Source organism: Streptopelia decaocto, assembly GCF_964273445.1.
Source record: "Streptopelia decaocto genome assembly, chromosome: 1".
NCBI classification, from domain to species: domain Eukaryota; kingdom Metazoa; phylum Chordata; class Aves; order Columbiformes; family Columbidae; genus Streptopelia; species Streptopelia decaocto.
In genome coordinates, this window is record NC_138663.1 from 14,157,783 (window position 1) to 14,604,110 (window position 446,328).

Consider the following 446,328-nt stretch of genomic DNA (forward strand, 5'->3'; position numbering starts at 1 on the left):
TGGAGAACCGAAGGGTGAGGGGAGACCTTATCGCTGTTTACAACTACCTGAAAGGAGGTTGTAGCATGGAGCGTGTTGGTCTCTTTTCCCAAGTAGCAAGTGGTAGTACAAGAGGAAATGGCCTCAAGTTGTGCCAGGGAAGGTTCAGTTTGGACATTAGGAAACATTTTTTCATGGAAAGGGTTGTCAGGCATTGGAACAGGCTGTCCGGGGAAGTGGTTGAGTCATCTTTCCCAGAGGTGTTTAAAAAACGTGTAAATGAGGTTCTTAGGTACATGGTTTAGTGCTAGATTTAGGTTATGGTTGGACTCAATGATCTCAAGGGTCTCTTCCAACCAAAATGATTCTATGTCATTAGGAAAAAATCTCTTCACGGAAGGGTTGTGAAGCACTGGAACAGGGTGCCCAGGGAAGTGGTTGAATCATCACCAGGTTCCTGCACTGTAGTCCTCAGAGCCTGGGAACACAGATTTACGCAACACATAGTGTGTTTGCGGATAAATACAAATGAGAGTGTGTATTGGTCTGTGGTCCCATTTCCTTCCTTGCAACAGGACCTCTTCCAACAACCGTGTTATGCTTACAGGCGGGACTGGTTTGTGTTATTTGCAAAGTGCTGCTAAGTGTGATCTACTAAATATTAAAAAATACTATTGATGTTTGCATTGGAATCTAGGTATTTAGTAAAATAATTTCGTCTATGATTTCCGGTAAAGCCCACATGGCTTGAAAAGTCTAACTTCAGAATTCTTTGTTGATTATTTTTATTGAAGCATGGATCTTTGCCTTAGTTCACCATAAAGTGAAGCATTTTATTTATGATAATAGACAGTTTGGGGCTATAGGGGCATTATAACGTTGCTGGTGTAGATACAACTTTATCGGAAGATACAAACATGACCCGCAATAGAAACAAACACCAAAGAGAACACAATGAAACGTTCACTGTTTACAAATCACTTCATTACTACAGACACCAAATGGCAGTTACTGTAAGTAAATCAGTTGCAGAGAACTGACTACATTTAGACAGGGAATTGGGAACTTCTGTTTGGGGCTTCATCCACAACTCCTTAGTAGTAAAAAGTTTAATGTCAAGCATTCTTTTTTTTATCCACAAAACAATGCTAACCAACAGACATCAAAGAATAAAACCGAAGGATATCAACGCCTTTACAACTACTTTTGCAATTATCTTCTTGATTAGGTACTTTGATTTTTTTATACATTTCGTCAGAAGGTAAATAGCCCAAAAATCAGCAGCAAAAATATTACAACAACAAAACAAGTAAATACAGTGCCAATGTGTCATGTTGAATACAAAGAGGACAAACAATGATAACTTAATCATATAAAATGACACAGAGCTGAAATACAGTGCACTTAAATACCTACGTGACAAAGAATGTTAAATCCTGTACTTAGTATGTAGGTTTTTGAAACATAAAATCTGAAAAGTCTTTGTGCTTAAACTTTTTTTCCTGTTAAACAGAATTAGTTGCTTACTTCCAATACTGCCACTGTAACTGATATTACAACAGATCACGATTTCACAGACACGTCAACATTAAAACATTTACCTATGAGAAAATAAGTCACTTCTCATTAGTTCACAGTGCGAAAAAGTGGTGTACACTCTGTCTTGAGAAAGGCTTTCAGTTATTCATCCAGCCAGTCGCAGAATAGTCCTGATACCAGATGCAGTGCTAGTTTTAAAGAATGGAAAGCAACACATCACATGTTGGGAGGAAAAAAATAAATGTCTCGTTTCTTCATGGATATCGTCTAAGTGACCTTCGTCTTCTGTTGTAGAAATGCCTGAGCCCATGTTGCCGTGAAAAATTCATCATGTAATTTTGTTTGCGAGTGCTGTTAAAATCAAAGGGTGGAGGGAAAGAAGAGTGTCAGTTTCTTTTATATGTACTTAAATTCTTTCAGAGCAGTGAGCTAGTGGGAGAGATTCTTCTTTGTCCTTGCATGACCTTTTAAGCCTGTGTAAAGTGATATGAAGTGCACCCTTTGTAGAACAGCAAGGTACAAGGCAATTGAGAATCTGTCCCACTCTGCTTTTATTTACAATTTATTATCTTAGGGAAAGGTTAAGAACTTTCAGCTAATGAAAACTGGTGCTGCCTAGGGCCAGATTCACTAAAGCTGTATGCACTTCATACCCTCTTAATACAGGGCATTTCTCTTCAGTGGTTTTATACTCCAGTTATCCTGTTTTCAAGCATTAGCTGGTTTATCTTGAGAACAGAAAAAAAGCTTTACTTCATTATCTTCCATTTTTACCCATATAGGAAGTGTAGTACAACACTTTTATTCAGACTTAATGTTTCTCTCCCCTATACACCTCCATCCAAAATTAAAGGAAGACCTGGGAAATAAGCATCATCACATTGGGAGGAGACCAGGCAAGAGATACCCTGACTGCAGCCTAATTGAAGAAGGGACACTTGCTTGGAAGACCTACCTGGAGGACAAGACCTATCCTACCTGACATAGGTTTCTACTTCTCCCACTAAGGGAAGATGGAGCCATGAGAGGGCAGCGGTGGATGAGACTTTGGTACCTGAAACCAGTCTAACTCCCACGGGCTGGATCCCACCTTCAGTTTCCAAATTTCAGCAGCTTTGGAAATGAAGCTGTAATGTCTGTGGTGCATCCTCGTGAGTCCACTTATGGCCCATGCAGACTTGCATACACCTTGGAGAGAACTGCCTGTGCAGCACCACAGACCTTCTACATCCTCCTGCCTCTGCTGTGGCAGAGGTCTGCAGAACAGCCACAGAGCTTTGTCTGGCTGTGCCTTTTCTTGGTCCACTTATATACATATTAATACATATCCAAACCCCTAGCACATGCACACAAATACAGGTCTACATAGATCTGCAGCCAAACTTCATTCAGAATTACGTGAGAATGAAGAGGTTTGTGAATTCTGGAGTTCTGATAAAGGCTGTGTGATATCACTCCTCTGAGATCTGCAACTTGCAGTGCACTTGGCCAGACATGTCAAGCAGCTGAGATGTTTCTATAAGAGACAGTGACTCTTGCACTCTGCACTGTGGAGTCACAAGGTGTGGAAAAGACCTCTTGATTGGAAGAACTACTTTTAAAGATAAAAATAGTGCTGTCAAACTCTAGGCTTTAGAGCCACTTGACCCCTTTTCTCCACAGTGAAAAATGGGATACAAGAGGCTGTCATAGATCCAGTCAGAGGATGCAGTTTCCGTAAGAGATCAGATCACAGCATTAACTGCAGACCCTGAGGACAACTCCAAGGGGTGTGAGGAGCTTCTCCCAGGAGGAACTGCTGGTGACTGCGTGGCCAAGTTTTCTTTTGGTTTCCAGGGGAAAGGGACTGCAAAGTTGTAGTGAATCTGTGCAGTCTCAGGCTAATTTCTGACTCCCTCACATAATCCTCTCTGCCTGCTTAGGACTTTGTGCTTCCTAGCTTTTCTTGCAGTAAGAAGGATGCCTAGCCTGAGTGTCTCTACTCCAAGGGACTGGATGTCACCAGGACCCTCCAAAACAAGAAGTCCATCAGAATTTAAAGGTTATCTCTGAAGTAAAGGCCTGCAGTGGACATTACAGTCAACAATTCTCCTGTTTTTGGGTGCAAGGCAGGTTTTCATTTGTGAGTTTTCTCTGTAAGAAGTAAATACTCATATTGTAATCAGTCATACTTTCCTCTCTAGTGCATAAGCTTATTTTTAGTGAATATGGCCCTTAGGAAAAAAGAATAATTGCATGCTTTACAGAATACGTCTGATTCTCCAGAGGCAAAGATAGATTTTGCTGTAGTATGCTAATTTATTCTAAAAAAATATGTAAACCAAAATTATGCCCTTTTCAACAGCTGATCTAGAACATGATTGACTAAACTGAATAAAAGCAGTTGTGTCAAAATGTGGGTTATAAACCCCTAAGCAAATACAAGTCGCTTGGCTTCGCCCAGCTCCTGGTGGCAATGAAAGCAAACAGATCTACACTCAGCACAACTTTTGGCACTCCCACAGTACGGTAGAGCTCTAGAGCATTTGGCAATTGAGAGAGTGGTTAATGTTTGAGATTGACTTCCCCTGACTCCTTCAAGTGGAAAGGAAAGGTCTGTGCTGATTTGTGAGAGTTTTGTGTGAGAGAGTGGCAGCGCTGAGTTTATATAGTTTTAATGCCACTTGGTAGCTCAAGTGCAAAGAAGCACTGAAGATCAGTCTTTATTCTGGTCCTGTAGTCATCTCAGTAGAACATCAGGCCCCACTCCAATGCCAAGTGCCTCACTGAGGAAGGCAGGAGGGAAATCATGACCCCAAACCCGCTCCTGAAAGTTGGTAATGAATACTGAAAGAGGCCTGCATCCTGTCTTCCCTTTAATTCCCATTGCCTGGAAAGTGGGTGGTTCCTTAGACACGGGGCCTTTAGGGCGACACCCCACATCTCAGGAGAGCATCCTAACCATGAAGTGGGGACTGAACACCTCTCTGCTGGGAGGAGGCTGCTCTGCAGCCAAAACACAGGGGACAGGGGTCTGGGAGAAAGCACTGCCCAACTTTGAGTGGCCTTGCTCTAGGTACATGGGACCAAACAGAACCTGTCAATGTGTTTGGCTGAAAAAAAAACCATTTCTATACTTGGTTAAATTTAGGACAGAGTTTGGCTGTGAGAGCCTCAGCCTAGGCAAGACTTGGACAGCCAGGGCACATGCTGATCTACAGTCCTTGGCGTAGGGGCCTTCATGTCCCCCTGTGTCCCGCTTGCCTTTGGTCAGTTCACGTTCAGCAACAGCTCAGCAGAGATGCTCAGGACTCATTTTGGACACTGCTAGGTGCATCTGGGCTCTATTTCACTTCAAATGCCTGACCATTTTGTATCTGCCTTAAAGTTTGATGAAGATGTTGAAAACAATGAACAAAGAAAAAAGAACAACAAAAAGACAGGAAAATAAAGAACTGAGAAAAGGAACAAAGAATGAGTTACATAATAACTTAATAGAGATTTACCTTTTTCATGTTTATCATTCTGTTTTGTTGTTTTATAAGATGATCAAGAAGTTACAAAGAAACATATATATATATATGTCTTAAACACCAGAGTAGTGCAGTGTGTGAAAAACAGGAGAAATCTTAATTCTCAAGCATTAAATGCTTCTTTTTTTACTTGCACGGACATGGTTCAAACTTGTCCTTGCCAGCATCTGAGATACACTTCCAGCTACTGGTTGGATGCCTCATAAAAACTGCACTCCTGCTATAGAAAATGCCATGATTTTCACTCTTGCTGTAGGTAAATATGTATAATCTATATATTAATGTATTGTATCATATTGTATAGTATGTGTAGTCTGGCATCCACAAAATCAGGGTAGGTCTATATTTATTTTTTTTAAATTAATTTTATATATTGGTAGGAGGCAAACACTGTATAAGAGAGATCAATAGTGCTTTAAAACATCATGATAAGAATTCTATAATATAGTTTGCAGGAGTACTTATGTATTTATTGCATTTAGTGGATTTAAGAATGCTTTCAGTGCTATGAAAAATTTAATTTGTATTTTCTCAGACTGAGAAAAGGCTTTACCATACGTTTGCTGATATTTTCTTGTTCAGAGCACCCAAAATGTGCTGGACTATATTAGGAATAGACCCCTCCTTCCACAGTGTAGGGTGCAGAAGGAACTTTTGTTTGGGTATCAGCGGCAACTTGGAGGCTGCTTTGTAAGTGCGTAGTGGACTGGTCAGCATCTGCTGAGCCTTCTGCCTGTTCTGTGCATTCACTGAACCATCCGTGGATCAGAAAAGTACAGATCCAAAATAGTTATTTGTGTATTGCTGATGGAGCAAAAAGCAAAAAAGGCAATTAATAGGAGCAACCGCTGCATAATCTGTACACTGCATAATTGGCGTAATCTGATTTTAGTGCATTATTAAATAGAAGATAATAGTGCTCCAATTTATGTAGGAAACCCTAAATAACTTTCCACTGAAGTCCCTGGAGTTATACTAGTTACATGAAAACAATATGCAGCCAATACAGAAGAACAAAATTATGTCTATGGCATGTTCAATAAATACCTACAATAAAGCAGTTTATGAGAAAGAGTCTCTCTGGGTATTTAGTCTTTGATAGTACATTCTGCCTATTGCATGCTTCCTACAGCGCAGTTTGAACAGCAAGTCTGCAATTTAAAATTTATGAAAATAAAACGTAGCCAAATGGAATGAAAAATATGCAGAAAAAAAAAAATCCCAGTATATAAAAGGCATCGTTCATTATTTCTATATTTTTATTTTAATTGACAGGGCGTAATAGGAACTGAATAGAAACAAAAAGATTTCGATAACAAAATGAAGCATGAACAAATCCTCAGAAAACAGCAAAGGCATGCCTCACAGGACTAGGCTTGGGGTAAATTTTGAGACTGAATTACAAACGCTGTGTTAGGAGGGTACTGTGAAAAAGCGATGTGCTCTGACTGAAGTCCTGATGGCTTCTATCCATGACGAGCGTTCTTTGGCTCTAGTGGGGTCAAGATTTGAACCCAGAGCTCGGTAACTCTGCTGGTTAGTGATGTCTATTAACTGCAGCAGCACAAAGCAGCAGAGTCACAAGAAACAAAAGAACTACCTGTGTGTCTAAGGGGCACGCGTGGCTGTGCCACTGTGCAGATTCACTGACGTAGGCTGCCTGGCTGTGGCTTCAGCTCTGCGGTCATTAATTATGGAAAAAAGTGGGAATTCCCTCTTGGAAATGAGCGGCACCACAGGAGGAGAAGAAAAGGAGAAGGAGAAAGGAGAAGGAGAAGGAGATGTCCTTCTCACCACAGGCTCAGTGAAATCCCCACTGTGGTGTGGGGTGAGCTGCCCAACACTTTCTGCTGGGTTTAGCTTCCCCCAACACTCCCTGGGGAACTGCTGCAGGATCAGAGCCCTCAAGAGCTGTGTGGCACATCTCAGAGGGTACACATGATTTTCCACCAACCCATCATTGACAAAACTTTGTGAAAGAGCTGTAGCTGTAACAGAAACATACATTTGATATTGATTCAGGGAAAGCACTTACCTTATTCTAGTGTAAAACCAATGACAGCAAACAATGAAATACAACACAAGTTAGAAAATGCCTTTCAATGCATGCAGCACTGTGATTAGTCATAAAACCCTGATGAGGTTTAGAGGCAATATAGGATTTTTCATCTCTTTTGAAAATAAAAATTGAACAAATTATTTCCTGATATTTTCAAATCAATGTTTATATTTTTATTTTCTATAAAATTCAGCATGCACTTTTTAGAAACATAATAAAAATAGCATAAAAGCACAGACTACATCATAAAATTTGGCATAAATGTTGTGAATATTCAGGTAATTACCTAATGTTTTAAATATTTCTGTTCTTTATTATAAATATGTTGATACTTTAATTTAAATACATTTTTCAAATCATTGCTTTTTACTAAAAAACTGAAGCAGATTAAAATGGTTTTCTACATGAAGATTCACTGTTTGAGCTGGAATCTATAATTTGTATTTTAATGTTGCAAAATAAGGATAAACATTCTTTGCACCAAATGCAACATAAGTTCTCAATAAATCATTTGTGCCAAAAATGATAAAGTATCTTGACAATGAAGAGCATGGGGTGATGGCTATGGAGGGATCTGTTCTGTTATCCAACAGTTAACCATAAAACAGTGGGTGGGGATGATATTTCTCGCATTCTTTACAAAAGTCAAATTCGCTTGGATCTCATAACAAGTTTTGGGGTGCAAAGAAAGCAACATCAGACCCTTAGTGTTCACATTGTTACACTTTAGTTCTCAATACCTTTAACCAGAGTTGAATTTATGAGAGGTCAATAAGGGCCCACCCCGTACCACAGAAATGGCAGTTCCAAATGCACATGCAAAGAAGTGTGTGGTGTCTGTGCGGCAGACAGGCTGAGAGCTGTGCTTCCAGAGAAAAACAAGGTGCAAATGAAATGCAAGTTGAACACGGGCTCTTCTGAGGGCAGAAGTACTGAGGCACTGAAAAGTGCTCCTTAAGTCTGGGCTGAAATACTTTTTCATCCTAAGAAGAGCCACATGGAACACGTGAGAGTTGTGCCCGAAGCTTTCTTTACGAATGGAGAGGAAAAATGCTGCACTAATGAGGAATAATTTGCACTAGCTTTAAAAGGAACTGGACAACTTGATATAATGACTAAAATCCTCTCCCCACCACAGGATAGGAGGAAATCATTTAAATAAGTTGATAAGTGGTTAGTTGGCAAGACCAATTTAATGTATAACATATTCAAAGCAGGTATTGCATTTCACCTGTTTGAAAGAGGTGCTCACTTTGAGCACCATTTGCAGCTGCATCATATCCTTAATGATACTGCTTTTTAATGAGTGATTCAGGTAATTTATTTAGAAGTGGAATGATCCTGAGGGACATACAAAAGCACCAGCCTTTGGTCTTCCTTATCACCATCAGGTATTTTGCATGCATGTATAATCTGGAGGTTAATTTTTTTCCCCAGCAAACTACCTTGGGAGCAAAAAGGAAACAAAGAAATTATATCCTGAAAATGTGTTTGCTGGTAAGAGGATAATGGCCTTGGCCTCAGAAATCAATTAGACTGAACAGAGTGTCGTGACCCTGGCTGTGCATCAGCTGTAAGTGGTACCTGTGCTATGACTTGGCAGCTGGGCCTGTGACAGAATTAATTTCAAATCGTTGGATTGCTGAGAAGTATTGAGCCATGAAAGCAGGTGTTCACTGATTTGTCCCTGGGGTGAACACTGTAAAGAGGAGCAGGGACATCCCCCATATTGGATGGGAAATAAAATCAGGGCAATATTTGTAGCACCTAGGGCATCTCTTTGCCAGCCCACAGGGTAGTGGAGGAAACGAGACATGTAGAAAGCCAGGAATTTCTCTACATCTCAAACCACATCTCCTAGCATAGGTTGGCTTCTTGGTGTAACTCCACATGGGCTAGAGGCTCACCTGCTGTGGCAACGTGGGTGCATGGGTCACAAACAAGCACTTAAACCAGTGCGGATAATTTTGATGGTGCCCAGAGAGGTGTGGGGACTCTCATTCATGTGGGCAATGGAGTGCAAGGAGACCAAGCACAGACTGCATTATACATGGACCATCAGCTGGTCCTGTAGCCAGGGATGCTCATGGCTTTCTGAGAGAAGGTCAGAGTGCCAGCAGGAATTACTTTCAGTTCAGGAGGCACAGATATTTCCTATGGTATCTTTGCTTTGGGAAGAACAAGCAGAAACCTACTGACGCTGCAATGACTTCCCAGAGATTTAATGGAAAGAGGTAATGCCAGCACCTTGGTGAATGGTTTCAGTTCAGGCCTGACATTTCTGCAGCCATGGCAGAGGGCCCTGTGTTGCTGTCAATCGTGGAGTTCTCCTCTGACAGCCTCAGTGGAGGGACAGAGCACCCAAGGGACACTGCCTCCTCACCCCTCGCTGGAGAGCTGCCCAATGGCTTGTTCTCCCCAGGGGCAGGCAGGGTTTCTATGCCTTTCTTTGGAAAATGAAGGCATATCAGGAATGAAAGCTACATCCTATCCCTAGTATTCATGGTATGAATCCTGGTAGTCCTGGCGTGTGCAGGATCATCCAGGGTTAGTGCTACCAGACAGGGATCCAGGCTCCTTTCTGTATGTCTGGAAGTGCTCTGTGGAGGTGTCTTCACCAAGTGCCTTCATTATTCTGCAGGTGAAGAAGCTGAAGTGCTGGGGGGCAAAGGGACCGGTGCAAGGTGGCAGAGTGAAACAGCAGAGCTACAGGAAAACCCAGATGGGAGTATCTATTGACAAAGAAAAGCATGCTTCCCTTCAGAAAGCCTTCATTAAACCCTTTGTGTGTTAACGGCATATAAAATTTAAGAGGCCTACAGAATATCTTAAAGAATTAGAAGGCGCAGATAGAACTTAAGCAAAACAGAGGGGTCAAAGCCACCTGTCAGGTTTGGGCACATGCTGGCCTATGAACCAGATGCACCACAGCACATAATTCTTCCTCTTCTGAGAGCAGCATGTCTCAAGAGTTGTAGCTAGCAGGGCTGGACCTCCACGTCTGGCCCTTGGGAAATACACTGCCATGGCGCTGCATTGTACGTGCCAAGGAAGAAACCTGTCTGGCTTGGTCTGTCTTCCCCTGTGGGTTGTACCAGGTGTCACTTGAACAAATGGAAACTCTCTGTCTGTACTGTGATATTTTAGCCTATGCTCAAAAGAGTCTTAAAGCTCTTTAACAGGAGAAAAAGAAGAGAAGGGAGAAGACACTGTCTGCCCACCTGGTTCCTTCTCTAGGCAAGGTGTGATTACTTGGTATAGCATTTCTATTGTTGTCTCCATTCTATCATAACGTATCTCATATGACTGACTTCTCACCACTCAACTTGTGTGTCTAGTCTATAGCCTGGCAGATCTCATTGTCAAGGAAGTTCTCCAGAATTCAGCCCAAGATTCCCTTTTAAAAGATCTGTCCTGTTCCTACTCATACTCCCTCATTCAATGCTTGGATTGATGGATAATATTATAGTCTTTTATTTTTCAACATTCATTCATTCATTATTTATTTATTTATTGGCAGAAAGGCATGGGTATATTTCAGAACTATCAGTTCCCTCTTCCACAATTTCCTAATCATCGTGAACCTCCTGCAGGTTCATACTCTTTCATATCTTTCCTGATGCAGCATTGTACAGCCATTGGTTAACTAAACCAGGAATCACATCCGTCCCTCTGTTCCTTCAAGCTTTAAGCTTAATGTTATGGAAGCAGAGCCCAGCAAGGTGTGTAAAAGCAGCAGAGCGTGTACAGTTATTTGGTGTTGGGACTAATTTGGGGTTGATAGATATGAGTGCCATGCAAGCTGGTGCTTCTTGGTGGAAAGAACAGGGCTAACTAGCAATCAGATAATTTTGCTACTCTTACAAAACATTACTTGCAGTGTCTCTGCTAATTCAGAAACCTCATGGTTATAATTAAACAGTCTGGAGGTTATCCAAGCCTAATTTCTTCATTGTTGGTTTTTAAATTGTTCAATAAAAGGAATGCTTGAACCTATCTATGGAGCAGGCACGCCTCTCTCTGCCAACCACTGTCAGCGATGAGCTCCCGCCCGTGAAGCCACTAGCATTTCACTTCTACTGGAACTAAATTGTTAGAGAAAAAGCAGGTCATCTCTTCGTGATGTGACACCGGAAAAACGGGTTAGCTGCCCATCTCAAGAATGGGAGAATCAGGAGGGTGCAGACACTTGGTAAAATCTTGACAAGGGGATGAATATAGAGCTCGGACCATAGGAACCTGATATAGTGAACCCTGTTTTTGAACAGTATCCTTCTTACTAAAAAAAGGAAATGAATAAGGCGTTAGTTGCTAACGTAAATTTTTCAGAGGCACAACAACATTACTTTGTGCAAAGATCAATACAGCAGACTCTTTAGTACCTTCAAAAGGAAATAAATCAGCCTTAATGGCAGCACAGCGTTGAACAGGAATAACCTTTCTTATGTCTCAGCACAGTATTTTTTTCACAGTCATTGCTGCATTACAGGACAGCACCAATACTTGGTGGTGATAATGCCCCGCTTTCCCTCCTGCATTTCTGCACGATGCACAACATGCACCCCTGCTGCACCACTTATTTCGTGGCCTTCTTAACCACTGACGGTTGCCGTCAGGGCAGAGCATTAGCAAAGACTGGTTCTCAAAGGTTTCCCTGGGCCACAGTGCTTCTTACTGAGCTTAACACTTGTGCCATGCTGAGGGAATTTCAGTGCTTTCTGACATGGGGTGGGGTGAGGTGAAGCTGATACTCACAGGACGACTTCTACGTGGTCCAAAGCCCACTGATCATGACCTGTTCCGTTGTGACGGGGCTGCCACCAGCGCAGTAAGACTCCTTTCATTCGTGCCTCCCTGTTGTCACAAACACAAGAGCCTGTGAGAGCTCCAGACCACTGGTGGTTTGCACATCCCTATCTACCCCCAACAGGAGCTGAGAGCAACGTTGAAGTGTTATTTCTGCATCCCTGAACATCAACACACCATCCATACGCAACATTTGATGGTGAAAAATGCACACAGATTAGAAGGATTTTTTCCCCTCTCGTATCTTTAAAACAAGTATTCTGTTTTTCTTTCAAGTATATTGATAAACACTCTGCTGGAATTTCTTAATCAGCCTTCTCCTTAAATTTTATTCTTTGTTTACCCTCTCCTCAGCCTTTTTTCTTGCACAGTAATGCAAGTGTAGATTCTTTCTTAGCAGAAATATATCTTGTGAACTTAGAGGTAATGGAATGTGACTGGGTACTCACAGGGGAACGTTATAAGACACTCTTTGGGCTTGTATAAAGTCCTTTGGCTGATGCTGTGCAATTACTTGCCATGTAATTCCATTATTTACACTGTATTGGAGGAGCACTGCCTTGTCTACAGTGTTAGGATCACTCAGATTGGTATTGCAACTGTCTGTTTGTGAAATACTTCCAATTTGCAAAACAAACATGATTTTGCTGTAAAACAAAGAGAGAAAAGCTATTTTCAATATGCAAAAAGTATTCAAACAGGAACAATAGCATTTCCCGTTTTATTGCAGTCACCTTATTAAAACTTTGAGCATCTTCAAGAATCTTTACTTTTAGCATGCAAAATAAACTGTTCTCACATCTCTAAAACTCAGCTTCCCTTTCAAAGTAATAGTTTACACTGTATTACATATTGCCATATAGTTGGAGGTAATAGATCCAGTTTTACAATGTATCTGCACAGAATTGAGATACGTAAACAGTATAAACGTGAAAATGAGTTTATGAAAAGCTAAAAAAGGACAAGTGAAGGTTGAATATAATAAAGTGCCTAAAAGATTTCTGTATTCTACCTAGGTGTTCAAATAAGAAATGAAGAGCCTGATTTATATCTGGCCCATTTGACAATTCATCCTGTTTCTAATTTTGCTTTAGACAACTACATGTAAACCAGTCCAGAAAGCTGTCACTCTGTTAAGAGCCAGCACAGGCTGGTTGCATTTGTTTTACCATGGCCAAAGAAGCTCAATAGATGAAAAAGATACTCCTGCTCTTTGCCAGGTGAATATAATTCTATCTGACAACTGAAATGGGAAAATGAGTCTGTAATTACTAATAGCATCTTTAGCCATGACCATCGTGGGAGCACAAACAAACATGGGATTTGTCCCATCAGACCAGGCACTGGTCCACACAGTCTGGCATCCAGCCTTTGCCAAAGGCTTCATTGTCAGTGCTGGCTTACCAGATAGAGCTCAGCTGGGCATGACAAAAACATCTGACCTTTTCATCTGACATCGCTTCCTTCTCACTCTCCATCTCCCAAATGGAAGCCACAAAGTATTTTGCCAACCCTAATGTTTATTTGCTGGCCACATCCGACTGCACGGCAGAGCCAGGTCAGTCCATCCTCATCAATACTGGCCCCCATGACTGTGTGTGGTATAAAGAGTTTCCTTTCTCATGAGCTGCGAAAAGAGCGTTTTTTGGCTCAAAGTATTACCTTGCTCGGGTGAGATCCAGAGGCTTAGTCACAGCTTGTCTTACTTGACATCCATTAAAATAGAGCGAATCTCCATGGGCATAGGGTGCCAGCTGTCCACATCCATTCCCTATCACTCCTCCCTGAATAGTCTCCCAGTTTATTTCAGTGACTCTTTCAGATTCAAAATTATCTTTAATATAACTGGGGAGGTCATGGCTAAAAATAGAGCAGTCATCACCTAAAAATGACACAGTGAAGTTATAAACCACACAAAAATCAAAAGAATTGAGAAAATTGAGTTACAGTTCATTGTAATTCCATTCAAGGTCATGGCCCAATATACAGTGTGACTACAGCTGAATATATATTACTATATACTACTGCTGAATATATTTCAGCAGATCTATCAGTAATATGCACATTGCTGTAGAACATTGATTTTTAGAAAACTGAGGCTGTGAGTTTTATTTTTTTGCAGCAGTATAACTCCAAGAACTGCAATAGGGTTTCTCCTATTTTGCATTGATGCCAATACAAGAAACCTCAAATTGCTGGTTGAAGGGAAATATATCTAAAACAGGCAAGGGTTCCGATCTTATGAAGTTATGTCCTGGAAGACACTGGCTCCACTCCCAGAAAGAACTTATAATTTAGTGAGGACACTCAGGTACCATTAGACATGTGCTTAGCTGCACTGTGAGATAAGGGCAGAGCACTCTGTCCTGGTGGGGCACAGAACTGAGTCCCTTACAGGGGCCAGTCACCAACATCTGGATCCCACGCACACATCCCCTGGGAGTGGGTGCACCCTTGGATGGAGTACAGGGGTGGAAGCCATTTCTGGGTAAGCCAATAGCCACATTTTGCCTTGGGTGAAGGCTGAATGGGATTTACATACAGCACCAGAGAGCAGAGACTACTGATCCAATCCAGAAAGAGTAAAGGGAGGGAAGGGCTGTTATTTGCAGCTCTGTCAAATTGTTAATTTAGAATTTGTTACTCAAGCATTCCAGTGATGAATTTAGACATAATACATCACTTCGCCTTTTTGTTTAATTTTGAGCTAGGTTAGACTGTAGCAGATGCATAAGAAATAAATTGAAGAAACGAAACCTTGGTATCCTTCATCACAAATGCAAATGGCTCCAGTCGTGCAATATCCGTGGCCACTGCAGAGCTTAGGACATGCTTCCCCGATGTACACGTGGTCGATTGCCCAGCTTTGCTTCTCTAGTTCTTCTCCCTTTTGAATCCACCTGAACTGAGTTGCACTGCAAATACCAAAATCCAAACACTGTATTATGATATCTAGCAATTAAGCAGATCAGTAAAGTGATATTCAAATACACCAGCAGCAGATGTAACAAAAAATGTTGTGTGAAGCAGTTATCACTTCAATAACTGGGAAGACCTACCCTGAATGAGTGGCTGCTACATCGTTGGCAGTAGACACTTTGGTAACAAAAAGCTTCCTCAAAAACATTATATGTAAGATCTAAATCCAGCGATAAAGAAGCATTTTTAATTCACCATTTGTTCCAAGTGAACAGTGCCAGCAAGACAGCTGACATTTTATAGGCCCACAGTGAACTGACCTTGCAGTAACCTACCTGGATGAGACATGATCAGGCAGCTGGATCGTTATTCTTCTCCACATGGAGCTGTTAACAGAGTTATAGATGGTAGCTTCATGGAATTGGAAAGGAGAACAGCCAATGCTATTAGATGAGGAAGGAAGACAGTGTGTCTGCACGAGCTGCCATGAGTCTGTCCTGTAGGGAACAACAAAAAAAATGTTTTAGAACAACTGAAAGAATGACAGAAGGGAAACAGGTAATTTCTGAGGATCATGGCATTGCCTATCTTGCTAAACAAACCTAAGAGATTGTCAGCAATAGTTTCCATGCTCTGTAGCCACAAATAGACACGAGGTGAGAGGCTGAAGTGTTGGTGCAGCCAGGGAGGACTTTCCAGCACCAGGTTTGAGGCTGTGGATCCCTTGGGAGGGTACACACAGCAGAGAGCTCCTCTGGGTGAGCATGACAGAAGGATTTATTTAGGACTCTGCTCCTTAGTCTTTCTCTTACAGTGTTGAGAAGAGTCCCAACCAAATTTGCTCCATGTTCACCCACAGTCATTTGAGCACAGGAATATACCTTTGCTTCTACAAATTATGATCCATTACTACACTACAGCACAGGAGAGTGTTATTAATTGTTTGCTTAGTTAAAGACCAAATTGGAGTTAAGTAACTCGCACTTCATTACAGCTTGGTCCTAAATATGTGGTCCTGTATCATACTAAAATAACAGTTTCCTACAAATGCGGTTTTCTGCGACCACATTTTTAACAAGAACATGCTCATGACTGTAACCGCAAGCTCAGTGCCATGAATCTATCAACATCTGGGCTAAATTATAAAGAGAATTTATGGGAGTTATATAGACAAATCCCAGTGCTTGTACACAGGCTTTGTTCAGATCCTGTTACAGGATGAATAGCCAAGTAATTAAGTAATTGCTTTAATAAATAAAAGCTCTCTAGGTATTTAACATCATACTTTTTTTTTTTTTTAATGTCTGTGTATTCTGAGGTCATTTACCTGGCATCCTTTGTATACTCCAGCATCACAGAGTGGAGGTCCCCACATGAATTTGCCTCACAGCCAACCACGATCTACAGCACAAATAAAATTGGCTGCTATAACAAGTCAGGTAGACATTTAATATGATATATAATGAAGTCTTGCTCTCCTTTTTTTTTCTTTATGAGTTATATAAAAGAAATTTCCAACTTAGGTTTTAAACAAAATCCATCGAAAGTGGAAGGAAAACAAAAGACTCAGTACTTCAGATACTGCTTATACTTAATGAATTTTACTTCATTGCTACTTTTATTTTCAAACAGAATCTTAACACTGTGCTCCTAAAGTTCATATTAAATATCTGAACAAACATTGATCCTGAAACACAAATATATGGTAGCTCCTTGGCATTTCAGAAAGTGAAGTACCAATCTATGTATTAATTACCTATGAAATTTATTTATCATAATGATAAGCATGTGGGTATAAACCTCAAGTCAATCTAATTTAAGAACGGGATTATGCTGAATATTTAAAACAATAAACATATTTTTGTCAGAGTGGAAATATTACAGTACCTGATGTACAGTACTGAACAGATAACAAAAAGATAAATTTTAAGACCTTCAAAACCAAATGGCAGCCATGCATTAGAGCTGAATACTTAGAAACAAAATCTTTGCAGTGGCTGGTGAAGGAAAAGGAGGAGAGATTCAGCAGACAAAACTTTGCAATGCGAGTTTAGTAGAACGAACTGTTAAATGCTGATGAGTTATTACTATTGAGGAGGAGCGGCAGGCGCTGATCTCTTCTCTTTAGTGACCAATGACAGAACCCGATGGAACAGCAGGAGGATGTGCCAGGCGAGGTTTAGGTTGGACATGAGGAAAAGGTTCTTCCCCCAGAGGGTGCTGGAGCACTGGAACAGGCTCCCCAGGGAGGTGTCACGGCCCCAAGCCTGACAGTGTTCAAGAAGAGACTGGACAACACCCTCAGACACATGGTGTGAATTGTGGAGTTGTCACATGCAGGGACAGGACTCAGTGATCCTTGTGGGTCCCTTCCAACTCAGAACATTCTATGATGCTATCCTAATTTTGGCCTTAAAATAGAGAAAAAGATGATAGCCTGGTAAAATAAGCAGCTGGGGCGTGTATTTTCATTCTGTAATAAAAAGCCTATCAGGGTCCTTTTTTATATAATTTCTTCGAAGGTGACATGCTGTGTGAGTGAGGGAAGCGGTGCTTTAGGGATTATATTAGACAGTCAATATAAAATAGGCAATGATGTTGAGAAAAGGTGAAAATATTGATTAGTGGAAGATGGAGAATTCTGGAACTGTTTTGTCAAACAGAAGAGCAAGAAAAAAAACATAACAAGGAAATGGATGACTATTTTGATAACCCTGCTTTCACATTAGTTCCTGTCTTATTTAAGATACGGTGCTGGGAAGGGCCTAGAACATTTCTGGACAACAACTACATGTTGCCTTTCATCCTGTGCAGAGTGCTACCTTGAAACAAAGTAAAATATTCAGAAAAGTTTCTCTGATTATTTAGGTAATTTGCTATGACACAAGTAGGAAGGGTACTTGTGCTTGAGCCCTTTTGCATTTTCCACGTGCAACTCTTCTCCAGTCTGCCCTGACCTTGCCTTTTCTACTTATTCAGGAGTTGGGGGAAAATGACATATTCTGCATGCTGTGTATTCTCAACTTAGAAAATAAGCCCTACTGTATCTGATGATCGAGTAATGGATTAGACTTCAGTCACTCTCAGTAACCCCCAAAACATACAGACAGTCAGAATAATCTGACATATAACATTGATGCAACCTTTCCCATTCCCATTACCTATATGTCAGAATTTCCTTTAAATTATAATAAAAAGTAGTTTCTTAGTTATTTATCCAACTGGGCATCCTAATTGGAAGAAGAATAATTTCTGGAGACACATTAGATGATTTTTAATTGCATATTTTAGAGAGAGAGAACATTTCTTACTTTAAACTGCATCATGTATCCTGGCTGTATAATGAGCTCCCTGGAGGACAGGATGTTGTGTGTTTTGTCCTTTTTCTTATTTGGCCAGTAGAGATGGAATGATGGATTTCCACAGAACCCTGCAGTCCTGACTGCATTAGGATAGAAACTCCAGTTTTCTTCATGAGAGGTGCCTTCTGTTAAGATGAGTTAAATAAAATTACTGCATTGTCTCAGTAAACATCAACGCTTAGTAATGAATCCACAGTATCACTAGATACAGTACTTCAGTGATATAAACACTAAATCTATGCTGTCATGGTGCACAGTCAGCAAGCTACTAACAGACGTAATGTTAGATATTCCATCCCTGGAGACATCCAAGGCCAGGCTGGACAGGGCTCTGAACAACCTGATCTGGTTGAAGATGTCCCTGCTTATTCGCTGGGGGCTTGGACTAGATGAGCTTCGAAGGTCCCTTCCAACCCAAACTGTTCTATGATTCTATTATAACAAATACAACAGCTCCAGAGAGGTAAATGTTTAAATAATAGTACTTTCAAAAAAATATGATTACATAAAACTTTACTAATGGGAATTTAAATGAAATTAGTTGGACTGAAATAAAAGTTTTTGCTTTTCTAATGGGTGTACACATTTATCTACATGCGTATCTGAATATACCTGTGTATATATATATATATATATATTTACACACCCCTACTAGTAGCAGGAAGAATAGCACACAAACAGCATTAGTCTACAAAACAAAAAATTTGCAGAGTTAAAAAAAAGGTGTGCTTGCAAGCTCACAGGGTTTATCTTAGATAAGATAGTGCCAGACAACAGATCAGCCATCACAGCCTGTCTTACCATCATCAAACGTATCCACCAGCTGGCTGGGGTTGATCTCTGCTCCCCCGATCAGGATGTTGTCCAGCGCCCACTGCGCCCGGTCGGGGCCCGGAACCACGATGCCGTTGCTGATGGTGAAAGGCTGCCACCAGCGCAAGCGGGTTGTGTTGGTCAGAGCGTGTTCAGGGAGGAGGATGTAGTCGTGCCTGACTGAGATGTATTTTTGGTAATCCATCTCATGAAGCAAAGTCCAGGATATCCCTAGAATGAAAAGATGCAGGTTTAGTAATAAAAACAACTGTATGTGAGAATATTCTAAAAGACTAAAGGAAGGTAATAGGAAATAAAAAATAATACCTATGGACTTCTGATAGACAAATCTTAACTTCTAAGGGTAAGTTGGTAATTGTTACTCACTGCAAGAGTAAACTTGTAGTTGTGTAAAGGAATCAAATTGGCTGGCAGCCACTGACTACTGAAATCAGGCAGGAGGATTACAGAGAACTGAGCACCAGATGGAAATTTTAGATGGGAAAAAAAAACCAAAACTTTACAAGGACAAAAATAACTTTACAATTAAAAATTGTTGTATTATTTTGGATCTCTCTGACAACTTCTTAGATATTCACAGTACTCGAATACAGAAAAAAGGCTGTAGCTTAGATGAAACTACAAGATGTACTTGCCTCCATCAATGGAATAATCTAGCAGCACTCCCTCCTTTCTGCAAGTTGGTCTGTGGCATGTTGTCATGTTGTTTTCACTCCCAATTCTCCCCCAGTACTGTAGAAATCTAAGAGGAAGTGTATAAGTTTACATCTGTTAAACGTCTGCACAAATTGCGAGGTTTGCTTTCTGTTAGCAGATGTACTGAAAATGTTCAAAATGCCAGCATTTTTAAGCAAGTAACATTGATATACAAGTAGAGCAAAGTTTTCCAAAAATATCGCATAGTAATTCCCATGGGAACCTCATTAAATTAATCAGTCCTGCCCCTGGGGGTGACTAACCACTTGCAATGGTGTGGGCTGGGGAGGGACGGTCCTGGAGCAGCTTTGCTAACAATTCCCTGGGAAAAAAACCCAAAACGTAACTCAACACTGGAACAAGAAACAAGGTGTCCAGAGAGACCGTGGGATCTCTGTCCATGGAGGTTTTCAAGACCCAATGAGTAAAAGCCTGAGCAACCTGGTCTGAATTCAGTGTTGACCTGGCTTTGAGCATCAGGTTGGACTAGACACCCGCTAAGGTCCCTTCCTTCCTGAAACATTATGTGATTCAGTGAATTCTTGCTGAATTACAGAAGAGTGTATGACTTCATTGAAGCCATACAGCCAAGGGATAGTGATGCTGAAGTTGTCTTCTATGTGATGTTCTTAGCTTGTCTAAACTGACATAATTTCTCTGCTTTCCAGCTCAGTCATCCTTTTCTATGGCATATGAGTGCAGTGGGTCTCGTGCAGACACCCAAGAGAGGACAACCAGCAGACATGATGTTCTGAACTCAGTGGGAGACCCAGCTGATGCCTCCAGAAGGGGTGACAGCGGTATCTTGCCTCTTTGCAGAACAGGTGTTGCTGACTTCAGGACATTCCTGGGGAAGGGGACCTGCTGCCTCACTGGGGCATGGCAGACCCTTTCCACTGTGCTTTGAGAGCCTTGCTCTCTGTCACTCATCTGAAAGCATCAGTGCCCTGAGAATCATAATCTAAGTAGAGTCTACCCGAGATAACACTTTGCTTGTAGTGGCCAAGGAATCCCCAGAGCTACAAGCTGTACTGCCTGCTGCTTTTGTCAGCGTTTAACAGAGTTCCCCATTAAAATGACAAGGAAACATGACCTACTTTGCCCCCCGCAGGTCCAGATCTTGAGTGACAGCCTGCCTCACAGTTGCACCTCCAAAATACAGAGTTGTGTCTTCTGCGAGAATCCCACACTCGGTACAGGTATTTCCACCTTCTAAGGACATCCATACATCTGGTTTAATTTCTTCATTGTCAAAGCGCTCTTTCAGGAAAGTCTGTAAGTAAGGTGTTTAACATAAACCACAGGTAATTATGATCTTAAGCCTTTCTGATAAGCACAGCTGGAACTGACCAAAACATGTTTGAAGGGCTCATGTTTTCAGGGTGACTACACATAATCACTTTTGCCTGCACATTTTGCCACTTGAACTGAATTGGCTAATTGTGAAAATATGTTAGGGCTAGATTTTAACATATTTGGGAGGTAATGCAGCACACTAGAATTTGCATGTGCAAATGAACGGGAATAATTCATAATTGTGGTTATTTAAGATTGTGTAACACCACATAGTACCTATCTAGTATGTACGGGAGAAATTGCTGCTCTGTACTTTTTCCCCAGCAAAACCAGTACTGCAATGAAGTGTTAGGGTTATTGTAGTGAATAAGCATTTATGCAACTGTCTGCACAAATATTTGCAGTAAAAACCATCTAGAATATATCTCTGATCTCCAATTACCTCCAGGTGCTCAGTAAAAGCAATGCCATGAGTGAAATCCTGGCCTTAAGGACATAGTAGTAAAACTCCCCTAAAATTGCTAGGATTTTATCCCAAATGTCTTTAATGTGAAGAATACATTACTAATTAAAATTTGCATAGAGATAGTGATATTTTTTCACGTAATTAGTATCTCAGTTGAAAACCAGAAGATGATAATAATTCAAATTACATGAATAATTGTATTAGGTAAAAAGCTGTATTCTGTTAAAACAGAATGCTGTTGTTTCTGCAGAGCATGTACCTATTCTGTTCTTATCTGATGTTGAAAAAAATGAGATGGTAAACATTGCATTTTAAACTGATTTGGGGTTCCTTACATATTCTTTTCTAAACATGTTAAGTTTTTTAAAAATGTTAACTTTTAATTTAGCGATATCTAACTAGATTTTATTTGCTTGTTATAGAGTAACACTAATAACAGCTAGGTGAATTAATTTTATGTAATCTTACGTCATTTTCTTGAATTGCCTGCTTCAGTGAAGTCTTTCATGATAGAGACATTTCTTCGGGTCTTGATCAAATATAAGCATATGTGCAAGAGTGATTTAGATCATATAATGATGACCTAAGGATGAACAGTGAACTTTATCACAGCTTTATCAGGTGTGTGTTATTTGCAAAGGAATAAACCTGTTATGGGATACTGCAGTAATCAAAGCTAAATTTCCAGTGGGATCGACTGTCTTTGCTCTCTCAGCGCCAAACGCATTGCAAAATTCACACTTTAAATCATGCAGTAAAATTACCTTCAGGGATTGTGTCAGGTAGCAGTTTGGTCCGGAATATCCAGGGTCACAGATGCATTGCTCGTTCAGGCAGTCTCCATGACCTCTGCAGTTTTCCAAACAACCAGGACCCAGATAGAAATTATCAATGGCCCACTGCATATCTGAGTATTTCTGGTAGAACCGAAACCTCACGGGACTAGATATAAAGGGATGAAGAAAACCAGACATATGTATGAAACAGCTTTGCTCAACTGAAAAAAGGTGAGTGAAACACAATATACTTATGACTGTACTACCATCTAAGCTTCCACAAGTAATATCTGGCAGTGTCTGTTGAAATTGATTTTATACGTATCCATATCTTCTTCTTCACACATGTGCTACCTATGATATATGGATGGATTCCAGATGCTGCTGAAGCTGGGAAAAGCTATTCTTGCAAGAGAATTTCAATTTTGGTTATACTTTCTGAGCAGATTACTCAAAGAACAGAAGAGATTTTAATTATGCAGAAACAGACAAATGATTTGCACATGTGCGGATGACTGCAGACAATAAGGGTAAGTTTTCCACTCAGTAAGGTCATAAATCTTCTCTCTAACTGGCTGTGGCTGTCTGAACAGAACAAAACATGCTGTATTGGAGCAGACTCCAAAGAAGCAAGGATAACTTTGGCTGTTGTTCAGACCAAGAGTCATGGTCAATCTTGATTGATAGGAAATAAAATTATGCAGCATACGTAATGATTGTCAACACCACTAGTCTGCAATTTCCTTAAAGGAAAATGAATAGGCAGATGTATCCCCTGTTGTGTTTTTCGGAAGGTACTGAATCCAAAATGAGTAGCTAAGTCATACTTACTTGCCCACAAGGTTTTCAGGCAGTGAGTAAGTTACTCTTTTCCATCCTTTTGTGGGAAAGAAGACAGATGGCTGCGAAACACTCCCAGAACATTTTGGATCAGCTGGTAAACACTGAGGTACCAAGTAACTCCAGCTGACGCCAAAGTCAGTGGAATACTGCACATGGACCTGATTTTGCGCAAGTTTTTCTGAGGTTTTACATCCAACAGAAACCTAATAAAGAGGAGAGCATAAGTAAATGAGAATTAATTCTGATGGTGGCTAGAGTTTAGAAAAATGTTTGAACCTGAAAACTGTCTCCAGAATTTTGCTTGAATTGATGGCAGTAACAGCCCTTGTATGGTACTCGTCATCTGCAGATCTCAAGATTCCCAAGACTGAGAACAGGCACCATATTCAGAGTTTCATTTTCTTCTAGTTAGCTCACGTTTCTGGATTTCCAGGTTATGACATTTGAGCATTACATCCCAGTACCTCATAACTAATAAAGTTTATCTCCCTGCCCACACAACCTAAGTTTTGAATATCTCAGAGGAGGCCACACATCTCAATTATGTCAGGCGGACCTTCTTTATGGGAGAGATGTGCAAGGGGCTCTTCCAACATCCACTTAATACTGGGTTATTTCTTCAATTTAGTGTATATGAAGGATGGTTTGGTTGCAGGTTTGATGTGAATTTGTGCCAACATAGGAGCAGTGCGGACACTTTGGAGCTGCTTTTCCCTCACTAAGCAGCTGTAACAAAATAGGCACTTTCTATATGTGTAATAATCTTATTACACGATGTCTATAAAACTGCTATGCTGAAGAGAAGACTGTGTCACCTCTGAGAACAGCTTGTGGTATTTAACTGACCAAGACGGAGTAGGTGAGAAAAATGAGAACAGCCTACTAATAACACTTTTTCCTTAGGGAATGGCTCATGCGTAGGCCTATACATCATCCTACCTCCTGAAAAATCTACTTAGACTTGGAGCAAAATGTGGTTTTACATAATTATCTTTCAGACAAAGATTTTACCTTGAACTGCATAATCCAGCCTTCTGTAGGAGTCAGGTCATGGGTGACTGCGTAGACCTCTCTGCCATCATGGCTACCGCAGATCATGACACCGTCAGGAGAATCACAAAACCTCTCAATTGAGCAATCATCATGGAATAACCAGTGTTCATTCACTTAAAAATAAATGGGAATGTTAGTAATATACAATGACAACATAACTAAAGGAAACAGGGAGCAGTGTTAACCACTAAAGGTGATTCATGGCTTTATTTTTCAGCCTGCATGAGAATTATTTAGTATTGCTCCTGAGAGTGTCAGTACCCAATCTTTCCCATGTATGTATTTATTACGTTTGTTACATTTATTGCTCAAAGCACCTCTTACAACTTTCTTACATTATCATTACAGCATTGTTTTTTAATGTTCAAGAAGTAAGGATCTGAGATTTACTCAAAACATAAACTTCTATGGCATTGGAAATTATGGGACAACTTTTTACTGGGTGTTGCCTGTATGTCTGCACAAATGGTACCCCAGCACTGTTAGCTATTAAGCCTTGTAAACATCCAGAAATACTCCCTCTACAAAATGTAGTTGCAACATGTAAATTCACTAAAAAAAGTTTAAAATGTTTAACAAATAGAAAACAAATTCTCAGGCTAAGAAAGCTACTTAAAATAACCTGGTATTTTTTAATCCTTTCTTCTTTCTTTGCAGCGAAATAAATCTTCTAAGCAAATTCATGCAGTTAAAAAATTACACTACATATTTTAATTTTGCATTTTGTGAACTAAAACCAAAATAAAAGACCCCTATAATGATGGGATTGTCTGTGGCATCTGTCACAGTGAGACGAAATTTGGAGGCTCAGCAAGATTTGGAAATCACTGCAGTGACTTCTTGCTCTTTAATTCAGATCCACATAAAAGTTTACCTGTAGTTTTGTCTTCCATGAAGATGTCGAAGGCAATCCTGCCAGTGGGCCCAGCGTCAGCAGGGGAGCGCTCGTGCTGCGGCAGGGGAGCGCTGCTGAAGGTGTCGAGCATCACTGTCCTCTGGTCCGCTGAGCCCGAGATCAACACGTTATCGATGGCCCAGTCGTTCTGGTCCAGGCCGTCGTGTTTAGGCTGCCACCAGCGGAAACGGGTCCCAATGGTCTTGGCATCGTAGGGAAGGAGAATGTTCACAAAGCTGAAAAAATAGCAGAAATTAGTTGTAGGAAAGCCACAGGAGGAGGACACTTCTCAGTGCTCTGGGTGCTTTGACCAGGTCCACTCCTGTTGTTTGCTAGAGTATGTGGAAGTTGGGAAAGAAGGAAAAGAGTGGGTGATGAAGCCTGTGTTCCTCTATGGGAGACTGCTGAAACAAAAAACTTCCCGATGACTCCTGATGTCAGCCCCAAGACAGGCTCAGAGTGTGGTGGGAAGGGCCAGCAGCCAGACTGTGGCATGGTTTGAGCAACCTCATGTGCTCCTACTGTGCTTAGGGGAACAAATGCATCCTTGCTAGACTAGCAAGGAGTGACCAGAAGGTCTTAATTAAAGGAAATGTTAAGAAGAATAATGTTGAAGTAAAATTAAGATTACTATTTTCAACCTGGAACCATTCAGCAGACAGCAATGTTCCAATACAATTTCCTTGTTTCCATTCCAGCAGTAGATGATAGTACACATAAATCTCTTTTCCAGCTTAAGTGCTAGTGATTTCTTGGTGTGTTCAAATGAAACAACAAATAATGGCTCCCTCCCAGCCCCATTTTCTATGAGTCTTCTAAATTAGTGAGGAAAAGGTCCACCCATATCTAAGCATGATTTGAATCTCACAAATAGGGCTTGAAGGTATCCATCCTTTTGATAGATGTCTGCAGATATTCAGTTTCTCCTTCACACAACATTTTCTAGCTAGTTCAAGCAATGACTTTCTGTTCTTGTCAGAAAAAAAAACTAGATTGCAAATGAAAATGTCTTAAAGAACAGGATGGACATTATTACAGTAGCTCTTAACTTATCTTCCCGCAACCCTTTATAAATCTACCAGACTGCTACAGACTCCTTCCTACTCTTGTATTTGTGGCCTAGCAGCTGCACAAATGCTGATGCTCAAGAACATGTGCTGAGGCCATTCATAAATGCTTGGAGGACTGGGCAGACTGAACTCTTAAAGATCTGACATCCAAACTACAGTAGTAATATGTCCCACAGGTTCTTATGAAACATGAACCGGTTCTTATGAAAGACCACCTTACTTTAGTACAGGAAATTATATGGGCAGAAGAAGGTATCTACAAACCCGGGTTTGCTGAACTGATCGTAGAAAATTTCCATTAGGAGGCTCCAGGTGATTCCACCATTCACGGAATACTCCAGCAGCACTCCTTGGTTGCGGTTATTCGGAGTTATCAGACATCCATACATGAAATAAAACTGGATGAATTCTGCACTGGTGAGGTTCAAATCCACTGTTACTAACATACGGCTGCAGCCCTTAAAAGCAATAAAAAATATGTTGGCTGGTGTTGGCTGGCAAAACTTATGAACATAAAAGGTGTCAGACTATGCAGTCATTATTAACATAACTTCATGTTGTAAAGCCTTCAAAATTGTACAAAATTATACTAATTATAACAAAGGTAAAGCTACAGCAGAACAACAAATGTTCTTCACTGAGGACATAATTTCAGTTATGTTCTATCTTCAAAATTCCTGTTGAGTATTCATATGTGTTTCTACCTGTATCTCCAGCTTTTCATTCAGTAACAAGAATTGTATTCACCTTTCTTCTGAATGTGAGAGTTATACAAATCCATGCATTCCATGTAAAACACAGGGTTTTTCAGGCAGAATTAGTGAATGACCGATTACGTGCTAATGGCTCAATTTAGGCAAACCATCAAATGGCACAGCAATTTCAATATGTGTGTTTTCCTATAGTCCTTTATATATTTCACATTGCTTAGTCTATTAGTGGTGCCTACTTAGTCCTACTGGAAAGAGTAGAAATGTAGTCCTTCTGTTAGTTTATTTTAGAAAGCTTGCATCAGTTTGAACCTAGTTATTAATTTGCATGGAAGAGATCTACAAGTATAATTTTTTACATGTTTCTAAAATACTATTTTGTCAATTTTATAATCCTGATGTTATCCGTAAACAAACAGCACCAGTCTGGGTTATATGCCAATGTACATAGCTAAACCAGGAAATTTTATGCTGAGCTTACTCTGAAAAAAACCAACAATGAAATATCCAAAGAATAAGGCTACACACAGATAAATTTTCAAGGATCAAGTGCAAGTTATACACATGCAAACACCTCATTATTAATTTACCTCTGTGGTCTGATTAGAAGCCGCACCAAACCGTGGTCTCTGGAAGCTGTAAGTGCTAAGAGGCGGCTGTTACGAGTGAGTGGAATTGAATGTCTACATACCTGGACTGTGCTTTAATCTACCATCTCCACCTCCAAAGGCCCCTTCATGGCTCCTTTCAGGAGACACACACACACACTATATCTTATTTTCCTGGCTGCATCATAGCCAGGAGCATGGTATCTGCTTTCCTGGAGTGTTTCTCTTTGGCCCTAGTCTATAGGACCTGTCTGAATTGACCTTCAGCTAGGCAAAGGATATAAACATTTTTAATATGTTATATGTTGAATATGTTACGCTGGTATTTTTTAACACCTTGCTATTTATTTAACTTTATAAATCAGTCCCACTTTTAACAGTGTCAAGTGGAGTGACTTTCCCCCTGCACTGAGCACACACCCCGCTGAAGTGAAGAGCCATCCCGGAGGCCACGGCCCCGCAGACCGTGCTCAGTTTGCCGCCGTTCACCGTCAGCCAGTTCTGGTTCGAGGGCGAGCGGTTGAAGTTGTCTTTCAGTTGTGTTGGAAGCGGGGTCTCTGGCTCGTCGCAGTACAGCCCACCCCAGTGCTCATCGCAGCTGCGGAGGAAAACAAATGCAAAATTCAGCTGGCAAAGGCTCTGCGCTGAGATTTAGTCAGTGCCATATTGTTCCTCATTAAGGTTACATCTTACTCCGCATAGAGGCTGCCTGCATCATTTACTAATGCACAACTGCTGTATGGGGGTTTCAAACATCTGCCACTTTTTGTAGTTAATATGAAGCAAAATGACTTTAGGAAGGCTAGTATTATGTATACAGAGTACACTCCAGCACAGACTAAAATCAGTAAAATACATTGTGCTTGGACAGATAAGCCTAAGATGACGTGCCAAGCCTAAGAATGTCCTGCTAATGTTAAATTTTAAGTAAATTTCAGTAAAATTTTAGTGCGTGTGTACTATCCTTTTGTTACTTTATATAGTCCTTTTTTTTTTTCCTTCGCTGAAAAATTTTCTTACAGTGTGTCAAAGATCGGATAACAGCATGGAAATGTGTTCTGCTACTATGCAGATATCACCAGGGAGATCATGACTTGGTACTTCGGTACTGTCAGGATAGAGGACAACACAATAATTTGTCTGTTCTGCAGCAGAGTATATTTCTAACAAACATAGTCACAGCACAATTACACAACCATTCTCCCATTTCTGTTGCCATTTGTGGCTGGAAAAAAGCAATGCATCCATCTGGAAGGTATTTCTCTGTTGCCAGACAGACAAATCTGGGGAGATCTGGTTGCAGTTTGTTAGCATTGCAGGGCTCTATGTGGGCTGCTACACAGACAGTTTGAGGATCAAACCAGTCTGCCTGCACCGGCAAACCCTGCCATGGAGCAGAGACATCAAGCCATCAAGCTAACACCAGTCCCAAGGCAAAATCTGGCCTTGTGAAGAACTGGCATGCAGCCTTCTGCTTAATGGACACGTCCCACCCCCAGCCCAGGTACTCTGCACCCAGTGCCAGGAAAAGGCCACAGGGACACGGCATGAAACCCCTCAGGAATAAGGATAACATCTGGGGAGGTCCAAGACTGTATGTCCCTAGAGGGTGTGCAAACTCCAGGGGTCCCTTCTCCCTGCCTGGCAGGAGGGAGCCAAGATGCAGAGCAGGCAGTAGCAGAGGCGATGCATCGCCGCTGAGGAAAGGGTGGGCAGCATCGCCCACCATGTGTGAACAGGAAGAGGTCTGGCAGAGCCAACCCCCACACTGACCCTCTGCTTGTTACTTCTGTTCTCAAGTGGTCCTAGTACCCTGCTCAGTTTTAAAAGCAAAATCCACCTTCCTTTTAAAAACGGAATTAAAGTTTTTCCTGCAAGTTCATTAAAATGACAGAGGAGGGATGAAATGCCACAGCGCTGGGTGGGACAGGGAACAAATGGCACTTACACGCAGTTGTCTTGTGTGCACCTCCCGTGGCCGCTGCACATGTCTATGCAGCCATCCCCAATGTAGACATTATCAATTGCCCACGTTTGCTGCTTATCGAAAGGAGCAGGCTGGTGCCAGCGGAACCGAGTTGCTTGAGACCTTTGAGAGAAAAAGAAACCACAAAGGTAATATTTCTAACTAAGGTAGTCTTTATTTTGACAGAGAGGAAATGTCAGTCTTGAGGCTAGACTGCTCCTGGAAGATTTGTTTGATATCAGCACAACCCAGGGCTCATTCCTGGCAATGACAAGGTCCTTGAAAAGCCAAGAACGGGGTGCGCACATTTTGAGAGCAGGACAAAGCATGGGTGCTCAGTAACGTGCTGAGAGTGGGAACAGTGCTGATGAGAGCAAAGCAAGTGGTTTTGATTGGCACAGTGGGTAGGAAGAAAGTGGTCTGCCCAAAGGGAAAATCAAACCAGTCATAGCCACTTCCCAGCACAAATCCAACCTTGAGGGATAGCTGGGAGCTGGATGCAGCCAGAGTCACCCAGATCCTCCATGTTTCAACCTAAGCCTGAGTTCTGTTGCTTCAGTCCAAGTCAGTGAACTAACCTGACCTGTTCTCTACGAATCGTCCCAACTGCACCAATCTAGCACGGCTCTAGAGAGCAAACTGGCTCCGAGGAGAGATGCTGCTGTTTAAAAATCTACAGGAGACAGGTGAGAGGGCTTGTGTGGGGCTTGTGGTGTGACCCTGGTTTTGCAGCTTCCTCCCTCCCGTCCATCCAAGACTTGGCTGGAAATGTTAAGAAATTATCATCTATGGTGTGATCCTGGTTCCTTTCAGTAAATAATTTTCATTTTGTTGATTACCAGGGTTAGGCTCACTATTCAAACACCTTGCTTTGATGCACCTATATGTGAATTAAGTGTTTCAGGTCCCAGGACAGATGCTGAAAACCTAGCTGAATCAGTCAGGGAACACCAAATAGCTACTCAGTTCATGCAGTAGTAGCCGAATTTCTGTAACTTTTCAAGAATACCATTTAAAAGCCAAGCTAGTCCATGGTTTGCTATACAGCACTAGATGGCAGCATTGAACTTTGTGTAGTCTGTTTTCTTTTGACACTCAAAGAGAAATCACAGTTATTGTAAACCCCAAAACAATCAAACAGAAACATCCTCAAAAGTTATTCAGCATAAAAATAGACCTTTTATAGTAAGGTCATTGTGATCCTATGAATTATTTCTTTATAAACATGGTACATGACGTGAGTGAATAATAGGTTTATCCAAAGAGAAATCTACTGCCGTGCTGTCTAGCTGCTCATCAAAGAGCATTTTTAAAAGAAATGCTTAAATTCTGAGGAAGCCCTTTAGTAATAGAGATAAGCACCTATATCTTACACTGCCTGCTTTAGGTTTGGTGCTTCACTAGCAATTTATGGAGCTGTTGCTCATGGGAGAAACTTTGTATTTGCTTTGCATTTTGAAATCAGCCGTGAATCAAAGTGTTCATTGCCTTCTAGAGGCCAGAGGTTAGATAACACTCTGGGGTACATGAGCCCTGAAAGGCTGCAGAAATGTGGGTGCTGTGCACCAGGCCCAGCTACTGACTGTGTAGGCTGCGTGTCCCTGAAATGTACAGATAAAAACAATTAGAAACACACACCTTCTATTATACAGCTTGAAATAATAAAGGGGCATAAAAAGTATACCACATTTAGACCTAAGGGCCTCTTAGCTGCACTATTCCTTATTCTAAATCTTAACGTTTCTGATGCTTGCGAGCTAAGCTTGAAATAACTTCTCTCATGCGATCCTTATTTTAGTGTCTTCGGGAAATGGCATTACTTGAGCCGACAAATGTTACTATTGGACTGGACTGAAGAGCAATTTTTGCATCAGTAGGGCGTCAGACTTCTTCCTTTCACATATACCACTAAAAAATCAGTCTTAAAATCACAGTTATTTATAAACCTAGTTAATCTTGGGTGGTGGGATCCTTTCAGGTCCCAATTCAATGGATTTGGAACATCAACCTCAGTCCTGATTTAGCCTATTCAGCCCCAGAAAATGCCTCCCGAACATGAATTTACAGACTTCATACAAGAATTGTTGAGGCAATAGATTTTGCAGACAATATGTAGTGAAGCAGTACAAAAGAGGAAGCAGAGGAAATCAATGCTGGGAACAAGTCCTAAAAAAGTACTATCACTTGACATGAAGCACTGCAGTGAAGACAGGGGAGAGTCTAGATGCCCCCAAATGATTAGTGATAGACAACGGACTTTTCCACTACTAGCTTCAAAACACGTGGCAACTGTATAGGTGCTCTTAGTACAATTGCTAAAAAATAAAGGTCTCAGTTTCCAAACTCGTATGTGCATTAGTTGGCATCTTGCCTGCGCTGTGGTCCCTCTGTGCCTGCAGTTAGCTCAGCCTGTGCCTACGTGGGGAGATTTGGCTCAGCAATAAGAGCAAAGATGTAGTAACATTGTGCTAAGAGCCCGAGTCCACACGACCGGTGTTTGCAGGGCTTTACTCCAGGCTGGCTCTATGCTGGCTCTATCAGGTATGACTGTGCAGGGGACAGTCACATCTATCACTGCAAAACAGCACGTCAAGAAGGACGCAGACTTGGAGGCTGAACTACGCAGTTGACACGAGGTGCATCTTTTTGACAGACAAAACAAAAATCCGGCAGTCTTTGGGACAGCATAGGGAATCGTATGCCAGTGCTCCCAATAGCACTGTCAGTCCCAAGCTGTTCCTCTTGGTGCAGTCTCCCAACAAATCCCACAATTTTTCTACCCTCAAGGACAAAAGAATGTGCAAAAAGGAAGAGGATGTGAAAATGTGGCATGTGTAAAACAATGATGAGAGCATGAAAGCAGACAGAGACACAATATAACTAATGCACAGAAAAACAAGAAGCCCAAAAAGTACTACATTTAGAACACCGGCTCGTAGCCAAAACCAGCAAGCAAAAGGTCCAGTGGGGATTCAGCCAGTCCAATTAGCCACCGAAACAAGAAGAATTTACTGAGGCTGATGATAACGTGATTCTTTAAAAAGTTAACCCTGACCTTCCCCAGGACAAGATGGTCAAGAAGTTCCTATCTCTAACTAAGAAAAGTAAACACACATAGTAGCTTCGAAATTTTTATGCAAAGCAAGATGTAGTTTAATTTACTTATACTTATCTTTTGCTATATACACAGACCAAACAAAAATGGCAAGGTACAATTATTTTAATGCTATAGTGTATCATGCCTCAATACATAGTTATGCATTTTGATTTATTCTGCAGAAAACCAGAGGGAAATACCTCGTATAGGGAGGCAGAGGCAAAGTAATCCGGGTCCACTTGTTGAAAGTGTCCGAAATGAGAATCCTCTGGAGATGGTATTTGTTACATTCCACGTTAGTAGGAAGACAGTCTCTCAAAATTGGGTGCCACGTCAGCCCAAGGTCCACTGAATATTCCAGTTCAATAGCTAAGGGTGGAAAGATGGTTAGTTAATTTAGAGACTTACATCCATAGATCTGCAATAAACTGGTAACCCCAGAGAGTGGCTAACCACAAGTCTACACTGACAAAATAACCACTCAAAACTCTTCAAACCCTTGTGTCAGAAGCACAAAGCTGCCTCCTGTGGTGGCAGTGCTGGAGGATACGTTATGTGACGCTGAGCAGGTACGTAAGTCAGGAGAAGGCTGCAGCACACCTCCGCATCTGCCACCTCACTCAAGGGACCACAGGTTCAAAGACAAAGTCACCTGTTGAGTCACCAGGATTAAGTCAAGCGAATTTCTGTAGCTGCAGTGTGCAAGAAAGTGATGTGACAGCATCATGACCAGCAACTTTCTTTTTGGTTTTTCAGGCTGAATGATGAGATTCAGATGGATATAATAGTTGCGTGAGGCAGAGAAATGCTCGAATTCAGATTTTTGGCTCAGTTCCACCCCACTCCAGACCAGCTCATTTCATTATCCAGCATAAACGATTTTAAATTGAGTTTGTTAGTCAGTGAGCTTGTTTTCATTCAAACACAGTCTAGCCACATTAAACTAATGTATTCATTTCTCAGCAAAAATCAGCAATTTCATTGTTTTGATGTTTATGGCTTATAAACTTTTATTATGAAAAATAAAGCTTAGTCAAGCTCACTAAATACTTCAAGTTAAACTTTTATGCAGCCATTAAAAAGTAAATAATAATAGGCACAGAACTGTAACTTGAAGTAAATGTTCCAGCTGCCAGGCGTTCTGGCTGTGTAAAACATGGAGAGAGTTTGCAGTGATGGGGGTGGTAAATCTGTGATGTTTTTGATTACTACAGACCCATTTCTTCTACCCTCATGCACAGAGAATGATCCTTAATCACTCAACCAGTCCCACCTGATGTCTAAGCACAGAACATCATCCCACAGAAATACAAAGACAAGTGGACAGAAACAAGGGTGAGTTTTTCCTGTTAAATCTCCATCACCAAAATGAAATGCTTTGCTCATCATGACTGGAACTGTGATTAGGTAGTGTCCTGCCTATTTTAAGACTAAGTTAAGACAATGGTAACTGTAGTAAGGACTGTATACTTGCCAGTATATACCTAAGCTGCCAAAAAACCTTTAAACTTAGCAGAGGTGACCTTAGGATGCCACAGTCTTTTTAATACCAAAAGAAAAAAAAATATTGTTAAACATGCGAGGAGGATATCTCAGTTACCTCCATTGGCTTCAGAACAGTAAAATCAGAGAAGCAGTTTCTGGGACTTCATGTAAAAGCTTTTTCCATTTTTATGTAGAATTCTAGAGGAATAGTCAGCAACCCAGTGATTCAACTAATGCTACATGCTGCAACATATTGTATTCTGGAAACACCACAGCATCACCCCAAGCAGTGGATACCATATACTGGTAAATGGGCTTGAGAAAGACAGCTGCTAGTCTTTTTCTTAAATGTATGGAACTGCAACTTAAGTGCCCGGAGGGAATAATATACTTCAGTTTATCTTAAGCTTCAGACACCTAGAATAAAAATGCTGATATTAAAATTCCTAACAGAAACATGCAGCTTTCTTTTGTTTCTCAGTTCTTGTTACAATGTATAATGGAACCAGAAAACAAGTGAAGTTCCCTGTACAGGAGAGGAAGAAGAAGGGCAGGATTTTCTAAGAAGTCATTACCATAACAGGAGTCTGTGACAGAGCAGGATGCTGCAAAATCTATTTGCAAAAAAGAGTCTTCATTGACAACAATGTCGGTGGTGACAACATAGCGGGTACTGGCTTTCTCAATGAACACGAGAGCATCCCCAGTAGAGCCACAGACTGGCATCTTCGTTCCACCAGGATGGAGCAGCCACTTTCTACTATCCAGTGTGCTGAAATCATCTTCTAATACTGTATTGCCAGAGATGTTTCCTCCAATAAGAATCTGAAACGTTAGGAAAGGAATTGTTATTGAAAATAAAAGATGTCTAGAAGTCTTCACAAACTTACACATGACAGCATCATGGAAGAAGAGATTTCCCATCTATGGATATATATTCTGTTGGTCCCAAATGGACAAATTTACTTTACAAAGGGTTTAGGTTATGAGGAGGGGGAATATCTTTTTCCTATAAAGGGAACTCAAGGAGATTGGCTCAGCTATACAAATCTAAAGTTCAGGGAGGTGAACTCCATCCTGGTTGAAGTAAAACTGCTCACGAAAATAAATGTTAGTGGAAGCAAAGTCATTTTTTTTACTGACTCTTCAGCTCCTCTATAACATGATGAACTACTACCAGATTGCATCTGATGACAGAACTGTGTGTTTTTTCATTGACTGTAAGACATCAGCATCTTACTATTAAACAGTAAGCAAGGTGGAATTAATTTCCATTTGCTATTCTGAACCGAATATCTATTTTTTCTAAACTAATATAACTACATTCAATGAAGATCTAGGAGTGAAAGAGTAAGGATTTTTTTCATTTTTAAAATGGGATGGGAAGTAAAATTTCCTAACCACAACATTAAACCTGGCTGTGAGTTTAGTTTCTGGAGTTTTCCTAAGGAGCTGAACTAACGGCTTAAAAAGACATAAATAAATATTTACGAAAATTGAACTTGAACAGCCCAATAACACTACTTAGAGTGAAATCACTTTGTGAGCTTTCTTGAGATCTGTACCAAATAATAGAAAGCAATATAATCATCTTTATAGAAGCAAATCACAAATATGAAACAAAATTTTGTTTTTGAGATTAGGAGGTGGTCATAGATTGAAGTTTTTCTATAGTTTTTCCTGTTCCAATTCTACCAAGGTAGTTACATTTTTGGATAGATTTAAATGAGGGTTTTTGAAGTTTGAACTCAGACCTGCATGTTGGATAGTAAAACCTTCTGCAACGTGAACCTGAGGCTCTAACTATGTATAAAAGACTTTCTTAGCTCCAAAATGGGTGTTCAGTACCCCATATGGAAATCGTGTATTAAAAACACAAGATCAGCAAACAGTAATTGTGCTCAATTATTTTGCTCGATTATTATAATTCTGGAAATTCTGTATACAAAGCATTTTTGCTTAACACAGTGAAATGACATATGCCAACAAAAGCAAAACAGTAAGACTAAAAACAGTCTAAAGTTGCATCAAAACAAAAGGAAACGCAGAAGATTCCTTACCTGGTCGATTACCCAGGGACTGTAGAAATGCCCATTCTCGGATGGCTGCCACCAGCGAAGCCGAGTGGAGCTGGAACGGGCCTTCAAGGGAATTTCCAGGGCGATGTATCGTCCCACGTTGCTGGAGTTGCTGAAGAGGAACTCGTGGAGAAGGCTCCACGTGAGGCCCCCGTTGAGCGAATACTGCAGAAGCACAGGCTGGCTCCGCGGGTCTGGCACCCCCTTGCCGCACCCCAGTCTCATGAAGAACTGCACAAATCTGACAGGGGGAGCAGTTACTGGAAAGATTTCTTTTCTGCAACATTCTAGGTAACCAACTGGAAAGGCTTGGAGTTTGTCTATTGACTACTTCCCTGATTTCTTATTCTAAGAGTCTTATGATTTCCTTTTCAAAGCCTCCAGAATACGAGTAGACAGACAGGTGGGATGACAAAAAATTCATTCTGCCCGAGTGGTGTTTTGCCAGGCAGAAGAGGCTGAGCAAAGCTGGTCATTTATGGTTTGAGCTTTTGTCTGCATAGCAGATGGTGCTGCAAATATCAGAACCATAATCCTGAGTGAAATTTTTATCCCTGTGGCCCATGAGTACAGATTTTAGTGGCAGAAAAGCCATGGTGCCCTACATAGATCCTAATTTGCTATGAATTTGCTGAAATGCTTAAATTCAGAATAAGCATCCCTGTTTTCCATTGGCATAAACTAGAGAAAATCTGGACAGAAGAACAAAGCGCGTTTTACTTTCAGGAATCATTTTGTCCATTTAGTCAGCCTGGGAAATTTGTCTAAATCACATCACTTAAATATGCCGGCTTCCCTGAAGCCAGTCCAAGCCACCCAGGGACACCAGTGCTTTCATCCCCTATTTAATTGGCTTCTCCAAAGCAGCACAATGGACTTGTATCAAACTGCGAAATTCTTCCTGTTATCTGATGTTCATAAATAGCTTCACTATGCTCTTGGAGTGGAGGGAAATGCTGCTGTAATGATATTTACCTATCAGACTTGCAGGGATATTACAACTATTAATTCCTGTTTGCACAGCTTTTGCATAGATTTAAGTGTCATATCTGTTCTAATTATAATTGCATTAGTGATGCCTGGCTCATGGTTAAATGAAAGGGCGCAAAAGAAGTTTTGTATCAAAAGTCTTGCTTTGGTTTGATCTGCAGGTAGATCCTCTGGGAGTGGAGGCTGCAGAGGTGCTGGGCAGACAAAGCTTCAATAAAACACCAGCACTGCAAGTCAATTAATTCTAGTCCTTGCTGCGAGTCACCGTTTCTTTTGCTGCTATATATAACTTCTTTTGCTATAGATTATATCCACCTCCATGTCCCAGACATAACATATTGCTTGTGCTTTAAAGGAGCACTGGGGACCCTCATGGATCAACATATCAACTGTAATGGATGGGATTCTCTGCTGGCAAGTCTTTGTGCCTCTTCAAATTTACTCCAACATCCACCACATAATTCAAAAGAAATAAGCCCAGGTGCCCTTGTCTCTGCTGAATCTGCTCTCTGTGAATTGCTGTTCTTTTGCCTGAATTTTTACTAATGTACTAATAACCCACTCAAATATGGGTAACTTAACATCTAGCAGATTAAAAAGGCAAGTAATTTTAAATACCTCTCTTCTCATCCCATGCATATTTTGCAAGGGCTCTTCCTATTTTCAAATGGAAAAGCAAAGTTTTCTTGTACATCTAGTAACACTAAAATGTGTGAATATTCTTCTAGTAATTCCAAATGGAAAGGATTTGATCAGATGTGACACCTAAAATATGCTGTCCCTACTGGTATTTCATGCTGTGCAGTTTCAGCTAATGGCATCAGCATGACGGCAACATACTGTCCCCTGTGTTAAATTCTTTAAAATATAGATGTGATGGGAGTGGATAGTGGATTGTGGAGTCCACTCGCAATCCCCAGGTGCTGAGCTGGGCTTGCAGCACCAAAACCACTGCTCACCTGGGTACTTCAGGGAACCTGCTTGCAAGAAAATGAGAGGTTTTACTGTGACTATTGAGTCTGGTACCCTTTAAAGGACCTATTAGAAACACTGCTTTTCATAATTCCTGGCATAACTTGAAACCTCTCCTCAGATCTGTTGTGCTTTGCAGGTGGCCGATAAAGTCAGCCTGGAAATTAAGAAAACCCTAGTGCAATTATTTTAGGTTGCTAAAGAGGACTCACCAGCAATGCCATTGCAGGCTGCCTTGCTGTTCAGAAGAGAACATACGTATTTTTTTTTGTTGATACTGTTATTTTTCATAAGCATATACAAGAAATTAAATGTACTGCTTTGTTTTCCTTTTACTAAGACAGAAGTCATTTATCTCCATGTAACACCTTGAGGTCAATATATGCAAATCCAGCTACAGACTATCATGAAGAAGAGATAAATGATGGTTCTTTGAACACAAGCAATAAGGAAAACCTGTCATCTAGTCCAAAGGAGGAACTTACAAAATCTCTTGTATCTTTTGTTAAACAATCTTTTAATTTCAAAACAGTCTAGGAAATCAAATTAATGCAGAGAATTGATGTTTGTGTTTACCAAGTTCAAAAAAAGTTTGATGCGAGGAATCTTATAAATTCAGTACAGGGATCTTTAATATTACACCTGACTGGGGGATACCTAACTGCTGATCTAAAAAATACAATTGTTAGGAATTAGGCATCTTTATTGATCATGAGGTTCTGCAATTAAACGATTATTTAAAACTTCAATGCTAATAAAGACAAGTCAAAAGGAGATAAAGTGCCTGTTGAAGTGTTTCACATGGAACATTAGAGAGGAGTAGGGTGTTTACCAGAGCTCAGTGGAAAAAAGTCTTGGAGAAAATGCAATCTCTCCAAAATAATGAGGATATAAGCTAAGATACTGAATAAATTAGAAAACAATGCCTATTTCTTAGCATACATGCAATTAGGATATGGTTTAATTTATATTAGTTTAAAACTAACGTGTCTTGCTTAGCATGTCTCATGCCTGAAATATCTCCTCTGCAGGCCATAATGATACAACATAATCTCTAAATACACTACAAATATTTGTTTTTCAATTACTGTGCTCAGTGTATCTGGTGACAGCTTGATGGGCATTTCTCAGTGAATTATTGGAAACAAATGCACACAATAAGAAGAAAGTAAGCTTCAGAAATGAAAGAATTATGAGATGATGAATTTAAGATTTATACTCGCAGCAGATTCTCCTGTTCCAGCAATGGCTCATAATGCACCAAATGGTAAGACAAGTAGAGCATGTGACATGCAGTCAATTTCTCATGTTATGCATTTAAGAAAGAAAAACCTGCATAAACTACTGAAGGTGTGACATCAGATTCTAGAGTTCCTATTCAAGGAAAAAAAGTAACATTTAAATGCTTAATCCCATTAAAGTTCAAGGTAAATTTAATTTGAAATGCTGACAATGGTTAAGATGGAATATTTGTTAGAGCAAGGACCACAGAATGTATCAGCTTGCCTTTACCACAGAAGTATCATATATGTATTATTATGCAGTATATTATTTCTTCAGTGAAATCCTGAAAGAGCTTTGAAATTGTGTTACCTGGCTTGTGACAAATCTAGGTCTCGAGTCATCAGCATACGTAAACCTTCTTCATTAAAGAAAAGGTTGTTTCCTCCAGACATGATACCACATTTCCTCGACGGCTTTCCACCACTCACTAGCAAGAATCTATCCGATTCCAGCTGACCTGAATACACAGTAAATACATATTTATGATTTACTCCAAAGCACTCCTACAGCAAAAGAACTGTTTCCAGAGGAAGAGAGATAAATTAAACATCACATGCAAAGCGAAGAAACGTTCAGTGTTTCCAATACAATGTATTCTAGAAAACTGCCATGAATCAAAATAACAAAATAAATTCCTAAGTATGGAATTGGGGATCTTACTTTCCAGTTATTCACAAGAATTTCCACTTCATTTTTCTTAAGACAACAAGTGCTCAGGTCTGTAAAGAAATTTTAGGTACTATGTTGTAGCGTGCAAGCAAGGGCTGGCAAAATATAGAATGAACAGCAGCACCCGTGAAGGGATGAGTTTGGTTCACAGGTGCTGCTTTATTCAAAATGTGCCTGTCTTGCCATGCTTGCCGGCAGGGGAAACCTCGGGGTGGTCTGAGAGTTGTGTGTGTGGATGCTGTGTGTGCCCAGGCACACGTGAGGATTTGAGTTCCCTCCTGCCGTTGCTCATGTGGGGTCTGCTGTGCCTGCTGAGTGGTGGCCCTCACCGCTGAGACACACAGTCCCCTCTGAAACCATGTTTGCCATATTAAGGCCGTTTAGATTTCCCTTGCAGTGAGAAATGACACAATCTTAAAGCCCTCTGTTGTTTGCTTCACTTGCACATGTTTTGTCTGTGCTAAAGTTAAACTACTGTCAAATAGTTATTTTCTTCTGAAATTATTTTCTGGATGTATAGTTTCAGGAAATTCTGTTTCGGTGAATATTTTGTATTCCAGCGTTAACAACTTCACAAAGAGTCAGACACTCCAAATCAGACAACTGATAGCCATCAGACATTCACAAACATTGCTTGAGAACGATGTCTAAACTATTTGGTTCATGGGGATACCCCCACAGCATAAATTATATTCAGAAGCACACAGGGATGAGGAAGGCTTTGCTGTTTTATCCCTTGAGCCCTGGGTTCCATTAAGACAGATAGACAAAATTCAGGCCTGCTCTCCCCCAAAATAGAGATGATACCTTCAAAATCATCCTTAAGGAAGTCAGAGTTCTTGGTACTTATTTTGCAGGTTGGCCCAGAGTACCCGGGGTCACAGATGCACTTTGTGCCGTTGATGCAGCTGCCGTGCCCGTTGCACATCTCCTCGCACTGCGGGCCGATGTACACATTGTCAATGGCCCAGGTCACTGGCTGAGATCCAGCAGGGTAAAATCCTTGGTACCACCTGAACCTTGCCAACCTGAAAAAGGCATGAAGCATACTTACTTTAAATAATAGTTCCATCTTTTTTTTTTGTATTGCGTATATATACTATACCATGCATATATAAAGTATTCTTTCTGCTGGAACTGGCTTGATAAATAGCTTAATTCTAGAAAGTGACTGCTATATCTAATTCCTTCAGTATCTCATGCATCTTTATGTCGATGTTCAACCCGTATACTGGCAGAAATAAAAATAACATTATTCATTAGTTGTAATACCAAAATGGAATGACAGAATTGAAAATGGGATTTGAAATCTAACCACTCTTTTCTCCATCATTTATGGGGAGGATGAACGGCTGTGGTCTGGTGAATTTCCTTCTGCTTTGGCATACAGTGTCTGGGTCAGATCAGGCCACTCTCAGCCTGTCCTGGAGAGGAAAATCCTGCTTCATGCTGCCACCCTGCCTCCAGGGAGATCACCTGTGGAGCTGGGGTGACAGAATCTCACCCACAATTACGTGGAAAGAAAACATGATCTGTCATGTCACTGGGTATCCAGTTTGATTTGGGGCAGCTTAATCTTAAACCAGACTGATATTGCAAGCTGTTAATTTAAACTATATCCTCCTTTGGGTGATGTCCTGTCATTTTTAATTCGCCTTGTAAGTGCTACTTGCATCAATGTTGCATAGAAAGAGGAACTGACTGGGGAAGGAGGGAAAGCAAATTGAGATGGGGAAAAACACTTGATAGACTAATTTTATTCCCAATTGAGGAAATGTTTTAAAGGAGGGAGGAAACCAGAAGAGTGAGAAGGGAAAATCGCTTAATTGCCTTACATGTTGAATGTGTCTTGTTAGAGATATCTGAACGCAGCAGGTGAATCAATATCACAGGTAGCTGCTGAGTTTTTTGTCTTGATTTGCTAAAAAGGAATTATTATGAGGGGATTCCCATTCAGCTGATGGCTGGGGACACTACTAAGAGTTTCAAGAAAGATACCCGAGAACCAGAGTCCTGGTGGAAGTCAAAAGCATGGATTTCAGTGTGCCCTGAGGTGAAGGACACCAGTGTGAGGCTGGAGGTGTTGTAGGCTCCTCTTTGGAGAAGACCTCCGCCCCACAGGCTGGATTCGTTCCACCCTGGAGCACATCAGCTCCTCTCAGGCTCCCTCCTGGTGAGGGTGAAGCGTGACTCGTGTCTGAAGCAGAGTGTGAAATACCAGTCTTGCTGAAGTCTGTAGGGGTTTCTTCACTGGCTCAACAGGCCCTGGGCTTTTCCTTCAGGACACAACTGGAATATAATTCTTAGTTACACAGCTGTCTGCTGAGAACATATATTAATCCCCAAAATAACATATGTAGAGGAAATAACTTAAAAAATCTTCATCTTCATTTAATTATGATCACTTAACACTTTGAGGGTGAAAAGGCTGCGTTCTGTTTGGGTGTTTTTGTTTCTTCTTCTTTTTTTTTTTTTTTCTTTTTTTTTCTTCTTAGTATTACACAAGGAGTCAGGTTTGGAGTTTTTTTCTTGTTATTCTAGTAAATTCTGGTGCAGAAAATCCCCCTTTAGCCCTCTGGCCCAAGAGTTTCATGGCACTGAAAGCTCAATGGAAGCTGCTCTGCGCTGCTGGGTTTGGCTGACTATCAGCAATTGGCTTCTAGTCTGGCGTGTTGGGGAAGGAATAGGAGGGAAGACAGGCAAACAGGACAGAAACATTCAGGAATAGAGAACTGAATGAAAATACCTGGAAGGTTTAAATGAGTTACGAGTTTGCATAGTCAAAATTTTCATTTGAAAGGATGCAGTGGGAGTTTGGTAAAGGGTCAGATAATTCTTTTGGGCAAAAACAGAAGGACAAATGAGCTGCTGCAAGAGACGGTTACCTATTCCATGCTTGAAATGTTAACTGTCATAAACCAGAAAATTCAAGTTTAAAATTTAAACATTCTCTTACATTATTAAACATCCAGGCTTTCCAGACTTGGTTCTCATCTCTTACATAGGTCTTTTCATACTTAGAGAGACACTTATGGGGCCACTTATTTATTGGAGGGCCCATTGCATGCAGTAGTTTTATATTCAGTCTTATAGTTGCATAGATTCACAAAGTCCCATAGTTGCATAGCTCATTTTCATTCATATGTGCTACAGTTTAATCCTTAATGATAAGATATTTTACATAAACTGAGTTGATGCTAGATGACAGTTTTCCCTGAAAAAGTAAACAGTACTGTTTTATACTTTGAAGTTACATATTATTAGCCTGCTAGCACATATTGTTTTTCTATGCTATGCATCTCTTATCATCCAACCTGGTTTGTTCCACAAACTTAAGTTTCTGAGCAACTGCAGCAGTTGTTTTCTTAGAATCAGAGAACTTTACAGCTACAAGAGAACTAGAGTATTTAGATCAGTCCATTTCCTTACACTGGAGTAGAATCAAATTTATACTAGCTCACATTTTACTGCATTTTCTAATGAACCTTGAAGTTAATGCAAGAATATCCTTAATTAATTTGAATGGCTAGTGCATTGCAGAAAACAGCATTTGAACTGCTTTAAGGACAGTAAGTTTTGCATTAATTTTACCATGCAACACACTTCCTTAAAGATGTCACCAATTAGATATACGGATATATAGGAAATTATCTGTAATTATTCTATATTAGCATTAGGCACAACATATTTTTGGTTGTCACCTGAACAATAACATTCAGGACAAAAAGCAGAGACAAATTGGTCATCTGCTCTGCTCTAGTGCCACAGTTCTTAGGCACCGCTCTTGTGCTGGGAGAATGTTTTGGATGCAAAACAGAAATAAAACCAAACCAACAAGCAGCTGGGCAAGAATAGGAGCTGGATACTTACCCGCAGAGGTGCAGTTTTCCGAAGTGAATGACCTCCCTTCTCCAGCCCTGGGTGGTGCCTGCGTAGTAAGTGCTACTGGGGTGATGCTCGGTGGAGCAGAGGGAGCTGAGGTGGCTGCTGCTGCTGTAGCACAAGGGGAGCAGCAGGTGCCAGGTCGCCCCCAGATCTCGTGAGAACTCCAGCTTTACCGGGTCGGCAGAGGAGCTGTCAGTGGTGCAGCCGATATTGATCTGGGGGACAAGACATGAAATGCAGAAGATGACACAGGGCAGGCTGTGGGACATCTAATCACTCTTCATCTTAGCTTCCTCCATTTGGTGTGGTATTTATTTAGCCCAGGAAAATGGTGATTTGGGAACTCATTTAACAACTGGGATGACGCATTCAGGACATGCACGTGAACCTCAGCTCTTGTACATTGCCCTGCCTGTTCATGGGCATATCACAGTCTGGCTTATCATAAGATGAATGTGATATGAAATCCCCAAGTACTTCTACTAAGAGAAAACCACGAAGTTAGTTAAACAAAATCCCGAAGGAGCACTGCTAACGTGGATGAAGCAAATGCATTAGCTCTTGCTGTCCTCTGGCAGGGACTGAAGTAATCCTAATACCAAAAGTCTGTCCATGTTTAAAACCAGAAATATGAAAACAAAATGTTCAAACAAACTTCTTCTTTTTTTATTTCTAATTGCTGAGCTGCACTATGGTCATCTTATATGTTACACTTTCAAAAGAAGAAAAGCTTATGCCACAGGACCATTCAGGGTGTGTGCTGTATCACTTCAGTATCTTCTTCAGCTTTCATACTCACTACCCTTTTGCTAACGCATAGTGGCAAAGCTCTCGGGGACAGAATTGATAATGTCAGAGCTGGCTTGGATTTAGACTCAATGTCACACCAAAACATAGTTTGGCAGTGTAGCAAACAGTAGAAAAGGCAGAAAACATACATGAACAACAGTTTTACTACTGAAAAAAATAGAAAAGTATATTTTGTATAGAACCTGAGAGCTCTTAAGGCATATTTTTTGCATGGCTCCAGTGCAAATTAGTCTGCTTTTCTTTCTCACTGATATTAAGATGTTATTTTAGTTTCAAATTTCTTATATAAAAGAAGAATTAGTCCCCTTACAGGATGACTCTGTCATATAAAATAAGATGTACTAGACTTGCAATGCAATAAATAAAAACTCAGTGCTGATGAAATACAAAGCCTGTACTAAAGCTATAAAACACTTTGGATTTTTTACATATCTTCAGAGTGGAATAAGTGTCTTTCCTATGTACTACTCTGTAATGAAAACCTATTTATTTCTAAAAAGCAGTAATGTTCATAACTGTACATGAATGTTGAAAATGTATCATATGTCAAATTTCCTTCATCACTCTTCAGTGCACATGAGTCCCATCAACCTACATTTGACTAGAAGGGCTGTCTGTTCATCTGGAAGCTTAGAGAGATGCTTGACCCAATATAGGTTTTGACTCTTGAGACACACAGAGAAACGCTACTACATTATGCATAACTTCTTCATTTATACTAATGTCCTCAAAAACGTGAGCTGAAAACAATGTTCTTACCACATATGGAAGTAAGCATGGAGATTTTATGAAGTTAATACTCTGAAGACCTATGAATACCTTAAAATGACCTCAAACATTTTTGTTATACAGGCTGTAATCTATATTTTAAAACAGAAAATGGTTTGCATTAAATAATTTATGAATTAGTTGCATGACAAACTGAAGTGTGCTTGAGTACACAGCTAAACCTAGTTTTCTTGGAAAACCCTTAGTATTATTCGAGTAATTGTTTAAAGGCTGGTATAATTTGCTGTTTAATGCTACAGCATGTTAGGTTTTTGTTAAAAGCAGCCTGGTTATTGTGGCATGGCAATTTACATGAAAGATTCTCTTACAATGTCTTAATGACAATAGAGTGGCCCCTCTAAACTAATACTAGACTAAATTGTTACTCCCATCAGTAGCTGCTCTAGGTGATGCACAGTGTAGATTTTTGGATAAACACAGTTTAGTTTTGACTATGTGTTGTCATTATAGGTACCTGTTTCCACTGACTATATGAAAAACACAAAAAATGTACTCCACATTCATGAGCTCTAGATAACTCCCTAAAATGAGATTAATTCAGGCCACCATGGGCAAAGAAAACTAGAGCCTCTATGAAAGTGTGGGCAGAAACAAAAGGAAAGCAGAGTCTTGGCTCTCTGAGAAAGTACAAACAGGACAGTTAAGCCAGTGTGCAGGGAAAAATGAATTTCTGGCATCATAGATGAAGTCATAGCTCTCCACTGTAGCTCATGGAAATGCTGCACACTGCTCCAGTTCCACACTTTTCCTGAGCAGACTGTGAAGGGACAATCTAGACTTTCACTATATTTCGCTCCTCATGTCATCTGCCAGTGGTGATTCTCCAACTGGTAGAACATGGACTTTAATGCTATCAGTGCAAGTATATATGCATGGACAAAGTATTAATTTAGGCAAGAAAACAGACGATTTTGAGGCAGAAATCTCCCTTCTCTGTGTGCCAAAAGCTTCATGGTACACCCACGTTAGGGAAAGTAATATTGAAGGAATTACATGGGAAATTAGACGGGCTTCTCTACTTGGCAATCATAACAGCTGGGAGAATACACCAAAGAGCAGGCCCTGAAAGAACAGAACGCTCCAATCAAAAGACAAAAAAACTTCCTGAGGACAAGTACCTCAAATTGGATTATAGTGTTTTCATTGACACTCAGGTCCCTTGTTGTAATGGAGTGTTCTCCAACTTCATTTGAAACAAATACCATAGCTGAATCTTCTTCCCTGTAAAAAAAATAAAAGGTACTTTAGACTCAGTTTATTCCACAGTCACTTTTTTCCTAATTTATTGCTGATATGCTTACGGAGCTCCTTTAGATGAATATGGGCAATAAAGCCCAATGTTTCCACCAGGATAGAAAAACCAGTTGTCCTCTTTGGGACCAAAGTCAAATGTATCCAAAAGGATCATGGGATTCTTTAGGTTATTCCCATCAATAATGAAGTCATCAATAATCCAGATTTCTTCTTTTTTGCCTACAAAGAAAAGGGGAATATTCCTATTAAGACCTGATACTCCTGTTATTAGAAAGCAGAATAGTAGCCAGTATTTATGGATTACATTGAGAAGAGGGTGCTAAAGGTGCAACTTCACTGTTTTCATTTTCCATGTAAATGGTCCCTGTACTGCTCTGCAATCTGATCCTACAGAATTAACTTCTATTCCTCTAAAATTTACAGAAGTTACAGCGAACTGAAGAGTGAAAAACCTGTGCTGATCAAGTATCTTCTGTTTAAATTACATTTGCTTAGGGACTCTAACATCAATGTATTCTTTAATTACGAATCATCTAAATGAGCAGTTGCTGTAGAGCCCAAACAGCCTAAAAGGATGATTTAATTCTACACCTTTTTCCTTGCACTTAGCAGCCTGTGTTTGCCTGCCAGGAGCATTTTGAGTGACAAGGAAACTCTGAGTGACCTTCTCTTCAATGGATTATGAATTCAAATGTGTTGCAAAATTGATGCTTTCAAACTGGAGAGGAAGGAGCACATTGCCAGATCTCTTGTGTAATGTTTTTTCATCTATCTAAAAACCTTGATCAGAGAAAGTTAAGTGGCTTCTTTTAGAAGAAATTCCTGCTTAAGAATAATGTCTGGATGAAAAGTTAAGTGTTTTAGGCAGGACCCATCAGAAGAGTGAACTGGAACTGGATTCTTAAGACCAGATTTGAATTTGTTTTTTATTAGAGGTGTGCTAGGCATTTGCCAGCATGGAATAAATCTTTGCTGTATCACTGTGCCTAAATGATCACTGGAATTCTTTAGAGCCCTTAATGTCAGGCCCTGGTAAGAGATGTGCTCAGAGTAAGTGAGAGCAGAGGAGAGCTTTCTTCAGCTGGCACATCTGTGATGAGGAGTGACCTGAGTTCCTCTTGGGGTTTTGTACAGTCCCTTACAATTTAATCAAAAGATTAACTGCTCACTACATACTCTTTCTAAATGGGTTTTTAATGCCCAGTTAATTCTGAGCAAGGTAGGCCCAGTTCCCATTTACACTTGTGACACTTTTGTATAATTGCAGCATTGTAATGGGGCCTCAGTGTAAACTGGAATCAGATGCATTAAAAATAATGAGAAGAACCCGAGTGAAGTGAACTTTATCCATGTTGCTTGATCTCCCAGCCACCCCAGGACCAAAGCTGATATTCTTCTGCACACAGCCAAGGGGTATTAGGTTAAGGTCCTTTCACTTAAAAGAATACAGCAGCTTTGTAAGAACAGTAAACATAATGCTGTGATAATTTTAATTGAAAAATTTGAAATATTAGGAAACAAGATTTATTGTTGAGTTATTCTCCTTGAGTTCAAAAATCTAGCCTCTTACAGGTGATGAGCCGTGCAAGCGTGGACCTGGAGTCCCGCGGATGTCTGTTCCTTACCGTTGTTGTAGGGTTGCCAGAGCCTGAACCGCGTTGCATTGCTTTGGGCTGTGTAGGGCAGAGGAACGTTAATAAAGAGGACATCCGTAGTCTGTGTGAAGTAAAACTCATCTATCAGGTGCCAAGTGATGCCACCGTTGACAGAATATTGCAGGAGGATGGAATGAGACCTCTCGGGGGTGCCTGGAGCAGAGAGGACATGCATTTATGTTCATTATAATATGGTTTTAAAAAGCACTAGCTCAAGAATGCTTCTTCGAGTGTAAATAAAATTAGGTTACTTTGACATGTATTACAGAGTATGGGCTTGCTTTAACAACGTAAACTCTTGAGAGGTTATATGTGTATTATACATGTACATCTTCCTGTGCTTTCACTTGCTTGTCTATCTGCAAAATGCTAATGAATTAGGGGCTATATTTACATTGCTGTTCATTGTATGTACTGTCACAATTAATTTACTTGGATGAGGAACTATCTCAATGTTAGAATTTTTTAGATTAGAACAAACCAGCTCTTTCTAACACAGACATGTTTCAGTAATTCAGTATTTATCTGCTTGTTCCCAGGTACCAGACATTATCATCACCATCTGTACCACCTGCAGATAAAGACACAGTCCTTACCCTCACAAATTTATAGTCCATGGCTCCAACTGCAGACACTGATATGAGCATATTCATCCCCAGAAATCATATAACTGATGTAAAGTGCTGAGGGTCTTTATTAGCATGTTTTAACAACACGCTACAACAACAACAACAATGAAATATTCTGTGCTTTAACCTGGGACTAAAAATCAGCGTTGGAATTGAGAGTAAAATTTACATTTTCTGACTACCAGTTCCTCCTTTTTTTTCACTTAAAGCTTTAAAGATTCAATAAAGGCTCTATACAGATCTCTGTATTAACATATGCTGATTAGAGCCCAGCACTTGCACTTGATGCTGGTTACCCTGCACAAGCTCAGTCCCAGGTGGATTTTCAGCCTGTACCTGACTTGCTGACGAGGAAAATCAGTGTCTGAGCGACAGTATTTCTGAGCTGAGTTCTCACTTGAATTTGCTGTCTCTGCTCCCTTCATAGTGTGGCACAGTGATGGCATGTTCCTGCCCTTGGAGTGAGTTTTTGGGCACACGCCATCACTGTACATATTATGTACCATCATGTACACTGAATTTGAAACTATAAACCCGTATTCTTTTCTGTGATGCTACTCTGTATGAATAAAGCTAGAGGAAGTGATAGGAAATAAACAGTGATCTTACCTTTGGTAATAAATTTAAATGAAAACTGGATGTAGACGGTATTAGTGCAATCTAGATCTCTTGAAACAAGCATTCTCAGTCCTTCCTGTGAACACAGAATATATGGTGTGAATCTTAATTCCCATTATCAAAGATGTCATGCAGCTTACTATTGTCTGGATGTTGTCTGTTACTGACTGCCAGTGGCTGCAAGAGAGGCAGTTCTCTGTCCTACGCCTTCTCCCAGGCAGAAAATGGGGACAGTGATGGCCCTGGCAAAGTGAGCCATAGTAGTGGAATGGGCTAGGTATGGGTGTGTGTCACCGCCAGAGGTACAGCTACATGATCAGGTACAAACAAAGGTTCGGCTCATTCAGTTCATGCTCTGAACCACTGGAATATGATCCGATCTGCAAGCACTGACTTACTCAGACTTGAGTCCAAGCTAGTATACTCATTTTTTGGGAAAATTGTATAGTAGCTAAGCACCCTAATTTCCAGGCAGGCAGACTCCTCTCTAGGACCTCTTTTCTGTGCCTCAAGAAATATTTTGTACAAATATTCTCTTCTGGGGAAACCTCTTGCCTTAGAGCAGTAAGGGAAGGGAGCAGACAGGAAACCTCATAGTGACTCCTAAGGTCCTGTTCATCTCTATAGATGAGCTCAATGTTGTGTGAATCCTGGGGCCAGAGCTGGTCCCGGTTCTGCAGAGATCTGGCAAACCATCTCTCAGAGCTTCCCTTTTTCTCAGACCCATTCCCCCAGGGGAACAACCTGCAGGAACAATCAATCCAAGTTTTAGACAATTTGCATCCTGTGACTTGTGATTTAAATGGTCTAAAGAGGTTGAACTGGAGTCAAGGTTTTGCAAAGACATATTTCTAAAGAGATTTCTGCAACAAACATTATTAAACTTTGCTTTTTTGAGGCACCTGAATTCACAGTGTCAAACGAAGACTCATGTGTGAGCTTAAAATTTGTGTGCTTATGTGAACAAAAGTCTTTATGTGTTTTGTTGAAGAACTGAGATGTTCAGAAAATATGCTTCCTGGCATTTTTTTAATCTGTAATTAACAAAAAAAAAATCTGTAAAGAGCTAGAAAGCTTCAAAATGTCAGAATTAAGTAAAACACAGGCTAACTACATTAAACATTGACTACACAGACAACACTGCTGACTAATTTGTGTTATTCAAATTACTCAAAAGTCAATCAGGGGATTTCAAGACACAAACCCAATTGATTGTAATGTGTACCATATTTCCAAATCACTCACTTGGCCTCAAGAGTCTCAGCCATAGATTTCATTATTTTCCTTTGGTCGTTAAGGAAGAATTTAAACCACAAATGAAAACAATAGTCAATGAACAGATGAAACCCATTTGTTCATAAAAAACAACTGCAACAAACATGGTGCATATTTAGGGCAGGAAAAGCCAAAAAAAAATAAAATGTCAAATTCTAGCCTAAAGACTTTGACATAAATGTATGGCGGGAAATAACAAACATTTACTTTCTGATTTTAACTTTACTGGTTTTAATTCAATTTTTTCAATGAAAGTAATCTCTGACCCCTTTAAAAATGAGAGCTGTTCCAGACTTGATGGTGTCACCATTCAGGTTTCCCCTCTCAGCACCGTAAACCTCAGGCCAAAGGTCTGGATGCAAGTTACCATTGAAATCATCCTTCAGGACAGATGGCAGAGGAATGACAGGGACACAGTATGGACCACCAAAGCCTCTGTCACACCTAGCAACAAATTGGAAGGAAAAGGTGTTATCCATCTGGCCTAGATGAAAACACAACTTCATTTCTCTGAAGCAGGTTTAGCAGGTTGCTACTTACATACAACGACCTGCATCACAGATGCCGTGGCCTGAGCACATCCAGGGGCACCCTGTAGCCAGGACCACGTTATCAATAGCCCAAGAATCAACACCAGAAGCATAGTTGTACTGAATCCATCTGAACCGTGTTCTGGGAGAGCTGGAAAAAACAGAATAAATGTATTTCAGGCTTCAAAATGTCTGCTCCACAAAGTGCTAAATATTAAAGAAGCTTCCATAGACTTCAGGAGAAGAAAAGCAAAATAATAACCATGACTGTCTGTATTTGGAAAAGATTAGTATTCCAGTTGAACCTGGAAGTTTTAATTTCTCAGGTTAGTTTTGAGACTCTAAAGGGTGGTGCTCAAAGTGAAAACCAAGAAAGTCAACATTGCTGTGACTCTTGCTGGTCAGCAATAGTAGTTGAGCAGAAACTATTAGCTACATCAACATTCAACAGCTCCATGTGTTGGTAGCAGAGTTAAGACAATACAATTGCTTCAGTTCATTTATACTGTCGTGTAAAGAAAAAATGATTACATATGTTTGTACATAAATGTATAACAGTGTATGACTATATGTACACACAGGCACATGCATGCACACTCCTGTAACTGCTGACTGCCTTGTCATCCTCAGATGAGGAAAGTATTTTGGAAAAAATCTGTCAAGATGCCACAGTTTAGTTCATCTTGGCTTTGTTCAAGTAGGAAATGTGCTGTGGAGCTGATACTGGAACAATACACAGCGAATGCACTCAGACTGGCAGGATCAGGGTATCATTATATGTGTGAAGAGTATTTTTTGGAAGAAGATGCGTGTTCCTTTGAAGAGAACTATGGAATTAGAAACCAAGATGTGAACCCCAATGCCAGCTTATTTACTGTATGTTCATCTTTATCACTGTATTTTCTGGATGGTAAAATTTACAGAGGTAATGCATAGGTTGCTTTGAAGAATTACAGAACTATTCAGAATAATGGTAAGCAATATTATTATAATCATCTGTTATTTCTAAACTAGAGCGTGGTTTTATTCAGAGAGACGGGTGCCAGCATATCTGCCACATCCATTTACAACAATGTGATATCACGAGGAGGCTGGCAGAACTCTCCTCCTGGTCAAAAGGGTGGAGGTGGCACATCTAGTAACATGTGTTTTGACTTGCTGAATGCCATGACTAACATGCCTAATGGCTGGATGACAACTTACATGCAATGACAGAAAATACTTTTATATGAAAGGGTGGGTCAAGGCATCAATTCTTGCTTCTTATTGGGTAAATGTTAGAAAAGCTTGCTTTAGCATTCTGGTTCTTACTGTCACAGATTATAGGCAAGACTTAAGAATTCACTCATCCAAAGTTGTTACTTCCTTAAGTTCACATTATATCTGATGAAATATTTCAAAGTGATATTTAAAATTCTGATGGCGTGACCACACACATTTAATAATTTAAAAGACATGCAGAAAATTCCCAAGCTGGGGGATGTTTACTCAAATTAGATCAGCAAAATCTATAGCATGCTAAACAGCCAGAAGAGCAGTGCTCACTTGGTGGCGGGTGGGAGGTAGACCGTAATTCTCTTCCAGTTTTGGAACCTTTCTGAAGTGTAGATGGAGCTCTCAGTGTAGTGCTGACAGCCAATGGTCGGAGGGACACACTCCTCTGTCACCAGGTGCCAGTCTCTCCCGTTGTTCAAAGAATACTGCAGGTGAATGCTATGGGAATTGCTGTATGGCTTGCTGCAACCCATGCTCAGTTCAAATTGCAAGAAAGTGGAGGCTGATACATGGAAGTCCCAAGTCTCAGCATAGCGAGGTTTTCCTAAGAGAAGAGAACAAAAGAAAAAAAATATACCTTGTGCATATGCTTTCAGTACTGTAGTTCAAATTTGTTATCTGTATTTTCACCTTTTTTCAGTATTCTCTTCCCTGCAGATTATGACATACTTGAATTTGTGCATACCTCCTATCTTGTAAGAACTTGACCCATACATCATTTTTAAAATAGGCACATACACATGCAGCAATGTTTGGTGACACATACCAATGTTTTCACTGAACATCAGAGCTGTATCCATAGACAGGCAGTCGATGTCTACTTGACCTCCTTGTATTCTGTACCAGCTTGCTTGTAAATCCACGGTTCCATCAAATTTATCCTGGAAGCCAGTCTGAGAGCTGTCATTCATCCCTATAAGGACATCATCCAAAGCCCACTGAGCTGAATGCTTCCCTATAAAAAGCAAAACGGGCAGGTTAGTGGAGTCCTTGGTAGTTATTTTTTATGCTCACATCCTGTGTTCATCCAGTGAGCAGTGTTCAGTCACGTAGACTGAGCACTGTTAAACAAGACTAAAACATGGCTCAAGGATGAGTCTGGACTCTAGAGTATGTATCTATTTCAGATAAACACAGGTATTTCCTGCTTCATTCCTCAAGCTTCAGTGCTTTTGTCATCAGATGCTCTCCCTGTGTCTGAAGGAGACACACCCTAAGCTTCTAGATTGGGGATTTTCATTTTATGGCTCACAACTTCCCTGCCAGTCTCCACAGATAACCTGGAATGTCTTCTGTCTAGTTCCCAAAGTATCTATTGTATGGAAGAGAATAGTACACAGAGAAAAATGCTGAAGGCTCTTGATATAGATGATATTCATAGAGTGCTCTTCACCTTCTCCTTCCTGGAAACCTCTCTTCTCTTGCTCTCCAGCCTACAGGCATGTCAGTTCAACATCATCTCCAGCCTTCATTTCAATTCGCCTTTCTACTGGCATGCTGAAAACGCCATCTTGCTGTACAGTCACTGCCTTCACAGAAGAAGGAAAGTCTTCACAATAAATTATGAACTCACAGCAATGTGCCAGGACTTTTGTCTTGCCACTGTGAGGAACGTAGGTCAGAGCTGATATGGCCACTCTGCACTGAATTATAGCAGACTGAGGACAATCTATGAAGGAGATAATATCTGTAATGAGGAGTCGCTGTCGCCTATGGGCACTGGTATGGAAGATGGTATTTCCAGCTCCAGTCATAAATTCTCACTCTTACTGGGAGCCACAGGACTGCCCTCAGGTGGTGTTAGAGTGACTGCTCTCAGCAAGGACAGATGTCACCCAGGTGTGCCCAGAGCAAGCAACCATGGGCAGGACACAGGTAGGGAGCAACAGGTCTGACATTGCACCACTCGCCAGTGCAAGCAATCGTGGCAGAACAATGATCTGGGGTGTACCAGTTGCTGCCCAGCATTTTTCCCAAATGAACTGGCTTCTTAACTAAATCACATCCCTCTTGCCTTGTCTACTCTCTTGCCTAGTGAGGACAATTAACTCCAGCACATACATTGTAAGAAAATGGGTGAATAAAAATCAGCCATCAAAATGATAAATGATATCCAAGAAGCTGCATGCCATAATTGCCTGAGTGTAGGCTGTGTGCTTTTCTCCCCGGGGAATTGCTGTTAAAATGCACTTCGCCATATTTCTGAACATCACCTTATATTTCCTGCAGGGATTCAAGAGCTGCTGCCTTGCACAGAGGCGAGACACTTCATCAAGACACTTTTAATAGTGGTAACATGCTCCTGTGCAAGGTGGGAGCTCTTATAGTGCCTGTAGGTATCAGCACCAGGGTTTTACTTTCAGCTGAGGATGTGGGATGTGGCTGAGCAGGCTTTGGAGGTGAAGCAGAAGGCAGGGGAGCAGGGTGCTGGGACACCAGAAATAGCAGGGGATGTGGGTCCTGTTTTGAAGTTTGGAGATATTAAAATAGTGAGATGGGATCCACCAGGTAGGCAGATTCTGAGCCAAGTTATGCCTCCTCTTCCAAAACAGAGAAGAAGTGAGATAAAATGTGTAAGCCATTTTGCATCCCAGGTCACTCTATACTCAGGTAAATCCGCTGATCTTATTTAGACTTTTCTGTGTAATATTCTTTTCTCATCCCCTTTGTTATCTCTCAGCATCTTTGTTTCAAATTTAGCTCTTAAACAATTTTACTCCTAAGCCCACTATTTTGCTTGGTGCTATAAAAGAAAATCATGACTGCAGCATGACTGGGGAAACCTACAGCACCCACACTCTTCACCATGCTGTATTTTTGGTAAGCTGAGGTTTCTGCAGAACATCTCCATACTGAGAAGCATTGCCATGCAGGTTGTGTAAATCTGCTTAATGAATTTTTAGGATGGCGTTCCTTACCGTGTTGTGGCTGCCACCAGCGGAAAGCGGTGGCGGGCGTTTTGGCCTCCCGAGGTAAGTCTATGGAAACAACCTGTGGTTCCAGGTATGACATGAAGTCCAGTTCTCTCAGCAAATGCCAGGTGATCCCATTATCATTTGTGTATTGAACGACAAGCCCTGTGTTTAGAATTAAGGAAGGCAGTTAGTCTGACTGTACAGAGCAAAGAAGGGCAACTCTTCAGCCTGTACTCGGGAGCTGCCAACCCTGTCCAGTGCACGGCACTTTTGGTGTCTCCCTTACCCTATTAGCATCTCCTGCTCCAGGAACATTTTGTGGATAAAGTCTTTCTGCAAAGGTGACATGAACTCACCAGATACCACATGTTATCTTGCTTCTCTTCACCAAACTCAAAGGATCAAATCTTTTATCAATACAACCTCAGTGAAACTAGTGATTGTACCATTGAAACTTTAGGAAAAATGTGATTTTCTTAATATAGTCAGTGTTTATTTCATATTGGGTATCCTTGCAGTTTATGTGGGATACTAAGTTGTAATTCTGATAGTTGTGCTCCCAATATGGATAGTTCACACTGCTCATGCTGCTTGCACAAGCTCACAGAATCGTAACATTTAGATGATCTTAAATAGTCTTCAGATCTTACACAAAGTGTAGCAAATACTAGGACATAGCAGAGTTATGAAGTAACTTAAGAGCTCATCACAGGGAATAATACAAGAAAGAAACACTAATGTATATTTCTTCTCTTAAAACTCTTTTATACTGGAGTAAATTAAAAGAAAATGGATTTTCTTGTGTCTTACTGGTCCAAATGAGAATCAAGCCCTGAGGTTTCAGCCTATGCTGAAAGGTGACAGTTCTGAGTCAGTGTCAATGTAAGTGCCATGCATCAGGAAACAGTCCACTGATGGTAAATGATTTATGCTGAGAGAAAAACGAGGTTTGCTCATCTACCAGATGTCAGTGATCTGTCTTCATACAACTAGGCAACTTTACATGGGAAATCTGCTTCCGAAACTCTGACGGTCCTTCTCAAATGCAAATACCAGCCCCCTACCCCCAAAACTCTAAAGCATGCGAGTAAAATAAGAGGGAACACAGCTGGGAGAGATGAATTTCTTTAGTCTAAATATATTTACAGCTGTGGCTTTTTGATTTTGCATTCCAAGTAAATCATGCATGAGATTGGTTGGAAGGCAAACTTCTATTAGATCCACTGGTGCAGTTGAGAAGCTGAACAAGTTTTCAGGAACACAACTCTTCTTCACATCAGAAATGGAAATTGCCCACTTTAGCCTGAACATGAATTTTATTTCTTTTGTTTCAGATCTGGAGAAAGTCCTGTGTACTTATAAATTTACCTTTTTTCCACAAGAAAAGATATTACACCTCTTGTAAATAGTCTTAAACCATCACAGCTGCAACAAAGTTACTCTTGCTGATGGATCACTATTAGGTTCGGTGGAGATAAGTTTGAATACAAAGGCAGAACAAAAGTAAATAGTTTTCTGCAATGTTTACAGAAACTGAAGAGATAATCTATTTATATTAAAAATAAAACAATCTTTTTGATTTTGTTAAGGCAGTAAAAGGCAAAAACATTGTGGAAGACCCAAAATACAAAAAGCTTATTATAAGGAAAAGAGGCTTTACCTTCATTCCTGGCTCTTGGTCTGTTGCAGGAGTTACCAATTGTCTTGCTTCCAATTTGTACATAAAATTGAACTAGCCTGTTCAAAAAAATCAGGGTAGAAGAGAAGTGTAATTATCATCTGATAGCACAAGATCAGTCAGGATAATTCACCTTTCTTAACTGATGTGGCATTTTTAGTTAGGTCATTATTCCAGGCTTATTGATCAGGTAATGTTCCCAGTGAAATCAAGCATTGCCATAAGAAACCATGGAGGACCCAAGACAGAAGAAAGTGATGTGGTTTATTGATCTTGTGTCTCATAAATGTTTGCTGGACTGAGTAGCAGATTTTAGCAGTTCTTTATTTTACACAAATACGCAAAAACTCCAAAGCAGGCAAATATGTTCCTTATGTCAGATCCTACCTTGACCTCTTTTACCTGAAAATTGGTTTAAGCTTTAAAATACAATATTATAGTTTTAATAAAATTATTCTATCCTCCCTAAACCACCAATCCATTTTTGGTCCTTAAATTCTTGATGTAAACAATTTTCAGTGAAAAGATTTCATGAGACATTTTGTGAATTAGACCCTTTGATTTTGAACCTATACATTTTGATTTCATCGAACATCCCCTTGTTCTCATGTAATGAGATGGGGAAAAAAATGTTCTTGATCTACCTTTCTGCAACCTTCAGTGTAGTCAGTGCTTTTATCACTTCCCTATCTTCTCCTCCTCCTTTCTGTGGTAAACCATGGCAGTCTTTTCATCTGTTGCTCCGCACGAAAGTTTTCCCATGTCCTTGTTTTTTCCCATAAGCTTTTTCTGCAAACATTCTAAAGCTGCAACATCCCTTTGAGACAATGCCACTGGTTTTATTGACAGAACTTTGGCTAAGCCTGGAACATGCCTATCTAGCTATATTTGAATTAATAGTCATCCCATCCTTTTGTTCCAAAATATGGTAAATGTTTTTCCCAATCTACAGTGATGTTCTAATGCCCTTGCTGAACTTATATTTTAAATTGTGACTTTGTGATATCAGAGTAGTTTACATTTCCTCTTAGATATGTACTATTGTGATATATAACAGCAATTTGTTTTAATTAATGTCCTGCAGCTCACTTACCAAATTCGAATGCATGTCTCTGACATTTATCTGACCCTTACCTGGTTACAACCAATGTAAAGAGCATTGAGATAATGATAATGCCACTGCCCCCTCACCTACGCCTTCTTCACAGGTTGTCTGCATTGCATACCCAAAACAGCTCCTGAACCAAGCAGGGAACCTGGACTTGTCCCCACACTGAGCTTTTGCGTGCTGAATGCTGGTGATGCCGTTCTCCTCCTTGTTTCCTAGCCAGTTTTTGATGCCTGCCTGTTACGTTATGACTATTGGAGTACGTGCTTACGTGATGTTTTTGGGAAGCAACTCCTTGTCCCTTGTGCTGGAAGTGTCCTTATGAAGCACATAGGGAAGGATGAGGTCATTGACAAGCAGAGGTTTTTGGGGAAAAAAAGAGAATACAAATTTAAAGGAAACCAGGCTTCATTAATTCTACTGCTTGTAGATAACCTCTTTATTTTAAATACTAAGTTTCAAGGTGAATTTGTGTCTCTGTGTGAAGAGAAAAGGCTTGATTTGTCACCCAAATAATTCCCCACCAGGATAACTCTTTTCACTTTAGGGGATTTGGTCCTAATTTGTAGTGACATCAGTAAGATCACAAACAAGCCAGAGCCAGTATGATGCAGATAGGACTCCAGTTTCCCCTCACACACTGCATCATACACAATATCATGATCCTCTTCCAATTCAAAAACCAGCTGTACTCTGATTCTGTTAAAGAAATTGGTATCTCCTACTTGAGATGTTTTATATACCTATAGGGACTAGGACAAGCCAGAACATACTCATCAGTCTTATTCATAATACAACCCCATAGATAGCTCAAGAACAGACAGGCTGACAGTATTATGTTATTTAGCCAGGTAGGTCTTATTGTTTGCTGCAGCTCTGTTGTCAGTATTCAGGCAATAAAACACTAGACAGTGGTCTCAAAGGTGAAAAGATTTACAGTTCTATGATGCGACACTCTTTTATGTCTGCCAAATGTAAAGATCAGTAAAAAGCAGAAACAAAAGACAAAAAAACACCCTTTCTGCAGAAGGGTGAATCAGCCCATCTGATCTGCAAACTCTTGACCCAGCACAGCTCTCTGGGATGGTTGCACAGTCATTAGCAACAGAGTCTGTAACGCAGACAGGAGCCAAGTCAGCTAACAAGCCAGATGTCACCGCTTGGAAAAAATAAATATATTCTGTGATTTTTATCTGGCTGCCAGGTAGGCACTGTGTGCAAATGCTCTCACTGAACAGATAGTGAAGAGTGTCATAAGGGATAGACCATCAAAACGGGAGGCAGTAGCTCATCACTAACCAAAATGCATCCAAGTATCGTGTTGTCAGTCAGGAGGATGGAAATATTGCTGGTGAAATTGTGCCTTTGGAGCACTGGGCCATGCAAAAGGGAAGGGATGGAGAGACTCCAGGGGGTTTCTGAAGCGTAGGGCAAAAAATGGTCTGGGTGAAATGAATTTTGACAGTTACAACTCTCTCAGTGCTACAGGACATTCTGCTAATGTGTGTGAAAAAAAGTGCAGTCCATCATATAAAGGAATAGGGAGACAATAGGGCAAACAAAGCTAAAATTATGATAGAACTTAATATACATGCTAAACATAGAGTGCTGGTTTGCAATCATGGTCTTCAGGGAACAAGCTTTAGTTTTAAATGCTCTTAGCATGAAACCTGAGCTCAGCAGTGCCCTGTTGGGCTGTTTCCCTGAGGAACACTGTGCACCTCAGGCTGGCAAATCTCAACCCCTCTGGAGCAGAGCGAGCCAGGAGCACCGAGCCCCCATGGACCCCACTCCTCTGGGAAAAGAAGGGTGAGGGGGAAAAGGGTCTCTGTCCTTCTTACAAAAAAGAACAAAAATCCTTCACATCCCTTACATAAAATTTACACTTCACATTCAAAAAGCTATAACTGAAGCGAGATGATAGGGAATAAGCTTGGGTAGATCTGTGGGAATTCAGAATGAAAATAAAACTTTAATGTCTTGCAATAGTTTTCAATTTTTTGCTCTTCCATGCCTGATTTAATGAAACAAGATCTTAAAAGGTCTGGGAAAACACTATTAACCTGAAAAATAAGAAGCTTAAAAATCTACTGCAGGAGTGTCAGCCTTCCTATTCACACTCTCAATCCACATATCTAATGGTATGTCTTTCAAGGCATATTTTCCTGCTGTTTACTTGGTAACCAAAACACTCCAACCAAAAAACCCCCCACACAAATAAAAGATAACTGTGCAGGGGCTAAGATGACCCCTAATAAGATAACTAAATCCTATGGAAAGCACGACTGAATGCAAAAAGTAATATCAAAATGGGAAAAAGTGCTTCCTTCTAATCGCCTCTTTCAAGTGACATTAATTTTAGCTCCAATAACAGAAAAAAATTATAGTTGAAGGAATTATCTTTTTATGGCATGGGTCTTTTAGTTAAGCCTTCACATTCTCACAAACTTCATCTGCATTTGCTTCTAGGAAAAAATGACCCAGTTAGTGTTACCAATGGTCTCAAACATCTAAGTGTGATGCACCTGTTCTAAGCAAGATGTTGAAAAAGTGAATGCTTAAATCTTACATGATCAACCCAGATTCCCTTATAATTAGTGACAAAAATACCTGCTTCCAGAAAACATACCACTGGCTTTAACTATCTCTATTTTAGGATGAGTTGCATTGTCCTTTTGAAGTAGCAATTTCTTTCATTTGAGCATAAAAGCAGCCTGGGGTATCTGCTGTCATCCAATGAGTCCATGTTCTAGTCAGGCTACATGACATGGATCCTACCCCTGAGCACAGGTGTGGCTGAAGGAACTGAAAAATCGATACAAGTCCCATTTGTGTTTGAGATGACCGCTGCTTTTGTTCTGTCTAGCAAACAGCCCAAGGATGTGGTGTCAAACTTGTCTTGTTCAAGGAAGTTAAGCTTCTCACTGTGATGCTTATAAAAAAATTCGATGCCTGTTTATTTTGACAGAATGATCAGTCTCAGCAGAAGAGCAGCTCAATTAGCAAACGTGTTCAGAAGAGGGATCTTAGTTGCTCTTATCAGGTGTCCCTCTGGCCATTTACATTCTTGGGGCAGTTTTTGAGTCATCAGACAACCATGTTCTCAGGCAAAACAGAAATAGTGGTAGATTTAGAAAATCAAGAAAGAACATTGCTCAGTATTTTCAAACTTCTTTTGGCTTTTGAAGTGGTTCAAACTCTGTAAAAATGGAAAGCTATAAATATGAATATCTGGCATTAAAAATGGTTTCAAAGTAATCTTAAAGCTAAAGAAAATTCTTTTCTTTTATAAAAAAAGATTTCTCAGGGAAAGAAGGAGTAACTCAAAAAATCCATTTGAACATAGACTTCTTGATGATGCGGCTACTCCCAATATTATGCTTCACAGGATTAAAGACATGAAATTTAAAAAGACGGTGGAACAGAAGAGAAGTGCTAAGATCTTCTCAGAGTTCCAATGCGAACATGTACTTGTCCAAAGTGTATTTGTCAAACAATTAATTAATTATTAAGCAATATACATAATTATGTAAATAATTCCCGTGTTTGTCAGACACGCAGGGGACGGAGGAAAGGCAGCTGGTGCTATGCTGGGGAGCAGCTAAGGATGTCCCCAAAACCACAGCACCTGTACTGCCCCAAGGAGCACCACGTGTCTGAGCTGGAGGGTGGCAGCAGTAACTGGTGGCCAATCTTTGCCAATTGATCACACAAATTAAATAAGCCAGCAAATCACAGCATTACTTACTTCTGGATGAAAAATTGTCATGAGAAATACTTTTTATGAAGCTAATTGATATAACTGTAGGGTGGGCAAGTTTTCAGGTGCATTATCCCTCATGAGACTGGACAAAGCAGCAGCAAACTCCAGGCTAAATAATGGTTAGAATTAACAGCCCTTTGTTTATCCTAATTGCATTAATCAATTAGACAATTTGAGAGAGAAAGGGTAATTGCTACCAGCAGAGCAGGATTTGGTGGTAACAAGGAGAGAGGTGAAGGCTTGTTAACCTTTGACTATTCAGAAACAATTCACATTCCATTTTTTTTGCACTTCTGGCAAACGGACTAATTCAGAACATCTGGCAAGTAAACAAGAGCTCATTGCTACACCACTGGTGTGCCTGCAGTTCAATGCAGACAGCGGAAAGGGAGTTTTTCTGTCCAGCTACAGGCAGACTCCTAGGTTTTGTGCAGTCTCAAGACCACATCTTCTGCCTGTCCATTTAGAATACAATGCAAACCATCTCCTCAGAAAGATAAACAGTTAGCATTAACTATGCTGTTATTCCATTTCATTTCTAACCCAAGTTTTCCATCTCAAGAAAATGATGTAGTACACCAGAATGAACAAAAGAGTAATTTCTCTGGCTTTAAGATTTCTTATACAAATTTTGATTACCAGAAGAACATTTCACACCTACTCACATCTACACTTGTAATAGCAGAGACAACATGAATACACAGACAATTGTGAGAAGCAGAACTGAGGATCGACCTGATATTTGTGGTATCCAGGGGAACAGTCCTCGCCTCCCTTTTGCCAGGTCCATTGAAGTACAGAGATTTTCCATCGCTGAGCACACCACAGCCTGTCCCAACCTGACCTCCTGTTATCTTGTACCAGAGAGGGCTTAGCTTCCTCTCAAACCTGTCGAACATCTCACTGTGATTAGGCACATTAGACACACAGGTTCCATGTGATGCTTCAAGAAAGAAAAAAATATAGGAGATATTTTGATGAAACTGCTGAAGCAATAAAGGTCAGATACAGTACACTGGCAGACAGTTCTGTTGCATCCACATGTGAGAAAGTACCAAGCTTTTCTAAAAAAATGCCCTGATGACAGGATGTACCTTTTCGTGTCCTCTTTATAAATTTTTGTAGGCAGAATAATCCTTCTTTCTCTAAACTCCAAGATGGCTTATTTCACTAGATGAAAAACAGCCACACTTTGTGTTGATAAGGCATTTTATGTAAACAGAAAAATAGTATCCTTTTATTTTGTTTTAAACAAATAGTACAAATGATGTTAGCTTATTGCTTTGTCGGTACAGAGGGTTGAAAAGAGTGCAGTGTGCAACTGGTTGTGTCAATCACTGTTATTCTTTTTGTGTGTGCGTGTATGTGTATGTGTGTGTGTGTGTGTGTGTTTCAGCATAAAAGCCCCTGAAACCACAAGTGAGCAGAATTTTCCACAGAACGGCTTGTCAGAACATATGTTCCCTCCTGGTCCCATGCCATCTGATGGCCAGGGGACTCAAAACCAGCAGCAATTCTTTAGAAGATGATCCAAAGGCTTTTAAACAGACTTTTTAGTTTATAATATTTTGTTTTGTTTTCTCTTTTATCACTCGTCCCTTCCCCATTCCTACAGATGGTGGTGTTCAAAGATTGTGGTTGCCAGAAATATCACTGTTGTCCACTGCCTTCAGCTACTCTATTTGGCCTGTGCTGAATTTTATTTAACAAAATGAAAAGATTCTTGCTGGCGGCCCATAAAATTTATGTCATCATATATTTTTCCAGAATACTGGAGAGGAAAATCAAGATGCTAGATTTACAGCTTTAACTCGGCCAGTGCTTGCTGTAATCCCACCTAAAAAGGTCTTACCTGTGTAGCCCAGGTCACAGAAGCAGACCCCCGAGACGCAGTCCCCATGACCGCTGCAGTAATTGGGGCAAGGCTCAGAAATGTAAACGCCGTCTAAGCCGAAGGGAGGCACGCTCTTGTGGGAGCTGCTCTCCTGGATCCAGCGGAATCGAGTCTTACTGTAGAGAAAAAACAGCAAAAGGCACAATATTACTATTCCCAGCTTCAATACCCACTGCGTATTTTATGTGCTCTTTGTTTGTAAGGAGGTTTTGCTAAATTAGTCTTTTGTGAATAAGATGCAAATAGATGCCTAGAAAGTATTTCTGACATCCTACATTTTGTGCATATTCACCTACGGATATTTTTTTTTTTTTAATGTATTTTGGCTTCTTTGGGCCATATCCACCAGTGTGATGCAAAGAACAGATAGATGGTCTTGTGAACAAGAGTGAATGATTAGATGTGACTCTGAAGATGTCTTTCACTCCTCAGTTCAACTCGAACTACTGATTACATTTTGAAATCCCAGAACTCCATTTCTTATGGTACTTATGAAAATAACTCAGTAATGGCAGTGATGCAGACTTTATTACAGGATCATCTAATTCTGAGCAGAAAGCTTTCAAGTAATTTGGATACAAGAAAAATCATCCACTTTACAAAAATAATGACAAATAATGAGTCCGACAGGACACGTAAACAGAAATACAAAATTTTTGTTCTTGGATGATAACATGAAATTCCTGGAAAACAGTGATCTAATCCTCAGCTTGTATAACTGAAACTGCTCTGGGGACGTCGGTGAGTCTACACTAAGTTACTCCAGCTGACTCATGGCACAGGAAATTTGTTCAAGAAAAAATACTTTGGCTTTTAACTTTCAGTCTTTAACTTTTAGTCAAATCATTTTATAGGAGCACTAGGTGAGGGAATCAATTTAACATCTCATTGCTAATCCAACGGATTAAATAAAATCCTCCTTGTAATAAACGTATTGCTTTTTTTTCTGCTATGCACTGAGATTTGGCAGGTAGGCGATCATTGTGCTAGTGCTTTGTACCAACTGATCACACCGGATGCTCTCCACAGAACCCATGAACCATGATTTCCAAAGTGACCCACAATGCTGAGACCCTCATTGTATTTGCAATACTTACATTTTTGATGTTTAGCATGAGCTTCTTATTCCTGATCACATTACTGAACATAATGCCAAACAGATTGCTGCTATTGATTCTGCACTGCTTGTTTTGGGTAAATCAAATTAGCTGGTGTCAGATCTGTGCAATTTGGCACCTGTTTTTATTGGCTAATTAATGAAGAAAAGACAAACTTGTTACGGTACATGTTGCTATTTCAGCTCCTTGCAGCAAAGGCTCCCCTCCCACACAATTTGCCACATACTCAATATCAGTGCTGGGGCTGGATGATGAGAAGCCCGTGGCAGGAGGATGGAGCCAAAATCCAGGGGCAGCACTGGAGTGGCTGCCAGGGGCAGAGAGGCAGGAGGCACCAGGGGAACAGCCAGGGGACAGCCAGGGGCTGGGGGCGCTTGGTGCAGGTAGCAAATCAGACCAGGGCAGTTTGTGGATGGTGTAAGAAAGTGAGCAAGGGGAGGGAGAAACTTCTGCCAATCCATGTAAGACTGAGAAAAGCCTCTGGATTTTATGGCTTATTTGTGACTTCGACCATCTGATGTTTTCTTGCTTGTGTTAACCCAATGCTGAGGTTGCATTCACAGATGAGGACACCCATCATCTCTCCCTCCTTTGACTTCGGATGTCCCGGCCCCCTTCAGTGACACAGCACATTACACAGCAGCTCAAATACCCTGGCAGGGTTTCTTTGCTCAGTGATGACTGTTTGTAAAATTAATCCTGTTGAAATGGCTTCTTTGATTCAAGAGACTTATCACTCTCATGCTGGTGCCTCTGACCTAACTCATATGCATAAAGACAGACAGCACCATGATGAAGAAATGGACATAAAATTAAAATGTTCTGGGTTCCTTTTTTGTTAGTTTGTAATTTAATTTTATGGACTTTTCTGGCACTTTTAAAATTGAAAGCTTCTTCCAGTATATTTTTCCTAGATCTACCAAATTTTAATATTGTTTTTATTTACATCTTGGAACTTTTTTTCCTCCTGTAACTTCAAAGAAGAGGTAGCTAACTCAAGGGTACCAGTGGCATCGGTGGCTTACAATGGACAGTACCTGGCTGCAAGCGACCTGGGGATAACAATAGTAATTCTTGTCCAATCCTCAAAGTCTCCTGTGTGATATATGGTTGGCTCGCTCAGCTCCCGGGAGCTTCCCTCACATCCCTTTGTGCCCGGAGATGCAGGGTAGCAGCCCTCCTTCACGAGCGACCAGAAGAGCCCAGCATCGTGCGAGTACTGAAGCAGAACGGGAGCAGAGCTGCTGTACTGGTTGGTGCAACCGATGTTCAGCTGCAAAAAAGCAGAGCAATAGATATGATCTGAAGAAACCTGCACTGTTATTGATATTTATTGGCTGCAAGCTACCTGCGACTTCGGTTTGGGAGGCTTGGGACTCTGAACGCTTGCTCTGAACCCTGCTGGCAAACAGTGACTGATGCTTAGGGTCTGTTTTGTACATAAATAAGACATTTCTCATTAAAAATTCCCACTATCCCTTCATTAAAATTACTGGGTTGAGCACACTGAAACGTGAAAAGAACTTTTTGAAGGTCCCGGTGCATTACAGGCCACAAACAGCAAACTGTACCCTGGCACCTTCGTGCCTGGGAGGAGCAGGAAGAGCTGTGTCCTCTGAGATCGACCCCATCTGCAGTTCACCCAATGTGCCCAGGGGATCAGCCTGATTTGCAGGTGTCCCCTGTTTTGGGCCATGAGCCCTGACCACAGCCTCATCATTGACATGGCAGGAATGATGTCTGGGAGCTGCTGGTGCTGTTTGGGTCCCCAGAATAAAACAGAATTGGATGAAGTAGAAAAATGCATATTAAAATGTGAAATGAGAATTTAACAAAGACAAAAATCAACTGCTTGATTTGAAGTTTTCAGCTTCATTTTTCAAGCTATCAGAGAAATATTAGTTTTCATTATTTTATTGCAGAAATTCTACTTGAGCTGTAGAATGTAAAATGTAAAACAAAATCATTCATGTAAAATGAAATAATTTTGACAAATTACTGTCTTTGAGTTTATCAATGCAAAATTATTCCAGGCAGCTATTTAAAATGGAAATTTGATGAACTCAGGAAAGCATTTCACCATATGTTTAACATTAAAGCATGCAAATAGAACTTACACACTTATGTGCTGGCCAGTTTAAAAGCTCTCCGAAAAAGACAGGATTATAAATTCAGGTCTTAAATAACAGACTTTATAAAAAACTCCCTGTTCTCTGATACATATTGTTAATGCTTTGTATATTTATGCTACGTTGCCAAGGCTTTCAGAAATGGAAGGTGTAGTTAATATTTTTAAGTATTGCTTTTTTAGACTAAGCCATTTTTCAATTGCTGTTCGTCAACCAACCAACAGAAAGGATACTTAACCACTGAAGTGGTCAAGAGGTAAACAGCATCTTTTACAGGATAAAAAAGGTATTTATATATTGAAGTATTTTTGGTTTTTAGACACTTTAAGATATAAAACTAGGAGGACTACTCAGAAATTGTACTGCAACCTCTCAATTTCTATAGCATTTCATTAGCATAACTTTTAGATGAAATGAGATTATTTTACAAATCCCATTATTTCTAACTACCTTTTCTATTTATAGAACTGTGGGAAATATATTTGAAAAGCTGCCTGTAAACATCTGATCTCTTTAATAATTCCACTTGTAAATTATTCAGTGTCTGTATCCACCAATTATGTAAGGACCATGTATTTGTGGTGAGCTCATTAAAATTGCATTGCAACCAACCTCCAGAATTCACCAATGGGATTTCATTATAAACTCAATAAAATTTTGATTAGGGTTCAGAAACAAGAGCTTGTCAAAGCAAATACACTTTCTTTGGAGCCTATATTCTGGTGTATTGTCAGATCACTGAAATTTTTGTAAGCCCTTTAGAGAAGAGAATGCTAATTGGAGCCTATATTCATTGACACAATGAAAGTAAATTATAAGAAAAAAACCACACTGGAGTACAGAGCAGCTTATAAGTCCTTAAATAGTATTAAATACAAAAAATGTACACAAATTGCATCAGAGCTTTTGTAGTCATAGAGCCCCAGACGGGATAAATCCTTTTTCCCTTGACAGTGCACTAGCATTTCCTAGTACTGACTTGAATATAATGACAGTCACTTCAATCCACTTCTGAAACATGTTGATGAACAACAAGCTTTAAAACTTCTCCGGAAGGGTAAAACAGCAATCCTGCACCAAGGTTTTGGCTATGCTTTTAGAAAGCAGTGTGATATTTTATGCTGTATGAATTCATACTTGTGCTTTTCACATCTGTTTATGCAATTATATAATTTATCACCTTGTTCTGAACTGTGGCCCAGTGACATCTTGAAAGTATTGACTAAGGGCAGTTTTACTGATATTCTGCAGGGATTTATGTTTAAGGAATACCTTGAACTGTAAGACATATCCAGGCTTCAGAGTTAAGTCTCGAGTCACTGCAAACCGGTCACCATCTGATTTACCAAAGAGCATGGCGGAGGGGGTGGCAGAGCAGAAACTTTCATTTTTGGCCATCCCTTCATTGGCCAGCATTAACCATACACTCAGCTGGTTCATGGGGTAATCGAATGCTGGCTTTTCATAAAAGTTCTGTGAGAAATGAAAAGAAAAGCAACAATAAGTACTATCACCTTGCAGTGTGACTTCAGATTAATTTCCAAAACTATAAATTTTCAAATGTTGCAATTCGCATTTTCTGTAATTTTCCAAAAATTGTAATTTCCAAGATTTCTGTCTTGACTTTTTGAGGAGAAACATAATTACATACTCTATTGTTAGAGTGAGATAAGGACTCAGCAAAACCAGTCGATTCAATGTGAATCACGCTAAGCCATTTATTACAGAAACAAGTCTCCTTATATACGTAACTATATTATAATCACGCGTCCACGCTCCAAGCATGGATTCATTAAATGAGTATCGTGGGCTGTCCGTGCTCTGGAGTCTCACTGATGATACGTCCGATGATTCACGCCACGCCAGGACCCCGGTGATTATGGAACACCCCTCTTTCTCAAGGCAGATTCTGTTCTCAGCTTCCCGAAGTGGCCTTGAGACTCCTTTGAGCCAGACTAATTCATCAACAAAGTCCTTATCTACCAAAACCCCCTCCACACTCTATCATGAAGATTAGGAGAGTGGTGTTTTATAAAAGCCAGGTTAGTACCACACAAAGAGAGCTACAGCTGCAAACACTACAGCTGCATCTTTAAACACACCCAGTATTTTCAGAGAAAACTATATTCAAAGGAAAGTCTACTAACAGATATGATGGTTCCTGTTTCATGGGGATGCCCACAGCGTGCTCTTACCTGTGGTAAAGTGGGATTAACAACGGGAATGATGTGCTTCTGCTTCTCTGACAAAATGATGATGTCGTCAATGGCCCACTGGTCATACCCTTCCCCAGAAAAGACGGGCTGCCACCAGCGAAACCTGGTGCAAGGTGTCTTGGCTGCAGCCGGCAGCTCCAGATAGACAAACCTGAAGAACATAAATTCAGAAGAGCCTTAGGGAGCACAGTCTGTAGAGAAACAGGAGAAATGTCCCTGAACAGGGAAAAGAGGCAGGAAACCCAGGATCTGTCTTACATGTAGAAGTCCTCAGAAATCCTCTGTATATCTGGATACCTATTTATACACTGTATATCAAGAAGCCTTCTTTGTCCTTCTTGTCTGGGAAGAATGTAAACTCCTTAATACAATGGCTATTTTTTGCTCTCCATTACTAAATTGCCTCGCAGAATAAGGAACTGATTTGAACTCTTCAGCTTTGAATTAAACTGTTCAGCAAATTCATGTTCAGGAAGTTTTAACATTCTTCTGGTGCCAACAAGTAACAGTGAAATATGCTGCCAAAAGTAATTTCTCATTCTGTTCTGCTGGTTGGTCTTATTTGTAGACAATACCATCCTTTTATTAAAATGCAGTAGATTATGTAGCAGAGTTTTCATATGTAGCAGAGTTTTCACTGTGGATAAAAATATTTCAGGCCTCCTATACGGATATTCATACAAGAACTTGGGGTCTCCTCAGATAGTTTCCTTTATGTTCAATTTAGGAAACACCTTACAAAAATGATGTTCAATAAAAGTTAAAGTTTCAAATATAATTATGTTTATGTTGAAAAGTACAATAATCAGTTACTTGTTCAGTCCTGTTTCAGACACCTTACATATCTGCATTTATACATATATTTATTTCAGTACTCTTTTTATCATGTTATTTGGAACCACGGACACTGCTTCATTTGCTGGTTAGGCAGAAAGAGGTGGAAGAATTGGTCAGGGCTATAGGAAACCCTCTTTTTCCAGAGAATACCTAGATTTATGTTTTGGAAAATAACAAAGTGGAAAATAAAAACTGCACCACATTTGAAGCAGCAGAAAAATAAATACGCATAGCTATGTTCAGTAAGGACCATCACCGTTGCTTTCTCAGAGGGGCAAATGTTTTGTCTAAAAACAATGCATTGGAGGGTCCAGTGATGAAGGTTTCAGTATGTAACTCCTTTGTTGGATGTGTCTTGTAATTTTGACGAAGTAGAGTCTAAACAAAGCTCAGTGGTTTTATACTTCCAAGTCCCTACATCACCTTTTGACTTTTTGTGGTATGTGACGTTAATACATGTGCATTACATCTGAAACCAGTCAGAGGAAATGGTAGATTTCTGCACCCCTTTTGGGCAAGTTCTGTATTTCCTTGCTAATGTTTTGCACATATTAACGTTTTAGTCATGTTTCACATGGTAGGTGAGTGATTGCAAACTTTATATTTTACTTCAGTTTTTTTAAGGCCCGTTTTCATTAGATTTTTCCTTCCTAGTGACAGGAGTTTACTGTGGTAGCCTGGACAAGTTTCCATATAATGATGGCTTTTAAGTATTATAACTTGAAATTATTATTCAGGTTTTCATAAACTGAGAAATATTTTTTTTTTACAAAAGAACTGATGCAGTATGGATTTAATTTAGACCAAAATTATACCTGGGTTTGCTAAAATCAGAGAAATACATTTCTGCGAGTAGCTGCCAGTTGATGCCACCGTTATTGCTGTACTGCAACAGCACACCTTCTTCTCTGCTGTCTGGTTTATTGCACGAAGAACTCTCTCCTCCTATCTGGATGTAAAACTGGACAAAATCCACCCAGGTTGTGTCCAAATCCCAGCTTACCAACTGTCTTTTTCCAGCCTAAAATAAAAAGACCAGATGGGGGAAAATAGCATTAAATATGACACCTTCACTATGAATAGACATATTTAAACTCCAACACAGATGAATATTGCACAGAAAATTGCACAACATAGAAGACGATGAATTTTATGTTAACATGACTTTTTTTTTTGGTATTCAGATAATGATTGTGCTTGTATCTTAATCACTGTGGTGTGATTGCACAAACATTTTTATTATTACATTTCAAAGCACAATGCAACCTCACAATGCAATTTCAACACAATTATTTTGTCTCATTCCTTCAAGATGCCAAGTACCTTTGGAAGGCAAAGAACAGATCCTGGGTATCCTGAACCAGCTGGGACTAAGTGTTTAAGTATTCAGCATTTTAATGACAAGGCATAAAGCAGTAAAAGGACATTTCTGAAGTCTCATTTCCCCAGTCAAATCTTGCACTGTGTAGGGTTGCCTGATCATCTGAAATTACTGCCCCTACAATAGCTGTTGCCTGAAGCCCATCTCCTGCACACCAACCAGGGAGGGGTATTTTCTCTTCTTGTCTCACCTGAGTAGGATTTGCTACTATGCAAAACTATAAGTGTTGTGAACCAGGAGTCTCCCACCTAAAACATGTGGATTTGGTTTCAGGTTTACTCGAGCACAGCTCAGAGAAAAAATCACCTCATAACATTTAGTCAACAACTTTTCCGTGGATGTTTTCTTGTTCTAGCAGGAATCAGCTCTTGGATGTCTATGCTGTGGTCACCACGGTCACTCTGTGCATGTTGGTAAAGGAAGACAGAGCATATTCAGCTAAAAAAAGCTTTAAGGTTTAAGAGACTTTAATTGTAACTGGAGTTATCCTGTTCCCCTCTTCCCTGGGTCCTCTGCTGCTTGAGGCTGAGCTTGTGGGCTTGCACATCGCACGCCTTAGAAGATGCTGATACATGGTGAGGCAGGACATGGGGCAAGAGCAGCGTTCCCATAGAGGTGACCCGCATGCCCCGTGCCTGGCACAGCCCTGTCCCAGCACAGCACCATGTCACCACAAGCTGTAATAGGTAGGGCAAAGCCAAATACATGTGGCTGGAGAGGGGATGCAATGATCTTACGACTGCATTTATTAGAAAAAGATGCAACCTGGTATCGCCCCCCCCAAATGGAGCGGAAGTGGCAACATGCCTACTGGTTTTTATTCCCTTAAAAATTATGAGTTCCTGACCATCTCCAAAACCAAAAATGTATAAAAAAGGGAAACCTGTGTTAAGTTATAAACTGATGCTTATGTTTCAAGTAAAATTTATGTTTTTCCCTGTCTCTCACTTGTATATGCATGATCCTCCTGACAAATTTCCTGACAAATCTGAGAAAAGTGACATGATCTAGCTGAACATAAGTAACAAGATTTATGAGCTGAGATTTAAAAGATCATCTATGTTTTTTAATATCATGATAGATGAATATAATACCTCTTCCATTCATTACCTTTTCCTTCTTCCTATCCAGCTCAGGATAAACTCAGCACAGATAAATATCTATTGCTTCCCTTCTCAGAACATTCTGCTTTACTGGCATTCCAGCCTGGGTCCACAGCTCATTTGTGGACTCTACCAAATAGGCCACATCACACTGCTAGGCTAATTTTTGGAAACTGAATGCTTGTGTTTTTGCAACTCAGCTTGCATTGCCTGTGACAACTAAACCCAACACACTGACCTGCAGTGGATCAAGCTCTGGCTGTAAAACTCTTCCAGGGGGGTTTTCCATATCCACACCCACAGCGGCTCTACCTGCTGCAGGTTTAACTACAGATCCAGGTTAATTGAGAAAGGGCATGAGTGACATAAAGCCTCAGAGGAATTGCAGGGGCTAATTGAAAGAGCTCTGTATTGCAAACACACCTACAATTGATTAAAATGAGTTGTAAACCAAAAGATTGAGGGTTGGCAGAACAAAGCCAACATTAATTCTGGTAGCAGTAACTGATGATGGTAGTAAACATTAAACATTCACATAAAAAATGTCTATTTGAGCAAATGCAAAGAAATTGAGCCTGTGAATATGAGCTCGCAAAACAATACAGAACTGTTTGGCAACCATAAAAATAATCTTGATTATCTACCAGCATGGCCACTAGAAGCCTTGGAAAAGATCTAAACAGAAATTAAACAAACCACCTTCTGTTGATGACACACAGACTGCTACTACTCAAGAAATGAATGATAACCTAACCCTTAGAGATCAATAGAAAGAAGCCAAGAATTTCTAAATTAGTTTTTCACTCCTCCTTAGCAGAAATCAGAAGAAAGATCATAGCAGGTTAATTCTAATTTAGCAAACTACTTTGAGAAACTTGGCATAAGGAACTGAGCCAGAAGGAAAAGCATCTAACAGAAAAGACAATTATATAAAAAAATCCAATTATCACAATTAGCTCGTTATACTGATTGGTCTATTATAAAATTTTCAATGCAGAGCTGCATTTCCAGGGGAGTTGGATGTGAGACTATGTAGGAGTGCTGAAAATAATTTGATGGGTTAGATTTTTGTAATGATGTAAACAACACACAATTACACAGCGTTGCGTATTGGGTTAATCTTCTGGGACTAATCTGGCTCTTATGACAGCAGTGGCAGTTTGATCAAACCTTAAAAAGAGAAGCATATAGATGCGTTTATACTCTTCCTCTCAATTAAGAACAAGACAAAACTCAGCAGTAGAGCTGAGGAGCAACAGTAAAAAATAAATCTGTGATTACAACCCATAATCTTACATCTGGTCATAAAGACCTCTTTTTATTTTAGTTATAATTGCTATTAATTAGCAGAATTCCCTACATCTCTTTCCTGCTCTCTTATTTTCATCTGCAAAGCTAAACAAGAGTATCCTTCTACAGGCTAACCACTTTCAAAAAGTCTGGAGGGGAGTTTGTTTTTTTTTTTCATGAGTATTGGTCCTGTAATCTCAAATAATCCTACTTGGCCCCTGGAAAGTCAAACTTTCTCCATCTCTTGCCCAGAATAGTACAGAACAAACAAATGGGAGTTGCTGGATGCTGAGAAAGAACCAAATCTTAAAACAGAAAATTAAGACAGTATGAATGTACACATTCCCAGCACACGAGAGATTTACTTCCTTCCATTATATGTCTCTCCTTCTCTCTTTTGATTGGTTTGTTCTTTACCTGCAAAGCACAGCTGCATTGCTTAATGCACTTCTCATACCGTGTGCTGCTTTCTGCCACCTTCCTTTTCTTTGCCACACAACCACATCATGCTCTGTGCAAACCTACAGTACGTGCCTTTCTCAGTCTCCCATCCCTTGTTAGTACCTTGTTGAAGTAGAGCGAGGAGCCAGATGAGATGACCCCACAACCTTCTTCAGGCTTGACGATCTCTCCCCCAATAATTTCCTGCCACTCTGTCTTCAAGCTATCTGAATTCTCAAAATCAGACATGATGGTCGAAGGAAGGGGATTTTCAGGCTGACATTCAGTACCCTGAAACCCTGAGTCACACCTAGAAGGAAGTGTAAAAGTATAAAGCTTTTAAAGACTTTATTTGTCACTGACAATTACATAATGTAGTGCACTGACCTTTTAAAATTAGATGTTATTGGAATTTTGGATCCTGGAAGCAAACTAGAATAACTGGATAATGGAAAAAAGCTACATCTTATTTCTAAAACACCCTTGTTTTGTCCACACAGTTTGAAGCTGGCAGGCAGTGATCTGTACCCTTCGTATGGTACCTGGTCTGACAGCAGCTGCCAAGTGCTGCTGAGCTGGTCCCTGGAGCCCTCGTGACCCAGTGAAACAGCCCCAGCACTGAGTTGGTCCTTGGGGTCCTTCTGCAAAAGGCTGGAGGAACCACCAGGACACCTGCAGCGGGGCAGCCCCCTGCCACTGAAAGCTCTTCCAATGCCTGCATCTGCCAAGTGCGTGGGTTCTTGGACAGAAAGGTGTAGAGCAACTCACTGTTAATGTTGGTTGAATGGTCTAACCCCCCCAGTGCTTTTATATTTAATGTTTAATGTGAAAATAAAACAGCCTCCCCCGCCCCCCAGGAAAAAAAATTAAAAAAGCATACAAACCAACAGGATACCTGACAAATCAGGACATCATATTTAAGAACTGGCAAATGCTTTATACCTGCAAACGCCGTGGTCACACCAGCCATGTCCGCTGCACATGTTGGGACACTGCTGTCCGATGTAGATGTTGTCCAAGGCCCATTCGTCTTGGGCTGTATAGTAGCACTGACTCCAGCGGAAACGCGTGGCACTGGACCTTAAAACCAATAACAACGCTTTAATTTGTGATTCTTTACAGAACTGTTGGGAAAAAGATAAAATGCAACTATAAAAAAAAAAAAGTACATTGATATCACAATCACAGCCCAGTCTGCAAAGGCTGGCACAAGCAAATACAGATTTTTGTAAATGAATTTTTTAGATTATGCCACTTGCTGCACAGGGCTATATAATGGACTTTTCAGTCATTAATGACATTTTGGAGGAAGGCTGCAGAAGTTTTACAGAGGCTTTATGCACAAAGTTAAGATAAACCTATCAATGTATATTATTGGATTTTTATTCAGTGCCATCGTGTGAGGGTGACAGAATGCAAAATTAGAAAGGTGGATCTAGGGTATGACTTTGATTTTTATATTTTTGGTCACAGTCAACAGGCTATAAGTTGTGTAAAAGGTTTCTTCTGATACTATTATAAAAAATTCTGTGAAGATTAAGTTCTTGAGTGTTAAATTTTTTCCCTTTGAATACTGGCTATTTCCATTTGACAATATTCGACTTGTTTTTATTTGATACAAAAATTTCCTTTTTTCAGGATTATTCTAAACTAGATTTTGCTCACATAACACTGGTGGCATTGTGATCACAAGTTTTTGACAAAGATCCTGTTTCATAGCATGTATTTTTTTTCCATAATGCAAAATGCTTGCTCTTGGCCGACTACTCAGACAAAACCTATTCCACTGAAGGTTTGTGGTGGGGAATCATTGGATCAAATTACTTGCCTATACATAACTAAACTCTAGATATCTAATATTCTTCAAGGAGAAAACCTTCCTGTAGCTTCTCCTTTCTAGTTAAATAGTTTCTCTTCAACAACTTCGTTTTCCTTTATTATAGTGGAGTCAGGTAAAATTGTTAAAAAGTGCTTGGTGCTGGCCCTCTAGGAGATTATCCAATGTGATATTGGCATTTTCCATGCTGAGTGACTCCTGCTCGCCAAATCTAGCATGACATCCATCAACCCCAAAAACCAAGGCTGGAGAAGAAACAGAGTCACGAGAAGAGTAAATGTTGTTGTCGAATCCTTTCCAAGCTGCCCTGACAACCTGCTGACAGATTACAGGTGTTGCCTAGTGGCAGCTCCAAGCTCCATGCTTGTGCCAGAATGAGATTGAGGAAAATAAATTGTGGGTGAAGTGAAACAAAGATGGGAAATTGTTCACCATGATGGAGCAAAAGGGGCTGTGCTCGCTATGTGATGGGTCTCGGAAAAAAGGGGTGGTGGGGCCAACATGGGTGCTGAGGCTGAGTCTCAGAGCTGTGGAAGGGATGGACAGGGAAAGCAAGGCTGACTGCAAAGAATTAAAAATCAGACGTTAAACTGGGATAGACCTGTGCCTGGCCAAGGGCTGACTGCGTGGGCTGAGGATGAGGAGCGAAATGTTACTACAAGAAGTGGGAGTTTCTTTCCTTGCTTGTTTCTGAGCCATGTGGCTACAGTGTGATGGCATGGGATGCGATGCTGTTACTTTAATTAAAAAAAAAAAAACAAAAAAACAACTATGTAAAATGATCTGTTAAAATGAATGTTGTAAAGGTGGCTGAGCCACCTGCTTGCCTTTATGGAAGTGGAAAAATGTATAGAGGCAGCCTGTGCAGCTAAAATGGACAGTACAGCAGAACAGTTAACCATCCAGTTGCATACTACAAACATACAAATATTATTTTAGTACATGCTTGGGGAAATTTTTAGAATTGCAATTTTTATTTTTTTAAAAAACAAGTCAAGCTGCATAAGGGCTTGATTTTTAATTGAAATGACCTTTATTGTCTGTTTTAAGTATCTGCTTGGTATGAAAATACTGTAAGCATTTTTACAGCAGGCAGAGCTAATCTGTGGGGGCAGATCTGCCCATTAAATACTCCCTCAGGATATAATGTATTGATGGGTTACATTACAAGAGCTATGAATTATCCATTAAAAGTGCACAATGCAGTAACCTGCACACGAAGGACTTCCTAAGCTTGCATGGGCACAATGGACAGTCAATATTCACCACAATTATTTACTGTGTATTTTCTGAGTGCTCTGAAGCCAGCACATCACCTCGGTGGTAGTTTTCATGTTTGCTACAGAGCATCAACGGCACCGCAGAGAGCCCTGACAGAGACTATGTGCTTCAGAAAAATGGTAATGACTGGTGTTAACTCTCTTGTGCACTGAGGAAAATAACAGTAGGGAAAACAAAGAAAGGTTTTATAGCCGGCAAAACCCCTCCGTGACCTTCCAGTACAATAAAACTGTGTTGTGTTTTTTGCCCAGATGATGGAGAGCGTCACAGCCAGGCCTGTCCAGTTTTAATGAAGGTGTGTGGGTAGAGGTGAGGAGTGCGAATCTGCAGCCCCAGGGGTATTTAAACCAAATTGGGGGGGATTTACAGTGATACAGGGGCAATGTGGACATCTCATGGAAGTCTCTTGCTACCAAACAAATTGTGGTGCCCCCTGAGCACAGCTCCCGGTGCTGTTTGGTGTGGCATCAATGGCATTTCCCCAGCCACTTGCTGGCCACTGCTGGGTACAAATGTACCTGCAGGGCACCTGCATGGGTGATTTTTGGGATACTCCACTCACACTCACCCTGCACAAAGAGTGGGGAGAGCCAACTCACAGGTAATAACAATGTGCATCTCAGTGCCCAGGGGAGCACCACACCTGAAACCCCACTGAGAAGACCCCCAGCAGCAGTGCTGTGAGGCTGTTCCCAGGGCTGGGCCTGTACCACAGGGCACAAAGTTGACACGAGGGCCAACAGCCCTTGCTGGGGCTTGTGTGAGTTTCACCTGAGCAAAACATTTCCCTGAACAAGCTCATTGCCTTGTTCCTGCCGCTGGGGACTGCCACCATGCAAGGCACAGAGCTGCACAGCGCTGGGGAGGCTCCATCTTCCTCCTTGGGTCCCAGGTGGTGGTTGCACGTCAATCACAGAATCACAGAATAGTTTGGTTTGGAAGGGACCTTCAAAGGTCATCTAATCCAAGCCCCCGGCAATGAGCAGGAACATCTTCAACTAGATCAGGTTGCTCAGAGCCCCATCCAGCCTGGCCTTGAATGTTTCCAGGGATGGGGCATCTACCACCTCTCTGGGCAACCTGGGCCAGTGTTTCACCACCCTCACTGTAAAAAATTTCTCCAAGTTCACGTTAAGAGTGATCTCCAATCTCCTCTAAGTAACAAGTGGAGCTTGTTACTTAGAGGCCTCCCCAGGCAGATGCTGCCGTGGCAGGAGATTTCTCTCATTTAAGGGTAGGGGAGGAAGGGAGAAGTCGCTTTGCTGCCTGGAGATGAACACGCAGCTGAAACAGAGGTGTTTGCATCGGCTGGACGGCTGGGGACTGTCCCCAGGGAGCCACGTCCTAGCGGGCAGGGATATATCTGGCTGCAGACAAAGAGCTCTACCCTGGGGACCGCTTCATTGCTGTGGGAGTCCCGCAGTCCCCAGCCACGGCCATGGCAGAGCAAGGGGCTGCCCTTGGCTTCCCACCCAGCAGGGAGGTCATGGGGACACATGGATAGTGGGGACACTGGCACACGGCTGCAGCCAACAAAAGCTCTCAGGGATCCAGGTTCCTTTTCGAGTGAGAGAAACGTGTGTTAGGCTGAATTCACAGTTGCAAAAGCAAAGCCACTGACAAGCCAGTCCTGCTCACTGTTTCTGAAAGCTTTCCAAGGCTGCTCTGCACCTCAAGGTAACAACAGCTTAAGAGGATTATGCTGTTAAAAATGGCAATCAACAATTTAAAAAAGCTGTTTTAATTAAGAAAAGAGAATAAGGAGCTGTCAGCTGCGTTCTCAGTGATAAAATACTGGTTTTCTGGACAGTCAACATTTGGACACATATTCAAATGGGAAGTGTCCTATCAAGGAGTTACAAATGCTTTTTATTATAAGCAAAATAAACCTCCACAGTTTCTCATATTCCTTCTCAGTTTTTGTGATGCTACTGGAAGGCAATCTAGCTTTCTGATGACATTGTCTCTGAGTCAGGTTGATGTCAAATAAAAGTCACTGTTGTTAAGTGACATTTTACATAAGCACAAGGAAATCATGGTGACTCCCAGATGAACTGTGAGTGAAATGATGTTCTTTCTGTTATAAATTTTTTTTGAGATATGATTTCAAATAAAATCATTGTCTTACCTCCAGATATTAAAAACCTTAACAATCTAATGCAAATTTGTAGCTGATAGAATTATATTTGCTACCTTCTGAGCTACCATAATTACATTTACTGAATTATCCTGAAACTCTCATTCAGTCATTAGGTGTTGATTTGTTTATGAAGTCAGCAACTGACAGCTGCTTGTATCTCATTAAGGCCTGTTCATATGTAAATGCCTCCCATAAAACTGAAATTAATTTTCATCAGCGTTAGAAATGTCCAGTGTAAGTACAATACAATTTCAGTGAGCAGGTGGATACATTTCATTTCTCCAACACAACTCTCACTGTTGCAGCAGATTTCCTAACATCCCAAATCTTGGATTACACAGGAACCTTGTAAACTCCTGCTTGCCACGTGCAGAACATCTACAGATGTGCAGAAATACCAGAAAGTTTTAAAAGAGAATTATGGACAATTTTCTGGCTGTACGAGTGCAGTAATGCAGCCTGATGCTACCTGTGCACCCAGCGTGCAAACCCTCAGCAGGATCCGTGCATGCCAGGATGAAAGCTCCAGCAATCCGGCAGGGTTGCACAGGGGTGTGAGGGCAGGTCAAGGCTACTGAGGGCCAGAGCAAGGCTAACGAGACCTCAAGCTCCCGTCCAGAGTCCTCATTTAGGTGGTTTGTCTCCCTGAGCAGCAAGCACAGGGCAGGCTGTGTCTTCAGCAGCTCTTGTCTTCTGGGACTGAGCCAGAAGGATGGTCCCCCGAGTCCCCTTCCCCTTGCCCTGGTTTTGGGAAGGCAGATCTGCCTCTCACCCTCTACACTGTTTTTTCTGGCCATTACTAACTTTTTGCCCATGGGTGTTTTTTGCAGCAGTGTGGGTGGGGAAGAGAGAGAAGGGGGAGGGAGAGCACCCCAAAAAAGAGCCCTGTGGAGCATATTCACTAGCAGGCCCCTGGGGTGATGCCCTCTGTGGCCAGGGTGATGGAGGAGTTCTGCACATCACATGTTCACCAGCAACCCCTAATGTAAAGGCAGAAACTTGCCCTCTATTATTAAGTGTGCTTTAAAAATGAAAAAAACCCTCTCTTTCAATCTCAGCCCAAAGTAACGACTGAGCCTTCGGTCTGTTCCTTGTCAGTGAAAAGGAGGGTAAGAGGGAAGCGGTGAGATGTGTCTGGTGTGCCGAATTGATTTTGGTGGGAAACATGCAGCCATTCTTCCTCTTCACCCTGATCACACCATAGCACAACACAATCATACTGAAAATGTGTTTTATGAAGAACAATGTAATGTTGAGTGGTAATTTGTACCTTAATTACAAACAAAACTCTTCTAAGAGATGGGAATCCCTTCAGATACAAGATAGAGTGTGAAATATTTATGATTTGTGTGCAACGTAAAGCAGGAACCTGGCTATTAGTTCATCAAAATTTCTCCCCACAGTCTCCTAAATTAAAATGGAATTATTTGCTCCTGTCGCCTCATATGCTGAGGAAAATTATTAGATCCTAAAGAAAACAAGGCCCACAACACTGATATTAACATCAGCTATACAGTGTATAATAATAACTTTGAGTAGAGCATATATCTTATAAATAAATTTTAAAATAACAGCCTATTTTAGAACATATCCTGCAAAATTGTAGACACTTCTTAAACTCCTGGGTGCCTATGTGAGCCACAGATTTTACAGCTTGTGGCACATAACACCATGTAAGATTTCGTACATTATTAAACTAACTACAAAGCGGTTATTTCTAGACTTACTTGTGCCATTTGGTGTTATCTGACCTGATACTATTTAATGATTTAATATTTGCCCCTGACATCTTGCCTGGAAATACAAAATTCTGAATCATGTCTGTACAGTAAAAATGGCCAGTATGTTGAAAGAAGGTATCATTGTGGGGTGGTTGGTAAAAACAGGTTGTGTTGAGGCAGCAGAAAGTGAATAAAAATGGTGAAGGGCAGGGAAATACAATGACAACTCAATCTGAGCAAGCTCTCCTTGCAATTGCTGTGGTGCATTCAGGTCACATATAAGCAAGGTGTAACTCTAATTGGAATAATTTAGTTCTCAAATGAAGGAAGCCCTGAAGATTATTGACATTTATGTCAAGTTTTTACTTGTATGTTATAATAAAGTGTTTTAAATAAATAATGGAAGAAATTATCCAGTTAAATTAAAAAAAAAATGTTAGGGCAGGCAAACCAAGTTTGATTACAATAAGATGAATAGGGTAGTGCTTTTGATAATTTTTGTTGCTGTTTTTTGCAGAAGTGAATGTTATTTCTGAAGACATGCTATAAAAAGAAGTAAGAGGTAAAAAATTCCCAGAAATGAATCATTAGTTATTGTTTATACAAAGCTTAGGTCTGACGATGTAAACAATGAGGAACGTGCAAAATAAAAATTAACAATCCAAATAAAGCCTTCCTCCAGTGGGCCGCTGGCAGACAAGTACCACTATTTTTGGAAAGGTCTGAACTTTATTAGAAGAGTCACAGCATATACTACAAACACTCCTAAACAATGGTTTCTGGTGACTTCACCAACATTTCACTCTCTAATTATGTAAGGAAGGCATTTTACGTTAAATACCTGCAACTGAGTCAGCCCCAGTACCTTGGCACCCCACTCACTGGCTTGAGTATGATCTACAGAGGTCTTGAACTTTGTCATAGTAATATAAAAGTAGATGAACTGTCTGCACTCAGCAACAACAAAACCAAAATAAATTCTCACCAAGTCTTCTGTGGTAAAAGAACAGTTATTCTCCTCCACTGAGTAAATTCGCTGGAGTGGTAAATACTTGCTGATGTAAACTCCTGACAGCTCGGCATACTTGGAAGACATTCCTTGAAATAAAATATATCAGAACCAGATTTAATGTTGAGGCAGAATTGGGAACACAAGCAAGGGTTAAACATTTGCAGAACCAGGAGCTTCCCTGGGTCGAGATCTTGTGGCAAAAGACCCAGAGGCAGAAAAATCCTGGCACGATCCAAAAAATTTCTCAGAAAACCAACAGTAGTACAATTTAGGATAGGAGAAAGAAATATGACTCATTTAAAGGGATATATTTAGCATTAGCGACTGGTAATTTTTTTATTTTCCTCCATGAGGATTTCTAGCTCATTGTTTTTATTGTTCTCACCCCAGCATCTTGCACTGACTATATAGTAAGTCTACAAGTCCACTATGGAATTAAACCTATGAAAGTGACCTCCAGACCATTGTACCAGTCATTTTGGAGACCTGCTTGTGAGCCCTTGCCTGGGGATGCTGGCTCCCTCCAGTCCCTCCATCTGGGGGAACAGCAGTAGGAACCCCCAGAGCCATGCTAGAGCACCCAGCTGTGCTCTCTGGAGTTGCTTCCAGAAGCCTTTCCCATGCTCTGCAGCTGCGCTGCCTCTAACAACTATGGCAAGCGGTGTAAATTCCTCCTTCCTGCTTCTATGGTCTTTCCTCAGTTTAACTCAGTTTCCTAGAGAGGTATGTTCCCCAAATTCATTATTATGCCTGGTTCATACTAAACATAAAGGCAGTCTGTTATCCCAGCCTCTTACAGTTTTCTAGACCTGCCCTTCCCATGTTACTCCATTTTTCTGCAATATTATGTTTATTTATATGCTACCTGAACAGCACTGAAAACTTTTGTGCTAAGGTTTTGATGAGGTATTAATGCTATTACCAGCCTGTGTGTTCCTTTTCTAGCTGCCCATCCAGAGAGTCCATTCTGCCACTAGTCCCACAGCACAGCTTCTCCTACCTGTCCCTACATCTCCGAGAGCCTTTTGCTGTTCATTGCTGTGCTGAGCCTTTGGAACAGACACTTACTGGTGCAAATACCATACCTTGACTGCTATGAAACTAATAATAAAGCAGTGATTCTCTATGGTAGTTAAAACAATTAAGATTATTTATGTAGTTAAAATATAAAGTAATAGTTATATATTAAATATGAAGAAGGGCAGAATGTATTCTTTTACATAGAAATTTATTGCTCTAATATCTTAGAGAGTTAAATGAAGTTATAATAGCTTATTCTGCTTTTTTTTTTTTTTTTCCAGTTGGTTTTCTAAAGGCGTAGTTTCCTTTCCAGCAATTTTCAAATATTTTTCATCGATTCATCTCCCTTAAAAGATCTTATAAACCAGGATATGATCAGTGTGTGTGAAGCAAATAAAACTTTCAAACATTTCAATTAATTAGTGTTTTGTGTTTCCACCAGATTACATCCTTGAAATATACTACAAATAGCCCTCTATTACTCTTTCATCGCAGCAACACGGGCAGTGTGAGAAAAGTGATTTAGCTGCAATTTCTTCTCTCTGAACTCAGATCTGCTGAGAGAGGAAAGGAGCACTAAGATCTGAAGGCAACTGATCTTCCACTGATGGCAAGGACAAACCCCAAACACCCACTTCTAGGAACTATTCTTGGACACCATAATGATGCCCGCTAAGTATAAAAGACATGAACATTGTTTGAAATACAGTATTTATAGCTTCCCTCTGAATTCTGTTTAAGGTAAGAAAGAGTTACTTGGATTTGCAAAGTTTAGAAACTTGGATATTGACGTTTCTCTACTCTGCCCACCAAAGAAAAGGTAGCGAAACACAATGTGGCAAAAGCTAACAGGATAATGCTTTCATTGCTCACAGAAGATGTGGGTCTGGATGGTCAAATTCCTCTGAGAACACACAGAACAGGCAGCGAAAAGGCCCCAGGACAAGTTCCCTGACACCCTCTGAACCTGCTTGGAGGCAGCTGAAGGACTTTGTTAGTTCACCCTGAGGTCAGGGAAAGTCCGGTTTGCCATCTCAGAGGGAAAACAAAAGCACAAATTATGGCCAAATGTACTATCGCATTTGTGCTGAGACAGGGCTGACCCACACGGGGAAACAGCAGCCGACGCCGCTATTTGCACTTCGAGCAGAGACGGGGAAACAGCCGGTCATTACAGCCCTGGACTGTGTTTGAACCAGGGCTGGGAGATGAAAGGCTCCACATTACAATCCCCTGAAGGAATGCGCTTTCCATTTACGAAATGGCTGCGCACAAGGGCAGAAAGAATTTCTATCCATTTAAATTCCAGGAAACAGTAGATGCATTTTGCTTTGAAAAACAAAGCAATAGCACAGGAAAGATCTCGGCCATTACTCTGTAGCTCTGTCTAACTCTGCCCCAGTTATTTTCTCAGCGTTGGTCCATTCCTGTCACAATTTTGTGTTTCAGGGTCTCAGATATCTTTCTTCCTAACAGCATGAAAAACAGCTGAAATACTTTTACCAGTCATTATGACTGATTCTGACTGAGGATTTCTTTATAGAAAGGGGAATGAGGAAAACATCCTTTGTTTCATCCCACAAATGTATTTCAGATGATCTTTGTATAAGCAGAGTTTAAGGAAGACAAAGGTCCTCACTGCCAGCCTCACCTCCTGAACAAGATGCCACGTGAGGCCGTGGTTGGTGGAGTATTCCAGTTTCACCTGGTTGTCCATATGAGGAGTAAACTCTTGACCACAGCCCATCACCAAGTTGAACTGTATCATATACGAAGCTCCGATCTGCATAGACTGGGTCTCCACGTAGCGCATGCTAGAAGCTAACTTCGAATCTCCTGTAAAACTGAGAAATGTAAGGAAAGAATCAGGATCCATCCCCAAAATAATTCCGAATGGAACATTATGGATGGTTCTGGGTTAAATACAGAGATGCTTCTTTCTTTGTTCTGCAGATTGGCACATGGGATGAGACCACGCACAGAAGCATCTTTCCATTGGTACTTCTGCAAATTACAGGGAAGGCACTGATGCATCCCAGAGTGTGAAACACTGAATTATTCTGTTAGTTCTTACTAAAGGTTCTTTGTATTAAGGATCAAGTTAGGATCAAGAGAAGGACAACACAGAAAAAAAGACAACAAAAAGAAAGTTTGTTGTGTCCATTGCCTAAGGTCATGTCACAGTAACAGCTGTAATTTCATTCAAACATTGGACAGTAAAGATATACTGCATTTAGTTTAAAATATTCTTATTACACAGACTTTTCATTCAATTGATTTTCAAGTGATTCTGTATGCAATGCATTCATTGACTTTTGATCATTTCAGAGTTAATATTGTCTATCTTCAGATTCTTTTCTGCAGGATGTACTGATATAAAAATTAAATTATTCAGTGGATTGGAGAAGATAAATTTTTCAGTAGTATCACTTGCATGGTAACACTATACATAGTTTGAACTACAGGTTATTTCAATTTAAATGCAGGTTTTTCTTCTATGCACTATTCAAAAGGAAAAAAAAATCAAATTCAAGAGAGGTATAAGGAGGAAGTAATAACAACTTAAACTTTGAATCCTGCACACTAGCCTTCAAAGCAGAACATTTTTGAGAAAGTTCATATAGAATGAACATTGCCTCCCTCTCCTTAGTTTGAGATGTTTAGTTAGTGTCTTCAGAAGTAATGTAGTCCTTTCAGCTTCAACATTTTCTAAGATTGCTCTTAAATGCAAACAATTTAGGATAGGGACTGCATCTTTTTAAAGAAAATTGCTGCAAATCATCATATAAAAATAAAAAGCTATATTCAGTACAGTGGTGATGAAGGAAATTATCTAGTTCAAGGCTACCCTTATGGTTGAGTAAGTTACAGTTTATCATCTTAAATAAGCAATCCTAATCTTTCAGTATCATACAATAGAACATATTATCTTCTACCCCTGTAAAATTCAAGGTCAGAACAAAGTCAGTGTAAGGACTAGGAATACAAGTCAGTGTTACTTAGCTTTCTTTTAAATTAATTCACTGACCCACTCTGTTTTCTGTAACATCGTTTCCAGAGACAGCAGTTAAGCCATAAATGTCAGCATCCTACCCTAAAGCTTTAGAAGAAATTAGTGAAAGCTGAATTTAGTTTTTTCATTATCAAATTGCTGTTTACTTGGTACAGGTTCTATTTTACTCTCTGACCTTGCTGTCTGTGGTTTCATTTCCTAAAGGAGGATCCAAGTCATGGCACCATATGAAACTACCCCATCTATGATGACACCAGGCTGAACTGACAAGCCTGAGGGATGGGACGCCAAGCAGAGGGACCTGGACAAGCTTGAGAAGTGGGCCCATGCAAACCTCATGAGGTTCAACAAGGCCAAGTGCAAGGTCCTGGACCTGTTTTGGGGCAGCCCCTGGTATCAATACAGGCTGGGGGTGAAAGGATGAAGAGCAGCCCTGCGGAGAAGGACTTTAGGGTACTGGGGAATGAAAGACTGGACAATGTGCACTCACAGCCCAGAAGGCAAACTGGATCTTGGTCTGCATCAAAAGGAGCAAGGTCAGCTGGAGGGCCTCTTGCTCTAGGACAAAGGGTAATGGTTTATAACTAAAGGAGGGGAGATTCAGGCTGGACATGAGGAAGAAATGTTTTACAATGAGGGAGGTAATATACTGGCACAGGTCACCCAGAGAAGTGGTAGATGCCCCATCCCTGGAGACATCCAAGGCCAGGCTGGACTGGGCTCTGAGCAACCTGATCTAGTTGAAGATGTGCCTGCTCATTGTGGGAGGGTTGGACTAGATGACCTTTGAATGTCCCTTCCAACCCAAACTGTTTGGAATGTCCCTTCCAACCCAAACTATGATACTATGGTTCTATGATTCTATGGCAAATAGCACTATAAACCAACTGTGGATGGATGTTCCCTTTGCTGCTGGGGCACTATCATAGACAACTGGACCAGAAGGCAGTAAGTTGCCTTGGAAAAATGTATCTCATCTCTTTGCTGTTTCAGTCAATGTTGTCAGTGTTTTCCTTTTCAACAGGAAGGATAATTTGAAGTTGAGCAGAAGACAAAATGTACATTCATCAGCAGTTCAGCTGGTAATCTGTGGTTTGTGGCTTCGTTGTTAGAACTGAATCCATCTCAGAAGAATTTGTATGGACAATGCCTGAATTTATTTGTCTTCTAAACTTGTACTCTTCAAAATGACAAATACTGGAGATTTAAAAGTTAAAGCTCACTTGGCCTGATACAGTTTTAATTTCTACAATGCAGCTTGAAATTTCATGGCTAATATGGGACATCAAAGTTTTACTGAAGCTGTCTCAGGAAATCTGTGCTAGTGCAACCAGGCTCTTCAGGTATCAGTCATCCATGTGCATTGTAATCAGCTGAAAGTTATATGTAGCAATGATTTGGAAAATGATTTGGCATTGCACACATAAACCTGGGCACAGCCCATCACAGTTACCTAAAGCTCATCTGAACAGAATAAAGGAATTGAAACTAACAGTTTGATGAAACATCTGCCCAGAAGCTATCTTCCCCAAAGTGACAGAAGAAAAGTGAAGGACTGGTGCTCAGTGTAGGTGCAAGAATTAAATGTTTCATTTTGTCTTTGTCTGCACAAAAATTCCCTCTATTCAATACTACTGGTGTAAAATAGAAAAAAATCTTAAACTCTGATCTTTTTTACTGCTGACACTCAAGTCATGATTAAACAACTTTAGGTTTAGTATTAATTTTCATGTAACAACTTAACCACTGGATATTGTACACAGTGAATTAACTAAGCATTGTTTTAAAGTCAAAACAACTGTTTAAAATGGTTATTAAGGAAATGGTAAAAAATAAGCTAGTGAGGAGATTAAGACAATCTGTGATTCTCCATAAGAAGCTCTTTTACGGGGGGGAAATTGCATTATAGGTTCACAAAGTCCTTTATCATCCACAAATTGCCGCCAGCTGAACAAGGGTAGCATTAAAGGTGGGGGCTCCACCTTACTTGCCATTTCTGTGCTCTCCAGCTCTCCCACATATGTGGGTAGGGGTATGCTCTTCTGCTGGAATACCAAATGTTTTCTTTCTTTGTCCTGGGAGTCTTGCAGCTGGAATACTTTTCCACATTTTGTAAAAGACAGACTAATATCTGTGCCGTAACAATAATTAACTAAAAAATTCTTCAGAAACAAGAATGCAAAGGCTACATTTTTTGTATAAATATGTATCTGTGAGTTGGTTTCAAGCATGTATATAATTAGACCTGTGGAGGCACAGGAACACAATACCCATAGGTGCCCTCAGAACAATCGCTTTCCCTCCAAGCACTGCCAACTAATTGGTACTTCTGGGAACGGTATCACAGCCAATGTCAGCCAACCTGCGCTGCTCCAAACTGCTCTGGGATCCCCAGAGTTACCACATTTTCAAGGCCGGTACTTTCAGGAATACTGAAAAGCCACAAGGATGCAGTTGGTTTTGTAAAGCTGCATTGGCCAAGAATATTGACACGATGGCCAAACGCTCACACCAGCCTCAGCTGGAGATGTTTATGCCTTTTCACATCACATCATACCTTCTTTGTTATATAATTCCTAAATGTATTAATATATCTTAACTAAGTCATTTACCCCAAAATAAACTTTCTGCATGTTAGGGAGTAAAAACTGATGTAAAACACAAAACATTTTGTAAACACAGGTATACTATCAAGCTGATGCAGGGCAACTGCATTGCATCGCTCCATAAGGACAGTTCAAACTGTCCCCAGGCTGCTCCAGGGACAGTGGGACACTCTATTGTCCATTACATTGAGTTAAATCATAATGTTGTAATCTGACTGAAAACAGCTTATTTATATAATGCTATTTTATTTGTGTCCAGAAGAATATTAAAAAAAAACCCAAACAAACAAACAAAACAAAAAAAACCCCACACAACAAAAAAAACCATGCGGTAGCATCTTTATCAATACTTAAAAGCATTCAGCAAGTGGCTGTAAATATTCTGTAACACTCCAGAGGCATTTGGGTAAAACCTTGCCTGTGTATGAGCATTTTGGAGAAGTGATGAATTAACATACATCATCAAACATTTCATTTTAAAAGCATTCTCGAGTCCTTTCAGTAAACTCAATACATTTGCTGTAATAAAGTCTAAGAACCAATCTGAAACAAAATGTTAATGATCGCAATCAAATAAAGTGACTGTTCCAGATATGGACCATTATAAAACACTTATAAATCACATTTGTTCAAAATATATGTATATCAACTAACCCTTCTTTTCTTAAAGAAGCCAGATATTGAAAAGAAAAACCTCCCTCCTCAACAAAAATTAAAATCCCCGCCTCAGTTTCCTGCAATTTTAAGGATAAATATTTCAGGTTTATAGATTCTGAAGCAGGAATGGAGGCCTAATAGACAATTAAAGGCAACTCAGTGAAAATCGGCCTGAGAATGACACCCTGTAAAATGATTTATAGCGTATTAACCATAGTTCCACAAATGAAAAGCAGTTGTCAGACTTTTCTCAAGAGAATGATGTCAATGCTACTGCAAACTCTGCTCATAGAAAGTCATGAGTTAGAAAATGAGAACCAAATGGACTCACAGCTGGGAAAAGCCAACAATAATTAATTTAACTAGCAGCCATTTGTACAGACTTCATGTAAGTTTAAAAATTTCCCTTGAGAGAAACAAGGTCAGTGAAGGATAGAGTTCATGTCTTCCAGTGATAATGAAAAATACTTATACATAAATAGTAAGGAAATATTGCAAAGGCTTTGATTCTTTATTGATGCGTGGAATGTTCAATATTTCCACTATGACTGAGCACTACAAATCCTAGGCAATATGTGGGATGGAGAGTTTAGCTTAGCATTTTATTATTTTGATTCTGATTTAGAGACATAGGAGGGAAACAGAGGAACCTCTGCTATCTTGAATAACCTACCCCCCTACCCATGATAAATTGGTCTTACAAGAACAGAGGGAAAACAACGTCATTAAAGCGCTTTCATTCCAGCTCTTTGATGAAAAAGATGCAAACAATTTGAGCCCTAACATGTTGTTTCATTTTAATGAGCAGCGAGTACCTTCCTTGTCCTTATTAAAGTGGTTAATGGTGCTTCTACTGCCTCATTATCACCGGTAGAACACATTGGGTTTTGTTCCTACTGTTAAGCCAACTCCTTTTAGTTTGACAGATGATCAGAAAGTCAAATCATCTTGCTCAGAGATACTTGTTAATAAAATTCCAACAGTGTTTCTCTGAGTGTCCACGGGGACACTAAAATTATTTATATTTTCTTGAGGTTTTCTATAATTGCTGTGATTGTACTTTCTCCAAATAAATATATCTGTGCCAATTAAAGCCATACAGGGTTCATATATTGATCAGAGTAGCACAAAACTGGTGTTCATTTTTAATCAAAACACAGATTAAATTGAGCTTCATTTGTATTAATTACAAATTTTACACTTATGTACTCCAGAACTTGATTTTTGTGAAGCAGATTAATATTTTACTAAAAAAAGCTTATTTTTACACAATCTGAAGAGAGTTTTCCTCTTCTTTGCTATTCACTTTTTTTTTCTTTTCTCACTTTTTATTTTTTCCTTTGGGCAGGTGATGTTTTCTCACTTTTGTTTCTAAATACACAGCACATTTTAGGCATAATTTCAATATGTCATAATGATACACAGTATTAATGACAAAATAGATATAATATCAGACAAAATATCTACAGATACCTAACATCATTCTACCAACATTCTGCTGCCTTTCCTTTTAGGAGTGTAACCTAAATGTAACCTACATAAACAGATATGTACACCACTTACAAAATATTTGGAGTCTGTACTTAACAGATGTTTTCCATAACCTGCATACTCATATTAACCTGGTTGGATCTTAAGTGAAGATTATAAAAATTTTCTAAATAGTTTCTATTAGGATATTTTTAAAATATTTTGTGGGGAAAGAATGCTACATTTAAGGTTCCCATCAAAAATAAATCTCTGTGCTGTGGGGTGTAAAAACTTATTGCTAATTGTAATTTGATTAGTGACAGTGTTTTTGTCTATAATGTGAGGATGAGACAAAATTACTCTGAATAGCTGCCAGGAAGACTCAGCTGCAGAAGTCACTTGGTTCTTAGCAGGATGAACAGACAAGGAAAACAACAGTATAACAGAAATGAGTATGTGTTTCTCACCAAAGGGTCCAGTCATGTCCACAGTAGGGCTGAACATTTCCCAGGTAGAATCCCAGAGACTGTGTGACTTCAACTAGGTTGGTGAAGTCCAGACTGATGCTATTGAAGAGCACAGAGGTCATGATGATTTCATCGATTGCCCACACGTCTTCTCCTTGAGAAGAGTGATATGGTTGCCACCATCTGAACTGAATACCAATCTGTCTTGCATCTTCAGGCAGCTCCACTGAAATTATTCTGGAAAGCAAAACAAAATTATTACTGAAAATTTTGCTGTTTGTACATGGGGATGTATTTTATGGTTATTTTTTCTTACTGACTCCAAAAATCATGGGTTAAATTCAGCCCACAAATTCCTTGGCATGTACTGGTGTAGCTTGTACCAGTGACATGGACAGGGGAATCATTAATTCTCTTGGTAGTCAATGTATTTAGTGAAATACACATGTAAAAGCCACCAATTTTGTAAATTTTGCTGCTGCTGTCGAGCTCTCTGCAATTTTTACAGCTGCTCTTGCTTGCCAGAAGAAAACTAAATGCCCTCCATCTGAAACCCAGGAGTTTAGATTGCCAAAAGGGATCATCAGCTGACAAAGATTTACGAATTCCAGCTCCACTTCCTCAGACTCAGTGGATTTTATCCTGATCTGAAGAGATGCATCTTCTTAACATCTGGGCTTGTTTCTGCACAGCACTAACGTCGTGCCTGTGTTGCTCTTGTCCTAGAAGAACGCGTCTTTTCAAATTGCCACATTCAAGTGGAAAAGGTTCATCTTGTCAGACACTGTGATTATGTGCAGTCTTATGGCACACACTTTTCCTCTGTAGTTGCCTAGAGAAGGAATTGGAAGCGAGTCCCAGACTTTTCTCCTGGTATGCAAGGTCACCTGATTTGTCATGGCAGCTATGTCAACAAACCTATAATTGACAAACTGCAAAGAAAATTAAGAGTAATATCTAATTTCCAGCAACAATTATCATACACAGCAGCAGGGAGCATGTATTAATTGCCACAGCAATGACACCTTCTTGAAAGCTCCATAAATCACCAGGACCATGGTGTCCCACACAACACACATGAGCTGTGAAACAGACTGGCAACAGCGACATTTGTCTCCATTGGTGTAAAATTACCTGCTGGCAAAAGAGTTTTCAGCGAGCTCATAATGAATCAGATGTTTTTCTTTCTCTCTTAGGGGAAATGTGGATAAAATGACAAATCAGGTAAATTGGAAACATCATTTTGTACTTTAGCATCAAGTTTTTCCAGCTTTAAGGCTTTCTAAGCTGCCTGTTGTAATGTTTTGTTCTGTGCCTATGAAAGTCTTGTGCCTGCAGCACTCTTACTGCAAAACCACACTCTTAAAACTGACTTGCTAAACTGTCCTTGTAAAGAGTAAATTTATAATGCTGCTGTTCGATGTCACACTGATTTTAAAGAAGAATTCATTAATCGGTTAGCAAGGAAAAATTGAACGTCTTGGCTAAACAGGTGCGAAGGACTCAAAAAGTCCTGGCTGTCATTTCTAGGAGCCACTTTCTGCCTGTCGTAGTGTGGAAAGAGCAGCATCAAGGGACAGCCAGAGGTGACGGCTGCTGTGTCCCCGTGGCAAGGGACCAGCAGTGCACACACTTTATATGTGGCGGATACATTTCTTTTGCGGCTCAAATAAACATGCTTGAATGGCTTCATACCCATCTAAGAGAAACACCAAGCCCCATTACTCTCTGGCATGTGAATAAACTATTCATACAAGGAATTTCTTTCTACCAAGGGTTCCCTAATAAGCAGAAACTCTATGACTTTTCGGGTCAATTTCTAAATTGCTGCTGATGCTAAAAGGAACCAATGTTTTTGTCTTTCATAGGCCAGCAAGGTGAACCTGAGGACCGCTGGTACCCTGGCTAGGAGGAGCACTGCATCCAGTGTACACCACGAAGCCATTGGCACTTGTGTGAGCTAATGCTCTGTTATTTCTCTGCTGGTGGCTGTCTCTGATGCCTGCAACTTACCTTTTACTCTTAACTCTCATAAGCTCACTCACATGGACACTAATTCACACTGACAGTAATTTACAGAAAATCCTAAATCTTGACATACATCACTGATACACCTATGGGATGTTAAAATATTTAACAGGTTAAAATAAATTTCTTACCCCAGGGGATTAAGCAAAGACAATTTAAAAACTTTGGTGTAATCCACTGTATGTGGCACATAGGTTAGTACTCAGAACCTGACTACATCACCAGTCATAACAGCTTCTCCTGTCTGGCTTTGATTTGCTGTAGATAGATGGAGAGGGAGGGGTATTCTTGCTAATGACTTTTCTGCTGCAGGAAAGAAAAGTGTTCCTATTACCATTACCAGCTACCATTAGATTTCTTAAAAACCAGCTGAGAGACCTTTGCTCTAATCTCATTCTTTCAAGCTATGCGCATACCTAATATTGAAAAGCCACCGCTGTTCTGCTCAGAAGAAAAATGCAGCTGTCAAATGTTAGCAGATTAAATGCACCTTTTCAGCAAAACATTAAATGTGTAATTATTTTTTGTGTGACTGAAGATTAATTAAATTTCTGGATACAGATTGATTGCCAAACTTTTCAGCAGTTCATCTGTGTTACCAAAAATGCTGATATTTTCAGACAACATAATATGAAAAGGTGAAGCTTTCTTCATGTTCTTCATCATAATTATTGCCAGCATTATCTTCAGGTTTGTGCATCTATCATTTTTCTTTCTACTCAGAGTGGAGCATACATATCCCATGGCAAAGCCTTTCTAACCCATGTATGCTGTGCTTAGCTCTTTGCCCTGTCAGAACAACAGAAATTAAGTGCTTCATACTTAATCTCAAAAAGGAAAAAAGGTCTCTAGCATCAATATAATTTACTACATTTATATCTTAAACTTCATTAAAATCAGTCACCTGAATGTACATTTTCCTTTTTGTTATAAAAATTTCATAGTGCTATATATTAAAAACCTTTAGGGAAATGTAATCTCTACAGCTGTAATCTTGAATCTAAGAATTAGAAACAGGGCCATATAAAATATATATGTGACTATAATAAAGGACAGGAAAGGAAATTTTGAAGAAGGCTTATGAGTGTTCCAGTTCGTAGTATTTTTCTTTTGCAAATATTTAAAACCAGAAATTAAAGTTGACATGCAGTATACTTCTACCAAATACAGCCATTCCTCTCAGATTTTTGGGTATTTGTTATAGCTCCCATGAAATATACTTAATGTTACAAGTTTTTTCCATTAGAATATTCTTAAATATCTTTTGTATGTTGTAATTTTTGTATTGAGTTATTAACAAGATGAGTAAATATACATATATATATACATATATATAATATCCCCATGAAGGTGGATGCTTCCAGGTCTGAGTGGATTTGCACAGAGCTAGCCCAGATTGTTCTGGGCTTGCAGTACAGGTGTGGTCATGGATACCCCTAATTTTGCATGTACTTTATTAAAATAGGTGGATGGTCTCACAAATGTATAATAACAGTAAGTAATACCTTATCTAAATAAATCAGACACATTCCTCTCTAATCTGACACCAAATACAGGCATGGCTAAATAAAACAAGCTCTTCGTTCAGCTTCTGCATGTTGGTGCTCAACAACAGGATGAGGGGCAATGGGCACAGACTGAAAAGTAGGAGGTTTCATCTGAATATGAGGAAAAACTTCTCCCCTGAGTCTGGCCCATGGGCACAAGCACAAAGTCCTGTAATCCCCTTTATAACAGGAGCAGACACAATTTCCCTGCTGACCTGGAGAAACCCTGGTGTTTAGATGTTGTCTCAGCTGTCCTGAGCTGCCTACAAACTCCTAATCCCAGAGGATGGTGCAGTGAAGGTATCTATGGCTTCAAAGCTGCAAATAATTTATGTTAATTTATCTTTACAAGTGGCTGTTTCCATGGGAAGAAACATGCTCTTATTTCCCACAAGTACATTTCTTCCCATTCATCCTGCCCTGCCTCGGCTTGTTCTGTCACATCATCTGAGACTTGGATGCCGTTAAATCCGTGAGTTCATTCTTACAGAAGTGGGCAAAAATGGGAAGTGCCCAGAACAGCTGAAAACTTATAAGGAAAAGAGGTAACTTTCGGCATGCAGTGAAAGATCTTCACTCCGCTTACTCCTGCATCATGTGGGTCATTGTACTGACCCTCAGCACTGCATTAATCACTACCAGCATTAGTGGCATGTAGAAAACACTCATAATATTTATGCATATACCTTGGTTCGTGGTAGTTGAGGTAAGAATAGTGTTCCAGTAGTTTCCAGGTAATTCCATTGTCGTAGGAGTAGTGCAGCAGCACTCCTTCCCCGGGCTGGTCGGGTGCTTTGCAGGTGCTCAGCACTGACTTGCTGCCCAGGCGTAGTGTAAACTGCAGGAACCTGGATCAGAATTACACAAATATTTACGGAGTAACATTTTCATTCTCATCGTTCTTTTTTTTTTTTTTTTTTTTTTTTTTTTTTACCCTAACCAGGTTGTTTTCAGATCTTCTCAATCCAGACAAATTTTGATAAATATCAGTTACGGGCTTTTGTACATGCGATTTGTTTTTACTGTCAAATAATGCAATGTGGCACACATAGCTAAAAAATGCCAATCATTACAGCATTTAATTATTTATTAGGCACTGAAGGGGAGGGAGAGTTAGTGAATGGATCTAATCAGCTGCCACAAGCTGTCAAATAAACACAACCTTATAAATAATTAATTAGCACTTGGCTTTGACACTCAGGTTTGATATTAACATTTCATATTTTCCACCAGAGCTGTACAATAACTTCCCTCCTGTCTGTTTTGGGCCCTGTTGTTTACAAAGCAGGGGGAAAAACGGCAAGGATATGAAATCACCATTAAAATATGGAACTGGGAGTTTTCGAAAAACTTTTCTTCCTGCTAAAACAATCAGCTTAATAATACACAAGGTTGTAACTGGAAGGGGAGGGGTTCCCCAGTTTTTTTGCCTCACATTTCTGCTCTTCCCCTCTCACCTGGACTGGGAGCTGTCAAGGAAGGAGGTGATGAGCTGGCGTCTTCCGTCCTTGTTGAAGACCAGGGCCTTGCCGCTGGCCAGGACCCCGCAGCCGAAGCTGACCTCGGCCCCCCGGATGGAGTAAAAGTTGTGGTAGGAGGAGAGGCGGGAGCTGGCGAAGCTCTCGGAGATGAACATGGGGAAGGTCTGCGAGGCCGTCTCACATGCCGGCCCCGAAAATCCGGGGTCGCACCTGTGGGCGACGGAGACAAAACAGTGTAATTAGTGACCCGTCTTCTGCTGTTGGCTAGCAAACCAACATGGTGACTGCAGTTGTTCATGGATGGAAGACGCCTACACAGTCCCTCTCACATCCAAGACCCAAGAAGCTCTTTAAACTTTATTTAGGTTTTGCACAGCCAATGCCATTCTTTCAGCTAATAATTACTTTTCCAATTAAAGAAAAATCATGGTTATGAACACTCCCCTCCACTCCCAATCTACATACAATGCACAATACAAAAATACTATTATTAATTTTTGGAGTAAAAATACTGCTGACATAATTTGTTTTTCTTCACATGTAAAATTATTAATTTGCTTTTATCTGTAGCTTGTCACATGTGATAAGAAGAAATTATGTAACAGAAGAGAAAACCCCATGGCTCATGCTCTTGTTAATACCCCAAAACAGTTATACCAATATTTTGCACTTGCTTACTAATTTTGAGTAAAGTGCCTTTACTTTTTAGGCTGGAACAGTTTTAACAAACCGGATTCAGAAGAAAAGTGGAGTGCTGACTTTCTGTCCTTGAGGTCCGTTAGATTATGGGATATCACAACTATGAAAATTGTGATTCTTTCCCAAAATGTAATGTAAACGTAAAACAGTCCTAAATCACCTCCAAAACCAGAATAAAGCACACATCACTGTCATTTCAGTGTACTCTGGGGCACATTTTAAGGTGAACCAGAAATTCGACTCTGTCCCAAAAGAAAACTATTATTTACAAAAAGTAAATATGCTGCTGTTCAGAAAGATCGATCTTGATCTCTCCAGTAAGATTTATGCATTTTGAGGTCTATGCTAGTTTTATATTTAGTCATCTCAAAAAGCAAGGGTTGAAATGAATATCACTTCAACTTTCAGATCATCAAGTGAAGTATGTGACAGAAATTGAATACAGGTACTGAATTTTAACTCTTACTTGCAGCCATTTCTAGTACACTGTCCTCGCCCTGAGCAGAATTTGAGGCAAGATGGACCAATATAAACTGCAGAGAAAAGAAATCAGTTAAATGAAAGGCTTTGTTATGTGATAAGCAGCATAGAACATGTACAAGAAAGAATACAGACCTGAACATACAGTTACTGTATTTATCTTAATCCCACTAGCTGGAAGAGGTCTACAAAAGATAAAATGCATTTGATTGCATCCTGCTGTAGAACAGAGTAATGGAATTTTGTACAAGGATAGCCAGGGGTAATTTATTATTTAGTGGGTAATGTTTATGTGTGGCTTGAGGTACTAGTGATGTTTTAATTAATGCACCCGATTTTTCTAAGGTCATGAATGAGATCAGATGGGTTGCTACATATTGTCTATTTTCTTGTATTTGCTTTTCTTCATCTTATTTCAGAGATATAATAAAATATATGTATTAGTATATTCCAGCAGTACTCTTCTAGATTTTTTAAAATGTGCCACTGCTCCTCTGACTGAAATCCATGTACTTCATAGGATTTATTGGAATGAGAACTTGCCCTGATAAGTCTTAAGTAACTATTAACTATCATACACTTTCACTGATTCTTTCAAATTGAATAAAACTTCAAATTGTATGCAATCAAATATATTCCAGATTTGTTTTACTCTTTTATTTCTTCTTCCTCCATTGACTCCTAGTGAACAGTGTTGATATTTTGTGAAAAATAAGTAGGAAGGAAAAAATGAGCAAATGTCAGTATAATCTGCACCTCATTGCATTACTCTGGGTACAGCCCAAAGCGTTAACCTGTGGGCAATGTTATTTCAATATAATATGACAAACAAGCCTTAACCATGAATATTGTAACCTTTTCTGTTGAAGAATGCCTATTACTTGGAGTTATCCACTTGCACTGTGCTTTTTGGAATGTCATCCAAATAGCCACCAATTCTGTATAATCTATAACAACCAGTATTTATTCCCTCTCTTAGTTTTATAATGCCCATCATAGCAGTGTGTCAGTACTCCCTGGCATACACACTCTAAATCCCTGTTAGCTACTCGCTGTAACTAACTCCCCATCAGACTTCATGTGATTTCTAGATTTTCTCACTTTTCAGGGTGCAAAAATGCTGCTCGGTCTGTTTGATTCATTTGTCTCTTTCAAGGTCTTTTTGAGGGGGTGGTAAAAGTCGAAGGGTTAAAGACGTTATGATGTCATTCAAAATGAAAAAAAGCTTTATGAAAATTGGCAGGTTTCCAGTGTTTCTAAAAGATGGCCATCTTCCAGATTTCATTTAAAACTTAACTCACATAAGAAACAGTTGTGAAGCTAGAAGTCAGAGTGCTGAATCCTTGAAAATCTTCCCCTCCTTGAAAATTCGGGTGGTTTGCCAATGTTTATAAGTCTTTCCCTACAGTACTGAAGTGCAAAGCTTCAGTTCCACTAGTATCTAACAAAGGAGGCATGCAAAACCTCATAAAAAAGTTTGTCTTTAAAACTTGATTCCCATGTCATGGTTCTACACCTCAAACAAATGTCAGAGCAGGCACTTTTTAGGCAGATGGTTGGTAAAACTGCTTTTGAGGTGGTACACACTGGAGCATGCAGCATCCTTTGACGGAATTGTGTTTAGTTCTACAAGCAAAGGAGGTGCGTATACATGAATTGTCCATTAATTTTCAAAATTTTGCTGTTTTGTTCTCTTGCAAAGCATTTGGATCCTTGAATTGATTTAATCTCGCTGATGTTTCTGTGAACTTCTGGGAGTGTCTCCAGCATTTCCAGTCTGCATTTTCTTAGGTAGCAGCTCGTCTTTGCAAATGCTGACAGACATCTTCTTTTGTACATATACCTAAATTTTCCTGTCATTTTACTTTCTTTTTGATGTATATCATCATCTCTAAAGAAAAGCATTAATTCTCTATGCAGAATGTCAAGATGATGCTACTTCCCATTAATGCAATTAAGATAATAATTTTCATTACTTTTTGTGAAAAACTTTCATTTGTGGCATTATATTATCAAGGCAGTTTCAAGGATAATCTTTTCAAAACTAGGCATTAATCTATTTTAAGAATTTTCCAAGATGTAACTATTTACCATTCCCAAGCTCCATATCTAACCTTACCAGGAATCACTTCAAAATTTCACAGGGTATTGTACATCACCTTAAATTTTTAAAACACATACTTCACATATCTAATTAAACAAATTCTGGATGTACTTTACTTAGTCCCAAATAATTTAAGGCTAACAAGCAAGCTAAAAAGATTGCACCTTGTCATAGTTAGTCCTTTCAATCATACTTATTTCTGCACTTCATACCATGTATCTATTTTATCCTGTGTTCCTAAATATTTTTTTCTGTGCTTTAAAGTATTTCCTTTCAAATCTGGCTGTGGTTACCCTATGAACTACATTTTATAATTATATGAGTCAATATAAGCTCATCCCAGTTGTCCACATCCATTTAAAGAACAGGTAGGTCAAAAATAATTTCCTAAAACAATAGCTCCATGAGACAGATGGTCCTTTCCTCCTGAAGATATTGTAAACAATATTAAAGTGTTGTCAGTGTTTCAGTAGCAGCATTGCTTTCTGAAGGTCTTCTATGTCCAGAAGGAAAAATATGTCCCAGTTACTGTAACTGCCACTTAGGCTGGCACAGAACGTGTCCTTAATAGCGTAGAGTAGTACCTATTTATGTAATTAGGACCAAGCAGTCAGAGGAAATGCTATATTAAGCCCTGGCCACCAATATATTTTCCTGGAAAGCATTCAATTAAAAGAAAAAGCAGGGTAATCTACCAGGCTATTGTATTTTCAGATGACAGAATTCCCCTCTAGCTTCAAAATGCACCTGTAACCAAGTACAGAGAAGAAGAAAAGGAATTTTGACCTGTGATTCTGGAAAATACGTTTACTTGGAGCAGCATATAAAAATTTACTCTTCTGATGCATCATGATTGTGGATAAGAATACTAACTATTATCGATTGCCCACATATTTCCAAGGATCGGTCCTGTTTGTCTCCATCGAATCCTGGTGTCACTTGTTAATGCCGCATTGGGAAGGGGAATAGTTATTCGGTTCCACCTGAAATACATATAAAACAAATGCTAGCATTTTACGCTGATAGTTGGTAAGCAACTGCATGTTTTATGGATGTGTTTACTTATACTGGAAGCTTTGTGAAGTTTTTTCACTCTAAAATCTGGTCAAATGAAGCAGTGAAGTTACTGCAGCTTTAGAAAATATACATGGAAATAAAGAGCAGGGCCCACGATATTTTCATACAATATACGAATGTCAATTATTCCATTATAAACCTTAGCTATTTTTTCCCTGTATGAATGTATGAAGTCATTAAAGATCTTAACCTGCTTCACTGCAGCAACTTCTCCATCACAATGAGTATGACCTAAACTGCATACTGCATTAAACCTTTCGGTACAACTGAGCTCTGGTGGAAACCCATGTGGGTGAGAAGAGGGACACGGATGATTTGGCCTGCTGTGGTCTGGGCCATCATTCTCATATCATCCACAGGGGTTACACCTGCTACACACACCAGGGGTAATGGTTCCTGTGAAAATCGTATGGAAATGGTGATCACCAGATAACAGCAATGCTTCAACTACGCTCACTTCTCATGGTCATACCCGCTGCTCTGACGTGTTTGTGGAACACGGGATACAGAGGGATACAGAACCACGGGATTTGCACTATGCAACAAGATGTCACTGTTACTTTTATGGTCAGAACAGTACTGAAGAGACTTAATAAAGACAAGGGTTGATATGAGAAAGTGACACTATCAACCATCCCCATCTGCAGAACTACAGAGGATGTGCTTCATTGTAACCCAGTACTAGGATTCCAAGTGAGTAAAGGTGGATGTAAATACGGATTTGACTGATGGTTCCTCTGACTAACAGGAAAACTTTTGTGTCTTTGAGATGGTATAACTTTTATTTTATACACCAGCATGCTGCCCACAGGATTTTTTTTTTTTTTTGTTATTTATCTTTAGCATCAGAAAAATAATGTTATACTGCAGAAGTAGCCCCATATATTTCAAATTTCATTACTGGGCAGCCAGGGGGACCAGAACACTCCTTCCTTGCTGTCCTCAGCTAGTAAAAAATGAAAGATGACATGGGGTTGTATGCTTTGCTGCTTTCTTCTGACACCTATAATTCACTTCTCTAGTATTGCATCTCCGTTAGCTTTGCAGAGAACACTCTCACCCGCTGTAATTTTCAGAGGCGTAGACCGTGCTGTGGGGAAGGTGAGGCCCAGCACATATCTCAGGCAAACACTCGGTGTGGACCAGGGACCAAGAGCGACCATGGTTGGTTGAAAACTCCAAGCTGACACTAATACCACAGTGAAAGAAAGAAAGAAAGGAGAAAGACACCATGAGCCTACCTGGCATAGATATGAACATAGAAGTATCAACACTGAGAAACCACCAACTCTGCTGTTCCTAATTACTGATGCTGAAGTGTGAAATAATTTTAAGCAGACTTTGAATACAAAAAATCCTGAAAACACAAACATGAAAAAAATCTCAGTGTTAAAAAAACAAAAAGGTAGCCTACAGACTAAGGACTGTCTAAACACGTAGTCCTTGTTTGGCCAACATCTAGCTAGTGTTTTTATGCTGCCACTGTTAAATAAGCTGATGTTACTCTCATATTTAGCTAGAAATGGTTTCAAAAGTAATGAGGAGAAAACTTGGATTAATCGGAGCTAGAAAGCATTATGGGAGCACAGGACACTTTTAACTGCCAGCTGCTAACATTACATCTTCACAAGGTGGCAAAAGACCACTAGTTATTTATGCACTGGCTGGCTCTTCCCTTCCATTGGTGACAAATATTAACTTAATTGAACTTGTCGGTCACCTTCCTCTTCCACCCCTCGTGCCAGAATGGAGATCAGAAAGCACTATGTAACCGTGAAGATCACCAGCCCCCACCGAGGACTGCAGAGGGTGGATGGGACCTGGAGAAGGACACCCTTCAGAGAGCCCCTGGAGCAGGACAAGGCCCTGGGAGCCCAGGGACCCTCTGTGCTGCTGGTCTTTGGAAGCTTCCTCCTACCCCACAGAGCCTGGAGGGCTCAGCGGTGAATTTTTGTGAATTTTGTGACATAACTGTAAGCAAGACCTCCAGATTTGCTTGGAATAAGTCTGCTGTTCTCTATTTTCATAGATGAGTACTAAACCAAACCATTGATGCTCAGGTAGTGATATTAGAGAACAGGAAACTGAGTCTATGATATCTATCCACTGAGTCTATGGCACAGAGTTATTAAACCCATACTACCAAAAGCTCATTGACAAGTTCAGATTTCAAAAAGTTATTACTATAACTTTTTCCTTCCCTGTTTGACTGCATATTTTTTTTAAAAAAATGTTGTTTACAATCTAGGGATATAAGGAAATCCTTAGAACTTTCACATTCTGAAGGTCTTGCAAAAGTGCTTGATTTATTAAGGATTTAGTATTTTACTGAAAGATTCTTCTAATTTCCTCCATATAATTAGCTTGTAATATTCGTTTTATTTTAAGTAATGGCAATGGAACATTATAAAAGTCATAATTCATCACCTCAGTACTAAATTATTGGATTATAACTTTTCCTTTTCATTATGATTTGCTGACAATATTACTTTATTTAAATGTACCATCACTGTGATATTGTAAGTGTGTATTAAAATGGTTTATGGAGGTTTTGACTAATTTAGTTCAGATTTAACTATACTGATACCTTGGAGGCTCACATTTGCTGCACATATTCAGTGCAAGTCTCTCACATTTGCAGTAATGAAAGCATTATGAAATGTGTTGTAGACCAGGAGATGGGAAATGCTGCTGTATTTGGGAAACACAAATAGGGATAATGGGAACCTAGTGCTTCTTTTGTCATGAAGAGTCTCGCTTCTGCTTCAGAAATAGTTTACACAAAGGAAGAATATTAATATTTCAAAAGATATACTAATCCCGACCAGGTAACAGACTGAGACAGAGACTTTATATAACACGTTTACAGGCCAGGAGTGTTTACAGGCAAAGTTTTCATTTTCCATGTAGAAAAATATTGTTGCCTTCCCTTCCTATCAATTATAAGTGCCTTGATTTTTGCTGCCTCTTGAATTCTCCTGCCCTGCATGGCTTCTGAGACTGCCAGTGCTAATGCAGTTCTTTCCAGTTGGAAGTAGGTGCCATGGGACATGGATGTGAAAGCACTTACAGTCTCCTAATTTAAACTCTTGCCTCTGGAAGAGTTAAGTTAGTACTCACAAAAGATCAGGATAAACAGTCTCACATGTACATAAGGAAAAAGAGTCAGTGAACAGTTTGGTTTTGGGTCCCCTGTTTGAAGAAGGATGTTAAGCAACTGGGGAGGTAGAGCAGAGTATGACCAAGATGCCCTAGAGCACCGAGCTAGAAGGGGCTGAGGAGCCGGCTTGCTCAGCCTGGTGAGCCTGTGATGGTGTAGAGGGCACTCACATGGGAGGCAGAACCAAATTCTCCTTATTACTGGCAGGCACAGTAGAATGGCCATAAAGACCTGGCTTCAGAGGTTTGGACTGAACATTAGGAAACACTTTTTCACTTGAGGAGGTCACCTAGAGAGGCAACACAACGTCCATCCATGGAGGTTTTCAAGTCGCGGATAGGCAAAGCCATGGCTGACCTGACCTATGCCGGTAACAATCCCGGCTGCAGCAGCAGGTTTCACTTATGAAAGGCCCTTACAACCAACGTGTCTAATACTCTACACAATATGAATCAGCAAATGACTCTCTTCTTTCCCTTTTCCTTCAATTAACTCCATGGAAAAAATAATGTTGAATGTCCAAACAAAGCGAAACCAGTAAAAGTGAAGTTCAGTGGTCAATATACAGGCAGTGAGGTCCCTATACTGATGATCAACAAGATGAGGGCCTTTTATCACCAGTCTTGTACGAATTAGATCTGCTTGTGGCACCAGTAATCTCTGGGAGGACAACAGGGCAGGTTTCTGCTGCTGCCTTTAATACTTTCGTCCTTACACAGTATTAAAAGGTAAATCTCATACCCATTAGAAACTGGAGCAAAAAATCGCTCTAGATCATGAGCATATTTCAGAATAACGAACTAAGAAAACCAAGTTTTGATCTGGAAAGCTGTTTAATAGACATTGCATATGGAGTATATAAACCTGGGCCTGTGGAGATAAGGAGAAACCTTAGCTTTTGAGCAGTTTATATTTGTCATTATTAATTGGCCTCATTGTTTCTGACAAAAAAAAAATATTCATATAGATACTATAAACCAAAATATGCTATGAAGACAATAATCAAAAGACAAATCTCATCTGTTGTACCTGTTACCAGGTTGATAAGTTCCACAACCCAAATTGATGGAAAACTGGATCATGTGAGTAACTGTGGAAGGGAGCACTGGAAGGACGTGAAAGTAGTCCACAGCCCAGACATTCCTGTTGTGGCCTTGGTGACTCTTTTGTTTCAGGCAAAACTTGGTTACTGGAGTCTGCAGGTCTGGACTAATGACGACAGAAACCAGAGATGGAACCTTTAAAAGAAATTAAATCAGGTTTAAATAAAACAAATAATATTTTAAAAGGTACTATTTAAAATAGAAAAGAGACTTCAAATGTCTTGAACCAAATGTGCTTTTCTCTGTCATTACTTCACCTGCATAAGCTTTTTAGCCACCTTCTTCCACAGAAGATCCCAAATAAAAATATTTTATAATATATCTACAGCTATTAAGACGATTGATACTGGTGCTAAATATCAACTTAGTGGGATCAGTTTGTTTGGTTGTAAAGACCTTGTAGAGAATACTACCTTCTATGTTCTGAAAAGTACCTGTTTATTTGGTCAGTGCTCAGTTGACAATGGAAGATGATATTTGTCCTGCAGCGTTTCAGCCCACAAGAGCAAATGCAGGGTAACGACATGTCTAGGCTGAATACGTGAGAATGGAGTAACAGCCTGAGTTCACAGGCGCTTGTAGGGAGGATGTTATGTCGTGGAAATAAATGAAAGCACTGCCTTACAGAGCTTAGGCTTTGTCCTAAAGCAACGTAATTAGAACTTTATTATGTCAAAAGAGGATGTCAGCTTTAAAACTGCTTGTTTAAAAAAAACCCCTCCACAATGAATTCAGCATAATTTCAGATCCTATCTCTCCCCAAGTTCCCCAATTATTTTTTTATTATTTTACAATTACAGTTTCCTTCGTTTTAAAAAAGTTCTACCCCATCTTTCACATGGAAGCAGGCGAGGAGGGAAGCCACGCACAATGAAACAATGCAAGTGACTCAACCAAACTCTGGCCAAACCCTGCCGTAAACTTTGCTTGCTGAATGCGAGAGTTACAGTGAAAATGCACATAGACCTGTGCTTGTAATCAGCTGCACCTTTACTGCCAAATTTTCCACAGACTGTATAAGCATATGGGATTTCAATCTCTGGTGCACCCACGTGTCAACATATTACATATAAATTTTTGCTGTCTTTTTTACAGCAGCAGGGTAAGGACACTTCAGGGCTTGGTTACTCGGGCTGGTCTAAGTGTTTCCTTGCCCTAGACAGGAAGGATCCTGACAGCAAGCTCAAGGTCATTGCTGTGCTGCCTGGCTGGTGGACATGGTTGTAAGGAGGCTGTAGGACCAGCAGAAGAGAAGCTGCCAGTGCACACTGCCAGCAACTGCGTCCTATGGCTGAGGTGACTAGGCCCACATCTCCACGGATTGTCTAAGAGGGCACACAATTGTATTTAAACTGGAAATAAAGAGTGTAAAACGTGAAAATTCCTGCACCAGGCATGGGAAAGACACCCAGGCATTTCCAAGTCACTCTCCTCCCAGCCACTGATCCTGCCATGACTGACGCTCTCAGAATGTAGCTCCTGAGTATCAGGCCATGGCCACCAGGAGCTTGGGTGGAGACAGGAGTGTTTATTTGCAGGAAGATGTTATCACCAAAGTTTTCAGCTGATGGCTGAAAAGTTTTACTTGTTGCTCATTTTCCCATTATCCTAGCACTAGCCAGCGCTGCGGTACTGCTCTGGACACCAATAACTGCAGAGCCGTGTTGCAAAGGCATCCTGTCACTGTGACATCTGCCCGTGATTTATGTCCACGAGAAGGACATGTTTGACAGCCCCTGTAGAATGTAACATACAACATTGTTGTGATGGCTTAAAAATGGATTGATCTATCCATCCCACCTTCCAACTTTGTTTAAGATGATTTACCTTGTAAGCAGCATAGGTCAGGGTATCAAGAGGAATGTGTTCCCTTCTGCCTTCAATCTTGGCGTAAAGTATGACATCATTTTCATGGGATTCTCCAGAATCACAAGTTCCTCCTGTACAACACATATTTGGGGGAGAAAAGAATTAATTGAAGCCCTTGTTATTGGAAAGTGGAATCATATTATGCAGCCATAATTATGAAAATAATTACAGCCAGATGCTATTTAGTTTAGGATATGAAACAAAAGTACTCCAGTCCTAAGGACACAGTGTATAAGAACTATTTGATCAGATACACCATGCCAGAAATCAAGGGGGTTGGCAATTATGAAAGCCTCAAGTAGGTCTCTTAATCACCTTATCAAAATATTTTTAATAGAAAATGCTGTGCCCAAAGCAATACTTTTCTCCCTATGCTTTAAATCCTATTTACCTAGAAATGCTCTGATTTTTGAGTTCTCATCAGTAAACTGTTATTTAGTGCTCACACTCTGTGCAGCCGCATACATCATATGTGGGGTCCTCTTAAATACTTCTCAGCTGATAGTTTGGCAGCTGAGAATTTGCTGTTGGTAGGAAACGAGGAAGACTCCTGTGTACCTTATTTCTTGTGTTGCTGCTTCTACTGTTTACACCATATCCTAAAAGTGATGGAGTCTACTGTATCAGACAAAACCTGTGTAACATGGTTGTTTCACTGGAATGGGACAGCATTTGAAATATCTTCATATCAGTAAAACCAAAACCACTTTTAACCTCCTCCAAAAGAGCAGATGTATTGGCATCTATGGACACTGAGTTCTACAGTGTAGTTATGAAATGGACATCATCACACCAGTTTGGTGTTCTGGAAAAAAGTTTTAGAAATGAAGTATCTGTAACTGAAACATAGTTTGCCTGTACACTGTGGGTACTGCAGGTACTAAAACAAAAACAACAACAAAAAAACCCAAACAAACCCAGATGAGGAAGCTCCTTTGAAAAGTCTGTAAATTAAAAAGGCTGCACCTGCATAACTGAAGCACTTCCTCTGCTTTTTTTCACTACGGATGGCCAGTTTTTGGAATGGACTAGGGAAAGCAGTCCAGAGAACTAGATAATATGTGCACCTTTGATGTGTATTATACTGTAATAAGGAACATATATGTGTCCTTTCAAATATTCTGCTTGCCTAAATGCTTAAACTATTATTTATTTAATTTACAAGTACAAACAGAACACATTTTTCAAGCAATATCTCCCTGCCCTCTGTGCCTACACGTGTTGACAACTTCTCCCCTAAGTTCAGAAGGTTGAGCAATTTTCTTTCCTGTTTCGCTTGCAGGTGTTGTAATGCTTGGAAGAACTGGGAAAAAGCATCCTCTTTTTCCTGTTCTTTACTGGTAATTCATGTAACACAGAGGAGATGTGCGACAATTTAGGACAACAACATGAGGTCTTCCAGTCATTAAATGAAGGGTGTTTTTTCTTGTTGTTACAGAAGGTTGCTTGTGGAGGTCACAAGTTTTGTCTCTGCTTCCTCCTTTATTTTTCTATTATTCTCTACTTTTAAGCAAAAATCCTCACCTCCTCTAAACATGGTGTTGAGAGAATAATCTCATGCAATTTCCTTTATGTGCAAAATAAAAGTTCTGGAAAAACACCGTGAGGTACTGAATGATAATCACCATGTGCATAGGGATTTTGGACTGTTACAACAACGAACTAATGAAGTTGCATTGACAACAACAGTGGGCAGGGGAAGTACCAGGACAGGTTTGTTCCTGGTCTCTTTCTTAGCCCTAGTAAATCCATGAGGTTGTACTTTGACATAGCAGGGAATGTCCACAGATGATACTAACACCAAAGCAGTGCTTTTCACTAGGGATGCCACGTGTAGGACATTCCTCCTCCAAGACTGTAGCACCATTAGCACACTCTGTGTGAATCTCAACCGGGGCCAATAGATTACCAGAGGAAAATATTTATGAATATAGTAAGAGCTTTTGAGCAGAAACTATGCTATGGGTTCAACCAGGTAAGGCTGTTCCACCTCCGTGCTACTTCTATGTCATCCTTATGTACAACTGTGTTGACTCTGATGGATTAACACCAGACCCTACATGGATATGACTGCAGGTGCCTATAAATACCCTACGGTGTGGTAAGGATGACAAAGACATGACTAACACTTCTAATATTGGGGTAAGAGGCACTGAGTCAAATCAGAAGATAAAAGACAAGAAGATGCTTCTTCACATGAAGAATTATTAAACTATGGAGCTGTTACAGGATCTTGTGGACATGACAGGCAGGTTCAGTTGATTAAGCGCTAATACCAAGGATCATTTAAAATACTCTGGAGGGGTCTGCCTCACCTACCTGCCACTCCAGCAGGCTGTGACTCTCCCCCAAGTCCTGGGTTATATGTGCCAGCCTTGTGCTGATGTCTCAGATACACTTGGACACCTCCAGTGGCAACAAAAATCTGTGCTTATGTATTAAAACCTGTCTGAGGATCGAACAAGAGTGAACCCACACCTATGTGTGCACTGGGTGCTTAAGCTTCCATCACATCAAGGGAGCTCCAAGCCATGCAGTCAGTGGATTCCAGGGAGCTGCACAGCTGGTATCACAGTATCACAGTATGTTTGGGATTGGAAGGGACCTCAAAGATCATCTAGTCCAATCCCCCTGCTGGAGCAGGAACACCTAGGTGAGGTCTCACAGGAACATGTCCAGGCGGGTTTTGAATGTCTCCAGAGAAGGAGACTCCACAACTTCCCTGGGCAGCCTGTTCCAGTGCTCTGTCACCCTCACTGAGAAGAAGTTTCTTCTCAAATTTAAGTGGAACCTCTTGTGTTCCAGCTTGATCCCATTACCCCTTGTCCTATCATTGTTTGCCACCGAGAAGAGCCTGGCTCCATCCCCATGGCACTCACCCATAGCAAAGCTATGTCATGGTAGGCTGATGGGTTTCCAATAATTGTACTGACCGTATCTCCTCTAACTATAAAGGAAGTTTTACACCTTTGTGTAGCTTCTACATTAAACTGTTTTAACCTGGAAATGGCTGGATAAATCCATGGGAGTAATGCTACTAAACTCAGAATGCCCCATCTCGTTCATAAAGATTTGCATCTGCAGGACTGTGCCATCTGGAACAAGATCTTTGGAAGGCCTATTTACTTGCCTATCATATTTGTACACTTGTGTGGGCATCCAGAAGGATGAATTCTTGGTCTGACTGAGGTCAGTCTTACATCCTCATTGGCATCAGAGTAATGGATCAAAGCTATCATCTTCTGAAAGAGTATTTAAAATTGTTCTATACACACTACACAATTTGAACCTCACATGCCCCACGTGTTGTACTACATTAGGAATATATACTCACCCATACTGAAATAAAATCTTAAGTTCCCGTAACCTGTAGTGTCCATGTATGGAGTGCATATTTTTCTTTCTCCATCTCTGAGAAATACCATAGCTGAGCCAGATTCAAGTGTCCCACATTCAGTACCAATGACGGCTCCAGAGATGTCCCACCTGGAGAGGTCAACAGTGGGTGGAGAATGTGCAGCAGCACGTTACTGATAAACTCATACAGAACATTTTCTAGAAGTTCTTTTGTAAGTACAAAAGTATTTGCTTCTACTCTTACACAGAGGACAATAAAATGCAGTTTTTCAAATATGATTTCTATGACATTACTTTCATATTCCATGCCAGTTTTTAAACCTAGTTGAGTCAAATAAAGCCAAGTAAATGTAAATATTTTAAACAAATTGGCAGAAAACCATGAATTACTAAAAAAAAATGAAGCTTTTAATGGATGCTGTTACCGAATATTTAGTGTTGTGTTGTTCTATCATTTTCATTGTTTTTCTGGCATAAAAATGTTTAAAATATGATTGCATTCTTTCATTTCATATAATCTAATGTTTATAGATCAATGCAACCTGAAAAGGCGCATACACGCCGTATTTACTATACAGTCATTAAATATGTAGGTAATAGCTGAAAATGCTTTCTTTTCATCTTTTTGAGCATTTAGGGTAACAGTTTTTGACTAACACATGAACAGAATATGAAAAAAGACTGCTGTGTTTTTAATATGTGATGATACGATCTTTCTCAGTTTTTCTGTGCAGCATTTTCTCTTATTTTTATTCAGTGATAATTAAAAGAGCTGTTGCAGAATTTCCAATTAAATATTTTTTAATTGAAAATATGTTTTCATCATGAAAGCATGGGTTTCTTCAAAACTTGATTAAAATATTTTGAAAGATTAGGAACTATTGAAAATTTGTATATAATTTTCATCTGATACATTATTATTCATGTTGAAGGCTTAATTAATTAATAATAAAGTATTTTAAAATGATAAGTCTGATAAAGCAACGAAATTATTTAGAATCACTGAATACTGATAATCTAAACATTTAACGAGCAAGTGGGATTCAGGATGAATGAGAAAACATTGAAGTTCAGAAACCTTTGTAGGAAGGCAAAGCCTTTTCCTGTCTGATTCCAACAGAAACAATCTCTAGTAGCAATATGCCATATGATAATTTCAGAAACTGTCATTTCAAGAATTAACAGTCTATTTATCAGTTTAAGTGTTCCAACTATTTAAAAATGTATTTCTAGGATCTTCTTAAAATCTGTCAGTTTCCTGAATGACCTGAGTTGTGACATATCAGCAACGTGCCTGTTTGGAAATCCTGCTTTAAAACTGTCAGCCAGTTACACAGAAACTAGTGAGCTTAGCATCACTGAAAAGCGTTTTTGGTATAAAAATAAATATGTTAATGAAAGCACAGTTTAACCTAACCCTAATTCTGAGAGAAGTATTTTAGTCATGCAGACTTTTTAAGGGTAATGTGCAATATAATCAAAATACAATTTTGAAAATGGGTCTCTGGGGTTGAAGACAAGTACAGAATTAAACAGTTGTGCCTACTTTCACTTACACGACAAAATCTCACAATGCTCCATTGATCTTTTGTATGCTCTATTTAGCTCAATTAAAACACTCTCTGTGGTGACCCACAAAACAACTCAGGGTCATGAATGATGCAGATCATGGATGTTTCCAGGGATCCTCTCCTTTTAGGTAGCATTGGAAGTGAAAATCAGAAAGTTCTAAAATGTTAAAAAACTGGCACTTTAATACAAATATATCAAAATACTGCCTGCAAGGATAATGGAGAAGGAACCTGGACAATGATGTGACAGAGATGTAGACACTCTTGATTAAACATTACATTTCTATTCCTTTATCCCTCACATGACTCTTGAAATTCTTCTTTACAAAGAGATGATAGAGTGATATACAGATCTAAATTAGATCTACCGGACATGGAGGTCCAAAGCTGCAATGTCTCTGCTCAAGGAGCCAGAAGCAACCTGATGTGTGGATCTGTGCACTTTTAAGATCAGGCCCTAATTTACACAATTGGGGCGTAAATTGACAGTGGGAAGACACATGGTACTAACAACAGCAACCCCTGTCCATGTAACCTACTGCTTTAGGTAGGACATGCCAAAAATACCAATCAAATGCTTATTAAAAATAATGATAGGCTCCTCTGCCCTCACTGCGGAGCTCTTTCAGATGTCTCACCTCCATGTGGATTTGTTGCAGAGGAAGGTGGTGGTGACCCCTATACGTGAGGTTCCTCTTGCTCTCCTGTACGAGGGACACTTTCGCCTTTCCCTTGAGAGCTAACAGAGCTGACAGGCTCCCCTGCTGTTAAAAAGAGGAGCCTGAGAACTGCCTGTGAGCTCTGTCTCAAGTATAAAGTGTTTCTGTGACTACTTGAATACAGTAAAACTATATTTCAAATATAGCTCAAATAACATCCAAAAATATTCCTCTAAGAAGGAATTAAAGAAGCTCATCTGTTTGCAGTTGTGTACAATTCCCAAAACAAAGCCAAAATGTTGCAAAGACAATGGTGGTGACAATTTTATATGATGGGGATGTATTCTGATTTCAGTGTGTATTCATGGCTACATGCAATTTTAACCCCCTTTCTTATCACACCAACTGAAAGAAGTTTCTAATATGGAATAAAATGTGCAAAGAAAAAAAATGTTATGAAGCCTTGTGCTGGCTGCTTTGTGCTTTGGAAAATAAAGATTCCCCTCTGCTAGGGCAAGCTGCCATGCCACCAAGATTTTACATGGAGGGGGCCAGATCAGGACCTGGCTCCTGGGACTGGATGCAGGGTGACACCGTGTGGGGGTGCAAAATGCATCTGCTGGCAGCACCTTGACCCGCTCCGAGCTGGGAGTGATGAGACCTGCAGGTTGCAGTGAGACACTGTGTGACAGTGAAAATGTAACACTCCTAATTCAAAAGAAATTGTGCATTTGCCAACCAGGGTAAGGTATAAGCATTTTATCAATATTTCCATGTTTCTACTACTGCATTTAATTTTTAAAAGTTTACTCATTGTCTATGAAGGAGGTATTCTGATTAGAGCAGCTGATGATGAGGGGTCTGGCCCAATTAAACACCTGGTCCAGCAAAGGCAGGGTCTGCAGACAGGGCAGATGTCCTGGGTAACACTCCCCTCCCATTTTTTCAAGATGGAAGAGAGACCAAGAGAACATCTCAAATGTATCCCACACGTTCACCTAACACACAACACACAACACACGTGGATTCGTTTTCTTTCCTTTGACTGCAACAGTGCCCGCTGTGCCATGGGTTGATTATTCAAACTGGGACAGAGTTCACAGTGAATATTTTTTCTGTAAGCACCAAATAAACCACGTGTCCATGGGACACATTATCATGTATTTCTTAAAAGGTGCTCTTTACCTTCAGCACAGCATAGGCAGCATTTGAATCAGCTGCTAATGATCTGAAGTACTTCATAGGTTCAAATCAACACTCAGTAGGGACCCATAAATTAACAGCATAGGTTTCTCATTGCCCTGGGGTTTATACAACTAATGATTTTTTTTTAATAAAAAAGAATCAAGACCACATTGTCAAATTTGTATACTGTAGTATATAAAATGATACGTCTTTACCAAGACCCTTTCCCCTCCCACCCCCTAAAACTCACTCATGTTTTGGTAAGAGTAATAATTTTGCTGTCCTAGATGATTTCTTCACTTTCTGTGCCCTTGCAGCGGTCCCTGCTGTATTTGGTTTTACAGGTACTCTTTGAATGCCAATTTTTCATTAAAAACTTTGGTCACAGGATGGTCTGGAGACAGACTGTTCCTCCTGGGCTTTCCAGACTTGTTCCTTCCTAAATTCCACAATCACCTGTTATCTACTGTATTGCTATTTATTCCAGTCTTATGGCCCTACACAGGTGAGGGTCACTCACCCTTTAGGCTGGCTCTCAAACTCTTCTGCCCACTGTTCCTGGGCATCCTCTGTGGAAAGGTCCACATCCCGGGTTGTGGCGAAATTGAACTCGCTGCCTTCTGTCCCATGGAAGTAGATGGAGTTTCCCTCCGACTGGCAGCTGTGCTGTGGACAAAAGGAGCATATGGGAGGTGATGTTACATCAGGTAGGTAAGGTGTCCTGCTCAAGCACTGTCAGAGCTCAGAGAGAGCTGTACATTATCTAATGATTCATCAATGACTGAAACAAAATGAAAACAACAAAAAAATACAGTAATATTTTATCTTTCTTGGCCTGCTCCCAATGATGATTGCATCCCAATCTTGTACCTGCTTCCCTACAAACGCACTACAGACCTTTGTAAAATTGTGTTTGCATAGAAAAGGCATGCATCATATCTTTGGATGTTTATTTCTGTCTGAAAGGAATGTCATTATGTCTGGCACATACACAACTGTGTGTACAAATAACTTTAGTAGTCTATCAAATAATTGCTATGGGTATTTTGTCAGCATAAGAATTTCTTGCTGTGAAACACATCAGATCTCCATGCCTGAATTTTAGGCAGAAGAGGTGTTTGTATGTAAAATTGCTATGCATTGCCATACAATAAACTTTGGGCCTGAAGAGTATTAGTGAAAAGGCTCTATTTGCTGTATTTAATTTGAATAGCATAACAAATAGCTCTCTAGGCAACTAACTCTGGTGATACAGCAGTCTCAGGGGTCCTGAGGCTGCCCCAAGCCCAACACATCTACTTTTCCTATTGCATTTTTGTATATATGGCCTCAGCAACACCAAATGAAGCCACGTGTCTGCCCCAACATGTCCTGACTACTGCAGCTCTCCAGGAGCATCAGCCTGGAAGAAGCTGTTCTATGAGGAGCACAGCTGGGTTCCAGCACAGATTTTCTTCTTTCTCTCATCTTACTTTTGTGTGTCTGATAAACTGGTAAGTCTGCAAAATCCGTGTGGCTGAAACAGATATTGGAAGCTTCTAAAGAAGATCCACCCGCCCTTAATGCAAACTGAGAACTTGATTTTTTATCAAATTGTTTGCACTAAAACAAATACTCATAAAAGTAATAATTAGCTCAAACGCTTTTTTCGGAGGGGAAATCTTGGTCACATCAAAAGTGAAAGATGAAATAAGAAATTATTAATTAGAAAAATTCTGCATCCTCCAGTTCAACATCTGAAAAAGAAGTACAATAATGCCAAATTGCATTGACCTTTTCAGTATTGTCTATGCAGTGCCCTCTTGTCTCTGAGTCCCTTCATAATACGCCAATGGAAAGTATGATGATCATGTCTTCTGTGTTTAAAAAGGTCATGGTGGTGCCACATAAGTAGATATAATTACATTTTTAACAAAGAGAAAGAAGTGAGAAGAAATTAAAACTGCCCAATACATCTTTGTCTATGGGATTTTATGAACAAAATATATAACACATTTTGTCATATTCTATAATTCTTTTGTCATATATCAATGGCAAAAAAGGACAAGTGAAATTTTTATGTTGATGATTTTCACATGTGGTTGCCTGTAACTTAGCAATTAATTTATGTTTGGAAATGTAATTTTTGACTGCCTTTGTAGAGGTGCCTACATATTGTTAGAAAAAAGTCTGAGTACATGAAGTATGATTTTCGTATAGAGACTTTCTGGTTTATAGTTGAATGACAACATCTCTATGTTTATTAACACGGACTAAATATCACTTAAAGAAATAAACACACTATAAAAACTTAAAGACTGTTTCAACTCCTAAGATAAACAAATTGGTGCTAAAGTGTCTTTCTTCCAAAGAAAGGTCAAAGCAATAGAAAGATTCTGAAGTGTTGATGATTTATCACAGAAAATAGATTTTGTCACAAGTCTCCTTACTCTGCTAATGCACCATATGCACAGTGCATCATATATGCAGCTGTTGCCACTGAAAAGGCAGAATAATTTACACATAAAATATTTTATAACTAGTAGAAATTAATGAAACTATTTTATATTTACTTCTCTTTGAGAAGCACTGTTTGTACTATGCAGTTATTTATAACTGACTGAGAAATGGCTTTTGTTCTGTGCTCACAGATATTGTTAACATCAGAATTTTAAGAATAATTTGTTTATTTTGCTTCTTGCCTTTCAGAATTTCCTTCATTTGCTGAACAGAAACAAAGTGTCCTTTATCTGTCAAGCAATCTGCCATAAATTCCTATTATCTGTGGGCAGTCAAGTAAATACATTAAAAATAAATATTCAGGTTAAAACTTAATTCAAATTTATACATAACCCTTTGTCTCTTAGGAAACAGATAAACAGATCCTTCTGAGCTAGCTATTACAATTGCATGCAAGCTTTGGAAAATCTTTTATAAACCTTACATATTTTTCAGGTGCTAAGTTACATGTGAGTATATACTTGATAGTGGGGCATGTAATTACTAATCTCTTGCTTGATGAAAGCCACCTATTAAAGTAAACACAAAACACATACAACCCCATTATCATTTAATGTTTGTATGTCCTTCTGCCCTCTAACAGAATATTTACTGAAGTACATCTGATGGAGTTTCCATTTAGGTTGTTAAGATAAATAAATGGGCAGTTTGGCAAAAGGTTGAATACATAATTATTTATACAGTGTTGTATGATCAACCCTTTATGAAAGCATCATTTATTTCATTAGTTCTATACAACTATCTCTATGCTTTTATTGACAGCTACACAGTAGCTACAAATATGTATTTTATTTGTATTTCGAGTGTTGATAACACACACAATATATGGCTCAAATCAACCTCTGTTCACAGTAGCTTTGAATTTCATGTGAAACAGCTACACAGAAGAAAAGTTCAGACAGGGGTTTAACTCCACATACCTATGGAACCAGTAATAAAAGCTCATTATCTTTAAAGAGAATAAGAAAGATGCTCAAAACACATCTATGTGGGGGTTTTTTTCCATTCAATGGGCTGCTGAGGGGTGAATAACCTCAAAGAGCCCTCAGCCAAATTTTCCAGGAGCAAAAGAAGCTCCACAGGAGCTGGTCCATCACTGGCATTACCTCCAACTACCTTGTCAGCCTTGTTCAACATCCAGGAGGCTGCTGACTGTGTTGGATTATTTTGTGGTTTTGTAATAAGGCTTGAACAGATTAGAGACTGAATTGAAACCATCAGACTCATTTTCTCTTGGGTTGAACCCAGGATTTTAATCCAAGCCTCTAGAATTAAAGTACAATTTACATACTGTGTTGCCTCTTTCCCAAATTAAAGGCTTTACACTTGCAATGGTAGTCTATATTTTTCCAGTACATAAGGACTGAATTTTACAAGTATTTTTTTTCTCTTTTTCTTCTTTTTTATTTTAATAATTCTAAAGTGATAACAAATGTGGAACGAACATGTACGGTATTTTGAAACTAACTGTATTAAGTTGTCCCTAAACTGGAGATGCTGCATATCTCCCTATGTAGATGTAGAGTTCTCTTTTACAAATTTAAGATTAAAATTTCTTCTCTGTTTCATCTGTGTTTACACTTAAATGATTTATAAGGACAAATTAGCTTGCTGTGCAAATTTTGTAACTAAAAAGGCCAAATGACAGCAACTTGTTGGATATTCATCTTTGTTACCATGGAAGCATCAGTTGTGGGTCTAGAACTAAAGCAGAGTTTAATTTTGTATTCAAAAGAAGATTAAAAGGATATGAAACATTTAGTGTGTCCTTGCACAAAGTAGAACACTGAAAAGTTAACTAATTTGGGAGAAAAAATTAATTTAGAAAATAAATCCTTTCACAAATCTGATAACCCTCATTAGACAAAGTTTTCTCTCGAATCACCCACATAATAGAACATGGGACACTTGCAAGCACTTGAATGGAGCCACTTCATAACAGTAGCTGTTTCCCATTGTTTGCAACTGGAGTGGGACTATCAGCCTACCATAAATAAACTGTTGTATTCCTAAATAAACACCCTCTGCCTGTTGCCAGATGGAAAGAAGCCAAGTTCTGTTCCGGGGCTGTGGTCATCCCAAGGAGAACAAAAAACCAGTTTATTTTAATCTGGCACTACCAATACCATTATTCACTAGCTGCAATTGTTAAGCTATTGCTTTGCATGAATAGGGCAAAATGAAAATTGGCTGGATTTATTCCCATATCTCAGCATGCTTTGATTTGCTTTCAATCTAATCTTTACTCTGAATTTTCTGTGTTTCTGAAGTTAGTCTACTGGATAGTTATGGTATCACTGCTTTTTCCCTGCTTCCAAGGCCCTGCAAGGCTCATCCTCACCTGCCTCCACCGTCTCCCACATGCACCATCTTAAGGCTGACTTTTTCTTGACTGCTGATGCTTACTACAATGTGTGCTGGTGAGACAACCCAACTTGCATGCCCGTGTCCATGCTGTCCACCACACTTGTCAAATTCCCCACAAGATGATGTCCTTCAGACACTTCCTTGGTGCTTTCCTTAACCAGCCCTATCACTGATTACTGATGCAGAAGTGTTTCACTGCTCAAAACCATTGGTCAGCAAAAGCAGGAAAATCAGATTTGATGAAGAAGGTACTTTCTAACTGGACCTATTTATGTTTTCATAAAGAAGCACTGGCCAACTTGCAGCTAAATGGCCTAAGGGCCCCAAGATCTGTGACCCTGCATCATGTCCCATGCCAGAACAGTCTCCATATTTTGAAAGACTTACATGAGGAGGCACCACATAAGGAGGCATCTGCCACCCCCAGTGTGGCCTGTTGGCTGGGAGGGACCTCTGGAGGTCTCCTGTTCATCCTGACATGTGAAGTAGCACGAGTGTCCACCAGATCAGCCTATGCCACAGTTGCAGATAAGGACACGTCCCTGAAGATATTTAGAAGCTCGAAAGACAAAGATTGGAAATGTAAACAGCAGCACTGAAGTTCACCAAAACCAGCTGCTGTCCCAGTTGTTCCAGTCAAACTTGTGAATCAATAAATAGCACTTGGCTTTACACTAAGGGATTTCTTTACTTGGAGAGCAGAACAGAGGACAACTGATATAACCGTGCCGTTCAGAGAAACATCAACAGGAAACACTAGTGTGAAATTCCTCAGTGTAACAGATTTTTGGCTGAGGTGCTGCATATCAGCTTCCTGAGGCTCATCTCCACGCTCACACGAAAATGTCATTCACCTCTGTGCCTTTAAAGTATCCACAGTCATCTTTACCATCATTTAATTAGGTTTTTATCAGAGATGAACACCGATGCACCTCTCCATATCTCTCCTGGGCCTAATGGCCCCAATGATTCTTTCAGACAGCTGTAGCCTCACAATTTATTTTTTGGCGACATTTCTTGCATTGGAATGAATGTGTTGGGCATTTGGGCAGTGCCAGCTTGTAAAGGGCTGACGGCAGATGGAAAGAAATCTGCCCAGTGTGCCTTCACCTCTACATGAGCAGAGGGCCATCAATTTCCCCCATTAAGGAGTTGTCACGCAGCCCACCCAGCTGGAGGAGCATCTCTGATAGCCAGGCTGGCTGGCGTATGCTGTTCAAATACAAAATGCACTTTAAAAGGAAACTAAAATATTGTTTGTCAGCAAATTGAAAATGCATGGCTTTGACTGCAGCCAATTTTTTAATGACTGTAATATTTTAAGTGATTATTTTTGCCACTTCAGATTGCTCCTTCGAGAAGAGAGGGTTTTTTTTAATTAAAATCTAGGCAATGCAAACAGATGAGATATGAGAAGCAGAGGAACAAAAAAAAAAAATGAAGAAAATTAATTAAAGCATCATTGTCAATGGAGCCATAAATTAGATACTGTGTCTTTTTGGGAATGAGTCACACAAGTTTTTAAAATTTTTAGATGTTGACATGATAGCAGGTAGAAGGATAGATTCTGTCTTGATAAAATCATATTCTGTATGCAATGTCTTAGCCAGCAAAGGTATGGTGATTGCATTTAGGGCAGATTCTAAGTTCTGTGGATTTGGTTTTTAACACTCCTGTCCTCCAGTCCCTTCTTTAACCAAAGGAAAAAACACAATGTGATTAGAAAACTTTCCCATGAGGTAAACAGGGCTCTAATCTTTCCCACATGCTACATTAGAATATCATTTAATATAGGTTACAGAACAAAATCCTTGGCTTCACAAGCAGGCCAGGTGCATGGAGGGTTAGAGTTCACCTTCCCTTTCCAAAATAATGGGATGAAACTTGTTCTATGACGTAGTAAAAACAGTTTATCAAGTGTGTTTTCACTCATTTCCAACTACAGACTGTTATTTCAAGGGTAGTGATCAAAACACTTCGCTTGTTTATGGATGATCTATATGATGTGGATGGTTCTTAACTTTCTGAGACATTTCATGATGTTTGTACAATATTGGTCATTCTGACAATGACCGATTTCCTTAGTGAGTTATTTAAGTGGCATGAATTCGTCTATGTTATTGGGAACTATCGATGTTTCTAACACTCAGCAGTGAGCATGATTAGACTTCATCTGTTCTTCTGAAAGTAATCATCATCTTTACACCACTGTAGAATTAGAGTGAGAAAGAGTCACCTGAAGTAGTTTCTACTTTTTGGCCACTGATGGGTCAATTCATGTTGTTTTTATTAATGTGCATCTCATGGTGACCTGCAAAGACTAAATTCTTTCCTTCTAGGAGTCAGGAAAGCCCCCTGGTGCTTTGACGGCAGCTCAGAGCTGGTGCTGGCTCCCTGCCACCCCCTACCACACTTCCGAGCCACGGGGAACTGGCACGGAGAGAGGTGCACGTTCAGCATCGCTGCCTCACAGCGATTCTTAGCTGCTCAGACAGCTCACAGCACCACAGTCAACCACCTATCAGCTCCAGTGACTCCCTAGGCATTGTGTCTAAGTATTATTATTTTAAATAAAAGTATGATTATTAACTACAAAAAAAAAGCAAGAGCAATTCCATGCATGAGCTAGATCCAGTCCAGTGGATATAAGATGACTCCTCACGGGCCCCGCTCAGAGTGCCCACACCCTCACCAAAGGGAGCCAGTCGACAGGTTTTGTGCACCCTGCTCTGCTTTCCTCACCTCTCCTCCGCTCTCACACTCCTCCTTCCACCCACAGAGAAGCAGGAATGTCTCTCAGATGAGGGGCAGCAGGAAGCCTGCTCACCTCTTCCCAGGAAGATGTGGTGGATAAGGGCTCCTGCGAGGCAAAGCAGCTGGCAGAAGGCTGGGTTTGGCCCATAGACTAGATACTGCCTTGCTATATCTTATTCAAAAAACAAGAGTGTTGTCAGAAGCATCTATATCTGTGTAGTTTTGTCCAATGAAAGGTCGTAGAAATTTCCATCTGCCATTTTCACACTGGCATGGCTAGAGCATCACCTTCCCTTCTGCAAACAAAAAAAAATTATCTGATCCAATGGGTACCTCAACCCTTTTTAAAAACAATAATTTAAAACCAACAAATGGAAAAAAAAACTTAGTTCATTTCAGCACAAGCAATTAAAACTGACAAAGATACATATGGAATGTCAGAACGTTTGTTTTGAAAGAAGACTATCCAATGTCATTCCTGTTAATTAACAGAGTATTCAGAGATTTAGAAATCTGCTCTGGAGCTGAGGGTGTGGAATAGCTTAATCAGCCTTTCTTTTTGCCAAACTCCTGGGCCTGTGTGCATGTCTTCCCTGCTCAGTGACACACAACAACACCGGTTCAGGAAGGGTTCACAGATCTAGGATGTGCATAGCCCTGATGTGCTCAGGGTGTGGCAAAAGGTCATGGGGTTTTACAGGCACATTTTCAGCATATTTTGCTGAGTGTGACTGTTCAGTTCTCCTACTCTCTTCTCATGCAGTTTTCTTTTCTGCTAAACTGGCATGAATTTCTGGGAAATTAAAATGAACTGAGTGGTGATGACCTGTCAATTAAGGGGCTTACTCTACCAGGATATTGGGACTGGGACATTTTCAGGATGTATTGGTCATGTCCATGGTAGTGAATAACGTGCATCAGGTATCATTCCCTGGCACTAAAACCAACTTGCTCAGTGAGGCTGGTACAGACCTTCCCCCGTTGCCCCATCCCATGCTATGCCAGGTTGCATACGTGCAGCTCAGCAGCACAGCCAGCCTCAGGTGTAGTCCCCAAGTCCTGCAGACCAAGCAAACCCAGCTGACTGGCTGGATTGCAGCCTCCAGCTACCAAGTGAAGAGCGTCTGCAGTTACTGTGAGACAGCAATTCTATAACTTGACTCTTCTCAAAGGTGGGAAGTGTCACTGGGTTAACACATCATGACCAAATACATTGCCACTCTAATGTCTCTAATGATCTACACTGCTTTTTCCCAGATGTGGAAAAGTTCCAGAGACAGGTGTTTTGGTCTCAATGCTGTTTTTGTGTAATCAAAGCACTGCAGAGACATGAACTATAAGACTGGTGAGGTAGTTTCCCTTCTCAACCTCAGTTTTTGAGCTTGCACATCTAATCAAAGAAAACTGAAAAACTTGGCAAATGTTGTACCTGAAAATACAACAATTTCTGGTCAAATATATGAAATATATGAAGTGCCCACTGAAAGATGAGATCACTTTTCTGTTCTGTGGGAGTAGAGATCCAAGAAGCACTACTGAAGGAAGATTTTGACTTTTCCCTCAGTTAGGTATGAAGTGTAAAGGTTCACAGACCTTTAACGATTCTCAGAGCATAGCACTGCTTCATGTGTTTCAGCGATCTCAACCAGCAGTGCAACATCCCGACCATGCGCAGTTGCAAGGCTGTGCTCATGCCCAGAGCTGTCATTGGAAATACTGAAACGCAGTCAGGGATTTATCCCATTCAACACCCTTCCACATGGTCCAACACCGATAAATACGTTCCAGTGGATCCAATTAATCTCCTAAGGGTTGCTTGGCCTTGCTAACAGCATCTTTCTTGTCTTTTGCTGTCTTATTTGGAACTGAAACACACAAATTCAGTGGCTTATTTCTCAGCTTGCTTCCTATCTCAGTAGCCAGTTCCAGCTGCGTCTGCAACCAGCCATGTGCTTTCAAACGAGCAGCAACTGCTCCTGAGAGCAGCAAGAGACGTAATGAAATTGCTGGTCCAAGCTCAAGCAGCCTGGGAAAGGAGGAGAAACTGCTTCCCAAGCTGGGCACAGGCGAGTTCCTTCAAGTACTCATTGAGAACACACTGTGCAGATCCACCAAACTGGAGTGAATGCATTGGTGTGTAATTACCATTAATGCTTGCACTGGCCACTCCAGTGACTGAATCCATCAGAAAACCTAACCCAGGGCCCAGACAGCAGTTTTCATGGTAGTACTTTTCTTCATCTCAGCTGCTTTATAATTTACTAATTTAAGCAGCTATTAACCAGAGCAGTTTTACCAGCAAAACTCCTGAATTTGTAATGTTTGCTATTTATTTTAGTAGACCTCAAGTACTACCAAAGCAAAGTTTCTACAGAAAAAAACAAAACAAAACAAAACAACAACCTTTCTTTGCAACTTAATAAGCATCCAGCAAGATGCCAAGTATAACAAACAATTCTAAAAGCCCCCTGAGCAACTACTGGCAAAGAACTTGAGGAACCACATCTAATTATGCGAACAAAAATAACACTGATTCTAAACTACCAGCAAACTATATCTTAATGCTATTTTGTTTAACATAGTAACCCACTAGGGCAACAAAATGGTATTTTATAAGAATTCCCTTAAAAGTTTTGGGATGGCTGAAGGCATGGCTGGGGTGGGCAGGATGCTAGGATTAGGCGGGGATCATTCTCTGCCCTTGACAGCAAATGACACAGCAAAGTTTGCACCCACCTGGGCAAACTGTCTCCTCCCAGAAGACTGGTGTCATCCTTGCTGCCTACTGGAAATGTTCCCTGGCCCACCTGTGAAGGTACATCCCTTGAAGGCAATGCCTGGGAGAATGCACAAGCCAAAGCCAAGCACAGGAGTGTTGTAACAACTAAAGCGTGCAAAATTATGGGCTTTGTTTCCTTCATTCGCTACCCTTGATGTGCTACAGACCCTCCAAGGAGAAGGTTCCACCACCTGAGCAGCTCCTAGTGGGACACTCCAGAGTAAACAGAGAAAAAGTTAACACTTGGAGGAATACTGTTTCTACTATTTTTTATACCAGAAATAAGTATGTGTTTTTTTCCTCTTCTCCCAATTCTGATTACCACCTGGATGAGCTATCTCAGACTGGCACTGCCTTTCCACCTGAGAAATAAGCAATATCAGTCATTCTAGGTGGTGAAAGTTGGTCCCTTGTTCCAAAGAAATTGCTTATCTTTGTGGCACAATTTAGGAAAAGAATTGATCCACAGTTTTGTATATACTAACCAAAACTGAATTAGACAACAAATGACATCCAGAAATGTGACTGTTTGTTTGTATTGTCAGGGAAACTCATAAGGAAACAGTACTGAAGGAAGCCAGTGAATAACTTAACACAAACTTCAAGAAAGATTTTTAAGGCCAGTTTATCTAACATACCAGTTGACAGAGGACAGGAGGATATGAATTGAAACTCATATGGCACAAACAGGCTTGGATGGCAGAGAAAAGGTCTCATCAACTTGAAATGGAGTTTGGCATACTGAGTACAGGAACTTCATTAAAAAGCAGGTAGGTGAGAGTTATAAAAGGTAGCATAGTGAATGAAATTAAATTTGCTCATCCCTTAGTAAAAATGCAAGTAAAAATTAAAATTGCTATACAGACTGACTGAACAAACAAGACTAGTTCTAAATGTCTGGAAGTAAAAGGACTTGTAAGAAAAAGAGAACTAGAATTAGCTTTGATGCAAGCTCTCCCTGTAGCATTGCCAGGGTTCCTCCAACATTACTTTGCAGGCCAATACCTTTGGCTATGACGGAGAAATCTCCTAAAAGCTTCCCCAGGTTTCTATTAACTCTTGCAGCCTGAACGCATTAACGATACTAGCAATAACAATATTGGGAATCTTGTGAAAATGTGCCACCCATTGCTGTCATCATTCTGCCATTATGCCAAACAAGTTACCTGTTTGCTGTGAAATGCTGCTTGAAATAGAGGTGACTGGTGTGGTTCCATTTAAAATGTGATGTAAATATGATTAGGACAAGGTACAAAGTTTTTTACTTTTCTATTTATACAAAACAGCGTGTTTGTGATGAACTGAAATTAAAGCTATGCTAAATGTTTTAGAGAAAATATTAGAAGTTTTTGTAACGTTTTGTATAATGTTCCAAACCTGAAAAGCACAAAAACTTTGTCAAAATGATTGTTCTTGGTGCTATAATGCTACAATAGGGTCTATGCTGAATATGATGTAAATCTTCACCCAATTTATAGTTTCACTTTTGATGTAACATGAAATTCACATTGCAAAATATCTTCAAATTATATTTGGCAAGACAGTTCCTGAAAAATTGAGGAAAACTGGAGAAAAAGCCCTTAAAAATGAAATTTGAGTACAGGAGTGCTCTACTGATGATCAAGATACACTAAAAATATTTGAAAGAACTACGGGCTCCTGTGGAGAATAAAAGGCCTACATCTCACATAGCCTTACCGCCACAGTCTTACACATTGCCTTAACCTGGTGTAAGTGGCTACGCATAGCCGCATGTCAGCTGGGAACAGGCAGGTGCACATTTCACTTGTCCCTAAGCCAGATGATGACCCTGGAGGAATGGCAAGTTGGTGAATCCTCACTCCTGTCTTGTACAAGGTTTGAGCTTGAATGGGATTTCTGTCTAGAAGGACTAAGGGATCTCCAAGTTTAGGTCCCTTGTCTTTCACATAACCATAGCTATGTATTAAAACAAACTGGCTGAGTTTTACTAAACAAAATCCCAAAACAACAGCAACAATTTTGAAATTCAGAGATAAGACTGGCAACACAACAAATGCGAACTGATCACAGAAAATTATGTCATTACATACACAGGACATTATTTGATTCTAAAATTTCATATAAAAACTTTGTCATTGTATTTTAAATAATCTTACTAAAGTAATCAAAACAAAACAAAACAACAGCAAAAAACCAACCAAACAAACCAAAACAAAAAAATTCCCAGAGAATATGCAGGTACCATGAGTAGATTAATGGGAGTATTTATTTCTAAAAAGATTAATCTGAGGCCATTCATATCAGGTTCTGTGGGAAAAGGATAAGGCCATAACCCAACTCTTACACCCCCAGTATTCGACATCTGTTTCCTGTGCAATTGCCAAAATCATTACCAGTGTCGTAAATGAACCTCGACATAAAAACTGCCTTTTTTTGTGAATGAAAAGTGGGATGAAAACAGTCATCTGCTGTTCAACTTCTGGCTGCTTGGAAACACAGAAAGCAAGAATCCAGCTGATTATCAAATGTTGAACAACCCTACATTGGAAGGAACTTTATGCACAGAGATCTTGTGGGGCTCCTTGGAGTTTGTCCTAAGGTAGTATGGTCTTGCTGGATCTCATATATCTTATGTAGAGACCATATATCAAAACAGGATCTTACCGAGAAAGAGACTTTAAAGGAGCAGCCACTAACTGAATGCATGCCGCAACAGAGATGTGATATTCACAGTCAGAAAAAGTGGGAAACCATATTTTTTTTTGTCTTGGTTTGTGACAAAGTGAGTAGCAGTAGCCAAACAGCACCAAGATAAACAAACAGGTAAATTTCAAATTATGCAACAGAGAGATTTGAATTTGTTTCAAAAATATTGGACTGTTTTTCTAAAAGGAAGCTGTTTCCCATTTTCTGTTACATGATCTTTGACATGACAGTATAAACTGTCATTTGGTTGTCGTCATGGGAGAGAAGTTGCATTGTTCTAGAAATCCCTGGTGGGACAGAGAAGAGGTAAAAACAAAGTAAAAAGCCCAATTCTAGAAGCAGATGGAATGGCCTAAACACCCTTTTGTGTTCAGAGTTTGGTTAGATGTTACTGTCGTCTTCTCCATACAAGAGTAGCAATAAGCCATAAAATATCAGACTAACCTTAACTGTGGCCCCAGGAAAGAAAAGCCAGTTGCCAGTATCCACAGGATCAAGGTTATCTTCTAACACAACTTTTTTGTGAGCAGCATTTATGATTAGGATGTTGTCCAATGCCCAACAGGCTTCATACACATCACCAGCATGAACATAATCCTGTTTCCACTGAAAATGGATGTTCTCCCCTTTAGCATCTTCAGGAAGGTACAAGATGTGGATGATGGTGCTGACATTGGAAGGAGCGCTGAAAGACAATGATATGGAATTAGACCAAGTTTAAGCCACAGACAGGAATGCTTTTTCCTCATTTAACACATTTACCAGGTATGACATGGTTGTGCTGATGTCCCTTGTATGCTGATAAATCTTCAGTGGAAATCAGAAAATATTAATACCTGCCCTGAGGCAGAGTCCCACCAGAGTCCACATACAGCCTGAGCAGATGGCCTTGCTTCAAAGAAAGTGCAAGCTAAGGCAATAAATAACAGATCAATGCAAATGTTTGGAGGGCAGGAAGGAAGAGCAGGGCAACATTCATACTCTATGGTGGTCACAGCTCCTAGGTGACTGGGTATTTTGCAGATATGGCCAATAGGAAATGTGAAGGAAGTGTTTTACAAAAATAAGCTTTTTCCAAAAGAAACACATGTATTCTATGAACTCACAGATCCAGATAAAGCAGAATGGCCAGAGGGAAATTTCAGGGTGAATTTTCTCTGACAAACCTGTTCTTCCAATCCCACACCTTTCTTTTCACTTTCTGCTTCAAAAACAATACAGAGGAAACAATCCACTTGTTCTCTCTCTCGCTGCTGAAAATGGAAAATGTGGGGAGGAGAGGCAGACTTGGAGTGTTATGATCAGGCACTGATCAGGGCTTTGAGCTCTGTTTCCCAAAGCCACCCTCAGAGCTGTGAAAGGACTGAGGTTCACCCCAAGCTCTGGGTAAACGTCTTAACATTGCTGCTAGCAATGGATAGGACTGAGGTCTATGTGCAAGGAAAGGATGATGAGAATTATTATTTTTGTTTTGTTAATCATCCAGCAAGGGCACTAGCTACATTTGAACCTCAGGCTGCAAGGAGATACAAAATTAGGGTTTGCAAGATGTCAGCTACTCAACCTAGTTTCGGCCCTGGTAGTGATGCTTTGCTGGGTTAATAGTTTGTCAGGGCTTTTTAGGGAAAAAAGGCGCCAATTACTTGTCTAAATAAGACAAAACAGAGGAACTTCTCTTTGTAAAGCAAAACACTGGAGTCTAGTGAAATATCAAAAAGCAACTGTATTGAGCCTGTATTGGGAACCTAGAACGTTCCCCCACAAACCACCCTGCACTTGCTAAACATTTTGTCTGTCATGCTCCACTGCACCACAGCTCTGAGACATTGTCCTTGCTTCTCCGTGAGCCCATGCACAGCTCCCACCTTCCCTGAGAGATCCTTCCCCTCCCTCCTGGGAGTCCAGAGCTGAAATCCTACCGACACAGCACATGCCGATACAGCACACACTGACACACTGCCCACCAACACACCCATGCAACACCCACAGGCAAACCAACACAACACCCACTGACACAAGACCTTCCCTTCAGAGCCACTCTCCTATCCCACCTCTCCCCAGTTCCCCCACCATTCCTCGGAGCTGCATACAGTGCAGTGAAAGCCACTGCAGCACATTCAAATAAATTCTGTAATTCATATGAACCACAGGAGAAACGAGCATCCTTTCGTAATTCATCCTCTCCACTTTGCATGACATTGCTCTGCTGACCAATTTTCTACTGCCAGCTCCAGCAAAGTTAAAGGAACACAGATCAAACCATATGTGCATTATCTTCAAAAAAATTTGGTTTCAAGGGCGTCTATTTGCACCATCACAAGTGTTGAGTTTCCTGGCTTGCAGAGCTATGAGCGTAACTGAACTGATGGTATGGACTAGGTGCATAATTTTGCATCTACATGAGAAAAAAGAAGTATTGTGTGGTTACTCTGAGGCAACTCCAGTGGCTGCAGTAAAGTTACTCTTGCTTTATATTTTTCTGAGATAAGAATTAGCACCATTAGTTTTACTGAAATTGTTCATAATTTGTGCCTTCATCAATGAAATCGTAATCCAACTCCCACAAGGAGTGGGAGGATGAGATACTGAACTCCACAGCCCTGCAGCTAGAGTTTTGCTCACTCATCAAAAGTTAAGTAGTCTTTCACTCTGCAAATTGTCTCAGTAGACTGAAAATAGGCTCAAGCAAATGACCTGTGCGGCAAAGATACTAAGGTAATGCAAGAGGGCAGACTGAGGTGCTATGAGGACATTACATATGAATGGCATTTTTTCTTCCCCAGATGTTTAACCATGTTTACATGCCAATGCACAAAATACCTTTCCTAATATTATTTAATAAAATGCTGGTTCTGCTCTCTTGGAACAAAACACCTCTGACACTGACTCTCTATTTAAAGGTGTGCATATTGCAATAAAAGATTTTTAAATCCCCATTCATAATCCTTTGTGCTTTCATGTAAACGAGTTTGTTTAAAAACAAGGCATAATTCACCATAATCTTGGTGTTAAGAGTGTTAGGAGCCTACAGTTTATATATAAACTCTTTTTATTGAACATTTATCTTACCAAAGTAGAAACTTGTGACACTATAAATTATGGCTCTTGCTGAAATTAAAAGTGGTGCTAAAATACAAAAGTCATCAAAGTTTTGGGTTTTATTGGAGTCGCATTTCAACTCTGAAGTCATTCCCTTCCTTACCTCCCACATCATCAATGGATGAAATTGTGATTTACTAGACCCAGTAGCAGTTCTGAAATTAGGTTTAGTGACAACAGTTTCACCCCTCATCTTTTAATGTGCATGAACAAGCAGGCACAGAAAAGTTAACAATTAAAACAAGTTTTAAAAGAGCCAGGTTTAAACATCACCTGCTCAGCCGGAAAGCAAGAAAATGATTAAAAAGCTGTAACAAACCTAATTTTCTCCAGCTGAGTCCAATCTGCAGAACTGTTCTTACTGTAGGACACGGTGATGCTGGGATCTGAGTAACTAAAGCGACATGAACCTGATCCTGGGAAAAGCAATAAAATGAGAAGCGTTACGACACAATGAAGCAATAAATGATCCTCCAATAACCACAGTTGCCAACTGCGCCTTTGTCACATCATCGCTTCTCCCGATTTTAAAGCGCTTTGATTGATGATGAAATTTCCTGTGATCTGTTGCTGAAGGTAAACACAAAATAATGCATGCTTTATGAGTCAGAAATAAAGTAGAAATGATAAATCACAGTAGTGCCATGTAATCTCTGCAAATTTCCCAGGGGAAGCCAAGTAAATTACTTAACACCCCCCGCTGCAGGAAAAAAACACCATATAATGTTTAAACAAAACCTTCTTATTAGAGAATAATCCACATAGCTTAATTCATAAGGAAAACAGCAAAAGACTGTTTTTCATATTATTATATAGAAAAAAAGATCCAGAACTAAAAATACAGAAAGTGATAGGAAAATGTATACAGAACTACATGTGCCAAGAGCAAATGTTCCTTAGGAATTTAAAGGAATAAAGATGTTGTAAAATTAGTTATTTTAAGGATGCCTGAAGAGAATTAAATTAAGAAATCATCCAATATACTCACTAGAGCTTATAATTAATAATAAACATTTGATGCTGATCTGGGAATCTCAGAACACTTTACAAAAATGAACTAATTAAGCCTTATGGCACCCCTGCAAGGTAGGGTAATATATTTACTTTTGATTTATAAAAGGGTGCCTTCTGGGTGTTGTCACAAAAGATGAGCTTAACAATTAATAAAGGGGGCAGTCAACTCAACAAAAGCAGGGATTGAAAAATACAACCTAGAAAACATGATAAACAACCTGAGTGGTAAGTAAATACATTAAAAAAAATACTATTTTTCCTCAGACACCAGATAATTCATCCATCTTGGAAAATTCAGCACCCAGTGAAACAGGCAAATCCTAACCTGTGCTCCAAAGACTGAAATTTCTACTTCATAAGCATGTTGAAAAGTGAGGTTTGAAGCAGCAGACATCAGCCACCTTCTGCATTTAAGAGAAGCAGCTCTCAAATAGCACCTCTGATGGCATCAGGATACTAGTGAGTACCTCAGCTTTGCTCACAGTAGGAGTATGTATTATGTGTGCTATGAGTAGTATGCTATGTTTATGTGTGCTTCAAATATGTTCAGTCACATTGAAAGTTATGTATATACATATTTTTATATACGTACAGTTGTATATATATACCCGGATGTGGAAACTGCTGACCATAAAATAGTAGTTTTCCAACTCAGAGTGCTTATTTTTGTAATGAAATAAATGGCCTGATTAAAAAGGTGTTAACCACTTGTACAAGAGAACAGCTTACACGTTTTAATGGGAACATATGTCATTAAGCACAGCGCTTGCAGCCCCAGCTCCCCCGAGGCCGTTCACATTCCCAGCTCCTCAGAACTGCTCTTCTGCTCTGGGGTACACATCACATTTGCTGCAGGGGGAAAAACACCCCAAAACGTGGGATGAAACCCCATCTCTATAATTTTGCCTGATACATCAACTAGCATCCTGGAAATGACCCACAAAGTTGCTTTCTTGTATCTTTCACTGATGTTAAACTGTGAATAGAGGAACAGATACTTCCGAGCCACTCCAGCTGCATGTAGTACATTCAGCTGGTCTGACACGTATTCTCGCTGTAACGAGGCACAGAATAATTAATATTGCAAAGGCAGCAGGACTTTGAATTACCAGCCATGTACCCAAAATGACTACAAAGCAACTGTCTGGTTATATTTTACTGACAAGGCATTTTATTTCCATCATATTAAAACCAAATGATGTCAAGAAAAGCCTTTGCATTTCATATTTGCCCATCTGCTGAGATGGTCTACTTTACTGAGTGACATCTGCTGTCGGTTCCTACTTATGTGGCATTTAGGAGTTCCAACCCTTAATCACACTCGTTCATTATATTTCGGGGGAATTCTGTTCAAAAATCAGTGAACTTCAGCCAGTTTAACCACTTTGCCTGGCCAGAGGCTGTGAGGAAAAACAGCAACATACTGAGTTTTCTGTTAGACAGAAATTAAAGGAACATAAACAGTAAAAATAACCAGCAATATAGACTTTACAACATGTGCCATTTCAGCTAGTCTTACAATCAACTTTTGGTACAGCACTCTTCAAAAAAGCTGAGTCCAAGTTGCTGCTAGAAAAGCGGAGAAGACCTTATTTGCTGCCCATACTGCAAATATTATAGGAAATGAGTGTTCTCTGTCAGTACAACAAACATGAAAACGCTGTCTGTTAAATCTGAGTGCTCTTGAACTGTGTGATGAAGATCAAAATTATTGCTTAAGAGAAATGGAGCCACTAAAAAAGGGCTTTGCAAGGTAGATGTGGTAATGAACTTGAGTTACTGTAATGGGAGCAATGGAGACAGAATGAAAAAAGAGGACACAAGAACAGTGTTTTATTATTATGTTAATAAGCAGAACAGGTTGTATTGAGATTAAAATTAGTTTGGGAAAGTCATAAAGGTAAATATAAGCAACAGTTACTGGTTGTGATGACAAATATGTTTTGATATTCTTGATTCAAAAACATAGGATAGCAAGATGATTTACCTTTTAAGTGTCTAATTCTGTAAAAATTGAACTGATAAAAGAAATAAATTCACCCATTTGAAAAAAATCATCAACAAGGTTCAGGAGTTATTCTTTGCCATTGAAACATTTTTTTTATTATTTATTTATTTATTTATTTATTTATTTATTTATTTATTTATTTATTTATTTATTTATTTTTAAATATAGAAGCAGCATGTGGATCTGGAGTTTGGGTCTTTTGTAAAAGCAATATTCATCTTTGCTTACATTAAGAGTTTCTTCCCGAGAAAATGGAGGAAGGTGAACACACAGCTGCACTCCAGGACAGGGTTGACTGAGATGGTATTGAAAATCAGCGGCTTTCAATATAATTTTCAATATTACTTAATGCTATTAATATTACTTCATATTACTATTATTTCAGTAAACCTAAACTAGGATTTTTGAAATAATTTTACAGAAATCTATACTCTGACTCTGTGAACAAACAGATAATCAAAGTTCAAGTGGTAACATGGAACTGAGGGCAAATTCCCCCAGGGATGGGCTGTGTCCTGCACGCTGCTTCCAGCCATCATCATAAACCACTTGTCATAAACCTGAACAGAGCAGCAGGGGCAGCATGTCCAGCTGTAAATCCTCATACCCGCCCTGTCCTCCAAAGAAAAAGTTGTACAAGATGACATAAAACCTTTTGAATGACATTAGAGTAGTCTTGTTTTAAATCAAGAATGCCCACGTTTTGAATTAGCCATGAAAATGGGTGATAAAACACGCACAATGATTACCATAAAGAAGTCTGCATTGGTGAGTTATTACATTAGAGAAAAATGCATGTTTTTTTCTTAATCCAAGTATGTCGCAGCAAAACTGATACCTTGGTGAGATTATGGCTCCAACCAAGAACAGTTTACTTTTTTAATCTACATATGTATAGGCAAGCTTGTCCTTGGGTTTTAGGAACAAAGTAATTTTCTCCTTTGAAGTTATTTTACTCCTTCTGATAGGCTTCTAGATGAAGTTCAGAGACTTCTAAAACTTTTGGAAAAAAGCTAAAATAGACGCAATCTTCATGGATTTAATTTTAAATGATGCATTCGAAGATCAGACAGCAATTTTGCCTGTTATCAAAAACAACGCACAGCTCCTGTTATAAAACTCAGCTATTTTCGTATACTGAATATTCTGAAACACTAGTATATTTGGCTTACGCTTTACAAGCTTGGATTTTGCCCCAAAGCAGATTTTAATAGAATAAAGTTTGCTTAAAGTTGAATCCAGACACTGATGCTAATAGGGGAGGGCTTCGACTGGCAAAACATGCGAATGCTAAACAGCTCCTGACCGCTGCTTTGTTTATTCTACCTAAACCAAATAGGAAAAAATACAATAGGGAAATAGAAGTACGTTTCTCAGTTGCTTTGCTACTTGTTTCGGAGGATTAGTAACCCATAGCCAGGACCTGACTAGCACTGACCACCTGCAACATGTCCAATGGAGATGGTCATGACTTCTGCCTTTTTCTCTAAGCCTTGTTAGGCTGATTTTGGTTTCCTTCCATGCAGTCTAAAGTAACAGCAAATAATTTACATACTTTATTTTAAAAAATTTCATGTAGGTGGAAGTACTAAGAGCATAGAGTTAATATTTCAGGAGAGATGTTATGAAGGCACTTCATCCCAGGTATTTGTAGCCAGGTATTCAGTTATTTGTATCCAGGCTGACAATGGCAGGCAAAATTAATTCTCACTACGGCTTTGCCTCCAACTGTGTCAGATTTACAGAAACCCGAGTCATACGGCTGCTGGTCTCTAAGATTTCTTGACAACGCTGATTAGAAGCTGGTGTTTTGCTGAGATAAAACCGGGTGCCATCTGCAAGGGAAGCAATATTTTGCTCCTTACAGCCTGTGACGTCCTCTGCCTCTTGACAACCTCTTGATAGTTCCTGCGAGTGCTTCTGTGGATAAGCAGATGAGATATCTAATGCTGGCTGTAAGAAGAATGAGTCTAATGTGGAACTGTGCAACAAAAATTCACAAAAAAAAAAAAAAAACCTGTAGAAGGGTTTGAATTGTGTCCTGTGGCCTGAAAAACAAAAGGGAGCTGAAAAGAATCGTGTTTATCTAATGCTAGAGGATTGCTTCGATTCATTTTGCTAATGTGATGAATAATGATTAGTGTTTGCTAAGGATTATGATTTGCTGATATCACTTGAATTAAGCCAAACTGGGTAGTGTAAATTGCTAGTGGTCAAATTTGGCCAGCTTTCTAATACTTTTTTTCCAAATTAATGAACCATACAGTCTGGTATAATGAACACTCCATGGATCATTTTTTTTTTAGATGTTCAGACCACAGATAAATATTTTAAGTGTAAAAAATCTTCAAATGAAAAAATGCACGAACTGTTTTCTACTTTGTAATTTTAGTCTATCGTTTCATGGATTATTTCCATTATTTTCTATTATTAAGTATTTTTATTGCCGACTACTTTTTTCTCCCTTGTGAGTAGAGCATTTTGACTCTCTGTGCCCCTTTATGTGTTCTCATAAACAATTGGAGACAAATACCTGCCAGTAGAAAAAAAAAAAGTCAATGGTGCTTGCCTTTGGTAAAAATCAGTTATATTCTATCTTTGCTGAGAATTAAGAATTTTGAAATGCAGTCTCAACTATTTATTTTCAGCAGGTTTCAGAGAGCAACTAGCTTTTTGTCTACTGGCAGCTTTATGTTGTTTCATTTTAGAAATGCTAGGTAGTTATATCTAAATAAAAATAAAGGGTTGGAAGTCTTGCTAAAAGCCTCCACTATAGAACTGTAGAAGATGAGAAGAATAATTAGTAAATATATTTGACAAAAATTAATGAGAAGGACTTCAGAAATGAAGTCCTAAAATGTAATCAGAGGCCAAACCCCAAATGGGCCAGCTGTCCTTGCCCAGAAGGTGGTCCTGGTTGGAGCGTGAGGGCAGCACTGGAGCAGATGACATTCCATGGTCCCTTCCCACATGCCTCCTTCCAGGATTCCCAATAACAGCAAATGTACTTTTAAAGAATTAATGCAGCTAATTTCCTTTAGATGAGAAGTACAGTCTGAGGAAATACTTATCTGGCAAAACATCCTCTTAGTCTATTTATATTCAGAGATATGATGTGCTTCCTGTGCTCACATAAATTTGCTGTCTTCTAATGGAGAAGATCAGATCACAATTCGTACTTCTTTTTTTGCTGAGCACATTAAGGACAGAAAAATAAGCCAGGCAGAAAGCTGTATTTCCCTTATGCCAGTTTCCAATGCATTCTGATGTAAAGATGCTCAGCTGTTTATAGCATCTCTTTCTGAGATACAGCCAGCAGGTATGTACTTGGGTAATGTGTCTGTTGCCAAACAAATAATTAAATGATGCTTCTAAATTTAACCACATTCTTAAGTGCATTAACATTGTATAGAGTGCCTTGCTGAAGGCAAAGTCAGTGAACTTGTTAAGACCAAGATGTAATGAACACCCAGTAATTACAGCTACTGAAACAATAATATCATTAACTCCCCAGAAATACTCTGACAGTGGTTCTTGAATGTCTGACCAAGCAGCAAGCCCAGTGCTCAGTAAGAATTTTCTACTTGTATACCTATATTGCCTGCTTCAACATTATTGCCATTAAGTACTTAATATCAGATTATGTGGAGATCCTCTATATGAGAGGTGGTCTTCCATTGAAGCTGGGCAAAATTTAAGTTACACCAACTTGAAGTAGTTCAACAGAACAGTAATATGTATTGATAAGTAGAAAAGTACATTTTGTTTAAACCTGTTTAGCAGCCTGGGTCAGCTGTGAAGGTCAATAATCAAGAACATAAGGTGCTCATAATGCTGCAGGAAGGTACATGACATTTTATTTAGATCCCTACAGCCAGTCCAGAGCCAGTAGAAAACATACATTGGTCCTAAGAACTGTTGTGTAAAAGGAGATATCTTGAATATAAAAATGTGAAAGTACTTTCCTTGCCTGCTTTAGTGGCATTCCCAGGCACCAAGATAATCTGGGAAATATATTTTCTCAAGCCAAGTCCTGAGCTAAGGGCTCTTTTCTGAAACCTATAAAACTGATTATCTGCTTCTATCTTTGTATGTGAGTAAATAATAACTGGTTTGGCAAAAACCTTTTTCTGTAGCTCCTAATAGGCTGTTTTCTATTTTTATCTGTTTTTGCTTTCATGGAAACCCCCTTCCTCCCCCACTGGAGAGAGACCCAGGAGCGTTTTGCTGAGCTGGGGGCTTCTCTGTTTCCCCCTGCCTTCCCTGGGAACTACAGGTGCTTTGTTGTTTGAGTTAATACAAAAAAGGACAATTTCAATCATGCAAAAGTGTTATCCCCATACAATGACATGAGCAGGATTAAGATGAAAGTCAGTCTGTAATCCAGCGTTTATTATTTGCAGCAAGCAATTCTGTAATGGCCCGTGTTTGGCTGCAAGGCCATGGCTCAGCCACCTGCCCTGGCTCTGAATCCTGAGGCTCTCTCTATCTTCTCTGCTTTTCTCCGTATTGTAAATCTGCAATGCTCACATTTTAATTCCTAACAGAGGCACAGGAGCCCTGGTATGGAAGTAATAAAGACAGTATTTCATTGTAACCTTGAGCTAGCCAAAACAACACAAATCATTTTGCCCCAAGGCTCTTAAAATGCCTTTCAAATAGGGCATTAACTTTAAACCCTGGTTTCAATCTAGGTATTATCTAGGCAGCCCCTCCTGTATAACTCAGCAAAATCAATAAACACCACCTAACATTTCCACGTGCTATGTGAAGTGTGCTAGATGATGTTACTTACATGTCTTATTCTTTCACATTAGATGTAATTTATAACCTATATATCTACACAAAGGACTTTTCCGCCAGGAAGGTGAAACTAGCGGTTTTCATGTCAGGTGACAGCAAATGGCAATTTGTGTGGCAAGTCAAAAACCTTAATATTGTTTTATCAGGGGGAAACTGGAAAATGAAGCAAGCAGAAGAAATACAGAATGGTGAATGACACCAATTTTGGCATTGAATTACATCAAATTCTCAAGCTTTTCCCAAGTATACAGGAAAGAAATTAAGATAAAACAAGCTGGGGGGTTCAAGATACATTCGGTGCTCTGTTCTTGCTGCTTAGAAGGGACTGGATCTAAATATAGCAACAATCAAGCTTAATTTCATAATCTCATTTCTTAAGGACACTAGTGCTTTAAATTACCTATTGTAAAAACTGGTTTTATGCATTATTTAAGCTCAGTTCATACAGGGTTCTAACACAACTGTTTTGTTGTTGTTTTATTGTTGTTTGTTGTTTGGTTTCTTTGCTGTTTTTCAGCAAAGAAATCCTTTAGAACCTCATGCTAGCCCAGAAGTGCTCCACATTTGCCTAATGCAAGATAATCTGTCTGTCCTGTGGCCACCAGAACTGGCCAGCCTCTTCGCTGCTGGTACCGCTATCAGCACGACTGTATGGACATGCCATGCCTGCACACCTAACCTGCTGCTTCCTGGAAGATACTGGAGCAGGAGAAGTTTGGGTGACTGAAGGAAATCGTCTGTGCGGGTGACTAAAGTGACAAGGTGCCTCAACACGCCCACAACATTTGGCGCCACAGTTTTTCCATGGGGTTTTTTTTTGTGTGTTCAGCTAACAAAATAGTGAGGGATTTAAAAGATCAAATATTCTTCCATGCTGAATTCAGAACGGACTTATTTTCACTTTGCTATTTCTCTAGAGACATGGGAGTGAATTTTCTTAGCAATTCTGAAGGAAATTGCTCATGTCTGTCCAGTTCAGCTGAGGGCAAGTCCAGTGCTACTTCAGAAAATGGTTATTACAGCATTTGTTAGTCATCTCATAGCTTCTGCTAATTGTAAAACTAACTGAACAAAACTGGAAATTGAGAGAAAACCATAAGCAATGGTTCCTCTCAGCCAAAGCTAAGGCCAATTTAACAAAACATATTTGGATGTGTGAATTTCTATCGAGTGGTCTGAATCCAAGCAGAGGATAAACAGATGTCATAAAAGCAGTACTGTCACTATAGCAGCTGCCACCAGAACTGTATTAAAACATGATCAAATATAAATGATAAGTGTCTTCAGATTGTTCCATGGGGCCACATGCAGTCATCACTGTTCACGTGGTTGAGCCAAAGTGGAGTAGAGATGTTTCTGGCAGGAAGGAGAAGGAATTACCATCCTGCGCAGATGCTCTGCAGGGCCCTCCAGATGCTGCTCTCGGGGACAGCCTGGAGAGAGGACGTTTCTTCCCCAGAAATACATGGTGGTCAGTGAAGCAGCTGCACTCTTTAAGTAATTAGATAACTTTTGTAAGACTGGTTTTTGTCCATTGTGGTCCTCTATTTGCTGAGGTTAATAAGGAAGTAAATGTGTTTTCTGAAGAACAGAAGCTTGGCAGCTGTGGACTAATCCAAAAGGCACATTCAACAATACTGGTTATTATTATTAATAAATAATAATTATAATAATCTGTATTTTGAATATGCATCAGGATAAAAAAGTAGTACTTCCTTTATCTACTCGATCAATTACATTTTATAATTTAATTCTACAAGACATACACTGGTAATGAAAGCAAATTGCCACCACAAAAGATGAAGGAAAATAACTAAGCTAGGAAAAAAAACCCACAATCTTTTTATTGAATGGGATAAACACTGTCTGTGCTTTGTCTTCAACAAACATCACTGACACCCTTAGCCCACGATTTGCTGAGTAAAACAGCTCTCACGCAGATCATAGCAATCTTGGTTGTTCAGGAAAAGTAATGGAGGTTGCTGGCTAACAATTCACTATCCTGATGTCTTAGGGTGAGGCAGGACATGACATAAAAACCCTTTTGGAACCGTTATGTCAAAGATCTGCATCCAAATCAATGACCCTTACTCATATGGTAAACTAAAAGCAATCAACAGTATGTTTTAAACAGTTTCTGCCTGACAGAGGACTGTGAAATCAGCCAGCATTAAGAACAGACTGTAAATAAACTAAGACAATAGGAAGTTCTTGGCATATACATTGCACATGCACCTCACCTCTTAAAAATTGTCAGTATAAAGTCATTGCAGGTAATACAATTACTCTTCAGTTAAGTACAGCTGATGGTCTGATGGATTTAAAAAGCTCAAGAAATTTGAAGACAGGGGTGATTACTCAACCAGAAAACAAAGTTGCAAGAGTGGAAAGTGTGTTGAACAAGATTGGAGGAATTATTAGATTTGTCACTGGTTTTAACGATTATACAATAATGTTGTAAATGAGATATTTATGCATACAAAAGCAGAAAGTTTAGCTTTTTTTTTTTCCTTTTGGGGAAGATAGAAAATATGGACAAAGGGGTTACCACTGAAAGAAGACCACCTGAGTAATGTCTCTGCACCCAGAATTAGCGGGGATTTGTCCTTACCAAAAAGTCCTGAATAGCTGAATACCAATAATAATTTTTCTTCAATAATATTTCAACTGTACTAAAAACAATAATTAATAATTAAAAACATATTTGTCCTTGCTATAGGGTTCCACTAGAAAGGTATTAGGGGAGGTTGATGAGCTGCAAGTAGGTATTGCTAGTGATTGTAATAAATTTGTTTTATTCATATGGAACCCTACAGATTTTATCTTTGTTAAATATCCTTGTAATCAACAATAAACTTGGTCATCTGATGGATGTTTAGACAAAATACGTTGGAACAATGGAAGGGACAATAGCAACAGATGGCAGAGAAGTGACTGGGTGATGTGAAAGACGCTAATATGCTTTAACATTTGGTCAGCCTTGAAATGGTCAGGCAATTGAACTAGATGATCATTGTAGGTCCCTTCCAACTGAAATATTCATTCCATTCTATTCTATTCTATTCTATTCTATTCTATTCTATTCTATTCTATTCTATTCTATTCTATTCTATTCTATTCTATTCTATTCTATTCTATTCTATTCTATTCTATTCCATTCCATTCCATTCCATTCCATTCCATTCCATTCCATTCCATTCCATTCCATCCTCTTCTCTTCCGTTCCATTCTATTCCATTCTATTCCATTCTATCCCAGAAGCTACAAGAAAAAAGGGCCATTCTTACTCTATGAGTAAGGTCCAAATGCTTCTGATTCCAGAACCATGTCCTTATAATAACATGAGTGACCCATCTTTTGGGTAATACACACTGGAATTTTCCTGTGAGGACAAACAGAGTCCATCTGGTAAAATCACGAAGGACTCTCCCAGATTAAAGCCTACTACTAAAACCCCAAACTGGAAACTGTGTTTTTAATGAAGACCAATGTGCTAGATGCATGTTTTTCTTCATATCAAGTCTTTTCTCTACCAATAGCAGGGAATAAACATATGATCCTTGCAGCAAAGATACCTAAGGAATTTCCAGTGTCAAGCCTGTTGGTTGTCCAGGCACTGAAGATCACCTTTGCTCATGCATCCTGCCTCTTTGAGTCTATGTTAACAGTGAATAATGCTCGTAGAGAGCAGCACCTTCTTTGCCTGCTCAGTAGTACTCTCAGTGCCCTCCAGAACTTTAGGGACCATTAGTTTTATGATTTTATTTATTGCAAAAAGAGTTATTCTGCATCATGTTTAGTTTCTTATAAGATATTTCATTTGTCACGGTGAATATAAATTTCAACATTTTAAGGTATGCCATGGTCTTGCCACTTAAATCTGAAGTGTAAAAACTGTGGTGTCAAGGCAAATGGGTAGCTGTCACAGACTTTCTGTACATCCTTTTCTGGATGCCAGGAATTCTGGCGTGATCACCACTAAGCTAACAGAAAGGTGTTTCAGAAGACTGAATTAAGCATAAAATGAAAGAAAGATTACAGTTAACTTTTCTTGATATAGCTTGGGCATGGACACAGATGGATTTCAAGATCTACCTCACATTTCTTGATTTCTGAATAAGATTTTACATACTTTTAAAATTTCCTTTTTACATCAGCTCTCTGTTAAGTTCACTGCAGTCCTTCATAGGATAATTAAATGATGCTTATATAAACATAGTATATAAATGTAGTATCTCCACTACAAGATCTCAATGACTAAGAAAGCAAATAATCTCTGTCAAAATGTGTTATTTCTGTGTATCAGACAGCAGTGTGCAGAACTGTTAACAATGAGTTGCTGGGAGGTTTCATTCTTAGGAGTTCACACAAATTATTTTTTTTCTTTAGTAACATGCTACATGGCACCTTTTGTATTTAATGTCAAATTCCCTTTTTGCATTAAACCAAAGCAAATGCTGCACACATGAAATGATAATAACTCCGGTAAAATCAATTAGGGAAAGACTGGTTATGATTAGAAACAAATTGAAAATATTGCAAGTCACCCATGTGCCATGAAAGTTTTGGGAGTGACTGAAAGTAAAGATTGATGGTTCACCCAAAGAAAAATCTATTAGATTTGGGAACCCAACTTTTGCAGAACTTATCATGATTTTTTGGAAAGGTGAGTCCAAGTCTTGAGCTTCGTGTTTGACTCAGAAGCACTGTGGAGGAAGGAAGGATGGAAAGAGCCTGCCAACACTGAATGCCCCACACAGAGCACGCACAGCCCACGTACACCACAGCCACGGGAGCATATGCTTGAATAGGACACCCAAGGAACAACACATGAGCAGAATCTCTTGCACACCTCACACCTTGGCATCATTTCCTTAAAGCCTTTCCTCTTCTCCTTTTGGGATCTCATGGGTCTCTATTCCTGTGCTTAGTTCAGTTGCTAACCTCTCAGTACGATGAGTCACCTTCCATCTTAGTGGCCTCTGCTAGTGACAGATCATGCTTTTCCCTGGAGAAGTTCAGGGATGTAGCTCAGGGGAAAAGTCAGAGCTTTGGGATGAGAAATAGAGAATATTTCAGCTAATGAATCAGACTAACACTGTGTGGTAGCTGAGTCCAGAGGCTTTTGTGCAATATCTAGCAATCCCACACTGTCAAATTAGATGTTCTGGCCTAAGAGCCCAAAGGCATTGCTTTAAATACCTGAATTAACAATCCCAATGAACATTAAGGAAACTGCTAGACTTTTTGTCTTTCATGTCAGGGTTTGGTCTTGGAGAACTGTAGCCATGGATGATTAAGATATGCAAAGTAACTGAAATTTTCTGCACACTTGGGCAGAGAGTGCGTGAATGTAAACCTCACCCCAGCCCTGGGCCAAAAGGCAATGCTACCAGCTCCGGTGGATCCAAGTGGGTGGTGTGTGGCAGACAGGTTGCTCTCACTTGGAAAGGAGACTGCATATTAAAGTTGTCCTGTGTGCTGAATAGGCCTTACTAATTACCTTTTCACCCTAATTAAGCCTTGATCTTAAGTGTGCTTTTTCAACCCCATTGCCCTTTAAAGGGCAAGACTACCAAAGAGGTGACACACGAGGGAAACGACACAGAATGTCAACTAATGAAAAATTCACTAGGGTGTTGCCCTTCCTGACCACACAGTTTAAAAGGATCTGGGATTTATGGTGAAATCAGGACCATTTTTTGCTTCATTTCCCAGTACTCATCTGGTTATATACCTGCAAATACAAAATTCCATCTGATAATTAGTGCTGAGAGAAATCAAAGGGTATGCACTTTGATGTGGCCAAAGCTAGGTGACAAATTTAATATAAAGATATCCCCCAAAGATTACAGCTTAAGCTATTCCACGGTCGATAGAAAGTGTTAAACATTCTTTTAAAAAAGGCAATTCCCTTGGCTGAATCCCTAAATAGGGGTATGATTAAATCGGACATTTGCGAATAAGGCGGAAACTGACAAATGCCTAGTTTAGATTTATGATTTTAAAGCCAAGTACTGCTGAGCTCAGCAGCAATCCCCTGGCTCATGCCGGTTTTTATCAGTTACAAAACCAATCTGTATTTCAAGGCTAACATAGGCACATGGGGAAATGTAATACATTTTGAAGTTCAGGCTGAAATTTGATTTACTGAGATGTGCATCTACCCCCCTCCTGCTTCATCATAACAGGGGTTTTAGTGGTTCCTACTGGTACATGTTAAGTTATTCTCACCATGTATTCATGACAATCATGTCATATAGGGTATTTCCTACTCAGCCTGTCCTTACTGTTTTTTATTTGACCTTCCCCAGCTGATAGCAACAAAGGCTATTAGTGAAATATAAAGTCTAGTTCTGAAACTTCTGGGAGGCTGCATCCCTCTGCAGTTCACCCGCAGTGGGCACCAGCCACCGAGCCGTGACATCAAACGTTTCCACACCGACCTGCTCAGCTCACACAGCTGTTAACCACTCTGGCTCACTTTAAGAATAATCCATACACAATTTTTAAAAATTTTCCTGAAAAGCAAAATTCCTCCACCATCACAAAGCTGTAGCATTACAAAAGCCACCTCCTCTCGGGCACGGCCGAGGGTGTGAGGGCTTCGGTGGATGAGCAGCATGTTCCAGCAGATCGAGTGAGCTGCTCCCTTTGCACTGGCTGGATGAAACTGTAGGGTGGCTCCAGGCTGGTTTTCACTGGAGGTGCCCAATATTTATGCAATAGTTCCATTTAGAAATGAAGACATTTTTTCCAGCTTTTTAAAAATGGTAATTCAAAATAAAAAGATTGATGCCACTCCTTATAACTATTAACGTTGCAGTCAGTTACAGGATGACAGGTAATTATGATCTCAAATAGTCAAATGAACAACTTCAGGTAAAAACAAATTTAAATGATGTATTTCTGAGCCTTCTAGGATTTTGATTTCCAATCCATTAAAAAAAACCAAGTTGCTTGCCAAGCTACCTGATAGCTCTTATTTCCAGCTGAGACTTCCAGAGTTTAATCACATGTCTGCTGAGATACTTTCGGAAAATTACTTTTTTAAAAATAGCAATATGATTTGGAAGCACATATCCAGAAGTCCACAGAGGAAGCAGACTAAGTTTTCTTCTTGCTTTTTTACTGAAATATTTATATCATAAAAATATTTTTTCCTTCACATCTTGAACACTGAGATATGATGTAAAAAATGAAGTGTGTTCCCAATTTGCCCTCAGCACAAGTTACAACTTCTGCCATAATTCATTGCCACAACCACACAGTGAAAATGTGCAATAACTTACAGCAGGTATTGTAAGTAATAAAGCATACAATCACACTGTTGATAATATTAACCAAATACTGTTTAGTTTTGCTCTGCCCATCCTGTTTGTACAGATGTGTTAAAAACAGCACTACTTAGCCATAACTTGGACTATATCAAGGGATTAAAATGTTAAAACAGTTCATTCTTTAGAAACAGTAATCACGCCTCAGAGAAAGAGCAAGAAATTACGTTATCCATCGGGTTATAAGGTAAGTGGAAAACAAAACAAAAAAACCCAAACAAAACCCCCAAAAAAACCCAAAATCAAACACCACCACCAAAAAATCCTTCCAAAAAGCCACAAATAACCAAAACCAAAACCAAACCCAAACATGACTACGCCACCCATCATCAGAGTACCAACTGAAGTATCTCCTTTCCAAAGTTCAGGTAGGTAACTCTAGATTCAGAGATGATTAAATGTGCTACAGTTTTTAATAGATTTTTTTAATCCCACATGTTGAGTGAAACATTGACCAGAAATGTGCACCTGAACTTGAGGGCCATTTTCCTTTACAGCAACGACTTTTTACACTTTCTCAGGTGAAAGAGTGAGGTAAACTTACCAAGGGAAAATTGAAGGACGGATGCAGTAGTTGTGTTAAGGCCAGTGGTGGTCTACAGGAGGAAAAGCAAACAGCAGAGATGTTGTGTTAGATCAGCAAAACGATACATTCATCATTTGTTTTTCTTCAAAAGCATGGAAACTCTCTGGATACCTAGATCTCCAGTGCATAAAATTATTAATGACCAACCCTTTCAGGTTGAATGATCATGGACATTTCTGTTATGTCATTTCGATTGTTGATATCTCATCATATGTCAAAGACTTTTGGTTTGTTTTTCCTTTTTTCACTGTAGTAATGTCTGCAAACTGAGCACATTTACGTAAAACACTGACACTTGACCAGTGTTTAGAAGATTGAAAAACTGAATCCTGTGATGCATGGTCAGCTTAGTATAAATCTGTATATACCGAATGGTTTTCACTTATCTGTCCCGGCACAAATAAGAACTAAAAATGATCATAAATAAATAATAAAAATAACATTAAGTTAACCTAAAATAATAACATGAAATATTAAGAGGGAATAACAAAATCTAAGTCTTCAACAGCAAATGAAACAAAAACTTGGTAATGCTACATAATATATACAATGAAATTTTATGGTAGCATCTATGCACTGTTCATAACGAAACAAGACCTAGAAATATGCAGAAAACACTGAGCAGCTTGCTCTGTATTGAGCACACCACCCTCCTTTGAGGACTTCCTTTCTCCCTTCTTTCAATGCCCCTGTATTTCAATAGTTCAAACTAGGATTGTTTTCCTGAAAATACTATAAGATAAAAAGCCCTGGAGTGTTGTGAAGGACACGTGTTTATTTTCAATTCATTTTGAAAACTGGACTTTGTGTTGCTGCTACAGAACAAGCAATGCAGAAGTACTGCCTAAAACCACTGCCTGATCTAGTTATTTTGTCAAAGAGCTGAAAAATCATTGCAACTGTTAAGCAAGTAGAAACACCAACTGGAGATTTTGCCCTAACAAGAGGAGGTTCGAAGTTTGGTTTATTCACTTCAGCAAAAGACCCAACAAAAAGATAATTTATCATTATGAGTAGATTTTAAGGGCTACATTGAAGAAGAGAAAATGTACAAGCTGAAAGACACTAGCAACATTACATTAAAAGAGAAAAGGAAAAAAGACATGACCTGGGCAGACAGTATGTTTACACAATCGTAAAAGAAGTCATCTAATTGAAAAACCAGGGACAACAAACACTTTAAAAAAATTCATCTGATACTGTTGCCAGTGATGCCTGCATGCTAGATTTCAAGACCTTGGAGTTGTCCTCCCACATCAGAACCTACATGCCAACCATTCATGTCATTTCCCATGAAAGCAGCAGCAGAGTCTTCCATCGGATGTACTCTTTGTGATCTTCATCCGTGCACCATGTCATAACGTGGATATGCCACAGACAAGCCAAACTTCTGAGCAAATGCAGCCCCAGAAGCAAGTTCCTGAGGTTAACAAGCTTTGCCTACCAGATCTCAGCTGGGAATCTGCATGGAGGCAGCTCCAAGTGGAGCACCCAGAGGACTTGAATGATCCTCCTGCTTTGCTTGTATAAGTGATGTAGAGGAAACCAGATATTAGGTAAGAATGAAAAAAAGTGGTAATCAGCAAAATATAGCTAAATATTTGAGCTCATGGACACTAAACTGTCATTGTCTAAAAATCCCAGCCCCCAGGTAAAGATTAGACTCAATGATTTGGAAGATGCTACATTCTTTCAAGCACCCATTAACTATGACAGTATTACAAAGGCAGTTTTATCAGTATTTGGTAATGATGAACAGTATAATTTCTGCATAATTTCCCTGAGCCACACTGTGAAAGCAGAGGTTCTTCCATTATCAGGTATTCCAGTGTTCTTTAATTATCTAGTATGCAGACAAACATGAAAATTGCTGAGAGAAATGTCTCTCATGTCTGAAGTCCCTTATTACTCTGTACATCACTGCATGACACCGAACAAAATCTAGTCGTAAATGCAGATGTTTTCTGGCTGTTATTTAGGACCCCATTGACACAGAACAAATGTTACCTCTCAGTCAGCTGTATAGGTTTTTCTGTCTTTGGAGACTTTCAAAAGAACTGCCATATCTTTGCAAGTGTATACACAGAATATATATTCAAATATGTATGATTAAGACATTCTAGGTGATCATGCCTTCGGTTCCCTTCCATGTACTAGCAACAGTTTTTGGGTAGCTACATCTTAAATCAGTTTGAATAGCTGGCTTCTGTTAAACTAAAAGTGTTTTCCATTTCTGGTGTGACAGGCAATGGGGCAGTAGAGCAAAAGGGACTGGAATTCTTCCAGTGCCAGTGTGCACCTAGTTGAGGTATTCATGAAATGATGCCTTTGAAAATAAAGGATGGAGACCTGCATGAGTCGACAGGAGGATTTGGTGCGTTTTGTTTCTTTTCTACATACATATTACATACAGAGAGGAACTTGTTATAAATATTAAAGAATGGGATCTTCACTAAGATGCATTGAAGGTTAGCTGATAACAAGACACAATCATCTCAGATACCAGCATTGAGAAATACTTGAAAATTTGGCACTATCTGTACATAATGTTTACTTAAAACACAGTTTTCCTCTCTTTGGAATATTCCTAACAGGTAATTTTAGTCTCTCAACAAAACCAGGAAAGCTGCATTTACATAACTCCTTAAAAACACAGTCACATCCCCATTTATGTGCATTCTGTCAAGATTGATGCAGTATTAGGTATCACATTTATCATGACAAATAATAAGGTGCTTTCTGACTTGAGTTATGAGTACCTATTATATTAGTTTACATTCAATTAATTCTGTTGTGTAAGTTCTAATTTGAAAACAAAACCCTTTATCAATGTTGAGTAGCCCAAATCACCAAGAAATTAAATGTACCAGTTATCACAGAAGAGGTGTTCACAGAGACTTAAGCTAGACTATGTTGTTAGTCACTTCAGTAATGCTTTAGAAAAAAGCATTAGACACACTAAAAACTTTTTGCAAAGTTCTGCAAAGGACAACTAAGTTCAGATGCTGCAGAGAGGCTGGGATCTCTGACACTGTACATCTTTCCAGAATTTTGCTGCTGGTAAATTCTTACCAACAGCCATAGAAGTTGGCATTAAGAAACCCTCTGCCTGCAGAAATAGGCAGCTGCTGGGAATCAGGAGAAGAGAGGGAGCTCAAGGAAGCAAATCAGCAGCTGTCACAGCTGTTGATATAATACATTCTGCAAATTCAACTCTTCTTGACTAAGTTTTTTGAAGCAATAATGTGGCACTAGGAGCCACAAACAGGAACTGAGATTTCAAGAGCCATTTCAAGCAGGGACAGACTAGGATTCAAATGGTAAAGGTGGTCGAATAAAAATGCACGATGATTGAAGAAATGAAACAAGTTTTTAAATTAGTGATAGGAAGAGATATGTTGTGAAATTGTTGAAACAGGACTACAAATCAGAAGTAGTTTGGTTCTCAGAAAACAAGAATTTAAACCTATGTAGATATTAAAAAATAAAACTAGGTCAGAACTCTGGCACAAAGACTGTCCTGTGCTCATCCAAAACCTCCAGTCATTAGTATGTTCCTTCAGAAGGTTTTCATTTTTCTGCAACACTGCCATAATATTTATAAACACTTCCATTATTAGGCCGCTAACTGTTTATATGCATGAAGATTTTTTCAGCTGATTATTTAATCACACCATTTTGGTGTAATCATTCTTTTTTCCAGGCTTCTGATGCCATGGTAGGGCTATCTTACCACATGGTAATACAACAGATACAGTCCAACACCACAATTTGAAGCCAATTTGTGATTACTAAGGATACTCTAAATTACATATCAGCAGGGACAAGACATCTAATTAATGATGTTTCAAAACCCTTATAGCTGGGACCCTGGTTTTACTAAATGTCATAAATAGATCATTTTTCAACGAGTGTTACCTATGCTCAATACTGCAACTAAAAGTGAGTTTAAAATTGGGAAAAATAGCCCAGTGGTGTGACTTCATTTTTGCACAGGACATAAAACAATGCATCTCTAGTTAATGAAGCATAGTACATTCAAATAGGATGCAAAGTAGCAGAGAGGTAATTTAGCATCTCTGTCAGTATTCCCTTGCTGGAACTGGCTGTGAGGGAAATGACTGAAAATCTCCTTTATCTGTAAAACCTCTGAATTAGTTTTATATGTGTTTATGACTTTCAGTCACCACACCAGCAATATCTACATTGCATTTGTAGCGTTCTGGTCTCTGTTAAGCGTGTAAAATTAACCCCATTAAAAGAATTTAGCATCTGAAATGATGAGAAGATGCCTGGCCAAAACCACATCTATTTTATGGCCCTCTTCCATGTGTGCTCTTCAAATAGCTCTAATCAGGCTCTCCCTCCACCCAGAAGACTGTTGAAAACATGAAAATTAATTTGAATTACACAGGTTTTGAGCTTATCCTTTAATTTTTCAGTTCTTTCCAAAACTCCCATTTTACGTACATTGTTGTAGTTAGCTACCCAGCATCAGTATGTGGGCATTGGTTATTTATCTTTCAATTCATTTTCCACACCCAGATGATCCCAAGTTAATGCAAATTGCACCGTGTTGTTTCTCACAGCAATTTTATGACCAAAATAACCTGCAATGAAATTAATTCTGTCACCTTCATCATGACTCAATTTGCTACATACACTTTCCTGAGACTGGCAGGTGCTTGCCCCAGGCTGCATTTAAGCCTGTAGGATGCATTGTTCACAAGTGATGTTTTACAGTCAAATTAACATTTGTCAACAGCAACAAGGAAAAAACAGGACACGGCTAATAAAATAGGAGAAGAAAAATGAACCTTTTCTCGATTTTATTGTCATAAATAAAAAGAGAATCATGCCAGTTTGACAACACAGCTCTATTAATATTTCTTTGCTTTTCCAGTCATTTATAGATACTTTAAATAATTTCGATGCACAAGAGACTTTCCCTTGCAAACTACTACAATAACCTTCGGTTAGCATCTATAGTTTAGAACACTGGGTGTTCTCGAGGTGCTCTTCTATGGCCCTATCACCTTGCTTAAGAGTCTCTCCACTGAACATCAAACTTTCAAAGCACCCCAACATTTCTGAAGCCTCGGCAGCCTCAGTTCATAGCTTGCATTCCCAGCCCCAGTAGATGATCCAGCCTTCACTCACCAGTTCTCTGGGACCATACGGCTCGCAGAACGTGACCGCGTTGCCGTGCATGATCACCCCACACTTCTCTCCAACCTCGCAGTTGCTGCACTCCAACCTGCAGGAAGAAACACCATGTTCAACATGGAAAGCAGAAACTGTATGTTTGAGACTGCATCGGGTTTGTGAACTGTAAAATAGGACTATTATATCTTAGCACTCAGACAAATTGGACTGCCTTGTTAGCATGGTGCTGAACGTAATGGTTGAGCAACTGTATGTGTGATATACCAGAGCTGCCTCTCGAGAAAGGCCCTTGTGAACAATTACTTGCTCTCTGCCTGCTGTCACACCTCAAAAAGAAGTGTCCCTGCTTGCTGATTGCAAAACTTCATGCCATGGGAAACCAAGTTGAACTCTCAGATTTACAGATTACCCTGAAGTTACTCTTCTTCCAAAATCCTTGCCACACCTTTGATACACCATGTGTAAACTCACTACTTCAGAGTTACTGTGCGGGACAGCTCAGGAGAAGGGGTAGAATGGGCCCCCCCTTCAGCCCTCGGGGTTCTTTACCCCAAAGGGCAGACTCGAGACTGCAGAATCTACCCAAAATGTGGCACCAAGAGGCTCCTACAGCCCAGTTGCTGTAACACAGCTCTTGCGGCTGCTTTTTATTCATATTTGTGATATCCCATATTCCTTGTAACAGGGGAGGTTGGTAGTGCTGCTGAGCCAACTAATTGTGTCTCTCCTGATATTTCTTAATTTAATATGAGGGGCTTTGCAGACAGCCTGGCTGTGGAGCAGAGGGAAAGGGCTTTCTCCCTCACCTTCAAGGATCAGGGTATCAGCTCTTAGCATGAGCAGAAGGTTTTAAAAAAACCTCGGAGATGCTGCCAAGCCCTGACAAACCATCTCCAACAGTGCTGACCAACATTGCCTTCAGGCATCCAAAGCTCAGCTTTAACTGAGCCTCCAGGCTCACATTTGCTCCTGGAGCAACTCCATTGTAAGCAAGGGTGAACTGACTCCAAATCATCTTATTTCTTGTTGACTTTTGTCTGTACTTTGATTTTTAGAGTTCTAAGTGTGATGGACTCATGTAAGGGGTATTTAGGCAGTTTTTTCTTTGGCTTCTCTCACACAGAGTGCCTCAGGCTTGGATACCCTTTCTATTGTGTAATGTTGCCAAAATACACATTCCCATATATACAGCCCAGCTGTAGTTTAGTCGTCTGCAAAGGTTTGTTTTTCTTCTGGCTTTTCATTCTCTGGCTAATTTGTGGATGGTAGACCTTACAGAAAATTGGATGGAAACGAAAAAATCCCAGGGAAATAGGGACTTGCTGTCAACATATATGACAGAGTTTTGAATTATTGTAGTTGATTCCTACACAAGTCTCCTTGTTTTTCGTTTCACCTCTTTCCCTAATTTATATTTCTTGTCTTTTCATTAAAAAGCGTTCTGTTAAACCTCTATAAGTCTTTCTGTAAACTGCTTGGAGCAGGATTTTTCTATTCCTGAGTATCTGAAAACCATCAGCCCACCGTGGTCCTGGATGGGGCAAAGGAAATCTCCAGTCACATTGTTAGGAAGTGGCTGGCAGCATTGTCAGCCAGCCCATGGGGCTGGGCAGCCTTTCCCTGCTGGGGCCAAACATCCGAGAAGTCTGAGCAAGAGAAGATGGGCTCTTGTGAACCCAGATAGTAATTCTAAATAAAGTTTAAATGGATTTTTAAAGTATGTGTTTAATTAAGTGGAGCTCCCTCCTGGACTGCTCCCACAGCAGACTGGGGGTCCTCATTCCCCCCCTGGCTCCCAGGAGACCTTCCCAGGGCAGCAAAGTGTGGGGAACTTTTGGCAGAATGGGTTAACTCTGCACAGCATAAAATACCCTGCAGGTCTGTGAGTGCTAAGCTGTGCTGACTGATAGATGTTAGGTTTTCAGATGCATAGGATGTGGTGAATAATTGATTGTATTTGTTATTTTAGGTCTCTTCAGTTGGTCCTGGGTGAATTCAGCACAGGAATGTCTTTCTTTTGCCCAAGTCCATCACAGAAGTCAAAGATAAATGCCTCTTTCCCACTTCCCAAACCGCTCCTGTATTCTGAAGATTTTATTAAACGTCAGTTTCAGCTGCAAAACAAAGTCAGATGTAAAAAATACTTGAGGTTTTTTTCGTGTATAAGCATGTAAAGAAAGTCATTTAGCAATTCACGTCGGTAACATTTAGCATTTTGGATTTAAATAGCAAATTTAAATTCTCTAATACAGTAATGTAGTTCCTATATACTTCAATGAGTTAATATTTACTTATAGAAGCCACAGATGGCCAATAATTTTATTTCTCAATATAGGGCAAGAAGAGAGCATGTGAGTGAACCAAATTATATTTTAAAAGAAAGTACAGAAACAGAGTTCACAAAGTATGTCTTTTGTCACTATCTAAATTTCACTTGATCCCTAAACTTTGATGCCTAAACTGAAAGAATACATGGAATTCTGTAGGTTCTGGCTGCTTATCAGCATTATTTTCATTAACTGCCCCTATATTTGGGGGTTTTATAAACTCCTGATATGTACAGGGAGGGGGCAGATATGGCAGGAAAACTTTGCCTATGAATGCAATGTTGGGACCACGTACACCCTCATAAATGAACAGGATACATAATCCAAGGGATATTTTAATTTTGTAATTCTCATATTTCAATGAATACAAAATAATTCAGTTACTCTACTTCTGTAATATGGTCTGTGAAATACTGCCTGGAAATCCAAGGATAATGGGTTCAAATTGGAACACAAGAGGTTCCACTTAAATATGAGAAGAAGCTTCTTCTCAGTGAGGGTGACAGAGCCTGGAACAGGCTGCCCAGGGGGGTTGTGGAGTCTCCTGGAGACATTCAAACCTGCCTGGACACATTCCTGTGTAACCTCATCTGGGTGTTCCTGCTCCAGCAGGGGAATTGGACTGGATGATCTTTTGAGGTCCATTCCAATCCCTGACATTCTGTGATTCTGTGAAACACTGCCCTTCTAATACAGCTGTTTCATCATCACTCATCTTTTCTAGGATGACTCCTCTCATAAGAAATCGGATTGCTGTTGGTAATCCTGATCCAAACCTTTGTGCTCTCTTTGAAATGCATTACCTCTGGCAATAAATTGCTCAGTAGCTTGACAGTAATGCATGAAGAGTAAGATAATTGATCTGCTATTCCTCAGATCATCATCGTCATATAACATGCTCAGAAACGATCCAATTTGCTCCTCTCCTGGTGTAGACAGGAAGGTTAATTTCTTTTCCATTTATACAAACAGGAGACAGTATTAATTGCCCTGGCTGGGTGCAGCTTTTCACATTATTTTTCTCACCTGCCTAGTCTAAATTTTAGCACATTAAAATCACTTCAGCTTTCTCTTCACAGCTGGTGCTCACTGCCACTGTTGACACACGTCATACTCATCTAGATGTCTTCTCTGCAGACCTGCCACCACTCTCATCTCTGGCTTAGAGAGTCCCACCTCTCTCTGCTATTGTTCTTCACTTTGCTGAAGGGGAAACATCTGCTGTTTCCTCATCCCTATTTGTCATCTTGTTTCCCTATACAATACCTGAGTTTGTGGACATTATATTGACTGATGTCTTTTGTGATGTCTGGAATATAAAGACGATAAACATCTCAAGCTGCCAAAAGATTTTTAAACATAAATCTTTCTGAAGTTTAATCCCACAGTTTTAGTGCAATTTGGAAACCACTTTAGGACTTCGCTCTCCTGTCACAAAGCTTTCCTCCACCTCTTTGCCACTAGAAATATCACTGTACCTCTTCATTTCTAATATGCCACGAAGAAGTGATGGAACCTGTTTCTCATTGATGGATTTTACAGGCTCAGCTTTTCTTCACATCATCTTTGAAGAGTATGTCATCTATAAATGATTGATGTCTGGAGTGCTGATAGGCTTTGAGATGAAACATGGCATTAAGTTGGAAAGGAGATTTTAGCCAGCAACTAGCTTCTGTACAGAGTCTTTATTTTTTAAATGGACTGGATCCCCTGTCTACAGCCCCACTGTTAAAAATGTTTTACACAACAACATACATTAATGCCAGCATCTCTTCTTTACTCATTTATGTATCTTCTTTTTCCTCTCTTTTTGTCTCAACATTAAATAATTTATCGTAAGATTAAATGGGTATTTTTTTCTAGATTTGTTCTTGTTTGGCCTATTTAAGTTCCTATATAGCACATTTTTATACCCTCTTCTGCATTTTTCTGAGGTTATATGGAGACTAGATGGTTATAGATACAGGTGTTCAATGACCTAGGCAGTCTTCCAGATACCACCCGTATTGGGCCACTTTTCATCTAGGCATTCCTTGGCCTTTCCCTGGCAGGTACTACATGGTGCAGAGTTCCTTTCCCTTCAGGGGAAACCAATTGCTTCCACAGTTCGTGAGATTCCTGGGCCAACGCACTTCTGCCAGTTTTCAGCAAGTGTCATGGACCACTAGTTACCTGGACTATTAGACTTCTTGTTGAAAAATGCACTTAACATTACTAATTATTTCCACCAGTCAGCTGTGAATTGTTTAGTATGGCCATTGATGATATGTTTACCGTGGAGTGAAAGTCACCAACCTTAACTTCCACAGATAGTATGTGTTAGACATAAAATACATTGGACATTTATGAATGTGTGAAGCGTAGGCAAAGCTGGTAAAGCTGGTGGCAAATAAGACCAAGAAAATTGCTTAAGTAACCAGGCTTGTGCCTATGGGTTGGAGACTTTGGAAATAATCATATTCTAATATGACTGCACACTGGAAGAATATAAAAATCAGTTGGACACATCACACAAGAAAATCTCCATGGTGTGGGTTGAGTCCCAAGGAAATAAAAGAGATGAGACATGCTCCCATTCCTACATTTCTGGCACAGAAATCCTCCCTGCTTCCTTCTCATTACACGTCCTCTCCTGTTGCCTCCTCTCCTCATCCTTTAGCAGTTTCTCCTGTTTTCTTTCAATCACCAAACTGTGATTTAGATCAGAAACCCATTCCCAAATGCTGTGATTTTTCTGTTTACAAAGAGTCCCATCCCCACCATTCCTTTCTGCTCCCCTTGCAGCTCAAGAAATACTTGTAGCCACTCCTTCCTCACTCCTGAGCCTCTGAAAAAACTGATGATTGTTGTGTAGGATGCGTCTTTTAATGATTTGAAAGAGCAGAAGTCCATAAAAACCAGGCAGTCACTCTCAAAATCATACAGTGCCCTTGTGCAAAATAGTTATTTGATAAGAGGCCTCTTCCAGCAATGAAGTGACACACCAGCTCTGCTGGGACCCATAAAATTAGACACAGACAGAAGCTATAAAATGTTTTGCTTGTGCACTTGGACTGTACATCTCTGCCAGAGTTGCACATGCCAGGAAGGGGATCAGGGGGATCGTGACAATATTAATCACATCCAAGCCAGTGTTATGTAGGATTTGGGAAGAAAAGACCATAGGAAAATACAAACACTTCTCTTTTCATCTTTACACAAATAATGGTTTCAGAAATTATTTAGAGTGGCTTAGTCTAACTGGCCCCTCATGACATGGCACTGCTGGAGTGTCGCTGCACACATGGCAGCTGCTGCCACACGCTCTGAGCACAGCAGAGCAGGGACAGAGGGCTGGAAATACTGCTGGAGCAGTTTCCACAAATGTTTGTGGTAAAGACAGGATTTTAGCAGCTGTCAGGGGAAAAAAATGCAATTTTAGGGTGGATGGCATAAACTGTTATTAATCCCTCTTTTAACTCCCACTGGACAATCAAATGAGAATGAGCTTTCTGCCGCTAAGTGGGTCTTCGCTGGAGGCAGAGCTACTGTAGAAATCCTTTGTGCAGGAAACCTCATGATACCCCATTGCAGTTTTTTTATTTGTACTACACATCTATTTAGCATTGCTGAAGATATTGTCTTTCTGGTATTATTACAGGAAAATCTGTCTCCGGATTGCAATGAGATTGGGGACTCTCCCTGCCAGCACACACCTCTCTGCAGTGACCTGCCAACTAAGGTGGGTCAAGGTTATTCCAGGGGGACCAAATCCAAATCTCAGGGACAAGAGACGGAGGAGACAGGGGGCTCTGTTAGCCTGAAATTTCTCTGTTGAGACTTCTATAAAGCAAGGATGAATTTAAAGATAAGAGAGCAACGGATAAATAAATCATGGAGGCTCCCAACAGACAGGCCCTCTGTGAGTTATGAGACATCTGCAGGGAAATAATGCCTCCTCTCATTTCTTTCCACTCAAGTCCATTTAACACACTGCTGCTAAAGCTATCTACCTTGGCAGCTATTCTGTAACCCATTAAGAGTCCTTGATCTATTCATTCCCACAAAGAAAGAGGTTGTTGTTTTTTTTCATATTGTAGTATTCCAGGTCCTTAATGCATCTGTCCAGAAAAACATTTAAAGAGATCATACAAAAGGAACAAAAGGAAGGAAAATAGAAGGCACATATTGAAAAGTATTACAATAAGTATGTGCAAAAGAAAAATATCCATGAAATTCCATAAACCACAATCTTTTTACATAAGGTGGTGAAACTGTGAAAGACCTGCACAGATGGAAAACTGTGACAGGTCTTAATAAGAAGGAAAATGAAGATTTTACAGAACAAAAAATGTATTCCTAATTAACAAATGCAGGTAATTGCTAAAATGAACACCAAGAATTTATCTGAACAAGATAAACAAAGCCATTAAAATATTTCTGTGTCTTGTATGAATTAAATTAATAAAGTTATATATCTGTAACAGGATTGGAAACAGTAGAGAAGTCAGTAACCATGTCATACAAAAAAGGGGACTCCAACCTTGAAAATTTCATGTTAAGACTGATAGATGGGTTCATCTGGGTATATTATGACCAGTAGGAATATTCAATATATAGAGGAGAATTGTTTTTGTACTATAAAAGACCTGTTACTTCCTCTTTTGTGATGTACATATGTATATCGTATGAAATGGTACTCTATCACTATGATTATTGTGGTGGTAAAATTATTAATGTTTAAGTTTGAGAGTTCTGGCTATGAGTTATCTTTGCTAAAATAACACTTGACTAAAAGCTAACAGTCTGCCATTGTTTCTAACTCCTCACTTCTGAGCAAAGATAATACTGGGTGTGCTACTCCCAGAGGCTCCACCAACAGCCATCTCTCCATAGTGTCACGTTATTTATTGTTGGAGTCCTTAGAACTGCGGCAATGACTTAAAAAGCCCATCCCTGCCAGGGGTGGATACTTGGCTTTATTAACATTGAAATTATTGTTTTTCCTCACCTCTTTCCTTGTTTTTTGAAACAGCATATGGGTCGGGTCTCTGCAGTCACTGGGCAGAAAATGGGGTAGCAGAAGGGAGGTTGCTGTCTGAGTGCTCTCTCTCACTATGATCAGAGTTCATAAAGCTTCTGCCTGACCTGTCGTAAATTGTACTTGCCTTATTACACACGTGGGGTGCCGAGATTCTCCAACAGCATCTACTGGTTAAAGAATTACAACAACCCGTGCTTGCAGTTGCAGATGTAGACTGTCATAATATGAATAATCATACTCAGGAATCCCATTGAATGAAAAAGACCTAGGAAATGGAAGTTGCTGTATGGAGCTGGGAAGGGAAGGGGGTTCCTTCCTACACAAAACAAAAGTTTTGAAAAAATTTTCCTTCCACAAAAAAAAAAAAAAAAAAAAAAAAAAAAAAATCAACCTAAACTTTTTCAGCAGCTAAAAATTAAATGGAGGTATTTAATTCCAGCTATTTTTTTCTTTTGAGTGATTTGGAAGGACTGTATTTCAGTTTAGGAGGAGTTTTTACTTGTTAGCTTCACCAGAAATATGTACATGAACATGAAAGCAAAAAAAAGTTCAATTATTGAAATTCATCACCTTTTCCCTGAAATGATTGTGATTTCAAAAAAATCAAAATCTTCATAGAAAACCATTCACTGAACTCAACTCTACTTCTATTTTTAGATTAATTAAAAATCTGAAGTCAACGAGAATTTGTCACGCCCCTCAATGAGATTAGAACTTCTCAGTCATTAATCAGTTAATTAATAAACTAATATATTTAGGTGCCTGTGCTGGTTTGATTGAAAATGGGTTAATTTTCTTTATACAGTTAGAAACCTTTGTTTTCCATAGCTAGCATGCTCATTATTTGGACTTAGTTCGAGAACAAGCAGACAACACCCCAGCACAGAGTTAATGTTTTTAATTGCTCTGGTCTGAGAGCCAAGGACATTCTGAGCTCTCTGCCCACAGGTGTGAGGCAGCAAGGAAGGGAGGCAAGGATGGGGCAGAGCTTGAATGATATCCAGATTGATCAATAAGAGTATTCCATCCCATTAGCGTCATGTTAATTATTTAAGGAGAGTTGGGATCTTCTGGTTTTGCTCTTCCACTTCTTCTCTACTTGTTATCGAGCCGGGGGAAGTTTTGTCAGGACGTTTAGTCCTTTTGCTGTTTTGCAGAGGCCTTTGGGCTTTTCTGCCTTTTCCTCTCTTCTTTCTTTTTGGGATCAGCTGCTGGGATCAGGCTGTTTCCTAGGACTGGCTGTCCAGTGTGTTTGTGAGGAATTGCCTTGAGTATCTTTTATTTCTATTTTATATATATATATATATATATATTTACTAGTAGTGTATTACTATTTTGTTATTCTATTAAACTGTGTTTATCTCAATCCAAGTTTCTCCCTTCTCTTTTGATTCTCTCCCCTGTTGGGGGGGTACAGGGAGGGGCTGAGCGAGCAGCTATGGTGGTTGTATTGCTACCTTGGGTTAAATGACGACAGTCCCAATGGAGCAAAGACACACATAAGCTTACACCAATGTGAGCTGAGGTATCTAGGAATTAATTCAATACAAATACTTCACCATAATAACTGAAATGTTTTAGTTTGCTCAAATGCATATAAAGAAAAACAGACATCTGAAACTCACCACATGGTAGGATTCAATTCTTGCTGCTGGTAAGAGTCAAAGTCATCTCGTAGGATAATGCTGTCACTGTGCATTTCAGCTACAAAGGAAAAAAAGCACAATATGAAAAAAATCCAGTGTGATAATCCAGTGCTTTCTATGTTTTGTTTTACCTATAGCTAAAGTAATGCATTGTAAAATGAGGAAATCATGCTAGTTACTAAAGCAGGATTTTTTCAGTTACAGTTTGTTTTTCTTACTCTGGATCGTAGTACCACATAAAATTAATTAGTCTCCCAATCTATCACCAAAATGCAATGGCTATGAAAAGATGCAGCCATCAAGTACATACAAAATGTTTTAAGAACTTTTGTTTGAAAATGTTGGTTGTTCTCAATGTTCAGAAAAAAATCCAAATCCAGATTTTGGAAACACTGGCACAAAGAGGGATGAGATGTCCTGGTGATTGTACTACACTTCTAATAGTCAGGGGGTTCGTTCTGATAAGTCATAAGCAAAAATTCATGAGCTCATTGGAATCTCTGCTGCTATCAGTGGAGCTGACAGTAAAGGTCAGCTCATGTATGGAATATAAACCGTGAGTTATGTTACTCAAACATTTCTAGCCATTGCTCTGCAAACTTTGGACTCCATCTTTCCCCCTAGATTTGCGCTATCATTTATGTATGATGACCAGAAAAACCCACACATGCCAAAACTTTGGCAGCTATGTTTGTATCAAGCAGAACTTTCTCTACAAATACCTGCATTAAATGAATGAAGTAACTGCCACCTGCTATTCAAAATGAGCCAGGATGCCAGAATCTGTCCCAGACTAGTCAAATTGCAACACATGGACTGGTGGGTGCAGGGTTGGGAGCTGCTGCGTGCTCCATGCCCGGCTCAGAGAGCAAGAGAAGCAGTTTCCTGCTTCTGGGTGCACCTTGAAGGTGCACTGGGCCAAAACCTGGTGTGACGGTGCTGAGCCACACTGGGGGTTACAGGTCCTCACGTAAACAGATGCTCTAACACATAGCTAGGATGCAAAGCTCTGCAGCGTGATATACGCACACTGCAAGGGTTCCAAATAAACAGCAATAAAAATCACAATGGAAAAAACAACTAATCAGAATTAGACATAATTCAATTCATTTTATGTGTCTCATTTTTATTTGAATTCCCCAGAGCTAGTTTCATACAACCTTACGGATTGTTTATTATAATAAAGTTAGTGATTCTGAGTTTTAGAAATAAGAATGACAAATCACCTACCTAGGTGAGGGTGCAAGGGAGCTTCTGTCGGGGCTGTGGAGAACAAAGACACACAAGGCATGAATGTCTTCTACAATCAGGGCTTAATTGCAGCATTAAAAATCGATTCAGCATAAAACAAATTGTACGGTACATGTTCTATTAAGTCAACTATCCAGACATTTTAATTATGAAATATGTGATACACAGTAAAAGTCATAAAAATATAAAAGGAAAGAAAAACAATTTCTAATTAAAATAAACATCAGTAATAAATGAATGATATTTACAGGTTATACAGCAAGGTAAGAAAGATCACTTCTAGTCTAGGGTTATGAGATATAATTTGAAATAATTTGGATTAAGATTCAGTAATGAAATGATGGATGAAGAGACTGGGAATTAGGCTGAACAAAAGAAATAGTGTAGGTGAGGCGAAAATGCCACACTTTGACCCTTTATACTGCACTGGACAACATTTTACTGGGTATTGTTGGGAGAAAAATCCTAGTATTTCCAGGGCAACAAATAACAGATTGACTCCACAAATCACTGAATCAAACACTTTTTTAAAAGCACATTTTACATCCATTGCTGAAACAATTCCCTAGTAGGTCTTTGTCTTCCAAGTAACAGCAGAATACCATAATGACATGCTGCATGGGGGGCATGTGTGTGAACTGACAAACCATTATTAAGTAGTCTTTTCCTAACACTTTACAACAGGTGTCTTGGTGCAACGTTACATAAATGAAAACAGAATGTATCTGGAAAGGCACAGCTACATAAAAAATATGAGGAAGTCTAGAAGATGACCACACAGTACTAGATACTCCTTGGTAGCTACTACACCCATAGCCTTGCCCAATCTTAAATCCAAAGTAAGTTACACCTCTTTCATGGAGGCTAAGAGGATACGTATGAGCAAGCTCCAGGGGAGCAGCTACCTCTTTTGCCTCTCAGTACCTCACTCGTGCAGCTATGTGTGTAGCTGCTTTTTGAACTTCGGCAAGTAGAACACCACAAAAAGACAATTTTTGAAGCCAGGATTCTTTTGATGAGTTTGTGTTTCTTGTTGGGCACTGACCTAAATTGTGTCAGTACTCCTGATTTCTTCAGCATATTTGCAAAAAAAACTACTGAAGTACTGCAATTTCTGTCATAACATCTGACAATTTAAAAATAGATTAAAAATAAACATAAGAATGAATGCAGCAATCTGTGTAGAGCCCTCGCACATAGATATTTGAATAGAAAGTCCAACAAAAATCTCAAGAATTTTGTTTATCTCTTCCTGCTTTCTCCTTACACAGTGGGTTTGCACGGAGGTGTGACATTCTGTAATGAAATTGCAACATTTCATGGGGAAATTGGTGATTAAGAAGACTGAGCAAGAAACAACTAAGGTACATGCAGACCAGAAAAGGATGACAAGCAGTCTGCATCTAGCTTGAACAGAAATCTTTGATTTAACTGACTTACAGCTTGGAAGACCAACTCCATTCACTAACATAGTATGTATATAGACAATGCTGAAAACAACCACGGAACCACTGAAAACTTGACTGCAGTGAAGAGCAAAGGCATTCTTAATAGTCTGATACTGAACAGAAATTGCAGATGCAGAAATATGAATTCTTTTTTCTTTAGGGAACTACCTTGCTCCATTTTTTATAAAGCAAACTTATCCATGACATCTTGTCTTCCCCAGCAGAAATGCCGATAATGTCTGTAGCAATGGCCCAGACCTCTCATCATGATGGTACAAAACCTGGAGCAATACAACTCCAATTGCATAGTAAGTTTGGCACTGCCTCCACGATGACACTGGGCTGCACTGGTGGGTATGGCACAAGAAAACACCGTGTTTGTTCCTTATTGTCCCAGATATTGTCCCACATATAAATTTCTCTAGAAAACTTCAAAAAACTCTTTGCACAGAAGAAATGGGTTAAGCTTGATTAGCTGAATTATTTCCCAGATTGAGCAATGCAAGCTGCTCTAGATTTTGCCTGTAGGAAAAGAAGTACATTAAAGCATGGGATATGAAATACTTCTGATGTTGTAAGATGTCAAGCTTAAAATAAGACCTCTGTTGCTGATGTTCTGTATTACCCCTTTTCACTAGTTCCAGACCATCACTAAGTTATGATCCATTGTGTATGCAGGTGTGGCTGAGAGCCACTCTGCTAAGTGTGCATCTACGAGGAGGATGGTCATGTCAGGCCACATCATAGGCAGACTCAATACTTGACCAAGCAAATATATTTAGCCATTGAGCATAACTTAACTGAAAGAGACCTTCCTCTCCAACAAGAACAGTCCAGACCTCAAAATGAAAATGAAAGACTAGATTCTCATTCATTCCAGGTCATCTGGAATTGCTCTTTGGAAGGCAGTCAAGCCCAGGATACACAAAATCACTAATGATACTTTGTGAAGTTATTATGCAAAATTTCAGCATTCAGTCAAAAGGCACAGGTATAGCACAAACTTGGAGTCTTTATGTTTGCAAACTCCTTTGACTTAAGCATTTTAAAATATATAACTAGCTGTTTATGTGACTGAAGAATACACAATTGCTATCTGAGAATTTTCCAAAAACAGGTCTTCGATTATGTGCATAGTAGATTGAAAAAAAAAACCTGCTTACCAATAGACAGAAGCAAAAGAATTGTGCAGATACACACAAGTGCGACTGACCACTCATTTAAAAAAACAAAGGTGGACTTAAGCAAATACTTAATGTTGAACAAAATGTTGCTCTTACAGATAAAGACTTTATGTTGAGGAGGTGTTATTTTTCCCAAATCTTTACAGGATCTAAGAAGCCAAAGCATTTTTGCCTCAGGTGTTCCTTTATCTAATTTGTAATTTGAATTCCAGAGCTGAATATGACAAAAGACTGTGAAGGTACCATTTAATTAGTGATAAACCCAGACTTTAACCTCTTTATGAATAATTTCTGTGTTACATTTTGTACTTCATTACAAGAGACCACTGTGTTAATCTTCAAATATTGTAGTTGAGGTCCCCAAAATAATAAAGATGTAGAGCATCACACAAAAACAATTGCAGTAGTTCTAACATATTTTCACATCTGCCTTTTTTATCAATTTCATAGAATCATAGAATGGTTTGGGTTGGAAGGGGCCTTCAAAGCTCATCTAGTCCAACCCTCTGCAGTGAGCAGGGACATCTTCAACTAGATCAGGTTGCTCAGAGCCCTGTCCAGGCTGGCCTTGAATGTCTCCAGGGATGGGGCATCTACCACCTCTCTGGGCAACCTGGGCCAGTGTTTCACCACCCTCATTGTAAAAAATTTCTTCTTCATGTCTAGCCTGAATCAGACTCTTTTATTTTAAAACCATTACCCCTTATGCTATTGCAACAGGCCCCGCTAAAAAGTCTGTCCCCATCTTTCTGATGGGCCACTTTTAAGTACTGAAAGGCCACAATAAGGTCTCCCAGGAGCCTTCTCTTCTCCAGGCTGAACAACCCCAACTCTCTCAGACTCTAAAATAAATTAATTTATTATTTGATTTTTAACTTGTACCCTGAGTACATACAGAGCTTTATAAAAGATGAATTGTACTAAGCAGAGAATGGAAATGGAGCTCAAAAGAGTTCACAATCTAAGAGGCGCAAGCAAATACAACATAAAAAAAATGTAAGGAAATGTAGGATCCTTGCCTTGTAACACAAGGCAATCCCTTGGTAAGGAAAACCACAGAAGAAAGTGCACAATGCAAAGTGATTCAGAGAGAGAAAGGCCACAGTCAAACTGGAAGCGTGAGAAACTTGAGGGAAGTAATGGGGAATTCAGAAGTCATTGAGGTCATTGTGAGACTCTGTGTCAATGGGATGCGGGAGAATTAAGGCATCTTTTGGAGTAAAAGGTTAAAATTTTCTGTAGATGAAGTAAGGCTACTGAAAGGTTAAACCAATAGAAAAACATACCCTGTTTTGTTTAAACTGAAAGGGAGGGAAATACAAGAGAACTAGGAAGGGAATGTCATCTTCAGATTGAGAAGCAGGAGTACGAGGAGGGAAACAAGATTTTGTGATGGTCTTGATGCCGGTGGAAAAAATAATAAATAATGTCGTTAAACATGGTAATGATTAACTGCTAAGCAAAATTAGTCTCCATTAAGATAAAAAGAGGTAGCATAATGCAAATTAAACATGTTCCAGAAACTTCAGTTTGTCCTGCTGATACCAGTATTCCACAGATCTTTGGGGTCAAACCTATGTACAAGAATATGTAGAGAATACAGCATAAGAAAATATTCTTAAAACTCACTGGAAAATTAATAGACTTTTTTTTTTTCCCTCACAACCCTGAACTTTTTTATTTTTAAATATAAAAGAAAAATTAATTACAGAAGCACAGACGCTCAAATGTTCCCAGAGAGACACTGTGCTCAGAGGTCAACAGCCAGCAGCCATTAGCTGGTCATCACAAACAATGCGGAAATGTGGAGATGTGGAAAGAGGTATATTCTATTTTGCAGATTATGAAAAAGTCTAATTTCCTTGTCATTAGCAGCCGGATGAAGATAAAAAAGAAAATGAATGCTTTTATTTAGACTCCTGCCAATACTTTCTCTCTACCGGTAAACAAAGTTGTTATTGAGTGATAGAGGCTGAACATCCCCCTAGAGAGAGTCAGTGTGTTGCCCGAGGGCTGCATTATTCTCGCTGACACATAAGCCAAGGAACAATATGTCAGCTCTGAACTCCAGTCTTCTGTTCTGTAAAATACTGCTCTGGTCAAGCCTGAGAGCCTGCAATCTGTTTTGCATTTGTTTTTCAGAGTGTTCTTAAATCCATATTTACGAGGTACATAATGTGCCTAAAAGGTCTTCCACAAACACCCAGGCAGAAGTTATCAAATAAAAGAGAATCTGGGCCAGTTCTCAGGATTTATTTTCATATGGAAGCATCTGTCAGACTGCAGAGTGGTTTCTTAAGAAAGGAATCCCAATCCTATAATTAGTGGTACTGAGTATGACATTGTATAAAATTCTGGGAACTACGTTGAAAGGGATGATTTTGCACTAGGAGAGAACAACTTTCTTCATCTTTTCCATCTCTTAGTTTTCACTCTTCAGAGATCCTTCTATAGTCAGTCAGAACTAAATTACATGCTCACAAATCTCCCAGTGTGGTCCTTATTCCAAAGAACTGTAGTACTGGTCCAAAGTTACGTAGTGCACCAGGAGCACCGTCTCCTGAGCCCTTTGAATCTACCTGGTGCAGCAGAGGCAGGCAGGGTTGTGTGATGCAAGTGCCAGCTGCATCCATCCCTGTACCACGAGCTACTCCTCCCAGCAGCATCGCTGTTTTCACACAGACCTAAATTCTTTTGAGCTGTACAGTACCATGCAGCTGGGTCTGATGTTTGGTCAACTCCATTTTAATTATACTACTGTTTATTAATGTATGATTTTTGTTCTACTCAAGTCAGAAAAAAAACCCCATGAATCAATCTGCACAAGAATAAGTTTACTTTATTTTCCATTTATTCTGCTATTAGATCATCAAGTTAAAGATATTGTTAATTAAATATATTATTAATGGCAAGGATATCATCAGTCATTAACATACTTGTCTTTAAAAGTATTTATAAGACATCTATCTTTTCTATCTTGGCTTATGCAGTTTTTCTGTTCTTACCTATTTGTGTTGAATTGAGTCTTTTGACTCTTTTGACTCTTTTGACTTTATGTTTCCTTTCTTCAATATCCAATAAAATTCTGGTAAACTTTAAAGCTTACATCAGTTCTCAAAGATCTCTTTAGCTTCCTAAAATATTCATTACATGCCAATCACACAGCTTTTCAAGAAATTATTTCACTTTCCATGGTGTCTTTCCCTATAGCATCATTCCTTATTCCATTTACATTTTATATAGGGTTGCTTCTTTGGCATTGCCATCCATTAGCGCTGCCCGTTATCACCCTCTAATTCTCTTCAAAATAAGACCTACATTTTCCTTTCACTGCACAAATCCTACTAACTCTGTTAGGATTTACTATTGCACATCTGAGGGTGGACAGCCACAGTCAACGTGATTTCTGAAATTCCTTGCTTCATCTATATCTTTGTACTAGCTACGAAGTCTGATATAATCTCCAGTGAACATACTTATTTAAAAGATATTCTGTAATAAATCCATGAAATTACCCTGTGGTTTTGTTTACTTTATATGTTATACCATTCACTACAACACTTCAGCATAGTAATGTTTGAGCCAGAAACAGACCATACAAACTCATTTATGTCAATCTACCTTGCTATTTTGCATATATCTTAATATTATATTTGCATCTAAATAAATTCACTAATTCTTTCTGAAAGAAACCTTTGTTTAAATTAATAGTGTTGATGAAACTGTGATTGTCTTCATGGGATAAAAGAAGCGAGGTTTTCTTCAAAGAAAGCATCTCTTTTTGAGCAGGGATTTTAATCTTAGTGGTGTAAGAGCTATGATAGTATACACTGGTTAGGGTGACTAATGCAGTGCACATTTTCTGCTGAAGAAATAAGAACAAAAGGGCTGGGGAGAGCCTGGTGCTGGAATGGATGGGAGGAAGAGCAATGGGCAAATGGGATGGTTGACTAGCTGGGTCAGGAAAACAGTGGCCAAGGTAGGAAACTAAGGGGAGAGAGGCCTTGGTGAGGATAAAAATCTGGGACAATCACAGAATTGTTTAGGTTTGAAAAGACCCTTCAGGTCATCAAGTCCAAATGTTAACGTAGCACTACTAAGTCCACCACTAGACCCTGTCTTTAAGCACCCCATCTACCCATCTTTTAAATACTCCCAGGGATGGTAACTCAAGCACTTCCCTGGGCAGCCTGTTCCAATGCCTGACAACCCTTTCGGTGAAGAGATTTTTCCTGATGTCCAATCTAAACATCCCCTCGTGCAACCTGAGGCCATTTCCTCTTGTCCTATCACTTGTTACTTGGGACCTCACTATCCACCTCACTACAACCTCCTTTCACTGTAGACAGTGATAAGGTCTCCCCTCAGCCTCCTGTTCTCCAGGCTGAACAGCCCCAGTTCCCTCAGCCGCTTCTCATCAGACTTGAGCTCCAGACCCTTCACTAGTTTCCTTACTCTTTGAACGCAGTACAGCACCTCAATTGCTTTCTTGTAGTGCAGGACCCAAAACTGAGCACAGTAAAGGACCGAGAAGGACCAAGAGAACTTCTAAGAAGGCTGCACATCAATACTAAAGGGAAATATGATGACTAATTACATAGCCATGGCTGTTATACACTGTGTACTGCTCATAAAACAATGATCCTTGCCTGGGTCAAACCTGATGTTTGCAGAGTTACCACAATGACATCAAATATTTTGGAGAAAACAATTCCACAAAGTCTGAGAAGTGACTGTGTAAAGAAAAGAGAATTGATAGGAAACTCACAGATAACACAAAAGTAAGAGACTAAGACAAGGTGGGGAAGCTGGAGGCCCTTTCAGGGAAGCGGTGCAGGACATAGCTACCACTGTTCGGGTGTGAGGAGAAGGCAAAGGGATTGTCATGGCTGAGCAGTCAGTGAAGGCACATCTCAGCATCTTTTATTCTCTACACACAACTGCTACACAAACGCCATTTTCTGCTAGTCACACAGAGTCCCTGTGAACTTGGGGACAATACACAGTACCGTAATGACTTACTGCTCTAAGTAACAAAGTATTGGTAAAAGTTAGGTTATGCTCCAAAACTAGAGAAATCTAAAACAGAGAAGGATGAAAGAATTACAATTTCTGCTGTCAGTTTTTGGACTAAAAATTCCTGGTACACCATGCCTGAAGAAAAGGTTAACAAAGCCTGTATGGATGGATTTCTACTCCCTAGTCTCTGCTTATCAAGGTATTTTCTTCTAGCAGGGAGAAGTCTATTCTCCTATATTCTCCTATATTCTCCTATATTCTCCTTTACCATGCTACCAGTTCCGACACTGATAGTCATATATTTCCTCCCAGCTTGCTTGCATGTAGCTTTCTTCGTGCTGGTCACTGCCAGTTCTCTGGCTCTCTGTCACTTTGCTGTCAATATGTCTTTTACTTCTTTCTCCTTTCCTTACTTGTTTTGGCCGCCTCAGACTGTCTTTGGCCACGGTGCTCTCACTACACAGCCATGCTTCGGAGAATTTAATCTGAGTTAAAGTTTTTCACCATTTTATGCTGATGAATCCGCATATTGATTTTTCCACTCTTGACTTGTGCCAATCCCGAGAGTAGCCTGTGTGAGATACCTTCACCATCCTCCTTAGCACACCCCAAATGGTGATCCTGCCAGCACTTCTGTTCCCAGCCCCCCTGTACTAGGCACTGAAATGCTACTCTTCCACATCCACGTTATGGGAAACAACTTATCTTCTGTTCTGAATACCAAATGCATTTTGGTAATTTCTCCAGATGTTTTCCCTGCCATATAGTAAAAATACTGATACATGCCTAGCTGAATCACCCTCCACCTAGATCATTATAACACTCCCTTCTGATTGCCAGTACCTGCGTTAGATTTTTCTAATTCATTCAAAATATAAATAATTCTGTCTTCCCAACTTGTTAGCTGACAGCTTCAGTCACCTCTCTGAATCCCCCTTCCTACTTTGCATTGAAATATTAAAATTATGAAAACTCAAATACTGAAATTGAAAACAGAAGTATTTTCCCCCCTTTACCATGGAGATACTATTCATACCTTATATGAATAATGCAATATATGCTCCTGACATCATGTTCAACAGCTTCTTATTGCAAAAAGAATTGCACAGATATTCCAAAGATCATAGGAAACAAACAAACAGACAAACACACACTAGAGTTCTAATGCCCCCAAAAGATCTATTCTGGAGGATTTTCTCTTGTTTGTTAATATGAAAATACACTTCTAATTTTTGAAATAATTATTTCAGACTGGTTGGACCATGTTATGTTGTCTCTTTTCACATGGAAATGTCACTGGAATTTTGTGGAGAAAATGAGATCAGCACAGAAATTCCTTTCTCTCTTGTACCAAAAATGATAGTTACCTTCTCTACTTCCCACTGTTTTAATGAAGCAGGTTCAAAGCAGTGTACTGTTTGTAGACAACAACTCACAACAGTGCATTTATTTTTAGGTTATTCATCAAAAGGATATATATGATAAGCTATGCAAACAATTAGATTTTTAAAGTTTGCTTAAGTCAAACATTTTGTTTAGCTATAAAAATGATCAAATGCTGTAGGTGACGGGCAAAAATTTGATGGCCTACTTTCATAAATGGGAAAGCAGGTTCTTCACAAAGATACATGTGAGCTGTATGGTAAATGAAGCTTTTGCTGCAGGCATATTGCTTTTTTTGCTTATTTTTAATACAGTGAGAGTTAAAACTCAGCTTGTGGTGTTGACAAAAAACAAATGTTGGTTCTTACAGGCTGATTTCAAGTGAGTGACATAAGATTTACTATAATGTTTTTACATTCCCCCATGTTCAGCAGAGAGGACAGAGGGTTTCCCAGAGAGCTGATGGGAAGTATGCAACCAAATAAAGTATCAATTCTAAGAATATAAAGATCTTGACACTATGTTTTTTAAGAAATAGCTTTAATGATGAGCTACACTAACATGCAAGTAAAATGAAAAACCACATATACCAGATATTTTTTAAAGAGTGGTGGCTCTTACCTCCCTGTTCACACAGTTGTTGTGCTAAGGCATCCTTGAATATAACTTGGCCCCTATGAGTAGCTGTAGCCCTGTGAACATAAAAAGACAACAATAAATAATGTAGCAAACTTACTTATATAGGCATATGTATATCTACACGCATGACTAATCAAATCAGAAGTCTAATTCTGCTTTCTTACTGTGCTCTTCTTTCTGCACTCTTTTACATTTGTAGAATAATTTGTAGAGATTGTTTCTGGGCTTAAGAAAAGAAAGTTCTTAAACCAAAACTGCTAGGCTGGTAGCACAGGCATTCAATGAAATAGATCAGTAAGCACATCACAAAGCTAAGCACATCACTTTGCCTGAGAAAATCTACCTGTCTCAGGGCAGAACAGAAGAAATGGTCCCAAAGCTGCTGCCCTGTGAAATTAATGTCCACACAATCCAATAGGCAATAGCAATGACAGTACTGTTTAATGCTACTGATAGAAATGTAGAGGCTGAGCAGGTGTTCAGAAATCCTCTCTGGAAACAAAGGGAGGGATGAGTAAGCTGACTGCCCCAGGTCTCTTTCAAACAAAAAAGGAGACCCTTTGTTTGTTGTTGTTGTTGGGAAATCACTTTTTTGTTTTGTTTTGTTTTTCTCCTCAAATTAACAAGCCCAGTACCTTCCCACGCCATGTCCTCCAGCCATTTACTTTCTGAACAACGTGCCCTTTTCTTGGTCTCCTCTGGTATCTCTCAGCCTGTCTCCATCTTTGAGGAACTGATATGCCTACAGCTGCACAAAGAGTTTCTTTAAGTCTCACCAGTTTTTTCTGAAGAATAATTATTTTCCATTAATGACCTACAACTAACAGATCAGCTAATGTACCATGGAGAAAGATATGTCATTTTGTTTTCACATACTCAGCTAGATATACAATGCAGTCTGATATGTTTTTCTCCTACAGAGATGTCATGCTAGCAGTGTTAGTTATTCTTGATTTCTAATTGTTCATTTAATCCCTCTTTTCGAAGTGTAGTACTTCACAACTTCAGTTTCATCTTAGAGATTTCAAAACCTTCTGCTATTTGCCAGTGAAGCCTTTGAAGTCTGATTTCTTGAGTCAAAGTTCTTCCAACATCTGTCTAGACTCATACACACTCTTCATACATGTTCTTTATCCTTCCTCCAAGTCAGTAATGGAAACAATTAACATTAATGGGCTCATGGTAGATCCATATGAACTCCTTGAAAGAGCCTCTCTGTTCTGCTTGTGGGATGAGAACTCTATCACTTTTTTTCTGGCTGCTTGGACCTTCCAAGGCACATGTAAAGCTGGAGCTGAGCTTTAAATGTAGCAACAGTATTTTAGCCACAGTCCTGGAATGGCATTATCAATGTGAGGTTTTGGTTGTAGTCCCTACCGTGTGCACCAGGGAAACTGTTTTAGGATTTCAAACACTTGTGTAAAATACAGCAAAACATCATGCCATAGCTTTCTTAGCATTTCATCACCTGCTATCATGACCAGAGACCATACTGAGTAATAACTAAAATAAAACCAAATATGTCACCCCAGCACACAAAGAAAGGCAAGAAAGCTGAGACTTTAAATCTTATTTAAAAGCATGGACTAAAACATTATAAATATGTAAGAAACCATGATCACTGCATATATTTCTACAAATTACCTCACAGGTGCATGAGGACACACAAGTCAAAATGGGACCATACAATCTAAAAAATCAAACATGTGCCCAGGCTTCTTTAAAATGATCAGATACAGCAACTTCCTCTAGCAAATGAAATTGGCACAGCATCCCACAGCCAGCTCGGGCTCCAACCCAGCACAAACAGATATGTTTTGCAAATATGTTTCATCGTGGGAATTTCATGTTTTGAGCAAAAAAACCTGACCCACTGTGCTCCTGGGCACACAGAAGAAAATGCCACACCTAAGGCACAGAAGGCACATTTCTCTCCCTTCCCCAGGCTGACAGGCTGTCTTTGCAGACAGTGGGAAAGAAAACTTACATTAGCAGTGGACTGAGACTTCAGAGCTGCTGTTTATGCAACAGCCCAGGATACAATTCAGGATGTACGCAACAACGACGGCTACCACAAAATTCCTTTATGAGGCAGATAGGAGCAAACTCTCAAAACATGGACCACATGCAGAGGGGAGCTTGAGTGTGTGTCTGAATGCAAACAAACACCAATAATACCAAACTGTGTACTGTTTACTGGATCTCTGCATGCGTGTGAGAAAAAGGGAATTTGGGGAGAGAGCCAGCAGCCAGTTGAATTATCTGCATCTTTCTGTGTCTATCATCCCTCGCTTGATAATGCCGACTAGGAGCCAATTATTGCTGCTCCACAGCAGGAGCGATCTGCACCCTGGGGACAGCAGGGCCGTGCAGGAAGGGCACCGCTTCCTACAGCATATGCTCACATTAGCATTACTTTTGCAATGGGCATATGCATGAGCTCTGCATCGGCCAACGCAGCTTCAGAGAATTACTAAGGGTATTGCTTCTGTCAGTTTTCCAGTATTATCTGCTTGTTTTTCTCTGTATTTATGCTTTATTCATGGAGCAAATGACAATAATGCAGTGAAATTATGCATGAACTAAGCTACTTCTAGAAAGAAGTGCAAAATGTACCTTTTCTCTGTATTGAACTTTGTTGGTGGTGTTCCTGACAGGTGAGATTAATTGAACTAAATCATGAATGTGGATTTCTCTATTTTAAAAATATGTAACATCCAAAAACATATCCAGACCTATATTGATACTCAAGTCTAAAAAGTACGTAAGATTTACAGTAATTACGAGAAAAATAATAATGGCAATGCCTGAACAAGACTCTACTAGAGAAAGAAAAGTATTCAATAATTAATGATGGGGGTTTGCTTTCTTGGCATATATAGATACAAAAAAGAAATTCTTCCCTATGAGGGTGGTGGGGCACTGGAACAGGCTGCCCAGGGAAGCTGTGGGTGCCCCATCCCTGGCAGTGTTCAAGGCCAGGTTGGACGGGCTGTGAGCAACTTGTTCCAGTGGAAGGTGTCCCTGCCCATGGCAGGGCGGTTGGACTAGACGATCTTTAGTGTCCCTTCCATTCCAAACCATTCTGTGATTCTATGATATCCATTAACTGATATCTGTGCTGTTTTTCAAAAGTTCTGAACAGTCTTTAATGCTGTTAAATATTGCCTAGATGAAGGGTTTTTACTATCAATTGGTGTTACTCCATACTGTCTCCAGTCCCACTCTGTCACTGCATGCCATTTATTTCCAGCTAAAGGGCAAGTGACTAATCAAATCTAACCTGTCAGTCAACCAAAAGGCAAGACGTATGCTCTGTGTGTCCCCAGAGGTAATTCCTCACTAGGAACGAATCTTTCCAATGGGGTGAGAAATAAAAGAAAAATGGGAGGGAATGGGAACATCCTGACATGGTGAGAGCTTAGAAAGAAAAATGACTTAGAGGTAATAAGGTTCCTCTTTATATTAACTTCACACTTCCATTAGACTAGATGTATTTGTCTGCTTGGGGCTATGCAAGAGACAGAGGAAAATGTGTTTTTAAAGGTACAAAGAGGAGATAAACTGCTGACAGAAGAAGAGGTTTGAGTACAAGAAGACTATATCAGGTGTCAAGGCTCACTGGCAATTCAAGACATTACTAACCCCACACTTCCATTACATCAATTCTGTAAAGAGTTTTGCTTCCTAAACCGCAAGTATTCAAGTTGAAATCAGGTGCCAATAAAGACTTTTAGATTATCACTGAAAGGCAAAAAAGAAATATGACTTGCAGATTCTCTACTTGAACTATATATAATCCATGTCACCTGTGAAATAAGACGAAGTGCCACCCTGCTCAAGTGCTAACAAGCTTAAAAGCCCTCTATTCGAGTGCAGTGTTGCCAGCTCCTCTGAACACAGCCTGGGTAATATCAATTTGTTTCCTGTGTGGTGACAGAAATCATGCCGGGTAATTCGAGAGAAAGCAATCCAGAGACGCTTGCATACATTCATGAACCTGTAGCTAGAGAGATGTCCCTCCAGCCTCCTGCTGATTCAATGCAGCATGCTGAGCTGAGCTCACAGGAGCAGAATGCCTGTCCCAGGCCTTCGCCTGATGTCATCACCATTTGATTGTGCCCTGAGGTTCACACATGTGGTGCTCTCTGCCCTTGCAGAGGTGCTTGGGACAAATTCGTTTGGGCAGGGGCTGGGAAAAGACTCAGGTTTCCTACAGTCAAATACTCGACTTGTGACGGCCAAAAAGGTTTTCACCAGGACCAAGGAAAACAAGGTTATTTTTTTACCTGCACTAACAGAGTTCAATTCTGTGTCTACTGCTTACAGCTGCATTGCATAGCTCCATGCAATGGGTCATGACTGCTGGAGGAAATATAGGGTGACATCCACTACACCAGCTCCAGGGAAATTAGTAACTGACCATACAAAGCTGAGATTGGTCTTCCCAAACCCCACAGTACTGTCCCTCCAAATCAGGTCTGGCCCACTGACTGAGGGGAGACCTTATCACTGCCTACAACTACCTGAAAAGAGGTTGTAGCATGGAGGGGGTTGGTCTCTTCTCCCAAGTAGCAAGTGATGGAACAAGAGGAAAAGGCCTCAAGTTGCGCCAGGGGAGGCTTAGATTGGATATCAGGAACAAATTCTTTACGGAAAGGGTTGTCAGGCACTGAAACAGGCTGCCCAGGGAAGTGGTTGAGTCACCATCCCTGGAGGTGTTTTAAAGGCATTTAAACAAGATTCTTAGGGACATGGTTTAGTGCTAGAGTTAGGTTAGGTTATGGTTGGACTCCTGAGGGTGTCTTCCAACCGAAATGATTTTATCATTCTATTCTATGACAGCACAGACCATGCTCCCTCCCTGTCACGGCGGGGGACGGCTTGTGCTGGGCATCTGATGAGCTGGGGCTGGAACGGAAAACAAAGAAATGCATACCCACTAATTGCTGTTGTGATTTTATGCTGAAGTATCTGATATCTCACATTGGATTCACACACACTGCTAACACGCTTTTGTAGGTGGGTTGCATTTTAAAGAGAGTGTTTCAGCTGAGGAGCACAGGCAGGACGGTACATGGGACTGAGCCGTGCATGGACACTGACTGCATGGACACCAACCGAATGGACACTGATCGAATGGACACTGACTGCACAGACACTGACTGAATGGACACCGACCGAATGGACACCGACCAAATGGACACTGACTGCATGGACACTGACTGAATGGACACTGACCGAATGGACACTGCTGCCTGGCTCTGCTGGCTCCCTGTACAGAAAGGCTGCACGGCAGCACTGCCCCGAGGCCAGGGTAGATATTTGCCCTCTTTATGCAAGTAAACTGTTTGATTTTTAATGCAATTTTAAATTTGCATGACCATCTCTGCTTGAAGGGTTGTCCTGTTGTAGCTGTTATCTTTTTTTTTTTTAAACATATGCTCCTCCAATACCACCTAATTAAGAGATATTCAAATAAAATAACTTCAAAAGCAAGATGAGGAATAGGCCTTCTGGAAATTAAATACACAGGGTAGTTTTGTCCAGCCTTTCTTGGCAGGAGTGTGAAACATTTTCTTGCAGTACCCTGCAAAGGTGATTTAATGTGGGCTACAGTTTAGCCTGTGCATCCTAGCACAGCTAAAACATCCAGTGACAATTTCTTCCAACTGCAGCCAAAACCAACATATTAAACCTGACTGGGAGATTGTGCTGGTGTTGGGGACAGCAGGAAAAATGCACAGAGCACTCATGGCTGCTGATCCAAAAGGTGCTTGGGCAGGAGGCTTTCAGCTTACTGGTTAAATGACTAGAACTTGTTTTTTCATGCGAGCACAGCCTAATTAAAGTAGCAGGTATTAGAGTGTTTCAAAAGGCCTATTTTTGAGCCTGCCTTTTCCTGCCTGTCTCCCAATGGTTTCTTCCCTGAGATACTACAAAAAAAAAGTCATCTGTCTTGACCATATTCAACAGAAACTGGCAGGGAAATTTGGAAAGATGTAATTACTTATGTAGACACTTGTTCAGGAGACTGGAATTAGCACACTTGCTCTACAGGCCTTGATCAGCAGTGAAAAGCCTTCATTTTCATTTAAGATTCCTTTGCATTCATACGGAGTAAATGCAAGAAGAACAAGAAACATATCACTTTCTCTCCTCTCTGAATTTTCCTCTGGGGACTGCCCATGTGGGGAAAGGGACTTGAAAGGGTACTTTGCTAAGGGCGCTGTGAACACTGTTTAAATTTTGAAAATAATAGTAAAGTCTAAGAGACAGAAAATGCAGAACAAATGTCAAAACCTTTCTCAGCAAGAATCAATAAACACCCAGGAAATAAATCAAAGTGTCCTTTTGCAAATGTTTTTGGTATTAGAACAATATTTAAAGCCACATGAGTGCATTTCTGCATATGGAAGCAAGAGCATGTGTACCCACATGGATTAGCTTTACCTGAGACCACGTTGCCACTGATGAAGTACACACCAACACATTGATAATTCTGGCAGAAACTCAGAAACTGTCACTGGCTTGGGATAAAACACACTACGTGCAGAGATGGGCTGCTTCTCCCTCCCACACACTTTCTGTGCACCCTGGAAAGCTCATTGTAACCCTATCAGTGTTGCATTCAGTGTTTCAACCTGTGCCCAGGTGCCCTTGCAGAACTTTCATCTCATTCAGTGCATCCCAAGCAAAACACGCACTTTTAAAACCTGCAACTTCAACCACACTTCAGCTGAGGCACTTTTAAAGTGTGCAGTGGTCTGTGCATCCTTCTGGGTGTTGGCACAATGTGTACGTTTTTACTGTAGGCAAGGTCCAGCACACACCTACAAGACAAGTAGAGAATGGGGCTCTGAGCTCTTTTTCTAAACACCTTCTACACCTTTTTTTCTAATGTGGCTATACTACCCCAAAAACATGTGCAAAAACCACCTCTTGCTTCAGTCAAAAGTAGTAGTTGAATTATTGACAAAAGTGATTTGTTCATTTTTTTGCCAGCTTTTTACTTCCTCAAAAGAAAAAATAGTGTTACAATTTTTCATGTTTAGTCTCTTTTAGTGTTGTCAGAAGAGCTGGCTTGTGAGTAGGCTGAGAAAGCCACCCTCCACCTTGACAGATGAGTTTTGAGTCAACTTCAAAAAATTTCCATTTCATTAATTAAGGTGAGGTGGGTTTCTTGCTCTTTGGCATTAAAAAAAATACGCTTGAGAATTCAATGATTTTCCATAAACTAGAGTAAATAAAGAGAGGAATATGGCAGTTAAATGGTAACATCAGCCCAAGATGAAGCAGATTTAAGTTTTTACAGTTTAACATAGAAACCTATGCTAGGCTGCTTACCCTTAGGAAATGCTGCTCTGATTAGGGATTGATTTAAGCATCTGTATAAGTGCTTTCTTTAGCCAAGATCTGAATAAAACAAACATTATCAAGTAGAAAAATGAATGAGATGAACATGTGATTATAGCTTGTATTACAGAGAATGGATCTAAGGTTACTGGAAGCACGAAGGGTACACAGGCAGCTCCAGACTCTACGCTTTATGACTTATAAGAACTTTCTTTTGCAGTCCTAAAAAACACCAAACTTTTGTTTGGTTGCAAGGTGTGAGTAGAAAAGGAGGATACAAAAGAACAGTAAATAGCCACTATGAAAGAGGAAAAAAGTAAGAACTACCTTTTTCAACTTAAATTTCATCTTCCTTTCCCTTCTATCAGAGAACAAAAAGATGTTTTTTTAAATTCAATCTAGTTTTATGTGACTGGAATGATTAGAGCTTCTTGCTGACTGAAAGCAGATGAGGACAATACTTTCTTCTCAGCTAAAGGAAATCCAAGATTTTCATTACTATTTTGCATTGTGTGATCATAAAAGAAAGCAAGTTCTATTTTTTCTACATTTTAAATAAAGGGTTATTGCAGTGGCATCTGCCAAGCAGTCATCTCAGAGAAATAACAGAACAAGCATCCATTGTCTCTCTGCTGACACAGTGCCAAAAACGGGGTCTCTGTTTTCCACCTTTTCCAGTGTTTGGGAGAGACTGTTGGCCTCGTCTGCTGTTTTACAATCTATTGCACTCTATCATCTAGTGAAACACTAATTGTAGGGATTTTAGGTTTTGAATGCACTGAGTATTCATAACTATTTGAAATCTATATTTAAACCTAAGCTAATGAATATATTACATCTTTTTGGTATAAAACCTACTGTTTTTTCTAAATTTTGCTTGTGTAGTCTTCTAAAGCCTATATTCAATCAAGACACCATTCAATCACCTAAATTATCCTTCAAAACAAAACAAAACAAACTATGTCTTTTCCTGTATTACAAGAAGAAATGTTACAGTTACTGTGGATTTTAAAGTAGTTTAACATCTCTAAAGTAACACAGAGGTATTAAGTAAATGGACTTGCAACACATATTTATTTCCTATATGCTTCTACAATGAGTATGATTCTTTCTTAACAATGTGTACTGATGAAGCTTGGCAGTGCTGATCTGCTGGGGTCAGTTCAGCAGAGGCCACCAAGATGGTCAGGGCTGGAGCACCTGCCCTGCGAGGAGAGGCTGAGGACCAGGGCCCATTCAGCCCAGAGAAGAGATGACCATGAATCATGCAATGTCCTGAGCTCAGGGGACCTGACAGCAGTCAGCCAAGGGAGGCAGTGCAGCTCCTCTCCATTGCTGCCAATTTTTAAAGCCCTTGAGAAACCTGGTCAGACCCTGCTTTGAGCAGGATGTTGGATGAGAGACCTCCTGACGTCCCTTCCAGTCTGCATTTTCCTGCAGTCCCATGATTCTAAGGTTTTGCATGGCAGGAAAATGCAAAGAAACAAAAGCAAGGTTTGCATCAGATCAGTCAATACTTATTTTAAGAATTGCTTTTCATAGCACAGAAGAATTAATCAGTTCCTTACGTCCAAACTTTGCCTACATACTGTGATCTTGATTCTCCATATCCGTGAGTTTATGGCTATGTATTTCAGAATATCTACAGAAAGTGCAAAGGGGTTTGCATGATTCCAGAAAAATGAGAGTTTGCAGGTAGTTGATGCTCTGGGGTTTTCTGATGTGATACATTTTTACATAAAATTCAGCTATTTTATTAACACAATGAAAACTTAAAATCACTTAAAATCTAAAACAGTAAAATCTGATACAGATCTGAGATCCTATGATGAAAACAATGTTGGTCTTAAAAGATCCTAACTAATGGAAAATTATGGTTTTAGGGCCACATTTCAGTTCACTGCTTTCATGCCATCTGTATCGCTATCCATTTCCCAGTTAAGATTTGAGCAGCCTGCTCTAACCTGCTTTAGCTGCCCGCTGTTCCCAAAGGATGTTGTCAACAGCTGTGGATGAGCTGGACCAAATGAGAACCTGGAACCTTATCGCCTGTTTTTGTTTTACAACCCACACAGAGAAATCCTCAAATAGCCAAATTAACCCCATTTCTTAACAAACACTCATTTCAATATTAATTACAGAGATGGAACTGGTGCATCCACAATGCGCAAAGCAGCTTACAAGGGAAGGATAAAACCTGCTTCTATAGTCTAAAGCTAGAAAATGTTCCATCAAAAATCAAAACGTCCACAGACTGCACCCCAGAGCACACGGGACAGGTTTCCCTTCCTAAGGCTTCACCAAACACTGAAATTAATATTACATTCCTTGTCTAATGTTTCTTCACACTCTTCCCACTGTCACAAATGTTTTCAGAGGACTGGAAAAGCTTTCACAGACTGATAACAATCAAACTATGGAAGAACTTGCTACAGTTGTTATTGAATAACTGTTATTCTCTCCTTATTCTCACTTGCCCCCTGCTTGCTGGGAATATGGTGAACCTCTTGAAAAAAAATGCAGGGTCAGTAATCACACAAAGGGCAGTTATTCCCCCTTCATGGTTTTTAATTTTCAGCCACATTTATGCGTTAGAAGAAAGTATATATCCCTGAAGACCCTAGCAGCTCACAAATAGAAACAGATAGGTGAAATACTGCCCTAGGAGAATAATTAATTTCACCAGCCACTGAAAAAAAATGACAAATTTTTTAAGTATCGCAGAGATCCAGCCAAGAAAAAATCTGTGTGATCAGATACACAGCATAAACTGGAGAGACTATGGTGAGGGGGTCTGGCAGGTGAGGCCTAGACATGGTGTGAGGGCATCTGGGAGTACGACGGTGTGGGTGCTATGGGGATTTGCTACCCAAAGATATAGGTAACTAGAGTTCATGGATCCTGCTGCTCATGGCATAGACAGGTGTTTCTCCAACAAAGATGTTTGTTTCAGAGAGTCCCATTTGAGTCATGTCTTCAGGTTCAGATTAAGAGACACTCAGAGACCCAAATTATCTAAATCGTACCCAACCTGTCACCCACCTTAGCCAGAGAGATCAAATAAGAACAGATTTAAAAGAGAGCATTCTGTTCTCTGCATCCTCACACAACAGGTCCTGTCCTGTGGCCCTGCTTTCCAAACCAGCAGCTTTCAGTGGCTGTTAGGGCTGAGCAAAGCCCTTTTGCTCTCCTCTCAGGGTGTCAGAAATGCCTTGGTGCTGGTCCCCACTTCTGCTGTGTCTGGGAGCTCTGATCCCACAAACTGGCACTTTCCCCTTGCTGCCAGCTCCAAAATGGGTGAATTCAGCTGCTTCTGGTCCATGGGCAGACTTTTTTCTTTCTCCATGCAGAAGACCATGGCTTGCTCACACAGAGTCCTCTTCACACCCCAGAGAGGATCATAGGATCATAACAAAATCCAGTTTGGAAGGGACCTCAGAAATCTCCAGAACAATCTCCGGCTCAAAGCAGGATCAGTTACACTCATACAGCCCTGTGATGCCTTTTCCCACATTGCCCAACAGCATGTCCAGGCTCACAGTTCTGGTATCCATGAATGTTTTTGCCTAATAAAATACTGATAGGGTTATTGAGATTATTTTAAACAAAAACTGATGTGTGAACTTCAGCTTGAATTGGTCAGTCATTTGACACGGGCATAAATACTCTCAATTTACAACTCATTTGGACAGGAACCTCCCATACAAAATACTTCTCCAACAATAATGAGTTTGAATGTGTTTTTTCTAGCAAACAATCCATTATTTATCTCATTCAAAAATAAATCACCCACTAAGCTACATTGCCATAATATCTCCTCTTGATACTGTGTTGATAATAATTCTTGAAGCCTGTTATTATAAAGAACATCAAACTCTAAAAACCCTTCTCTTAAAGTAAAGTATTAATAAAGAGATTTATAACATCAGCCTTGAAAGAAACAAAGAACCTAAGCAGTAACATAAGTACTTTCAAGATAGATGGTTGGTTTCAGTTCTTTATTACTGACTCATTTTTTCCTCTGAATACAGATTTGCTTTCAAAAATCTTTGGCAGAATGAGCACAACAACACTAGAATGAGTTTTTGTAGGAAAAGATCTTGTTAATGTTCTGAGACTCTTTAGCACAGTCCCAACGCTGGATTCCCTGTATCCCAAATGAACAAATCCGATAACATTGGGTAAAATGCAACCAGACTTTGACTCTTCATTTTTTGCTAATGACAGTTTCTAATCTAAAGGAATAAATTGGGAATTCAATTCAGTAATGTTGCCAGGAAGGTGAACTTTTCAAATACACACAAATAATTATTTCTCTGTTACATGAAATATTGCCTGGGAGCTCAAATTCCCATGTCTGGAATCCCAAACATCAAGTATTCCAGATGAAGGCATTCATCGGAGACTTGCACATCTGGTGCTGTACACAACAGAGTGGTGCTGGAAGTTAGGGAAATTTGTTGTAATTTGTGTAGCTAAGAAGTTTATGGTTGATTAATAAAACAGCAAACTTGAGCTAACAAAATAAAAGGGAATATCTTCTCAAAACTGATATTCTAATGAGCTTTTCAGGCTGTCACGTTTTTTAAAGATAAACAACAACAATTTGTTCTTGCAAAGCTCTCATCCTCGGCTAAGGAACTTGGGGTAGTAGGTCCACCACTGCACTTAGTACAAGCCCTGTACCATTAGGGTAGAGACACTTCCCATACCTGCTCAGGATGAGTTCAGGGTAAATCAGACAGGTTTTCTAAAACCTTGGTCCTTCTCAGCACTCCCTTTGACAAAAATATCCGAAGTATTGGCTCCAGGCAGAGTCCCCTGGCAGTCGGAAGCAGTGACATCCCATCCCTGAAATAAATCTTCCTGTGCCGTCCAAGTAAATATGACCAGATACAGGAGCATCACCATATGATAACAGATGCTAGATTTGAAGGGAAGTCATGTAAAGGTACCACAGATATTTCCCATTTTACATGAAAATTTTCCATTTTGACTGGTCACCAAACATCCCATGATCTCTGGAAAGGAAATCACATGTTTGCACAGAGAATGGCTGATCTCTTGAAAAATTGCAATTAAAACCAAATATACAATAAGCTAGGAGGTACCTTGCCCCTGTGCATGGGATGGATGTGGCTGTGAGTCAAAAGACTTGAAACAAGACTGAACAGGTAGATGGAAGGAATAACGATAAACTGTTAACTAGTAAAGGCTTGCAGATGAGAGAGATACAATCATCAGTTAAGAAGAAAATAAGACATATCTGAGAACAGCATCTAAAAAAATCCTCTAAAAATAGCAGCACCAACTATGCAGTACCACTTGCTTGGCACATGCCAAGGAAACAGGCAGACTTCATTCACTGGCAAAGATTAACTCTGCTATGTTATTCTAGTAGGAAGACTGTGAAAAACAATATATTTCAAACAATAAATAAAATGTTTTAAAATACACCTGGTGATCTATACCTTTTAGCTTCCAGGTACATCCATTTCTGGGGATCTCTCATAGTAACAGCTCATAGTAAGTCTGAATTCCTTGGCTGCCTGTCTCCTTTTTATTTTATTGACCTGAGGCCAATTCTTTGCACTTAAACTGAAGATCTGGATTTATATATCAGTACTACTTAGTGGACACACACTCAGATTTACCTTTTAGCTTCAGAATTTAAAATTATGTATTTATATATACTTCTCAATATATATTGCATCTCTATTCCAGTTGTATTATTCACTCTGTATAAAATGATATGAAAAATTATCAGAATTCTTAACCTAAGTGAAACAGAAAGCATCACAAACATTTTTAGATATATTTATTTAGTTAACCAGAACATGAATTGTATCGAAGTTTCAATTCACAAATCTTTTAATCTGCAATTATTTTCATGTTGGCTCGATGTAGGGAAATACCTTACTTTCTGCACCTGTCAGTAGTCTTGTGGAAAGTTGCTCTTCAATGTTTTCCACACCAATATTTTATCTTTCAAAGAGTTTACCAATAATAACACTGTAAAGACTTTTGATCTGTTGGTTTTAGGAAGCATGATGATGCACAGCAAAATATGTTACATTTCAGCAAGTATTTGGTTTTCAAATGCTAAGGTGTATTCTTAACATAAATATTAGTTCCATTTAATTGTATTTTAAAGAAACCACACATATACTCCTTAATAGTTGACTTTAAACACTATCCATGGTTTGAAAAAATGTTTATATGAATTGACACTTCTGAAACTAGTATCAAAACAAATCATAAAATCAAATTTTAATTTCTGGGAATGCACTTTAACAAAAAGATCCTATTTAAAGCATTGTACTCCTGAAGTCAGAAACCCACGGCTGCATTCCTGATGCCCAGTATGCTGAACTGTGCTGCTTTGTGATTTTGAGTTTACTGAGTAGTGGTTTAACTGGATGTGTTTTCCTACGCACTGCCTCACAGTGGGAGTGGGCATACAGTCATTTCCAACCCAAAGTAAGGAGCGTTGTGTTCCAAGCCACAGAAAGCCCATCACTTGCAGTCACCTTGGTATCATCATTCTCTTGGTCTCTCAACTCAACTCAACTCAACTCAACTCAACTCAACTCAACTCAGCTCAGCTCAGCTCAGCTCAGCTCAGCTCAGCTCAGCTCAGCTCAACTCAACTCAACTCAAACTCCTGTCTGAGGAGGAAGTTGATAAAACACATAACCAGCTGGAGCTCCTTTCCAAGGCTGACCTGCCCCAAATTTTTCTCCCCGTGATCCTCTTGTATACAATAATCCTCACCACTGTTTCCTTCAGCACAGTCCCCTCTGTTCAAATGCCCAAGATAATATATTTAAGACACTTAAGCTGCTGGCAGCTTTCATTGGAATGGACCTACAAGTTCAAAAATAATTAGTGTAGGGAGAAGGAGGGATGGACAGACAGCGTTATCATTCCAGGAATATATCTTAGGCTGGATGAAATGGAATTTACTCTCATATTTTTCTCTTCCTGTTTTTAATTGGCACAGGTACTTTTTAATGCTGATGACAGAAAATTATAATATGATAAGTCTGAAAATTATAATATTAATAATATTAATATTACTTATTAATTAAGTATTAATAATATTATAATAATTATAATAAGTCTGAAAACTGGCCAGTTGCCCAGCAAATGGATCTGTACTGTGTCACCACGCACAGCAGTTACCCATTTTAAAACATAACCTTCCTAATCAAAGGACACACAACATAATGAAGAAAAATTACCCTAGTCACTGTTTTTTCAGAAGTACCAGAAGATGAAAAGAGCTTGCAGTTAGTCACTGCACTGCTAACCTCTGATCTTAAAGGAGTTCTGTGGTCTTGAACACATTAATGTCATTAAGTAGGTACATGATAGCTCTTCACCAAGCACCCTTATGGTCCCAAACTCAGGGTTTCTAAGAATAATTTTTTTACAAAAGCTAAAGGGGACAGAAATATTTACATAAAATTAATAAAAATTAAACAGATATTAGATAAATACTCTTATAGGCTAGTTGATGCTCTGGATTTCAATGCACGAATTGAAGAAAAATTTAAAGTGGTAAGTAAAGAAAGACTAAAAGAAAGAGAGGGTTTATTTGCATTTGTGCAGGGACATAAGTGAAAATAAGAGTAAGATTTTTGAAGTGTAATTTAAATAATCAACAATAGTATTTATTGCACAGTATAATCAAGACTTCTCTTTAAATTTATAGATTTCCTTAAGAATAATTTAAAGTATATTCATGTAAATATATTCACTTTTGGCTTGTGGTAAAAATAATGATACAATTTGCACCCAAATAAATAAAAACACGAATGTTATTCACTTGACAAGCTGCACTGTACTGCTATATATTATTCTCACACAGAACATAGGGGCATATAGAGAGAGTCTAAAATGTAATCAGAAGAAGTATTGTAAAGCATATTTTTGACACCTTCTAGCCCAGCCTACACCTAAATGAGAGATAGGTGCCTCTTATGAATTAAACATAATTCTTGATTTATGGTCCGTTACTCTTGTATCAAAAACCATAGTTCCAGAGCAATGTCACTGTGAATTCATTTAATGATATTGATGATACATCGAACACAGAGAATACAAAGTAACAAGCAGTGCAGAGCATGGCCTTATAAGTCACTCCTATACAGCACTAGGGAATAAATAACAAGCAATTAATTCACTTTAAATTATTCTAAAATACTTAAACTGCTTGTGCAGCAAGTCACAAATACCTGCCATTTCTGTTAAAAAGGGAAACTTCTGACTAAGAAATTTTATCAAATCACATCACATATGTTGGTTTTCAGATTAACTGGGTTGGGATTAGACATTATTTCTTTAAAACTCAAAGCAAATTGCAAAGAAAATACCGCAGCTGTGTTGTCCTCAACATTATATACTGTCCAAAAACCCAGCATGCCAAACCGCTCCCAGTACCTGCATTTCTGGATTATCCATCTGCTTCTACAAGTCACTGACTTGACCGTATAGGCATCTATCAAAACAACTGGCATTTCAGTAGAGAGCAGATGAATTATCCATCTGCTCCTATGAGTTACTGGCTTGACCACATCAGCAACTGTCCCAACAACCAGTAGTGCTGCTGCAGCTCTTCAACTAACTATGAAGACCCAAGTCCTGAGAACTCGCTCACTTTGAGTTATCAGCCCCTTGTCTCATGACAAGATCTCACATCAGGTGTGTACACCCGTACTCACAGTACCCTTAGTGAAGCTCACTACTCGTGCAGTATTGTCCTATGCAGTGTTATTTGAAATAGCAGAATCTGGTCTAACAGATTGGGAAATACTTTCCTTAAGAAAATTAAAATTAGGGAGCAATGAATGATTAATTTACAAACCATCTGACATTAAAGATAGTAAAGAGTTGTTAAGGTTGAGAGTCTTTGGCAGGGAAACCAGATAATTTGTTTCTTATGGTCTACTCTATTTTGGAGAATTTACTTCCAAGTGTTGGCTTTTCTGCAATTACTCAGCACGAGTTATGAATCTTTTTGTCTGTGTCTGAGACATAATAAAACTACCTCCAATTATACTTACTGGTTATAAGTTTTTGAATCTTTTAGAGTTCCCTTTTCAGATGCTGTACAATTTGTCAGGTACCAACTGTAAATCTGGATTATGACCCTATTGTGTAGGTAATGAGTGGTGTTGTGGATGTAACAGCCACAAAAGAAGTTTTATTCCCCAGAAGCAGCAGTGTAGTCCTGACACACAACCCAAACACTGAACCCCTCATATAAAGTTGTGCACAAACATTTCTCCTTCCTTATTGGATCTGCTAATGGCTACAAAGGATACGATCAGAAAAAAAGTAATTGTGCTCAAAAGACCAAGATTGTAAGCCTAAGAAATCTGGTTAATGGACCATGCACCCCAGCATGCTGGCCCAAATATAGCTCTTTCAGGATACGTAGCCTGGCTAGGGAAAAAAAAAGGAAAAAATAGTCTGACAGTTTGTACGCTATTGCACTCAGGGTGGCTGGTTTATTCTTTCATAAGTCTATTCACACAAAGGACAAATTCCACTGTTAAAATCACAGTGAAAAAGCTGAGGGCCAAGGCTGACTGCAGGAGATGGACACTGTCCCCATTTCATACACATTATGATAAAACCTTTTCATGAAAACTTTTTACCTTAGTTACCAAACAGTGCTTAAAAAAGAGAAATAAAATTGCTTGAATTATTAGAACAGGATCTGTATTAAGCCTTGGTTTGGGCTTCCCCAAACTGTTTGGGCTCCTTCACCTCTGCTCCTCTCCCCAGTAAACCAGTGCTGAGTCACCTCATAATCTGATTTTTGACAGTGGAGATTTGTGGACTCTGTCAGGAATAGACATGCCAGTAAAACTAAAAAACAAAATAAAACAACAGCAACAACAACAACAAAACTCAAAACTTTCTGCAAGAATAAAGAATTAGACACTCAATGATTTCTATGTCTTCCAAAATTTCTGTAGGCAGGGTGCTCACTTTCTGCACAGACTCTTCCAAGGATGGGGTTAACCTGCACCCCCACAAGCTTCACTGTCTCACCACAAGCTGTTTTTTTCTGTTCCCATCCATTTTTGTATTTCCCAAAATAATCCTAACAATTTGCCAATAGGAAACACAGTAAACAGTTCTTTCTAACTATCCCATCTGGAATTACATCTCTCATTTTAACTTCTCCTTTGAAAAGAAACCACTTAGTCTATCATTGTTTTAACTATTATTTTTTTTAGAAAAAAAATGTAGTTATACTCTATGTATATGAACTTCAACGCTAAAATTTAGCTTCATTTATCCATAGCTGTATATCACTCATGGGGAGACCAAGGATTATGCTACTCACTGTAGGTCCAACCCTTGCTTTTTATTTCAACAGCCTCCAACAAGCCTTTTATATACTAACAGCTGCATAGCACTTTTGCTCTTTAATTTGGTTCAGTGGTTGCGTGAGCAGATTGAGGTCAGTATAATGCCCTCGAAATTCCTAGTGGCAAACCACTGGTGTTATGTACATTAAATCTGAGATGGCCGTAGCCCAGACTTTTCCACATAAAAAATCCTGAGCCTGACCCAGTTACCCAGCTTCGGCACAGGTTATTCTGTACAAAAAGAAATGTTCCCCAAGAAACATAGCGGCAGAATCTAATTTCATATATTGCAAACATTAGATACATCAAGAGTTCAGTCTGTAGAGACCTGGATCAATGGTGAAATTCATCAAAATAAAGCTTTAAAATATAAATACAGACTCTTGTATGAACAATGACAGCCCAAGTCATTACTGTTTTTCTAGCTACTACCTCAGCTATTTTTCCTATTTCTAACAAGAGCCTGAAATTAAGCACTGCCGGAAGCAAAAGTTTTCATGTTTTGCCTTAGTAGACCGGCAATCACTCTGTAGCTGAAGACAGCTATTCTTAGTTTGATGCTATTTTGGTTACACTACTGCTGATTTAACTTCACCCATACAGCCTCTGCGAACGCAGAACTCCACATGGTGCAGCAGGCAGGCAGGTTTCTGTCCAGCGCTGCTGGAAGGGCTCGCAGCCTTTGGCAAGTGCTTCCTGAGAGTAAATCTGCAGGAATGCACAGTCGTGAAAGGTATTATTACATTACTATTTGTTATGGTAATTTTGTAAAGGGTCTGTCTGAATTTCATTATAAACCATATTTTCAAGGGGTTCATAAATCAGCCATGAAATGTATTCTGCATTCACACTTTCACACAGAGAATAAGCCCTAATAACATCATTATTTTGCCAATTCAAACAAAATAAGAAACAGGGTTTATTAAAAGCCGATGTATTAATTTTTCAAATATATCTGAAAGTTTACAGGTATTATTAAAGCACTGGTCAACAGAGCAACGCAAAGTTTCCAGCACTGACAAACGATGTGTTTCACTTGCCCTATGATTTTGTTATTTTCTGGAAATCTAATGAAACTCATGAAGACTTCATACACTTGGCTTAATGTTCATGGTTCGGCTGAGGTTTGTATCCTTCCCTGGAAAGGGTTGTGAAGCATTGGAACAGGCTGCCCAGGGAAGTGGTGGAGTCACCATCCCTGGAGTTGTTTACAAGATGTATAGACAAAGTTCTTAGGGACATGGTTTAGTGCCAGAGTTAGGTTAATGGTTGGACTCAATGACCTTGAGGGTCTCTTCCAACCAAAATGATTCTATGATTCCATGATCACTGAGAAGGGTTAACTGCTCTGCCCAGGCTTTGTCATTCCCTGGTAGATCCAGCTGGGAATTCCTGTTAAAAGTTACACTGCAGACCAGAGAAGTCCTGCTGCCGAAAACTGGACAAAAACTCAGCTCTGAAATCCAGCCTAACTACCTATGAGACAGAGATAGATCAAGGGTCATAAGCTGCTGATGCAAATAAATTACCTTTACCAAACTAAACTACTGCAACTAAACTATCTTTATTGACAAATGTAATAGTCATCCAATAGTTATCTACATACCATTACACAATATCTGTCAACCTCAGAAATACTTGTTTCTGACTTCTAAATTATTTTTTATTTCTTCTAGTCCATGGGGACTTGTAGCCAAAAGTATTCCAGAACTAGGAATATAGTCACAAGCAGTAATCTTAGCTACTAGTTAAGTCCCTGGTGAATTACAAATCAAACACAGAAATATCCTTACAAATACAAGTACATTTTCCTGACATATCCCAAATACTAGAAAGAGTAAGATCTTTTTGTTATTTTATTTAATTCAGTTAAAACATACTAACCATTTGTAACCATGAAATGTCTGCCTGAGATGCTTTCTTTTTCCATCACAACAAAGCATTAAAAGATCAACCCTGAAAAGCTTAACAACAAAAAAGGCCAAGTGCAATCTATATGCGCTGAAACTAATGACTTTTATGACAATCTACTTATCCACCACATCAGTCTGGCAATTTAATTCATAAACTCCCAGAGTCTTAGTGTCTGCAGGTTGTGCCATATGGCACTGCAAAGTTGGATTTAAATTTGGCTTCAGAGTCATAGTGATCATCTATTTAAAAGCACAAAGAGATATACTAATAGACACATGAGGAAAGTATTCATTTTCAGGAAGTTAACACTAAGCAATTTGCACTTTTCTGAAGCCCGACTTAGAGTGATCACAGTGCCCTACTAGCACTGTGAATTTTTTCACTATTACCAGATATAATGCTATCATAGATCTACAAATGAGCTTTGTAAGAAGGAGAAAAGGCTGACGAGGATGTTCTGCTGCTGGAGGAGGCAGGAGCCACCACAGCACAGTTACTGCCTCCTGTCCAGGTGGGCAGAGACCTCCTGCCAGTGACCATCACAGCCAGGCTAAGGTAGCAGGAGAAGGACTTGAGCTACAACCAGCAACATTAGGTGATAGTGCAAAAAGCAACTCAGAAGCAGAGCTATCTTTTTGATCCCTTTACTCACTTAACTCTTGTTTGCTGAGAACAATGAGAAGAAAAAAGTCATCTAACAATTTAAAGGCTACATGGAGTAAGAAACCCATTGCTCAAAAACACTGGAGGAAACACCACCATTCTCTGAAGCAATGGTATTTTCATTGTGTTAAGTAACAACAGAGGTCTGGCCTCTTGGAACCTTTTTTTTTTTTTTTGTGAAGGTGATTCTAAAATAGACTCCTTGAAACATAAAAGACAACAATTTGCACACAGATAATTGGAACAGTGACCCAGGTGCCCATAGTATCTAAAACACAAGGATCTGACTAAAAAACATTGGTGACCCACTAAACAGTGCCAGCTCTGGGAGAAAAGGGACAGTAGCTCAAAAGCAGAGCACTTCACCCAAAGGAAAGGTCAGTACTCCCTGGCAAGAAGGAAAATACCCAAACAGATTGCATGGCTGCCGGCAAGGACGAGTCTCATAGCTGAAATGTTTGCCCTTGCAGACATCACAGTTGAAATTTCACATGACTTTCAGCATGACTTGAGTGCCATAGGGGGATCTAGTGGTATGCAGGGCACACAAACCTGGGAGAGCAGCCTGGGGAGCCCAGCTCCAGGTGCACCAAAGTGCCTCACCAAAAGTTTCCAAGGCACATGGACTCAGGCATGTGCAAATTCCACAGCCTGACAAAGGCAGAAGTTCTCTCCCAAACTTCCAGCAGGAACACCGGTTTCTTACAGCCAGAGAAAGGAGTCACCAAAAAATCAATGGGGAAAAGTCTAGCAGACAGAAAAGGGACTTGAGTTTTAATCTGTAATTCTTCCACAGTGCTGGGCTCCATGTGTCTCTGCACAGGTACCTGTTCCAGCCCACAGACTTCAGGACACCATGCCATGTGGTACGCAGCAGAGAGATGAGCTCCAGCTCCTCCTAGCCCAGAATGGCTCCACGCAAAGCCACCTTCACTATCTCATCTTTCTCCATCCACTACGTCAAGCCTTTGTCATGTGAGTTAATGAGCAGTCCTACAGCCCAGACAGAATGGGTGCTACCACCTCCAAACCCAATGCAGTCCTGCAGGTGCAAATCAGGTATCCCCGGGCCACACATCATGCTGACTGGGTTTACAAGCTTAAGCTACGCAACAGCAGGTATTCCCCAGGAACTGGTGTTGGAAACCATGAAGAGGAGACACATGTGACCCCTACCCAACACTCTCAGTTCCCCCAGAAGAAAGCTCCTCCTGGGGCTGGAAGCTGCATGGTTATATAAGTACTACCATTTCCTAAGCTATGAAATCTCCGTACTAACTTCACTCAGACAGAGAAGCACTGACTACATAACACCCTTTTCAGACTTGGTTTCACTTCAGTAAAGACCGTTACTGTAAAATCAGCAAACCAAAAAATCCCTAATGTTAGTTGATATTATTTGTAGAGGATGAGCATTTACTCTACTGTTTTAAGAGAATAAACCATTCTAATAATTGTACAAGACCAAAAAGGCAAAAAAAAAATCTCCACTTTCAAATGTTATTGGATTTGGCCCTCTGATTTAAATGCACTTCAAATAGGTTTTTTGTTTGTTTGTTTGTTTTTAAACTTTTGGATCTTCTGGAGGTGTCATTTTCCCTTTTAATTTTGGCAATCTAACAAATTTTAGGGAAGTTTCCCAATACCTCACATGCTGTTAGAGCATCTTCAAGCCACCCCTACAGCTCTTCTATCATATTTTGTGTAAAGAAAAAAATGTAGCTCATCATTGCAACAGCTGCTAATGACGATCTCCAGGCTTTCTTCTGTTATAATTGATAAAGAGAGAATAACAAATATTTTAAGTAGCTATTAAACTGTGCTAAATCAATGGTGATTTACACAGAATTTCTATAGGCACATACAGCACATCCACTTTAATATCAAGTGCGTTAATTGTGATCAACAATACTACAGTGGAAAGTAAATGAATTCTTAATGAGAAACTTCGCATGTTACAAAAATAGAAGCTAATAAGAAAACTCTTTGCTGAATTTTTCACATTACATCATTAGTAACTACTACTATGTTGAAAACGTCAAAAGGAAAACATGAGTATTTTAAAGACTTTTATAGATTAATCCATTTACAACATAATAGGGTTGGGAAAAAATTAACATTCATTGTTTCTCTATATTATTGGGAATTTATCTTAACAGGTGTTAGACTAATTAAAAAGTTATCATCATAGAATTCAGGGTTATTTTTTTAGCCCCTGAATGCAAGACTGGAGACTTTACAGTTGTCCTTGTCGCACTTTTACAACCTCTTTTGTTTGACTTGCAGGTTTTAATGTGCATCATAACACCTCTCATCCAGCAGTAAGAAATTCTCTGGGGAACACTTGCAGAAAACAGGACATTGAGTCCATAATTAAAGTAATCTCTTCCCGGGCAGATGCTTCAGTTGGCTCTGTTATCACATATTACAAAAGGCATCTTGAGGCCTATAAAATGTGTGGCAAATGGCTTTGGAGATGAGAAACAGCAATTTTTCATCTAATTTTGATCCATAGACATGTAAGTACTGTATTGCTCCTTTTTGGTATGGAGCCAAATAACTATTGTGGTTGTTGAAATAAGCTTGGCAGTAACCAAAATTAAAGAGTACTCCAGCTTTTATCCTCAGTCAGGAAAGCCTTTTTCTAACCATCTTTGCTCTTAGCAAATAAGCGTGCCATCTCAAATATGCGAGTTAATGCCTACATCTGGATTTATTAGAAGAAAGGCTTTATGCAGCTTAACTCACCATACATATTCTCCCTCTGTTTGCTTGTTAAAACGATCGTTCAAATTATGGCCCTAACATCTTCACTGCTTTGCAGAACAGTCTGTGATACTGCTTGGAAGTGTTTCTACTGTTTATCTTTTGTATTTTAGGATGTTTAGGACGTTGCTCTTTGAATGCATAAGTAGGTTCTGCAAAGTAATTTGTTCATGTCGGTTATAATCCTTTGCATAAACACTAAAACTGATAGGAGCTGAGTTTATGAAGCATGCCTTTGGGTCCTGACTGCAACTGATGTGTCATATGTAGGCAAAATTTGACCTCAAATTAGTGAAATACTGGAAAAAAAAAAAAAGAAAAAAAAAAAAAAAAAGAGATTGACTTCCATTATTCATTTCTTCAAACTTGCTATTTTAATTTCTTCCCTACTTGGGTGGGAAATCATAGAAATTGCTGAAGAGCTGTTTACTGTTTAAGACTTTAAAAATGAATTTTTCACTGAAAATGTTTCAAGTAAATGTACATTATCACTTGGGCTAAACAGCTTATGTTGAGCTAAGAGGGATATTTAGAAGGCTGTAAGAGCAAATGCTATATTTGCTACATTTCTAATAAGAACTGAAAGATCCAAGCCACTCAAGAGTGATAAGAAAAATAATGCCATGTTAGCAAAACCCTATTTCATAATGTTACAGTGGTATTGTATCTGTAGAATATATGACAACAGCCATTAAGCAGCAACAAGAGCCAGAAAACGGTATTTGAAATACTTCAATAATTTGCTCTTAAAATAAAATTTATTTCTATTTGAATTAGGGTAGGACCTCCAAGTCTTGTCCTAGGTGATAACTCTTCCATATCACAACAGAGTGGAACAGAACTCTCACTGAGAGCTGCTATGATGATGACCCTGTCATTACAATGTCATTATGGCATCCACAATTACACCACCACTGTGTCATCATTATCAGAGCAGGTGCCATCAGAGGAGATGCAAGTAATGTAACACTTTAATACAGCCATCCTGGCCTTTTAACAGGGCTGGTAAGGCAGATATGATGACTTGGGAAATGAATGAACTGGTTTTTAATTCTGAAAGTTAATTCCGTGCATTTCTCTTTATTCTTCACTTCCATACTGGGCAGAGGTTTCCAGGGCCCTGTTGTATGGGCCAGCAATAGACACCTGTTAAAATCTGCTGGCTCTCATCACACAGATGGACCCACGTGGGCTCCTGCCTGAAAGGACCAGGCTGCCGCGGTAGGGGAGGGAGGGTGCTCACCCGAGGAGGCTGTGTGCATCTGATGGTCGTGCCACTTACCATGGGGATTTTCAAAAAGGGTGTATTCCAGGCCGTAAGAGAAAAGGAGACAAGGCAGACATGCCACACTGGATTCAGGAATGAGTCTCTCATTCAGGAGTCATTCAGGAATGGCTTTCATTTTTTCCAGAGCACAAACAGTGCAAGATAGTGGAGAAAAAGGGAGAGAGCTATTAAAAGGTTCTGGTTTAAACCTCTCTAATGTAAATAGAAGAAAAACAAAGCAAGTGAATTACTACTATTTCGTTTACCTCTATATGTTTTCTCTTTTACCTGCCACATAGTAATTGTGTCAGAAACCTCTGCAGGCTTCAGAGCTCTTTTGACTGCCGGGGTCTTTGGCTCGGAGGACAGAGTTCATTAACTTATACAGAGCACAATATGATCATATACAGACCACTGCATTTAGGCAATGTTTGTATTCTGGATGACATCAAAATAATTAACTGTCATTCATAAATACTGCAAGAAAATCAGAGAAAGATAGACACTATCAAATATTTTCCTAGCACAATTCCATTCTGATGACATTTGTATAATGTATATACCAAGGTTACAGAAGGATCATTATATTTTATTATTTACTCTGTACTGTTTTGTGTATAATACTATTATAATATTTTATAATTAATAATTATAAACTGGTTGAATTATATCTCATTCTATATTCAAAGATAAGAATTATCTAAATATTAATAATAAATCTGAGTTTCTCAAGCTGTGAAGGGAGGGATATACCTCATTGTTAAGTATAGTTTAAATTATAATTATAAGAGAGATTTTTGAGTTCATTCTTTCAGCTAGTTTGAGGTCATGGTCATTCTGAATACTCAAGTCCAAATTTTCCCAGGATATGGGCAACAAAAGCTGAACTAATGGGTTTTATATCTTCAAGGAAAAGATTTCTTTCTTTCTTGTTTTTAAACTTCTGCTAGAACTAGATGTGAGGAGACCATCCCAGTGTGGAAAAAGGGAAACATTTTTTTGTATTATTGGATATTCACGTTCATCATAACCAAGTTTTTACATTTTATACACATACATGGCGTCTTGCTGAATATTACTGAATGTCTACATAATATTTTGTAGATCACTCTATTAAAGTTCATCCAAACAAACAAGGGAAGAAAAGTAAGTTAACTTGTGTGAACTCAGAATATGGACAGAGCAGCCTTGTATGTCCTTGGTTGTGTACACAGACAAAGCAAAATTTCAAACAAGTAACTCAAAGGCAGGAGTTTTTAAAAATACAAAAAGAATTTTCTGTGCCTTTGATGACAGCATGGACACACATGATTGCTCTGCTGGATCAAGGCCAGTGCTCAGCATCCTTTAGTACTGAGCTCTTCACATGTTTATTCAGCAATAGCCCCTGCAAGATGTCAAGTGCTTCCCAAAGAAGTATACAGACAATACACTTATCTCAAACTCATTAGTGCACTGGACACGTTTTATTATCCACTTGAGAGATGGCACTGAAATTATCAGACCCTCTCAGTCAACCAGGTGGATATTTCAGAACTCCCTGGTGACCGATGATAGGACCTGAGGGAATGGCAGGAAGATTTGCCAGGGGAATGTTTAGGTTGGACATGAGGAAAAGGTTCTTCCCCCAGAGGGTGCTGGAGCTCTGGAACAGGCTCCCCGGGGAGGTGTCACGGCCCCAAGCCTGACAGTGTTCAAGAAGAGACTGGACAACACCCTCAGACACATGGTGTGAACTGTGTGGTTGTTATATGCAGGGACAGGAGTTGGACTCGATCCTTATGGGTCCCTTCCAACTCAAGGCATTCTGTGATTCTATGAACTACAAAGGGCTTCCATGCAGACAGTGTCAGGTTTTACAGGCTTGTCTGCAGTACTGAAATTTAGCTTTGTAAAAATTTGTACTCTGCCTTTGCCCCTACTTGTGTTTTTATGCAGAATGGTTCCATGTATGTTTATTGCTCACTCTTTGTATAACCAACATTTCCAAAAGGATTCACAAAAACTGTTTCATACCTGTTTTATTAAGCATACTTCTTCTACCATGTCATTTTGAAAGGTTTGTTATTGATCAGTTACTAGCAGCCAAAAGATGTTCCATTCAATTCCTCTGTTACACAGGAAAACTTCCTAGTGGAAGCAAACTGAGTGCGTAAAATGTATTTTATAGCCTAGTCATGTTTTCAAAATTAAGCCATCTTGAGAAAAGAGGAAGACGAAGCACCTCTTTGTATGCAACAAAGATTTATGTGTTGATGGTCTAAAATACACTCTGAAAAATAACCCTGAGGTTAAATTTCAGAGAGAGAAAAACAAAGTTCAAGAGGGAATTTTAAACATGACTACTGATAACTGTACTGCAGATTGTGAACTGATGGTCTCATGCACAAAAATAATGTGCATGTTGCTCAGAAGTGAAGAACATAAAATCTAATCTCTGCTTCTAGAATTGCTAAATGAACATTTGTAAGAAGGGAAGTAATTCTCACCACAATTCCGTTCAGTCAGTTGTTTTATTATTTAGATAATACCAGTAGAAAATGATTGAATTTCATTTTATTTCATGCAGGAGGTGCCAGAGTCTTATACGGAACCATGTCAAAATCTTAACAGAGTAGCCAAAGGCTATATTGAGCCTTCTCCTATCGTACATTACAAGTATGTGATATATTAAATTTGTATCATTCAAAGAAAACCATCCTAACATTGTACTATCTTGCAGTTCCTATTCTGGCATTACACAATGTTGATGGAAGTAGCATTTTATGCTTTTTTACTCATCTTCTGAATTAAGTCCAACTAACTTATCACTTGAATTTTCATGTGCTTTTATTTTTAATAAATGTTCACATACCCATTCTTCCTGGCTTTGTTGGTTCTGCTTTTATTGTGCCTACACAGCATGAGGACCCTAAAATAACAAATGGTCAGTGTCTGCACACTTGGAGAAAATGTTAAAAACTGAACATTCCTTTCATTAAAGTGGACTTCCAGTAGAAGTATCAGACATCTAAGAGAATACCTGACAACAGGCTTTACCTCCAAGGAAAAAGGAAAAAAATGCAAGATTTTATTAACCTTGCAAAGTTGCCTTTTTTATTCATATTCTTCAGCAGATTTCAACTGTTCAGCATCCTGCTCATTGGAAATTTTTGACACAGACAAAGCTACTGACTGTTGAGGGTGGTAGGGATGAAAAATTCCTTTTCATGATTTGTACAAGGTGCTTATGTTTAGGCAGCTGAGTCTGTTTGGGTGGGATTCAGATCCTGATTTTCAAAAGCTTAAAATAGACTCCTGTATAAAGATCTACATGGGAGCTAGGTACCTAGTGATCTATTTTGGTCAGTGGAGACCTAGGACTTGATTCAGCTGTGTAAATATATCTAAAATAATTTTGAATGTCCTAAAGAAACTAGTAGAGCTACAGAGGCCTTCTAGACCTGCAGGTACCGCTCACTAGATGTAAAACTGAGTACCAGGCCCTAGATGTCTATTGAAACCAGATTACACCCTCATTAAGTCTCGAGGGAGTTACAGATGAACAGCTTACACATTAATACCTTCACGGAGATATCTACATATCCTATCTTCAGCCAAAAACAACTGAAAATCCCTCTGAGGGTCAGAAAATCAGATGCAACCAGCTTCCATCGCCCTCATGGTTTTCTTCCTTTACTCTGAACATTTTAAAAATTTACCATCAAGGTACACTTTGTGCTACGTTTTTCTGCTAACAAAGTGTCTGAAAACACACAGATTTTCTCACTGGTCATCTCTGTTTGCTTTATCACCACACAAAATAGATGAAGTTCAGACAAAACTAATAGACAAGCTAAATTTAATTCTGTACAGTCAGTTGAGTCTATGCTGCTTGGGGTCATACTTAGAGAAGCTACAATGATTCCATGCACCGTGTTTGCATTTCACTGGAAAATTAACAAACACAGTAGATGAAGGAGGTAATCTGGGCATCACATCAAAATGGGACATGAGAGCAGAGCCAAGATCTGAATCAAATGTTGGCTCGTGATTTTCAGAATGTTATATATAATACTGATTGACGGTACAACAATGCCTATACCCATGGAAGTGGAAAACCAAGCAAAGGAGTAATTTTTCTTCATAGTGCCAGTAAACTGACACACCAACAAGGAACAATTACTGATGATTTCTTTTTTTTTTCCATAAGGCATAAGTTATAAGCAATATGGAAAATGACTGCAACACTGGGCTAATGTTAGAACTACCCTGACTATAAACCGGGACTATATCTTATTTGGTGCCTCCGTGACCCTTGTCTCAAACGGAGTCCACCCCGACATCAGAGTGATAAGAAATACCCTGCTTCACCCTTACCTTGCAATAAAGAGTAGGAAGAGAAGGGCAACACTCAACTGAAGCAGGGAGCTGGTGCTTCACAGAACCCCAAAACCAAGGCTCTCTATACATTCAGGTTTCCATGTGCATTATAACACACTTTTCAACCAGCTGCAAAGATTGCAAATCATGGCAACAACTAGGATGCTACAAACAACAATGTATTTCATTGTCCAATTCTGTTTCATCATAAGAACATGAAGGACAAAAACTTATATGACCACATAATTAAGAGTTGAGTGATTATATATAAATACAAGGGACCTAAGGGACCTTAGTATTGACATTTGTATTTTCTGTTTACTTTCCACTTTTAATATTTGTGTGTATTATCACTGTGTATAGAGTAAACATGATTGTGTACCTAATCTTGAAGATTATCCTCTGTATTTCTTTCAAACAAATGAAAAAAAAAAAACCAGCAAACAGTGTCTTAAATGACAGTTTAGCTAAGTGGTTTACCAGGGGAATGTGGTTCCTTCAGACAATATAGCTCTTTCCCACCCTGGTTAGAGGATTAGTATAGCAAACCATGTAATCTTCTTGGATGTTTATTCAATATTTCCATAATTATTATCATAGGTTTTCTATAAATGCTTTAAATAGGTAACCAAGCCTCTCAATCACAGTCTTTATGTTCTGCAGTGTTTGCACAGCATGATATTTCAAGTTCATATATTAACACAGTTGACAGTTTCTAGAAACAGGCTTAAACATATGGGCATGAAAAGACCAGTTCTGGAACAGCATACTTTGAATTTCCCAGAAAGGAGTTGTATCTTTAGATGATTATGGGAAAAGGCATATTCTTAGTGAAAAACACATCTCCTTTCCTGAAAGTTTCTTCCAAGTTTCTTTCAATTGTTCAGCTGTCTGCCTCAGCATCCAGTCTCAAACTTGTTTCCAGGGGTTGTGCTGAGAACCGGTTGCTCCTGCTTCAGGAGAACAGATGTGCCAGTGCCCTGGCTCAGCAACCACAGCTCCCTGACCTCTGTTTTCCCAGGGGGACACTGCCACAGCTATTCCTGTTCCCTTTTAGCAATTTGCACCATAACTATGCTAAACAGGTGTCAAATAACATATTATTGGGCCTTTTAGTACTTCCAAAGCCTTCCTAATGTACAGAATTTTAAGAGCAGTGCTGATGGGTCACATCTCTTACACGGGCTATTAGATTCAGGAAGACAGCATTACAGAAGTCCAGTCCACTATTAATAGAGGTTATAGTGAATACATGTATAGACCCAATCATAATTATAAGACACCTGTTCAATGACCAGCAAAAATGGCTATATAAGAAAAAAACGTTTATTTTCTAAAGTAATTTCTATAGCAAGCTATTCTATTCTGTGATAAACCATGTTGATGGTCAAAACACAATTTGCTTTTGCAATTTAGATCAGCTTTATCACTTTTACAAACTAGTAAGTTAAGCCATCTGTAAAAAACCAGGCTTAACAACCTAAGATGTAAGCCGACATGCCACCCTGCTCAACAGCCATTATTATCCCCCCTGACAGGCTGAGTTTTAACTAGGTTAGTGTGAGCTTAGAGCAGAAATTACAAAGAGTGAAACCTAGCTGAAGGACTATGAACATAAGGTTTTACAAATTTGTACACGATCAGAGAAATGACTTGTTAGTGTAAAGGAGGACCTACTATTTTTTGGTGGTAAAGAGCATTTACAGACCCCATTAATTTGCTTAGGAGCCCCTGGTGCTCAACATCTGTTTAAAACAGTCCTAAATTCCTGCTAAGAAAACTGTTCTGCAATAAATGATGCATTTTAGCTTTGATTTCCCCATCTCATCTGGAGGTATCTATGGTGAAAAAATACTAAAGGATTATACCAACATGTAGTATGGGGACACCAGCGGCTTTCTGTGTTTTCCTTAGAAGTGTATTTTATAAAAGAGCACTTCTAAATATTTACTTATTAGCCATAACAAGATACTTCAACAGGACAATTAAGAACAAGTTTGCACATCATCAGTGGGAAACAATAATTGGAGTACATCAAATTGTAGAGATGAGGGATCTTGCAGGGAGGAAGGAAGGAAACTGAGTGATATGCTGGTGAGCTTCTGTACAAGGTGTGAATCCCAGTTTACTGCATACCTGCATCTCCCATCCCCAGGAATAAGCCCACCTTCCTTACAGGAGCCCCCTGTGGAGCTGAGCACCACATCCCTCTCCACAGTGGTCCCAGTTCCCCTCATCCCAGAGGATGAAAGCTTTGCTAGCCCTCCTTTTCTGCAACAGCAGCAATACCTTTGGTGTCCATCACTTGGCTGTTTTAGTAAACTAACCGTGGCCAGGAGCCATCTTCTTTGGCCATGCCTGGGAATGCATCGTGGCTGGGAGCTGGAAACTGCCAAATTTGTGCCTGGAAAATTTCTGGTACCAGGCAGGACTGTTGCTGGGAATATCCAAATTTACTGGCTGCTGGTTTTTGTGAAACTTAGTATCTTGATATCTCAGCACCTCTGTTATGTTTGTTTTATTACCAGTGGGTATAAGAGCTACGGGGGGAGGACATACTGACAGCATCACCACACAAATCTTATTTCTTAGGGGTTCAGTCCTTTTCAGGACTGAGCTCTAGAAGAGTAAATCAAAAAGGATGAATGAAGTAAAAGGGAATTTTGCCCATGACATCTACAGGGTCATAACTTCTCTGTGTCATATCCAGGTTGCTTGTGGAAGCCAGAGGAGGTTAATAGCATAGGCAGCTAATAAAAGCTAGCTGTGCGCTGGTCTGTGGGAGATTTGCCTAGTGACCTTTGTCCAGCTCTTCCCAAGAATTGTACAGGGAGAGGCATCAACACTGCAAAAAAAAAACACACACCAAAGCTAGTGCTAATTAATAACCTTATTATTCATCCCCAGAGAGGTCAAAGACTAATGAGCTGATTTGAATCACAGATGTATTGGCAACAAACAGTGTAGGAAGCTCTTACCTATATTGCACTGTTATTGGAATCTATCAACCCAAGCACCTTTTGTAACTACTTTTAATATATATTAAATTAAACTTAAATTAAAAATATTTTCATTTATATTAAATTAGACTGGTAGTTAGTCTCAAGTGTTAAAAAGTCTTTTAAAAGTTAATTATTTGCTATAGAGGAGCAAATGGAGTTGAATAAGCTAGAGCCAACTGGAAATACTGAAGTCAAGAGAACTGGGTAAGGCAGGCAGACTAACACCATGCCACAAATAAAGCTTTGTTTACTGCAACTTGTGATTTAGTAGGCAGGAGAAACAACAGCTAAAGCAAGAAAGAGTGGGCAGCTGAATAAAAAATGAGAAGGAGGATAAGAGGCAAAACATATTTCTACGTCCTTCATTTTCATCAACTGATGATCACATTTCCCCAGGAATCCTGCAGCCAAGTGTGATCCTGGAATAAACACCAACTTCAGAGAAGCTGAGGCTTTCCCCTCTTGTCTGAATGTGTCCTATGGGACACCAAACTGCATCACTTTGCTCATCCTCAAAGCCAAACGAGTATCACCCATGGAGCATCCTTATACCACAGGGTGAGGCAACATGTAAAGCCACCAAGACTGATGGACACCTGGGTCAGGGATCTTGGGAGCAGCTACACTGCTGAGCTCGTCAGTGCAGGATCAGACCCTTCAGCCCTGCCAGTCCCACGGACAGTGAGGAAGGACAGTTTTGCTGTCCCTGCACTTTGACTGCTGACATTTCTAGGTGTACATCCATGCTGCAAATTACACAGTCAAGAAGAAATCCAGATTTCTGTTATGTATGTTCTGCACACTGCAGCGTGGCTGAAGACTTTACTAACACAGTGCAAAGACCTCAATTTCTCAAGAGCAGCCCATGCTGAGGAGGTGCATTATAGGTTATACAAACACAAAAATGTAGGCTGGATTTCCAAAACTGTTCAATGCTGACTTTACACTGTTTCCACTGAAGACAGTGATGAACTTTGCATTGATTTCAAGATAGGCAAGCACTCATTGTCTCAGAAAAAGTCCCTTTAATTCCATTTAAATCGGAATCAGCAGTCATAGTATTTGTACTTCTGTAGAGCTCTTTGTCAACTCTTCCTCAATAATGAACAAAATGAACAAAAAAACCCAATACAAAATCATGAAAAAAAAAATCAGTCACAGGAAAATAAATAACTGTTTATAACTGACCTCAAAAATTGCAATGGAGGGTCACATCTCATATAAATAAAAACATACACAGTTGCTGTGCAAGCTAGCACCAGCAATTATTTCTTGAATACCAGGAAAAACAAAAATCTGACAAAGAGAAGGTGTAAGCATGAGTATGCAGAGAATATGTAAATCTCATTCCTTACTTTTCTCAGGCAGCTCAAAGAACAAAATTTAGCTACTACAAGTTGATCAACAAAGGAGACTATTTTTAGAGAGAAATTAAAGGAAGTATAAAATTCATAGATTTTCCACAGGAAAAAACACAATTGACAGATTTCCTCAAGGTATATACAACTATTTTATGAGGCTCACTTTTCTGACACAGAATTTAAGTCAAAAAATTACAGTATTTCCTGCCTAATAGTGAATAGGAATCTTAAATGTTGTAAACAGCTTCTCTGGTACATTGTAGGAATTAATGAGAAACAACTACATTCACTCATCCAAACTAATTTTTTCCCAATATACTGTTAGATGTTTAGAAGAAAAAGAAGGCTAGAAATAAAAATGTCTTGACATTGTCATTGCAGTTAATAAATAATGTGCTGTAACAGTGCAGGCAAAATATGTGCATTATGTAGGAATATGGAAATATCAAAGACACAAATCAATAAATCAACAGGTACTGTGTTCACCATCAACAACTTGTGTTCTCAAAGAAGTATGTCACTCACTTCTTGCTTTTTACAACATGTTAAACAGTAAAATGACTTGATTATGTGGGGCACTTACCTGCAGCTTCTCAATACAGATAGAAAGGGAATAATACTCAGAGGAAGATTTGTTTTATCGAACAGAACAGTCACAGGAACGCTCAAAAGGTCTTGCACACTGAAATTTTGCAGCTGTTCATTTATCTGGTTAGTGAGCAGTCTGACTTTTTTTCTATGGATGGGTCTAACTTGAAATATGTTCTACTATCAATTCCACTCCAAGTGTATTTTTTCTCTTGAATGTGATCTACCAAAATTTTGGGACAAATAATTAGAAATTACTTTAAGGTAAAATATAGCAATATACATTATTAAAATCCATGTTAAGCTGTGTGTTTTGCTGGTGCTAAATTGTCAAATGATGATTTAGATCTTCAAAATAAATTATCAAAAAACCCTGTAAAATGACCTCTTGATTTTTTCCAGGTTGTAAAATAGATGAATTAAGCAGAAGTTAAAAATTATTATTATTAGAAACAGTAAATACTTGAGTATGACTGCTCTCAAATACTTGCATTTTATGTTGCTGCTTACAAACTGAATAATACATCTGTGTGATGTCCTAACTCTTATTAAATGCAACAGATAAAAACTTAGGTCAATGCAAATGTGTTGTATACTTAAAGGATCAACGATATGATTAATAACTAAGAGGAATCAATTTCTATTGAAATGCTAGGCTAGGTGCACTTGCATGTTATTGCTCTGATGGCACGCTACGTTACAAAACAGTCTCCTTCCTACATACTGTGAAATGTAAAGTCCAAATATGCACAGAAACTCTTCAGCCAGGAAGAACTCAATATTTTTACTTCTTATTAAAGTCCACACTTTGCAGGACTGACTCCCTGACCCAGACATAAGGTCCTAGTGCAAGTAGATAAGAGCATTTCATTATCTCCAAAGTGATCATATTCTCATAGGTGCTGCAAATATACCTACATGAAGTTGACACAGCCCGTCCCCGCAGGTGGAGCAATCCAAACAAAACTGAGGTTTGTAGTCGGGAGGTGGCTCACGTGTGATGCAACCACGCTGCACATAAACTGGTTTCCAAACTGGTGGTCAGACATAATTCCTGTGAGAAAGACACAGGGGAGATAAACAATGACATGTTAATGGCTCATTGCGAGGTGCTAACAGACTGAGAAATAGATCTGCCATGTGTTTCATCATGGCAACATGGAGTAAAAAAACCAAAACCAAATCAAGCGTATGCCACTGAGTAATTAGAATTAATGCCAATGAAAACATTGGAACTGGCCTTTGCTTAAGCCAAGGTTGACTTTGTATTTACTACAAGGCTCCATGTATTTCCTACTGTTATCCTTCAGGAGACCAATACCAGAGGAACTATTTCCATTTTTAAAGGAGGAGCTGGATGACAGCTGATGTACATCAGTGGGATTCCATTACCTGATTTACACACAGTACAGATCTAAAAGAAAATAAAACCTGAAGGAAATAATGCTGTTTTAATAAGCAAAACAAAGCTTTTAGAGAAAGGTGCTCTCTTAAAATAGACAGGCACAGCTATTTTGAAAAGAAAAAACAAAACAAAAACAAACAAACAAACAAAACCCCAACAAATTATATTTGGATTCATGAACTTGTCTTCTGATGTGAAATAAATGTGTCAACCTTCAGCAGCTTTACCAGTATACATTCTTTCGACTTTTTTTGAATCAGCCTCTAATACATGGATGAATGTAAATGTCATCTATTAATCCCTCCCTTTGGAATTCACTACAGCGCATCATCAGACAAAAGAATTGTATTTTTGAACAAAAACCCAACATCAGACAGCAAACTTCTCTCCCTCAGAGCCCTTATGTAGTTTCCTACAAATTAATGAAAACTTACTTGTTTGTTTAACAACCTTTGGCTTAAAGTAAGGCAATCTCACCCAAGTGGATTACTATACCTTTAATTCTAGTACATTAAACATTAAATGTTGAAACTATTCTTCTGAATGCACTTATCAGAAGGAAATGCCTTGTTCTGAGTTACTTCAAATATTGAACCTTCAATTCAGAAAATACTGACATGGCCTGAAACCTTGTTAATGGGATCAGAAAGAAAAGTGAATGGTAGCAGGTACCTCAGTGCTCAACGCTGTTAGGTGACTGTATCTCAGAAAGTTTATAGTGGCTGGTATTTCTCATGTTTATTTGTTGCAATTCAATCAACAGCAAAGAAAGAAAACCCGTATCTGACTCTCCGAATCTCAGCCTGGTGCCTCTCCAGGGGCTGCCAGGCCAGCAGCACGGCACAGGGAGGGGGCTGCCTCACAGGCAAACCATCTGCCGTTTTATGGGTCATAATCAACATCTGAAATCCCATCCAGGTACTGGTGAGGGTCATAGGCTGCAGCTCAGGGTTGTATACGTTATTTATCCCGAGGGACATTACATTCTAAACCAGCTTCAATGTTGAGGGAGGAAAAATGAAACCACAGTGAATTTAAGTAGTCTGTTTCAGGAATGACAGGAGACAGTGGGCGATGGCAGCAATGCCTGTACCTTTTAAAAACCACCACAACCTTCTCACTAGGGCTTTTTCAATAAGTTCCCCAATGAAGCATACACATGAGGTCTTCCATCATTCCATCATTCACACTCCCTTCAGACCTGTTGGAGCAGGCCCAGAGGAGGCCACCGAGATGATCCAAGGTCTGGAGCACCTCTCCTGTGAGGACAGGCTGAGAGAATTGGGCTTGTTCAGCCAGAAGAAGAGAAGGCTATGGGGAGTCCTTATTGCAGCCTTTCAGTACTTAAAAGAAGCCTATAAGAAGGATGGGGACAGACTTTTTAGAAGCGGATGTTGAGACAGGACAAGGGGTGATGGTTTATAACTAAAGGAGGGGAAATTCAGGCTAGACATGAGTAAGAAATTTTTTATGACAAGGGTGGCAAAATACTGGAACAGGTTGCCCAGAGCAGCGGTAAATGCCCCATCCCTGGAGACATTCAAGGCCAGGCTCTGAGCAACCTGATCTAGTTGAAGATGTCCCTGCTCATTGCAGGGGGTTGGACTAGATGAGCTTTGACAGTCAGTTCCAACCCAAACTATTCTATGATTCTATGAAATCCCCAGGAGATGCTAAAACCTGTTGGGTCAGGATGGCCACGGAGAAGGCTCAGGCTCCCCTGGGTGGAGCCTCTTTTGTGGAGAGCAGTAGTAGGGAAATCCAGGGAGATGGTATTTTACTGGCTCTTGCTTATTGCAAGACACTAGATGCAGATTAGGTTTGGCCATATCTTGCCATGCTGTACTGCCATTTTAAGTCTTTATTTGCCTTCCTTGCCTAATTGGCATGAGTGGTATTAACATCCTAAAAGAAACCTGCTTGACTGGTGCCCAGGGTCACTGCTGAAGTCTATCCAGTAGTGCCCTGCTGAGGCAGATGTGTCCAAAAATACATATACCCAGAGAGGTCCCTTGCAGGGCAAGTGGTATGTGGGCAACTGCTTTGCTTTGCTGAGGGTAAAAGGTGGTAACTCATCTTCTTTCCCAAAGTTGTGGGTCTTGTCCTTTCTCTTTGAAATATGTGCTATGCCAGTGACTTCAGTGATGTGGGATGGGGTCTCTGCGACTGGTGTGGAGCACCAGCTCTCATCTGCCACCACCTCTGTCTGCACAATGGGAAACAGAGCCAGCTATAGTATTTAGCAGGTTAATTAAATAACAGACGCTGTCAGGGGGGAAGCAGGAACAGCCCTTCAGTTTGAATAAATCCCCCTTTCTGCAGAGCCAGCCAAATACAAGGGAGGACAAAGACTGCCCTACCACATCCCCCAGCCAGGGGACAGGCACACCAGCTTGGGAAATGCGATAGCTTCCCTTCTTGGCAGCAACTTGTGAGTTAATGAATTCCCTAGGTTTCAGGCAGTGGACTGCAAAAATGTGTCTAATACATCAAACACATACAACATCTGTGGAGAATTTCTTTTTCCTTTGATTTACAGTTTAAAAAAAGAACAACTTCACAGTGACTAGAATAAATTCTAAACAATGAAAAACAACTCATTCATTTTTTTTAGAAAAATGTCTATGAATTGCACAGAGAATACACAAAATTCTGATTTTATCGCCACTTAAGCTTCATATTTTATTAAAAATTTATTGTGGTAATTTTTACAATAAAAACAACACTCCTACTCTGCTGGATGTTCACTGGGTACCTCAACTCCAGCTAGGAGCTCAGAGTCTTCAGAAAATTTCACAAAAATTAAGTGCTAAAACTTCAGCAACTGACAGAGTAATATTAAAAGAACCTTTATGATGCTTAAACCCAAAGTTTCCTACTGAAAATGTGAACATAAAAAAATCATTAAAGTGTGAAAAAATTGAACAATACAATTGATACTAAGAATTCACTAAAATAAGGGTAAGGACTTGCTTCCAGCCTTTTTGCAGCCTCCTGCTGTGGAAGGCAATTCCTCCCTTCTCCATCCCCACTCTGACCTGGCAAGCTGCTTCCCAGACTGAACATTTGCCCCGCAACAAATCAAAGGACAAATACGTGACAGCATTCTGCTGGGAAAAATAAAATTAAAACAAGACAAGCCCTATTATATAGCAGCTCTCAGAATAAAACTGTATCCTGTCTGTACCTCAGACAGCTTTGAAGACAGCGTGTCTTCACTGAAGGTGTTTGGTCAACATTGTTCTACAGGCATCCCCTGGCCTGTCCTGTTGACCAGTGCAACTATATATGTTCAAGTCTAATGTTTACAAAAGTAATAATCTTAAGGTGAAATTTTAAGATCAGTTTGTATAAGATTCTATAAAAGCTTTTGCAAATAATCAGCTGTTTCTATGTGACTTATTGAATACTGAAATGTTCAAAGGTTTGTGACAGCTGCACATCCACAGTTCTAAAACGTGCTACATGCAAAGACACTATTACTATCTCTTTGAACTCCTTTTCACTTGTTTCTTACAGTGTGCACTCATCATACTAATGTGTTTCAGACATCTGCACCTTTTAGATTTTCCATCCCCTAAAATTTCTGAGGCTTTAGGCGTGTCAGTATAATCAGTCAAATCCCAGACACGCTTTGTACCTGCCAACAGCCTTGCTAGCAGAGGAACTAGACATGCTCAGTCCCTCTCAAGATTTTACTCGGCAGCTGTTTTTATTGTGTAAACTTTAAAAAATGTGCTTAGCCCTATTCAATGCACCATCTATAGTCACTGAATCAAAGAACTTCTACATGAAGAGGTAGATTTCAAGAGACAGATTAAATACAAGAAATCCAGGGCTAAAGAAAAAATATTGAATAGAAAGTCTTAGGTGAAGTCAGATGACAAATACCTAGCTTTAATCTTTACACATGGAAAATTATTTTCTTGATAATCAGAATCACTGGTAAGGATGTAGCAGCTAATGGAGGGAAATAGTTTCTCTCTTTTATAAGATGGCATACAGGAAGGTGAACAAGATGTGAAGATGCTGGTTTGGGTGGTCTATAAACGGCCAGGTGGATCCTGATAGTCCTGATTTACACATGCTAACTATGTAACATTCTTTACTAGAATATTACATGTCCTCCTTACATATCTTCCTTAGAGAAGAGTTTCCTAAACCAGAACTTTATACAAGTAACTCTGCATCAGCATGTCAAGGTCCTTGGCAAATCCTTCATTGAAGCTAAGTCTCCGTAGACTTACCGGCAGTGAACCAGATGGTAAGTAGTTAACCATTCCTAGCTATTATATTAATTATGACAGTAAAGGAGAGGGTTAATGTTAAATACAGGTGTAAAATGAATTATTACATTTTGGGTTTGCTGCCTCTAAACTGATCATCTGCTACATGCTTCCATTTTCAAAGTTGTGCACAAGAGTGATAGCAAAGTGCCAACCATGAAATATTGATGAAATAGCAAGAAAATAAAGCTGTAAGTGTCAAATCACTCCAGGATCCTTGGGATCCTGATTAGTAGATAATGAACATAAGTCAGAAACAGACATCTTCAAATTAGATTTTGCATTATGTAAAAATGAAGTAGCTAGTCCTAGGAACAGCCTTTTCTCTTAGGAAACAGAGATGGGGACCTGTGTTCTTCACGCAGGCTCTGGTGTCTCAAAGGGTGATCCATAGACCCACAAGCTGAGCACGTCTTTGCCTAGTGTTACGCAGCAGGGAGTGGTGCAGACGGGACTGTGCCAGAATACACCTCCCATGCTCCATCCCATCCTAAAGCATCTGAACCAGAGCCTGCAGATTGCTTGTTCCATGCAGCACCAGGGATGTGTTCTGAGAGAGGATACAGGACAATTGCTTTTTTTTTTTTGAAAATTGAGATGCTGCTAGCCACATCTGTTATAACAATCCATCATTTAAAGCAATCACTTTGGCAGAGAGCTCATGCTTGTAGTCTCTTCTCAGAAGCACATCCTCCTTATGAAGTTGAAGATTAATAGCATATAGAGGTCACCCCACTCTCCTATTGCATATTAGACCACATTATTCAGATGCAACAGTGTAGGGACAAGCTTGGTGGCTACAGACAAGGAGCCTGGCTTTTCAGTAAAGTCCTCTGGAAGGAAGGACCCAGCCCTGTAGACAGGTCCCCAGGACCACCACAGAAGCAGGGTCCCTCTGGAAGTTAAGGGACAGCCACGTGCCTCTACACATCATTTGAGCACTAACAGAGGTTGTGTTGTGGTCGGGCAGGTAGCTGGCAAGACCTGAATTCACAGAAAATCAAGTGCAGGCCCTAAGGAAGATTTTAGTTTAAAATCTGTTCACTGAATGTAAAACAGACACTAAGTGCATTTTACAGCTGTCGGAGCTGCAGCTTTCAGACCACGTTTTCAGAGATGGGCACCTCCTTTTGTCCTAGGTCTCTTTGGATATTTGAAGAACTTTTGTGATCCTTACCTGTAAACAAATGTAAAAATGAAATACGTGTTTTCCCTGAATGCTATAGCAAGTGAAATAATGGTTTATTTTTAGTTACTGGAATAATATTTGAGCATCATCCTTAAACTGTTATGAACCCCTTTCAGGACTCTAAAATGTCTCAAAATTCTGTGGAGAACTACTGGTAGGAAGAAAAACAAGTTTATTTCTGTTTGTGGGGTTTTTAAAAAAATAAACATATGATTAAGAGAAACATCAGTAGTCTGTGTTAAAAAGGACCGTTGGGAGTAAAGAAATACCTGGAGCTGATAACTGTAATTTCTATAACATGAACAAAAATGTACAATTATGAGCTTATGCAGTTTCTACTCAAGCAAGTAGCCAGTTAAAGGCAACAGATTGTCCATGCAAGTTCCTTTCAAAGCAAGTAAAGGTGCAGAATCTGGCCCTAAGTGAACTGCACCCACCCAGATAAAATATGCTGTTGCTGATTGATTTTGGGGGGACAATTTCATTCTTCTTCACAGGAAAAACACATCATGTTTGATAGAATGGAACAGATTGAAAAAGCACTTGGTGGCCCTTGTGATCAATTAAGGGTCAGGATGGTTTGATAAATTATTAAATAGTATGAAGAAAGAAAAGACCAGCAACCATCAGACACATTCTTCTACCCAGCAATATATTACCTTCATCTTTCTTGAAGGTGTGTTTGTTTTACTATTATTATTATTATTACTTCATTATTAAATAATAGATCCTTTCCATGTATACAACGTTGGGGAAAATACCATCAACAGGCTAATAAGAGCAGTAGAAAAGGGATGGATACGTGTATAACAGATTAATAAAGTCTGTCACTAAAATCCATAACTCCTTTTGTGGTCAGGAGCCGACTGGAGCCTGAATACAGCAATTTGATTCCTGGTGGGGGGGGTTACTGCTGTGCTGAAGTGACTCAGAGTCTGGACAAGAAGTATGTGTTTTATAACCTTTTGCTACATATATAAAATTTAAATGTGTTTTCTTTATAGTTCTGAAAACAACTATTTATTGCAAGTTCACATATGAATTACATTCACAATTTGGGATCTAGGTATGAAGCAGATCAGGTGTAGGCATTTAGATGCTAACAAGAGCAATGCTTTATGTTCAGATTTCTTTGAATACTTACTGAAGTGAGCATTTCACTAGCAATGCAGGTTTGCAGGAATGAACTCCTAATGTACAGATTCACGAAAATTTGTTCTGAAAGGGAGAATAATTTTTTGCCTAATCTCTCTTTTAATGTTCTACTTTTAAGGGATTGTTAATCAAAACTTTAGAGCAGCCTTTTGTTAGAACCCACTTAGGGGTATAATTTCATCTCAGGGATTTATGAGTGCCAGTCTCATTAAACCTAACGGGAGTTACACATATGGAAATTGTGGTGCATGAGGAAGAGAATATCCCCTTTCATTTGCATAATTCCCCAAGACAGTGAATGAGCCCCTTGTGTAATGTGCAATATGGGGGGTGGGTTGGTGAGACCCTGGTCTGCAGCATGTTGGTGGTTTTAGGGTGGCCATTGTCAGAAAAGATGAGAGGAAAATTTACAGCTGAATTTTAAGTGCTCCACAGAGAGCAACACAGTACTAGATGCTCCAAGGCAAGTAGATTTAGCAACAGTAAACAGGGACCAGCAGTCATATAAATAGAAAATGCTAATAAGCTAATTTGTTGCTGAAATATAGTAGAAGAAAAAAACATATTTTCAAAGGCTTGAGCCAAAATCTATTTTAAATGTTTTCCTAACAGCCTCAGCATATTTTATAGTAGCAACTTTTTATATTTTTCTTTATAGAAACCTGTTAGTCTGATACCTTCATTCTGTACTAGCTTTTCACAGGTCTATTTTAGCAATGTATTCCAGTTTACTCTCTTGCAGAAGAGCAGCTGTCCCTGGTTTGTGTTCATTTTTTTTTAACTATTATTGTATTTGGCTTGTGAGTGTTTCATCCATATGAGCAAATCTTGTACAATTTTCCCAAAAATATCACATTGTTCTGAATCTTTCTACTTCACAAACCTTAGTATGTGTCCCAGGAGCTGAACATCAGACACACCGCTTGATAGGTTTTGTACCAGTGACAAATGTGACAAAGGACAAACTTGTTATCACACCAGATATGTGCTCCCACCAGAGTCATTGTCAGGGCCAGCAGTAGGCCCATCCTTCTCCTTACAGCAGTGATAACTCACCAAGGCGGCACTAGAGCCCCTGGAATTGCCCTGAATTTTCTTCAGTAGGGGTGAAACTGCAAACTGCCATTCTTAACTGATAAAACCACGCTGACTTGCCCACTTAAATGGAGCTGTGAACCAATCACACCTCCCTGCTTACTGATGCCAGTAACACCATATGAAACATTGCTGTGCAACAACTAGAAAACAACTACACAGCCAAATGAAAAGGTAGCTGCTCAACATTCATCTATAACACACATACACACTGTCTGAATCTATAAAGCACCCTTTCCGAGGCAGTAGCTTACACCTTTTGCTTTTGTTTTTTTTTCCATTAAGAAATCTTCACCCCAGACTCTAATTGTGCCGGGCTGAGCAGTTTGCACACTGACAGCACCCCATCTTTGGCTACACTGGCATTGGTGACTCGTCCCAGCAGCCTGTTTGCTCTTCTCTAGCCTAGTATGACTAATTGGGATAATGGCTTCGAGATTTTACCTACAAAACACTAAGGCTCTTTTTAATTTATTTTAAATGAACTTAACAGTCTCTGGCAGCAGTTTGCCTTGTAACACATTTCCTCTATTTTGATCTTTTGCCCACAGACATATTTTGCATTTGCCCAGATTGCTGTCACTGCCTCAGCCACTGGAGGAAGCCCTCAGTGCCCGCCATCTTCTTTGCACTTTTGCACTTGCACTGTCCTTCTGTTACCAATATTATCAGTGAACTCTGATGTTTTGAACTTAATAATTTCCTCCAAAGCAAATTAAGTCAGTCAAACTAATCAATAAGGATAACTATATAATGAAAGCAGAGTGACTTCCATGGAAATATTTTTCCAGATGGAGTATTTATCATTTACAGACATCGTTTCTTGTTTTGGAGTGATGTTGCTATGCAAATTCCTTATTTCAGATGATCTGAAAGACAACTCAAAAACATGTATTGTGTACAGAAACCATGCTGTGTCCTCTCATGGCTGCAACACCCTCACAGAACTGCAGACAGGAGGCGGTTTCTACCCCAAGGAGCAGTCCTGGAGGTTCTCCAGGTCTCCTGATCCCCACCCTCCCAATGGTTGGGCTTACAGCAGCTCCAGCAATTGTCATGTTTGGGTGAGCCGTGTAAGGTCTCCTACAACCCCATGTCACCTTTTTGGGACACCAAAGTTACCTGTGGTGTGGCCAGTCCCAGAGCCTCTGGGAGATTTTGGTGGTACGGGTGTCTCATAAAAACCATTTGTATGTGCTCAGGAAAGACTGTGTGCAGGAGGACACCAGTGACACAGGAGCACTGGTTTACCTTTTTGAAAGCTGAGGAAAGAGATACAAATTCCTCAGGATTCATAAATAAAAAAAACTAGAACTGTAAGTAAAGCTGCTTAATGGGCATCATGGTCATTCTCAGCCTCTGCAAAAGGGATCAAGGGAGCTGGGAAACCACCAAAGAAAGTGGGTGGTAGGAGAGGTGAGGAAGAAGTAGGGGAGGAAAAATGGTTTTGTAGGTTGAATGGAGGAATTTCAGTTAAAATTGCCAGTCTCTGGGAGTTCTTTTTCTTGAAACTATGCTGAGATTCAACACTGCTGGCCAAAACCCACCAGCATCTCTGCCCAGATCACATTAGCCAGTGGAAGGAAGCACAGTCCTGCATGTGGCTTGCAAGCTCCACAGGTGTTCTTCTGTATCAAGATAAAAACTGATGGATATGTCTCCTCTTTGACCACAAATCTATTACATTTACAGTGTTTGCAGCACAGAAGAACCAAAGTGAGGATGCTTTGGCTAGTGGGCTGGCAGTGATGACAAGGTTTTGGGCCTGGGCTAAAGCAGCCCCATGGGGATGAGCATCTGCTCAGCTGGGTGCTGTGTGACCAATGGCGAGATGGAGGATGAGGGAGCCCTGAGGTGATGGCCAGCACTTTCTTTCAAACTTTCTTCTGTCACTAAAGCAGCAATATCACCTGTGATTTGAAGACTTCTGTAGTATTTTCAGCAATAAAGAAAAAATCTCTATCTACAAACACCCAAACAGTTGCTTTAATTCTTCATACATCTTTAATATTTTTTTCTATTATTATTGCAGGAATAAAACAGAAACATAGTCACTGCAAAGTCTGACAGTTGTTCCCTTCCCTTGTGAAATGGGCAATAGTTTACTTTGCCTTCTGTTCTATCTTAAAAACTGAAATGATTCCACTTTTTGCAACTTTATGTTGCATTTCCCCCACTAATCATCAATGGACTGTAATACTGAGAGTATTTCACTAAGCAGTTACTCAAGAGAAGAGCAGCATGTCCAGCAGTCTAGATTTCTGCCCGCTGAATGCAGAATAATGCCCATGAAGACGACAGCTCCTCAGAAAACACATTACAGGCCAAGAAACATGAACAGCAGTAAGTATTTCAGGGAAAAAAAAAACCAAACACCTAAACACAAAACTTTACAGATCAAAATAAACAAGAATAATCACAGTCAGCAAGCCCAGAGGGAGAGCAAATTATTTTACTCATTCATTTTCATATTACTACTTTTAACCCTAGTGAGAAAAAAAAACAGTCATGAGGGAAAATCTGGTGCGGTGCCTCCCAGCCATATGGTATACATTAAGACATCCATACCACAGACAGAAAAGTGTAATACCATACTTTTGTTTCTATCTGAGAACACATACTGCCCATTGAGAGTTGCAAGAAAGCAGATAAGAAAGTAATTCTGCATTTCATTCCTTTGCCTGAAACGTACATCTAGACAAAACATATCAATCCCAAATATGCAAGAGCATTTCCAAATCAGATATAAGAAAGGCAAATAAAAGCAAGCTACCAAGAGCAGTAACCCACTTGTAAATGATCAGTCAATGTAAACCATAACCTGAGGGAAAAAGACTGCTGTTATCGGAATCTTTGTCTTTGAAAGAACGTTTTATGACTAAATCTTAAAGGCTAATCTTCTGCAGTCATTTCATATTCAATATATGATCTTAAAATATCATCCTGGCAGCGCTGTAATGAAGCTGCTGCTGGGTGGGTGCAGTGGCGGGGCTGAGCCGTGTCCCCCAGCCCAGCACACACTGTCCCCATCCCAGCCGCCTGCCCTGGGTGAGCTGCAGCCCCCTACAGGGGGGTGTCCCATGCACTTGTGGGGAAAAAAATTAAAGCAGTAAACTATATTCACATCAGAAGCTTGGCCAATATTCGTGTGATAGCAGCTAATGCCACAATGTGGGCAAAAATTAAGCGTCCTAAAGAAATAGGGTGCAAGAGACCTCCACTACATGACCTCCAAACTGCCCCATGGCTTTGCTGGAAAGAAGCTTTATCCAGATCTAGGGCAATACAAGGACAAAACCAAACAAATGATCGCCTGTAAGAGGTTTGAGTTGTTTTCCAGAATCTGGGACAGAAGTGGGAAAAAAACATCTGGGGTCCACGCTGTGACATGCAGGGACTGAGTGGGAACGAAGCATCCTGGGTGCTCCTGCTGCTGCTGTGGGTCTTTGAACCAAATGCTTGAATTCAAACTTAAAACTTGCTTGATTCAGTTCCATGAATGAACAGTTAGCTTAAGCCTGCCTGTCCAAGTACACAAACCCCACTGTGACTGTAGTAGGATAAGCTTTCGAAGATTTTACTGCAGTTTTAAAAAGTGTTAAAAAAATACAGCAAGTCAAAATAACACCCAAGGGACTTACAGTAGGGAGCAGTAGTCCCATTAATATATAAAGAGAAGGCCAAAAATATGAAGATCAAAACATGGCTTTTCTTTTTGGCCTGCTAATCTGCCTTTAACAAGAAAACATCTCGAAGAGTTGCAGCCCTATCATGAAATTCTCGCCTTCATTATTATTTTGCAATATGATGAAATCAACAGGAAAGTGTTTGCGACACAAAGGGACAAATTTGACTTTTCATCTCTAGGTCTCAACTACATTTTTTCTTGTTCAAAGCAGATTAACAGTTCAGAAAATGAGTAGATTTTCTAATTTACATTAATCTCAGCCCTGCCATGTATACTAATTGAGGTGTTTTCTTGCTAGGACTTCCATACACTTTGCAATTGCAGCTTTGTTGTCTCACACATCAGGTCTCACAAATATAAGCCTTTTCCACACATCCATATTTTCTATTCCAATACACATATTTTTGTTTGGCACGTGAGGCCTGTGGAAAACATCTACGAACTTATGAAGAGAATTAGTGCTTCTGGACCTTGTTCTCCATTGACAGAGAAACTAGTGTATAAGAAGATACTTCTGGTAAACAATATGCTTGCCAAATCTGAGTAGATTAGCGAGTTTCCAACTGATCTACAAAGGTGGGCCAAACATGCAAGATAGTTTGGTCTAGAAAAACGAGGGAGCCTAAAGCAGGCTAACAGAGTATTAAATGCAGTGGTTAAAACATCATTGAAGAAGGAGATCATATTGAATAAACAGCTTCTTGGGTAGATTGAAACCCACTTTCATAGGAGTGAATCTGAATGGTGACAGAAATGTTCTGGAGTGAGGCTGGAAAAGCACCATGGTGGCCTCCTGAGGAATCTACTCAGTGTCAACAAGTGAGCAAAGATTTACAGGAACACAGAACACCCATTTCCCAAAAAAATGTTGATGGTAAAACATCTGTGATCACTAATTTGGGCTGTAGTTTATTTTATATAGTCCATGCTTTTAACAATACCTGGTCTTTATTTTGCAGTTTATCTCAATGAATCACCATATTTCACTTTGAAATAGTTTGCATAATTAGTCTTCCATCTATTTTTCATGTAAATATTTTGAAATACCAACAGTGCATAACTAGAGCTGCAGGTTGTCCTGGCAATATGTCAAAAGCTCAAGGGCTGCCAGTGTTCTGCATATAGGTGTATATGGGATTTTTTTTTTTATACACATGCCGCTTATTAATTACACAGCTCTGTGCAGTACGGAGTACAGGTAGATCTTTGGAAATGACATCTAAGCTTAAAATGGGGAGTCATATTTTGATAGCCACAGAGAAATAATAATAATGGAAAGATCAAAAAGATGTAATAGTATCTTCCAACTTTTGAATGCTTCTTTTTTTTCTGTTGCTTCTTAAATGATACATCTAAGAGATTTTTGGTTTTTTTAATAGTAAACAAAAGAAATAAAGTATTTTATCACATGCAAATACACAGACCCTCACACTGTGTGACCTAAGCCCAGATATGTCCAACCCATATCAGTAACTTTTACCACTTGTACCAATTATCTTACCTTAAAGTTTGGCTATGCTGAAATTGCTCCTCTGAATAATTAGGCTCATGTGCACATCTCCAAACTAGCTTTCAGCTGCCTAAGTCAGCTACTGATAAGAATATATAAAGTTGCAAAACTTTTACAAAAACTGAGTAAACACTTGAGCAGTGAGTCCCTGATAACTCCCACAAGCATGGTCCAGACGACTTGAACCTACACTTCAGATGCTTAATGAGCCAGCCCTCACACGGTAAATGATTATGCTCCTTTTATAAACAGTATGGAGAGATAGGTGTCTGTGATGGGCCCCCAGAAGGCTACCTACAACTTACGTCACATTCAGTTGCACAAAAATTTCAAGCATTTCTTGATAATAAGGATTATGAAGTACAAAAAAATAATATGTCAACAACAAGAGATTGCCATTTCCCTTAGCTAGCCCTACAACACAATTATTTCCAAGGAAATGAAGGAAATAAATAATTTTCTTGCTAGCAGGCACCTTTTTTATTTTCCATTGATTAGAAAAGCCCCCTTGTGTTAGGGATCACAGTCTATAAGCCAAACCAAATTCCCAGTATTCACTGCAGATGTGGCATTCAGAGATTTTAAGTATTTTTATAACTAATTTCACTCACTGTGCAAATGGCAATTTTCAGACACGTGCTGCTGGATTGTCTGGGGAGAATCATACCATTAGGGATAGCTCAGTAAATTTAATTTACTTTTGAAGGGGGAAAAAAAAGTTACTGAAAGATTGATTAAAGAAGAACATTAAGGACAGCAAAGAGAGGCTGAAGTGAAGAGACAACAAGATAAATCTCTGAGTAGTCATAGGTAAGACAGGTTGGTTTTGGTGCTCTCTCTGGCTTGCTTTGAAATCATGAGGGTGACAAGAGTTGCTATGTTAGTATAGGAAAGTTGAAAATCTTCAAGACAAATACTCTATGAAAAACAAATCTTTGCTCTTGAAAGGTGTATTATTCCTAAAAATGACTGCATGTCTATATTCAAAGCTGAGCTTGAACTGCCTCAGAGCATCTGGACAAGAAAGTAATAGTTAAATAGCTACATCTCTACAAGTATAGCTGTAGATATAAGTGTGCTTCATATCAGTACAGGTCTTCTTACAGGGAAAATGAAGAAACTAGTACAGTGTAAGATATCTTTATCCTGTTAGAATTGGATCTCTGCTAGAAAATATACCAGTTTGATCACAGCTTCCTTCCTAGAGCTCCTGTTGTTACAATAGTACAATATTTTGGGCATAAAATATGTCTTGAAATACACTATATCACAGAAAACCTTATTTTAGAGTTCCTGAGACTTCTTTCCAGAGGACATTTCTCAAAGAAAAGCCTTTCTTTGCCATGATTACCTAAGCAGGAATAGCAGTACTTCTGCTTTGAGGCTTGTGTTTTTCCCATGGAGCTTTACTGAACTAGGATGTGGTCACACAGTTCTTCCCTATAACTACTCAAAAAAAGAACATCCCATTCTCCACTCCTTCCTGAAGCACCACCAACTGATCATGGTACATCAAATTAAAAAATGCAGCTATGCCACATATTGCAGGAATGCTGACTGTGAATTGGAGGCTGACTTACAAACTTTCAAGCATTTTGTACAAACCATTAGTTCTATCTCCCTCAAACACAACATCTGAGTGCTTGGATTAATTTTTCACAAGAAAAAGGCAGGTACACTTTGAACAGCTTAATCTCTGTCAGTTCCTCTGTTCTCATGTCTACTTCTCCCTCACATTGCTTCAGCAAACCTCCTTCCCCTCAACCTCTCCACCATCCCTTTCTTCCTAATCTACCTCCTTCCACACTTTCTGTAGACCCTCAAATGTTCCTGTTCAGATTTGCTCTACAACCCACTTCTTCAACCTGTTTCCTCAAGTAGCTCTCAAATGACAGTCCTCGCTGAAGAACCACAGAAGGAAGCTGCCTTCACCTTCCTCCTTGAGAATAAGCAGACCCGAGAAGATATTAAATAACCAATTCCATAGCAAACCACCAGCGCTCAGGAAATGTACTGTACATTGGCCAGGGGTTTCTCAGTCATCAACCTCCTCAAAATGGTGTGCTCACAAAATCTGAGAGCTCCTGCTGCTAGACATTCATACCTGGCAAGTATCCGAGCAATCTCTGGAAATGCAAGGTTTTACAAATGATTAAAAACATCCTTTCATGGCAAAGTGCCATCATGAAGAGAGCACTCTTCTATATTTTGTGCAGCCATTTGGCTGAAAATTAAATCTGCAGACTTCCAATTCGGTTCATGACAATTGTCAATTCCCTTTGTTTCATTCCCATTATTTGAAGGGCCTTGATGTTTTCAGTGTCATCTAAACATAACTGGCCTATGTTGTAATTAAACTTTGATCAAATTTTTAATGGGATCTCAGAGGAAAACAGTATTTGACTAACATGTATTATTCTGCATGTATTAATCAAGTGAATTCTTGTTGAACTGCCTGAATTTCACATAATAACTACTCTTCCCTGTTGTTAATTAGCAGAGAAGAAAAGGATAGAATGTTTTCACTGAAATAATATTTTGTATCCAGAATATTCTGAAACTTTTTATTTTAATTGTCAACTCCTACTCAGATTCAGAATATCATTTTTAGCCCTTCCTGAGGCACTTCACTTAAAACCACAATATCCCTATATTGAAAAATAGTCCAAACAATATCAAACCATACATTTATGGCATTAAGTGCTTGAATCACTTACGCCAGTTGTCCCTTATAAATCACCATTGAATAACATTTTTATGAGTATTGCTGTTAGTCAACATTTTCTTCAGTAATCTGGAAGCAGATCTGAAATCACCACCACTTTCTGAATACTACAAACATTGGCCAAGTGGTAACAAATCCTGAGCCAGGTTGTTTACATGGAATATGGTAAACAGAGTCTTTGGTAAACTGAGTCTACCTTAAAAACAGTGCAAAACAAAACAGAATGCCCATAGACCTGTAGGGGCAATCAGTTGAGTCTACAAGAATACCTGTTGCTGGGGTTCACATTTTTAGAAGGAAGCTGAAAATTTCTACAGTCTGGAGAAAAGTTAATATGTCTTATACCTTCTGCTCAGATGTAAAAAAGATTTCTTACTTGGGAAAACTTGGCATTCAGTCTTGATAATTTATAATTTATTTCTTCAAATTGAGAAGTGATTTGATTTCAGTAGATAAGTATCCTAATGTAAAGAAAATATCACCTAATGAAGGACTTTCAGACACACCATAGAAGCCAGAACAAGAACCAGCTCCTGGAAGCTCAAATGACACACATTGAAATTATAAATTAGGCACTTTTTTAAACAGAGTATGATTAACAACTGAAAAAAGTATACAAAAATATTTCTTTGCCCCTTGCAGAAAGTGTAAGGTCATGCACTTCAGATAATAACAAGAATACTTTCAGCTGTAAGCTAGAAATGATGGAGGAGGAGAAAACTCAATCCTTATTAGTCAAGCACAGTCTGGCAAAGAGCTACCAATGTGAAAAAAGGCAAACGCTGCCCTAGAATGTACCAGCTCACTTATATCTAGTAACAATGCAGGAGTATTAGTATGGTACTGGTAAAGCATTGCTAAGACATCGCTTCAATTATTGTGTGTAATTACAAATGCTTGTGTTGAAAAAAGATTAACTTAGGCTGGAGCAGCTGCAGGGAAGGACTACAAGGATGATGAGAAGAATGTAAAATATGTCATAAAAGGAGACAGAAAAATCTTGTTTAGAGAGAGGATGACTGCTATCACTAAATATAACGGAGTTGTAAAGGAGCTGTTTGAGCCAAAGGACAATCATAGTGTAAGAACAAAGCATGGAAACTGGACTTGAATAAATTTATTGTAATTTGGATCCTTTTTAATCACTAAGCAAATGAAGCATTGAAACAATTTTGCAACAGGAATTTGGGAGATAAACGACTCTAACCAGCTTTAAGACAGAGCTTAAATCCACCGACATTCAAGCTACCACATCATTGTCACAGCTCCTGCAGCCCCGGGGACCAGAGCCAAACTGAAAGGGCCCCTCCTGGGGATGGTTCAGTGGCACCACAGTGGACAGTCAAGATGGGCAGATCATCCCCAAACTGCAGGGACTGCTGAAACAAGCATTGAGCTTAAAATATGATCAAGCCCAGAAGTTAATATCTAACTAACTTGTCTTCTCTCTCAAAAAAAGACAATTATATCTTCTTAGAAGCAGCATGGTTTCCAGGCTCTCTGTCAACATCAGAAATTCACTTTTAGAAACTTGCAGTAATCATTCTTTTTTTTTTTTTAAAGCAAAGCTCAAATTACACTGAAAATGTCACAGTTAAATGGACTTGCACCAAGGTGCATATACAAATAGGTAGTATTTAGATTAGGTTGCCAGAAATAAAAATCACCTGACTATCAAACAAAATTCGTTATTTCTCTTGTACTTCACTGGAGTAGGAAGCACCACTTCAGCCACAAAATGACAGGTTAGCATTCATTAACAGGAATTCAACTCAGTGTTGTCTGACTCAAATACATCTTGCTGCAGGTACCTTTCTTGTTGCATATGAAGTGATGAAACAGTGCTTTAATAGATACCTAGCTGTAGTATGATCATATATTTTCCTCTCAAAAAACTCTGTTTATTCAAAAAAGGTCATTTAATTAAATTGGCTTCCTGAAACATTTCAGATTTGTTCTCTGTCCTCAGGGCACAAAATATACAAAATCTGTTTATAAAGACTCTAAGCTATTTTCCCTTGATTAGAATAATTTTTGATCTACTTATAGCTTCCTACTATGCTATCAGCTTTGGCTTTCTTGAATGCCATGGCTGGTCTAATTAGATTGATAGTTTCTCACTTTGTTATTCTGAAAACTGTATACTTTAAAAAAAAAAAAAAAAAAACGAAGAAACAAACTTTAAATAAAATGAATGACAATTTAACCTTAAAGTGCAAGTTCCTCTGTGTTTGGCATTTTTACTAAATATTTGTGATACAAGGTATTTTGTTCATGTGGTTTGTGGAACCCATAAAATCATGCCTATGATTATCTCCCCTGAAAATATCCACTTGACAGTATCCCACTTTTATCAGTTCTAGAGTTCATGCTTTTTCTCTGGTACAACTACTTGCCTTCAAGTTGTTTTGGTTTGTGACAAATAAAGTTGAATAATGTACACTTTCTTTCACTAGTAAAACAAACAAGGAGGAAAACATTTGTCAATTAAAAAATACAATGAAAATGAGAACAAATCAGGATCTTTTGTTATTTATGTTAGACTGTGATTCATGAAAGTGAGCACTAGTTGAATGAGTTTTTAATATATTTTCAGATATGGGTGGGATTTTTTAAATAACTAGCACTGATTTTAAAACTATTTACATTTTATTTCATTTGCTTATAAAGAAATAACTAGGACATACACTCAAAATAAAGCATGCCACAAGATTACAATATGTAGGACTCAAGAACCTGGACCCTCTCATAACCTGTCAGCAGACGTCTCTGTTGGAATTCACAAGTTAATTTAGTTCAAAATTCCATGCTTTCTGAGTAATTCACTAGAGACTGGAATTCAGCTTTTAAATACACAGGGGAAACCATAAAATGTGAGTCAATAAAACAGCTCATGAAAAGCCACTTGTCCTGGCGAGACTCTTCTACACCAGCTTTTGAGAAAGCACTTCAGAGGGTTTGCAATAGCATGAATTCCATAGCCAGTGTAAAACCAGACTCTATTAACAGTAACTTTTCCTCCTTTTTTTTACCCTTTGCCAGCAAAGCGACATTTAACTTAATTAACTTATTAAATAAAAAAAGAAGCTTCCTGTAATTTTTAAGCTATGCTTAAAGGAACCCATAGCTGCACTTCAGCTATTCCCAAGACAACTATGAAGCAGTTTGTTATCACAACCAGACAATAGCTGGAGTCCCTGAAGCAGAGAAGCCAGGGTGGGACTCCACTCCAGACAGAGCCAATGTAGACGTGCCTGTGTGTGAGCAAGGGCTCCTGGTTCCTTGCAGTCAGTGGAGGTCTGGTTAGCCCAGGACGGGGGACACCCGCCTGCCTTCGGACACGAATTCCCTACCACCAGCTGTATGCATGGTGGCATCTAACAACACCTGAGATATCGAGAAGATATAAGACCTAATAGGAACCCATGACCTCCTCTGACAGGTGCTGGAAGCTGAGAGGTGGCTGTGGGAACCTTGACTTGCTCCAGGTGTGGGCATCTGAATCTGGCCCTAGACTGAGCACAAGGGGGCTGCAGCGGATATTCCTACTCTGAGATGTGTGAATGTACATCCTGGCCCAGGTGACACTTTTAAAACTCTTTAGAGTGACATTTTCACCTGGGACTGTAATTAGGCAGTATCCACCTCCGTAAAGACAATGAGGGAAGGGAAGAGATCAGAAATTCATACAGGCCCAAACATTTTATTTTGCAAAGAGCTTAATCTCAGAAGACAAAATTCCGTATTTCTTTCTTTAGTGTAAAAATCTGTATTTCAGTGATTGCTTTACACTCAAATCTAAGTTGGAACTATACCAAAACACCCTAACTACTTTTTCATAAATACACAATTTAAATCTCCATAGTTTACTAACAAATGTTGACATTATAAAGTTCAGTCACAGAAAAGCCAAAGAAAAATAACCACTTGTAAGGTGATCTTGACTTGTCTTTGGCAAAGGAATAGGAAAGACTCTTACTGGAGAGTCAGAGTTTTGTCAGCATTTTACTTAAAGGACAAACTCCATAGTCTGTTTCTTCTGGCTGGTTTGTAAATTTATGCTTTAGATATTAATTAAAGTAAATTTACCAGATGAAAGTCCTCTGCTACAGGCCTGATACACTATGCCACTGACTTCTCTGTATTAAACTTTTGATATTCTCATAACCTACTTGAAGTTGACAGCTTTTCCCCCCCCCTCCCCCCCCCCGTGGATTATCACACAATTCTAACGAATTTTATGTGTCTCTTATTATGGCAGTTAAAATCTTAAAAGCTAGTTTTCTAAGGAACATCCCAATCAAGTAAGCTTAAAATGCTGTATATGCTATTAAATCAAAATCCTGTGTAACAAACTGTTCTACTTTACAACATCTCTCAGTCTCTATAAGCCAACCTGTCCCACCTTTGCAGGTTCACTGAATGCAGCTTTTTGCCATGTCAAGTGACTGCAGCTTCTTCCTTGAGCATATACATGTAACTGCAAACTTACAAAGCTTCAAGAACAGCCCAGTTTAACCCTATTGCTTCAGTATTTAACCAGCTCAGGGACACACTGCTCCATTTGTCCTTAGCATACCTTGTACATCTTCTGTACTCCCTACCAAGGGTAGGTACAGCTCCCTTCACATTTGCTTTTTCCCACAAAATTCCACCCCCCCCAGCTTGTCTAACAATTAATAATACGACTGATACCATATTGTAACAGCGTATAGTTGTCCTTGCAGCATTTGCATTCCCCGCACTTTATGTGTTTTATAGTCCTGTATTTTTCCATCAAATAAAGAAGTAAATGTGCTCCATAACTTTTTGCGTTGAGGTCCAGAGCTGAGCTACTCACCTAGGTTCCTACTAAAATCAGCATGGAGAAATCAGGAGTTTTGGAGATAAATCACCTGACTAGTTCAGATGGGAACTGCAGGGTAGGAGGACGCACGTCCCCACGGCACCGGTCTCTCTCCCCATAGCAAAGGAAGCCCAGGGTGACCAGCTCAGCTCCTCTCACACCCCCCTGCCATAACAGAATATGACAGATGTCTTTCAAAATTCCTCTGCATGAACAGCAGCCAGTGTCAGAAAATTGTGTCTGCTGAAATACTTTGCATTTTAGTGTCAGCCCTTGGAAAACAGGGCACCTGAAGGCACTTCTGTGTGTGAAAGACTCAGCCAGCCAAGTTCCCCATGTTATACACAGCAAAAATGAAGTACCCAAGGAAAGAATCCTAAGAAATAGACTGAGGAGATCCATCTTAGAGTAAAACACAGAATAAAACCCTAAATGTTCCTGGGTTTATGAATACGAAAAACTCAGTAACTAATTCCTCAGGATAGAAAGCATTCTTGAATTTTGCATATCCTGCTCAGCATATTTCAGTGGAGAAAAAATAAACATTTATTTGTTCCATGCTAAGCAAAAAGTCATTTAGATTATGACATAAATTTGATAAATTCTTCAGAGCAAATCTGACTTCTGTGTTCATGCTAAATCTTTAGCCAAACTTCAATTAGAAGCCAGAATACACTTCTCTGATAGTGTCAGGGAAAATTGCAGCTAAATCACATCCCAATTAATTTTGGTTGAACTCTTGACAGATTATGACCGAAGATTTTTTTAGAGAGTCCATTACATCTTTGCCCTCCTTAAGCAAAGGTTATCATAAAACTGCCTCTTTGAGTGAATTATGACTATGGGCTGGTCACTAGTGCCTGTGATGTTACTTATTACATGTTCAGTGATAAATTTAAGTAGCTGGTCAACAGAGAGAAATCTCTACTGAGACCTTTATTACGATATCTAAAAATAGAAAAGTTTCATTTACAGGGAGAAAATAATGAGCTTAGCATATGTATGTGCTGAGCAAGCAGATGAAATATTTCAACAAATTCACTATTCACACCAAAATCAAAAATTTAAACTTAATCTTTCTAAAAATTAGGACTTGCAGGATAAAACAGCTCTGAAAGATTTTTTTTTCTTTAATCTAGACTTCATTAATGCTCATATTCCTCATCTTAACAGCTAATGCTGTCAGCATTTATTGATTCAGTCTTCTAATAATTACATCATCTTTCCAGCATGTCAGAGAACATCAAGGTGACTGTGATGCCATATGACTGGAGTATGACTCCAGTGTCACAAAATATTTGTGTTAGCTGTTTATCCAGAAACAGACATATAGCAAATCTCAGAGTGTTAGAGGCAAAAAATACTGACTTTATTAATAATCTGTTATGTAAAAATATTTCATCATGTCCTGTAATGCTGCCAAAATAGCATTGTCAAGTAATTACTTAAATAGTTTTATTTAAATAAACTAGAACTCAACTGGGGTGCTTTGACCAATGTCACATCTTCCCAAAACACCACAAGGTCTTTGAACATTCAGCCATTTAATTTTATGTTATATGAAAAAAAACACATTCTTGCACAGCTGCAGAGGATCTTTACTTTCCTGCAGTGAGGCTGGATATTGTACTTGTGTACCACCTGGATATCTCCTGAAGGGTTGTTACCTTCAAACATTCACCTAAAGCTTAGGCTTATGAAAAGACAATTACTTTGGCTACAAACTGCACCAATTTTAATAATTGCATTATGTTGCCTAAGGGTTGAAATGAGGCAAGAATTGCAGTACACTGATTTATTTGATAAGTGTAAAAAAAATCCTGGTTTAAGGGTTTTAATATCTTGAATTTATAGTTTTGAACTAAGGTGCATTTTTTTTTTCCTTTTCTGTAGCAAAACTCAGTGTTCATATGACAGTAGGTCCAGTAGGTCTTTAAAATATTTAAACTCAAGTAGCAGATAAACTAATAAAATATGAACACATTTTCTGAAAGGAATTAAAAATCATAATTCTTTTCCCTTCTCTTTTAAAAACTTTTTAAAATAAGGTGCCAAGTCATGCCTAGATTGACATGATCACCCTGGAATAATGGATTTCATTCAGTAACAAGATGCAGCAGAGCAGAACTGAGGAACAACCCTTTTCCAAGGAGTAAGTACTTCATGTGAAGGACTGCACTTTTTCTTCCTAAGGATTTTATAGTGAGGATGACCGGACTGAAATCACCTTAAGACTGACTCGGGCTCTTGAGAGGTGATGCTCACATATGAACAAGTGCTTTTTAGTGATTTCACAATTTTCACCTCCACCCACCTTGCCCCACAGCAGCATGGGCTTGGTAGCCACCTCCACTAGTTCTTATGTTTCAGCATCTGATAAGGATTGTAACCATATCAACCATTCCCCTGCAAACAGTGATTCACTCTCATTGGAATATGCTTAAGAGTGGATTATTCATTTTTCAAGACCTGGAGCAGATTTTTCTTGTGAACCATCACTGAAAACACACAAATAGCTATCAGTCACAACACTGATAACAGACAAGCAGACAGTGAAATCAACTGGTAGGACAGGTGATCATCAGGATCTTTATAAACGGCTCTTGAGTCCCATTTTCCTGTAAGCCTGAATTTTCATGACATATAATCAACACCGCTTTGAAATACAACAAATTGGCAGATACGGAGAAGCAGTATGATCACATTTGTTTGTCATAATATGTCAGAAATTAGTTTACAAACTTGTCTTCAAAATTATGATAATAACCATTTCCCAATATCCTTTCACATTTGCAAGAGCCTTCAATGCATCTTAATTGATGAAGTCCAAGAGCCCAGTAATTTCAACTTCAGTATACGCTCGCATCCTGATAAACACAAAATGCAGGAAAATAAGGCCTGGCACAAGGGGAAAGTTGGGGAGCGAGGTCTCCGGCTTACTGTAACAGCATAACACATGACAGCCAGGCATGGCAGAAAAGATGTGGTGCAGGCAGGCACATCGGCAACATGCAGTTCATGCAGCCAAGGGGACATTTGCTTAGTGTATTCGTGAGACATACACACACAGAACGCAGAACGTTCAGGGCCTCAGACTCTATGAATATTTTAATTGCTAATATACAATGCAAAAAAAATGGCCAGACCATCTCCATGTACCTGGTTGCCCCCCATGTCCTTCTCTTCCAACTGTCTTTTGTTTGGTTGGTTTTTATTGAATTCAGTGCCACATCAGAGAACTCAAGTTTATCTGGTATATCAGGTTCTAGCAGTTACATTGAGGCTACTTGGCTGTCTCTTGGTCACAGCAGAGTTCCGGTAAAAATTTCAAGGTCTCCACACCAGGTCACCTATAAGCTTATAAAGTGGCCCAGGAAAATGTGTTTCTGGGGTTACTCTTGAGAATAGGCAAGTCAATTTTATCTCCAAGATTCAGAGGCTTGAAGTATACCTATCCTGGGGAATATGCTGGTTAACAGCATTCAAAGTGCACCAGTTAAACATAGTATTTGAAATCAGGATGAAAAAAGGAGAGTCAGGAACAAATATATATTTTTATATAGATATAGATATAGATATAGATATAGATATAGATATAGATATAGATATAGATATAGATATAGATATAGATATAGATATAGATATAGATATAGATATAGATATAGATATAGATATAGATATAGATATAGATATAGATATAGATATAGATATAGATATAGATATAGATATAGATATAGATATAGATATATGGGGTTGTGTGTATATATTTATATAAACATTGTTTTACATTATTAAAAGGACCTACAATTTGTACACTGCAAAAAGCATTCCTTACTACTTTCAATAAGTATTAGTATAGATAAAAATCCCCAACCTGTCACAATTAATATTTTAATCTCTTAAAATATTTTTAATGAAATCCATACCTTATATTTGCTTCAGAATCCTCTCAGAGGTATGAGGTAGCAAAAAAACTGATCTCATAGCTTCACGAAGTTTTACATCAGGTTTTTACTACACATATTTTATTAAAAATTAAAATGCAATAAAAAAAAAATCACATTAAGATTCAATGATGCTCTAACTTTTCCCCATACCATTTTTCTGGTTACCCGGGGGACAAAAACAGATGTATATAAGACCTGAAAAAACATCACTGCTGAATAAATGTACTTGCTAAATTAGACCAAAATTGGCCCCAACACATCAATTAACACTTTGGTTTTGGGTATGTAAAACTGTCTCTAAAGGCATTTTCTTGTTTAAAAACTCCAGGGGCCCCTTTACAAGTACTGCTGCATTGGAAAATGTTCCTCTGCATCCCAGTGCAGCAACCACCTCTCATCTCATCTGCAAAGCATTAAGTTTTGCTTATAGAATTACACATGTACTATTCAAAGCTAACAAATACCAGTGATGTTATGTGTGCCACACTTCTACAGAGGTTCATTCTCCTTTTCAACCTTGACCACACAGACACTAGCCAGAGCTCCAGGTACATTTGAAAGGTGAAAAGCTTGAGTTATTTTACAGTCATCGTCATAATACTCCAAAGACATTTGAAATATATTATGAAGCAGACACCATCACTCACATTTATGTGTGTTAAAGTGCAGAGTAACTCAGGGCTTCTCAGTAGATTAGGTAAAATAGGATTTTGATGTCCAAGAGCTGCTGCCGCTATGGCAGAGGGTTAGGGCAATGTCCTGGTTTTGTTAAAAACAAGTTTCTCTTTTAGTGAATTTGCCTGTCAGCTAAAACCTTCATATTAGCTGCATTTTCCTGAAAAGCCAGATACATGATCTGGTAGACATGGCAATAGTATGCAAGGTCATTTACAAGAACTGATACATATCTCGTGAGAGGGGCAATAAGAAACAGGTGACAAAAAACTGACCAACTGAAGTATTCCATCCCATTCATGTCATACTTCACATAAAAGTGGGAGATCATGAGGATCTTGTCCCTTTTTCCTCATGGTCAACATTAGGAGAGGACCTTGCTAGTCATCCCTGCAAACTGAGGCCTAGTGACAGACTGAATCCAGCTCTGGTTGGCTGCAGAGCCCAGTCCAGGACTTCAGGTGCTGGCTCTGCAGTTACTGAGACTTTTCGTGATTGGTTTTGTATATTTTGTATTATTTTCTCTATTTTCATTGGTAGCATTAGTAAAACATTTTTAATTATTCCAACTCTCTTCTCTCTGTCCTTCTTTCCCTCTCAATCACCTGTCCTTAGTGGGAAGTGGGGAGAGAGAGGGGCTGAAGGGGGAAAGGGAGGGAAGAGGGGGTTAACAATACATCTGCCATGGTTTTATTGTCACCCCACAATCAAACCCCGACAGGCAAACTCAACAAGTACAAGAGTTCTTGCAGAAATGAGCAAAAAGTGTTCAGGGTGATGAGACAGGGTCAAACTAGACCCAAACTAGGCTAGTTTATGTATTTTCTTAGTAGACTCCTTCTCCAGATAGCTTGCTCTTCCATTGGGGCATTGCTGTCTGCCTTACCCAGTTACACGTGGGGAATATTCCTCAGCAGGTAAAACAGTTGGGGACACAGTTCCTTGTTGGATAAGTATGGGCAATTACAGCCTATGCCATGGTAATGAAAAGATGCTCTGTTAATAAAGCTGAAACCCCTTCCATAAGGCACGTATGATAGTCAACCACTTGTAGAAATGGTCACCTTTTGGCCATAAAAACGTTTAAGTAGCAATTAAACATCACGACACATGAACTTTGAAAATTTTATCATCATTATGGTTTTGTTACATACCATTTGCAGGAGGGAGTCTCTTAAAACTAAACTCAAATGTAAACTTTCTTGACCAATGTCAGTTTGGCACCAACTCACTATTTAATTGACTGTTAACAAATTCTCCAAGATATGACTGCTACACAGATACTTTATCTTCCTGTTAATTGGTAATTATGCATTGGCAGGAAAAACAGTGTTTCTTTCCAATTATTCCAGAACTCAGTGATTATTTAAACTTTGCTAATTAGCAGCGGAGTGTTGGTACATCTTCTGGGCAAATTGTATTTGATAATCCCTATTAAAATATACATGGCAGTAGTTGACTTATAACAAACAGAAAAAAAAGAAAAGTAGCAGTTCAAAGGGTATTAGATACCGCATGAAGCAAATGGGGGCCTATTAAAATTTCCCCAACTGTTCTAATGAGAATGCCGAGGGTCATTTCTTCCTAGTTTACCATCTGTTTGGTTTCTGGCAAATATCTCCAGTGTGAAAGAAAGGTCCTGGAGCCCATTTGGCTTGTCATAAAGTGAACCAGGGATCTACAGCAATTTCAGTGAGTTACAAAACTGCACTTCAAGAGTGGTAGCATGTACACAGCTGAAAACTTTTCTTTTTTTTATGGGCTGGCATTTGCTGATTATTCCTTACATTTTAAAGCTGTGAACAAGCACAGAGAGGCAAAGTCTGAGCAGGAGGGATCAATCACCTAACAAGAAAAATCCAACAGTTGGCCTTTTCCCATCTCACAATTTTAGTGGGGGATATTTTCCTTTATCTGTCAAAATCTGAAAGGAAAACATTGCCCCAGAATCATCAGTGTTAGAACATAAACTGATGCCAAAACCAAGCCTCTGAAGGCTGAAAAGCATACGTCCCATCCAGAAACAGTGGAAGCCTCTGATGCCTCCAGCACACAGTCCAGACTGATGCACTGGCAGAGCTGGGGAGCACAACCAGAGCATCTTCTGTGGTACCCTCTCTTGGAGATGACATTGTGGTACCCTCTTGGAGATGACACTGTGGGTGCCCTCCAGCCACCCAGGCGCTCTCTCTGCCCTTATTCTTCTGGAGATGAAACCAGCATCATCATCAATGACATCCACCTACAGTCACTCTGCCTGAAGACTGCTCAGGCCCAAGGAACTACTTTTATCCTTTTCCCCAATCACCAACTCACACAGAGCCAGATCAAAACAACCCTTCATATGTAAACTGAAAGGGGTTTTTGGTCTTGGTCTGCTATGCAAAGATGTATGCAATCAAAATACCAAGCAGAGGATTATGTAAAGGCTGCCTTAATCCTGTCAAAAGGCAATAGAATAATTTAAAAAGAAAAGAGCATAAGATATAATGTAATGCCAAGTAAATTATTTCTGGTGATTGCTTTTCCTAAAATTTCCTCTAGGAAATTTATTATTCACCAATTTAAATATTTATAATAATATTTAAATTTTTATAATAATATTTAAAGACTATTTGTAACTATTCAGTTGGGATTTTTTGTCTTGTTTTGTTTGTTCATGGGTTTTTGTGTTAGTGGGGTTTGTTTGTTTATTGAATCCCAGAGACTCAACATATTACTTGCAGCGGGTGTGATCATCTTCATGGTATAGAAACAAAGAATTACAAACAAGGAAAGACTACAAGATGATCTTTCATATTCTATTTTTTGCTTTCTAGCAGATGCGATAACCCTGTTCAGCCACTAAAATATCACTCTTATAATGTAGCCCACAGAGTTAAACTAAACCTAGAATTCACCAGCAATTTATGACCTCACAGTAGAAAGGAGACATATTTTTTAAAATGTAATAAATTACAAGTTGTACAAACTTGCACAGAAAATAAAGCAAAAATCTTCTGTCACCCAATTAGGCCTGTGGCAACACTTCCCAGTGTAATGAGAGCTTTGAGTTTAGTGTCTCTACTTAATAGAGTCTATGGACTTTTAAAAGGACCTTTTCCATTGAGGTTGAAAGATTAATGTATATACAAATATTACCATTAAGTCACTTGTTTATTTCACATTTATTAAAAGGTAAACATCAATGTAGTAATTATGATTTTGCATAAAAATAGGTGGGTGGGGAGCTTAACTATAAAGTCTTACATTTTCCACTGTAGTTTGTAAGAAACTAATTATACCAAACTTAAATTTTAAATAATTTGTCATTTGTGCATGATGTGAAAATCTACCGGGGAGCTGGAAAGCTTTGGGGAGAACCCAAATGTGGAGATGCAGAGTGAGTGGCAGGTCAAAGGCAAGCTTTGATATGCAGAGCCCAGCATGTCTCTCTGCAAAACCAGCCTGTCAGCCGGGACGATCCCATGTAATGAGACAGATTCAGGTCCTCAACACACAGCACTCCTTACCAGTGCTGAGGGATTACGCTGTAATCTTCTCCTTTAATTGCAGAAATGATACTGCGTTCCTTGCTCTCCAGTGCTTGTGGCTTTGGAGGAGCTGAGCTGTATTTTCCTACTTATCCCACATTACAGACCAGTACCCCTACAAGCCACCAAACCCATTTAACTTTAATCTCATTTGCAAGCCATCATTCCTATCAAAACCACCACTGCATTTGTAGCTTTCTAACATGGTTTTTAACACTCCTGTCTCCCACTTTCCTCTTATATATTTGAAAGAAGCGAAGCAGCGAGAACCCTCAGTGACTGTATGGACATCCTGGCTGTATGGGAGGGCAGTCTTGGTGGGCCAATCAACCCCAGAGCATGGCCAGCAGGTCCCTTAAGCTGTCGAAAAGATGTCAGATGACAACAAGGACCCTCACAGTCAAAAGTAGAAAAAGGGAAGGACACAGAGGGACAGAGAGCTCCCACAGGAGTCCAAAATGCATCTCCAGAGAGAGAGATGGGGTGTGATGACACCAAGGGGTATCAGTGATGATGTGGCTTGAGAGGAGGGGAGATGAAGAGCGGGGTTGCTCTTCAGCCCTCAGCAGGCAACACTGAAGGACGCAGAAATGGGTCCCATGTATGCACTGCACTGATCAGGAAAGAAGAGTGGAAACGATACTGGAGAGATGGCAGCTTAGGGTATTCTGATGTATCAAGGGATCAAGCAAAGAAAGAAATGCTGTTCTTAAAGGGTAGATTTACGGATCATTTTTTTGCAAAGAATCCTCGCAGCTTAGTTAGTGAAATTTCAAGTACACATTTACGTTTTATCCTGGTTCTAATTTTAGCTTTATGGTTTTAGTTTTACCTTTATCTGAACCCGTACAATGGTTCATCTTAGGACAAAAGACAAATATTTATGACCACTATTAAGCTTTATCCCCAAAAGCTCACCCATTTCTCCCTAAAAGAGTTGTTAGAAGGCTTCTGAAATAAAAATTTCAGCAAGTTTTCATGTCAGTATAATCCCAGAGAGGAAAGCGGGAGCTATTTCTTTGGCTACGCAATATATACTGTAAAAGGAAACATAACCCTCTGTAGCAGTAACGTATTTTATCTCTTTTTTTCTTCAAAGCTTCTTGACATGGTTAACTGTGATAACTGACAATGATTGTGTCCCCATCAAGTGACTTCCTAAATGGGGTAATTAAAAGATAATTGTAGCCACAATACAATAACTTACAGCACAAAAGACAGATACATGTATGTTGGGAAGACTTCATATTGTCAGGGCAGACTGGAAGATTATGATAATCTAGCATGACCTCCTGTGTAACACAGACAAGAGCATTTCAATTGTAATATTGCAAGGGAGAAAAAACATTCTTCCCTGATCCATATGCAACCACTATCAATGCAATTTCAGAATATTAAAATCTGAAGATAGCAAAGGCCCAGCTTTGGCCCCCCATCTAATCTATGATAAACCACTCAAATCTTTGAATTGAGGTCTCTGAACCTGGCGTAGTCCTTGATATTTTTAATAAAATAATTTCCAGCAAGCTAAATATAAACTGAACATCACCATCACCTGCTGAAAAGGAGAAGCAGCTTTCTTGCTAATTGGAGATGATGACATAGACGGATCCAAGGTTTCAGGAGAAAGCGCTTTACTTTTTCTTCAGAAAATGGAACAATGCCATTCCCATCTACTGTTTCATTAAACAGTATATTAATAATTGTGGACACTACTCTCTCTTTCAACTGCAGATGATAGATTTCAAAATAGTTAATTTTTAAAGCTACCACATTGTTTTAAAAAGCAGATGATTTGCATGCTATATGCTTTTTGGAAGAGACCAGCCTTCTCATCTCTCACTGCAGAATAGAAAGGAAAAGTTTATACAGTTCTCAGTTCTGAGAGGCATCAGTACATCATGGACTGAACATCCCAAAAAAATTAAGTTTAAAAGCCATTGATATTTTTCCTTCACTGTTTACTTTTTACTGTGACTGCAAAGACACTGTGCAAGAGCATTAACTCTTTGAAACATTCAGATTGGGCTTTTTTTTCCCCCATATATATGCAAGCTTGGGCATTAGCAATGAAAAACAGCAAAATGCGATTTTTATTTAAAATGTTGCAGAACAACCATGACACAACTGACCATACTGCTTGCCTACAGAAAGTTCAAAAGAAAGGTCATGGATGGCAGGCTGCTTTTCTCTGACATGGATGGAGGCATGCTCGAGATGGAGCAGCAGACCTCCCTTGGGCATGATGTTTCAGAATCTTCATTTATGAGCAAAATGAGGTACCTCTAACCACACATGGCTGCTTTTGCATCTCTTTGGCTTTTGTATTTTCCCAGCCTATAGGTTTCGGTCTTCTTTTGGTCTACAGAATGCACGTGTCACCAGTTTAATTGTTGGCTATCTTACCAGTGACTAGTCAAAGTAACACATCAAGAGCCAGAAAATTACCTTTGGCAAGTTAAAAAAGGCCACATATTTTTTCCTGTCACACATCACATGTTACTTTAACATCTGCCTCAGTGAGACACCCATTTTAACAGCCCTGTTCTACTGATGAAGATACAAATTTAGGAAAAAACACAGATGTACTTTGTAAATGCACAAAGCTATTTAGGTACTTAAAATGTTGCTTAATTTCCATTCTTAAACATTTAGATGTGATTAAACATGACCCGTATACCTTGCCCAGTGAGTTTGCTGCACAGGGCAATGATTTCCCCAAATGCAAGTACAGCGCAATAGGTGTCTCATACAACTGGTATCTATTTCTGTACTTTCAGCCCAGAGTGCTTGTTAGTGGTCACTGAGATTCTCCAACCAGAGGAACACAATTCTTACAATTATTTGTAAGAACATAAAAAATACTATTATACCAAATAACAAACTGCAGACGGTGTAGCTGTAAATTACTTGTACAAATGTATTTTTAAAAAGTGCTTGTCCTTAGCACAGCTGACCTGGATGCTACTGCTGAATGCTACAGCAGAGCTTGAAATATATAATAATTCTGCAAAACCTGTCCTACCCTTTCTACTACAATTCTGGTTTTCGTACATTGAAAATAATTGGTTATATAGAATACCTTGACCAGCGTTTTGGATTTGAGGAAGACTCTATTGTTAAGTGAATGGAGAAAGTAGGTTGGTAAGCTCAAAGGAATTAGTTTTTCAGCCCAAGAACAGCTAAACACTTTGGGGTAAATGCTTTAGTTTACACCAAATGTCACACCACTTAGAAATGGCTATTTTAACCAGTTTAGCTGCTGAGGCCTTTCTCTCTTAGAATTCATATGATTCAGTACACCAGTACCAGGGCTGACCAAAGATGAAGGAAGTGGAGGAAGAAATAAAAGCTGTCTAAAAGCCATCACTGCCCTATTTCATTGACTCCTGCTGAGTTCCATATATTGCTGATTATTCAGTCTAAATTAACCCATTTGAGTAACTGTGTTGTTATTCATGTCCTCTGAATGATCAAGTATTCATCACCCTGGCTTGCAGAATATAAATTACAGTGGACTTACCAAATCCAAAAGCACTAGAACCACCAACACTCTGGGAAGCCTGAACACTGGTAGAGGTGTAGAGCCCAGTTACCAGCAAGCCATCAAAGAAGGTACTTGTCGAAATAGTCACTGAAATGAGAGAAATAAAATATGTGTAATTATTTATAACAAGTACTTAAGATGTTATACACATTCTGTAAGCAGACTCTTGCCCTTGAATGAGAAGTCATCATTCAGTACAGTGAAATCATCTGAATTCCTCCAATATTTGTGGCACTTCAGTGACTTTAAATTGGCTTTCCATGTAATTTGCCCAAACAACTTGTTCTTTGTTCAAGCTGTGCATGCCAAGTTTCAGTATGCTCCTGTACAATTTCCTCAGGGCTTACTTAAATAAAATTGACTGGTTTAGAGGTAAACAACTGGCATTTATTGGTGTTTGACTCAGCTTTTATTCCTAAACAAACCATAAGTCATGTACCAGTAATCATATGCAGCAGGAACCAGACACAGATTGAGCATTACAACAGGATCCAAAATGAACATCAAAGGGTGGTCACGGCTATCACTGCTTGGGAAGTCGCCTGGGCTAGAAACACAAAACTATACACTAATCACACAATGAGTGAGTAAAGTGTAGGATTGGAATATATGGTTTGTAACTAATTGTCAAGATATTAGACTATAGTAAAAACAATGAAATAAGCAGGATTATGGTATTGTCTTGCTGGACTTAAATAGAGTGGTTATCATACATATTATGCTATTATACACTTAAGCTGTATGGGCATATGAGTTGTTACAGAGCAAGTGTTTTTCAAAAACTCAGGAGTATATTTGTAGGAGATTCTTAGATATTAGCAGTAAATTAATCATCCAAATAGCATCTATAAGTAACACTGGGATCTATATATTCTTTGTCAGAACTGACAAATACTGCAATATTTATTTACTTCTTGCAAACACTATTTCTCACATTTTTACTTTGGTATCTTTCATAATGTATCAGGGTACGCCTAACATCAGCTTCAGTGGTTCTATCTTGGAAAGACCTAAATTATTAAGTGATAGGTTAAGGTTTTTCCTATTATATAAATGCAATATCCTCTATGGCCAGAATGACTCCTCTAATCCTACAGCAGCACGCAACCTTCTTGGCTTCATAATAATCTCCTGTCCATTTATTTTTTTTTTTTTTTAATATTCTAACACTAGGTTGCATACCTCTGAACTGAAAATTTGAACTAGGAAATTTTACATCAATTAATTAGATAGCATCATAATGGGGTAAATTTTCTTCTCTGTCTCACCTTCATCTGTTTAACATCATCCTTTTCTACGTCATTTGTTGTAAATCTTTACCCATACCTATTTAAATGTGGGTAAACTGCATCGCAAATTGCATTGCTACTGAATAACACTTAAACCCCAAACAAACAAACAAAAGAACCCCAACAAAAAAAAATGCAAACAAACAATACAACCCTTTGTATTGCCAGGGGAAAGGACCTGCCAGGAGATCCACACAAAAAGATCTCCCTGCTGAAAAAGAGTCTTGTGACTTGTAGCCTTGTACACTGAAGATATATCAAGATCTTAGTTATCACCTTAGTTCTGCTTTCATACTTTAATCCTTTCCCCTCCCCCTTAACACACAGAGATCAGTGATTGACAGGGGACGTTGATAAACTCTGATCCCTCCCTACATCGCTTTCAACCTCCCCATATTGCTCTCCCTTGCCGGAAACACTATGAGCCAGTCACTGGCTGTGTAAGCAAAGCAGGGTACCGCAAGGTGACTGATAACACATCCACTGGTGGCACACACACCCCAGCTGGGCTTTTTAAATCCCAGACATTTGTTTTTCCATCTGGGCTACATATCAACTTAAACTTACTATTAAAAATCTAAAGAACATGCTAATATTAGCAGGGGCTTTAGTTGTTCTGAGCAGAGGAGCAATATTTACCATGTTTAACTTATTTTTCAACTCTTTCTCTTCCTTTCTCTGATTATTCAATAGCAAATGGAATAATTCCCGAATCCAACTTTTCTGCTCCTGTGACTCCATATTTCAGTCTTTTGCGTTAGAAACTTCCCTGAACGCAGATGCAGGTTCAGCGCCATATGCTCAGTTTTTAAGCAGAGGCCACTTCTGGGATATATGTTAAAAGAACAGCAAAAGAGTCTAGATTTTTAGAAAATAAGTATAATGGAGAGAAAAAAAAAAAATCAAACAAACGATTAATTCTTCCTGCATTTGATGATGAAGTGATAAATAAAGCAGAACCTTTTCTTCCCTTTGTGCTTTTAGGCCAACAAAGAGGCAAAACATATGTTGAAAAAATATGCCTATGTGTTATTTTTTAAGACTTGGCAAAACAGCCAGTGAAAAGCATTGATAGAAGGGCACGGGGCCAGTGCTTTGCTGCCATTTTGTTTCCCTGTGGGGAAGCATCTTATTCTTTACTGGATAGGATATAATGCAAAATCCTACTGTGAACAGGTGACCAGTTTCTCTCTGGGAAAGAAGTGATATTTTACAATGCCTGTATTTGATTTTGGACATATTTGTGTGATTGTCAACCCTCATTTTACATGAGCATGTAATAGGTCAATTTTTATTGTTGAAAAATTTCCAACACAGTATGGCTCCCTCATTAAGCCTCTGGGAAACTGCACAATGCCTCTAGCACATTTTTTAAAAACAGAGCACTAGGCTGTTATTATACACGTGTCATACATTTCAGAATAATTTCATAGTTCTCTAAGAGGAAAAAAATTAATCATGACATTCTTGGTGATGATTTTTTTTTTCTCTACCCAGTGGTGAAATACATCAGATTCCCATAAAATGAAAGAAAACACAATCCAAGCCAAGTTAATGAGCAATAACAGGAACGCTGTGCTAATGCACAGCCCGGCAACAGGACTGTGATTCTATGTTGGGACTAGGGCTTGTTCCTGAGGGCTCTCAGCTTCCCCTTCCAAACACAACCCAAAGATCCCTCTGAGATCCCCTCTGCCAGGCTTTTTTTCTGCCTGTACACTGGTTCACGCCATATGTAGTTGATGTCCAACATCTGGCACTTCAGGAGCAAGGACCAATGCCAAGACCCACCTGGGCCTTGGAAAACGTCTGGAAGGGCACAGCTGGATGGAGCACCCAGGGCTGGGCAGTCAAGTGGGGCCCTGGCACAGCCCCACCACCCCATGGCACCCAATGGGTGACACAACAAGTCTCATCTACAAGCCCAACCAGGCTCTGCTCTATCCTCCACAAAGCCCTTCCTTGGGAGGAGAATTTTGGTGAGTGAAGAGGTGAGGAGCCCTTCCCAGCCCTGGGGACTGCTCAGCTGGGCACGGGGGTGCCAGACCCAGCTCCCCGCGGTCAGGGCAGCACCCCACAAACAGCCCTCCTGGCTGCTGCCCTGAGGAGAGCGGGGAGCCCCAGTTTGACTTGTCCCACCCTACACACCAGGGAAGGGAGTTTGTGGACAGCCCACAGGACCAGGTAGCCCAAGGTGCAGATGTAGGTAGGAAGCCCTCAGCTGCCTTGAAATGGCCCAGCGAGAGGGACAGAGAATATCTTTCCAAGAAATGCAGGACGGCTGTGCTAGGAACAACCTACTGATCAGGCAACAGCACACTGCAAATATTAGAGGCAAAGCTGATAACATCTATTTTAAAAGCTGTCCAACATTGCCTTCTATTTTCAGTTCCTGACATCTTTGCCAATTTTCACCCTCTTGGGCTTTTTTTTTTTTTTCCTCTATGGTAAGAGTCTATCTCAGACTGATTTAATTATTTAAGAGAGAAGGAATTTCAGTCAAAACACTTCATTCATTTCTGAAGTGAGGTTAGAGCAAAACATTGTGTTGCCCTGGCTGAAAAATTCCAGTGTCCTTTGCTTTCATCAGCTCTTCCACTCTGAAGTGTGAGAGCTGTCCTCCAAGTTTGGGCAAATTATATTATATATATACAGACACATATACAAATTTAAAAAAAAAAAAAAGTCACATGTGCTCAGATACATTTTCATTTTTAGCATCTAAATATTTCTGGAGATCCTGTCCTCACTCAGCACTTTTAGAGCACTTACTGACTAATAGAGATCACTGAAAAAAGTCCCATGAAATACATTTCAGTCCAAAAATACTGCTTTGTTGGAGCAGAGGTGCTTCATGGGGCTATCATTTCCAATTATTTTTTTGATGTGGGAAGTGTCTCTGTTTTAAAGCAGGAAGTCATATCTGCCAGTTGGAAAAGATGGGTGGAAAAGAGAGGGATCCTAATCAAAAGTTTCAGCCTTCTGATGATAGAACATCAATTGAGCAGAATCCTGCTTCTCAAAAAGCTGAAAAATGTGCAAAATGTCACAAAAGTCAAGTTGCTGCTAAAAGTTTGATCATCACCATCCACATGAGGGCAGAGGGACAGTGAGTGAACTGTGGTGGGGAAGGTGGTAACGCTGGAACCACTACAGGGAGTTGGGAAGAGACACTTTTGGAGAAGAACAGCTGGGGGAAGAGAGGACCATGGCTTGACAAATCAGCAGAGAAGAGGTGACAGAAAGGAAAAAGTGCAATCTGCAGCTTGGCCTGGAAACCCTGAAGGAGATGTTCAGTACAAGGGACTAGCACAGTAACACAAAACCACTTCTAAAACACAACAGTGAGGTGTAGGTCAGCCTTGCACACTGTTTGACAGCCAGATGACTACCCACTAAGCAGCTCTTACTCTGCATCTCAATCAAGTGAACAGTGTATGCATAGTAGACACTAAGCCTTCCTGTCCATGAATTACTGGATAGGAATACACGGGTAAGGTGGATAACTTCAGTTTACTTTGTAAAAAGCCTAGGAAGTGGCTCCATGAAAACAATCATATCAGAGCTGGGGATGCCACAGAATAGCCTCCACTTTGCACTTCATTCTGTAAAATGGTTGTGGACACTTTTTTTTTTTCCCCTCCCAAACTGTATTTCTGAGAATGACAAGGCTCCCAGTTCAATTTTCCAATAACAACAACAACAAAAAAAAAAACAATGTGGAGAGCTGCTGATGGCAACCCCCTGCACACCCAGCACACACCAGCTGCTGCGCTCGCCTGGAGCCACTACAGAGCGCAGCTAAGCGAGCAGGCGGCTGGCCCCATCCTGCCAACACCACCTTCTCCAGGGAGCTTTGGGGTGCTATTTCCTTGGGAACGGAGGGGATGAGGCAATCCCTCTCCAGAGATGCCTCACACTTCCCACAACAGGTTTCTGCAGGAGCCCTGGAGCTGGTGCCTCCCATGGGACGAGGAGCAGCAGTGCCTCCGGCGGTGCCGGGAGCTGACATGTCTTGGGGAGGAAGAGGGTCAGGAAGAAGGAGGCTGGCAAGGATGCTGCTGAAATTGTACCACAGGTGGAGGCAGCAGCATAACAGAAGAGACAAAGCGGGTTTTGAACTTGGGTTATTTTCAGATATTTCTGAGAAACTCATGTTATTCTTATGAACATCATTTTCACTCTCTTTTCAGTGTTACATGCTACATATAATATACATAATATTATATAAATCTATGAAACTGTGTTAGTAATTGCATAAAATTTGCCCCATGTTCTCTTGAGGGACTGATTTACTCTCTGAAAAGAGAGCTGTGTTTTGACTGATACTCAAAACATCCAAAGTAGTACAGTTAGTGCATCTAAACTTTAAAGGCAGAAAAAATGCCAGATGGAGGAAGGGGATAATCTCAGGAGATTCCTGTCACTTACCAAATTTGGCTGCTCTTTAGCATCAGCTAAATATTACTGTGAGGGCTGATATATACAGAAATTCCATGGAATTTGAAGCTGCTCTCAATGACACTAAGTTAAAAAACTTTAAGGCAAGGAAAAGGACTAGATGTAGAAATACAGCTGTGACACACGAAACAGCATGAGTGGAGATTTAACAGAGTTCAGGAAAGAATTAATGAAGACACATAGCAGTGGTGTAAAAGTGTGCTCTTGTATACCGTGAAAAAAGCAGAAAATGAGTTGGGTATGTGAAATGGATCACCACAGACAGCGGACTTCCCAAAATGAGACTTTCCTGCATCAAAGCAAGGACAGGTGTTTTTTTAGGTTCTTCTCAAGGTTGAAGCCAGTTCCTTGTAATACTGTAATATTGCATCATTGCACACCTGAGACACAGCTAGAAACTTTCCTCTTAGGAAATAAATTACTTATACTGAAGTTATTTAATTTTTTTGCTTGACTCCTCAAAAAATATATCAGTCTCCAGGTAATGCAAGTCAGGTGTGCAATGGCATAGTTCAGGGTGGCCTCTGTTCCTTTGCAGTGCCACGGCTTTCAAGAGACTGCAAAAAGAAATGGAAACAAATATGGCATACAGCAAGGGCTGTCACTGTCACACCACATTCAGAGCCAAACAGAGCTTAACACTTCCTAAAACAGCCAGCCGTGGGAATGCAATCCAAAGGCAGAGTACTTAGGACCACTCGAGCTCACATGTCTGCACGCAAACACCAATTCCCTCACAGAGCTCAAAGGATCAGGAAGAAGGGCTGACTCCTGAACAAATTAGAGGATTCACCTGGGAGACCAGCACAGAGACACTCCATCCTCAGAATCTCATTTTCTGCTGCCTGATAAGCAAATACTGGGTTTGGTTAAACTGCAGCCATGCCAATCCTGTAGGCACTAGGCGTACAATGTGCCAGCAGAATGACAAAAGGCGCATGGAAGCTAACACACGTTCTCTGATAACCACTCCCAAATGTCTCTCTACCCAGTGTCTGGCAGTGGTCACAACCATTGTCACTCTTGTTTAATAACACCTGCTATATAGTGTGCTCCGCCTCATGCCAGAGCTGGCACCTGGTGCTGCATGTTCTCCCCAAAGCTGAGAGGCACCCTCTCTTTGCAGTAGCCAGAGAAGAGACAGCTCTGCCACTAGCAGGTTCCCACCACACCAGCAGGAATGGTGAGAGGCTGCACCACAGCAGGGTCTCACGCTAACCCCAGCACCAGCCTCACCAGCTCAGAGATGGAGCTGGGACAGGGGAACAGCAGCCCAATGAGCGCGAGGAGCTCCAGCAGTGGCACACGCCATGGCTGTCTGAGTCTCTGCGTCTCCTGGACAGCATGACATGATCAAAAGCCCACCCTGGTCTCCTTCCATTCCGAGTTTTCCCCTCTCTGGCTTTGTTTACAATAGCTTTAAAAGTAGAAATGAAGCGGTGCTGCCACAGTGGGTTTCTGGACTCATTACCTGCAGCCTCGGCAAGCTGGGAGGGGTTTGTGCAAAAGATGAACCAACACATAGAAGATGTTCTTCATCGCTTCCCAAGGTGGTCCCCTCTTTTAGGCAATGGTGCCTTTATGCTACTGTCATGCAATGCCAAACACAAGTGGCCCAAGTGTAAACCCATTCCAGCACATAGTGCTGTCTTACAGGGCACAGACCAAAAAAAATAAACTACCAGACCACACCCAAAATATCAACTACAGATGACACTGTTAGTAAGAAGAGAATAAGCCCTGATGCCTTATTTACAAGTATAGTGTTTAGACACTGCAGTGACAAGAAAGCTGTAAATACTCAGAGTTCTAGAGGTGTGCATTCAAAATAGCGTGCTGATAAATGTATTTGTAAATTAATGCTGGAGCATGCATTCTTACAAGAATCCAGAAACTGTATACACTTAATTGCATTCAGAACCTTAAATTGCCTTTTTTTTTAACTGATCAAAAAAAAAAAAACCAAACCAACACACACACACACACAAGAACAACTAGTAACATATATGTTGACATCAAACTAATCTTTACTGCTCACAGAAAAAAAATTGCTTTTGAAAGGAACCAAAATCCATGAATTCATAGTTATGCAGCAATTTCAAATATGAATGCCAGACAGATACCCCAAAACAGTGTGAATCACAGGTCTACACCAGCAAAAACAAAAGCAGAAAACCCATGGGATTCTTACTCATACTGGTTTTGATTTTCACCAGGTAGGTAGTTGGGATAAATCAAAAAAGACAGACATTGCAGCATAGGTAAATAAACAGATACGGGCAAGGGACAGCCCTCTTACAACTGGAAGCATTCCCAATTAACTAATGGTTTTCCAGAGCCCACACCAAAGCACTAAACTCACAAGAGCACAGCACTGAACTTTTCTTGAAAATGGGCTGCTGGTGTGTTGAACAGCACCATCTCTAACCTGTGACGCCTTCACCAATAACTCCAGTTACCAATAGCTCTTAGGAGGAGGGAAGTAAAAATGCACAAGTTTTAAACCTTGCTCTAGAAAGCCTAAAATCAGATCTGGTATTGCTTTGTGTTTCAGTACTAGTTTCAGTGGTTGTACCCCAAGCTCCATCAAATCTCTTTGTCTCCATAGCTTTTCAGTTCCCTTCCTAAATTGGTAATGAGCAACAGAGAACTGAAAATAGATTGCAGATGTGTGGCAAGATATCAGTAACATGATATACAGACACATCATTTGTCATTGATGCAAAGAGTAGCCTTGTCGAAGGACTATTTGCAGAGACACTACTTATAACATCTTTTTGAAAGATTGTATCCAGACAGTGACAATGACATCAGCAGCAGTATAAGCAGTGTTTATTCTTATATACCTAAACTAGAACAGATTGGCCACATTCTTTACAAGGTGTGAGATGCTACAAGTAAAAAGTCCAATGGTTAGACCTGTGAACAGACTTAGGCACCTAAAACAGGTGCACAATTCCAATATTAGACCCAAAAGCCTAACTCCTCAAGCATCAAAATCCCTAACTCAAATATGTTTCTAACCATACACAAAGTCACCAGAAACTGCCATGCTGAGCAGTGAGATGCTTTGTTCCAGCTGGCATCACCAAACATGATGTCACAGCCCAGAGACCTGGCAGAGGAGGGATAAGACAGGTTGCTGACATAGCAGCCTGCTTCCGAACCAACAGATGGGTAATTAAGGCTCTCACCTAGGTAAGAAGATTCATAGCTGAATTTACCCAGCAAATATCCTGAAATATTTTAAACCCCAGTGTCTGTGTGGCCCAGCCACTGTCCCTCCTCTACAGGCATTGCATTTTGAATAGGAAAAGTGAAGAGCAGCTGGCACAGAGAGAGGCTTGTTCTCTATTCCCAGGGTTGGGACAGCCTTCTTGGAAGAAGGAGATGGAGGTTTCAGCCAGTGTCCCAGTGAATGTGTGCTACTGCTATATAAAGCTCCTGAGAACATCATATCTATTTACGTCACCCCATTTAGCCTGCAAATCTCACACTAATGTTGATGTCTAAAATGGGCCAGATGAATCACACTTGAGAAATTCCCGATTCTGCCAACTGGCTATAAGGGGAACCTAGACTGTAGAGCTCAGCTGTAGACGTCAACACTGAAGATGTCCAAACTGAGATGAACCCCACCAAGAGACACACAGAGGAACTTAATTATCCAACTTCTATTTAGATGTCCAGCTATCACCCACATCAGACAGAGCTGAGCAGGAATTAAGCATCCTGGCACCCAGAGCTCATCTGAGGATGCTGTAGACAATTACTATCTTTATCTTCTTTCTTGTGCCATGCCAAATACATAACTAATGCTTAGCAACCTAGTGAGCACTGTTGTAGTACTGAGAGCTCCAAAGGATATCAGCAAGTGTCTGTTACTCCATTTGATAACTCTCAGAGCCCTGAACAGCATTAATGAAGTTTAAGCAGTAAAAACAATCTGGATATGAAACAAAATCTGTTTGACAAAAATGTACATCAGCTATGTCTCTAAAAAGGGTGTCTAGCAGAAGCTGCCAACAGTCAAAATTCAACCACTGAATTATATTGCATACAATCGCCAAAACAAGAATGCTCATCTAAGCATTATCTCCTATAATGACTAATGAGGACTGCCTTTTATAGTTTCTGTTTATGTAACACAAGCCAAACCATATGATTTTTTAAAATTCACCTCTGTGCAACAAAATATTGTTAAAATGAGAGTTAGTAACATAACCAACATATGCTTTAACAATATGTACGTGATGGTTAGGCTTGAATAATTGTGAAACATATTTTGCCAGTCATAGTGTATTACTTCTCCTCTCCAAAACCCCAGGAGCAGATGGGAAGAGTACCAGGGTCATTCCTAGACCCAACCAGCTACAAAGTGTATGAAGTAAGCCTGGTTGCTGGTTTACGTAGGAACAGTTTTGTGTCCTTATTCAGCAACCACCAATCTCCCTATTAAGTTTCAAATTCAAATTTTGTCATGCTTCTATGAAATACGCCAACATAAGGTTTTTATTGAAAACAGATTAAATGCTATTGTGATTACCTTTTTATCACCGTAAGCCTGAGAATACTGACCTCTGTTTTGAAGTCTAACCTTATTTTTCATGCCTTTCAAGTTTATGTGAGGTTGCCTGTTTGATACCCATACATGAAAATTTCATATTGTTGGCTGTGCTCTCAATAAATTATTTAGAATGTCTGAATATTACTGCAGTGTTCAGATTTTCAGAAGAGTTTGGTAAATCCCTTTATTCTGCTGTCCTCAAAAGACAAACAACTACTCAATACCCACCTAATCATAGCATGAAAAAATAAAATGAAGGCTATCTTGGAAGCCAGTATAATTATCAACTGGGAATTTACTATAACTCAGTAAAACATTTGCAAGAACTTTTGTCTTAATTTTAGCTAAGGAAACACGCCAACTAAAACCAAGCCATTGAAGATGTTTACCTCAGGCTAAAATAATCGAAATCCTCTTATGGACACATGAATTACGATAAGCAAATACAGTGAAGTGCATGAGTTTGAGTGATACTGGAGAATAAGGAAATATCTTCCAATCAAAATATGCACATGTTCTTCCATAACTACTCATCTATAAAATAAAATATAGGCCTAGATAAATACAGGAAAATAGGTCTTTTTCTATATATCCTGAAAGAAATTCCCTACAGTTTGCATCCTTCAATTACATTTTGTACTGTTATTAAAAACAAACAAACAAACAAAAGTCAGGTCACTTTCTTCCTTGCTTTAGAACATCTTTAATTTGCCCTAGAAACACACTGAAACCTTAAACACAGCTCACCGAAAGCCTGCTTGTTACTCTCAAAGTGTGTAAATAATGTTTATCCAAGTCCTAATGTACTGCTAAGTTATATTGGTGCATTATAAAATTTAATACCTATTTTCTAGTAGCAGTGCAAATATGACAGTGGTTGCACGGTGATGCACACAACCTGTGTTGCCTACTTTCAAAAGCTTTCAATGCTGGATTTTTTTAACATGTTCTAGAGAGCAGAAATTCTGAATTGCAGAGCGTCTTTAGCTGAAATACAAGAGTTCAGATGCCAAAATTCACTACAGCTGCTTAAAGATGGGTACATTCTGAGGGACTCCAAGGAGAACACAGGGAGGCAGTGAGTGTAGCACAGGCCGAGCGGCATACTCCTGCCTTGTGGACTGGCAGGCAGGGGCTGGGATGCTGCATATTATCACAAACAGCACTACATGTATTTAAGCAACTCAATTATCCCACTGAGCTGACCAAAAGTTCCTTCCAGCCTAGGTGTCCTGGCTCCAGCCAGCTGCAGATGCTTTGAGAGGAGTACAAGAAACGGGGCATGCAGAGAACAAGCCCTGCATCCCCTGCACGTACAGTCCCATCTCAAGGTACACTGGATTGTGGCAAACAGAAGTCATCAATGAATCATTAAGGTGTTCATTTAAATAACTGTATTTGTACTTTTACAGTTTCAGATGGAAAGAAGTTGCATAATTTAACTATAGACTGTGTGAAGATGTTTTCCCTTTCTGTTTAATTTCTCTTCTCTGTAAATCTTCAGTAACAGTGAAAGGTTTTTGTGTTATTAACAGCATTCAACATTTATAGGCATCTTTCACATCTCCCTCAACCATACCTTTTCTCAAACTAATGATACTAAAGTAAGTTTCCCATTGCACAGGAAGATGTTCCTTCTCTCTCATCATCTACTTTTACTATAAAGTTTCCAAGCAGAGGCCATCAGATCTGCCCATAACACTGAAATCTGGGTATATCATTGTACTGCACACCCAGTAGCAAAATGATGCTGGCCCTTTTACTCTTCACTCCTTTCCTTGTACATCCTAAGGTTCAACTGGACTTTTATTGACTCATGGATAGCACAGAAAAGATGTTGAGATTCACTCCCAATATCCTGTCCCACACATTCTGCATTATTTTCCCTGTGTTTCTCCACACTTACCCACCCAACTTCTTTTTAATAGTAACACAGCCGTACATTTGACTATCTTCAACAATGTGGTATATGATGCTCTTAAGCTCTCACAATCTCTTTGACCATGCTTATCTTCAGGCATCAAGCCATGACAACAACACTGCTTCTTCAGCTTCAGTTCTCCCTCCTCACAGTTGTGTCCCTGTGTGATATTATTCAAGTGAAAACTGGCATACTCTTATAGTTTAGATCATGAACAAGACACAACAATAAAGTTTCTGACTCCATTTATCTTTAATACATTCATGCTTATCTTCCTTAAACCAGAGCTTAACAGGATTGCTTAATGGACTGCAGCAATAAGAGACCTTAAATAACCTGGTAGTTTGCCATCTAAATATATTGGGCATCCAATACCGCAGCTGCACATTATACATGCAGATTTTTGTTTTAGTACCAGACTGGGGATTCATCTGCCTGGGCACAGGTGTGGAGAATGTTGTCCTCCTCACCCAAACCACTCATCTCACAGTCCTTTCTATACAACAGACCTACCCAGTGGAGTCAGCAGTGTCTGTCACAGCCTGTCCAGCCCCAAAGTAGACACCGAGTCAGGCTCTGGGAGCACCAGCTATAGCTCCCTGGGGAGCAAGGGGCTGAGAGTGCACAAGAGTCCTGATCAGAAAGGCAAAATTAAAGAAAATCAGTACAGAAAAGTAAAGACTGAAACGCTCTGAGAGTCACTGAGGACCATGAGCAGAAGTAGGATCAAAATGCATGACGCTGATTATTATGGGAACAAGACATAAGAGTTTAAAAATATTATTTAATTTAGTGTGTATGATTCAGGCGACAAAATAATTCTGCTTAAGCAGTCCCTCATTTAGTTGGTGCAGAATGCTATCCAAAATGCTAGACAACTCCCATCTAAAAACTGGAACATAGCTACAAAATAGTCTAGAGATTGATTGACATATTAAGTTAAAGTAGACAGCATGGAGCAAAGGAGGATTCATATGGGAAAAAATATAGTAGGGTTTATACTAAATATAAAGTAGTATTTATACTGAATTCTGACACATAAATGATGACTGGACTGTGACAAATCTTTATACAAACCTTTGACCATATATGGTATATTAATATTGCAAAGTCTAATCAATGAAAAATACTTATTTCTAAGGGTTTGAATCAGAAAAACATGGGAAAGAATGTGGGAAAAAAAAAATCAAAACAAACATTCACATGTTCCTTGACATTTAAAAACACATCTAATGAAAACCGAATCAAAGTAACAAAAGTAATGTGCTTAAGAAATAAAACCCCTAAAATAAGAGCAATATTAAAGCTCAGTGGCATCTGTTTGTCTTATCTTTATGGATGTGTGGCTAAATGGGTCAGAGACAGAGATGATCACACTAATACAGTACATATACTTATCCTTTACAGTGCAATTCTTTACAGTTTGTGAAGGCTGGGCATTCCAAGTAATTGATGGCTACCTCACCAAGGGTATGACTGTAGGTACATTATTTTATGGCAAATGGTTTCTTCCTTGTATGAGGTTTGTTATAATGGTCGGCTACTGAGCAAGAAAGACCAAGGGCAGGAACAGCAGGACCGTGTCAGGTAGTGATCAGGAGACATTTGGTAGGGCTCTGGGGGAAAATCCACCAAGTGCTCCCTCTGTATTTCTCTTGGGAAAAGGTTTGGATCTGAAGATAAAAGGGGTCCCTTCCAGACTCCTGTTTCTAGTCACTTTCCAACAGATGCTCTGCCACCCTTAAACGCTCTCAAAAAATCTGAGCCCAACATTCTGGTAAAGAAACAAGCCATGCACACACAAAAAGAATAACTGCAGCACAATAACTTTTGTTGCATGAACTTGTGATTATCATTTAGCTGCTTGTTAAGTGCTTTATATACACAGCAAATTCCCCAATGGTCACTTTCTGTTCTTAAGAAAAAAAAAAAAAGCAAACAGGATGGCTCTTGTCCCTGTTGTGCACAACTATTCCAGACAATATGAGTACAAATTCCCCAGGCAACTAACAGATTTTTAACAAATCGGTTCATGTCCTCTTTCCATGCTGAAATTCTTTCTGCTCTACACATCCCAGTGAAAGAGATAAGCATTCACAGCCATGTCCCTGCTATGACTCATATCTCGTTAGAACAGAAACAGGCACTTGGTTTTCTGGAAAAAAAAAAATCCCACAGCTGCCTGCCTTGGTTTGCTGCAAGTCTGCAGCTCCCTGAGTTGTGATCTGTTGCATCGCAGAGGTCTTCACAGGACACAGTTACTGAGAGGTACCCCCAGAATAAGTGATGTTCTTCATATTATTATAAGAGGGTGCAAGGGCTAGAATGGTAAAGACACTAATGCGTCAATGTAGCCTTGACATTTTTAATGCAAGAAATCAGCAGAACAACTTTATGTCATAGTGAGAGTGCTCAGAGCAAGTCCACCTTAAGCAGAGACGTGAGTCGGTTGGGATGGAGCTATGGCAATCCTCATGTTTAAGGGCCTTGCTGTTGGGAGCATGAAACATGCTCTTTAGCAGTAGAGGGTTTAAAGAGAACTGCAACAAATATGGGTGGGATATCATTTAGCATCTTTAGTTACTGTGTTGATTGATGCCTATTTGAGATTAAAGATTTCCATTCTTTCATGCCAATTTGAAACGGCTTAAAAGGCAGAGTTACAACACAGGAAATCTGCTACCTGACAAACTAAGATGTGCAACTACCACAGCCACCCTCTGGGAAAGAGGTAACATGAAGAACTGAATTGCCAGAGTAACTTGTGCTGGTATCCTCAACAAGAAGCCAAGCTGGCAAAGAGCCATGGTAACTAGTGGATCTTTGCCACATAAAGGGGTTTTTCTCTTCCTAGCCTTTCTTCTTCAGTTTGTCAGAGAAAATTTTAGAAGAAAGCAAGACCACCTCCACTAAGAAAGTGGCAGTTAGTCAAGTGTATTTGATGTAAACATCACTGATTGGACTAACACAACATAAAACGGAAGATGCAGTTAAATTCATAGGCCGTAGCTGGTCATTCTGCCTCCTGTTTTCTGGCATCTCTTTACACCACTGCTTAAAATGGGTTATCAAATAAGCTTCCAGGAACACCAGCCACCCATGAGAAGATAGTACATCAATGCAGGCATACTAGCTTGTCTCAGCTAAATGTTGATGTTCTTCCAACCCACTGTTCCAGTGTGAACATAAAGGCATATCAATCATCTTCTCCTCATGGTTTACTAAGGTCAAGGTAGAAGTGACACCAATATGCTGTGATGGGTCTAAACCCCAACACTGCTTACCACAGAACAACTAGGAGAAAATATCCTGCTGTGTCATCAGCAGCAGATATCTGTACTTGGAAGCAAATTCTGAGCAACTGGTGGGAAGAAATACGTGCCTGAATTTGAAAGAGCAACATTTACCATTCTGCCCAGTCCAGACTCACCAAGAAAGACCACCCTGAATCTCTACTACCTTGAGTAAAATCAGATACATTTTCTACTTAGGTGAAGACTCTACTTTGTTTTACTGCAGATGTTGGAAGTTGGACTATTTGAGAAGTCACATATTTCAAGAGAAAATGGCAAAAGTGTCTGGCTCATCTTCAATGTCTCCCTCTAATGCAATAATTAAAGCAAGAGGAATGGCCAGACACCGTTAAATGTAGTCATGCCACTTCAAACATCATAAAGATCTATCTATAAATGAATTAGATATAGATAAATAAAAGTAGCGTGCATCTAGGGAACCATATATTCAATACTGTCTTCCATGTCTGCTTTGAAATTCTGCACTTGATTCAAAGAATGACTCTGACATCTGTTTAATCCTCTCAATGTTACACAGAGAAGAACGAGTAAGGAGAATCAGATAAGCAGAGGCTGGTACAGAAAGATATGTCTGGATACGAGTGTGGTCTATGCATCAATATGGATGCACTGTACACTATACTTGCAAAACATGCAATACAGAGACAGAAGTCAAAAAGAGTGCACTGCAATACATTTTTAAAAAGCGTTCTAGGAATCCACTTCTGCATATCTTCCACCACATTAGCTCAGCAGTAAACGCATTCTCCTACTCAAAATTACAAGAAATTTGGATTGTGCACTTTTGCTAAATAAGACTTTTCCATAAATATTCACAATAATTGGTACAGTGTCAATATTATTTGAACATTATCTCAGATATGAAAAGTTGAAAAAAAAAAAAAATCGAGTTTAGAAGACCAAACTGCTCAAAAAATTCATAAATGATAAAACATTCTTACTATGTCTTTTTCCAATGAAAATGAAATACTCTGATCTTCCTGAGTATCATTTCAGCTTCGAGTATTTCAGTTCACTTTGTGGAACTGAAGAAAAAAGGTTTATTGTTATTTACATCAACATTTAACTGTCCTTTCCAAACACTTTGTGCTGAGAGTCGCCTTCACCCAGGAAGGGCACTTCCCCATGTTTCACATTCTACGGTCCGGTTAATACATCCAACCTACTGACAGAGTAAAGGCAGCCAGATCCTAACCAGACTTTGTGATACTACATATCAAAACAAAATCCAACTTAATCTGGAGGTGACAAAGAACAAAATGCATTTAATGAATGCCAAACTCCTCCTTTCAAAACTTTTGTTTGCCAAATTAAAAAACAAAAAACAAAACACAAGTGTCAAGAAAAATGGAGCATTATGTCCAAGAAAAAATTTTCATTCTGGAAACCTACATTTTCTATTATAAATCATTCCTGCTGGAATGGTTTTTATTCCATTTCCTAGAGGGCAAAGATACACTTCGCCGCTACTGAGAGTATTATAATGCGTTCTTATGATTTTTTTTTCCTCTTTTATATCTGACATATTTTTCCTTATTGCCAACACTGAAATAAACATGACTATATACAGTTTTCCTGTGAGCTCACATGCAAAAGTAGCTTGGGCAATTAATTCATTTTGCTGTTTATATTATCCTGTTGAAAACAGAGAGAACTTGGCACTTTCTCAAGTCCTGAAGAGTAAAGTCAAAATGAAACTGAGCTGTCATTAGGCAAGATCTCTGAGCAAACTAGTGCAGAGCTGCAGGACCTGCCTCAGTTCAAGAGGCAGTCTTCCTCCAAAATCCCTGGCAAAATATCAGATTATGTGCTTTACAGTGGTTTTAGACTTCCACTTTCTCACCCAAGGGCAACTTCCAAAGGCTGGAACCATGTTCCTCATCCTTATAATGAGATGGAGGGTGTGCAACTTCCTTTCCTTCACATTCCCACAGTTCTCCAAGGCAAGGAGACGTGTTACAGAGACAGATCACAGCCAACCAGCTCAGAAAATCCCACAGATTTAACTCAAGCAAGTCCTCTTGCAACTGGTATTTATGGATGCACACCAGTGTACCAATCTGTAGCACTTTTGTGCTCATTTTCTTTTCCATTAAACTTCAAGCTTGCTTTTTGCAGCAACCAGAATTATGCACGGTGCTGGAGAGAAGCATCTTCAAAAGGGAAAAACATTGCATCAAAGCAAGATTTCTACCTGAGACCGCAGCAAATTTCTTGACCAGCCTGTTGTTATACTCCATGCATTCTCAGGCAGCTGGGCCTCATTACAGGCAATGGAGCTTTAGCCATTAACTTCAGAGAGATCAGGATAAATCACTAAATGTAATGAAGATGATTTAAAGCATGTTAAGCAAGAAAATGAAATGGTATAGAGCATTGCTACTGCTGTAAGCTAAGCATGCTTCCTATTGAGTGTAGGAAGACCATATATGCCTTGGGACAGATGTTCCTATGAGGTTTTTGTTTTATTTCCAACCCAGCAGGGCACTGACCTGGTGGGGGCCTTGCTGTGCTACAGCAGAACAAAAAGCTAGAAGATGAAGTCCATTGCTCCTTCTTCATTGTACCAGTCCCAGGGGAGGTAACATTTCCAGACAGAGCACTGTTGCAGAAAGTAGATTTTGGGGAAGAAAAATGTATGGTCAAGAGTTTCCCTGTGTAGGATTTGCCAGTTTGCTTGTGAGTTTTGACAGCACTGATGTAGTAAATTGGAAGGTAAATGATACAGGCACTGGCGGGTCAGACCAGACTTAGAGTTAAGTTTCAAACAGATCTGTAGCTTTCCATATAGATCTTTACCTTCCATACACCACAGGTAAATGCAAAGCTGTCTGAGTAGCTGGACTACAGAAGGGAGGACTCACATGGGGCACATGTAGATGGACAAGCCCAGGATGAGCAAGTGGGAGCATCTTCGCTGCATCCCTCTGCTGAATCCTGCTGCAGTTTGTTCTGCCAAAGAATGAACCAGTGAGGTGGAGACTTCAATGGAAACTTCAACAGCAATCAATTTACAGCTTTATAAAGCTAAACCTGACCTGACTGATGCCACTTTCAGCCCTACCAGATGGCAGTGTTGCACTTAGGGTCCATTTCCCAGGTCTCTGAATGTAGTAAAGCTGTTTTGTTTGGGATCAGATATTACCATCCTGTGAATTTTGTGGAGCACAAGAGGGGAGTTTTCTAATCTACCAAAATCAAGATACATATTTTTAGAAAGTTTTAAACTTTTTCAGTGTCTTAAAAAAGCAGCTCTTTCTACACCATTATTCATTCCACTTGTTCATGACTACAGTTTTTGTTTTTTGTTTTTTTTTTTTTTTTAATCTATTTGAGGTTCAGCAGCCACATGCCAACACACCTGCCAGGTCTATCTCACCTTCCCCACAGATACTAAAGCTCATTCTTCAGATTTTAGTGTAATTTGTTCATTTTAATTTAACACACTTCCAAGATAATCAAAGTTTAACTCCGGCCTAATTTTAGGACCAGCTTAGTCCCAATCCTCCCCAAAAAGATTTCTGTATTTCTAAGAAAATACTGAAGTCTTGCCAAGACAGAATTTCAGCTTTCAGCCTACTGAATTTGTGCAAATTTTAACTGAACTGTATTTTGTGAAGGGTACATCTAAAAAGAACTTGAACAGCTGCTCTCGGGCTGTAGGTGATTAATTCTGAAGTAGGTTTTATGAAAGAACAAACAATAACAGCAGAAGGTCCAACCATTAATACTAACCTGTAATAAAAGGAATGACATTTAAACCATTCCTAGAAATAAAAGATGAGTACCTGGTCCTACAGTGCTGGAAGAAGCAGATAGCTTAAATTATATCCAATCAGACAAAATATAGATATTAAACATTTATGAGTAGCTCTGATATAATCTGAATTAATCAGTTCTGCACATTTAAAATTTTTAATATTTAATGCTGCTACCGCAACCAACCTGCAGAATTATTAAACTTTTGTACAGTCTTTTAAAAGGAATGGAAAGATATTTTGCCATACATGTGATCTGAACTGTGGCTGTAGGTTTTGTGCTGGTCTGTGTTTTGTGGAAAACCATGATTATAATGTATTGAACTTGACACTTTCACCACAGATGAAACAGGAATAAGGACAGTAGTAATGAAAATAACGATTATTAAGCCAGCGTTAAGCACATCTGCAATTTGGTTAAGTCGTCTAGGCATGATGGATTACTCATGAAGGCTTACTAATAGCATACTTTCATGAAATCTCTCAGATGAGTGTAAATGGCATGCTGAAGGCATTTTAGATTGTGGCGTATTAGTGTTAGTGTGTTAGTATAGTAAATCTCCAAAATGCCAGCTGTGGTAACCAAAATATATATAGATATAGATATTTATCTGTCCACATATTCCCTCACTGTAAGAAACAAACACTCCAAAATTTGTCATTGCTGCTGGCAATAATGGTAATTTTAAATACAATATATAAGAACTGTTACAGACATTTATGGGTAGTTTTAAAATACAGTGTTTCAAAACATATTAAAGTTGAAAATGCAGACATGAAGACCTTCTTTAGAAGGCGGCTGATCCCATTCTTACAATGCTTATTTTGATTATAAACACATTTCTGAGATTCTCTTATTGCTTCTGAATAAAGTAAAAATGCCTTGGAAAATTTCTCAGTAGAACACCATAAAAACACAACACTGCAAAACTATTCAAGATTGGTGGAAATTGTGAGACAACAACAAACAGTGTAAAGCCTACACTAGGAACACTCTCTTATTTTAAAATCACTTAGACTATCAGTTTGGAGATCAGATCCTGCAACACCAGAACTCCTGCCTATCTCTTTGCCTCTTGTCATTCAGTGTAAATTCAATAAATAGCTATCGTTCCACATGGCTTTGCCTGCATTTTTGTTATAGACCACAAAACTGAAATTACCAGGCTATAAACCTAATAGTAGTGGGAAGTTCAAGGAGAACCATCTGATTTTTTTTCCAGAAAAGTCAGGGGGCACCTTGCAGATAGATGGGATTCCTATTGAAATAGCCAGAGCAGATTGGGGGAAATGCATTTTCAGGTCAGAATGGTGAATTAATTAAGCAATTAGCAGCCTGACTTGACTACACAGACTAAGTTTTTCTCAAAAACAGGAGGGTAGGAAAATTTGGACTAACTTAGAATATGCTAAGAAACTCAAACACAGATCTTAAGAGATAAACAATCACTCTGAGAAAGTGATTGAAGACTTACAAACCACAAGGACACCAGTCACCTGAATGCTGAGCTGGATCAACCAAAAGGTTTCTCTAATGACAAACATCCACCATGTTTTTCTTCTGTATCTGAACATGTAGCTGTTCCAAATGAAAGCTCTGAGTATCCCATATAAATGATAGAATAATCCTGAGAGAGAAGCCTGTGAGCTCAGATCAGCTTCCATCAGATCAAAATCATGTCTCATGTGTGGTACGATAAACAAAATTTGCAGAAACCCCAGAAATGGTTGTGTTAGTAAAAAATAAGCCTGGATCTGAATTTCATTGTGTTTCTTAGGTACATCTTCCTCTGGAGAACAATATTCACCTCTACATGTGGAACAATGTCTACATGCAAGTCCTGGAAAAGGTGACTGGTCTGGGTTGGTCAGACAACCCAGCAGGAGGAAAAGAAAACAACAACTCTGCATTAGAAATGGCCTGAAGAAACTTCGTTACTGGTGTATCAGGGCATGAACATGGAGTCAAAACCCAAAATTAGTATGGAACAACGCTTGTATCTGCACAGGTGAACTTGAACTTGCAAATCAGTATCAGAGAAAGGATGTTTTTCAATATGTAATAAGAATAACAAATGAAAGAACAGTGGACATTGGCTTGGACACCACTATTGTTTCAATAGACATAGGAAAAAGGCTGGAAAGTAAAACTAATTGGATGTGTATGTTGCTGACAATGCTGAGGAGATAATGTGTCCCCCTGGAATGTGGAAAAACAGGATTTGATTGGAACAGATAGGAATTTGAGGAAAATATTCAGACAGTTAAGGACACAATCTAATACCCTGTTCAGATTTAAGAATGGAAAAAAAGCCACCAAACGTCTATAAGACAATAAAAGCCAAATGTATTAGAAAGCATATTGAGATGTAGCTCCTCAAGATCCCTAAGCAACCGGCTGTTGTGAGCAGTGGTCTCACACTTCCCTGGGCAGAAACACCAAGGCAGAAGGAAAAGGTCAAGGAGTTGCCAACACTCTGCAGAGTCCCAGGGTCTCAGGGGAACTGTAGCTGCTAAAATTTCTGTGCATCTGAGACAGTAGTTCATCCATTTGCAAACTGATCCTGAAAAGCTACAGATAATAAAGATGGGACCTGTGGTTGTAAAGGTAAAAGAGCAGATGTAGGAAATGCTGGTGTGGGAAAGCTGTAAGGACTCAGCCCCTCTCATGTTCATCCCTGTCCAGAGGTTTTACATATTTTACCTCTAAGCAAGGAGCAGCAGATAATTATTTGTGAGCATCAGGATTCACTCTCCAAACCAAAAATCATAAATAAGAAATTCTTGTATGACTGATCACACCACACTGATGAGCTGTAGAGAAGGACTGTGGAGAATCAGCTTTCTTTTAAGCACAGAGAGCTAAATAAAGATATTTTAAAGGCTTCTTACCTTTTAGCATGCATAAATACTCTAGATATTATAGCCAGTTCAGCGTGCTTTCCCCAAACTGATCTGAGGAATAGTAGACAGCCAGAGGAAGTAGATCCAAATAGCAAGGAAAGCACAGCTTTCATAAATCCTCATCATTTTGCATTGATGAGTGTTGCTTTTCACCTGCCATGTGGGAGGGGTGACACAGCAGCCTTTCTTGGTCTGAGTGCTGTATCTGGAGGATATTCTAGGCAGGGATTGGCAGAAATTAAATTAAGGGAGAATGGGAAATGACTGGTGTGGACATATGTAAGTCAAACATGGAAATAAATACCACACACATAGCATAACAAAGACATACCTGTGCCATTCTAGTGACCAATACATAACTAAGCACCTTGCTTGCAAACCAAACACCTTCAAACTTATCACAGATCTACTCATCAAAGGCAGAAAATCTGCAGGTCCCTACAGGCAGTCTATGAGTTCTACACATGCAGAACAGAGTTCAAAATACTGATGCACAAGTTTAAAATACTGATTTGAAACCTGATTTTCTTTCAGCAAGTGAAAATCTTTTTCAAATCAACCAGTAATTATAAAATAGCCATATGTAAGTCTGCCAAACATCTGTGCACCATTTTAATGAAAGTAAACCTTTAAGAAACATTGATCAAAAGGTAAGGTTATCAGAAAGTTAAAAGCAAACTCAAAGAGACTTTCAAAATGAAGCTGTCTTCTCAGCCAAAGCTAGAGCACTGTGTAGATCCTTCTGTGCTATGGGAGGGGTCAAAGAAATAATACCAGTAGCATAATTGTAAAGCATGTTGGAAAGGCAGGTGCTGCAGTTCATTGTTATGCTAAAAAACTCCTAACAATCTTCTATAGCAATTGCAGCTGTCTTTCTTTCACCAGTGTATAATAATTATCCATCTGATTAGCAAATGTAACCACCTGCAGTTAACTGGTTTACTGGTTTAGCTGCTTCAAAGGAAGAAATGCCTTTAAAAATCAGACAAGTTAATGCTAAAACTGAAATTTACTTTAAAAGTTTCATACAGAAATAATATTTCAAATCACTGTGGAATTATTTGCAGTCTGGTACAGTGCTCAGAAAATGGTTTTCCAAAATGTGAAAAAGTATCCTAAAAATGGCCTCAATAAATTTTAAAATACCAGGTAGTTCAGTCAGTATCCCATGAAGGACAATTACTATAATCACATTTTTATTACTGAATATATCTATCACACTACAGGCACCCAGGCACCTCAGAGAACACATTTAAATATAGACAGTATGGCCAAGTTCTCATCCTCTCTCTCTCTCTCCCTGTACCTCTCTCTGTCTCACTTTCTTACATGAAAAAAGCTGTTCTTCTTCAGTATTCTTCACTCAGACCTGTAAAACTCCACTCAGTCACTTGCCCAGGGCCATTTGGCAGCTGAGTATTATTAGTTTTTTCATTAACATAAGTCACCATGGTAAAGGACAATGAGGGTAGGTTTTCTGTCTAAGCTGGTAAATTTTCACAATTTTGATAGAATAACCTTGCTCTTCCATTTACTCTCGCCAGATAACTAAATATTTAGTAACATATGCAAATTTTGTCAGTGTCCTCCCATGAGATCCACAAGTAAAACTGTAAGAACTACGCTTTTGGACATGGATTTTTATTCAGCTCTTTAGTGTCTCTCTTTATGTAGTTATTGGCTTCTGAGTAATTTGTATATCACATGTTTTTCTTCCTCTTTCCTTGTCCCACCTTAGGTTTCCAAATATTCCATCAGAACACATTCACATTTGGAATCTGCTATTTTATTTACCTACCCCTGTAGCTTCCTTTTAAATCTGAACAGGAGTTTATTCCACTTCTATTCTGCTTCCTCTCATTTAAGAGAAGGCAGTCAAGAAAGGAACATTTCATATCAGGTAAGTCTCATTTTCACACAGAAAGCAGCATAACAGAACCACAAGCGTGTTTCCCCGACACCTCTCTCACTAACTGCTGATCCCACCAGCTGATTTCAACTAAAAGCAACAAAAAGGTAAATGTCTGAAAACTACTGTGCTTCTATAAATCCTAAAAAAAAAAATCAGTGATGTGAAAAAGGCACATAGTCCCATCCCTTCCCCTGGGAAGGGGCAGCCACATTAGTAGACACCAGAGAACCCACAGGGCACAAGACATGATGTGCTCCAGCTGCAGGAAAAGCCCATCTTGTCCCTCATCAGATGAGGATGAATCCCTGCTCAAGGCACAAAGGCACAGGGAATCAAGCTCCTAAGTTCTGCTCAGTGAACTAGTGGGAGCAGGGAGTTGTTTGTGGGAGTTTATTTCAAATTTTCCTTTCTATTCGTAATGGACAACCTTTTAGTTTAATCAGTAGTTTCTTGACATAAACACTAAAGATCTCACTAACCTACGCAGTTATGATCATCATATACGAAACTATCATGGCAAACATGGACTACCCTTTAAAATTAACAATAATACTGTGTAGCCTCATCTAAGTGTTCCTGCTCTGGCAGGGGGATTGGATTGGATGATCTTTTGAGGTCCCTTCCAATCCCTCACATTCTGTGATTCTGTAATTAGAAGCAGAAAAAAAGTTTGCTTCTTTCTCAATTCACAAAAAATATTATATTCTAATTTCTGGGTAACAAATCACAAACTGATGCTGTACCTTGTAAATAATTTCCCCTCTCTAAAAAGATAAAATATCAAATTACGAAGATACTATGTGTAATAAAAAAACACTGCATCATTCGAGGGCAAGACTTATGAGCAGAGGAGAAGGTGCTGATCTCTTTCTGGTGACCAGCGATAGGACATGAGGGAACAGAATGAAGCTGCATCAGGGGAAGTTCAGGTTGGACATTAGGAAAAGTTTCTTCACTGAGAGGGTGGTCAGTCACTTGAACAGTGTCCCCAGGGAACTGGTCATGGCACCAACCCCATCAGAGTTCAGGGAGCGTCTGGATGATGCTCTTAGTCATATGGATTAGTTTCAGGTAGTTTTGCAATTAGCAGGGAATTGAACTCAATGATCCTTATTGGTCCCTTCCAAAGAGATATTCTATGATCATCAAGAAGAGAGAGATGGAAGTAAAAGAAAAAGAATGTGTGGGAACACATCCTCTGCTGCAAGAGGGCTCCTGGAGCAGGTTAAGGCCCCTGCAAGTCTCAGCTGTGCATTCAGGCTTCTCTGGACCAGAGGTTTTATTCTGATGTAAAAGTTATCTTCTGACTTTCATCCTATTGTAAGACAGTGGCATTTAAGGAGAAATTCACATACTGTTAATCTGCTTTTCTCCTCCGTCAGATGGGAGGAAGAACTGCAAGCAGCAGTGGAGCTTTCTGAGAAGAAAACTCTGACAAAGATTTGCTGTAAACAGAAGTTTCTTGCCCATGTGTGGATATAAAAAACAAAACTCCCTAGGGACTCCCAGATTTACAGCTCCTGCTGTATCAGTCATTATCAGTATGTCACCCACTGGTGGGATGCCAGGATCCTCTAGAAGTCCTCTATGCAACTGAAATCCCTTCCTCTCAACCCGCAACCCAAGGAAGAAGAAGCCCCTTGCATGGCAGCAGAAGACTTGTGCCCCTTTTTTACACCTTGAGATTCTTTGTTTTTTCCTTGTTCTAGGTCACATCAAATTCCTACGAAACCTCCATCCTATCAAGCAGATTAGAAGGTGCCTTGCAGATTGCAATGCAGTTGGAAGAAAAGTATGGAGATAAAGTTATTATGAATACTTTTTAATTACTCTTTGTATTCAGGTTCTGATAAAGAAGGTACAATTCCTGGGTGTAGGAGCAAGCAGTGTAGCATGTCCTGTTATGTTGAGTTTGTCTCGATGTCCACGGGTTTTGGCTTAATTTCTTCAACATTTAAATGGTGGTGTATCATGCACTGTGTTCATTTTGGATTTGTAACAAAGTCTCTACAGATTTAGGCCATTATATTTTTCGTCCATTTGACTTTGTAATGTTTCTAAGCCACCTGAATTTAAACATACTGTAGCTTTTTCTGTGCTAAATTTGACATTATAAAATGACTCCACAGACTTGTAATAATATGAAACTACTGAGACACTGGAAAATCTCATTGAGGTGAATGGAGAATTATTGTCTTTATAGAAGACACTGGGTCTTATGGAAGCTGAGTTCAGGGTGCACTCAATAATCATTTTCAGACCAAAATACAACAGCAGTTTAAAGCGGTTTTATACAAGAAGAGCAGAAGTCTGTTACAAACATCTTCCCAGTGCATGCTATACGCAAAGGCAGGAGAAATCAGGGACTACATTTTGTAAACTGTTTGCTAATTTCGGGGCCATAAGTTTTTGAGCCTTCATCTAGAAATATCTACAATCTGAAATTTGCAAATATTTTGAACAGGATTCCCATTAACTACATCCGCACTTACATGTGCTGGAAACCTTTGAATACAACATCAGCACATGTAATGGGCATTTAAAACCTGAGGCAGCGCACATCACCATGCACTTCAAGTCTGGGATTTTGGAAGCTGAAAGCAAACCCTGGAGGAACAGAGAGGGAAACAGAATAATGGCTTTATGCCGGGTTAAAGTAGAGAAGGATAACTATGTTAGTGCTCAGCACCAGGCAAGTGCTAAGCCAAGGAGCTCTCTGTCTCCAACCCCACCACCTCCTTGACTGGGCTGAAGGATGCCAGGCTGCCAACTTGAGCCCTTCTCCTTATGGCTTGTCTCTTTGTAATCTTCACCATTTTATGTGCTTTCTCTCACACATCTTTTTTAACAATTGAAAAATGCTTTTAAAGTTCAATGGGCAATAAATAAAATAATGTGTATATTAATTTCAACAGTAGTAGATACATTTAAGCAAGTCTGTATCAATGCAAATTTGCCATTCAGGATGAAATTATAAACATAAGAAAATATACTTTTATGCCTTAAACATTAACCTGAATATGTACCATGGACAAATAGAATCATAGAATTGTTTTGGTTGGAAAAGACCTTTTAGATCATCAAGTCCAGCTGTTAACTTAGCACTGTCATATATGCATAATCATCCAGTAATGATGAGTAAGATATTATAAAGAAAAAAAAACTGGAATTTTTATGTTTTAGGTTCTGTGGGCTTCTGTTCACAAGTCAACCTTATTAACTCCAGTTGCTCCAGTAAAATCCACAGGGTTACTTGTGTAAATCATTGGCACAAAGTCAGGGTGGAAATCTACTAAGAAACTGAAATTTTTTGAAGAATTAAGTGTTGAGGAAGGAATCTGGGATTTTTTTTTAACTTCAAAATTTATGGGGTTTCTTTAAAGAAAAGCAAGGAGTAGATGAGTAGATGCTCTAAGTGTCTGATCTTCTTGGCACCTTTTCCAACTTGTCCTCTCTTTGAAACAATGGAATTCTTTTTTTCTGCTTTCTCTTCCCAAGTGAACACCTCTCTTGCTTCCCAAAAGAGGGAGCCCAGGGGACCCCTGAGCCCCCCGAGCCCAGCTGCACGCTGGGCTGCAGCGCCGAGCACCTTCTGGCACACAACAAGGCTCCAGCATCAGCTGAATCACAAAGGTCCATTAAAGAGCCATATGCTGCCTGCTCACCCTGTTCACTATGAAGCACCTTCTGAAGGCATTTTTAAACACTTCTACAAAACTGTAATTTGAAATGTATCTCATTTTTGCACTCATTGAGAATAAGTTGATGTGTCAGTTGGAGGCTGGCATCAACCTTTTTTGGATGATTGCCTTCAAATCCTCTAATCAGCTTACCATCCAAATAACTGAGCTATGTGTTGGGGAAGGCCCTTTGAGGTGCAAGTGAAGACATCCTCCCTCCAGCCCTGGAGCAAAATTAGAGCTGTCGTTTCCACCCTCCCGCGTTGCCTGCACCTTCCTGTGACAGCCAGCCAGAAGTGTATCCTGACCCCCAACTCCCTACTGCACGTGTAGCTAACAGAATTGCAGGGCACCTTTATTTTTCTAAAAAATATTGATTTAATATACATGTAGATTTGAAGCTAAGATTTAGATATATACTTTTCTTCTGTTTTATCAAAAATTATAACCCTCACTAAACTACTCTTACCAGACACTCTATGAAACAACAGAAGACACACTGTGATTTTCATAGAAGCAGCCTAATTCAGAAATGATGCAAATAACAAGGAAAATACATACATCTGTTTGGGCTAGAGTAATGGGTGCAGAGTGAGATTTTCTACTTGGACAGGCAGCCCATAATGGGCTTTAAAATAAGGGTGGCATCCTGTGGGGTGATTTCATCCCACGCTGTCCTTGCTTAAAGGGAACAAATCATTGCTTGCCAATAGGGACAACACAGCTGCCAATTTCAGCGCTCCCTTCCTGGCCATCCCACCTGGTGCAAAAGCCCCTCTGGAGGGTAAAATGCCAGTTTTCACCAGAAAAAATGCCCTGACAAAGTTTGGCTGTTCCTCCTGAGCTCACATCTCCCCTGTCTATACTGTCCAGGACAGCTGCCCCCTCTACCCCCCTTTCACAGCCCTCCCTTCTTTCCAACAGCTAAAGGAGAAACAGGTTGGGAGCTCTGTTTTCCTCTTCTCACACAAACTAGCATGCCTTGTTTTTTACGTCTTCCCTTTATTATCTTCCTTTTATTATCTTCCCTTATTTCCTAGATCTCTGTAATTACATGTTGGGACATCAAACGGTGAAGCAGGGACTGCTTTTGAAGGCTTTTATAATTAGCTTTTCTATTGTGTCCTCTAATACCTCCTCTGGCTTTAGACTTACTTTTTTCTGTTCACAACCTCCTGAACATATGGTGGTAAATATGCAGCATGCTGTGAGCTTCACCTGGAGTCTACTCACAATATATCTGCAATGTAAATAACAGACTTCATGTCAGTCAATTAATCACACACCACTGGTTGGCAGAGGGCAGGCAGATTGCAGGAAGAGAAACTGGAAAGTGTGACTTGATCAGCATTGGACTTCAAATATTAAATATTACCTAAGCCGGCATGCTTCTGTGGTATCACTGTTTTTGTCTAAAAATACTGTATTACAATCTCATTAGACATTGCCTGATATAATAATGACTTGATTCAAGGCCAAATTCTCCTCTCATCAAGAGCACTTTGATGGCATTTCACCTATTGGAGTCATGATCTCATTTCCACCAGCACAGAATATGACCCAAATGAAAATTTCAAGCAAAAATTAAAGTAAATTTAAATTGATCCCAGGATGATACACAAAATTTAAATATTGCCATTCCAGTAAAAGTGTTTCTGTTTTGTAAAATTTATTCAAATGGATTACTTTACAAACATGTTTTATTCTTGTTTTTACAAGAATGCAAATGAGCGAGACAAAGTACATTGTTTACATTATTCACCTTATTTAACTCAAGGGATTCATAAGACCATCATCAATTATAGTCACAAATAAATCACTTTGTGTTTTAAAAAGTACTCTCTACTTCAATAGAGCTTTTCTAATTTTCTGTACTACATTAAAATCCCTGTCTTTCCTACGGAGGACAAATGAAAACATAGAAATATACCACCTTTTAAATGCACTTGGGTGAAGCACAGCAGAAAAATTAAGATCTAATAGGGAGAATGTTCCTAACAACAATAAAAATCCCATAAAAGGCAAAGAAATAACCTCTTTATGGCTGATAGTCCCACGTGTCACTGGACCTGGCCCTGGACTCGTCTCTGCTGTGGCTGGTACCCATGAAGGGCTTTTCCTCAGGGCTGGCTTCAGGCATGGGGACAAACAAGTGCCCTCAGCCACCTTCCACCCCTCTTGTGCCACTGCAGATTGGCCCTATAGCTCCCTGGAGATGTTGTGTTAATGCCTTCATCCTATTTCTTCTGACACTTTATTCCCACTGGGATCACTACTTCCTTTCCCCATAGCTGCAGAACCTGCCCTTTACAGAAAGCTCTTCTTTAATCAGGAGCTGAAGAAAAAATTCAGGGACCACATCAACCTTTGGCTTAAAAGCCACTGGCTTTTGATGGTCAGCAGAAGAACTGGTTATGTGTCCAGGACAACAAATTATCTCCCAGATACAACTAGAAACCTTAACCCCATCTCTATTCCTAAAAGTTTTGCTGCAAAGGTGTGAGCAGAGGTAGCCCAGTGCTGGGGCACCCCTGTCCCCCTGGGGACCCCTGCTTCCCCTCGTCTGTGCTCACCACAACAGAGGGGGCCTCTCGCCCCATCGCTGACAACTTCTGCTCATCTGGGACCAGCCCACATGGCTCAGCAGGCCCTGGGCCATCCTGAACATGAACCAATATTGCAGGACAGCCAGGCCCTGATGCGCAATGCCCCGTGGCTGGGATCCACAGGAGACAGGGAACACTGTAGTAGAATAGCTTTTATTTTCAGTGGGAAAATAAAGGCTGTTTTCGGTGGGGTCATTGCCTCATTGCTGAATCCTGCAGTGTTTGTAGGGTATAGCAGAGTTTTATCAAGGTTCTTCTGTGCCTGGGGCATCTGCATGAGTTCTTCTGGGGTTAATAAATAGCTGAGCTCACCTGACTGTCTTCAGTTCCAGTGAAGGTATTATCCTGGGTCTTTTCCCTCTGCTGGCTACCAAATTCCATTTAGCTTTCAGGTATCTAGCATCTTTGAGGTCCTTAGCCATGTGTTACGTTTCACACAGAATCACAGAATATTAGAGATTGGAAGGGACCTCAAAAGATCTTCTAGTCCAATCCCCCTGCCAGAGGAGCAGGAACACCCAGATGAGGTTACACAAGAAGGTGTCCAGGCACGTTTTGAGTGTCTCCAGAGAAGGAGACCCCACAACCTCCCTGGGCAGCCTGTTCCAATGTTCTGATACCCTCACTGAAAAGAAGTTTCTTCTCAAATTTAAGTGGAACCTCCTGTGTTCCAGTTTGAACCCATTACCCCTTGTCCTACCATTGGTTGTCACCGAGAAGAGCCTGGCTCCATCCTCGTGACACTCACCCTTTATATATTTGTAAACATTAATAAGGTCACTCCCAGTCTCCTCCAAGCTAAAGAGCCCCAGCTCCCTCAGCCTTTCCTCATAAGGGAGATGTTCCACTCCCTTCATCATCTTCGTTGCCCTGCACTGGACTCTCTCCAGCAGTTCCCTGTCCTTCTGGAACTGAGGGGCCAAGAACTGGACACAATATTGCAGGTGTGGTCTCACCAGGGCAGAGTAGAGGGGGAGGAGAACCTCTCTGGACCTACTAACCACCCCCCTTCTAATACACCCCAGGATGCCATTGGCCTTCCTGGCCACAAGGGCACAGTGCTGGCTCATGGTCATCCTGCTGTCCACCAGGACCCCCAGGTCCCTTTCCCCTACACTGCTGTCTAATACGTCATTCCCCAACTTATACTGCAACCTGGGGTTGTTCCTGCCCAGATGCAGGACTCTACACTTGCCCTTGTCTCATTAAATTTTTCCCCACCCAACTCTCCAGCCTGTCCAGGTCTCGCTGGATGGCAGCACAGCCTCTGGCGTGTCAGACACTCCTCCCAGCTTGGTGTCATCAGCAAACTTGCTGATAGTACACTCTATTCCCTTATCCAAATCATTGCTGAATATATTGAATAGTACTGGCCCCAGTACTAACCCTTGAGGCACTTCACTAGATACAGGCCTCCAACTGGACTCTGCCCCATTGACCACGACTCTCTGGCTTCTTTCCTTCAGCCAGTTCGCAGTGCACCTCACTACCCAATCATCCAGATGCTCTCCCTCAGTTTAGCTATAAGGATGCTTTGGGAGACTGTGTCAAATGCTTTACTTAAGTCAAGTTTGATTGAAGTTAACCAATATATTCAAAAGGAGGAGGACAAAAAGTGTGATGAGAGTCCCTTAGAAAAGGGCCTGTTCACGTAAATCTGCTTCAAGGACAAATACATCTATTTGCAAACATGAGGATACAGAACTGTCCAGTTCTGGGCTCCCCAGTTTAAGGAGGACAGAGCATTACAGGAGGGAGTCCAGCGGTGGGCTATGAGGATGATTAGTGGTCTGGAGCATCTTTCTTATGAGGAGAGACTGAGAGAGCTGGGTCTGTTCAGCCTGGAGAAGAGAAGGCTGAGAGGGGATCTCATCAATGTTTATAAATATCTCAAGGGTGGGTGTCAAGAGGATGGGACCAGACTCCTTTCAGTGGTGCTCAATGATAGGATGAGGGGAAACAGGCACAGACTGAAGCACAGGAGGTTCCATCTGAATATGAGGAGAAACTTCTGTACTTTGAGGGTGCCAGAGCCCTGGAACAGGCTGCCCAGAGAGGTTGTGAAATCTCCTTCTCTGGAGACATTCAAACCTGCCTGGACACATTCCTGTGTGATCTGCTCTGGTGAACCTGCTTTAGCAGGGGGGTTGGACTAGAGCAGGGTTGTCAAACTCATTCTCACTGGGGGCCACATCAGCCTTGCAGCTGCCTTCAAAGGGCCAAATGTAATTTTAGGACTGTATCAATGTAAGTACTCCTACATTTATACAGTCCTAAAACTACATTCAACCCTTTGAAGGCAACTGTGAGGCTGATGTGGCCTCTGGTGAATATGAGTTTGACATCCCTGGACTAGATGATCTCCAGAGCTCTCTTCCAACCCCAACCATTCTGTGATCCTGTAAAAGGTAACCACATCATAGTTAGCATATTGGTCTACAAAGTCTTGTTATGCCAATGCAAATAGCACCAAAGCAACAGAAGCAATAAACACATAGAGGGACATTTTAATATTATGGACATTACCATGCTGTTGCAATGGTCCTAATAACCTGAGTAAAAGTTCACATGTCTAAACAATGGAAGCTCTTGTAGATATGTAAAAATGAGGAATGTTCTTTTTTTAAGTGTTTTAGAGAAGATGGGTTTGAAGAGTTTAAATGGGTAATGACAAAACATACACAGCCAGATTGTACACTGAGCTACCTACCCTAAGGAAGGGACAGGTGAGGCTGCAACCCCAGCCTGTCCCTCAAGGACAGGAGGGGCCAGGCAGCATCCAGCAGGGACCCAGCCCTACCCCATGGCACCAACCAGCTAGCTGGGAAAGCATAGCAACGAATTCAGAGCATCTCAGCCCAGGTCAGACCTGACCTCATATTCCAGAGCAAGTGCTGTCAAAAAGGCTGTGTGTGGGGGGGTGGCACCCCTCCACATGGTGTCCTGAGAAACCAATGAGGGGAAAAGGCAGCACTCAAAATACCTCGCTGTCCATATCTCCTTGATTTCCCCTCTGAAGTGCAGGCATTTCATTTTGGCCTGCACAGCACTTTTGGCACCTGCATGGTACCTTGCACCACGGGGGTGGATGGAGGCTGCAGTAGAGTCAGCCCATGTCCAGCCCATGGAGGGAACAGGGTGGTGGGTTCACACCAGTTCCAGCTGTGCCTCGGGACGGACCAGCAGTTTCACACTGCAGCCCCCACTGGATTCAATTACAGGGCTTTTTTCTCTGGACAGGACTCGACTAGGGAGCAACACTTGAGTCAGAAACAAAGACAAGCCCTGAGTCAGAAGATCTTATAATATTTCTAAGTTAACTCATAATCACAATGCTTTTACTCTTAAAAGATAAAATAAGATGGTGTTGTGATTAAGGTGCAGAATATCTAATTTGAGAGATGCATAAAAAGAAATCAGGGAGTGTTATCTATCAGGAAGATAACTGTAAAAGGATCAGGTCTTCTTCCATCCTCACTATAAATCTTTCACAGACAACTACTAGGATATAAAGAACAAGAATTTCAAAAAAATAAAAATGAAAAAGGAGACATGTTAAACACTACCTAGCAAGGTTCATGACATGAGTACAAAAGTCTTAAATTCAATGTCATAAATTCAATACCATGGAAAGATTCAGCTACTATGTCCTTAGAGACAGTACTGTGTAAGTCAAGCACAATATTAAAAAACATTGAAATCTTTAATATATGTTAAATATTTTAAATTCATAGATCTGATTCACAGAAATATCACAGAAGCATCATCAACTAGTTTTTCCCTTCTGTCACTTTTTTAATAGATGTGCCACAGTTTCTGCAATTAAAAGACTGCTCAAACATTTACAGAAAATGGATGAGTCAGAGAACTGCCCTTGTGGATACGATCATATGCAATCATCATGCCAACTCCAGTAAATATCCAAATATGCCAAGATTAATACCTGCATATGTTTAAACTACCACTTTGAAAGATTAGATTTAAGGTTTCTCTCCTATTTCCAGGGGCACCACGCAGTGATTATTCCTTACAGGTATCGTCATGTGGAAAATACCTTGTTCTGAAGTCCTGAATGTTGCAATACTGCCATATATAAAAACCTCTCCTTTTAGCTTCACATTTAGGGCACATAAGCCTTTATTTTCTGTTTAAATGTACTAATCTTCTTAACGGTATAATCAAGCCTCTAATATATAATATTAGTTTATATTTAGAAGGAATAACTGTCACGTTAGTGGTGATGGACATATCTTTCCATTCATCTGTCTGAATTACCCTGGATAAATCCCTTTCCCCAATTCATTTCTGCAGAGACAGCAAGCAGCTTTATTTTATTTAAAAGCAAATCATACAGTTGCAAGATATTTATAGTTAATATGTAAAAATCCTGCTTTAAATTGGAGAAACATTTCTTTCTTCCTCCATTTCTCACAGGGAAATGTTCCAGTTGGTAGCTTTTTAAATAACACAGGGTTTTGCAGGCTACAAATTCAACAAAAGGTATTCCCTACAGTGAAGGAGTCACAAAAACTTAAATTATGTTTGCATTCTTTCATAGCTTTGTGTTCTTGGAAAGCAAAAAATGAACCTGAGTCTTTGGATACATTTGAGTAAGTTTATATTGAAATGTAACACAGGACTCTTTTTTTTTTTCCTTTAAGCAGGACTGGAAATTCTCCCAGTAATTCCTATGTACCACATAAAAGGTGCCCTCGCCAATACGAAACCTAAGCCAGATCTAAGCCACAGAAATGTGGTCCTCTTGGGAGATATTAAAGGGGGATTTTCAAGACACCAGACAGTTGGGCTGTCTTTTGGCATATGATAGGAATTACATTAGGCCTGCCATGACACAGATAGAAAGCATAATAAATAGCTGATAAATACCCAGGATCCTGAAATATATATTAATATCTCTGCCACCTCACATATATTTTCTTCCAGCACCTCTTCTGATTCTGAAGAACACATTAAATGATTAGTCACTCAACACATATAACTCTTTATCCCAGCAGTGTTCTGATTGCCTGCAACAGAAAAGCTCAAGAAGCAACAAAACAGCTAGGTAAGTAACAAAAGATACCACAGAATATTCTCTTAAGTGTATAACTAAAAGAAATTTACTATTATACTTTCGTTATACTTAAAAATGTCCAAATTGTTCAAGAAGAATAGAGGACAAGAGATATGTTATTATCCTTCATTCCTGGTTTGCCCCAAAGTTAAATACCTATACAAGGTACCAGCAAGTAAAACCCCAAACTAAAAAGGCCATAAAACTCTGGTCTAGCTAATTACAAAACGTCAGTCTCTCTTTATACAAGAGTATAGAGTATATACAAAAGCACAAAAAATATAATTCCCCTCTAATTCAAATTCATTACAACCATTCCGCATGCTAAACATAATAAACACATGTTAAATTCAGCAGAAGAGATGAGCACTGAACTGGCAGGCAGCTGGAACATTATCCAGATTGTTTGACCTGGGCATTTTTTTTCCTACTAATATATCTGTCTAGCAGTTTTGAGGGAGAGCTACTAGATGGAAGTTGTTGATCTGGTTACGTTCTCTAAGCCCAGCTCTTTGGAAAAGTGGAGAAGAGGGGAAGCATCTGATAAGCTCCCTCACACATGTTCATCCCTTCCATCTCACCTTTCTGCACCTGGGCACCAGGTTCTTTCTTGCCACGACGCAGCACTGCCCCAAGAGGGATGGAAACTGCCATCCAGATGTCTGGCTTGAGGAGTAAGTTAGCAACATTTTCAAGATGAGAGCAGAGTTAAAGCTTATCCCCCTGCCCAAAGGTCTTGTCTCACCACCCATATTGCACGATGCACCAAGGAGCTGTGGGCTTAGCTGTCATGGAGCCTCTTTCATGGGGATTCAAACCTCAAGTGCTTCAAGGTGTCAGGCAGAAAATGCCATTTTTGTTTGTCAGTGGTTTGGCTGGTCTAAAGATTTGAGGTACTATACTTACTAGTGTCTGTGTGAGTTCTACACCTCGTAAAAAATCTATATGGTCTAGAGAAAACATGTCAATTGAAAAAAAAAAAAAAAGGAAAAAAAAGCTTTCCTGTTTCTGGCTGTTTGCATGTAGAGAACATTTGGTAACTGCAACAAGTGGAGGCTTTGTAAATCTGAAGTGAAAGGTTAATAGTTACGGTGCAAGTCACTCAGCAGCATTTCTTAGCAGTTAGTGATGTGCAATCAGAAGAAATATTGTACTGCAATTAATTTTACAATGTGTGTTTTCAAACGGAAAATGTTGCAAATAGCAGGAGAATTGGCTCTCTACTGTAATCTCACTAATTGGGAAAAAAGGGCTTGGGGGGAGTTGGACATTGGGGTTTTGGGCAAGGTCCCAAAAGAAGAGTAGCCACCTCTGCTCAAAGACTGTTTAGAGTTTAAAAAAACAATTTGTACTAAGAAAACAGCCAGATGCCATCGCACTGGCTTTTCCTCGGTGATGAATGGCATGAAAGCTCCCTAACATCTGCTACCACTTGATGAAACAAAACTTACATCTCTTTGAGTGAAAAGGTCCACAGCTGCTCACTGGAGTAATCCCGGCTGCCTGAGGCTGGGGAGGGACCGGTGCTGCCAGCCCCGGCCAAACCCGCACGCTGCAGATCCTGCAAACAGCACAGCTCTGCTCTAACTCCATTATACTCCATAAATGCATCCACTATAGGTTGAAGGAAAAGCAGGGCAGTGAAGAACAAAGGGGATCATTTCCCTGAGCCAAACAAACCTGCATCTCTCAAAGCCAGTTTCCACTTCTGCTCCGAGCATTTCACTTCTGTTTGAGGTGGACAGCACTATAAATATTATTGCTTGAAAAAAAAAAAAAAAAGATAATTTTAAAGACATGAAGGCCTATTTATCTAGTTAAATGAATCCAAATCCTATAGATGCACTACAACAGGTTTTCAAATTTGGAAGCAGAAATTTCCTTTAACTGTGGACATCCAGAAGGAGCCAAGTGACAGATCTCCTCAAAGCTTTTTTTACTGAACACTGAATCAGGGAAAAGATTTCTGCGGAAAAAGAAAACTGAACAATGACTAGATGTAAAGGAAAATGTGGTCAATATATACATCAGAAGCCACATAGGAACCGCAGGTATCATTATAGAAAAAACGAGTTTGTTACATTGGAAATGTCAGTATTGCTACCAGCTGCACTTTGGTGACTTAAAGACCAAATTATTATTCCGTAATTTATTTTGGGAACAAATGTGAGGAGAGTGGTGAGGGTTACTTCTCTGAATCAGATCTGTTCAGTGGCCGGAAATTAAATGGTCAACTTGTCAGAAGTAGAACTGTTCGATTTTTGGTTCAGTGACCAAAATGAAAAGAAAAAGAAAGAAAAAGAGATCAGCGTGGGTTAACATAAAAAGAGAAGTACTGGGGGGGTTAGCACAAAAAAAAATAAATTAAAATATCAGTTAGGTCAGTATGAAAATCTTCAATGAACCCAACAAAATTAGATAAAGGATTTTGTTCAAGCAGAAAAGTCTCGTTTCATTCTCTGATTATGCAGCTAACTTCTTGTTTTTTCTTTTTCAGTCAGTTTCACAATTAAGATACTTTTCCAAAACAGAACCCAAAACTTTTAAATGAAAATATCCGTATTATATTTCCCCACATTTTCCATTAAAATATTTACCAGACTCTTCTCAAAGATGTTATCGGTTTTTATCCTTCACAAAACCAGATTTTAAATTAATTCACTACAAACATGCCAATTCCAGATCAATCAACTCTTGAGTCCTGTGTCTCATGCAAGAACACTATCACCTCACAAACCCATTTGACGGGGTATCAGCCATCAGCAAATCAACTATAATAATTGGAAATCATAAAAACATTTGACAGAGGTTTTTGGTCTTTGTACTAGCCAGAATGAGGTTCTAAAGGCTACAGTCTTTTGGGGCCAGAGTCGGAAGAACTGCTCTACAAAAACGTTTAATTCTGGAGTTTAACCAGAGATCCCTTCTTTCAAATGTACTAGGAACTTTTTTTTCCCAACATGTTCTAGTGCTGACCCATTAGTTTTGCTGCCTGGTATCCCCACAAATGAGACTGCTTCGTTAAGCCTGGGTCTTTGCCTCAGTCAGTTGTGCTGGTTTGTTTCTCTCTGCAGTTCTCGGGATTGATAATCATTTCATCCAGTGCCCAGATGAATGTGTCTAATTCTGGAAGGAGGGTTGTTTTTTCCTAGCAGTGCATTTCCCCCACGAGATGGGAACACTGGAAGGCTATTGTGGCCTGGAAGCCACAGCTTGTTTAGCCAGAAAGATAAATATTATCTGTATTTCTTGTTCTTTCCTATCTATTGTATTGTCCTGGAAAGCAGTGGGAAAAGTGGAAGGCAAACGGCAGAGACCTTGCCAAGCCCCATGATGTGATGAATGACTTCTCACATCCCAGGGCCTGACACGAAGAGAGGCCACAGAGGGTCGTGCTGCTGTTTTCAGATGTTAAAAAGGACAATCATCTACTTACTGCTTTCATTTCTGGTGTGGGAAGAGCTGCCCCGCTGCAGGACCTGCATGGGCAGACCCAGCTCTCCCATGAAGAATTCATCTGCAAGAGCATGGGCAACATACACAGGAAAATTATTTTCTGTGTCCTTGCTAACTCATTTATGAATATTCTACCAGAAGTGTTGAATATCATGACCACAGAGTATTTCTCAGCCACACAGAGAAGCATATTCCCGGATTTCTCTAAGTTTTCTGGCCAGCGAGTGTTGTGTGCTCTCTCTTTTCCATTTTCCTTCCCTCTCTGCTGCAACGTGCACAGCACATGGACAGACCATCAGCTTTCATAGTCTCCCCATACTTTCCCAGGGAACATCCTGCATACACTACCCATGGACAACCAACATGCAAATCCATTCAAACCCAAGCTGGGGAAGGCCTGGAACCACCTGCAGATGTAATGTGGCAGGACGAAGAGGAGAAAACAGCTCTTGCTCCCAGAAGCACACCTATGCATAACATAGAGCTTGCTTGATGGATTTCACTGTACAAACTGGGGTTTTGCTTCTTTGCCAACTTTTGATCCTCTAACTGCACTCTCAAAAATGACATCAAGGGGGTGGAAAGACATAAATCGTGAGGTCCCTTATGCTGCGAGTTTTTCACCAGGAAGGCCACTCTGTGTAGAGCCACACAACGGCCAGGAGCTGGCAGGGGACAAAGGATGGGGTGCCAGTGTCTGAGCAACCATGGCAGCAAGGAACGGTGAGCTGGACAGGAGACGCGCTGCAGCAGCTGCAGCCAGAGCTGGGGTTGGCAGGCAGACCCTCTTCTTGCCTTTCAGCTCTGTCAGGTCATACACACTTATTTACAAAACTATCCAAGCAGACACTGGGAGGAATAAATAAATGGCTAATCTGAACAAATCATAGCTTTGCTAAGCCTCATGTAAGAGCTCCCAGCATTTTTTCTCGGTCTGGTTTATAACTCGATCTTCTCAGCCTGATGTGTGGAGCCTTGTCTCCTGTGGAAAATGAGCAGCTATTAATACAATCACGTGTACATCTGAGTAGATGCCATTCAGGGAACACACACAGATTTTCAGCCCCATCTCTGATTAAACTGCTTACCCTGCTGAAGAAGAGCAAGTGCACTGCCAGTTCCCCCCATATTATATCTTGCAAAACCAGAGAGAGAAACCAGCAACCAGCCTGCACATTTGCATGTCCTAGAGCTTCCATCTCAGCAAGAGACACAGCAATAATTTTACACACTGTTTCGCAAGTATTTCCAACACCTACTGATCCTCTACACCCAAAAGGCTGGGCTTATTAATAAGACTTCTCATCCATCAAACTTTACTCTTGGCATCTCAAATACTCTGAACAGTCCCTGGAGCTGTTCCCTCCTCTGGGCAGGCACAGAGAAGGAGGGGAGGAGGGACAGGGCTGGAGGCATGTGGGACCACCATCCATCTGATGGCACCTTGTTCTTCAGCAAGGAGGTGGGGACAGGTTGTCCCACAGGCAGGCACATCTCCCTTCTGGGGAGTGAGCAAGGCATCCCCCCAGAGAGGGTCTGCAGGGAGTACTGGTCCCACTGCATGGCTGGATACACTCCGTGGTGTTTGTCACCACAGGGCATGGGAAACTGGGACAGCACCTGGACACATCACTGAAGCACTTGCACGTTTCAGACAGAAACCTGCAGCACACATAATTTTATGAAGAATGTTAAGGTAGAAGTCTGAAAGAAGGGGTTTTGGTTTTGGTTTTTAAGCTTAGGGTATTGTAGGGTAAAGCTTGCACCTGAAGGGAGATGGATCTGTCACCTGCTGTCAGTCAGGGCTCTTGCAGGTTTAACTTCAACAGACACGGGCTGGGAAAACGCCATTAATTTCACCCCTCAAGGAGACGCTTGTGAAGCTCTCACCACCAATATTAATATCAAAGTGCCTAGAGAGAAGCAAGGAACAGTCTCCTCTGTTTTGTTCTCAGGATGAAGAAATATAGCAAGAAGGACTTTACAAAGACTGGTGAAAAACAGCCTCTACTTTGCAATAAAGGCTTTTGGGAAAGTGTCTGAACTCCTCATCTGCTCCCCTGCAACTTTAACAGACCACTCATGTCCAGTCTCCTCAGACACGTCCTCATTTCTCGACTGGGATGTTCACATAACAGACATTACCTACAACAGTTGGCTAGAAAACACTACAGTCAAGGATGTCCTGATTCCCTGGGAAGCCCAAGGATTCCACTGGGATAGAGGGAGAGGAACGGAGGGTCCCAATAGCCTTGTGGAGACCACTACCAGCGCGCAAAAAACACAAACACCAGCCAGTCTCCCCAAACATAAAGCCATGCTGACAGCAGCAGGCTGAGGGTGAATAACCATCAGCTACACCAAAGGAAGTCTGGAGCGACACAGGTGATGCTGTGACTGGTGAGAAAAAGAATGAGCCCAGAGACAGCTCTGTCTGAAGCCAAGCTGAACCCAGCTGCCCAGGAAACATTGTGGTGCCCACAGGCATCAGCTGCTCCAGACGGTTTCAGGAGCTGCTGGCAGGGATCTTGTGGCCCCATGCCTGGCCATCAGGTGCCATCTCCAGCCCCAGCCAGGACCCCTCCAGATGCAGAGGGACAGAGTAATGCCTGGTGCTGAACTACAGAATATATGGGCACAAAACCTAATGCCCTCGCAAACCCTGGTTCTCCTTCGAGCAAGACATACGACCCTCTGACATTGCCTTATTTAAGGCAAATGCCTAGTGAGAGATAAATTAAAACAAAACAAAGTGAAAAAAAAAAAAAACACACACACAAAAAAAAAAAAACACCAAACAAAACAAAAAAAAAACCCTCCATGACCCTGCTCTTCCCTTCAGGAAAAGAGTAAACAGGGTGTCATCAGTGGAAGGCATCTGAGCACCAGGAAAGACCTGTGAGAATGTCCCATGACCATGGACCAGAGGCGTCTCTTCCTCCATCAGCACAGCCCAGCCCACCCTGTGCAAACTGCGTGACACGGGCTGTGACTTTCATTTCCCAGGATGGACTCGAGGGGAAGGGGAACCGAGGAAGACCACCCGCCTAACAAGAAGGCATCGTCTGACAAACTGGGAAGGTCTTTTCCACAAGCAATTTGTTCTTGGGCTTTGACAGATGTTAAAAGTTGCACTGTCAGAGTTTGTCCTATGTTTATCTCAGAGGCTAGTCACAACTTGGAGGGGGCAAAAGTGGGAATTACACAAATATTCCAGACACACATTTGCACTCTGTGCACCTTTTATGCCCAATGAAAAGGCAGGAAATGTTAATACAAAGAAAGGAAGCATGTTAAAAAGACTGAACCTTTCATCAGAGACTATTGAAATTCTCATAACAAGGGCTGGTATGAAAGGTTGCTTATTCTCAGAGGTAAGACAGTGCCGTTTCCTTCCCTCTTCATGCAGCAAACACTCATGACAAATCTAAACCACAGCTGTAGGGCATGAGACACACAAAGCAAATAAAGGTTGCGTCTGAATCCATCAGTTGTATCACCACGACTATTATCAGATTGTAAATCATGCTTCAGCCAGTCAATATGCAAATGCTGCAATACTGTACTATAGCAAAGTGCTACAGTATTTCAAAAGCAGTGGCCTTGAAAAATCCAGATCAAGGGAACAATACGGAAAATGAGAAATGCCGCTGGTCTGACAGTCTCGCCCTGTTCTACCTAATGAACCAACAGGGGTTTGGTGGAATAATCAATGTGGGAAACATTGCAGAAACGTACCACATGCCACCAAGGCACAGTAACCTACTTATAAATCATCTACTAGTCACCTTGGGTCTTGAAGTGTACAAAGTTTATATCTTGTTTTATACTTACTTATTTATATCTAATTATAACTATTAATTATTTATAAGAAAAAAAAATTATTTTTAATTTCTACTAGGGACTGATTTTAGCAATGAATTCTGCAGATGAATTACACATGTTAAAAAAGCATCTTTTAAACTCAGAAAGCAGAAAGTATGTGCAATATCCCCACTGAAACAGTATTTTTGCATCCTTTCACCATTCATAGGCTTCTTTTCTTCCTTGACTTCACTGCTGGTTGATGGGCTATGGGGAAGGTCCGTGCACACCCGCCAGCTCTCACACTGAGCTCTGGCCTCGGACGGTGAACTCAGTGAGGCAGAGATCATTTTTTTAATGTATACAGACAAGCCCAGCATAGCCGGCCCTACATAATACCAACAATACCGTTTCTGTCCTAGAGTCAGATGTCACCTGACAAATGTGGGTCACGCCAGCATGCCGTGCTGACTTTGATTTCTGTTATTTGGGGCAATCAAGTCTCCTATGCAGGGGGGAGCAGCCCCCTGATGGGAAGAGAAAGGATTTAACCAGAGATTACATATCTTCTGCAAATTTGCAAGAAAGATTCATTTAGGCCTTTGTGGACCTTCTACCTCCTTTCACCAATCCCATGCCTGACCACAGCTATGGCTGAGCCATCTGCTGACCATTTACTTGGCCCACGAATTAGAGCAATGACAGCTGAGCCCATTAAAATTTAACATCTTCCCTAGTGAAACACGGTTTGTAAGAGGCTGCAGCTGTGACCTTGCCTACCTTTTTCTCTTAAGGCTGGTATCCTTCATCAGTTCCTGGTCAAGAGATCTTAAAAGCACAAGTTTTTAAAATTTGCAGTCACACACCACATGAACTCTGGGACCAGGAAAGAGCTTCAGAAATACAGAAAATCCATTGGCCAGCATCAAGATTTAGAAATGCATGTTCACTCAAAAGCACACAAAGTAAGTCTCAGACCTGACAAATTCAAAGAGACCATCTAAAGAAAAGGTCACAGTATTCAGAAATCAGCCTTGCTTTTGCAAAGTTTAGTTTATGCAAGAAAATCATAAATACAACAGAGCACAGACATGGTCCGTTCTTCTGGTTTTGGTGGATGAGGCCATTTTTAGTAAATGTTGACCCCAGATGATTTTTTTTTGTGCTACAAAACCCTTATGCAGCTGTAGGATATTGTTAAAGACCTCAGAGGAAAGAAGATACTTGAAGACCAAGGGTTTTCCCCATTATTAATAATTTCCTCTCCATTGCTACCTATTGCCAGCCTCATGCTTTTTAAGTGCCCCTGAAGAGTTCTAGAATAATCCCTGGAGCTGACTGGACTCCCACGACCAAAAATTTCTACACACTTCTTAATTTAAAACAAAAAAAATGATGGGAGTCTCCATTTATCCAAAGATCAGAGGAGAGTGTAAGTGGATGAGATGAAAGTGTTTGAGAGAACACTCTGCAAAAGACTCAAGCAGCTGATCTGCTTCTCAGGCTGATGCTGGAAAACACAGACTAAAAATTGCTCTTCTGCTAGCAATACACCATCATTAACATCACCTTCTGCACATTCCTTACCTCTACTGACTCACAAAAAGTTTTCTATGCTTAGGCATAACTGGTAGAGAAAGTATCTGTAACTGAGTTTCTTCAGCTCACTTATAATCCTGTTTATAGCTTAAGCAGCATCACTACTTACTCTCAAATTATTTTCTCTTCCCCTCCCTCACTTTGGATTCAAACATCTTATTTTTATTTTTTAATAATGTGAATAATAAGAATTTACAATGAAAACAACCACCAGATCAAACCAAACCAAAAATATAAGTAACCCTAACAAGAACAGATACTAAGTCAATCTGTATTTCTTAAATAGAGCAGTTAATAAAAAGGTGGAATTGGCCAGACTTTAAACAACTTTTTATCAGTGCTGAAAGAGTGCATAACTACTACTTAAAATAGTTGAAAACTTCTTTTAATTCTCTTTACAACCTACCAAAGCAACAATTCCAGACAATATACAGTACAGCTAAGAATAGTAACAGTCATTGATGGAAACTGATAACATGTGGGGACTGAAGGTTAATCTGTTCTGGAAAAAAAGAAAAAGGAACAATGGAGAGTGAAATAGAAACCCAAGTCTCATTGAAGAAAACTATTTTAAGGGCAGAATTACGAGTTTTAACATTAATCATGAGAAAACAGTTCGAAGTTGTTCCTAAAATACCTAAATTTGAAACCGTGGGAAAAAGGCACTGTTCACAGTGACAGAAAAAAAAAAAAGTAAGGGATAAGCAAAAATATGGTGTAAAGGTAACCTGTATTTTTTAAACACTACAAATCTGACTGTTCATTTTTAGGTTCTTGTGATTAAGAGCCATGAAGACTCAATGTTCAGCCAAGCTTATAATTTTTTCTTTAAAAATTTCTAGCATACTTACATGCCCATAAATGATGGCACATGCTCTCAGCACCGAAGGCGAGTTGACATGGCTAATCAAAACTGACCACAGATTGGAAATAAACCCAAAAGAACTTGCATTAAAAAATTCAATACATACTGTTGCTGATTTTTTTTTTTTTCCTGAAGAAATTATTTTCTGCTCTGCAGATTACAGTGGAAAGCCCAGGAGGAAAACAAAACAGGATCATTGCTATCTAACAGCAAAGCTACACGCAAGCCAAGGAGACCCTGATGTCGGTCTCCAAACACGCAACCATCACTTGGCTGGAAGAAGCTGAGCAGGTGCCTACATTAAACCAGTGCACATTGTGTCAGTTTGCATTTGAGCAAGTGCTTAAGTGCTTTGCCAGCTCAAGGACTTAATTAAATTTGAAATAAAAGTCTGCCAAAGGAAATAACGTTGTTTACCAATTTATCAAGTCAGTCCTGTATATAAAAAGAGCATATTTATATGCAGCATGGGTCTGATCCTATTCAGTCAGTGAATGCTTTTTAAAATATTTACTGATTGCAGGAGTAGGGCCAAATCTGGAGTATTTTTAAGGGTTAGGGCAGAAGTGCTAAATCCCAAAGTATCTAATTCAGCTATGCAAAGCAGGGAATAGTATTGCCTTCATTTTACTTATGAAATTCAGAGGCATGGGGAAATTAGGTGCCAGGGTCAGTGTGTCAGAAAAGCCCTTTGCAGAAGCTCCTGTGCTTGTCTGTTTCCCAGCAAGTGTCTTTTGCACTGGATACTGTTCCTCTCCTGGGGTGTGGGGCAGCACAAGGGACAGTTGGGCACACGGACGAGAGCCGATGTCACAGCTCCACTGGTGGCAAAGTACCTAGACAAATTAACAGAAAGTTGTTGGCTGATTTTTCTAAAGCAGATTTTTTTTCTCATCCAGCCCTTGGTTTCATCCAATTCACGCCTCTTTGCACTTGATGCTCTTGCACGCTGCTGTCACCTGTCCCTGTTGAACGCAGGGGCAGTAAGTGTAAAGTGGGGCCTCACTGGGACTTGGGAAGAGTTGGAGCACCGTATTTTAATCTCCTCTCTGAGCAGGTGAATTTGCACTGTACATATGCAAATCTCCCTTTTTCTTGTGCTTCTTTACTGCATCTCAGAACTCTACCTCTATGTCTCCACAAGACCACCTTCAAAGTTTGATTTTTAAATGATAAATGTTCAAATGGTGCAGACCAGCTTTTTTCAGTAACATTAAATGACACTATATAAAAGCCCAGATTGCTTCAAACTATTTCTTCAGATTGTACACTTTGGGTTTTTTCTTGTGCTATATTTAACATCGACAATTGTTATATTTAAAAATATTCAAATGAGATATATTTAAGTGTGCTTAACTCAAGGATATATCTGCAGTGCCGTGCATAGCAAACAGGCAGTGCTTCTTGCCTTGTTTTGGCACAGGTAAGTGTTTAATCAAGGCACAAAATTGAGAAAAATTACCATTGCAAGATAGAAATTAGATATGAGGCTGCCTCACACCGGGGTGTACCTACACCTTGTACCGTGTAAATCAATTAGTTTTCAAGTTCAATCTGTGGACTTTTTTCTGTGTTCATAAGAATTAGCATGATCCTGTGAATGCTAACAGAATGTCTTTAAAAGATCCCCTGGCACGCTGAGGGTGCAGCCCCGGGGCAGATGTTGGCCTCTGGCAGCGCTGACGCCGAGGGCAGCGCAGCGCCCACCTGCCCGCTTTCCGACGGAAAGGCGCAACCACGCTCAGAATTTCAGCGGGGCAGCGGGATGACAGAGCCCCCGGGGAGGATGCAGCTGCCAGCACCTATCGGCGCCCCGGCCGAGCTGTCGCTGCGCACCCGCGCAGGCTTGGCCGCGGGGAGAAGCGCTGAGCTGCTGAGCTACTCCGCGGCGCGCAGCGGCTGCGCGGGGGCGCGCAGGGCCGGGGCAGCGGCGCGCAGCCGGGGCGCTAGGGCAGCAGCGGCCGCGCAAAAAACCTCCGGGCGCCCCGTGAGAGCGGATGGGTTAAAAGCCGAGGCACGGAGGTACATTCAAAGCCGCCGCGTTTTGCTCTGTCAAATGCAAAACAGCGACGGAAAATCCACCCGTGGTTACCTGAACAGCCTGGCGCGCATCTGGGGCGTCTCTCTGCCCGTTTTAAAATTCAGAAACCACTTTTGGAGGGCGAGAGACAGAAGAACATCCCCGGAGAAACACCCGTTCCTACTCCTCACCCCGCAGGGCCGGGGCAGCCCTGCCCGCAGCCCCCCTCACACCCCTCTCCCCTACCCAGCAACGGGGCTTAAACACCGGCTGCAGGCTGGAAAGGGAGCAATTATGTTATTGAAGCACCTGAACCATATTTTTAAAAACATAGCATTTAATTTTGTGCAGGATGGAAACCCCAGCTTCTTTTTTTTTTCCTCTGAGCATTTGTGGTTCAGTAGGTTGAATGCAATTTAAACGATCTGAGTGTGTATTATCGGGCTCTAAGGAAAAAATGAACCTGATGAAGCCATATAATTTCCATATATGGTTTGTTAAAAAGGCCATGAATATTTTAAAAGCAAAACTTTCATATGAATTTGGTAAAACTGTATCGTTAAAGGTTATACAAAGACAAGAACTTCAGGACCCCTTAGATCTTGTGGAAATGAATATTTCATGTGTTCAGGATTTCTGTCTTTACAATTAAGGATTCAATCAGAATACTCACACGACTCAAAGATTCTGTGATTTACCTAAAACTAATATATTCCAGCTCAGAATTTAAAAGTCAGAAGTTTAGCTTCATCTTTGGGCAGGGACCATTGCACAGTATCTGTTTCTGAGCAAGGTGTTTTAAAATAAATATTTATTCTAAAATTTTCTGACTTTTCAATGCCTATTGCAGAGTTAGCTGTTATGTAGCATGGCAAAATCTCAGTCAGACACAAAGAGAGAAGGATTAGTGAATACACCTTTAAGCGGTCTTCCACGGTTATGAATTAAAAAATGTTTCACACATGTAAAGTTTTCTATACAGAGAAATAGTGATAAGGCTGTTGAACAACACGGTTGCTGGTTTACAGAGGCACTGTGCAGCCGAAAGCAGTTTTCCACGGCGGGAAGCAGTGTACCTGCCTGCGGGGCTGCGGGCAGCCCCGGGCTGTGCCCCTCACCCAGCACATCAACAAAGTAAAGACCCCACTTGAGTCAACAACTCTGCCCACGCAATTTAATTCACCCTTGAAACCTGAAAACACCCTCGGCCTGAGTGTTTACAAAAAGCAGGTGGCTTATTATTTCTGGGCACGAAATTCCGTCTTCGAAGCCACCTGTGAGTGCCTGACCCACCGTTCTCTCCCGCATCCCCTTCGCGGGGAGTGACGGGGCGGCTGCCTTGGCCAAAGCTGCGCTGCGGGGTCCGTGCCGGGGACACGTTGTGGTGACCCATGCGTAGCAGACGCAACTGCGGCACCGCACAGTCGCCGGGGAAGGGGCGATGCGCTCCGTGCATGCCGCGACCCAAAGCCACTGAAGTGGGAAAGGGACGGACTTCCAGCAACTTAGGAGGTTCTGGATCCGGCCCCGGCTCGCTTAGGGAGAGGGGACTGGGAATTTCCTCTGGCTCTGGGCTGCGCCTTGCAGGACCCATGCCGGGACAGGGCGAAGCTGTGCTGCGACAGGGGAAGTAGTGGCGGCGGTCCCTGCACCCGGGCAGGTGAAGACGGTCCCGCACGGCGGGGGAGCCAGAGGAGCCCCTCGTCGGGGCTGACCCGGGGCACGGCACACAGCCGCACGTTTCCCCGTCCAGTGCGCCCGCCTCCGCCCTCCCCTACGCGCCCGCGGAGCCGGGGTGCCGCTCCGCTGTCCGGGGCCTCCCCGCGGCCTCCCTCCCCGCCCGCCCGCCTGCCTGCCGCCGGGGGACGCGCAGCGCCGGGCACGGCGGGCGCCAGCACCTACCGTGGTACTCCTGGCCGGGCACGTAGGCTGCGGGACTGCCCGCGATGTGGAGGGCGATGAGCACCTCGCCCTGCTCGCCGTCGCCCTCCAACTCGCCGTGGTGGGTGCAGAGGAAGAAGAAGGGCGAGAAGCGGGCGCGGGGGGCTGCCGCCCGGCCCGCCGCCAGCAGGGCACCCAGGGCGGCCAGCAGGCAGGGCCAGCCCCCGGGGACGCCCCGCCGCCGCTCCATGATGCTGCCGCCGGCGCCGCTGGGGCATCCAGGGCACGGCGGGGCCGCCGCGCCGCTCCGCTTCGCGCGGGACGGGGCGGGCGCTGCCCCCCGCCGCGGCCCGCGGGAGTTCGGGGGAAGGCGGGCGCGGAGCCGAGCGCGGTGCGGGCAGGGGCGGCCCCTTCGTGTCCGCCGAAGGCTGCGCCGTCCCCGCCTGCCGCTGCCGGGGTGCGGGGCACGGAGCTGGGAGTGTGAGGGCTGGGAATAATTTATTTCCCCCGGTGTCGGGGTGGGAGGGAGGGGAAGGTCCCTCCCCTCCTCCTCCTCCGCCTCCCGCGCCGCCGCCGCCCGCTCCTCCCGCTCCTCGCTTTGCGCGCCCGTGTGCGGTGCTGCCGCTGCGGGGACTCGAGCTGCGAGGTGAGCTTTGCTGCCCAGCCTTTGTCTGCCTCCGGGTCCCTGCCCCTGCTCCTGCGTCCCCGCCCCAGCTTCTGCCCCCGTCTCTACTCCTGGGTTCCAGACCCTGCCACTGCCCCGGCCCCTGTCCCTAACCCTGGTCACCACCCTGACACCTGAGTCCCTGCCTCTGCTCCCTCCTTGCTTCCACGCCCCTGTCCCTTGGTCCCAGCCCTCGTCTCCGTGTTTCTGTCCCTCTGTCCATCCTTTTGCCCCATCCCTCTCTTGCCCTGCTCTGTCCCTCCTGTCCTTTTGCTCAGTCTGTCCTTGTCCTTCCATCTCAGCACTTGTGCACCTGTCCCAGTCCCTCTCCTTTCACCCCTACCCCTCTGCCCTAGCCCCTGCCCCTCTGTCCATGTCCCTGCCTCAGCCATAGTCCTGCCTCTGCTGCACCTGCATTTACTGTTGGGAAAAAGTGAGATTTTTACTTAAGTGTTCTCTACCACCTTCAGAAAGATACACACACACCTCTAGAGGTGGTCCCTGGAGTTTAGGGAGATCAGTGTGTGAGTCCTGGGGAACGGCAGGTCTGTAGGAGGGGGCTTCAGCCCCCTGAGAATGTGTGTGCCCAGGCCCTTCATCTCAGCAAGAGGAGCAAACCCAGCGGGGACCACAAGGAGAATGAGTAGCTGAACACTGGCAAGTAGAATAATTCATTAAAACATACATTTTTAACAAAGCAGGGCTGGCAGAGGGACCACAGCATCAGGAGATAGGAGCAAATCTACCAGTGTTTAAAGCATCCACCATGCTGCTGCTGGATCCCAACCAATGCCCAGAGATGAGCAGTTGTAACACAGTGTAATCAGGAAGGAGACCCTACCTGCCAGCATTTTCAAAGTGTAAAACTGGCATGGTCCAGGGGCTCCCTCCTGGATTGGTTTCAGTGCCAGAGGGAAAGGTTCCCTCCATGGAGGCGCAAGCCACATGGACAGCACCACACAGCTGCCCTGTGTCCATGCAGGCTGCTTCACTGGCCCATCTCCCACCCAGCTGAAGGAGAGCCCACAAATGGTGGCCCAAGGGGCACCCTCGCCATCTGCCCAACCTGCTTCTTCCGCTGGCTCTGCACCCAGACAGAGCTCACCGCCGCCACCAAAACTTTGCTGCAGTTTCCTGTCTTACTGGGTTGTGCCTCGCTAGGGGTGGAGCAAGGCCACGTCCCTCGTTTGCTTGGACGGAGAAATGCACAGTGACATGGTCCTGCTGTAAAGATGAAATGGACTGAAGGTGTACGTGTTGGGGAAGGGGCAGCTCCCACCATCGCTCTGTCTGGTGGGTGTCCTGGGCCACCACTGTGGAAACCGAGCCCCAGAGCAGCCGCTGAGGAGTCGGTCTGGTTACGAGGCTTCATTTTTAGCTGGGTTGTTTATTTTTCATCTTCGGTTATTTATTTGTTTTGGTGGGGTTTTTTAACATCTGTGTCTCCTCCACAAATTTCAATGTTTGTGAAAGTGTCAGACTAGTAATATAATTTCCTCATGCCAAAATCTCATGCAGGCAAAAGCTGTGCGGGCTCGCTGGTGAAACTGCTGCCAACGGGACATGTTCTCCCTTGTGTGCTCCTGCTTCCCTCCACCGAGAGCTTGCCAGCACGGCCAGGCCGTGCCAGAGGGGCTTCAGCTGAGCAAAAGCACTTTGGCTCATGCCCCCTCTGCCCATCATCCACAGAAAGTCAACCAGTTAGTTTGGGGGGACTGCCAGACATAACAAACCCTCTTATTTTAGAAGAAAGAAGGTGGCAGAGGAAAGTGGCGATGGGCTCCCTCCGCTGCGGGAGGAGGGGATGCCAGCTGCCTCTGCCAGGGTGCCACCGTGCCAGTTGCCAGCAATGCCTTTTCATTTTTTTTTACTCTAAGAGATATTTCCCTAAATAAGCTTGGGAGAGTAGAGGTAGCTAACCTGCCCCTCCTTAGTCACCTTCGTCCTCCATTGTCTTATGTCTCTCTCTCCTTTCTCCTTTGTTTCTTACTCTTTCACAAGACCTTCAACCTCTTCCTCGTAGGACAAGACAGGGAAGTCCCACGGTCATGACCTGCCATCTCATCCAGGCTCTGTTGGTGGGGAATCCAGCAGAGACCTTGGACCACTTATATTTAAGGACACAGGACTCAAAGGGTCCATTTTGGACCTCAAACCCCTGTTTCTTCACCCACCAGTAATAGTGTAATAGACATTTAGTCCAAACAGGATACCTGCCTTCTCAGAACCACCCATCTAGGTCAAAAAGTATTTTGCAAAACTCCCCTGCACATTTCAGGCTCATCTTTGCGTAGAAGAGTGAGGTTAATGATGTTGATCAGCAATACAGGGAGACTTGGGGTATTGCAAAAACCACAAACCACTCAATATTTTGCATGTGCCTTCAATAGCAGGGAGAGATTTGCTGAGAACATTTGCAGGGAGCCAAGGCTGTGACCAAGACCTGTGCGTCTGAAGCAAGGAAGAAAGAGAAGCTTTCAGCCACTCCCAGTCTTTATCTAAAGGAAAATCTCTTATTGGTCACAGCTACAGCACTATCTCACCCGTGAGCATAATTTACCCATAACTCACCCCAAACCTCACCTGGTCTGGAAGGTTTTGTTACAACCAGGAGCACCAGCACATCCAGCTCATCCCTTGCATCTGAGCAGCCTCCAGCCTGGCTGGGCAAGGACATATGCTCCTGCCAGACTGTCCCCCCCGACTTGCAGGGGGCCACCAGCCACATAGAGGCACATGCCAGACCCCAGGTGGCTTTTTCACTGGCTTTGTATCAGCTCACTGCTCTGGGCAAATACAGTACCTAGGTTTTAAAGATTGAGGGATTTATGCAATGCCTTTGGCCAGAGTTTCTCCTTCATCCTTCTCCCATTGACAGCAAGGCTAAGATATTATTATTAATAACAATAAACTAGCTTATTTAATAAAAGTGACTAAGAGTAACTTGCTTGTGTCAAAATAAAAGCCTGTAGAAATAATAATAATCTCTATTTTCACACTCATCTGATCCAAGACTCTTAATTGAAGTTCCAACTATTCCCTCTTAAAGGCAGAAAGTACCTATTGTGGAGGTTACCATGGGCTTTCACTCCTAGTACAGTATTTTTTTAACACAGAAAACATCAAGGAGTAAATCGAGACAAGAAATCAGTAAAGACTGTTGTCTGCAATGGAGAATGCAATAGTTGGAATGTAAATAATTACTTAGGAGGTACAGGCCCCTTCCAGTCATGGGCGGTGGGGGGAAATCACAGCACAGATGGACATGGCTGCAGTCCATATTAATTTATGGAAGTGATTATTCAGGCAGAGGAGCTGCTCACTTCATTCAGGGAGAGAGCTCACACCCCAAAAGCAGAATCAAAAAGCACATTAACAGGTGAGTAGCTGCTTTATTAATGTGGCCACAGCAGACCGTTTAGCAAGGGCCAGGGTAGGCTGGGGAACTATTAAGTAACACTGAGCAATAGAGAGCTTTGTCTGAACTCCTTGTGTCTGGGTAAAGGCTTTCATGAAAGAACGTAGAAGAACACTCTTGTCACTGTCACCATGTGGAGAGTTCTAATGCACATTTTGTCCCCAGCTTCTAACAACTTCCTATGACAAATACTAAGGAAATTGCCTCGACTTTCTACATAAGAGAGCTATGGAGCACCAGGTTGCAAGTACCATTTATTCATTGTGGTGTAATATGTACACGCATCACCTGAGAACAAGACAGCCAGTTGAAGCCCTTTTGACATTCTTATGCTAATAAAGACTATTAAATGGATTTTACAAAGTGAGATCTTTCCACAAGTGTGTTTGTTTTCTACTCATCCATGCAAGCACTCTATGTTTCTCTGTATGCGTTTCCTATTGACCATCAGACAGACACAAAAAGCAGACCTGCTCTTTTTGCTGCTTGGAAGGTTTTGCTAAAGAAAGACAAAAAACAATGGCTAGATAAGGATGATGTGATGGATGTGTAGAAGAAACCACTGTTGTGGCTTATACAAGGGATGAATTGCCTATAATCACTTCACCCTTCAAGAAGCATTGCTGCATTACTGGCAGTGGCGGTACCCTTGGGCCCAGCAGGCACTGTAGCTCAGGTGTGTTCTTGTCATCCTGAGACATAAGGGATGAGTTTATTGTGCAGCAGCTGGTCTTCTGCATATGGGGAATGCAAGGTATTCCGCAAATATTCACACTGAAACCACAGCACACAAGCAGACTGAGCTACTTGCGGCCAGTGTCCCATCCCATCCCAGCCCAGCCCAGCCCTTCTTGTCCCAGACATAGACTAGAAAAAACACAAACTGTTGGGGGGGACCTGTTCTGGCCACCTCAACAGATGGGCTATCAACACCACCAATGAACTTCAGCTGCAGTTTAGAAAGCCTTTCCTCTGTCATTCCAAGGTGTATGTGGTCTCTCCATAATCCCAGTTGGGGAAAAAAATGGGGAGGGTGAGTCTGACCATGCTAAAGTGAGATGAACCCCATGTCACCTCACTGAAGCTTCAGTGTCAGTAAAATTTGTCTTCAGCAAAGCTGAAGCATCTGCCCTGTGAACGCTAGATGGGAAAGTCAGAAGTAATTAGTAGCTAATCGATCTCGCCTCTGCTTCCAAAACAAAGTCTTCTGTTCATGAAGACTCCTTGTTTTCTTCTCCTATTTATGCAGGGACTTACCAGAGAGGGCTGGTGCTCTGGAGCTGCCTTGGCCATGCCAAATAACCCTTTGGGATGAATCCCGTTTTTGTGCACAGGACTTGTCACAGGCGGATAATAATGCAGCCTTGCCTTGCCAGTTACATGAACTTTGCTCTTAAGTAGAGCCCAAGTCATTTCTAAACAAAGGCCTAAATGTGAAATTATAGGCAACTTCCATGCCTATGTTATTACGAGATTTTAATTTTTCTAGGGTAGGAACAATAGTAGCTGTTTCACTGCTCCATTTTCCAGTGGGCTGGTACAATATTCATCTTCTGTAAACTGACATCTCATGATTTCATCTCAAAATAGAGTATTTAACTATACACATTTTTCTCTCTCTCCTAATACATTGCATTCAAATGGGTTTAAACTTGTATTTCTTTATTGCTTATTAACTTCAATGAGGTATGAATATAAAAGAGAATATTAAAAAGCTTTTCTTTTTCAGAAAGACAGTTCTTTACAAACAGTGTTGACACTATCAAATAGGTGAGCCCAAAGCCTTAAATTTACTATTGATCTTGTAGCCATTAAAAAAAAAATATATATATATATATATATATAAGGTTTTAAAAAAGCTCCAAACCAGGGAACAAGTATTAACAACTTTATATTGTCTGGCTTAATAACAGAACTTCAGGGTGAATACTTTCAAAGGGTAGAAAGTTTTTATGTTTCAATACCTTATATATTTTATATTTATGAAATTGCTTCAAAGATTTGAATCTCCTACATCAAATAAACTATGCTCACGCTTAGAAAAGAAGGTATTGGGAGGGACTTCAAGCTTAAAATCATTCTGAATATCTATTATGCATAAAAATAAAAATTGCTGAAGACACAACAGTAATTATGGTTCTTGTTTTTATCTGTTCCTCATTTGGATGATCTTCAATGTACGATTTTGGCTGCAACACAGGCATAAGACTGTACTTCTTTCTGTTTCCAATCCACTGTGCTGCTGTGCTCTATTAGCACCATGTGAGGAGTGTACCTAAGTATATTTAAGGAAATTCCACTTGACTCTAGTTATTTACAATTCTAATGTTCAACCTTGTTTTGCAAACCTAATTTTCAACGTACTTTAAATAAACATGTCATGTAAAGAGGCATCTCCCTCAACAAGTATTCATGTCTGTGACTATTGTTTCCTACTATCCATGAAGAAATGCTGGGTATTTACCCACGTTACATCTGCATGCTGAAGTTTCCAAGGCTTTCATTAACTTGCAAATATTTATCGTGGGTAGCCTTTATCTGAAGAATTTTTTAAATGTCACTGGCCACAAAAGAAACTCTTAGTCCATTTTACAGCCTAATTTATCTCTCCGCTTCGCTATTCTAGCTTGAATAACCCCAAGGACCCAAGGTACACAGGACTAACAGGCCAGGACATTCTTAACAGTTTACTTTGTGAAGAAAAGTGGGATGTAAATCCTGAGGAAGTCTATAAAAGATATTCCTTCTGCTTTATTTAATGATCACTAAACTTTCAGAGACCTGGAAAAGATATTCCTTCTCTTTTATTTAACAATTGCTAAACTTGCAGGGAGCTGGAAATACATTTTATAGTGGGTTTTGAGAACTTCCACTTATCTTTGCATTTAAAACATATCTAAAATATACAGTTTGTGTGATTGAATGTTAGTGGACCTGTGTGTGGAGATCCAAGATTCAACACTTTTATCTAAGGCACACAACTGCAGCCCACGGGGACACAAACATTTTGCAAGTATATATTTTGTTTGCCTACCATCTACAACAAAAACTTTCGAGGCTGTGGGTGCAAATATCACCTGAGAAAAAACTGACTGGTAGTTGCATCAAAGCTATTTAAAATACCCACAAATCTATGCAAACCCTGAGGATAAGCCAGAGCCGGGGTGACGGACTGGGCCGTGCGGGAGGAGGGTGTCCCGCGGCAGAGACGAGTCTGCACCACCCATCCCACCACCCCTGACCCGCAGCCCAGGGTGGGATGTTCACCAAGTGTCAAAGCTCGTAACTTATGTGAGAAACGGTCACTGGGGCCACCAAATGCTCAGTTTCATTTTGCAAACCATCGACACAGAGGTTAATGTCTTGTCTGCCCTCAGTGATCGAGTCGTTGCATTTATGCACCGAACTAAATACTTTTTCCTTCCTTCCTTCCTTCCTTCCTTCCTTCCTTCCTTCCTTCCTTCCTTCCTTCCTTCCTTCCTTCCTTCCTTCCTTCCTTCCTTCCTTCCTTCCTTTCTTTCTTTCTTTCTTTCTTTCTTTCTTTCTTTCTTTCTTTCTTTCTTTCTTTCTTTCTTTCTTTCTTTCTTTCTTTCTTTCTTTCTTTTCTTTTCTTTTCTTTTCTTTTCTTTTCTTTTCTTTTCTTTTCTTTTCTTTTCTTTTCTTTTCTTTTCTTTCTCCTTTACATTTTGTGGTTTTGTTTGTTTGGTTTTGTTTGTTTGTTTGCATGTTTTGTGGTCAAAGAACATCTTTTGAAGTGAGAGTGAGAGCCTGGCTCTGGCTTTTGACACAAGTGGGGTCCCCACAACAGCCCAGCAGCAGATCCTGGCTGGGTACCAAGTGACAGTGATGCCAGGGATGAAAGTGAGGGTGCTTTGCACCGCCCTGAGGGACAGTTAGAGTGTGAAGGGATCAGACGTGCGTGTCCTCGCGGGGACCGATGATTTGCTGGTCACTTGGTACACGCACGGGGCAGTCAGATATCACCAGCAACAAGTTCAACCCACATAGGTGCACACTGGATGAAAAGCCACTTCTGCCACAGCTTCAGGGACCCTTAAACCCAAATACAAGTGGGCCTGAGTCTGAAGGTAACAACACGTGGGTGTGATGAAACAGGTGATGTGAGCAGGCTGACACGGTCATGAAAAAATGGGAAAAGAAAACAAACTAGTGGTGACTTCTTTTTCCTTCTCAGAAATTTTCCTTTATTGAAAATACCTTACCAGAGCCTTGCATCCCCAGAGCTGCACAGTCATACTACTTTTATTTAATTTTGTCTGCTCGTAAATTGTCAAGTTAGTTGTTTTTCAGAGCAGACCCTACCCAAGAAATTCATCAGGACTGCAAAACACAGGGCAGGATACAGTGACCACATGAATCCAGTAAGGAAGTTGGGAATGGTACCTCCACTCCAGTCCTGACCCACAAAATGACTTTTTCAACCAAAACAAGACTGCTTGGAAAATCAGACTCATATGTTAATTAAAAAAAAAAAAAAAAAATCTTAATTTGTATTAGCAGTAAGGCAAAGCATTAGGCTAAGCCAGAATATTACAGAATAAGCAGATATTTTTCATTATTCCAAATCCTCCACCAGAAGTCTAAAATTCATCACTTATGAGTCAAATATTCCTCCCAGCTCCCTTTAAGAAGGTCACTGAGAAATTGCTAAGAGTGGCTGTCAATGAGAATCTTTTGTATAATTTAAAGTATGAGACCACAGCACTTTCATCCTCTTGAGGAGCCACGGTTATACTGCTAAGGGGTGATCTGATCATTAGGAGAAAACTGTCAAGCTCCCATCTCTGCCCCTGGCTTCTCTCGGGGAAATCTGTCCCTCTGTGCCTCAGTGTCATCAGTTTTAACATGAGACCCTGGATGGGCAGTGGGCTCAGTGTGTGACTGTTCCACGTTAGATACTGATTGCAGTGCTGTTAAGCTTCCTTTACACTAACGATGCTAAGTGGTCTTGGTAAAACAAGGAGTCTTGTTTATCAGCTTCCAAGTAGCAAGGTACTCCTGACATGGTCCCAGTGTCCAGTAGGGTGGATCATGGGGCTCCGCCAGGTTAAATCTTGCTCCAGTTCAGGGCTTTCTGGCCAAGCTACAACCTCATTTTATAAGGTATTAAAGATTTCCAGTGCCAGAAACTCTATTGCTCTTTCTTCAGGATGACATAAGGGCACTTTTAAAACTATTTTACCTACATCCATTTTTTTCATTTTTAATACAATTGTCCTTCCCTTCTCCGTGTTGGACTTGGCTCCACCAGTGCTAGATAGAAGAGCCGCGTCACAGCAGAGGGAATCTTCCCACAAAGGCATGTCAGCTATGCTCTTGTCCATCTCTTCAATAAGCTGAGTAAATCCACCCTGTAAGTCCCAGTGAGCTCCCTGCTCAGCCCTCCATGGGGGGTAGCCCCTCGAGAAGCACTCCCCAGAGAGTGGCATCACTCCCTGTCAGACACGGGTCCTCCCGTTTCTTGTATGACACGATGTACAAGGCTGTGAAAAGCCTCTACACTCCTAAAGCTGAACAGGCTTTTGGAGAGCTGCCATGGAGGGGAGGGGATGAACCTGTGAAACTGGTGTCTTAAAATATGCTGCTGGGTCATCACGTGATGACTTGTAACAGGTTTAAAGATTTCTGATGGGTGTTTATAGAGTGGGAACAAATCCCAGGGTGTACGTGTAAATCCCTGATCACCTTTGCTGGTCAGGACATTTCCTTCACCTTCTCAGAGTTTGTCTGAAGCCACCCAGGATGCCCCAGCCCCACACAGGGGACCTCGGTATCTCCAGTGCAGCCCCACTGCCCCGCCCCACTACTCTGCTTCGTATACCCATATAGGAACTTCTGCCACTCAGTGTGTCAGTCCCAGGTTGCTTTTTCCATGTAGCTCCTTTTACAATAGAAACAAATGACCAGCCTGGGTGCCTGTGTGTCCCTGCAGCACCTGGTCCATTGGCAAGGGAGTGTCTGGCAAAGCAGTGCCTATGAATATCCATATCCACTACTTTTCCCCAAAAGACAGGGCAGAAGACACCCAGTTGGCTGGAAGACCCCTGTGTATGCCCACCACAAGCGGTGGTGAGGGACACCCCCTCTCCCTTGCTCCCTTGCAGAGCTGTGACTTCATCAGGCACACACTGCCCTGGCAGTCTCCCTCCGCACTCAGGAGTCTGTAGTGCCACAGCAGGGAGACCCAGGGTGTCCCCCCACATGAGGAGAGTGAAGGAGTTGCTCCCAGCTTAGGCTTGGCCACTGAATGTCAGTGCTTCAAAACCTGTGCTTTCTGACCCTTAGGAAGAAGGAGCCTGAGCCACGGGAGGAAAGTCCCTGTTCTTCCAGGGTGCTCATCCCATCATGGTGGCTGCTGTACCACAGTCCTCTCCCCAGAACACTCCAGCTATTCAGAAGAAATTCTCTGAGGTTTGGACTTTTATTCTCTCAAAAATCCTATCTGGAAAGGCAAGTGCCACAAGAGCATGTGCCACCATCTCCTGTCCCTGAGGAAGAGGTGGATGATGTCTCCTAAGTGACCTGGGAAGACTGAAGTTTGCTGCTTAATAACTTAAATATCTTCTGCCTCCTGCTCTCAGAAGGGGTTTGGATCATTGTCTCAGCTGCTCCACAGTCACAACACAGCTTTATCAGCATCACAGGGGGCCCAGGGCACTGCTCCTGGTAACGCTATCTGGCTAATTTCTTGGCCTTCCCCTTGCTCCTCCTTCCGATAAGATAAGAGGAAAGGAGCTATCTCCGTCAGCTGTACACACAGACTTAACTCCCCACCGCAGAGCTGGAAATCCTGGGTTTCCAGGCATGGGTGCTGCTCTCACGCTGCGGCTGCACGGGCAGCCCTGCCCTGGGGTTGCCAGTTGGTTCCACCACCCGCTCTGCACATCCACCTCCCATCCTCTTCACCCAATGGCCGGCCACAGCACGGCCATCAAACCTCCCAACGGGTTTTCTATTGAAAGAGGAGGTTTTGCAGAGGTACCACCACTACCGTGATCAAGTGTGAGATCACTGCAGCTCTGGCTTGGTGAAAGGAGGTGGAAATGCAGCTCAGTTTGCAGCCACCTCTGCCTTTGCTCTGCTGCAGCACATCTGCTGCTCTCCTGCAGCTGAACACCCATGTCCCACCTCCAACAACCCAGGGAGCAGGTCAGGGAGTATTTCCTGAGTGGGACCCAAGTGTCTGTGGCCACCTGCCAGCAGCCTGGCTCGAAATCAAAGGATGTTTGTCAAATCTTCTAGGAACCTTGAATGAAAGAAGATATAGAAATGCAAAGCATGGTATTATTTTAATTTTTTTTTTCTTTCCTTGGCAAATGGCCTAGAAAAGTAACAAAAAGAGACAGAAATGCCAAAAAGTAAACCACCTACTGTTGTCTCCCAGAGATAAACCAGAACATTGTTCCAAGGAGCAGAATGCTGCTGTCATTTCTCCTGGAAGTGAAGAGGGTGTTACCCAGTCCTGGGGAGGGGGCTGGAGGAGAGAGAAACAAGTGGTTCAAATGGACCTCTGGAAGGGAAGTCAAGGTAGTGCCTTTAAATTTGTTTGGCTCAGAGCAAAATAACACGTGATGTCACATATTTAGAAGAGTCATTGCTGCAGGAAGTTAATGCGTCTTCACAGACACTTGTGACATTCAGCGGGTTACAATCATTTGTTGTGGATTATTATGACTCCCACTCCTGAGGAAAGATCTTCTGGGCATGAGTCATGGGGACCCTGCCTGGTTGTGTTATTCTGTGTCCTATGGCACCCCATTGTCTATTATATTTCCCCCACACCAAAAATGCAGACTTCCAAGTATACAATTCCTGACACATGCAGCAAGGACTGAACCACAGGGCCTGCAGTTTGCTACTTGTGCTCTTCATCCTCTGGTTTTGCGATTTTAATTATTTTGGGTATAATAGCGGCTTTTAAGCAAGATGCCTCTGTTTGATCTAGTATTAGTTTGTGTTTACTAAAGCCCAGCTCCATCATTAATGATATTAACATCGGGCTCAGAAAGATCTGACCTTTCACGTGGGTAATAGAGAGGTTACAATATTCAGCTTTTCCTTTTGAAGATAATTGACCAACAAAACATAATCTTGGGGCAAGAAGCACAGAAAGTGCCTTCAGGCCCTGGCAGAGCAGTGTAAGCACATCCTGCAGGAGTAGCTCAAGTGGCTCCTGCCCTGTCCTGTCCCCATGCTGCTGCTAACGTCCCTCCGAGCTCCAACACAGCTGATTCAGCACCCAAATCTATCTGCTCCACCCTGGTGTCTCAGTTCGAGCTGACTCGGGCAGATATTTTCTGTTGCTGACACCATTAGAGCGGCTGTAACCTCTGGCAGGCAGGTGGGAGACAGCTCCATCTTCAGCCGCTGTCGCTGTTTGCTTCACTGCCCATGAGCTGAAACCCTGAGGAGCCGAAGCTCCATTTGCAGCCAGAGCAAGCTGTGGAAAGTCAGCAATTCACCTTTCCCATATTCTTTGGGGATAAAGCAATGAAAGCAACAACAGATTTAATATAGTGATGTGCTAAAGGAGCTGGATTTTTGAAATTACATACGCAATAACTCACTGACCACTACCAGGAACTCTTGATGGCATCTTTACTCACCACAGTCAGCTGAGTTAAATTCCCTTAACGGCTGCTTCCCAGCCACAATCACCACTTTATTTCTGCACGTTTTCTTGCACTTCACCCACTGAGAGGACATTACCTGGCTGTCTTCATGCTGCTGGGTAGAGGATGCTCCCAGGTGGCAGAGCAGTGCTGTATCTCATTCCTGCCCGCCGTTACAGTGACACACACAACTAAACCATTGATGAATTGTATTCTTCCTGCAGGCTACTGGGTCTGTGAAGGATCAAAGTCAAAGTATGTTTTCATAACTCCAGGTGCTTAAGGAAAGTAATAAATAACAGCAATGCTGTGGCTGCGTATAGACTCTATACCCAGGGACAAAGCATTTCGCAAACGCAGGTGAGAAATGTTATTAGTATTTTATACAGAGGGGAACTTACAACCCAGCCAATAGATAATATTTTTCCTTCTATGTGCTCGATGTATTGGAACAAAAGCTATTTTAATAATATTACATTTGGCACAGCTCTGCAGCATGGGCTCCTGTGTGCAGCTCCAAAGCTATTTGTTGCCCTGGGCAGGAAGGGCATGAGGGTGACGACTGCTGTGAGTGAAATTTCTGGGCTCAGGACTACAAGTGGAAATGCATTAATGCTCTTGTATGCTGGTACAACCATGTTCTGGTAAAGTTACTTACTGGGTGAATCAGGTGTCCAGCCCTTGCAAGTCCCTACACTGGATGAAATGCCGAAATAGGACCAGGCTTTGGCCATGACTTGTGGCAGCATGCTGCCTTTGCCTTCCTGCTTCGAATTCACCCAAATATTCTCTTATGAAGCGAGGTAATGGGGAGCATCAGCCCCAAAAGTGTGTGTGCAGCCTTTGGGGTTCAGACAGGTTGGCTCAGGGCGTGCCCAAAGGACACCACATTTAGGGTGACCTGGTGACTGGTGCAGGAATCTGGAGGCTGCAGGAGAAACTGGAAGGGACAACTTTCTTCTTTGTTTGAAATAGTGTTTTTCCCACTCTCATTAAACTGCTCTGCAGCTCATTAGCTATTCAGGTGTTGTCTGCATCATTAGAGAAGGAAACACGAGATGACAGACTATTTAACAAGTTCATTTTGAGCACAAAATGTGTTTAAGGCAGGAAAAAATATTACTTCATGCAAAACTTGGGTCGGTGTAATTGCAGGTCTGACTGTTTCGAAGATGAAAAGCCTCTTTCTTAATTCAAGGCAAATGTAGCAGAAATAATGTTTAGAAAAGAAGTGCAGGTAGGTACACAACAGGGAGTGCAATTTTAATATCCTGAGTACAAGATTTTTTAAATCTTTGTCTGACCCTGCATTAACACACTTGGTTACATTTCATCTACCACGTTCATCTTTGTCGGTTTCTTTTTCCCCCTTGCAATTCATTTGCCCATGTTTGCTCATGTTTCCTTTCAGGGCTGATGCTCTTGGCCAAGTTCATGCCTCCTCAGAGACCCAGAACTGACCCTGTGAACACCATGGAATGAGGTCCAGCTTAATCCTTCATGGACAAAACCACTCATGGTTCCTCCAGAGTCTGCCAATGCAGGTACATCTTTGGCACAGGGAAGACACACTGTGTGGTCCAGCCTGTGGGCCACTACCGTTAAAAATATGCAATGAGACCAGGAGTTCATTAATCAAGAAGGCAGCAGGTAATTACACAGCATCACAGAATGATCAGGTTTGGAAGGGACCTCTGGAGATCATCTAGTCCAACCCATCTGCTAAAGCAGGTTTGCCAGAGCAGATCACACAGGAATGTGTCCAGGTGGGTTTTGAATATCGCCAAAGAAGGAGACTCCACAACCTCTCTGGGCAGCCTGTTCCAGGGCTCTACCAACAAGCTCTGAAGTTCAGGGCAGATCCGCAACCGATGCTCTAGCTGTGCCTTGCTGCAGGGTCAGAGAACTCACAGGTCTGGGACCTATCTTGGATGCCTCCCAGTCCTGCTCCAGGGCAGAGCATCACTGTCAACCACCACCAAGTTTCTGCAGGAGACAGAAGCCCCCAGTGAGGTGCTTTCATCACCTCTGGCTCTCGGACCCAACCTTCCATTTGAATATGGATGCCAGCACACTGGCAAATCTAAAGTCCTTTCCTCCATGCTTTGCAGGCTGGGTGGCAGGGGTGTTCATTCCAGTGCAGAAATATTTGTTCAAAAAGCAATGTATCCAAAAGTTCTTGTGAGGGGATAATAAGTGGAAGGAATATGGGCTGAGGCTTCTGACATCCTGTGCTAAAACCCTTTGGTTTGTGCTTTTCCCATCAAGGCTTTTAAGCCTGGGACTCCACAGGAGCCAAGAACTCACATCAGCACTGAACCGTGGAGCAGGCAGGAGAACTCTGGCTTTGCTGATCTTTTCTGAATATTGACCTACATCCATGCAGGGCAGCTGCCAGGATGGGTGGGATTCAAGAGGGGAGCAGGGAGGAGAGGCACAGCTCAGCCACGAACTCAGGTAACCTTGACCACCCTTCTTTGCTCAGTTACTCCAAAATGTGACCTTTATGTTTGGCCAAAATGAGAGCCGCTGCCCAGGCTGGGTCTCAGCAGCCTCCTCAGCTCCTCCATCCTCTATGCTCATCTGCCTCCTCAGGCTGTGCCCACTTTTCCACTGAGTTCCACAGAGGGACCCTGAGCATCCCACAAACTCTGGCAGAAACTTCCTGAAAAGTTGAAAACCTGCTGATCAACTGCAATATTCCTTGTTGGAGGCACTGGATTTCATGGTGTTTACTAAGTCTCACATACCTCCTGATTCAATATTTTGTAAATTTAGCTCTTCCCAGCTTCAGCTGATGTGTGGATGCAGATGCACTCGGGTGCTATTTATTCCACAAGTGAGAAATGGCTTGATAATTTATGGGTTGTAAACCTGAAGTTGTACAGGTTTTTACCTCAGGGAGAGAATAAATACATGTCTCATTTCAACACATTTTAGACAATGTGCTCCTTTTTAATGGCTTCCTTTGATTTTACTCTGAAATACGTAGACACTTCCTCCCAGGATTCTCATATGGGAGCTTCATGCTGTTCTGTCAGGTTGCATATTTTCCCCCTGAATTTCTTAGAGATCTCGCTTATCTGAATTACAAAGATGTTAACATTGTGTTGTCGCTGTGAATAAGGAGTTCAGGTGAAGATTTTATTTTGACTAAGAAATGGAAGACTTGGAGAATAATTACTGCGTTGGCATGTGAAACTTACAGATGTTGCAATTAGAATATGCTTTTACCTGCAAGTAAAAGAACTTGCACATGCAGCTGTGTAGTTGAGGCCATGTGCATGCTATTTGTAACTTGAGAATAAAACTGTAATGGATATATATTGGTGGACTGGGTGAGGAATTTTTAGGCAATGGCATTTGACATTACAGTTCAAGGATGGAAAAGATTTATTGATCCATGAGCGACCCTCGTTTCACCTCTTGTTAGTGCTCTGTAGGTTGTATTTAAAAACTACACCCTACTGAATCCTTAGGCTCAGATAAATGTAAATGCTTCACTTGGTAGATCACAAAGGAGCAAAAGCCCGAAGGAGATGCTTAGCTGCACCACCTGTGTATCTTTGAGGATATTTTCATTAGATTAGGGTCAGTTTTGTAGGATTCCTCCATCTTTGCTTTCCTGATAACATCATTTATTCTGATCTATAACGACCTCCCAGGCCACTATTTGTAAACAGTGACTGAAGTCATGAGTCAACATCATCTCAACGTACAGGATGTCAAACTGGACAGGAAGGTTTATTGTGTCACTGGGTTTAGCTTCACATCACTAAGGTAATTATTAAACGCGGGATAAACAGAACTTTGATCCCATGTGTATTTTTAAATGATTGGCAACGGCCAATTTTTCAAAAATGTCATTTTGAAAAGCCATTCTCAATAGGAATTCATTTTGTCAACATAAAAGGTGTCCAGTGCAAGGTTAAGTGAAGTAAACTGGCCCGTAGAAAAGGTGCTGGCACGGGGTGCTGTGCGAGGAGCTGTGGGGCCTCCTCTGATTCCCAGCCAAGAGGAGTGTGAAACGCTCATCTCCCAAAGCAGAAAGAAATTCCCTCACAGCAGTGCTACTGACTGGTGAGAAGAGGTGACCACGGCCAGGAAAAAAATGGACGTACAAAAGGACAAAATTGTGCATTGTAAGAATGCAGCAGGACCTCTCTGTCTTTAAACATATTGTTTTCTTCTCTCCCTTTGGTCATGGGAAGACCACTGTCTAAGCATCTTCCCTCTGTGGTCTTCTCCATGGTCAGCTTCAAATTGGTCATTGTCCACCTTCCTCTGCCACATCCCTTCCTGCATGAGAAATGTGCTGAAGTACCCAGTGAAAGAGGTGGGCACCTATGGGCTGGGCGCTGGTCTCCAGAACATCGTCTATGACCAGAGTCAGCTGCTGGAGGTTTGTGTTTATGTAAGTGTGAAGGTGGGAAAATTGAGGGAAAGAAAAGCCAAGTTAGGGAAGAGAGATAACACAGGAGAAGTGAATGTAGGTGAATTCAGGTGAACCTCTGATTGCAAACAAGGGTCAAAAGCACCCAGAATCAGAGGGGCAGATCAGCTGATGGGAAGGGACCCCCTGCAGAGGTGCACTAGCCCGTCTGTCATGGGGAAAGCTCATCCTTGCGGTGTAATAACTCACGACTGAGAACAAAATCCATAGGACGCTTTGGTAACCATCTTACTTAACAGGGCAAGTCTGCGTCTGTGAAGTGCTTACTTGTGCTTTGGACTATAGACAGTTAAGAGTCCTGTAGCTGGTCAAGAAATACCGTGAGGGCGATATACAGACATATCTTGGCAGCCTGCAGTGGTTCTTTAGGTTGCTACTATAGGACCAAAGCGAATGGGTATGCGTAAATCTAAGGTATGCACGGGCAGAGCAGTGAGCAGCAGCATCAGTGTTTTCCCTCTCAGTCTGCTTTGCTGTACAGGATTAACCAGCGCTCAGAGCTCAGGAAGGCAAATGGCCAGGGTAAGCACAGCTGCAATCCCAGCACATGAAGCCTGAAGAGGGATAACCCAATTCATTCATTTACAGTTCTACTTAATTAAAGAAATCCTTCCGAAGATTTCATTATAGAAATATTTTCCGACAATGTGCTGGAATAAAATTATGTTTCCCCCACTAATAAAGTTTTGTGGAATAATGTAATTATACAGCTCCTGTGTTTGAATTGTAAGATGTACTGCACAGTGGTGTGTCTTATGACTATGTAAATTTAAAGCCCTAAATATTTCATACTAGCTGTAAAACAACATAGTGTAATCAAAACTACGCCATAGCTGGAAAGGATGGGCTGGGTGCAAAGATGATGAAAACTCAGCTGCTCACTTGGCACTGTCAGTCGGGTGTTACTTGTCTACCTTTCTTGAGATCTCACAGGTAATTTATGGCAGATTTTGCTGCTGTTCTTTGCTACCTATCCCCATGGACACAGTCATTAATATGTCCACAAAACACCCTGCTTTTCCGCACCCAGAGGGTGTCTCAGAGAAGAACGCCACGGCCCAGGACCCTCCTTGGAGACACCCCCAGACCTGGAAGGGGACCCCCTGAATCAACACTGAGGTACAACCAATGGCTTGAAATAATAACCAAGTCACTGAAGTAAAGGTCCTCTTATTTATAGTGATAAAAAATATCTGCAGATGGGCAGATATTTGCAGAGAAAATCTGCAAAGAACTAGCAGGTGAAACCTCAGCATGCCGGCTAGGCTGCTTCCTAATAGCTTCTCTGTATCACCTCCAGCAAATGGTATCTACAGCGGTGTCATTTATTGTTGATGACTGATAATAGGATTACTGCTCCCACATCTAAGAAGCACGGCATCCCAAATAGCATCGTTTCATGCTGAAGGAAAGACGTTATTATCATGTCCTGACTTTGCATACTGCTCAACCTGTTATCTGTGCAGGACTCAGTGTAGAGCTCTGAGGCTTTATAGGATATGATCATGTTATATGAAATTCAGGCTGCTGCAGCTATAAATCAAGAGGACACCTCGTATGGTTGCTGGTTCTCCTTGGAACAGCATCTCTAAGCAGAGGCTCTGCTCTCTGAAAGATTAGAGTGTGGTTTTAAAAAAAATGTTGCCAATGAATTTTAAGCTTATGAAAAGGGCAGGTTTGATAACACTGGTGTCCCCTGTTTAGCAATGTCATATGTATAGCTACAGCATAAGCTTGCCCACAACTCCTTAAGAAATACCCCAAGCCTGACTGCAGAGTCCCTCCTTTGCAAGACTAAGGATAATTCATTTTAAACAGTAATTCTTAAGCAGTGTTTCCATCTATAGACAGTGGCTAGAAGAGTGCAAGCTGTGCCAAATGCAAGGAACATCTGTCTATAGGGAAACAGGAGAGGTCACACACATTTAGGGTGGGGGTTTGGGGGCAGCTGAACTGATCCTAAAGCTGGTGGCTACCAAACCCACCCTTTCTTGTCCCTCTCCCCCATCCTGGGGACATGGCAAAAAGCTCTCCAGTTTTTTAGCTGAATTAGTTTTCGGCTCACAGCGGGGCGAGACCAGCTGCGGACATGGTGTGGAGTGAGTGGTGCAAGTACAGGGAACAGGGCAGCTGGGGGGAGAGGGGACCAGCCTGTGTCTCGTGGGACTGAGCTCTGCTGTGGTGGGGAACGGTGGAAGCTGGAGACGCTCAGCTGGGGCTTTGCTCTCCAGCCTTGAACAGCCCATGAGGATGAGGAGTGCTGGGTCTGTGGGTGCCCAAAAGCACTGGTACTGCTCCGGGCACTGTGTATTTATAAGCACAGGTCTCATCTGAGCCCCTCTCTTGTGTTCCTTCACCACAGGGAGGGAAAACTGCATTCGTTGGGCACAAGAGGTTGCCTAACCCTCGCTTCAGAAACTATAGCTGGAAGAGAAACACCACCCCCCCCAAACTATAGAGCTGTGAAAATACTGCTAAATGTAAAAGTTGGAGTAAAGGCAACTGAGTACCAAAGGAGAAAAGCAGAAAGCTTCACTCAGCTCTGCATAGTTAGTCTGAGCTTTCCAGTCCGCCCCAGTTAGAGCCTCAGCTGGAGCCACCTCTGCTGGGCTGCTGACTCTGAACATTCGAGCAAATATCTTGTCTCCTTTTGCTGACAGGAGCCTGTATTATTCACCTGCCAACAGAACCAGGGCATGCAAAGCAGATTGGGGTCAAACATTAAGATATATTTATACAAACTTATCCTTAATTGCACTGTGAGAAGGTCAATTCCATTTCCAGGGATCAAGACGCAGAGGTGGTCTCTCCTATCATTAACCTCAGGTGTATCTAGAGCCTCCTCCAAAACCCATTGGGGGCAGACAAAGTCTTTGGATCTGCCCCTCAAATGCTGCTAATCCTCAGAATTTTAAAAACCTATGATGAGAAATCAAAGCTAAAATTCCAGCAACAATGAACTAATTCTGACGGGCAAATATGCTTAGGAGGCACCCCCAGGAAATTAGGCTGAAACAGCAGGTTTTCCTACAGACTTTTCACCTGTGCTGTTGCTTCATTTCTTCACAAAGAAATGTGTTAAATTAATTGAAGAGACAAACTTTTGCACACCCCCAGGCTTTCTATTTCACCTGTGTTTTCAAAAATAGACCTGAGAGGGCAAATGGCAGGTTATAAACTGGCAGCAGACTTAAAACTCACGTGTGCCTCTCCTTGAGACCCCAGCAAAGGGAAAGGGAGTTACTGGCTGCACTGGGAAAAATCATGTTAATAGTAAATTAAAAACCAAGCAGTTTGTGAGAAAAAGAAACCGTTAGACTGACACTGTTTATCATTTAGGGTTCGCTCCACACACATAGGACGCAGGAAAAATGTTCTACAGCATCTAAAACATAAGGATCACACTTCATCATCCTTTGGAAAAGTACAGAGACATCCGAGTGTGTACACAAAGGTAATTGGTTAATAACAAAGTTCTGTCGGTTACAAGTTAAGGCTTTAAAATGCCCACTCACTATAAAGGCTCGTAATATTTCAGTAGATTATTGCCTCTGAGAGGTGTTGCCACTTCATTATACATTTTCTGATTGTTCAAAAGCCTACGATGCTAAAGATGTGCTTTATTCTGCCTGAAATAATGCCTGAGACTTGAGTGAGGGAGTGAATGTATGGCGTATGCTGCTCATGAATAAAAGATGTTTGCAGCTAAGCAATCTAGTGTTCCTCTTTTAGGGGATTAATGCTATTCATCAGACAGTTTTAAAGAATAATTTTTAGAGACTTTTTTTTTTTTTTTTAAAGAGGAGAAATCCAATTGTTTGAGTAATGGTGAGGACACTGTAGTGAAGGGGATGCTGGGGAGGGAACTGGGGAGGACACCGAGCCTCGCCGCGGTTGGGGCAGACACCTGCGTGCGGTCCCTTGTCCCAGGTGGAGGCGAGCTCTGGGCAGCCAAACACCACCAGCACAGTGAATCTTGCTGGCTGGGGACAGGCACAGGGAAACTCGCCCCGTGGCAGAAGCCGTGATGAAAATATGGCCTTTTCTAAGCAGGAGGCTCAGGGCATCGCTGTGGCACTTCAGAGGAGGCGTGAACACAGCCGAACATTGCAGCACTTTAATTTTCCCTCTTTCACTTGGGGTGCCCAGTGCATGCTTGAGCTCCTGACTACCCTGGGCTGTCCGAAGGGGTGACCCTTTGAGCTGAAAGAGGAGGAGTCCTCTCACCCACACCTTCAGAGATGGCCCCAAGTCCTGGGACATGCTCTGGTCACTGCTGGGCTCCCAGGTACGGCCTCAGAGGCTGCCTGAGGTGCAAAACACCTCAGCACCATCTCCCCAGCACACAGCCGGCCCGGTGTCACCAGAACCATCTTACGGGATTTATCAGGGAAGGGTTTGTGCAGGATCAAAGTGGCGCAAGTGTGAAACCGCTCTGTTGAAGTGTAGCTCCGAGACTGGCACCCACACCGTGCTTCTGTACGTGCATCCAAAATACCAGTGACAGTCAGGCGAGACACAGAGAGAAGGGGAATGTGGGGCACGTGCTGCCACAGGCACATCCTGGCAGTGTAGCCATTGCGTCTGCCCATCTGTGCCACCACAGTCACACCAGAGAGCCCAAACCTCTGGCCACACTGCCCACCTTGGGCACGGAGCTCCTGGAGGAGGACTGAAGGTTGCTCGTGGAGAGCAACTATGTGGCTCCAGCCCAGAAACACATGCATCAAGTTCATCTCACATCCCCACAACAACAAGGACCTTGTACGCTCGCAAACGTTTCAAATGACATATTGAGAAGCTGATGGTGCTCCTGTGTCCAGCCGAAGGGGAAGCTACAGCCAGTGCCCTCCAGGTCCCTTTTTGGTAGCACAGACACTCACACTCATGCTCTGTCCAGGGCTGTGAACAAGCCTGTAAGTGATGGATGTCCCTTTGTGGCTCTGCTCGTCCCAAGCCTTGGCGGCACAACCAGGTACAACCAGTTAAAATCTTCTTCCTTCGTGGAAAGTCTCTGTACATAACCCATGAGGAACTGCTCTGTACATGGAAGGAAGAAAGGGAAGACTCCTGTGTGCCCATGAGAGTTTCACCCTCCAGACATCACCTCTTCATCCTACAGTCCCCAAAAGACAATGATTTTTTTTCTTTTTTGCTATTGAAAGTAGTTCTTCTTTTAGCTTGGCAGTGAATGATCGAATTTGTTCTGTGAACAGCCCCAAAAATGTGAGAAAAAATGAAAAATAGTCTTGTTTCTCTAACGCTTTGGCTCTGCCTACAGGGTTAGCAAGCGGCAGATTGCAATTACAGTTTAAGTATCTATTCATTTTATTGAAGGAAAAGCATCAACATGTGTGCAGTATTTTTTGGCTTTTAAACAGTGGAGTAAATGTATATAAAATTGAGAGGTGATGTATAATATATGAAAAGAAGACATTTTGATCTGTGCAGCAAAATGAAACATATGCAAATTATTAGTAATTTATATGGAATAAAGTTTTACCATACATGATTTTATGTGCTCGCACATACAATCTGTAATTGCATTAAGGAACATTCAGTCTACCTATAATGAATGAGGATTTTTAGAATGAAAAACCTTTTAAGGTTTGAGCCAATAAATATCAAAAATATGGAGATTAAAAATAACACTGGAATACACATAGTAGCCAAACAAAATCATCACATTTGCACTTAAGGAATTAAGTATTCAGCAAACTCTTCATTTTCTCTATAAATACTTTGCTTTAAATTCCATATTTTCTTTTCCACACTTTTCACTTAAAAGGCTGCATGAGCTTTTGTACTGTTGCCAGGCTTATTTTTTTGTTTATATACAAGTTCTTGCCATGGAGATATGTTCCTGACATGAAGGCATCCAGTATAGGAAATGACATGCAATGCCTTATTCTTCCAGTTTAATTAATGCTCTGACAACTTGGCAATAAGGCTGCAGTGAAGAAAAGGTCTCTGCGGGGAACCGCAGGTTTTGAGCAATAAGAAAGCTGTCAAGATTTTACTATATATCTATAGTAACATATCGAACATCCAAAGATTTCTGGAAGGCATCTGTAGAAAAGAACTCAAAAGAAAAAAGGTTAGCATAAAAATGATGTTCCTTAACCTACTAAAAATAAAAGAATGACTTTCTCAGCAGCCAGAGTTGGAACTGGGGAAGCAGCCTGCGCTGACTTACTTGTTTCATGCAAAAGAATTTCCAGTTTTTAATGAGCAAGGACTGTTTGACACAAAACAGTAAAAAGGATTAGCCTGATGCCTGTTGAGACTGGTTCTCTTCTGTGATTTAAACAAACTGAATGAGACGTAGATACGCTCCACACAGTGATCCACATAACCATTCTAGATCCCCGTGACCAAACCCGTAAGCCCAGGTCTTCTGCTCCGCAGACTTCTCGTCCTTCTCAGCTGAAAGCACAAGAGCAGCGTCTTGGCAGGCGGGCAGGGAAATGCGTCATCTCTTTCCTCTGACTGGCTCAGTGTTTTGGGAAGCGTCAAAGACGACACCCCCAAAAGAGACTGCAACAGCCCACAGTCACAAACCTTGGATCATCAGAAACCCGTGATGATCCATGACTTGCCGAGAGTATAGTTTGATATTCCTGATCTAACTGTGCTCCATCACTGTCCTCGCTTTCCTAGGAAAGGAAATTGAGAAGGAAACAGCAGACCAAACCCAGCATCACCTGATTTCCTCCAATATCTCCACATCGTGCTGGCTGTGAACATGCAGAGGTAGCGCTGTCTTTCCTGATGGATGAGCTATTCTGTAGCTACTGATGGAAAACAGCTGTCCGCACTCCCACACTTAATTGCCTTCCGCACCAAAGATTCATGAAGTTGTGCCATCCCGGGAAAACACAAACCACACACATATTTACGTATCTTTCTGAAACTGGGACTTTCAGCTCTTCCAGTGTGCAGGCTGTCAAGTCATGGGAAAGTTGTAGTTATCACAGACTACTCACTACAGAGCAATTAGAATTTCCAGTCTCATCCCCTGCTTCCTCAGTTTTTATTTTAGTTAAGAGGTTTATTTATTTCTGCAAATACATCCCAAATGAATCAGAGGAATCAGCTTCCCATCATCAGTTTCCCTCCTTGTAGATATTTTGCTTATTCACATGGCATCTTTCTCAGGTTTGCTGTTGAAGATCCTACAGCCTGAAAGATCTCAGAATCATAGAATCATTAAGGTTGGAAAAGACCTTTAGGATCATAAAGTTCAACTGTAAACCTAACGCTGCCAAGTCCACCACTAAACCATGTCCATAAGCATCACATCTACAAGTCTTTTAAACACCTTCAGGGATGGCGACTCCAACACTTCCCTGGGCAGCCTGTTCCAATGCCTGACAACCCTTTATGTGAAGAAATGTTTCCTAATACCCAACTTAAACCTCTCCTGGTGCAACTTGAGGCCATTTCCTCTCGTCCTATCACTTGTTACTTAGGAGAAGAGACTGAGACCCATCTCACCACAACCTCCTTTCAGGTAGTTGTAGAAAGCGATGAAACAACCACCAGTCAGCATCCAGGGCAGGGTCACAGGCACCACAGGGCACTCGCTTCCCCACACAAATTACTGGCACAGGTGGGAATTTTCAGTGCATTGGGTGCAATGGGGTAGGAAGAAAAAGAGGAACTGCATTTGTACTGATGGAATGGGGGAGAGGGAGAAACAACACCATCATAAATACTGTAAAAGCTATTTAACTAAAGAGAAACAAGGAAAACAAGAATATAATCAAGGCTTTTGCCACCAGAGTGGTAAACAACTTCCCTCTCCATCACTGTCTCTTGGCTACATTCTTCTGCTGAATCTTATAGAGACATTCTCCTTCATCTGGCAAGGATGTCTTAATGTACCTTACTCTCTGCTCTTCTTCCAACTGTTGTCTGGCTCCCAGGATTACGAGGTACCTGTGTGAAAGTCCTCGTTACCTGTGAGGAGGTAGAAAAAGCGTTCAGCTGCTGAACTACAAACACATGGGCTTCAGAAAAGCCTGCTAGGGAAGCTCTGTTCCCCAGCCCTACTGGTCCTATTTTACTCCTCTGAACTCAAATATTTTAACAAAGTACATGAAATAACAAGCAGCACATATTTCCCTGAGCAAGAATCACATGCAGAAAGGAAAGTATTCGCACATTAGTAATCCTGTTCTGTAGAAAATCTGTATGTGCCAGGAAAACAGAACATACGTGCTGAATGAATTTAGGTAAAACTGCACCTCTGCTGTGCTGCTTATGAAAAATCACTTCTACTACACCAGGTCTGTCACTGATGTTTTTCACCAGCATCTCATCCAAATCAAACAAATATGAAAAACAAACACCAAGAACAAGACGGCTGGCTATACAGCATTCACGGTCCAACATATTTAAGCAGGATTTGGAGAAGAACCTTGCAAAAGCTGAGCACCTGCCCTTGAGTACCCAACAGACCTCCCCTGAGTATCCAGACAAGTGCTGGCAGGACAGAAGACAGAACATGGCAACAGGTTACTTGAACAACACAATCCTGTGCCAAGGCAGCTCTCAGCAGCCCTTCTGCTCCCCAAGCTGGTGGGAGAGCCCTCCCGAGATGTGAACCCCAGGATCTGGCTGCGCTTGCAGAGCAGCTCTCTGCAAGAGCCGTCTCAAAAAATACACAGAACTGTAGCAGGAGGGTACAAGAACGGTTGGACTGGATGATCTTAATGTTTCTTCCAACCTAAAAAATTCTGTGATTCTAAGAAGAAAAAGAAGGGAATACAGAAGTCTGATAGAGTTCTGGATACATCAAAACATCAAGTGTGTCAAAGGAGCAAAGTTCAGCCCCACCTCACCTCAGAGGGAAGTCCAGCCCCTTTCCATACCAGAGGCACATGGCCGTACCCAAATGGTAGGCAGTGAACATGTATTTTGGTCACTGATAGAGGAAGCGTTGTAAGTACAATAGACTACAACACTTCAGACATTAAATCCACCTCTGGTACTTTGTCCATCATGTCCTCACTCCAAGACCACTTTGCTTACAGATAGTCCTTTACTTGTTCAGCTTAAAACAGTGCAGAAACACTGATGGTCACAGGCTGCTCGACAGACTGTCTTGGTCTTACTTTAGTATTGTACTTCAAAGCTTCTTGATATTACAGGCCTTGCTATTTACAAGTATGTGGTTATTCAATATAGCAGCCATATGCAAATATATGGCTGATGTCAAATAACAAGTATTATTGATGTTCTTCAACTTTCTGTTCTGGCACTGACACTGCCATCAAGCTTTTTAAAGACATCCTCATGTACAGTTTTCAGGTAATCTTCATAATAATGGTTGTATTTCTGTGATTTCAACTCTGCTAGCATACACAAACTATTTCTGTACTGTTTTCACGTTGATTTTTTAATAGTATTAATAAACACATACACAAATAAAGCAACAAAAAGTCAACCCGAACTTATTCCATGTTTACCTCTATCTGAGTATTGTACAGCTTATATGAACCTGCCTGTTCAGAGTAAAATCACATGGAAGCCAAGATAAAAAATACACAGTTTTTGCTATTAATTTCCCATCTAATATTCTAGTGCAGCCATTTCAGTATCTACAAACGCATAAAAATTTGGTATTGTGTATGATTAGACTTGCTAATCAAGTTGTATCTTCATCCAAATGCACATTTACTAGCAATGATAAGGCTCTTTTGTAAGTTATGCTGTTCTGTGGTTGAGAAAACTGGAGAAGTTATTGTCACCTCATGTAGCATTTCCTCCTGGATGGAGTAAATCTTCTTCTTCAAAATAGTCTGGGCTGACTAAAACATGTAATGTGCCCGTTTCCAGGCAACCCTCAAGAACCTGTAATTTCCCACTCTTTCCTGCCATCCCTGCCAAGAGGAGTACAGAGGGAATATCTAAATCTGGGATACTCAACTGTGTACATTTTACTCAGTGGTCAAAGACCTGTAGTATCTTCTTCATTCCAGCTGGGACTCCTGTCCTTCACACTACTCTCCGGGCATGGCTGCTGCTCCCGTTAGGAGGGGAGTCTATAGTGTCTGAATGGTCTTGGCAAAAGTACTTGGTGGGTACTGGAAAAATTTAACCAATGGTAAAAATGGATGCATTCTCACATGTGTAAATCATGGCATACAGAACCAACATAACTTAGAAGGTGCTCAAATAACTGAAATACTTCTTTAATTTGCACAAAACCAGACACAATAGCTAGGGGGATTATTATGGTAGAAGCAGCAGGTTCTGGGAGAACCAGAGTAAGGTAAATCATTATCAAAGTAGAATAAATCTCCTCCTGTACTACATGTGGATGCAGCCTTGTAAGCCTTTTTAAAAAAGAAATGAAAGTGCAGCTGTTGATGAATTCAGAGCTATTCAAGGGCACTAATTTATTTGCAACTGTATCTTATCTGCATTTCTTCCGCCATTACTTTCTTCTTGTAAGAACAAGTCCCAGCTCCTGTTGATCAGCCACCGGAGACAGGCATGATACATTTGTAATTTTTACAGTACTAGAATGCTTTGTGACTCAGGAATTATAAAAAAAAATCTCTGGTATTTTTAAAATACATCCTACTGCACCAAAGTACTGGCCCCTCAGTTTCAGAAGGACAGGGAACTGCTGGAGAGAGTCCAGCGCAGGGCAATGAAGATGATGAAGGGAGTGGAGTGTCTCCCGTGTGAGGAAAGGCTGAGGGAGCTGGGGCTCTTTAGTTTGGAGAAGAGGAGACTGAGGGGTGACCTCATTAATGTTTACAGATATATAAAGGGTGAGTGTCACGAGGATGGAGCCAGGCTCTTCTCGGTGACAACCAACGACAGGACAAGGGGTAATGGGTACAAACTGGAACATAAAAGGTTCCACTTAAAATTGAGAAGAAACTTCTTCTCAGTGAGGGTGACAGAGCCTGGAACAGGCTGCCCAGGGAGGTTGTGGAGTCTCCTACTCTGGAGACATTCAAGACTTGCCTGGATGCCTTCCTGTGTAACCTCATCTGGGTGTTCCTGCTCCGGCAGGGGGATTGGAATGGATGATCTTTCGAGGTCCCTTCCAATCCCTGACATTCTGTGATTCTGTGATTCTGTGATTTCTGATTAATTGAACAACTGTCTTGCTCTGCATCTTTTGCAGTTCTCAAAACCACCTGTGGAAGGGGTGAACTCCTGGCCCGGGGAGTCCACTCCACGAAAAGAGGGGCTCAGAATGGAGTATATTGCTAGTAAGAAACTCAGCAGTAACTTATAAACTCATTGACATGGATATATAGAAATATCTCTGGTTTGTCAGAATAAATCCTGCTATTCATCACCAGCACAGTTATAGCCTACATCAGTCATTCGCACTTCAGTCACCTTGTTCATTCTCATACTCTGCTGATTCAGCTTTACATTTTACATCACTGATAGGAGTATTTCACAAAGGTCACAAAAGTGCATCCGATGTAAGGACAGTGGTTCAGTCTAATGGATTCTCAGTAACTACTCCTTCTCCAGCTCATCTCATTTCAGTCAAATTAACTACGTTCCACAAAAATTTGGATTTACAATGGACATGATCACCAGGCTAGTCTGGAAGAAATTTCATTGAAAAAAATACCAGCAGCACTAAGTTTTGGCAGAGCTTATTTTCTAAGACCCTTATTTCGTGTCTTCCATGCTTTGTGCTCCAAATTTGCAGCCGGGCAGTTTTGAGGGTCTGGTCCACTGTATGGGTGTGATGGGCTTACTGAAAACCTCTGAATCTGCATCTCATATCTCATCAACCCCCATCATAAGCAGCATTAGAAATATTCCTGAAATGGCTGTGTACTAAGTCAAGTTTTAAAAAACAATAATTTTCTTACCACAGGAAATCAGATGTAAATGTTGCCTGAAAATGTCTCCATGACCAAATTCATTGTGCATCCATATAATTGTGTAGGGCTACTTGTAAAGCTGTCTTCTATGCTCTCCTTGTATTCTCTTAATATATATATCTAGAACTATTTTCAAGTATTTGTGATATTTTCATGAAGTGGGAAGTGCGATATTATTCATTGGTAGTAAATTTCCTAATGAAGAGCTTCTGCTTGGTAGGTGCTGAGGTTTTCAGCCATACTATTGCTAAGCAGGAGCTTCACAAGCTGGCCCTGTCCTGCCCCACTTTGCTGAAAGCTGTAAACAAGGTTAGCTAGGGAGGAGTTTTTGAAATGTTGTGACTCAAGAGTTGTAGCACTTAATTAAATTAGTATTAGTCCCATCACGTTTCATATATCAAATTCTAATCCAGATCAGATGTCACAAAAACCTATGATGTACTGCAGTTGCTTCACGTGGACTGGTTTACAGATGAACATGCCAAACCTTTCTTCTCCAACTTTCAGCCCTAATAGTCATACAGGAGATCCAGAAGAGCTAAGGTCAGCCCAGCACTAGCTCCAAAAGCAGAAGACAACATAAAGTTTAGGCCAAATTTTACATTATGTACATTTTTATTAGTAAAAACAAAAGTGGCAGTAAGCATTTTGAAACAGGTGATGTATCTGCATCCAAGCACTTCAGCAAGTGTGACAAATGTTGCCACCTCATGGACAGGTGCCGGGTTTGACTCAGCTCAGCGGTAGGAAGGAAGAGGGATCACGGAGATGAGTCATTGTTGCCCTTTCATACTCTCGTGAGAGGGGAAGCGACAGCTTGGCCAGAAAGATGCTTTTGTCACTTAGATTCACCTGGAACTTGTTCATTTGGGTCTGAATCCAGAAGCCTGGCTACACACCCACACTTGGGAGAAAAAAAGAAAAGGCTACACATGTTCAGGGTATTTGACCATCTCCAATATCAGAGCATGGGGGGGGGAAGGGGGGAAAATTATGTTTTTTTTCTTGGAAAAAAACCTAACTATCAACATAGGACACAACATGGTCTTGTATCGTCAAACAGTCAGTGGCCAGCATCCAGGGGTAAAACATCTGTGGGACCTGGAGTTTTCAAGAGAGTGACAGAAATCTTCAGATTCATGGAGACATTAATCCCAAACTGGACCAGGGGATTTTAATACCCCATAAAGGCAGCGGCAGTCGGGAATCCACCACTTGTAAACTGGAGCCAAGTGTAATTACAGTGTATTTCACCATGTATTTCCAAAGTTAAAGTTTTATGTTGTAACACCATACAGTTTATTCACCATTCCACCTCTTTTGGGGAACAGCTGCAGGAATACTCTGTCACCTGTTGAATTTCTCCCTTTCTGATGGAAAGGCAGCTGTGCCGTTCTTCTCTACAGGACAGACACTGTTACAAAAGCCATTACACAGTGTGTATCCTAAAGTACATTCATTCCAAACGTCATTATAATTAGCACTTAATGTTACTGGATGAGTGTAAAAGGATTATAAAATGTTTAAACAAAAATGAAAGCTTTCAAATTTGACATCGGGATAGAACTTTAAGAATTAATGATTTTTTTAAAATAGAGCTTTGTAAAAATAGATTCATAGTCAACATTTATGAATGGTCTGAAAAAAAGACAGTATGGTGATTAACTGGGAGTTTCCCATCATTGTGATCTCCATATAACAGTGTAACAGTCTGTCTACATATGACTGAAGAGAAAGGATTTATACCAGCGTGATTTTAAATATGTTCTTCTGTTTATTATATTTTGCTACTCCACTCTCCTAAAATGGTGGCCTCAGGAAAAGCTGCTTTGGCAAGCGATTGCAAAGATTCCTGTGGAGAGGAAGTGAAAAGACTGGGCATACAAACAAGGGCTGCTGCCACGTTCAAAGCACTGGGGAGAGTTCATAGAGCAAAATGCAGTCCTAAGTAAATGGGTTTCAGGCAATTTCAGTGTTAAGATAACATCATTAAGAGTAGAACAGATTGTGCTCAAACCCTGCTGTTTATAATTAACACATTGCTTCCAAATACTCCAGGGTCCCTGGTAAATAGTCCTCTGCTCAGATCCACCCAGACCAATCAGAGTATTTTCATCAGGTTCCATGCTGGGCCAGCACCTGTTTGGACAAATCTAAAAGAGCCAAAATACTCTTCTTTCTGGCCAGCTAAGTAGAGAGATGAACACAGCTTGCCTTAGTCATTGTCACAGTGTCCATATGGCTGTGAAGCTTGTTTTCACAAGAAATCGTACAAGTACTTTATTATGTCGAAGTTCACGGTCCTATAAACAAAAACACAGTATATTAGAGCAATCATCTTAACAGTGCTAAGACTTTAACCTGTTTGGAGACAGCGCACATGGGACATTCTGCACAAGCAAAATCAAGAAGTATCCCCAAAAGAAATGCAATCAAAGAATGAATTTTTAACTTCTAGTGCTATTTACATTACCTGTCGTCTGATTATTTCAACTTTGTAAGATTCTAAAGAAAAGAAATAAAGCAGCTTTCTAGTAAAAAACGGAACATTCTTATTTCTATCATTAAGCAGTAAAAATATATCAAAGTTAATAAGATTATATTTTCATATGGTAAACACGATACTCTAGTTGGTGATGCAAGGCAGCAATCTTTTATGCTATTGAATGCTTTGTTCATCTTCCAAACCACCTGTTTTAACATGTACTATGTAACTCCTTCATCTGTACTCATTTGCAGTCTGTATTCTTTCAGTCTTGACACTAGTTGACCCACGTTCATAGCTAAATTTGAAAAATCCAAGAATGCCACTCAATAGGATAGAAGATTTTAATGTATACTTTTGTACTTTAATGGCAGGCAGAAGGAAACAGCAGTAGAATAAAACATATAATTACTTTTTTTTGTCTCTAAACTCATTCTGCTACACAATCTAACACTCAGACTTTGAGGTTTACTGTTTGAATAAATAACGCAAATTACTGCATATAATGACAAGTATAAAATTAAAAGTTTTTTTTTTAAGTATTCAATGATGCAAAAATAACTGCTGACAATGCTAAGTGAGATTAACTGGCTGAACATCTTATTTGTTAGACTACAATCATTTAATATTCTCTGTTCATGAATCATTCTGTAACCCACTTTTCAAAAAGTTTCTATAAAACATCATACTGGGCAGAGAAGTTGTTCAGAAATCCCCAGGATACATAATGAGAAATGTGTCTGAATCTACTTAATAATCCAGTGACAAAATTACAGAAATTAACTCCCACTGTTAGACTCACATGCCGTTGTGTCACTTGAGAAAGTGCTTTAGTTACAAGGCTTTGCACAGAAACAAAATCACACACAACTAAACGAAACACAACTGTCCTGTCATAAAAACTGGGTTCATTAAAGACTCTATGAAAAGCTCCATTCCATTCAACAAACATTAAGAGATCCCTACTTCAGCCACAGAAAATTTCTGAACTTCAGTCTGAAATTCCTTAAACAGAAACAAAAAATTTCTAACAGAGAGATGTCTGACCATTCCTTCAGCCAAACATGTCAATACTACCTGGTAAAAAGCATGGAAATATCTCTGCAAAAACCAGACATGTGCAACAGAACAGAGCCAGACATGAGGTTCTGTGATACCAAAAAGAAACTGTGCTCAGCCAGCGGTTATCATACCAAAAGCCACCAAAAAGAGACATTAAGTTTTCTACTCTTTTTAAAAAACAGGTGGCTTTTTTTTTCTTTTAATGCAAATGTCACTTTTCCTTAAAAAATACAGGAAAATGTAATTACAATGTTCACAGCTTGAATAAGGGTGAGGAGGGGGGGAGGAGAGCATCATTTTCTGCCTTGCTTTTTGCACTCTCTTCAGCCTTCCATTAGGAATTATGCTCAGTATCAAGACTGAGACAGTAACAAGGTTGAGGTATCTGGAGATTTTAGTGACTAACAAACTTATTTTATTACTATTGCAGTAACAGATTAAAAATAATCGGAGCTGGGCTGGTTACTTGATGTGTGCTTTGGTTGAAATGGCAAAGTAGTTCTCTCTCTACAATACATATAAAATCCCCCATGAGTGGCTAAAAACTACAGGCAGCTGCAAGACTATAGCACAGCTAGAAAATGAGATTTCTTAAAGCAAAGAAGATCATGTCTTTCCCTATAGCTCACCCCATCAAGGCAAGGGGAAAGCCCATTTATCATGGGTTCAAGAAATCTTGTATCTTTATGGATCATCATTCTTAAAGATTTGACAAAGACTGTGGATTGGAAAAGATGCTTAATAAAAGAAACGTTAACAAGGGAGCAAAGCAAAGAAAGAAAAAAAAGGGAGACTAGGAGAAAAGTAGAACTGGTCAACTTAAAAATCTGTCAGGTCATTTAAATGGCCATATCTATGCAGCATATAAACACTTCCAAACTATTTGCAAGGGAAAGAATTGCTTTCTTCCTCATAACATGTAGGAAAAGTCAGCCAGATTATAGAGATATAGATATAGATATAGATATAGATATAGATATAGATATAGATATAGATATAGATATAGATATAGATATAGATATAGATATAGATATAGATATAGATATAGATATAGATATAGATATGTGAGTGTGTGTACATATACATATACATGTACATATACATGTACATATACATATATTTATATATACACATCCCTGACCTAAAGGAAAGCAAGCCAAAGCACAATACCATGCACTGAGGTTTGCAGTGATAGCATCTCTGACAACTCCTTTCTCTGGTAAGCATGAGCTACACAGCAGAAGTTTTGGGACCGTTTTCTGGCCATCTCTACCTTCTGGCAACATTAATGGAGTCAATAAAGCTTCTAAGGACGATGAGATTGCAAGGAGAGGATCGTCACTTCAAGCATCTTAACTCAAGGACCCTCATAACCAGTATTGAGCCTATAAACTGGTCTCCGTATTCACTGCAGGAGTCAGAGCAGAGACAAGAACTTGGGGACGTCTGTACACACACCGATCCATGCTGCTGAGCAGATGGTTTGCTGCACTTGTTACCAGTGGGAGCTTCTCCAGGGCATCATTCACCAGTGACTTCATTGCTGGGAATAGTAAACTGACACAGTGAAGCCGTCGAGATCCTGGCAGTGTGGACCAGCCAGGCCTGAACCAGATAAGTTTCATTCTGTGGCCTGTCCAACTGCAAATTGGAATTAGTGTGGCTGTGGGGTTTACTGACAAGGCTATTGGACATTTAGTAGCTCAGGAGAGCAACATGTGCACTGTTATGGAATATAGCCTACACCACAAGTTCCTCTGAAGTCCCACATTACAGAGGAGAGTTGGCCTTGAGAACACTTCTCCTTTTCACCACATGTCATTTCCTGGCTCTGTTCTGGCTAGAGACACTTTAAGCAAGACCTGCTAACAAGCTGGCTGCAGCAACAGGTGCGAGGTAATGCTCTTGGCATTTCATAAAATGAGGCAAAGGCTTGATTGTTGCCTATGCATTGCATGCATTTGTGTCTGTAACTCATCATCTCTCCTGATGGACCTGGAACTGTTCTCATATTCCAAAACTGAAGGCTCTGAATGAACAGAACACTGAGGTACCTACATTAATTTATTGAATTAGTTTGCATCAACTACAGATCATACAAGATAGACAATGTGGAAAAATTCTTATAACCTATGTATTTTTTATATCATAGGTACAACAAACACTGGTAAGAACTAAATATCATTTCAGATTCAAATACAATAATCTGCCTTTTGGTAATGAAATGGATTGACATTTTAGAGCAGTATTTATGACCTTTAATAAGCACAAAGACAGTATGTTACTGTAACACATACTGCCACTGTAACAAAGTTTTTTCAAAACAGGATTGGACTATACTTCAAGTTCAACACTTCTCATAAATAAGACTCATTCATTCATTCTTAGAAAACACCCATAGATTTCTATTCTGGTCTGCAGAGAGCTATAGACTGAGCAAATACTGCATTTGAAGTCTCTTTCAAGTCAGCACATAGAACAGTAAACGATCACTAATAGGCTCACCGGGCAATAGCTCTGATGAAGTCCAGAGATACGGTACATTTATATCGTGGTCCATCAAGCTGGTCATTATGGCCAACCACAGATAACAGCTGGAGAGTCACAAGAGAGGTGATCTACAAGCAAGACACATTAGTAATGTTAGTCATTTTTGCTAACGTGAACAGCAGTGGCCATTTTTTTCCCCTGTTTGGCATAATTCCCATATTTCTCTGGAAAGTCACTCATACTTGCTCATTGACTTTCACATAGCTCTGCAGCTGGCAAACCCAGGAACGTATATACATTTTCGTCATTACATTTTCAGCACAGGCAGTGAGAGACACAGGCTAAACCCTTCATCCTTCCTATCAAGCGTTATCCTGGGGTTCTGCTCAGAGAGAGCAAGGCAATGCAGGGAAAAGGAATAACAGCCATGAGACGAACATTTTCCAAATCTCTGCCTGACAACCAGGAGAGACTTTGATTCTCTTCCCTTTATACCCAAAGACCTCCTCTTAAACTTCCACACTCAAAGTTGGATACTCCCATGCCAGCTCACACCACAGATGAACAGATGGATGTATCACTCTATTCCAGACAAAAAATAATTTGAAGGTTGGAAAGGAAAGGCTGGAAGATTGTGTGCTTAAAAAGAGCATGGCCTGAAAGGAGAGAAATTTGTCTACAAACACACATACAGAGTGATTGATTATTTTACTAAAACGGTAATGTACCAGCATATTTTTAGTCATCTTCGTTCCTCCAAACGATGACTGTGCTATCACTAAGGTGCAGTTGTGGGATGTCACCACTGAGTGCAACCAGCCTGTTCCGTCTCAGAAGAACGCTGTGGTGATTCCACTGTCTCCCTGTCTCCCCCCAGCTCCCGGGGGAAAGAAAGAGGTAAAAGCACAAAAGAAAAAAATTCTCCAGTCTCGCTATAGATGCTACTGACAACTCAAGGCGACAAGGTTACATTCTATGAAGAACTGGTACCTGACCACAGCTCCACTTTTCAAAAAAACACAGCCAACCATGACCTACCTCTGTGTAATGATAATAGCAAAGCAAGGAGCTTCTGAAGAATAAATATATCTGGGAAGAGAGTGTCAGTTCAAACCTTCAAGGAAGCACACTGCTATAAAAAGCAGCAGCAAGCTCTTATCAGTATCAATCAAAAAAAAAACCCAAACCCTAACTCAGTAATAACCCCATTCTTCCGCTGAAAGTGAACTCGGTCTTCAGATTTGTGACAGTGCTTGCAGGAGGTAGGAATAATTATTAAAGTTTTCCCTTAAGTGGACATGATACATAAAAAAATTACACCTAACTGTGAAGAATAGAAAAAATTATGGTCACCAAGAACAAGGCCATTTTTATAACAGCCTGTGCTTGCTCAACTTTCTTTTATATGGCATTAGACAAAAATTGCTTGGATGTCATCATTCTGCAAAGTCTTTGGAGTTTGGTTATGGCCTACCCCTATTCACAAAGACAAATTCCACTTACTTAATTCAGGTCTATAAATTACATTTAAGAGTAGCACAATTTACAAATTGTTAGCATCTACAGCATTTAAGAAAATTGAATTCAGTATATGGTGAATGGCTTTAAATCCAGTTCACGAATCACTGAATTGGGATCAACCTCAAACCTGTTTTGTGTTTATCTCCTTAAAGAACTCATGAGTTTGAGAGCACATTTTTCTACATTCTTCATCCAACATAGTTTTTTAGTCAGTCACTAAAGAAGCATTATGGAGTAATCCGCTGTAAGAACTGCTGTGTTACACTCCAGTGCACCATTACTGGTGAGGGGACGGCAGGAGGCTCCTAGAAGCTCCCGATGAGCACCGCAACAGCCTACACATGTTGGAGTGGCACCCATTTCATTTTTACATGTGATGTAAAAGTGACCTTTCTGCTGAATTACAAATGCTCCAGCAATACTTTAACAACAAATTGTAACCATTTTCTCTTCTGGCTAGCACCAAATGAGATGTGTGTAACGTAAGGCCGGCAACGTAAAACTCCTTTCTAAAGGCTGAGTCAATAAATCTGAAATAGCATCAGACTACATACCAAGTTTCATTAATGTTTGTGACCCAAGACATTAACTCTAAAGACCCAATATACAATATCACAAGACAAATGAAGCTATTGATCATCACAGTAACACAAACTTACTTGGCAAACTACAACCCTTTACTCATTTCTTTCACAAATCCTCTCTTTATTTAGCTTAATAACAATGTCACGACAGGGAAGTGAGTGCTGCAACAGTGAGTCCTCATCCTGAGATAGCTTAAAAAGACAGAAGTAGACAGAACTGTCATTTTCAACTCATACAGGTAAGAAACAGTTTTATCTCCGAAGAGGCTCAGTAGAGACAAAGAGAAAGAACATGCATTTAAAGGGAGTAAATAGGGACCAGCTCCCCTACAGACAGCCAGATGTTAGAAGCTGAAATCTAACTTGTGAGTCTTTGGAGCAGAATTCAAACCCCAGTTACAGCTGCCTGGCCTGTACGTGGAGAAAGGCAGAGATCTCCAAAGGACAAATCCAAAAACCCCAGCTCTGCTTGCACAGCTCTCTCAACAGGTTCACGGAAAAACAAAACCAGCAAGAGTTCTGTCACCCCAAAGCAATGGCTTCTTCATATTTTTTTTCTCTATGCAATATACCAGGATTCTCTCACAGATAAGTCAGCCACAGAATTAGGCAACACATGTATTTTTTACAATAAACTGCTTTGTCAGAAGAAAAGATTCAATTTTGGTAGCTACGGTATTATTAAGTTCCTCAAACATTTTGCCCTGAACCTAAATTTCTAGACCTGGTTCATAAAAATCAGATCATTGTCTTCACCAAATGGATAAGAAGTCTTCTAGGACACAGAAGGTTGGTTCCCTCCTGACACAAGAGGTCTGAGCACTGAACATCTAACAGGTAGCTGGGGCGAGAAGGAAGAAGAGAAAGGAAGAAGCAGAAGGAAGGAAGCAGAGGAAGGAAGAAAAGGCTATGGAAAATCTGCTTTTGGAGCTATTTTGCATTAAATTGCATTCATATAAACAGTCTCTTTCTGTGCCTACTTCAGGCACACACTCGGTAAAGCAGGATACAGTGGAATTAACTGGCTTTAATACGGTGTAGCAAAATTTAAAGCTACCAGTTTTCACATTCTGTTAACTCTTAAGTGCTGCCTATGGTTTACACACTGAAAAAAATGTTATTACTTCAAAAGTTCAGGTGTCGTAAAACTTTGAAGGCAATCTGATCTTAAATGAAGATACATCAAAAGTTTGAAACACAGTTAGGAAGAATATTAACGCAATGTCAAACTAATCACACTTCTTCACAAAAAACCCACAACCCAGCTTCATTTCATTATCACAAAAGCTTGGGAAAAAAACATCTGGCAAGAAGAGGCTAGAAACAAGCCAGAAAAACTGTGTGGGTGACATAAGAAAGAATATTTATTAAGCGTCTTTGTAATAACTGAAATTACAGTTGGAAGAAATATTCTAAAGCTATTACTAAAATTAAAGTTAGATCTTGTAATGATTTAATGCCAGTGAAAGTTAATAAATGGAGTTTTCTACAGGAATAACAAGAAAATCGGAAGAAAAGTTACTGGTCTGAAAGATACGAAGAAATAGGTGTTACTGATGGATTTAAAAGTAAGCCAAGACTGAGCTTTCTTTGAAATACATTTGTGTGAGAAACCTGCTGCTGAAAGCTTGGATGCAAGGTGAGAACAACCATTAAAGCACAGCTGAGAGCTGCTGCCAGTGGGAAACGACCGCTCAGATTGCTTCTGGAGATTCACTGGGCAACTATGGACATTGAACCTCTGGAAAAAAACAAAGCAACCCACAAGCCATCCTTAAAGGCCCCTTTTTTCCTATCGGTCTGAGCTAACAGCTGGGCCTTGCATCATTCCCCGAGCAGACACAAAGACCGGCTTTGTCAGCACGAGGCTGCGTGGAAGCGAGGAGGATTCCAGAAGTGAGGGCTGTCTGCTGAGAAAGGCCAGGCTCTCCCCAGGACACCACAGGAGCCAGAAAACATTCGCAGAGGTGCAAAACATGAGCAGAATTCAGACCCGAGACACAGGGAAACACATGGTTAGTTGGGGCAAGCAGTGACTGATTATCACAGGGAAGAGTGTGGGCAAAGTGTGCGGCACATCTCAAACCCATAGGATAAATCTAAACAGAGAAAATGACGCTGACTAGTAGGGGGAAAAAAAAAGCTGTTTCCTCAGAGATGTGACTCAAATCTCATGGAGTGGTACATTTTAAACTGGACTAGGCAAATACTCATGAAAGACACTAGCAGGAACAATCTCAGACTGTCAGAGACATACTAGATGATCTGTGAGGTATTTTCACCTCCACATTCTATAATCTTCAATTATCTAGCCCAAGATGCAATGTTAATTGTAACTCTTCAGTCTGACTTCATTTCAACCACAGCTTTCATCTGTTTCATGATTCTCAACCTCAAACCTATGAAGAAATTAAGAACATTCGTTATTTCAGTACCATCTGACAGCAGTTATCCTCCCAGTTATATTAAATTTTATAGGCACCCTAACGCTTTGCAGCACCATCGTCACTCGGCTCGCCAAGCAAACATGCAGCTCCCTGCACTTGTCTGAAGCCGCCACTGCCAGGAGTGACGTTCACACATGTGCTACAGCCACTGCTACGCAACAAGACAGTTTGAAAACCAGATGCTATTTAGAAAACGCATTTCGGTCAAAATGACTGCCGAAATAGTCTCCTGGAGTTAAATTCAATGACCCTAGTACAAATTATGTGAGCGTAAAAAAACCACCCCAAACCTGCTCATAAGGATTTCAATCAAAATTATAGTCAGAGTATGCTCAGTATGTCAGCCTTGTTAGAAAAGCTCATAAAGAAAGGTAACAATAGAACATTACAGTTATATATATTTAAGCCAGTAATTGCTCAAAACTGTTTTTATAAAAATTAATAAAAATAAGTCAGCACTTTTCTGAATACTTAGATTTTAACAATCAGATTTTGATTCTGAATTATGTTTTGTGCAAGACTTTTAGTGCATGGAAAAATATCTAACAGAAGAGGCTGCACTTAGTGATATGACCTACCATTTTATCAGATCTTAAATGCTCAAATGTGGGAAATCATTTCAGTGCCTCCCTTTCTGGAATCTTTCTGTTAGTATTTGGTCAATTTTTCCACCTGCTAGTAGTGCTTCAATATTGCTAACTATATCACACCACTCTTGTCTTATTCCAAACCCCTGCACATTGTTTACAATCTTCATGTCTGCAATTAGAGCATTACTATATGCTTCAGCTATGTATTTTATCTTATTCTCAGCTTAAATTAATCAAACTCTTCTTTAAACTATCTTAACATCAAACTGTTTTTGACATAGACAGCACTCTAGGCTGTTAGTTTGGTAACACGCACATAGGTGGCTGTATAGAATTCTACATTGCACAGCGAACACAGGGTCCCAGTCTGCTTGCAAGCCTTTTTCTTCTATGAATTTGTGTTTGTGTTTCACATCTGTCTTTGTCCTGCATAAGTTATTTTCTGTATTTCTCTCACATAAATATTACTTCATAATTTTGTATCGACTCTCCAGGAGCTTGCACATTATTTCCCCATCTGTAGTAGTCTATACCACACTTCTCAATTTTTAAGTAATTTCTGCATATGTCATCAACGGGTTGACAACACTTTACCAGAAGACTTCATCAGATTGGGTCAAACAGAATTTAACACTAATTACTAACTTGAACAAACTTTCAAGACATAAATGTGTTGACAAATTCCAGATGTGCGAGTGTTACATTCACTAAATGTTTAATTACTATGAAGTGGGGAGGGGAGGGGGTAAGTGGGAAAGGAAATCAACTGACTATTACTGCAACCATTTATCCTTTAAAAAACAATGTTGCTTAGGCTAACAAATCTTTCTTTTATTTTTATACCCATTTAAGGATTTAAAGATGTTTGTTCTATCACGATGTTGGGGATGTTTATCTGTTACCAGGAAGCACTCTTGACAGCCTGGCAGGGAAGGAGATTTGCATCACATTTCCCCTTAAGAATTATCATGCAACGTCCCTACTTTCAAGCCTTGAGTACAATAAAGAATTTACTGGATGGAGATCAGTCCACGTCACTGAAGCCATCATGTCATATCATCTTTTTCATGAATGTACTCGATTTATCACAAAAACAGTAAGTTTTTTCCCTCTAACACGACAGCTCTCATAGACTTTTCCAGAATCTTACTGATACACAGACAGGAAAACTTGCTTCAGTTTCTGAAGTAGTTTTATTCAAGACCTATTTATTTGAATACACTCCTATATCCTAATGAAACCTTTTTGTATTTGTTACCCTGCTACTCTGTCTTCACTGTTTCCTCCAACTTCACTTGAGGCAAATCTATGCGATTTACAGATTTAAACAAGTGAGCCCTTTTGCTTTTTCAAGGCTTCATCATATTGGTGGCTCAGTCATTTATTTAGACAGGCAAAACTTCCTCCTCTTCCTTGATCCTTCTGTTTTTAGAAGAAATGTTTATTTACCCTCAAGTACATGACCTTGAAATTTCACGCTGTTAAACCCACTCGGTTTGTATCATACTCACCACCTTCAAGATACATCTTGAATGTCTTCATAGCAAAACAGTTTGCTAAGCTCACGGCGTACAGCCTTGAATTTTACACTACAAAATTCTTCTGGTTTCTACTATGCAAGTCACAAGAGTCATTCTCATACGGTGTTATCCTCACTGTATAATCAGTGTTCACCACTTCTTATTCCACTCAGCCTTACTTTTTGTGTCCCATTTACATGAAATAATATTAGATTAAGAGTCTTGCCAATTTCATAGACTTGTTCAAGGGATAAATGTGCGTCTTTTGCTTTTTTCCTTTTCCCCTCCTCCCTTTGTGCACCATCCCACCTCTCCTGTCTTTCAGACCAAGGAACACTTCCTGCTACTAGAAGCCGCTGTATTTCTAGCACGTTCTCCTGTGATTTGCTTCCTTGTGGCTTTTCTCTTCAATCTCAGGTGAAGCAAAGGTATTTATTCTTTTGAGAAGACACTTCCTCACCTTGCCCTAGAATTCATATTCATCTTTTAGAATCAGCTCGTTTCAATTAGCAGTCTGTCTCCTTGTTGTTTTTTTTGTTCAGTGACTCTGACTCGCTGCAAACCTTGACTCATCAGAGCAGCATCCTTCCATCTCTGTGCTTTCTCATTACCTCTATTCCTCACATCTTCTCTTCCCAAAAACTCTTATTTAAAAACAACAACAACAAACACCATGATAGTTTTTTAAAGTGGTGACACTGAAACAAGACCCAAGAAACATCTCAGGACACTAAAAAGGCTGCTTAAAGGCAAAAACAAAACTCAGAATGAGGTATTTCTTCATCTTAATTTGTAGTTAATCTGTGACATACTTTACAACCGAAAATTCAGCGAGGTGGTAAAAGGGTTTTATGGATTTAAGAAAGCAACTGGACACATTCACAGAAGGAAATACAACCACAGGCTGATGAACACAAAGAACATCAACTCCGTGGCAAGCTTTTAAGCCACAGGTAATAAGAAGCTGTAACATATACCAAAGTCGTCCTCTGCTTGCCCATCTTACATTTTTCCTGCATGTCTGATATTAATCAGAAGTGGTCAGTTTTACTGTCTTATAAGTAAAACAGTGGGTAAACTCACGTTAGGTCTCACTTAATGTGGCTGTTATAATGGATCCACCAAAGGTAAGGTATATATCTGCATCTTCTACATCCTATATGTCCTACCACTTTGTGTTCCCCCTTCACCCTTGGGTGTCTGCAAGGGCTCTGTCACTATTAATTACTGTATTCCCTTAATAATCTTCTGTCTTAAGAATATATATATATATGATGAAAATCCAGCTTCCCCCACCATCTTCTGGAAAACTTCTTGGTATCTCAAAAGCATTTGCACAGATTAGCCCAGCCCACTCACTGTTACAGTAACATCGCTTTTTAAAAGCAGTCCAATAATTTATTCATTTTAGAACTATTATTAAAGGAGTAATTCAAAGTATTAATGAATTTCCTTTCTCTTCATTATTTTTATTCAATATACAAATTAGGAAAAAGCCCCTTTTTTCTCTTAGCACATTTACTTAGCATTATTCAATTTGCTTAAGGAGAAAAAGGAAAATAAAAGGCAATTCACAACAGTCTTTGCCTCACTCTGCTCATCAATTTGAAACAAAAAACTATAAAAAGCTCTACAGACTGATGCATGGATAAATCAGCATTTCTAAGTCAGTTCCCTCACTTTGAGGATCAATTAAAATACTCCATAATGCCCTGAAAGTCATGCTAGGAATTTGCTTCATGTGGTATTTTCTGATAGGATCAAATTATTTTCAGCACCTGAGGATGTATTTGGAAATATTTTCAGAAATTTCTTAAGACTCCTGCAACTGGTCATGGAGGGAGTTTATTTTGAACCTCCAAACCAGGCAAAACCAAGGCTTGAATGCACTTGCGATGTGTTGGACGTGCATGCATTGAATTTAGTCCGTAACAACCTGGGAAAGGCCAGTCCTAAGCAGAAGAACCACAGATACGAATCATAGACAGATAACTCAAAAGTACTTGCCTTTCTATTTCATACTTAAAAATCAGAGCAACCAAAGATGGTAACAGATGGTCAAAGAAACACTTGGGGAAGACATTCATAGTTAATTACTGAAGTCAGGTAGCTTCATTAAGCGGATGCCAGACAAAGTGCTTCTTAGAAGATGAGATGGGCGACACGAGACTGTTTTCCAGCAGCAAACCTTTGTGTGCTGACCAAGTGTATAACCTTAAATCCATAAATCTAGAAAATCTTCACTGTTTTTTCGGTCCTTCATTTATAAGATTTCTGTCCCACAATGGCAGAACTTCTAGACATTGCAAGATAAGTTCTATCAATAACAGAAAAAAGTAACCTTAAAAATACTACCAAGTATCTGTGATATTGATAGGACTTGATATGCTTACAGGAGGCCCCAAAATTTGCAGTGCTATCTCAGTAAGTGTACACAGAGTTACCAGCCTTCTACTGCTATGTGAAGTTTTGTTTGCAAATATGATTTTGTATTGAAAGAATAATTAAAGCAACAGGATTTCTAACACGTCCTGATGACAAAAAACAGTACTCTGTATATGCCATGAGCAGAAATAATGAAATTAAAGGAGACCTCTCATAATCAGATGTTTGGGAGTATCTTCTGAGACTAAATCACCTTGCTTTCTCCAAGAAAGACAAAGATTTTCAACACATCTTAAATGCAGCCTATTTTTGGATAATTATGACAATTAAGTGTTGAAAGAATATTGATCCAAATCTTGTACCAAACCCCAATATATTAAGAATTTTTAATTAAAACAACCACTCCAAAAAGATTTTACCCTAATACTTCTGAGATGCAAAAATCAGACATTCTAACCACAAGGCTGGACAAATGGTAAAATACACCGTAGGCTGGAGTGGGAATCTTCTCTGAGAAAATGACAATTTAAAGATGATACATTTATTTTGTATCTTAAGATTACTAAACCAATTCTTCACAGACTTTCCACAGTAGTGCCCTGAAGTCTGCAATCAACACTGTATTCATTGTGACTACACAAAATTCTGCATATTTTAGTGGTTCCACAGTCAGAATACATAGTAACAAAAATAAAAATAGGAACAACTTGTATCAATCACTAAAGTCCATAAGTACATCATGCTGGTAAAAAAACAAAGATCCCTCCTGGCCCAATATGCCATTTCTTGAAAGGAGCAGCAAAGGATGCTATAACAAAATTGTAAGTGAAATAATTTCCCCACCATACATAACTGGCTCCTAGTAATCTTCATTTCAGAGACTTCAGTAATTAGGTGTGAAATCATTCACACATATGGATCTGACTTGTTGAAATATGACATTTCATGTTGCTCTTGCATTGTCAAACTGGAGCTAAAAAGACTGTTGAATTGTGACGTTAATGCACCAAATCAACACATCAGAGGAGAATTCTATTATAAGGTTGCACATTAACACCAAGAAATTAGAAACAACAATACTACCTAGCTCTCAGCAAGAGCTGCATATTGAGTCAAACTAGCTTTTATGCCATACAATGGAGATAAAAAAAAGAATCTGATTTAAAGCATGCACTTTCATATAAGAAAGTAATTTGATTTGGTATGTGATGTTGGATCCTGGACAAGCCAACGGCTACAAAGCTCATACAACAGCAACTGAGAGCAACAGTCACTCTTCCGTTCAAAATCTTCCTTTACAAAGCCAGAACATTTAAGTTTATATTGGTGTATCTTTGTTCACATGTACCCTTAAGCAGAACAAGGATGAACACAGGTTCAGGTTCCAGGTTGGCCAACTATCACCACATACCAGGAGCGAAGAAAGGACTCGGTAAAGTTGCTCTTCTCAGCAGTGGGAAATGGGCAGATCTGGGACCTTCCCTCCCAGAGTGTACCCGCAAAGCAAATACTTGTCCTCAAGGAGAATATTCTGCTCTGACTCAGTAAATCTGTGGCAGTTTGGTCCTGCCAGGAGCAAGAGAAAGACAAGGATGAAGGCTGTCACCAAGGAAGTCAATTCACCCCTCTATTTGCTTGAAAACCAATGAAACTCTGGAGACACTCAAAACCCGCCTGGACACATTCCTGTGTAACCTCATCTGGGTGTTCCTGCTCCGGCAGGGGGATCGGACTGGATGATCTTTTGAGGTCCCTTCCCATCCCTAACGTTCTGTGACTCTGTGAAACTCTAATGTAACAGCACGAAGCTGATGGCTGTAACCTACAGTGAGAAATTTTCATTTTATCTAAAAAAATCTATAACTATAATTTAAGTTTAGGTTTACTACAACAGAGGCTATAAACTTACAACATCCATTTGTATTAGTCACTCTACAGCAAGTAAAGCTTTCAGTCATCCGTGATTTGATAAGTCATGAAATATTAACAATTGAAGTTCAGTGACCCATTAAATACGTTAGATGCAATTGCAAAAGATATCTATAAATATCTCTATACCTCTTGCATAGATGATCCTGCAAAGCAGTCGTAACTACCAGTTTTCCACCTTTTATTCAGTTATCCTTGGTTTTATCATATAAAGAGCATGAAACATCATCTGTCAGCATGAAACATCATCTGTCAGCAATTAATTGGAAAGGAAAAAACCCTTTTTCGAACACAACACCTTTTTTTTTTAATGCAGTTCCCATCACCCTTTAACGCAACTGTGAAATTCTACCAGTTATACCACATATCACTCAGCTTTTCTAACCTGCAGAAAACCAGTTTCTGGCAGCCACATGTTTGGCAAATGCATGTGTTGGGTAACAAAGTCAGCAGCCAACCCGGGCAACCAAAGAACCAGTGAAGCAGTGTGCTGGCACATCTGTCATCAGTGCTGGACACTGAATTTAACTGCCCTGTATCTGTACACAAGTGATAAGCAGGAAGGGAATGGTCAGGTTGGAATGGGGGAAGAGATAAATTTTGTATCAAATACTATTACACTTCAAGAAATCCCCTGGGATTGTTTTGCTCTTTGGAGCAGTGACTATATATGTGTTCCATTTAAATACCTACAAAGGGAAGTATTGCTTAGGAACAGTACTCAGTCAATCAGTATTTCTCCTGCCTTTATGGAATTCAAGGATAAAATCATTTAGATGGACAGAAACACTGAAAGACACAACCTCCCCAAAGATTCTTAAAGACATCTTGCTATATACATTGAGCTAAAATTTGTGGAGTTACTAAACATTGACTACATGGTTCCTACATCATCACAAATCATTTATGGATCAACACAGTCTAAAATACTAATGTGCCACACAAGGCAATTCCCAGGTAATTCAGGAATAGATAAAAGCATAAAAGAACCTACACAAGTTGTCCTATTTTAGTTTCAGTGGACTACAGTGCAATCAAGAAACATAATTTCTCAGGTTTCCGTGACTATATAACGTATTTATTTTTGCAGTTGATGGTTATGATTGCCATTGTAATTTTTGAATAATCATTTTGTCAAGACTTTTCTGTAATATTCAGTGATTATAAATCTGATTTTTCAAATGTTAATATTAAATCACCATAAAAAGGCTTGATCACCCCAAAAGTACTACATCAATCACTAAACTCTGAAAAATTCATACAAGACATCAACCGAAATATGCACAAAAGCAGGAAAGAATCAAGCAATCAACAAAGCCTTTTGATCTCATGGATGAAAGACAGTCACCCTCCTACTAACACAGCTATTTGCCTACTGGAGTGACAAAATGCAAGAGAAAAACAAAACTGAAGAAACAGAGGGGAAGCAGTAATGATTTGGCAAATAAACTGCTAAGGTCTGATGAAAAGCTACTTGTCGTTCCAATTGACTGTGCTACGTCCTGAACACTTTTCCACCTCCCTGGAGGCCTTTCATGTAAGCTGTACATAATGGATAGGTAGCTCCCAAGGCTATCTTCTGGAATCTCTTCAGTAAGCAGAAACATAAGTATTCCTCAACTGTATTTTAACCTGTCCACAGCAGAATCTGCATTGTAGTCAATAAATGTTGAAAAAATTGTATCAGAATCAACTGATCAAGCAGTGTTGTTATCAGTCTGCTATTCCTCAGTAAGAGAAACTCAAGCAGCACAGACCAAAATGCTGTCTGGGGTATACTCTGCTTGAAAATATTTATGCTGGACGCCTTTCCCTCTCTGTCACCGAAGACTCAGATCTGCTTTGCAAGAACTTCTCAATGTATCTTGTTCAAGATGACACATTAAAAATAGAAGACAGGCCAGGTGACTACCGCCAGGAGTTGCTTATTGGATTAGGACATCAGACCATTTCCTTGAGGTGTCTGGCAGCCTGCACCCTCTTAAGGGCTGTATTAAATTTTACTACTAGAAGTAACATTGTACAAAGTAGCAGCACAGATCTCCTCCAACCTAACCAGTTGTCATGGTTTAACCCCACCAGGCAGCTCAGCACCACGCGGCTGCTCATTCCCTCCCTCCCTCCCAGTGGGACGGGGGACAGAATCAGAAGAGTAAAAGTGAGAAAACTCAGGGGTTGAGATAAAGACAGTTTAACAGGTAACGCAAAAGCCACGCACACAAACAAAGCAAAACAAGGAATTCATCAGCTGTTTCCCCTGGGCAGGCAGGTGTTCTGCCATCTCCAGGACAGCAGGGCTGCATCACACGTAATGGCTACTTGGGAAGACAAACACCATCACTTCGAATGCACCCCCTTCCTTCTTCTTCCTCCAAAATATATACTGACCATGACATCCCATGGTGTGGAGTTTCCCTTTGGCCAGTTGGGGTCAGCTGTCCTGGCTGTGCCCCCTTCCCAGCTCCTTGTGCACCCCCAGCCCACTGGCTGAAAAGTCCTTGACTTGGTATAAACATTGCTTGGCAACAACCCAAACATCAGTGTATCCTCAACATTCTTCTCATGCTAAATCCAAAACACAGCGCTATATCAGCTACTGGGAAGAAAATTAACTCTATCCCAGCTGAAACCAGGACACCATTGTTCAAAACTAAAGCTACAAAACTATCTTTGCACATCTGGTCCCGCAGAAGCATTACATGTCATTAAAACTTGATTGATTTTGTCTGGGAAGTGTACCAAGACTTCAACATCTCAAGAATAATTTTAAGACCCTAATCTCAGGAACTGCATTTCTAAGACATAATTTTGTACTTAAAAATAAAGTTAAATAGAAAGAAGAAAAAAGAACAGAACAAATGTTTATATAAAGATTTTCCTGTCTCTAAAACTGTTCTTAATTTATTTTATAACAGAGAAATTGTGCAATATGAATGCTACCATGGTAACAACTCACTTTATTGAACAAGAGAGAAAATAATTATCCCAAACCTGCATATCATGCAAGCACATGCAGTAAATTTAGTGCTGCCCTTTTTCCCCTTACTATTTTTCTTCTTGCAAAGAGAAATAGATTTTGAATTTATACCTTCTAGCAAGCCAGGCATCATTTTGCTTCTCCCTCCCACTTCTTTGTATATTTTACACCTCTTGAGTGCATGATGTGAAGGACCCAGTTACTTACAAAAAGAGAAAGGGATTAATGAATCAGAAATGCTCTTCCCCCTCCTGAGTTAAGTACAGAAGACTCCTATGTAAATGCTTCACACATTTAAAAAAAATGAAGCCCTAAGGCAAGCACAGCACATGCTTAGTATTCACTCAGTATACTTAAACAGGAACCCTTAGATTTATAGTAAACCAAAAGTTATTCATCTCCAGACATAGATGAAAACTGATTTCACTGTTCTGTCCAAATATTCTTTGTGATGTTGTGTTTGTGAACATATTGTTATATTTTATATACAAGGGACTGTAATATTTTCAGAAGAACTGCACGGATTTAGCCATACAAATCCAATTAATCTCAATAGAAGTTGTATGGCTAAATCCCTGTGCTCAGCTTTGACATTTTGGAAGCAGTGGGGGAGGTTTTTCAAGCAGAGAATATGTATTATATAAAACTCAGTTTTCTCAAAGAGAAATAAAATTGCATGTAGATACTTACAGATATCAACAAACATATTTATGTGACGGTTAAAAAAATCACATTCCTAGCAAAGCAGGCAGTGATTTCCACAGAAGTCTATCGTACCAAAAATAACAGTATTATCCTGCAGCCTATGAGATAAAACTAATCACATGTACATATTAGTTGGATAAATTATTCTCACTTTACCTTCAGTTTTGATCTTTTTACTTCATTTGCAGTGGATTTGCCTGTCTGATATAAAATGTTAAGGAATGAATTTAATCTTGTGTTCACAGCTAGAGGATAGCCAAAACAATGTGTTTGGGATACATAAAATTCGTGGTTTTGAAAGGTCAATTTAAGGAAATGTGTACTGTTATGGTGTGTCCTTCATAAATACACACATATACACCTAAATATATTTAATACCTCCCTATGAAGCTCTTACAGAAAATGAAAGCATAATTCCATTAGTTTAACAGTTAAAACTTATAATTCCATATAAAAAAGGCTACCCTTAGCTGCCATCTTTCTTGTCCAAAAGTCCTCAACAACCAATACCAGGATGTTACTTCATAAATATCAACTGGCTGCTCTCCATCTTAAGAAACATAAAAACAAACCCACAAGCGATGGATGTTTCCAATATAGCAGCTGCATAGTTAAATCCCAAGAGTGTTGCAGCTATAGAAGAGATATAACGTCTTGTTTTAAAATACTTTAGGTTTTGCATTTGATAGTACTTTTCATATGGACACTTGGGTTTTTTTCCCCAGTTCAAGCATAATTTAGCCAGTGGAGATTCAAGGGGTTTTCTTGTTTTGATTGGGTTTTTTTGTTTGTTTTTTTTTAAAGAGAAAGCAAGTGAACTTTTGGGAATTAGCTGGGCATATGAAGTAGTTAACAAGCAACTAAATGATAAGAATAAATTCACCCAACAAAAGCCATCACGCTGCAGTTTCTTTTTCCTGTGTATGCACAGCTTGGCTGGTTGCTCGCAGGAAGGTTTAGCCCACATGCTAGTTGGAAAGTTTTATTTAAAGCTTGTTATATTTCAAATTTATCATGACCATTCAAGTACCGTATTCTCAAATAGAGGAATGATAACTACACTTTTTGCCTGAAAAGGATGATAATGCTGTTACTTCATAATCAAATAATGCCATTAGAAATAGAAACATTGCTATATAACTGTAAAGTAACATTTTTCTGCAGTCGTATGTTCTGAAAGCCTTATAAATGTGACTTAAAACAAGCTTACAAAAGACAAAAAATACGCGTCATCAATTGGGATGATATCTGAAATAGTGTTTAATATTTAAATAGACTTAAATAAGAAATTGTTTTGTGAGGAAGACTTTTATCCATTAACATTTCTCAAGGCAAAAACCTCAGAAATCCCCCTGCCTGTGTCTCTTACAGCTTCAGCTACTTCGAGCCCCTTCACAACTCAGAATCACCGAATGTCTGAGGTTGGCAGGGACCTCAGGAAGTCACCTGGTCCAACCCTCCTGCTCAGGCAGGGCCACCTAGAGCAGGTTGCTCAGGACCATGTCCACACAGCTTTTGAATATCTCCAAGGATGGAGACCACCACTGCTCTGGGCAATCAGGGCCAGTGCTCAGTGACCCTCACAGTGAAAATGTGTTTCCTGATGCTCAGAGGGAATCTCCTGTATTTTAGTTTGGGACCATTGCGTCTGGTCCTGTCACTGGGCACCACTGAGAGGAGCCTGGCTCTGCCTTCATTGCACACTCCCTTCAGCTATTTACATATGTTGATAAGATGCCTCTGAGCGTTCTCCTCTCCAGGTAGAACAGTCTTGGTGCATTCAGCCTTTCCTCATAGGAGAGATGCTCCAGTGCCTTCACCATCTTTGTAGCCCTTCATTGGACTCTCTCCAGTATGTCCATGTCTCTCTTGTACTGGGGAGTCCAGAACTGGACATGGTACTCCAGTTGTGGTACTCACCAGTGCTGAGGAGAGCAACAACTCCTTCCAGTTGCTTGTTACATCCCTTTACACTCCGCAGTGAAAAGCAGATGCACTGCATATGAAGTACATGCTAAAGATCACCACATCCAAACATATTAAGTACTTGGGCAATGCAGCCTTATCAAGAGTTAACCTCAACAACTGATGCTCCACACAAAACAATGTTTGGATGTGGAGGAATGTACAACAACTCAATAACAATTTATTGGGTTTATTTTCTGGTTTATCTTCTATTTCTAGTTGCGGGGTGGGAGGCTGTTTGTTTTTGCTGTTTTTGGGTTTTTTTTTGTTGTTTTGGTTTTGGTGTTTGTGGGAGGGGTTTTGTCTTTTGTTTGGTTTGGGGTTTTGTTTGGTGTTTTTAAGATATAAACCAAATCCTTCTTTAAAAGAAAGAAGAAAATCTAGAAAACTAAAACAAGCATGAGATGCCCATGTAGCCTCCTCTGAACAAACCTTCCTGGTGGTCTTTTATAATAGTAGCTTGTTGAAGAAATCAAGGATGAAACACAGTCAGCAGCTATTGCCTCACAAATAAACTGTTAGTTATTAATTCAGAAATGTAATTGACTAAGGAAGACTCTCACATTTCTGCCAGAGTGCAATCCACAAAAAAAACGTGTCTCCCAGCTTTTAGACTGGCTCATCACCAGCCAGAGCCCGAGTTACAGTTCCCAGTAGCAGAAAGAAGCCTATTCAAAACAGCACAATTAATTTAACTAAAAAAAGAACCACAACCAGAGAGAAATGGATTAAAAACCAACAAAACCCTATATACATATGGTGTGATCTGAGACTTGCCTTGTTAACATTCCACTTTTTGCAGCCACAGGGTGAAGCACTTGCTGATACTGCCTGAGTGCAAGTGCTGCCTCTGACACTAAGACCTGAATCCTTCCCCCTCTCCAGCACAACTCAAGGCTGAATTCAAGTATTGTTCCTCTCATCACAAAGCCACTGAAAGAAAGGCCCTGCCAGGTTCTCAGAAAGCTGGGGAAAGGCTTAACTGTGTTTAACCCTTTGGGCTCCCTGGAACCAACCTCAGGAGATTCTCTGGTGCAAGGGATGCACACAGCACCCATAATTCTCATGTTCCTCCTGTTAAATGCTGTAGTATTTGAAAATGACACAGAGGACATGGGCACAGAGCATGGAAATGGTGCTACGGAACAGGAAAGTTTAATTTGCTTCAGTGTGATCAGGTGTTACAATTCTCCTATAAACATCTAATGGCAGGACTACTGATGTATTATGCTATTAACAACTATTCACTTTGTTTTTTCCTCCAAAAGATAAATGTATTCAGCTTTCCAAATCTGTTCCACAGGTTCTCTGTAACAGGAGAACCCAATAATGTCATGGATTGACAAGGAAGGCAGCTGTGCCCAAAAATACACTTTTTACCATTTCAATTATAGGACCATTCATTATTCACAATAAATATATGCTGCTGCATTCCTTGTACTCAGAATGGGAAGTAAATATAGCAGTATATATGTTATGTTTATGGATGTCCAGTTTATCACAGCTGCAACTCAGTATTTATATCTGACAAAGAAAAAGCTGAGACAAAGAAAAAGAAGTATCTCAACTACTGATGAAAGTGAGTGATGAGTGACAAATCTTATTTAAACAAGAGATTAGACTTACATTCAGAAGAAAAACACTAGTAACTTAAACTGCGACATCAAAATACCTGACGTAGGCAAAGATTCTAGGGACACAAACAGAATTACCACTATTCTGAAGTCAGCTCCTCAGTAAAGACGCAGCCCAGACATTAGAAGTTATCACAGCTGTATTTTTAGCCGAAGTATTAAGTCTGCCACCTTAACCCCTATATGGAATTAATTAACTTCACAAAAAGATAGCCTATTTTAGCACAGCTTAAATGGCTTTCCAAACGGATATGCAAACGTTTCATTTTCTTCTACAGTTTAAGACTAAATTGTGTATTTTTAAGTTTCGTCACTTAATATCACATCCTCTTTCCTTGAACCTAGATCACTGTAGGAATGTACAGTAAAAGTGTCCTGTCCTAACAGGCATTTATAAAGTTGATCAAGCTGATGTGTGTGTGTCATTTTTTATAACGTACTCAACTATGATTACGTAGAAAATCTAAAAATACAATTCAAAAAAGACAAAATTCCGCATTTTCAGAAGCTAAAAAATTTAACCTTCCACGTCTCCACTTACGAGCAGTGGGCAATCAGAAGATGCCCATACTGTGCCAGTGACTTCAGCTACAGAATAGCCCTGTATTAAGGATATATCTTGCATGTGGTGTGTGTCTGGAACACAGGGCTAGTTCCAGAATTCCTCCAGAACAGAGCTTGTTTGCTTTAACATCACTGCAAAACAAAGCAACCTTAAAACAAGAAAAACAAAAACAACAAAACCCCACACCACAAAAAAACCCAGGAGACGAAGAATACATGGTGGAACTTTTATGCTCCTTGTTTCCAGTTCCTGCCCTTTCCTCTTTAAAACATGTTAGGGTTTAACACCAAAATGAGCAGCTTTTTGCTTACTACCTAAGCAAACCAAATTGAAAGTATTACAAAGATGACAGTGACTGACAGTTACATGATGACACACCTGACATCTGCCAATACTTCTTTCCTCATTCATGTAGGTTTTGGGTTTTTTTTTTGTTTGCTTGTTTTTTTTCCCAGAAGACTATAGTATTTATTAGTTCAACTATTCCTATTTCAACATGCAGGAAAAGTTGTTTAACTAGCTTTCTAACATTTGGTTGTAAAATAAGAGTTAACTCATTTTAAACAAATTAAACCCCTGAGTTTCAGTATTTTTATTCATATGAATATGACCTTAAGCAAGCTTATCATCTGATGCAATAGATACTTCATAGGGACAGCACTTCTAAAGGTACTACAGATAAGAATATCGTTCCGCTCATGAGACAGAGGGAGTTAAATCATGAAATATTCAGTTTTAATTAAGATTACTGTATCAAAGGCAAGGCTTAATGCAGAATTGAAGCAAGGATCAAGGTTAATGTCTATTCTAAAGCAAATTTACATAAATTATGTTTCACTAGTGTACCATAACTCTTTATTTTGTCAATTTATACAATGTGAGATCATAGAAATTAGAGATGGAAAACCTCTATTAAGTCATCTTCTCTCTCCTCCCTCCAGTGCAGAATTCTTTCCTCCAGTTTACTTCCAAATGCTTCGTCCACTGTCATTTTCAATAGCTCAAGCGGTCAGGCATTCCACTGACACTTCAGGGGAGACTATTACACACTTTAACATCTCCCATAGAAAGGGGTTTTTATGGTATTCAAAGCTAAGATCCCCCTCATCTTTCATTACTCCTACTCAGACCTCTTTGGACTCCTCTAAACGAATCGTTTCTTGGCATTTGAAGGCTATAAATACTTTCAGACATTTTCATCATCCCCTGGTAGCTATTTAGCCAAATTAGTGTAGGGATCATCTCTCTTCATCTCAAATTCACCAAGCACACAGATAGCTATAAGTAATAATTACATGTGTTCATTTCCTTTAATCTTTCTTCACAAGCCGTTCCCTTCTAGCCTTTAATTTTTGCCACTCTTCATGCCTACATCTTCTTTTAAGTGTTACTGCTTTCCAATTATTTTCCTTTCTCTGAACAGCTGTATTTCAGGTCATTTCCACTTACACATGCTAGACTGAATTTACACTTCACCCTGACTTTTCACTGAGTTACGCAGGTTTTTGGTGTGTTGATTTTTTTTTTCTAGTAAAACATCACACTCAAATCTCTCCTCTGTTCATGTCAAACAGCTACAGAGAACTATAAAATTACCTGCACCAGAGACTAGCATTTACCTTATTAAACATATAAGCATAAGTGCCCAATAAATTCAAACTATTTACATTATTTATTTTGATTTTTGCTCTGTTTTTTAAGATTTAAGGCACCATCAATTAGGGGCAGTCTGAAATACCTTTGGTTTTCAGAGTGCAGATAATTAACCTTTTTTAGTTTGTATTTGTCTTTTCTAGTATCTGTATAAACACTTATATCAGCAAGAAAGCAAAATCAAGACTTCAAGCGTTATTTTTTTCTCTCTTATCATATTGATGACTCCCATCATGTTTGCTCCTTTTCTTCCTGACCACTCCAACACACCAAGCTATCACCAGTGCCTGAGCACAATGTAAAGTCAGAAAAGCCTCACCTGAGCCAGACTGAGACAGCTTCGCTCTCATCATATGGCAGTCTGGCTCACTGAAGTGAATTCCAGACACTGAGCAGAATTTAAAAATGGCTATTTTTGGTATAGGAGATGAGAATAAGATATTATTGCTTTGAGTAGGTGTTAATCTAATCATATAAGTAATTAATGGAGATTTCTTTTCTGTTAAGGAGATACTCTCATGCTAACTCTCCGCCCGTACCTCTTGATTTCTCCCAGTCGTTAGCCTGGAGAAGAGAAGGCTGAGAGGGGATCTTATTTATGCTTATAAATATCTCAAGGGTGGGTGTCAAGAGGATGGACCAGACTCCTTTCAGTGGTGCCCAATGACAGGATGAGGGGCAACAGGCACAGACTGAAGCACAGGAGGTTCCATCTGAACATGAGGAGAAACTTCTGTACTTTGAGGGTGCCAGAGCCCTGGAACAGGCTGCACAGAGAGGTTGTGGAGTCTTCTTCCCTGGAGACATTCAAACCCGCCTGGACACATTCCTGTGTGATCTGCTCTGGTGAACCTGCTTTAGCAGGCGGGTTGGACTAGATGATCTCCAGAGGTCTCTCCAACCCCAACTATTCTGTGATTAAGAAGTGGTTTGGTTCTGGTCACAGCTGCAGAAAACATGTTAAATTCAGTGGTCAAATAGTACTCCCCAGACTGGTGCCTTGACATGCCTACCACATGGTTAAAAACAGCAAGGTCTCAATGCTTTTTGCTTTGCCTAGGAGGGAAGGGAAATGCAGACCAAGCATGTGTTGACTGGCAGACCAGCCGACCAGCTCCAGTCAGACGCCACATGCTTCCAGTTACCCATCCTTCCCCTTCACTACTTCTGCTGGTGGCCCAATGCATTTTATGATACAGGCTGGTAACTATGTCAAAAGCCATATCAAAAGCTCATTAGTATCCAGAATGAAGTTAAGTGGCAAATCTCTGTCACTATTAGCTAATAGACAGTCAGTTAAAATCAAAAGATAGATTTATCAGGATACAACTAAAAAGCAATCGAGAGATTATGCCACTGATGCCCCTGCTATACCTGTCCAGTGAATCAGAACAGATTACTTCAGTCTCCCAGTCTTCTAGAACGTCAGTCTAACATCTTTCACAAGCACTACAGTCACACAAGTTATTAAAAAGCTTTCCTCTAAACCATCAGTGTTATACATCCATTAGAGGCCACTCCAGGCTAGAAAATATCTGTTGTAAAAAGTCTTCCTAGGCCATACGCTACTAATAAATAAAAAACACGGGAAAAGATAATTTTGTAACAACAATCTTCAGTTTTCTTCTCATGTCTGTGTGGTAAACTCTTAAGTCAATCTGTTTTTCTCTCTGTATCAACTACAACTTTTTTTTCGTGTCAACTACACATTACTTCATCTTTCAACCTTCTTTTTCGGCGTTCTCTTTCATATTTCTTGCCTAGATACCTAGAACATGGAAGTTCCTCTTGTTCATTTTATATAGGTCACAGATAGTCTACAACACATCCAGCATTCCTCAATTATTAAACTACATCAACTTGGGTCTTCATCTTCTCTATCTATGCATTTTAATAAATATTCCAGCTACCACCCCTCGTATTTTTTTAAACTCACTACTAACCAGAGTGTGAATTCAGAACCTTTCAGAAGACACAGATGTTCCATCTGTATATTCTGCTCCTCATACCGGAATGCTTTAAAAAGTTCACAAAAGGATGATGAATTTCCCACAGTCCATTTGTACTATATTTCAAAATAAAACACATGTAAAACATGCACACTAAAAATACCTTCAATACTCTGCAGGAATTGTTACGACAATGTGGCATTCTGCCATTTTAGAAATGGCAACATATACACATTTTTAAATCATATTCAGAAATAAATAATGGTTATAAAACAACACAATGATTTAATGGTTAAAATACAGAAGTTTTGGTGCAGAGATTTTTTTTTTCAAAAGAGAGCTTTCTCTATATGGATAACAACAGGGTAATGTATGTTCATCTGAATTAAGTTCAAGTGGCCTCCTGACACATTAATGAAACACACAGATCAGCACCTGCATTTGGCTCATCAAAACTAGATCTGTCTTCAAGTATTTCAATTTTATTTCAGTTGTTAAGCTGTGCCCAAAAATCCACTCTGAATAAGCTAAGTCATAATTTGAAATTTTACCTCTAAAACATTTCCTGAACTTTAAATAACTGGCCTTTCATTTTTTTTGTAATTCTTCTATGAATTCCACTAGCAGAGGTGATACCTTGACTCTTCATATTTTAAAACAACAAAGGTACAAGTTGTTATCTTTCTTGTCATATTTGGCTTTCTCATGTGGAAAAACATGACTTTCAGAGTGCATTCCATAGGACACTGAGTTATTCTATAGTTGCTGTTATTGAAATATGGTTCGAAGAGGTATGGTTCATGTTGCAATTTCAAGGATGTAAAATGACAGAGATCATCATACAGAATTCTGCACAGTCAGTTTCTACCAGGAAAGCCCTGCCATTGAAAAGAGTTTCAGTCTTTTTCTCAGGAATAAATCAAAAGTAGCCCTGCACAAATGGATGGCAAGGCCAACACCAGCTTACCAGCAACGCAGTGCAACCCTGGGCGTGCTCTCCCCAAGTACACAGTGCAACATAACTGGCCAACTTAATCCACAGGAGTCAAAGAATGAGTGGGATGGTGTCGAAATCAATTATTTCCCCTGTTCTGCAAACATTTGGACTAGGAAAATGGTATCCACGAAAGCATCTTTGATAGTGTTTTTTTTGTTTGTTTGTTTTACAAGCAATTCAGAATAATTACTGAGAAAACACCTTTTAGTTAATTTGAAGAACATTGGTTTTATTCCTCAAAGGTAGAAATGCTTTAGATATCTACAATGTAAATATTTGGATCTGAGGCTGTCTTGACTCTATTTCTAGTTGATGGAGCAAAATTGGTACTTTCAGGACACAGATTTTAAAACTTTTCATAAGCAGAGTGGTTTTAGATGCTCATGTCTATACCAGGGTGCAGAGGATGACATTCTCTGTATGCCTATTTCTCTTCAATAACTGGAAAAGCACACTGACTAGCTCAGATATACTTTTACTGTGCAGAAACATATACAGGTAAAACCAACCTCATCCAAAATAATCGCATGATTTCTTGTCATCTGCTCTCCTTTACCTCATGTGAGAAACTAAATCATAAGGTAGTAAGGACAGAGACCTTGTGCAGCACCTAATGCAACTTCAGATATTCAGCACCATTTTCAGCCTTTAAAATATTATTAATAACAATATTGTATGGCATATTCACCTGTTGATTAGCCAAATCACAGGGATTTTTTTTCTAAAAACAGTTTCTTTGGAATCAAGCTTTTCCAAGCCTGAGTGATGGTAGGATTTGGTTTAGCTTCTTATTCTGTCACTCTCCGTATTTTAAACAAGCAATATTTACAATGTTTACTAAGAATATAAACTTCTCATAAGTGAGATTTACTGCTGTCAATTTTCCACACCACTCCTCCAAATATTTTCCAGCTTTCATTTCTATATATGGAAAAGAGTAATTATATAAATTCTTAGGCATTCCTCATCTATCAGGAGGCATTCTTTTGTCAACAAGCCTCAGATTTGAAATTCTCTCTTTTGTATTAACTGTAACGTAGCTGCTCCTTTTGTCCAAGATACTGTGGCAAACCCCACTATCCCCCCTACAAATGAACACAGCAGCAGAGGGTCCTTGGCAGACGAGGGATGTCAAGTAGAAAGTGTGGCAGAATGCAAACCCCCCTCTCTCCCCCTCCCTCCTTCAGTATGGAAGGAGTAGGCACATCTCCCTCTCTCTCTGCTACTTGAGGCTAACAGCTTCTTTTGTTTGGCCCCAGAGCACCCTGGCCAGGGCCATTAGGAGAAGGGAGTGCCGAGGCACCAGTGAGCCAGTGGGCACCTGCAGCCAGTGTGGGGGATGTTTTGGAGGCTTCAGGGGCACCCACAGCCAGTGTGGGGGTGCAGAGAAGCTTCTAGAATGCCTACAATCAGATCTGATCATATAAAAACAGGATTCTTGTCGAGACTCGGCCCATTGTCGTGGGTCTCTCGGAGCACGAGCAAGATGCTGCCACTGAGAGCCCCCCTCCCCGGGATGGAGACTCCGCTTGCCTTGCCACCACGGGTGCGAGTAAAACTTCTCACAGAACTGCGAGTATATTTATACTTTCCGTGCACATTTGCACATGTACTTTCCGTGCTCAATATTAGCACGTGTAAAATTAATCCTCGCAGAATCGCGGGTGTATTTTCCTTCCGTGCACATTTGCACGTGTAACTTTCCATGCTCAATATTAGCACGTGTAAAATTAATCCTCGCACAATCGCGAGTGGCCACCAAGAGCCCCTCGCACAATCGCGACTGTATTTTCCTCCCATGCTTCCACGTAAGCGCGTGTACTTTCCGTGCACATTTGCACGCGTAACTTTCCGTGCTCAATACAAGCACGTGTACTTTAAATTATTTCCTTGCACAATCGCGAGTGGCCGCCGAGAGCCCCTCGCACAATCGCGAGTGTATTTTCCTCCCGTGCTTCCACATAAGCATGTGTAGGACTCAGTGCACACTTGCACGCGTAAGTAAATTAACCCTCGCAGGATTGCGAATGTATTATAAATTTACCCTTGCGCAATCGTGAGTGTACACTTCCCGTACTCACTACGAGCACGTGTATCTCTTTAAAAATAATCCTGCACCGTGTTTAGGCAAGTGTGTACTTCTCCGGGACTCAGGGCCGGCTCCAGCATTGTTTAGAGTGAAGCCACGTGCATGCACACCGTGGACCGCCTGTTGTATTAGTTGCTGCCCCTTAATAATTTTCTTCAACTGATATTCGAACCTTTATTTAAGTCACTTTTGGAGTGCTAAAACCCTGTTTCTCACCGGTTTAATAAAAGTTGTTCTGGACCCTGTTGTCCCTTAAACTAACCTCGGGTTGCCTCCGTGACAGAAAGTCAGTAGCTAGAAGTGACTGCAGCTGGCAGCGCAGAAGCCGTACAAGTACCCACTGAAGTGATCCAGCATATTCTTTAAAGTACCATTTTGCTGCCTTGTCCATGTACGCAGCCTCAGTCCTCTCCAGCCTCATCAAAACAGGAAAGTGTCCCTGGCATAGATACAAAGCTACAGATTTATTTCACATGTGATACAGCAAAATCAGTTGTATTAAGTGACAGGTGGGGTGTAAGCACCTGAAGAGAACATAATATAGACAGGGAAATGTTAAGAGCATGTTAGGCAGGGAGAGTAGGATAGAGACCATATCATAGTCCGTATCAGTAAAAAGAAAATAAAATTATAGCCTACTCTTTGACCAGTGAGTCTGAACCAGCTTTCATGCCCTTACTGAAGTTGCAATTCCATTTCTTACTGTATGTGCAAGGAAGTAAGAGACATTTAATAAGTGAATGCTTGCAAAATTGAGATCTAGACAGGATGTCTGCATCCTTACAACTCCGCTGAAGTAAACAAGAAGGAGCAAGTAAAACCATTTAGGCTAAAAGACAATGCAACAAAAAGTAAAGCAGGTAGAACTGGCCCTGAGTAGTTCTTAAGCCTGGAACTAAACAGCAGTTCTAGTAACCACGGAAGTGAAGAAAGAGGGACACCATATAACTATTTGACCACAAGGGCTGGTTCTAGTTTTGAAGTTGTATTTCACTGAACCAGGTTTTACAACAAATGTTCAATAAAGAGATGGTTCGTTCCCCCAAACAGGTTGCGATTCACAGATAAAATTTATGGAGAGTGTTAATGATGTCACCTGGGAGCTCAACGGGTGTTTTTTCTAGTCTTGTATCTTCCTAGACATATAATCTTAAATCAAGAGATTTGCAAGAGAACTAATGAACTCTACCCTACTTCTATTTGCCTTATCTTAGTGTTGTGTCCTAACTCATTTCTATGAATAGCTGACGATCCTGGAACAGATTATGTGCATACGCTAAATGGTTAAAACAAAGTGATTAAAAAGCTTGTCATATACAGGCTGTTTTTAGACATACATGTTATCAAGAGAGGTTGTGCAGTACTTGCTTAATTAATCTTTGCTGTCTTAACAGATGAGCCAGATGTACTATTATGTTCTTTGTTCTTCCCTAAAGAGGGGATGAGCCGATTATTTATCTCCAAACAATAGGAGTTCATGTACCACGGCGAAGAATTTTTTTTTTTTAATCTGGGAGGCAATTTCTAACAAGCTTCAGCTGCAACTGCTTGATGTAAACACAGTATGCATTTGTTTCTGGAGTATTAAATGATGCTCCTTCCATCAAGTACATGAAACCAATTTCAAAATAAGTATGTAAAGAAAGGGATGGAAAAGACAGAATTTGGAAGAAGGAAAACTCTGTTTCATCTTTCATGTATTCATATTTACTTCCTTTATGCACTAACACATTTTCATAGATAAGTTAAAATTTGAAGCTTCAAATACTGTTTACAAATAATGCACCAAGAGAACAGCAGTTAAAGAAACTGTTGGTTGATGCTACACATTCACTATGTTATATAGCGTGTATTCTAAGACACATGAAGGGCACAAAGGAACAGTAGATTCACAGGGCCATGAGAATTGTTTGTGAAAGTTATTAACAGATTCACAGTTTATTACTACTGTAGCAGACTTGTATGCTTATCTCAAAAATTACATTTTATTTTATTATATTTGAAAAGTACAAGTGTATTGTAAATCAATTTTAGCAAGCCTTAACATACAGCAACTTACTGGTTTATGTAAGTTTGCAAATTCTTAGGGAGATGCTACTGAAATAAAAAAATAAGATTAAATAGCAAGAAAGTTTTGAAATGAGTCATTTTTTCTAGATAAAAAGACAGAACAAATTTAGGAATTCCATTTATCTTCCTTATAAATTCCATCTCATCTGAAGTTCTTGCTCCCTCCCCCTCAATAGTCTTTCTCTTGTCATAACCAAAATTTCTTCCATAAAACTGGTTTTCAATAATTCACAAAAAATTGTCTTCTTAAAGACATTAAGAGTTTTTAAGACACAGATTAAGTGCCAGGTTGGGTACTATTATCAGGAGCTCTCCACAGAAATAAGTTTTCTACCTTAAATTACTGAATATAAAGAATTGAAATAGAATATAATTTGATTAAGAAAGCCTTCCAAGAGACTGTAAAGCTGTACTAACCGTACACCCCCCAAAATGATAAAAAGATCAAACTACACCTAATAGCATAACATAGCTAAAACATAATTTGTTTTTCTGAAAGATCTTTTCCGTATCATCTAAAGCTGGAAGGAATCAAGCATATTGCTTTCTTCATAATTTTAATTAGAAAGTATTACTTGAAATAAGAATCATTTATTTTTATTCACAGCCATGCTGAGACAAAATTAAAAAAATACAGTCGGCTATTTGGTTAAGACTAAGTAACGTTTTCTCATTTCATCTGCTTAACAGAGGGCTTGCTCTCAAGTTGCCACAGTCAGTGCTAAAGCGCTAACCTGTGTCACCACGCTGTGCGTCACATTCAGTTCCCATTTCAACTCATGAATTTCTGCCAGATTTGTCCAGTGACCAATAACAGAAAATGAAAAAATAAGAGTTACTACTTCTTATCACCATCTTCCCAAACCTACTTGAAAATCAACAGTGTCTGACCAATAGATTGCTGTACTTTCTAATCAACAGACAGAGCTACCAAAATAAAGCACGTGGGACACATAATACACCTATAAAAGAATACAGGCATTAGGATCAAACACAACAGTAATAAAAAAAATTTATCACACTTACAAAAAAATGCAGCTAGCAAGTTGCCAATTGCTAAGAAACTTGTTCTAACAATTTAAAAAAATATTTTAGATAAGGGCAATGATGGAGACATGGGATCAAACGCTTGCATTAGAAAGTCACATGGAGAAGAAACCTGCAGAGGATGTACAAATTATATATGAATGTTGTATATGACATTATATAAGACTAACAAAAACACTGTGAAGGCAAGAGGTGCCGATATATCTTCAGTCACTGAAAAAGGAGAAGTTTATTTGAACCAGTAGTGAGAACGAGATAACCCCAGACTCTATGGTTTATATTCAATCATTCCTGTCATTGGGAGGCCATGAAGCAAAGGTCTTTTGATGGACTAGATAGAGAGGTATACCATAAATCTTAACAGTTCTCATGAAGAGAAGAAAAAAAAAAAAGAAAAAAAGCAGCATTTAGGATCTTTTCTGTCTAGTTCTATATTTTTTTGTTTTAAAGTACATGCTCGAAATTATAGCAGGACCATTCTGGGCACGACAAGGCCTGTGGCCAGACTGGATTAAGCTGTGTAATTTTCTGTACTTTCCTCTGAGGCAACTGGAGGACAGTAAAATGCAAACAGTCCTTTGCAAATTCAATCATTAGGGCAGAAGCAGAGGCTCATGACATCCTCTTTTGTAATTTACGTCTAGAACTCAAAAAGTTATAAAAATAGGGAAATATTTGAGACCATGCTTGTTTATATCCCCGAAACAAAATTAAAGAAACTCTACATACACAATCAACACCAAGAGCCATTAACTTCTACAATCATCTCACTTCTGCATGTTCACTACTTAATATTCAATAATTCAACTTTTCAACAACATAAGAAACGTATTCAAATATATCCAGATTTTCATATACAACTATTCAAACCTCTACCTGATTTTGAAGTACTGCTGCTCAGTAGCGCCTAATGGGTGTATAAAGCAAAGTAAGACAATCTCCGAATTCAGATGCACGATATACCATAATTATGTCTTGAATCAGTTTGCAGTATTATGTATGAGATTAAGCCCCACCATTTTTAAAAAAAGCTCAACAATAACAACAACAACAAAATCTCACTACAACATAAACTTCAATTGCAACATTTTAGATGCTAAGCTCATCTGAGAACAGGATAGAAATATATTCTACTAAAAAATCATCCCAAACACTTACTTAGCTAACATTTTGTACTAAACCTTCTCAACTATTTCAGGTAAAATCTTGGCAGTGACTGTACCCAGTTATCCAGAAAAAAGGCAAGCACAGCACTCCTGAACTTTCACAGGAAAAGGGAAGGAAAGAAAAGGGGTTTCAGAGAAGAAAAACAGAATCAGCAGGAACTTTAATTTTTCTGGTATTTTGCTTGTTTTAATAAAGAATAATGACAAAAATAATCTACTTATGGACATATAACCAGTAGAAGACCAAGTTCTGTATTTTTCACACACTCTAAAATAAAAACGGCTCCCGTGCTTCTTCATTTTGCTTTGTAAGGCGGCCTCTTAGGGAACAGCCTAGCACAACATGCATTTTTAACCAGACCTTTTTCTCTAGAAACTCACCTATCTGCTCTCTTTTCAATGGAAAGTATTGTATTAGTGGTAAACACTCTGGTCAGGTCAGACATAAAATGTTCCTATGAGAAGCCCCCTCAATACCAAGGAAAACTGGAACAGCTGACCCAGCAAAACCAAATAATTCTCATTCTGCCAAGTGCAAAATGGAAAACTTAGTATTTTCAAACATTGACACAATCTGAACTTGCAGAAGCAACTACAGTGTTTTCCATTTCAAGAAACTGTTAATTTGACAGTATTCTCTTTACCAAAGTTGCTACATCATGGAGATTTAACACAACGCACTAACAGAGTTAGTACTACGATTGTGATGTGGGGATCTGGTGTCCAGAAAGGCTGCACTATAATAAAAGCAAACCCCTATCAAATAAGGAGGTAACAAAATCAGCCATCTTTCCAATCTTGCAATCAGAATTTTATCATAGTCGGCAATTTACCAAAACAAAACGCAGTTTAAATATCAAATTATAATCTGAAAAAGCAACATACGAAGTGCACTTCTAACAAAACAGGGACAAAGAAATCTTGCAGGTAAATTGCCACACGCTGTTCCAGTTTGCATATATAATACCAGCTATTCCTCAATCTGTCCATGTAAGGCAGACAAGAAATAGGACAAAAAGAAAACAAACCTTTCAGATTGTTATGCTCCAGGAAAAGACACTTTTTTTCTATCTTTTTTTTTTTATTATTTTATATTTTTTATTAAAAGAAATGACATTCCTCTGGCTCCCGCCAGCTGGAAGCATGCTACATGCATCAGTGGGTTTGTGTATTTCCAAAAGACTCATATCATACTGTCACTTACACACTCCTCTAGATCTCATATCTGCAGACTTCCTATAACTTCAGATAAAAAGGTCTTGCTCTGTGGCCAACAATCTGCAATGCTGTTTATCATTTTGCCAGATTGGAAAATTTTACATTTGTTAACCTTCTTTCCAAATTCTTACGCATTTATAACTATGTTAGTTTTAGGAATTTGTGGTTCTCTTAGGGAAATTTAGATACTTTTCTTAGATTTAGTACTGAACAGATCAGAAATGTCTACTGAATGAAATGTAGACTATGATGTGTGAGATACCTGATGTCACCATGTACCCAGAGATAAACAGCCTTTCCAGAAACCTGTTGCCAAATGCACTATAATCAGAAGTGAATTCTAACCGTACAACCTGAAAATATTCCCTGAATATAATGAAAACAGTAAAATCAAACCCAATTCTGAATGCAAAAAGAGACTAAACTTTTTTTTTTTTAAATGACCTAATAGTCAAATTTAATGCACTAGAGTAAAAACACAAACAGAACTGAAGTTATTGATCAGTTACCTATTCAGTAATTTTTAGCTACTGATATATTTTGAGAAGTTACCACATCTCTCTGCATAAATATCTTGCCAAACATTCAGGGATGTATTAACAAGAATAAAACGTGCAAAAGTATGCCAGGCAACGGGTTGAATTCCTTTTTACCTAATAACAATATAGCTCAAAAATAAAGTGGATAAAGTAAATCCTCTTTCAGAAAAGCATATTTGACAAGAAAGCAGAAGCAAAACAGAAAGTGTAGAAAATGAAAAATGGTTAGCAGAACTGAACTGATTTGAAGAAGTAGCTTAACAATCATTTTGGTAGAAGTATTGGTTAACTTTGGTTTGTACACCATAACTATAACAACAAAAATATCCACTTGCCTACTGGTTGTGATATGAAATTAAGGGCCCTTGTCCCCTTCAATTAAAATTACTTGATTTAATTTGAACTGGTGCTGATAATTCTTGCATGATGTTTCATGCATAAATTCACTCGTGTACTATACTAAGGCACATTTTTATAAAGAAAATAATGTTGTATTTCTGTCTATATGTGGGAAACCTAAAATGAAATACCGCTCTTCTACAAACCATAACTGAGTAGACTCTCAGAACCTCTGCAAAGTGCACTTGCAATGGGGCATTATAAAGTTTCTTTGTATCCCTCCATTCTGTAATAACTGCACATGGACACAATGCACATTTCATATTCCGCACAGTGGGTCCACATGGACACACAAATCATACCCCTAGCTGTTCCTGAAAAAGCATCAACTGCGGCACTTTCACAAGTGTGAAAGTACACTTGTATTTTTTCCCTATCAAAAATAATGGTTTATCCTCTGAAATACTTCAGCCACATACTTGACCCAGCCATACGTCCAGCAGAACATCAACTGTGCAAGTTCTGTCCCAGGCACAGAAGGTAACTGCCCAGTGGTGGTGGTAACATCATCCTCACTCTGTTAAATTATTACACAAAAGTGCATCTAAAGAAAAACATTTAAAGATCTTGTCCTCTGAAATGGCTGCAGAAATCAATAGTGCTTTAACCTCCCTTATCTCGTGCTTTAAAAACCAAGCAAATAAATTCAAACAAACAAATTCAGTGACATGTTACAGTAACTCACAATGTATTAAAACCAGTGTCATGACAAATTAGAACTACTAAGAACAACAGTAAATATTCTGGAGGAAAAGGAGCACTGAAAACTTCTCAAGCAAATAAAGACCCATATTCACACACGCACATCAGTAGTCTAAAATGAAAAAATAAATAAAATAAATAAAATAAATAAAATAAAATAAATAAATCTAACTTCCTCTCAAAACAACCTTCACTAGATGTGTGAAAACTTTAAGATGGCACAAAAACAAGAAAAAATTCAACATTTAAGGGCATAACATTTAAGGGGTAACTGAAAGAATTTTCATTTGCAGGAGTGGAAATTTGCTTGTTCTTCCCTTCGCCCCCACCCCACCCTCCCCCACCCCCAGGTGCCACTCCCCTGTACCAGTTAGTGAGGAAAAACATGGAACCCAATTACAGCAAAAAGTTACGGCAGCAAAAATTTAGTCTCTTATCAATTGCAAAGATCACACTTCTGAAAGGAACACCTTATTTTTCGTTCGAACAAGTATGAGGTCATTTTAAAGACTAATTAACACGAAAAGGCGAAAGATTAAGATTCAAATTTTAAGTTGAAATTCTATTTAGTAAAAATGAAAGATTTTCAATAAACCCTGGCATTAAACAGAAAATTGAAATTTTGCTGCTTATTAGCATCAAAGTTTCATTTCTGAAAAGCTAATAAGCAGGATTTTCTTGTGAATAGAAATTATGCATGGAAACAAGAAGCAATAAGAAATATCATGAAATCAGCAACACGGGAGATCTTAAAGCAGCTGCCAGTCCTTCTTGAATCTTGACTGAGATTGTTGATCAACTTTAAAGCCGAAGCATGCTATTTTCTGACAGTACATGGGGAGAATTAATAATTATTTGGTTCATGTACAGCCTTTCAGTTAACAACTTAAAGAGCAAATAAAATTAATGTTGAATCAGTTAATAAGCCAAATATTTGATTTAAAACATTTTAAACTTCTGCACAATTCAAGAACGATTTCCAAGCTGTACACGCAAAGAAGAAAATAAAAACTTGTGGTATCTAACAGCAAAATGTAGTGTTACTGCTACAGGTAACTCGGCTCCCAAATATTTACTTTATTTGAAAAATGTATTTATAGAATAACTAAAGCACAAATCAGTGGAATATAAATTGTACTAAACTTTTCAAGACAAAAAATACAATTAAGTGTTATGCCTAGATCAAACTATTTCCAAAATCTATTTTAAATTCTGTTGTATTTTATGTTACTTTATATTAGACATTTCAAGAAGTTTTAATTAAAATTTAGTGCAGAAATAGTTTTCATCATTAAAAATATATTTAAATAATGTATAAAATTCTATTTTGCTATAAACAGACTTAATTTCAACTTCTTTGCCCTAACCTGGTTAAGGTTTCATACAATCTTTCTATATCTTCACAGCTCAATGTACATGCATTCAGAAAAAGAAAGAATTACAAGTATTCTTTAATAACACTGCCATCTAGTGTACATCCTAAGTTAATATAAAGCACTTATTTGAATTTTTTTCATTCTGCAATTTAGTCTAAGGGGGAATTATACTCCATGTACAAACTATGTCTTCAGTACTACTTAACTGTGCATTGGCATAATGAGATTTTTGCTCTCATCTGGAATGCCTGTTAAACATGCAGACATTAATTTTGCAAAATGTCCTGGTTTTGTTAAAAACAAGACCAGTTCTGTTTTAGTGAATTTTCCTTTCAGCTAAGTTCTTCTAAGTACCTTCTAAGTAACTGCACTTTTCTGAATTTAGCTACATGTTTTTTGAGACGATGTTTGCTCCAGACTGATAAGATGACCAATGGAATGCAGAAGAAGCTCATGTTTAGATTTATTGCTATAACAACCAGGAATTCTGATAACGGGACATATTTTCAAGGAGAGGCAGACAGAACAGGTGACTAAAACTGACCATCTGAGTATTCCATCCCATAATCATCATACACCCTATAAAAGAGGGAGATCACGAGGGTCTCGCTCCCTTCGACCATGGTCGGCATCTGAAGAGGACCCTGTCAGTTGTGCCTGCGATCCAAGGCCTGGATCCAGACCCTGCATCCCTGAATCCAGTTCCAGTTTGCTGACAAGTCCCACCCAGGACTTCTGGGTGCCTGCCCTGTAGCTGCTGGAGCCACGGCAGCTCCATCCTCCGCCAAGGGAAGGGCAAAGCTGTGCTACCCAGGATATTCAAGATTGGTTTTGTATATTTTGTATCTTTTCTCTATTTATTAGTAAAGCCTTTAAAACTTTTTTTCCAACTTGTAAGACTCTCTTCCTTAACTTCTCTAGCACCTTTTCCTCTGCGGAGCGGGTCAGGGGGGGATTAACAGAGAGCATCTGCCATGGTTTATTGTCGTCTTGCATTAAACCTTAACACAAATACACTGCAAAACTCTGTTATATAAAACATTCAAGTCTTAAGTATACCAAGTTGGTTTTGATAGCCAAAAATAAGAGAACACACAGCTAACACCCTATACACAAATTTTACTACATAGTACTCCCAGTCTTGTCATCATCATTCCCCTTCACATCACTTGCAAAAATTCAACTGAAATTTGTTCCTTCAGACTGACAGAGTTCAGGCAAAGCCCTAAATTTCACCGTTGCAGTTGAATAGCCAATTGTTTTGCTTTCTGGCTGTTCTTTCATCTTATGCCTTACAGGTTGCACTCTTTCCATCTAAAAATGAATTTTATTTGGAAGATCGCTGTTACAGTGTCTTAAAACACATGAAGAAAGGCTGAGAGAAAGAAAGGCTTAAAACAAGAAGTATCTACGTGGTGGATCATCAGTAGATTTTAGAGCACAAGTGAAACAAATCTGAATATTACTTGGATTGTATCTTATTTTCTTCTGAGTTTCTATAACAGTCTCATAAGACTCCATCTCTCACTGAACTAAACCTAGATCATTGCTGATAAACTAGCATCATTAAACAAGACAGTCACCTTTTACCTCAATATTCTGATATTCAGCTTCAACACTTCTTGTCTTTAATCAAAAAACGCACTACCTAGAGCAAACCACAAAACCAGCATCCAGTAAGGAAAGGGGTGTGACCAATACCTTGACTGTCAGATTTCACAGTGCAGTGAATTAAAGAATCAACACAACGTTCATACAAAAGCTCTCAGGCTACATCTGACACCATCCAGAAACAACAAGTCAATAGACAGAGCTGACTCAATTCATGCATTTTTGTGAACACTAAGGCCCCTGTGTTCTTTGTACTCTGAAGTTGCTCTAAGTAGCTACAAGGCTGCAGCTCTCATCCCAAGGCTGGTCAGAAACTGCTTGACTCAGAAACCTTTGAAGTCCCTTCATATGGCATTTGCCCATAGGAAACTTCACATAGCTTTGAAATACAGTCAGGGCTCCTTCTGAAAGCACAGTGAATTCCTGAGGTGCTGTGAGATGACAGAAGAAAGGCACCAAACAAGTACAGGATGCACACATCTGTCTAAACTTGATTTTTTCAGCTATTTCCGGAGCACCTCTGAAAGCTACTCTATAGACCACTCAAAGGGGTACAGACTGAAGGCTGAAAAATCACTTATCTAATTACAAAAAAATAAAGGCTTGTTATAACAGATTTTTGAGGCTGTTGACTAATAATTTCTCATGCCTCAGATCACACAACAACCTTTAACTAAAGGAGCTTGAGTGAAAGCATGATGTGAAGGTATAAGTTGCCTACAGCATCTGTAAAGCACCTGGGTCCTCACCACTAACAAATATCTTCATATATCATTAATTAAATAAAGTACTACAATCCCCTGGCTCCTCTACGGCCTCATTTTAACGTATGTATATTTACCATTGCTTGTTCTACAGATAGGAGAGATTAATTTTACCAAACATTTGTGTGAACACTGTACAATGATGATTAAGGCAGTAACAAAATTTTTTAGGTATCTTGACCATGTGTTCCCTAGAACTTCACAATAATGCAGATATCAGGTTTAAATTGGTTCAATTTAAGACCTAACAAGGGAAGGTACAAACTATTTCTGTAAGTAAGCGGGGTGGACTAGATGACCTTTAGACGTCCTTTCCAATCCAAACTATTCTATGATTGTATAAGTAAAAATTAAGCACAACTGGAAAGCAGGAAAGACACTAAGATCTTCTAAGGTGGACATGAAAGATCCAAGAATCAAGCTGACAACAGGAAGCTATCTTCACTTATACAGAAGAGATCTTTTACACTCTGCAAAACCAGAGCTCTAGAAAAACCTCTAAATTTACTTAATTCCACTCAACTCTATAGTTGTGCTGCCATCTAGTGAAGTGGATACTGACTCTGCAAGGCTGTTAAATTTGGTCCAGATGGAAAACATTATTCCTAAGATACATGTATCACAGCAAACACCTTTCACCCGCAATACCTTATCCTTCCCTCTGCTCCTTCCTCACCACTACATTTTTGTAAAATGCTTCACAAGTTGACTATTTTTGGCCACAGGACAGAACATTTATACAGTTAACTTCAAAAAGGCTAAAAGACTTCAATGAGAAGCCAAGGACCTAATCAACACAGATTGCAGTCTGGGATAGGGAAAAAGTTAGTTATTAGAAGGTTTCAGAACATTAGACAGATAAAATCTTGAATTCATAGCTAGTAATAAAGATAAATATTACTCTGAGCCTTCAACTTAAATTACTGTTATTGTTTTCTCAAAACATTTCATTTGAATAATGACTTACAAAAGCAATGCAAAACCTTTTCAAAAATTCCAGACAGTAAAAAGGAATCAAAGAAAGTAAGTAAACACTCACCTGGGAAAATATATTTGCAGTTGGGGCAACTCTGTTGTCCACAATACTATATAATATTGCCAACAACCTGTCCAGGGGAAATGGCTTTGGTCCAAGGAGGTGATTGCTGGTCTGCAACAGAAAGAAGACTTTTCAATCCAACAGATCTTTCCTGGAGCACTAAAAGATGTTATTCTCACATCTTTTTAGTCGCTGGGAAGGCACTGTAATTAACAGTAGTCTTTCATACGGCCTAGTTATATTTTATGGAAAACACTGAATACATGCTTATTGATTAAGATACAGACATGGAGCTCTATTTAACAAGGTAAGAGTTCTAACTGCACAATAAACAGGAACATTTTTGAGCTATTATAGAGGATCTGATGCCACATTCTTGTCACTAGATTTATAGATGTATTTATTTGTTATATTTTATGGCATTCTCAAGGTGCACATAGTTCTCTTCACAGTTTGTAAACAGTCAGACAAGTTAGGTTTCTTAACAGCATAAAGAATTTCTAGCTAGTAAAAAAATTTAAAGGTTTAGATTTATTCTATTGTCTATAGTCAGTCTATAATCCACTATCACCTACAAAGAACTGCACATAACAGAACAATAGTTTTTATGAATCTATAAAACCAAACAACTTTTAGTCTTGTGTTTTGCTTACTGAAGACAAATATTTTACTAGCATTTGTGTTTTGAGAATAAAAAGAGAAGATTCTGCTAAAGTAACAATGTACCCGCTTTCTTCAAATCATCTTATCCAAAGTCTTTTCCTCTCACAGAGATGCAAAGTCATAGCAAGAGTTCCTCATTTAAAAGCCATATTAAACTATTCTAATAAGGAGCCGTATGGTCTAGAACATGAGTAGAATGCCTTGGCAATGGACATCAATTGTCACACAGGAAACTGTATCTAAACATAGGGAAATAAAATTTACACCCCTGAGGGTGGTTAAACACTGTAACTTATTGTCCTGGCATGTTGCAGAGTCTCCATCCTTGGAGATATTCAAAACCAACTGGACACGGTCCTGAGCAACCTGCTCGAGGTGACCCTGCCTGAGCAGGGGGAGTAACTAGACCAGAGGTCCTTGCCCACCCCAGCTCTTCCATGAATTTTGCTTTCTAAAACCAATTAAAAAAAAAAAAATTATCAGCTATCTCTGTTGGAATAAAATGTATTAACTGCTCATTTGTTTGTGGTTTTTTTTTTCCCCCACAAAATTGCTGACTTTTTAATATTTTTGGCTGTTCTCAACTTTTTTAATTTTCTTTTTTGGTTCCTTCATATCACAATAAAAATGTTACCATTTTGATACTAAAACCAAAGAAAACATTTCTGATCATGAAAGTAGAAATGAGAACACTTCAACTTAATGTTTTACACAACAAACACCTTTACTACTATATTTCTACTTTCTTAACATACACTCAACTATAGGGTAACTCCAGCTGCAAGGGACCTTAGGAGGTCTCTGGTCAAACCCCTCCTGGTCAGAGCAGGGTCAGATGGGAGGTCAAGCCAGGTTGTTCAGGACTTCATCAGTCCAGTCTTGGAAACCTCCAAGGACAGAGACTGTGTCACGTCCCTGGGAAACCAGTGTCACTGCTTGGCTGTCCTCATAAGGAATGGGTTTTCCTTATATCCAGTAAAAAGATCTCATTTCAGCTTACACTATTTCTCACTCTCTCACCACTACATCTGATAGTCTTGATGATCTCCTTGCAGGTACAGGACAGGCTGCTTTTAGGCCTCCATTCTCCAGCCTGAACCCCTGCAGTTCCCTCAGCCTCCCCTCGCAGGGCAGGTGCTCTAGCTCTGACCATTTTGATACGTCTCCACTGAACTTGTTCCAGTTTATTGAGGTGTGTCTTGTACTGGAGGGTGACAAAACTGGACAGAGATCCAGCCCAAAGAATGCTGAGTGTGGGGGCCCACAGTGCATTAATCTCCCATGAGTTTAGCTGCCTAAAATAGAGTTGAGGTGGCTGAGCTCAAGGTCAGCTCCCTTGCTGGCAAGAGCTGCTGCATAAAGAGCTACCTGCCAGCTACAGACAAATGTGTTGTTATCAGAACACCGCATATTTACTCAACTTTGCATTTACAGAGCTATTCTGTCCCTTATTCTTCTTTGCACCATACACATTGTTTTCTCACCTCAGTTGACACTGATGGACATTCTAGGCATTACAGTACCTAGTAACATTGAATTCAACTGTATTCACAGAAATATGAGCTCTTGATTTGTTAAATGTTTTTTAAATAACCAATTTTACAAAAAAGGAAAAGTACGGTTCACAGGGCAAAACTGGGTATTATGACACCTCAGGCAGCATTGTTAGGACTACAGCGATTTATTTATGACCCAGGCTGTCAAAAGTTCTGACAAAGGAAATACATGTATTTCATTCTCTCTGCTTTGACATCCAGTTTCCTTTTCTGTAGTGTACACTGATTTATTCTCACTAGCACAGCAGCCAAGAATGAAGAGGAATTTCAAAAGAAAGTTTGTTTCAAAATGCTTCTGGGAAGGAACATCTCTCAAATATACCACCAGCACCTCTGTGTCATTAGTCATCAGAAAAACATAATCACTGTTTTCTTCAGCACAACAAAAAGGTATTTCCAACACATGTTTTAGCTTTTGAAATCCAGGAGGTGTCCCCAAAGCTACCTCTTGGCTAACAAAGAAAGCAGTGTGAAAAATAATAGAAACACGTAGTCAAAACTTTAGCACAGCCAGAATGCAGGTATGGTGTAAGTTATGAACTGTACAATCCCCTGCCCTTCTGCTTCTGAACAAGCCAGTTCTATGAAGCATATTCTTTACTATCGACAGAAAAAAGTCAACAAACATACAGTAATTAAAACGTGTACACTCCAAGCAGCTAGCAGGCACAATTAGCATGTAGCAATCCCTGAAGTTGTGTTTAGTACACAGTTACTTCACAAGTTTCTTGGTCTTAATATAATCAGCTCTCTGCTTAGACAGAATACTGACTTAAGCTTTCAAATTATTTCAGAGAAATGCTTTCTTCTGGAAATGCCAGTGAGTTAATTCTAATAGAGTGTAGCTTCTAGAAGAAGCACTTCATTTTTATTTCTTTGACAGAAATAAATGCCTGGAAGAATAGGAATGGCTTAGAAATTTCTCCAAATAGAACATAGCAAAGAATAAGATTTTTTTCAAATCTTCTGCAAGGAGCTAAGGCAGAATACTACAGAAGAATAGTATTTATAAAAATCCAAGGAACCCTTCATCTCGCTTAAAACCAAAGAAAGATTACCTTCCACAATCAAAAAACCTCTTCAAAAAGTTTTATAGCCATCATAGGAACTCTGTGTCCTCCATCATCTTTCCACCTTGGCAATACGCTCGTCTAATGGTTCGAAAAGGACTTTTCCCCTTTTGTCACTATCTGTTCTTTTGGTTTTTATCTACAGTGTCAGAATTTCTTGTCTCCACTGTTTAACTGGTCTAAGTCTTTCATCATCCCACAACTCTGAGCCACATATTCACATTCCAAAATTTCACAAACACAAATGAAAACCAAAAGCATTCTTTAAAGTGTAAAAGCTTAACCCAGATTAAATTACCTGCACAAGAAGGAGAAAGTTCTTAATTCAGTTGGCTGAATTTTCAACCTTTTTAGCCTATACTTAAAGACAGAACCATACTTCTCACTCTTTTTAGCAGAAAGCATTTCTGACCTGCCCTGGTTGCTATACGACTGAAGCATCTTCAGTTGTAAGCTAGAAATTCTGATACAAATTAAGTCCTAGACAGAAGTTAAAGCAGATATACTAGATAGACTTTTTTTCCAATAAAAAAACTCTCCAACACACTTGATCTCTGACAGACTGACATCTGAAAAAAACATACTCCTGCAAAAGTAGCTTCACCAGGAAGGTATCTCACCTGTCACCGAACCAGAAAAACATTGTTCCAGGGCAATCATGCAAACAAGGCAATTAATAAAATGATTAATAGAATTATAAAGTCATTTTTTTCCTCTCATTCACAAGTTTTACTTTTTCTAATTAAAAAACACACAGCCTCTGGACCAAACAGAGTTCAGAATCAAAAACCAGATTTTTAGCCTGGCTGTACCTAAACTTTTAAAGAAGGATTTATTTCATCTAACGTCAGCTTCCTATCAAGTAGGTATGTACAGACAAAATAGTTTCTTAAGTTCCCAATATAGCCAGTAGAAATCCAATCAATACAGTTTATGGTGCAATTCATCTGACTGAACTTAGAACCTACTTTAGCATGAGATGAATCACACCCTACACTCCAATGACTGCATCGACTAGCTCCGCACTGTCTATAAAAAGACGCCAGCTTAGATGGAGGCACCCACATGGAGTTCGGTGAATCTGATCTGTAAATCAGTCTTTAGACGAGCTTCTCTGAAGGAAGGTGTATTGATCTAAGCTGTCACACCAACTGAAGCAAACGAGCCTTTATTTATAAGACTACATTTGTAATTCTTTATCTCTATATTTCAGTTTCCCTCACTATAGAATCATAGTACCAAAATACACAAGTTTACATCTAGGTGATTGTATCTCTGTGCAAATATTTATAAAGGTTACAGTACAGTAAAACAAACATAGGTCTGGAAGATCCTCTTGGGACCTGCAGTTCTGCTCCCCACTATCACAGCTACCAGGCCTCGAAAACTTTCAAAACCACACTGTGCTCTGACCTAGAAGCAGTTTTGGTTCCTGGCATCAATACTTATAGCAAAAAGGTCCTTACCTGTAAACTATAAAGCAACACATAAGCAGAGAACCAGCGCTCTGTAACTAAAAGCAAAGGTACTCTTGAAACACCACAGTGTTCCTGTTCTATTTATTGATCCCCAAGACACCCTCCTGTTTCTTGTATGCAATCAGAGTTTAATGTAACATAGTCAACTCAAGAGATATTTTCTGTTAACTATATTTGATTTACTAGGATTATGAAATTCTAATTCTCTTCAAAGTAGCACTTATTTTTAATACAACAAAGAAGTGCAAGAATTAGATCATTTGCAGTCTTAGAAGTCTTTCCTGATTATGCAAGCTACTTGTCAAAATTGAACAACAAACCAAGCTGCTTTAACCGCACACACGTCTAGTCATGCTTTCACAATACCAGTTCAATGCTTAGGTTGTAGGGTAAATGTAAAGTATACAAAATTAGAGTTAGTCTCATGCAAGTAAAAAAGTAACTGAAATGTTACTCATCTTTTTGACCATTAATTTTGTTTACCTTACATTTGTTTGAGTTACCGTCATTTACAGTTCTTTCTTTACTAATTCCTTCTGTTCTGTTTGTTGTACCTACTCAGTAGCATTTAGTTTGCTGCAGGAACAATAATACAAGGAAAATTAATTGATCATTAAATGCACGCATTTCTGAACATTAAGCAGTGAACTCAGATCCAAGTCCATTTAACATAAACAATGACAAGAGAACACGCTCTAAGGTACAGTTAAGGTGATCACAACCTCAGTACTTCTTTATCAAATGTCAATTTTTCCATTTATTTTACATTCCTAGCTGTTCTCATCATTCAAGTTGGAAATCTATTGCCAAGAAAGAATAAAACAAAACACCTTTTCTGCAGAGGATGCAAGAAAAAGAAGAACATGTCGATCAAAGATACAATAATTATTCCTTTGCCTGAAAATTATTTATCACCTAATTAAGACATGGAGGTATTTCACGAATATAGCACTCCTGAAAATAATCAAATGCTCTGGAAGTTCTCAGGAAGTTCATATGCCAGGGGCAAAACACATGAGGTCTATATGTACAGGACACATGCATTCAGAGACTTCAGAATTCTTGAACATAAATACATAAATATCTACCTAGCAGTGTAACACATTGCACTGCTGAAGTAAATCCATGAATACTTTCACATGTGAAAATTGTGCCCAGACAGAAAAAAAGAGAACTTGGAAAATAGTATTTGGATAAGCAAGGACTCCCTCCTCCTCCAGGGGCAGGAGAAAAATTAGGGAAAAAGCTATAGGTAGGATCAGAAGCAAAGGATTATTAGGCAAAGTATCATATTAATTTTTTTTCACATTATTTACACTGCCTGTAGCACAGAGAAGAACAGGATATAATGATTGTTTCATCAGGGATTTAGTGCTGTTTGCACTGATCTTCATTTATAGATTTGTTTAAAAATAAGTCAACAATATTTGATTACTCTTTTTACATTACAGTTATAAACACACATACAGGTATTTGCTTTTCCTAGTATATCAAGCCTCTGTTAGTAAAAACCAGTATAGCTCCACTGAAATCAATGATATTTAGCTATTTATAACCATGAAAACATTAGTTAATAGTCTGATGGAATCCTAAACAGGAGTGCAAAGTTTCTAAGCCTCAACACACAAACATAAGCTCTTACACCTCGCTGCAGCACTGGGAATTAAAGTGACTTGACTTTCAAAACTACTACCTACCTAGTACTCCAACATCTTTGAAAGGAATCCTGATATCTGGCTCTTCCATGTATGATGTCCTTTAACTAGCTTTATTAAGCACATTTTCTTATACACAGAGATATGGTTTTAGGATACAAATTCATGCTACAATTAAATTTCAATGAAATAAAAATGTGTGTATCATACAGAAATTTGTATCATATGAAAACAAATGCATCACTAATTGTTATGTATGGAATTGTGTTGTTTCTACAGGAAACAATGAGGCAAAACAAAATACAAAACCAGCAGTACAGTAAAAAGAAAATATTTGTTGCCAAGCTCAGCTTAGAAAGATAAAATACATACCTTTTCATGTTTCTTCATAAAGTTAGTCTTTCTAATTTTCCCATGATGCTGTAAACAACAGACAAGAGCAAATACTATATGTAAATTATTTTATGTGCCTTTTAAAGCAAAGACAGAATCAAAATCATCAACAGAGAATTGTGCATTATAGATGGTAGTACACTAGTCTGGGTCTGCTTCTCTAATATTCCTCAGGCATTTCTCTCTGATGTTACTAGCAATCCTTCTTGCTAGAAGCCCTAAAATTACACTTGCCTTACTTCACGCTTCATTGTGTCCCGAGTGGCGTAAAGCCAAAAAAACACACTAATATTTTTTGATGACAGGCTTTTTTTTTTTTCTGATCTAATCAGGGACTGATGAGAAGAGACAGTAAAAATATGTTCTTAATAAAACTTCATGCCAGCATCCTCCTCCTACTTCCAATCATCTGAAACAGACAGGTGCTTCATTTCTTTCTCTTTCCAGAGAAGTTTAAATAGTGGCTACTTCATTTTTAACATGTTTTGATGTATAAAATCCATCTGAATATTCACCTTTTATCTGCTCCATTTTAGAATTTGGATAGTGCGCAAGTTGGTAGAATGACAACCAGGAATTAAATCAATACAATATGAAGAGAGTTCGAGGTGCAGGAGCCTTAATTTACAAAGCTTCAGCTCAAAGGAGCCTTAAGAAAGGAAGGGCTGTCCAAAGAAAATAGTCAAATGTCCTTAGATCTCAACTGAAAACGTGATGTGGCACTTTTTGATAACCTACTTTACTGACTTGACTCTTGAAAGCTTTGAGTTCCAAGACTGACCTGGAAAAACTTGGGCAAAACCACTTCTTCAGCAAATAATTCTCTTAAAAAGAAACTGCTTTGGTCAAGTGAAAATAACAAAGGTTGCTCATAAAGACAACTCGTGAATCCACACTTACTACAGGTAATGCTCAACTCTTCTCAGGAAAGGTCTAGAGAGAAGAGTGAAACACCTACAGCTTTCAAGGTAAGATCATACCAGAAATATGAACCCCCTTTAAACTAAAAACATTTTACTATATCACTAGGAACTGCAGTAAATTCTTAAAACATGTATCTACAATTTTTCAACAGGAAATAATAAAACAAGCATATTTTTACAAATTTGTCTTGTTCTCACTTTCTTCAGTTGTTCACACCTATCCATTGTGAACATAATGCATTTATACACACACGCATATGTTAATGCATACTGTAATAATGTAGAAAAGCTTGAATTTGGTAAAATGCATAGAAAGCATAACTGCCCAATCACTTTTCTGACATCTGCCTTTCTGCCTACATTTTGTCAAATTCAGACCTCAAACAACACAACGAGGCAGGTTTGAGGAGCATGAAAGTACTGGGTAAGAAAGGGACAGACTGCAAACTGGGCCAGCACAGCACTTATTTGCAGCATGACCACAACATAGCCCAAAGAAAAATTAAAAAAAGGACAAGATATTCAACCTGTACATGACAAGAACTTAAAGAAAGCAGGGTTTAACCTATGATTTGGTAGTGAGGATTAATACATTAATCCTAAAACATTCATTATCACCATTTCAACACGACATGTGCCACCTAATGGAACCACATCTTCTGCAAAAGTAACTGTTTCTATATTTCTACTTCAAAAGCTTAAAATTGTATAAATAAATTAACAAAGCATTATGTCACTTTGCCTTATTAAAGACTAACATAGCTGTGGTTTGTATCTTACACCAGAAATCTAAGTGTGGCATATAACTAAGGATAACGCACAAGTACCACTAACATGTTTACCAAATGCACCTGTATCAGCTGACAAAAGCAAAGCATAACGCTTGTGCTATAGCAGCATTACACATGTTTTGGCGTGAAGAAGTTGGGTTTATTAGACATTAATAACAACTAAGTGATCATTGTCAATCACAACACGTGATCTACAGAAAAACTTCTGATCAAATTAAATGAACCACACACAGAAACAGAGCTCAAAATGAATGGCTGAAGAGTTTTACATTAGGAAATTCAGTATGCAGGAATCCAGTAAGCAACACTAAGAAAAAAATCTCATTACCTTGAGAAAGAATCTCTTATCTGTCCTTACAGGATTGTAGGAGGCAAGGTAAGCAGCTATTAGAAGAAATTTGGAGTAATACGGAAGTTCCACATGTGTATGTGCAGAAAGTCCTATAAAATAAATGAACAGTTTATGAGTCACTGAAGCTCATGCTGCACATCCACAAACTTCAAATCAGACCTTTATGCACTTTTCTTCTTTTCCTTCTCTCCTGCTCTACTCCTGTAACTGAGTATGGCTACTGCTCAACCCCATTAGCACAGATACAAAGTCAGTGAAGGGCCAAGGAATGGCATGAAGCTAAGGAAAAACTGACATTATGAACTCTTCGTGGACTCATCTCAGAAACTGCATTTGAAGCATTGAAGATTCATAAGTCACTAGGTGTCATCTCCCTAAAAAAAAAAAATCCAGGCTTCTTTCATGTAAGGTAATTTTTCTGGCAAACAGGGCAGATGAAGTGTTATACTGAAATAGAACAGCAAGGCTTTTCTCCAAGACCCAACCTTCAGGCTGCTTCCGATTGTGCTGGATAGCTCAGCTAGGAACAGGGCTGCCATGGTGGAGCACTTAGGAGAAACAGTTCAGCATCTCACAATTTTTAGCCACTGTTTTGTTTCCCACAGAAAATGTTTTCAAAATGTTAAACTTGATCCAGTTTAGCCTGCTACATGTATACTACATTAAGACTGAAGTCTTACACATTAAAACACACACAAAATTACAGTCTAGTGAGTATTTTCCTTCCCTCTTCTAACTTTTACTTTATATTTTTCCCTTTACATTCCCTCACTCTTTTCACCATAGTTGCTTCTTCCACACAGCTTATGCATATGAATAGGATGATCAAACTACCTTACTTCATCAGTTGTCTAACTATGGAGACCTCTAAAGGGTCTCTCTTGTGCCTTCTTTGCTTACAGGTTTGCAATTAAATAGCTTCTTGTTATGCTTCAATCCACCAATATTGGCAAATAAAGATCAAGGAAATAAACATGTTTAAAAGTCAAGATTCAGAGCTCTCAGTGTGATGAGAAGCATCCTAGATGATAGGTAGTAATAATTTCCTCTCGCATAGGCACAGACGGACAGCAGTTTTAGATTATTTAAAATCAAGAGACTATTTTGTATTGCAAGTTAATTACAAAATGCAACACCAAATAAACTCTTACATACAGACAATTTAGTTTAATACAGAAATATCTATTTCTACTCCATTCTTCTGGTCTGCCAATACTGTATTGTGCATTGAACTATTTACTTAATTATATCCACAGTAAAAGTTATAATAATTGCTTTTTAACTATGGTATTATCAAATACTGTTTATAAACAAGGCATTTTTTCCTGCTACATAAACCTAAAAATCCTAGAAAAATGAGTTTTGAATGAAGTCTCCCTTTTTGGAGTTGTCAGGTGCAAAAGTATTTCATGGTCATCACGGCATGGAAGGAGGGAGTTTAATAAGAACACTTTGAATGTTTTAGTATTCCTTGCTAAACTGTAAATGAAGGCTGATGGATTTGAGATTTGACTTTCAAATCTGTTTGAACAATAAAAATCAACAAAGCTGTACTCCTCCAAGGAAAGAACAGAAAAAATCTTGCAATTCTGACATTTCTTTGCCAAGAAATAAGGAGATAGGACACTTGTTTTGTTTAGGAATGTGCAAATCCAGTGTAATGTCCAGGTATCGTACTCCCTTCTACCCACTCACACAATTCTGCCAGTTGGCACACTGAGGTTTGACCATCGGGAGTCAGTTCATTTCTCACCTATTCTTACATTAGAAATAGTGGTTTAAAGAAATCTGCTTTTCCCCACAAAAGACCTTAGGAAAGATTACTCCCAGGATATATGCTAAGGGAAAAATAGTAATAGTCCTTTGTAGAATACCTTCCCAAAAAACGTGATTCCCCTGAACTGTGACTGGATGCTAACAGGTAGCCTCCTCTATATAATTTCATTCACATGTTTTAAGATAACCATGACCAAGTCAAACTGAAAACTACACTCCTACAGAGTCACCGTATCCAATACCTTTCAACTGCCCAGGTTCTCCATCGTCATGCTGTAAGCGCTCCCACTGTGAGCTAAAAGACAGATAATGCATATATATTAAGACAAAATATTTGTTAATCTTCTAGAGAAAACTACCTCCTTGGTATATGTATATTTCAATTTCATGACACTGGCTAGAATACATGTGGTAAATGAATAATTAAAAATACTAAGTCTTATTACGTTGCACATAACTTTTAATAATGTACAGTTTCTGAAAAAACTGCAGAAATTAATGTTATATTAAGGTATAAAAGTAAAAGTGAGGACAAGCTAACTGTGAAATACCAATTTCTTTCCATCCAACTATCACCAGTAAGCAAAGATCAATAGCATTCTAAGTTTCAAGAACAATGCAGAATTGGATAAGAAGTAAAAACTGCTTAATAACTGTTTATACTAGTGAGAACAATATAATAATTGCTTCTGAATGTAATTTTGAATTCTATGTAAAAAATAAAGCGATATTCATTCTTTACTGAAAAACTTTGAAGACATCGAGATGAAACATTTTGTCAGTGAAAACCAGCTGCAAGTACTTTGGTGTTTTCCTAAATAACAGCAGAAAAATTCACTTTAAAACTTCCCTTAAGGAATGACATAGATAGAAATGTCATAATTTTAGATCATAATTTTGTATACCACAAAGGGATAAAAAACAGGTTTGTAATAGCATCAGTATTTTTTTTTAATTAAAAAAAAAAAGGATCTTTATGAACAGGGTTTATCAGTCATAAAACTTATGAAAACAGTTTAATGAGAGCTGATGTAATATTCAAATTATAATGAGTGACTAACCAGATCATCAATGAGTAAAGTTCTTATTCAATGTCTATTTTACAGGTAGAAAATAAAAAGTTTCATTTTCCTCTCAGTTCAGGAAGGACAACAGCCAACAGCAAAGTTCCATTGCTGTAACTTCCAACTTGAAGAAAAGCTCAGGGTAATTACAATTCTGTGGCCAGAAAAATTGGTATGGTCATTTTAATTCCTCAAACATTTACCAGTTACACAGAAGAAAATCCTAGAACTATTATGCAGAAAGCTGAAACTCATAATAAAAAAGCCAGTAAAGCTCAAATTTATAATCAAAGAAGACTCTAAAGAGGGAAAACTAGTTATTTGGAAACAATTCATAAGCTATTTTGTATCATAATCTTACATTGCACTCTAATTAGAGTAGACAATTACACAATATAAAAAGCCAGGAAGATCCTAAGTAGACTGTGCAATGAAGATTGAGTATAAATACATATTTGAGGCAAGTAGAATAACGCCTCATTGTACAGTGAAGTCTAGTTCATATGGAATAAAATCAATTCTCTTTTTGAAGGAACGATCACTTTTCTAAAACATTTAGCAAAGACTTCTACTACAAATACAGGTTCAGTTACCAGAATTCTCTATGGCCTCAATGACATTCAAAGGAAATAAATCATTATGTTCATATCAAGATAAAGAAATCAAATGCTACTGAATTGTCTGTCTTTACATGGTGTAACATCAGAATCACCAATATGAGAAGACATTAAATCTGAGCCAATTGCTACCATTAAAAAATGAAGAGCATAATATTTTTTCTGGCAGCCTGACAAATTAAGAAATAAAAAATCTAAAACCATATCAAGAGAAACTCAGTCCATTAGCAGGACACCAGCTTTTAATGCTGTTAAAAATGGTAATTCCATATAAGGCAACTTTAGCCCTTCGACAGGAAAACAAGGCTTCAGAAAGCACAATAAACACACAAACCCAGCTCTAGTAAACAAAGCTAAGGAATACAGATTTTCAAAATCTGTAGCATCTCATAAGAATTTTGAGGCTTGCATGCAACTTTGGTAAAGCGAGGATCTGCAAGTCAACTTCACGAGTGTGTTTTCAACTGTGTATATACTGGTGGTGGATTCCCACGCTTGGCAGTTCCACATTTGACACAAAATGTATCTATCTCCGTGACCATCAGTGAAAAAGAGAACACAACCTGCTGCCACTGCTTTACTTATTAAATATTCTATATGCTACAAAGATTGTTCTGTTTAAAAATTCTTCCTGAGATACCCTATTTCTGACATTATATGGCAAGAAGGAAATGCTCATTGAAGAGAAAAATATATATGTAGCAAAAAAGAAAGACTAGCTGTGAGACATAACAGAGTAAATATTTAGAGAGGAAGCTTGTTAAAAACAGCAACATGAACAAAACAAACAAGCCCTCTTCCTGAAATTACCTGGATATTTCCCGAAGATACACAGTCTGCATTGCCTTCTTCAAATGAGGTTCAATATTTTTCCAGAGTTTGCGGGTGTCACGTTCATTTGCTGAGCCAAACCAGAATCAACTCTGTTAAACATTTAACTCACAGAACACTAAAACTCTGCCTTCGACACCTGAACAGCCACAGGCATGACAGAAGTCAAACACCCTGACTCTGAAACCCTGTGCTAGGATGATGCCCCATCATCATCCATTTGCAAGCACACACACCATGCAAGGCTGTTTTTCTGTGATTTATTCTGAGAGATTTTGGGACAGTTTAGCAGAACCTCTGCTCTAATTTTCTCCTCTTAGCCCTGACAGAGAAATGACTTATCCCATTACTCTGCAGAAGTCCTGGTGGTTGAGTGAGGAGAAAGATTTAGAGGGGAGAAGCAAATTTTCATGGTATTTCCATAAAACACGACCAACAAATGTCATCTACTGCTTGTACTGCAAATGCCGCCTACTGGGTGCAACTGGAAGAAACAATGCTGTCGTGTCCAGGGAAATGGTCACAACACAAAGGGGATCAAAGCCAAGTCTTCCACAAAACCCACAGAGGGGCACCTGCACTCTCACACATCAGCTCAACTTAAAGACAGAAGTTTACCAGCTTACCTTCTCCTCTGACCACTGGTTCACAGTATTTAGAAAAATTGAGCGCTGCCTAAAGAAAGTAAAAAGTACACCATATTAAAAAGGTACTATCTATTTGATCTAGATACAGAATATAATGTGCAGTGCACTTCATTACTTTGCAAAACCAATGAATTATTTTTCAGTCAATAACTATGCCACTTGCTTCGAAACATTATACTGCAAAACAACACAACAGTTCTGTAGATTAAAATACAAACAGAAGTAATCTATCACAGGTTACTCATTTTTGAGGTCAGCAAAATCTTTTTTAAATGCAACACCTGAGTACAGTAAACAAAGACATAGTAATTAAATGTTATAAATGTAATAAAAATGTTTTCATCAACTTCATCATTTTCAGATAAAACTTTCCATTACAGGGACAGTTCAGCATGTTCAAAAGTAGGCCACACATACTTACACACACACAAGCAGAAATTATTAACAAAAAAAAAGCAAAACAAAACAAAAAAGCAAACAAACTAAAATGAAACAAAAAACCCCAAACATAAAACAAACAAACAAACCAAAAAAACAACAACCAATCAACAAAAACCTGATAACACATTTGATATTCAAACTAACTCCTTTTGTCTAAGGTAAGATTGAAAGATTTTTTGATAGAGTTGTAATCTAGATTTTTTTCTAAAATGGTTAAATCAATATCACACAGAAATTTGTAAAATAACAGTACTCACATTTCATTCTCTCTTTGTCCTACTGCAACTTATTAAATCTCTGCACTAGTATACAGAACTCACAGAATCATAGAATGTCCTGAGTTGGAAGGGACCCACAAGGATCATCAAGTCCAACTCCTGTTCCTGCATATGACAACCCCACAGTTCACACCATGTGTCTGAGGGTGTTGTCCAGTCTCTTCTTGAACACTGTCAGGCTTGGGGCTGTGACACCTCCCTGGGGAGCCTGTTCCAGTGCTCCAGCACCCTCTGGGGGAAACAAGAACCTTTTCCTAATGCCCAACCTAAACCTCCCCTGGCACATCTTCCTGCCATTCCCTTGGGTTGTGTAACTGGTCACCAAAGATAAGAGATCAGCGCCTGCTCCTCCTCTTCCCCTTGTGAGGAAGAGTGGAGAGTGTGATAAGGTCTCCTCTCAGTCTGCTCTTCTCCACACTGAACAAACCAAGTGACTTTAGCTGCTCCTCATACAACTTCCTCTCCGAACCCTTCACCAACTTTGTAGCCCTCTTCTGGACACTCTCCAGTGGCTTAATATCTTTTTTATCCTGTGGTGCCCAGAACTGCACCCAGTGCTGCAGGTGAGGCTGCACCAACGCAGAGCAGAGTGGGACAATCCCCTCCCTGCCTGGCTGGCAATGCTGTGCTGGATGCGCCCAGGACACAGTTGGCCTCTTGGCTGCCAGGGCCACTGTTGGGTCATGTTCAATTTGCCATTGACCAGAACCCTCAGATTCCCCTCCACAGAGCTGCTTTCGAGCATCTCATTCTCCTCTCTGCAGAGCTGCTTTCCAGCATCTCATTCCCCAGTCCATATGTACAGCCAGGGTCGCTGTGTCCCAGGTGCAAAATCCGGCACTTACCCTTGTTGAACTTCACACAGTTGGTGATTACCCAGTTGTCCAATTTGTCCAAATCCCTCTGCAAGGGCCTCTCTGCCCCTGAGAGTGTTGACAGCTCCCTCCAGTTTTGTGTCATTGGCAAACTTACTAAGCAATCCCTCAAGTCCTGAGTCTAAGTCATTTATAAGATGGATCCGTGCAGAACCCCACTAGTGACTGGTCACCAGCCCAACGTAACCCCATTTACTAGAACCCTTTGAGCCCAGCCCGTCAGCCAGTTGCTCGCCCACTGCATTGTGTGTTTATCCAGCTGTGTGCTGGACATCTTGTTCAGAATACTGTGAGAGATAGTATCAAAGGCTTTACTGAAATCCAAAAAGATCACGTCAACAGGCTTCCCTTGGTCAGCTAGGTGGATAACCTTGTCGTAGAACGAAATTAAGTTTGTTAAGCAAGATTTTCCCCTCATGAACCCGTGCTGGCTGGGACCAATGACTGTGTTGTCGTTCAGATGGTTTTCAATAACTCCCAGAACAATCTTCTCCATTATTTTGCCAGGAACAGAAATGCAATAATTTCCACATATAAATCTAATATAATTCCAGAATGTATTATTAATAATCATGCATAATAACATACACATTTAGAATCTACACGAGACACTATGGAGTTCTCCATACGCTACAGACTGTTGTATGTGTCTGTCATTACCTTCTACAGAAGAGGCTTGTCAAGCACAAAAAGAATTCAGGGTCCGATTATGTAAATCTTTTCATAATGTTGGTATTTCACACACACACAAACAGTGCATCTAAAGCTAATGAAATTATTCTGATAAGCAAAGCAACTTGGGTATGTGTCTAGAAAAAGTGTCACCCAAGTTTCTATTTGTGTCTCCATCTGATATCAGCAATCTCATTTAAATATAAAACCTGTATAGTTAATAGATAAATTCAGCTGAATTTTAGCTACATTTTCCTGATGGAAATGCAGGCAAGACATTCAGATAATCTCACCAGCACTAATTTGTTCACTGGCCATAACCACTGATAATTTCAAACTTGTAAAATTTCCTTTTACAAAGTATAATTATTTAAATAATAGTCTGATGAGGTAATAATTGTTATCGACATTCACCTTTTCTTATGCAAAGGTCACTGTCAAGTAATTTTTATTTTTCTTTTGTTCATTTTTTTGCTATTACACCTTTGAATTGATACACAGTTAAAACTCCTTTTTCCGAATATCTTCAATGTACTTTTCTTCTCTCAGGCGTGACTATATTACAGGAACTTTGACTTATCTATTTTATTCTCAATTTCAAAGAAAGACAGTGAAAACATTTATGTCAATCCTCACTTCTCTAGGTCTTTAAATCAAATGAATATGTTTCTGTAAAACTGCACAACAGATCTGGCTTCTAGCAGCTTGGTTACCTTAAAATCCTCTGCAGGAGGTAAATCAAGTGAAAATTTTACATTCCTAAATAATATAGTAAAGTGTTTCAAATTTTGAGTTAAATTTCCCATAAAGTTGGGTGGCAAGGTACATTTAATAAACACAGGAAACAACAGAACTTGAGGCTGGACATGCTAAGTCCATGCAATTGAAGTTATTCATTCAAATGCTGAAAGCAACTGTCTGGCATTCCACTGCCTAGCCCAGGAAAAATAAAAACAACAGAAGGCTGGTTGGGGATTACAGAAGCCCACACGAGTAACAAGGTAGCAAGAAGAGCAAGGTTACATAAGCATATTTAAAAAGAACTTGAATGGAAAAGCAGCACAGGGAAGCTTAACATTGCTTGAAAGAGTAAAATCCTAACTATTACTTCCTCTAACTGAATTGCAAACAAAAATATAAAAATCATTAACCAAGTCTGTAACGGAATTGTCCCTCTAAAACTGCTGCAGTTGCAGCAATTGTCTCTACTATACTTGTCAGGAGGCATAAAAGGTTTCGTCATATTTATCTCCTTATCCCAACAGGGGAAAATAGGTAGCCTGGTCTTCTCAGTCACTCAAATATCAAGAAATGGCTTGAGCTCAAAATCCCCTACAGAAGTTCTAGGTCAAGTGAACCACACACAGTCTGGCGTCTCATTAGTGCAGTATTTGTTGCCTCTGACCAGAAGAAATGGAAATCCTTTACATCCACCTAAACAATTGCAACCTTTGTTACAGAATTTTAGGCAAACTGAATTTTGAGCTAACACATTCTTATGATGGTAAATTCAGACTAGAGATGAGGAAGAAATTTTTCATGATGAAGGTGGTGAAACATTGGCCCAGGTTGCCCAGAGAGGTGGTAGATGCCTCATCCCTGGAGACATTCAAGGCCATCCTGGACGAGGCTCTGAGCAACCTGATCTGGTTGAAGATGTCCTTGTTCATTGCAGGGAGGCTGGACTAGATCACTTTTGAAGGTCCCTTCCAATCCAAACTATTTTATGATTTTGTCTTCGTCCATATTCAATGACAAATCCAGACTTTCAAAACTCATTTGACAAAAAGCACCTCAAAACAACAATGATAAAGGAGTTCATCTCACCAGATGCTGTAGTTCTTTCAGGTCCCTGCAGACCATGTAAAAGACACCAAGCAAAATATTGATATATGCAGCATAGAAATCCGCAGAATATTCTGGGGGATGATTCTGAGACAAGATCTTCTGCAAGTGTCCTGCTTAAACAAAAATAAGTTTTACTTATTTAAAGCTAACTTAATAAACTGACCACATTTTACAAGTTTAGTGCAAAAACAATCTATAGTTATAACTAAAAAAAAACCCAAATCCACCAAAAACTACACTGATTAAAAGAATCAAAATGTTACTTTGAGATGTTTTGGAAAGTAGAAAAAGACAAGACTTTTAGAGGTTGTCTGAATATAGACTTTTACATTCCAGTAGCTATTACATATTCCAGATTCTTTAAAAGGCATACTGATAAACATGGGAAAAAATATTAAGTTGGTTTTTAACAAAGTATTATTCGGTCCCTGAAAAGCAGATTAAAGAATTGGTTTACCTATGCTGTAATCAGGAAAATACAAGGTCAGTGGCTCAAAACATCCTGTGTTTGGTCGGAACAGTTCCCACACTATTTCACTGAGCAGGACAACTGTCACATTTCTGTCTGTCTACACAGGAAAGGGAAAGAAAAAAAAAAAGAGAAGAGACAGATAGGCAGACAAAAAGAAAGAAACTACATGTTACAATATCGGCGACAGAAATTATGATTGTGGCTTTTCTGTTCCACAAAAATTATCAAATTTAGAGTTTAATATGAATTGCTAGCATAGTTATAAACCTTCAGCTGCCCTAACCAAGAAGTTCATACATTTGCAGATTTCCATAATTAAATGAGATTTCTCTGTATCCCTTGCCATCTCACTGACATGCTTTGTGGGGTGACAGAGCTCTGGTACTAGGCAATACTAAGTAGATTACACACCTTACTCCCAAAATTAAGACAGCATTTTACCTTGGTAATCAAACTCAGGCAAACTCAGAACATAGCAAGAGCTAAAAAGCAAAAGAAAGCTCTGTGCTTTCTGAAACCAAGCTATCTAGTACTTCATTTTAAAAGTAAGCTGGTCTCTAAAAACCAAAACCCCACCCCAAAAAAACCCACAGTATTAACTGAGTACTCTGCCAACTGTTTTACTAGTTACCAACAACAACTGTGTGTAGTAACATACTTTTTTAAACTAAGTTTTTACAGATAATATATTTGCCTTGAGTGTGATGTTTGGTCAATAACAAAACACTTCATATTAAAAAACCTATTCCTGATTTTGATCACACTTCAATGTATCAGCTTTTTAATAAGAAGTTAACTATCCATGAAGATAACGTGTCATTTTTCCTTTTTGCAATGTTTTTGCAACCATACTAAAAATTCTGTATAACAAAAGATGCTGTCAAATATGGTTCTTCAAGAAAGACATTTCAAAACTATCAAGGCACCTCAAGAAAATAAAAGGAAGTAACCTTACTGAATTGACAATTTTTAATATGAGCTACGGATGACCTGACAGAATAGTTTAAATGTTATTCCCCTTCCCTGAAAGTCAGGGAGAATCTTCCTTTATTTACTCTTCCCATTTCTTGCCAAAGTGGCACTCACCTATATTCTTTACTGTTTATTCTTTCTCTATTTTTATGGAACCTTTTTTTTTTTCTTTTAATGAGAGGGAATCTTCCTGTACATTTCTTTCAATTGTGTTCCCCTCACAGATTTCCTAGTATTTTAGCCAAGAAAAGTACTAAGGTATTTTCATTTCAGTTCCTGAGAGACCTTCCTATATGAAAAAATTAAGTACTTCCCACCATAGTTCTCACAGAAATCAAGAATCCTATCACCAGTGATCACCCAGTCCCACAAAACTTTTCACCACTAATGAAGTTTCTCATCTCCTTTCCCTCCAGGAAAGCAAGTGATTCAGTAGATTTGTGCCTACAACATTACATTCCTGTGCAACAGCAGCTGCACAACGGTTTTACAAAGTCTCAGTCCAGAATCCAGAATTGAAATGACCAGAAACCAGATTCAAGAAAGCCGACAAACTTACTTGGAGGTTACTTTTGAATTTGAAGGTGTTTCTCTAGCATATTTAAGTCTTAGCCTATGTTTTTTTGGTCTCTGAAGAGCAATTACAGACCTATGCTTTTCTCCTTTCTCCCTATCAGGTTGTTTCTGCTTCGGGGCAGCAAAATTCAGAACATGGGCAGAACAGACAAAAAGAGCCGGAAAATGCACCAGCTGCCAGGATTAAGAAGACAGCTGTGAATCAGTCTTCACCCAGTAAACAGAGAAATCAGCATCATCAGAAGATTAAGAGTACCACACAAAAGTCTTGAGATGACAAGTATAATTTCAGCTATTTAGATGTTCAGACATTTCAAAGTACCACAATCTAGTTTTGTCTTCAGTTTCTTTCCAGAGAATGCACCATTTTTCCTTCTTCCAAGGCATAGGCTTTGATAATTTAGAAGTGAGTGAGGGAAAGATACAGTGGTTTACCCAATCAGAAAAGAACTGTGGCACAATTCCAGTAGAAGTGTAAAAACTCTCTGCCATCATAAAGCACCTTCGCAGCTGCTGAGCTGTGCAGCTCCAGCCACAGTTAAATAGTTGGTGATCTACTGACCATCCTCAAACTGGCCACCACGCAAGGGTGTGAAATTTCACATAGATGAAACCTGAGGAAGAGAAACATTTCCCAAGTTGCACATTCACGCTTCCGATGCTGAATTCACTTCATGTGGTTGAGCTCTCTCAATCAGCAGCTGACGCAGAAGCAGAGTCTGGATCCCCACACAAACATCTGACAAACTCCAAAAGGGGTTTTATTTACTTATCTGTAGCAAGGCAATAGGAATTGTGTTGAAGCTTCTCCTTATAAATTGTAGTCTGCCTGATATTTTTTGTCTGATTATTACAAAACTTTAAATGAAGAGCAGAAAAATTTAACATTCTTCTTAAAACCAAAAATATTCTAGAAAAGACAGCTACGTATCTGACACCAGCCTCAAAAGAATCTATGACAGACCAGATATCGTAAAACTATTAAACAGAATTAAACAGAATTTTAAAATAACAGTGTAAGAAAAACCTGCCAATGTTTAAATTCTGGTTTGGTTTCTAGTTTTGGCCACTGCCAGTTAATTATATGGGGGAGGGGAAAGGGAGGAAGGGGAGATCAATTCTGCAACTTTTCTCACCTAAAGAATCACTCATCTTGATCTGTGAGCTGAGATGTAGAGATACCATTTTCAGTTACTTTCACTATGCAGGAAACATATGTTATTTTTTTTTCCAGACACTTACCAACTCTTGAAGTCTAAGAAACGCTGGCAGGATGTTCGCTTCCATTTCCCTCAGCTGCTCTGCTCTATCCAGTACCTTTTAACAAAACAATGATCTTATCATACCGACAATGTCACCTTCCATTCTAACATGGACTTAAAATTAATTCTTAGCTGCTGGAAACTCATTTAATCAATGGCTCTTAGACAGCAGAAACCACTTAAATATCAAGACCCCTTAAACAAGCAAGATGGGAGAGATTATTGCTTCAGGTGTGCTCCCAGGGAGCTCAAGCAGCTCCATCATCTAAAAACAGATACCATCGCCAGACAAGCAACAATCTCATGCCTTAGGGCAGTAAGAATTAAAACATAAGTATACCAGCCAAGAATATCACTGACAAAGCCATGATATCATTAACAACCACTGAAACCTCAAATTTTGTCCAAAATTCTTATATGAAGAAATCAGGTGTAGTGCTACAGCACTATATCAACACGCTTACTTTAGGAGAGCTAACTTTTCCCACTATTAAATCATTTATCACAAATAAGAGCTGATATTTTCAAAAAGTTAACTATCATCTGGAATTCACACAACTGAATTTTGAGAGAAATTTTTCTTGCCATAGCTTGCAGCCTACAAATTTACAGGATTTATTGTATTGTATGCAAACCTGGCATAGTACTAATACATATTTAGCAAATGTACAGCTTAAACAGGAAACACTTTATCTAAACAACTAACATATTTTGGAGCCTAGAGAAAAAAAAAAAAAAAAGAGCATGAAAACATGCACAGCTATCCATGGGGGAAAAAAAAAATCTGTATTCCCAGTACACTTTAAATATTGATAGGAATGAAAAAAAGAGAAGATAAATACATTTCTTTTTGGTTTATTTACTACCCACAATATAAATCAAAATTCTGAGGTTCATTACTTCTTTTGAATTACTGCTGTAGAAACTATAGTTCCCGAGAAAATGGTATTTTTCTATCCTTTTATGCTTCCTCCCTGCGCCAAAACGTCAAGACATCTATCATTTCTGTTGCCCACAGCAAGAAAAAGAATGTTATGTGGGCAACCAAGAAACATTTTATGAAAATGGTATTTCAAAATCACACCGTACAGGAAAAAAAAAAAAAATGAAAGAGCAGCATCTCTGTGATAATACCTCATGCTTCTTGGGAATTTATTTAAAACTACAATATAACATGATTTTATTTTGACATCTGCATTTGGTTCATATAATAAATGACTTCAGGGATGACAACTGCTTTACATTACTGACCAAACAGAGGCTACATATTTTTACTAATAAAGTACTGCTTGTTGGACCCAGTGATACTCAGCTGCTAAACACAACGCTTTAGGTCTTCACCTAAGTAGATCTTACTTTTAGCTAAGTAAGAAGCAAACCACAGTTTCTACTTATAGCAGAGAAAATATACTTACACCCTGGCTTGTGGAATATGTCCAGTGGTTCAAAGAAACATCCTACCCACAGGCCTATAAATCCACACTTTATTCTAATATAGAATATAGATCTGTCACCATTCCGCTTTTTTTAAAAAAAATATACGTTTTAGAGCTGTCTGCTGACTTCCATTAAAACCAGCAGCTTGTAACTTCTGTGAAAAGCTAAATATTGTAAATGTATAAGCTACTACAAGTTATATCAGTTCCAATTTTTTGGGTACTTAGAATGAATATGTTCATTTTTCACAAGTAATCACAAGCATTCAGCACCCATGCTTGGGTTAAGAGAATCATTCAGAATACTTACTTTGAAAATAAACATTTATCTTAATTTGCTATGAGTTAATTGGGCTGAAATATTACATTATTTACTACTGAAAACAAATTAAATAAATTAGTATTGACATGTCATGCTACAAGCATGCTGGTCTTCCATCAGTCTCAATTTGAACCACTCTACAATAAATCCAGATGACACAGATTAATATGCACAAATTTATTTCCTCCACTCCTGTCTGTTCCCATGCAGAACAGAACTGAAATATTAATTTAATACTTAATTTTTCTGATTCAGTAACTATTTATGTGATACAACTGAACCTTTCTAGGTATTTAAGGGTTTGCTTTCTATTACCATTGCTCAAGAACTTTCTAATTTTCTGAGTGATACTCATTTTCGTATAACACATGAAGCATTCTTTACTGATGTAGAACAGTTTTTTTAATTCAAATATTAATCTGAAAGTACAATTTTCCTATATAAAGTATTTTGTGAAATTCCCCTAAATTTTGTTCTTATGGTATTCTTGAAGGATGCCAATACCAGATTCTGAATTAGGTCCACAGGGAAATTTTGTGAAAACCAATGTATAAGCACACATTTCACATATAAATTATTGATAACAACTACTCACACCTTCTTACCGAACCAAAACTGGAACACTAAATTAGATTACTTACAATGTATAATGTTTGATCTTGAAGCTCTCGACTCACAACAGCTTGTTTAAACAGACGTACAAAGTCATTGAAATTATCACAGGGCACACGAGAAGTCTGTTCTGTCTCAGAGGAACAGCTTTGCAACTGGATGAGAATTTCTTCTAAAAGAAGTCGTGAAGTAAAGTATTCCACGCAGTTCACAAACACATGAGGAAGCTGAAGAGGATAAAAAAAGATACAACTCTATTTGGCCTTTTCAGTGTAAATACTCCAAAACCCTTTTTCTCTTCAGATGAGGCACTGAAAGAAACCACACCCTGCCAACAGAATATAAACTGAAAAAACCTTGCCAAAAAAGAACAATTACTTATGTACCTAGTCAAAATATTACATACCACAAAGTGAAGGGGGATCTGATAAAACCTCATACAAAACATACACTGTATCTTCTAATTATGTTTAAAAAGTGTAAGCAACACACAAAAAGAAAGCTAAATAGCATTTAGATCAAAGAAAAGCCAGACAATTGTAACACATCAGAGTATCATCAAATAGTCCATTACCAATTACAGTGTCTGGATAACATGAACTTCTCAAACTTATATTACAAAGAAAGTAATCTAGGAGCACACTGCCCGAAATTACTCTGAATGCTTTTGGCATTCCCTGCATACAAATGAGAAAGTGTAATCTTCTGTATCAGACACATGTAATCAGCTTGCCTGTGCAGAACATTTTTAGAAAAGCAGATCTTTTCAGAGTAAAGAGAACAGGGAAAAAAAGAGTATAAGATACATTTTACAGCAATCCATAAAATGTACTTTTAAGCACCAATTTAGTAATGTTGAAAAGTTAAGGTCATTTGTCTATAAATAACTGACACTATAAACTACAAAATAGTACCAGTATGCAAAAAATACATATGGCAAAAAAAGTAATTTTCTAGCAACTCTATTTTTAAGAAATAGATTATTTGCATAGCTCCATACATCCTGGTAAGGCATATGCTCTTTTTTACACTGAACATTAAAACCTCTGGAAAACATTAGTCATTGGAATACATATGCATTACTTGCAAAATTAAACTTCTGATATAGAAATGTATGTGTGTATAACAAAAAAGAAAAAAAATCTAAGTACTTCATTCCAGCCTTCCTACTTAAAATACAATACATGGCATATGATTCAGCAGATGTGGGAAAGTGTGGGTATATGCTGGCAATTCACTCAAACAGTGTGTAATAAGAAGTTTTCTTATGATCTGGAACACTGTTAAAAGGAAGGGGCTACATCTCCAGAAGTACCTATTCAAAGTGGTGCACCTCCATAGCAAAGGAAAGCTGGGTGCCTCAGATGTGATTCACAGCACCACATTATGTAGGAAACACCTATACTTGGCAAAAGCAAGTTCTGTAGAAAGAGTTGCTGCTTAGATCCTATTCCTTCCCAGGGTCTGGCCACATCTTTGGATACGTCAAAAGTGGGTAGCACAGTGCTAGGAGCATCGCACAAAAGGCTACTGAGTGAAACAAGATCATGACCACTGTCTTCCATCTTTCTCCCTCTGCAGAATTTTTAATGAAAGGGACAAGATCACTGTGTTTTGCATAAAACCCAGTCCTGCAGATATAGGATAACCACACACTCTGGACATGCCTAAAGTATCAGAGCTATGAGAACAAAGTGGAAATGTATGGTTTAAGTGTGAAGTAGGCACCTGTCATTGGATTTAAATCCCTGAAGTATGTGACTCACAAAAACACAGGCATCAACAGGCTTACATGGAAATTTCTGTGATGACACCCTTCAACTTATGAGGACTTTAAAACCTGCTTTAGGAAAAATTACAAGGAGTAAAACTAGCACGAATATACACATTTGCTAGCAGAAAAAGAAGGGTCACAAAAGTGGCAAAACCCTATTACTTAACAACTCTCTTTGTAAAAAACATACATTCAGCCACAATGACCCCCTACTTCTATGCAGTTCAAATTCTCACATGATGCTTAAAGAGTAGGTTTCTCTGCCTGCAGTCCTTGCAGTTGAAATAGATGCATTCCTGACAAATTCCTGTTCCTACTTCAGGTTAGTAACATATAGCAGCTCCAGTATTAATCATCAAGGATATAACTCATCTCCCAGTGGACAGTACTAAAGAAGGTTTTTTCCATAACAGTTGAGGGGGAGAGAGTTTGCACTTCCAGCTCCCTAGGAATGTAAGGCTCCAAACTCAAAACTGTACAATGAATTCTCAGAAGTTTCCATTTCACATATTCCAACATCCATCTTATCAGTCCTCCTGGACCTACTTGTGTCTTACTTCTACATTATTTTCTAAGAGCAGGAATACACAAGTATGTTAGATGGCAAAGCTGAGAAAGAACATACGGTCCTAGCACCCTGTTTCTTGGGGTTTTTAACTTATGATGCCTATCAAGCTGTTTGGAGGATCTCAAATAAACTGAAGTACACTAAATTTATATTTTCAAACAGGTTCTGAAAACATAATACTAAAAATGGCTATCAATACACTTTTTTCCCATTTAAAGCCGACTCATTAAGCAAAATAATAACTTGTTCAGGGATTGAATGAAAGGCAGATTTTTCTGCTTCTACAAGATGGTTGATTTGAACTAATCAAATATGCAGCAATTAATAAAACTCAAGTCTGCAAAAAAAAATATTGGTTTGAGGACGAATAGCAGTTGCCTGGTATTCAGCTAGTGATTTTCACCATTTCAGACTTTTTTTTTTTTCACCTAACACGTATAGCTTGTATGTTCACTTTAAATGCTTTTAACAACTTTACTAAGTTTAAGCTCTTAGGCTGACATTTAAATAGACCATACACCTCCAACTGAACAGAACTAAAATGAGTTTGTTAACACAAAACAAACAAAACAAAATTCCACTACTGCAAACTCTTCTCACTATTCTTCATATACTCTCTCATTCTTTTCATGCACAAATGAAATTAGTTTAAAGCCGAAGTACAAGAAGACTAAAAAAAGATACCGTATAATTGACTCTCAGATTGAATGGGCATCATCGTAAGAGTACTTCCTTGTCACTGCAGCTATTTCAGGTTAAGTCCCTTTTAGACAGCTGACCAAAATCTGGCTCCTTTTTTCCTTTTTAACATTCTTAGAAAAGTTATTACGATTTATATTATACCTGAGAATGTATGTCTTCATTTTATCCTAAGTGCACTAGTGAGAAGACCAATGTGTTCACCACACAGTAAGTAGAGCAAAAGAATCATGAAGGCAGAAGTGGCTGAGGAAATAAACCATTTTGAGAAAGTAGAAGCTAGTTTCAGGGACTATCTGTTACAAATAAATTCTAAGTTCAATATCCATTGTGAGTATTCTTACCTGTAAGGTGTTTAGAAGAGTCTGCATCACATAGGTCTTTCCACTAGATGTATGTCCATAGATAAAGATGGATGGAAAACTAAACTGCTGACGCTAGGGAAAAAAAAATGTTGCAAGCATCAATTGCAAGCTTTACATTGTCCCAACTCCTACAAACACTACAAACTGCTTTTGTTTCCATTAGCAAACAGAAAATAATTAAATACTCACTCTTCTCTCACAAGGCAATATTTGATATAATACCTCTATTTATTTAATGGTACTGATGCCGTAGATTTCATGATTTTTTTTTAAGATGCAAGGGAAATAATTAACTTACTTTTTTACTTTATTCTAAACAGGTATTTACTTCTCTGTTTTTCTCATTTCTATGAATCTTGTACACTGACTTAAAAAAGGAATACAAAAATAAATTTGACAATCAGTTTTTATGAAAAAAATTATGTTCAATGAATCCAAGATGAAGGCACTCTTGTGCATGATATGCTGATATTCCAACCTGCATATTTAACAATAATTTAAGTATCTATTTTTTTTTAAGAAGACTTGTTGCCACTATGCTTGTAATAAATATACAAAACTTAAATATTCTAATTTGATGTAATTATTATTATTTATAATTAAAGGCAGAACTAGAAACAGACACTAATTTCCATTTTGTTAACTGCATGTAAATGGATGTATGAACTGCTTTTAAGCGTGCTGATAAAAATTTCCATTGCTTTTTATCATAGCTTTGCCAAGTAGTAACAGAATCAACTACCAAGCCAGTGATTTCCAAATGTTATGGGCCGCAACGGAACTATTAAGAATCAGACCAATTCCACATACTTAGAATTCAGGCATGCAGATATTACATTAACAAGTCAAAACATAATTTCTACACTACCACTGACAAAAAAAAATACCCTGGAACTTTAGACCAGGGAAGAAGACAGTCTTACTTCCTGGTACTAACTGGCAAACATGGAAGAGAGTCACAGAGAAATCAGGTTTCAAAGACAGAAAGGCACAAATAGCTGTAAGCTTGATTCGGGTCCATCCAGCTACAAAACAGCTTTCAACTTTCAAACTTATTAGAATCCATCCGCAAAAAGCTAAAGTTAAATACGGGTAACTAAAATAATAACATCATAAAAACACCCTTAAATTCCTATTCTTCCCTCTGAGACAGCAGAATGTCTTCATTCTATTCAAGCATAAAATACAAAAAGCATTACCTCTCCAAATATTGACAGCAACATGGATACTTGGGATTCTCGACAAGGCACCAAACTTTCCAAGTGAAGCAGAGTAGCTGCTGGGTATGCTGGATGTTCAAGATTAGGCATTTTGATGTTCCTGTAGTTAGTTACCTAAACACACATGTCCCATTTGAAGTACAGAGACAGGAAATAAAGTGATCTGGAAAATAAAATGGTTTAATTATAATTTGCTGTCGCATATCTAAAGAAGGAAAATGAATAGGAATTGACATGAAATCTAAACAGATATTCTTTCTCAGGATAATGGTATAACTATAGTAGACTTACGAGACATCACGAAGATCAAAGTTACTATGTAAGACATTATACAGGCAATTTCACAACAGACAGAATCAAAAAATCAAATAAAAAGGGAAAACCATACAGGGTATGAATTAATCAACATAGCAAAGAATTGTAATAGTTTAACTAACTGGAGAAATACATATTTAGTTCTGGTTTTACATACATTTAAAAGGAGCAAGGGAATAAAATGAGGAAAATATATTAGTCATAGACCACCACCTCCCTGGACAACAAATAAACTAAGATTTACAAGCAGCACAGAAAAGGCACAGCATAAGGAAGGATGAGGATGACAAAATTATAGCTCTTCACATGTTAACAGGAATGCTTACCCCAGCTTAAAAGCAGCAGAGGCATATGAAGAAAATCCAGCTGGTGGTAAAGACTGGAAATAACCCATAAAAACAGTAGGAGCCTAAACCAGTTAGATAAATCTGTAATATTAATTACAGTCTGTCTTTTAGACAACAGTTAGTCAAGGAAGACTGAGGGTCTTGATTATGGTTGTTCTCTAAAAATGGGCTAGGAATAAATAACAAGGATGAAAAGAAAAAAAAGTAGACAGTAGCCTCTCTAACAGAGAACAAACAAGGAGGGAAAGAGTTTTAGAAAAGGGTGAAAAGCTTGTGTATTTAATAAAAGGACAGCTCTTTTGCTGTACTGACTACACAAGAACAGGGCTTGACTAAGTGCCCTGAATGTATCTAGAGCCTAAGGTACTTCAGCTTCTCCACCCTTCTGCCCAGCTGCACTCCAGAAAAGCATCAATCACCTGTGGATCACATTGATCCTGCCAGCCCTATTTGCTTCTCAAACACCTTAGCACATGCCAACTTATACTAAACACATCTAAACCACTGGATGAAAACCTACATCTCTACTATGTAGGTGTCTTTAATCTTCAACAGGATCCCATCCTAGAGTTCACACGAGAAAGGCTGTTTAAAGAACAAGTTCATAAGACATTTAATTTAGACTAAAAGGCAATGCTGGCACAAAGACTCGCATCAGCCAGAGCCAGAAGTCAGGATGCTCCTGGCCAGTGAAGCTTGGACAGAGGTTGTACAAGTGACTCCAGCCAGATTAGGAGGGGCAACAAACACTTACTTTCCAGACGAGTCCAGGTAAGGATACCAAAAGCACAAGTTCGATTTCATGGCTGGATTTGATGATTTCGGACTTGTCTCAGTTTACTGGTCCTAAAATACCCGCACTTGGCATGTCTTTCTACACTTTATCAGAAAAGCTGACAGAACTGAAAAGACTCACACCGTTCTGCTTCCCCCCAGGCCGCACGAGCACTCTCCCCCCACACGGACACGGCCGGGCCCCCGCTGTAGGGAACGCCGACCCAGCGGACGGCTCCTTCACCCACTCCGCTGAGGCCCCGGCCCCTCACTCCCGCGCGGCCCCGCACCGACCCGCAACCGGAACGCAGCAGGAGCAGTACTGCCCCTTCACCTCGCTCCCCTCCTGCTCCAAGTGCCGGAAACCGGCCGCCCCATCCCCGGTCGGAGCCGAGCCAGCCCCCTCCACCCGGCTTCGCTTCGCTCCGCTCCGTTCCGCCCGGCCCGGCCGCTCACCAGTGTCCCACGCCCCCTCCGTCCGCCCGGCCCGGCCGCTCACCAGTGTCCCACGCCCCCTCCGTCCGCGCGGCCCGGCCGCCCACCAGTGTCCCACGCCCCCTCCGTCCGCCCGCCGGCTCCCGCCACTGCCTCCCGCGCATGCGCACGCCGTCACCCGGCCCCGCCGGCACCCGCAGTGCGCAGGTGCGGAGCCCGCACGTACGCACGCGCCGTAGCGACGTGAAGCTCGCGGCCCCCGACCCGTGTCCGGCGGGACGGGGCAGGAATCACAGGATCACAGAATGTCAGGGACTGGAAGGGACCTCGAAAGCTCATCCAGTCCAATCCCCCTGCCGGAGCAGGAACACCCAGATGAGGTTACACAGGAATGTGTTCAGGCGGGTTTGAATGTCTGCAGAGAAGAAGACTCCACAACCTCCCTGGGCAGCCTGTTCCAGGTTCTGTCACCCTCACTGAGAAGTTTCTTCTCATATTTAAGTGGAACCTCCTGTGTTCCAGTTGATACCCATTGCCCCTTGTCCTGTCACTGGTTGTCACCGAGAAGAGCCTGGCTCCATCCTTGTGACATTCACCCTTTACATATTTATAAACGTTAATTAGGCCACCCCTCAGTCTCCTCCAAGTTAGAGCCCCAGCTCCCTCAGCCTTTCCTCACACGGGAGATGCTCCACTCCCTTCATCATCTTTGTTGCCCTGCACTGGACTCTCCAACAGTCCCCTGTCCTTCTGGAACTGAGGGCCCAGAACTGGACACAATATTGCAGATGTAAGAGCGGAGCGGCTGTGAGGGGAGGGTGCTGGGCGGTCTGGAGGAATGGCAGTGTCAGTGCGCAGGGAGGGCCTTGGATGGCACATGTCCCTAAACACAAGTGTCTTTGGAGCCCTGTCTTAGAAGCTGCTTGGCAACAGCTCCCCCAGAGCGAGGAGGATGTTACAGAGCAGCCCCGCAGAGAAGGGCTGGGGGGTGCTGGTGGATGGAAGATTGGACATGACCTGGCAATGTGCACTTGCAACCCAAAAGATCAGTCATGTCCTGGGCTGCATCAACAGGAGCGTGGCCATCAGGTCAGGGAGGTGATTCTGCCCCTCTGCTCTGCTCTGGTGAGACCCCACCTGCAGTGCTGAGTCCAGCTCTGGAGCTCTCAGTACAGGACAGACATGGACCTGTTGGAGAGGGGCCAGAGGAGCCACAGAAATGGTCAGGGGGCTAGAACAACCTGTCCTGTGAGGACAGGCTGAGAGAGTTGGGGTTGTTCAGCCTGGAGAAGAGGAGACTCCAGGGAAACCTTATTGCGGCCTTTCAATACTTGAAAGGGGCCTATGAGAAAGATGGGAACAGACTTTTTAGAAGGGCCTGTTATGATAGGACAAGGGGTAATGGTTTTAAACTAAAGGAGGGGAGATTCAGGCTGGACATGAGGAAGAAATTTTTTACAAAAAAAAAAAAAAATTCCAAAGTGGCACCATTATTATCATGAGGTAAATAATGAAAACTTGTATCTGTATAACTTTAATAATTTAAAATTATTTAGAATATCTGTATTAAATGAAATAGTGGGACTATAATGCTACATGTTTGCAGGACTGACCTGAATAAAGTAACACAGAATCCCAGACTCTTGTATGTGCAGATGAAAATCTGTTAGAGAAGACTGTTGAACACTTCTGTCCAGTGTCTCAGGGCTGTCAGTGTCCGTATATTCCTGCAGGAAGTCTCTGCTTCTCAGTAAAACAGCTTAAATTCACTAAGTGCGATTTTTGATTTTCATTCAAGAGGTCAAAACTCTTAAGTAGCAGTTGCTACTTTAGTAGCCTAAGTATCTAATTGTTAATGTGTGGTGTGATACTTTTGTTTTAGTTTGTATCTTTCATCACCCACTCTTTTCATTGATACTGTTACTGAATACGCATTTCTGTACAGCTTTATATTTTTCATTAATTTATACTAAGATTTCCCCCATCTTTTTATCTTTTTTTACTATGATGAGTTGCTTACAATATAAAAAGTATTCAAAATAAGAATGCAAATAATAAACTGAGTTTTGAAACTTGTGTATAACAGCAGGAGAGAATCTTTTCTCATTGCGTTCATGGTCCAATAGTTAGTAGTGTTAATACTTTTTTGTTTGCTGAACTGATTTTCAGTACAAGTAATTTTCACTTCAGTTTTCTTCTCCATAGCTCCATTTCAGCAAAAATTGTTAATTATAAAATATACAATAATTTCATCCACATCACTGGGATTCCTCATTCTGTACATTTACAAACATACTTAAGTAAATTACAAGATTAAGTTATTTAATTTATATAAGTAAAAGTCAATGTATACATAGAAACATAGAACTGTGTATAGAAAATGCACATATTCTATGTAGAACTGGAGAGAGAGAATTATGTATATAGAATATGTGCAGTGTTTCATTTTTTATTTCTCTCAGTCTTTCCAGGATACATTTTGCCAGAGATGCCACTGTGCAGGATGCTGTGCAGAGTGCATCTGGATTATTACTTGGCATTCTCTCTTCCTATTCAAAAATGTCAATTCGAACTGACAAAGGTACAGAAAAGGGCTCTGACAAAGAAGAAGAAGATAAGAAATTCTTGCTCTGGAAAGATGTTCTCTTGAAAGCATCATTGAGGTGGTTTAGGAAATTACTGCAACTGCCTGTTTCTTGCCTTGTTGGATGATACAGCTGTCTTGGCCGAGCCAGTGCAGAGTGTCATCATCTACCTCTACACAAGTCATCCATTTAACTTAAGTTCCCAGGCAGAGATTATTTAAAATTTAAACTAGGTGATTTTTCTTCAAAGTGGATGAAGAGTTTGCAAGTGGTTTATTGTGCACACTGTGGTAGAGGAACTAACCTTAAATAATGAAAAATAAAAGATATCTGCAATAACTTTTGATATGGTTTCAGCTTTATCTATAAATGGCTGACTCATCCTAAATAAGGGTGAGATTTGAGCCTTGTGGCAGAATAGACAACACAGGGTGAAGAGTTGCTTAAATCAAAGGACAATGTTGTAACAGAGCAAATAGATATTTTAAGTACAATTCTGCAAAAAAAAGGGAACTCAAACTTCAGTAAAATACACTAATAAAAACAAACTCCTTAATGCTTATCCAGATGGAAAACTGTCATGCCAATTGGTATCATTTTGTAAGTGTGTTCTTTAAAAAAAAATGCATAATTAAATACACACTAAAAGAACATTTGAAGAGGAAAAGTATATTGGACCAGGTAAGTCTGGGCTGTCTGAACTACTCCTGCTTTGCTGCTGGCCATTCTGGGGAAAGTAACTGTAGGCGCCAGCTGTAGAAAAGTGGTCAAGTGCCCAACAAAGCAGCTGGAACACATTTTAAGTGCTCACCAGAAGCCTAACAGTCATTACTTGATGTCAATTGAAATCACACAGAGGTAGATAAATCTTTGTGCGAGCCCACATTGCACTTGTAACTACAAGAAGTTATTAGGTGCCTTCAGGGTAGCAGCCCCTCATTCTGATGCCAAAACAAGGAAGATCAAAGGTAGTTAGGCTTGGTAATAGATTTGGGCTAAAAGTTTCAGTTACACCAGGATAAACAGTCACTGGAGCTGGTTCTGTGGGCTGTGGATGGCTAGAGCACAATATATTCCCTTCGCATCCTTTGCTGTCTCCCACCTGGCCCGTGTCAGTGCCGGGAGTAACACCAGTGGTGAGCAGAGGTTCTCTGAGGTTCTCTGCCACCAGCACTTAGCAGTAAAATCAGCAACTGAGGATCTGATCCTTAATTTCTCATTAAGTTTGCTAAAGATAGAAAAAGATGAATGTTTAACAATCTGATCGTTAGTGATTATAATCACCGACAGTGGATTTTCAAGCAATTAGTAGTAATTAAGCTCTCATTTATAACTCATTAATATGAAAAGCAGTAATTCTGTGGATTAAATACTCCCATAGTATCTAATGCAGAGGATTTTGCAGACAGAAATATATTATGAACCATCGAGAGTTTCAGATTTCCAAATAAGGTTTGATAAATACATCATCATAGCCAAATACTGCTAAAATTCCAGTTGATTGCTCAAAGCAATCTGTTGCACAGTATCATAACAGTTTGCTTAGAATTTAGGCCCCAAGGGGAGCAATCTGTTAAAGGTAAAGGAGAGAAAATAACTTTCTTTTTCTGAGACTTCCAATAAACAACATCATGCTGTAGATAGCTTAATTTTTAGTTACATTTCCATTGATTCTAGGCACTGTTTATTTTCCAATTTATTTTTCTGAGAAACTGATGTCCTAGCACCAACCTCTTCAATTAAATTAGTGTATTGAGTAGAATGTGTATTTCCTGTATGTAGAAGCTTGCAGTAATATAGGTACTCGGCACAGAGTATGCTTTATCAGAACATATCATTTTTGCATGCGAAATTGCTGAGTTTTTATAGGTTACATCATGCTTTTCATAAACCAAGAGGACCAATCAAGATGGATGTTACTGCAAATATGTAACCAAAACCTTTTATTTATCATTATATACTCAGATTTTAAAAGTCATGCCAAAGTGACACCACTTCTAGCTGAAGTTTGTTCTGCCTGGATATTCTTGTTTTACTTGCCTAAATGTCTGAACACAGACTGAGTTAATTAGGCATCTGAGTTTGGATTTAACGACTTTCCATAACTGGCATTTGTGTGTGCACTTCAGAAAAAATGAACTTTTGTTTGTGAGACTGCATCTGATGTGTTAGTGACTTACCAATCCTCTTTCAGAATTCAGTAAAAAGCATAGATTTATGGCATGCAAAATTTAAGCAAATCATCAGCAAGTATCTAGGTATTTCTCTAGTTATGTTTTAGAAACATCTTATGTTTTTAATATTTATTCTCAGTGAATTAAGCTTTTATTTACATGTTTCAATATGCTAAATTATTTTCTGCTGGAATCAAACTGAAAACTGTTGTTTATCACATAATTATAGAATCATAGAATAGTTTGGGTTGGAAAGGACCTTCAAAGGTAATCTAGTCCAAGCCCCCTGCAAGGAGCAGGGACATCTTCAACTCGATCAGGTTGCTCAGAGCCCCATCAAGCCTGGCCTTGAATGTCCACAGGTATGGGGCATCTACCACCTCTCTGGATGACCTGTGCCCGTGTTTCGCCACCTCCTTCATCAAAATTTCTTCCTCATATCTTCCATCTTTTAGTTTAAAACCATCACCCCTTGTTCTATATCTACAGGTCTTGCTAAAAAGTTTGTCCCTGTCTTTTTCACAGGCCCCTTTTAAGTACTGAAAGGCTGTAATAGGTCTCCCCAGCTCTCCAGGCTAAACAACAAATGATGCTATTTGGTTTTTCACAGGATAGTGACAGACTCAGAGAGAAAACATCAAAAAAAATGCAGTTACTTTTAGGTGAAAAGACCTTTGCTATTCTATGTCTGCCACTAAGCAGCAATTTGGCTGCCTAAATATAGTATCTGTAGTTTTAAAAAGGAAATATTTGTCTCGGCTAATCTGTTGTGGAGGGTTGACCCTGGCCAGACACTCGATGCCCACCAATGCCTCCTCAGATGGACAGGGAGAGAAAAATATAACAAAAGGCTTGTGGGCCAAGATAAAAACAGGGGGAGATCACTCAGCAAATACCATCATGGGCAAAACAAACTTGACTTGGGGGTAATTAAGTTTATTTATCACCAATCAAGTCAGAGTAGGATAATGAGAAATAAAAACTAAATCTTAAAACGCTTTCCCCCACCCCTCCCTTCTTCCCAGGCTCAACTTAATTTCTGATTTTCTCTACTTCCTCTCCCACAGCCACTCAGGGGGACAGGGAATGGGAGTTGTGGTCAGTTCATCGCATGTTGTCTCTGTTGCTCCTTCCTCCTCAGGGACAGGACTCCTCATACTCTTCCTCTGCTCCAGAGTGGGGTCTCTGCCATGACAGACAGTCCTCCACGAGCTGCTCCAATGTGAATCCTTCCTACAGGCTGCAGTTCTTCATGAATTTCTCCAGCATTGGTCCCTTCCATGGGGTGCAGCCCTTCTGCAGCAGACTGCTCCAGCCTGGGTCCCCCATGAAGTCCTGCCAGAAAACCTGCTCCAGCCTGGGCTCCTGTCTCCATGGGTCTCTACTGATCTGGTAGTGGAAATATTGACCACATATCACATCATTGTAAAGGAAAATAATCCATTTACAATTGATTAAGATAGCTTCCCACATCATTTTACTGTGTGAAGTTGCTGGAAATGTAACATGTGAAAGCTGAACCATGAGAGATGGAATGTGAGTATCATGTGAGGATATGCCTGATGTAGCCATATATATGGGATGATGCAACAAGTCAATGTGATGCGATGTGGCTCACATCACTGTTTCCTGCAACAGGAAAAATGCCAGAGTGCTGTATCACCTATAATGAGAGGTTGTAAACTGTGTACTTACAGCAGTGTAAGGCACCTCGATCAACAAGAAATTAATGAAAACTAAACACGTGGATCCAGGTTGGGAGAGTAGCTAATGACTGATGTTACTCTATATGCATTTCTGATATGCAAAATCTGTACTCTTATTTTCTCATGGATCGTGCAAACCAAAACCGCAGCATCTGGTCATAACTGCTCCAATCCTGACACAGGTACGTGTGCTGGGGCGAGGTGAGGGCTGCACAGCCACACTGACTGAATCCTGTGGCTTTAACCGGGTACCACCATGGGTAGCTTACACAGGCACTTTGGTAGGGACCCCTTATCACCTTCACTGGTTCCATCATTAATTCTCCTTCAACTGCATTTCCTCAATTTTAAGCTTATAGAGGAACCTTCTAGATCCCCATTCAAATTAAAGTAAACCTGAAGTTGTTTTCACTTATATTAAACTCCCTGTAGTGCCAAGAAGTAACTCCTCCTGCGTTTATCCTTGCCCATGTCCTCAGGTACCCTAAACAGAGTCTGCTGACAGCCTTGGCTTACAGTTTTACCCCCATTACAGAGTCTTCTGTATTGGGATATGACATCCTAGAAACTTCAAAGTGTTGGTTTTTTTCTCCCATGACATCATTTGTGATGTAGGATTCACATTCCCAGGGAGCATAATCTGTTGGGGGAGTTTTCCCTTCCTTGAATTGGACATATAGCTGCTGAAACATTCAATGTGAGCCAGTTTTCTTTCATCTGGCCTTGGTATTATTTTAAAAGTGGTTGAGTCAGTTGCTGTTTCATAGTCCCAGCAATATCATGCTCAATTTAATTCCTGTGGGGTTTTTTTTTGCCAGCTTCCCGTAAATTATGAGAGACAGATCCCAATGCATTTTTGTCAACGTAGAATTGAAAATTAATTTAATCTTTAAATAGAATATCAACTAAACATCAAAGCTGCAGGAGGAAACAGCAACTGAGTCATCACATTTGCAGACTAAACTTTAATATCACAATTTTAATCTATAAAAGTAAAAAAAACTAGCTAAATTTCACCCCAGGCAGATAGACTGCTTACTGAGACTAATAAGAAACCTGATCTACTTCTCAGCTTGAACCTTTTCTTCATCTTGTTTTCTGTGGTCCTGCAACTGTCTCAGTCCTACGCCAACCCCTTCAGCAAAACAAATTTGGCATTTAACTAAGTGCAGAGGAGAAAAATTGTGTGCTAACAATTTTAATAATCCTAATTAATTATTGATTAGTGCTAATGACAGTAAGCAAAAAATTGATTTGCTGTTTCTACTGAGCTGAAATAATTTGCTTGTAAAATGAAAGCGATTAACCAGTAAGAATAACAGTGATAATGTAATAATCTTCCGTTTCTAATTCACTATATTAAAAAAAAAAGGTGTCTGTTTGGTGAGTGATAAGCAAAGGAATGCAAGATAGTTTGAGGTAGTAGATCTTTCATTGCATTTATCACTAGTGTGTTGCAGTTTCTTTCAACTACAACAAATAATACTGGATTTGGGGTGAAAAGCTGTAGAAACCTTGGTAGATACAATTTTTTTTTTCCTTACAGTACTGTTTGTGTAGCAGTAAATGACGATGTAAGACTGACCTTGTTCTTCTTCATGGCTTTCAGTTACTTTGTAAATATTTCTAACAACTGTAGTTTTTCTCAAAGCATTCTAGCACTTAACCTATACAACCTATGCTCAGGTTTTATCTAAAGAAAGATCTGTGCTTCCTTTGAGAATTTCTGCACTTGGAAATGTTTTTTCTTCTCTTTACTTGCTGATAGAGTCAGTAGTCAGTAATATCCTGTGCTTGTGACATGCAAACAATGTTTTTGCTTGTTATTCTTTCAATAGTTAAAACTGAGTGTTTAAAAATCAATTCTGAAACCACATGGAGTATTTCACTGATATCAGATACTGAACATTATATTCCACCTTCAAGCTCCTGTTTTGTATTCCCCAACTGTAGATCCAGCAGTTGCTTGCTCCTTAATTTACAGCTTCATGTGAGAAGTTCACAACTAACAGGCTAGTTAGATGACTCCCCGCTGTGATTCCCCAGGATTTTTGTACAATATTATTTCATTCCTATATATGATCACATACTTCATAATTATGACCTATATATTCTGTTCCTGTGGATATGTGTGAGGTTGCAGTCAAAAAGACTAGAGACAGACAGACTGGAGACAGATCAGGTTGATCAGCAGAATAAGCAGTGATCAGTGTAGTGGAAGCCTAATGATCACCTTTTTAAAATTTTTATTTTCCTTGGTATACATCATAAAAAAAGGCAGTGCTAAGGAAGGAATTGGAAAAAGCTCTGCTGATATTTAAGAAGATGTGTAAAACCTTTTTTTTTTTAAGTGTATGTGATGTTGATTGGAAGGACAATGTTGGTTGACACCATGAGCTGATCAGAGATGCAAGCAACATTTCCCATTAAAGAGTGAGGAGATGATGGGTATGTGGTGATGGGCGTTATCAGCAACAGTCATGTGCTGAATGGAGACATCATTTCAGTGTAAAGAAATCCAAGATGGTGCTTGGGTTGCAAGTGACCAGTATTGCCCATGGAAAGTCAAGAAAAAAGAAGGAGAGTCCAGGCAGGTTAAGGACTGTGGTTTAGAACCTTTTAGCTCGGCGTGATTTTAAGTCTCCAAGGACTGATGTGTGTGTGAGAGAGAGAGAGGCTGTGATTTTTACTTTTGTCAAAAGAGGACTGACTTGAAGAGAGAGACAGAGTTAGTATTGCTGAACTAGAACAGAGGCAGGAGCCAAATTTCTATTTGGTAGAGAAGATGAGAAGATTTGGGGGGAAAAAAAAAAAAAAAAAAAAAAAAGTCTGCTGATAGACTATAAAGAAGAATTCTCTCAACTAGGAGTAAGAACATTTTTCATTTGAGGACATTTCAATTGATGATTTCAAACTTCCAGAGTAAAATAACTGTTTCCTCTGTGAAACTAGTGAGGCTGCCAAGCCCTGTCTTTGTGTCACTATGGATTCTGCTGATAACTCAGTTTTGTTTGTGTACATGTCTCAATACACTACATGTTGAATTCTGTTTCATTCTGAAAACATCAAAGGCAAAACGGTTTAACAGCTGCATCAAATATTTATGAATCAAGTCACGATATTGAATGTGTCTTGATCAAAATATGGCTATGGCTCAGAAGGGAATGCCAACCTCTGCTCCAACCCAGCATAATTAAAAGTTGTTCATTTTTAAGTTGTCATTGTTACCGAGACTGCCAAGGCAAATAAAACCCAGCTGCATCAGGGATTCTTGAATCCAGGCATGGAAGAAATGCCCAGTACTCCAGATCTCACGTATGTCCTGATGGGTGGTCACATGTTCACAAAATACTCCAGAAGCCTTATGTTTGTGATGCACTTGGTACCTTTTTTTATTTCCAGTGAAAGCTAGCAATTAGAACTATCTTTGCTGCTTTTCCCATCCCCATCCTCCTGATGTATAGTGGGGGCAGACATTGTACGGTCTGCTAAATCTGCTTCATATATTCTAATATGTAAATTACTGACTGAATTAGGAATAGCACGATGGCCTAGAGATGAACAGCATGTATGGCAGCGATGGGCCATGAACCAGGAGACCAGAGGGACTCTGGGGAGTAGCAGATGGAAATATTCTGAGGAAGAAAGTGGGAGCTCACCGAGTGTGGCTGCTGGGCTGGGGACAGGGAAGGAGGGCTGTGGTGGAGAGTCCTGGGGGTGCGAGCATCAAATAAGAAATAAGAGTGTGCAGGAGTTCCTGTAATAAGTATGGATATATCCTTGACATCTAGTAAAACAGTTTGCAATACTCTTTATCCAAAAAAATCACCCAGAAACAGGGATGCCAGCTCTAAAGCAAGCTATTCAGCAAAACGCTGTCATTATATGATGAAGTATGCTAGTTCTCTTCTGGAAGTGGAACATGAAAGAATGGACTAAATCTTGACAACATTTCCACAACAAGTATGAACAAAAGGTGTGATATCCCATGTGTTTCTATAATTGAAGATATAACTCATTTTGGTGACAGCTCAGATAGTGGAAGCGAAATACCCTTGACCTAGAAAATATGAAATTTGAAATAATCAGGCAAGAGGTGCAAGTGTGATTCAGACAGATTTGACGAGAGGCATCTCAGTCATTTTCACAAGAGAAAGCTGCAATATTATCATCTTTCCAAAAGCGGATAACAGCAGGGCAAGGGCTGTCTGTCTCACCACTATGTCCCACAGTGGCAGATGTGGCCAGGGACTTGATGTCCCCAGCCCAAGGGGGTAGTACAGAGAATTACCCCAGGTTCTTATCACTGCCCAGTGCCCACATCTCTGGACTTGATGAGCACTGCTGTGCCTGGGAATCAGCAAGGATTAAACCCTCACTGCAGAAGTTAGCAACCAAAGCATTTGTGCATCATCTGATGGGAGAAAGCTCACTTTCTGGGCTTCCTAAAGCAGATTTCCATGCTGTCACACCTTCAAGGCAACAGGGCACTGTTTTGTCAAAGCTTTACTTTTTAAATTTACATCACAATAAGTATCAACTCAGTTTATTAATAAGTTCAGTTCATCCATCTAAGGAATAAACTAAAAATCTGTAACTTAATAAAATATTACTTTATATTTTTTTATTAATTCTTTTAGAGTTTGAGAGCTGTCTTCGAACTTTTAATGAATTATGTTGACAGTTTGATATGACTAGTTCATGGTAGCATCTATAATAAGAGATTTACAAATATAATGATAAACAAATTATATACAATTGCTTTTTCTAGCCTCCAGTCAGACTTGATCACATGGTCAGTTATATGATTTGGGTTGGATTAGAATTTACAAGATTCCTTTTTCTTCATTTTATTACACTTATTTATACAGCACCTTTGATTTCAAGCACTGGATTTTCAAAATAGCAATAAAGCAAAATATAGAAGAAACCTTGGATTTCCATAACCACTTCCTTTAGGTGCTGTGCAGATTGCAACAAATAACTTCCATTAAGTATATATTTGTTAACGGAGTTTTAAAAATTTATATCATACAATTTATTTTTAGTTTTGCTCACCCCTCTCTGTTTCTGGTCCTTCAAAATTATTTGGTCCTTCATGGCTACTACTATGGTGTTACAATTATGGTAACAATCCTACCAGGGAACGTGGTCTGTCTATACAGGAGTGATCTTAAATCCTGACCTTGTTATACAAGATTTATTACTTTTTAATAAAAATACAATTCAGAAAAATGCTGTGGCAATTTGCTGGTCTTGTTGATGCTGGCCAGTGATGTCGCTATATTACACTGATTGAGGGAAGATAAAAACTCAGTTGTGCTAAATTACTGTGTGCTTTGGTATCACAAAATCATCACATTTCACTGAACTATATATGCAGAAGGTGAATTATTATTTGATTTTTTTTGCACGCTTACTGACTTTAACCGACATTTTAAAACAGTTGAAGGGCATGGCTGACACATTTTGCCCACCAGCAGAGTCACTTCTCTGCTTCTTATATTTGGAAAAGAGCTGCCTTGTGTATTACTTGAATTACAAAACTGCATGCCGAGGCATTTCACCAAGTGATGGGCAACTGAGGAACCTTCTGGGAAGCAACGAGGTGCAGGTGCCTCTTGTAATACACCAATCAGTCCATTTCTTACTGGCCTTTTTCTTTGAAAGCTGTTTTAAAACAAATATTATAAGAACTGAAAAGTCTGTGTTAAATACGAAGAGCACGCAGACTGTAAATAAACAGGTTTCATATCCCTGCACAGATTAGACGCTTGCAGCCACATACTGCTACCTGGCTTCATCATCTGTAATGCAACAAATGTTCTAAAAGTAGCTGGTGACCCCAGAAACTCCTTCTCTGTGCCCTTCCTGCCTGAGAATGTGAGGCTGTTATAGGAAAGCTCCTACTTGTGTTTCAGCATCATGTGGAGCTGGACTGGGGCTCCAGTGGTGAAAATGCAGCTGCTTGGACTCCGGGTTCCATGGGCTACTGCAATGGGGAGCCTGAGCCTTCTTCTGTCCTTCACAGTCACTCCTGAACAGCACTGGCTTAAAATAACACACTTGAGTCCTCAGCTGTAAGAGATAAATCAAGAAATAACCAAATTTGGTACAGATTGTAAGGATGATCCCACACTCTCCATGCAAAGTTATTGATGGAGGACGAACACATGCTGCAAGAAAGCCTCCTTGGAACATCTGGCAGGATTGTAAATAGCTGAGTATTCCCAGAAGACAGAAGGTTAAAAAGGAAGAGAGGCTCTGCTTTGTGCCTGCTGATGTTAGCCAAAATATACATTAGTATAGATCGGGAGGCAAGAATAGAATTCTTAGCCAGCGGCTGGTCCAGGTGGAGTCTGTTTCTTAGTAGCAGTTCTATTCTAAAATTCCACAAACATCAATGAAGCCACCAGGGAACAAGCAAAAATAATTAGGGAATCTGAACATCCAGAGCAAAGCTACTTCAGTGCTTTGCATGCCTTGGCGGTGCCCACAGGCTGCCAAAATGTGTCCGTGGAGAATGAAAACAGGGTTATTCAAAACAGGTGTAAAGAGCACCCTAATGTCCCTGTGCAGCTCCCCCAGCCTGAGCTTCATTTCAGGGCCCACAGGCACATGTGACACAGAACCACCAGGGAACACCTGTCACAGAACCAGAAAACAGAATTCCATCATATAGGTAACATATTTTCCCATTCTCCTCTGGTGAACAGTGTCAGTTTGGCCTTTGCTACCTCAGAGGCTTAAAAGCCTTTTTGAAACCAGCATGTACTATTTCCTTATAAACAATTTACAGCTTCCAGGCTGCATGGGATGGTCACTCCATTGAGCTTAACTGCTAATGCAAGGAACCCGTATCTACAGCTCCAGCTCAGAAAAAAGTGAAGGAACTTTGCTCAGCCTTTGTTAGAGTGTTCTCCTAAATAAAGATGAGTTTTATCACATAACTAGGCTTTCATTCAAGAAAGAGCTTTTGCTTTCTAGTGCATCTCTAAAACAAAATTCAGATGTATTGCTTTGATATTAAATTCATTTGAGAGCTCCTACTGTTACCCTGAAGCTGTTTCACCTCCAAAGCATTATATTGAAAAATAAAGATATTTGCAAGTCAGTTTTCAAAACTGTAATATTTCACTTGAGTTTCATTTATGCAGGGAGAGGAAAGAACCTTTCCAACATTGTTATTGTATCATTTACATTGCAATCAGGTTCTCGATAGCCCGCTTAGCTACTCTTTGGCACTTCCCAGCTTGTGCTGTAGCCTCCATTTACAAACCCAGACAGGACAGGAGGCCACATGCCACACACACCATTTAGTGGTGACCAAAGCCCTACTCACACCCAGCTCTGAAGCATTTAGCTGGGTTAGCTCATCCCAAGTGAGCTCACACTAAACGGATAGAAGAAAACAAATTCAGACCATATTGCTCCAGGCTCTGGGATGTTCTTCATCCTCCTCCAAACTTCAGTTCCATTGCCTAAAGCTCCAGCTGAGCACAGAGGGTAACAGTCCACCTCCACTCAGCCCGTTCAGGGGGCATGAAAGCTCTTTCTTGTTCCTTTCTCCTTGTTCTAGGGCTTCATCCTGGTCTGTTTGCTACAGACCAGCAAACAAGCAAGCATTTGATTCATTTTAAGTAAACGGGTACACTGAAACGAACTAGATCTACTCACACATTTAACGTAAAGCATATGCTTAAATGCCACCAGGATGCCTAAATCTTTGCAGAACTGAGCAACCTGCACTGAAACAAACCTCTACGGGAAAGAAATTATCAGCTTGAAGTGATGTGCACCACCCTGCATTTGAAGCACAGTGGTTTCAAATATGTTTCCAAAGCCTCTAACTCTTATGCGTGTTTGATATGATCCCTGCATGTGATAGCCCCAGGGAAAAATACCTTATATTTTAATGTACTTTATCAGTTGCTAAACATCATCTGAAGGTAGTCAGCATGAAGTATGTGCAGTATGAGAAAGACTAATATTCACTCTTCTACTGTATCACTTAGGCTGTAACCAATCTGCAAAGGTAAGGGCTCTGAAAGAAGCTTATAGAGCTCCTTACTGATGGCAAAAACAGGAGCCTTAAATTTGGATTCCAGCCTGTCTTACCACCTTACAAATGCAGGTCTTCATTAGAATTGAAATGAGGGGTGGAGCAGGGAGCCTGTTTTGGGGCAGATGATGGACAAAAAGGGGCTGCTTCATGCTGTCTTTCACTGTCATTGAATGCACCAGAGCTTCTGTTACTGTTTCCATTAAGTGTTAAATTTGTCTTTAAAAATAACAAATACTCTTTGGTATTTGTAGTATGTACTCTGAAAGAGAATCAAACCAATGATCACTGTTAGTGCCATCTCTTCTTCTTCTATCCAGCCCACAACTGCTCATGCGTTCCCCTTCTCCTTCTGTCTTCAGGCTGGAGGCTGCTCAGAGCTCCTGCCTTCTGCCTGTTTTGTCTCCTTTTGCAATGGCTCAGAAGAAGAATGGACTATTTCACAAGAAATTGGTTTAGCATTAATATAAGAAAGAACTTTGAAAATTATGTTGTTTGTATCATTCAGAACAGTGCACTATGTGCCAAAATCCAGCATCATTCTCTGGGTTTACTCATCTATCCACATAGACTTGGACTGAGCATAGTCCAAACAGAGTAATTAACAAAGCACCACTTTGATGACAAAATACTTGCAGTTTTGTCCATCTTCTTCAGGATTTCTCTGCCACAAAGTCATTTCATTAGTTTGACATTTTGTTGTCCATGTTATGTCCAGAACATCCATTCCAGTCTTTGGAGAAACAGACAAAGCACTGAGTGTCAGACACAATTAAAATAACCTGGGTAGGGTGAAAAGCAAGCCCAAACATTGTCATTTACTTATGTGCCATGTTTGTTTCAGCAGGGTGTATGCCTGTCTCCTGAATGATGTGGGCATATTTCTCACCAGGTGTGGGAGAGGGAATTAAATCTTGGAGCATAGCTGGAAGCAAAATTTTTCAAGTCTACCTCAAGAATGGGCAATTTTTAAAATAATACAAAGAGGTATTAATCTCTTTTACAACCTGTGGACACCAAGTACAGTATAATGATCCCCTTGTCTTTTTGCTAAGAGCGTGCTATACCAGTGCACTGTGTGGCCTGAAACAAGGGGTGTCCTGGCAATTGGACACTGATATCTGGCTGTGATGGGTTCCTAATTTCAAGTGCACTGACTGGCTGATCCTTGTTACAGCTTTATCATTTCTTACTTAGAGTCTTCGACAAGGCACAAATGACCAGGTGAGCTCCAGCAGAGGCAGGAATTGAATGTACGTGTTCCAGCTCACAGCTGCCATCCTCAGCGTCCTTCCCCCAGCAGCAGCAGAGGAGTTCACTAGGAGGTATCTGAGGTGGATACTGGCCCCCAGGACCAACACAAAGCTAATGGCAAGTGACAACCTGCTCTCCTGCAGCTCCAGCTGCAGAATCCCTATGGCAACTTAGCCAAAATGAAGCTGTCTTCACCCACATATCTCCGCAATTGCGGGAAGCTCTCTCTGAGTGCCCAAAAAAGCAAGTGAACCCAACAGCAGACATGCTTTCTTGTCACACCAGGGATAAGGTATATATCTTCAGCAATTTTTCATAGGGACCATCCTATTCTGATCATCCCTGTAACAATAAAAGTGAGCACTTTCCACTCCATTCCTAGGAAAAAAAAATCCTCACAAAACCCCATAATGCTCAGCAGCACATATTTCACTGATCTCTGCAATAGCCACAAATCAGCAATAACCTGGTCTTTCAAATGTATTGTTAGCACCACAAAGCAAAGAGCACAGAGAACATGAAAAGAGATTGAGACAGATGAGTATAATGAGGACATTTTAATTGTCATTTCAAGTCCTCCTTAATCCAACTTTGATATTTGAATTTACAGAGAGTCCATACTACAAGTTTTTTGTTTCAACATCTGTACATCATCAAATAGTGCTGGAGGGGCACTCACGCACTTAGACTTTAAAAACACTAACAAATCTGAAGAAGCCTTCAGAAAACATCAAATGACTCTCAAGCATTTCAAGTTCCTGCTAGTAGCAGGGAAGATACCAGAATGCTTTCTGCCCACAAGCTTTTTGTGTTTCTTCTAAGTTCTGTATTGCCTGTGAGTAAAGTTTGCCTGAGCACGAGGAATTACCATGTACTTGAGTTTGCCTTCCCCATTCTCTTCACTTCTGATATTTCGGTTCTTGTAACAATAAACTGCATCTCACTTTTATTTTGGTCTTTTTTCAGATAAACATAAAACCTCTAATGATTCACTAACTGTAACTATATAGAAAGGTATGTTGAGTGGTAAAATCTTCAAGATATTAATGAAGATTTTAACAAAGTTCATCCTAGGAGCCTTAGAGCTGTACGGCCATCTGGCTGGGTCTTGAGCTGCAGCAGTCTGGTTCATTTGTGCACCCGATGCGAAATCATTTTAACATACAATTATTGATCCAGAAATGCTGGAATTAGATGTTTGGACCCTTACCTTGATTTTCCACTGAAAGACATGCAAAAAAATCAGTACTTCCCCTATTTTATTTCACTTTGCTGAACTTTCAGTCTAGTAAATATTTGCATGGCTCTTAGCGGGTTTGATTCATACAGAGCTCTGGTTCACACTCACAGCAGCAAGGAATGGGAAAATATCCTTGTATTCCTGATGTCAACGAAGTAGGACCTTTTTCTTCTGTCTCTGATAGTAGGCCAGAATATGAAATACGAAAGTTTCCCTGTAACCCAGGCCAGAATATTCAGAAGGAGCAACTGCTGTTTTCTGTCTAAAGAATAAAAAATGCTGTTCAGTCTTTCTTCAGTGCAAAGACCTGCTACTGAATGAATCTTCTTGTTTCTGAGACTGCTGAGAAGTTGAGACTCTATTGTCTGAGGCTTAAGAAAGCCTCTCTTGAGTTCAATAGACTTTGAGGTAAAATGTTCAAGAAATGATTGTTTAAATCAGAGTGATGTGTGTGATGATTGAAGAATATAAGCAAAGTGGGCCTTTGAGGTGGTGGTAACAGCTTATTAGACCAGCAGAAAGTTGGGTAAAAGGGATGTGCTTTTTATCTTACCCAAAGGGCTTTCATGCCTGAAAGTTCTCTCTTGTTTCCAGCTGCATCAGGCAGTCAAATGGAGCGGTAACTTCTCCACACAAGCTTTGTCTCTATTGAGAAAAAATATCATCTCTCCCTGCCTGTTCTGATGGGGAATTGTTATAATTTGTAAGCTGATTTTCTTCTCAAAACTCTTCTCACTGTCTGAGTCCGATTCTCTCAGAAAGCTTTAAATAATAACACACTTCTCCATACTCAGGTTCCCTCCCTGTAGATATTTACAACTTCAGGATAATGTACCCCAGTATTAAAGCAAACTCTTCTCCTTTTACCACCAATACAACAAAAAACAGGTTTTTGTTTTCTGGTTTTTGTTTGTTTTTTGTTTTTCAGCATGGTCAAAGCCCTCATGGAAGAATAGTGTGGTTTATCAGCTGGACCCCAGGTCGGGAAATCAGGCTCTGTTCCTCATCTGCCACTCGGCAGTTTTGCCATGTGAGTGTCGAAGGTTTAGATTGCGGGGTGACAATAAAACCCTGGCAGACGTATTGTTAACCCCCTCTCCCTCCCCACTTCCCCTTTTTTTGCCCCTCCCTCTCCCCCCTTCCCACTCAGGACAGGCGATCGGGAGGGAAAGAAGGACAGAGAAAAGAGAGTTGGAAAAATTAAAGATGTTTTACTAATGCTACTAATAAGAATAGAGAAAATAATACAAAATATACAAAACCAATCTTGAAAGTTTCAGCAACTGCAGAGCTGGCACCCAAAGTCCTGGATTAGACTCTGCAGCCACCCGGAGCTGGATTCAGTCTGTCACTAGGCCTCAGTTCTCAGGGACGACCAGCGAGATCCTCTCCTAAGGTCGGCCATAAGCAGAAGGGAAAAGGCAAAAAGGGATGAGATCCTTGTGATCTCCCACTTTTATATGAAGTATTCATGTGAACGGAATGTTATACACAGTTGGTCAGTTTCTTAGTCACTTGTTTCTCGTCGCCCCTCTCGCGAGATGTCCATCCATGCTTATCAATAAGTTTGCATTCCATTGTTAGGTTTACCAAAACGTGTGTCTGGTTCTCCAGGAAAATGCAGTTAATATGAAGGCTTTAGCTGACAGGCAAAATTCACTGAAAGAGAAACTTGTTTTTAACAAAACCAGGACAGTGAGTAAAGTGAGAATTTTGCAGGCTGTGCTGATCCGTGTCCAAGCAGAAGCTGCACCACTACAGTTAAGATAAGGCTCACCCCACACACAGAACCTGCTATGAGAGAGTTGCACCTTTGGTTCAGTGCCGTGCCAGCACAGCACAGGGCTGACTCTGGGCTTGGGACAGAAATAAGTTTGTATTTGGCTGCAGAAGAGCCCACAAAGAGGTGCCTGTGCCTCCAGATCTCCTCTTACTTATCTGTGTGTTCATTTTAAGTTTCAGGGAGATTGCAACAGGGATTTTTGCATTCATTATGACGGCCCTTGCAATTAAACTGTAATCTTCTTTGGGGTGATCCTGTAGAAATTACTAATTAATATGTCACATTACTTAATATTAAAAAAACAGTGTTGTCAGAGTTGTAGGGTACAAGGAGTCAGGAAGTTCATTAGCATTCTTCACCAGATAAACCTGGAAATGTAGCGGTACATGCTAAATGATGAAAAGATATTCAGGTACCTTTCTCAGGGAAATGACTTCTCTTCCCTAGGGGGTTGTTGCGATTGCTCGGGAAACTGCATAATCTGAGGTGGTGATGCCTGTCTCTTCTCCTGAAGGATTAGAAACCTTCCCTGCCAGAAAATATTTAGAGTATCGTTTGTCTTCCATTGTGTTCAATTCCCAAAGCAATTACATCAGAAAGACTTAGAACTGGACCAGTGTGATTTTCTTTTAAACGGATACAGTTTTATCACTAGAAACCTACTATCAAAGCATGTTCTGGATGTGTGGGTGCCTATTCTTCCAGAATTGTTATTTCCCTGGTGATATTGAAAACTGTCTCCACTTGAAGAGGACGGTATTGCTCTACCTAAGTCAGTATGGATAACATTTTGTGAATTCTAGTTTTGGCAAGACCTAAGAAATAGATACAAGTTTAGTTCAGAGAGTACCTCGGCTTTCCATTGCTCTCTAATCTTAGTTCTAATTTCTGTACCCGACCAAGGGCTGTTACTGTTCTGAGGACAACTATGGATTGTCTCCAGCTCTTACATTCAGAGGTTATGGGATATGCATCCATAAAGTGAGAAATACTTTCTCCTTTTATTACAGTGGTGGCCAGATGGGGTAGCAGTGTGTGTTTGTAATTATCACAGAATCACAGAATGTCAGGGACTGGAAGGGACCTCAAAAGATCATCCCCCTGCCAGAGCAGGAACACCCAGATGAGGTTACACAGGAATGTGTCCAGGTGGGTTTGAATGTCTGCAGAGAAGGAGACTCCACAACCCCCCTGGGCAGCCTGTTCCAGTGTCTGTTACCCTCACTGTGAAGAAGTTTCTTCTCAAATTTAAATGGAACCCTCTGTGTTCCAGTTTGTGCCCATTGCCCCTTGTCCTATCATTGGTTGTCACCAAGAAGAGCCTGGCTCCATCCTCATGACACTCACTTTGTACATATCTATAAACATTAATGAGGTCACCCCTCAGTCTCCTCCAAGCTAAAGAGCCCCAGCTCCCTCAGCCTTTCCTCATACCGGAGATGCTCCTCTCCACCATCTTCGTTGCCCTGCGCTGGACTCTCTCCAGCAGTTCCCTGTCCCTCTGGAACTGAGGGGCCCAGAACTGGACACAATATTGCAGGTGTGGTCTCACCAGGGCAGAGTAGAGGGGAAGGAGAACCTCTCTGGACCTACTAACCACCCCCCTTCTAATACACCCCAGGATGCCATTGGCCTTCCTGGCCACAAGGGCACAGTGCTGGCTCATGGTCATCCTGCTGTCCACCAGGACCCCCAGGTCCCTTTCCCCTGCACTGCTCTCTAACAGGTCATTCCCCAGCTTATACTGGAACATGGGGTTGTTCCTGCCCAGACGTAAGACTCTACACTTGCCCTTGTTATATTTAATTAATTTTTTCCCTGCCCAACTCTCCAGCCTGTCCAGGTCTGGCTGAATGGCAGCACAGCCTTCTGGCGTGTCAGCCACTCCTCCCAGCAGGAGGGAGGAGTTATTATTATGTCATCTAAGTTTGTTTGGCCAATCACCTCAAGGCATACATCATCACATGCTACAGTGCAATTCCCCTAAATATGAAGGGGAACACTAATTTATGAGCTAAATCATTGTATCTAGCAAAAGCATAAATATGCAACTAAAAGTCAAATGAAAACATTTCAAAGTCTTTCTTTTTATTTCCTCCTTATGTCCTTAGGGAAGAAAGCAAGACAGGGTAAAGCAATAGCAGAGAACAGAAAGAAAATATCTGGCAAATAGGTCAAGCTACTTAGAGAAAGATTTAAAAAAAAAAAAAAAAGACTTTAAAAAGAGTTGAAGATGCAAGGGGAAAGAGCATGGAGAGGAGACAGCTGAATGATCTAGTCTCATCTCCTTTAGAACTGATCCATAGAAGTTAACTGGCATTGGACTTAGCTGTATTGTACAAAAATACATCCTCTAGCAAGTCATCCAGCCCTAGTGTATGATCTACAGTTCACAGGGAAATAAGTTCACTTCTCGGGTAACACAAACCAGGAGAGGAATTCTGGAAAGAACAGACTGAGACTGACAACTAGACTGGAGAGACTGAATGTTTTTGTGAGAGGGATGCAGGGGTGGGGAGAAGAGTGTCTGCCCTGCTGTGACACCTCTACAGTGTGGGGCTGGATTTTAGTTTCTATTGTGTTTAGGAATCCAAATCCAAATTTCTAGTTTTTAGCAGGCAGGGTTGGGGGTGTGGAGGGCGGGGGGGGTGGGTTGGTTGGTTGTTTTGGAGTTTGTGTTTGTATTTGTTTCTTTGTTTGTTTGTTTAAAGGCAGTGCCACCACTGCTTTGTTTTGGTTTTAGTACATTCAAGGGTATAAGCTACTCTTCTGTCTCACACTGTTGATATCATTTTGCACCTTTTCGCTTATGAGCATATTATCTCTTAGAGTACTGGTTTCAGTTCTGGCTAGGACAGAGAGCCACATAACTTTTAAATATAATAAATAATAAGCCATGATCAATATATTTCAGACAGCAGCAGCAAATAAGTCAGTAACTATCTCTCTAGGAGTGATAGTCATTTGCTAAGCATCAAGAATCTTCTTAAGATAACTTTGAAACATAATAAAACTACAGATCATTTTTTTAGGGCAAAATAAGGCATTCAGCCCTTTCTTCCTTCCCATACTTTAATGTCTTTCCCCTTCTCTCTTTCCTCTTTCAGACCAGGCCTCTAAAGAGGTTAGTTGTGTTTCTATAGTAATCTGAAGAACTGACTAACTCAAAAGGGGAACATCTTTCTCAGTATTAAGTAGCTTGTCCATCAGCAAGATACTATACCAATGTGTTAAGACAAAGTCCCAGTGTATCCTCAACTATTCTCCAGCTTTCCTGCTGTTTCTCCAGTAACAACAGTTGAAGCTTTCAGGCTTTGACGCTTCAAGGAGCATTAGCCTCATGTTGCTTAGAAATATATGCAAATATGCCAAATGTCTTTGATACTTCCCCCCACAAAATGAAGGAAGTAATTTAGGGAAAGCCGATGTAATTTAGAAAGAAAAGGCTCAGCTTCCGTTTCATCAGTTATGTGATACTGAAGGTGGGGGAGGATCATTTACCCAGAGTGCAGAGGTCACCTGCCATTAGCTTCAATATTTGCAGGTATTTTGGTAGGGTTTGAGGAGGGGGATGGAAGTATCTTTAATGAGAGGGTATTTCACACATGGCAAAGTCTGAACGACTGCTCTGAGCACCTCATTTTGAGCTTTCCATAGGGCCTCAGCCTCCACTGTACTTGGTTCAGTGCATTCAATTTGGGCTGATTTCAGCAGCTAAATGTCACAGGCTTGTGTCATTGCTTGCAAATATTGGGTTCCAGAGGCACAAATGAAGGACCTATGGCAAAACCAGACAGCACACTGCAGGAGCTGAATTAGTGGCTGATAGAGGTGGGAAAGACAGGAGAGTAATTTTGACCATTCCTTTCTACATGTGTCTTTCAGAGTTACCTTTTGATAACTTTTGATATCATTAAAGTGACAAAAGAGTAACAAAATTTAAAAAAAAATAGCAGAAAGTTAGATCAAGCTGAGACATCCAGAGGTATTTTGGGATAGTGATGGATGAGTACCCCCACAGTATTTCAGCTGTTGCAATTTTAGATGCTGGGTCCATACCAAACACAAGAAGTGGACGTGACATGCAGGGAGCGTAAGTACATCACACAGACAGGAGGACAGACTTTGATTTATCGTGCCCCTTCCCAGGTCTCCTGTTTGTAGGTATTCTGGATGCACTTCCAACAGGCCAGTGACACTTTTCAAGGCTGTTTCTGCTTCTCAGGCTCATGAGTCCATGCTGACAGGCCTTTCTATGCCAGTATTTTTTCAGCAGACAATTTGTTCTCTTTAGTAATTTTCACTCTCTAACTAGGCCACCTTGCTAGCTGCTCACATCAAGGTTGCTTTTTTGTCTTTTTCTCCGTTACATTTGTCTACCAGGTTTGAGTCTCTGTACATTTGGTTTACGGCTTCCTCCTTTTCTTTATCATCCCATTTGACAAGGTCCTAAATCAGATAGTCTTACTGAAATAAACCTTATGATATCCACATATCCTTATCAATCAGTGTGACCATCTCCCATCACTGCCTCCTGTGTCAGTTGTTGGTTAGGTTTGGGTCTCTGCCCCCTTGCTCATGGCTTCCTACTTTTCTTACCATCCCCTTTTGCATTGGAAAGGTCCTTGCCCAGACACCCTTCAGGGAGCACACACTCTCTCCTTCTGCACACCCTTACAATTATCATTAGGATCTTGCCAAGCAGTGTGGAACATGCCACCAGACAGCAAAAGTAACTGGTGTAACATCCAGCATCTTCCATAGTAGTAGCAGGACTTGGAATTTGACACAAAATTTCACTGGAAGCCGGCACATGGACTTTAAATTGTGAACATTATGTTTAAACAACTGAGTGCCCAAAAGACTGTGAGCTGCTACATCCTGTATCAGCTGCATTTGGGAGATAACATGGTTGGTAACTCCTGCAAACAAAGAATTGCAATAATCCAGCCCTGAGAAGCCAAACCAATTCAAAATCCTCCCCTCTTAGGAAGGGACACAGCCTGCTGATATTTCATAGCAGCACAAAGATGGCCTGGTAACACAATGCACACATATCTGTTGATCAGTCTGACAACAGTATGAAAGCTTAACTCTGGGAGATGGATATAGAAGTGCAAGATGAGGTGAACAGCAGGATGGCAGCCACATTCAGCAAATGTCTCCTAACATAAGCCATATTCAGCTCTTCATGATTGCTGTGCTGACTTTCTTCTCATGTCTCCTTACAGTTCGGCCTAAAACAGTTGCTGCTGTCTCCCCTGCCATGTTCTGGGTTTGTCTCCCTGATGTTTGTTTCTTTTCTGTCTTTGAGGTTTTTGTTTGTTTGTTTGTAACACTGAAAGCTCAAACCTGCCATACACAGCCCCTGGGACCCTATCAGACAAGATATCCGCTATGATTAAGAGTAAATCTAAACAGAAACTGGTAAGGCATCCACAGCTGTAATCATCAAGCAAAACAGATTTAACTGATAGTACTGGATGGTGCCAATATAGTAAAAAATGTGAAGATTCAAACTCACCGCTGTTTTTCCTCATTTACCTGCCAGCTGGGTTACAATAGTGAACATGGAGTGAGATGGGGCACAGCAAAAGAGAGGTTAAAACATCTTCTTTGCATGAAAAACTGGAGCCCCAGATCTGCCCAGCATTGTCCATACTCCCACCCCTCACAGGCGCCTGTGCCCATCCCCATTGTGAGCAATGCAGGATGGCTACTTCCACACTCCCTTCTTCAGAAAACCCTGCCTCTGGGGGGAAAGGCAGCGTTAATTCAGGCTGGAGAAACAGCAGAAAGACTGAACCGTTGCAGTTAACAGAGCAGTGTACAGCAAGGGCAAAGACGCACCTGCTACCTTTGTGCTAATCAACATTTCAAATCTATCACATGCCTCAAATTAATTTCCAGCTGAAAAGCAATCCTTTTTCAAGCACTTGATATAAACCACACATAGAAATTCGACTTAGTTTTGATTTATGATAATTTTTCTGATTGAAATGGTTATTTATGACAGTTTCAAATTTGATGAAATAAATTCATTTCAATAAACTCCAATTTTTTTGTTGACAAAACTGAAGAACATTCCCTTGGCAATTCCTGTGCCAAGTACCCCAGAGATCCCACCTAACCCTGTGTCTGAATATCATCTCATCAGCACAATCAGACCTAGGGAATGCCTCCACTGCAGTCACTGAGGTGGTTATATGGCACAGGAATGTTCACATTAACTCTGAACTAGTGGGGACAGAGGGGATTGTGCAGTTGATGTGTGAGGTGATGCATTAATAGTGCACAGTCAGGTAAGGTATCACACAGTGCAGTGCAGCTGTGCAGTTGGGCTCCTCCTTCCCTCTCCCCTTGGCTCAATCAAATCAAGCTTAATCCATCCTTGGAGCTACCTCTGTCAGTTCTGTGACAGCCACAGAGGGCTTGGAGAGGACTAATTTAGGCTCATCAGTAGAAAATTCTTGAGGAAAAGAGCTCCTCATTCCTCAGTCATCACTGGGAGAGAGCGGGCACAGAACTATTCGTTTGGAATTGCCCTAAACGGGGGTATTCATTCCCTGAGAAAAGCCCTAATCTCAGCAAATTATCACAAAGCAGTACAAGTACATGTGGCTGGTGTGTTCGGTCTGTTGTTGGCTGGCTCTAGATGTGGTGCTTATGTGCTTGAAGCTCTTGCAAGTGGTTCTATCAAAGAACCAGCCCACTATTTCAAGTCAGCATCTGAGATCTGAGCATATTTCCTGGGCACTGAGGTGGGCTTCTTCTGTGCTCTGGTTGGACTTGGGCTCTCATACCATCCCACTGATCACCTGGCAAGAAGGGAACACAAACCTGGGAATGGGGTGCTGCTGCTTCCACACTGAGATGTGCTGCTGATCCTCTCTACAAGAGCAGGGGAAGCAGTGTCCCCTAGGAGCAGACCAACGGAGGAGAGAGAATGGTCCTTCCTTACCTGCTGGAGGACACCTAAGTGACAGTCATTTAGTGATGTGCCAGTCACCTTCCCTGGCTGAGGAGCTGTCTGTAACCCAGTACAACAGTCACAAACAGAGCTTGCCATTTGATGCAGATGTACAGCCCCCTGCCATGCATTTCAGAGGCAATCCAAAGTAAGAGCAAAGCTGCCTACCAGTATCATGAAAGCAGGTAATCAGCAATGAAAGAGGCTGTCTGTGGTGTTACAGGAGAATACACGTAGTTCCTCCAAGAGGAATAATCTCAAAATAAATTTGCTTAGTGCTAATGAGAAGCTGCTGGTGTTCAATTGCATGTGGTTTCCATGCATGCTAAAAAACCATGCAGTCTCATTAATCCCCTTTAACTGTGAGGCATTTTTCTTTCACTTCTAATATTCTCAAGCTCAGGAAGTGCCAAGGGGAATACAGGACAGGCTGACTACAGAGGAGTTATTTCTTCTGAAATCATGCTCATCTGTCTGTCAGGAACTCTTGAAACAACTGCAGTAAATCCTGAATTTTTTATATGGTTCACAAGTTCAGAGACAGAAAAATCAGTGCTCAAACCGAGGGGATTGCAGTAGTTATCTACGATGTCAGGATACACGTGTTTCTGTAAAAGGAAATCAAACATGAAACTGCATTGAAAAAAAGGGTGATCAAATATAGTCAGAAGACAAAGAATGACTGATGGAAAGTGGAAGAAGATGGGTCAATAGACATAGGTATGAAAGGGACCGACGAGAAAAATGAGGTCTCCACCTGATTCCTGAATATATGGGTCTATATTTGCCAACACCATAAATGTAAAGTAATAGTACCCGACCAGTGTAACATAGGCTGCTGTGTTAACTCTCAAAAATCCAGATAGCATGAATCCTTATAGAATTCTTAGTTGTAAACACTCCAGGGGAGCTACAGATTGCTTGAGATGGCCTTGCTGCCCACAAATCACTGACTGGGAATGACTGGTACAGGCTGAAATCTCCCTCACGGACCCCTCAGCCTCAGGAGGGAAGCACACAGGGAGGAATGGCTGCTGTACCACGTGTGTTTCTCAGATGTGGTTGTGGCCCCACTAAAGCTGGAGTGTTGAACTCCACACTGATGTCGACATAGCAAAACACATGCAAGGACACAGAGACGGAATTTACATTCGAGAAGACAGATGTGCATATGGGTATTTATATCCGTATACATTGAGAGATGCAGCTGGGTCAGAAATGTCTTCAGGAGCTCCCGTAGGCATGAGGCAGGAGTCAGGTCATGCTGGAGCGTGAAGCATGAAAAGGAAACATGAAGCTCAGCTGGAGCTGGGGAAAACAGCAGAAAGAGGACATGCTTCACAAACTGCAGGAGACCTTGTTTTGTCCTACCACAAGACACTGAGGTCTACCTCTGCCATGTCCAAGACTGCTCAGTCCTGCAGGCAGAAGGCCTAGTTGCCATGAAGGGAAGATGGCCTGAAAGCCAAGGAAAGCCAAGAGACTCTGTGTTGCAAGCAGGTGAAATAAAGGTGGTCTCCTGCCAGTTTTGTCAGAGTGGCCAGTAAAAGTCCGTGATTAAAATGTAGAAATGTCAGTGGGATTTATACGTGTTCACATATGGCTGATTGTCTACAGATGCACTAGAGCCAATTGCAATCCAGTCAGTGTAGTCTGTGGCAATTAATGTAGGAGGTTAATTGATCTGTTGAGAAGTAAGTTTCTACTTTAGGATGAGATGAATCATGTTATCAACTTTATTGACTAGGTTTCTATTGATTACAAAGGGACTCTAGGGTCATTTGCTGAGATGTAGATGCCTGCAGTCTGGACATCCACATGAATCCAGCTGATTATCCCTAAATCAAAGAACAACAAGGAAAAGTCAATGACAACAGCGAGTTCTGGCCATTACATGCAGCAGCATTCCAGGAAATAAACGTGAAAGTCAAATACACTCTTTCAGGTTTCCAGGAAGTTTTCTGATATCTGTCTGAATGCAACAGCATCAATCAAAGTTAGTGGTGAAAAGATGTTTTGAGAGAGTCTCTCCACGAGCAGCCAACAGTTTCAATTTTCAACAACTATGCTTGCTTATGTAGACACCGAGTATGGATAGGCAGGGTTTTCTGATATTATTGATGGCTTCTGGTGGGGTTAAGTATGTTGAGTTGGTCTTGAGACATTCTGCCTACTGCAGAAACTCAAGATTAACTGGTGCTGTGTTCTGGGCTAGCCAGCACAGACCTTTCTTGCCATGTAGATGCATTGCCTGGATGTTCTGCCCGCGTATGGTAACCTCTCTTCCTAGCTAACTTCATAATGATGCAATTTTGCAAACTTCCTGATATTAACCAAAACTCTAGTCTTCCAGCTTCAGGGACCTCTTGAGCATGCAACATTGATTACTGCACTAAAAGGTTTCTCAGAAATGAGAGTTGGTTTTACAGTGGAGCACTTTGGCATCAGGGAATAGCAAGAGATGCAAGACCATAAGACTGTAAGACCTACTAAGAGATCTTCAAAGCACTGAGGGGAAAAGAGCTTCAGGTGTTCACATGTTGGTAACACACATGCTACCAAGAGGGTCAAGATCTGACCCTAAGCTATTCCTTCGTATCAGAATATTTCTGCCAGTGAAGTTGGCTGGCTTTCTTCAGCCCTGCGCTACAATGGGAACTAACAGTTTCATGTTTTAAGGATGGTCAGGCAGCTTGGACTTTTGTTAGGTGGCAAGTCCCAGCTAACACTGTGGGGATATCTGGTTAACTGCTAACGCCAATACACACCAAGGCCAGCCATAGTGATCGGAGGAGCCCAGCCAGCCCAGCCCATGGGAATCAGCCCCTTCCTAAGCCCATCACAGGTGAACAATTAAACAATTGCCATGTTGCAGAAGCCACTAAGGCTTTCAACAGAAGGATGTTGCTCTGTACTGCCATGCAAACCAAGGGGAACTGTTGCTAAAAGGACTTGCTGTGGGATGCTGGAGTGTGCTACATCTGACGGTCCTTAACAAACACCACAATGGAAACACATCGCCACAAGCGCCTCACTGTGGAGAGGTCATCCTCGCAGGATGCAGTTACATCTTTGGCCGTCAGAGTTTAATTAGGGACTGACTAGGTCAGCCTGAAGCTTATGTGGAAGAGCTTGGTGAGAAAAACCTACATAAATCTAGGAGACACAAGAAGCCTGAGGGTGAGTGTGTCCAGAAAGGGCAGGAGAGCTTATTTTTTGAGTATGCATGTAGACTTGACACTGTATTTAGACTTTTGTACATTGAGGATGTGGGACCTTGATATAGTGCAGCAGATTGATTAGCTGGTTTCACCCCAAATGTGGGTCATATGAAGAGACAAAGAATGAAAAAGAGGAAGAGGTCCTGCCCCGCTAACTGTGGGCTGCAACCAGGTTTGCTTCATGGTTTTCCCTGGGTGGGATCTGCATTACTGCATATGCCGTGCACACAGAAACCCGCCGCAGGACGGTCTCTTCACTGCATACAGACACGCTGCCAACCACCGTACCCACACAGCTCATTCCTCTGCACACAAATCAATGCTCGCACTTTGCCTACAGAGAACTCACATCCACCACAGCAGTGACAGCACCTGTGGCATCATTAGCCCATGAAAAACAGAGACAACTAGATGGCACAGGTTGTTGCACAAAATCAAACAAATTATGAGAAATAAGGAATTGGTTGGTAGGGGCTAATCTAGAGATGGCTTAAGTGATACTTTGTTGTTTGATTCTTTACATACACAGAAAGAAATAAAGACTATTATGCAAATATAGAAATATATTTTGCACATATTAAATTGCTGTACAGAGCTTGTTGAATGGTGCAGGTAGAGCATGACTTCCAGAAGAACAACAGTCAAGGACTTTTTACATTCTAAGAACAGCAGCAAAACAATTCTTGCAGTCCCTTTTGTATGCCATGGATTTTAGTGTATGTTGGAGCCCGTTTAGCTGTAACACAATACTTACCAATCCTCTAACAAGCATTGATGGTGGATCTGGGGAGAAGTCCCATTTGTGCCTTAAATGGCCACTTTCTGTGAGAGGAGCTGGCACTGAGAGCTGTTAAGGAAGCTGTTTGGTGCTCACAGATGAGAGGATGACTTGTGGACATCTTGAGGATGCAGTGTTGTCTCAGCCAGGTTTTCTGGGTGGTTGGTTGCCTGGAATGTCAGGTACCTGAAAACTGGAAGGCTGCTGGTAAAATGGCAGATTTCTGGTGAAAACAGGAGTTTAACACCAACCTGAAAGATGTGTCAAGTGTGTGTAATGACAGGAATTTCTGAAGCAGCAAATGGTCAATTTACTGTTTTGAATAATTTCAGGAGAGTGGGAAAAGCTGGTTGATTCACATAGAGTATCTATGGCCAAATAATAATTCTTTAAAAACAGCCAAACAACCAAATGAAGAAACAATCTTCTTTTAAAAATCTCCTGGAATTTTGACTAGGGATTTCAGATCGTGGGTGGAAATCTGAATCTTGACTCTTTCATTGATCACTCTGAAGTAGAGCTCAGGAGGTGCTGAGCTCCCATGCAATAAGCAGATGTCCCTCCCTAGTTGCAGGGGTCATTGAAACCATCAGCCCAAGGATAGCTTTCTGTTAACAGATTGCAAATGAGTACAATTATAGCAACACTGTACAGGATGGTCTGTGGATTCTTTTCTGATTTGGTAGTCTTTCAGTCAATAGCCTGAGAAACACTAAAACACGAATAAATGTCTATCATCAACACTTAATGCTGTTTTGATGGATTGCACTCTCTATGAGGATGTCCATCACATACCTATCAAAGAAGCTCACTGTGTTGGTTGCATGCATAGAGCTCATGGTGAAGCAAGTGCAGAGAACTAACTAAGCAAATCACTTGTCAGATGTGGCAAAATCCTTGATGAGTCCAGTGGCAGGCTATGAAGATGATGAGGGGTCTGGAGCATCTTTCTTATGAGGAAAGACTGAGAGAGCTGGGTCTGTTCAGCCTGGAGAAGAGAAGGCTGAGAGGGGACCTTATTAATGCTTAGAAATATTTCAAGGGTGGATGTCAAGAGGATGGGACCAGACTCTTTTCAATGGTACCCAATGACAGGATGAGGGGCAACATACACACTGTCCTCTCCACCTGCAAACACAAGTTGGCACCTGAGTCTAATGGTGAGAAAAAATATTTCAGAACATGTCTGGGTCATTTAATGTCAGGAGCTGGTTAGTGAAATGAGCAGGTGTGCAGACAGTTTACCTAATCCAATTGTACTGCTGACGTCCACAAAGGTAATCCATCCCGAGTGCTGCTTGCCTGGATAACGGCTGTAGCAGCCCGGCTCTTTGAGACCAGTGTTTACAGGGAATCCCCCAGGACAAGAGACTATCTTTGAATTCCTACCAGCTTTCGCTCACAGAAGGTAAAGCACATATGTCTCCTTAATTCATAAGAAAACCTGATTTTGAAATAGCCATGGCACCCAACTCTCTAGCAAATATGCACATTGTATACAAAGTGGCATGTGCATGCAGAATGAAGATCAGGGTTCACAGCAGCGGAACGCAGCACCAGATCTCCCCATTTTGCAGTGGACACTGACTTCATAAAGTATGGGGGGAGCTTCTTGCTGCAGTTATAGCTGCAGTGTGTAGTACATAAGCTTGTCATCTGCAGTTCCAGTGTAGCTTATAGTCACTTGTTTCAGTGTTTGAATATGTTTTTGGTTTGGCTGCTTGCAGTCTTCTCCAAAGCAAAGGATGGAATGGAACTGCCAAAGGTGAACAAAATGCTTCAGCTAATGGTGGGTGGCAAAGCTTAACTGGACAGTTAAGTTCAATGGATGCTATCAAAGTTTTCTGGCACTAGGAGATCTTCTGCTGTGGGAACAGGTGTTATCAGCTGGTAGCGGGACTGCAACTGCAACAGGGGTTTTATCTGCAGAAGGATTTTGACATTTGGTGGATCACACTGCAGTACGCCTGTGTGCCTTGTCTCTGCTGTATCAAGGGATGAGGGACCAGTTCACCCGCCAAACACAGAAGAGCACCAAGAGTTGGTCTGTGAACAATCTTCAAGCAAGCCACCATACTAGTGAGTTCAGGTTACCACCACATCCTAACTAAATTATCCTGCACCTGTGGGACAACAGGAGAAGGCTTCTTACATCCTTCCAGCTTCCTGATCTAGCACCACATCCCAATGCATTCTATTCTGGGAAGGATAACTTCACTGTGAGATTTTTCTCAGGCTGGTCAAAGGGCATTTTCACCAGCAAACAGGCATTCCTAGCACTGTGTAATGCTCCAGATAGAAGTGCACCATTATTCATCATTTACAGTAGTACGGTAGTCTTCCTATTACTCTGAAGTCCATACCGACAAGTCTGTTTTTGTCCCTCAGGAAGTTTTGGTCTTCTCTGAAAGTGACTGCTTCATTCAGTGGAGGTTTAATTCTCCATTTCATTTGCATTAGCATGGTACAAAGTGGCTGCAGTAGCTCAGAAAATTTATTCCATGTCTTTTTCTCATCTCCTTCCACCTGGACAGATTGCTTATCATAGTATCTATTATCACCTCCACTTCTCATTACCACCTGCTGACACTAGCCAATTTGAAATCTTCTTGTCTGTTGCTTCCCCTGCACTAACATCACTGTGAGCTGGGACGGGTTCATTTCCTTGAGTGCAGCACCCAGCAAGGAACATTACATTTGTCAAGAGAAATCCCCACAGTCACACTGTTGTCTCATCCATCACCTCTCTAAATCACCTCTTCCCACATCTTAAGAAAAGTCTACCATTCTGGAGTCATCCTTGCCCAGAAACTGGCCTTTGCCTTCCTAGTTTCTGCATTTTGTGTATCTGCCCATTAATCTGCCTCCTAATAAACCACTTCTGCTGGTTCCTGGTTGTGCATCTGAATGCACTCTTGCTTTCTGCCTGGACTATTGCAACCCAATAGGTACAGTTTCGTCTCTATATTCCTCTCTTGAAAGACCTCTCTTGGCTTTCTATCAGCTACAAAAACACCCTAATTACCCCGAAGTTCTTTAATGGGGCTAATGGGTGGTGTCTGTGCATGTTACTACGTTTACTGCCACTGACCTCCACGTTGTGGCTCTCCTTAGACCTCAGACCAGCCTGAGCTGTAACCTTGGACCTTCTTTCCCATTACAGGGCTCAGTGCTGCTGTCACACCAGCTACGAACATGATCGTTTTGCAGGCTGTTACACACCTCCCTTATTAACACATCATCTCTTTCAAAATTACAGCTCCAAAGTGCTCCAGTCTATTTTGCTTACAGCCTTGCAGGCTGTGCCCCGCTCCATGACTTGCTCCTGCCAAAGCCTTCCCCACTTTATGGCCCCATATCTCCTCTGGTTTTATACTGCTACATTTTACAACGTTTTCCCTTGCTGCAATTATTGTGCTTCCTAAGGTTTTGTATGCACAATGCCTTATAAAAATAAATTGAACCTCTGCTCTTTTTACTGTTTTCTAGCCACAGGGGAAAGTAATTGATTTGTTGGAGGGAAGGGTGTGGAGAAAGCACCAGCACTAGGTCAAAACTCCTCAAAGCTAAAACAGATTACACTTCACTGCAAGGCAGAGAGATCAAAATGTTTCTTCAAGCACTTTTCCAGACATATGGAGATTAAAGTTAGAAATAAAATTGGTTTGTATATATTTCCCTTCAGCTTGTGTCACTTTATCAAAGATAGTAATTTTCAAAAATGTCTCAGTAATAAATCAGAAATAAAACTTTGGAGAAACCAGTGCATCTTCACTTATTTTTCGAAGATGCTTTTAACTGGATAGCATCCCACAGATACACATGATCTTTCTCTACATGGATATTTATTACTGCTTCACCTGCCTCACGTGCCTTTTAATAAACATATTAAACTGTCAGTTAGATTCATAACATCTCCAGTAAGAAGTAATTTTGCATCCTTCACTTAAAAACTAGTTTTGAAATGTCCCAAAGCAACTGTTCCTCAGTGAATCACAACAGACAGCTTGGTATTGTTAGAGAAAAAGGGCCTGAGGGTGTTGCTCCTTCCTTTTCCTCAGGAAACCAGAACAACAGCAATGGCACATGCATCTTCATCTTCATCGCACCACACCTCCAACCACTCTGCTCTGTATGCCTCAAGGCAAAGAAGTTCTGCATTTAAAGTGATGATCTCCAAACATGTTAAAAAGCATTTGAAAGGGCGGTTATGTAAAAGTGCAGAAGGGTATGAAGGTAATTAATAGCAAAAGCTACACACATTTTACTCTAAATCATGCAGCATTTTATTTCTTGAAAAACAAATTATTTATGACATTTTTCCACATCAGTTCCTCATCATCTAATCCTTTTAGGACACATTACATAGGTGTTGCTCTCCTCTCTCACAGCAGGAATTGTGTGCAAATTCATTTGCAGTTTGTATTAATTACAGAAGATGGCAGTACTAAAAGTAATTATGATGCATGGCTGATTGGAAGACTACTTCATCTTTTATTCCCTTTTCAGTCTGGCTGTACAGAGGCTGTAGCACACCAAAGCCAAACTGGGCTTGGAGGCAGAAAAAATTATGAGCTCTAGGGAAAAGAAAAATTTCAATAACTGTAGGTGAATTTAAAGGGTTGGATTACATTCATTATGAATTGGAATGATTCCTTGTATTATTTAATTATGCTAAATATTATTATAAATACTATTTCTATTAGTTCCATATTTCCTTCAACTTTCTCCAGTGAAACATTTTGGGAGCGCTGCAGAGTTTTGGAAAACATGATGGGGAGATTGATCTGTAGGCACTGAAGACTTTGCTCTACATGAAGAAGGTATGGGGCGATCATCCCACCACAGCCAAACAGTGTGGGATCGTCCGTGTTCATCTGAGGATCTGGGCACTCAGGTGGTGAAGTCTTCTCTTTCTCCCCCCACCTCATTGCCTTTTCTTTGTGTGACACCAAGTACTTCAGACCAAGAAGCGGAGGAGAGGACATGTAAGTTTAGCTTTCCTAAATCCTCATGAAATAAAGGAGATGGTTTATTACTAGAGGATATTTCTCCTATTAAATTCTCTTTGTAAAGTTAAACAAATAATTGACTTCTGCGGATCATAAGACCATTCTTGCAAGTAGCTGGAAAAATTACTATCAGCATCTTTAAGATGCAAATTCTGCTGGAAGTGCACAAAGCTTCAGTAATGAGATTGATGCAAAACACTGTGAAAAACTGAACCACCAAAATCAGAGTTTAGACTGTTTTCATGTCCCAGGAATAAATCAAAGATTTTGACCTGCTTACATTATTTCATTATTATTTGTGTCTGGACTTAATTATTTTTAAAGACAAAAATCTATTTTTGCTATTCACTTCTGTGAGAGTTAATGGCTCAGTGACTTCAAAACGAACAGCACATGGCTCACCAAGCCTGAATTTGGTCCACATAATATAAAATGAAATACGCTTATGCAAAACAAAATCGCATAAAAGTCTTGACGGATGAAATCTCACAGTCCTGGAACCCGCAAGAGAAGCAAAAAGTGAACAGGAGAAATTCAAACTCTGCTACCATGAGATTTTACTATTTTTTTAAGAAGTGTGTGTAAAATGATATATTTCTTTATGCAGGTTGTTTCTTTACCTAAACCTCCCTAGTCTTCAGTGATAAGCCTGCTGCAAATAACGTATGTGAGGGCATGCAGATAATTCTAAAAATGCTGTAGAAATGGAAAGGATTTTCCTCTGAGCAGACCTCAAGTTCTCCATTTAATTTTTGGTAATACTACTTTTATTAAATTATTTTCCCTAACTTCAAAGTTAATTCCAAAAGGAATTGAGGATGGCAAAAACTGCTTAAAGAACGAAGTGGGAAAGCCTACTTTACATTAACCTGCAAATTGAGACAGACAACAGAAGAATCAAACTCGAAGATCCCCTTACGTGTATGCATTATACACACACATAGCCCTCACTTTGGCTCCATGCTCCCCATTGAATAACCTGGCTTCCAAGAAAAAAATATTGTGAGAAATAAGTACAAAGGAGAGGGGAAGGGATGGAACTCTTCTGAAATATTACTGGGGTGAATGTGTCCACCATTGGTAGGGCAGAGTATCTTCCTTCTACAATTGGTGGTTTTGCACCACAGAGGTGCTAACTAGGAATTCAAAACTGGCTTAAAGTTAGTTTAATTAAATCCTGTGCCTGTCAATCTGTCTCCTTTTGAATAAATCACATCATGATATTTTTAGCCAAGGCAAAGCCAGAGCAGACCCGCCCACAGGATCAGAAACGCGGCTGTGGCCCATATAACATTACCCAGCTCTTGTCTCAACTAAGAGCATTTTGAGAAATATCTTGCCTGAATGGCACTGAAAAGCATCCAACTACCTTAACAGGACTCTAGATTTGCAAAATGAGGGCAAGGTAATGATCAGTGAGGAGTAATTTGCAAGAAGCTTTCCCTATCACCATCCCTTGCTCACAGCTGCCTTCATCTGCAGTCCTCTTGTCTCCCTCTGTCAGGTGTGAATTCATGCTCCACGGTGCTTCAGGTCACTGCCGTGAAGCTGCAAAGGTCCTGCTTTATTAAGCACATCCTCTTCCTAGATTTCCACTGACATAGCACTATTCTATCCTTCCAGCATACGAGACACTTTTTCTTTTATACACCTACTGAGCATCAGAAGAGTAAAAGGTACACCCCATATACTTGTTCTAGTCATTTGATTCTCTTATTGATATTGTTGATGCCAGGACCAGCTCTAGACCAGATCCTACCAAGCAGTGCTTCTAGTTCTGTAAACTTTGGTCCCAAAGCTGCAGTGGCTGTTTGCCTCATGCAGCCCTTGTGCTCCTGACTAGACTTGCACATGCCGTATTCAGTCCAAGATAGAAATCAGACTGAGAACTTGACGGTGAAATATCTATAGGTTGTCACTCGTTAATTCCTCCAGTATCCAGCGATACAGAGGAGGAAGGTGATCGGAAGGTCCAAAATGCAAATTTTAAAAGCCTAATACAAAAGGTGCTAATGCTGCAGCAGTGCCTGGGGAGGTGCTGGTGTGCACACTGGGAGTGCTGGTGTGGTGTAAGTCCCTCATGTCTCAGTCCTGCTTCAACCAGTGCTAAAATAAGAAAAAAATTGTAAAAAAGAAAATTGTTGTGTTTCCTTACAAGTAGGTGTCGAGGGTTTAGATTGTGGGGTAACAATAAAACCCTGGCAGATATATTGTTAACCCACTCTCCTCCTCCGCTTCCCCCTTTTGCCCCTCCCTCTCCCCCCTTCCCACTCAGGACAGGCGATCAGGAGGGAAAGGACAGAGAGAAGAGAGTTGGAAAAATTAAAAATGTTTTACTAATGCTACTAATAAGAATAGAGAAAATAATACAAAATATACAAACCCACTCTTGAAAGTCTCAGCAACTGCAGAGCTGGCACCTGAAGTCCTGGACTGGACTCTGCAGCCAACCGGAGCTGGATTCAGTCTGTCACTAGGCCTCAGTTCACAGGGACGACTAGCAAGGTCCTCTCCTTATGTCAGCCATAAGCAAAAGGGACGAAAAAAGGGACGAGATCCTTGTGATCTCCCACTTTTATATGAAGTATTCACGTGAATGGAATGTTATACACAGTTGGTCAGTTTCTTGGTCACCTGTTTCTTGTTGCCCCTCTCGCGAGATGTCCATCCATGCTTATCAATAACTTCACATTCCATTGCTATGTTTACCAAAACATGTATCTGGTTCTCCAGGAAAATGCAGCTAATATGAAGGTTTTAACTGACAGGCAAATTCACTAAAAGAGAAACTTGTTTTTTAACAAAACCAGGACAGTAGGTCACAGATGTTACTCTGTGGATTGGGCAAATGACATCAGCTATGAACTTTTTGTGTGATTTAGTCACTTTGAGGTGATATTCAGTAAAGGTGGTGACAGTAGTGGGAGTATAACATATAAATGGTTTCCTTTATGATAGGCAGAAACAAGCACCTATCAAAAGTGCATCGGAGTATTCAAGGATTTAACAGAGAAATTAAGTAGTTCTCTATTTCACTAATAAGAGACCCAGCACAAAAAAATAATTGACAATTACATTCTTTTAGTGCCTTTTATTTAATTATCTCAGAACATTTTGCAAAGCAGAGAAGTTGAGTTGCTTCCCATTCAGTGTTACAAAGTCAATTGTTCTGGGCAAATCAGGAAGAGGGTTTGATCCCTGGGTCTGCTCCAAACCTATGGAGTTCAGATTCACCAGGGTAAGTAGTGCAATATCAGTTAACAAAATCATTACCTATCAGGTGGACTTTTGCACATTCTGAGAAGAAAAAAAGGCCAGTCCCGGTCATTTTTTCATAAACTATGTATTTTTCACAAGACCAGACAACTAATTCTACTTTCTTTAGATATAGTGATGTTAGAATTCAGATGCCAACAAGCCTCTCCTACAACTCATTTCATACGTTACCCTTTTATAATAATGCATTCCCTGTTTCATTCCTACTGAAAAAGTCTTAACTCCATACTGGTTTAAAAACAGTATCTCCATTGACTTCATTGATCTAGTTCTTAACTTGAAAAAACTTCCACTATGTACACTTGAAGATTCTTTAATAAAAAGAAACATAACTCCTTTAACTTTTCTTTATAGCCTGTTTTGCAGAGCTAGTGCAATCTTTGTTGACCCAGCCTGTACCCTCCCCAAGGTAGTAATAACCTATCGACATGTGCAGGGACTGATGTAGTGCTCAGTATTTGAAATAATGCTTGACAAGAGTCTTGTACAGAAAAAGCATCACCGTTTGTTGCTTGTCTTTTATTGATACAACAGGAGGTTGCACTAATACATTAGTTGGCATGAAAATTCCAATTATTGTTTTCACACAAGCTCCCGGTCTTATTTGATTGTTCCATTTAGCACTTATTTCTTGGGCCGCTTCCTTGATCTTGCACTAATTATTTTACAGAATTCTACACTGAATTTCCTTTACCATCTGCTGGCCTAATCAACCTAATGATCCATGTCCTCTGGAAGCAGATTGCATTATTCCTCATTATTTGCGTTGCTTCTGACTTTACCATCATTTGCTCTGCAGACTGAGGACTTGGTTCCAGTTCTTGGCTAGTGATGAGGGCAGTGACAACACAACTTTGAGAAGATTTTAGGTAAGGTTACCTCCAGAGGTATGAGCTGAGAGTAGCCTAAAACTACCTGAAATGAGAGTGGGCACCATTGCTGCCCACAGCTACAATTAAATCAATGGATTAAATGGATTAATGGATTAAAAAAAATCACGGGGATTGGTGTTTCTTAGCCATGTTTTAAATGATGCCAGAGGAGGGTGTGGATAACACAAAAGATCCCTTAGTGCCTGTGTGTTACCAAAGGTTTCTCCTACCAAGACTGACTTAATGGCAATTTTATGCTATCTTCAAGGTGTAAAGCAGCTGAAGTGCTCTAAAGATCAAGGCCTTGTTTTAAAATACTTCTTTTGAGCATTTTGATGTAAAATTGTTGAGTGCATGAATCAGGACCCTTAAAACTGACTCAGAGCTATTCTAATTGTAATGCTGGTGAAGCACTAAGTAACTGTTGAGGATCAAAATGATGCTTATTTTTTCTGTTTTAAAAGTGTACAGCTCTGCATTAAACCAAAATGAGTTGGAGTTTCAGCAACAGCTGCTGTTTAAGCTCAGATCTAGGGTCTAACTTAGCTACTCATCCTCCCTACAACTTCTGTGAACACATGGACCGTGAGACTCCTTACTAAATTAGCAAACCTACTGAATAGGAAAAATACTTCTTACAAGCTGAATGCTTCTCTGCTCAGGTATATAAGTCACTGAAAATATTCATAACACATCCTCAGAATAAAAGTCTACAGCAATCAAGTTTTGAGGGTTGGTGTTATGTAATTGGAATGAGTTGCTTTAGAAAGGTACCTGGATTCCCATGTGTCTTGGAAAAGAGATACCTGCTTTAGTTTCTTCTGCAGCTATGAACATTAGGGGTCTATATTCAGTTCCCTACAAATAAGCTGTGAAATAGCCTAGAGTATTGGAAACACGGGGGCGAACACTAATCAAGATCTATCATGGAAGACCCTTCTAAGATGACAGCTGGAGGATCTAGGAGATGTTAAATGGTCCATCTCATTGAAGCATAGGCAACTGAACTGAGCCCCAGAATATACCCTCAGTGTACATATCAAAGCCTTCTCCAACATTACATGGAGATACTTTGCAGAGATTGTGGTGGTAAAATCCCCTAAAATAGTGGACAGTGTCTAAGAAGGGCAAAGTGTTGGAGAGAAAACATTCTGAATGGGAAATTCATTATCTCCACAATGAATATGTCAGGTGTTATTTTTGCAAAAAGCTAGCGAAGCTTCCCATACTTCCAGTCTATCCAGGACATTGCACAATTAATACTTCTTTATCAGCTGTGATTTATAAGATCTTTTAAAATTAAGGAATATACATCCGTTGCACATCCAACTGCCTGGGAGGGTAAAGCACAGGTAAGAAATCAATGTTGCGTAAAGGCTCTGCAGAGAGAGCTCATCCTGGTCCCAGACGAGCCTGGCGACATTTGCATTCTCTCAGAGAAGAAGAGCTAATCAAAGCTGTGACACGGTTAAGTTCCCCTAAATTAGAAGATAAGGAGGAAGGGGAACTGAAGTCCCCAGGAAATTATTTGATACTTCATTTACACTCAAGAGGCAACCCGACAACTGTCACTGTCACAGGAGGACAGAAATGCAAGAGAGATGCTGATTCCTGAGGATAATGCTGAAGGAGCAGAGCACTGCTGATTTGTTTCCTTGGCTTCTGTGCCCCAGAGAAATCTCACAATGACAAGTACACTGGAAGTTGCTTTTGTTGTTTGTTGTTTCCCTTCCAGGTTTGTAAGCAGCAATTTAACCTTTGCTTTTCCACATAGCTTGTTTCATAACCGAAGTTGAGGTGAATCTGGCAAATCCGCAGCACGTTGCGTTGCCTCAGAGGTGATGAATTCAGGGAGCATGCAGCTTGCAGGCACCCGCAGGAGGGGAGCTGGTCTGGAAATCCAGAAAATGGGATGTGTTGCTCATTGTCTGGAAAGTTTGTGTTTGGGGGCTTGCAGCAAGGAGAGAACTGCAGCTGGTGGGCTGTTACCAGCAAGGAATATGAGTGAGAACCATGGCACCATGGTGCTGAATATTATTTAATACAAATAAATATAACAGTATCATTTCAAATACTCGGCTCCCTATAAGTGTGCATTAAAAATTAAAATGTGTTTAAAGGCAGCTGCATTCTTTGGGTGAGAGTATGTGAACCCCAAGCCAGTTTCTGCATTATAAAACAGGGTGGGAGAGTTGCCTTACCTGCATAGTTCAGGCCAGAAGACCTCCTTGAATAAATTGTGTTTGAAAGAACATTTGTCTAGAGAGGCTTCTAGGCATTACCCGCAGGGTTCCTGGCGTGCGGGAATCACAACAACTCTCAAATTCTGCCACTGCATTTAAGAGCCTATACCTTAGCTGGAATTCCTCTGAATTCAGTCTCTAGCCAATGAATCTTCATCTGCTTTTGTCTGATGGTTAGAATACGTTTATTACCGTGTTTTTATTCTGAATGTATATGTGGTTTGATCGAGCCCTCTTGTAGCCTCATCTTTGCTAATCAGATAGATTTGGGATCCAGGGTCATTCAGGTTAGAGCGTGTCCTCTTCTTTCACTGCTGTTCCGATCTTTCTGTGAACCATTTGTAATTAATATCCTTCATTAACTGTGGTTACTCATACCAGTTGCACCACTGCCAAATACTTCCACTTGATTTCATTCTGCACGTGCATCTCAATTATATCTATAGAGAAGTCTTCTATCACTCATATGTGATGTAGATTATTCATAACTTTAATTTGTAAAATTAAATGCATAGTACTAAATTAAATATCATACAAATTAAGTAATATTGTATAAATAGTTAGTATTAACAATATTTCTTTAAAAGCAAAGATGCAACCACGAAGTCTTTACTTTTTTTTCCAAATGTGTGTTGCAGGTTGGTCCAACTCCCATAAAATTTTTTTACATGGACTTAATGCTTTGTCTGTCTCAAGAACATCTAATGACTACATTATTACAATGTATAATTCTCTGAGTGGGACTTTCAAAGACCACAGTCTCTGTAAAATTGATCTCTGGAAGTGATCCTAGGAAAATGTCTTTATGGAGAACTACTATTTCTTTTGTTGGCATAATGGAGTTAATGCTGCTAGTCCTACAAATCTAATGTAGTGACATTGCTCTTCATCTTTCATGTTTCAGTACACTCAAGGTTTTTATTAAGTTTTACCTTGGGATGATATTTTGCATATGAAAAAAAAAAAAAAGGAGCTTCTATTTCTTATTTGACAGGACAGATAGTAAATTTTATGGCACCTATCTGTGAAAGGGAGATGCCACTCATTTAATTGTTGTCTCTGATGTTAAGGCATATGATAAGAACAGGTAAGGAGTCAAACGCTCAGATGGTTTAGAGCCATAATGATTGAAACCACTAAAAAAACCCTGTTCCATTTGAAATGCAAAATTAAAATACTAACCTTTGTGTGCAGATTTGCTGTGTAGAAAGATTAAATGTTTAGAGACTGATCCAACCTGTAAAATGCATCTGATGGACACTTTTGATAGTATTTAAGAGATGTGTAATTATTATACTAAACAGCTATTAGCCTATTTAGTGATACAGTGTCACATCAAGATTGTGAGAAGCAGGCAGAAGGATTGAGTATTCAAGCCCTTCAGCAAGGAGAGGTGGTTCTGCTGGTGGTAGTGATGGCAGCTCCTCTCCCTGCTGTCCTGTCTTTCAAGCACCTCCAGGGATGGTGACTCCTCCACTGCCCTGGGCAGCCTGTTCCAATGCGTGACAGCCCTTTCCATGAAGAAATTTTTCCTAATATCCAATCTAAACCTTCCTTTCTGCAACTTGAGGCCATTTTCTCTCATCCTACCACTTGTTACTTGGAAGAGACCAACACCCACCTCACTACAACCTCCTTTCAGGTAGTTGCAGAGAGTGATAAGGTTTCCCCTCAGCCTCCTGTTCTCCACGCTGAACAGCCCCAGTTCCCTCAGCTGGGGAGCCAAGGCAGCCACGGGAGGCACGTACACAGCCACTCACCAAAAACCAGACTTACACCAACTTCCCACACCTGAGGTCTCTGGAAGAGCAGGGAAAATCCAACCAGTGATGCACATTTAAGAAGGCTGCAGAAGATTAACCGGTCTGTTGCCTGGGAGCTGCTCTCTGTTTTTGTATTGGTGAGTCTTTTGAAGTACAGCTGAGTTCGATCAAACATTTCAAACTTCAGGGGAGTCACTGAATGTGCTGGAGTCATGCTGGAGTGGCACTGAGAACCTACTCTAAAGTCCACAGTCATTCTGCCATTGTTCTTCTTTCCAATAAGAAAGAAATGCATCAATTAGGGAAAAAAGAAAAAAAGATCTTTTCAGTCTATACTTGCTATAGACTTGAATTTACTTTTGACTAGCAAACAAGATCATGTTTTACTTTCATGTGATACACAGGAACTGAGAACAGTCTCTTTTTTTGGTCACTTGTCTAAGAATATCTTTGAATAGTTGCAGCAAGTATTTTTTCTTCTTTTGAACTCTTACACAGGAGTTTTCTTACGTTTTCCCTTGCTTTGATATAGCTATGTATTAAAAAATAAAATAAAAAACCTGCAACAACTTTGTTTCATCAGTCACACTGCACAAAACACAAGTAAGTAGAACAAGAGTAGGTTCAGTAACCTTCTCATGCAAGATGAGATATTTAAACTTCCTATCATTCAGGAAACAAGGACATATTTGACCCTGGGAAAAGAGGATCTATCCTCTGCATTTGTGTAGGAAGCATTTAAACCTCTGCTTGAGGGCCAAATAATATCATACAATGTCTATCTAGAAGAACATGGAAGATGCAGTTTACAAACAGACTTCAAGGAAATCTCTCTGCGGGCAGACTTCTACGTGATCTTTCCTGCTCTGCTCCTCTGGACAATAGCTAAAAAAACCCAACCCAAAACAAAATAAGAAAAAAACACAAAACAAACAAACGGGGTGGGGAGAAAACTTTTTGCTCAGCTACATTTTTCTTGGATGCAGGGATGCATCTATGCAGAAAGCCAGCTCAGCAGGTCTATGTGCTCCTAAACACAACTCCTGTGGGCAGCATTAACCTGGTACACAACTAATCTTTCCAGTCCTTTTTCTGTCCTGTGTATCTACATCATGTTCCTGGAGCTGACCGCTCATGAGCTGCTAAGTCCTGGAGCCACCAGAACTCTGCAAGCACAGGCCACCCACATTTGGGGTTTAGGGTAATGCAAATGGGCAACGCTTCATGTGGCAGCAGTTGTGTCTTAGGAGACATAGGTAGGATGTTTAGCATGGTGAAGACTGCGTTCCACCAGTGGACGTCTGGGATTTCTGCTTTCTCTTGGAGGGTAAATGCTGGGTAAATCAAAACGCGGTGAGGCTGGCCTGTGGTCTGCTGATAACCACCAGGCCATGAACTGTTTCCGTGGTGTCTGCAAAAACAGTGAGTCTATTGCCGATCTATCAAAACTTGCTATACCAGCTCTGTACCTTCCCTGGGAAATGTTTATGGGTCTGCAAGCTGGAGAAGGCTGGGGCTCTGTGTGTGGCTCTGTTCAGAGCACGGCGGCTGTTCTGCTGCTCAGCACTACTGAGAAAACCATCTTGGGAGTGTTCTTCATTCAGCCTGCCCAGACGGCAACGAGTACGGATTCCTCAGCACGCAGCAATTCAAGAACTGGAGCAGAAATGCGTGAGAGCAAGAAGGGAGTCAGCTGGTTCTCCAGGTGGCAAAGAAAACCTGATGTGTTACTGCCAAGTAGTTAGGCAGGTTCAGAGGCACAGCTTGCTCCTTCTCCTGCATACCTGAGGAACAGCTCAAGTTCTGCTTCTCATGAGAAGCCTGCAGCACCCTGTCCTCCCATGGCTTGCCAACTGCTCTTTCCCAGAATGGTGCCACTGTCACTTACTGGCTGCCACCAAGGCAGCACAGGATGTGCCGCTATGACTCAGGGTGGGAAGTCACCAAGGTGCTTGTTGAGACCAACTGTGGCCCAAGGCAAGGATACCCACTCTTTGGGAAATGATTTTGCTGAGCATCCAGATGGTTGGGAGGAAGTTTGGTGGCAGGAAAAGGATATGGAGCAGAAAGCGCAGCCTTGGAAAATAGTAAAAATATCCTAGAAAAAGGAAAAGCAAACATGCAGACAAGGATACCAACCTAAAAATAACCCCAAACCCAGAAGAGCAGGCTGTGGCTACCCTGAAAGGCACGTTGCTGAATACAGAAGAGGGGCCAGAAGCCGCAGTGAAGCTGTCAGCTGGGTCAGGTTTGCCAAACAGAGGGACAAGCAGTTACCCAGGGCAACAAAACATTCGTAGCTGCTTATGAAGGTGGCTGCAGCAGGGCTGACAGTCTGACAGTCTGTCTGCAGCAATGGCCACCTCTGGTCGGCAGATTCGGAGGGCGAACGGCCCCAAAGGTGGGGACGGGGCTGAGCTCGGCAGCGCACAGCATTGCTGCCCCTTCAAGCAGCTCGGAGGTGCCAGGTTGTGTTAGATAAACACCTTCATCCAATTTAAGTAAAATAATTCATTCATAAATGTCTCATGAGAAAGGAAGGCACACCTTATTCAATATTTTATATAGCTGATGTGGTTTGCAAATGATTTGTAACTGACAGGTTAGTAAACAACGTTTTCCAAACTCCTGCAGAAGAAGCAGACAAATTCTATCCAATTCCTGCAGAAAACATTGAGACCCCAGACACTGTCATGTCTCCTCACTTACTTTTGGCAACAACAGAATATGTTTATAATTTTGCAGAATGTACAGCAAAATAATAAAAAGTTGGGAGCTGTTTTCTCTAGAAATGCAATTGTGCTGAACTGTGTTCAAAGATTACATTGATTTCAATTATATTTGAAAGAGAAATTGCTAAAATTCAAGGAGGAGATGGGATCTTCTTTATGTTTAATTCCTTGTAATTATCTTTACTCTTTATATATTTAAATATTGATATTACGCATTTACTATTTTTCTTCTTTTTGTGCAAACGAGGTGGCTCAGTAAGGTCATGTCAGTATTTAGTAATGGAATTATTGTGTGATTTCAAAATATTCACTTTTGTTACCGCTGGGCACAAAAATCAATCCCATCATCAATATTGACCTTGTTAGTGGAGCAAACTCTGTGGACGCAGAGTGCAACACAAAGCACAGACAGACAACATGGTAAGATCAGGAGAAGATGCTCCCATGGGCCTTCACAGTTCCTTATTCCCTGTCATGCATCCAGCATCCCCGGGAGCAGACTGAAGGAGATGAAAATCCACACGAGCTCTGTACAAAAGAGGCTGTCTACAAATAATTGGAAATGATTTGTAGTGCCGTCTTTATTTCCAAGTCTGTCTGCTTTATAGAAGAGTTGGGATTTAATGATACTTGTTGCAAATCTTTCCAACATTCTTGAGATTACTGAACACATACTTAAAGCAGCAAACTCTGCAAATGACTAACGTTAATTTTTCTTTATAGATGCTGGAAAATGGAAATGCTATTCTAAACTGATGTGGTATTTCTTAATCATGCTAAACGGATGGCCGGCAAATTGTAGGTCAGTCAATGTTACAATGATTCTTAGCAAAATGAATGGGAAATGGGTTTTTGTCAGATTAGTGTGTCAGAGTGAGAATTCCATACTGCATTTAACCTCCTATTGTGTGACACTTTGATTTAAAAATTAACACGATCCAATATCAATATTGCAAGTACTAAGTGGATTAAAAAGTAACTGATATGTTTTATGTGGTATTTCTTACAGAGAACATTTAATGGAAGGTGTCTTGGAAAAGCTCTGCAGTGATGAGTGTCAGGCCCAGTGCTGTTCCTTCCTTTTTTTTTTGAAATAAAATAGGAACTGGCTAATTAAGTTTCCAAAAATTCACACACTAGCAAAATGGTAAATTATGATGAGAACTTACACAAAGTAATTCTGGACCACTCTATACACTCAACGCATATTGAAGGGAGGGAAAAGATCAAACAAAAAAAACCCTACTGCAACAAATGACAAGATTCTTGCTGCCTTTGATAGAGATGGGTTTTTACATGACTTGTTTTAACAGAGTTAGACAAAGGTTAACGTATCTGTAAACCCAAACTGTAGTTCTGTCTGTAACGACTGGATCATTGCATTGGGATAAACAGGACTGAAGGTATTTGTGGGTCACGACAGATCGATCAGCTGAAGGAAAGCACTGCTGCTAGGCTGCTCCTGCAGGGCTGGACCGGGAAGCGAGTGCAGCTGAGCCTTGCTAAAACCGAGTCCTCGGTCTGAGCAGCTCCAGGAGCATCCACCACATTACCAAACAGGTGAGCGGTCCTGGGGCCAGGCACTTCACTTTCTTTGTCATTCATTCTGTGTTTCCTAGTTAATGATGCTGTGGGCCAGCTTGAATGCTTCTTCCATCTCAAAAGTCAAATGATTATTGATAAATTGGCAGAGGTTCAGAAATGAGATGGATGAGTAATCCAAAATCTGTGAAGTGCATATTACAGTAATAAAGCATCTCTGGGAGCTTGATTTTTTGAAAGAGGAAGAAGTAACTCAATCAAGGTCTATCGGTACATATGTGTGAAGAAGATAGCATCTGATACATTACAGTTCTGTCATCTATTAGACGAAAGTACAACAAAATCTAATACCTGGAGGCTGAATCTTGACAAATAATTACCATTATATGAGATCCTAAATCTTGTTTGGGGTCTTGTCACAGGCTGTCCCTAGACACTTTTCTGGACAAGTAAATCTGCAAAAAAAACCTAATATTCCAGTGTAGCATCTTGATTTCAAGATCCACATTTAGCTTCTGACAAGCTACCATCCTTAGCTCTGGGGGCCTCGGGCCAGGCACAGCACGGAACACTGCAAAGGAAACAACTACATCATTTCTTACTCAGAATTGTTTTCATTTATGAGCTGCAACATTGGAAACAGCCAAAGCTTGAAGGCAACCTCCCTTTGTGGGGTCTCCCTAGCCCAGGCACACCAGCCTTTAACATGTCCGTGGCCAGGGCATTTCCCATGGTGGTGGCAGGGACAGAGATGCTGTGGGCTGAGAGCAAGGGCCAGCTCTGGCCTCTGCCCACCGTGGACTTCCACAGAGAGACATTCTGCATGGCCCAGCCCTAAAAACCTCCCTGTTACAGCAGGGAAGAGCTTCATGATGATAATGGCCCTTGACTACTTTGCCCCATCTTCTCCATCCCTGGTGGCTGGCATGGACCAAGGCAGTGGGCCATGAGCCAGCACTGTGCACTTGTGGACAAGAGGGCCAACGGCATCCTGGGGTGTATTAGAAGGGGGGTGGTTAGTAGGTCCAGAGAGGTTCTCCTTCCCCTCTACTCTGCCCTGGTGAGACCACACCTGGAATATTGCGTCCAGTTCTGGGCCCCTCAGTTCCAGAAGGACAGGGAACTGCTGGAGAGAGTCCAGTGCAGGGCAACAAAGATGATGAAGGGAGTGGAGCATCTCCCATATGAGGAAAGGCTGAGGGAGCTGGGCCTCTTTAGCTTGGAGAAGAAGAGACTGAGGAGTGAACTCATTCATGTTTATAAATATGTAAAGGGTGAGTGTCACGAGGATGGAGCCAGGCTCTTCTCAGTGACAACCAATGATAGGACAAGGGGCAATGGGTTCAAACTGGAACACAAGAGGTTCCACTTAAATATGAGGAGAAACTTCTTCACTGTAAGGGTGACAGAGCCTGGAACAGGCTGCCCAGGGAGGTTGTGGAGTCTCCTTCTCTGGAGACATTCAAAACCCACCTGGACACTTTCCTGTGTAACCTCATCTGGGTGTTCCTGCTCCAGCAGGGGGAGTGGACCAGATGATCTTTCAAGGTCCCTTCCAATCCCTAACAGTCTGTGATTCTGTGATTCAGTGCTGCCAGGTGAGGGCTCCAGCCCACAGGGACTTCTGCAGGACTTTCTCGAGAGCAAATGGGATTTGTAGCTTGACAAGGAGAGCTCCTAAACTGTGAGATGTTTTCCTAAATACATACCCTAAAGACCAACCACAAAGTTTTGGTGTAAAGGCAGGGCATTCTGGGTGAATTGTTAAAACCTGTGTTTTGCAAATGAGTCTATTGTATTCATTTCTCAAAAAGACACATTATGAATCAAAAATCAATTCGCATGTTGAGAAATTCATTTTGAGTAATAGTACCAGCGGAAAAAATACCCAACAAGCAAAACAAACCAGAAGTGCTCTGTTTCAATATATTAAAAATGAAATTGCCTTTGTTTTGTTATCTAATACTGCTTCATTGTAAAATTGATCTAAGTTTACTGTTAATAAATGGTAAAAATATGTGAAAAGCGAGTAATGTATCTCACTGGATATTAGTTTTCCCTAATTTATTTTCAGTTTGGCCACCTAACAGAAAAATCAATTATTCTCACGACTCTATTCACTACAAATAAGTGCCTCTCTTCCAACACACAACTCTTCACAGTTTTCTCCTCTTTTATGAAGACACTTTTACCAGATACAGTAACTCGTGGTTTTCCCAAGATGATATTTTCTGATACTTTCATTCACATAAATTCCCCTTAATTTTTTCTACTGTTAGTGATGATTACAACTAGTTAGCCTCTACTGTAAGTTTCATTAACATGATGTTTATTGCCTCTTTCAGATAATGAAGCTATTAATTAAAATTGTATCTAGAAGATTCCATTGGGTATGCGACTAAATATTTCTCCTTGGTTAAATGTTGGTTTTGATTATTTTCATTGTCTTTCAAATCATTTTCAGTACACATTGTAATGAGCCCATCCAAGTCACTCTGAATATTTTGGACAAGATGTTACAAAATGCAGTACTGCATTCTTCAATGAAATTGGAATGCGATTGCCCTTCCCTCCTGTTGCCATTCAACTGGCAAGAAATATGTTGGCTAAAACATATACTGTGTAAACTGCTATTGTTTACTACTCATTGGCTTCATTAGCCTCTTCATTTCAGTGGCCATCTGCATGTATTTTCCCCGTCATTGTAGGTATACTTATTTTATGCAAAGAGTGTGTGATATTGCCAATTTCCCACTGTGAAAATCTTGCTACTTTTTCCACAGCTATGTAAATGTTGGCTCCAGTCCACCTTGGTACCACCATTAAGATGAAAAATTAGTTTAGGGACATTTTTGAGCCAAAGATCATTTCAGCAGTACACGTGAAGTAAACATTTATTCCAATGACAGCCTGGGGCTAAAAACAAGGAGGCATTCCAGAAGTCTGTTAGCATCAGGAGAAAGATCAAGAGACTACAGAAAGCATTGTTTTACTTCTCAGTGGAAAGGGAAAATTTGTAACAGATGACACAAAGACAGAAATTTGGTGAGATATTTTTTCTTTATCATGGATATTAAATTTGATCAGCACCTTTAGCATCACTATAAAGAGGTAAAACTCCAGGTATGGAATAAGAATAGGCATAGGAACAGGTTGAAGACCACTTAGATGGGTTTGCTGAACAGGGAAGTCCATGGTAATTACTGAGGGCATTGAAAATCTTCAGGCAAGAGGCTGAGGTAATACGGTATGCATGGGGGATGAGTAGTTTTAGAATATTTAAAAGATTATAAAAAGACAAATATAGTGTCTGTGTTTAGAAAAGGATGAGGGAGGAGTATGAACATGGAGAATAGAACTAAAGGAGTTGGTCTGCCAGGCTTTAATTCCAAGAATACTATGGAAATAAACAATGTTTTTTTATGAACACATGGAAGGTACAGGCATGAGTAACACCTAACATGGATTTCTCAAGGAACAATCTTGTCAAATTTAATTTATTCTGTTATATCACCAGATAACTTGCCTTGTAGATAGAGACAAAGATAAAAGAGTCCTATATCTTGACTTTTAAGACTTTTAATGCCCTCTTATGTAATGTTTTCACAGCCAGATGAGGAAAGGTTGTTTAGGTAAAGCTCCTGAAAGGCAAATCCATAGGTAGATGGCAAGGAACACTTTGAAGAGTAACTACTTGTAGCTCACTGATATATTGAATGTGCGTATCTTTAGCAATTCCATAAGAGTCTGCCTTGGTTTTGGTGTTGGTCAATACTGTTATTAATGTCTCGAACAATGAAATAGGTTATGTGCTTACTAAATCAGTAGATTATATTTACCTAAGTGAGCTGCAAGCACTCTGGAGACTTAAGCAGTTAAGTACATAAGCATGATGCTGTGCCCAGGTTAGTGTAACCTGTTTGTCATGAGGGCTAATTAATCACATTGGCATCTAGCCAATGTGACCACACTGCTTGTGGTAGCTGTAATATCCCTGAATGGCACTGCATCATGCCACAAAGATACTCAGAAAGAGGGAAATTTCTATTTAATCTCCTTCCCCGGTCTGCTCCAGATCAAGATGCTGATTTACTGGCAGGTCACTTTGGTATGTTTAAACATTTTACCATAAATCCTCCTGGAAACACAGCAGACTTAGTTGTGCTGTGTTGTGTAATGCCAGGATGAATGCTTATTTCATGCTAGAATATCATCTTGTGCAGCATCAAAATCACTCTGCAGCTCCCAAGCTTCCCTTGCAGATTCCGCTATCCAAGTATTGATCAGGTCCTGCATGTTAGAAAGGTCCGCATAGTCCCTAATACTTACACTAGAAGAGTGGTAATTTTCCTGCTTTTCCTGAAAATATATTAGATTGCAGGACGACTATGATTCTTGCAGACCAATGTCAGAGGAGTTAATATCACCTACTTTTGCATCCCTGTAGTATAGTTCTAAAATTAGAAAAAGCACATACACTCCTCAGCATCTTAATTGGTTTGTCACTAGGGTAAAGGAACTGGCCAGCTTCTGACTTACTGGAGATCAGAAGGTCTGTTGTTTAACCTCTCAGGAAGAAATGTTTGGAAATAAATGTAACAGATATTTAACTGGATTAGAATGTGAATATTTGAAGGATCATTTTTTGTCCAGCATGAGGTAAAATATTTTTAGTCATTCTCCACTGTGAAAAAAATTACCTGAAAACACAGTAAGTCACATCCTGACTGCAGTAATATTTCCTTGCTAAGGGCAGAGATGGGACTTCAGCACAGGCAGGTACAATTTTTGAAAGCCTCATCAATATTATGTTTAGCATTGTATAGTTCTATTCAAATGACAACGTTCATGGTAGTAAAGTTGTAGCTTGGGGGTCTGGAAAGAAAATCTAAGTGCACCTTGTTGGCAGAAGAGTTTACGTACTTATCTTAAAGTAGGCTAGTCTAGGGAAATATAAGTCCTTCTCCATGTGAATTCCAGTCTAGGGGACATATCTTTACTAAACTTTTATTACATGAAAAACATGTCTAGACACCAGCCTTAACTGCACAGCTATCTTTGAAGATGTACAGTATATAGCCTGCAGCACGGTATTTCACAGTGCCTTTTGTATTGGATCTACTGACCCTCTGGCAAACAGCTGCCACAGCAAGAGAGGGGAAATTTCGATCATTTCGGGAGGAGTCTCTGATGGTGCGTCTGAATGGCACAACACAGTGAGCCACCTGAAAGCTCTGTCTGGGTTAATTAAGCAGCACTGACAAGCAGGCTCTGCTAGCACGGCAGAGCACCGCACCGTGTGCTTGCTGTCGGGAGCGAGATGACTTGCTCAGAGAAGCCCTGGATTGCAAGACGCTGCACTGGGCCATGCAGAATGCCCTTGACGTTGTAAGATAGCTCAGCAGGCTCTGAGAGCAAGCTTTTCTTAGTGGGCAGGACTGGAAAGTTTAGATTCCAAGCTCCCAAGTGGCCCATAAAGTTTAATTTTAACCAGTGTGTTTCAGCATTGTTCTGCAACTCCAAGTTAGAGAGGGTGAGGGAGGGAAACTGAAGCAGGTCCTAGCTGAGTTGTGTGTCAGAGGGCACCAAGATCTTCTTCACCATGGATCTCAATAGCTATGTTGCCACTTTCCCTGAACTTATATCATCAGGTTCATCTGTCCTCCCCACCTGCTTCCTCCTCCAACAGTCACTGTTCATCCTGCTTTTTCACAGGTGAACCTATCCTGGGTTATGAAGTCCAATGTTCTGCTGTCACTGGGAACCCTGCTACTTAGTCACTTTTCCATGTTTTTCTTTCTTTCAAAAAGTCGTGGGATCTTCCTTCCAATCTTTGCTTCCACACACAACCCAGGAATTTCTCACCTTCCTCACATCCTTTACCCCTCACTGCAGCCCTTGCCCTTGCCTGACCGCCACTCTCTCACCAGCCCCTCTCTGTCCACCCTGCCTCGCTGCCAGCTCTGCCAGCTGCCTTGGCTCAAGGTAGCCTTTGGAATACGTAACATTTTCCTCATGATTGCCCCCCATTTCCCAGTTCTTTGGGATATCCAGTCCTGCTTGGGATGTGGCTCCAGCATGGCCACACTCCGCTTCCCAGCTCTTACCTGCTTTAGTCCCTATAGGACTCTCCTGCTATCACAAACAAGAACAGGACTAAGTTCAAGAGAAGGTGGGCAAATCTTCTAAACTACTTATTAATTTTTAAGGCAGGCCTAAATTGGACCATCTCTGGCTGAAACAGTGATGACAGTAGCAGTTTCACTGACACTGCTAGCAGCAATTCTAGCCAGCCCTTTGCTGTGCCTCTCCCACAGCTGTAAACACTACAGAAATAGAAAGAAATGCCATTTCCCACTCCCCGAGAAGGAATATTTCACCAGTGCAGCCGGGGTCCCTGGGGGAAAGGAAACCAAAATGTGCAGAAACTATAATAAAAAAGACATAATGTAAAAGTTAATGCTTTTTGATAGACAGCAAGAGCTCATGAGTGGTGAGGCTGCAGGTTGCCATGGTGATGGGGCTGCACAGCAGGGCAGGCTGGGCTCCCGGCGCTTGCTCCATCACCCCGGTCTCCAGTCTCTGGCTCAGAGGGAATCACTCTGCTGCTCCTGCTAAACACACCAGCGACTGCTTGCAGCCAGCTCCAGACACTGTGGGACAAGGGAAAGATTGATCCAGAGTGACACATGCTTCAAGGTGCTACCTACCAGTGCCGGCACCCAGTTAAGCTGTAATCAAGCCCCAAACTGCCTCTTGGTCATCAAAGAAATGGCATAAAAATCCCTGCTTGGTCTCTAACGTTGTCCCAGCTTCAGCTCACACCAAGCCCAGCAAAGTGGGGAGCAGAGCGTAGACTTTCTGCTTTTTCAGCTTCTGCTTTGGGTGCCCCACGTATCCTTGCACAGGGCTGGACACAAGCTGGAGTGCCTCAAGATTACTGTAACTTGCCTTGTTCCTCTTCCAGCCTCAGGATTTAGACCAGTCCAAATTGGATGAGTTTGTTCTTTGAACATATCTATATCAGTTGTGTTACAAGGTTATAATAGTTATACATAGATATTTAAGTGGGCTCAGAGTGAAATTACCAGTTGCTGATAGACATTGGGTGAACATGATAGCCAGTGAGTGATACCACAGGAACCTGGGAGGAAAGTCCCAGAGAAGTGAAGCAGTTCACGCACCCTTACACACAGCTATGATATGAAAAGCTATCTGGCAGCTAGACCCCTCTGTGAAGCAGGTTAACAAAAGTGCCTGAGGCAGAGCTGCATTTCCACAGGGCTGGATGGCGAAAACTGCTCAGAGGGGTGGGCGAGATGTAGTCATGTGCCTAAATGGGGCATCTCCCTCCCATGGAAGTTATTTTGTGTCCATGTGAGCATGTTTTTCTGTGCTCAATAGTTTTTCCCAGTCTCCTTGACCGTGACCCTAACAGGGTCTGGCCCCATAAAAGTGATCTTCATTGTTAGACACCTTTATTGCTATTTATTAATTAACACATAAATTCCTACTATCCCTCTCCCTCCTCACAGGCTCCTTTTCTGTGTAAGTCCTCTCACTCATTCTTCTTCAACCATGCATTCACTCCTACATTCCACTATCTTTCTCTTAGTTTCCCACCACATCAATATAAATGAATTCCCAGATGTGGATTTCTTGCCAGACATTGCCCACGGCTCAACAACTGCATTCATGCGTTGTTCTTAGCCACCATGTGTACGGGTGTTCCCTGTACAACATACAGCCCTTCTCCACGGTGCTCCAAACAAAATGTTTAAGCAGTTCTACACTGCTGCCCCACCACTGCAAATAATTGACAAGTTCCAAAGAGAAATCTGTGATTAGAGACATTAGCCAAATAATAAGCTTTTATTTTGTGTTTTGTGTAATGATCTGTATATACAAAAAACAAGTACATTTGTGATTAGATAGAATGATCAATAGTATGGTCCAGGCCAATTTGGGGCACGAAGTATACTTTAAAAGATTATATAAATTATCTTTAAACTTGCCTATGTTAACCATGCATGCACACAAAAATGTTTTTAAAAACAATATTATGGTTGTAAAATCCAGTACCGAACAGGATGTGCCAAAAGAAGAGCTGTCAATGCCACTTGATTTCCAACCCCTTTGTTGCGTGTTGCGTGCTCACATGCTAATTGGTAAACAAGATCCTGCCTTATCAGGTGCATGAGACAGCATCTGCTGTCCAGGAAGATCAGGATGATGAGAATCTTATTTCAGCTGTTGAAGAAGCTTTTGGTGAAAATCCTGGCTTAAGACTCCAACCTTTTTAGATGAGACTAGATGGCAGCCACAGGGCTGGGACCCAGTTAATTCATAGGGAGAAAAACAGTGGAGGTACAACAGGTTGTTGGAGAGAAAGTATAATCTCTGAGGATTAAGATGATGAAAGCTGTCCTGGAAAGCTGGAGACTATCTCTGCTTCTGCCACAAAATTCTTCTGTGATGCCAGGCCAGATGCTCAGAGCTTTTTATAGATGAGCAGCAACTCGGTATGGCTCCTTCCGAGGCTTCGTTTGCAGAACTGCTGCAACCAAAATCCACAGGAGCTCAGCTTTGAGAAATGAGGTCCAAGCTGCCTTTTAACTGTTCTGTCCAGAATATACCCACCTTTTGTCTCCTGGAGACATGATATTTTATGAGACTGTGAAGCACACAAATAATTGAGGTAAGAACCATGAAAAAGCCTCCTGAGCCTGTCTTTAGGTATTCTGAAGAAATTTCTGATACCACAGAGTGAGACCAGAGAATTCAAAGCTCTAGAGAGGGACACAACCGGAGTGATTCAGGTGCCTTGAAAAGTAGACATCCAGTACCACTTTCTCATTTTCAATACACTAAACTGAAGGACTAGTGGCTATCACTTATACTTTGTGGGAAATCTGTGCCCTTTTGGTGCTGAAGGCTAGAGAGGACATCCTGGGACAACCAAACCAGACACTGCCAGCACACAGGCAACCATGTCTTATTTCCCACACTCTTTTACT

General features: G+C 40.1%; 2 protein-coding genes across 6 annotated transcripts; both read right to left on the reverse strand.

Moving 5' to 3' along the window:
• Positions 1-747: 747 nt before the first annotated feature.
• Positions 748-287,957, reverse strand: RELN (reelin). Of its 2 annotated transcripts, none has more exons than XM_082063244.1 (64): positions 287,522-287,957; positions 238,366-238,476; positions 205,707-205,842; positions 171,104-171,174; positions 161,428-161,460; positions 160,180-160,255; positions 151,196-151,292; positions 145,994-146,045; positions 130,607-130,703; positions 127,633-127,873; positions 114,622-114,767; positions 110,664-110,815; positions 107,288-107,400; positions 105,387-105,595; positions 102,258-102,386; positions 100,994-101,103; positions 98,003-98,069; positions 96,814-97,047; positions 96,043-96,204; positions 91,782-92,018; positions 85,220-85,412; positions 82,522-82,634; positions 75,500-75,637; positions 74,681-74,867; positions 71,158-71,363; positions 69,485-69,656; positions 68,562-68,762; positions 66,198-66,433; positions 64,001-64,158; positions 62,884-63,091; positions 57,260-57,336; positions 55,603-55,761; positions 53,451-53,639; positions 52,955-53,228; positions 51,420-51,560; positions 51,146-51,323; positions 49,596-49,680; positions 48,328-48,510; positions 46,750-46,921; positions 46,567-46,669; positions 43,835-44,064; positions 40,772-40,992; positions 39,605-39,752; positions 36,032-36,290; positions 34,547-34,796; positions 32,687-32,855; positions 29,372-29,512; positions 27,844-28,021; positions 26,370-26,563; positions 25,015-25,271; positions 24,099-24,253; positions 23,076-23,290; positions 22,233-22,410; positions 20,804-20,979; positions 19,646-19,752; positions 18,978-19,220; positions 18,126-18,301; positions 16,142-16,215; positions 15,150-15,311; positions 14,653-14,810; positions 13,558-13,777; positions 12,345-12,542; positions 11,845-11,943; positions 748-1,869 (listed from the first exon to the last, which is right to left on the reverse strand). In XM_082063244.1, the coding sequence occupies exons 1-64, from the start codon at positions 287,748-287,750 to the stop codon at positions 1,773-1,775; spliced, it is 10,380 nt and encodes a 3,459-aa protein (XP_081919370.1). In that variant the 5' UTR covers positions 287,751-287,957; the 3' UTR covers positions 748-1,772. The 2 variants fall into 2 exon arrangements, with proteins under 2 accessions (XP_081919370.1, XP_081919369.1); XM_082063243.1 differs by having other exon boundaries at positions 160,177-160,255.
• Positions 287,958-316,465: 28,508 nt separating this feature from the next.
• On the reverse strand, positions 316,466-390,339 carry ORC5 (origin recognition complex subunit 5). Of its 4 annotated transcripts, XM_082069852.1 has the most exons (16): positions 390,206-390,242; positions 389,644-389,735; positions 388,207-388,390; positions 386,987-387,079; positions 383,631-383,828; positions 381,212-381,286; positions 378,407-378,518; positions 377,929-378,059; positions 373,815-373,863; positions 373,168-373,258; positions 370,919-370,971; positions 368,877-368,989; positions 366,814-366,861; positions 360,020-360,130; positions 322,594-322,706; positions 316,466-318,844 (listed from the first exon to the last, which is right to left on the reverse strand). In XM_082069852.1, the coding sequence occupies exons 3-16, from the start codon at positions 388,315-388,317 to the stop codon at positions 318,799-318,801; spliced, it is 1,344 nt and encodes a 447-aa protein (XP_081925978.1). In that variant the 5' UTR covers positions 388,318-388,390; positions 389,644-389,735; positions 390,206-390,242; the 3' UTR covers positions 316,466-318,798. The 4 variants fall into 4 exon arrangements, with proteins under 4 accessions (XP_081925978.1, XP_081925979.1, XP_081925980.1 ...); XM_082069853.1 differs by lacking the exon at positions 389,644-389,735 and having other exon boundaries at positions 390,206-390,339; XM_082069854.1 differs by lacking the exons at positions 389,644-389,735; positions 390,206-390,242 and adding an exon at positions 390,120-390,141.
• Positions 390,340-446,328: the final 55,989 nt, after the last annotated feature.

Coding starts and splice junctions, on each gene's coding strand:
- ORC5 (XM_082069853.1), bottom strand. CDS start 388,317: ATGCCTAATCTTGAACATCCAGCATACCCAGCAGCTACTCTGCTTCAC. Junction 370,972..373,167: donor TATCTTCGGGAAATATCCAG/GTAATTTCAGGA, acceptor TCTGTCTTTTAG/CTCACAGTGGGAGCGCTTAC. Junction 368,990..370,918: donor AGAACCTGGGCAGTTGAAAG/GTATTGGATACG, acceptor TTTATTTTATAG/GACTTTCTGCACATACACAT.
- RELN (XM_082063243.1), bottom strand. CDS start 287,750: ATGGAGCGGCGGCGGGGCGTCCCCGGGGGCTGGCCCTGCCTGCTGGCC. Junction 66,434..68,561: donor GATATGTCTTACAGTTCAAG/GTATTCCTTAAA, acceptor GCTTTTTTGCAG/CTGAACATCGGTTGCACCAA. Junction 44,065..46,566: donor ACACTATAATCCAATTTGAG/GTACTTGTCCTC, acceptor CTTGTCCCCCAG/ATCAATATCGGCTGCACCAC.